General features: G+C 40.9%; 61 protein-coding genes across 118 annotated transcripts; 33 read left to right on the top strand and 28 right to left on the bottom strand.

The window, feature by feature from the left end:
- Positions 1-27,642: 27,642 nt before the first annotated feature.
- LOC135940851 (hatching enzyme 1.2-like) lies at positions 27,643-29,272 on the bottom strand. The gene is made up of 6 exons (XM_065485943.1): positions 28,994-29,272; positions 28,617-28,796; positions 28,365-28,564; positions 28,175-28,280; positions 27,987-28,117; positions 27,643-27,931 (listed from the first exon to the last, which is right to left on the bottom strand). The coding sequence occupies exons 1-6, from the start codon at positions 29,184-29,186 to the stop codon at positions 27,812-27,814; spliced, it is 930 nt and encodes a 309-aa protein (XP_065342015.1). The 5' UTR covers positions 29,187-29,272; the 3' UTR covers positions 27,643-27,811.
- Positions 29,273-124,487: 95,215 nt separating this feature from the next.
- Positions 124,488-173,402, top strand: LOC135935022 (POU domain, class 2, transcription factor 2-like). 3 transcript variants are annotated; one of them, XM_065477064.1, is made up of 10 exons: positions 124,488-125,068; positions 150,079-150,189; positions 162,124-162,180; positions 167,149-167,303; positions 168,008-168,157; positions 168,531-168,785; positions 169,180-169,260; positions 169,388-169,751; positions 169,890-170,262; positions 170,858-173,402. In XM_065477064.1, the coding sequence occupies exons 1-10, from the start codon at positions 124,759-124,761 to the stop codon at positions 171,168-171,170; spliced, it is 2,169 nt and encodes a 722-aa protein (XP_065333136.1). In that variant the 5' UTR covers positions 124,488-124,758; the 3' UTR covers positions 171,171-173,402. The 3 variants fall into 3 exon arrangements, with proteins under 3 accessions (XP_065333136.1, XP_065333146.1, XP_065333155.1); XM_065477083.1 differs by lacking the exon at positions 170,858-173,402 and adding an exon at positions 170,385-170,469 and having other exon boundaries at positions 124,489-125,068; XM_065477074.1 differs by lacking the exon at positions 169,180-169,260.
- Positions 173,403-175,033: 1,631 nt separating this feature from the next.
- Positions 175,034-176,595, bottom strand: Snapin (SNAP associated protein). Its single transcript, XM_065477119.1, has 3 exons — positions 176,402-176,595; positions 176,117-176,282; positions 175,034-175,911 (listed from the first exon to the last, which is right to left on the bottom strand). Exons 1-3 carry the CDS (start codon positions 176,551-176,553, stop codon positions 175,762-175,764), a joined length of 468 nt encoding a protein of 155 aa, XP_065333191.1. The 5' UTR covers positions 176,554-176,595; the 3' UTR covers positions 175,034-175,761.
- A 444-nt stretch (positions 176,596-177,039) lies between these two features.
- Positions 177,040-179,063, top strand: LOC135935049 (uncharacterized). The gene is made up of 6 exons (XM_065477107.1): positions 177,040-177,269; positions 177,951-178,019; positions 178,145-178,335; positions 178,411-178,551; positions 178,612-178,677; positions 178,736-179,063. The coding sequence occupies exons 1-6, from the start codon at positions 177,158-177,160 to the stop codon at positions 178,841-178,843; spliced, it is 687 nt and encodes a 228-aa protein (XP_065333179.1). The 5' UTR covers positions 177,040-177,157; the 3' UTR covers positions 178,844-179,063.
- Positions 179,064-179,245: 182 nt separating this feature from the next.
- rtet (major facilitator superfamily domain-containing protein rtet) lies at positions 179,246-182,217 on the top strand. The gene is made up of 10 exons (XM_065477095.1): positions 179,246-179,415; positions 179,573-179,950; positions 180,017-180,120; positions 180,175-180,333; positions 180,398-180,583; positions 180,648-180,753; positions 181,045-181,265; positions 181,317-181,425; positions 181,478-181,615; positions 181,885-182,217. Exons 2-10 carry the CDS (start codon positions 179,581-179,583, stop codon positions 181,971-181,973), a joined length of 1,482 nt encoding a protein of 493 aa, XP_065333167.1. The 5' UTR covers positions 179,246-179,415; positions 179,573-179,580; the 3' UTR covers positions 181,974-182,217.
- A 280-nt stretch (positions 182,218-182,497) lies between these two features.
- Positions 182,498-183,515, top strand: LOC135934559 (probable U3 small nucleolar RNA-associated protein 11). 2 transcript variants are annotated; one of them, XM_065476416.1, is made up of 2 exons: positions 182,498-182,635; positions 182,704-183,515. In XM_065476416.1, exon 2 carries the CDS (start codon positions 182,712-182,714, stop codon positions 183,486-183,488), a length of 777 nt encoding a protein of 258 aa, XP_065332488.1. In that variant the 5' UTR covers positions 182,498-182,635; positions 182,704-182,711; the 3' UTR covers positions 183,489-183,515. The 2 variants fall into 2 exon arrangements, with proteins under 2 accessions (XP_065332488.1, XP_065332489.1); XM_065476417.1 differs by having other exon boundaries at positions 182,538-182,606.
- Positions 183,516-183,520: 5 nt separating this feature from the next.
- Positions 183,521-193,546, bottom strand: LOC135934552 (colorectal mutant cancer protein). The gene is made up of 15 exons (XM_065476396.1): positions 193,231-193,546; positions 192,464-192,714; positions 192,241-192,395; positions 187,465-187,578; positions 187,143-187,350; positions 186,622-186,920; positions 186,447-186,566; positions 186,236-186,391; positions 186,041-186,181; positions 185,520-185,706; positions 185,153-185,471; positions 184,895-185,093; positions 184,491-184,679; positions 184,164-184,436; positions 183,521-184,107 (listed from the first exon to the last, which is right to left on the bottom strand). Exons 1-15 carry the CDS (start codon positions 193,383-193,385, stop codon positions 184,018-184,020), a joined length of 2,856 nt encoding a protein of 951 aa, XP_065332468.1. The 5' UTR covers positions 193,386-193,546; the 3' UTR covers positions 183,521-184,017.
- A 95-nt stretch (positions 193,547-193,641) lies between these two features.
- Nup44A (nuclear pore complex protein Nup44A) lies at positions 193,642-195,311 on the top strand. 2 transcript variants are annotated; one of them, XM_065476408.1, is made up of 5 exons: positions 193,642-193,854; positions 193,948-194,363; positions 194,420-194,695; positions 194,751-194,908; positions 194,962-195,311. In XM_065476408.1, the coding sequence occupies exons 1-5, from the start codon at positions 193,744-193,746 to the stop codon at positions 195,195-195,197; spliced, it is 1,197 nt and encodes a 398-aa protein (XP_065332480.1). In that variant the 5' UTR covers positions 193,642-193,743; the 3' UTR covers positions 195,198-195,311. The 2 variants fall into 2 exon arrangements, with proteins under 2 accessions (XP_065332480.1, XP_065332481.1); XM_065476409.1 differs by having other exon boundaries at positions 193,644-193,858.
- Positions 195,312-195,598: 287 nt separating this feature from the next.
- On the top strand, positions 195,599-200,240 carry LOC135947516 (uncharacterized). Its single transcript, XM_065496486.1, has 14 exons — positions 195,599-195,794; positions 195,850-196,092; positions 196,176-196,718; positions 196,775-196,955; positions 197,006-197,123; positions 197,183-197,318; positions 197,372-197,548; positions 197,907-198,065; positions 198,120-198,362; positions 198,651-199,193; positions 199,259-199,439; positions 199,534-199,651; positions 199,701-199,839; positions 199,904-200,240. The coding sequence occupies exons 1-14, from the start codon at positions 195,707-195,709 to the stop codon at positions 200,080-200,082; spliced, it is 3,048 nt and encodes a 1,015-aa protein (XP_065352558.1). The 5' UTR covers positions 195,599-195,706; the 3' UTR covers positions 200,083-200,240.
- Positions 200,241-201,561: 1,321 nt separating this feature from the next.
- On the top strand, positions 201,562-204,145 carry LOC135934555 (3-oxoacyl-[acyl-carrier-protein] synthase, mitochondrial). The gene has a single exon (XM_065476407.1). It carries the CDS (start codon positions 201,670-201,672, stop codon positions 203,041-203,043), a length of 1,374 nt encoding a protein of 457 aa, XP_065332479.1. The 5' UTR covers positions 201,562-201,669; the 3' UTR covers positions 203,044-204,145.
- LOC135934553 (DNA-binding protein P3A2-like) lies at positions 203,151-208,943 on the bottom strand. Of its 9 annotated transcripts, none has more exons than XM_065476400.1 (12): positions 208,822-208,907; positions 207,730-207,815; positions 206,736-207,006; positions 206,423-206,547; positions 206,247-206,363; positions 205,999-206,194; positions 205,828-205,940; positions 205,578-205,769; positions 205,390-205,527; positions 205,109-205,301; positions 204,582-204,793; positions 203,151-204,518 (listed from the first exon to the last, which is right to left on the bottom strand). In XM_065476400.1, the coding sequence occupies exons 2-12, from the start codon at positions 207,748-207,750 to the stop codon at positions 204,291-204,293; spliced, it is 1,806 nt and encodes a 601-aa protein (XP_065332472.1). In that variant the 5' UTR covers positions 207,751-207,815; positions 208,822-208,907; the 3' UTR covers positions 203,151-204,290. The 9 variants fall into 9 exon arrangements, with proteins under 9 accessions (XP_065332472.1, XP_065332473.1, XP_065332469.1 ...); XM_065476401.1 differs by lacking the exon at positions 208,822-208,907 and adding an exon at positions 208,445-208,797; XM_065476397.1 differs by lacking the exon at positions 208,822-208,907 and adding an exon at positions 208,020-208,238.
- On the top strand, positions 208,359-210,883 carry Coq7 (ubiquinone biosynthesis protein COQ7, mitochondrial). 2 transcript variants are annotated; one of them, XM_065476419.1, is made up of 4 exons: positions 208,359-208,507; positions 210,076-210,224; positions 210,278-210,427; positions 210,487-210,883. In XM_065476419.1, the coding sequence occupies exons 1-4, from the start codon at positions 208,392-208,394 to the stop codon at positions 210,765-210,767; spliced, it is 696 nt and encodes a 231-aa protein (XP_065332491.1). In that variant the 5' UTR covers positions 208,359-208,391; the 3' UTR covers positions 210,768-210,883. The 2 variants fall into 2 exon arrangements, with proteins under 2 accessions (XP_065332491.1, XP_065332490.1); XM_065476418.1 differs by having other exon boundaries at positions 210,275-210,427.
- On the bottom strand, positions 209,626-213,950 carry LOC135934558 (protein shifted-like). Of its 4 annotated transcripts, none has more exons than XM_065476413.1 (8): positions 213,781-213,950; positions 212,317-212,492; positions 211,955-212,052; positions 211,758-211,902; positions 211,287-211,430; positions 210,956-211,156; positions 209,936-210,031; positions 209,626-209,886 (listed from the first exon to the last, which is right to left on the bottom strand). In XM_065476413.1, the coding sequence occupies exons 2-8, from the start codon at positions 212,471-212,473 to the stop codon at positions 209,708-209,710; spliced, it is 1,020 nt and encodes a 339-aa protein (XP_065332485.1). In that variant the 5' UTR covers positions 212,474-212,492; positions 213,781-213,950; the 3' UTR covers positions 209,626-209,707. The 4 variants fall into 4 exon arrangements, with proteins under 4 accessions (XP_065332485.1, XP_065332483.1, XP_065332484.1 ...); XM_065476411.1 differs by having other exon boundaries at positions 210,956-211,168; positions 213,781-213,949; XM_065476412.1 differs by lacking the exon at positions 213,781-213,950 and adding an exon at positions 212,661-213,236 and having other exon boundaries at positions 210,956-211,168.
- A 262-nt stretch (positions 213,951-214,212) lies between these two features.
- Nrg (Neuroglian) lies at positions 214,213-285,970 on the bottom strand. Of its 3 annotated transcripts, none has more exons than XM_065476393.1 (16): positions 285,967-285,970; positions 222,516-222,584; positions 222,318-222,447; positions 222,129-222,244; positions 221,212-221,713; positions 220,971-221,158; positions 220,386-220,661; positions 220,095-220,272; positions 219,470-220,031; positions 218,994-219,408; positions 218,828-218,943; positions 217,988-218,774; positions 217,726-217,930; positions 217,535-217,632; positions 216,834-216,995; positions 214,213-216,668 (listed from the first exon to the last, which is right to left on the bottom strand). In XM_065476393.1, exons 2-15 carry the CDS (start codon positions 222,571-222,573, stop codon positions 216,844-216,846), a joined length of 3,783 nt encoding a protein of 1,260 aa, XP_065332465.1. In that variant the 5' UTR covers positions 222,574-222,584; positions 285,967-285,970; the 3' UTR covers positions 214,213-216,668; positions 216,834-216,843. The 3 variants fall into 3 exon arrangements, with proteins under 3 accessions (XP_065332465.1, XP_065332463.1, XP_065332466.1); XM_065476391.1 differs by lacking the exon at positions 285,967-285,970 and adding an exon at positions 224,788-224,930; XM_065476394.1 differs by lacking the exons at positions 216,834-216,995; positions 285,967-285,970 and adding an exon at positions 224,788-224,930.
- On the top strand, positions 225,295-231,523 carry Tbc1d8-9 (TBC1 domain family member 8/9). Its single transcript, XM_065476395.1, has 20 exons — positions 225,295-225,501; positions 225,660-225,826; positions 226,310-226,474; positions 226,532-226,815; positions 227,215-227,291; positions 227,351-227,407; positions 227,459-227,663; positions 227,721-227,970; positions 228,018-228,239; positions 228,288-228,494; positions 228,549-228,807; positions 228,868-229,102; positions 229,158-229,343; positions 229,394-229,591; positions 229,649-229,808; positions 229,863-229,973; positions 230,022-230,219; positions 230,278-230,399; positions 230,590-230,812; positions 230,862-231,523. Exons 1-20 carry the CDS (start codon positions 225,458-225,460, stop codon positions 230,999-231,001), a joined length of 3,510 nt encoding a protein of 1,169 aa, XP_065332467.1. The 5' UTR covers positions 225,295-225,457; the 3' UTR covers positions 231,002-231,523.
- Positions 231,410-233,497, bottom strand: Rae1 (ribonucleic acid export 1). The gene is made up of 9 exons (XM_065476410.1): positions 233,352-233,497; positions 232,966-233,176; positions 232,817-232,909; positions 232,592-232,765; positions 232,468-232,539; positions 232,265-232,418; positions 232,080-232,210; positions 231,831-232,025; positions 231,410-231,779 (listed from the first exon to the last, which is right to left on the bottom strand). Exons 2-9 carry the CDS (start codon positions 233,152-233,154, stop codon positions 231,693-231,695), a joined length of 1,095 nt encoding a protein of 364 aa, XP_065332482.1. The 5' UTR covers positions 233,155-233,176; positions 233,352-233,497; the 3' UTR covers positions 231,410-231,692.
- On the top strand, positions 233,711-238,435 carry LOC135939620 (cell death abnormality protein 8-like). The gene is made up of 5 exons (XM_065484094.1): positions 233,711-233,943; positions 234,263-234,727; positions 235,159-235,660; positions 236,289-237,104; positions 237,749-238,435. Exons 1-5 carry the CDS (start codon positions 233,941-233,943, stop codon positions 237,904-237,906), a joined length of 1,944 nt encoding a protein of 647 aa, XP_065340166.1. The 5' UTR covers positions 233,711-233,940; the 3' UTR covers positions 237,907-238,435.
- Positions 237,926-263,712, bottom strand: LOC135947442 (GTP-binding protein REM 1-like). The gene is made up of 6 exons (XM_065496360.1): positions 263,241-263,712; positions 258,832-259,015; positions 249,700-249,908; positions 246,027-246,118; positions 239,302-239,494; positions 237,926-239,235 (listed from the first exon to the last, which is right to left on the bottom strand). The coding sequence occupies exons 1-6, from the start codon at positions 263,710-263,712 to the stop codon at positions 238,937-238,939; spliced, it is 1,449 nt and encodes a 482-aa protein (XP_065352432.1). The 3' UTR covers positions 237,926-238,936.
- LOC135948323 (neuronal acetylcholine receptor subunit alpha-2-like) lies at positions 271,854-275,221 on the top strand. Of its 2 annotated transcripts, none has more exons than XM_065497538.1 (8): positions 271,854-271,998; positions 272,555-272,694; positions 272,782-272,826; positions 273,333-273,442; positions 273,946-274,331; positions 274,540-274,692; positions 274,748-274,911; positions 274,968-275,221. In XM_065497538.1, exons 1-8 carry the CDS (start codon positions 271,926-271,928, stop codon positions 275,142-275,144), a joined length of 1,248 nt encoding a protein of 415 aa, XP_065353610.1. In that variant the 5' UTR covers positions 271,854-271,925; the 3' UTR covers positions 275,145-275,221. The 2 variants fall into 2 exon arrangements, with proteins under 2 accessions (XP_065353610.1, XP_065353609.1); XM_065497537.1 differs by having other exon boundaries at positions 274,965-275,221.
- LOC135937450 (neuronal acetylcholine receptor subunit alpha-7-like) lies at positions 275,537-277,927 on the top strand. 2 transcript variants are annotated; one of them, XM_065480613.1, is made up of 8 exons: positions 275,537-275,671; positions 275,733-275,845; positions 275,897-275,941; positions 275,998-276,107; positions 276,294-276,682; positions 277,052-277,201; positions 277,254-277,387; positions 277,443-277,927. In XM_065480613.1, the coding sequence occupies exons 1-8, from the start codon at positions 275,599-275,601 to the stop codon at positions 277,593-277,595; spliced, it is 1,167 nt and encodes a 388-aa protein (XP_065336685.1). In that variant the 5' UTR covers positions 275,537-275,598; the 3' UTR covers positions 277,596-277,927. The 2 variants fall into 2 exon arrangements, with proteins under 2 accessions (XP_065336685.1, XP_065336676.1); XM_065480604.1 differs by having other exon boundaries at positions 275,559-275,671; positions 275,724-275,845.
- LOC135937439 (neuronal acetylcholine receptor subunit alpha-7-like) lies at positions 278,318-281,671 on the top strand. Its single transcript, XM_065480593.1, has 8 exons — positions 278,318-278,553; positions 278,615-278,757; positions 278,902-278,946; positions 279,694-279,803; positions 279,928-280,313; positions 280,383-280,535; positions 281,160-281,326; positions 281,394-281,671. Exons 1-8 carry the CDS (start codon positions 278,490-278,492, stop codon positions 281,592-281,594), a joined length of 1,269 nt encoding a protein of 422 aa, XP_065336665.1. The 5' UTR covers positions 278,318-278,489; the 3' UTR covers positions 281,595-281,671.
- On the bottom strand, positions 281,660-285,478 carry LOC135937428 (E3 ubiquitin-protein ligase RNF14-like). Its single transcript, XM_065480582.1, has 7 exons — positions 285,286-285,478; positions 284,876-285,072; positions 284,422-284,585; positions 283,818-284,363; positions 283,542-283,770; positions 282,890-283,062; positions 281,660-282,835 (listed from the first exon to the last, which is right to left on the bottom strand). Exons 2-7 carry the CDS (start codon positions 285,069-285,071, stop codon positions 282,644-282,646), a joined length of 1,500 nt encoding a protein of 499 aa, XP_065336654.1. The 5' UTR covers position 285,072; positions 285,286-285,478; the 3' UTR covers positions 281,660-282,643.
- Positions 285,971-286,701: 731 nt separating the features above from the next.
- cv-d (crossveinless d) lies at positions 286,702-293,813 on the bottom strand. Its single transcript, XM_065475525.1, has 22 exons — positions 293,696-293,813; positions 293,605-293,637; positions 293,013-293,167; positions 292,818-292,958; positions 292,633-292,764; positions 292,415-292,573; positions 292,215-292,357; positions 291,845-292,010; positions 291,623-291,779; positions 291,214-291,570; positions 290,978-291,156; positions 290,705-290,922; positions 290,433-290,655; positions 290,152-290,380; positions 289,886-290,099; positions 289,373-289,819; positions 288,481-288,892; positions 288,064-288,423; positions 287,684-287,933; positions 287,469-287,623; positions 287,254-287,372; positions 286,702-287,048 (listed from the first exon to the last, which is right to left on the bottom strand). The coding sequence occupies exons 1-22, from the start codon at positions 293,721-293,723 to the stop codon at positions 286,823-286,825; spliced, it is 4,503 nt and encodes a 1,500-aa protein (XP_065331597.1). The 5' UTR covers positions 293,724-293,813; the 3' UTR covers positions 286,702-286,822.
- A 386-nt stretch (positions 293,814-294,199) lies between these two features.
- Positions 294,200-307,212, bottom strand: qvr (protein quiver). Of its 7 annotated transcripts, none has more exons than XM_065475530.1 (6): positions 306,966-307,211; positions 305,126-305,269; positions 302,318-302,362; positions 298,329-298,475; positions 297,101-297,320; positions 294,200-295,150 (listed from the first exon to the last, which is right to left on the bottom strand). In XM_065475530.1, exons 2-6 carry the CDS (start codon positions 305,157-305,159, stop codon positions 295,144-295,146), a joined length of 453 nt encoding a protein of 150 aa, XP_065331602.1. In that variant the 5' UTR covers positions 305,160-305,269; positions 306,966-307,211; the 3' UTR covers positions 294,200-295,143. The 7 variants fall into 7 exon arrangements, with proteins under 7 accessions (XP_065331602.1, XP_065331600.1, XP_065331599.1 ...); XM_065475528.1 differs by lacking the exon at positions 302,318-302,362 and adding an exon at positions 302,415-302,468 and having other exon boundaries at positions 306,966-307,210; XM_065475527.1 differs by lacking the exon at positions 305,126-305,269 and having other exon boundaries at positions 302,318-302,380; positions 306,966-307,212.
- Positions 307,213-307,568: 356 nt separating this feature from the next.
- LOC135934332 (CTD small phosphatase-like protein 2-B) lies at positions 307,569-315,251 on the bottom strand. 3 transcript variants are annotated; one of them, XM_065475992.1, is made up of 8 exons: positions 315,039-315,251; positions 311,523-311,716; positions 310,970-311,080; positions 310,183-310,607; positions 309,561-309,851; positions 309,107-309,233; positions 308,953-309,048; positions 307,569-308,834 (listed from the first exon to the last, which is right to left on the bottom strand). In XM_065475992.1, exons 2-8 carry the CDS (start codon positions 311,697-311,699, stop codon positions 308,769-308,771), a joined length of 1,293 nt encoding a protein of 430 aa, XP_065332064.1. In that variant the 5' UTR covers positions 311,700-311,716; positions 315,039-315,251; the 3' UTR covers positions 307,569-308,768. The 3 variants fall into 3 exon arrangements, with proteins under 3 accessions (XP_065332064.1, XP_065332063.1, XP_065332065.1); XM_065475991.1 differs by having other exon boundaries at positions 310,183-310,610; positions 315,039-315,248; XM_065475993.1 differs by having other exon boundaries at positions 310,192-310,610; positions 315,039-315,245.
- Positions 315,252-315,720: 469 nt separating this feature from the next.
- kz (putative ATP-dependent RNA helicase kurz) lies at positions 315,721-320,482 on the bottom strand. Of its 3 annotated transcripts, none has more exons than XM_065475982.1 (16): positions 320,359-320,482; positions 320,264-320,295; positions 320,033-320,143; positions 319,777-319,968; positions 319,479-319,715; positions 319,129-319,418; positions 318,748-319,069; positions 318,416-318,646; positions 317,766-318,365; positions 317,501-317,674; positions 316,901-317,443; positions 316,613-316,838; positions 316,425-316,562; positions 316,208-316,376; positions 316,052-316,149; positions 315,721-315,993 (listed from the first exon to the last, which is right to left on the bottom strand). In XM_065475982.1, the coding sequence occupies exons 1-16, from the start codon at positions 320,480-320,482 to the stop codon at positions 315,917-315,919; spliced, it is 3,564 nt and encodes a 1,187-aa protein (XP_065332054.1). In that variant the 3' UTR covers positions 315,721-315,916. The 3 variants fall into 3 exon arrangements, with proteins under 3 accessions (XP_065332054.1, XP_065332053.1, XP_065332055.1); XM_065475981.1 differs by having other exon boundaries at positions 317,766-318,067; positions 318,125-318,365; positions 320,264-320,394; XM_065475983.1 differs by having other exon boundaries at positions 320,260-320,398.
- JMJD4 (jumonji domain containing 4) lies at positions 320,483-322,457 on the top strand. 2 transcript variants are annotated; one of them, XM_065475996.1, is made up of 8 exons: positions 320,483-320,656; positions 320,783-321,058; positions 321,129-321,277; positions 321,334-321,479; positions 321,533-321,770; positions 321,828-322,045; positions 322,104-322,274; positions 322,325-322,457. In XM_065475996.1, the coding sequence occupies exons 1-7, from the start codon at positions 320,587-320,589 to the stop codon at positions 322,267-322,269; spliced, it is 1,263 nt and encodes a 420-aa protein (XP_065332068.1). In that variant the 5' UTR covers positions 320,483-320,586; the 3' UTR covers positions 322,270-322,274; positions 322,325-322,457. The 2 variants fall into 2 exon arrangements, with proteins under 2 accessions (XP_065332068.1, XP_065332067.1); XM_065475995.1 differs by having other exon boundaries at positions 322,328-322,451.
- Mettl3 (methyltransferase like 3) lies at positions 322,280-324,962 on the bottom strand. Its single transcript, XM_065475990.1, has 8 exons — positions 324,736-324,962; positions 324,378-324,615; positions 324,141-324,321; positions 323,905-324,031; positions 323,670-323,853; positions 323,315-323,614; positions 322,518-322,844; positions 322,280-322,459 (listed from the first exon to the last, which is right to left on the bottom strand). The coding sequence occupies exons 1-8, from the start codon at positions 324,863-324,865 to the stop codon at positions 322,345-322,347; spliced, it is 1,602 nt and encodes a 533-aa protein (XP_065332062.1). The 5' UTR covers positions 324,866-324,962; the 3' UTR covers positions 322,280-322,344.
- A 127-nt stretch (positions 324,963-325,089) lies between these two features.
- Positions 325,090-327,588, top strand: RpS20 (ribosomal protein S20). Its single transcript, XM_065475998.1, has 4 exons — positions 325,090-325,232; positions 325,543-325,660; positions 327,194-327,393; positions 327,480-327,588. The coding sequence occupies exons 1-4, from the start codon at positions 325,230-325,232 to the stop codon at positions 327,534-327,536; spliced, it is 378 nt and encodes a 125-aa protein (XP_065332070.1). The 5' UTR covers positions 325,090-325,229; the 3' UTR covers positions 327,537-327,588.
- Positions 325,543-327,093, top strand: Taf8 (TBP-associated factor 8). The gene is made up of 3 exons (XM_065475997.1): positions 325,543-325,660; positions 325,883-326,150; positions 326,246-327,093. Exons 2-3 carry the CDS (start codon positions 325,912-325,914, stop codon positions 326,871-326,873), a joined length of 867 nt encoding a protein of 288 aa, XP_065332069.1. The 5' UTR covers positions 325,543-325,660; positions 325,883-325,911; the 3' UTR covers positions 326,874-327,093.
- A 154-nt stretch (positions 327,589-327,742) lies between the features above and the next one.
- LOC135934330 (poly(ADP-ribose) glycohydrolase-like) lies at positions 327,743-331,204 on the bottom strand. 5 transcript variants are annotated; one of them, XM_065475985.1, is made up of 14 exons: positions 331,071-331,204; positions 330,923-331,017; positions 330,645-330,868; positions 330,382-330,482; positions 330,229-330,319; positions 329,708-330,078; positions 329,454-329,557; positions 329,240-329,393; positions 329,055-329,185; positions 328,620-328,891; positions 328,374-328,521; positions 328,192-328,308; positions 328,045-328,137; positions 327,743-327,991 (listed from the first exon to the last, which is right to left on the bottom strand). In XM_065475985.1, exons 2-14 carry the CDS (start codon positions 330,987-330,989, stop codon positions 327,822-327,824), a joined length of 2,043 nt encoding a protein of 680 aa, XP_065332057.1. In that variant the 5' UTR covers positions 330,990-331,017; positions 331,071-331,204; the 3' UTR covers positions 327,743-327,821. The 5 variants fall into 5 exon arrangements, with proteins under 5 accessions (XP_065332057.1, XP_065332059.1, XP_065332060.1 ...); XM_065475987.1 differs by having other exon boundaries at positions 330,651-330,868; XM_065475988.1 differs by having other exon boundaries at positions 330,776-330,868.
- Positions 331,205-333,339: 2,135 nt separating this feature from the next.
- LOC135948170 (cytochrome b5-related protein) lies at positions 333,340-341,635 on the top strand. The gene is made up of 6 exons (XM_065497301.1): positions 333,340-333,497; positions 337,534-337,745; positions 337,854-337,951; positions 338,862-339,082; positions 339,457-339,830; positions 340,856-341,635. The coding sequence occupies exons 2-6, from the start codon at positions 337,539-337,541 to the stop codon at positions 341,288-341,290; spliced, it is 1,335 nt and encodes a 444-aa protein (XP_065353373.1). The 5' UTR covers positions 333,340-333,497; positions 337,534-337,538; the 3' UTR covers positions 341,291-341,635.
- A 3,326-nt stretch (positions 341,636-344,961) lies between these two features.
- LOC135934244 (very long chain fatty acid elongase AAEL008004-like) lies at positions 344,962-368,532 on the bottom strand. Of its 3 annotated transcripts, XM_065475838.1 has the most exons (8): positions 368,200-368,532; positions 361,004-361,059; positions 350,845-350,938; positions 349,080-349,270; positions 347,878-347,961; positions 347,465-347,521; positions 346,681-347,136; positions 344,962-346,506 (listed from the first exon to the last, which is right to left on the bottom strand). In XM_065475838.1, the coding sequence occupies exons 3-8, from the start codon at positions 350,903-350,905 to the stop codon at positions 346,342-346,344; spliced, it is 1,014 nt and encodes a 337-aa protein (XP_065331910.1). In that variant the 5' UTR covers positions 350,906-350,938; positions 361,004-361,059; positions 368,200-368,532; the 3' UTR covers positions 344,962-346,341. The 3 variants fall into 3 exon arrangements, with proteins under 3 accessions (XP_065331910.1, XP_065331911.1, XP_065331909.1); XM_065475839.1 differs by lacking the exon at positions 361,004-361,059; XM_065475837.1 differs by lacking the exons at positions 361,004-361,059; positions 368,200-368,532 and adding an exon at positions 351,191-351,362.
- A 2,153-nt stretch (positions 368,533-370,685) lies between these two features.
- Positions 370,686-385,531, bottom strand: Rfx. 9 transcript variants are annotated; one of them, XM_065475831.1, is made up of 16 exons: positions 385,392-385,531; positions 381,024-381,244; positions 380,750-380,852; positions 379,072-379,179; positions 378,778-378,822; positions 378,038-378,161; positions 376,824-376,926; positions 376,199-376,321; positions 375,715-375,846; positions 375,399-375,580; positions 374,625-375,110; positions 374,445-374,566; positions 374,295-374,392; positions 373,507-373,662; positions 373,091-373,447; positions 370,686-371,517 (listed from the first exon to the last, which is right to left on the bottom strand). In XM_065475831.1, exons 2-16 carry the CDS (start codon positions 381,180-381,182, stop codon positions 371,461-371,463), a joined length of 2,355 nt encoding a protein of 784 aa, XP_065331903.1. In that variant the 5' UTR covers positions 381,183-381,244; positions 385,392-385,531; the 3' UTR covers positions 370,686-371,460. The 9 variants fall into 9 exon arrangements, with proteins under 9 accessions (XP_065331903.1, XP_065331898.1, XP_065331897.1 ...); XM_065475826.1 differs by lacking the exon at positions 385,392-385,531 and adding an exon at positions 385,115-385,227; XM_065475825.1 differs by lacking the exon at positions 385,392-385,531 and adding an exon at positions 384,464-384,482.
- A 785-nt stretch (positions 385,532-386,316) lies between these two features.
- Isha (Insulator su(Hw) mRNA adaptor) lies at positions 386,317-394,945 on the bottom strand. The gene is made up of 15 exons (XM_065475822.1): positions 394,751-394,945; positions 394,486-394,614; positions 394,243-394,404; positions 393,663-394,129; positions 393,452-393,608; positions 392,607-392,815; positions 392,358-392,546; positions 392,189-392,295; positions 391,924-392,132; positions 391,695-391,866; positions 391,489-391,638; positions 390,532-391,096; positions 389,143-389,597; positions 388,983-389,054; positions 386,317-387,664 (listed from the first exon to the last, which is right to left on the bottom strand). The coding sequence occupies exons 1-15, from the start codon at positions 394,778-394,780 to the stop codon at positions 386,964-386,966; spliced, it is 3,774 nt and encodes a 1,257-aa protein (XP_065331894.1). The 5' UTR covers positions 394,781-394,945; the 3' UTR covers positions 386,317-386,963.
- A 576-nt stretch (positions 394,946-395,521) lies between these two features.
- Positions 395,522-402,817, top strand: LOC135934247 (transcription cofactor vestigial-like protein 4). Of its 3 annotated transcripts, XM_065475844.1 has the most exons (5): positions 395,522-395,708; positions 395,863-396,113; positions 396,480-396,557; positions 401,942-402,331; positions 402,419-402,817. In XM_065475844.1, the coding sequence occupies exons 2-5, from the start codon at positions 396,071-396,073 to the stop codon at positions 402,568-402,570; spliced, it is 663 nt and encodes a 220-aa protein (XP_065331916.1). In that variant the 5' UTR covers positions 395,522-395,708; positions 395,863-396,070; the 3' UTR covers positions 402,571-402,817. The 3 variants fall into 3 exon arrangements, with proteins under 3 accessions (XP_065331916.1, XP_065331917.1, XP_065331918.1); XM_065475845.1 differs by lacking the exon at positions 395,863-396,113 and having other exon boundaries at positions 395,526-395,708; XM_065475846.1 differs by lacking the exons at positions 395,522-395,708; positions 395,863-396,113; positions 396,480-396,557 and adding an exon at positions 399,941-400,187.
- Positions 402,818-403,066: 249 nt separating this feature from the next.
- LOC135934239 (WD repeat-containing protein 44) lies at positions 403,067-408,454 on the bottom strand. Its single transcript, XM_065475823.1, has 13 exons — positions 408,261-408,454; positions 407,682-407,778; positions 407,532-407,612; positions 407,319-407,387; positions 406,978-407,260; positions 405,937-406,493; positions 405,331-405,578; positions 405,056-405,266; positions 404,321-404,761; positions 403,966-404,259; positions 403,797-403,912; positions 403,617-403,744; positions 403,067-403,478 (listed from the first exon to the last, which is right to left on the bottom strand). Exons 1-13 carry the CDS (start codon positions 408,335-408,337, stop codon positions 403,219-403,221), a joined length of 2,862 nt encoding a protein of 953 aa, XP_065331895.1. The 5' UTR covers positions 408,338-408,454; the 3' UTR covers positions 403,067-403,218.
- A 275-nt stretch (positions 408,455-408,729) lies between these two features.
- On the top strand, positions 408,730-416,335 carry LOC135934243 (zinc finger protein PLAG1-like). Its single transcript, XM_065475836.1, has 6 exons — positions 408,730-408,994; positions 409,177-409,224; positions 409,286-409,335; positions 409,960-410,432; positions 411,497-411,781; positions 412,188-416,335. The coding sequence occupies exons 3-6, from the start codon at positions 409,305-409,307 to the stop codon at positions 412,716-412,718; spliced, it is 1,320 nt and encodes a 439-aa protein (XP_065331908.1). The 5' UTR covers positions 408,730-408,994; positions 409,177-409,224; positions 409,286-409,304; the 3' UTR covers positions 412,719-416,335.
- LOC135934246 (ethylmalonyl-CoA decarboxylase-like) lies at positions 414,882-425,429 on the bottom strand. 2 transcript variants are annotated; one of them, XM_065475843.1, is made up of 3 exons: positions 425,314-425,429; positions 417,227-417,448; positions 414,882-417,005 (listed from the first exon to the last, which is right to left on the bottom strand). In XM_065475843.1, the coding sequence occupies exons 2-3, from the start codon at positions 417,399-417,401 to the stop codon at positions 416,344-416,346; spliced, it is 837 nt and encodes a 278-aa protein (XP_065331915.1). In that variant the 5' UTR covers positions 417,402-417,448; positions 425,314-425,429; the 3' UTR covers positions 414,882-416,343. The 2 variants fall into 2 exon arrangements, with proteins under 2 accessions (XP_065331915.1, XP_065331914.1); XM_065475842.1 differs by lacking the exon at positions 425,314-425,429 and having other exon boundaries at positions 417,227-417,829.
- On the top strand, positions 419,177-423,467 carry 26-29-p (C1 family peptidase 26-29-p). Its single transcript, XM_065475835.1, has 9 exons — positions 419,177-419,332; positions 419,563-419,680; positions 421,088-421,261; positions 421,325-421,500; positions 421,556-421,820; positions 422,144-422,652; positions 422,716-422,847; positions 422,909-423,098; positions 423,221-423,467. Exons 2-9 carry the CDS (start codon positions 419,635-419,637, stop codon positions 423,403-423,405), a joined length of 1,677 nt encoding a protein of 558 aa, XP_065331907.1. The 5' UTR covers positions 419,177-419,332; positions 419,563-419,634; the 3' UTR covers positions 423,406-423,467.
- TORIP (Torsin interacting protein) lies at positions 423,350-425,042 on the bottom strand. The gene is made up of 4 exons (XM_065475841.1): positions 424,966-425,042; positions 424,654-424,772; positions 424,161-424,572; positions 423,350-424,094 (listed from the first exon to the last, which is right to left on the bottom strand). Exons 2-4 carry the CDS (start codon positions 424,697-424,699, stop codon positions 423,605-423,607), a joined length of 948 nt encoding a protein of 315 aa, XP_065331913.1. The 5' UTR covers positions 424,700-424,772; positions 424,966-425,042; the 3' UTR covers positions 423,350-423,604.
- Positions 425,430-425,506: 77 nt separating the features above from the next.
- Positions 425,507-429,279, top strand: ast (protein asteroid). Of its 2 annotated transcripts, none has more exons than XM_065487883.1 (9): positions 425,507-425,551; positions 426,114-426,180; positions 426,249-426,565; positions 426,630-427,053; positions 427,105-427,226; positions 427,276-427,552; positions 427,658-428,044; positions 428,526-428,820; positions 428,885-429,279. In XM_065487883.1, the coding sequence occupies exons 2-9, from the start codon at positions 426,124-426,126 to the stop codon at positions 429,205-429,207; spliced, it is 2,202 nt and encodes a 733-aa protein (XP_065343955.1). In that variant the 5' UTR covers positions 425,507-425,551; positions 426,114-426,123; the 3' UTR covers positions 429,208-429,279. The 2 variants fall into 2 exon arrangements, with proteins under 2 accessions (XP_065343955.1, XP_065343945.1); XM_065487873.1 differs by lacking the exon at positions 425,507-425,551 and adding an exon at positions 425,577-425,780.
- A 468-nt stretch (positions 429,280-429,747) lies between these two features.
- Positions 429,748-433,571, top strand: RhoGDI (rho GDP-dissociation inhibitor). The gene is made up of 5 exons (XM_065487895.1): positions 429,748-429,898; positions 430,450-430,644; positions 430,700-430,809; positions 430,864-430,978; positions 432,134-433,571. Exons 2-5 carry the CDS (start codon positions 430,458-430,460, stop codon positions 432,331-432,333), a joined length of 612 nt encoding a protein of 203 aa, XP_065343967.1. The 5' UTR covers positions 429,748-429,898; positions 430,450-430,457; the 3' UTR covers positions 432,334-433,571.
- A 317-nt stretch (positions 433,572-433,888) lies between these two features.
- Positions 433,889-442,555, bottom strand: Ggamma30A (guanine nucleotide-binding protein subunit gamma-e). Its single transcript, XM_065496971.1, has 3 exons — positions 442,402-442,555; positions 437,235-437,419; positions 433,889-434,832 (listed from the first exon to the last, which is right to left on the bottom strand). The coding sequence occupies exons 2-3, from the start codon at positions 437,321-437,323 to the stop codon at positions 434,727-434,729; spliced, it is 195 nt and encodes a 64-aa protein (XP_065353043.1). The 5' UTR covers positions 437,324-437,419; positions 442,402-442,555; the 3' UTR covers positions 433,889-434,726.
- Positions 442,556-446,381: 3,826 nt separating this feature from the next.
- On the top strand, positions 446,382-451,236 carry LOC135947950 (protein regulator of cytokinesis 1-like). 3 transcript variants are annotated; one of them, XM_065496960.1, is made up of 11 exons: positions 446,382-446,543; positions 447,069-447,219; positions 447,668-447,904; positions 447,967-448,086; positions 448,246-448,401; positions 448,457-448,990; positions 449,315-449,473; positions 449,528-449,710; positions 450,154-450,309; positions 450,383-450,429; positions 450,672-451,236. In XM_065496960.1, the coding sequence occupies exons 1-11, from the start codon at positions 446,539-446,541 to the stop codon at positions 450,859-450,861; spliced, it is 1,938 nt and encodes a 645-aa protein (XP_065353032.1). In that variant the 5' UTR covers positions 446,382-446,538; the 3' UTR covers positions 450,862-451,236. The 3 variants fall into 3 exon arrangements, with proteins under 3 accessions (XP_065353032.1, XP_065353031.1, XP_065353030.1); XM_065496959.1 differs by having other exon boundaries at positions 450,380-450,429; XM_065496958.1 differs by lacking the exon at positions 450,383-450,429.
- A 129-nt stretch (positions 451,237-451,365) lies between these two features.
- On the bottom strand, positions 451,366-456,653 carry LOC135947903 (vesicle-fusing ATPase 1-like). The gene is made up of 10 exons (XM_065496888.1): positions 456,495-456,653; positions 456,321-456,409; positions 456,036-456,257; positions 455,143-455,430; positions 454,441-454,774; positions 453,960-454,304; positions 453,706-453,894; positions 453,123-453,413; positions 452,722-453,065; positions 451,366-452,423 (listed from the first exon to the last, which is right to left on the bottom strand). The coding sequence occupies exons 1-10, from the start codon at positions 456,504-456,506 to the stop codon at positions 452,288-452,290; spliced, it is 2,250 nt and encodes a 749-aa protein (XP_065352960.1). The 5' UTR covers positions 456,507-456,653; the 3' UTR covers positions 451,366-452,287.
- Positions 456,654-457,433: 780 nt separating this feature from the next.
- On the top strand, positions 457,434-458,941 carry bcn92 (LYR motif-containing protein bcn92). Its single transcript, XM_065496891.1, has 3 exons — positions 457,434-457,580; positions 457,639-457,759; positions 458,663-458,941. The coding sequence occupies exons 1-3, from the start codon at positions 457,498-457,500 to the stop codon at positions 458,729-458,731; spliced, it is 273 nt and encodes a 90-aa protein (XP_065352963.1). The 5' UTR covers positions 457,434-457,497; the 3' UTR covers positions 458,732-458,941.
- Positions 458,416-462,280, bottom strand: LOC135947905 (sialomucin core protein 24-like). The gene is made up of 5 exons (XM_065496890.1): positions 462,003-462,280; positions 460,972-461,271; positions 460,370-460,483; positions 460,183-460,308; positions 458,416-459,870 (listed from the first exon to the last, which is right to left on the bottom strand). Exons 1-5 carry the CDS (start codon positions 462,082-462,084, stop codon positions 459,776-459,778), a joined length of 717 nt encoding a protein of 238 aa, XP_065352962.1. The 5' UTR covers positions 462,085-462,280; the 3' UTR covers positions 458,416-459,775.
- A 256-nt stretch (positions 462,281-462,536) lies between these two features.
- Positions 462,537-468,569, top strand: LOC135947900 (DNA excision repair protein ERCC-6-like). The gene is made up of 18 exons (XM_065496879.1): positions 462,537-462,679; positions 463,053-463,201; positions 463,260-463,610; positions 463,662-463,945; positions 464,003-464,124; positions 464,183-464,320; positions 464,373-464,517; positions 464,578-464,730; positions 465,199-465,326; positions 465,386-465,858; positions 465,906-466,073; positions 466,133-466,267; positions 466,325-466,435; positions 466,679-466,837; positions 466,890-467,487; positions 467,547-467,751; positions 467,814-468,004; positions 468,169-468,569. Exons 2-18 carry the CDS (start codon positions 463,067-463,069, stop codon positions 468,519-468,521), a joined length of 3,849 nt encoding a protein of 1,282 aa, XP_065352951.1. The 5' UTR covers positions 462,537-462,679; positions 463,053-463,066; the 3' UTR covers positions 468,522-468,569.
- LOC135947367 (uncharacterized) lies at positions 468,552-493,943 on the bottom strand. The gene is made up of 10 exons (XM_065496234.1): positions 493,797-493,943; positions 471,373-471,642; positions 470,942-471,250; positions 470,693-470,876; positions 469,984-470,184; positions 469,815-469,926; positions 469,387-469,762; positions 469,112-469,304; positions 468,904-469,052; positions 468,552-468,847 (listed from the first exon to the last, which is right to left on the bottom strand). Exons 1-10 carry the CDS (start codon positions 493,941-493,943, stop codon positions 468,773-468,775), a joined length of 2,016 nt encoding a protein of 671 aa, XP_065352306.1. The 3' UTR covers positions 468,552-468,772.
- Positions 493,944-498,846: 4,903 nt separating this feature from the next.
- On the top strand, positions 498,847-500,116 carry LOC135948297 (NPC intracellular cholesterol transporter 2-like). The gene is made up of 4 exons (XM_065497507.1): positions 498,847-499,147; positions 499,211-499,315; positions 499,653-499,831; positions 499,893-500,116. Exons 1-4 carry the CDS (start codon positions 499,048-499,050, stop codon positions 500,079-500,081), a joined length of 573 nt encoding a protein of 190 aa, XP_065353579.1. The 5' UTR covers positions 498,847-499,047; the 3' UTR covers positions 500,082-500,116.
- Positions 500,117-500,904: 788 nt separating this feature from the next.
- LOC135947804 (uncharacterized) lies at positions 500,905-501,762 on the top strand. Its single transcript, XM_065496745.1, has 3 exons — positions 500,905-501,045; positions 501,111-501,215; positions 501,482-501,762. Exons 1-3 carry the CDS (start codon positions 500,946-500,948, stop codon positions 501,697-501,699), a joined length of 423 nt encoding a protein of 140 aa, XP_065352817.1. The 5' UTR covers positions 500,905-500,945; the 3' UTR covers positions 501,700-501,762.
- A 294-nt stretch (positions 501,763-502,056) lies between these two features.
- On the top strand, positions 502,057-503,678 carry LOC135947803 (NPC intracellular cholesterol transporter 2 homolog a-like). Its single transcript, XM_065496743.1, has 4 exons — positions 502,057-502,892; positions 502,956-503,060; positions 503,278-503,456; positions 503,519-503,678. Exons 1-4 carry the CDS (start codon positions 502,811-502,813, stop codon positions 503,642-503,644), a joined length of 492 nt encoding a protein of 163 aa, XP_065352815.1. The 5' UTR covers positions 502,057-502,810; the 3' UTR covers positions 503,645-503,678.
- A 5,586-nt stretch (positions 503,679-509,264) lies between these two features.
- Positions 509,265-520,702, top strand: LOC135937814 (uncharacterized). Of its 3 annotated transcripts, none has more exons than XM_065481079.1 (8): positions 509,265-509,592; positions 515,317-515,579; positions 516,042-516,301; positions 516,487-516,831; positions 517,433-517,605; positions 517,839-518,169; positions 518,406-518,730; positions 519,180-520,702. In XM_065481079.1, exons 2-7 carry the CDS (start codon positions 515,372-515,374, stop codon positions 518,679-518,681), a joined length of 1,593 nt encoding a protein of 530 aa, XP_065337151.1. In that variant the 5' UTR covers positions 509,265-509,592; positions 515,317-515,371; the 3' UTR covers positions 518,682-518,730; positions 519,180-520,702. The 3 variants fall into 3 exon arrangements, with proteins under 3 accessions (XP_065337151.1, XP_065337144.1, XP_065337160.1); XM_065481072.1 differs by lacking the exon at positions 509,265-509,592 and adding an exon at positions 512,908-513,179; XM_065481088.1 differs by lacking the exon at positions 509,265-509,592 and adding an exon at positions 515,082-515,238.
- A 322-nt stretch (positions 520,703-521,024) lies between these two features.
- Erk7 (Extracellularly regulated kinase 7) lies at positions 521,025-524,754 on the top strand. Of its 2 annotated transcripts, XM_065481110.1 has the most exons (10): positions 521,025-521,282; positions 521,855-522,074; positions 522,135-522,265; positions 522,315-522,481; positions 522,649-522,788; positions 522,854-523,046; positions 523,207-523,502; positions 523,717-523,988; positions 524,070-524,107; positions 524,459-524,754. In XM_065481110.1, the coding sequence occupies exons 1-9, from the start codon at positions 521,199-521,201 to the stop codon at positions 524,094-524,096; spliced, it is 1,530 nt and encodes a 509-aa protein (XP_065337182.1). In that variant the 5' UTR covers positions 521,025-521,198; the 3' UTR covers positions 524,097-524,107; positions 524,459-524,754. The 2 variants fall into 2 exon arrangements, with proteins under 2 accessions (XP_065337182.1, XP_065337173.1); XM_065481101.1 differs by lacking the exon at positions 524,070-524,107 and having other exon boundaries at positions 521,026-521,282; positions 524,459-524,753.
- An 869-nt stretch (positions 524,755-525,623) lies between these two features.
- LOC135946450 (methyl-CpG-binding domain protein 4-like) lies at positions 525,624-527,661 on the top strand. Its single transcript, XM_065494704.1, has 4 exons — positions 525,624-525,634; positions 526,148-526,288; positions 526,441-526,740; positions 526,986-527,661. Exons 1-4 carry the CDS (start codon positions 525,624-525,626, stop codon positions 527,413-527,415), a joined length of 882 nt encoding a protein of 293 aa, XP_065350776.1. The 3' UTR covers positions 527,416-527,661.
- Positions 527,609-533,352, bottom strand: Rsod (Related to Sod). The gene is made up of 10 exons (XM_065496978.1): positions 532,974-533,352; positions 531,974-532,164; positions 531,599-531,915; positions 531,214-531,521; positions 530,835-531,157; positions 530,231-530,747; positions 529,483-529,974; positions 528,870-529,187; positions 528,510-528,812; positions 527,609-528,108 (listed from the first exon to the last, which is right to left on the bottom strand). Exons 1-10 carry the CDS (start codon positions 533,163-533,165, stop codon positions 527,857-527,859), a joined length of 3,213 nt encoding a protein of 1,070 aa, XP_065353050.1. The 5' UTR covers positions 533,166-533,352; the 3' UTR covers positions 527,609-527,856.
- A 120-nt stretch (positions 533,353-533,472) lies between these two features.
- Positions 533,473-540,402, bottom strand: LOC135947951 (zinc finger protein 335-like). The gene is made up of 11 exons (XM_065496964.1): positions 540,244-540,402; positions 539,927-540,188; positions 539,157-539,699; positions 538,353-538,907; positions 537,660-538,208; positions 536,820-537,170; positions 536,200-536,547; positions 535,705-536,025; positions 535,203-535,421; positions 534,966-535,145; positions 533,473-534,185 (listed from the first exon to the last, which is right to left on the bottom strand). The coding sequence occupies exons 2-11, from the start codon at positions 540,086-540,088 to the stop codon at positions 534,039-534,041; spliced, it is 3,375 nt and encodes a 1,124-aa protein (XP_065353036.1). The 5' UTR covers positions 540,089-540,188; positions 540,244-540,402; the 3' UTR covers positions 533,473-534,038.
- Positions 540,403-540,771: 369 nt separating this feature from the next.
- ND-19 (NADH dehydrogenase [ubiquinone] 1 alpha subcomplex subunit 8) lies at positions 540,772-541,620 on the bottom strand. The gene is made up of 3 exons (XM_065490491.1): positions 541,382-541,620; positions 541,143-541,318; positions 540,772-541,084 (listed from the first exon to the last, which is right to left on the bottom strand). The coding sequence occupies exons 1-3, from the start codon at positions 541,508-541,510 to the stop codon at positions 540,865-540,867; spliced, it is 525 nt and encodes a 174-aa protein (XP_065346563.1). The 5' UTR covers positions 541,511-541,620; the 3' UTR covers positions 540,772-540,864.
- A 190-nt stretch (positions 541,621-541,810) lies between these two features.
- LOC135943803 (PSME3-interacting protein) lies at positions 541,811-543,286 on the top strand. 2 transcript variants are annotated; one of them, XM_065490480.1, is made up of 5 exons: positions 541,811-542,027; positions 542,135-542,233; positions 542,291-542,608; positions 542,663-542,786; positions 543,017-543,286. In XM_065490480.1, exons 1-5 carry the CDS (start codon positions 541,931-541,933, stop codon positions 543,021-543,023), a joined length of 645 nt encoding a protein of 214 aa, XP_065346552.1. In that variant the 5' UTR covers positions 541,811-541,930; the 3' UTR covers positions 543,024-543,286. The 2 variants fall into 2 exon arrangements, with proteins under 2 accessions (XP_065346552.1, XP_065346544.1); XM_065490472.1 differs by lacking the exon at positions 543,017-543,286 and having other exon boundaries at positions 542,663-542,978.
- Positions 543,287-543,430: 144 nt separating this feature from the next.
- Positions 543,431-546,705, top strand: LOC135943779 (MTOR-associated protein MEAK7). Of its 3 annotated transcripts, none has more exons than XM_065490460.1 (6): positions 543,431-543,815; positions 543,873-544,023; positions 544,457-545,210; positions 545,268-545,386; positions 545,439-545,618; positions 545,676-546,705. In XM_065490460.1, the coding sequence occupies exons 2-6, from the start codon at positions 543,895-543,897 to the stop codon at positions 545,781-545,783; spliced, it is 1,290 nt and encodes a 429-aa protein (XP_065346532.1). In that variant the 5' UTR covers positions 543,431-543,815; positions 543,873-543,894; the 3' UTR covers positions 545,784-546,705. The 3 variants fall into 3 exon arrangements, with proteins under 3 accessions (XP_065346532.1, XP_065346524.1, XP_065346517.1); XM_065490452.1 differs by having other exon boundaries at positions 543,431-543,819; XM_065490445.1 differs by having other exon boundaries at positions 543,431-544,023.
- The last annotated feature ends 5,569 nt before the right edge of the window (positions 546,706-552,274 follow it).

Raw genomic sequence — 552,274 nt, 5'->3', positions numbered from 1 at the left:
TTTTTTGCATTTGCATACAACGGCCCGCAATTATTATCAGAGCTCAGATCAATAAATTTAAAAGTAAGACAACGAGAAACAGTTGCTGCTTTACCCTTGAATAATACGCTGCAAAACAATGCCAGTGTGTAGGTGCTGAGGTGTTACCCTGCGTGCGAATCGATTTCGATGATAAAAATTAATCGGATCTGTGGAAGCAAAATATAAGTTTTCTTTTAATAGTGCAAAGCTTTGAACTGTACATTTAAATTAGCATAGGAATAATACATACATTTCCCTTTTAGAAGTGTATATAGTACCCTATTTCCTACAAATAATGATGAGGTGAAATTTTGATCTATAATTTTCATTGACTATCAAAATTTTTTAGTAAAATTACTGAATATATCATAAGTGACGATGAAAAGGGATTACTCATTTAAAATCACACAGATTATATAAATAATATATATTATGGAATATTTTCTTTAATGTACGTTCACATGGTCACAAAGTCGATTGAAAAATTTGCAACTATAATCAGCGTTGAACTTAATTGTTGCAATTTTTCAAGTGGCATGGACTTTTAATGCTAAATATATTTTAGAATTTCACTCCCGTTGTGGTTGCAATGTTTACTTTATTCCACGTGTTTCGGTGTTCACAGCTATCCTTTTTCATGAACATAGAAGAAATTAAATGCAATTTTCAATCACAGCGAGTGTGGAGTCTAAATTAATTATCTATGAAGTAATCATACTCAAGAATTAACCTTTTCTCAAAACATGAAATTATGTATTACATTACATAGCTTAAAATTATGGATAGAAGCAATGGTCAATTTTTATTTTGCAGCTGAAAAGCACTCGGAGTGGTGTGCCGAGGCATTCGGATTTGCAGGACGATGCACGCGGGTCAATTATTCCCTGAGCATTTAATTGGGAGGAACAGGCGCATGGGAAATCACGAGCTCGACTCATCTTCGGGGTATAATAGGCCAAAGCAGAGTTGGGGGAACAACACGCCGCCTGCAGAGCCTGCAGAGTTAATTTCGCGCCAAGGAGATGATGCGCGCTCGTTTCAATTAGTCCGCTCCGCTTGTGCACCGCTCAAAATCAATAAGGTCGTGATTGATTGAGAACAATGCGCCGAGGTGACTCTAATTTTATTTTATTGCATTATTATCTGCCGCGCGGAACAAGCGACGCCTTATCAGCTGACGCGCTTGCAGAAATAATTAACGGCAACCACAGCGCCGGCGAATTATTTGAAGTGAAGGCTCTTTTCTCTTCTTCACATCCGGCCAAAGAGTGATAACTCTTTCTCACTCGTGGACGCTCTTACGTAGCCAACCTTCCTCTATTGAGCTTTATCAGTACATATTGACGTTTTTTTCATATTCGAAATTTAAATTTTATTAATATTCTGTTCATGAAGTAGGGCTTCAATTCGGGCAGAAGCCAAAATTAGCAGAGCGTAATAAAGGCGTTGTTAGGGAAATGTCCAAGTTTTTATTTCTATATGGCAATTTAAAGAGCATATTTTTACCTATTTCAAATATTGTTTAGTTTCAATGACGTCACAAAAACTTGTTCTCATTCATATGAAAATGGTTCTAAAAATCATATCAGTTTTTTTAAGTATCCTAATATGAAATAATGCCAAAGAGTTAGTAATAAATAAATAGCTTGAAATTTATTCCTTTCAAATGAATTTCTTACCAAGTATGCGCAGCATCGAGAAATTCCAATTCCGATTAATAAAATCATTAGCAAAAGAAATCCCCTATGCTTTATTAATTTTCTAAATAGAACAAGTCAGGTAGGTGGTGCTCAGCTTTGAAATACTTAAAAGTATTTTCATTAGATATTAAACTAAAATTTAAGCACAGATGAAATGCAAAAAATGGACACCTTTCAAGCAAAAATGAATTAGACATTTATTTTCAACCTAACGTTTATGTTTTTACCCCACTTTTCTATACTGAATTAATATATTGTAATGATTACCAATGTAGCACAGCCAAGCATCCAGAAAATCTTTCATTTGTATCAGAGTTTATTCAAAAATAGAGACCAAACACCTGAAACAGGCTACAGAAATCACGTAATCTCGTAATGACAGCCTTAACACAACCATGTCATTAATTTACATACACACAAAGCATTGGTGAGTTGGTTGGTCTGTGAAGGTAGTGATTACTTGCGTCAGAAGCTTGTCGGAAACAACACGGTGCGCGCAGGCCGTTTCTAATCAAATTGCAGCCGAGTCAGAGATGAATAAATAAAACAGAAAAGACACGCACGCAGCATCATTCTACTCTGGATTTCATTCAGCTGCTCTTCAACATCGTGATTCGCGGCTGGTGCAACAGAATGAATCAACTTGAACGAGTTCACAGATTTATATGTTCAAGGAAATGTGCAATCACTGAAAAAATAGTCTTTTCCAAATAAAATGGGATGAACATGATCAAAACTACGTGGTTCTGATGTCAGGAAGCGTCTCTGATTTTGACGACAATATGTATGAAGTGGAAAGTGGAAGTGATCGATTTGGCTTTGTAAAGGTTTGAGGTTTTAATTTTGTTGGGGTTCAGAGATAATGTTTTTGAATATTTATAAATTGAAATGATTTAACATAGTGTGCACCACTTGTCCAGATGATCTCAATTTTTGTTGTTCAAAGGTCAAGGGTGCTCAAATTGGAACAAATCGACCTTCATGAAATACCTCCATCAAAATTCATAAAAATCCGAGAGAAGTAAAAAATGTTCATTTAATAATATCTTTTGTTCATTTAAAAGAATACATATCATGGATAAAATTTGACGTGCGCCATCTCAAGTATGAGTATCATCCAATCCTTGCAACAAGAAGAAAATAACTGGAGTGCTGAAGCAACAAAGTTTAAGCTCATTAGTATAATAAACGCTCTACGTAAATGGCAATAAATTGATGAAATATCGTTGCGATGATCGTTAATACTCAACTTTCTCCGCAATAAATTTGTGATTTGCTGCCGCTCAGTGGCGTGAGAAGCGCGCAATTAAGGATTTCTGCGCAGCGGCAATTCGATTGAACATGACGCTGAATAATTTACGCTGATTGCGACTTTCGTCTGCGAAAACTTAATTAGATGCTCGGCGAGCGAGCCGAATTTTGATCGTCAGCATTGTGTGCACCATTACAGTGCCGATAATTCGCGGCATTAATGGCTAAATGCAAGATTAATGGTCGATTTATTGAGACGATAATTAATATTTCAAATTAAGGTGCTGATACGGCGGGTGTGTGCGCGCGAGAGAGGAGGAAAAGAGACGAGCGAGAGCAATCGCTGCGGGCGCGCTGCAGCATCTCAACAGCCTTTTGTACCAAACTACACACTCTCTTAATGTTATAAGCGATACTTATCTGCGGTAACAACGTGACTCCGCTAATTAATAGACGCGGCAATCAACCTCTCGCTGGGGCTTCATTGTTTCAAAGGGTGCCAAAAGCAGCCGACGCTCAGCTGCAGCTCCTCTGATGCGACCGTGTTTCCTACACTTCCTGATTCGCATGGGACCCCAGCTTGACTGCACACTCGATAAATGAGAAGATAACAATGCCTAAATAATGAGTTATGATTTTTTTCAAATTAAAAAATTAGGATTTGTGTATTATTTTGTTTGTCAGGAAATAAGTTAGAGAACGAAAATCGTAAGAGATGATTAGTAATTAATATACCAATCAATTTCCCCAACAATAAATAAAAGCGTGAAAAGAAAAAAATTGTTCTGCTTCATTTGAACAGGTGAATAAAAAACTACATATATGACTCTGAAGCTTAAATTTTAGCATCTCTTCTTGATTGGACAAAAGGAAAATGCTCAATAAAAATTGATTTCGATTTCATCAACTATGGAGACAAACTCGTGTCTTTTAGAAACTGTACTTCTTCAAATCCGGTTTATGTGCTGAAAAAGGGTTTGTTTTGGATCGCGATCATACCGAAAAGCTCATTGTTTACTGGCATTTTTTCGCATCCAACAGCAAAATAGGCAAAAAGTTGTTGCCTGGCACCGTTTTCGTTCATTCAAGTCGAGGCAACTACTGTGTTCCGACCATCGGTGCGGCTACGGCGGCGGCGGCGGATTCGCATTCAGAGAATCGGACCGTTTTTACCGCGCTGCCGGTCTGCTTTGTTTCCACTTAGGCAAGAACAAGAAAAGCGAAGGTAATTTAAAGTGACAATATGAAAAGAAGCCGCCTGATCAAGAAGCCGCCGATAATGTGAGTGTGTACGCCGGCGAGTGCATTGTGGCCGCTGCTCAATTATGCACGCGCATTAATCTGGATCCAAACATCTCAGACCATAAAACAGACAGAGCGAAAGCAACAACACGCTCTCTCTAGCTCAGTATGCAAAAAGTTTATACACGGCTGCCCATTTTCAGCTCCATTTAATCTTTTTTGTGAGAAAATATAGCACCAGGCGATTTTTAGCCGTAAATGATTCTGGTTTGTTGTTAAGACAAAACAACTGTCAAAAGTTCAACGTTTAGAATAAAGTTCTCTTTCTGATGCAAATATAAAAGACTGTTTTAAAACCGTTAAATAATGGCAAGCGTGTTTATATTTTTTTATTAAATTATTCAAATCTGAAAGTTTTGGAATAAAATAAATCTTTTTTAAACAGGGCAATTATCACCAATAGAGATTGAAATGTAAAAATATCAGAGCTTGGCAGAGTTTGATACATATATATTAATTTTTTGTAAAATTTTTATTCAACAATTATGTAACATTCAAACATAATTTCATTTTGCTTTTTCTATTATGTTCAGTATTAATCCACTACAATAGAACGAAATAGGACACGAAAAGTGAGCTCAGGTTAAGGATTAGTCACTCGCCTGCTGATAATAATTTATTGAAAGCCACAACATATACTCTTTTTATTGAGGCGTGTTTTTGTGGAGTGCGATAGGCGCGCATATTTAAACAAACAATATTAGTTTGACAAGGAAATAGCGAGATAAAGGCTTATCTCTTTTTTATGAATATAGTGCCGGGCATTATATTCCCGCAGGTTTGTCCTCTTGTGTGGCGTCTCAGAACGCACGTCGACGAAACGATAATTAGGATTAGCTCGTAGTCGGCAACGCAAACATCTTTGTTTTCTCGGCGCACAACTGGGTCTATTTCACGCATTCTTATTGCTAATTCTCCGCGTTTGTGTTGTGACACGACGAATTTATGGCGTTGCAAATCACTCGTCCCCATGCTATACTCACAAAACTAATGGCTTTCAAAATAATAGCTGTTAGAGATTAGCTTAATGTCCTTCTGACGACTCAACAGCGTCACCATTTTAGTTAGAATTTGCTATGAGCAGAAGGAAACTTTTCTCCATCAGCTCCAAATGGTATTTTAATTGGCCTTACGCCCATTCCAAGCAAGCAGTGCTCTGAACGGCGCCCCCAAAATTTTAAGAGCAAAGTATGTAGCAAATTTGATATTTCACTGAAAGTTATTTTTCATAAATGAAACTATTAACAAGCGTTTATAACTTCCTGGTCCGGAAGCAAGGTGTCGAGGTAACCAAGCAAGAAACAATATCACGCGTCGCTTTCGAAACAAAAACCCGCGCCTGGAACGACGATTTGGACGCACGAAATAGAGATCGATTTAATTCGCTGGCGTGATCGATATGCTAACCAAGCAAAACAGTGTAGGAACAGGCGTGTTAAACATTTGCTGCATCCCGAATCGGTATTTTCAGTTTGATGCGTGGCTGCCCTGGAAATTGATTTGATTGCGCACCGCCTAACGATAAGAGTGACACTTCCATGAATTGAGACCTTTTCTGCGTACGACTTTTTTGTTCGAGATATTCCGGTATAGAGAACCCAAAGCTTTGATTGGTATTTAATTGATAAAATTAAGGATGGGCTGAAGAGCACACACGCAAGTGAGCGGCTGATTTGATGTAACTGAAAAATTCAAATAAAATTCTGCTATGTTGATTTTACTTTGATTCATAATCTCAAGCTGTATTAAATGAAAATTGACCGCATCCCAACTATGCATTTAATCAAGTAAAAAAATTAGTTTCATTGAGGTACAACTCCTTTCATTGTTTTATCATTGCTCGCGGGTGTGAATGAACGCAGTTTATAACTGGAGAGTTGCACCTTAAAGAGCACTTGAGCATAGCTGGAATTTATAACGTTTTATCTTAAATTTACAATTCTTAGCAAGTCCTATACACCCATTTCGTTTTAGATTAATCAAATCAAGACAAGGCAACAAAATTTAGCCGTGAATTAATACTGAAATTAAAAAAAATAATGGCATGAACTTTTGGAGTTATATAACGACACAAAACTAGAAAAATTTGCACTTGGTAATTTTGCCCGAAGAAAGAGAGAGAGAGAGAGAGAGAGAGAGAGAGAGAGAGAGAGAGAGAGAGAGAGAGAAAACTCCTCTAAAAAAGCAAGCCATAAAGCAGATTGCTCCGGGAAAATACGTGTGAAGCAGCACGTGGTCTTAATTTCCATATTGCCCAAGTGGGGCGGCGCTCTTTGAAGTCGTGTTTAAGCAAATGAAGTGAGGCGCACACCCTTCCATATTTACAGATAAGAGCAATTCGTTTTTATATGACACACGCTCTCACTCTGTCAGCTGTCGCCGTTTCGTCGGATAATATAATTTTTCGAGGCGCTTTTCCTCGCCTAATATCATCGCCATTAACAATGCTAAATAACTCAATTACCAGAGTGAGCAATAAAGGCCGCACCCTTCCTTTGTGTGCACAATAGAACTATAAACTGGGCCGAATTTTAATTGACTCATTATCGTGAGATGACGCGTAAAAATGGATTTTCGTCGCAAAAGTGATTGCGAGCCGCTTTTATTGCTGCGCAAAGCTTTCAAACGTGATAACGAGCTGCGAAACGAGCGGCAGATAAAAATTTACATAATCCAGTAGAGGACGAATTTCAATGTGTTGTTTCGTTGCGACAGCAGCTTTCGGTGTTTGTGTGTACATTTTTCTGCGGTGATAAATGTTAATCCTGCATGCAAACACAATAAAATTATTAAACTGATTATCTGTCAGGGTAATCTGTTTAAACTAGGAAATAGAGGAGCGGCTAGAATTGTCAAAACCACCGCCGCTTTGGCTATTGACACACATAGCGCCCAGAGATTAATAAGAAATTTCGGAATCGGGCTGATAACAACGCTCGAAATTCGTCTATTTCCACGCATATTCACGGGATCGAGCCCGAGCACGAGCTGCAGATTTACGACCACGGGCCCGCGCGCTTAATTTGCATTGTATGCGCTCGATTTGAATATCAAAGCTCGAGTAATTTATCACTCTTTGAATTTATTCCATCTGAATTTTATTGCCTGCATTGTGCTGCCAATCTTGGGCAAATTTAATGGTGCAGGTAATCAATGCAATTGTGTTGCCAATTCGTCAATAAAAGTCCGCCGCTCCTACTCAATACGCGACTTTTGTAGCCAACAAAAGAATGAATCCAAGTGTTTTAGCAGCAATGAATGAGGTTTTGATTATTTTATAGGATTTTTATTTTGCATGTCTCGCATTGACAATCTGGCTGGTGCAGCCCGTCTGGCGATGGATATACAGCAGCCTAAAATACATGGATTGTGTGTGCTTACTATTTTTTCCTTAACATAATCTCGAACACAAAAAAAACATGAAAATAATTCCTGCGCTGCGTAAACTCATTTTAGCCATACCACAAGAATAAATTCAATTTATTCTCTTTATTTCAAACAGAATTATTCTAAAACATATATTCGAAAGCGTTTTTCTTCGCACCAAATTTCGCTCGCCTTACTTTAAAAATTGTTACAAAAAGGGCAGCCAGATTTGGATCGAGCCAAATTCGATTATATCACGAGCGGAATACACCAGAGGTCATGTTGCGGTTGCTATCAGAAGCTGCAAATCGCTGTTGTGTTTGTTTGCATTCACGCTTGCCACGGCGAATCAAATCAATCAAAAGCTGCGAGCGTTTTGCGGTTTAGCCGTGCATAGGCGACTCGTCAAATCCATCTTGATCAGTTTATCGCAAATTCATACATCTCAATTTCATTAATTTCAAATTGATTGCATGAATTAAACTCAAGATAAATATTTCAGTTCTCTTGTAAAAGTAAATTGAGATAAAAATAAAGCACACAAAGGAGGATTTCTAACCTTATATAAGCGCAAAGTTTTATGCTGTTGATGCGTGCATGTCGCTTTACAATCTGATATAATTTAATATCTCACATGGTACATACTTTTTAGTTTTTACTTGCGTTGTACGTTAAAAACAAATGGCCTGCTTATTGAAGAAAAATACTGATTCCGTAAAACAAAAAAGTTTTTGAATATAAACGATTTTAATGCCTTATGCTCAGAATTATTTGCATACACGTGCAAATAAAAATGTTACATATTAACGATACAAATCATGCGTGCGCAGAGTGTAGGAAGGAAGATGGCAAATTTGCACCTAACACCTCCATAAATAAGGTTTTGCACATGCTCGACATTCTGCCAGCTGGATTGTCTGCTTTGATAGCAATAAAAGCAGACACCCGTGCGTCTCGCCACACTCAACAAAACAACAATAATTCCTCCGACACGCACTCTGGCCGAACAGGTTTTTTTGCCTCCTGCTAAATTAGTCCCAACTCTAAATTATTTGCACAATCAACGGCGATAAAATTCAAACGAGTCAGTCGCCGAATATAAATAAATTTGTGATGACCGCGAATTAATAAAAGCACAGCCGGAATATAAAATCAATTTCCGCGTCATCTGCGCATTGTTTTACATTAGCTTTTAACGGCCGCAGTCGAGGTAACGAATGTTAAAACGGCTCACTATCTCGAAATTAAATCTGCGAAAATGCGAATTTTGGCCGCTCGACCTCTCTTTCTCTCTCCGCTGCAAATTACGATAAGCGAGCGTAAAATTGCCTCTGAAAATCCTCGCTGAAAATGATTAATTACGATAATTCGTCTAATGACTGTTTGCGTTGACGACCGAGAAGGAAGAATTTTCCGCACAGCACACTGCTTGCATGAGAAATTTTTAATGAAGCAATTACCGGTGCTGATTTACTTATCAAATAATTACTTCATAAAAATCCGGCAAAATAGAAATTAAATCCAGTCGGTAATTAGCCTTGAGCGTTGATTTTATTCTTTTATTGATCACCAACGAGAGTTTAAATACTTAGCAGGGTAATAAAAAAAAACTAGGTATTTGAACACTTCTTCCCTGAGTACAGTTTTATTTTGCTACAAAACGTTGTGCTTCCCTAGATTCAACTCATCTCGCCAAGGGGAATTATTTTAAAATACAAAATTCGCCGATCTAATTTCCCCTCTAGTCGTATTTGGTTCTAGTTTTTATTTATAAACTTTTCTTCGCGTTTTCGCTTGGAATTTCATATTCTGGTTGTCGGTTTCAAGGGGTGCAATTGACCCCGGGCGCGGTTAAGCTGTTTGCCAAAGAATCGGCTGGTCCATTAGAAGAAATGCGAGATTATGTTTGCCGTGGTGGCAAAGTGCATTCACCCACGCCGTGTGCCCGCACCACCTTAGGCACATGGGGAAATGAGCGAGCGGCTCCACCCTCAAGTCAAACATCCTAATGCGGCAACCGGCCTCATACATAATGCCGAATGTCACAACGGCAGCGCATCTCACTTCCTTTTTGCTTTTGCTCTTCACGCTCACGATGGCCTCCTTTGCCAATGCCGTTTTCTTTCCTCTCTTCTCGACGGACGGAAGTGCAAAATTTAATGCAGATTTGCACAATTCATGCATTTGCTGCAATATTCTACGATGAGAGGCTTGACGTAAATCCTTGGAGTTACTGGGAAAAAAAATTAAATAAGTGATGTGGAGCTTAAATCTTTTAACGTATTTTACAATGAAGTTGAGAACCTTTCAGAAAAATCATGTGACTGCTTTTTATAGTGCAAACAAAAATTTTAACAATTTCATTTGAGATCTATTCTAGAAGAAAACTCATAACAATAATATTCAAGATTTTTACCTCTTGTAAAAATTAACTTCATCGAGTAAGGAATTGAGAAATTTAATAACAATTCTCTACCGATCTTCGCTGTGCTCAATATATGCAACATTGCCAAAAACGATTATACTCAGGTCTCTCTGCAGATACGGAGGCTTGAAATAAGTATTTCAAAGTCACGATCAGTGCCGCCAAACTAATGAGGCGTTAAATTAAGCGGTGCACTCGCGGCCGGTGCTCCTGCTGCTGCAGATTTTTTTCTCGTCTCCGAAGGGCTTTGTGCGGATCGAATTTCCGCGTAGCTCATCGCGGTGGTCTCGCGCCTGACATTCGACCGGGAGACTCTAATGAGCTCTACATTTTAATTCGCGGATGGAACCTCTCGACAACAGTGCTATCAAAATTTACGTTTAAGCTTAACAAAGATTAACTTATTAACATGGTAAGCTCTTTCCGCTATTTCAAAATTTAAAAAAATGCTTTAAAATTGCGTGAAAAGGGTTATGCTGGAAATTAAGTATTGTAAAAGCCTCTTATATTATTTTATTTTAATTTGTCTGAAATATATTAAACTTTTGTTCATTTTTTATATTAAAATTAAATCGCACTGGTGTTATTAATTGCCGGTTTTACAATCAAAACTGTCTACTATTGCACATTTAATCGATAAACAAATTATAGAAAAATAAAATTTCGTTATGAACCTGAACTAGAGGCTGTTGTAAGAATTGAAAGGCAAAAATGTGGTTCGATTTGGCGAAGGAGGTGAGGTCGCGGCCGCGCTAATCTGGCCGTAATCAGCGCGGCAGTCACGTTTTGCATACACAGAGCCGGCGTATGTTGTGATTAGTCGAGCCAGGGGCGTTTCCCTGGGGCCCTGCGAAGGATGTACCTGAGCCCAGGTGAGGCCTCTGGTTCAGCTGGAAATGAGGAATATATCCTCGATATGCTACGGCAATCGAGGCTGCGCGGAGAAGATGGATCGCCACTGGAAAAATAAAAATAAGAGCTGCCCTTCAGATCGCGGCTGATACACTCGTAAAAATTATCCGCCTGCCTCTCGCCGCAGCCTGATTATAAAAGGGTCGAGTGCGTGTAAATCTACTATAAAATATGTGTGTATGTGTTTGTAATGTGAAATTTACAACCGCTTTTATGTAAAACGCGCCGACGCCGTCAAGTGAGGTTATTATTTAATTATGATTTTTATACTCCCTTTATGTTTTTTAATTAAGTCTCGTCGATAATTTATCGTTATTAAAATTGAGATAATGGGCATGCATAATTTTGCCTCTGCATCTGTTAATTTGAATGTCAGCCAGCGTATATTTATTTGTATTGCTTTATCAATTTCTTGAGAAATGGGCCTGATCGAATGCAGGTTTTTCCCAGAACTAAGTTATCAATATGTACGACATGCAACAGCGGACAATGAGGCGTAATATTTGGACTGAGGGCATACCAATGTAAATTGAAAAGATTAATTTATAAGATAGAAGCATAGGTTAAAAATCGTAGAGCTTAAGCCCTAATAAGACTTAAGCTATGAGATAATACATTAATAAATGAAGTAAAATTGGATGTCGTTTTAAGATTAAAATTGTGTGGTATGGCTGTTTCTTCTTGATTTTTTTTGGAGAACTAAGTGTCTCACAAAACCTTGTTCAGGGAACAGTTAAAACATATTTTGTTTTTTTTAACAGATTAAAAAATAATTCCATATAGGAGACAGGAGATAATCAAGTTACAATATTTACAAATTCTTCGCGTTTTAGTGTCACTGGTTTTCATTTTTTGTATCTGATTATCAGATTTATTTACATATCTAATTAAATACCAAATACCAAATAACAAATAGCTGTCATTGTCCAATTTAATTGCAAAACCCTGTAATGCATAATATCGTGATGCAGGCTCGTAAATTCGAGTGACACATAGTTATATGCTCGAATCATTTAACCATCTTGCATCTGCCTTGTTTGGGCGTCGCACGGGAATTAAAAAAACCAATTCCAATCATCATTATAATTAATCCAATTAAATATAATGCGCGGCAAGCGTAACAAATATGACAATTTAATTTAGCTTTGTGCGATTCTCACCAGCGTAAATCATTCGATTCAAGCAGCTGTGCAAGTCAGCACAATTAGTCTGGCCGCGGGCAATTAACATCCGAATTAACACTTAGGAGCGAAAGAGAGCCGAAACAGGGGAGTTAGTCGAGTGCTCACGTGCGGACGCATCTGCTGGTCGAGACGAGTCCCTCGGGATAATTTCTTTTGCAAAGTGTAATGCCGCTCGCCAAAATCACAAAAGTTAGTTTTACTGCTGCCAGCAGTGTGGCGTCTTTATTCCGAGACAAGAAGAAGAGAGAAAGAGAAGTGGAAATAAGATTTTTGCGCCACCCTCTCTCACTTATGATGATGCAAGCTGGAACATCTGCTCCATAAAGATTCTGTGCTGCTGCTGCTTCTGTTATAATAATAATATCTTTACTTGTTCCTCGGCTCCTCGCAGCAATATATTTCCACAATGAAATAAAGCTAAGAAGAAGCAGGCGGGCGAAAAAGCGGAGAAAAATTCTGCTGCTGCTGCTTATCTTTTGTCTTTCTCTAAATCTTTGTGCGCGAGGCCAATTTATTTTCAGCCAACTTTAATAAGGTTAATCAAGCCGGCAGCTCCTCTCCTTTTTTCCCGCCTGTATTTTTCTATTTCAAGATAAAGTTGTGTGCACATATACACACACACGCGCGGAAAGGGAATCTTAACGTGGACCATTAGTAATCTGAGCCATTGGTCATCTTCAGCGGCGAAAGCAATCCCGCGCCGAGAAGAAGATCACGGCCGACGAGAATTATGGCTTCATACCGCAGCGCGCCTGCTTTCCTTTATTATTCCGAAAGGGTCCTATCCGACTGACACGCATTCAAAATCGCCTCTCCAAGCCTTAATTGGATTGCTCCCGCCGACCTTCCAAATACATATTTCAGCAGAATGCACATCTTGGATTGTTTATGTGCAAAAAAATAGAAACTCTTAAAAATATTAAAAAGACTATTCTATATAGGAGATAAAAAAAATGAATCACATCATTGACCTTGTGCTGGTGAACGTTTAGGGTTCGATTTAAGACTCTTGTCTCGTTCATCAGAGGAAGCCTGTTCACGCCCCCTATCTCTAATAAAAAGGAGATTAAAAAGATTGACCAAGAATGTATTTAAAGTGGAGATTTACATTTATTTACAGTCTAAAAATGATGAAAATTTTGCATATTTGGCCTTAGTAAAGTGGTTCATTAAGTCTATTTTTGTGAAATAAAATAAAAATTCATTTCTTCGATTTGTAATAATTATATCAAGTTCAATTAACAGTTAAATATCAGTAATATTGATGTAAAATCAGTGCTAATAAACTTAAATTATAAAAAATTATTGAATAGGAAGATGAAATCAATCTGCATCTGGGTTGAATACAATTCACAATAAACGGGATAGTAAAACGATGGAAAAAAGATTCTAATTCAGCTGGGAAAGATTTATGGCTCGCAAGGGTGCGTGAATCGACATGCAAAAAGACCCAATCTATTTTAAGTTGAAATTGCGGTGGGAAGAAAGACGTTTCCAGCCTGGCAGCACCCCTCGAGATTTCATTTCGTCCTTTACAAGTAAATGGCATCCAAAAATAAATGTATACCTGCTGTTTATTCTTCACGCGCGCTACTTGAAGCCGTTTCTTTCATTCCCGGAGCTGTTGGCCGGCGCACAGACCGGTGAGATAAATTGCGCTGTATAAAACATCAGTTCTCTCTCTCTCTCTCTCTCTCTCTCTCTCTCTCTCTCTCTCTCTCTCTCTCTCTCTCTCTCTCTCTCTCTCTCTCTCTCTCTCTCTCTCTCTCTCTCGCTGGGCCCGGCAGGCAGGGAAATGAAAATAAGCTCGCGCGCGGGTGCGATTTTTCTTTGCAGTCAGCCAATCTAAATCGCCATAACTCTCGGCGAACCTTCTTTTTAAGCGTGCACGCTGACATTAGAATAAATATTGCCGCGATAAGGCAGCGCTGGAATACAGGAGAACGGTCTTTTGTGATTAAAATTCATTACGTTCGCGCCGGCCCCGATAAAAAAGCGGCGATCCAATTTATATAAATTCGCTGGCTAGCCAGGGAAGTAATGGCCCTGCTCTCTTTGCTTTTCTTCTCGCAGAGAGATGCTGGCGAATGGAATAGTAAAGAGGCCGGAAAATGAGGAGGTCAGCAGCATCCCTCTCGTCTCGTTTTCTTCCTTATGCCCGGCTTGACCTTTGCTGCTGCTGCTGCTGAAATAGTGCGCCGCCCTTTATTATTACGCACGCCCTCCGGCCTTCGGATATTGCAAAATATCCCTCTGCCTCATAAATATGCCGCCACGGCGGAATGGGCAAATAAAAGCAGGTCTGGTCCCTCATCCGCTCACTGCTCGGACGGAAGCATTTTACAAATATGTGAATAACCGCGTGATCCATTATATAATAAATACGAAAATGATAACGATTTACAAGGAAATTTTTTTAATCTTTTATAATATTGCTGATATTATCAAAAATTTTTATTTGATATGGGATGATTGGCTCTAAAATAACAAATCATTGAAATTAAGATAAATTAAAGGGCACACTGAAAGGCAAGCGAGATTATTTATTGAAGATTAATTTAAGAAAAACACCAGCTCATCAAGTGTAAACTGCAAGGATCAATCAATTTTCTCTAAGCGATTGAGACTAGAAATCGGTGGTGGTGCGGGCGCCTCCTGCGCGGTAGCAGCCCGAGAGCTGGAAGCAGTGCATTCCACCCTTTTATCAGCAACAAAGGGCTCAGCGGCGGACGAAGATGGTGCCATAACAGTTCACGTCACCCATCAATGACTAGTTATACGAGAATGACTTTATGTTACTTTTACGGCCAACTTAACCATTTTCGAGGCGGACAATGAGGCAGCACGGCCGCATCCTGCACTCAATTGACATCCACGCTAGGAAAATTAAATATAAAGGCGAATAAATGCAGGTGGAGAAAGGCGCGGACCATTATTGCCGGAGAGAGAAAGAAAGCAGAGTCGCACAATGTGACCAGCCCGGGGACAAAGAAATTTGTTATTATTGATGAGATGGTATCTATCTCGAAATGTAATGCAATAAAATGGCCGATCGGTATTGTAAAAGACCGGCAGAGATGGATGATGAGTGGTGAACGCGCGTGCTGTCGAATATGAGCAGGGAAAAGCCAAAAAGCCCCCGGGGAATTTTACTTACTTTTGCCATTCTTTTATTTGATTGCTTTAGCCTCGCAGGGATGCGCGACCATAGCGAGAAAAACTAGTCGCTCCGCATTGGATTGCCACGAATGTGGTGATAAAAAATTCTTTGCCTACAAATTGTACGAATACCATTGCACTGATCAAAATTATACTAAAATCAAAAGCGATGGGAGAGCTCCCATTTCGGATGTTTATATAATTTGAAGGCAAATCTACAATTCCCATCAAGTTTGTAATGACAATTAATTTATATATAACGTGTATAGTGTATATAGGAGCACAAAATAAATATATAAAGAGCATTGTTTGTTGTTTGCCAATCGCTAAGATTGAACAATACCGATTATTTCATTTTAATTTCCCCGCAAACGAGCAAACGTTAATGAGAGCAAATATTTTATTAGTGGTGTGGTTTCCAATGAAGTACCACTTTCATACTCTTTTCCGCGTAAGATAATAATTTTTTGAAAAAAGCTGAGTGGCCGCGCAAACAATGACATCAACCTCTTGCATCCATTAATTAGATAATCAGAATAAGTAATTGGCCGAGGCACACAATCGATCAAACAGTGCGAGCGCTCGTTGCGTCACACCGGTGCAATGTGTAATTTAAAACAAATAAAGCGAGAGAAATATGTGCGATGGAGAGTTCATAATCAACGCTGCGTGTGAGTGTGATGCAAACAGAGAGCTGCCGTTAGGTCAATAATACATTAATAAGTAAATGAAACTCGCATTGAACGCGTATTTACATCCATTATCATAAACAGCAGAGGCAGCCTGGGAAAGTGCAAATTAAAGCCGCGTAAGTAGCCTTTGTGTGTTGCATTCAAACTATGTCCATTGCATACGTGCACAGCACACCTTTCAAGGAGAGACGCGCACATTGTGATCGGTTTAAGCTTAATTATTAGTTTTAATTAGTGTAAATATTTTATCTTGTGCTCAATAAATTTTTTCTTCCATGCTTATTACCGTTTGCCAACATTCCCAGGGAATTTCCTGACGTCTGAGGCTATTGATTTTAAACAAAATGTTTGCAGATGAATCAAAACACGCCTCTCTATTTAACGCCTTCAAAGTGGAAAGCGATAGAATCGTAATTTATGCAGTTTGGATTAACATAATTAATTTATGCGCAGCGAGGACAAACATGAGCTGACTTGTCATACCAGTTGTCACATTAATGCATTTTGCTGCTGGATGTGAAGTAGGACGCGCGCCGTTTTGCCTGGCGCGACGCGACAGAAATAATGCCGTGTTTAGCGTCTCGTGTGTGCGTGAGTGGGAGTTGCGTCAATATTGAGAGAGTGACAGATGCTGGCTGGCTGGCTGGGTTCTTTTGATCTGCAGCCGCCAGGCCTCTCCTCAATGGGCTGAATTAGCAAATTGCTTTTCGCTCGCTCTCTTCACTCTCACTCCACCGTGGAAACAGAGCAAAAAGAGAAAAAAGCTTTACTTTCAATTATCGATGCATTGGATTTCGCCGCAGGTTGTGTAAAGAGCAGAATCACACAATTCTTTCAAAATTTGATGTTTGGTTTCGATTCATTATTATCGGCATGATCTTGCAGCTGCACTTTTTTTGTAACGAAATATAAATTTTACAAGAATTTGATTAACAATATCATCGCTTTAGACTGATAATACTTTTTAAAAATTAAAATAATTGTAAGTAAACAGGACAAAAGTATGAAAAATTTATGAAAACATTATTTGTTGAAATGCTGATTTTTGCTGGTTCTGTTTGCCCTTTCTTGCTTTTTTATTTCTTTCAATAACTAAATTCTACCAACATTGCTCCAAATAAATAAAATCGATTCTGAGTGTGTCTAAAATAGTATAGCGGAGTATTGTAGTTAAAAATTATAAAATCAAAAAATTGAAACACACGCAACCCTGTGAACAAGTGTGCTAAGCGGGTTGTCTACTCCACTCGTCCAGCATCAGTTTCTCCCCTTGAAATTGCTATTTCCCATTAAAACAGCCGCCTGCTTCCACCGCCTCTCTATCAGATATTCGATTTTCGATCCGATTCCTTTTCAAATCTGTCCTTCGAAGTTTGCCAAAGCTGCAAGAATGGCGGCCGTGGTGCGGGGTTGAGTGTTCACTGCAGGCGCCCAAGCTTTTGTGTTGTGTATTTTCCAATCGAGCTGGACGGTGCGCCGCCGCCGCCACCGCCGTCGCTTCTCGCACCTTATTCAATGGAGAGGGACCCTTGAAGCAGCGCACAGCACAAAAGTAAAAGACAACCCGTATTGTCTTTCACGGTTGAAATCCTCGCGAGATAGTTGCGGCGTGCCGAAAAAGCGGGCTTGGCAAATAACGCTACGGGCCTGCTCCAATACTGCACGAAAATGCCGCAAACTTTTATTTTTTGGCCCGAATACGTGCGCGCGTGTATGTGTGTGTGTATGCCGAGCCGCCCCTGTATTATTTCGCCGGCAGATGATGGTTAAGGCTAAATCCCCAGGAGCATCACTTGACATTCCCACAGCCAATGAGGGAAAATCCAATAGCCGTGGAGCGCCTCATCTCTCGAGACCGCAGGCGGAGTGCGACACCTTTTTGTCTTACGCTTGCTTCTCTTCCAGGCCCAAATCGTATTCAACACATCATTCGATTAGGCAAGATTCGATTATGCATCGACTCGACAAACAACAACAGGAACTAATATTTGACTAAGAAATTAACAGATTAAGTTATCTTTTTTATTGGTCGGGATAAAGAAGCGGGCAACCCAGGAAAATTAGCAAGAGATCGAGCCTAAAGAAATATAAATTTTACTGTGATTCAAGACTGTAGAGTGATTGGTCAAATTTACTATGTTGTTGACTGTGTTAATCATCTGACCAACAATCAAGTTCAAGAATGTGGCTGTGGGAATGTCTTTTCCTAGTCAGATTGTCAGGCCCTCACTAAGCTTTACTCTCCTTAGCCCTCACATTGTAGTTCAGGATTGCCGTAAATTCAAATAAACAATAATTACGTAGTCTAAATATTTAAAATTGAAAATAATTAATTGAAAAATCAATTGTAACAAAAAATATGGAAATTTTTGTTTCACAAATTGCAATCTCGCATGAAATTTAATTATAATTTATTTAGGATTGGCAGCCCTTGGCCTAAAATAAAAAATTATCAAATTTAAAACAGTCCGAACACAAATGGAATCACCTGGATGACCCAAACAAGGTTTCATGCAGTTGTTTCGGTCCCTTACACTCGCTGTACGCGGCTGTACACATAGGTATCAAGTGCGTTGTTGCTCCTTGGAGATAGCTAAAGGGGTGTGTAAACATCACAGTAAAAGTAGCACGCGGGCGGCGTAAACCCTTCAGTGCTTTCACTTAAAGGCCGTCCAATAAAATCTCATCCAGAAAAACATCAAGCTAAGTGAGCAGCACCTTTTTCTCGCCCGACCCGTCCGTTCAGCTCACGCGATTTTAATTTTTAAAATCTCCGCTCCCTTTCGCCGTTGTCTCTTTCGTTTCGACTTTTTTGTTTCCTTAACTTGACAGAATGAGATCAAATGCGGTGGGAATAGAGTAAAACTGTATTTTGCTACAAAACGATATGCGAGTGCTATACATACATGTATAGTAGATAAATGCACAACTATAAAAGAGCCTAATTGTTACGCGGGAAAGATCTTTCTGGAATTTGACTAGCATCTTGTTAAAAGTATGCCTGCTGAAATATTTTGTTACGCAACACTAATAAAGCAAATTGACCCTATACTCTGACCATCAGCCTCTTCGATTTCAATTAATTTATTTGAATCTGGGCGAGCTGAATTAACCAATTTTAAGGAGATTTACGGCTTTTGCTACTGTGGGAATGCTATACACACGGAGTTTTCACTTTCTGCGTGCAATTTGATACTGCTGCCAACGCTGTTTCGGTCAGGTATCCACCGAATTTCTGCATTTCTTAGTGTACCTGAATCACGGCGCAAATATGTGGCTCCAGACCGCCGTCGGAGCCATTTCCATAAATCAATATGCTGGAAATCCGCATTGCAAGTGCACTGTAAATAAGGTTCAATTAACGAGATCGTTATTCCGCAACAGAAGCAGAAACAAACTAGCATCAAGCGAGGCAAGGTTGTTTGCAAATTTATTGCCGATACGGCCGAGCGAAATTGCAGCCATAAAAATACAATGCGAATATCTGAGGAACGCGACGTATACATGTTTATATTTACTCTCTCACTCACTCGTGGCGGGCACAGGATAAATAAGAGAGAGAGAGAGAGAGAGAGAGAGAGAGAGAGAGATCCAAGGCAAAAGTAAGCAAACGAGAAGCTTTCCGCGCCGGATGAATTCTTTATGCGCCATTTTCCCAGCAGTAGCAACGTCCGAATAATATAATAATATTTTCTCTGCGAAAGCGGGGGAATCGAATCCAATTAATTTTCTGTACGGGTGGGCAATTTGCTTCTTTGAATTTGTGCCTGCTCCACATAAGCAGAGGGCAGAAAAGACCCATTACATATGTATTATTGGCTTCTCGTGCGTATTTCCACCGAGAAGCCGTACACATGAATAATAAAGCAGAGACTGATTGATTGGAGAGACCCACGTGTGCTGCAAGCCTTATCGCGCCATCAGATCGATATTCAGAAAATATGTTCGCTCAATTACCAACGATTTTATGCCGATTGCCAATTGCTGCAAACCGGACTGTCCTTCTGAAGGGCATGCGAAAAACGCTTGTGAGAATTGTTTCAGACTGGAGATGATCAATCTCAGATACCAATTTAATTCACTTTAGGTGCTTATCCTCCCTTAATGAGAAGATTTCTTTCCAAGATTTCATATCCTTCAAATAGCAACGCACTGCTTAAGAAATAGTGGTAAACTGGTGCGTCACGCATTCAGCTATGCGTTCATTAATTAAGCAAAGGCATCACGTAATTTTTATTTCAGAAATACTACTGAGCACTACGTAGCTATGATTGAGATTTGTTCTTCGACTAACAGCTGTTGTTATTTTTTTTTAATATTCTCAAGTTTAGGAAGGCCGAAGTGAACTAAAAAAATCACAGTGAGGGATATGAGGAAAGTTGTCACCTCAAACCTCAACTCTCTTCCCAGATTATCCGGTAATACTGCAAAACTTTTAATCTAGTAATCGTTCCCAGTGCGAGTTATGGAATAGCAGGCGATGTGGCCATATTATTCATTTCGTTGTTCCCAAACTTAATTCTCAAAATCAATTTTTTTAAAAGAGCACAATCTCTTTCATAATTTTTTATGTCTACACAAATTTGCAGACACGTCCTTCTTTGCATGTGATCTGTTTGTTAGATTATTGATTTTATTTTATGAATCCATAACTTTAATCAGTACTTAATAGTCTTTGAAACCGACCAAGAGTTTCTTGACACCCCTGCTAGAGTAAGCTTCAATTTTTAAAAGGGGCCATCTGTACTGGGACACACGTTTACGAGACACAAAAATTATTGAAAAAGTAGAGTTTAGTATGTATTTAATGATAGATGTCTTTTCCTCTTGATCCATTAAAACTGAAAAATTGCGTCCAGTTGAAAGTGGCGAGTTAATTTTGGAGGTTATTTTCGCACGTCATTGGTCCATATTGCAATCGACTATACCGGGAAAATGACAGTAATTGCTGCTCACAATTAGGCAAAGAGGCACCGTCTCGTCTATTATTAGCTTTTATTACACGAAGCTCCTCTTCGGCACCCTTCTCTTCCTCCTCTCTCCCACAGCAATTATTCGCACTTAGCACGAGTGTGAGTGGTGCTGCCGCTGCGGTAGGGAAGAAGAGGAAATTGTACTAAAAAGAATGACGTCCTTGGCGCTCCTCTGGTTACACTAACCCTATGACACCTTGTGCAGCATCCAGAGCTGATATTTATGCCTCTCTCAAACACACACTAACATTCATAATGGTTTCTACGAAAAAGTGTAAACAAACAAAACGTTATATGATTGCTCTTCTTTGAATATTTTTCGAACGTTCGTCTAAGAGCACCAATCATTCTTGGTTATGACACTAAATACTTTTCAAATCGGATGTAAATGTAAAACAATTGCCCTCAAAGAATTCAAATTATTTAACTTCTCTTTATAGGTGAAAACATTTATTTTGCTTAAAATATTAAAAATATAGAAACGCTTGACGAATTCACATATTGCATGATGGGATAAGGAAATATAAGCCGATCTAAGCTTAAACATCGATTTATTTTCCAAATTTATCAATTCAAACAACTACATTTTCTTTATTTAATAAGCAGACAAACTGTTTCACTTGTTAAAAAACGATGGCGCGTCTTGCAACTGAAATATCAGATGCAAAATATGAGAATTTAATTTTTACATCGCCTCTGATCGTAAGATGAGGATTTATTCTCACGTTTAAGGCTCATTTCCATAACCTACTAAGCAATAAAAGTACCGGGACTGAGGAGTCATAAAGTGGTGACTGAACAGATTGCAGAAATTCCCTCGTGCTTTGTACGAGCTCAAGCACAAGTAATTTATGTTCTCGATGAAATTCAAATTTACGACCTCAATTTCATTAAAATAATAATCGTGGCTGGCTGTGAGGGTAAAAATATCTCGATGAGCATATCTACCGCTAATTTACGTGCCCCGTAAATGCAAAATTATGCACGAGATCCAGTGTGGCACTGAAATATTACACCGCCGAACAGCTGGGTGTCCTGCACATAATTATGATGTCAAAAACTAAAAGGGACACGTGTACTTGAGGCCGACTTTTGTTGCCCTACCCGCGGGAGGGCGAATTTTACAATACTTGAGAAAATTTCGACTCTATAATCAGAAACGTTGAAATTTCTTATTAAGAACTCAGTTGCACGATTTAGATTGTTCCTGAGGAGTTTTTCGTCTCGTGAAACGTGATACATTCAAGGGACAGCTGCAGTTATTAATGAAAACGTTATTATCCACTTGTCGACCGCGCCTTAAAACAGCAGAATATATATCAATTATAAATTAATAAACGGCCGGCGAAAATTATTCCGGCCGCATTGACACCGAACATAATAAGGTAATTAAAATGAAATAGTCGCCACGCCAATATGCCCACAATAAAATATTGGTCACTGCATGCGAAATAAGCAGCGGCAATGATAATCGTAAAAGGAGTGCTCTCGCTTTTTGTTCCCTTTGGCGTGCCATGCAAATAGTATGTATATTGGACCCCCTGTGAAGATACATTGCCCGCTCACATCCCACCACACAGCCCTGAATGCCGCTCGCCGTTTGTTTCAACCACAATATTATATAATGTCATTGTTATAATTTTAATTCATTTCAGTCACAGTTACAGCAAACTTTTAAAATTTGTTAAATGTAAATAAAATTAAAACAATAAAAATAAACTTTCTTATGGACGCAGTTGACAAATTTTTATGTATTTACTGGGGGGAACCACTGAATAGAACAACACGCTAAAAAATTACGTAATCCGAAATAATTGAATTAATCCGAACACACTTTACAACTAGTCTGTGATTCCCAGCTTTCCCTTGTTGGCTTCACGGAACATAATTTGCACAATTATATTCCACTCCAACGTTCACGCCAAATCAACCGCATTATTTTCTGGCCAGATGTCCGAAAAGTAGACACAGCAATTGTATTCCATAATTCGCGAAGCCACTTTAATTTATAGCATGGGATGGAAGCAATAAACCAATTAAAAAGGCTGCTCGCTGCCAGGGAGGAAATTATTTGTGTGTTTTATCTTTCTCGTGTGTGTGTGTTTTGCGGTTGCGGTGGCGAGAGCGAAAACGAAGCAAAATACACACACACACTCAAGCTTACTTGCAGTAAATAAGTGCTCTGCAAAGGAACAAGGCAATTACTGAATCGCGAGGTGTAAATCTGTTTCCGCTTTTTATTTGCATTTATGGCCGCCAAAACTAGTCATGCAAATTTTGACGCACGAATGGAAACGTAAATGAACAGGATTTGTCTGAACGTATCGACGATATTTGACCTTCGCGCATTTAAAACAACTATTATAAAATAAAAATATGAATGATTACTTCAAAAATATTTTCACCAAATTAAGCTGTGTTAAAATTTCTCTAAAATAATCGCTCTAAACCAAAATGACAATGAATTTCATTACAAAGTACTTAGTGGATTTATCTTAATTTTTTACTTGTAATAAAATGCTCAAAGTTTTCATCAGCGTTGAAACAAGTTAATCACAAGTCGAAACACGGGCTTGAATTAAACCATTAAATAGCTAATCTGCAAATATATGAGAGGATGAATGTCAATAAAACTGGAAATATTTTTTTAATTACAAAATTGCAGCTCATTATTAAATTTTCTGACCTTTGATTAGCCGCGTATACGCAAAGGATACAAGTTAAAATGAGTTCCAAAAATTACTACTGCTTCTTCTCATTCCTCAATCTGACAGTCAAAAAAGTCGTGTAACAGACTAGGAGATAATCAATTCCATTTAACAAATTAATTTATTCCACGAATGAATTTTAATTTTTATGGTCTCTCCTAGTAAAAAGAGGCTTTCATGACAACCGATCCTCTTTTCTAGGCCCGATGATCGTCATTATTTTGAAGATGAAACTGCAGTTTTATTTATTCACGGCGAGATAAGCTGCATTTTCGACATTTTTGGATCGTTTCCCTAATAAAAATGAGGGACGCCTCATAAATTATGATTGAGTAATCGCGTCGAGGATTATCATATCAAAATGTAGTATGTATATATAATATAAAATACAGCGCATTAAGACGATTCTAAGTGTGTGCGCGCCTAAGCGATGGTAATTCCGCGATAAAGCGCTCAAAAAGGGCAATAAAATGTGTTCTCGACGCGATACAGAATAAATTCATATAAAATATCAAATGGCAGCCGCAGCAGCACTTTTCACGGTTTCCAGAGAAGTGTCTGTAAGTGCGCGTTTGCTTCTGTTTCCGCTTCCTAATGGACCCTAATGAGGCTTATCTCCAATTCAACGCATTCTCCTCCCCGCTCATTTTCGCCATTAAAATTACAAAACACCAAATTCCGCGTAGAAAAATCAACCAACCTGCCGAACTGGTGAATAAAACGAGCAGGTGAACCTCGTCTGTTGGTGCAAAGACGCAACCGAAGGGTGACCACCTAGAGTGAATTAAAAAGGAAGAGAGTCGTGGAGCCTGTATATAAAGCGGCAGCATTGTCTGCTCATTGTGCAGGCATCATGCACAACTCATCAATATTCAATGTACTTTTTCCTCGTGTCGTTCGAGGAAAAATTTGAATGAGAATCTTTCATTCGGTTAACGTGTACCGACCGGTGAATGCACTTTGAACTCCATTCGTATTTTATCGTGTGTAATTTGCACTTTGCATAATCAGTTTTTTTAAATTATTAGAAAGCTTATGATTTTGAATTTCCTGGGTTAAAAAAGAACTCATAGTTTGAAAACACGGTACTTACAATTTCAGGTAAATGTTGAAAGATATACTAATTTGCTCGATGGTTTTTTCCAACAGGTATGTGACATTTTAGGAGTCATCCTTGAGTACAGTTTATGCCACCAGAGGAGGTAAGAAATTAAACCCTGTCATCAGGGCACTCCTAAAAGGTTAATCATCATGAAGAAGAAGAATTTCCGTTATATCGATGCCCGTGGCTATGCATCGGTTCGATACGCAATATCTGCATAATGGTTGGATGAGGAAAGTCTTTAAAAAATATGCAAATTACACACCATCAAGTTGGTCAGGAAACGCACTGAATTACCCAATACCACCTTCATTTTTTTGGAATATTTCTCAATTCATAATATCAATAGATTTTGAGTTTCTAATTCCCACACAAGGGTTTATAAACAAAAATTCAAAGTTATAGCGGCTCAAGAATGAACTCTCGGAACGCAGCTGACGTTCTCTCTCAAGTTGACAGCAACTCAGCTGGAACAATGGGCTGCGTTTGACACAAATTAGCATGATATCAGATAGATGAACTGATTCGATAGCGCCGCTGATGCGAGAGCAAAAGTTTCTCTCGCCGGTTCCATTTATTACTTTCTTCTGGACGCAGACAAATTGATGATGCCCGTTTTAAATGAAATTAAACAGCCGCTCTTTAGGATGAAAATTACCATTGCCCATTCTTTTCAGCGGCACGCGTCGCGGTGGACGCGCATAAAAAATGGACAAAAGTGTATACACACAGCGTCGAGCGCCAGGCTATTCATACACACCAAGAACAAACAAAGCGCGGCGGCGTCATTCTTTAAAACACACTGTGCAATCTATACGCATGACTCGACATTAATCACAATAATTATTTGTATTAACTACAGCTTGAGAAATCAATAGCAATGAGTGTTTTCACTGGAAAAGGAGAAAAATGCGATGTGCCTATAAATGATTTTAAATTTCCAGAGATTCGTTACATTTAGTTAGACAAGCACTGATTCAGATGAGAAAACTGGCATGTCGTTTTACTTCATTGCACTCTTCTCTATCAGAGCAAAATCTAATTTATTGCCAATAACAGAGTTTTCTAAAACATTCACAGGAGACAAAATTTACTGGAATTTATCATCTAAACTTTATTCCAATTTAAAAATTATTTCAACCTATAAATACTATAATTTAGGGAGTAATTGTTGAACACGTGTTTGTGTGCCAACAATAAAAAACGAAACTGATGTAAAGAATAGAGTTTTTTATTCGAAACGATAAAATGCAGCTTCACGTGGGGCTCCCCTCATTCAGTTTTAATCCAAAACAAGGGTAGGCGGCCTTCGCAAGAAATCCGAAAAGAAAGAAGAACTATATACTGATCGGTGGCTATATGGAAAGGGAATGAGTTTTGGATTGGCTCAAAATCTCATAAGGCTCAGGCGGGGTCTCGGGAAAATAAGAAATTCAATTTTCCTCGATATAAATTGCATACAAATATTTATTGATATCAAAACCTTTTCCTCGTCGGCCGTCCGGCTACCACTATAATATGAATCAATAAAAAAATTCATTCCTTTTCTCCGGCTAGCAGAGAGAGGGATTTTTTCTTCCGTGGCAGCAACTTGAGGCATTTTCAATCGTCCGCCCGACGCTTGGAATATATATCGAAAGAGAACTAACTTCTCTCTCGGCCAGTCAGCAGGCTGCACTACTTTTTTCTCTCTCTGCTCTCCTACTTTTCTTACATGGGCACCAGGTTTTCCATTTCGCTTTGTGAATCTTTTATCGACTAGTTTGTGCAATCCATTATGGCCGCTGCCACCCGGCCCGAGGCACACTGTGCAAACTTTGTTTGAAGCTTTTTCCAAAAAATCCTATATGTGAGCGAGTGCCACGCGCGCGTGTGCTGTTACTGCTGCTGCTGTTTTATATAAAGAAATTCGATTGGATGCCATCGCCACATTACACACACGGCCTTTCCTTCCTACATTATGTAAGCATTAGAACTAGTAAGGGTCCTCGCTCTCTTCTTCGCATGCTTTTCTCCTTTATAGACGACGTCGTCATGCCGCCGCGGCTCGCGCTGCTTTTCCTATACCCATAAGAGGCTTTTTTGATGTCCACCGCTCCATTTTTATTGAAAAGACGCCGAGGAAAAGCGCGCAGTGGAAAGCCAGTCTGCGTTGACATTGCAAGGGTTTCATGTGAAAGAAATGCTGATTACTTTCATACACGATTCTTTTGCCTTTTTATGGCGACAAGGCAGAAAACGGACAACACACCGGAGCCACTGAACTGAGAATCTAAGACTTTTGGAAAAGCTTCCAAAGAAAGATGGAAAATACCGTAACGGAATGGAAGCATCTTGGAACAAAATATCAAATCAAAAGATTTTTACGAACTAAAAGCATAATTTTTATCTCTGTTCTTATTTGTATGACTTTGGCATGAACAACAATATATTATACTGTTTCCTTTAAAATTTTCACATTTCTGCAAGCTTAAAGGTAGATTGAAATGATGTTTTTATTTTAAGTTTCTTTGCGTTTAAAGAGGATTGGCACTGCAAAAGCCTGGAAAATCCTTCTTGCCAATGCATGAACTGATCCCTAAGGATTCAGTTGAAGCCAAAATAATTGACCTAAGTAGCTTTGTAAATTTTTTTTAAAAAAAAGTGGCTGCAAAGTTAGCATGCTTTTCAAATGGTAATGACTGTCTCCCTACTTGAAATCTGATTTTATTTCGAAACAAAGTTTCCTTTTAAAAGGTTGCATACGCTGTTGGATAGGTCTCGGCGAGAGGAATCGAAATCTGCCAAGAAAATGTGGTCAAAAGAGCTATAAATTTTGGGGGGAAAATTGAAAAATTAGAATTTTTACTGTAGCAAGCTCCTTTTTTTATTATTGCGAATTGCAAAACAAATTGTTTATCGATGAACTGCTTATTACATCCAACAATTCAAATAATTTTAAACTTTTGCCCTGGATCAATCCACTTTAATGAATCGTTAAATTATATCTCATGGCAATAAAATATGTTAAATTAATTTAACTAGACGTAGGTGATGCTGAAGTCGATGGACATTTGTATAGTTTGTTGATTTTCTCGACGTCCGTCCAAGTCATTTGATCGTTTTTCGCAACTTTTTCCCATCCTTCGTAAGGCGGCTAAAACAGAACACTTCCGAGTTACAAATTATGAGTTGAGAACCGAGTCTTATACCTTGAAACGGATCGTCGGTAAACGTGGATTCCTGGCGAATGCAAATCTAGAGTAGTGCATGATGCTCTGAAAGTCGTAGGCCAGGCCTTGGTGGTTTGAGTTGTCGTGCCGCTTGAAATTGTTGATCTCATCTGCACAGATTTTTTGGCTTTAGGATTGGGTTTTTTGTTAATTAAGAGGTGAGTTACGGCTGTGAATGTTTCCCCACTCGATTTGGATGTACTTGTCTCTGTCGGTGCGCGATTGCTCGTGGAAAAATCCCAGAGAGTGGATCAGCTCGTGCGTGGCGGTTCTCTTCAAATGCAGACAGGTGAAAGTAGAGAAATAAATTTTTTGTAAATGGAATATGAATGACAGTGAATTGTTAAAATCACTCACCAAATTGACACACTGCGGACTCTGCAGATTGAGAACTTGTCTGCCGCCTGTGCGCCCAACTGACGAAAAACATCCGGTGTGGCTGTTTGTTATGTCAACGTAATCCTTTTGAATGCCTGGCTGATAGAAGAAGAATCTGATGCAAGTGTGTTTCTCGATGTACTGCGTTGCTTTTTTGATTATATTTACCTCGTGAGGTGCTAAGGATAGAAAGATTAATCCAAAAAGTTTGGAGGTAATAATTATTCTTACCAAAAGCACCAGAGATTTTGATAAAAACTTGGGCGTTGGGCCATTTGTAATATTCACCAACTTGAGCACTTTTGGTGGCTGAGGGATGTGTTTGGTACAAAATGTCTCCTTCCAGGTAGAAGCCACGCTCTTCAGGGTTATCTTTTGCGGAAGACGCGTTCCATCTGTCCAGGTTGATTCCTGATGAAATAATTTATTTAGTGCTTAAATGTCATAATTTAATGCATTATTTGTACAGTGCTAAAAATGGATCCAAAAAATATTAATATCCATCTTTAAAAAACCAAACATTTTTGGAAATAAGAAATGTGCCCACAAATAGTTGAGTTAATTATGACGAAGTGTTACACTTTTTGTTAGTTATAATGCATATTCACCTGATTTAGGTTCAGGAAGGCCGTGATTCAAAACCCAGCTCTCCAATTGCATATCATGGAACTCCTCCCCGATTTCGTTGACATTATGCGTCGTCTTCGGCTTGACGGTGGTCTTCACAGGAGCGGGAGCGGCAGACAAACCGGGGATGGAAATAGCGAGTAGTGGCAAAACGATAAAAGATAGCGAGTTCATTCTTGCGAATCATTCATGCTCATTGCAGAAAGTTGGGAGTTAAAGTGAAATTATGTATGTGTAAGGGATTTAACCACATCCAACAGGATGCTTTTTCAGTGTATTTCCAGAGGAAACGAGCATACTATTTTTGAACCGTAGTTTTACACAAAAGCAGATAAAGGAGTTGTTGACCCTCTCTCTGACAAACCACAAAAAAGGCAGTATTTACGAGAGCGCCGACGGAAATACTTTCACACACGCAGACCAACCCCTTATTTGCAACGAAACAACCCTTTTTGCGCTGAAAAGCATTTCCACAAATCGAGTCAAAAAGTTGGAGGGCGCGACTGACGGGAATGAAGAATAAATATAAATTTCCTCTCCCCAGCTCGTCGATCACCCCTTTTCTTCGCTCATGGATGCAAAAAGGGTTCGCCGAGGGGTGCAGCAAAGGGGCGAATAAGAAGGGCGGGTCTGCGCATGCTGTAATCGCCTCTGGGAATTGATGGATGTTTTATCAGCTGGCTGCACCTGGACCACTGTGCTCATAGTTTTACTCTCTATATGATAATTCATCTTAGTAATTGAGATTTTCATTCAACATTTTGGAAGGGTTCATTTAAAATTGCTGGAAATTCTAGAGGAAACAAAATTTATGATTGAATCATTTACGCATGATTAAAAATTATAATTACTAATTTGTTTAAAAATGTAAGGATAGTTCCGAGAGTTCCTTAATTTATTTGTGCCTTAACCAATTCACAAATAGATATTTAACTGAAAAAATAATAATTAAATCCTCATTTTGGGGGAAAAAGGTTGCATGTAGGGTCATGAAAATGATACCACCGATTGAAAAGTTTATTATTCTGTACTCACGGAACAAGTTCAAACTCTGCCAAACTCACAATATATTTATTTATTTATACTTATTAATATATTTTAAGATTTGTAATTATCGTAATTATAAACGGATATTTCTTTTGAAAAACTGCAGCTGAAATCAGACTAAAAATGAATGCATATCACGACACATTCTCGAGATGGAGTCGCCTTAAAGGATTCGCAGAGGCAGAAGTAATGAAATGCCCGCAGGATTAAACATTGGAGAAGTAATAGCGGCTGATTGAATGCTATTGTCGGCTGCCGCTTTTTGCGGGCCTCTTTATTCAAGCAGTTATGCAACAAAGCTGCAGGATATCTCACAACAGTGACATGAGCCTCGTTGTTAACAGCAGCGCCATTCTTTCGCCCGCTTTTTCTGCACATAGACCGAGCATACCAAATCGCGACTTTTGCATTTTTTATGCTCCCGCTGTTCGCGTTCGATACTCGCGCACAGCTTGAAATCAAAACTCACGATCGCTGATTGGTAATAGATCCGCGCAGGCAGCCCGAAAAGTTCCCACGTCAATTTTTCTCATACCTCCACAGCGGTTCGCTCCGGATTTTTCCACGCAAAATGCAGAAATCAACCCTTTATTTATTAGCCAGAAAAGAGTTGCGAGGGGAAAGGGGTGCAATTGGTTTCCACATCCGCGGAACCCTTTTTTGATACAAAAATGCACAAATTGAGGGGAGCCGTTGCAATCAGATGGGCCAGTGCATCCGTGAGAAATTTGTTTCGGGTGGAAAATAATTTATTAGAATCATTGAATGAAACCAGGGATCGGAATAACAGCATCAATTTCCTGCATCAATAAAGTTACCAAGCTGTTGATTTTTTTGTGATGATTCACAAGCACAAGAGTGAAATGTATAGTGCATTTAACATTGAATAACCATTTACTTTGAAATTTAATTAAAAAATCCTTGACAGTGCCTTAAATATTATCAAATAATAATATGTATAACATTCTATATAAATATCTTGAACGATCAAAATGCAAGTTTAGTTGAGGCAAAGTATATAGATGCGATTTCCCAAACCCGCACATTAAAGACATTCTTGCCAAGACGATTCGCGTCGGTGACGAATTTTTTATTTGGTTTAACAACCTTTCCTTCCACGAGCTTCATCCGAAGAGAATAATTCGACCAATTATCCACACGTGTGAGTGTCCGAAAAACAAAAAGGCAGCGAGTTGAAAAAGTGAATGAAACCTCACCAATGTCACACCTGATTTAACATCGCACGCTGCGAGTGAGCTTCGCCGTTCACATACACACTCTCAGACGTGTTGTTTGTCTCTCCGATGGACTCGCTCTACCGATTAATTGCAGTCATTATGCTCAACTGACACCGCGCGGCTACCCTTTGACTCGAGTGATAGAAGAGGGCATAATTTTATTTAGTAGTCAGATTTTTTGCATTTTAAAATTAATTAATATTTTGAGATAAAATAGACGGTGGCACTTGAGGAAGAAAAGGGGAAATTTAAATCTCAGACCTGACCTTTTGCTACTAAAACGCTTTATCTTTTTTATGATAAAAATACTTTAAAACTATTCTTGGAAAGATATTTTAATTAAAAAAATAACAACACGTTATGCACCAATCAAATTCTTTCGATTGATTTTTTTGTTTCTTGACTCTGAACAACATTCAAAATTCTATATTTTCTGCAGCTCTGCAGTTGTTCAAATAAAAGTTATTAGCCCGACGAAATTTATCTTGGTATTTCCAGCTGAGCACAATCGAGCAACGAGGCATAATTAATTACCGCTCATTTAAATGAGCATGTAGCTGTGCAGAGAGCAGGAAAGAGTCGCGCTCATACGTATATTGCTGCTAGTTCCACCCACGAAGTTGAGTTATTAAAATGAATGAATCGCGCCGCACGCGGACCCTTTGAAGTCTGTTGCTTTTCTGTAGAATCGCCGTGCGTTTTCGGAACGAAATAATAATAAAATGAGCCGTTCGTCTGAGCATTGATGAATAATAACTCAAAAAGTCCAAGCCGGCAAAAGATCCCACGCCTCATTTAAATAACGAGCGAGCGAGCGCGCGGCCACAGAGTTGTATTTAAAAGAGGCACAATTAATGATCAAGAGGAAATCGCGGCCCGGCCCTGAAATTATTCGTCCCGCAGCGGCCAATTTATCATTAATCAGCAGAAAGCGGGCACTTAGGGTTGCCACGAATGTATACTTAACATGTGAAAGATTAATTTGTATAATTAGATAAAAATTCATATAAAATTTTACCACTCCCAATCCTAACAAAAAAATCTGCTTTTTAATGTGAGCCCCTCGAGCCCTGTGTTCCATTAAACTGCTCCCCGTCAGTGTGTCCCCTGTCAACCTTACAGGCACATTATACGTATTCTCTTCCCGCGAAACACCGAAACACGTGAGTCGTAACACAAAGGGCGATTTACCGAACTTTTTGCGCGACACAAACTTGATTTTCATAATACGTCGGAGCAGCAGTTTTGCGTCAAAAAAGCTCATTTGACTCGTCGCGTCTCGCGGTGGTATGCACGTTTTCTGCCGCTTGCTCGCGGCACAAGTAAAGGTCGTGCATAAATATCGTCGCCGGGCCGCTTTTTGCCCGTTATCTCATTTCATTGCATGTATAAATGGAAGCGCGGTGATTTTGCTCGTGTCGGCATCCTATTCTTTTGTGCCCGGCCTGTAATGTGCCGCCGCTTGCCTGCCTGCCGGAAGGTCCTCTCGCAAAAAGTGTGCCTCTGCTATGGCCATTTTTGCGCCGCCAAAACCATGCTGAATAATAACAATTTTCATTCAGAAGCTGTCGGGCTTTGTGAACTTTTTGCGCATCTCTCTGAGCTTCAAAAGAAGCGAGGTATATCGTTCAAAAATTCTCATCATGCAGTGAAAGGACTTTCCGCATCAAGGCGGCAGCTTAAAAAAATATCAAATTTAGAGTGGCTCGCTATTAAGTAGGCAATAAAATTTTATATTGGACTGGATTAGAGTGAAAGATATCAATCGTTCAGCGTTTAGCACCAAATCAGTGCATGATTTTCACGCACAGGCGAACAGCCAAAACTGAAAGTAAATATAGACACTGCGTATAATTCAGGTATCATGTATGTGTGAGTTCACAATAAAAGATTTGACTCAAAGCTAAATTACTCCAGGCTGTCGTTTAAATCCCCACGAAAATTAACTAAAAATTTAAAGCTTAAATAGCTGATCAACGAAATAATAAGAAATATAGTTGGAAAGACACAAATATTTAAGTTAAAGCTTAAAATTATGCTGGGACAATGCTATTTAAAGTACATCAATTTTGCAGCCGTTTTGCACCAAACTTAAAAATGCTGCCAAGGTGAATTTTGGGACGCGTACTTTGTGCAAATCGAATTGGTCCGAATTAATAGATATGGAATGTTTCTGAAGAACCTGGAATTTGCCGAAAATGCCATACATTTGATCATTCGCTCTGATTGATCTCAGCTATTTATGTTAATTGTAAGATATAAAACTAAGAAATGATATTGAGACTAAATTTCTAATAATGAAAACTGAGAGACGAAACCATATTATATGCATATGACTGCATTTTTGGAAATATTTTCCACTTTGAGACAAATTCTACGGATCCTTTAGATTCCGCTCAGATTAAATCAGGCAAAAAATTCTGAAACCTTAGTTGTAGTTATCAATACAACATAGTCAAAGGAATGCAATTTTAAGGTTTACAAATCATTGGAAGCACAGAGTGAAGAAGATCAAATTGTCCGTTTTAGCTTGGCAGACAGTGGCGCGGAAAACGCAATTTTCACATGGTCTGCAACAAAGACAATTAATTTCCGAGCCTTTAATTCCGACAGCAGCTTCATTGTCAGTTTGAGCAACCGGGTAGAGAGAGTGGCGAGCGGAGAGAATAAGCCGAGTGTTGATTTCTGTCTTTGATCTGGCCAGTGTCTGCCTGTCTGTGTGTGTGTGCGACGGCGATTCAGGTTGACCTTTGTTGCGTTGCAGCGAGTTTGGTACATAAATCGGTTGACTGGCGCCGGACAAGCAAATCACGTAGGTATCAACTGAAAAATGAGACGGCAAAAACGCTCGGCGAAATGAGTGTGTTCGCTCGCTCGCCGGCCGACTGGATCTCCGATCCGAGAATATAAAGAGCTAAAAGACACTGTGCACAGTGCATAAATTAATACTCCTGCATCTCCTGCCGCATTTATAATTACGGCTGAGTCTTTTTTTAAACTCGCTATTGCCATTTTCGGAGTGTGTTTTTGAGAAACAGACACGCCGTGACTAATTGTTGCGCTTGTGAGGATTTTTACTAAATACATTTCTTCATCAGACGATCCTTTAAACTGATTTAGCTCAGAGTTGTTATCTGTTTTTGTTCGAAAGCTTATGATTTTGAATTAAACATGATTCTAATTTTATGCTTGATCGGATGGTTCTCTCTCTCTCTCTCTCTCTCTCTCTCTCTCTCTCTCTCTCTCTCTCTCTCGCTATTCCCACGGGCGCGCGCGCGTTTCAAACACACACAGAAAAAACGACGAGTGTTTTTACTCAGCCACAGTGACAGGCAAAGATTCCAAAGTTGACAAATTACCGGTTGCACGCGGAGCAGTCGGAGAAACGATAGAGCAGGCGAAGTCGTGATTCACAATTTCGCGAGCTCGTCGTTTTTTAGCGGCTCTGTGCGCGCGGAGGTCAAAAGTACAGACAAAGAGAGATTAATAAAATCCGCAGGTGCGCCGAGGCGCTCGACGCGCATAATGACCGATTTATGGCCAATATTAAGTTTGCTAAACGTATGCAAGCAGCTCGCTTGGAAAACGTTTAATTGAATAACCTGGTTTCTGTGTATTTTCTGCCTGCACGGCAAGAGAGCAGGGCTCCCGCCGAGACCGACTAGCCGCATAAATCAGACGCTGGAACAGGGCGACCTTCTCGCGCAACTGTCATTCAGATCGCGCGCAAATGGTAAAAAATCCATACCATTAAAGCTCTGGTGTTTTGGTTGGGAAGGTCCTCTTAGCATTGGGAAAAGGATTTTTTGTTGATTTATTTCTCATGTGAAGTTAACTTTGCCAGAAGTTGATTATAAGCAGATTATGCATTTTATATGTAATATACAGGATTTTAGGCTAACTTTTGCTCAGATTTAATTTATTTTCAGATGTTGTTCCGTCTGTACACCATTATAGAAATGGTATTTTAAGTGGATGTGTGATCTAAAATCCAGGAAATCTTTGCTGCCATTTCTTAAATAATATTTTTAATAACAATTGGGTCACTCAGTTTTAAATTATTTCGCAAGGCTGCCGTGTTAATTTATGAGAACAGGAATTCCTGCTAGTCAACGAAGAATCGAGATCGAAAACGGAATTTATTATTTTATTTCTCATATTGGTTTGAGCTACTTATGGATTCCTTCATCCCTACTAGTAAGAATAGTAGAGATTAGAATCCGACAATAATTGGCCAAAAATCCTTGTCAGCTACATACGCCTTATTCTTTTAAATTATACGAATTTTAAGCTAAATGTGCTAAACAAATATAAAGATCAAGAAAATTCATTTGATTGAGATGCCTAATTTTCCCAACAATATGAAAAAGATTTTAAAATTAAGAGAGTTCCTAAGATTGAAGTGGGAATTGTCCATTTACTTTACGGACAGTATACATAAGATATTTAAAAATTGGGCAAGGAGGACAATCACAGAATCAACTGGAGCACTGGTTTTGCACAGCTATTTTTGCTAACCCCAAGCCTGGCTATTGAAATACCCAAACAGACTGATCGTGAATATTTTCTAAGAAGCACCCCCTACCGATTGAATCTGTTTTTATCTCTTTAGCAACAATTTATACATTTTCTCTTTTCGACGGCCATTCGTTAAAAAATGAATTAAATGCATGCAAGACATATTATTTGTTGGGACGGCTTTTCGGCCATGGTCGCCAGAGGGTTGATGGATCATTTTTTAAAATTGTACATATTTTATCCTTGCCTATAAGGCCATCTATAGCGCATCGAGTTGACTTTCAGTGGACTCTGTTTGGCTGCGGTGACAAATTTTGAAGCGATCAATCCTCTTCAGCATGTCTCTGGAGATTTTTAACGATTGCAATCGTGTGTAACAAGCTGCTGCTGGTGGTGGTGGTTTGTGTGCTTTGTGGCGTCGTTATTTAGGGCGCCGGGCGTTGTAGATAGATGACCCGCTCAACAGCAGACATTACAATCATGTTTGGGAGCTTCTAAAACGAACGTTATCGCACGACACCAACAGATCCCATATCCCGGCAGCAACAACAGCCGCAGCGGTCGCCAAAGCAAAACACACACACACGCCTTTCCACTCTCCAGAGGGAACAAAGCAAAAGCTGGCGCCGCGCTCGCTAGCTTTCTTTTAATAAGAGCCACTCTCTTAATCCAGCATTAGGACGTTAAGAATTAAATACGCAATTAAGAGGGCGGCTCGCCCCCATTCCAATTACCGCAAATAATGCTCTTCCCAAAGACGGATTATTTTACAAAGGGGGGATGCAAACAAGACGCGGCAATAATACCAAAAATACACACAGTTTCTTCCTCTAGTGTGCTGTTGATTTTGCACATTTATAATCTCTGTGAAGAGCGGGCTGCTGTGTTTTCTATTATTCCATCAGAGAAGTGCGAAAAAATTGAGTTTAAGTTTAAGGCACAAACTATACACTGACAGTTGCAAAATTGATTTTTGTCCACAGAAAATTTAAAACAAAGTTCTTCAAATTGTGAATTAAAAAAACTTCAACTAACGACGAAATGAAACGCTCGAATATTATCAAGAATCGGTTGGATTAATGAGGAATCCAACACAGCACGCTACTTTTTGTGTCTAAAACCAATTATTTTCACCGTCTCCATGCTACGTTGTCTCGTTTTTTATTTCCCAAAGAGCAGCGTTCCCCCTGCAAGTGAATTGCCCTCTTTGAGGCGCGTGTGTGTGCAAAAAGAATTCGTCAAGCAAATTCGGAGAAGCTGGCTCGGCGCGAGATTAGCGTGGCGCAGAGGAAAATAAAGGCTGTGACGCAAATGGAAAACAACGCTCGGGCCAAATCAGAAATTCATTACTTCTAATTACGAGAGTGACGAAACGTAAAATTGCTTGTTGCGCTCCTGTTTTATTGCCGGTGCTCTCGCTCTGCGTGCCGCATTCGCAGAAAAGCGCGCGCTTGTGCCGAGCCAGAAGCCAGAAGAAGCGACCCCTATGATAATTTATTGCCGAGCACAAATAACAACAATTACTGAGTTATTATTTCCCCTCGTCATAATTCCATGAATCAATCAAAGCAGGCGCGCTGTTGATTTTTCGCCGATTGTCTTTGCAGCTTTGTCTCCCCCGGTGGCACCGCATTCGATGCAGCAGTGTGTTCCCAAAATCAGCCGCCCAATCAATCGGAATTCCTGCGCCGATTGATTGCGATATGCAACAGTTCTGTTTTCTGTTCTTATTAGTGGAACGGCCGGGTTTTCTTAGAATGTAACATCTGCTAACTGTAGAATTTTAGAATATTATTTTTTTCAAAATATTTTCCTTGAAAATTTGCTACGATGATATTGTAATTTAAATTGAAAAAAGTCTTACTGAAAGTCGTTCGAAAAAATTCATCATCGATGTTAAGTACATTTCCGATTTATTTCCTGCAAGCTGCTATACATCCTTGCAAAATATTTTACATTTAAAAATTCGAAAAAGTGCTCAATAGTTCTACTCGGAGTAGATTTTTAGCAAGTGTATTGACAGCTAATACTTATTTCGTAGTTGAGGTTCTAGAAAGCCACGGTTTTAGCTCCTCTGGACTCTTCAGTAGTTATTTTAGATATTAAATAAAATTCAAGCCGCAGCAGCAGCAGCAGGAAACTTTTAATCGCTGATCGTTGAAAACAATTGATTGTTCCAAAAATGGTGCTCAATCAAAAAAAGATGCGAGTGATAGAATCTCGTCGTCATTTTTAGTCATCTAAACATGGATTTGATACAGCTGCTTACCATTGCTTTGTTGGTTGAATCTTATGGCTTGTTAAAGGTTATAGAGCAAAAAAGATTTATGATTATATTTTGAACATACAAGGCTTTTAATTTGGTTTGGTCACACACAGAACTACTGCCGGAATGGTCTGCAAAATATTTTCTCGAACGGATATTTTTTAATATATGCATCTTTATTATATCAGACAATTAGTTCAATTAACAAAAGGTTTTATCGACTTTAATAAATTCCAATTAATCTAAGAAATCAAACATACAAAAGAAATTTTTCAAAATCTCTCTCATAAATTTTTGTCATATATAAGCATTTTGTTCCCGATCCCATTAGCCTCACGAGTTAAACTAGGTTCGGAGGATCCATCGCTTATGCTAATGGTCTAATAAAAGTGGTCAGGTTGAGCGTGTACAACACCACATTATAAATGCATGTATGAGCGAGACAAAAAGCGGCCGTGTGTATATGTATGTGTGTGTGTGTTCGAATATACACGCGACAGGATTCACGCGCCGTTAGCATTGCTCATTTCTCGACAGTCGACGCCCCGAACCAATTTGAGAGCGAGCAGGTATATGGAATTTAATATGAACCGCACGAGTGTGCCGACGCAAAGACAGGTGCTATTGATATTTAATAAGCGGCTACTTTTGTGAATATTCAATTTGCGGGCCAAAACTCGCCTCCGTTCCGCTCAAATGATCACTTTGTTTTATGCAAATGTGGTGTCGGTGTTGCTGGCTCACCTGTCGAATAATTGCGCTCTCACGTCAAAGGGACGGAAAGCGAGAACTTCAACGCCAGAGATATGCCTCTGAAATGCGATATCATACCGGTCTTTTGCATATGCACACGCACAGATTTCAACATGAATATTTAACAGGCTGTGATTACCAAAGGAATAATTCCGTTTCGTGGTATTCTGACAAATTGGCTAATCGTTTGGAAACTTCAAATTCTCATATTTACTTTTTAACAGAATTCTGTAAAAAATGAAATTGTTCAAAGTGTTAAATTATATAGACGTCCTGATCGATTGATAATGAAATGATTTCTTTTATCTTAATTGTCTCCCAATCGCGTTTTTTTTAAATTTTTTCGTGTGATTTCATAATTATTATTTTAAGAATCATTTCTTGTAGGTTGGTGCTAATTAATTTTACTAAACGGCACACAAAATATATGTATTATTATTATTACCAAATCTTAATTGCTATTCACACCGTCAACATTTTTCCCGGCATCTTACTTGATAGTTTGCGAGTGGTGAACGCGTTCTGCAAAACACCCAAACTTCACAAAACACTTCTTGAGAAGCAGCTTCGTTTATTAAATCAGTTTCTTTCCCATCGCTACCAAAGATAACGACTCAGGGAGTCGAAATTACTTCAAAACGAATCCAATGGTCCTAAATTAATCAGACGAGAAAGAAAATTAGTTCGTATATATAGTTGCCTGTTGGATGCAGTGGTCGCGGCACAAGTAAATAAATTACACTTTAATTGGTGCATCCAAGCTTGGCTTGGGGCTGCCGTGTACGCCCGAGGTGACGCACTCGCTCGCTCACAGCAAGGACGTTGCTTCGTTTCGCCGTGGGAAAGGCCGACCAATCTGTGATCTGCAATATGGCCACCAGCTCTGTTATTAAACATCATGATTATTTATATGGAGCCGGGCGAGCGAGTGAGTGCTATCTGCTTGCTGGCTGGCCGGCCGGCCGGCCGCGGACGCATTAGGCACCGAAAAACCAGCCGAGGTGGATTATTTTTAGGCCAACTTGCTGGCAAAAGCCGCCAATCAGACTCAATTGATCTCAATGCTCAGCAGCAATCACTCTTAATCATCGTGCCGGCATTTGGCAATTAATTTTATTATCCACCTGCATTCCACCCGAATTCCAATCAGGTGTGGATTTTGTATTGTGCTCTTAAATGGCTCAAATCACAGTGGAATTAAGATTGCAGAAATCGTGAGCTTTTTGAATGGAATTTATTAAAAGTAATGAAATATATTAAATTTGTTCTATCAACATGTTATTAAATCATTATAAACTAGAGTCAATGGTTGATGATTCATGAAATAAGAAAAAATCAATTTTTAACAATAAAGCTGGACGCTGGACGATTTTTTATTTACATCGGAATAAGCTCACAAACAATAGCAGTTTGATTTGACGTACGTGCTGCACAAGTTTTCAAAGCTGCTCATTTCCAAACGTACAGTTACACGGTCCATTCCTGATATTTTCGATTGCGAGCGCGAATCTCGCACAAAAGCAGCGCCGAATCTCGCATAATGCTAATCATTAGAGGCTGATTCGATTATTTTTTTTATTTGATTTCTCTGCGCGAGTTTCTTCCTCTCATCATCTAGCTGGACGTGGAGATCGAGAGAGCGGGTTCATGGCCCTGATGCCGTTGATATTATTATGAGGGCCACACCCTGGAATCAATTTTAAAATATTTCTCTCAATCATAATATTGGCCTTTGACTACTACTGCTGCTGCGCTGCTCGATAATTTATTTTTCCGTAACCAAATTCTCTCATTCCTATTGTGGTACGTGCTCTCCGAGTTGGTTATTATTATCATTTCTTTCTGTGATTTAGACAGTGGCCAGCTGCCACCAGGATTTTCTCACCGAGAGCAAACACCCGACAACTCGGATTGATGCCCCGCAGAACAGCTACAACTGTTCAATCAAGATTGCAAGTCCACTGCCAATTGCAAAATTGACGTAAAAAGCGGAGTGAGAATTCCGGGCTCATTCATCAATTTATCTTAAAATAAAATCTAGTTTTTTTCTGATAAGAGTTTTAATATTTTAAATTACAATGAGTTTGCTGTCAAACTAGACTTGCATGAACATCAGAAATTTTTCTTTGTTCAAACAACGGAAAAGACGAAATCATTATACACTTTATAGCAATCGGAACGGAGATTCACCCGCTTGACAGCAATATTGGCACAGCAATCACCGGGAATTGTTAACAAGCTGACAAAAATCTCATTAAAATCACAATCTCACACCAAAGAGAAATTTCGATCAAAGCTGAGGAAATTTTGATCCGCGAGAAGAACGTCCCTCTGTTGGTCCGTGTATTCTTTCATTTCATGGGAACATTCTCAGACTGCATGTCCGCACACACCAATAATGTGTCGCTGGTAAACTGGTGTGTTGTTGCTTGCTGTCCGTGTGTTATGGCGATTTATTGGCACGTCATGGATACTTATCATCGCGCTGACTGCCGCTGCTGACTGCGACTGTGTTTACCGCGAGCACTAGATGCTCTCTCGCGTGTTATAGCTCTCAGGGCAGTGTGACGATTTCCACATTTCCAAATAAATTATCACGCTGTGAACCAAATTTATGCGAAAGTGGAAAAAATAACAGTTATTTTTCATACTTTTTGGCCATGCTTACAACAACAAAAAATATTTATCATAGTGATTGACAGAGCAGATTCGAAATAATGTTGGTTAGCACTAAATTGCTATTAATTCATGAAATGAAAAAATATTATTAATCATGTTTAAAAAAATTTAGGAATCAAATGGATTTATTTTAATCGAATTTATTATTTTACACTTTCAAAATTGGCCCAAGTTTTTGTGCTTTAAGTGGAGAAATCGTTAATCAATCTTATGGATTTATTCACGTTTTCATTGCATTTTTATCGGCTTGCTATATATTATATTAGAGTAAGTGTTTTAAATTTTTCACTGCCATTGCGTTGCCGGTTTCTACGTACCCGCAAAGTTGGGACTCCTTTTTCTGCGTCAGAGATGCAGCAGCAGTAAGTTTTATTGTCCGCGCAGCAAGTGCACGGCCCAGAGCAATTAAATAAAGTGCGTCTCTCGCCGCCAACTTTGCATCCATTGTGCACAAACTTTCTCGTTTCCTTTTGATTTATATGTCTCTCCTCTTTTTGTATCTTTTGTTTCTCGGCATGTTCTGCCTCGTATTATTAATAATTATACACCTGCCGTCCGCTGGCTGCAATAATGTCACCGGAAATTAATTGCCGAGCTCATGAGCAGAAAATTATGTTCATCATGCATGCGAAATGCAATTTTAGGGATATTTATACCATTCACGAGAAGAAACATATATTAGCTTGGCAGTTTTTAAAAAGCTAACTAGAAAATACTTATGTTAATATTCAATTGGCACTTGTGCCCTTTGTTTATTTGTTGAACATAAAACCGATGATTTTGTTTCAAGCTATTTATTTCATCTTATTTATTTTAAAAGTATTTTGTAAGACCTCTCTGGGTAAATAAAAAATACCGGAATAACAGTACATAAATTTGTGCCCCCGATTTGTTCTTATCGGTGAGCAGGAATACTGATCAATTAATTCTAATTAAGCCGAAAGAGGCAGCTCTGCGGCGATGCAAAAAGTGTGAATCGGGGCCGTCACCGAGAGCTGAAAATTAATCACCACGGTGGACACCTCGGTCTCGAGCTAATATTCGAATCGCTCTCGCTGCTGTCATGATTAATAGATTTAAGTGAGCCCTAAAATTGAGTGGTTAAAATTTGGCGATACAAATCTGGTTTTGCGTGCTGACTCGAAAGGGCTTTGATGTCGTCTCGCCGAGAGAAGAAATGAATCGTGACTTCTGCAGCCAGGTGCTCGGCTCTCATGCTCGGATTCCTCGCGCATTTCGATTGTGAATAAACATTAAAAGCGGTAATAAGAGAGTGGCCGAGTGCCGCCGCCCGAGATTTATAACGAGCCTTGCCTGATGAGAGCCAAATGAGAATGCTCTGCGTGAGCGACTGCTGGACCGACCGACGACTCGACTCCTGGCCCCAAGTCTGTTCATAAAAAGAGCGCCGTCAAACGCGGCAGACAGGCCAGCGAAGAGACCTGTTTGTGCAGTCGCGCAAATGAGGCACGTTGGCAGGAAAGTGAAGCAAGTAAACACAAGGGTTCTGCGCACTTTTGCCTTTTCTCAAGCAATTTCCTGCGTAATTATATGTGTATACAAACACACTCTGCGTCACAAGCAAAAGTTTTGTTTTGCTAAATTTCATTTCGTTTAGATGGAAGAAAATGTCTGATCGTGAATAGTGTGGCAGAGTGGATTCATATATTTTTCCAAACTTTGTTTTTGCCTATAACGCCTAAAAGAATAGATCCGCAAGGATGGCCTTTTATATTTTTCATGGATGTTTTAAATTCCATTAAATCTAATCAGGCCAAATTATTTCTGCACGTATTTTTAAAACGTAGTATATTAATTCAGAGATTGAACAAATTTTTTCATAGATTCCAACTATTTTATTTTGGGAGGAAATGCATTTTTCTTCAATTTTTAAATTTTGCAGCATCTTTCCTGAATTTAAAACGACTTGTAGCCATTTTTACGTTATTAGATAGGCACATAAATTTCATAAATTCAAACATTCCTGCGGTTAAAAAACGACGGACTCTTGCCATTTTCTAACAAATGAAAATCTGAAGCTCTTTCCCCAATGCCAATCTAGATTTTCTCATTCGGCAATGAATCCGAGGAGAAATTGGGTGAAATGGTGTAAACACGAGCTCGTCCGTTTTAGTGTCGATGATGATCTGATATCGGTCATCTAGACAAAAGGGGCGCTATTCATCATCCACCGACCGGGGTCAACTCGTGACCCAAAACAAACAACGGCAACTTCCGCCTGCCGCGATGACCTCTTATAAAAACACAACGCAAAACGATTCCGATCGTGCAACAGTTTCAAAATATATATAAATCCTCAGGCTCCTTATCTATCTGGAAAATAAAATATTATACACCAATAATAATAAAATATGAAAACACAATGCATCACTCCGAGATGAGAGAAATTCACCTCTGCGCTCATAATAGAAATTAAGCAACGGCTTCTTTCTAATCTGGTGATAATGCATCTGGAGATAAATTTCAAATTAAAATAAGTCATGCCTATTCAAGTTTGATTCCAGCTCCGCACAGATTTATTGTTGTAGAAACCTCTCTCTTGCCTTGCTTTGCAAATAAATTATTTTCGTTCCGAGCATCCTGCTCACTGGAAATATGCGTTGTATGGAGCGTAAACATAATTATAATGATTATATGAAACTCACACATACCATTAAAATGTTTCCAGTCGTGGCATGTCATATTTCTTTAACTCAGCAAGTATATGATGATCCAAAACAAAAAGTCATCAAAATTTATTTGGACGTAATTTAACCGTTTTTGGTTATTTTAAACAGAGAAGTGGCAGCCAGCTTGAAATCATTTCGCTTGTGAGCATAGTTCAGCAATATTTCCAGTGCATAACGTAGAAAATTGTTATTTATGAGAAGAATAGAAAGTTATGACAATTTTTTATAGTGTCTAAGCCTAAATGGAGTACGCTAAATTGTAGAATTTTTAGCTTTCGCATTATCTATATCTTCACATCTTATAGATTATTAATATAACATGAAATAATTTACAGGTCTATTCAAAAATTGCATCTCACCGGGCAAAACATATCAATTTTACTGTTATGTTTCAGCCCAGAAATGGCCACGAACTGGGAAAAATTCGTTACAACAAATAATAATAATAATTGTTAAAAATATTAAAAACGGAGCCATGCAGGTTTGAGTTTGATTAATAGATAATATCTAAGCTTATTTCACACGAGTTTTATTTCACACTTATTTTTAAATCAACGATTTCTTATCTCATCTGAGGTTAAATAAAAACTAGATAAAACCTTTTTAACACCCTTTTCAACTAGAACTGTGGCGAACAAATTATAGTTACTCCGACAAGCCCATGCTCACTGTCGTAAGCCGTTATATAAAGGCCTCCTTTTCCGAAGGCGATGCAGGGCGATGAGGGTTGGCGGCCGCGAGGTGCGAGCGAGGTATGCAACCGGTCGGAGCCGGGCGAGCTGGGCTGCAGGGTCGGCGGCGGGCTCATGCATATGCAAGGCTAGGGCGGAGCAGCTGAGGGGTTGTCATATCGGGGTGCAGGTCGGGGCGCGCGCGGGGCGAGAAAGATGTGCGCGCCGCCGCATTGAAATCATCCACGGGGGTGCAGATCAATATTTGGCGAGAGCAGGCAGCAAGCAGCCCGGGCAGGCGAGAGGGAAAAGAGAGAGAGAGAGAGGGCGAGAACGAGAGAGCGAGAGAGAGAGAATGAGAGAGAGGGCGCGCGTCTGGTGCCGCTGCTTTGCGCGGCATGCATGCACAATTAGGGGCGACGCCCACTTTGCATACGCTCGCGGGCGCAGCTCACGTGCAGACGAGGCCATTGGCGGAGCCGAGCGGTGCCCAGAGACCGCCCAGCGCTGCGCCGCCTTCCGCCGGCCTTCCACTTGCCAGACACGCTGCACCTGCTGGTGCCGCGCGGCCCACGGTGCTCAACTCTCTTTGCCAACGCATGCAGACGCGCGACTGTCCTCCGGCTCCTCCGAGGAAAATGGCTTATGCGAAAAATCGTTGGTGTCAAAGGCTGTGCTTTTGTGGGTCCACATGGGATACGCTGAAAAGTTGCCTCGATAAACCATAAGCGTCTTTGAGTTTTGGGATTTGGCGTTGCAGAGAACGATAGGCTGCGTATTTTGAGCTGGAGACAAAACTGCGTCTAAAGACACCTGAAATAAAGGTGCGGTAATTTTCTGCTAGCCGAATATTTCAACACAGGTACATAATAAGGTTTTGCTTGGACCAAAAGGTAAACAAAGTATAGCTGAGCACCAATACGTTTCATTTTGCAAAAATGGTCCTTTAACGCAACACAATTGTTTTAAAGTGAAATGCAATAGGAAATAGGTTGAGTAAAAGTGGTGAACCAGGGATATGAGCACCATTTCTTACCTCCCTTGGTTTGGCATAACGAAAATTACTAAAGTCACAACAACAGTAAATTGTATCTTATTCCACCCAAGTAAATCAAATTGGATTGTGGCATTGTGTTAAGCTGATCTGTCCTTTTCACAATTAAAAGCAGCGCAATGAAGTACAATTTGTATTGAAGATGGTAAATAAATAAATGTAAATTATTGGAGCGTATAAGGATTGTATGTTGATGCATATTGAGCTCAGTGGATCTCTTGAAAATCAATTAACTTTATCATTACAAAAAATATTTAACGATCGATGGTATTTTTGATGTTGGTTGTGGAGTTGGGAAAAATGAAAAACCTATGAGAATACACACCACAACTTTGCACATTTTTATTTAATCAACCATGGAAGGAATTTCTTTAGATTTCCAGATTGCGTAGAAGCCATTAGTTGTTGATAATATTTATACTTTCAACTTCTAAAAGTTGTCACTCACTGGGGTTAATTTTGTAGCTTTAATTCATGAAATTAAGTATTTAATATGGTTGGTTAAGAGTTGGATTTAAAAAGACCAAATTTTTAGAACGATTAAGTTAAGGAATTAATTAGTCTCTGATTTCGTTCCACGAAAGTGATCAATTTTGCCAAAATTTCATATGAACAAGTTTGAAAATCCTTTCTACATACAGTAATACTCGCTCCCCTGATAAGTCTTAATCAATACCGTAAAAAATGCATCTCGGTGGCAGACTCTTCCGCCCGACCTGACAGACTCTCCGGCTGGAGCACCTGTGAGCAGCGAATGCTGCGGCCGACGACGCCGACGCCGCTGCTGCGAAACCGCCGAGCTGCTGGCGCGGGCCCAAACCTTGAACCCGCGCGCACGAGATTAAAGTGGATAAACCACAATGAGCTGGCGGCTGCCCAAACGGGGTTGAGCTCCCCGCACAGCACAGACGCTCAGGTGCACATTGCAAGTATGCTGCGGTCTGCGCAGCATCTAGCAGTTCTTAACAAACTTTTAAAAATAACTAATTAATAACTAAAAAATTGTAATGATTTCTTAGTTTTAGTTTAAGTATTTCAAATAATTATTATTAATTTATTAAAAAAAGTTATTTTGTTTTAAATATTTTAAATTATTTTTTATTGTTAAAATAAATTTGTTTTGTATTCGATTTTGTTTGATGATAGTTAATTCTGTTTTGATACGCATTATTTATTTTTATTTAATGCATCGAATCCACATTAGCATCCAAAATTAAATTGATTAAACAGTCTTCTGCCATGTTGACGTTGTAACATTATAAATTATTTCTGCTGCTGAACTATCCTCATTTGAAGTATCTTGATGCTGAAGTTGATCCTCATTCTCGGTATGCACGTTTGATTGCGAGCTGACAGGAACTTTATGCTCGATGAAGCTGGCAGCTTTTTGTTCCTTGGAGGAGGCTGAGTTGCCTGGTCGATCCACCGACGTCTAGACGGTTTGAACTAGCAATGAGCTATTTCCTCTTTTGCTTTTCTCGCTCTCGCTCTCTCGTAAAAAGCAGCACCAGCAGCAGAAGCAGCGAGAGTCTTTTATTCTCAGTTTCCAATTTAAATGTAGATGAGCTCTTGTCGCCTTTGGACGGATTTGCGCCAGAGGTGATTGCGACGAGAAATCAATTTGCAGCCCATCCACTCACTTTTGTAGCACCTTCCTTTCCATTGTGTGTGTGACGCCAGCCAGCGCAGAGGCTACCAGATAATTTCCGAACAGCAGCTTCCCAGAACAGGGAGGCTCGTCGGCAGCTATTTCGCTCACTTTTCATCGTTCACTCAACGCCACTTTGGACTGATTTTCGTTGCAAGAATTTATTTGTCCAGCGTCAAAGAGGTCCAGACACCTAGCTACGTGCCTTCTTTGCATGCGATAGCATTTGATTTTTCATTAGCAGCGTGAAATGTGTTCTATATTGGCAATAAGCGAGAGTGGCGGCGCATACGATCCGCTCTATCAAACGCGAGACTAGCCTAATCATCTGGTTGTCGCACACCAACGTCTTTATATCACCGTTGTCGTCGTTGGATCGCTTCCTCTAGACAAGCAGCTGCCTATTCTGTTCATGCACAGAATGGAGCAGTCAATCTGTTCAAATTCAGAAAGTGAAAAAGAAACAGTGAAAGAAAATCTTGCCACGGAATTTTCCTAACATGGAAATTAGGAACTCGCCCTAAATCCTCCCTAAGTTTTGCCAAATTTAGATGTTTTTACTATTGAGCTAATTCCCCTAAACCCCCTATCCCTTTCTGTTCTCCGTTCCCATAATTTCCTTGAAAATATTAAAATATGTAATTATAATCTAGCTTATTTAATGCATTTAATGTAACAAAAAGTGAAATAATTAGTTAAATAAATATATATTTAAGAAAATCAGCATAATTCTAAAATGGAAACAAAAGTTAAAACATAAGAACATCATCAGTACAAAAAAAATAACACTCACTTGAAATTTCCTGCCCTGTCAATCCTCCCTCGTTCCAGCAGGTAATCGAAACTGAGGCGTGGATCTATATTTAACCCTTTTCACTGATTGCATCAACACGATGCTGATTAACTGGACTACTGCTTCCCACCCCCAATTAAAGGCCCACCTGCCGACGCTCGACACCTTGCAGCACGTGCATGTTAAAGAGAGCAGCGGCTGTGCGCTCGCTCTTTCTCTCTATTATTTTCCAGGCACGTGTACGCGCTCTAACGGGGGATGAGGAAGCCGAGTGGCGAGCGGCCGAAAGGGTTTGGCGTAGGTCAGGGCCGGAATAAGAGGCCCGAGACACGCGCTCCGCGAGTGTGCTGCGAGTGTGAGCAAACACAGCCGGGAGGGTTGCAGCCAGCACTTTTTACCTCTTTACCTGCCAGCCGCCGCGGTTACGCACGTCACAAAGGCGGAACGGTGAGATGGGCCGTCCGGGAATCGGCAGGGAGCCGCCGGATGAGAATGATCGAACCCACGCGCTCGTCCTTCGTGGGAGAACAATGAAAGGGTCGGCAAAGGTGATAATTTGGTTAGAACCAGCGTGCGGTTTCCAGGAGAGGAACACAGTATTCCGAATCTTAACTAACGCGCTGCTGTGTTTAGGAAACAATGTGTCGAGGGACTAAAAATTAAATAGAGTTGAATTTCATTCTGTGTGTGAGTCGGGAAATAGAATTTCTGATTATGGTTAATTTTGTTAAGACTGAAATTCTAAAATGTTAATTTAAAAAAAAAACTATTTGTAGTCACTGCCTTGATCGTGTAACAACCGATAGAAGTTTTATTTTTGAAACAGCAGGAAAACAGAAGATTAAGCCAAATTGATATCAATTTAATTTTTTCAACAAGAATAGACCTTTCAAAAGCGTTTTCAAAAAATTTAATCTCTTGTATAACAAATCTTTTTTTGTGGCCACATTTTCCTTCGAAAATCTACACAGAGTAAATTAGTAAGGGTTGGTAATTTTTATATTTTATGTTTTGAAACATTAGCTGTTTGTCCTTTCTCTCATGTGATTATTTGTTGATAGTAAAATGTTAAGTACGACAAAATGTGAGAGTAAAAATAGATTCATACTTGATGTTACAAAACTGTTAGAATTAATGTTAGTTAATTCTTAATCCAAACAAAAAGCTGCGAGGGAATCAAATACAAAAATAATAGCTGACATGGAGTGGATAATTGCCTCGTGCTATTAAGTGCTAGACCCCATCGGCCGGCAGGCGCGGACACATGGCACGGAAACGAAAGGGCTGTCCGCGTTTCCACAGAACCGACGAATTTCCAGCAAAATTACACACCGCTCTGCCGGTGATTTGGAAACGAGATTTCTGGCGGTGAGCTATACGCCGCTGTCACGGCCTTGTGCATATGTATAATTGTGCTGCTCGCGGTCGTTATCTATTAATAAAAATGAAACAGAAATAAAGAAACTCGACTGTGCCACTGCCGCTGCGGAGGATCAATTAAAAAACAACACACAGCACCGGCAGACAGGAAAACCGTGCATACAATTCTCAGGAAGCAATTAAATTTATTAAAATTTACCATTATCATGGCGTTTTGTTTTACGTGTCTTTGTTTATACCTTGACAGGCGCGACCCTATCGAACTTTAGTCAGAACTGGAAGCATCATTGGTGTGCCAGAAATCGAGAAAGGTATACAACGCTATTGAAAACTGACAAAAATAAAAAGAAATACCAAAAGTAAAATTTGAACTTTAATTGAGTACTATGATTCAATAATACTAATATTCTTGAATGGAAAAGTCAAGATAAAACCTAGATTTCTATTTTGATCTATAATTCGAGCTTAATTTTCCAAATAATTATTTCAAGAAACAAAAAATATGATTGCCTTTTCTTTTCAATTTAAGATTCTACTTGTATTGGTATGATTATCAGATTTTAAAACTCGAAATATAATGGTGTTTACGCTATTTCAGTGCGTTTGTCCCCATCGTTCACTCCAATATTAAAAAATGGCTCAAAAATCACCAGTAATTTGAGAGGAAATAAAATTACACTTAACTAAACTATGCTCATATAATTCACGTTCTCTCACTTTTCATTACTTTCCGAGCAAAAAGTGTCGAGCAGCCGAAAAATTCTGACTGGCGGAGGGGTCATAACTCATTTAATTTCTCATAAAGTAGCCAGAAGAAAAGTTGCTCAACTTCCATAATTACACACGGAGAGCGGGGCAGAGACTCATAGTGAGCGCGTCTTTCTCTCTCCGCACACACACTGCTGGAAATTAGTTTTCTCCTTCAAAACACATTTATAAGAAATAAAAAAACGCGCCAGAGCAGCCATGAGCAGCCGGCAGCAGAAAAATAATAATTTTATACGTCGAGGCAGGCGGGCCGTGCGCATTACTTATTATACAGGAAAGCGAAGCAGCTAGGAATTCAGCGCGCGCGCTCTCTCGCCCCGCTCGCGCGTCTTTTATACCGGCAAAAGTAAGAAATATTACTCCAATTAAGCGGAAAAGTTATAACGCTGCGAGGGAGGGGGTATATAATAACTTTGGCTAGCTCAAGGGTAGTAAAATATCATCAATTAGAAGCGGGCTGCTGGACGCGGGCGGCGGGGCAGCGGCAGAAAAATGCCAACGTCCGCTGCTAATATATCACCGAGGTGCCACCAAACACACAAATAATGATAGGGCCTCGCACCGTGCAATTTGAATGCCAAACATTCCGATTCGAAATTATGCACTCGATTAAAATCGAATTCCTGCAAAATCGCGCCCAGATTAAAAGCTCTTCGGTCCAACGTTGCCGTAATCGCAGCTTTAATTAATTTATATTATTTAAACAAAACGCTGAAAACATTATTCACTCATCAGAGTAACGTTATTATTTTTAATTTGGCTGGCAATAATTAATAAGAAGATAGATATTAGGTTTTAAAATCAAAGACAAAATTTACCAATTACTTGAGACCATTGATTTTTTTAAATTGGCGAAAATCTTCACATAAAGAGTTAGATGATAAAATTTATGCTTAATAATGAATCGAAAATTTAATGTGCAAGCAATGAGATCCATGTGAGAAAATATTCAAGATCAGCTAGCAAAAAAAAAAGATTTTCCTGCAAAATTTAGAATTTTTGCACCAGAATATGGGGAAAGTCGCAAATATTGAGCACCCTCATCGTGTGTTTCACACCTGCTGTCACTTTTATCACCAACCGGAAGCACCGCAATAGCCGTTTCAACGGTGGATTTTATTGAAATAAATGGCTTTTAAATAAAATAATAATCATCGTAATCAAGCGGCTAAATCCACTCTCTCGCCGCAGAACACACGATTCGCGCCACATATGGTGGCTTTTACCCTTCCCTCTCGTTTGCCGTATATAAATAAAAAAAACACGCGCACGCCCCTATTGTTTCCATACATAATTGCGTCAATTAAACGCCGCGCGAGGGGCATGCAATAAAGGGTTGAGCTCTTCAATTACAAATCACTCAAAAACCACTTTCCGGCGGCGCAAAGCGAGCAAACAAAATCAATAAATGGGCTATTTGACACCACGTCACACAGATTTCATCCATGTTTTGATTCACAAGTGCTCCGAGTGTTAATTTAGCTGTCGATATGATTTACAACTTCAGCCTGAGACGGTGTACTCGTTTTTATTGTGCGCATTGCATACATTACAATTAATAATATGCCGCTTTGAGTGACATTCACGCAACGGTCGTAAATTTCGTGCCGATTTTCCACGCTTCGTGCCTCAGAGGTCAGGTCAGCGGTCACGTCAGTTTGTTTTCTGCACATCTCGCCAAGAGGAAAATAAGTCGCAATCGAAAATTAACGAGTCCCAATTCGTGAGAATCTGATTCCTGCGACGCGGATCAGAAAAAACACACACTCACATATCAAACTCGTCGTCCTCCATGTTTACAAATTTAAAAATGATTCTCGTCGACAAAGCAGGCGGAGCGACGTCATTTGATCCTGCTTTTCGAAACCCGATCGCTGAATATTCAGCATCACGAGCGGAGAGGCCATGAATGTAAATATGTACAAATGCATGCAGACGAGCCAGTTAACCACACCCCTTTGAAATCGAATTACCAGAGCGGCCGCACTGCACGTGGATTAAATACAAACTGCGCGACTCGCTCTTCTTTTTGTGCGTATTTTCCTTGCGACTCGCAGCAGGGACCCTATTTTTTCTTCCACCCTTTCCGCCGCAGACGCTTGTTTCGAGAGGGTCGTGTGTGTGCGCGAATAATGAATCAAATTAAGGGGTACCGAATTTATAATTCCGTCAAACGCAACTGTCAAAGGCGGCTGCATTATACCATTGTCACCCGTCACGATAAGTTCCGTCGGCTGCTGCACTTCGCGTGTGAGACGTTACGCTGATCCTTTCTTTTCTCCGCACGCTCGCACGCGAAAAGGGTTGAAAGGGAATTCGTAATCACTCGCCGAATCGATACTTCGCAGCTTTTGTCAGCGGCATTAGGGACCAATAACGAACTGTTGCCAATAATCGTTAACGTTGATAACATCAAATAATGGAATTTAAAAGAATTCTTAAGACCATTTGAGATCACGAACGTCTCTTTTATAATATCTAGATATTTATTTGCCGGTTCCTAATATCATACAAACTTAACTTTAAACATGCTCCAAAACTGTAAATATATAACTATTCAACGCTTGAAGGAAACTTTTAAACAATTTTGATAGATTTACAGCCTTTAAAACAGATTTTTTTAAATATTATTTTTTAACAATGCACCGATATTCTCCAAAATTGGTTTAATTTCTCTGCTCGTCCATTTGGTAACATGGTATAGTAAAACCTTTTTAGCGTTCAGGTTTCAATCATTTAAATATTCAACTAAATATCTTGAAATTAAAAATGTAGTCAGGTCCTGGCCCATGCAATTTAGACAATTTAATGACCTCAAATATTAAACGAGTCATCCAGTTTTGCGCTGCCGATTTTGTCCCATCAAGCAAACCTCTTCTAGACGGAAAGGGCACAAAATATCATCACAGAGCAGGAACAAATTGTCAAGCTGCATCAGACGCATGCAGCGTCAGCAGAGAGCAAATCAAATACGTTCCGAAGCGCAAAAAATAGGAGACAAAATTATACAATGGTCGGAAACGAGTTTGTCCAGAAGATGAAGAAGACGAACGGCGAGAGGAATCGAGAAGAAAATAAAAGCCGCGCGCGTTTTATACGTTTTTCATTTCGCCGCCGCCGCCGCCGCTTACTGGTTCTGCTTGCCTTGTGTGTTTATTGTAATGCTCATCAACGCGCATACATATACATATTTGAATAAAAGTGGCGAGAGTTGTTTGACAAACTTCTAGGAACACTGAATTCGCTGCCAGCATCAGGTTTTATATTCTCATGACAAATCAAGAGAGAACGGTTCGAGACACATTTTTTGCCACCGCGCTTCTCGAAAAGCAACAAAACCGACTCTGCTTTCATATTATATCAGCTCAACGAACAGTATTGCTTCCTGTGCCGGTGTCTATGTCTCGCTTTTGTTGCAAATTTAGTTTTAAAATGACCAGTTTTTCGCGTAGTCAGTCTATTTAGCCAGCAATGTACTTGGAAAAAACTTAAGAAAATAAATATCGTGGAAAGTGGATTTTTTTCTTTTGTCTTTTTTTCAACATTTGAGAAAAACAACATGCTATACACTGAAGTACATTCATTGACTTCAGAAATATATATTTCAACAAAGCCAATTAACAGTTTATATTATAACGGAAAATTTTTGCAGTTGACGCAATAAAAAGTTTGAATTAGTTTCACAGCTCAAGATAATTTTTAGCCAGACGCACTTTCTAGCTATCCCATTTTTAATTAGCAATTATCACATACCCATTTTAGCTAGTTTTTATCTGAGGATATATTGTAGGCAGGTGGGTCCGCGAAATGACTTATAATTATTCAGTCAACTGTGGCAGATTGCGCCGACTCGAGCTTTTGTAGATTTCTGATAACAGAATGATCCATCACTCACGATATTACAATGTATAGTTATATACAAATTACAAAAGCAAAACTCAGCCTCATCTGCGCTGCTCTTACGGCTCGATCGTGTTTTCATTATCGCGCGCGACGGATTCAAGTCTGTTGGTCGGTGGGTGATATATTAAAACTTTTTGCCTTCGCGCTCGCTCCCACACAGAAGCGACCGATTAAAATAAACCATGCAGAAAATCGAATTCTCATCAGCGATTCCCCAACGTCTCTCGTCGTTTTTGCTCTAACAAATGAATTCAGACAAGTGATCGGAAAAGCAGTTTTTGCCTCCGAAATTCGGAACATGAGAAAATTGTAATGAGTCCGAACACGCTGTAAACAATGGAGATAAAAGTCATAACGGCGGAGAGCTAGATACTCTGAGATTCCCAGAAGTCGCTGCTCTGTCATAAATATGTATTTAACTCGGAAAAAACGCGAAAAGTTGGTCGCTGGGAGCTGCAGACGTTACTTATTCATGTTTATGAAGATCGTTCATACATATCATACATGAAAATAAGGAAATCATTGTCATCAGAGGCATCAAAACTTTATACCCCAGTTCAATTCATTTGCAATCCTTCTCTTGTTGTCGCACTAGCACGATTTCTTCCTGAACTGTGATATCATAGCAATGTTTAAAAAACTTATCCTATTTTGTCGAAGTACGATTGATTTTATGAGCGGAAGTGTATTCATTCAAATTAAGGATAACAATATTAAAGTAAAAATAAGTATTGTAAAACTGGGTAATTTCTTCACATTGAAAACCAAATAAAACTAAGTAAGCGTCAATCGCATATTAATTCTATGTGCAACTGCCCCTCTATCTATTTATCATTAAGCTAAAGTATATTTCAATATTTTGCATTTTGTTATTGCGCTTGCAGGGTCAAGAGTTGCTTTGCAGACCAGGAAAGGTAGAAGAGCTCACGGTAAGTCAGGCTCCTTATTAAAATCCAATTTATGGGCGTTTATTTATCTCTCTGCGCTGCGGAGTGAGTCAGACCCAATTTTCACACGGACGGCAATCGTGAATCGCATTTAAATATAAATCGCCGACGCACATTAAATTAAAAATCCTGCCATGCTCGCGATAAAGAAGAATAAAACTTGAGGTAAGCAGGATCTGAAAAGGCGCATAATTATTAATTGGTGATTAAGCGAGGTGATAGAAGCGGGCCGATGATTTTTTACGAGAAATGAATCATAAAAGGCAGCCGATAATTATAGAGTAGTGTGCGCGATGCTCGCTCACAGGCCTCTTTAGCAGCCGCATTCCGAAAGAGCGCGCGCGTTAACATATTTCATCTGAAATCTTTAAATTAAACTCGGCGTGGTGCTATAAAAGCTGAAAGCAACAACATCTCTCGGCCGACAAAATAATTTGCTTAAGTACCTCGCAGCTTAATTAGCATTCCAACGACGAGACCGTGCTACGTATCAAAAGTGGTGTCATATTTTTATGACCAAATTTTCTGCAGTATGTACACACGCATTTTCGGCATGCTCTCCTAGCTTTTGGTGCATTTTGTGCTTCTTCGTTCCCGGCTTGCGAAAACCATAACAGAAAGAGGAGGCTTTTGAAGTGGTGTAATTTATTAATTGGGCTTTTTCTTAGCAAACTAGCAACTTACTCATAATAATTATTACAGTGAACCTTACATCATCCAAGGAATAGCAGAGAAATTTGGAGAAAAAAGTTGTTCCTGTTTAAGTTGCTCGGCAACACCATTTGTGTATCGCAAACAATGCATCCAGAACAATGAAATTTGTGGAACATGCCGAAGTTGGGGTCTTTAAAATGCAGCTTATTATTTCTAAAAGTTGTCGGATAATTATTATGATAAATATCATAACTATTTAAAGCAAGTTGTCAAAGACATTTCCAAAGCAGACTCTTCACTATTTCTTATGCCTCTGAGAAAATTCTTACTGGTTTTGTTTCAGCGGCAAATCGATTTTATAGTTTAATTTTCTGTTGCCTCTTTACTCTGCATAAGTCACGCAGTTCTGCGGCAAACCAGCAGCAACAGATACAATTTTATTTTCTAAGCACAAAAACTGTTCATGTTCAGCAGTTTTATTATCTTAAGAAACGTTTTCAACCGTATCTATGAACTTCAGCACCTTTTGGGAAGATTTTGACGAATGCATTTTAGAAAATAGAGTCAATATATTATCATTTCAAATCAATTTTTTTAAATTTCAATTGTTTTTACTCTCAACAAGTCTAAAAAACTCTTTTCATTATTAATACGTCTCAGTTTTCTGTTTGTAAATTGGGTTATATTGCGATTGAAACACAGTCAAATCTTTTTAACAATCAAAGTTAGAAAGTTCGACGAGTGCAACCCTCCCAAGAGTAAGTCAAATAGAGGCAGCACAGGCCGCGTAGAGATTAAAAATTTTCATTCTGGACGTGGCAATGCATGAGACAGAAATTATTTTAAAACCAAAGTATACTTTATAGGAGCCAGCCCTGAAAAGCTAGATTCAGCAATATAATACGCTATTTTGATATTTCCTCAAAAAATCAAATCACTATAACCGAGACCTTCCAAATGTTAAATTGTACTCTTCAAAAATCGTGTTGTACATCCTTTTGAATATGAGCCCAACGGACATGGGAAAAGCACTGCGATCGCTTCGGAGATGGCCCCACAAACCCTAATAGATTTTCCGCAATAAAGGAAATTCGGGCTAGTGCTGCTGATACCACGCGCGTGAGGGTGTGTTGGGCGTGCGGAGATGGCGGGGGCGGCGCTGATAAAACAAGGAAATTATTATTTGCTCAAGTTGGCATCCCCCAGAGTGTGCTTTTTATTAGAAGACGCGCGCGTTGGGCGGCAGTAAAGGAGTTATTCTGGAACTCATTCCAGCGTTTAAGCAGCGGCGTAACGCGCCCCAAGAAGGTGCAATTTCTTAAGTTTTGTCAGTCCATACTCCTCGCAGACCGCAGATGAGTTTTTGCCTCGCTCCTTTCTTTATACATGTGCAAGAGATGATGATGATGATGATGCCTTTTTTCTCTTTCTTCCTCTTATTCGGCTGTGTTTTTCTTTCCTACTCTCCAAAGTATAAGCTCGCCTGCCGCCTTTTCATTACTTTTCTCAAGTTAGTTAGTAACACACACTCTCTTCTTATTATTTCCCCGCGCTCTCCGGCGAATTATATTCTCGTCGGCCCCGCTTCGTATGCTGGGTTGGACATTATAGACTGCCCTTACATTGAAATGATCCAATCTATTATAATTTATATTTTTTATCACCTTGTATTAGTCTTAAAAGTTCAATCGGATTGGAGTTTAAAATTTCAGACTCAACCATAGAAATTAATGCTAATTTTGCCATCAAAAATTTTTTAATAGAAGAAACTTGATTGTGATTAGCATTAAAAAATTGAAATCCGGAGAATATCATTAGCACAATATATTTTACAGTAATGTCTAATCATATAATTTTTTATTCAAATTTATTTGTTTGTGATTATTGATAGGATAGTGTCAATAATTAAACACATCCAACAGTCTAAAGTTGGCAACCCGCAATATCTGGTAAGGCACCAGCCGCAAAAGCCAGCCCGGCCGGTATTGCAGGGTTCTCTCTCTCTCTCTCTCTCTCTCTCTCTCTCTCTCTCTCTCTCTCTCTCTCACTCGCACTCTCTTCATATAATGTTCATCATCATTACCAATTCTTATCACGGCATAAAGTCGCCAGTCTGCCCGTGTCTTCTTATATTTATATACGAGCAGCGGGGTCTTTCTCTTTTTGCACCAGCAAGCAGTCCGGCGTGTAATTAAAGAAGTAGAAAAAGAGGAGGCAAAGCTTATTACACCCCGAAGGGGATGGCAGCATCTTAAATAGCATGGGCGGGATTTGGACCCTAATGGCGCTGGCTGCCCTAATCAGCCGCACCGCTGCCCAGCCGGGGATGCTGCATGTGTGCCCGCTTTTATGGCTTTCATTAATGACCGTTATGGCAATATAAATTCAAATCATTGGCGCACTGGCGCGACCTCGTCTCCCCTGCCCCCCGGGAGGAGCCACCCCAGCACGCCCAGCCGCCGCCTTATGACACCGAGGGCTCGCTTGTTAACTTTCCTGAAGGCGCCCTAATTTTAAAGTTAAGTGACAAACCAATCTGAAAAATGTTATCAGCTAAAATTATTGTTCCATTTAATTAAGCTATCGGTACACATGAGGATTATCAACGATTTATTTTAAACTTATCTTAATTGACATTGAAGTCATTGAACATTACTTCCTTAACACCGAAATACACAACAACTATTTAGAATTCATTTTAATGAAAAAAATCTAGATTGTTTTAGTTTTAAATAGTTTCAATTAAAAGATAGCAATTTTGGAAAGTGATTTTTATTAATATGGGCAAGTTTTGTCACAGGGAGAGCAAGTCGCGGAGTAAGTCACAGAATTCTATAATTATTTGATGCTCTCTTTTTTATTTTGTCCACAAACAGTAATAATTGCGGTCGATTAATTTCAACGCCCTTTGATTCTGAATCCTCTGCAGTTCACTATGTGGTATGGATTTTGTTTTGCAGATTAAGTACAGCGAACATTGAAATCTTATTTTCCCACGTCTATTGGTATGTTTAAGCTTTTAATAAAATATTCCAAATTAAAATTTTAGTCTGTAACGCTAAACTCTGCTAGACCAGCAAAAAAAAACTATAAAAATATCACAAATGATTCTATCAACAAACTATGCTAGGCAATTTAAACTAATAATTATTACATTATATGTGCCTAACACGCAAACATAATTCATATAAGATTTTATTCATAAATCATGAAAAAAATTAAGGCAATCGGTAATTGCATTCTAATTCAAACAGTAATAACCGTATCACTCTCATGATCTCTCACTCATCAAAATTTTCCAGATTTCCTTGCAAGATTACATATACGCTGCGCGGATTCCCCTTGTACAAAAGCAAGAAAATCGTTGTGTGTGTAATTAGCCAACCACCTTTTTTCAGCCCAATTTCACGTCTATCATTCGCAATTATTGCGTTTTGAGAGTTGGAAGTGAAATAAATTACGCATCAGCAAGCGCAGAATTAGATTTGGATCTGAATAACAACGAGTCGCGCTCAGTCGCGGGCGCGATAAGCAAAGAAAGAATAAAGAAAGAGAAGCCGTAAAAGCAGCCGTGCTCGTAATATTTATGTCAATGCTTATATGGGAAATGATAATTTTCGGAGCAGTATTATTACTTTTCGAGTGCGAGTTCAGCAACCTGAAAAAGCTAGGCGAATTGTATAAAGAGCGGAGACACGGAATTATGGCTTCCACGCAGATTAGAATTTCTAAATACATATTAATAAATGTGCGTACATAAATGCGTGCTGCTTTGTGGCGACTTGTGAATTCCACCTCCGCCTAAAACACAATTAACTTCGAAATGCGCTCAAACACAATGGCATTTTCATTGAAAAGTGCATAAAATAGAATACGATTCTCGAGATAAACTTTGCCACTCAAACGTTGAGTTATTATAAAATTATAATAAAGCTAGAAATGGGCTGGAAACCGTAAAAGGAATAGACTTGAAAGCTTTTAATAACCCGAGTGTCTTCAAGGGGCAAAAATTGCTTTTAAAGCCAACTCTTTTCATCTTTGATTTTTGTTTCTATAGTTACTGAGATAGTGATAAATTACTTTCAATAATTTAGCCTCAACAAAGAGAGAGACCCTCTTTTTATGTAAATGTAGTATGATTTTTTTTATTGTAACAATCAAAAGTTTAAAAAATATTTGACGGCTGTTCTACTCATTTCACGCATTTCATTTTTTAGGTTAATTTTCCAATCACTCTCACACTACTTCAAGAAGTGTTATGTATTACTGCGTCTTGTCGAGTTTTATTGTGCGCAAATTGAGGCGTTGCGAGTTCGATGTCCCAGTGCGGCACTTTTCAATCGATTGTTCACACCCAGTGTCCACTTAATGCTCTCCTCCCTTAATGCAGCGAGATTCGTCACCGCTCGCTTCTGCTTATGGGAACTTTCCCAGCGGCGACGCTTCACCGTCGAGCCCATTTTTCTATCAAGCACCATCCAAGCGTGCTTTTTGGGCGACAAGAGAATGCACATTTACCTACTTGAAGAGGAGAGCAGCAACACAGCCAAATTTCAAGACTGATATATATAAATATGCAATTAAAATCTGTCGCAGCGATGTATCAGATAGGAGTTCAAGTTGTTTTTTGTTACCAGTATAGAATATTTGTAAAGAAATTTGGTTTATACTCATCTTAAAGATATTTTAAAATACGGAATTGAAGGAAAATATATATTTTCAATTACTAGGTTATGAATTTTCTCACTTCCAAGAAAGAGAAAATTTAGCTCTCACCAAATTGTAAAACGGTGACCTTAAAAACGAAAATATTTTGACACGTCTCCAATTGAAATTTGGCAGTTACAAGCACGAAATTCCATCGGAGACAAGTCTGATTGGAAAAGAAATCGGGCTCGACGACGAAATGCGTGGTGCTGCATTTTGACAGGGCGATTGAAATGTCTGGTGTGCGATTTGCGCGTCGCGAAGGACGCCATATTCCGTGGCAAGCAGTTTTATAGCTTCCTACCCACCAATTGCAACCGAGGCTTCCATGCACAATGGGACTCATTATTCAATCACCGCATATTTGTGCGTCTCATAAATCGAGGTGTCTGAAATTTGGCAGACAGGAAAAGCTTGGCCGACAGGGGTTGCGAGCCACGTCGGTCGCATGGCAATTTTTCAAATTTGCACACAGACGTGAGTGTTGCAAACGCTCTTTTTGCGCTGACAGATCGTTTCCTGCTCGCTGCTGCTGCACCGTGTGAACGGCGGCCAAAATTTTGGTCACATAACCACCGAGATTATGGTGCATCCTATGTAGACGATCGAGCGCCGCAGATAATTTGTGCGCCACGGGCGGCGATCCGCGAATATCACTGTGTGGGTGGCACAAACGTTGTGCCTGACACCTTCACTCACAATCAGGTTCAGTCAATTCGACAATCGTACGTTGAGTGCATTAATTGACTGCCGCTTTCTGATCGACAACTCATTTCTTATTGTGATAGCACCACTGAGTTTGGCGGTTGCAACTGTTTTAAATTATGAGCAAAAATATCCTACTAAACCATGTTCTCTTTTATTGTGACTTTATTGGATCTGGACATCAGCAAAAATGTTAAATAATTTTTTGGAAAATCAGGGTTACGTTGGGCCTCCGCCCAAGCGCAAGATAAACGAAATGCGGGCGGTAGAAAATGACGTTATTAGGTAGCAAAGATCAAAGATTGCTGGGATGATTTTTACCCTTTTTACGTCTTATTTTGGTACTCTTATTTATACTGGGCAAATGAGAAAAACTATTAACAAACAAAGCACAAGAAAATTCGATAAATCCCCAAACAAGATGAAACAAATATATAAACCTTTTCCTTTCTGTGGAGATATTTTTAAGCTCTTTTCGTGAGTATATCTCTATTATGCATCCGCACGAGAATGATTTATATCATTGAACGATTGCTTTGCAGCACCGCCGCACATTCAAAAGCAAATGAATCAGGCTAAACTTTTCTCCTTCTGGCTAATTGCCCCTTTCGCGAATACCAACGCTTGGAACGTGTCCATTTTTCTCTGCACGCTGCTGTCCGTCAGCCACATTGTAATCACATTCACCAGGTAATTGCAACCTGTACAGTTTTAAACATAATGAGCGACTTGCATTTTTTTATGTAAAACACATGCAATCTCGCTTGCATGTGTCGGCGCATTTTTCCGCAGCTCGCGCGCGTACACATGTAAATTGCCCAGCAGTGAAATAAACGATGATTTCTCAATGTCAGAGGAGCGATGTGAAGGTCACAAACGATTTGATTCCTTCTTGTACAGTTACGATAATTGCCATCGCGCACAGCGGCCGGACACTTCGCAGAAATGGTCCTTTTTCAACACGCCGACGACGCGATCCATTGTCCAAGAAGCGCCGCTTTTTCTGTCACCGCGCACCAAGCAGTAGCACACTGACTGACTGACTGACTGGCTCGCCACCATCCGATTGTGTTTCGCCAAATAACGGGATCGATCAAAATTCGAGTGAAACTTGTCCAAATCCACAATGCTTTTTTTGTCAAAAAGAGTAAAAGTGTAAAAGCGCCGGCTGTTGCCATTTTTTGCACAATTGCCATTTTTGGACATGCTATTTTTCTGCCGCCTGCCGCTCGAAAATCCTTTTTTCTTAGCCGACTACCGGCTTGTATCGTTCATTAAGTATTATTAACATTAATCATTCGAGTTAGTGAGATAATGCGAGTTGGAAATGAATAAATAAAAAAAATATATCCATTAATGTTTCTCTTCATTTGACATATGACGTGAGAAAACATTTACATTCGAAATTTTGCTCACCGCAAAGAATATTTATTCTAAATTATGTTTATGGCTGGGCAACTGCCGCTTGTTAAATCCCCACATTTAATGGGATGCAAGCCAAAAGACACACAATTTCGGTTCGAAACGTTAGTTAGTTATTTAAGTTTTTGTTTCAAATGCACTACTTGAATTCTCGTCACACAAATCAGACGATGAAACTTTTTCGGAAACAATAACATATTGCTTAGGCACACGCTTATGCAAATAGGAGTTGATAAAACATTTATAGTTTGGTGTGTACTATAGATGAGAGGCTTTCTGCAGAGCACACACATCAATTATTCTAAAAAATCGTAAGAAATGAATAGAAAATTTTTATTGAAAAGGTTTTTTAATACTCATATAAAAACCATTTCAACGAGGAAAAACATTTAAAAAATCAGATCATTGCTCTATGAAATCATATTTTATTTTAAATTTCATTCGTCGGAAATATTTCACAGTGATATAAATTTTCTCAGCTAAAATTTGGAATCATGTGGCATTAGGAACAACGTTTAATAATTCATTAGTGATGATAAAGAACACTAATTAATTCAATTCATAAGTACTATTCCCCATCTCACTGAGAAACAATTAAAAGCTTTTCCATATCACCAACCCATGCCCTTGCAAACAATCGAAACGAATCTATTAACGACGCTTCGTCTGTGAGTACATTCAACGGAACCAGTGTCAAAGAAAAGAGGGCCGAGGAAAGCAATTTGGATAGCAAATTAATTCGGGCGCGCGGCAGTTCAAACAAAAAGCGTTTGATGTGTGCGCTCGCCAGGCTGCCGATGATTTACATGCGATATTCAGCAGCTCCACCTCTGCTGACCTCGAAACAAAGCGCCGCCGCCGATCGCCAGCGTGTCTCTCATAAACAGTTTTGATATCATTGCTCTAATTGGAAGTTTACATCACGGGGGGCCAGAAAACAAGATCCAGCCGCCCCATTGTTCGCCGCGTCTCCGCGCCGGCTTCTCTCTCTAGCAGCTCCGCATCCTAATCCTTTTGCGCACATACCTAATTTCCCGATCGCTAATGGAAACAACGAGAGCTACGCGAGTCCTCAATTGTGCAGTACTTGGGCCAATTTCGCTGCTGATGAGGTTGTAATGAGAGCTGCTGCTGCAGCAGCCTCGTCGCCGGGAAATCACAAATGAATTGTAAACACGACTGACCGAATCCAGCGCCGTACGTTCTCGCATGTATTTTGTCCGGCTTTTTGCTCTCTGTGGCTTGTTTATGGCAGTGTGCAGATGCAGAGCGCGGTGCTATTTGCGAGCAGTACGTCGCGGAGTGGCGCCGCGATGCTCCGTTGACCACAACCGAGGGTGCACGGGGTAATTAACTTTTATATTATATGCTGCTCCGATGCACAATGGCGAGAATGCGGAATGTTAGCGTTTTTTGTGCAATTAAGACAATTTTTGAAGGTTGTATGCAAAAAGGTACAAATATCAATCCCCAGCATGCAACGAAAAAAGTGGATAAGTTAGCAAATATATTCGCACAACAAGTGTGTTGAGGACAAAAGTAAAAAAAAAATGGGAATGTGAATTTTGTTGAAGTGGGCTGTGTTAATGGAGAGAGGTGGCTGGGTGAAGATAATTTGTTGTCAACAGACTGTGAAGCACAATCACCTGTTAAGATTTTAAGTTGGTTTTCTAGGAAAAATGGACCATTTTAAGGCTTTAAAAAATAAAGCAAGCAAAATAATTTTTTAACTAATAGCTTTTAAATGTAATAAACAGCAATTTAAACAATTCTAGTACATAGTAATTCAAATATATTGCACAAACATGAGATTTCAAATAATGTGTTTCTTTAATATTTAAGTTAATTTATTTCATTTTATTTAAATTTACTCATTTGATTTCATATTTTTTATTTTCAATTTTTGAAAGGAAATTATTTTCAAATTAATTTAGTTATTAAATAATAATTTTTATATAATAGGACGTTGTACGTGATAACGAAGTTGTATTTTGTTTAACTATCTGTATTACTGCTTCCTTTAATTCTGGTTTTAATAATGGGACAACGACTTATTGATGAGGCTTCCGAAATCGTTCTTGGAAAGTGCTAAGAACGTGTCTCTTCAATTTTTCACCATCTTTATTCAAAAAAATAAGTTAAATCATTTGTAAGCTACTCTGTTAATATAAAACTTCACCTGAGTACATCATTATTTTTTGTTAATCTGCAAAGAGAAAATAATTAAGTGATATCTTTAATGTAAACCCTATTTTACTAGTTTTAAATTCGTTATTTAATTTGAAGCCGTCCGTGACTTGTGAGCATTTTGATTTCATGGCCTTCCTAATGAAGATCGATTTTCAATTCCAAGCGACGCGGAATTCAACAAAGTGCTAATAATTGCACGAGCCAAGCATCCGCAGCACTTCTCCATCAGGCATAGATTTACAGACTTGGAACGATTTATTTGCTCGTCAGTCGAAAAAAGTACATTAAGTATACCTACGCACAAACACATACTGCCGATTGGCGCGCGGACCTCTCTCCGGCTTCGTTAAGAGAAGCAAAAAATGAGCCCGCCAGCAGAAAAAGTATATACGGAGTGCGAGCGTATGTGTGTGTGCGGTTGGTTTTCCGTGCTATTCTTCTTTTTCTGGTGTGCGTCTCGTTATCGCGATGAAGATGATACGAATATAATGGCGCGCTCGGGGTTGAATTAGACTCAGAGGAAGAAAGTTGGTCGGGTGGCCGTCTTCTTTTTCTCATTCTGGCCGCGCGCCGCTGCTGCTTGCTGGGGTGGAAACGCCGCCACCGCGGAGAGATAACCGCACGATGGGCTGCTTGATCAGAAAGAAGCTGGAAACGCGCCCAAATCGCGCCGCCGACATGCCAAGTTCAAATAGCAGCGCTCGTTCTGGCGCGCGCCGAACCAAACGCGCGCTCGCTCGCTCGTCCGCCCGTCTATCAGATGCAGATTGAACTTGCCCCCGCGATAATCGCCACGCACGTTTCGCCCGAATTTATGGTGTTTCTCTTCGGTGTCCCATAACTCTTCTCCCCTCGTACGCGCGCGCGCGCTCTCGCACAACCGGAAAGGAAAAATTGGCTGGCAATTAAAATTTGCCAAATTGAGTGTCGCACTGAGCGAGGCGGCTGCCGATGGAAATCTGAACGGGCAGGTGCTTCCTTACCTCGCAGCCAGGGCAGTGCTAAATCAACCCTCCAAAATTACAAAAGTGACAGGAAAATTAAAACCGTTTTTCGAATGAAATGTGAAATTATTAAATTTTATTTATATTTCAAGACTTAGGTCCCCTTAATCATATTACTTTTATTAGAACAAACAAAATATTCTGGCAGAGTGAAAAATCGGAAAAATCGATGTGGCTTATTTTAAGAGAAATGAAACCAATGAAACCAAAGCCGTCTACAGACTAGAGTATTTCAGGATAGGATCGATAGCATATGGAAAGCGGAAACTTAAGTTCAGGATGGTTTGGGACTGTAATTCGGCCAGGGAAAATATACTGGAAAAAGTCAAGATAATAGGGTTTTATTTTAATTACTGTGCAATTTCTAATGTCTCACCGAGTCACACCGGCCGGCAAATTTCAGGTCGCGTGGTCAGCCGCCAGTCACCGTGAATTTGGCCAAGCTGTGCCAGTCACGCCAGCCATCGGTCAAAAAGTCAAAAATTGAAAAGTACTGGAGAAGAAAATTGGCATACAAACACTATAACAAAATTTCTCGGCCACGCCAGTCGCCGAAAAAATGCTCAGCCCCCGCCACTAGACCGAAATTCGGCTGCAGCGTTCAGCCAGCCAGCGGAGACATAATTTGTATTACACTTTGTAAGCACGTATAGAGATAATTTGTTCTAACTATCAACTCAGACGGCCGCATACGAAAATCAACAATTCAAATAATTTTTAGTTTTTGTCCATAAAAGAAAATCCATAAAGAGTTTCACTCTGTCCAGTCGTGACAATTTTGTATTCATTTTATTTAACTTTAATCACTGCCCTGGCTTGATTGTTTTGGTGGATTTTTGGCACGATTTATGCAGAAAGCGGTGGCTAATGCGGCAAGGTGCTAGGAAGGCCTCAAGCAGCGGGGAGACAGCCGCGCGCAACCGGTCCAATAGGCAATAACTTAAGGCGAGAAGCGAGTATGGATTTTATTGCCAAAACAAGTTCTCACACCTTTACAACGCCGAGATAACATTTTACTAATTACGTCATTTAATAAGATTAATGTTCAATTATTTTTTTACGATACCGACGAAAACACGACGGAAAAATGCCAATAATTTCGCGCTGGCCTCATTGCCGCGCAGCACTACACTAATTGATCAGGCCATTCTAATCGGCGCACATTAATTAACACACGCGCTGCTCTCGGTTCCATCATCTGGAAAATAACGCCATTAAGTGGAAGCAGGCTAATTCAGAGAAACCAACAAGGCTGTGGACAGAATGAGGATTGAAATGCCCTCGGAATGATTTAGAATGCACCTGTGAGCCGCGTAACCGATCTCGTCCCCAGATTTTGCTCCAAAATACCAGAGAGCTGGTTTCTGTTTAATGCCAAATGGGAGTGTGCGTTCGATATTTTGTTGAATCAGTTTATTCGTCGCACTCTTCAATTTTCCGACTGCACAATTTTACCTCTTAAATATTTGCAAGCGTTTGAGCTGAGTAAATGTTGTAAATTTTCATTCATATAGTTCAACTAAATTCAACAAAATCTATAGTAGAGTATATTTAATTTTACTTCTCAATATTTCACTCATAGCTATCGCTCAGAGCTGTACCATTACGTAAATTTTAGGAAAAATAAAATTTCCTGCGTTTCTATTTTTATCTTTACTTTTATTTAAAAAATAATAAACCGTGTAAAGCTGAAAAGAAACTTCAGTATAGCTTCAACAATATTCAACACTAAAGATTTATATCCTCTTTTCCATTTCAAATTTATGGACACATTAACCATTAAACAGTTAGTATCAATTTCAGGTTTAAAAATCTGCAACATTCCTCTGATTGTGAGAGTAGAAGCGTAAAATTTCCATCACACAGGATTACGTAGAGTTATGCATGCGTTTTTTTGCCATTGTCATTGAAATCAAATCCCACTCGGGCTACTGCTCCTCTCGGCTTTTACTTTTACAATATTAAAATGCTCTCGTGCATTGTGCACGTGTGGCATTCGTCATGCTTTTCGTCGGCGTGGCAGCAGCCGCGCCGAGTCAAGAAGGGCTTCATTATTTATGAAATTGATCTAGAATTCATATGTCCCAAGGTCTCCTGCGCGCGTTAATATAGACCTCCACTCAAGCTCCCAGTCAGTCAGTCAGCCAAGAAATGAGAACCAACACAACATAATGGCAGGGAATTCATCTTTAATATCGCAGCGCGTCCGAATCACGGCGATGAACTTGCTTGAACTCGCGCGCACCAGCCACTCGCTCTAATTATTTACTGCCAGCACATTGTTTGTGTCGCGTCCATTACTGGGTTGCCTCCGATGGGTGTTCTATGCCAACAGTACGATCACGTATATACACCCGAATTATAATATTATTAGGTATTTGGCTGTGGATTTGAAAAAGCCACTACGCCGTGTGCGTGTGGTTAGATTTTGGTTTGCGGTTGCCGTGGCAAGTGCGCAAAACATAAATATTATTTTTATTGTACTTTTGATCATTTTAATTAATATTTTCTTTTTTTATGTATGATCAATCAATATATTAAATTTACGTTTGCAATTTATTGAGGCAGTTTTAATTAACAAAGCAAAATAAAACAACTGTAACAAAATAAATCACAACTAAAATGTAAAAAATAGTCTGCCTCGCAGTCAATATTTTTTACTGTAAATTTTGATATTTTCTCTATCCTAATTTCCCCATCTTCATTACATTTGAATTTCATCTAAGTTAATTAAGGATCTCAAACCACAATTTGTAGATATATCTATTACAAGCCAGAATATAAAATTTAAATATTTCAAAATATCAATTTTAATCTCCTACGTCCATTTTGTGGGATCATAACTATTAATCAGTTAAATTTTGAGCAACACATGCGCTGGTGGCGTCGGTCAGTAATAAACACCCTCGTGACACCCCTATGCTATTACGGCACGGGACGTGAAACAAAGCAATAAATTAGGAATTCATTCACGGTCAAGTTCACGCGTGTACCCGACGCGTGTCAGCCGTTTATTATTTTTTATAGACCCCGTGTGCGTATGTTGCGTATACACACAGAAACAACATGTTTGACCGCACGCACCCATTACATAATTGATCTCCGTGCAGACTCGATTTGCATAATTTTGCGCCGATCGCGGTCTTGATAACGCGCCGGCTCGAATTACCAGGAATAATCGTATGCTAATTATCGGTTGCGCTAGATGAAGTCATTTCAGGGTGATAAATAAACACGACGAAAGCCCATCTGCAGCTCAGAAACACGTGTTGAGCTCTGGAAAGTTGAATTATAATTAATCTCAAGCTTAAAGACTTAGTCAATATAAACTTGTTGTCATAGTACGTGATATCATGAAGAAATTAGTTACGTGAGTTGATTAAAATAAAAAATATTGATCTAAATGAACTATTTCTAGTATTCATTGCTGATGGTTGAAATTTATTTTCCTAGAATATTCCACGCTGTAATCACATTTAATTAAAATATGTTAGAGTCAATTTACCGGTTTTAAATAAAACCAGCATTTCAATTTATACCCTTCGAAGCATCTGAATATTTTAGTTATATGAATATCAAATTAAAAAGAATAAAATATTTATATCCGCAAATTTCGTTGAATGTTAGCAAGCCATGGCCATTAGGAAATGGTGTCAATGATCGAGCGTGAATCATATTGTATAAAAACCGTGCTGGTTGCCGTATGTTAATTTGATTTCTCCGTACGATTGTTACACTTGTGTAACAGCATGTGTATGGAAGGTACACACACCTTATTAGCGTCCACAGCTAACTGGAGCTGCTCTGCTGCGTGCATATCATTCCCGCGGTAATTGTGATGTTCATTATCATATTTTAATTAAAACCGATCGACTCACACACAGCTCTGTATGAACGGAGCGCGTTTTTTTTGTCAAGAATGAAAGAAGAAAAGTGCTTTTTGGTCGCTGCAGTAAGTAAGAAGGTTGGTTATACAGGCACGGACTGTCTTCATAACCCAAATGTTTTCGCTGGACTGGTACATTTGGCAGAGTGAAAATATTATATTTGATTAAGATTAGAGAATGAAAAAATCCAACTCAAGGTTTCTTTAGTAAAAAGTGTTTTATTTTCAGTTTTTTAATTAATTAAAAATATAATCTTTTTATTTTCACACTGTCCGATAAATTTGATAAAAAATATAGCCCATCTCAAAATTTTTAGGATGTAATTGTTTGTGAAAATATACAATCCGTGCCTTGGACGCTATCTAATGTGCATTAGCCACGCCGAATTTTTGAATAACAAAGGCAAATTTTAATGGAAGCAGTGTTACATAGCGAGGCAAATGTATTTTCCGCAAAAAAGGCTCTGCGGCTCTACCATGAATAAGCACAAATTTCCATATCCTGCTCGCTATATACACACGGCGAATGTATATACACATCAAAGTTAATGGACAACAACGGGCTGACGAAGAAAGAGCACATTGCATCAATATAAACGATAATAACGCTTGATTTCATTACTACGGCGCGAGAGTGCGAGTGACTCGGACAACAAAAAGGACTTTTAGCCGAGTGTGGGGTCCGCAATCAAAAGTCGCGTAATTGAGTGCCGCCGCCTGCACTCACCCGCCACCGAATTGAGCAATCCACGTCCTTTTGCATTTTCGCCGCTCTTAACTTTTTGCCAAGCACTTGCACATGCTCGCCATTTGCATATAATGGAAGGATGCTTTTTGCCGAACGTGTTTCGTGCGGCAGATGGCTTATATTTTTTTCCTTTTTAGTGGATCCAACGCACCAAGAAGTGAAGCTTAAAGCGGGAAAAGCAATCAGCGACTGAAATTGCAAGATCATAAGTCGAAATCAATTTTTTGTTATAAGTTTGTGTTGATTAAGTTATTCATTCCCGCAATTATATACTCAATGAGCGAGTGTTTATTTCCTTTCCAATACAAGGACACCTATACATATAGTCGTCTAAAATCATATATAAAACTGTCAAAACCGTCAAAAAACAACTTAAACCCATCTAAATTAAACCAAGGGAACGTGCCTAATTTTTTGTTCCCGCGCTTTGAATTTGTTCCCATTTATTTTTCATTTTTAAGCGGTATTTTTGGTTTTATAATTTAGTATCATTTTTTGATGGGTGAAAGTAAGTTTTGTCGCAAATTTTTAGGTCTGTTGAAAAACATATATCTGTCCTTCTTGTGGTTCTAAAGTATTTAGACAGTTTTCATTTCAATTTTCCAGGTAAACTTTTTTGACATTTTCAAATCATTCTCACATCTTTGCGACGAGGAAAAATTTCACGTCTTGTTCATTTTGCTGCTAATGCAAGCAAATTTTGTGCATTTGGTACAGTTCTCTTGTAAAATGACGAACATCTTGACATATTTGGACAAAAAGGTAAGATTTTTCTGAGAAAGTGTTAAATTTTTACTGTAATTATGTGTTGATTTTGCTGAAATGACGTCTCAAAAAACATCTAATTTTTACGGGAATTAAATCTAAAATAAGTTTACTTTTCCCGAAAAGCCATCTAAATTTCACAGCCCTGATGTGTAATAATTCTTGAAAGTGTGACGTGGGAATCAAAACATCATTTCTTGAAATATAATATCAATTCTAATGGTGTCGTATTTTACCAAATTAAAAATAAATATTTGAATGTTTGTTCTGCTCATGCATTGAATTAAATAAAAGAACATAAATGTCATTCTCTCTGCTTGCTTCTGAGATGTAGTCTTCTCCGCGTCTCAAAAGGAACCTTTTTGCCTGCGCTGTATTCAAATTATTTAGCTGGCATTCGCTCGGTTGGCATACGAAAAGATCTGATTGCTCAGTGCTTCCCAGCTTATCAAAATGCCATTAGGCTTCTCGTGTGTGTTCCGACAGCCAAATACGCGAAGGTGAATTCCAATCTGTCAAGGCTGCTGCGTGCATTTGAATATCGGCGGAGCAGACCCCACCTGAGAGTCCAAATCAGCGGCCGCGAATCGCATTTTTCAGCAGGCACGACCGCGGCTAATTAGAATTTCTGGCCCGCGATGCGAATTGACTGATTGTTTGGGGGTTTTGTTTTGCCATTACCGAAATCAATTCACCAGATATAACTTTATAACTTCTTCTTAATTGACATTTTTATCTGCATGCGTGTAAGCAGATGAAGAATTTATTATGCCGGAGCCGCGCACAGCAATAAAGCGGTGTTTGTGCTTTTCGACAGGCGCACATCCTAATTAATTCACGAACAGAAAACACTCTCAGTCAGCTTACACACACTCGGCTGCCGTGTCTGACTTTCCTCCTGGTATATATTTTTATTCTTCCATCAAAATATTATTTGATTTATCGGCGGCTGCGTTTTCCCGCTCTGAGAGAGAAACAAAATCGGCTGCTGATATTTTACCATATAAGAACGAAACGACGATGAAGTGATTAATGATGACTTTTGTGGCATAAATTATTTTGTTTTCTTTTATTTGGGCTACTTTTTCAACTTCAAATTCATCAGTAAATATAAAACTGTTAGCAGTAAATTCCTCCCGCACTAATTTTCCGAGGAAATTTAAATATGCAAAAGAATACAAGTTTTTATATATTATACATTTTTGTTACATATTTGGATCATTGATGCCTAGCAAACTCCACGATTAATTTCTTAAATCAAAAGCAAATATGATCTGTATTAATTAAGCATTACAAAAATGCATCAAGTTATATTAAATGATATTTTGTATAATTGATACGATTAAGATTTACGTATCATGCCAAATCTGTAAAATCTAAATGATAAAAACATAAAAAACCTCTTTTAAAATTTTAGTTATATTTACTAGTGAGTTTGGACCAAGCTTAATAATTTTGACTTCATTACATTTTTATAGGCTGTCCAAATATATTTTAATTATATTTTATGGCAAACTATGAATCAAATGCATAGATATTAGGTTTTCAAATTGTGAAGAGGGGGCTCATACGTAATTCATATGTACCGGGCACTCACAAACCAGAGAAATCATGTTCATCCCCAACTCTGCATTTTTCACCCAAACCCAATTTTATTCCAGGAAAACAACAACTGCCTAGCGCGATTTTTCATAATATCTCGAGGGTTCTTGTTGTATAATTAAGCAGACCGAGGAATGAGCCGATTTTCTTCCTGAAAAACCTCCATCAACCACATTGCTCAGGGGGAAAAGGCATATTTATATTTTTGTGCGGCAGCCACCTTTCAAACATTCGCCGGGAAACGAGGAGAGCAATGAAATTATGATTAACGCGAACCCCCGGAGGTGCCGTTTGCCTAATTTTTTATCTGGAAAGGTGTCGGGCAGGCAGCTTTTATGATTATACTACTCCTGCCGGTGCATCTTCTTAATGCATTTCGGGGGATGAACCCGCGGCCGGCCGCCTCATCATTCACTCTCTCGTGTGCACACTGTATGTGCATCTCATGATGATCAAGGAGAAGAAGAAGAGAAGTAGGGCCGTATAATTAAAGCGCAACCGAAATTCTCATTATATGGTCGGCGACCTTTAACAATAAAATTATTTCAAAGCACACATATGCACACTCGCACACACTCGAAATATACAGGATGGACCGCGGAAACATGTTTCAATGCGTGGAAATAGGATGCAATAATGAGAAAAAATAATTTGAATTGATTACAGGTTTGACCTTGACTGTATTTTGCCCCATAGAGAAAAATTGTAAAGGTTGGAAAAATCTAAAACGACAAAGAAAATTGTTACAATATCGGCTTTTCATTGTTACGATGGAACATTCCTTGAGTGGCTTCTTCGAAAGAAAAATGTGCATGATCTTTAATGAAGGATGAAGGCTGGGTCTAAAAATACCTCCAGACTTTTCACTAAGGTAAATTTTATTCACTTAAAAAATCAAGCACAGAGTTTAACCATAATTCTATGATATCTGTTCAAGAGTAAAATGTCGAAGAAAAATTATGCTTAAAGGTTGCAGACCTGTATTTAATCTTCCATCGATTTTAAGTAATTTCGCCGATCTAATTAGTTTGCCGTGTGTTAGATGGGCCAACCTGTAGCGCAGACTGCGTCTTTCTTTTTGCCTCATGCGTTTCGATTGCTGATTCACCTCTTGCCGACACCTTCGGCGCCTTTTACATCTGATTAAATTAATTGTTTTTAATTATTTTCTAGATTTTAATATCAGATTCGATTGAGCACGCCGGTTTCTGGAAGTTCCGTGATCGTTGCCGGCGATTTACTTTCTTTCTTTTGGGGCATTAATTGCACTCCGCTCTCCCGCGCACACACACACTCGTGGCGGCGGTCTATTATTTAAAACACTGGTGTTCGCCTTCATAATTTCTGTGCTCACGTCATAAATTACCAGCCTATTTAATCTGAATCACGATAAAATTTCGATTTCCCAGTGCGCGGCCGTTCGTTTCGAGAATGAATAATTACCGGCAGAAGACGAAGCAGCCTGTCACTCGCGGGCGCGCACACGTGAAATGATAATGTTGTTAAAAACGTTGATGGTTTGTCTTGCTGAATGACGCTATCGAGCGGGCCCGATCTCCCGATTTGAATATTATGTACACACACGCGGACGACGGAGACGCGAAGAATTTGCTTCGTCTTTCTCGGTCACGATTTCTTGAAATTTTTGGATTGCAACATGACTCTTTGTCCGTAATTAATTTGATATTCGATCGGCGGGCAATAAAACCAGCTTTGAATATTTTATTCCGGGGGCAGTAAAAAAGTAATAAATTAATCATTCAAAGCGGCTGCGCGGCGCGGCAATCGGCAAAAAGCGGTCGAGACAGATTTTTTGCATTTGCGTCATAAAATCAGCGCATGAGCCATTATTCAAACGGCGATTCCGAGAAAAATGCGCGGCCGGCTCAAAAATATTTATCATGCAAGATCGGTATCGAGCGGGGCAGCTTTTTTCCCCCGCGATCGACGATATTTAAAGAGTCAGGTGCAGCTATGGTAATTAGCGGACAGAAATTTTCTCATATTGTCTCGCTCGCGGCAGGTGAATCGGCATTAAAACTGGATCCGAGCGCTAATCAAACAAAAAACCTTGACAGAATGTGTCGCCGACGCCGGCCGGCTTCAGTTCCCATCAAGAGAGCGACATTTTGCATGGCCGTGTTAATGAGTAGCCAATCGTCAATTCTGCTCACACACGCAAACCGGCAATTATACATATTATTTTATCAATAGCTAACGTTTGGTACGTCCGTACATGGCGATGCACGTGTCAAATAAGGATTCACACGATTTTGAAAAAGAAAATTACGTGTTTAAAATCAGAAATCGAAATAACTAATAAAAGGTTTTCGCTTAAGGATGTCATTGGTTGCAAATTTAGGTTTTGGGCTCAGACATTTATAAGAACTTCAAACACAAAAGTACCGTTAAATTATGACTAATTGATTGCATAGGCCATTAAAAATATGAATTAATGTAATCGCATTTTGATCTCGTGCGGCCTGATATTATTATGAGCTTATTGAAGGAAACCGCAGAGAATAATCAAAGATTGCATCAGAATTTTGCACTTATCTACTGGGCACGCCCGGAGTAATAGGTGTATATACTGAAATAATGTGTGAGGCCATGAGTGCTGATTTCATAGCTCTCCAGGAATTGTATATATAATGCTCGACGTGGAGGTTGTTCTGAGTAATAAAATTTCTTATTATGCAGTACGTTTCCGCTAATTGGAATTCTTCGATCTCACGGTGACTTATGATGGTAAAATATGTATTTTTCTCAAAGCCAGCAGCCTGCGTCCGTTTCTATTTTATGGCACAATGCGAGAGCTTGTTACTTGCCTCCTTCAACAGCACTTTGTTCAAATTTGGTCAAGAATAACTTTTTGGCGAAATGAGTGATTAAACTTACCATTTGCACAAGATTTTCTAGGATCTTCTAAGGGCATATATTTTGCAACGAGGTTAATTAGAAAATATTTTGAGTAAGCAATATTTTTAATTACTCGAGAAATATGTTTTCCCCTTTTTAAAATTTCATGAGCCGCATTTCCTCAGAATTTGCGACGGCCAAGAAAAGCCCTAAAATTTACATTATTCCCTCTCGCATTAACATCTTTGCATTATTTTAAGGTATGCTGCGCGCATCTGGTGACAAATCCGGCGAAATTCCGCGAATAATTACACCGGCCATATCACATTTTTAGACTAACACAAGCTGCGCAGTAGAAAAGTCAGTGAAGCACCGGCGGCTTCAAAATTCTGCTGACTTACGAACGCAATATTCTTTAATTTGAGCAAATAATTGGCTCTAATTACGAAAGAGCCGCAACAAGGAAATCGCATAGCAGGTCGTTTTGTGGCCGAAACTGTAAAAAATTCAAAGAACACCTGATTGTTTTTATTCGAGAGGGGCTGATGAAATCCAGGACATTCAAATGAATTTGGTCCGAAGCACAAGACTCTCTGCCCGGCAAATTGAATTACTCACCTCCTTCGCAATCCCGTCGATTTACAAAAGGAGGACACCTCAAAGTGTCCAAAAAATTAATGAGAGAAAATTAACAATGACACCAACTAATTTTTTCAATTAAAATAAAATTTTTTGTGAGTATACATATAAAATTAAACTAATTTAAACTTTTACTTGCCAACAATTTTATTTTTTGTTAAGTTGAGTTTTTTTGTCGCTGCTTAGGTGCAAAAATAAATAATTATTGTAATCAAACGTAAATTGAATTTAAAAAAGTCGTACAATTAAATTGGATATTTTATGAGTATCAAAATTGAATCATTATTCTGAGTCACAGCACAATAGGGAAAATATGGAGCCATTAAAAAAATCGCTCAGTGCTCAGATACTAGTTTCCTAAGCATTGTCGACTTTGGAGTTGCTTCTTTTCGGGCGAACAGCGGTCCTCTTGGAAAATGGGGAGGCAGCTCTGTGGGTCTGTCACGTAAAATGATAGCCCCTTGATGCCAGTCAATTGTCCAAAGTCACGCCAGGCCGTTTTTGCAGCCAGGCGTCGCTTTATTGGCCTAATAAAAACAAGGGAGCAGATAGCAAAGAGACGAGTCCCTTTCATTTTAATATTTCAGCAGGCGGTGCAAATCTAATTTCGGCTACACGCACTCCAGTGAAAGTGAGAGCTGCTTCTTAATTTATGAAAATCCATTCAATTCAGCTGCACTCGTCGAAATGAAAACGCAATGAATCAACTATAACTGCACTCCCTCTGATTTCTATTTTATAAAAATGCGCGTCGCACAGCGGCGGCGCGGCTCAGATTTGAAATTCAATTTCTCCTTTTCCATGTCAAACGCGCCGAGCTCTCGTCGCGTTCGAGCGGATATTTGCATAAATTACATGAATAATTAATTTGTTTTGCTCTCGCTCATAATTATACACACACTTGCATGCTAAAGAGTCGCAGGTGCGCTTGTTCTGATTCGCGCCGATTGATAATGAGCGAGACAAAGAGTAATAAAATCGTGTTCGTTCCATTCATTCTTGCCTTCGTTTCGCGCCGGCTGACCTCTACACGATGCTCGTCACTCGAATCTGCATCTGTAACTCGGTTTCTGATCACAGAGATTAGAAGTTCATTTAATTCAGTATGCAGAGTGTGTGTGGTTTGCGAGTTGTATTGACTTATATGGATAATTGTTTTTGTTGGGATTTTTTGGAGTAGATGTAGGTATATAAATGCACTTTTTTCATTGATTCCTTGAATTGGAACAATCGACTAGTCAAGTTTATACACACTTTAATTTGTTAAATTAAAATCGAATAACGTGATTTTTAATCGAGATTAATACAGCTGGTTCAATCTTGTGCAATTTTATGTGAAAGAGACAATATTTTGGAACACACTCAAATATATTCAAATTTGTCTGTCTGATTGTAATCGGTTTTGAACCAAACATGAAAAATCGAAAAATTTAAATATAAGGAAACGTTTTATGGTCGCAATAGTTACCAAAACCAGGCCTACTCCTTTTAGTTTGTTTGATTCCACATCAAAGTCAGTGAGTTCTTCAACAGATTTATTTTTGCTTCCGAAGAATAATTTTTGTAACAAGACAATTATCTATTTGAAATCTCGATTTCTATTAATTTTCCCACATATTGACTGTTCTTCATTGGCAACCTTCTTATCTGACTTTGCCACTTTTGCGGTCAAACATGGCGTACTCTACAGTATTGCAGGCAATTAAGCAGCACAATCATTGCAAAAGCGATGGCAATTACGAACGAGTGCGCGCGCGGCTTTGTTTCATTGAGATTTTTATGCAGAGTGGATACAAGGCCGCGGCTCGACCAGTGTATGCGTTCCCGCGCCACCGCCGCCGCCGCTGCTGCAGTGAATAATACGCGTACTCATTGTTTATTTATTAGCAAGGATGGAAATGCCGTTGGCGGCAGGAAAACGCATTCACGCACGCAAATCACTTATCTGGCCGTCGTCCCGTCGCCGCCCAATTCAATTCATTCTCTCTGGTATATAATGAGGGATCGGCGACGATTTACGCGCCGGTGGTTGTGTGCCAAAAGCCGCGCGAAAATAATGAGACGGCAGTCTCATTGCGCGCTCTTAACAGTGGCTGCACGTGCGTTAATCTTCAATTACCATCGCTCATACAGCACACATACAACGCGCTCGCCAGCGCCGCGTTCTGACAATGATCATTTCTAAAGGAAGTGAACGTGGTGGACTACATTACTAATGCAAAATCGTCTTTCTAACGGGATATGATTGAACGTAATAAATATTAATCATACCGCCGCCCTCCATGCAAGCCTTCTGTTTCGCTCTTGAGGTGCCTATTTGGTAAAATCTATCTCTCAGCACCTCAGTTCATCCTTTGCTCGTCTGTAAACAAAGGAGTTCATTAACTAGTATGAGGAAAACAAAGTCAACCTTAGAGCAAGCAGAAACAAGGAAAGGGAAAAACGACTGACAATTTAATAAACCTGTTTTTGCTGGATCACGTTAATAATATTGGGTGTGAATAGCATGTTTCTATTTTTTAGGGATTTTAATTTATGTAGGAAAATTAGGATGCAAAAGAGTGCACTTGGGTGCACAGACTGACAGGTGGCCACTACACTTTGACGCTGCCAAGTCTGTTGATGTTAGTGTAACATGGTACGATCCTCAAATTAAAATAAAAACTTATTAGCATACTAGTATAAGTAATATTTTATTGAATTTTGCGTTAAAGTTTGATATCTTATTTTCCTTGTCTTTTACTCATTTCGTGTTTAATAAAATATTCATCCATGGCTCCCATTTAATAAATATTTTTTTTTCTACGGATACATTTTTAACTCTTTAAAAATTCAGAAATCGCCATAAACACTATTATAGTGTTCTTCGTTAATTGCTTGCTGCCGGATGAATCTATAAATAAATTCTAATTTCCGGAAGCTTCCAGCTTGTTCAAACGGCTAATTAGTATATATTGCAGAATAAATAGCTTCACAACCACATCCTTGAAAACCCAAGATCTGTTGAACTGCCAACAGCAGTGCATACAGAGTTTTCAGAAGCGAAATTTCCAATTCATATTTATTTATTTATAGGATTGTCCTGTCGAGCAGCGGTTGTGGCGAAAACAATTACTCCTGCCACGGCATGGATTGTGGCCGCCACTTTTCACGGATACGTTTATATTTGCAGAACCGTTCGCTGAATTAATGCGCGAAAAGCCGTTCCTGCGACCTGCTCCGAAGCGCACGTACCTGAGACACAATCCATCATAAACATTCGCGAGAGCGCATTACGAATTTGATGCATGCACGCCTGCTGCTGCTCCGAAACATATTGCACGTCTCCTGCAAGCAAATGTTCGCGTCGCAAGTAACTTCATTTAAAGCGGATAAAGCGCCGAGTCATTCGCGTTGCATGCTAAACTCGTCATTATTGCGGCACAAGAGCGAGGTGTTATGGAAAAACCGAGTTTTATCCTCGAGAAAGGGGTAATGGTCGCGCATTGTGCCTGCTCTCTGTTCTGCTCTAATGGGCAACACCGCGCTGCCCACCAAGTCATTACGCCGCGTGTGAATATAATCTTAATAAAATTAATATGAGGCTGCTGTTACACGGCGAGCAGGTGCTCGGCAAATAAAAGCAAATGCGCTCTGGCAGGCCAGCTATTTTCAACTCGCTCAAGCGATCAATCAATTCTTCACACTCTGCATGCACGTGACGCGAGCAACAAACGAATGCAGTAACCTCAGTCGCACCGTGAAATATGAAACCATAATCGAAACTAAATCTGCCCAAAATCCATCCAATTTTCACTAAAGATTATTTTTTCTTAAATACTCAGATTGCAAAAGCGATTACTATTATTGATGTTTGAAGCATAAGCTTTCTCGCAGCAGATTATGCCGCAATGGATTAAATTTTTTGAAATAGATTTGTTCTACAATTCCATTGGGTCAATTTTTAACAATTTCGCTCTTTGACTATGTTTCCTTTTTGTAATTATCTAGTGCAGCATGTTAAGAATTCTCCTGTATAAACACTTAAGCTATTAAGGACTCATTAAATTTTTTAGCATGCAGTTAAGGATTCAGAACTACAAACCTATACTCTTTAATTGTCTCCTTTGGCAAGTCACTTGAAAATTTGCATTGCAGTTGTATTTTGGCTTGTGTATTTGGCGTGTTAGGTATTGTTTCGTTGTTGACACTTTTACTCTTTAATCGGTTTAAATGTATTTTTAGCAAACATTTAATGGCCTTACCTCTAGATACTTCGAACTTATTAAAAAAGTATACTGTTATTCTAGAGCAGTTTAATAATTTATTTTTACAATAAAAGATAAATTTATTAAAAATGCATATCACAGATCGCCCAAAAAAGTTTATTTCAACGAAAATTTTATTGTTTAGTAATCACAGATATAATATGCTCGTTCCTTGCACTTAGAAAACATTTTTGGCATTTCCAGCTCAGTCCAAATGACGATAAAAGTGAGCGTGTAGGTGTAAATTGAGGCTCAAATCACCGTGATGTCTCGCGTTTGAATCCCAAATTACATGCATCGATCGCGCCGTAATGATAGGAAATATGAATAATCATATTTGTGTGACCTCCAGAGGCACAAAATTTCCTCGTCTCGAAAAGGATGCGCGCAGCAGCTTCGGATACATACGAAATGATCATTCTTTCTTATATGCATCATTACCTAGTGAGAGAGAAATAAATTACACTTAATGCATACAGAAACACTGGCACAAAAGTAAAAATTTGATGACAGGGTGTGGAGATTGAGGAATAATCACGCGCGGCACTGAATGCAGCAACTTTTTGTCAGAGGAAAAATTAGATAATGACGCAACAATATACAGATATAGAAATTCCATTACCGGCCGTGATTCCCTTTGTCGTTGGGCTGGTTATCAGCTTTTCAGAATCTCTGCATACGTGTGTTTCATTCCCGAGGGCACTTAAAAAATTACGCATTTTTTTCTCCACGCGCAGCATCTCACCTCATCCATCAGAAAAGTGATGTTTTTTTTCGGGGATCGTGAGAAAAGAGCTGCTTCTGATGGGCCTCCCGGCCGACGAAACGCTGGAATTAATCAGCCCGGGCCAGATTTGAATCACAATATCATCCCGCCGCCGATTCTAATTATATAGAAATGCACACACTCGCAGCTTTTATTGCCATTACAATGCCGATTCAGGCAAAGGTCCTGTCGATAGAGACGAGAGATACCCTCGAGGATCGTGAATTTTCGTACGAATTCAATGCACAAAATCAAGTCTCATTAAACGTGATAGTAAAAATCGGCGAGCGTGCTTAACTTCTTAGATTTGATTTATGATTGCACTTCTCGAGGCTCCATATAATCTCAAGTGATTTTAGATCTGAGCATTCCTTATAGTTAAGTTCACTGGGATGATTGTTTTGAAATGAATCTTCCGTTCTGACCTTTCCGTCTTTTTTTCAAGAATTTTAATGATCAATTTAGCTAAATTCAGTTTCGTCCATGGACCTTGTGAAGGTCTAGAACCAACTTGTACGTGTGTCTCTTTCACAGGAAATTTTTTCATTTAAATAAGAATTTTAGCCATAAAATCTTTGAGCATAAATTTATTAGCCTCATATTCAATTACAACTTTTTTGACTCCAAATTACGCACAAAATTATCCTCCCTCGAAACACGCGTGGACGAGTTAGTTGACGGTGGCCGCAGGAGATGCAGGGTTGAAATTGATTGCAAGGCCCCATATTAATTCATTAGCAATTCTCTTTAGTGGTCAGGTTAGACTAATAAAGCGAATAAATTATACGACCGACGAGGAATTATTCCCAATTGACGCAACCTATTCGTCAAGTCCACTATTTTACTCGTATATTTGCATACTTTTCGATTGCAATTATTCTTACTAATGCCAGGAAAAGCATTTATCTCGTGCTTGAGTTGCGGTCGACATTTTTCACCGTTGATTTCCATGCACCTGAGACCTGAGCGAGCGCTCGCGCGGTGACGGCCAAGCCTATCATTACTATACAATTTCTCCAAGTTCATCAATCACGATAATGACAAAACGAGAAGCAGAGAATCAGCCGAAAATAGATCAGAGCCGGAAAATGAAGATCGCACCGCATTGTGCTCCGATTGTCGGCTGCGTGCTTTCGGAACCCATTAAAAAGTTGCTGCCCGCCGACCACGCTCTTTTGTCCGTAATATAATAAAACAAAATCGATCGCGATCGACGAACCCGCGCCCGACCGACCATAAATAAAGAGTTTTATTGTACTCTAATTATCGAAAAATTTGAAAACAACGGCTAATTCGGCTGGCTATTGATTTCTCGTCCTGCACAAGCCAATGATTTTCGTGTTCACTGAACTTCCTCTCGGGCAATTAGCAGTCAGCAGCACCGGCATTTCATTTTTGCTGTGTGTACTGTGCGCCCATTAGTTTACGCGGCGCGCACGCGTGTGTGCTATTGTGATGCGTGGAGGTTGTTTTTTCTTTCCAGGTAAAAACGTAGAATCGCATCCTGTCGAATGCTGATGATCAGCTACAAATCAAAGGTGCGATGATTTTAGCTACAGTAAATGGAAACTGTGTTGAACTAATATGGATAGAAAACTGCAAGGACAAAAGTATAATGTAATGCTGTAACAAAAATAATGATAGAATAGGAAAGAACCAGAGAAAAATAGAATTTCTTTTGTGTGTGACCAAGGAGCGGTGCGTCAACGGTGTCTGGGAGCCCCTCACTCATTTAAATTTTCAGTTTTTTTATAAGGCATTCGTTTAAATAAAACAGTGAAAACATATTTTTTAAATTATTTCCTACAAATTACGTAATTGGCATGTGATCCGCTGTCAAACTAACAATAATGTGAGAAACGAGACCTCAGAGAAACTGATAATCTTTCAAAACCTAAGGGAAATAATGTTGAATGCATCTAAAGATTTCTGGCAGTCGACTCGATTCCACAACCCGAAGCAATAATGGTAAAGTGAAATCTGAACGAGCGGAACTGCAGGGCATAATTTTTTGCGGCCGCGTGGCTACAAAGTAAGCTCCTTTATGGTGATGCCCGTGCAAATAATTCAATAATTTTATGGTGGCAATCGTAAATGTATAAATGCATAAATATACAGACAGCATTTTTTCTCGTTCGTTCATTTTTGCCCCTCTCCGTTTTCTTTCGCTGCTTGGCTGCGTACTTTGTGCAACCCAAATGCTCAATATTGGGTGTGCTGTTTATTATTAATTAAGGATTTCCTCTGTTATTGGCCGCCGCGTGTCTGCATGCATGTACATTGGTAAGGTAACAACTTGTGTGTACATAATTCATCAGCAACCCAGAGTCTGCCGCCGCAAACGCCGCTCCGTCTCCGCAGGTGCACTCTTTTTCAAATAATGATGCCGCTCGAATAAATCAGGACGACCAGCAGCAATTTGATTTCGTTATTTTTTACTCTTGTTCCTGTCAGTCAGTCACGCGACCGCGGAAATCGGATGCCAGGCTCGCTTCAGGAAATATTCATAAATATCGAGCGGATTCACCTGTGGATGGAGGAAGTGGGGCTTTCATTGCTCATATCGTAAAAGCGTCAGTTCCCTGTAATAATAAAATATTGTACGCTGGGTTGTGATATACTTCGGTTTCTAATTTGTTTGACTAGAACTAAAATTGGAGCGAGAAATGCAAATAAAATAATAGTAATGCTCTAAGAGAAAATTAAAGCTTATATTAGTTAAAATAAAATTTGCAACAAAGTAAATATTATTTTCTAGAATATTTTGAGTAAATACCATACAAAAAAATTCAATAAGTTCATCTCAGACAACTATTTATTAGCAAAACTACTTAAAGTTTATTTTAAACATTTTGCCCTTCAGGTGTCAGTTGCTGATGTTTAAAAAAATTCCAAGTATGTTTAATAGGTTGGTCTTTTAAATAATTGAGCCTCAAATATCAATTTGGTCCATTGCTAGAAATGACTCAATGCACCAAACATCCGCGCAAATTTCGCGATTCTCACACTCTGACGAGCAATTAAAGTTACCCGGTTAATGGCATCATTACAAATAGTTTCGCAGGCTTTTGCAAGAGAGTATAAATCGCGAAGAGGAAATTTTAATGCCGAGTCAGTATATCAAAACGTTAGTCGACCTCAGGCGGTGCTAATGGAGCCCAATAATGATAATAATAACAGCGTTGCATGTGCTGTACGTGTAATGCGATACACATACTCTACGCCGCAGCGCAGCAACATGGTGTAACATAATAAATACATGCACGTCCTTAATGCGCAATTAAAGTTAATGTATGCGGCGATGTGTTGACGAGCGAGCGCGAATGTGGGTCAGCAAATAATTTATTCGCCACGATTTGAGGGAAACACGTCGAGCCGGACATTTGCATAGCAAATTGACGCCGATACTCATCTAACAAGCATCAAAATGTACTGACGGGACGAGTGAAAGAGCAGCTTGACCGCTGAGAAAACAGCCGAGATTCGGTATCTTTGCATATTTTTGCATAATTGATAATTATTGTGAAATTTAGTCCGACATAATTGCCACATTTAGGCCAGTGCCCTCTTTGTTCAGCTCGCTTTTACTGCCACAGTTTCCTGGATTGATGATATTGGCAGGGTCGGCAATAGTTTATTACCTTTTTTGCACTTGTTTAGAAATAAATTTTTTGTTGCGATACACTTCTGCGGGGGGTCATAAATTTGCCCTTTTTAGAATAAATTATTTTTAACGAAGAAAGTTCACTATGTGAATATTCCATAAATTTGATTCAACATGCAGATTATCAACGAGCACAAATCTAAACAGAAGCGGAGAAATTCGCAGCAAAATGAAGAAACTTTGTAAAAAAATGCACGCACAGTCTACTTGAGAGCAGAAGAAATTTGGAACAAGCTTCCTAAGTAGCCGCAAATCTGCGAGTGCTGACTGCGTCTAATGTAAACGCATTAATTCAAATTAATTCGGCATTTTCACGGCTTTTGCGCGCGAACGGCTCAAAGCATAAGGCACCGCGTCCGAGTCGAGCTTTTTATTTTTATCTCGCACCCATCGCCGAGAGAGCACTTCATTCTTTTTTCACTTTTATGAATGGGCTCCTGACGCTCTCTAATCTCCGGCCGCAAGCCGCCAACTATGAAGTTCCTGCTATTGTAATTTTTGGCCTAATCGCAAATTATATGGCGGACTTATTAATAAACATAACGACTCCCGACAGGATATACTCGCAAGCAAAATATTGTAATTATTATATCGAGGCACGCCTGCAACGCTGAACAGCTAATTCCTTTTTAACAGTTTTGGTCACGAATGAAATTTCCAGCGAACGTGAATGGAGCTCCAACAGCGCATTGATAAAAACACAGACCGAGAAAAAAATCACACATTTATTTTGAGTGCCGCCGGAAATGGCCAATAAAGTAAGGATCTTGGCCTTCAACTCCATTGCTGTCTGCAATCGTGCAAGTTCTAGATTTTATGAAAGAAAGACTAGAGAGAAAAGCTGATCGGAATTATCCCTCGATTGACGCTACTATTTATTCTAATTCAACGTTTTTACCTTCATCAATCAAAGCCTAAATGTCATCCATATGTAGATGGTTATAACGCGAAAAGTTTCTCCAAAGTTTTCCTTTTTTTAGAATAAAAAGAATATAGTATGAATATTTTTAGTTCGTAATTGATTCCAATTTTAATATTTGTATTTTTGTGTTAGTACCCGCATGGTGTGTTTTTGCGTGTAGGAATGAAGAATAAACAAATAAATTCGTTACATTATCGCCCTAACTTTAAGCAGCACATAATCCTTACAATTTTAAGTCCTGAGTTTCAACCTTGCAAGAGTTTAAAACTATCATCTATACTTGTAAAGTGACCGTCCTGACTTTTATTCAAATAAAACGTGACTTTCAGGGGGAAAAAGTGAATTATCATGCTCCCTAAAGCAGCAGGTATTTGGAGGTTGGGGGTGCAGTGGCTGTCAAAAATATTATTCAAAAGATTAGTTATATAAGGGTAGGTAGGGTCTTTGCATGCATTTATTTCAAGGCTGCAAAGTCACGTTTGACAGCAGCGAAACGTCCCAAGTAATATGACAGCCAAATAACACTTCTCTGCTCCTGAAGAGCACCCTCGCGGCACATTTTATCGCCTTTAAGGCTTTAGCTGATTAGAGGGAGGTTGCTGCAACACCTTTCAAAGTCATTATATCGTATAAAGGTAGAGAATTTAGATTTTATCTAGGGCCAACATCTGAATGAGTGGATTTCAATTTTGCCTCTGCATTATTGGATCATTTCTCCGTGCTATGGACGATTTAATTTTTAATAAAAAATGGGGATACCATTAAGAAAAGTGCAGAGGTTAAAAAAAGTAAAATTTTTCAATAAATCTATTCGTTCATGGCATGATTATCAAATCGAAAAATATTATCATTCATACACAATGTTTATATTAAAATAGATTTTTAAATTATGAAAATTACTACGAAACGTTATCCGCATAATTCAACAATCCTGCTAAAGAAATGGTCATGAAATTCTGAGACGCCAGGGGCACCAATTATTAATAAGACAATATTTTACACTTTCAAACGGATTTTAAAACAATTGTTTTTAACACAATCTCATTACCGAAGTTTTTTTTCCTTTTTTTTCTTGCTACAAAGTTATTGCCCCTAAATCCAATTCCATCACCAACTTCTTCCCATTTATTAAATATTGAGTACTACCAGTTGTGGTGGCATTTGTGACTAGCTTAATTACTTTTCAATGTGTAACAAAAACCTTTTGAAACATTTCTTTAAGAAAATAAATAACTAAATAAAATATTCGTAACTGTGCCATTTTTTTAATCAAAAATTATCATTATCAGCAAGATGCAACTGACAGGAAGCAGAAGGTAGTTGCTTTATTAGCAGAAGCAAGTGAAAAAGAAACACTTGAAAAATTACTCAAGGTGCCAAGGCATTTTAGCCAACTGGACTCTTTTTTTTCAAGAGCACTTACTCGACAAGACGACTCTTGACACACAACTGCGACTGCCGTTCGCTCACTTTCCCCTCCGCATGTAAAATAATAAAACCGCCGCCCACGTTTCTGTCAGCCGTCAATTTGATTGAAAAGCCAGGGCAGGGTGGCTTGTTTTGACGGCTGTGCTCTAAACGCTATGCTCTAAAGTGAAGTAAACTGACCAACCCCACGCGGATCCTCGTTGATCATTCGACGCTTTTAGAATTCCTGCCAGCGAGAGTGCAGCTGCGCATAAAGGAAAGTCTAATTAGCCGTAATCGGGCCCGCGCGTCAGTGCCTGATGGGGAAATGAATAGGCACATATTGCCGCATTCAAATAGATGCACCGCGCGCAAGAGAAAAGTTTAATAGTGTAGTGAGCAGTTTGTATGGGAGAGTTGTCAGAGGTCGAGAGAATGTTCCAAACGTCGCTCATTCAGACAGATTAATGGACCGATATTGCTCCAGTGGCGTACGCAGCTCTCAAAACATTACCATAAAGAGTTGGCTTCATTCATACACATAGATGACATAATTAAACAGGTTTGATTTGTCGAGCACTGTTCGCTGGAAGTGTACAGATGCTATTATTAGAATGAATTGACTTAGCTAAAATGATGCTATCTTCCAGATAGGTCTTATATATTTAAATTTTTATGATTCTGAAAGAGCAGCAGAAAGCCTATTCTCAAATTATCTCAGGTCATATAATGTGCTAATAATTTAAACAAATTTTAAGTGAGCTAATTTCCAATTTTTTTACTTTGAGCAGACCGTTTTATTTTAGTCATGAAAGCAAAAATAACAGAAATTGAACCTTTGAGGCTTCAGTAGTATACAAGAACGTGCAATATTTTCACTTTTAACTGTCAATCCTAATTTAAAACACATAGACTGTAGCAGAAGTTTAAGAATTTGGTGTACTCTTTCCTCAAATTTGATAGCAATCTGAATTGCCCCCCTTTTCCTGTATATTCCGATTTTATTAAGTGGCAACCTTTAATTCCGATTCCGCCCCTGTGCGAGAGGGGTGAAAGAGGTGTGCGCGGGTGGTGGCTGTATAAACGAACATTTCTTGTGCTGGGGCGATTGAAATCCGCATCCAGGAGGCATTGTCAGCAGCCTCACCTGCCCACGAAAGTGTGCTCTCTGCCATGGCATGGATGGTTGGCTTGCTGCGTGCGAGTGCAACAATAATAATACACACAGTGACGTTGCATAGTGCAGGCACAGCCAGAGATATAATATATTTCTCCAGCTCTCCCTTTATGCTGCATTTGAATAAACCAAAATATCTCTGCCGCTTCTTTGTCGAGCAACCAAAAGATTTTCTCGCTCTTTTTCCTCCTCCTTAATATGCTGTAATGGCACAAATCGACCCCTCGCCGAGTTTCATCCACCTTTTCACCGCTCTCTCTAATTCCAAACTCGCGAAGAATAGAAAAATAGCAAAAAAGCGAGCAGCAACGGACTTCGGGGTTTTATTGCTGAGCGTTTATAAATATTCACGAGAATGTATTTTGAATAAAAATATCTCCGTTTATTTATTCTATCGCCTCTTTTGTCATTCGAAAGAGTCGTGCCATGCTGCTGGGAATTTTTAAAGCATCTTGGCATAATATTTTCCGAGCGACTTTCGGTCTCAACTTCTCTGGAAACAGAATATTTATGTTACGGAATCCGAGAAGGACTCATTAAACGTCGGATATTAATTAAGTGAACTGGTTTTGTATACAGAGAGTGAAAACGCGCGGTTCTCACACACTCTGTCTGTCTGACAGTTTTATAGAGGGCTGTGAAGAAGCGTGATCATGCAGACTCTTTAAATTAATTATTAACCATCATAATATATGTTCATTTGACTCGTTTTAATGAAAATTTTAAATAATGAATCTATTTGCGTTCCTCGTGAAATATATATCGCATTATATATAGGGTTTAATAACATTCATCACAGCAGAATGTAAATATCAAGTGTTTTAATAAAAAAATCGAGGCGTGCACAAACCGTAGAAATCTGTTTATTTTCTATGATGAATAGATTCAAGTTATTCCGTTGTTCACTTCCCTTTTCTTTACTCTCGGTCTTCATTCGTATCGTCAATTTAAGCTCAGGTTTGAAAAATTTACGGGTCAGTGAGCAAGGCAATTCCCTGCGACTGAAAGGAGCACAAAACGATCTAACTGAAGCAGTTTCAGTAAATGACAAGCGGATTGCGAGAATCGGCGCCTCTCCGCTTATTCGGGATTGACAACATGATTTGCAAATTAATGGCCTGCGCGAAAAACTCATTGCCGCGAGAGCGAGAGGCCGGGTCTCTCGGCTGCGCTCTTTTTCTCATTAATACTGCTCAGGCCGGCCGCAAATGCAACCCTATAATTTCGGTTATTATTGTCTGGGTCTCGGCGCGAAACCTCTCGTGGAACGGGCATAAATTTGAATACGCGCGTTTCGCAATTTTTAGCGCGCCATAAAAGAGCAGCAGCCAGCAAGATATCGAAGTACATTTTAATGCTTAGGCGAGTAACCTTTGATGTGGATGCCATTAATTTAATAGTTGTTTTTCTCTCTCTCTCGCACTCGCGTATACTCTGAATATTATTTCAAAAGGCAAGCCGGAGAAAAATCTCACAAGGGTCGCCACTGTTGGTTCGAATATCTTATTTTTAAAACGTTCTACTCAGTAGAATTCATTTGTAATTTTAATTTTCAAAATGTTAAGGATACTGGGCTTAAATCAATGCTTCTCATTCAGGCTAGATTTACTGCACCAATGTTTTAAGGAAACAAAAATATCTCAGAAATCAATCAGTCGAATTTTTAAATAATTTTATTGACAAACTTGAAAGCGTGCCACTTATATTTGTAGTCTTTCCCTTTCATGCACCAAATTTATTGAGAGAAATTGATTCAGCAATATGAATTTTTAGTGGCCTGTAATGGCAGTCAAGATTTCCAGTTTTCAAAGCTGATGCGGGAGCCCCTGTCGTAAAATATAGCCGAGATTAACTCGCTGCGCGGCGCGGGAGAGCAGTGAGAGATAAGCAAAAAACCTATCTGCGTACAACCACTCATTATTAAAATTAGCTCTTGAAAATTTCCTTATAATACGAATTATATAATTTGGGTCTTTTATTTATAATTGCAGCGGCGGCGGTGGCGAGCAGCAAAACCCACAAGCCTGGAGAGCGTTTTTTACCTCCTCGCTGCCCATTCCGGTGAGCACCAGCAGGTATAATTTTTACTACTCTCCTTGCCGTAATCACACCTGTGAACACTCACAAAAAATATTATTTATTTTCTCCTCCACTCTATTTGCATCCCGACGTGCGCGGTCGTGAAGTACCTTCACTCGCTCTTGATGCTTGTTGCCTCCCAAACGGATATTACATGCAAACGCGGCATTAGTTTTATATTTACCCAGCCTCGCGGATCGGGCCAACATGTGCAAGAGAGCTTGTGATGAAATGAGTAAGTAAATAATTGCGAAATGTCCTTCAATAATCCGATCAATTTAATTCTTATTTATAGGTTGGTTTGAAAAAAGGGAACATTTGTTAGTAAAATAAGATCATGCTGATATTGGAGGTTGTGAAACTATGAATATTGATTTCGAAATTTCAATTCGAACAAAATTGGTATTCCTGATATAAATTCCACTCGATTTTCGTTGCAGTTTCCTGGAAGGATTGAAAAAACAGACATTTTATAGGGTTAGTAATTGAAGACAGCTTTTGCATGGACAAAAAAAGAAGTTGCTACCCTTTTTCCTAGCGGTTCTCGTGCCTTTTCAGGGGGTTGCAATTCATTAACATGGATTTAATAATGCTTAAAAGAGCATTTAAATAGCAAATTCAAATTGTTTCACTGGCAACCTTTGATTATTTTCGACGATTTTCGAGAAAATGATTGTTATTTTCGATGAAATGACTTTAAATATCAGCCATACAATATTCCTTTAAGGAATTTTCCCTTGAAATCATCTGAACGACCGCTTACAAAAATAATTTATTGGTGATACTTGGTTTCACAATCTGTTTTCGATTACAAAACTACCAATACTGGAAAGGTTTCGTTTAAAACCAGAAAAGTAGGATTACAATCTTAATTTTCGAGAATCAAATCTACTTTTCTCTCTATTTCCAGAACCAACATGTTTTAAAAGCAACTTTTAATGTATCCACAAACCACCCGTAAAATATGAATCAGCGGCGACCAGATTCGTGCGACGCGCAGATATGGCGTCCGGTGGAGTATGGCGCGAAAAAACGGTCACGTGAAAATACGCGGAAAGAACCAAGTTTTAGTCAATTTTGTGACATCACTTGAACTAATTGTGTCTTTTGGATCGTAAAAACAAACTCCTGACATTCGTACGGCAATCCAAAGAGAGCTTTTTGCTTCCCACATTCAGACGCCATCTTGGATCTGCGCAGTGCGAACCAATTTTATCGCAAATCTGGCCCCCGCTGTTGAAAGTTTCAAAAGGACGCTTTCCAATTCTCGTGTGATCCCTTGAATGCTACACTAACAACTAGTCGGTAATACAAAAAAAATATATCATACATTTATAAAACGACTTAACACAGAAATATACCCAGACATTCTATACCCAATTGCCTGGTGAAACAATTTTTCAGCATGTCCGTTTTAATTCGCATCGACCCGTGGATAATATTGAATTTTGTCCTGCTTTTTCTGCGAGTGTTTGAAGTGTCAGCGGCTAGTTTGGTAGAACAGCAAGAGTGATGGTGCCATTTTCCCAGTCTGACGCAGGCATATTAATCTTGGTCGCTTTTCTCCCCAAAATAGATAAGGGCCAATAACTTTGCGAGAGCGCTCGCGTCCAGCGGCTTATTATGCGATTAGAAAAAGTCATTAGATCGTTCCTTAAAGCGCATGGCGCCCGTCCGCGCATCACCAGCTCACCGCTTTTTCAACAACGCGCGCGCATACATACACAAAAGTGTCTTGTTTTCCTCTCGAGGAGCGAGAAAAAGAAAAGAAGTGAATTGCTGCTCCGCGCTGCTGAGCCTATTTATTTATTTTTGATTTTTTACGCTCTGCTGATTTTCCTAACAAACGAATTAATAAACAGCACTGCCTGCCTGCCGTCGGGGAATAAAAAATAAAAAGCCGCTTGTTCGGAAATCGAGGCGAACGATCGCCCTAAACATATAGCTCGATACAAAGGATTAATTAATTTCCATTGCGTTGATGCTTTGAGCAGCGGAATAAATAGCCGAGATAGCCTCGATTCTCGTTTCAATTGCGTGACCAGCAGCTGCGCGAAAAAGCAAATTTCGCTCCAGAAACCGCGCGATTTATGGCCGCCCAGATTTTGCCAAAATTATTCTTTGTAATTTACGAGCGAAAATATTCTGCTAACAAACCGCACTTTTTGTTGTTAAAAGCAGTTTCTTGCGCCGCCACACACATGCACAAGCAATTGCGACCCGCTTTTTAACCAAAGTTCAGCGCGTCGGAGAAATCTGCAGAACAAATGGAGTATAATAAGTGTTGTGCGAAAATTCTATTTAAAAATTGCCTTACAGGCACATACATGTATCTTCGGTTCGCTGAAACGGTCTTTAACTGTAAATTTAAAACTTCCCACATTTGGGCTTGTGGTTTTGATTTTAAATCTACAACTAACTGTCCTACAGACATTTTTGGATATGATGCACATAGGGTGAATAAAATCTCAAAAATGTCTCTGACACGTCATCGATATTCGAGATAAAATTTCATTATCAATCCATATTTCTATGAAGAATCGAAACTCTGGTAATTTCTGTTGAAGCACCAAATATCATCTTGATTTTTATACTAAATAGTTTTGTCTTCCGCTCCCGAGGTCGTACATATTGCTCGACTTAAGAGTAATATCAAAACCCTTGCTCTACTCGGTAAATAAAAAACGAGCAGTGCGTGGTTCTTATATTAATCTTGTCTGTGGGACACTTTTAGTGCTGAAAGTATTAATGCTTGAAAAATGTCATAAAATAGCAAGGGCTTCAGGCGAAAGCCGAAAACTGTGGTAATGAAGAAGAAAAAGTATGGTCACTTTGATGGATATTTCCAGAATTTCAATTTCTTATGAAAATTGCGGGCCTCATTAGGACCATACAATCAAATCTAATTTTTTTCTGGAAACAAATGATATACTATTTCAATTGAACATAATTATATGTGAAACAATTACCCATTGTAATTGAATACTAAACAGGAATAAACTATTCGATTACAATGTCACTTTGACACAAACCTTTAGATCTCGCGTGATTAAAATTCCATCCATCTAGATTTGCGGGAAAATTGATGTACCGCTTGCAGATAATTGAACGGATTTTTTACCAGCTTCGCTACAAATTATACACCTATTTATAGAGCGCTCAATGGAATTGTTAATTGGAAAGTAGGTTTACCTTAGATTGCTTTCCACCTGCTTTTACGTGTTTTCCCTTTCCTCTCCCTATATAATTCCTTTCCCTCGATGAATTTGACCTGTGGAAGGAAATGACTTTGGAGGAACACAATCGTTTTTATTAATGGTGCGTAGGCCGGGCATATTTTCCCATTCAATCCGCGACTCATTCATCGATCTTGGTGCGGCGGCGGATGCGTCTCGGCGCACATCGCCAGGAAAAGTCTGAATGAAATTCAACTTTTTCCACGGCGCCAAAAGTGTTGAGTCACCGATGAATCCAATCAGTCAAGTTGATTCGATTAAGAAATTCCAAACAAAAAGCCTTGAGTGCGGGGAGTCGAGAAGGAGAGAGAAAAGTTGGAAACCGAAAATTATATTCTAATTAGTTCCCCATCCATCTTTGTCCTCGTCGTCTGTTGTGTGCATGTTTGCGGTGGTCCATTACAGCAAGAGGCAGGCTGCGCGCTGCTTATTAAAGAAAAAGAGCCGGTCGGAATTAGGAGCAAGTAATTAGCAGCAGCGTGTGTTGTGGGTGGGAATAAAATGGGAGGCGATCTCTTCTCGATATGTCTGCTGAAGGACCACCCTGCTGCTGCATGACCTCGGACGCCTTCTCTCCATTCCGTTCCATAGCACACACGCTTTCATTAACATCCTTTGTCTGTATTTTGTGCTCTGCTTCCAGCGAGTGAAGGCGCCTGAAGCGGGTTTAGCGCTGCTTGCAGTTCAATTTTGACTTTGTTCTCCTGGAGATAGTGGAATTCCTAAAATATTGAACTATAGACGAAATGGGTAGTGAATATACGAATTATTCCAAACACATTTAATAAACAAGGAGTTTGAGAGTGAAAATATTCTTTGAGTTCAGGGCGCCAGAACTCACTGCAGACTTCGTCCCAGGGAGCCACCACCCACCAGGAGCTGAGAGGCCTATTTGACTGATCAGGACGATGGCCAGGAGAACTTCGACGTCAGCTTGGACAGGTTTTCTCAAAGTTGACATGAATGAGTTAGAGGTAAGGTGAGCAACCGGGCGTTAATCAAGGTTGTGCGCTCCCCAGCAGTTCGTCAGGGAGATTTGGCTCCGGAACTCAATTCCACTCCCGCGGCCAAGCTTAAAAGAGCCCTTCGTCCGAATATGAATTTCATTCTTCAGGAAATTCGGCTGTCGCCCGTTCGATGGCAGGGTTGAGAGCATGGCGGGGTCGACTCTTGGTCATCTCAAGCAGAGATCGTTGAGGTCATGAAAACTCGCATCCTCGGGCTGAAGAGGACTCCTCGCCGCCAGGGCTGACAATGAGCCCCCCGGCGCGATTCTGCGGTGTCGTTTAGAAGGTAGATACAATAGGAACTGACATTCCCTTAGCTAGATTTTTGGATCCTATTGTTGTTCGTTTGACCGCTTATGATTCTTCAATGAACCAACTAGGATCCAAATCCATTGACGTCGTGAGCAAAAATTCACAGGATGTTCGCGGTTCCATGGCTAATGAGATTAGGTTCTGAGTTCTGACAATTGATCAAAATTCTGTTACCCCACAATCTTATTATTATGGTTAGGGTTTACACCTTGTGTCGGTTCCTAATCTCTATACTATCCTTCCGTTGGCGAGCTATTTAGGTGTTTTATTGTTCGTTTCCAGTAAGTAAAGATTCGGCTTTACTCTCCTTATTTTCTATTATAGCTGTGTTGGAATTAAAATTGTGCTCAATCACCAATCAGATCTTCTAAAACCAAAATATAAAATTTTGCTGTCTCTTTGTATGTGGCGATGTGTGGGGCATATATCTTCAATCCGTATTAATATTATTTTTGTAGCTAAAACCAGAATTTCGACCCGAAATCTGGGTCCGCAAAAGAATTGTGAATCAATGTGTGTGCTGCGCTCTGTAGGAAGAATGCTTCGGTTGTGTATATGAGTGTATTTTGCCGTTGGGCAGGACAAAATGAGTAAACAGCGGAGTCGGGTTACCCGCGGCAGAAAGAGGGAAAGCAGCGAGCGTATGGCGTCGGGAGTTGAAAAATGCAGAGCACTCGCCGGCCTAATGAGTTTGGTGCATCGCGGTGGTCGATGCTGATGCTGCTGGCCTTGCTCTCATCAGCACTTGTTCCGAGAGGAGACGCGCAGAGCGACGGACTAATATGCCTCGGCTCTTGTTCTTCCTATGATACATATAAAATGTATACGGTCTCCATAGAAACGAGGCGTCTTAAGGAAGATGGGGGACTGCTTAATCTACAATCAATAATAACGCCGCTCACTCGCAAAACTTTCTTCATTAATTTCCCGAACCGAAAGTCGCGTTTGCTGCGCTCTTAGCAGCAGCGAAAATAATATTCTATTGATTGCCTTTATTATATTCGCTCGAGGAGAAATTAATAAAGGAGCTGCTGGAAAATATGGCGTGCGAGAGCTGCAGAGGAGGAAAAACAAAAAGCGCTCCGCACAATGGGAAATGAAGTTGGAAAAGAGCAGCGCTTGCAAATCAGCAGAAAAATTGCGACGGAAGAACTTTTTCATTAATTAAAGATTGTCAGAGCTTGGATATTTGTCATCGGGTATATAATTAGTATCAGAGAGAAAACAATTTGTCATTCAGTAAAGAAAAACAAAATCTCTTACTAATGTTGTGGGAAAGAATATTGTTTCGTATGTGAATACTTCAATCGATGCTAGGCTACTTCTAAAAGCGTTCAGTTCGATACTGGAGAAAACAAGAAAATCCCCCTCTGCATAAAAATATTTGTGATTAAACGACGGTGGAGGGCGGATGGAGGGACGATTACCTAAAAGGAGCAGAAGGAACGCGGTGAATTCAGAAGAGGCAGAGGAGCCGGGAGCAGCAAGGCGGCAGCGCAGCCTTCCGCCCGCCGCCCATGTATACACACTCAATTGAACTTTCATTTTGCCATCTTTTTTGCACTTGAGTGAAACTTCAAAAGCCCAATTTCGCTGCATTTCGTCTTGCTTTTTACATCACAAAAAGACTGCTCTGAATGAGTAACCTTTTGTCAGATAAAAGCGGCGGCGGAATAATGAAAAGCTTCGAGAATTTTTATATTCCGTCCGCTCCTTTCACAACAACCCCTGGATTAGTGGGCCCGATACAATATTTGTTTATCGTCGGATTTAAATTTTATGGTGCAAAGCTGCATTCACAAAACTCGGCCTGGAGCGGGAAACCGAAAAGCGAGCCGAATCTGCATGTTTTGAATGGGAAGCAGCTGCCGATTTCGGACGGAAAACACCCGTCGGCGCTCGCTTCGCTGTTTTCAATCATCCGGGCCATAATCAAATTACCCCCGTCACATTGCCTTTGTACAACTTCATCTGAAAGAACGCGAAAAACCATCTCAGCAGACCAACTGCAATTGTCATGAATGTTATCCCGAAATCAATACAAAACTGGAACAAACTTTGACTGCTGTAAGATCATAATTTTGCAAGTACATAAGACTGAAAAAATACAGATCTGGGAAGCCGTGACTATTCCTATTCGTCGGTCTGTTTGGTTGGGTGGAAAATAGAGAGAAGAAAGGAGGAGGGAAAATAAATAAAAAGCGATTGCGGGGCGAAAGAGCTGTTTTCTGTATTCAGAAGGCGGTCTCCAATATTTTTGCTGCGCCCGTTCGTCTCTTTCTCTGTTTTTCTTTCTCTCGCTACTTTGTCATTTCAAAAACAAAAGAGCGCGCCGCTTGAAAATTCAGGAGAAGTGCTGCAGCAATAAAAAGCAGGGAAAGAGAAAGGGCGAGATAAATAATCGCACACGCTCCAGCGTTCGGATAAAGATGCTTTTGTTGCTGCTGCGCTGCTGTTGGTGCATAATTTATAGGCGAAAGGTCTACTGAGAAATTTTCCATTCCTTTGTACTCCAACCCAATCGAAATTGCATTCGTTTCGTAAATTAAAACAGTATACAATTCGCAACCCTGTATGTGTGTGGCCTTTTGTTGTCTGCAACCCTCACGCGCCAAAATATTTTTTTTTGTTTAGCATATCTTAATAATTTCTCCTAATTAATATTGGGCGATATTAGTTTCAATCTGCCTCCCATCACACCGAGAAAAAAAACTAAAGTATTAATGGGTCAAAATTTAGCAATGGTAAAAGTTCGAAATAATCAAGACAAATAGGTTAGTTAAAAAAATTAGGAAAAAAATTTAAAAATGTCCTACATTTTTGCCAGTGTGTCAATAATTTTGAATAAATAATCGTAGAGAGTCAAACTTTCATTAAATCCAGGGATATTTAACAAGCTTTATTTAACTTTTGGGCCTTGGAAATAAAAAGCAACGCAACAATTATTGTTTGCTAAATGAATTCAGCCTCATTTTCCTCCTTGCGTGAGTGTGCTGTGGTTAGTGAGAGCTGCCGATTTTGAAGCCGAAACGGAGCTTACTAGGCTGAATTTATTTATCTATCAATCAGCGAGCGAGCCGACTCTCAAGATAAAACGTGACTGCGTAATTACTGTTTATTTTTCCGAGACGATGATGATGATCAGATGAATTATAACTGTAACAAATAAATCTGGAGCATTATATACCACTTTATCCGAGAGTGTGCATGGTGAACACATTAAATATATGAAATTCTGCGCTCATTTTTGTGTGCCGATGGAACGATTTAATTGCGATTTCCTGATGCTGCGCCGCGATTACGTCCCGGATAATTTTTCTTTGTCTCGACGTGCACCCGGCGCTAGGTTAACGAGGCAGCACGCTTCATTTGATTAGCAAAATTGTGCCGTGCATGCATCGCTAGTTAGCAAATCCCCGCCTGCTCCGATGTAGAGTTGAAAGAACGGAAGTGCACTTACTGCAAATTGATATATCTGCGGCTTGGATCTCTGCACACGACTCTGCTCGTACAAATTGGTAATACCATTCCGAACGACGAGTCACTTGTTATGGAATTGCGTGAATTTACTTTGTAATTGCGGCGCTAGAGAGTTTTTAACTGGAACTTTAAATTAGGGGGATTAATTATTTTTAATTGGGTTTAAATGGATTTATTAGAGCGTCAAAAAGTTCTCTTAAAAGTTTTCATAGAAGTCATGGGATCATGACACGATATTGGTGTTACTAACATCTTATTTAAATTTAATTTCAAAAGGGGAAAATTATGCAGTTTCGTTCAACCAAGAGAAACAAATTTTAAAGTAAATTAATGAACATCTCAAATTCAAACCCCTTAAATACTTGTTTTCAAACACTTTAGGCTTGAGATAAAGCTATAAATAATGTAACCTAAGTAGCAATTTAAATTTTGAAACAGTTGACTTTTCTAATAAAAAGCGCCCTCTCCCTAATTGAATTATATTTTAATTCGTAACAAAAAATAAAATCCATACTAGGGTAGATATAAATGTCGACGAGTGGTAACAAAATAAGTCAAAAGCACTACAAATTTTTTATTGGCAAAAAATGTGGAATTTTTCTGGCATTGTACATATTCTTTTCATAGTGCACATCGTAGAGCATACATATACTCATTGTCAATTGTTCAAAGCAATCAACTCGATCGATCGACTTGTTGCATCCTGATCTTTTAAAACAATTGTTGATGTTTCTCATTGCTGGTTCAAATTTTTTATGAAAATGAAAAAGAATCCAACAATTGAAAATATTTTACTCCGCCAACTGTCATAATATCGTCCTTTGGTGCCAGTAAAATTGCGCATAGCTCAACAACCAAACTCAATTTTCCTTCTTGCACGAAAATGGCAACAATCATTTCAACAATTAAAATTTTATTGTCTACTATACTATACTATACTATACTATACTATAGTATAGTATACTATACTATACTATACTATACTATACTATAATCCTGATTTAATTTATGTAAGGAGGGACTACCCACTTATTGTTAGACATATTTTGTGTCGTTGAACCCGAAGTTCATGGTAATCCTGGCTATATATTATCCTTGTCATGCATCATCTTTACCTCCCTTTACAAATGCCGAACCGCCCCAAAAAATGTGTTGGTCGCTCTCTTTGTCAGCTATGGTCGTTTGTCATGCCTTTTTTAATTCATGCACAACACGAAAAATCAAACCAATAACATATCGTGCCTATTGCAGGGCTATCCTATTCTAGAACAACGTCAACCCAAACCAATAAAAATGTTTTTTTTAGAATTTATTATTGTAAATATTTTCTCCACGAACGGTGGCTCTGATCTTGTACCCGAGAAGGAATGAAAGTGGAGCCGCTCAGTTTTTCCGCCGCCCTAGTCTTTCTCGCCCATTTCCACCCTCGCAGCTCCAGCACTCTCCCTCTGTCTAATTAACCCTTTATGCATGCGGATCAATATCTGAAACATAGCGGCGCAGCAGAGCGAATTGGACCCTGCTTCTTCTCTTTCTCTCTCGAGCAGCGCGCGGTGGCAAATGTTTTAGGGGTGCCTCTTTCGCGCTCCGACCACCCCCGAATGGCGTGCTAATCAATATTAGTGAGCTGTACCGCCAAAAAGAGGGGGCGCCCACCCCCGAGTCGCCCACCAAAGTAGCCTTCCACCCTGGCCGCGGCCAGCCAGCCGAGCGCATGAGGCGAGACCGCCTGGCGCGCGCATTCCCGCGCACGTTTTGATACATCGCCCTGCTCTGCCTGCCTGCCTAAATTATCCCCCTTTTTGCTCATGCTACGCAGCAGTGGCGGCAGCAGCAGCTCGCCCAATTCCAACTCAAGCCCTTTCTGCGCCCCCGGACGCACGAGACACACAGCCTCCAAATGTGTAGCTCCATTATTTGATACAGCAGAATCAAAACCAATTTTAGCCCGCGAGTTTAGCAGTAACATTGCACTCGTTTGAACGATGAATAAACCATTAAGCAAAGGAATTGGGTGAACTGATCGTAAGCTACTTATGAATGGTACCATTCTTACTAGGCATACCCTTCTTACTGTCACATTTGATCCCAAGTACACAATGAGAATGAAAATGTACGAGTTTTCAATATGAATCCTTTTTTTCGGTGGAAAATTCCACCACACTCCACGCACGTGCTACGGATTTCACTATGTTCGTTCAATTTTCTCTATAGGGCTCTTGAATAGGTTTCTTTTGTAGTTGGCTCTCCGATATATTATAATGAAAGTAATGATGTGATTTATTGGGATTTTAAATTAAATTAAAATACCTTCTAAATTGTTACATTAATTGTTGCCTTAATTAAGCCGCAGTCGAGATGAATAAGGAGAACATTATTTGCAACAAGAAGTCCGTTGATTTAGAACTACAGGAATAAAAATTTTGAATACTTGCTTGCTGTCATAGCAGTATGCATGTAATATTAGCTTTACTCTCCTTACTTTAGACTAGTGTCGTGTCCGTTTATATTATGCTCGTCAAACAATGTAATTTGTCTGTTGTGTGATTTTTGTGTTGTATTTGGTCATTGTTTGACGGAATGTAGACCAGTTACATTGTCCCTAAATGAATAAACCAATAAGCTAAAGATTTCGGTGAACTGCCCGTAAGCTAATTAAAATGCTTATACACTTCTTACTGTCACATTTGATCCCAAGAACACAATGAGATAGAAGATGTGCGATTTTTCAATATCTATCCATTTCAAGGGCGTGGAAGATTCCACCAACATCCATACAGTTGCAACAAGATGTCCGTATTGATTTCGAATGACAATAATCAAAATTTTGAATATTTGCTAGCTGTCATAGCAACTAATATTTACATCGACAATCTTTTGCTTATTTCGAATCGCCTTAGAAGATTTTAAGAGAAGTTATTATACGATTAAGAGAATCTCAATAAGTGTATTCTTGTTCTATTTAGGATAATTTGGCTATTGAAGTCATGTCGCTGTTTTATTTGTTTTATTTTAGCTTGCATTTTAGGCGTTCCAATTCTATATCCATCTCACGGTAAGATGACCAATAAAATTCAAATATTTTCTATCGCTCTCTCATCTTATCTCTGCGCTAAACAGTTAAAATATCATGGTCCTTCACTCAAATCTTTTTTTACACATAAACAGTGCAAAAATCAGGCGTCGTCGTTTTCTTTTTCCTGGAGCATTAATCATACATTTCCACGGGCTGCCCCTTATTTCTGTCCTTTCTGTGAATTGGCTCGAGCGTAAAAAGGTCTTCTAAGCATTATTTACAATAAAACTTTTTTCATTCTCGATTAGTTTCAATTCTCAAGACGAGTAAAAACAAAAACCAACTCACGTCAGCTGTGAAGACGAGGGCAAAAAGAAAAGCAATTAAAAGCTTTTCAATTTCTATCGTGCATACACTAAATTGGCTCGTTTCTTGCCCAACAAAGCTCACGTCGTTTGCTTCAAGCTTTTTCTCCTGAGGCAAAAAATGTGCCGCTTCGGAGCTGGCGGAATTAATTTTACCCTTGGATGCAAATGCAGCGTCCGGCGGTAAGGCGAATGCGATCCTCTCTAGTGAGGCAGAGAGAGAAGGAAAGAAAAAGCAGCGAATCAATAACATGCTGCGCACACTGCTCGAGTGAATAAATCTGCATAGCAAACGCAGCGTCATGGGACCATGCGTTCAATTTGTGCGCTTCTATGCACAGTCGGCTATTTAATGCAATTTCCGCGCGACGAACTCGCTCGATTGAAAATTCAACGCGATATTCCTGAAACTTTCCGTCGCAGCATTCGACACAGTATATTTATGCAGACCCCTAATGTATCAATCACACTTGCGCGTTCCACTCTCAATTTATCGCCGCCGGACCCAGTGGACAGACACAAAAACACCGACAATCACTTCGCTTCTGTGTAATTTGAATAAACGACGGCAAAACGACGCGGCTGACAATGCTAATTCGTTATTAATGACCTGGCACAAAAGGCGAGCTGAATGCGCGGCTCGTGAATGTGTCTGCGCGCCCACAACTCATGCAAATCTTCTCGGAATCTCAAACCAAGCGTGCAACACGGTCCAGTTCTTTGTATTTCGAGCTGTCAACTCTATACAAAATCAAGCAGCAATGAGGCTTGGCACGTTAATAAAAAATTTAAATTTTTCATCGAAAGCTATTGAAAAACAATTATTGTTTTAATATTTTAGAAACGTGGTGATTCGATGTAAATAAATCTGGAATGTATGCTATATGCATACAAAATGTGAAAAGCAGATAAAGTGTATTTTCTTACCTGTCCTTACCTGTTTTTGGTTCAAAGGTACCAACAATAGCTTTTTAGAATCCAGAAGAAACGGTCGGTATGAATAAGCAATGAGCCAGTATTTTTTCTATGATAATGAGAAAATAATGTATCTAGAAACGTATGAATGGAGCCGTGTTCATTTTTCAAGATTTTCCTTTCCATTGTTGGTTCAACTAACATCTATTTAACCTAAAATCGTGCAAATCACTTTAACAACTTCATTAAGCTTTTCCAGAAAACTGAGAGAAAACATATTATTACAATAAGGGTTATAGTGGAGCCGACACGGTTGATCCTAAATTTTCTTTTGTAACTCATTATTTCGTTTATACCTCCTATTGTGTGTAATGTGGTTTCAGGATCAAGCTCACAATAGAAATTGTTCAAAAGTTCGCCGACCATATTGAATAAACATTGATGACACAGTCAGTTTCGTTCATTTTTCAAGATAAAGTTTTTACCTGCTCTAGGAAAGTACCAAAAAAGCACGATGATCTGACAAGGTAATGCCTAGGTCTGACTAATAGTGCCAAAAGTCGAAAGAATCGTCGTTTGTCAATTCGTTCCACAAAGAGTCCGAATTCTTTTTCTGAGCCTGTTTTCGTCTCGTGCATGGATCGTATCATGTACATAATATAATATGCCACCAGATAGCTTAAGTCATGTATCGTTCCAAATAAGGAGTGTGAAGTTAAATTTATATAGGGGAAGGGGAGGCAATTCGAAAAAATAAAGTTAAATTAGTTAAAAAATATTTTTATTAATCATCGAAGATGTTATGAGCTTTATAGAGTAAATAATAAAGTATTTTTTGAAAAAAAAACAATTTGTTATATTTCATGTTTCTAAAGGAAAACTTTATTAACATTGCAAGATGATCTTAGTTTAAAATGTCGACACTCGAGGTTGATTGTTCCATATTATAATTAAAACGGACTTCACCCACGATGCTTTAAAGTATCCTCTTTTAATCTTTTATTCTTTAAATATTCGGCAAGATGAGCTATAAAAAATCCCTTGATCGCAGTAAGCTGTGATATATACCTGAACCCGGGTAAAGAATAAATAATTCTGCGTAAAATCTTGTCTTCATAAAAAACTTACTTGTTGCAACACACAACATACACAACATAGATGTGCAGCCCTAGGCTGTCCAAAATTTTCCACATACTTTATGGACAGGGACAGGGATTATTCATCAGCCTAGACATCATGTGTAGCAACAACTAAAAATAAGTTCATCCAATAACCATTTGAGACAAATTCTTGGGATTTTTGTGAACCAGTTGATTTTGATTGCTTTTCTAGGAAATATGATAATCCCCAATAAGATGATTTGAGCAAATAAGATTAGATATTTTCCACTAGCGTGAATTTCCCTTAAAACATTTTAGAATTATGGTGGACGTGAGCTTTGTGATGAAAAACAAGGTAAAGAGCTGCACATGGTGCAAAGGGAAACGAGCTGCTGGAGGTCTCATTTTGAATTCCAATCCAATTGTCTAGTTAAGCCAATATTGTCGGCCGGCATGGCAATGGTTGGTTTCTCGCGCGCAGCACGGCACGAACCGAACTGAAAACGATAATGCGAAAATATCCGGACAGCAATAATGCGCAAGAGGGCATCTGCAGTAACAGTTACATTAATAAAAATGTATGAGGCTTATTTCATACAAGAAATGCGAGATGCTGCAGAAATAACCCGTCGTTAATAGAGAAACTTTTTCTTTTTTTCTCAGTTTGGACCGGCAATCGCCAGGCAGCCAATACACAAAATCTCGAATGACAATTTACAAGTCGATTTTGACGAAGGCACAATGAAGCGATTTATTCGCGCGGCAACGTCCGTAATCACACCTTTTCTTCTTACAATCGCCCATTGGTACAAATTCTCCGAATTTTTTTTTCATTTCACTATTTATTGTCATGGCAGCAGATCAACGTTTGAAATGTGATTCTTTGATATTCCGCTCTGGAGAATATATTTCCATTCAACCGTTTTCCTCTCGCTCTCCTTGTTCTCTATATACCTGCTGCAGCTCAGAATAAAGCATAGGATTTTAACCCCTATAACCCTGCAATTGCAGCGAGAGCACTCCCCCCCCCCCGAGCTCCTTTTCATCGCATCTTTTCGCTCCCTGCTTTTTTAAACATTTATTCCGGTCTTTCCATCCGTCTTGCAGCTCGCAATCAACTCAATAGAGCACACGCGTTTTATATTCTCGTGTGCGAGCAAACAGCGAATCTCGGTTTGCAACCCTTTCAGCCAGCTCACCCCAATTTGGTTCGAACGGCTGCCGAGCGTGCGTGCTAATTCAATAAGACGAGCTGAATACCTGCGCGACGCCAGCGTGTTGCCAGCACGCCGTCCTCCGTCTGTCGTGTGCTGAATAAATTTCAATGACACGGCAAGGGTTGAATGAGTGCAGCGGCAACACCATTTTTTTATTAGTGCATCAGCAGTATTCAAATCACCCCCATTAAGATCGCAACCAATCAGATCGTGTGAATGGAGGTCTCTTGCATAATATATGAGAAAGGGTGTGATCAATGCTCGATCTAAATCGGTTCAAGCCAAACTTCACATCTATAAAATGGAGCTATACATTAAAGAACAGTTTTCACACATAAAATAGGCACCAGTTCATTAATTTGTAAGCAATTTGATCCAGATTTTAAATAAAATATATGGGGTAGAGTGTTAATAACTTAAATAATATTTCAAATTAAAGTTAAAACTCCTGAAACAGAAAGTTGAGGGAATAGAATTTTGGGTGAGATTTTGATAGTGGTATTAATATCATGCATGGAAGGGCGAGTGGCGGGAATTGGAAAGATTTATTTATTTCCTTTTGTGTTCAGAAATGGGTGTAGATGAGCGTTTTTAAAGTCCGTTGATTCTCAGAACTCTCTGCAGCTAATAAAATAGGGATGCTTTTGTTTTAAAGGTCAAATACTACGTTGATGAGGCCCGCGGGTGCAGTATAAGGACGAGGTTTTTAACTTTTCTAATAGGAATTCAAACAATTAAGGTAAACCCCAACTATTTTTCAAAGCATATGGACTATTTTTCCGCAATAGCGTTGCACAGAATTTAAGGAAGCTCGTGGAATGCCGTTTTTTTAATATTCCTTTCTTTGGATCACTATCTCTATCTGCCTGGAATGGATTAAAAATTTCAAGGCCATGGGTTCAAATTTTTACTTCATTTTATATCAACTAATGAAATCAGCGATGAAAACATCGTCACGCAATATTTTCGAGATTTTCTTGGAAAATAACAAATATCTGATTATCAATGGTACACATATTGGTTCTTTTCAATCATTCATCCTTACATAGTTGAATCTCACTATCGATGGATTGCTTTAACACTCAACTCAATTGGCTATATATCCTGTATATCAAACAATTTTTATCCTAAGCTCTTTATTTAGAAACGACTTGTATGTTTGAATTCCTAATTTAATTTTTAAATTTTACTTGTCCCACTATGTGCACTCCTCTATATTATTTTTCAAGTCAATGTGACCTCGGAAATGCTAAATTCACTCACAAATTAACGCTTATGCAAATGTCGCACTCGGCATAAATAAGCGTTTCGCATGCAGCAGTCCCTTTCTTTTCTCTCGACTCGTGCGTCTGATAGTAAAAATATGCATAAATTTCGTGCTCTGTACAAAGGTGAGCCTCTCATCTTCTTCTAATTCTGATATATCTATACACGCACGCAAGCAACAGTGTCAGTCCCCTTTTCGCATTGTGTTTTCTCCAATTGTTCCAGGAACCCCGAGTGAGTCTCTCGCTCTCTCCGCGTCTTTTCGGAACGTTTATTCAAATTGGCCATCTGCATCTCACAGCCGCTTTTCCATGTAAATGCGCGCGTTTGCCGAAAATTTATGACGCTGGCTGCGACATGTGTGCGAGCGAAAGAGTTTCCATACTTTGTAACGCAACAATAAATAACCGAATCCACCGATCTAATGCAAACGACCGGCGATAATGATAATTTGCGCACGCAGCCAACCAAGCAGTGCAAGTACGCACACTAACAAACACACGCGTGCCTCCAGATGGCCGGACAGTAATTTCTCCCTGACCACCGACGCGTTGACCATCGCTCTGGCGTGTGTATGCCTTCTTCATTATTTATGCGTACGAAATGGGCCTATTTATGCATACTATTACACGCTTGCTTGGCCCCGGCGCCCTCTGTTCGCTCTTTTGCTGTTTACATATGATCGCCAGCATAGATTAATGACGCCTGTTTGCTGCTGGACAACAGGATATAAAAAGCTCTTAGTTGTTGCGTCCTAGCGAATTTTAAATATCAGCAGATCGGAGGGATTTTTTGTAGGTCTACGAAGCACGGAGAGCATGAATTTAATGGCTTTAGAAATTTTTCCTTCCTTTTGTAAAATTTGTATTATAAATAAATTTTTTAAGAATTATAGATGGGATCAAGCAGAAAAAATATTCACAGCTTACAAAAAATGAAAAAAACTGTGTCCCTCCTCATCCGATTATGAAAACATGACAGCGGTTCTTTCAATATTTTTAATAATTTTTAAATCAAATCACAATGCAGAGTATATTCATTCGAGACTAATTGAAAAGCACACGCAATAAAGCGAGCGGCGATTGCGCTGCAGTGCGTCGCAAGAGAAAGCAGTTTTTTTTCAAAATCGACTGCCTTCAGCCATTATTATTCTTTTATGGTGGCGCGGAAAAAGCCATTTATTCGTAGACTGCATTCAAATAACCCTCGCCGACAGCAGCCGAGAATGGGGTGACGCAATATGTGAATAAAATGAACCCGGCGGCTTATCGGCAAATTCGAGTGCAGTTGCCGCTTTTTTACACACTTTTAACAATTTTCCCTCGGCGTGTTCGCATCACAATAAATTCCAAAGTCCCCCTGCATGAATGCATCGCGTTCGCGTAGATCCTCGCGCATAATGCACTCGCCAGTCCGGCGCCGTCGTCCACCTCTGAGGGATATTTTTAATATTGCTTTATGCACTTGACCCTACGGGGGGCTCACACCACCTGCTAGGGTGTTGATAACTCTCCTCCATGGAAAAACGAGAATAATATAAGAAATCTGTCCGGACTCCGGAAACTCCCTCCGCCCGGAATATCATTGTGATAGCCGACCGATAACACGGATTTGTGACTGCGCGACAAGCCAATTTTTCCGATTTCTTGCCAACATATTGCGCTGATGCATGTGTGCTGACGATAAAAATTGCCCCTGCTGAGTGAGCGGGTGTAAAGAGGTTTGTATGCATTTGCAATGTATGACTTTCATAACAAATACTAACAGTGCAGAAATATGAGTTTACTGGCAAGAAGTAGTTTTTTCAACATTTACGCAACAATCAAATTTTACTTTAATTGATAAAAGTGAACAGAAAACAAGAAAAATCAAGCCTTGAATAATTGTATGGTTAATTACAGTACATAAAATACTTTTTCGTAGTTAAGCTGCCGTAAATGCACATATTTTTGTGGCACTCGATATGACTTTGCATGTTAAAGATGATGAATCGCCTGAAGGTCGTTCAGATGATCTCACCCAGCATATGGGCAAATTAATCAATTAGCAACTGCGAGTGATTTGCATAAACAAGCTATTAACCAAGCTCCAAGCCTCCAACTTCCTGCTCTATCTAATATTCAATTAATGGCGGTCGATTGCTTTTATAATGATTGATAGAGAACGCAAAATGTGATGGCTGATTTCGGGGGATGCAGGGTTGCGGCGGCGGCGGGATGGAGCCGCGCTCTCTAATAAGCCATCTGCCGGCTTGTTTTTTCCACATTGCATCAATCATCATCATCGCTTTTGCTCGGCTGGCTCTCGCACAAACATGCACGGTAAAATATATTATTTTTCAATTGCGTAGAGGAGAAAAACATTTGGCATATAGCTCTCCTGATCAGGGATGAATCCCCCAGATGCAGCTTGCGAGCGTGAATTTTTTTAAAAATTAATTTGATTCAAACCAATTGTGAATTTTTGCGCCATTAATTTTCAAGAGGGTGGCGCGCCCAGCCGAGTGGAAGTCGCTCGCTTGACATTTCCATTTTATTTTGATTTGATCAATTGGCTCGGTCGCCGGCGAATTAGCTCGATGATTGACTCAAGGGGCTGACATGTCGCATTTCCACTTTTGAATTGACTGCTTGCTTTAAAGTTCAATATCCCTGATTCATTGGCATGATTTTCGTGTTTAGATTAAATGATCTTGGGAATAGTTGAATAAATAAATCAAATATATCAAAAATTGGGGAATGGTTGTGTAGGCATTTGTAAACAGGAAAACAATTTTTCTCGCATGCAGGTGAAACATTTTATCTGCCTCGAAGCAGCAGGTGTATACATAATGTTTGTTGGGTTTAATGCTTTTTCCAATCAGGAAATAGTGTATGGCAATTCAGCGGACCAACTTAATCTCAATGGTGCGGCAAAGTGCAGCGAGAGGCAGCAGTGCACTGAATATGCCACCCCCAGTAAAAATCACCTTGGCCAGCATGCGATTTTCTTGCTTTTATATCATTGAACAGCCTATTCAGAGGATGATTCATGTATATCCTCTGGCCACATCTTTAATTTTAGAGCTATTCGTTTCGTGGAGAATTGGAAATCTCTAGAGCTGATTTTGTTATAGTTTAAACATTCTCATTTTCCTGCCGACGTGGATTTTATTCAGTATATCCTGAAATGAATTCTACCAAATCAACCGGCTGCTGCGTCCCGGGATTTTGACAATATTTGATAGGACAAGGCTGTTTGTGCGTCTGTCTGTTCAGGGAACAATAACAGATGGTCCGAAATGCAAAGAGGCGCTGAGGCAACAGCAGCAGTAGCTATTTTCCCTTTTCTCGTGCCATTTGTATGGATGAGACTATGTGCGCCGTGGAAAGAAGCGTATTTTATTCAGGGCCGCGTATCATGCATGGATATTTGATTTTGTGGTATAAAACGTTTAAAAAATGCTTTGTAAGGCTGAATGCACCCGGGATGAGATGCAAGAACGCGTTCATTGTCGTGCAGCAGCCAGCGCGCGTCGCGGCCCACAAAAAAGTATATAATGTATACGCGTTTATTCTCCGGCCGTAACTGTATCCTGACGAGGCGCGATGCTATTAATTCTCATCATCGTACTGAATAAAACGACGCCCGCCGATATCAAATCACCGGCACAATGCCACCGACCGACTGAAATTAAATTACGCAAAACGCTTCCTTCATTTGCAAGAAAGGAATTGCAGCTGTAAGGATTTATTTCATAAGAGATAATTGCCTTGATTTCTCATATCCATCATTGATGTACATTTGGAAAAAGATGAAATTGCAGGGAGCCTATGAATCATCAACCCAAAGACCATTTGAAATCAATAAATCCGTGAGCACTTCACAACACCTTTGAGTCTCTTTTAGTACTTTGGCACTAAGCATCTTTCTGCCCCTTAATTTGCTTATCTATTCTCTACGAACGCCGTGCAAACCTGTGTGTGGTGGAAGTTCTGGATTAAGGCTGGAAATTCAATCATTGGTAGCGCGCTTTTGTTATCTATTTTACACAAAATACGCATCTCTTTTACTCGTTTGCGCTTCCTGCACGCGAACAAATAAAAGAGTTGGTAGGCAACGCATTTGAAATATCACCATCATTTTTATTTCCATCGTTCTGCTTACACCTGCATCCCCTATACCCCTCAAAAGTGCATCAAATTTTTGCGTCTCAGCTGCCAGCCCGCCTGCGCGTCTATTATTATGAAGATTATTGAGATTCTGGTAGAGGGGTTGCTGAAAAATTCGTGACCAGCGATGTATAAATTCACGGCGCCAGAGAAGAATGAGAAAAATAAGAAAAACATCATCTCGAGGCGGCTGGATGCAGAGTTCTTCGCCCTCTGATTTTGCTTTTCTGTCTGCGTGCTACCCTCTCAGGTAGTCCGACCTTTTTTGACAGCAACCATTACCACATCGAGAGAGGCTCTTTGGGTATTATTTGACTATGGGGTAGATAAAAACCCGCGATGCCTCACTCCCTGGTGCCAGGCCTTTAGCATCCCTCGGATAAACACGCACACTAAAAGGTTTTCCGTTTCGTAATAAAACGTGGGCCAATGACCGCTCGGCCTTATTTTTTAACATTTATCCGAACAAACCCTGCTCCGAAATCATCTCGGCTCTAATAGCAGTTTTTAATTTCATTCATTGTTGCGCAGGAAACGATGGGTCCGCTTAATGAGATTGCATTAGTTAAGGGCGCATTGGATGCGCGCGGCGGATTGGCTGGCTCTTTCTCGCTTTTTGTCAGTTTTTTTCTGCTCTTTTGAGAAAACGCCGACCTCAAGAGTAGCTGCTTTTTGTGCCGCACTCGTAAAAAGGTCTCCTACGAGAAATATTTATGAATACTTTGTCACCGCCGAATGTGCTGTGGAATGAGCGTTTATTTAGAAATGAAGCACCGAGAACGGGAATAAAATCAGCGGAGAAAATGCGTTGCGGAAAGATCGATAGGTCGGCGTCGTAAAACACAGTCTGTTTCATATGAAGAGCATCGGACTAGAGACACGCAAACAATACGGCACACAAAGTCCTGCTGATTGCACCGCTTTTGCGCGAATGTATTTACTTTACGGCTGATTATTTGCGAGAGCAGTAAAAATATTTTTGATCGTAACCAAAGCCTGCACTTTGGCTGGTAAACCGTTTCTCTTTTTCATCGATCTACGATGTACAAATAGAGAGCCCCTGTTTCCTGGAATATAGAGATAAATTCTCAATTATTAAGAATAGTATTTATTTAAATCTACAGTTTTTTGCTTTTTATCCCTGTCCGCAAACCGGGAAGAGCGCGCACTTACCGAAATTTTTTACCGACTGATTGGTCTTTTTAAGTACTGTATACCAAAATGACCTAAATTGCACAATAATTGTATTTGATTTTGAATTTTTTAATTCCCATAGATGCTTTGCAGCTGCTTCCAGCTAAATACGTGAATTGCTAGAATTTTCATCCAAACGTTTAGCATTCGGTGAGGTGCTAAGTAAAAAATCTGGCAAAAATGCTTTTCTTGTTAGTTGAAGTATGCAAATAAACAAAATTTCGGACGATAACTGTGGCGATGATGGAAGTTTTTTTCAAACCACACCGAATTTGATAGATCATCATTCTTGATGATAATGCTGGCAGCTAGTGCGGAGCTGTGAAGTTGCTGTGCTTTAATTTGAATAATCTGAGCCTTCCGCCGCTGCGAGCGAGAACGGCTCCTTTGGACACTTTTTATTAACGCACACACAGAGATTAGAGCGCGGCGCGAGAGCGGCACATACAAAAGTGGCTGGACTTTTTTCCACACTGTGCTCGACATTGATACCCGGCCGCATAAATAAAAGATGAATCAGCGTTTTATTTTCAATCAAACATATGATAAATTATTCCAAAAAAGAAGCTAATTCCATTGATTCGCTAGGCCTGACAATCAAAATCGGGGCATAGATTCATCATGTACGCTGCCGCTTATTATTCAAGCAAAAAATCACAGTTTTTAATCTGCGCGCTGCAAACGGTTTCCATCGAGATTTTCCCAGCTCCTCCCCTGGTGCATCGGTAATGAGGGTTTCTGCATGCCAAAGGGGTGCCTTCTGGTTGGCTCCCAGCCAGAGAAATTGCGTATGCAGCAGCAGCTGAAAACCAGAATAATAATGTGCACACACACACACCTTTCCCCACCACCGCCGCCGCACCCTTTTCGGCTCTATATTTGAATTCAACCCTCTTTGCATCGCTTTTTATAGGTGACAGCTTCCCCGGCAAAAAGGGGACGAGTGATCAACCGTCGTTCGCTCTCGCTTGGTCGTGTGCACGGCGACTGTGCTTCATTCGACGCATAGCGACGCATGCATCCTTTTCGCGATCACCCTTCTAACCCAGCCGATTATTTTCATTCGTCTTCCTCGCATTCAGTACTCGCGTGTCCCGCACCTGTTCCAACCCTTTCCTCCCCACGAGACACTTCGAAGCGCACGTGTTTCATTCGATTTGGCACCGCCCAAACATCACACTTGCAATCAAAATCCAAACACTGCTGACTTTGATTGAAAATTATGGAGATGCTTATGAAGATCAAACTATATAAAACTCGGAGAATTATTTAATTAATTTTTTTCACTGCAAGCTATTGTCAAAAGAAGGAAAAATTTAAACCAATCTTATATTTCAATCGCTTTCTCTCTCTCTCTCTCTCTCTCTCTCTCTCTCTCTCTCTCTCTCTCTCTCTCTCTCTCTCTCTCTCAAACTTAAATGAACTAACCCCTTGTTTCACTAAGAATCGGGATAAAATAAAAATCAAATTTTACTTGTGTTTGTTTTTTTACCATAAATGGTAAAAATTATTGTTCAAGGTGAAAGAAATTTTACAAAAACAAAAAGTAATGGGTTTTACAAAATATAGTATACAAAATATGACAAAATGTTTTTTTTATTGTCATTATGCAAAATGCTAATTTGTAATGTTCAGTGGAACCTAATGTGATGACCGTTTCATTGCAAAAGATACGAACAGGGAGCTTGGCACACGTAGTTATACGCGTTTTCGCTCAGGAGTCGGTGTGCGCGCACCGGGCACGCTTCAAAATCACGCAAACACATTTAAACCTGCGCTCGCCCATTCGTCCCGTTTGTATGTGTGTATGTGTGCGAAAGAGCTAGGTTGCTGGCGAGTGTGTGGTCGCCCTCGCCTCTTGCTCGTTTTATTCTCTCATTTTATTATTGGCAGGAAGAAAACTCGTAAAAAATGCTTTTAGGTAAATGAAAAGTGGAGCAGGCACATACACACGGGGCTCTTTTTGCCGAGCTCGGGGGTCATTAAGCGCCGAGCTTTATTTAGCAAAACCGAACCGAGGCGCGCTCCTCCCTCGACGCGGCTTTTCAATTATTCCCCGAAAAATCGAGCAAGTAAATAGGTGTATTAACGAAGTAGTGGCGCCGGCCGGTCAGTGCGACGGCCAACCCTTGGAAAACCGCAAAAATCCATTTCCATAAGGCGGCCCTTTGAATATAGATGGAAAATTTTCGCCCTGAAAACAAGGAATCGTGTTTTATGTGCATTCATTAGGCGGACGGGCCGCAGCAGCAGGCGCCTCCTCCTCCTTTTTGATTGCCAAATTTACCTGAGCGCCGCTCAGCCGGCACAAAAAAGAGCCGAGAGGGCGTAATAATAATATCACATTTTCGGCCGGGCACAAGTGTTCCTGGTATAAGGCAAGAGCAAATATAATATACGATGATTAGCCCCGAGGTTGCATCTGCCACTAGTGCGTGTATACATATTTAAGAGAGCTCGCGCCAAAGCAGCGGCAGCGACCGTTGATTGTGGCTTCTGCCCTTGATGTGCTGCTCTATGGAGTCGGAATTGCCGAGGAACACACGCGGATGGGCTAATAGTTTTGCTCATTTCGCCTCTGGCTCGAGTGCGTCCGGCCTATTTGGTGCGAGCAAATTTACTGTACGCTCGATTGAGATGCAGGATGCAGAGAAAGTCAACTACTACTCAAAATTTGAAGATTCAGATATTTCAAATTGGTTAAGTGTTAAAGAAAATTAAAATCAAAGTCTGTTTAGTGAATCGTTCGTAATTTTACACTGATAAATTTATTACTCAATGAACATCTTATTTAAATCTTAATTAGGCCTTAAAGATGACTTCAACTATTATATGATTTAAATTACATAAAATTCAATGAATCGTATCCACTCTCCGTCTACATTGTTTTTAAAAGTATTATGTTTATTTATTCTCACCATAAAAATGTACATACATGTTAAAACAGTTTGTCAAAAAATTAAACAAGCACATAGTAAAATAACCTTTAAATAATAAATTAAAAAAACCTTTTCTATTGAATGAACAAAGGCAGTTAATTGAGTCAATTTGCAGAAATATTTTCTCTTGGCCTTGGCTGCGTTATTTGCGAAAATTTCGCAAGTTGTAAAAGTCACTTTTCCGGCGAGCGCAGCAGTTGCAAATTAGGCAAGCGGCTGCTGGACGAACATTTGTGCGAGCACTCGCTTTTTACACCTCCATTGCATCATTTCAACGGCGGCGTGAATATTTTAATCAAATTATTCGGATGACGCTGCGAATCCGTGTGTATCGTGGTGGATCTATCATCGCGTAACAACGGCAGGGGCATTATAATGAGAATGATCTGCATGATGGCTCTCCCAGCGCGCGATAATAAGTGTCTGCGCGCCACTGCTGCGGTGCTGCAGGCTGCCTCTTGGCTCGCTCGAATATCACTCATTTTTGCACAATTTCAGGATGACAATAAGAATGCAAAAAGAGGATTATTCATGGTCGTGTGAGCATATCCAGAAGCTTTTGGTGGTCAAGCCTGTCGTCGGTGAGAAAGGATATGTATTCGACCGTTTTTTTGCATATTCTCAGGCAAAAAAATGTGCTGCACACTCACTTAATTTGAATGTGCTGATTTGCGAAAATAAGCTCCTCTCGCGTGAGAATCGTGATCCGCAGCTTTAGCAGACATTGGACTGCTGCAATCCCAGAGGTTTTCAAGAGTAAATATTTATTTAACAGTGAATTTAATATACACACTTATAGCATTTCAAGTGTAAAATTTTTTTAAGGAACACTAAAAACGCGGAGAAATGTTGATTCTTGAACGTAAGCCAAGTTCCTCTTTACTATGTCCCATTTTTAATTATTCTATTCCGTTTCTTTTGATTTGAAGAACCATTGAATATAAGATGATGTCTTGTTATGACTTTTGAAACAGTGAAAATTGAAATTGGTAAGAAAAATTGATTTCGCTGCGATGCAACCGTGAAAAATAGCGTGTGGCGAGTCGTGCTGTTTGTTGTAGTCCGCGTAGTGATGCTCGTTTCGCGGCGTGAAGAATGGCCTTTGGAGCGCACGAAATATGCTATAATGTATTCACGAGATTAATGAGGGACAATATAAAAATCACACCTGGCACCGCGAGTGCAATAAGTCAAATATATGCACGAGAATTCCTACGGTGAGCGCGAGTGGCATTGTGCCGTTTTTTATTTATTCACGCGATCTCGGCGCGAGTCACGAAAAAGTAAAAGTGTAAATACACACAAACGGCTCACATTCACACACACAAGCCAATACTCTCTGTAGCTCCAACGCGTCCGCGTCACTCTCTGCGGAGAGATAATGTTTGTTGGCCTCTGTAGCAACGGGGAGCGCGCTTCGATGACGACTGAAGTATAATTTACTTTGCCTCGCCAATGAATTAATAATCCATAATGTGAGACACACAGACACATAATTAATTATCCACATCATTTTTATTCCAGCAAAATTTGGACGAGAATTGCAGGTCTCTAAAATGGTTACTTGATTAGATTTCGCACTGAGGTGGTTGACATTTGGAATCGGGAAATCAATTTTAACTTCGTGAGTTTAATGCTCAACAAGATTTTTGCAGCACCATTATGTAAACTAAATTTTTGTACACCTTTTCTTCTCCTGGTATCCTTAATTGTTCAGCTTCGTGATACACCTGTGACACACTGTTTGGAACCAATATAAATGGCAGGTTTTTTGCAAAATAATGAGTCCGATAGTTCAAAAGCATAATAAAAAATTATTAGAATTAGAATTATTAGAATTGATTGTCCTTTAAAACCTTTGACTTTAACCAAAGCTGCCTCATATAAATGCTGGAAATAGTTGCACGCCGTTGGCGTTTAATAAATATTCTATTCTATAATAAAAAATTATTTGCAATGTAGTTTGACAAAATTCTTCTCTAGCATGTTTCAAATTTTTATAGCAAATATGTCAAAGACAAATTTCATTTTAAATGCTTTTGTGAAAGGGAGGGACAATGACATATTGTTGACGGTCTCGTCAAGGTGTACGCTAGATTTTTCCCTGGGGGTCAATTTTTTTCAAAAGCCTTGTGGCCAACGCACAGTTGGAATAATTCTTGACAAAATATTGAGTTATACCTGTCATTGCCTCGGACAATAGTTGTTTAACTTTAAAGCTTTTCAACGCAGTAATTTCCGCATGGTCTTGAAAAGCAACTATCTGTCTTGTAACACAATTGTTTGTTGAATGGTTAAAAATCGTTGTATGCTCTGTCAAAATATAGGACTAAGTATAAATATCCATAGGCATAGGAAAAATTATTTCCAGATCGATTTTAAATGCTATGCTACTAACAATGAAAGATTTTACAGAAAATTTATTCAAATATTTTCGGCACATCATTAGATTAAACCGATTTTAAATAAAATGTATTTAACAATGTTTGATATCATCATGCTATACAAAAGTTGGATTTTTCTTATTGCTACTCTCATTATCGAATGAAGTCTTTGCCGCTAATAATTGTATAAGAGATCATTTTATGTCAATATTTTTCTGCGTGTAACGCAACAAAGTAATTTTCATAGTCGCTATATACGAGAGCACAATTTACAATTTTTTATTCCTTCAGTATGTGAAAGAAAATTTCCCTTTGCCCTAAATAACTTGGCACAAAAATGCAGCGGGAGGAGTGATTATTACACATTATCCGTTGAAAGCAGGCGTATTTGATACACATTATATAAAAAGTGTTCCATTGCTGCTTGGCACAAAGATTCAATCTCTTTTGTATGTTTAAATTCCTATTTCGCTTCGAAATGAGAAATCTCTTGGCGTCATTGTGTGAATTTCACCCGTATATCCTCAATCCACACCAACCACCCCCTGTCTCACCGTGTGTAGTAAAAAGCTGCGCACGAAGGATGACCTACTCAGTATACTTTATTTCAACATCAGGTGCACACCATCCACGCTAAAAAAACGACCGATTTCCATGCAGCCGCGGCAAATGAAATCCGAGTGGATCTTCCCTGCTTTTTTACTCGCAAAAGCGGCAGTTTTCACATTGATTGAAGGTATAAAAAATACACAAGGGAAGGAAAGAGCTGCTGAGTGAGTGCATAAAATGGGGTAAAGCGTCCGCTTTTTTCTCGCTCGCAACCTTCCTTTTTGTGTGTCGACGGGATTTTTTTTTGTAAAGTATTATGAGAACACTTTTCCCTTTTATATAACCTTTTAGCATAACCTTGGGTTCCCACAGCTCTCGCTCTGTGAGATTTTTATATTCACATTACACAGCCGAAAATATATCCAGCAGCCTCTCATTTTTGCACACTCATATTCCACATTACCGGCGCAGGGAAACTATGGGTAATTATCTTCAAAAGCGACATGCAGACTTCTTGATGCAGATTCGCGATATAAATGCTACCAAAGAGAGGAAAAAATCGACATGCCACTGTGGATTCGGCGAGAATATGACAGTATTTTAATCGTGTTTGACAGCTGCTTCCGTTTCTATGTGTACATCGCACAATTGGCTAAAATTTGCGATATTTTATCGCATGCAGGAGCAACGACTTCTCGCCGTATGCGCTAAAGAGTAATTGAATATCACACGTGCGTGTTTCTGCCTCTTGTTGTGCTATGCGTATACGTTGCCACTTTGGAGTTGGTGTGAAGACCTTCCGGGCATATGCAAACGATCGAGATAATGTGCGCGTATGCCTCTTCCGAATTAGTTAAATTTCTATTTAGCTAGATAGAAAGTTGAAAGAGTGTAATTAGTTATCATTAATTTAGAATGTTGTTTTTGGGAAAAAAACTTTAAAAATTATTGAGGACAAAAAATTAATTTTTAAAATCATCAGGCATAATAATTCAATCATTAAGTCAAACAAAAATGAGTTGTGGTTGTAGTGTTTCAAAATGAGTTTTTAGTAAATTTTAACGATGAGATATATTTAACTGCTGATATTTGGCAGGGATGGTAGACCTCTCAGCTCCAACAGATTGTTAATATATGGGCCGATATTAAGAGAAATCGCTGCGCTCGCAATACTGCGCACTCATATCTCATCTGGTCATTAAAATCAATACTCGTTTCGCCAAATACATGCGCGGCGGAAAAGCGATTCCGCCGCTGCTGTTGCTCGAAATACAGAATGAGGCGCTAGTTTCGCGAAAGTGCAGCTCGGCAACGCGCCTCCGTGTGTGCTCAACGTCGCCGGGCACAGCACAGCGTCCTTAGTCCTTATCTCGTCGCGCGTTTGTTTGCTTTTCCCCCCGAAAGCCGATCGTCAAAAACAGCCAAGATGAATTATAAGTGAATCAGGGTGTGTCGTGTATAGTTTGGAATAAACGATGATTCAAGCTCAGCTGATTAATACATTTTCCAATGAAAGAATTTACAGTTCTAAAAATAGAGTAACATGAATTAATTTCTGCTGTTGAGTTACTTGTATTTTTTGGGGAAGTGATAAGTGATAGTAAAAAACTTTTTGGTTAGCAAAGAAAATTTATATAGCCCACTATAAACAAGAAACACTAAACATTTGTTTTTCTATTAGAGTAATTTCTCTCTCCAAACATTTTTAATGTTGTAATTTTCCTAACACTCAACGCAATAGTCACATTTACAAAATAAATGTAGCAGCCAAATATTTTTCCCAGAATACAGAACCAACAAACTGATTTTCCCTGTTTCCAAATGACATTTTTTGTTTGGACGTGGGGACGTATGGGGTAAACTGGCTCTGGTGATTTGCAATAATAAAAAATGAATCTATTATGTATTGTCTGATTAATTCAGAAAATAGGTGATAACCATATCAGGCACTCCGAGTGAAAACATAATTATCACCTTTTTATCAATTCTATAAATATAATTTAACTTTGAAGTTAACATCCGGAACTACTGTCAATTATTTACATTTTTCCCAAAGTTAATCTCAGGTTTTGAGGCTGTTGCGTACAAAGTTGCTGCGAGCCATTTCCCGGGAAAGAGAATTTTTCCCATGCTGATATTCGCTGCTCTCTCTTCCAATGAGAATATTTTAAACTTTAGGAACCGGGCTCTGGCATGACGAAGGGCATTGGTGCAGAAAATCAGCCCCGGCGTCCGACTCGCATTTTCCGGCAGTGGAGGGGTTGGGCGCGCGATTTTCCTCGCTCGCCGGCCCACGCAGTGCTGCGAGCGTCGGGAAAGCGCACACTCGGCTGCGGCTGATGTATGCAGATTTTATTGGCTGACGGCCGAGTTGCGCGCATCTCGCCTCGAGGGGTTGATCCGAAAGGTGCGGCTGCTGCTGCTGCTGCTGCTGGGAAACAAAATAATGGGCCGCGCGCCGTTCGCGGAAAAACCGCAGCATTCCTGGCGCGGGCCCTTTTTTAATAGAGGAATAAAACCGCGAGGATAATGAATGAGTTTGGACCGTTCCAAGGACTTTCGATGAATTGCTCGCCCCATGCACGTGACTCACCGCTCGCCAACTTTCCTCGCCATGCAAATATGTATACAGATGCGCAATAATTAGGGCTTTACGCGCGCGCGTTGAGGAAACAGCGAGATTATCGGACGCGCACTCATGCGTTTTTTATCGCAGATGCCATTCGGATTTGTATAGCATTATGGTGTCACTTTGCTAATCTCTCAACTCTAGGATTGACGAAATTGTAAATTCTCGAGGATTATGGCTACAAAGGAGCCGATTACACCGCTTAATTTAAGAAACTTGTATATCATCTCATTGGAATTAGTAGGACAAAATATACTATGTTTTAATAGCCCTAAAATTTTAATCATCGTTTGCAATCTTTACCAATTTTGTGAAGAAAAGAAACGTTGACAAAATAAATTCATCTCCAAAAAATGTTGTTTGCTTAAAATTATTTTTTAAATTAGAAAAGTATGATAAGACTTAAAATGTGTATAAACAAATAAACAAACCATTAAAAAAATTCTTTGCATACAAATATTTAGAGTTTTGGAAAAGCAATTAAAAATTTTCAATTCGTAGAGGTCGAAAAATACATTTTAAGCGAGATAAAATTTAAATACTTCCTACAAAACAATTTTTAGAAGTCAATAGCGACAATCCCCAGAAAAGGATAGCGGGAGCCTAATATATATTAAACCGCTTGGCCGGTGGTCTGTTCGCTCGAAACATGCGCGCGTGAGATTGTCGATTTGGCGCGGAATTCACTTAGGGTATCTTGTGAGTGCGATCAGAATTCAGGATATTCAAATGCGGCTGTCAAAATAGAACATCAGACGCCTGACGCAGTCCTAAAATATGCAAATTACATCTGCGGCAAACAAGAAGAAACATCCCAAGCCGGGCGGCGTGCGCGCTCCCAAGTATCTGGAATCCCAAAGCTGCGCTCTTTATCCTCTGGGCCGCAGCTTTTTTCCCTTTATAATTAATGTTCTAGTAGCTATTCCAAACATTTTGCATACAAAAAGGAGCGACGACAGTGGCCGCGGCGGCTGGCCTTTTATATACACTCGCGTCATCACGGCGCGCGGTCCTCCCTTTGAACAAATTACGAAGAGCGAGAGGCGCTTTCCGATTCCGGGAACCGACGGGAATGATCAGCGCAAGAGGAAATCGCTGAGTCCATTAAAAGGGACTGCGTAGAGAAGAGAGAGGAAACGACCTTTGGAAGTATTCGACCAGGAAAAGGTCTTGAAATTGAAATGGTGCATTATAGAGGAGTGATGCTTTTGACCATTATTATTGGGATAATTTAAATGGAGTGCTGCTTCGCGGAAAAGCTGTTTTAATGGAAAAATGATGTGACAAAAACGGTTTTTGCCAAAACACTCATTCAATTGCGATATTCAAGTAATTGGCACGTTTTCTCAGAAACAATTCATACCAATAAAACAGAGAGTAAACAATGACGGTTTTGAAGATAAATATGTGAATGTTTCAACATTTTTTTGTTGTAAAAAATCCAGTTTTAGCAATAATACTTTTACGTAGAGGGTCTAGGTGATATTTTTCTTTGGCTAATCATTGGCTGATAAGAGCAATTAATGCGCTCTCATTAAAATAAACTCGTGCTGATAATCAGGCAATAATTATTGTATGTGACTCATGCGCATATTTCTAATCTTCTTGCAATAACTTCCTATGTCAGTACATCAGGTTTTCAGCTGACTTTCCTGGTTCACCAATCGTGGCAGTATCTCTCGAGTTTACTCCTTCGTCAATGAAGAGAAGAGAGTGAGATGCGTGTGGGAGAGCAGAAAATCAAACTCAATTTCTCTTCTTTGTCAACTAATCAGCTGCTTTTATAAAGCTGACATACTCTTTCGTAATTTTAACGATTTTGCATTTTCTTCTGAATTTTTTTTTATAAAACTTCGTTAAAAATGTAAGATTTGTTTCCTTGTCAGTAAAGTCATGGCCAAAAAGTGTTTATTTTTAAAGTTTTAGTTACCAGGGCCCTGGAATCAGAGGTTTAAATGTTAAAAGACGAGCAAAAAATTCTCGTTAAAACCATTATCCCCAACTTGAAATGAACAATGCTGTATATTTTATCTTAACAACTAACAATAGCTTTTGTCACTGCATTAGTTGAACTTCACTAAAAAGGTGAAATATGATCTCAATTTTCACACTTCCATGCAGGGGGTAATGCAAACAAAAGTCAAGACTAATAAATTATTTTTCAATAGAGTGTTGTTGTGTAACAAGCTATATATTGCATCCAATGTAAGGTTTTAGATGGTATTGGCATGGTTTTCCGTTGTAATAATCCACTCATGTTGTAATATACCTATGCTATATTAGCAAGTATAAAATAAATTTCACTATAAATAGTGCAATAAAATAGGTAATTAAATCGAAGGAAAACCAATAATAAATGAACTCAATACTTGTGCAATGATAAATTCTCCTTGGGTGACCAGGGATATAAAGACACCAGCTTTGACAGCTAAAAGAAATTCATTTATCTTGAAATATAAAAAGGACCGGGAGAAGCGGTCCCTCTCTGTATGATGTCCAGATGTGTTTTTCTAAGGAAACTATTATTATGTACGAACAGGACAAGAAAATTCGACATGCACATGTGTGTGCTTAGAATAATGACAAAATGTAGATTTATGACAAGGGCGAGAGTGCTCGACCTTTTTGACAAGACATTGTTTCTGTAAACAGTGCTATTCATTATTATATGAACCAATGAGATTGCAAGACCCAACAATTGGTTATTTTCCACCGACCAAGTTGAAGGAGGTTTGCTGCGTCCGAGCGGACGAGGCGAGATCTTGGAGATCAGTCTTTCGAGACACCCGAGACTAAGAAGACATCATCTGTCTTCTCAGTCTGTCCAAGTGCAGTGAAAGTGCTAACTGTGGCCAAAGACTCAGCAATCAGGCCCTATCAGCACCTGCGGTGAGAGTGATTTCTGCGATACAGGTTTTATGTGGGTTTCCCTGTGTCCGAGCCAAGCCAAATGGGCAGAACTAATTTTCCTGTCCCACACAGGAAAGGTACATTCAAGCGAAGCAGACAATCATTGTTTTCAACAATAAGCAACCACAAGAAAACTGCACCGAGAACAAGAGAACAGCAGCACAGGTAATCAGAAAAGCAATACCATTCAGGTCCATAAATGACCAGGTCAACAGGCCGTGAGTACAAAAGAAAGTGAAGTAACGAATTGAAAGAAACACAAGTGAAAATACTTGACAAGAATCAAGATTTGAGTGAATATTTGAATTGATATCATTTGTAAAATCATATGCACAAGTATTGAGGTTTTCTTAATTAATTAATACACGTTAACTGAAACTTACACGTCAGTTTTTTATTTTGCATGCAATATCCTGCTAAATCTGCTTTAGTTAATTCTTCAATTATTAATCGGTATTTGTCTCGATTAGTCAAGAACACCAGAGGGTACCTTTTAATTTTTACAGGTATTTAATTAATCACTCTATTAATCACCTTGCTAAAAAGAGACATTACAATGTCAAACACACCTTTTTTATAGTCCAAAGTTTTATTAATTTGTCTATTATGTACTAATTGGTAATAATATATTTAAAAATATTCAGCAATATTTTTATTCTAATAATTACCGCTGACGTCTCAAATATACCGAATAATAATTTGTTTAAAATAAAGTGCAGCCACTCTGTATCATTTGACAAGGTGCTGGACACCCATCACCCACACTGCAAAATTAGGCGAGTGTTTCAGCTGCTGTGTGGCTAAAGCGGGAAGGAGAGATAAGAAGATCGAAAGGGTTGAGGACCTGCGTCGGCATTTCAGTGCGACTGTGTATCATTCTGCGGGGTAGCTGGCGCGGCAGCAGAGAGTACATGAGGTCTTCGAGGTAGGGAGAGGGGGCGGTGCCAGCAATGAGGACTGGAGGGGAGCTTGCGCACGGCTTCTGCATTTGGAGGGGACGGCACTGTCTTCACGCTGGTTCAGTAGAAATCGCGAAGGGCTCTCGGCAGGACAATCACTCAATCCGCTCTCGATTTGCCGGCCGATCGCGGTTTCCAGCGACAGACAGTGTGTTGTTGCTACAGTGCGCGTGTTTGCTTGTGCCGACAGGTGGATGCTGCTGCACTGAGTGTGGGACAGTTTGCTCGTCGGCCGGACAGCTCGCAGGAATCGCACCCTTCCACCCTGGCAGCCTCAACTGCAGCGAATACGGCGCAGCCGCTCTTTACGGCGCAACACATGTTGATTCACGACGAACAGCCGCAGCCGCTGGACTTTTCGGTCGGCGCCATGAAGAAGAAGGTCAAGCCCCACAAGGTCAACAGCTCGCCGGACGGCTTGACTGGACAGCACCTCCACAACAACAACAACAACAACAATAACAACACGACGCCGCCGCAACTCAGGCACCTGCAGCGAACGATCCACCAACACCACCATCAACTGTCCGTTGTCGCAGCCCCCGGACGCGTTGTCCACTCGTGTTCCTCCAGCTCGGACGAGGACAATGGTCCCGGCTCGTCGTCCTCCCCAAGAGACCAGATGAGTGGTGAGTACATACCGTCAAATTGTTTTCTGCTGCGCTCGCGGTAAATCACTTTTACTTTCAGAAGTGTAAAGAATGTGCGCAAAAACAATATTAAAAATCGGCCCACTAATAATTATTGCGAGTTATCCGATGGTACAGCAAAATTAACTTGTCCTAAAAATGAGATTAATTTTAAAAAATAATAGCTAAATTTTTCCTTTATCGCGCGAGAAAATTAATTTCTGTGATATTATATTATGTCTGTATATTCTCAAAATAGTTATAAAAATTTTATTCAACACATAAATTATAAATTAAACACATTTAATTAGGATACAACACCAGTTAAAATGTGATTGGAATTGTTAATAAGTGATATTTTACCCTAAGGATCAAACTGCAGAAAATTCCTTACGCTTACATCGAGAAAAGCGGCTTTCAAGTTTAGGAAAATAAGTTTTCTGATAATCAGCTCTATTTTAATATATATGCAGAGTCGAATTTAATCTAAAACATTAAAATTCAATTTTAAAGATCAACTAAGGAAAATACATGGGTCAATATCTTAAATATTTCCTATGTTCACTAACTCTCTGCCTCTCTGCGGGGCAACTACATCTTGGTCCATCCATAAAAATCTGACAAAATTAATGTGATAGAAAGTAAGAGAGAAGCCATTACTTTGGAAAAATAACAAGTACCATAAAAATTCTAAACGACTATAGGGAAAAAATAGAGAACCCCCAGCGCTCGGCAAAATCAAAGGTTGTGCCCGCCGGTGCGCCCTTGTCAAAGTAGCCGCCTTCTTGTGCACAATCCCTATTTCAAAATTAGTGTCAATTGTCAAGTTTAAGGTTCAGCCGTTGACTTCAAATATTAAAATAGTGTATGCTGCGGGGGTGCGCTTTACAAAATCTGGGTAGCACACCTGATCGAAGCGTTGGGGTATTCATACAAAGAAGATTTATTTCCGATCCAGTAGTACAGCACTGACAATGAGCTTGAGAGTCTGAAGAAAAATTAGTCGCGTCCCTGCGTTGAAATAAAATGATCAACCGTCTGGAAATAGAATTTGCATGCGGCTCGTGTTGAGCTTCCTAATGAGCGCCGGATTAATTATGTTTCGACGAACAAACTGCTTGAATTTTAATGCGCACAGTCCAGGCAGTGCACGTATTTTTAATGAGTTTTCAGTAGAATCCGTGTAGGACAAAGAAAGAGCTGCAAAGATCTTTGTCGCCCGGCACAGAGCGCTGCATTTTTTGTGCACTGAAACAGACGCCGTGTGCAATAATTAACCCAGTAAAATTGAGCTAGCGTCGTGTTTCGCGCCTCTCCTCCATTTAATTAATTAACCGTAAAGGTGGAAAGTCATGGGGAGCACAATTTTAGTCGATGCAGTGCGTGCAATCTGGTTTAAAAATAATGACAAATATTTTAAATTATTTTTTTCCTGGTAAATAAGTAATATAAGTAAAGAAAAACATTCAACAATAAAATGAAAAGGCTTCGTGGATTCAAAGTCATTTTTCAATAGCCCGATATTATGTGACAGCGAGTATCAGAGATTTATTAAAAGATTTAAAGTAAAAAGAAGCGATATCCCTTTGAAGGACACCGCAGCGTTTCTCTTCACTTTGTTGGGCTCTTCACCCCTTATATCCATACATTAATGACACAGTGTAAACTCGGCTACTTTGAACGAAAGCAAACTTTGAGCGTTGAAATCTCTCAAGTTGCAGTCAAAGTTTCACGGACGTTAACAAATGTGCTGGCAATTCAATTAACACCTTAATTTGGGAGGCGCTGGCGCACGCATGTATGGAGCAACACGCATATTACATGGAGAGCGGGCGAAAATCGTCTTATAGGAGTATGTGTACAAAGGAGATGCCAACTGACACATTTGACAATGGCGGTGTGAAGACAATAAATGTATGTCGCATTCAGTCGCGCGCGCAATAAAAGCCGTACACACAAAATTTTGGCAGGAAATTTTATTCCGGCGTGTGCTGCTGAAGCTTAATTGAAACATTTCTCTATGGGATAATAGCCGCGTGCTTGACCTCGCTCGTAAGCAATAACAACACAGAGGGGGATGGAAACGCCGCCGCCGGAATAGCATTATTTCATTTCAATGGGTGCGGGAGGCAGATGACCAGCGGTCAACAGCCGCCGACTGCACACCTGCTCCCAACAGCCTCCTGCGCTTTTATTAAATGTGTTGCTTCCACAATGCATCTGCCTACGTAAAGAATAATTTTTACACCATTTCACTGAAATGCGTCTCCTCTCCGATTTTGTGGTTCTACGCCGCACGCACGAGAATATTAAGCAAAGGAAACCAACTATTATTTTGATTCAGAAGCAAACGATACTACAGGTATGCGCAGATGTTGATAAGGATTTAGCAGCCTCTTAGTATTTTCTACAAAGCTTTCAAAAATGCAGTAACATAAAAGCGATGGTAGAAAATTTGAAAGGCTGAAATGCCGACATCAGTTGGATCCCCTCACAATCAGCTCTCGGCATTTTTTCCTTTTTTTTTGTTTAACGATTTCCGAAAAAAGTGCGATTCTTGTCGGGCTTAATTAGCCAGCCAAATGTGTTCAAGCACATCGGTGTGGTCACTCAGTATGTGTGCGCACCGCTTCCCTCCGATAGTATCACACTCTCGCGTTACGTACACACACACACTTCGTTTTATTACAATATGTGTGCAATTCGATTATGATCTATCTCTATCCGCCGCGCTACAGGCGGCCCGAAAATAAATATGAAACTAATACGCCTTACAGAGCAGTAATATAAATACAAAATGTTTTTTATGCCCGGCGGCCGTCGGCAGCCGCTTCTTTTCTCCCGTGCTGCTGATATTAGCCATACACACATCTATTATTATTCCTCGTAGAGAACAGCACGAATCGTTACGCCGGTACAAACAGCGCGCGGCAAAGGGTTGATTAGACATCTACCGCGAGACATCGGGCTACTGGTGTTGCAAATTGTTGTGTGAAAATTCGTGTCCTCGGGGCCGAAAATAATCGCTGAACAGCAGCCTTGAAGTCAGCAACACGGCTGCCCAAGAGTGCACAGGCTCAACATGTCAAATGATTATTAATATTAGGTTTTTTGTTGTTTTGAATGTTCAGTTGAATGTTTTTTTAAATGCCGATTAGAAACTAATAGCATTTTCATTCTAATTTTGTCTGTAACTGCCTTGCATATGTATTACTTCAAGTTAAAAGTTTTCCATGCTCTTCAATAATAATGTCTTTATTTAAAAAAGCGTCCCTTTAATTAACATTTTCATACTTTTTCTTTTTTTAGAAAATGTTTGGTGAGTGTCAAATGACAACAATTTTTTTAAGTAAGTGTTCCGATATGAGAAATTGAATCTGCAAAATGACAAGATTCGACAGCATTTTGTGCAGGTGAGGAAACCGGAAGCCACTGCTTCTGCTTGCTCAACCCAGTTGCAAAATGAGAATCACAATGCTCCTCTCGCAATTAGCTGATAAGTTGGCACCGCATAAATTACGAGCCGTCGACAGGTGTAATTAAAGAATATAATCCAAATATTAATTTTCCCGGCGCGAAGTGTAATCATTTTCATGTGCAGTTCCGTTTACTTTTATGTGTGCGGACTCGTCGCAATAAAAATTGCAAATGCTCAGCGATAATTAAGAACAATGGCAGACATTTGGACTTACATTTGCTTTGCTGATTTTGGCTCAGTGCAACAGCAGCTCTTGTTGCACGGAAATTTCGCCCGCGATAAAAGTTGCTGCGCGCTAGGGCAGGCGTATTATAATAAATTTAATGCTATGGGAGCGAATGCATAATTGAGTGCACCTGTTTTCCGTACAGCCGATTATCATCAAATATATGAAAATGCTCTAGGAGGCAGCGATAGTGCGAGAGCATCGCGCACGCATTAGATATGCACGCTCTGAAACCAAATCTCAACGTATAATTTGACTATAAACAGCAGATATTATAATTTATTATAATTCTATAAGCGCGCGGCCGAGAAATATCAAATTATAACAACAGCAGCTCGCCAGGAAATTTTGATGAAATTAATTCAAAGAGATTGCTCATTAGATGATTTTGACCGCGTTTCGTATAATTTCTATATTAAATTTGAATAAAAAAGATACTGTTCCTGAGTCTGTGCCGCGGCGCGGGTGCATTTCGGTTTTCAAACTCGGGACGAATTAGAATAAATTAGGTCTTTCCCATGGCGCGGCGGGCGAGATTCCTCTCCACAGAGAGGTAATTACCGCCAAGAGAAGAGCGAGCACAATTCCATCCACCTTAATGCTAATTGAGACTAATTTGGGGAGCTGCGATAATCAAAAGATGCCTCCTGACGATAATTAATTTCGTATGAATCATCGTTTTTTATTAAACGCCCGCCCGGCCGCTCGTTGTATTAAAATGAGTTGCTCGAATTAGATATTCATCTTAGCGGTGGTCGTGCCAAAGTGCCGCATTTGTTTACACTCTCTCGAACAGTGCGATAACAAAGACAATCCGACGCAAAAGTGCATTTTTCACATCTCCCCGGGCTAAAAGGTTTTTAATTAATCCCCCTATGGCAAAATACTATGCAACATTTTTCGCTGTGATGCCTCATATTGAGCCCACCAAAGATGCATTTTGCCGACGCTTGAAACTTTGAATTTATAGGAATCGTATTTTTCAGGTAGCTCATTTCCTTTCGTAAATATATTATAGGAGTGTACTGTCATCCCTTCTATCTATGTACTGGTCGAATAAGAAAAACAACTATTGTTACACGATTTCAAAAAGAAGTAATATCGCTTTGAAATGCAGGAATTAGGAATTCCACGAAAGACGTCTTTTTCTCAACTGGGCGTCGTGCACACAAAAGTTTCGTTGATATAAAATGCGTCGCTATGGAAAATGTGGCGCACATCCTGTCGTTCCTCTTCCACTCCGTGTCGCATGTAGTATTTAAAACAATCTGGATTTTGCGGCCGGCTAATTTGTTTAATTATAATCAACATTTTCCTGCGGCGCGACAATTTTTATTATTCCGGTCAAAAGTGGCGATTTTATCACCAAATTTCCTCTTGCGGCAAGTTTCCTCTCGTTTTGGCTTGAATGTCCGTTTTTTCGTCCTGCGTACATTTTTTTTGTTTTTCAGCGGCGCTCACTCAAACACGCGTGAGGCTAACGACTGCAGATTAAATCTGCGCGAAAAATAATATCACTGTCGAAATAAAAAAAGCTCGGCGGCGGAGAGAATGAACGCGTCGGCGCCTGATGCAAAATGAATGAGCCTGGAAAAGAGGAAGTTATTAATACGAGGCAGCGACATGAGAGATTTTGGCAAAAGTATGAATGGGAATCGTACACATATAATTCATAAAAACAAGACCTTGGCGATTTAAATGCTAATACTGTCTTTGTTGTTTCCTCTTCGTTATGCGGTGAGCATAAGGCGCACCGAATTTTTATCACGTTCATTAGCATTCATTAAGGATTAAATTTTAATTTCCAGTTTAATGACGTTTCGCAGGCATTTCATTCATCTCCGGATCCTGTTTACGTGTCTAATTATCGGGCAAGAGAAGAAAAAATAAACACAATTAAGGTTAATGCGCGTATGTTCTCATGTGCGCGCAAAAAACAAAATTTTTGTCACTTGCCTGCAACAATTAACATTTGTTTTGCACGCTCTCATTAAATCAGGAAACTTTCTCAGAGCCGATTGAATCGGACGCGTTATTTTCATTAATTCTACTGGCGAGGTAAATGCGTCGGCTGGCCTGGCAGGAAGCTACAAATTATCCCTTTTATTATTCACGGAGCTGGAAAAACCACGGCCGCTTTGTGTGTTGCCGCCGCCGCGTGTGCATTAAGTAGCAGTGACAATGACAATAATTTGAATATAATTCACGCACTCACTTGTTGTTCTGACTACGCATGCATACCAACATTATCCTCGGCAGGCATTCACAACAGGTGAGAACCGTGAAATGATGATAATAACGATGCATATAATGATGTGCCGTTCGCGGTCTCTAACCAAAAGTGCTGTTTACGCCACCACGAAAGGCTTCAAAGGAAATATCCTCTTAGCGGCGTTCGCCGTCTTCAGTCCTGATTGGAAAACTGGACAGAGGTGCAGAGAGATACTCAACATATAGTTTTGAAATGTATTGGCCTTATTACTTTTAACCCGCATCCCCAGAAAAAAACTTATCCAAAGCACATCAAATGCTTTGTGCGAAATTTTTATCTCGAGATTAATACTTTGAAATGTTCTGTATATGAACTTACATTATTATTTTTTCCTTGAAGTGCATCTGGCTGGAAGGGTTGACTTTGAATAATTACCTGAAAGTCATAGAAAAACACGCAGCTGACTCTGTCAGCCTGCTGCTAAAGGATCGAATCGAGAGCGAACGCCGAGATTGCAAATGAAAGAAGGCAATGCGTCACAAATTGCCGCTCTCGAGCACAAAACGCAACTAGCTGTATTTAAGGACAAAAACGCGCGGCTGAAATAAAAGCGAGACGCGCGCATTAGCATGCCTTTCAACGCTGCTGCCGGGCCGCTTTTTATTATGAATTCTGCTGAATGATTATCGATGCAAGAACGGTCATTTGACTGACAAGCAGTGAGAGAGCCGTTTTCTCATTGCTTTCGCGTGGTTTTGTGCAAAGACATTAAAATTTTACATGCCTCCATGCTCACTCGGCGAAATCGCTGCCTTTCCCACCAAAGAATTGAGCTGATACGCGCTGTTATAAATAAAATGATATCAGCTTTATGATATTTTTTTTTATTAAAATTCATTATTCATTATTAGCTGTTTCTTTTGGCTCATGAAAAATTTACCCTCGTAGTTCATAGCAAGAAAGAGTTAACCATCTCAGCAATTGTTTAGCAATCTAACATGCCAAAATATTGGTGACGGACTATCAATTGTACCTGATATTTGAAGATAGTTTTGCACCAGACATACAGAAAAGTATTTAGGAAAATAAGTTATTTACCTAATTCCACAGAAGACCAGTAAAACTCATGTACGGATAATCTTTTGATAAAAATCCTAAAGTTCAATGGCCTTTTATAGTGACATTTTATAACTGAAAATACATCTAAAGCTGATGCTTAGTACATGTACACTGCAAGTTGTAATTATCCAAGAAATCTAACAGTTAAAAAAAATGCGGAAAATTTTTCATCGCAGTATTGCGTTGAACGAACATCCTCATTTAAGACCATTTGCTATATCTATCCCTGCAATCACAGTGGCCAGAGGAAGAGAAACTATCATCTCCGTGATGTATATGCGAACGAAACCCTTTAAAATTCATCTGGCGTCCGATTCGGATTAATAATCCACCGGGCAAACTCATTTGAATAGCTCTTAAGCGCGGGAGTGGAATTTTGTACTGTAAAATCGAATCGTGCGTTGAAATTCCCGCCGGAATATTGCAGGCGCCGCTCTCCTCGGGACTAGAGCCATTTAACATCTCCATCAAGAAGCGAATTTATGGCCTCGCGAGATGTATAGCAGGCTGTATTATAAATTATTTTCAACAACGCGCGTGTGTGTACATAATGCGAGCGGAGCCAAAATAAAATAATAACCATAATAACTCACAAATCGGACGAAAGGAAAGCGAGTTATTTACTCCAACACGGCCATTATTATCTGCTGTGCAGCCACATTTTTTGGCTACCATTCAAGCAGCTCTGGTCACGACCGCCGTTCGCCTCCCTAATTATTTTGATTGATTATTTTAATAGCAGCTCATGCGTGAACTACCCTTTAATGCGACGACGAGGGTGTCCGGGAATTCACGCTGCTCTTCTGTACTGAAAAGTCGATTAAACTGCAGCCTCACTCGCTCTGATGCTTTCCATGATTTTCCACTCACGTGGTGAATAATGATCTATAGTCAAATTTCATGCTTTCAGATTTTTTTCCTGCTTCCGCTGCGCTACCTTAAAATGTTAGGCCTGTTCAATAGGATGACACTCATTTCTTATTAAGTTGAAAACTAAACGGTATTTTCACTCAAAATACCTTACAACTGGACAATCTTGTTTGTTTGTTTGTTATTTCACCCTTTAAGGTCATTATAAGGGCGTTTCTGTGTTTCGAAACGAAATAAATGTTTTTATGCTTTAAAAGTGCCGCCGAAACTATAGATTTTATTAGCAGATTTTGTAAATATATGCTTTATCTCACTTAATGGTGTTTTCTCTTATTGTGAAATGAGTCACCCTATGGGGAAATAAATATTTTGAAAGTAAAAACAAATTAAACAGCCACTGAGGTATCAATCAAATAGCTCAGAATTTTTTCTTGCTGTCCGGATATCTGGCAAACTCGTGAGAAGCTAAAAAATGCAGATCGGCTATCGCACACAGTTTAATTTCTCGTGCAAATAACTTGTCTCTCAAGCTTTGCCTCGGTTTATCTTCGCTTTTCAAACTAATCAACGGGCAAAAAGTGAAATGTTGCCAGTCGTGCGATTTAATTGCGCGCATCACGCGCCCCAATCCGCGATTTATTCTTTGCTAATTGATTATTTTCGCGGCGCAATTAAAAATTTTCTGCCGCTTTGAACTTCTCGCCAGCGCAGATTCCTCACGGTGCATCTTTCACAATTTAAATATTTATCCGCGGCTGCTTTTGTGTGCGGCACAAAAACGCGCGAGATTATCATCGGCGAGCAGCATTATTCAGGTTCTAATTTATACCGCTTGACAAACAATAATGCTGCGCCGATGCCGCCCCGATAACGATTAATTCTTCTTCTCCGCGTGTCAAAATTTCAAACCGCTGCGCTGTTGCTGCGGCCTTGGAAGCTGTGCGAGCAGCCCCTAATTACTCTCGCTAGGGTTGCTAGGCCGCGCGTTGTGATGCTTTCCAGCCCCGGAACTCGCTCCTACCATCCCGCACATGTTTTTTTCTACAACTCAACAGGTCGTGTCCCTCCCCAAAAACGCTTGGCTTGGCCGGTTGCACAGGAAATGATCTTAGACCTCTTGGGCTATATGAATCGTAAATATTTGGCCAAGTGCAAATAATTTGTGGAATCAACTTCAGTTTGAGGCAAAATGAATATGATACTTCTTGCTTCTTTGTCTCTGAATGCCCGAAGAAAAACATCTGTGGCTGTTTTGTATTACAAGCAAATTCACCGAGCTATTTTGATGGAATCGCTGGATTTCAAAATCGTTGAAAGATATGCAAACCATCACACTGCAGCAAACCTGAATACTTCCAAAATTCATATATTGAATGTATCAATGTGCCACTCGCACACATCTGACCCTTTTAAAAAATGATTTGAGCAAAACCGACGGAGGCGCCCATCTCAAGGCAGAGCAATTAAAACTATCCGCAGCACTGGATGATAATTTACATGCGAACCTTTGAACTGTACAAAAACGATTAATTTATGAAACAATAATGAGCCGTTGCCATGGTTTGCATTTTTTGCACCTATCGCGCATAATAACAACCTGCTGCCCGTCTCTCTTTCGCGGTAATTAATTTTTTTCATAATTGCTGCGCACCGGCGGGCATTTGTTTTCTCGTGTAATTGCCCGTCGCTGCGCTTGACATTGGTAATGACGATCAATAATTGAGAGATTCGATACTTGAGTCACGATTTTCGGCACCATTGAAGAGCAGCGCACTATCGTCTTCTTATTTTATTATTCCCGCTGATATCTCCGACCAAGTGGAAATAATAATAATGCCGTGCGTTCACAGAAAAGAGCAGTTTGTCTCCGCCGACCCCCCAAATGCACGGCGGCGCACTCTTTGTAGTTTTTGCCAATTTATTCAGCGCTAAGCCTTTTCGGACGCCGCCTTGCCGCCGCTTCCCGCCGCCTTTTTATGTCCGCTTCAGTACGTAGCGTGCAATTGGCCTCTACATGAAATTCAATTTGGTGCACATCGTCAATCGACATTAAGTAAGTGCTCGGAAAAAATTGCTAATGAGCCAACCTTCAAAGTGCACTACTTTTTGCGGCTATAGCTGAGTGCGAAAGGGACATTTTTCCGAAGGAGTCGGCATTTTTAATCCATAAAGGAGCCACGTGAAATTTTTATAATCATAGTTTCCCCACCCATTTATCAATTTTTCACAAAATGCCTACTGAACATGTTTATTCATTGTCGCCAAACACACGTGACTAGGACAGCCGTTTCGGGTATTAATTATTATGTTTATTCAAGCAACGTTGTTAAGTAGCAGGGGGTAGTTCTATATTTTTGACCTTTTGTCAGCTTAATTTGGTTTACACTCACCTTTTGCCACCTCTCATGTCCAGGAAAAAAGGTCATGTTAGCCGTTTTTTACACTAAAATATTTTTGAATGTAACGGAAATTGGGATTCTTTCTATATAGAAGACAAATATCATGTATATTCATTTATATTCTTCTGTCTTAAAGATTCGTCATTCGCTACTCTTTTGAAATTTCTTGTCAGGAACTAACAGCCTTAGCCCCACCGAACTTATTTGGAGACCCATGCAAGCATTACATTTTTGTCAACCTCTGGATCCGTTCCTTTTGAGAAGGTCTTCCATTGACCGCCCGCAATGTCTGCTCTCAGTTCTCACTTCTCTCCTCTATTTCTACACTCTCGATTTTAATTGCCTTCCGGTGTGTGCAAGGTCACTGTCGAAAAAGAGGAGCTGCCAGGTACATTACAAACACACATCTCGTCACGGGTTATATTGTGTGAGACGCTCATCATCACGCTGCCGTTGTTAATTAACCGAAAAAGGTGCGAGCAGCGCAGCGCACTTGCGATTAATCAGCTCGCGGAAAACTCGTCCTGCCGGAGACACAGCCTCGATGGGTAATGTGCAGTTTGGAAATCGAGTTCTCTGCCGCTTAATTACTGATATTAAGAATTGTTTTGAGATTTGGAGCGGATTTAGGCCGAACAGCGAGCGTTATTAGCGTCACAACATCAACCGCCAATTTTGATCCGATGGATAAAAGTTTCGTATTTGGACTTGAGGATCGTTTCAATATTCGAAAATGCGTATGTTGGTTGATTTGTCTCGAATGCCTTTCCGTAATTTGCACAATTTAGGCAAACAAGATGAAAATTTGCCCGTTCCAATTTTTTCCCAATTATGTTTTACTGCTGGATAGATTATTTTGGTCCTGCGGCTTTCGTTATAAAAGCATAATCGAGGCCGTTTGGCAATTTTTACACGGATCAGTGTTTTATGCAAAATCGCCGCCGAGCCCTATGCAAAACCGCGCCGCGTTTATTATAATTCGCGGCGGCGGTGGCCAGAATAGCTGGGAAAGAGGGGGCCCTTTAAGCGCGGCGATTTAGTTCTGGGAAACCGAAAAATATGCATGGTGGGGCGTGTAGATTAAATAATTCCAGGCACAACCACATCATCAAGAAGTTAAAATGTCGCCGCGCAGCAATATTGACAGCATTTTTCAAAGACAGCAGCAACGAGAGAAGAGAGAGAAAGAAAAGGGCTATCGACCTTTCGTCGCGGTGCGCTTGCTATTCCGAAGGCGAAACACACGCCACTCAAAAGATGCGAATGCACATAATAGGTACACTGCTTTCTTTTACTCCCCATCGAATTTTGAGCTCGATTGAAGTGTTAACACGGACTTCAGTAAAAGAAATCACTTCCATGAATTATTTTATTTATACCGTTAATTAATTAAAAATGCATCATGCCATTCTCAGAGTCAAATAATACGGTAGTGAAACAATTATAACAAACATTGTAAAAGTTGCTTTTAACGCTTAATTTGAGCTAATTATCGTTTTCTTCAAAGACTTGTATATTTGAGAGACGCACCTCAAACAAAACGGAGCACGTTTTAGAGAGGATAGGCTGCGAAATGAGCTGCGAGAGGCGAGTTTATTCAAATGATGCGGAGGGATAATTTGATGAAATTGGAGTGGAGCTAGGAAGCGGCCGGGCGATGAGGTCAGCCGCGCATACACCTCGCAAGGGGCCCACCTATCAGGGCCAAGAATGCGTTAACACACATGCATATGGAATACACACTCATCCTTGCCGCGGGCAAAATTCGCGGTAGCACACTGCTGTTGCTGCTTCTGCTGCGAGAAGAATGGAAATCTCATCTGCATCATCATCATCATCATCTCCCCATCACTCTTCTTCTCACACTTATTTAAATTGGATCAAAATTGTAGCGCCCATGAAAATCATTTCACTGCTGCTTCTGCTGCGCTGTCAACGCCGGAGTATATCTGCCGAAAATTGGTCCGAATCCGGGAGTAATTAAAAAGGCCGCTTTCGCGTGTCCCGGCGAGATGTGATCTCTATGAAAGGGAGCAGAAATTCTGCATGGCTAATTGCCGAGCTTAAGCGACCAGGTGCTCCGGAGCACTTTATGAGATTTAATAATTTGATAATGGAAATGATTATTATTACCGGCGCGAGAGATTTTCGTGTACATATACGCAATAATTGCTTGTAGCTGGGCGTGGCGCGGCGCAATAAAAATTAGATGGAACCTTTGGAAAGCCAGTTCTCACGAGGTTTAATTTAATATTGGAGTAAAGATAATTTATACAGAGTCAATTAAAATACAAGTGATAGAACAAGAGATGCTGCTGGGAATTTAAATTAAAGCAAAGCGCGTGTGGATATAAATTAGAATATATTCCATTTCGGAGGCTGCTGCTGGATAAAATAAAAGCCGCTGCTTAACGGGAAATAATAATATTCAAAGGCAAAAAGGCCGTTTCATCATCTTCCAGGTAAAACAATCACACGAGCCGGGCTTAATGAGAAAGTGGCAATTAGGCGGTCATAAAGGGCGGGCGAGTACACACAGGTGAGTGATGTTAGTGTAGCGGTTCCCGCTTATTGGCGTTAACTTAGTTTGTAACCTTTAGATGTCACTTGTAACTGTATGATAAGCTTTTCTCATTTACCCTGTATAATACACCTTCACTGACCGCTCACCTACGCACGCATACGGTCATGTCGCATTTACCTCTCCGGCCGGGAGTATAATGTCGTGCGCATATATGACGCTTGTAATAACTTATAGACCCGAAGATAATACCGGGGTAAGCATTGTATTTAACTGTGATAATAATTATTGTTATTCTCGACTCGCATATTGATGCGTTAATTAATTGTTTATATATTGACTTTCCTTTGAGATTTTATTGTGAATATTTATTATGTAAAACTTTACAGTCTTAATTATGGATTAAATCTTCGTCTACAAAGGAACCAGATGCATTTCCTTTTGGCTCGAACCGAGTAACCCACATTTGGTGACCCCGACGTGACGCACGGAAATTTGCCCATAGACGCGGAAATTCAGGAAATTTGAGATAAGAAGATGACATTCCTCACGCCCTGAAATTCCGAATCCACCTTCCAACGCAGCCCAACAACTTCAGATATTTCAACAATTATTTGAGAGAACTTTTATGTGGTAAAATTTATATTTCGAGCCAGTGACATTTCCCAAATTTCATTCGCAACGAACATTTCATAGCCAGTGATAGATTCCAGTAATTCTTAGCTCGCCATGAATTTGTTTAAATTGTTAACGCGCATTCTTGCCCACAAGTTTGTAATTTTAATCCCTTTGTGAAGCCATGTAATTCCTTGAGTGCTCAACATACGCTTTTCAAATTTCGCTAATCGGTCTATGAGTCGAATCTTTCGCCTTCACTGCTCGCGCTACTGATGTCCTAGGGTCACGTCGCCCTGACATGCTACTGCGCTAGAGCCCCTCACGACCTAGAGTCATTGTCGCTCTGTCGTCGCATAACGTTTCGCCGCTGCACGCCGGGGAAGCCGAGGACTGTTGCGAGCGGCCGCCTCGAGCCCCCCAGTCCCTTCCTTACCGATTTGGTATCGTTTTGGACTCAGTCGAGTCAACGCCGCGCCGTGCCCGAACGTTCCTTCGTCTTTGATTCATCCGCGCCGCGCAACCGCCGGCTAGGACCATCATCGACAAACGCATCCGCGAACACTCACAGCCCTCTGCTAGCATTACAGCAGAAGTGAGACAATCTCGGTTTGCATTTCAACCAACTCTTTATGACTGTACTGTCCGAAAAGCATTCATTCCTCAAGATTTATTTTGTAAAACGCAATTTGTTTCTTTCCGGCTTCCAGCCTCAAAGGGGGGGCACTGTAGCGGTTCCCGCTTATTGGCGTTAACTTAGTTTGTAACCTTTAGATGTCACTTGTAACTGTATGATAAGCTTTTCTCATTTACCCTGTATAATACACCTTCACTGACCGCTCACCTACGCACGCATACGGTCATGTCGCATTTACCTCTCCGGCCGGGAGTATAATGTCGTGCGCATATATGACGCTTGTAATAACTTATAGACCCGAAGATAATACCGGGGTAAGCATTGTATTTAACTGTGATAATAATTATTGTTATTCTCGACTCGCATATTGATGCGTTAATTAATTGTTTATATATTGACTTTCCTTTGAGATTTTATTGTGAATATTTATTATGTAAAACTTTACAGTCTTAATTATGGATTAAATCTTCGTCTACAAAGGAACCAGATGCATTTCCTTTTGGCTCGAACCGAGTAACCCACATTAGCATTTCCATAATGTGTCATCGCGCAGCAGGAAAAAATCGGCCGTCTCGCAGGCGCTACTTAATTACAGTGCTCCTCTTTTTGAAGGCTGCCTGCCTGCCTGCCTGCGAGGGCGGGCGGGCTTTTTGAACCTCTAACAGGGGTGTTCTACCCTCATTTTTTTCGGATACTCCGCTGCAGGCAAAAATTTTAATCAACAGATTTCGCTAGCAGATTAAATTGAAACCCTCCTTGAAAGGTACCTTGGATATTTCTACCTGGCCGTGCAGTTTTTAATTAATCTTTTGGGAAAAGTGCCGCCGAAAGACCAGGGGTGCCGCTACAAAGAAGGATAGATACTGTCTATTTTTCAGAGGAAACCGCCGGCAACCTGCGGCTTTCATCTCTCAAGGGCTTAAAATTACGAAAATAACTCGACGTTTTAGTGAAACAAACTCATTACAAAATATTTATACCGATCCGATTTCCTGTCCTAGCGGATACCCGCCTTATTAAATTGAACGTTCAAAAGGTAGATGATTTTGTTCTAACGCGACAACACTGACTTGAATCATTTTATACATTTGACCGGTGTCCTCCAAACACTTTTTACATGAAAAGGCTTTCCACGTTTTTTTATAATTTTATCTATAAACTATTTAACAAAAGCATGCTATTCTAATCAATTTTTGAGCTCAATCTGATCTTTTAAGTGGATTTGAAATCGTTGCTTGAAAGTCAAATAATTTAAACCTTGGAGAGAATGTCAAAATGTAAGACGTTTGCCCGAAATTAATGTAAATGAAGCTGCATCATACATCATAATGACACTGGGATTGTGAGCCAAACCCACAATTCTGCATGGGTAATAGGACAAGTCGGTGAGCATGCAGAGGTGTTAAAAAATTATTGCTAGCACACAGCATTATAAACATTTTTGCGCCGTGCAGATTTTCGTGTTCTCTGCATGAATTTAATGATGATGCGAACGGGCTAGCTGATGAAAATATTTAATGCGATGACAGCCAGCATAAATTTGGCATAAATCTTTGCTGAGAGAAGATATACGGCGCCTATTTGACCCATTCAAAAAGGCACTACCGCTTTTTAAATTGGTTCGTGATCAAAATTTTACTGCCGCGCGACCGGATTGAATATAATGTGCTATAAAACATTCGTCGAAGTGTATTTATTATTATTCCTGTGGCTGACCGAAATACCGCGCCGCACAGAGATACGAAATCTTGATTGTGCAGAAAAAGCAGCAGCAGCCTCGGATGCACTTTTCTTACCCTTAAAAATATCGCCAGTCTCCATCTCGATGCACAAACACAGCGCACACACACAATACCGTCTGCATATAAAAGAGACGCACGTGCTCAAAGGTTCCCAGCAAGGAAAACACGTGCAATAAATTCTCTAACAAAAATCGAATAATGTAAATTTCGAGGCTCGTTGTCCGGCGTGCGATTCAATTTGCCAGACGCGGCAGTTAATTTTATACCCGGCCAGATCTTTCTTTTCTAATTTATGGGCTCAATTTTTAATTTCCACGGCTGCTGCAGGTCTTGTTCTCCGGAGAATAATAAAAAAGCAGCTGAGAGGAAAAGGTAGGCTGGTTTTATAGACTAAATAATTGGTCATGTCAACGCACTAATCTAAAATCAATTGGAAACAAACAACCGACGCGACCAATTATATTACCTTTGCATATATACGCGCGGAGGACAAAAGCGGAGCATTATTAGCCAAATAGCCGAAGATCCGGTTCCATTACTTTATCACTGCACGAGATGAATTGGTTGCTGGTCTCTCTTTCTTTCGGCTGCTGAGAAATCCGCGCCGAATAAACATAAAGCATATTTTATTTTCCAACCGCGCTGAGTGCGAGTGAGAGAGAGAAAGATTGCCGCGAGATTGCGCGAGTTTGGATGTAGCATTGCAATAACACACTCAAGGCCGTTTGATTTTTGCTCTCTTAAAATAATAATAAATGATTAACATGCTCTCGGCTGAAGTTTCGACGAGAAAATAAAGCGCTCGCGAAATTTTTCGCCCCGATAAAATCGCACAGCCTTTTAGCTCACGCAGCCGAGCACAATTTGTTGTCTGGCGCGCAGAGACAAATAAAGACGTGCGCGTCAATTCAAGCATTATCAGAGAGAAAGAAAATTGCCGTGGGAGCTGGCAAACCGGCATCATTAATTACTAAATTCAAATCTGAGTATTTGCGCGTACGCCAGCAGTTTCGTATGCATCATTGGCTCCGCAGAATCCTTTCACTCGGCCAAAAGAACGCGCATTCGGCTCGCGGAGCTAATTAAGTGTTGCGGCACAAAAGTAGCACTTTTTGCACTTTAAAAGCAAACGGTCAGTTTTTTACCCTTAAGTTGGTTTCAAAACTGGCTGACGAAAGCTACTTTTGGGGCAAAAAAGGTGTCGCTTTTTTCTATTGTATAGTAAAGATTGCTATATGTCGTATAATTTCTTGTCACTCTGTGCCAGTTATTATTATAAACCATTCTCAGAATCAATGTTTTAATTTCTTCGCCATCGGAGGAATTCGTTGGGAAGATCCTTCACTACTCGTTCCGCACACAAATTCTATTTTCCCAAACCACGATTATCTGCTTGCGAGAATCTGTCTCTCTCAGCGAGATGCGTTCCCCGCTCACCCCTATTAAGCGCATCACCCTCTATTTCGAGGGTGTAATCGAAGGAGCAAACAGCCTCGCTTTCTGGCAAACCAGCGCACAATTCCTTTTTCGGCGGCAGCACGAGCTACATTCATCAGAACCGCCAAAGGGATGACTGATGTCCGTGAATGTTTGCTCCCTTTGAAGCTGCCGTTTTATTTTCTATTAGTCCAGTGGAGAGCAGACAGATAACTCCTCTTTTCATATCCAAAAGAGAAGAAAATTAAAATTGTCCGCCGCTTCAAAGAGCGGGTCTGCTTTTTGATCAGATTCCTGACTGGAGGAATAGGGAAGACGCAATTTCCTGATTTGCAGCCGGAAAACTGGCCCGTGGTTTGGGTTTTTACATCCTCATTAATGACTCATTCTAAATAATATTTCAAAGAAAAACAACCTTTGTCGGTGATGAAGATTTTTATAAATAATATTATGAAATAAAACTTAATATTAAATATCTGTTTAGAACCCTGTGATTCGTTCAAGTAAAAAAAACTCAGAATTTAATTTTTTTTCAATGATGCTCTCACTACAGGTGCTAAAGCAGAAGTCAGGAAATGCGTCCACATTCCACTTCTTGTTGGTTTTGGAGTCTGTGGTCGCGAGAGGCAATTAGAATTCCTAGAAGCCTTTGATTATTTCGACGACCAGGGCAGAAAGCAACAAGATTTATTCAAATTCGCTAACCTTGGATGCAAAAATGCTTATGTAGCAGAGAAAGTCACGGCGATTTCGCAACGCGACTATGACGCAAAATAATCAAGCCTAGCTGCCGCTCTCGCGGGGCAATTTGCGATCAGGCACGGTGCTGCGAATGCGAGCGAGACAGACAAACAATAACTCGCGCCGATGATCATCAGGAGAGAAAAGAAACGCGCACGCCAGCAGTAATAAATATATAAGGCGTGCATGCATAATTCTAATCGCATCAGGAGGCAGTCAGTCAGACAGTATTCGAAAAAATATTCGGAAACCGCTGCACGTGTCCTTGATGCGCACAAAAAGTTTGAATTTGCACTCGCGGAGAGCGTAATTAGTTTTTTGCTTCGCTAGCGCATCTGCTGCTTGCTCTCTTTGCATTCGTTTCTGTTGCGAATAACGAGCTGTGGTGTGATATGTGCAGCGAAATAATTAGCGCGATGCAGCATGCGTGACTTTTGATATTGATAACTCATTGATATGGAAATGCAAATTGGCCCTTTGTGTTTGACCCTTCTAGCAAATCACATTACTAATTCGGCTGCTCCCGATGCCTCGCAGCGCAACGCACGAAAACAGTTAGCCATGAATGAAACGAGAGAAAACGACAGAGTTGAGAAACGATTTCCTTGAAATGTCTGAAATTATAGGAATTAACGAAGTAACGAAAGTAATCACGGAATCAGGCAAAGAAAGCATTTAAATCTGATGACACGGGGAAAATTTGTGCTCTTCAACTTCCTCTCCTCCTTCTCGAAAATCTCTGGAAGTTATCATTTAAACGCATATTTCCACTGTCGATAGCTCTTAACCCACTTTTGGAATATTAAATGTCGCTTTAATTGGCATTAAATCGCTCGGCCTTGCTAATTAATTCGAGAGTGGTGAATTGCACAAGGAATTCATGCCCTGGCGAAAATTTCAAGAAAACGCCCTTCATCGTTTAAATAATAAAATTTCAATTTGCAAATCGTAAATTCAAAGATTTTAGACGCGTCACTTTTTAAAGAGTAAATATCGCAGCAGCGGCAGCAATGAGCTCGAGAGGATAACCTTGGCCGCAGTTATAATTTTGCCTAATTTTTATTGACTCATTAAAAACTTCCTGGCTGTTAAATTCCCAGAGAGCTTTTATAGCATGCATTTCTCTCTCTCGCGCGCGGCGCGGCTGCTGGCGCTGCTCTTTTTTAAAACAATTTTTTATCGTCATCTCGACATTTTTGCTCTGATGAATATTCAAATCAGCTTTTCGGGGGCGAGCAGCGCTAATGAGACTTTCCATTAATGAGCTCGCCGGGCTTATTAGCATCTCGCCTCCCATGTTTTGACCTTTCTCAGCTTTTTGCCCTGGTCATGATTATTCGAACCCCCCATCAAGCCGAAGACAATTGCTGCTAATAAATGCACGCCGGTGCTTATTCTCATTGTTTACATGCAGATTTAATGAGAATTAAATATACTGGTGCATGCGATTTGAATTTCAACCCGCTGCGCCATGCAAAAAATAAATGCAACACCTCAGAGGCAGAGAGATTGCTTGCCGCTGATAAAACCGGCACAAACACAAACAGCATCTCTCTCTCTCTCTCTCTCTCTCTCTCTCTCTCTCTCTCTCTCTCTCTCTCTCTCTCTCTCTTTCTTTCTCTCTCTTTATTATTCGTGCTAATGATTTTCGTGCATAATTATACGTTCTCTCTGCATATTAGAAAAACTGTTATTACAAAGTCACCTCGGTGTGAAGCATCGTCATGCGAGCGGTCGCCCGTTTTCGGGAAATCTGATAAAACGAACGAAGTTTTAATATTTCTATGGAAACAGAACTTCTTCATGCGTTAGTGCGGCTGCGTGTTTCTTTTAATTCGCAGCTTCATGCATGTACAATTAGGCTTAATTAAATTTAATTTCTTGTCGTGATCTGCTGAGTGCACTGACTCCTTTTCCTTTAATGAGACAGCTCTTTTTCGTCAACCCAACGCCTTTCTAATTGCACACAAGCAGATTTTATCGATTTCGAACGCGGAAATTCTGATTCCGGCCGCCGATTTGCTCGCTTATTAATTTGGCTAATTTTTCACTTTATTCTCTCGGCAGTCAAAGTGGGTGGCGAAAAATTAGAGCGAGCACGGCCAACAAAGTCGAACGGTGACTTTTAAAAATCGGCCGAATAACCGATAACGATCAGTCATTACGCTGGCTGGCGCTGTGTGTACTTTGTTTTAGGTTTACAAAGGAGCTGGCAGGTCGTGCTCTCTCGAAATAAAAGAGAATAACAAACGAGAGAGGGAATATATATGCAAAAAGACCCACCAGTCAGCCGCTGTTTTTAAATACGTATACGACGGGCCGATCACGATGAATTACAAATTAAATCGTGAAATGCACTCTCAATACAAAGTCGACAGCTGCCCTGATGCAATTCCCTTTTCTTTAATCTCGCTAATGCCTTATTCAATTATGTATAAAAGCGTAAAAATTGCATTGGTGACCGTAAAACGATTAGAATTTCGTTTGGAGAATTCGAAGCAACATTTCAAGGACAAAATAAATAAATGTAAGCCTGCTAATAAATTCACAGAGGAAATACACTCGTCATGAGAATAAAACATTGAATGCCGCGAGGTTGCATTTGATTTTTCGAGTGAGTCACAGAGTGGCTGTTCTCGGCGGCGTGATTGGCACGGCCAACAAAGAGATTCCGCCGATAATCAATCTCCTAACGACTTTTGTTCGCCATATACCGACGTCGCGACGGCCAGACTCTCGACTCAACATTCCGCTCGATGGCCCTGCTGAGAAAATAAAACGCAAACGGGCGGCTCGCGCGAATTAATGCTAAAACTGCCGGCGCGAGATATTATTATTTGCACAGCTTGCCGCGCGTATGCAACAATGGAAAATATGAAATTGGATTTTGCATTTGAGAAACGGCAGTTTTTGCATCGATAATAAGATATCAGGCTAGACTCTTAGCGGGTATTTCCTCCCCTCGCGCATTGTTCCTTGCCGCTTTTTTACGAATTTAACGTTCTTTTTTAGATCCCTCAGTCGAGATTGCCGTGCGTTTTTTATTACCCCAGCAGCAGCGGCAGCAGTGCAGTGCACTCTCGAAAACTCTACCTGCATGCGTGATTTCCAGCGTTTTTTACCCATTTTTATGCGCGACCCCTGCTCACTGTGCGCGACTGCACACACAAATTTCTTGCTGGGAACACGAGAAATTTTCACAGCATGCTCTTTTCTTTCCTGCGGATCGATTTCATTTCACGACCTTTGCCCCGCGTTAAGAATAAATTGAATATTAATAATAAATATCGAGCAAACTGACGCAAAAGTTCGTTTTTCGAGCAATTGTTTAGTTGCTCCCAAGCGTGCATCAATCAAGCTGAATTCATAGACTGCAGTCTATGATTTGAGAAATCCAGATGAACTGTTTTTTTCTCATGAGTTGCTTAGTTTTGCATCAACTTAATAACACAGAAAACGACAACTTTTTTGCAGCACACATAATAAGATTCTTTGATATAGAGTATAGAATTTTATCGAGGTAGCGATTATTAGGGATTTTTCTGATAGCGATCATCACTTTGTTCTTTCCGTCATAGATATAAACAGTCACATGATTTTTAAGCATTTTAATGCCCTCCATAACGGCTCTTGGTGGAAGATGGCGGTCCATGCATACTAAATAGACGAAGGGGTTGAGTTCAGTGGCGTGCATCGAAAGATTTTATTCGAAATTTATGCGCAGCAGCCAATAACGGCGCATCGGAATATTCAGAGAGGGGCTGCGTGTGTGTGCCAACCCCTTTCCGGATCCTTTCGTTCCGCATTTGCTTATGTTGCCGCACGAGTTCAACACACGCTCAACGAACGACCTCTTTGATCGGGGCAGGTGCTGTGCCGTTTGCTTTTCCCCGTTTGCATTTCCATCTGAATGCAACCCTCGTGCAACCCCTTTTCAATCCTTCATCTTCTTGAATTTAAAATCGCCGTTTTTTCGCCATCGGCTCCATTCACGCACGCGAGTACAAATAAAAAACGACCGCGACCTTTTTTTCATAATGCTATAAATTCATCTATCTGCACTTGAAAAGAATGAAAAGTTGAAATAAAAAATGGTCCTGGTGTCGGTCGGTTGCGCGGCGTCTGTCGTTCGTTTGCCGAGATCCGTCTCGGGGCGTGTGTATGAAAGGAGCTGCTGCTGCATTGATCGCGCGCTCGCGCGCGAACCCTTTTGTGCATCACGCATAAACAGCCGTCCTTTCGTTTATTTGCACCGCTCACAAAAAAACACACGCTAACAGGCGCACACGCTCTGCTCTTCATTAGCATTTTTAGCCTCCATCTTGTGCGTGCGTTACTCATTTTTATTCAAGCGCCGCCGTGGGTGGAGAGGCTGAGATTTGAGCTGCTCCAGTTTTATATCTCCAAGGGCGGGACTAGTTCGCCTCGCAGCTCCCGATTTGCATCCGCGGGCCCAAAGGTGCGAGCGAGCAGCCAGGCGTAGCCATGGCAACCCGCAGCACTCGCAGGCACCCGCCCTTCGCACCCTCGCACCCGCACACGTGCCCGCTGACGCGTGGAGAACTCGATTTTCGAATATGAAATCAGCTTTGATTTTTCCAGGCCAAATTGGCGAAATGTAAACAGACGCAGCGTGCGCGCGGGGAAAGGGTGCGACGGATGAGCGCATTTTTCGCCGCACGCCACCGAGGGTGGGGGTGACTTCGACTTATATGCTTGGCAGCGATTGCGAACAGCGAACCAACCGGATGCGTACCAGTTGGTCGTAAATATGCTCTATGAAAGTTCATCTTAAACAATGTTTGCCTTTTTGAAATATTAACACATCAAGTCACATTTACCCAACTTACCAAGTCAGGTATATTTTATACAAGAAGGTCACGAAACTAATTTTGGAAAACGTATCCCTCATAAATTTTCTATTCCTAATGTTTTTTCTTTGTTGGAAAAAAAACGCCGCCAATATATTACAGAATCTTGAGCAACACCTCTCGACGCATCTTCCATTAACTTTCCAATCTTTTGATGAATCCCCCAATCCTCTTTGCGACATTACGTATCAGAAATAGGATTTCTTGCTCTGCTGGACGACAAATCTGTGGCTATTTTCCTAACAAATGGCAGAACACGCGTAAGAATCACAAGAAATTTGTCACCTGACGACCGGCCTGCGCGACTCCTCACGCCCATCGCCCCCAGCTAGCGCAATTTATGGATCTCGTCCCCATATATTCACTCAGCAGCGTGCGTGCCGGATTTATGATTAATTGGCCCGCCGATCGACAGCATTTTTCAGCCAGAGCTTTCAACATTTGTACACATCTGCGAGTGTCATTCATCTCTCAGAGATTTTTTTCTTGCCGTGGGACGAAAATCGATGCATTTCCCGCGCCCGGCGCGCACTCAGCGACCGTTTGCATATAAAAAGCGGACCCAATTACCGCGTTCGAAATCAAATCGAGCGCACGGCACCTTACCATTTTTTCCGTGGCTCTCTCTGTAGAAAGGAGATTGTCGTCGTGATAAATTCTATCAGGCTCTCTTTTCTCTCCCCGATTTTCTTATTTTCACACTTCGGGTGGCCGTAAAAGCCAGGCGAGAAGAAAAGCGGCCGACAAATTTCTCTTCCTCGCCGTAAATATAGGGTTGAAATTAAATCATGCAAAAAATGTCCCCTGCTTTTGGGGTGTAATGAAAAAGGCTGGGGCTTTTAATACAAATGGAACTGCTGGCTGAGCAGATGAAAAGCTAATGGAGTTTGCTTGCTCTGCTCCAGCGCAGAAGAAAGAGGAGCACTCTCTGGCCGGCCGTCGGTATTGATTGGCGAGTACACAACATTGTTGGCACGATGACATCACACAGAGTCGAATGTGTGTTGAGGGTGGCTAGCATCAACGGGGGTTTGCGTTTAATAATAATGGCGAGGGCGACTGGACCTGGCCTCGCCTGGCCGGGGGAAACGCGCAGATGAAAATTACGCCGCCCTGCCCCGCCGGCCGACCGGCCGTCCGGCTTATTAGTCGCATTCGTGCGAAATTAATGCATTTCTCTCACTCGCCTAGATGAATATTTTATCGCGCCGAGGCAGGGGAGCTGTCCTTTCCGCACCGATATGCATATTTCGAGACTTTTCCTCCTCTGCGGAACACACTGTCGTAAGGCGTACAATATGACAGCAGGGGCAATTTAATAAGCCGAGAAAAATGCAAATGCCCAATATTTCCTTAGATTCCTACCTTTTTACTATAATTTTATTGGCACGTACGAGCAATAAAACTCCATTTCAAGTAAGACACAAAACTTAATTCAGATAGCTCGCGGAACTTTCCCGTCAAAAGTTAATTTTTCATAAGAATTTGTTGTGACCTCATATTTATTCATATTTCTAAAGAAACCCAGAGCTGCTGGCTTCGACGAGCGCATTTGCATAAAATTGCAGCCGGCTAATCAGCGCCGGAGACGAAATCCAGCATAATTTCGCCAAACTCATAATCACTATAAAAGAAACTGCCATAGCTGTCATTATAACAAAACAGGAGCCTTTCCAAAACGGGTTCGCCAGCTCAGATGCGAGAGCGAAAAGCTAATTTATATGCCTTTTGTTGCCCTCGTCGATTTGCATATACGCACAGAACAGAAATCGCGAGCAGCACAATCGCACACGCATCTAACATGAGGCCCGCTTTGTTTTTCTTCGCGCAGAACAATAATCAAGCCACGACGATAGTGCGTATTTATATTTTTTTCTTGTAGCCTACATAATAAAAAAGGATAGAGGAGAGGAGAAGCAGCGGTCATAAAAAATGTGCGTGCCTAACTAGTTGATACCTCCGATTCATTATAATAATATGCTAATGCGCCGCCGGGGAGAAAAAAAACTGTCAACAGAGCGTAACGGCGCGACTCGCGTTGTAATAATGAAACATTTTTATCCAACGACCCATCAACCTGCTGCATTATTCGACTGTTGAATGCGTTCTAGTTGCTCATTTTTCTTTTTTGCCTTTTAACAGATAAAAGCTGGCTCAACGACGCGAACGATTCCTGGAGACAGGATATTGTGGTCAAAGATGAGGATGCAGCGGCCAAAGCGATGCTGCAAGCCAGGCTCGGCATAAGCATGAGTGAGTGTACTTCTTCTCCCATTCTAAAATTTACTGCATGTAGCGGAAGTTGTATTTCCAACGACACAACCAATAGCTGCTTAAAAATCTGAGAAAATTTCACAATTAAAAATAAATATCAGGGCTGTATTTATGGTAAATTTTATCGCTCTTTTGACCATTTCAACACACACAACGTTTTAAAGCGAGTACGTGTCCGTGTTGTATGCGCATTTTTATTTTTAGCAGTTCACGTCATAAGCTCATTTCGATTGAGGATTGGATAACGAAAGGCCGCGCCAGCAGCTTTGCATTTCTTTCACACACACACAAATTTCAAGTATACAAAATCGCTTCTCACAGGTGACATTCGTGCTTGAAATTAGATTTTTACGGCTCTGCATGCTACGTTTTGTGGAAAGCGTGCAATGCGGTCATGTTGTTTCAGAGTTAGCAGAGAAAAAAGCTGTACATATTTAAGCAAGCATCTAATTTTCATTCCACCTGCCACTACAGAATTAAGCAATTTTTATTTATTACCAAAAACGGAGAAAAACCAGGAAAACAAAGAAACAATAGTTTTTATTTTAGAAAACAGCGATTTGCGTTAATGGTGAAACTTATTTATTCAATGATAGATAACTGTTTGAAAAACATCTTTATATTGTTTTTTGTCACAACTTGAAAATGTGTTGATAAGGTGTAAATTTTTGAGTGACTAAGCGGTCAAGACAAACAACCTGGCGCCAGTTGTGTCAAAATTCCAAAATTTATTCGCAGGGGCCGAGGGAACCTTTTTCAGAAGACGGAGCATGCGGGGTGGCTAACAAAATCAATTTTAATTTTATCGGGCGGCCGGTGCACTTTGTCTGAGTCGCCACCGGCCCTTTCTTCCTCTCTCGCTCTCGTAATTCACTTCTCGCTCGGCGCCACTTTGTGCGAGCTGGAAACTCGCGTCCCCCAGCTATTGCAAAGGCCATTGAGAGTGCGGGCTGGACAATGCCCATTCCATTTCCCATCCGAGTGCTGCGGCCAAAAGAGGCTATTTAATAATCAGCAAAGTGTGTGCGAAAGTCGGCTGGCGAATATCAAACTGCGCTCTGCAGGTCCTGCTCATAACTGTTCAACGGGCACGGCGTCGTGTATGAATTTATTATCGTTTTATGATATTTGAATATCGGCGACGATTGTCGCATATCAAGCGGCCCCATTGTTATTCAGAGACGCCGCGAATTTCAACGGCACACGGATGTGCGCGCTGGCCACTTTATGCAAATCCAGGCACACCAGGAATTTTTTTCACCGGACAGAAAACGCCATATACGAGCCATTGTTTCATCTGCACAGAGTTTTGTTTAATTGAAAATCTATTAGATATTAAAAAATTGCGATTGCATTTTGTTGTTAGTTAATTTTGGGTTTAGTTAATAGGTTGAACACACTAGAATGGCCGAAAACGTAAATATAGCATGAAGTAGCTCCTACCCTTGACAAAGGGGTGGAATCCCAAGTTTTAACGACCTGTGATGAGAACGCAAGAAAATTGGGATTCCCAAGACTTTCCAAAAGACGCCTATGAATATATCTTTTAAAGAAATAGCACAGCGTGTAGTCAGTTTATAGTTTCCACGTTTTCTGCCCTATAGAACACCCTTTTACGCCTCATATAGCAACTTTTAATTGTAAAGCTCGGCCACCAACCATGTTTACTATGTTTTGTAAAGAGTCCGAGCGCCCCAAGGCGTAAAGAGGTGCATGACAATTCTTTATCCCTCAAAGAATATCATTATACTAAAAAAAAATCCTACTTTAAAATGTTAAAAAGGAAATAAATCTCTGAATAGAATGTTATTTTCCCCAAGATTTTACAGTCAGTAATGATTTAAAATTTCCATTTATTTTTTTCCCTCTGGGTTAAAAAATGTTTTGTTATGTTATTTGTTGTGTTCTTGATGTGGTAATGTATGTGGAATAGTTGCTCTGCTGATCCTCAATAAAAAATTGCTTTGAACCTTAAATTCAAATATTTAACATAACTTTGACTACTAGAATTATTCAGCTCTCGTAGTAAATAATAATGAAAAAATTTTGACGTTGTGTTGCAGCTGCTGTTTTTCAAAATTTGTTCCGCTTTTTTTTGAGTCTTGTCGTTGAACTAAGCAATCGCTGTAAAACTCAAGCCAGCCTTTATGTAAAATAAGACGCTCTCCTGGCTGTTACTCCAGGCGGCGCTTTTATCCTCAAATACGTTAGCCGCCTGAATATACAAGCATAGGAGCACAAAAGCGTCGCATGCAACATCCCGCGGGCTGGCCGGCTCTTCATTCCAACTTTTGCTTTTAGCTGTTGGGTGGAAAGAAAGACGGATCTCGCAGTGGGGGTGGTGTGTCCATGCTACCCTCTCCAGCACATGTGTGCAGCTGACTCGCAACCCTCGAAAGGATCATTAATAATGGCCTTGCACGCGCTGGACTGAAACAAGAACTTTTGCATTCCCTGGTATCTGAGAGTATCTGGAAAGGCGTTCGTTCGCATTTCCGTGAGATTGAGACGCCTGCTTTTGGGACGCCTGACACCCGAGATGCAGGCAGATTGTGCGCTGAGAGTCTGTTTTCGACATTACTCTCGGTGTGTATTTCCCTATAGGCAGATAGATTATGAAAAGAGGCCTGAAACATGGAAATGATTTTATTTTAACAAGTGCGGTCGGTTGGGCAATGACGGGTCCTTGTGTCGGGCCGCAGGCGCGGGTTGTATTTTCCTCAGTTGTATTTTTCGGCAGTAAAAGCCACTTATGTGTGAAATTTTACTTTCCACATTCATGTTAGATGGAATGCCGCTGTTCATGGGGTAGAAAATCAAGTGTAAAATAATGGGGAGCGGCAGTCGTGTCGACTAGAGATAAAAGTTAAAGACTGGTCAAGCGTTGCGCGCGTGGCCAAATAAATATCCCAAATTCAATATATAGAGGCAGCCTTTTCGGCGGCGACCGCTCCGGCTCAGAGGTAAATAAATTTAAAAACGCGGCCCCCCTACAATTTTGATATATACAAAATAAACACGCGCGCAAACTGCGAAATGCGAAAGAGCCCCCATCCATCTCTTTGTTTGCTGGTCTGGAAAAAGACGGTCTGGCGACGCTCAGCTGAATTTATCAAATCAGTCATAGTACTCATAGTAGAACCATATCATTTATTTAAAAATTTAAACCCCTAAAATATTTCAATGTGATCATTCAGGTTGAGATTTATGTTTGGGACTTTGCGACTGCTTTAAAATAATTTAAGTTGGTGGGGTTTTAAATTTCACGTGAATATTATAGTTATGGCAATAACCGAATTCCTGACCTCCATCAATCTCTAAATTTAGCAGTTAGCACGAAGCGTCTCACCATCGTTCTAATTTGGAAATGAAAAATTCACCGATTAACAATAATAATTGGCATTGTGACTGTAATTCAGTGAAACGAGAAAGTGCCATTGCTGCAAGTAGCATGCAGTTTCTCGCAAAAAATCTCAATTGACGCACGCATTTGGTTCAAGCCAGACATTTATTGCATACCACAGCCTCGGACCGACCGAGAATAGTTTTTTCCGCTTAAGCCGCATGTTAATTGTCAAATAATTACGGCGGCAGAATGCTTAACAAGAAGCAGCACCAATTTGATGGGGCCAAATTCGAGGGGCAGCGCAGCTTCCATTCCATATTCATCCGATAGAGAATGTATATTTTATGGCTCTCTCACGTTATAATTTGGACGGAGCGCGCCTTTATTTTTAATTCGGTGATGCCGTTTCCTTTTTTAGAAGAAAGACAGAGCGAGATAATGACCGAAATAATTATTATTTAGAAAATTAGTTTTTTCTTCTCCTTTTCCATGCCATCTAATAATGTCGGACGCATAATGAATGACGTGATCCAATGTCACAAAGAAAAAAGCATCATTACCTGACAGTTAATAAACACAGACCACAATCACGACGCCTGTGGCACATATATTCGTCAGAAGCGATTATTTCCGCCTAGCATCGAAAATTGGAAAAGAGAACGGATAATAATTCCGTGGAATCGCTGCGCGGCCTCTCCTCTGGTGCTGCCCGAAAAATTTCCTCCGTCGTTTAAATGACAATAACTCGATTTGAAAAAAGGCCACTCCCGCACGTCGCTCAACGAGGGGGTGAAGTTCGGAAGAGGAAGACAGCACTCAATTTGTCTCGCGGATGGTAGGGGTGAAATTTTTATCAACTTGAAAACTCCACCCCTGCCCCTGGTGGTAGGCTCCCTCGCTTTCACGATTGCGGTTATGCAAATAATCCGTGTAATTGAATTTTAAAGCCGCAGTTCAAGAGATTTACAACCTCCCCCGCGGGACAGCTTTTTTATGTCGTGTCAAACGCTCTGGGGATCTTCCTCTCGCGAGTATTTTTTATCAACAAGTTTGTTTAGTGCTCATGAACTGCCGTTCGACTTCCCAGCTGAGCTCGCTAGAAAACGAGGAAAGTGATTAAACTAATTACCAAGCAGTAGTAGCAGCGCGGCAGCAATTTCCATGTGCCTCGTTTCGGAACTGTGGCCCGATATCTGCCGCGAGATATCTTCCAATTGATAGCCGGGTGACGCCGCGCAAGTGAAATTATTATTTCTCCGCGTGTCTCGCGTTTTTGACATGCAAAGTTATGCTCACACGGTTAGTGCCCTTTCTTGCCTTGCACTTTGCGCCCGAAATTGCTGCCAGATTGGATCGAATCAGAGTGAGCGCTCAAGTGGCCGACTGGCTGGTCGATTTCGAGTAGAATAGAAACCACCAAAAACAGCTGAGTGAGGGAGGAAATCCAAGGCCACAGCAATAACTGCGACAGCTCTGCAGAGCACGTTTCTACATATGCAAATTAATCAAAGACCGAAGGGAATCGCTATATATGTTACCTTAAAAGTTATTAACGCGGTACCAAAAAGAACTAAAAAGTGGAAATTAACATTTTGAACAAATTTGATACCTTCCCATGTTAATTAAATCTTGATAAGTCCGAGAGCCTAAAATTGAAATAGCCGGACTACATGTGATTGTATCTAAAGAAAAAAAATGATAAAAAAAATCACAAGTTTTATGCATTGGATTATAAGTTCTTCCAGCCTCCGCGTTTCTTTGCGCAGTTTCCATGCGAGGCGTTCTTGTACAAATCTAGAAACGTGATCTGCGTCGCAGCACTTGTAAACGTCGGCGCCGCCGGCAGGCAGGGAAGAGAGCGAGTTGTAATTGGATCGATTTTGTTTAATCTTCATGCTAAATATTAGTCATCATCCCCTCTCGCATCCCTGCGACTCGCCAGCGGTCAGCTTCAGCATCTCGTTGCCATCTATCGGAGAACGCGGCGGACTATGCCCCTGCAATGGCATCCACCCCCGAATCCAACTCCTTGCTGCTACAAATCGATTTCCCTGTATATTAAAAACCTCGTCAGCGTGTCATCGGAGAAAAATTAAAATTTGACTAAATGACAATGACATTGAGGTGAGAGGTGTTTTTCTTGAAGGAAAGATGGAGCCAGGGGCAAGAAAGAGGGTGCATGCTTGGGGTGTTTAAATATGCGAGTGAAGCCGCAGACCTCGTTTGCCGGCCGAGGGGGAGGAAAGCAAGCCGGCAAGGTGGTCAGTGCGTGCTGAGTCGTCTCATATCAGTCCTACTCTGGCAACAGAAGAGAGATGACCATGCTAGACTTACAATTAGCCACCAGTATGCGGTTTGCCTGTGCGTACTACGGCATGCTTGAGCTTTTATTGTGTGAGTGTTTTATTTTCCTAAAATTTTCATTTTTATATTTTTTTACATCGGAATGTTGACATGATTGATTAAAATATCAATATCCTTGATTATCCAGAAAAAAAATTTCCAACCCAATGGATCTGTTAGTTAAACCCTTGAAATATTGCCTCTTATGTTTTAACAGTATGAGTAAGAAATTCTAAATTTGTTTTTATTCCGTGTGTGTGTGTGTGTGCGCAACGTTTTCACAAAGAATTCTTCATTTCGCGGTTACGCCTTAAGGTAACTGTGAAAATGGTGTTTTCGAAGCAGTTTTATTACCTTTTGCTATTTCTTTCTTGCACTTATCTGATGTCGTCCGCGCTCTGCTGCCCGCTTTTGGGTTAATGTATTTGCGAAACGAGATAATATGCACTACGAGCAAAAACGTACGTAGCTGCTCGAAATGATGGCTCCGCGATTTTTAATTAGGAGCAAAAGAAACGCGGAGAGATTACATCTCTCGCTGAAAAATTGTGTTCCTCGAATTTGTCGCCTAATGCAATTATCCACCGGCGTGGATTTGGAGAAATTAGTGAATTTAATTGGCAGAAAATGCACCACGTGTGAGACAGACGCACCTATTAATAGAACGTCTGGAACTGCGCTAATTGATTTTCATTTCTCTCACGTGTACATATAGGGAAGAAATCGCCGTTGTACGGGTTCATTTCTATTCGCGACACGTCCTCTCAAATTATTCGCTCTCATTTCTCTCGCGCATCTCTTTTGCTGTTGCATTATAACGGCCGTTTTTTCTACATACACCACGTCTTGCTTCTCAACACAAATTAGATTTAAACCCATGACAAGCAAAGTCTTATGGGGAAAAAAGTGACTGCTATCCGTGCAAAACAGCAAAGTGATTTTATGGGGTCGCTTTAAATACCATACTTGATACGTTGTCATGCGCGAGCTAAATAGGGTTTGTTTCTCTTACGCAAAATTGCGGCCAGACTCTCAGTTCTCAGTGCTGTCTGAAGAATGGCGGCGACAAGCTCATCTCCTCCGGACAGTGAGTTTTATTTTAGTTTGTTTGATATTGGATGATTTATTTTCAAAGGTGCAAAGTCTCCTAATTTGGGTGGATTAATTTTGGTCTTTGTTAAATTCAACAAAAACTTTTTAAACTTTTCTACTTGAGTTCCGATTACTGTGCACTTATGCACTATCTGATTCGAATCTAGAAATGAGCTCAATCTCGCGGTACCAAAATTTCCTTCATTCTCTCGTTTCTTCCTCCCCTTAACTAATTTCGCAACGACGCGTGTCCAACTGTCCAGCACCTTGCTGTCGCAATGCTTTCAATTAATTTTGATAGGCGCAAACTACTGCCAAGCGTCAGCACAGCTCGCTCTTTTCATCACGGCCAAAATAATGGAAAAGACAACGGGCGAAGGCGACTTTCGAGCACTCAGATATAATAGAAGAAAAGTTGGACAGCAGTGACACGTCAATAATGAAGCTGGACACATTGTTAACGAGGGTCACTTCATTTCTCGCCGTCTGATGAGATAAAATAGAGGTGGGAACGCCGATTCTCTTACATCCAAGCGTATCACAATTGTCTTAAAACTTAACATTATAAGACGAGTCACTTTTTAATTATTGAAACGTAACTTAATGTTTATGTTGACTTGCTTAAAGTTTACAAGCTCTATTCATCGTTTTATTTAGAATATCTGAAATATACCGCCTCTTAACATATTATTTCATAAGACTTTGAAATTCTATAGATAGATAGGCATTCCAATTCTCCTTGGTTCCCACGATGGAATATTTTTTAATATTTTAAGTCTCAATGCTTTTAATAGCTCATTGGTTAATAACGTTAAAAAAATATTTAACAACAAATATTTATTAACCAAATCTAGTCTCACATAGACCGTGAGAAAAAAAGACTGATTCCACTCTCACGTAATTTAAGCATGAATCCTATTTTCCCTTAAAAATCCAAATCCTGTAAGATGCGATCCACGTTAGGTTTATTCTGGAAAGCACTTGGTGGAAAGAATTTTATTTACTATTTTTGTGCGGCGTAAATGTGATCTCGCTTGCAACATCTGCGTAAGTCAGTGGTGCGTGGCCATTGGAAATAAATCGGTGCCCTAATGGTGCGAACACATTAAATTAACGGCTGCCAAATGCATTTGTTTGCTTCCGACGGCGGGTCAAAGGTCCTCTCCTCTCGTAGGTATTGCTTCGCGGCAGGTGGTTGCTCCGCTCTCGCAGCCTTTTTTAATCGGGCGACCGGGCTGCAAATGATTTTTCCTCTGTCCGCGTCGCATGGAGTAATTCACCTCCCGCTCTCTCTCCGGCGAAATGGCTCCGGACGTAAAGGGTTATTGCTATTATGACGATTATTATACATTTTCGCGAGTGCTGCCGGCGTAACCATGGTAACCGGCTGGCAAAAAGCGGAGAGAGTACGAGAGGAGGAGCGAAATGGAAGAAGTATGACAAGCCGTGGATTGCATGCAAAAGCGAGAGAAAGGGCAACCGAGCGCACCGACCATGCGCCACCACTTTGCATATACCATCAATAATTCTCAGCTCTGTTGCTCGCTGCTGTTTGAGCCACATGTGTTGGAATCTCTCCCGTATTAAGACAAGAATTTGTCAATCACGTGATAATTTTACGCAGAGTGGTTCGAACAGCATATTATTTATTTTTGTTGGAAATATTTTTTCGTGGAGCAACATTATTATTTAGTGAATAGGTGAATAACCTGACCCTCTTTGTTACTTCAATAACACCGCTCGGTTGCTCATAGTGGGTATGTTGTTTACCCGGCATACTGGTGAATAAACTTGATTAAAATAATTGGAATTCTTATGTACCGCGAGGGCTTAAACACGTTTCTGAAAGGACAAAATCCTTCTTCCCTCGCTTTGTGGACAGTAAAATTTCCCTCTGCCTTTGTGGGCAAATATTTGAGGTATTATTGCTGGAAAGATGCTACTGTGTTATTTGTTAAAATGAATGGAATGTCGCGCTGCGGGGGACATCACCGAAATAGCAACTATTGATCCAAAATAAAATAATTCTATGATTCTATGCAGGTGGTCCTTTATCTTCTTTTCAAAACATTTTCATCCGACTACAAAAGTATAAGCAATTTCTAGAAATTAAAATCTTCAAGTCTTTACAGTAATACACATTTTTTAGATCAAATGGACGACATACTTACCCTAAGGTCAAAGGCACGGAACAAATATTTTTGAAAGAACTCGATCGACCTTTGCTAACCACAGTAGAAATTATCATAAAAAAACTTCAGCATATAAATGGTGCAAGCACAATCCAGTTGGTGAGCACGCGCAACAAGGAGAAAGTACGGAACGAAATTGTAGCTCTCGGCGGAGAACATAAATTCATGAAGTGGAAATAAATATTTGCAAGGAGCCAAGTGTTTTAATTACGACTGTGCCGCGACACGAGAGACGAGAGCGCATCATGTAATGTTAATTTTGTATTAGTTACGCCCCAAATAGCGTTGCGCGAATAATTTGGCCAATTCAAAGAGCGGCAGCAGCTGGCACCAAGAGGAAGCGAATAGGCCGCATCTGTTTGCTTCTCGTGGTGATTTACACTAGAACATATTCATAAATCAATTTGGGTTGTGAAATTGAGAAAAACTAGCGCTGCGCGCCCAAAATCCAAGACGAACAGTCCGAGGGGCTTTTTTGGTTTCATTTAATATTTTCCTCGCTCTTTGAGTGTGAATTTGTAGCAATAAAATATTTTCGGAGACACATCTTGTAAAAATTGGGATTTTCCGAAATTACATGACTTTAATTTTTTTGAATTCTCTTAATGTATATCAATTTGCTATTTTATACGTACATTTTAGTCTGATATTAATTAGAAGATTTGTGACTCGGTTAGTAATCAGCTAGAAGGTTTAGTTAAAAACTTGGATCAATTTTAAAGCGAAACTTGACTGAAATCTCATCCCTATAAGTGGTCATATTCCGCAATAGATGGCCGAGAGCGTTTGTGTGTGTGCACGCGTTGTTGAGCGGGCGAGCTCGTGAATATTTAACCCAGTGTGTGCAGCATAAAAATTATTGGCCATCAATTGGCGGCGGCACACACGCGCGCACGATGGGGTGTCAATTTATATTTCATATGCGGATGAACAATAATAATATTGCGTGATCGGCTTCAATATGCACACCGCAGAATTATGAATAATTCTCGTTGGCGCACAAGAAAACTTGCGTTCGGGTCCGCATCGTTTAATTTGCACCCTGATGTGCATGTTGGCGCGTGAATTATGCATGCGGCCCACCGGCCGGCGGCCTCTTAATGCCCTTATCGATCGGAGGCTGTTATGCATCTCGCCTGTCGCTGTCTGTGTCCGCTCCATTCGTTATTGAAAGGGCCATTTGCCAACGAGTTAAAGGCACCGCAATGTTCCCCTAAGGCACCACAATTCACCCCACAACTCGCTCATCCCCCCATCTTGGGGTCCCTGGCCCTCGGGGACGCTGCAGCAGCCACGGCCGAATACGAGAAAGGTGATGATCGCGTATTGCTCTTATTCGATGCTGCATGGCACAAGTTGTTGACCCAACAGAACAACATTCTTCCCTGGTTGAGACCCAACCTCATGAATGTCGTAATCAGGGCTCTGATTAATTTTGAGCGTGGTCACATGGAGCTTTTTGATTCGGCATGCATTATTAGTCCAAAATGCCTCACGCGTAAATGAGTGAGCACGAAAACAAAGATGAAGAAGAAATAATATTTCCTCCAAAACCTTCGTCTGATAAAATCATACAATTTACAATTTTTCATTATTATATTAGATGAATATTTTTTAATTAATTCGTTTAAGAACATTATTTACATTTTTCGTAGTCAATGCAAATGAGCTTTCAACCGCTGTCTCAGCGTGGAATTGAGTTATTGTTCTCTAATTAAAATCTCCAGCGCTTCCCGTCTCGGTTTAGAAAATTAACATTTTATCAGAAAAGCGAGCGGCGGACCTCGCTCATTTAGGGAAAACGCGGGAATCGCCGTAAAATTATGTAAAAGCGACAGTCTCTATTTATTATTCGTTACGGCCACTTCCTGCGAGATTAGTTGTCATTATTTGGCCATTTTTTCGATTAAACAGCGTCATCTGCCTGCCAACAACAATGTAAGAGGAAAGCATGCACGCGCGTCGGCGTGACCATATGCGCAGTGCAGAAATTGACCATTTGTCAGGCAGCGAGCGCCAGCAACATTATTCAGCGGAGTAAACGAGCAAAAAAGCGATTTGCATAAAGGCCGCTGTTTGGTTTAGCCAAACAAGGATAGAATAACACGGCCAGAATATGTATGCTTATTCGTAGATCCGTACAGAGGGGCCTGAAATTTTGCTTCAAAAATGCATATTTTCCATCAAATTTTAGAGTGCACACAATCTTTTATTATTGAAAACCTTATTTATATTGTTTAGTACAGAATATTTAATTCAAATCTGAAGTTACACAGCAGTTTTTATCAATGTTTACGCAAGCATTTTGATATAAAAAAATGAAGGGGTGCTGATAGAAATGTTTAAAAAATACAGCTTGCCAAATAATTTCAAGGCTTTGAAATGTCATTGCTGTGGCTTCTCTTTGTGCATATAGATCACCTCGCCAGATAGAAAAGCACTATCCAGAGTTCAACGCCCATGATAGCGTTATTAAAAATTCGCACCAATAACTTGTGGTACATCCTGTAGAGCGCACGAAACGTGCTGGCCGTCCTTTACACTACTATTATTTTTTATCAATCTGTGTTGCGCGCTTATGAATAATTAATTAATTAAGGTGCTAAACATGATGGTTTAAATGACAGCTCTCGAGTATGCATGTCGTCGACGAATGGACAGCGCACCCGTTATCACCGCCAACCAATCGCTGTGTTCAGAATAAATTAACAGCGTGTTTCTGCATATGATTATAAATACATTTGCTTATATTACGTACACGCGCCGACCGACAAGCTGCTGGAATGTGGTTGAGAATTTAATCAAATCGCTCATTACCTTGTGCATGTTTGTGCATATTTCTTGCCGAGAAAATTTCGACATCGTTTCTGCTCTCCATTAAAATGCAGGCCGTGCGGTAAATAAATTTTGACTACAATCCTTCGTTTCTTTTGTTTACAGCCGAGCCGATCATAACCAGAATGGAAAGAGATAACATGTCTTCGTCTTCACCCAGAGGTAAGCTTCTGGACTAATATTTCGTTTTGAGTATCTGTCAGATTGCTTTGAATATTCGTGGAATTGGCTGAAATTCACTGAAGGTCTTTTACATTGCTTTACCTGAAAATATATTACCCTCCCACATCTGCTCTGTCGGGTAACCACAAAGCTTACGCGGGGACAGGACTACACAAAAGCATGATTCAGGGTGACAATATGTTGGGCCACCCAGCAGGGTATATAATTTCATCTTCTATTCTTTTTTACAACGTGTTTTTTTATAACGAATGCTTTTCAACAATTTTGTGTTGAGCAATCTAGTACATTGAAATTAGAAACCCTTACGAAATTTTAAATCTCCATGAATTGTTACATTTTGTGGAAACTGTGCGAAGCAACCAAAGAACGCATTTTAATATATTTAGAAATTTCTGTATAGTACTATTATTTAAATTTTGAAATAGGCGACCACTCGAGGCTGTGTCCATTTATTTTCAAAACTATTGTTTAGTTTCAAAGTTTATTCAATATATACTCAAGATCAGATTCTTGTAATGCTACCAAATAGGATTAAATAATATATTGCATTTTAAATTGTTCGGAAAAAATAGTAATTACATGCACAAGCTGTCACTGACCGACCATACACAGAAATTGTTGCTTATTTTTTTTATTTCCACACTGGTGTGTAAATATCTTGGGGTCGGCTCTTTGAAAGGTATCGTGGGGTCGGCTCTTTGAAATGTATACTTGAGGCCGTTTTATTATATGCATTCCTTGCATCTTTCGTCCCAACATCAAAAATCTTGAGGCAGTATTATTTCTACATAGAATTCGCTGTTTTTCCTCACTCTTTCCAAAACGGGATCCAGCTTTTCGGCTGCTTTTAACAAGTTTATCCTCCGCTGCGTATTTGCTACATTATCACCAAGTCTGCCAAAATCCAGTGGTAATTTGCGAACTTTTGCCGGCCTTCTCCACTTCCTTGAAGTGTTTTAAGCAGTGCACGCTGGCGGAATTCAAATTTCCGCCGAATCGCCGCAAAATACACATTGTCCACGGCGTCTTCAGGGTAATTAAATTCATAATTATTCCGCGGGCGTCTCTAATTTTGCAATTAAAATTTCTCATTGTTCCGTGTCGGCCGGGGCGAGTTTCGCATAATAATCAGATAAGAAGGCTGTTGCGTCTAGATTCCTAGAATGAGCAGCGTTTTCATTTATTTTTAATTACCCACCCCGGCCGCGTTGGCGCAGCAATAAAAGAGTCTCGTGACCTTAACTCGAGTGACGTCTAATTGGCTAGTATGCAATAACGACGGCGACAACAACGACGCAGTCTCTTCTGGTCCAGCGAGCAAATAATAATGAGACATTTGTCTCGCAAGCGAAATTCATGAAAGCATTAATTAAGAATAAGTCCAGCTTCTCGGAAATTAAAATCCGATGAGTTCCTAACTTAATTACAGCCACTCAATTAAATTATCAGACGGCTGCCAGTCAGTATTAACAAATAGCCGAATTAGCTTCGCTCGCTTTACTTTTCGGACAAAAAGTTGGAAATGAATTCCCAGGCACCTCGCGTAAATATCGCGCCGGCGGATCTCGTTAAAAACTTCCCACGACGCGGCTTTGCATACGCACACATGTTCGGATTTTTGTGATAAAACGGCCACTTTTGTCGTCCACGCATGCTAATTAATAGTTGCTCATAATATTATGGTCGGACCCCTTTTTTCACTTTCAAGTGCGGTTTTCGCGTACGCGGCTCGCGTGACTGCCTCCGCGAGGCTTATGGGAGCAGGAAATCGACTGCATTAAGCGCCGAGATGCAGCAGGTGGCATTTACATGATTCTCGTTCGACAGATGAATTCACTGTTGTTATTATTATTGCGTGAGAGTGTGTTTTTCCCGCGTAATGAGAAAATAAGTACATAAATTCGAGCAATATCCACACGTAGAACTGTTGTTAATGCGATCATTTCCTTTCTCGTATTGCCGCACTGTAACGTTTTTTAGTTTTAATGGTTTTTGCGCGTATTCAAATGTAAATGATGAGAGGCTACGAAATTAAATTTATAACGTTTTATGTGTTGTACAGCAGACGAAAATACACTTCTCTAAATGTTTTAAATTTAAATTTTGAATCTTATACTCGTGCTTTTCTCTGAAAGCAAGACTGCTTCCACACAAAAAGCCATTATCTTGCTTTCGAGTCGCCTCTGGCCGTTTTCCTTATTCGCCAAATCCGTCGGCGCCTCCTATAAAAGTTTATTATATCTTCCCTCGCGCCTTATATTACCGCGTGTCCGCGCGGAAAACACAAACAAATCTCTCGGCTGCACTGCGGTCTTTTTGCCTTCCGTTTCTCGATTTGCTACCTACATAATGTAGCGAAAAGGATTTTCGTGTTGCGGCCAGTGCGGGCATAATATTGTAAAATCCCATCCCATGTGACTATTACTCTCCATCTTGCATTATCCCTCAGCACGGACGCCGGCGCGCTGATTTACCTAGAGGACAGGATTTGCTCGGCTTTTTCGCATTTTATGTTGGTCATCACGGAGCCCCCGAGATCCGCCGCACACTGCCACACGCGACCCACCGGTGTGGCCTTATTCAAATTCCCGCTTTTATATTCAATTCCCGCACTTTTTATGAGGGTCCAGCGCCGGCCGGCCGGCCGGTGATTGAGAGATTTGGTATGCGGATTGTGTGTGTGATTCATAGCCGCCTCTCACACTTCCATTTCCATATTATGAATGTTACGCGGATCGAATCGACTCCCAGATGTAAAAGCAATCGCTTAACGTCACTCAAAAATGGCCCCATTCGTATTACGAAGACGGATGAGTGACGCGAAAAAATCGCCTTATTCAAAAGCTCGCAAGTATACTCAAAGGAGCGATTTACATGTGCCATTAACTTGTTCCATTGCCTGCCTCTTTCACACGCCGCCTGACGCGTAGGCAGCCGAGGAGAACATCAAAGTCGTGCTGGCATGCATACCCAGCCGCTTGCCAGGCGCCGCTCGCCACCCGCGTGTGTCTTGAATATTTTACTAACTTCAAGACTCTTTATTCGCCATGAAATGCATGAATGTCTTAGTTCAATTGACGTAAAAATACACTTTTCATTTCCAAATAGCAGCTTAAACTTTAAAGCTTTTGAAACATCAAAATAAATTAATCCGAGGATAAATAATTAAACAGACCTTCTGATAATTAAAATATTTTGCTGGATTGCAAATTATAATTTATTGGGGATTTTTGCTACGCTTACTAGTGGTTCTGAGGGTCGATAAAATCGATCACTTTGCATGAAAATTTCAAGCTTCCCAGTTCCCAGTCTTACTGCCTTTCCAATTTCCATCCGTAGACAGTATCACTTGCGATGCTTCCAACTGATGCATACGAAATCGCAATCACCCGGCTCATTGGCTCCCCGCTCAAATGTTATCCTTTTGCGCATTGTGGCTCGAATTCGTGCGCTTTGCATACTCAAATACGCGCCGCCGACCCGCACTCGAATTACTTCCATGCGACTGCTGCGAAATGGAGATCGAGAAAAAACGAAGAGCAGCGTGTCCCCCATCACTTTAGCGTGTTTTTTACCAGGCGAGGGAGGATTTTAAATACGGGGTGAGTGAATAAAGGCTCTCTCGATGATCGTGTGACAATGAATGGATGGGCGGGAAAAAACATACGCACAAACTGCCAGCATGGAAGGCAATAATTCTTCATTTTTCTCTCAACAGCAGGCATTAGCATTTATATTGGGTAATAATCGAGTGACACGCCAGCCAACTAATTTATGGTTCCGTAATTGATGGCGGTCGTGGCGTTTAATGTTAATTGAAATGGACAAATATTATTGCAGCGCGATGGCGACGGCCTCGTTCCCACCCGTCCTCGTGTGCACAAGCACGGCTGTAAATTGAATCAATTGCGCAAATTGGACAACTCCAATTGCTAAAATTAAATACTCGAGGGATAAATTAGAAAAAATATATATTATTTTCCCTTGATAATTATATGTACAACCCTTTAAAATTTTGGCATTGGAAATCACGTGTAATATTCCAACAATTTGAAGAATGCAGGACGTTTTTGTGCCAACTGAAAAAATCCGGTAGAGTTATTATTGGAGATTGACGCATCAAAGATGCTTGATGAGTTCGCCTAAACCAAAGTCTAGATGATGAGGTCCAATGCCCGAAACAGTCTCTGCATTATTCAGGGTACTGACTTTAAAGGAAAATTTATTATTTTGTGTTCTTTCAGGCGTTTTCTGACATGAAGAAAATTTATACCATTTGTAAATTTTAAGTTTTTAAATTAGTATGTCTTGGAGGACATTGCCTTTCCTAGTAAGTTTATTTGTGATAGATAATATTTCATATGCTAAAAAAGAGAGTGAATTGTTAAACTGTAAGTGTATTTACTGGCTAGTGTATTTGTCCGTAAATCTTTTCTATTCACTATCAGGCTTTAAAAGCATTTCAAAGTGTCGTCACTGGAGAGGGATGCAAATCAATCAACACAAGATCCGCTTTCCTTTTTTGTTTTCTGAGAACGTGCCGCTTCTTATCCGACTCGTAATCGCATCATTGTCTTGCTGCAGTCCCCGATTTTCCCTCGCACGTCTCAATCAAGAGCGGCGGCGATATTGCAAGCATCTGCCGGGGCGAGCGCACCCCCGTCTAAAAAACTCAGCCACGCACACCCCATCGTCGGCAACCTTTATCCCCCGATAATGGCTTAAAGAAACAGCGGTGCCTCTCCCTTATCCTCCTCCACCAGTAAAAATGTCAGTGCATGTAAATTAGCTGCGACTTAATATTTTTCTCAAACACCCCTCGACTCGAGTGGAAAAAGAAAGCAGTCGGCACTCCCGAGGGGGCAGTTGTTGCGTGCCGAATGAATGATGTGACCCAGAAATTCGTTCATTTTTTTAAAACTTTCGTTCCTTTTTCTGTTGCGGCAGGTCACTTAAACGGAGGCGCGTGCAGTGATGACGAAGAAGACGAAGAAATGCGCAGCCACAGCAGAGGGTCCGTTCACAGTGACGCCGCCCCTGGACAAACCCTCGCAATCAACGAGGATTCCACAGACTCAGACCGTGGAGGAGCCCTCAACCTGGTAAGAATTGCACTTGTGCGTGTGTCATCGAACTGTTAAAAATCTCACCCTAGATACCAAGCTTGGGCATTGGACATTTCTTAAAAAAATCCAAAATTAATGTTATTCTAGTCAAAGAATGTATTGGTAGTGTTTAAACATTTGAATTCATTAAAAAAGAATTGGTTTGAATAAAATAGAATGCAAAGTCCAGTGCCTTAGAACGCCAAGTTTAAATAAAAGAGAGCAGGACGGGGAACGGAGCCGCCCGTCTTTTGTGTATGTGTGTGTAGCAACCAACAGTCTCGGTCTTAATATATATGTATGAATGTTGCATTTTAAATTGGCGACCGTGCATGTTAGTTCGATCATGAATGGAGAGTGGATTCGGTCCTCTCGGGAGAAGCCGGACCGACCGACCCTGCACCCCTTATGTGCCGCATCATTTGCTATGCGCAAAATTCCAAGACGAGTCGAGCGAGCGAGCGCCGGCGTTTAGTTTTCAAAGTTCCCTCTTTCGTTTTCTGTTTGAATGCATGATTGAGTGGTCAGCACTCTCGTACCTGCCCGCTCACTCGTGGGGCCACCTTTTTGTCCCCGTCGTTTGCTATTCATGATATTCACCCAGACTCGTAAATATCGCGCAAAAAGTTCAGCAGAGCACACACTCGCACGACCCCAGCTCCAGTCCGAGCGACAATTCAAACCCACCGCTGCTGTTGCAGGTGACGGACTCGTCGCACCGCAACTCGACGGCCAACAGCTCCCCGGTCTCGCCGTCCACCAGCTGCAGGACCACTCCGCCGCTGTCCGGCGCCGCAGAACGCAACCTACACGCAGCCCTGAATGCCATCCAAAGCGCATCCTTATCACAGGTGATTAACAACATCTCTTGATGGATAGTACCTAGTAGCCAAATCTTAACTTACAAACTTTTTTTAACAAGTTTGACCGTGATTTAGTTATTTTTGGTCTGCATCTTTTTTGGCAGTGTTGAAGGTTTTACCCGTTTAAATTATTTTATTTTAAATCCATATAAAAACCCTTTTCAATTTTATATCTTTAATGAATTGCTTGTAATTTACGTTGCAAAAATAAAATTTCATATTTATAATTAAATGCCTATTTTCATTTTCTTTTTTAAGTAAGTTAGTATTGTTAACAAAATATTTACTCAGGTCTACTTACCTTTTTGATTATTATAATTTGGCTCTTCGCCTGATAAATAACATTTTGTTTACTTCCTAGCTGATGAACTTGGGCGCTCCTAATCACGTAACGATGCTGCAAAACCAACTTGCAGCAATCTCAACCCTCCAAAGTAGCAGCAGTGCGGCGGCCGCTTTTAGCAACCTGCAGAACGCCGATCAACTGCAGGCCTTACAACATGCGCTTAGCCAGCATCAGCACAGCCTGCAGCAACAGTTGCAACAGTTTGTCCTTTTCCAACCTGGCGGAGCGTCTGCTGCCTCTCCGCAGGCACAATTTTTCTTGCAGAATCAGGTGAGTCACATTGATTAATCTTTTATTGTTAGTCTATTCATCTGGTGGTGGAGGTTCTCTCTATCTTCGCTTTCTTGCGCTTTCTAAATGCATTCTGCCCGAAAATATGAGGGTCTAGTTTAAAATCTCAATGAGAAACCAGATGTAATAAGCTTATGTAAAGTTTAAAATTATTTACCACGACAATAGATTTTTAATAAACCTCTTCCTAAATATCCTGTCCTGGTCGAGGAATAAAAACGGCGAATTTATCTTTTTTGACAACAAGGATGTAGCCTGGTTTTAATTATATTCAACTCTTCCTAAATGTTGCTTTTTAAAAAATGAAGTATCATGAAGGAATTTTGTTAGTTTTATGTAATTTGGACAAAGTTTTTTACGGTGCTATTTCTAGGGTTTGGTACCTCATCAGGGCTTCTCTAATCCTCAACCTATGCACTCACATCGTAATCAGAATCACGCTAAAGCTATGCAGGTAACACTTCCGGACAGACTCTTCTTTCAGATTTCTTCTGCATGCGTGCCCATTGTTTGACTTTAACTTAAATTAACAGGCAGCACTCCAACATGCAACTTATTTTGCGTTTGTCTTTTGGGAACAGAGTATGCAAGCAATAGCGCAGGCAGCGCAGCAGTTGCAGCAGATCCAGAAGCACCGCTCGCCCCAGCAGCCGCAGCAGGGCAGCACCCCGCAAACCCTTCCCGGCTCCAGGAGCTCCACGGCCCCTCCCCACCTCCCACAAGCGGCCACGGCCTCGCCGCAGCAGCAGCTGGCCGCCGCAGGGGGCAGTCCAGCGCACACGCACGTTCCCACTGTGGCATCGGCGCTTCACGCGGCCACCAAGGCGGCCGCCACCATGCAGGCTGGCGGCGGCTCTCTGCTCGACGGGGTTAATGAAGAAACCACCGACCTCGAGGAACTGGAACAGTTCGCCAAGACCTTTAAGCAGCGCAGGATCAAACTCGGTAAGTCATCTCATTTGCATGCAAATTGGTGATTTCAATGCCTGAAATAATTCTAAATTCCTGTCTCGCGTAAGATGAAGCTACCAATAAACATTTGTTCTATTTGACACATTTTTTAAATTCGTTTATCTGCATCAGGTTTCACCCAGGGAGATGTGGGTTTGGCCATGGGCAAGTTGTACGGCAACGATTTCTCCCAAACGACAATCTCGCGTTTTGAGGCGCTCAACCTGTCCTTCAAAAACATGTGCAAGCTGAAGCCGCTGCTGCAAAAGTGGCTTGAAGACGCCGACAGCAGCATGTCCAACCCAAACTCGCTCAACAACCCGCTGACCACGCCAGAAGCAATTGGTCGGCGCAGAAAGAAAAGGACTTCCATCGAAACCAGCGTCAGGGTGGCCCTGGAAAAGGCGTTCATGCAGAATCCAAAACCGACCTCTGAGGAGATCGCAATGCTGGCAGAGAGTCTGTGCATGGAGAAGGAAGTCGTGCGTGTCTGGTTTTGCAATAGGTAAGCATCAATTTTCAGTACATGAATTTTCCCCAAAATTCTGGTAGGCTTGAGGATTTTGTTTCATTCCAATTTAATTAATTTTCCCACGAATGGTCAAATGGATTTTTCTAATGTTCAAGACTTTGGAAGCGAATGACGAGGTTGAAATTTTACTAGTTTCTTCCCACGACTTCCAAAGAACAGTAGGTCATCTCAATTTTTAGCCTGCTTTTGATGTTAATAAATTTGTGTTTGACCAAAGTAATTTGAATGACTCTTGCTCAAACTTGCATGATTTCGCTGTTTCAAGAACAATAGGAACCTCAAGCCTACTCAACTATAATTAATAGCAATGATAATAATTTTGATGATAGTAATAAAATAAATCTGAATTAACCCTGACCAGGGAAGGCATCCTCAACAACGTTAAGCTAAAGTTAGCGATTTAATTCAGATTTATTTAAAAATTTCAAAGTGGTTTTTGTCAGTAAGGCAGGGAAGGGATAATTTTCATAATTATCATATAAAATCAATATTTCACGTTGCCTTGAAAGATAAACTTTTCTGTTGATGATCTTATCACCTGTTCTAAATGCACTATTTTCGTTTTCAGGCGGCAGAAGGAAAAGAGAATAAACCCTCCTGCCTCAGGCATGGTCAGCCCGCCACTGAGCGGCCACTGCGGCAACGGTGGCCACGGCGGCAACGGTGGCAACGGCGGCCCAGGCGGCCACTCCGCCAACATTTTGGCCGCCGCAGCCGCCTCACTGAGCTCCAGTCTGAGCCCGACGCAGTCACCACGCGGCCTGCACCACAGCATGCACTCGCCATTGGCGCTCATGAGCCACTCAGTGTTCGGCTCGGCCAGCAGCCCTACGTCGGTGATGCACCCAAATCCGCCATCGAACCAGTCCTCGAGCGACTGAGAGCGGGCCCCCGGAGGCGACCCCACGCCCCCGGCCTGGTCCTGCGGCTACATTCCGCGCATCCCCAAAGGCACCCTGTTGTTCAGTCAAGCGCCCAGCAAGTAGGATGCGCAACAAACCAAAGTAACGGTCCGACCGCCGACTAAAGAGAGACAAAAAGAAACGTTGAGGTGTGCGTGTTGGTGCGTGTACATAACAACCTAGGTAAATGTGTCAGACGTAGTGAATGTTTTTGGATTAAGAGACAATTTTAGAGGCTTAAATCAGCACTATTGAGCAAAGTGCCGTCTGGTAGCTCAGTGCTGCTTTTCACGCAGATTGCGATGGGATTTTTTCGTATATATCAGCTGTGGCTGGGAATTTAAGTCGGCTACTCAAATACAGAGTTGTGGCTAATCAGACACCTTCAAAATAACTTTCTTGTCTATGTAGTGGAAGAATCAATCACGTTAAGAGTACTTTGGGCACAAATCATCTTACCTGAGCACATTCATGATATTTTCTGTTGAATCAAGTGATATGCTTCCACTATGGAGAAAATTCTATTCTGAAACTGTGTTCCATCAATTTTATACCCCATCTATGCCAAAGTAATAGACTAACGAAACAGATGGAACCAAATCTTTCAAAAACTTGCAAGTTTTATTTTGAATTTGTCAACAAACTGGCAGTTGATATTTTTTCGTCAATTGGTACTTTGTGAGTTTTTTTAGCCCTCCAACTCCAGTAATATACACAAATATATGCACCTATTGAATTTTTGTAGTTTCATGGGTAAACGTTTCTTGAAAAATTTTTACACTATATTCTGATTGTTTTTTAATTATTAGTTATTGTTTGCTCCAGCCCAAGTAGGCCGCGGTTCATTTTGGGCTCAATGAGTCAATTTTTGGGCCGCAATACAATTCTAAAGTAACACCTGGTGGATTCAAGCATCGCCAATCTGGGTTTGACTCGTTAAGGCCATTACGCAGAGGACACTTAAATTCCCAGCTGAATCAAAAGTTTTAGTATTTTAACTCCAAGACTGCAGTTATTTCCTGAACCTGCACTAGTGCACTCTTATATTTAATTTGTAAATATTCTCCACTCCAGGTCTTATTTAAGATGCTTTTCTTCTCATTCACATTCCACTTTTGTTTTTGTCCCGAATGATGAATGTTGTCGCAGTTAAATTATTGAAGGCGTAAAATATTGTGTAGGAAAGTGTTTCTCCCCCAAAATAGTGGACCCAAAGATGAGTCATATTAAATGTAAACTCACCAAGGAATATCATGACGGATCTCAAGAGGTGAACTATTTAAGAGAAAGTGTTTTGTCGTATCCTGTTGGGCCTTGTCACATCATCCAACTGATTTACAGAGCGCAAGGTCCAACAAAAGCCGCGTGTTTATCATTATAAGCATCGTTGAGTTCCTATCCTGATTAAACACTGCCTCCGATTGGAGGCTGGTATACTTGTATAAATTTGTACTAAAGCTATCAATAAAATTAGTGTGTAAATTATGCAAAAAGATGCTACGTAATTGTGGTGGATTGACCCATATCAAAAAGTCTCACAAAAAGGGTCAGAGAGTAAAATCATGTTTTCACGTCTTGTGATTATGCAACTAATTGTTTTGTTCCACTCAATGGATCTTGTCAATGTATTTTTAATAAAAAGCGAGATGGAGGGAAAATATAACACAGACAATGCTTCCGTGTACAATAAATTTCCGAAAAAGTGAAGATGTACGCTTTTTTAACAGTTGGAAAAGCTGCAATTACGAAAATCATATCTGGGCACTCTGTACCATTATAAAGAGAGCATACACATATGCTAGAGGTATAACACTAAAGTGGATAAAACAGTTGTAAATGTTATAGAAGGACAAGAATAAATGTTTTAAAATTATATATTATCTACCTCAATTTCTATGTACATAGCAGGCAAGCATCACTTTTCCAGCATTAGTTGAACAAAGACCCAAAATGATTGTACTAGATGATTGCGATTTATTTCATTTTATCATTTCACAATTGCTACGAAGCATTACTAAAATGTGCACGTTTGAACGTTAATTTGAACAAGTCATAAAATGGGTTCGAAATGAAAAATCTCATTGTGCTAAGAAGGTAGAACTTCCTATTTTGGTTGGGATAATGACCAAAACAGGTGCTTCTAATTTTGTATCACTTTTGTTCAAAAGCAATTTTTATTGTTAAATAATAAAATATTAATGAACTATAAAACCCTCTATTTTTATTCAATCGCCACACATCCCTTTTTAAAGCTCCAAGGAAGTTAAAATTTTATCTGTTTGATTGACAAAGTGAAACACCTTCATATTCAGTGGAAAAACTTTGCAGATAATATTAAATAATATTGGACTATTATATTATCCTTTGACACAAGACATAAATGCCTCAAAAGATAACTCTGATTTAAACGATTTCAAAGATATAACATAAAAAGAAACCAAAAAGCTGAGTCGTAAGAGTTAACGAAATAATGATAAATGGTTCGCAGTACCCGCGTCTCTCACTCTAAACATTTAATTCTCCCCCACACCTTTGGATTTACCTCTTATGGAATGTTAGAAAGGTAATTTTGTTCTGTCAATGGTCATATGCCTAGGTTTCGTGGGAGTGAGCAAGGTAGTCTTTCATTCAAAGGTTTGAAATTGGTGTAAAGGAGAGAGACACCACCGTTCAAAACGACTAGGGGATCCTTTAGATAAACATCTTTTTTTTTTTTTTTGCTCTTTTTATCCCTGTCCGAGGACCGGGAAGGGCGCGCACTGCACTAGCACGAATGCTGAAACCCGGGTCCCAATAACACCGCGAACGGATAACATGGGCGCACCAGGCCGCACAGGGACCCAGCCCACTCAAGGGCCACTTGCCTCCGCACCGAGGACCGCATTGAAACGCCAAATCACGCATGCTGGAAAGGTGCAAACCAGCAAGTAGCGAGTCAGCGCCGGTGCGCCTCCCAGCCCGTTGAGCAATTTGAGCAATTCGAGTCACTAAACTAACCACTTTTTGCCATTTCTGACATTGGGTAGCCAGTATTAGATCTCCCAACTGCTCAAATACCTCTCATTGCTTTGACACTCCTGAGAGTGCCTTAACAATGCGAGCCAACGGGCTGGTTTTTATCTCTAATTATCTCTAATTAATCTAATTAATCATCTAATTATAATTTTAGTTTCTCTACCTTTTAACAGGTAAGAGAAGTTACATCGCTTCTCATAAATTAAAGTCTTGAATTAATAATGGTTTCATAATTATTTGTTGACATCTATAAGGACTAGTCCCTAGATTTCTAATTGAGCCATGGAAACATTTGCATACGAATTCAACAAGGATACGTATTTTTCGGTCAAGACTTTTGTTGAAAGTAGAAATAATATAAATTGTACAAAAATATAGCATAATATTGTGTTTAACGTCTTGTCCTAACATGTCATGTAGATATAACTTCAAGGGTGGAAATCCATAACACAACACCAAAAGAGCGTTTCTACATCGCTTACCCGAGGTTTTTTTTATAATCTTTAGCTTGAAATTAAGTTAAATTTTTTATTTATTCAAAGCCAGTTCAATACTAACTAATGTTAATTGATTTGAAAATAAAAAGATGATATCGGGACATATATGAGGGTCATAAAAATAAAATACATTTTATAAGATAGTAGTTATTAGTCATGTATTGCGTTCACTTTCCCAATTTGAGATCACATAATATTTCACATAGAAGAATGATTTGGTCTTTTCCCAATTAATTTATAAAATAGTGTTAACACATGTGTCTATTTACAAAACATTATCAAATTAAACTATACATTCTATTATTGTATTGCTGCGGACTTCCTTTTTAAAAAATAATAAAACAAAATGCGCTTTGAATCCAGTCTCTCAAGTCCAGCTCGCACTACATCACAACTGGAAGAACTGCCCATTTTCTCTAAGAGGAGAAGTCGCCTCTTACAAAGGACGCCTGGCATAGAGACATGTGCGCCAACTCTTTCAAAATTTGAAGTGGTTGCTTTTAACGATTTTGCCAAAGAAAATTTTGCAGAGACGACACAGATGAAGTCTGATCCTATACATCCGTGAAATAAAGTTTATTGTTCTTATAGTGAGTTTCAGTGTACCCTTTTAAAATCAAGATTCAAGTCAACTATGAACTATTAGAGCAACTACTTCACATGATTTAACATGTGGGGAAAAATGAAGGCATAGAAAAATTAAATAACAAAAACTTACATTGATGCTAAAAAAATGTTCAAGTTGCTACACACAAGTCTGTACTTCAAAAATATTTGTTTGATGCTGGAACGAGGAATGGAAATTTGATAGGAGTAACCATGAGATTGCTTCAGGCGGAAAAACCATCTAAATTACACAGTCTCTCAGCTGCTGGCGATCCAGAAATCTCAGTTCAACCCTCAAAATGAGCGGGCAGGCAAATTACTTTCAGGAACGCAGCTACAAAATGTAAACCAGCCCAGAAGCGCAAAGAATTGTAGGCAAATTGACTTTTACTCCAAGTCCATTTGTAGGGAATAACGTGTCTTCGGCTGAGTTGTAGATGTGAAATGACAGACTAGTGCAAAGGATCTCCATCTTTCTGCTGGATTGAAGGATTCAACTCACCAGCGACTGTGCTTGGACTTGTCACTGGAGACGGCTCTGTCAGCGCTTTTCTCCTTGCAGACTCTCTCTCGATTAGCTGGTGCACCTTGTTCAGTCTCTCCTAAAATTCAAAATTTTATTTCATATAAAAAAATCAGAAGTGTGGGAGTAAAATCTTACATCTGAATGACAAAATTTGCACTCATCTAACAAAAAACAGGCTCTTTTATTTTAAGTTTTAGTATGCGTTGCCTTCAAGATTATAGTGCTAAGGTGAGATTGCGGAAAATATTATCATTTAAGGGAAGCAAATATGAAAAATGAACCTGTGCGACTTGGAGGATGTTGCTGACAACCGTGATTCGCCTTTTCGCATTCAGAAGCTTTTTGACGTAATTTTCCAAGTCCAATGGGCACTGCTGCTCGTCAGAAATCCTCTTAATCTCTTCCGCCAAACCATCGATTTGCTGCTTAAGTTCAATCTGGCTGATTCTAAAACACAATTTGCTTGTCATATTTCGTGACAGAGATAGCAAAAAGTCGATCGACCAAAGGGGTCAAGCGCGGTCATCCGCATACAGACGACAGCCGGAATTTTCATTTTTATTTACCTGGTGGCCCGCACTCGTTCATCGAGCTGGTCGATTGTGGGCTTCAGCAAACACATGAGGCCTTCTGTCAATGCATCCCGCGTAGGGTTGTCGCAGAAGTCCTCGGTTTTGTCCTCGATAGACGTGTTTGTGCTCTCCGTGTCGCCGTCCATCGATGTTCACTCGCTTCACTCCAGGTTCACTCGATCAGTCTGTTGTTTGCGATGCAAAAGGGGCGTGACCATCATGTGTTCTCATAAAAGGTTAATTTATGAAGCTTGATACATAACGTAAACCGGTTATCTTCAATTTCACGCGTGTACATGAAATTGCCGGTAGTTTTTTTATTAGAATTGAGGATTGATGACACAATTTTTTCATATTTTAAGATATTTAAAGATTGATGTATCTTCCTTGTGAAAGAGAGACCGTTTCCGCCGAGTTACACATCTATCGCCAGTTCTTTTTCGTTCCTTACAATTAGTGAGAATCCCATACTAAAGTACATACGGGTGGTAAAAAGTGTAACTCGGTGGCGAAAACTGTAATTTTATCATACATATGTAGTGTAAATTCCCCATTCATTAATTTCCGATATTTCACTATGAAGTGGATGAAAAAAATGAAAAAGTTAGTTAAAAAAATTTAACCGGTATGAGGTATGAGACAAACAATTATTTTTGCTTGGAAAAAGCGCGCATTCATTTCTCACATCTCACTTTAATCTTCCCTCCAATCCAAAAGACACACTGTAGATGAGGGTTAATCCGTAAAATAATGATTTCCCGTGCTCTAAAATACATCGTTTTCTACGTATTCCTCATTTACATTTTCTATGGAATTGATCCATCAGAAAATGCAGAAAAGGAGGTGGATGAAATGATGTTGGGTATGTATGTATGATGCATTGTTAGAATATGTACATAATTTGACACAATAGCAATTATTTATCAAATTTATTACATAATTATTAATCTGTATCTATTTATCATGTTTGTATAATGGATAAATTACATTTTTTGCCGCTGACTAGTTTTCGCCACCCATACATATGTACATACATACATATACTTTTTTCTCATAAGAACCGGCGCCGACTCGCTACTTGCTGGTTTGCACCTTTCCAGCATGCGTGATTTGGCTTCACGGGACAAATGTCTAGCGTTTCAATGCAGTCCTCGGTGCGGAGGCAAGTGGCCCTTGAGTGGGCTGGGTCCCTGTGCGGCCTGGTGCGCCCATGTTATCCGTTCGCGGTGTTATTGGGACCCGGGTTTCAGCATTCGTGCTAGTGCAGTGCGCGCCCTTCCCGGTCCTCCGGTCCTCGGACAGGGATAAAAAGAGCAAAAAAAAAAAACCGGCGAGATGTGTAACCTGGCATTATGTAAACTGTAATTTTTCCATTTTTTATAATATGTACATAGATACATTTCAGTAAGATGTTATTTTTTATCCTTAATTTACTTAAGTACAAAATTTTGTTGGTTGTGAAATCATAAATTTTGTTCTATTGTATTTATTAAATGAATACATGGTTAATATAATATCTATGATATGTATTAAAAATTTATAGGTAATGACGTATTCTTAGAGTCGCTTTACCAAAGTGAGAAAAGTGGCTTCAAAGATCTACCCAATTACAGTAAGAACACATATATACATACACATGACTAAATAATATATTTGATAATTATTTACTCAGCAAAATAATTTCTTTGATTTTTAGAGATCTTTTTATAAACGTTATGACAATGTTTGTCTTTGCAGGACTCTGGCGAGACCAATCTTCAAGGAAAATTATTCCTCTAGAGAACCATGCCCTTTCATCAAAAGGGGCAGTTGTAGACACAGAACCTAAATTTGCTGGCGTGTTCAAGCTTCGGTTCGCAAACTTCAGCTGGGAATTACCTTTGTTTAAAATTGCCGAAGATAGCTCTCAAATCTTGAAACATGAACAGGTTTGCCCTTTTGTCATTTCTTATTGCAACTTCACTAATAAATTATGATTTACAACTATGTATTCATTACCTTAGAGAGTAAAGTTGCAACCTATTGTTTTCTCTACCAAAAACTTAATGGTCAAAATTTCGTTTCTTGATGCCAAACAAATCAGCCTAATTGCATTAGCTCTTCCCAGAGATGTATCAGGCCGGCCCACTCATATCTCTGTTGAGGTAATAAATTTACAAATATTTTTTTGAAAGGAAAGTACATATAAGAATGTTTCTTAACAGGTACAAAACGAATGGTTCAGTCGAACAATTCCCAAAACTGGATGCCTTTTTCAGTTTCCCATTGAAGTAAGGAAATATACTTTTTATTCGTTATTACTTTAATTGATTGCTGTGAAATATGTAGAACATGCCCTCAAAGGTCAAGGTAGTGCATATTAACATCAAGAATGAAAATGACAATACTCTGGTGGTGAATGGACTCGCTGTCTACGGTCCTGTTCAACAGATATGAATAAATTTTTAATTTAAATGATTCAAACCTATAATATTGTAATACCTGATTTTACAGAACATGCTTATATGCATTTTATTAAGTTGTTTCTGAGGCAATGCAGGCTGATGAAGTGTATTGCTTTCATTGTATATCTCTGCATGTCCATATAAATTAATGTTGGAAAATGCACACAAGCCTAGCTTTTTCAATTTTAAAATAATGGTTTGCGATAAATCCACCTCAATTTAATATTATAATCACGGCAAGATAAAACTAACAATAACAATACCAATTTCAATATTTAAAAACTAGAACACTATTTGATGTGAAGGAAGTGGACCCTTAAGCTCCGCCCACTCAGACAGGCTTCAGTGAAATTCCTGTGGCTGGCTGTAGAGGGCCGCACGGAACCAAAATACGCCCAGAAGACCCAGAGGCTGTTGCCCTATATTTCATTGACAGGGTTTCCACTATTTTTATTGTTAACTTGGTAATGAACTTCGGATGGGAGAGAGGAAAGAGAAAGCAAGTGGCATGAAAGCTTTAGGACTCTGAAGCTGCATCGATCTCGACGATTGTTTCCGGCACTGGTGAGTTCAACGTTTTAATTGAGATTAGTTCAAGAACAAATTTCCCGGTTTGTGTTATCAAAATTCTAAATTGTTCAGAACCGGTCCTTATCTCATTAAATATCAGCAATATGAATGTGTGCATCACGTGGATTTCTCTCAATTTACCTGATTTCAGACTGAAAAATGGTCGTAACACGGAGATCAGCCAGGCTGGCGCAGAGTGAGCAGGAAAAAGAAGTTGATAGCGTTGATGGGAAACTAAAAGGAAGTCCAGGAAAAAATGGAACACCTGTCAAAACGAATGGGACAGCAAGCAAAGAGCCCACCCCTAGCAGTGCGAAAGAAAAATCTCATCCCATGGTGTTCATTGTTTTTATTTCGCTCCTGCTTGATCTTCTGGCCTTCACCATGATCCTACCTCTTCTGCCAGCTCTGATGGAACTTTACCGTAGTAAAGACGACAGTGGACTTTTCCAGTGGCTTTTGAACAAGGTGGAATATTTTCAACAGATACTTGGAGTGCCGGATCGGTACAATTCCGTCCTATTTGGAGGTATTTAATTTCTGGGCACTTAGAATTTCACAGTTGTCTCATGATTTTTTTTGGTTGATTTTTCAGGATTTCTAGGCTCATTATTTTCTTTTTTGCAATTCGTTGCTTCGCCAATCATGGGTGCTTTTTCTGATCGTTTTGGACGCAAGCCAGCTATTCTCATTTCACTAGTAATGTTTGAAGGGAATCAGATGTTTACAAATTTTGAAACGTGTTAATTTCAGATTGGCATATCTTCATCATATGTATTATGGGCCATATCGACCAATTTTGCAGTATTCGTTTTGGCTAGAATAGTTGGTGGACTCAGCAAAGGAAACGTCAGTCTTTTCCTTGCTGTGATAGCAGATGTGTCCAATAGCGCAACAAGGGGCAAAGGAATGGTTGGTTTCTGTACTTTATACTACTAGTAATTCTTTTTTACTGATATATATATGTTATTTTCAGGCTTTTGTTGGAATCGCCTTTTCAGTTGGATTTGTTTTGGGCCCTTTGATTGGCGCCCTGTTTGCTCAGTGGTCGTACACGCAAGAGAGCCAAACTTGGTTTGTGGTGCCGGCATCATTGGCTTTGGCACTAGCTCTGGCTGATGTCTTATTTGTGGCTGTTGCATTTAAGGAGACCCTGCCAGAGGTGAAAAATTTGCACTTAAAAGTTTTAGGTTGTTAAAATTATTTTCTTGTGTTTTTTTTTTCAGGGAAAACGAGCCAAGAGCGTGGCTTCAAGCGTTTCTCAAGCGTTTGCTTACATCAATGTGATTGATTTGTTCAAGTTCAGCGCAGTTAGCAACTTGGACAAGCAGAGTGAGTGTTTTTTATACTTTGAGCTTGAGAAAAGACTTAGTTAATTTTTTTTACCTGGAGGCAGGTTATTGTATTCATCATGCTATAAACATGCAAAGTGATGCAGTTAAATTTTTTAGCTCACGTTTCATAAAAGTTTCTTGTTTTGTGGAAAAATTATGAAATGTAATTTTTTAGTAATCAAATTTGAACTCTTTATTTCAAAATGATTATCCCAGGTAAAAAACTGCACGCCTCCTAGAAGCAATCAAAAGTTTAAATAATATATTAAATTGCCAACCATTTTTTCAGGTCAAAATCGTCTCAGACGCATTGGACTAACATACTTCCTTTACCTCTTCCTCTACTCCGGGTTGGAGTTCACTCTCACATTCTTAACCTATCACGCATTTGGATATACACCGATGCAGCAAGGAAAGATGTTTGCATTTATTGGAATTACTATGGCTGTTTTGCAAGGTGGTTACGTAAGGAGGATTCCAGAAGAGAAAACTCACTGGGCCGCTCGACTGGTGCGTTGCTAATTAACGTAAATTATGATATCCTTAACTTTAATATTTCAGGGTCTCTTGTTGACTGTTCCATCCTTCCAATTTGTCGGTCTGGCTGCATCTCCAAGCCTGCCATACAGACAGGTTTTTCTTTACATAGGACTCTTCCTCTTTGCTGCTTGTGAGATGAGCATAGTCATTTCAGCTTGATATTATAATATTGAATGTTTTAGCAACTGCATTTGTTGTACCCTGCATGTCAACTCTGGCTGCTCAATACGGAAGTCATGATCAGAAAGGAAAAGTAATGGGAATATTGAGATCATTAGGAGCTCTGGCTAGAGCTTTGGGACCAGTTATTGCATCAACAGGTACTATAAAACTAATATAATTAAAACTTAGCATTTGAACAAAAGATTATGTGAGGTGATATTAAATTAGTTAAATTAAATGTATATTCTTCTGTTGATTGACTGACAGACTTATACACCTTGACAAAATTTCAGTCATTATGAGTATTACAAAGTATTTTGCAGGGTTCAAAATTTATCATTATAGATTAATCGTTGAATTTTTCAACACAATCTTATAATTATGTTAATCACTAATGCGTTGTTAAATATATATTATATACTTTCAGCCTATTGGAGTGTGGGATCATCATTTACCTACATATTTGGAGCTTGTCTTTTGACAATTCCTTGGTACCTGATTAAGAAAGCCAAATGATAACTACGCGATGTCAGTCTTCATTTCAAAACTAGAACAGTATTTTCGTATTTCTTGGTATTTTTTTCAGCATGATTACAACGATCAAACAACTTATCATTTTTACTTAAATTTTCTATATGAAATATACTTATTGTTAACGATGGAAAATTGTGATCAAATATTTACATGGCTATTGTGGAAATTGAAGCGTTTTGTAAACTTCAAATAAAATATTTTTGGTTAAAACCTTGATAAAATTGAATATTTGTATATTTTAAACTCTACGTCCTTACAATATAATTGATAAAGCCAGGACACTGATTAACATTTTAAACGCAAATGATCTGTTGCGTATTAATTGCAATGCTAAAATAATACGACCTGGTTGAATGAGTAGAATATAAATTTTGGAAATGGAAACATTTTCTTGGCTAGCTGCTAGCCGCCTATCCCGTCCAGTTCGCGCCGTCAAACGAAATATCCGCTAGATGTCACCTGGATGTCACTGAAGTTAAAGTCAGACACACCCCTCAAAACTTGGACTCGTCTCGCCAAGTCGCCAGTCGTCAGGTTATTGTTTACATCCACATGGTTCACGTGTGTGCATTCATCTTTGCTTTGAACTTACTCTACGATTAAACAATTCATTTGGTTTGATCTATTTCCCTGGACTTAATAAGGTAGCTTTGAAAGCTCACACTATATATTCCCCGATTCTTAAAAAATAAATATCACTTTTCCATTGCAGTGGTCATAATGTCGTCTTGGAAAAATGCATCGAAGGCGAATCAGCGAACGCACAGGGAACGACATCAGCCTGCTGAACGACAGCACCTTGGCATTTTAGAAAAGAAGAAAGACTACAAGAAAAGAGCGTCTGATTTTCATGAAAAACAGGCCACTTTGAAGGCGCTCCGGAAGAAAGCTTTGGATCGTAATCCAGATGAGTTTTACCACCACATGATCAACTCTAAGCTGGACGATGAGAAGGGTTTTGTTCACGTTGAGGTTGAAAAGCCACTGGATGACGTGAATTTAGCTGTTCAAGAAAAGATTATGAACTCGCAAGATTCTCGATATGTTTGCTTGAAAAGGGTTGCTGAGCGAAACAAGCTGAAGAGACTTCAGTCTGAACTTCACATGATTGACGTTGCTGAAAAAACCAAAAACAGACACCTTTTCTTCATTGAGAAAAGGAAGGACGCGCATTGCTTTGACTTGGCCGCCAAACTTGATACCCATCCAGATTTGATCAACCGAAAAACCAACAGACCAAAATTGAGTGACCTGAAGTCAAAGAAGCTGCCAGTGGTCGGTGTGAATGACGCATTGGTTTTGGCCAAAGAGAGGCAGAAGCGATACCAGGAACTCTCCAGGAGAGCTGAAAGGGAGCGTCAGCTGAGTGTGGTGGAACAAAAACTGTTGATTAAAGCCCAGCTTTTAAAGTCTGGCGACAACAAGCCTGTGAAAATTGCCGGGGGAACTAGCACGTCGGCGCCAATTTATAAATGGAAGTATGAGCGGAAGAGATAAAAGGGCAATAAAGGTGGATTAAAAACAGATGATTTCTTTTGTTTATATTTTATTCAATAGCAGGTAAAATCAATTTAATTAAATTTATGATTAGTTTTAGACTGACCTAAACTATCATAGAGTTAGGAAAGGACTGATCATTAAACATAGCATTTTGAATGCCAATCAAACGGGTATCACAATTTTCCTTTTTTTTCAATTCATGTTTTCACAAGATATTGGAGAAATTGCACATTAAAATAACTGATGGTACGAGACCATTATGCGCACACAAAATCAATATTTTTACAAGTATTTTACAAAATTTACGTTAGGATGGCACTTGTAAACAAATTATAAAAAGATCTCCAAAGTCTTAATTATTATAGGCTGCAACTGCCTCTCAAAAATGGGAAGCTTTGAATTTATTTTCCAAAATAAGTCACTGGGTTCAGTTCAAAATTGAAATTTGTGTGCGTTTATCAATATAAATAGTGATCAAAAAGTTTTTTCTTCTAAGCTTTGAAGCGCTGTCGCTTATTCTGGAGACTTACAAAGAAGTCTCGTTCGGTGTTGGACTCGACATATCTGCTGCTAATTCAGACTCAAGAACAGCAATCCTCTGTTTCAGCATTCGAACCTATATGGCAGCACATTATTAGAAAACTAAAACCCAGGAATATTATGCACATTTACTTGATTAGAATGTCTGTCGACGGCAACCTCAGATTGATGTTCCATTTTCCTAATTCTGGCCTGGTACTTTCTTTTGCATTTGTCAAGCATTTGCGTCAGCGAGCTGTTGGCCCTTTTCATTTCGTTGATCATCTCATTTGATTGTTGCTGTCTAATATCAGCAGACCGCGAAACCGTCTCCAACGAGTTCATCAGCTCTTGCAGTCTTTCTTTCAGTCTAGCCTCGCGCGCCAGTGCATCCAAAAGCTCTTTGTTGTGACTGTCATCAATATCCTGGAAGTCAGACTGTATTAGAGAATGAAAGTTCTGATGTGGTTAAAACCTCACTTGTATGGACCCTGATAGTCTGTTTTCTGAATCCTTCAGCTGCTGCTGTAAACTGTGAAGGGCTGCCACTTGCGCCTGTCTGTGCGCTTCCTGACCATTCAGACGCAGCTCCATTGCCACTTTCTCCCTCTCAAATATGTGGCACTTGGCACGTAATTCAGCTTTTTCCTCCCTTAGAGCCATCAGTTCCTGAGAAATTTTTATTATTTAAATTACAGTCTTAAAATAGAGTCAAACTATGATATAGTTGGTGGGAATAGAGATTGCTAAAATTTAATTCTGTAAAATCAACCACTCAGTTTTTTTACATTACTAACATAGTCCAATAGATTTTGGTCATTTAATACAAACAAAGATTAATTCTATCCAACTTAGATTCAAAACAACTGAATTATTATGCTTGCCTGCATGAGGACGGCCATTTCCAAATCCATTTTCCTAGCTTCAGCTACGCTTGCAGGATTGCGTTGTTTGGGCGGATCAACGTGTGGACTCTCCAAGCCAAATTGTACCGTTGACCTCACTTTAGCCCTGTCCCCCTTCAACCTGCTGATATGACTCCGCAACCTCAACTCCTCCCCCTGTCGCCAAAGCCTCACCTCCCTGCATTAGAAATATGTTGTAACTTGGAAACTAACAAGGAATCATAAATGAAAACTAACGTATGGTGCTTTCCAGACAGGTCTCCATTGGCACTTTCGACGTTTCTGTCCAGCCGAGAGAGGAGCAGACAGGCCACACCCTCTGCTGTCATCCGCAGGTCACCTGCCCTGGCGAGAGCAAGTCCAGGATTGTCAGGGTCACCGGCCAGGTTGACGGCGGGACAGTTGCTTGCGGCTGGAATGCCTGCAGCCAAGCAGGTGGCAACTAAAGCTGCGAGTTCGCTTTCCAATAGAGCCAGAAGAACGTCATAGGCCTCGATTGCAGTATCACTATGTTCAAGCGCCAGCCAGAGAGCGGTGCAATTTGATTCGTACTTTCCTGATTGATGAATTTAGCTCCTGAATAGTAATATTTGTTCATACTAACCACAGAGCAGGGTCAGTCTCTCTGACAAAACTCTGGATTCGTTGAGGGCCATTGAGTAAACATCGCACTGTGCACGTAGGTGTTCTGATTTTGCTCTCAGTCTGTCAATTTCTAGTTCAAATTCACGGAGTGGAAGGAGCTGCTGCAGGTTGGCTACTTGAGCCATGATTCGTTCCTCCTCAAATCCCTGGAAATTATCCTTGTATAAAATGGGTTATTTGATCTGATTGGAAGGAGGTAAGAAAAAGTGCTGATACTTAAACAATACTGTGAAGGGCATGACTCGAGCTTTAGGAATGTAACATTAGAGTTATACATAATAATATGAAACATGCTTTAAGAATTTCTCTTTGTGTCTCAAAATATTTGTAAATTTATTTCCTTGAATAAAAAAATAAAAAAAGAATTCTGGTTTCATTCTTTGCGAATGCTTTAAAATTAAAGTTTAATCAAACTAATCTAATTTAAAAATGTAAAAACCTATATGCTCATAGGTAAATACAACAGAACCAATTATATACCTCTTCAGCTGCGGCTGACTCTGTGCATGATGGTGCTTTGTTTGGAATGGCCAAGTAGCGACACAACAACTCTTGCACGCTCGACTCGCCATTAATACTATGCAAAAGGGCAAGCTGCTCTGCCACTGGTGTGCTCCATGACTGTCATAGATTTAAGCTTAGACAAAAAAATTGATGGAAAATAGAAGAACCAACTTCAATTTTATTCAGGTCACTTGCAGACAACTGCCCTTCGTTGCTCACCACTCTCCTAAGTCTTACCCGCTCTGCTATTTTTGTGACGGCTGTTTCTTCTTTGGACACAGATTGCAAGGTGCCACCCACTGGACTGCCCGTGGCTGGAGATGATCCCTACGAAAAATCAATAGTTTAACATTTGAGGAACTAGAAATAAAATTGACATTACTTTGAGAGAATGCATGGGCGAGGCATGCGGCTTGGGACTTTGACTGGACGATTCTTGTTGTGCTGTGACAGAAGAACTTGTGGACATCACAGTTTTCAGGGTGTTTGATAGCTCATTAATCTGTAACGCCACAAACGCATTCAGCAATCAATTAGAAACCCTTCCTCCGGAATACCTTTTTCCTCAGTCTCTCTCTCTCATCTCGACCAGCAACAAGCAAAGAGTGTGCTCTTTCCACTTCTTCAGTCTTCTTGGCAACCTCCTCCTTTTGGTTGGCGATTTCGTCAAGCAGATCCGTGATGGCAGGCTGCGACGCCGGTTTGCACTCTGTGAGGTCAGCCAAGCTCTGACCCGCCTCGACAGCCCTGTTGTCCATGTCAGCACTTGTATAAGAGCGACTGCCTCCCGCTGTTGCGTGCGAATCTTCTGGTTTATCCATCAATGCGTCTGCATCTCGACTAAAGTCCTCTGTTTCTAGTGGAAATTCATTACACATTACAAAAAGAACTAAAATACCATTTCTACTTGTTTATCCCCCCTAAAAACACTAAATAATTGTGTATGGCGCTAGGTTTAAGTTGATGAACTGTTTAAAATTATTATTTTTAACAAAAGCTATTCTTGGAAAATAAATGATAAAATTCTGATGTCTTTAAGAGTTCATAATGAAAAATAAATTAAACTCAAAATTATCACCTGATTGATAGTTGAGATCTTGACTAATTTCCTCGTCTTCTGCGAGTTCCTCCTCGTCATCTTCCGCAATTGCATGCCCACGTTGATGTTCCAATTTCCGACGCAATTCGGCGATAACACAGTGGAGTTCCGTGATTCGTTCTTCATAACGCTGCGACTCTGCTTCGAGTTTACTCTCGAACTCCCTGTTCAATCGCATTTTCTCAAGCTGAAACGACGAGGAAATTTATTTTTATCTCTTTATGTTTTATTTGGTTCTTTATGTTGAGTCATTAGTACTAAATAAAAATATATAGAACGAAATATCATATCGGGAATGTACTTGAATTTTGTTGAGTGTTTTTTCGAGAATATCTCGCTCCGAGGTGACAGTTCGAAGCCGAGTCGTCACGTCAGACACCTCCGCCTTGAGAGAAGCGAGTGCGGCCAAATGGAGCTGAAACAAAAAATAGCTCGAGTGAAAAGAGCTGCTTCCTCCGGTCCAAAGGAAATCAAAAGCAGGGAGCGAGAGTTGCATGATTTGGACATTTTTATTTCATGATTTACGACTCTCAGCAAGAAGTGCACTTGAGAGAACAATGCAAGGGTTGCACAGTCTGGCGCCACGGCGCCTGATAACACTTTTGCGTAATTCAGGAAATCTCTAGGAGATTTTTTTTACAAAAAGCACTCGGTTTGTTGGTCCCCTTCCCTCAAAACGCGCGCTATTTATCATAGGCGGAGAGGGCGCAAGCGGAGGAAACGATTTAGCACAAGGGAGCGTGGAATGCGCGGCGGGAGTCAAAATTTATTTGGGGGGGCACCGTTTTGGCGCCAGTATCAATCGATATCGGCGCCTAAACGCCTCTTTATGCAGACGCTCTCAGCTCGGCGTTCTTTCGTCGCTCTGATTAACTTGTTCGCGCCGCTCTCATCAGCAGCAGCGAGACACATTGTCGCCGGCAGTTGATTATCCACACATAAAAATTCGGCTCACGCCAGTTATTAATGGAAAACGCCACTGAAGGGCGCAGAGGAGCGAAATGAAAACTCGCTGCTGCCCGAGGGGCGAGACTACTATTATAATGATGACACCAAATTTTTTGCCGAAAATATGGAACTATTCTCCACGCTGGAGATTATTCCTCGACGCAAACAAACAAAAAAGCTCCTGAAACATAATGTTAGCCATAAAAATTTAGCACCCTTTAGCTATCGCATTTTGCGTGAAAAATTGCCATTTTGAAAGTTGTGCGATAAGCTCTTGGACACGCGGGGTACAGCAGATTTTTTGCTCGCCAAAGTTGATAAGGCAGAACAACAAGGTTTTGCGTTGACATTTGCCACGGAGTTGAGCGGATGGCAGTAAAGTTTTTGGCATATATATCCTTCTTTTTCTGCTAGGCCTGGCCTCTTTTTCCCACCCTTTTCCGAGAGAAATGCTCTCTCCGCCATGGAGAGGAAAGCCATATAATTCAATCCGATTCCAAGAACTGCAATGCGGCCACAATTATTCCAACGAAATTTAATAGCAAGTAGGGGTCGCGCGCCGTTTTTTCCCTCTCAGTAATGATGCTATAAATCCTCATCTCTCGCCTCCTATATCTCATTTAAGTGTTTTACTGAACCAGATGTCACAATACGAGAGAGTTTAAAAGCCTCATCGGCTTATGGAATCCTTCTCGGGTATTTAGGCTCGAATTCGCCTGCTTGACATTTTGACTCGTTGCTTGATCACGGAGTGATTGCCACGACGCACCATCGAACCCTCGGCGCCCCGAATCTGCGGCAGCGATTGAATAAACAAGTCGGTCGTAACGAGACAAAGCCCCTGTCCAAAAGCACGCCTATGTATATCACTTGTAATAAGAATTCCCCCTTTGTACTCCAGCCCCAAATCTAATAAACGGGCAGATTCGAGGAACGCTCTGTTCTCCTCCAAAAATGTTTGTCGTCTCGTAAAAAGTTCTCCAAGGGCGTTATTGAGTCTTTGCTCTTCACTCAGATTAAAAAGGGGATGTTTAATTGTGGTAACCCTCCCCAGCGGAGCGATAAAACATGGCAAATTGACCAGGAAAATTATGTTGTTTTTTCTAACACTTTAGTGCCACTATATATTCTCATATATCCTGTTTATTTGAATCGAATGTATTATTCAAATGAGTAAATTACCCTGGGTATCGTTTTGATCTGGGGACAGTCGTGTCTGTGTCATACACACGATTGATGGATTAAGTGCCATGGGGGAGAGTATGTGATACCAGCCGCAACTACTACCCCTTGGCACGCAACGGAAAATCCGCAAGGCAGAAATGGCTGAGTTGGGGAGATTGCCAAAAACGATTTGGAAAAAATATTCAGTTTTGAAACGAACTTGATTGCGGTACAAAACTGGTTGATTATTCTTCTTGTGTGAATCATTCCACTCTTTTTATTTCAAGATAAACGCAGAGGGAGAAACTGGATTTGGATAAATTATTGCTACTTATCATGAGGCAGTGAGTATATGAGCATGGGACGTATACAAGCAATGAAGCAAAACAACTACAAGAGAATTTAATTGTGTCAAATAAAATCCTCAAGTCGACCTTATTGTGACGTGGGTCGTCTAGGGGGATGATGCTTATTTAATTGAAAATTATCCCCACGCACACCAGCTCAATCCACCTTAAGGGCGCTGTAGCTGTTTCTTTTGGACCGCGGTAATTTCAGGATGGGAACGTATTGCTACTCATCACGAGGCAGCGATTACTTTGTGCATGGGACGTATACAAGCAATGATAAGAACAAACTACAAGAGAATTTAGTTGTATCAAATAATTTTTTGACTCAACAAGAGTCGTTAAATTAATGCCAGTGGCCGTCTTTGAAAAAGCCTGAAAAATTTATCTTCCCCCCAATATTATCCATTAAATAAAAATCATGCAGACCACACCGAAATTTGCCGCTCATCTCATACCTCTGCATTGAAGTCGAGCCTGCGCGACTCTCGCTTGATCTTAACCTCCGACCTGCACGTTCTGCCCCTTTCGCTGACGCAGCAGAACAGTCTGGAGGCCACCGAGGCCCACTTGGAGTCCTCCTCGGTGGTGACCAAAAGGTCTGACTTGCCAGTCGGAGTGAGACATTCGTAGCTCCTGCGAAGACCGTTCCTCTGGCTCAGCAGTGGTTTCTCCTGCAGACACACCCTGGAGCCGGCCAGGCTGCCGCCCAGCAGGGTGCACTCCTCGCCGAAGGACGCGTCCTGCAGCGAGTTGGTGGCCAGGTACATGCGTCGCTTATAGCGGCAACTGCTTAGCAGCCTCTCGTCGGCGGCCAGCATTTTGTCCTGCGGCACCCGTGACACTGGCAGCCAGCGAGCGCGCACAGCCGGCGCCTTTTGGCAGGCCGCCCTCGCATGCGTGGGTGCCACGAACGCCCCGCCGAATGCGCATCCCGCTTCCCGGACGATTTTGCAACTTGTTTTCGCACTTATTCTCAGCCAAATGCTTTTGTGGCGAATGCTGCTTCACTTCACAGCTCGCGTGGTGTATCGCCTTTTGGCGGCGCTTTGTTCCACTTTGAAAGCTTTTCTCTCCTTTGCACCAGAGATGCACAAAAAGAAAGGACGACAAAGGATTGCTCCGCAGACAAGAGTTTACTCTCTCCGTGATGGAGGAATTTTTCAAGTTCTCATATTGATCACACAAGCGTTTGATTACTTTGCGGAACAATACAGCCGACTCGGAATTCATAGTGGCTAAATGGATTGCCATAGATTGTTTTTCTTGAATGTAGGGGTTAGATTTTTCTTTCTGCCTGCGCCAAATTGCCGAATATGTTTTCTTTGCCAAAACTGATATCTACTTATCATTTTGCACCAATTCAATTTTCGTTATTTCAATATTGGCTCAATGAAAAAGCATGGCGCATGATACCTTTTTATACAAGAGCCACCATATCTCATGGTGCGGAACTGAGGGCATCAATTACTTTAACACCAAAACCATTTTTAGATTTCAAAATGGTGATTCGTAAATGATGATACAAGGCCAGGTAGCACTCAATCTCTGTAACGCCCTAGAGGGATGCGTTTCCCAAAGAATATAACAATCGCTACTTCTGATTGATTGTTCTTGTTTTAGCCAACAAGCATTTTCCCTAAGGGTGGAAAACCATGGAACAATCTGCCACGTACCTTAACTCAATGACTGCCTCTAAGTCAAGTTTCTCTCCCTGAACAATAAGCACTTGAGACAAGTTTGTAGATATCAGCAATTTGCGGCTCATATCGGTGAGATATATTACCCTTGTAATTGATCGTTTTTCTGTGCATCCCAATTTAAATTTTGTTTGATATTTCTTCTATTATTGACTTTCAATATGCAAGACTTAGCGCAACTCTACGTTTATCTCATAAAATCATTGGTGAATGCTAACTCGAGGCATCATTAAGTCTGAGAGCAGGCAACCTGATCATGATTGCACATGTAATTTGCACGAAAGAAAAGGCGATATTGCTTCACCACACTTGCCGCCTTCTCGCGTAGCACTCTTCCCACACTACATTATCGTGTTCCACGCACATGTACAAGTGCTCTCAAAAAAGAAACTGGAGATCCTCATTTGTAACGACGTTTGTTTCGGCAATATTCTTGCTCAATCACGAGTTTTAAATCAGCAACCGAAAATTGAAAAAATTTCAAGGGTGCTGCTGAAAAAGTGGTCTGCGCACATCTGGTGCCAGGCTGCATTGTTTTTATAACAAAAACAAAACAACACGCACTTAAGATAAGTGATCCTGCCGCGAGCTATTTTCATTCACTGCATTCATCCAGCAGCAAGCGTGAATCAGCCAACCCTCGTTTCTCCGCGCGGCATGAAAGAAGTGGTTGCTGCGGACGTGGATGAGAGAGTATCATGAATAAAAGACGAGCCTCAAGCGAGCGCTGCTCCCACTCATCGATCATAATGACCTCTTCCCACGGAATTTTTTGTCTATCAACTCTGCTCACCGACGAGTAATTAATGATTAAAATTGTAAACTAATTGCAAACGAAATTTTAATTAGTCTCCTTACAAGCCGGTGAAAGTATTTTCAGAATCTAAATTGCTAGGGAGTAAATTAAATGGTACTCACTCTGTTGGCTAAGTCTAATAGGTGTGATGGGGATGACGCTATCAAGCTTCCGCCAGCCGCCTCAACTAACTTTTGTAAGGAATGTGGCTCTGGACTGAGGTCTCTGGCTCCGCTATCAAATTCCCATCTCTCGTGTTTTCCACCTGAGGCCCCACCTTAGAAAAAATTTTTGGATTAGGAAATGCTCTCAGATATCAAATAATGTGTTCTCGGTAAAGCTTACCCATGCTGTTTTCGCTGCTAGTTTGAATGTAATCAATTTCTCTGTTCTGTATTATTGTTTGAGGTGGCCGCTGGGTTTCTGTCCGTCTATCTTGCCTCCGTAAAGCATCAATTTCGCTACGAAGTGAGAGTCGTCTACGTAGGAATTCGTCGTAAGAAATCCGACCAGATTCATCAGCTCCGAGCTCTCTCATTAACTCATCAATCGAGTCTTCAAGGTTCAGCTCTCGACAAACAGTCATCAAATCATGGCTGGAAAAATTATTTTAATAATTAGAAAAATATTTTTCTGTGGTTATTATTGATTGGCTAAATTAGAATAAATAAAATGTATATGTAGTGATATTTCAGGAGCCAGGTTCAGTTAAAAACAGTGACATTGGTTTTCAATAAAAAAAATGGTGTTCACCCAAACAACTTTCAAGTTGTGTCGGGATAGTTTATTCTCATGGTTTTTGGGTTTTTGTTAGTTATTGCATTATACATATTATTGTACAAACAACAATCATGGAAGTTAAAAAAATATATGTAATTAAATTTTTGTTAAATACATACTCTTTATATGTTCTATTGGAGACAACAGAGATCACCTTTACGTGTAATTTTATTTTTAGTGCAAATTTTATAATTTTTTGATGCTACAACTTAAAGCACTTATCAGCCCTTCGATTTTTATTACTCGTCCCTCATTTATAGTAATAAGGACCATTCACATATAATTAATACAATCACGGAGGTCGATTTATAAGCTTGTGAATGAATTATCACCTGTCAATGTAACCATCGCCGTCGGCGTCGCAGGCTTGAAAGAGTTTGCGAACCCTTTCTTCTTCGCAAACGGAGCCTGCCTCGCTAGTGACGTCCTCTGAAGGGGCTTCGCTGCCCCTGGGCAGGTCGTATATCACCTCCTCCTCGTCCTCCATGTCAAAGGCAACTCATGCCGTCCCGTGCTTGATGACCATCAGAAGGACTTTCACTTATCGCGAATATTTTGTCTTGACATCTGTGTATTATTCGCAGTCTGGCTCTGCTGTGTGTTGTGTGCTTGTCAAACCTCCACAGTTGTTTACCAAGACCTTTAAAGATGGCGATGTCGGCGATGTGCGACAATCCTCAGCCGCGCCGCGCTTGGCGCCTTGTTTTAAATGTCCCCCACCCCAGTGTGTGTGCAGTCTCACGCAGGTCTCACGTCTCAAATCTGTGGACTTGCCTGTCGTAAATAAACAAACTGTTCGCCGATAATCCGATTTATTTTTCGGCCTGGTAGCAATTAGATAAGTCATGTTTGAGGCTCTCTCGGTAGACACTGAACACAAAGATTTAATTCACGATGTGGCCTTTGACTATTATGGCCAGAGGATGGCCACATGCTCTAGTGACCAACAAGTCAAGGCTAGTATGATATTTTATTTGTCATTAAATTAAAAATACATAAAATTCTACGTAATTTTTAGTGTGCAATTAATTACTGTAATGCCCTCATAGGTCTGGGATCTTGATTTGCACGGGTCTTGGCACTGCACGTCGTCCTGGAAGGCTCACAGCGGATCAGTTTGGAAAGTAACATGGGCCCATCCTGAGTTCGGTCAGGTCCTCGCCACATGCTCCTTCGATAGGACGGCTGCAGTCTGGGAGGAAATTCCAGCCGGCGATGGCCCTGGCGAGACAGCCCGCTCACACTGGATCCGCCGCACTAACATGGTTGACTCAAGGACCTCAGTCACCGACGTCAAATTCGCTCCTCGACAGTTAGGGCTTCAGTTGGCTACCAGCTCCTCCGACGGGGTCGTTAGAATCTACGAGGCGCCAGATGTTATGAACCTCAGTACTTGGACAGTGCAGTATGAGATCCAAGCTAAAATGCCTATAAGCTGTCTCACGTGGAACTGCTCCTTTTCAAGGTATTGCCAAACATGATCATGTGAAAATGTTATATGATTAATAACTTAATTCTCAGCAAACACCTTCCTCTTCTTGCTGTCGGGAGCGATGAAGTCGCGGCTCCTCAGGGAACTATTGCTGGAGGGCAAACCTCAAATGTGGTCATTGGAGCAGCCAAAGTTGTTCTGTATGAATACAGTGAGAACTCAAGAAGATGGGCAAAAGCTGAATCTCTTAACGCTGTCACCGAACCAGTGCATGACATTACGTTTGCCCCCAACTTTGGCAGATCCTACCATTTGCTGGCGATAGCATCAAGAGACGTCAAATTAGTAATTCTGCGACCTCTTGAGTAAGGAAAATCGAGAGTAATTAAAGGCTGATGTTAACTTGGATTAAAACCTCAGGGACAGCACTGAAACTGCCACTGGATTGACTAAATTCTCCGTGGAGATCGCAGCTAGGTTTGAAGATCACTACAGTGTGGTCTGGAGAGTCTCTTGGAACATAACAGGGACGATTCTTGCTTCATCAGGAGACGACAACTGCGTTCGGCTTTGGAAAGGTGTGTAAAGTACGAGTTTTAATTAAGAAAATTGCTTAATCGAACCGATGCAGCAAACTATGCTGGTGTTTGGAGATGCGTTGAGGTACTAAGAGACGACACTGGCTCGGCGCACACCTCTGCCGACTCGGAGCTTCCGCCAATCAGTACTGGTCAGTCCGGAGGACACAGCTACGTGCCCCTTTCGGCAGCGGCAGCCGTGAGTGGTTCACAGACTCTGGTCGGGGGAGCAACAAAGTATTACAAGCTTGGCTCCATCAAGAATCAGAATCAAGTACCATGGCATTGAAACTACTTAATGCGGTAAGTGAAAGCATCTGTCATTTGAATGTTAAAACAAGGAGTGAGCATAAGCGTGTGAATATGGAATAATAAAATAAGTTGATGTTTATAAGTGCAAAAACAGTTGTTTAGATTTCAATAAGAGCAAAATCTAGTTTGCCTAATGATTAGTTTCCTGTTAATCATACTTCTGATAGTTTTAGATAAAAAAACATCCTAGCCACCTTAGAATTTACATAAAGGGCCCAGTTAATTTTAATCAAATAAAACATTTCTCAATATTGATAAGAAACTTATTTTTTTGTTCAAAGGTTTAAAATAATTATAGCAATATTATCTCATTTTCTGGGTTCTTATCATTTTCAACCAACATTGCCTAACCATATAAACCGCAACGCTCAGATAGAGCAACGCTCTTGCGCGTTGTGTCCCTAGCAGAGCTGTGCTTTTTACAGTGGTCACAGCTGTTGTACTAATATAGTTAAATTTGGAAACAGCACATGAGTGCAATTCAAAATGATAGAAATTTTACTGTTGATAATTGTTGCCGTCGTCAGCATCCTCTACGTCGCCCGAGTCAAGCGGCATCCTCATTTCCCTCCAGGTTTAGAGTATTGCATTAATCCTTACACCCCTTGAAATAATTTGTACGTAATTAGGACCTCCAAATTATCCAATCTTTGGTAGTCTTCTTGCCCTAAGGAAGAACACGCCTTTGCACGAGACTGTTTTCCAACTTTCAAAAAAGTACGGACAAGTGGTTGGACTCTTTCTGGGTCCAAGTGCAAAGACGGTTGTGATAAACGGGTATGAGGCAGTCAAGCATGTCTTATCAAGGGAGGACTTTGCCTTTCGACCTGACGGTATCTTGATTCGGGCTAGATCTTACAACAAGAAATTAGGTAATTGACCTTCAAGAATTCAATTTTGCAGCAACGCCTCTTAATTTTTAGAACGTTTAATTTCGCAAGGATATTTTTCAAAGGTGTTCTCTTCAGCGATGGCCCATTGTGGAAAGAGCAGCGGCGCTTCACTTTGCGCCACCTACGGGACTTTGGTTTTGGCAAGAAGGGCATGGAAGGCCTCATCCACGAGGAAATCAACACCCTGATAAACAACCTGAACCAAAGAATCGCTGCTTCTAAGGATGAAATGGAAACTGAGGGAATCCAGATCAAGGACCTGTTCCCAGTCTCTGTCATCAACATTCTCTGGGCGATCATGGCCGGTGTCCGTTACGACCACAAAGACGAAAACTTCCAGGTACTGATGCACAATGTCAACGAGTTCTTTCGCAACGGAAATCCTACTGGTGGGATAATGGTGCTGCCAATCTTACGCTTTGTTCCTTTCGTCAATGCTCCCTACAACAGACAGTTGGTGTCTGTCAAAGTCCTGCAGGAATTTATTCAAAAATCTATCAACGACCATAAAGCTACTTACCAGGATGATAACATGAGAGATTTTCTCGACGTTTTCATCAAGGAAATGAAGGAGCAGCAGAACGAAGAGTATTCAACGTTCACTGGTATTTCTTACACCTTCTATTTTCGGATTTTGCATTCGCAAGGTTTTTTATCACAGAACAACAGTTGGTGGTTTTGTGCATGGATCTTTTTTTGGCTGGGACTGAAACGACAGCCAGTAGCTTGGGCTATTTCTTCCTCTACTTGATGCAATACCCTGACGTTCAAGAAAAAATGAGGCAGGAGATTTTCCGTGTGGTTGGCCGAGACAGGCTTCCCTCCTTGGACGATATGCCTAAGTAAATTTAATGCATTTTCTATTTTGCATTTGGCTAATTGTTTTTATTAGGCTGCACTATGTCCAAGCTGCAACGTGGGAAGTTTTGCGAATGGCGAATTTGATTCCTTTTACAATTCCTCACTTCACTAAGCAGAAAACCGAACTCTTTGGTTACAGCGTTCCGAGGGTATTGAATCCCATCATATTCTAAAAATCTCATTCCTACAATTACAAAATAATGTTTAGAATTGCTTGGTCATGGTCAACTTGTATTCTGTCATGATGGAAGATTCCTGGGGTGATCCTAGAGTTTTCAGACCAGAACGCTTCATGAAAAATGGTGTCTGTGTGAAGAATGAGCGTCTGATATTATTTGGACTAGGTATAGTCTCCCAAAATTGTCTCCATGTAAGTATTCTTAAACATTTCTTCCAGGACCACGGGTTTGTCTGGGAGAACCCCTCGCCAAGAATACGTCTTTTCTTTTCCTAGCCGCTCTTCTTCAAAAGTTCAGATTTGGCATACCATCTCTGCACCGGAAACCAAATATGGACCATTTACAAGGCTTTACCAGTTCACCCAGACCTTACCAAGTTTGTGTCACGCCAATATAAATTAGAATGAAATGTTACAGTCTGACTGAAAATATAAAAAAAAATAAAACTGCAAATTCAAAACTTTCGGTCTGAAACAAAAATGTAAGCCGTGTATATTGTATTTCATCTGGAGGATAAGTACATAGTTCTAAAAATAGGTCATTTTAATTTAGTATTTTATCCTTTTTCATAGAGAGCGTTGCTTCAGAAAATTTCTCCTTTTCAGGGCCACCAGGGCCCATGACCACATAATCTCTGTTATTAAATCATACGTGTATCCCAGTTAGTCTCACCCGCCAGGCACCAATGAAGGATTTTTGTCTCCCCTCTACTTTCTGACGAATTAAAGATGCTATGCTGTGCAGCATAAATAATAACCTCACTCCGCCTGTGTCTCTTACGTAACCCTTATCTCATTTTAAAGTTTATCCGCGACACAAACATGATAATTGAAATAATTTTGCTGTTCATTGTCGTTATTCTAAGCGTGCAATATATTGGTGCTGCAAGGAAGAGTGGTAATTTCCCTCCAGGTATTATTCTTTTTTTCCTTAAGTGCCTGCAAATTAATGTATTGTGGATTTCAGCTCTGCCTAACTATCCCATACTCGGGAGTTTACCATCTCTTAGAGCAAGCACACCCTTGCACGTGACTGCCTGCAATCTTGCAAAGAAATATGGACCAATTTTCGGCATCTATTTAGGGCCCACAAGAACAACGATTGTTGTAAATGGCTACGAGGCTGTCAAAAATGTTTTATCGAGGGAAGATTTGGCTTATCGGCCTGACGCTATTCTATTTCGAGAGCGGTCTTACAACAAGCGTCTCGGCAAGTGAAAAATTGAATGTTTTGAAGGCGGTTATGTAATCCTGACGATGAATAGACTCGTCCTCGTTGGTTTCAATTGAGACTTTTATTATTCTCTTCATGTCATTAGGGGGTCCTAACACGTAGGCTCTCAGGTATAGACCTAGGACCCCCACACATGACAAGGGCCAAAAAACATGTCAAACAATAAAAGTCAACTGAAACCAACGAAGACAAGTTAGTTTTTTCTTCATCGTCAGAAAATTTCAAGTGGCTAATATAATTGTGAATTTATTTTCACTTTTAAAGGTGTACTATTCAGCGATGGTCCGCTCTGGAAGGAGCAACGACGGTTTACTCTCCGTCACTTGCGTGACTTTGGATTTGGCAAGAAAAGCATGGAAGGATGCATTAATGAAGAAATCAGTACACTCATGGATAACTTGAACCGGCGCATATCTGACGCTAAAGACACCATGAAGTCAGAGGGCATCAAAATCGCAGATCTCTTCCCAGTGTCAGTAATCAACATCCTGTGGGCGATAATGGCTGGAGTCAGACACAGCCACGATGACGAGCACTTTAAAGCACTGATGCACAGTGTCAATGAGTTCTTTCGAAATGGAAACCCTTCTGGTGGCATCATGGTGATGCCAATTCTCCGTTTTTTGCCCATAATCAATGCTGGATACAAAAGGCAATTGGAGTCTGCAGAAATGTTGAAAATATTCATTCAGAAAACCATTGATGAACACAAAGCCACATATCAAGATGATTCTATGAGGGACTTCATTGACGTTTTTATTAAAGAAATGAAAGAAAACGAAAATATTGAGAACTCAACTTTCCATGGTAAAATTTATTCAAAACTAATAGCGCTCTTTGTTTGATTATAAAATTATGCTTTAATTTTTTAGAACAACAACTGGTGATTCTTTGTATGGATTTATTTTTGGCTGGAACTGAAACCACCGCAAGCAGCTTGGCATATTTCTTCCTTTATTTGATGTTGCACCCTGAAGCTCAAGATAAAATGAGAAAAGAGATTCACGAAGTCGTGGGTCTTGACCGACTTCCCTCACTAGAGGACATGCCTAGGTATTAAAATGAAAATAAGATTTACGAGTTGTTATCTTGGCATACAGCTTTGATGTATTTTAATGAAATAATAATGCGTTTCTATTTTAACTAGCCTTCCCTATGTGCAAGCTGCAATTTGGGAAATTTTGAGAGTTGCAAATTTGGTGCCGTTTACTCCCCCGCACTTTACCACTAAGGACGTTGAGCTTTTTGGATACACAATCCCTGCTGTAAAATATAATTTACAATTGTTTTTCTTCACACTAATTTTGTTTTTAGAACTGTGCTGTTCTGGTGAACTTGTATTCCGTTTTCATGGAAGAGGAATATTGGAAAGATCCAGAGGTGTTCAGACCCGAGAGATTTATCAAAGATGGAGTGTGTACAAGAAATGAACGTCTCATCTTGTTTGGACTTGGTAACATCTATTAAATAGCATTAATGCTTCACTTGATGAATTAATAAATAAATTTAAATTACAGGTCCAAGGGCATGTCTTGGCGAACCTCTAGCAAAAAATACATCATTCTTGTTTCTCACGGCGCTGCTTCAGAAATACAAATTTAGTTTGCCAACAGCTCAACCGAAGCCGAACATGGATCACTTGCAAGGATTTACTTCATCACCCCGACCTTATCATATTAGTGTTACTCCCCTGTAACTTGCATTTTAACCAATTTACGTATTTTCCGTATTTTCATATTTAATCAATAGATGTAGTTAAATGATAAAATAATGATGGGAAATTCCAAAAAAATATTTTTGTTTTTAACTATTATGGTGTTATAACTACCAATAAAATTAATATTTTTTAAAAATTAAAAGCCAATATTTATTTAACGATTTCAATAATATCTCCCCCATGCATGTTCAAAATCCTGGACTTATATAAGCAAGAGAGTAAAATATATTTTATAAAAAATCAAAGAAAAATTCAAAAAGCATTCGAAAATATAGATTACAGACAGAGTGGAGGTCTTATAATGCGAAAAAACTCATTGCTATAATGCTAATAGCTGCAATGTTTGGGTCTGTTTGACCCGTGTAAAACATATATACCCGTTTCTTGATTGCATTTTGATTATATGTACTCACTCTCATTGTCAGCACAATAATACGCGCGAGGCTGCGTCAGAGTTTGCACCGCAGTTGCTGCTTGAAAATATGGTGTCCTGTGTAGCAAAATTATCTGAGAAGCTCCTTCCTCAAGGTTGTAGTGTATTTTTATATAAAAATGTTTGCAAAATCTATTATTTTCATTTTCCATATTTTAGGAGACAGTTTGAACCTGTGGAGAAAATTTGTGCTTTTTATCGCAATTATACAGTTCTTTACCTTTAACATTGTTTGTGCAGTGGCTCACAAAGGAGGATTTAATGGTGGAAAAATTGGAATATTTATTTTGCCAATAGCTTTGTTCATACTGATTTTTATAATCGGTATATCATGCGTGCAGGTAAGAATACATTGATAAAATTACGAACTTGTTCATGATTCGTTTTCGCACCATAATATAATTTTAAGTTTACACAAATTAATTTTAATTGTACCTTATAATTAACATATAATACAGGTTATAAAAATCATTGGCAAAAAGACTAACAATAAGAAAACTGAAGTAGCAGGGCAAGGTGACGCGGAGGCAGGACTAGGAATTGGCGAAATTGGAGTAGGATATTATTTCACTGCCACAAAAATGTGATTTTTAGAATTTATATTTATTTAGCCTACAAAACGATCAACAGCTGTAAATAGAACCGAAAATAATGATGAACCACCAGCAGAAATCCTAGCCGGTTGGACATAAAAAACCCTTAAAAATTTTGGTACTACATACATGAAAAAAATATAGAACCATAAAATAATACGGTGTGCTGTGCTATTTGTTTTGAATCTACTATAATAATATGGATTACAAAAGTTTATTGATTGTTTGTGGTTTTTGGAATGAAGAAATAAAAATCGAAAAAATCTTATATCTGAAGTACGTACCTTTGAGATATTATTATGGTTGTTCTAGCCCCTTGTCATTTCGTGTATGCAACCCGCGTGAGAGATATGTGCAGCAAAAAGCATACCTTTAACATTCGTGAAAAACGCATGCCCATTGAAGTAAGAGTAAAGTAAATGCGGCATGCGCGATCAAACAGATGTTTTTTGTTGTTGCTGTGCGTGGACTGTGGAACATAATTTTCCTCCGGTCTAGAGGGCTCATTGAGACGTCCATCGTTGGACTCCACATGCAACGATGGACACCGCAATGCTGCTGAGGATCCTGCTCCCTCGCAACGGCGGAGGAGCTCGCATGTCGCGATGGTCAGCCGGCGTTTTGAAAGCCGCTGTTCCGAGGCGAGTCGTGGTGACCGGCATGGGAGTAGTTTCGCCGCTGGGCTGCGGAGTCCAGCACGTGTGGATGCAGCTGCTAGAGGGTCAATCTGGCATTACCAAGCTGGAGTCCGAGAGCTTTGCCAAACTGCCTTGTCGAGTGGCCGCCCTCGTTCCGCGCGGCGCCACGGAGGAGCACAAGCTGGACCTTGAGAAGTTCATCCCGAAGTCCGACCTCCGGACGATGGCTCCGGCCACAGCCTACGCCTTGGTGGCAGCCCAAGAGGCCCTAGATGACGCCCAGTGGCATCCGAAGGACGAGCAAGGGCGCAACGAGACTGGCGTCTCCCTGGGAATGGGCATGGTCGACCTGGTGGACATCGCAGACTCGTCGCAGCTGATGTCCCAGAGAGGCCACAGCAGAGTCAACCCCTACTTTGTCCCCCGCATCCTCCCCAACCTGGCCGCCGGACACCTGAGCATGCGGTACGGCTTCCGCGGCCCAAACCACTGTTTGTCCACTGCCTGCGCCACCGGCTCGCATTCGATCGCCGACTCTGCGCGACTGATCAGGGAGGGCTCGGCCAAGGTGATGGTCTGTGGAGGGTGCGAGGCGGCGGTCAGTCCGCTGGCGATCGCCGCCTTCTGCAGACTGCGAGCCCTGAGCACGGGGTTCAACGACGAGCCGACCAGGGCCTCCCGTCCTTTTGACAAGAGCCGCGACGGCTTCGTCATGGGGGAGGGGGCGGCTGTGTTGGTGCTTGAGGACTTGGAGCATGCTGTGTGCCGAAACGCACGGATCTACGCGGAGGTGCTGGGGTACGGGTCGTCAGGGGACGCGCACCACCCGACGGCACCCTCCACCGACGGCCTCGGAGCATCCTTGGCGGTACGAAGAGCTCTTGAGGTTGCAGACGTGGAACCGGAGGAGGTCGGACACGTCAACGCCCACGCCACCTCCACCCCCATGGGGGACGAAGTGGAGATCAAAGCTCTGAGACTGGTTTTTGGTGATCACCTGGAGAAGATCAGGATTTCTGCCACCAAAGGCGCCCACGGGCACTTGCTTGGCGCGGCCGGCGCTCTGGAGGCGGTCTTTGTTGTCATGGCGTGCCAGAGCGGTTGGGTGCCGCCGACCCTGAACCTCGACCTAATCCCCGACGATCTTTCCAAGCTGAACCTTGTCGCCAAGGAGAAGCAAAAGTGGGAAACTGGCGGCAGACGTGTGGCATTAAAAAACTCATTTGGCTTTGGTGGCACCAATGTCACTCTGTGCGTCGCTCAATACGAAGACTAATGTTTGAATGTAGTGCTGTGATTTTTTGTAATTAAAATTTTATTTTCACTGAACATTTAAGTTAAACTATAAAGCTGGGTTGACAATTTGAAATGAAAGAGTGTATATTATTTTGGTACTACACATTCAGAATTATAGTTTGATCTTTATAATCAGTTTCAGTTTCAAACATGGTAATACTGCACTACACACAATGATGAATGATCAAGGCAATGGTATTGAAATATGTGATGCATTCATAATATTTAAAAGAAAGAACAAACGGCGGCAGTTACCACAATTCGGGACTGTGGCTTTGACAATGCTTTGGCTGCAACTGCGTGAGAGTGAACGGACCTCCCCCGACTGTTCGCTCTCACGCATTAAATCATTTTAACCTAACAACTCTGTACAATCAATTAAAACAAACTAGGAAACAAATTTAAAAATATGCTTTCAGCAGGACAATCAATAATAGCGTAATGAACATCAATAAAGTGGCTATGTCTCCCTTTTAAAAATTAGAAACTCAAATCTTGCTTCGGCGATTTAGATCAAAAGTATCAAACTCTGTGAATTATTCACACCAACGACTAGTAAACAACATAAAAATTAATTATTTGAGGTAAATATTTCCGTTCTATGATGGCATAGTTGAAAGCAGTTACGTAATGCAAGTAAATTAGCCCAGAAATATAACAATGACACTTTCCATTTATATGCGTGATAAACATATACATAATGAGATACACTTTCAATGTGACGACAGAATTTCTATAAATTTGAATCAAAACCTCGCGCCTTGCGTTTTTCTCGCCAACACTCGATAAATAATGATTCCATGCTCTAAAATAGTGTTCGTTCAGATTTCAATCGTCGGTTAAAAAATTTGGTAAAGCTCATTTACAAGAGTGGAGAAAATATCTGTACCGAACGGGTACACCTAGAGACAAAATACAGGCGAGTCGACGCTACTGCTTCCGAGGTTGTAATAAGGGTTAGTCTAGAATGATGAATTACAATGGAGAGCTGGTGTGAACCGCCAGTAAATTTTTGTACACCACAGTGCATGATCATTTCACCAAATACACAACAGAGTCGTTTTCTCAATAACTACAACAAAGACTTCTTACAGAACAACGCCTTAAGTACCTTAAATTTGGACCTTCAAAAACGCGATTTCAACAAAGGAGACACCAAATTACGAGTACTCCATTTCCCCGAACGAGAAAGGATGGTCAAAAATTACATGCATAAACGGACCGAAATTAATTTTCGCTCGAGTTGGCCGCACTGACCACCACGGTCACCTCCGACTCCTCCTTAATCGGCGGTGGCGTGACCGCCTTCAGTGATTGTGCGTCCTTCAGAGATACCACCTGCAGCACTTGTCCCTCTTGTCCGACGACCATTCCTCCCGGTCCGACCGTAATGGTCTCGATGCCGTCCGCATTTCCACCCTCCACCTTTGGAACTTGCACTACCGGTGTTACTACCTGAAACGCCGCGAACATCTCATCTTAGAACAGGCGAGCACCTTTCAACAGGCAAGGCAGTACCTGGACTGTGGTTCCGTCTGACTGGGTTTGCAGTTGCTGAATGTTGGCAACCACAGTTTGGTACATATTGGCGCCGACTGGCACTGTAATCATGCCCGACACAGAAACAGGGTAACCTGCCAATAAACGATCATTAGAAGCTGAAGTTCCTTCGATTGTGCCGGATGCGTCTTGGCCCTGAGGGGCTGCGGATGCCACCATGACCCGATATTCTGTCACCAGGAGAGGTTAATTAGACAGGTAGAGACAGAGAAAGATAGACTACCACCAAGCATGCACGGGATGTCAAAACGAATCAAGTCAGAAATGAAGTGGTTAGTAATGACGATAACCCAAAAAAAACGGAGGGTTCCAAAGCAAAATAAAATAACGGAGATTTTATTGCTGGAGAAAATAAGTTTTAATTGCCATTCATAAATGACAGAAAAGGCACAGAAAGCAATCAAAAATTAAACACACATCATACTTCATATTAATTATCCTAAAATTATCTGACTATTGCTCTAGCCTAATGATGCAAATCCTACCATGTCCGTCTTCCCCAGTGAGAATAAGCTGGCCGTCCTGGCCGAGCGTGGCTTCAGTAACTGTGTTCAGGTCGACTGACACACTGCCGCCTTCACCATGGGTCACGTCGGAAAGGGCTTGCACAGCGTGAACTGTAGTGGCGCCATCTTGCCCTGTGCCAGTGTGTATTTGGAAAACTGCTGGGAGTTCGCCCTGTAAATGGACATGAGCAATTTTAAAACAATTGTTCAGTAAGTCTAACAATCGTGGTGATAAATAAGAGATTGTAGACAACACTTACGGTTGCAACTCCCTGCACCTGTGCGGTGGTGCCGTCAGGCAGAGTTATGATGGGGTTATTCGGATCAACCTGAATGATAGATACAGTGCCATCTGGATTGCTGATTGTTTGCAGAACGGCTGGGGCAAACTGTTGAACCTGGAAACATAAATTATGTTAGAACAAAGAATTTTCAAAAGATTAACTGCTACTTGAGTTTGCTGCTGTCCAGCTGAGGTGAGGTTGGGACTCGTGATTTTGTGTACTTTTATAGTAGAATTCAGTGCTTGGACAGAAGGCTTGGACTCTTCGTCTTCGTTAAATGCAGGTAAGAGGTCATCCCGACCGTGGAACTTATAGCAGTTAATGACTATCTGACGAAGCGCGTGTGTCCATGATATCTGAACGGCAAAACAAATCTTTCATTAATCTGCATGAGCCACTGCACAGACAGCTCACCTTTTGTTTCTCTTCTTCTGATCTGGCGTCCATTCTGACGTTGGCCCAAGGCAAGTCCTTTGGCCACCATGGTGGACGGGTTGATTCCCTTCCCCAGCCAGGTTTACCACGACCTAAAATTCAAATTTCCACGAATTGCTTGATTGAAAAATTACATGTCATATCTTTTACCTGTGGAATATTTTAGCATAAGTGGAATAAAAGCACGCAGTTGTGCCTGAGTCATTTTCTCCACTGGTGTTGGAATTCCATCGATCACCAAGGGAGGTAGCTCATACAAAGACGGATCTTCCTGAGGTGGCGGAGGCGCCTGCTGTGCCAAGGCGCTCTCCAACTCTTGCATGATAACAGATCTGAGATTCCGCACCTGCCAAATTCAATGGTAAAAGCTGATCATGAGCTAGTAAGGCGGACCATACCACATCCTCTAGGGGTTTCGCGCCGAAGACTTTGAAACTGTTGTTTGGTTTTCCTGGAGTTCCCACCAGCACAACAGCTTGCTGGCCGACTCTTGTGGCAAATTCGTCGATTGTTTGCTAAGAGAAATTAGGATTTTTGTAATTTTACAGCCCGCACGATTCTAGCCAAGGTTTACCCTTAATTTCCTCAGCAACCTATTTTGCTGTCTCTTTCTTATGGAGGGGTTTGTCTCAAATGAGTGAGGCCGTTTCCGTTTTTTAGATGATGCTATGGCTGCTGCTGCCGCAACACCGACAGGCCCTGCAAAAAGGATGGATATTTAGTCCTAAGTTACAAATGAATGCATCTGTTGCAAAAAAGGGAAAAGCAGCTTGATGATTAAGATACTTTGTTTTACTGTGAGGATAGGAATTTTTAATTGCCAAGGATGAATTCAACTTGACAACCCCAAACCAATTTTAATGTCGGTAAAGATATTTAAGTTTCACCTGCAGCAGCAAGTTGGGCCGTGACGTCATCGTTCATGGCCACAGCCATGAGATCGGTTCCACAGTCATCATCGTCATCGTCGTCGTCGTCAAAGCACGTCGAATCAGGGGACGACGGCATGTTGTTGTCCTCGTTATCGGACACCATGTGGGCTAAGTTTGCGTCCGCGCCACCAGCCCCTTCGTTGCTGGGAGAGTTGCTGGTTATCACTATCTGCGCTTCACCACTAGTAGCAGCACTCATCGTCACCATGGAAGGGCTCTGCTGACTCTGCAAGACGCGCTACGTTGAAAAAGAGGCGACTTGTCTTAGAGGAAATAACACAGAACAAGGAGATGCAACATGCTTTTCTCACTTCGGTGTTGGTTAAGTTACAACTTAAAACAGTGTTCAATCAATGTCAAACTTAATAAACTATACCAGTGAAGATAAAAAAAAATATTATTCACGTCCAAATTGTATCACTTCAGTTATTTTGTGATGGCCAACAATTTTTTAAGATAATTTAAACAACCAAAGTCCGGTTAAAGAGGTTTGCTCAGCAAACTGACTTCCTAAGAGCAAAGCTATATTTTATTAAATCGTTTCATTTCATATAAAAAAATGGGAAAAGCAAATTATTTTAAAATAAAACAACTTCATTTAACATGAAGTGGTGTTTGTTTCAAATGGTGTATTTGGTGATATGGCAGTGTGCCTTAGGCACAACTTAATCTGACGAACACTGATTTAAAGGGTATTTTATCTGAATTCCCTACATCTAAGCATAAAATAAGAAAACACAACGAGCTTGAGTATGAACTATTAGCTGGAGCGACACACACGAGGCCATGTATGCGAGCATTTGAATTTAGTCGTGTTAGCGCATGCGGATGCATTTTGTTGACAAATAATGATGCTGCTGCTGCTGGCTCAGTGTTTATGTATTTAAATCAGAGGGATCATTGGCCTCGCAAGACACAGTGAGAGTAAGAAGACCTCAGAAAGCCGTACCTCAGCACCGGCAGCACTCATAGAGGCTGTGTACACCTTGATGGCTACTTTTTTAAAACTAATTTTTTCTACTTTTGCTGAAGATTCTGCAAAAACGACAAGAAAAGAGCTTTGTTATAAAACCAAACAACCCTTTTCACGCTTAATAAAAGAAAAAGGTACAGGGTATGTCGTAAGGAGGGGTGATCGCAGCCGGTCTGCTTCTGATTTAATAGGGTTCGGTCGCTTCCATCATCGCTCTTTGTATTTTCTGCCGCTTCGAAAGCGGCGTCGGAAAAATCAATAATTACTTGAAGCCGCCGATACCGAGAGGGGGTTGCTTTCAGCTGCCCTTGCCATTACTCAACATCAAGGCGAGAATGTAAAATAATGACCTTCGACCCCTAAGCCGGGCAGTTTCACGACTTTAAACGCGATTTGCTCGGATTTCGCTGCCGTCCAGAATCACGAAGGACTGGCCGTCCGCGAGGAAGTCGTATTTATTTTCGGGTCAATATCGAAGATGGCTTCCGCATCCCGAAATAAAATGCCAAAGGCCCCCCGAGCGGCCGGCTGCGGCCCGCGGACGCCGTCAGCGGGCCGGAGCCGGCCCGCGCTGCGCGACTTGCGCCGCGAGGGTGCGAAAAATAATTTGACAGAAAGGATGAAGCGCGCTAGACATCATGTGCTACGAGCAAGCCCAGTTAAAATTTGTACACTACGGCTGCGTACGCACCTGCGTGGAGGGAGGGTCATTTCAGCACGAAACTATGTCTCTGCGCCTTTCGCCGGCCCTCAGGTGAGTTGCAGGTCGCTTTTCGACACCCCCGCCGCGCAACCTGGTCTATAACACCGCCCTCGGCCGACCTAACTCTTTAGCTTGAGCCGCTGCCCTTCGTCAACCATGAATATCGATCCATTGCCCCATTGCATTGCGAGCGCACAACAAACTTTGCCGAGGGAGCCATTTTGAGTCTGCGCGATAGACGGAAGGACCTAACTTTGCGGCTCTGCCGTCCCCGCTCTGTCCGAAGCCGCTTTCGTACGCGTTGACGCGTTGGTCGAGCGCAATGCGCGGATTTCGGACACTTCAGTCCAGCCCCGGATGCTTACCTGGGTGAAAAATCGCGCTGGAAATCGCAGCACGAAACTCAAGTTTCCATCGGCAGTACCGACGCGCTGATGGGGGACATCTATGAAACGGGGGCGTAACTAACGGTTCGCTGGAAAAGGCGGCAAAGTGCCTACCAGCAAAAGCAAACCTCGCACTGCCGATCTTCAAAGCAAAAAATTGTTAACCAAAATTATTTATTTTATTACGTAATATTGAATGCACCAATTACGTAAGTGCTATATGATATTAAATTTTTTTCCTTGATAAGTTCTCTTAATGCTTGGAACTCTCATAAACGTTTTCAAGGCTCATTATTTTGAGAAAACTAAATTAATATTATTAATACATTAAATAACTTCAAGCAAGAGTATTTTTTTATTAATTAACTCACCACCTGCTAAAAACTAAAGCTGGCGATAAATTAAAAAATTCGAAAAAATTCAATTTCTTTTTTTTAGTTCTTTCATTAGTTTGAAAGTGTAATTTTATGTGTTTCCGATTTCGCGATTGTCAATTTTCTTTTAAATCAATCAAGGTTATGGTCTTTGAAACAAATTTACCAGTGTCAGTTGTATTGATTTATGGCAGACTCACCGTTTTCGCCCAACTCTCACTTCTCGCTAGGATAGGGATTAACATTGAATCTTCCCATCAGAGCGAGAAGTGTGAGTGAGCGGAAAGTGTGAGTCCCCCATATGTCATTAATGGTACGCAATGATTAATTTAAACTGAAAAGGCTCACTGAACCCTTACGAATATTGGTTGATTGATCTGTTTCGTTTAATTGTAATAGAAAAGAAACATTTTATTGATTGCATAATTTGATTTTGAAAATTACAATTTATTTTAAATATATCACAGGCTACATCTAAAATATTTATTTTTTTAATTCCTGTTGTGCCCTCTTGCGTTTCTGCTTCCGTGGTTCCTCTTGGAGTTCCTTTTAGACGTGAATCTCGTGCCGTAGATGATTTCGCAGTGGTCTCCTCCATAGCCTTGCGGACAGCGGCATTTGTTAACGCCTTTGCACCGCCCTCCATTCAGACAGGGAATAATGCAGCGAGCTGAATTAAAATTTTATAGATTGTATAATGTAATAAAAATCAAACTTACAAAATTCACATCGCAGTCCATAATACCCTTTGGTGCACTCGCAAGTGTCCTTCTGAATGCACTTTCCTCCATTGAGGCATTTTTCAAAGCAAATTCCTGCGGGAAAAAAACAATGGGTTTTAATTTACAAAATGTTTCAGGCATTTGCGGGCCAACAAATTCGCATGCAACAATTGCCTCCGAAAAAAGCACACAAAGATCTCAGATGAAGTTCACGGAATGCTCAGGGTGGACCATGCTGGCGAATTTGGCGCCAACAGGATTTATGCTGGGCAGATGGCCGTTCTCGGTAAGGAAGCGTGAATGCTTTAAAAACGAGAGTAATTCAAGGTAGCCAAGCAGGAAGATCAAAGTCTGCCGCACTCATTCAGCATATGTGGGACCAAGAAAAGGAACACAAGAAAATTTTTGATGATCTGATGGTGAAGCACAGGGTTCGCCCAACCGCGCTCATGCCCTTCTGGCACATAGCTGGCTTTTTACTTGGCGCAGGTTGGCTTTCTCGCTACTACTGTAACTTTCAAATTGAGATTTAATTTTTTTAACTCCAGGAAGCGCGGTGCTGGGCGAAAAGAGCGCTATGGCTTGCACGGTGGCGGTTGAGGCCTCGATCGTCGAGCACTACAATGATCAGCTGCGAAAATTGGCAAATGATAATCCAGAGAAGCACGCCGAAATCATGGCTGCTATCAAAAAGTGTAGGGACGAGGAGCAAGAACATCACGACACTGGCTTGGACAAGGGTGCCGAGCAGGCTTTCCTTTACAAAGCAATGACTGCTGTGATTAAAGTAGGCTGCAAGGCGGCTATCGCGTTGTCCACCAAAGTCTAGATCCTAGTCTATTGTATTTGAAATTACTTAAGTTGTTAATATGCATTTTGTAATTTAAAACTTTAATCTCTTGTATATTATGAGCTCGTTAATAAATTCAGCTGGTTTAATTATAACTTTTTAGCTTGAATTACTTGTTTAACAGTGTCTAGCGTATTCAATGAAAATAAAGACTGAAGCGTACTGACCGCCTTCACAGTGCCGTCCTTGGAAGCCGTAAGTGCAGCTGCAGATGCCAGGAGCAGTGCAATTGCCTCCGTTCATGCACTGTGGGTAGCAAAGCGCCGTCTGGCAATGCTGTCCCACGTAGCCTTCTTTGCACTGGCAAATCTTATCATCATTGCACCACCCATCGTTGGCACACTTTTTGTCGCACTCTTGGTCAGGCCCTGCGCCCACAACTGGTGGTCAGATGCAGATTTCCCACTCACTAATTCAATTTTGACAAGATTTTCGCGATTTAAAGTCTAATGTGTTCGAATTGGTGTGGTACACCGGAGAAGATTAATTAATACAAACCTCTTTGGGCGCACTCCTTCCTCAAGGTTACCCTCAGGGACATTCCCTCGCTTGGTTTCGATTTTCGAGGCTCAATTTTTAGACCAATGCTGAATCTGGCGATGCCCCAACCATGTCCCGAACATGGAAGCTTCACACTGAATACTAATGAATTTATTTATTAGTCTTTCATTGCACAGGTAGATGTAGGAAACCTTAAGTTGCGCCTGCGTGCAGACTTGTAACTTTACAAATTAAACATACAAAGATATCACAATAAAGATTTGGTTGCCTTATTTCTGGACATTCTTGAAAACAAACTATAAAAGAGTAAAAATGTAATCAGATTCGCGAAAAGACCACAAAATTTATCTGCCACGAGGTTATTTTGCTACATTTAAATAGCCTGAAATGTTACAGAAAATTTACATCAAGCCCGAACAAAAATCTAAATTCAAAATTTTGATTCTAAAAATGATTCTTCGAATTTACCTTTAGGTCTTTTTGGTATACGGCCTTTGATGGGTATAGAAATCTGCGGGACCTCTAAAATCTGCTCATTATGCGACTCGAGTTTGTCGAAGTGGTATACGTACTTCCTCACGCCAGACTGCCAAGTGAAATTCACGTAGGCAAACTACAAATACGGGCATAAGTAATTTTTGCGATTTTTCCCGCGTTGGCATTACCTCAGAAGGAATTATAGGCAAATACTCCTCAAACCTGGGATCGAGAATGTAGGGCGAGATGATCTCGTCTCTGATCGCGTAAATGTCCATGGAGATGGCTAAACTTGACAAAAAGAGAAATTTTAGCACACACGGTGAGAACGCGTCGCCTCTACCGAGAAATATTGGATATCTGATTTCTCGGCAGGATGTTATGGAGCTGGGAATATTTTAATTCGATCGACTGGTTATGCGCGCAGCAAAAGGGCTTAGCGATCGGGTCTGAGAGTTTAGATCGTCAGCGGCGATTAAATTGCGGCCGTGCGCATGAGAGAGAACAATAAGAGAGAAGAATTCGATTTTGCTGCGCGCTGTCTCCTTACCACTGAACATCTTGACCTGTCGACTGTCGATCCATAAATTGAGCAGTTCGTCGGGAGGTGCAGCGGTGTATGCAGACCAGCCATTACTAGATTGCGGAGAGACGCAGGCGACGCAGAAGATGGCCAGATATGCAGCAGTGAGCAAGAGGAGCAACATTATGCTTGGCCGGCCGCGGCTGCAAAGGAAATTTTTTAAAAACGGAGGCTGTAAGCAGCAGTTTCAAATTGTGTCTAACTGCCGTCGACCTTGAGTAAACATACACACACACTCCAGCAGGCCCCGTGTGTGTATGGTATAAAAAGTACAGGCCGTGTTTCTGAATAAATTTAATTTATTATTTCACCATCTCTCAGCCCCGTGCGACCTTTTCTCTCAATTGAAGTGCAAAAAAGCAGCTCTCTGCTCGAAGTCGTCGTCGACTCGACTCTCGACTTGCTCTCCCGCCGCAGAGTGGGAACGCACTGCGACGGGCGACCTGATCTGCGTTCAAGGAATCGCGCACTCTGGCCAGACACCAGTCTGATTGTAATCCAATTAAAAATGAAAAAAAAGCAAACGGCCGAGCAAGGGTACAACTTTTTATTATTATACGACTCTATGGACGCTTTTCTGATTAAATCGAAGCGAAAATAACGAGGTGCTGCCAGGCACTCCCCATCGCGCAATAAATAGATCAAGCGCAGATTTCAATTTTATCACTAATTTGACGTCACGCGAAATTAAACTCTTGCTCTTTAGCTGCCACCATTTAATTTTTTGTGGCTACATATTTGCTTCTCTTTACGTTGTAAGCGCTAACAAGATCACAGAAAAAATAGCAGAGAGCGGCAGTGGTGATTAAAATGTTGCTGAAAACATTTGCGGGCGGTTTTTTGCCCATCGCGCCAGGCCTTTTATTATACTATACGGAGGCAGGCGTCAATTAAAGAAGTTCTATGAAGGATAAAAGTGCTTTCAAAACGATGCTCGTATTTTTAAATTATCCATCCTTACTCTCTCGGCTACTGCTTTTAAATTGCCCACTCTCCGCGAGGCATATTTTTGGCCATCAAAACTATTTTTCATTTAAGCGCGCGTGGAGAGCTCTCCGGTATGAGAAGTCGTTGAGATGTCAATTTAGCATAAAAGCAGCATCTTCGGACCTGAGAGTATGCGCGATTTCGCAACGATATATATATGCAAAAAATGGTTGTCCCTGGTATTTTTATTATCCTGCCCCGTTTGCAGGCTGACAAGGAAATTCGCCTTATTTCGCGCTTCCAGACTAAATAGAGCCGAAAAGCTGATCTCGTTTTGGAGGAAAAATGCCACTTGACATTTAAAATTGTAAAATATTATAACGCGATAGTCGAGAGTGATAACTCAATTGAGGTGCTGCAGACAGGCCCGCTGGTAATTGTATTGAGACAGATTATTATAACGCAATAAAAGTGTTGCTCTCTCGTGCGAGTGAGCGCGCTCACCTGGCATATAGGAGCAGAAATTACTCTTCTTGTTGGCGGTGTCAAGACCTCATCTCTCGCTCTTCTTGTTAACTAAACTGGTTTTTTCGCCGGACCAGCAGCAGCGGCTTGTGTGCGACCTGCGTCCTCCAGAGCTGCTTTCCGACACCGACTGGCCCAAGAGTGTTGTTATACTTTAAGAAGCAAGACCGCCCCCTCCTATATAAGAGGATCAAAAAAGAATATCCCAGCAGCCTCCCGCGGGCCATCTGCTTCTCGACATGACGTCACAAATATATTTATGAGCAAGATTATCACACATTACTATTATTATTTTAACGCCCCTGCGCGTTGCCATGACGACCTCTTTTTAGCGGCCACGAACAATGCGATGTGGTGGCAAAAAATGAATAGCGGCCGTGGGAAGAGTGGTTAACAATCAAACGGCAGACGTTTAAGTGCGATTTTGTATTTTATTACCAGCAAATCAACATAAAAATAAAAATATCTGTGGAAAAAAACAAGGAGCTGCCATTGAGTAAAGTGATTACATAGATGCTTTTATAGATTTTCGCTGTGAACAGAGATCGGAAAAAGTAATAATACAATCAACAAACGTTGCATACAATCGAGAGCGCTGCGGTTGTGTTTCTCTTTTAGCTTATATAAGGAATGAGCTGATTTCATAGTTAATTCAAAGATAAAAAGCCGCGCATGAAATATATTTTCACATTATATATGACTCAATCGCACACACGGTGAAAGAATTTCGAATTCTTATGATCCACACCATAAGCGAATCCAGCATTTTGATGCCTCGCGTCTACCCAAAAAAATAATATCATTGTGCTTAAAAAAGTACTGGAAATCAAAACACAACAATATGCAATAAATGGACGAATGGATTGAATAAAAGAGTATTATTCATACATTTAGAGGCCAAGACTGTTGGAAAGCATATACTAATAAATAGAGGCCTGGTTACTCGTCAGTTGCGTGTATTACATTTTCCTATCACATACCCCTCACCACATTGTTTGAAGAAGTGCCTTTCAAGTTGAAGAAACGACAAATCGGGTCAAAAAGAGACAATAATAATTAAGGCACTTGAGCTAACACAACTAAATGACTAATATAGAGATAGTACGAATTAAACACAATTACTCGACACGTGCTTTCAATGCAATCAAAAGGTTAAAATTATGGCAGCAAATCATTTAAAGCTTCTTTTTTCGAGGGTATCCAGATAAAATCAACATCACGCTGCATTCAGTTACTTTCTTTCCCAAAGAGCGGAAAAGTACGAAAATAATTCATGCATCCTCGTAAGAGTGGAAAAGTGAGTGTGTGCCACAGTACAATATTATTTTCTTTACATAGAAAGTTGCTATTCCATTACGCGCTAATAACATCAATTTTGCTCGTAAAAATGTCTTTGCCTGCGTATCCGTGCAATCTTATATCACTACTACTTCTATTTACCCTTATTTAGAGCAAGTCTTGCTGGTCACAACAGGTTTTCTGTCATTCAGATCCAATTTCAATATCATTCCAAAATCACTAATCCGCTTGCGTTGCTTACAAGTGATAATAACTATCATATATAATATACCTATATAATGTCGCACACAGTCATTCCTAATTTGCGTAAAAAAGCTTTCAGATTTCTGTAGCGAGATTCATAAAGAGCAAAAAAATATTACAAAATCTTTCGTCAGCAGCCAAAACTGGCGATGATTGTTGCGATATGAAATTTTTGCTGTCAAAATAACGCGCTTTTTGTAAAAAAACAAGGCAGTGTTTTCCGCTTCAATTTCAGAAAGGCCTCATCTGCGCTTGTAATCATTCTCACGTTCACATTAATATTACTTGTGATTAACAGCAACAGCTATTAGATGAAGCGATTTAACAGCTAGAAACGTGTATCCAACAACTACAGAAACATTCAACTAGCAGCAGTACAGTAATTAATATCATACGTTGGTTAGTATTTGGATTGGTGTGTAAGAGAGTGATTTGAATTGTCTACTTTTTGCTTATTACTAATACAAAAACAATATCCCTGCCTCTATCAACGAGTTCTACACGGAATCACGTTACTCTTAGGAGTTGGTAGGTGCAATGTACACAGGAGCGCAAAATGCATCATCTTAGCGAAAATTGGGTTTTCCTCAGCTTTCTACGTTCAACAATCAAGGAGTGAAATTTGGCGCTGGGTAAAATAACAAACTGGCCGCACTTCTACCATTTCTTTGTAACGAGGCACCACTTTTGTACAGTTTCTTAAAAATTGTCCCTGGTTTGATTGATCTTTAGGAAATTTCAATGCTTGATTGTTAAAATAGACGAACAGCAAAGCCTCACAAAATTAAAGACGCTTTGTTGGATTTTTCATGAGCTCATGCTTAAAACTGAAAAGCCACAAATTTGTCTCTTCCAATTCAGGGCTGTGCCATTGCTAGTAAAATATTGCTTCTCGCAAAAGATTCGTAAGGAATATTGTCTTTGATTAAAATGCTTAATAAAAGAAGCTAGCCCAAAGCAAAGTGCGAAACTTTTTGATTTTTATACAGCAGCAACCGCGAACCTCATGTCACAAGTCATTGGTAAAATTGCTCTTAGACACTCTTCCGATACCACAATGCAATTGACATTCATGTCGACGGTCCAGTGCTCATAGCACTCGTGAAATTGTCCTTATCCCTATCAAGAAGACACTCCTGGAAATAACTAAGCTGCTGCCTACCTGCTACCAGGTGTGCACTTATTCGATTTCCTTTCAAGGATGGTTCATCACTAGACGTATGTGGCCAGAGCCGAAGGAGACGGTTGGTCCGCTGCTTTACCCGCGCGGGGCTTTGAGCCAGGAACATATTGTCCGATGAATGAGCCATCCTCCGTAAATCGTCCTGAACAAAACATTTCGAGAGTTGCGTTAGGATCAGACTGCGCTAATATTTGCATACGCTGACTCAAAGATGACAATATTTGATAATTTTTCTTATTTTGCAATTAACTCATCTTGAAACGTAATCAATAGAAAGCCAGTGCAATGATTGGTTGTGTGTACTTACTTGTTTCAGTCTATACTACAGTGGCAAAACCTCCTCCGTATTGTTTGTTAGCTGCCGCGACTGCAGCGGCCCTGTCTTGCTCTTCTTTCAGCTTTTTCTGGCGTTTTTGTTCTTGCAAGGATGAATACTGACCAATGAATGAACCATCTTCTGTCATGCCAGCTATACAGCAAACATAAAAGCGGAACATGCAAAAATCAATAAACAAATCGAGGTAACTGAGTGGTGCGTGCTTATATATTTAACAACAAATATTATAACAAGCAGGTTGTTGTGTTTTGAAGTCAAAGCAACATTAAAGTATTGAGATTGAGTAATATTTTTTAGGAATAACATGTCACTAACAAGCTTGGATTTTGCATAAACGTAACCATAACTGGCCAACTTGAGGTGTGTGTGGAATGTTATCAAATAATGCGGACTAAAAATGCAGAATTAAGTAAAAATTGAGCAAATTAAAGTATAATGAATTTGTTTCTGATACAAATTTGACCGTCAAATGAAAGTATTTTGTATTCGGCAAATTCCTTTCTCCATTTTCGATATCAATATTTTTGTCTCGCCAGTTGAGCTCCAAAGAGTAGGGGTCCAAACCAGACAGCATAATGCAAACCTGTCTGCCTGGGACCCAAGCTCTACTTACTAGACAACCTAACAAGGTGTGGGTGGACTTGCTAATAACTTGAGAAATTTGTACAAACCAGCATCGCCTTCACCATACTCTGCCATCGAATCAGTGTCACTCTCGCCAAGTCCTTTGGCATCACTGCTTAAAGATCCTCTTCCCCTGCCATCAAGTCTGAAACCCAAGAGAAAAATCACAATGATCAGTTGAGCATAGCATCCTCCAACAGTTGACTCAGAAATTTTAAATTCAAACTGGATCACTTACGGCTGCGTATACTCATGGAATCCCTCTTCAGGGTAGTCAGATCTACCGTGTGCGACTTCACGTTCATGCACAGCATACTTTCCACCTCGGTTTCTCTTGACGATGCACACAATGATGAGGACTAAAAGCAGCACTGCGATTGCAAGCATCATACCGATGAACCAGCCAGCTGTGGCGACCGTTTCTTTTTGAGTGATGATTGGGCCTGAATAAAGAAATATTAATTATAGAAACGCACGCACAACAGGGAAATAATATGTACCATCGCTGTAAGTCTCAACCTCCTGAATCTTGCTCTCGGTGTGGTGGTCACCATCGACAGCAACCACCTGCATTTCGTATGTTTCACCAGGCTTAAGTCCCCTCACAATTATGTAATCTTCATCCAACTGTGGTTCCGAGATTTCAAATATGGGTTCTCCTCGGAGCTTGTACATCACTTGGAAGTGCGATCCTGAGTACCCCTCAACGTTCGGAAGCCAATGCACTCTGATGTTTGACAAGCCATTGTCAGACGCTTCATTTTTCCATCTAAATTCAGGCACGTCTGGTTTCTTGGCCACAGGCGGCAACGTGCTCGTTTCAATGAAGTTTCCAATTCCTTCACCAGCTTGTGTTGTGGCTTTGATTGTGATTCTGTACTTGGTGTCTGGTTTCAAACCAGCCAGTTTGGCATGAAGTTGCTTTGGATCTGTGATGGGCTTCCTTTGTGCAACAGTTCCAACTTGGGTACCCTTGACATCCTGGTAGTAAATTTTATAGCCAGTCAAGACTCCATTGGTTCGCAGTGGTTTTTGCCACTTGAGGAGGAAGGCCGACGAGCCAAGTGGGTGTGCCTCAAGAGACGGGACAGCTTCAGGAATTCCTTCGGGTGTGTTGAAGGAAAGGATTTCGCTGGGTGGTCCATTGAAGCGACCATTGTAAGCCATGATTCTGACAAAATTTTTCGAGTACGGGACAAATTTGTTGATCAGTGCGCGGCTGTTGTCACTGGAGACGTGGATTTCTCGCATGTTCTCCATGCCTTCCTTGTCAGTCCATGTTTGGATCTACAAAACAATGGGTCACCAAATAGTTCTCAACAAGAAGGAGTTATATATACCTTGTAGCCTTTGAATTCCCCGCGCACGCTATCATTGGTCACCTTTTCCCAATGAAGCAAAGCACTTGTGCTGTCAATCAGAGTAACATTGAAATCCCTTGGAGCTTGAAGTGGACCTAATAATAACAATAAATAATTGCATTGTTGCGAAAAATTCAAGACTCACTGTCTTCTCCTGAATAGCCTGTGACTTCCTGCGCAGCCACGTTAGCTTGGCCTTTTTCATTGATGGCCAAGACCTTGATCTTGTATGGCTGGTAGGTAGGCAGGTTGGGAACTGTAATTCTGTCTACCGTCCAATCTGATACGTCTTTAGACTGCCAATCTGCGCCTTCGATTGCACGCCTCCACATGATGCGGTATTGGAATCTGGGTGCATTATGATCTATTTCCGGCATTGGCGTCCACATGATCACCATATTGTCAGGCTGATCTCCCCTTCCTTCAACGTTGTCGGGATTTTTTGCAGGTACATCAGGCTGCGTGGAGCAGACACCGGAGTGCGAAGAGGGAAGAGATTGTCCGATTTTGTTCCAAGCAATTACACGGAAGGTGTAGTTTGACCAAGGGCTCAAAGGGACCTGGTTTTAAAAATTAGAGCATGAAACGAAAGTTGCTTAAGAATAATAATTCCAGCTTTACCGTATACGATGATTCTGATCTGGGGACTTTCTCGGCAGCAATGTCCCAAGAGTCAGGGGTGAAGCTTGTGTTGTATTGAATAGTGTACCGAACGATGGGTGCTCTGTTGTCACCTTTCGACTCCCATGCAATTTTAGCCTCAAGCTCATCGCACCTAATGCCTTTCAGACTTGGCGGGTTGGGCACATCTTGAACGATTAATGTAGCACTGGCGCTTTCACTGTCCAAATCTGTGCTGGCGACGCAAGTGTACATGCCAGAGTCCAATTCATGAGCTTTAGTTATCGTGAGGGAGTAGTCAGTCGATAAAACGAATCGAGGCTGAGCATCAAAGTCAATTGGCTCATCCTTGTGCAGCCAACTGATGGTCATTTTTAAGCTTGGGTCGGTGACGGCGTTACATCTGAAAGTTGCTGTCGTTCCAGCGGCTACCTCATAATCTTCAGGGGCGTCCGTTATCCTTGTCCGTTCCTTCACTACTAGGCTGCCATGACGTTCGTCATTTCCAAACTTGTTGACAGCGTGGCAAGTGTAATCACCAGCATCCAAAAAGTTGACTTTCCTGATTTCAAATATAAAACTTTATTTCTCAAAACACCCAGAGGGCATAAGTATAATAGCTTACATGATAGTCAAGTCACCGTTTGGGTTGGTCTTGTACCTTCCACCAGTCAGTTCTGTACCACCCCTGATCCATTTCACAAGAGGTTTGGGTGCACCAAACACGCGACATGTGAGGGTTGTATCCTTGTCGTTGACAACAGAGATGTTTTGAGGAGCATCAGTGATTTCAGGAGCAAGGGCTATTATAAATACAGGACATTAGCTCACGACAGTTAAGTAGTTTAAGTAATAATTGATATTATAGCAAATTATTTAGCTGCAAATTAAATTTTTATAAAATTTGAATAAGTACCTAGGACATTGACGTAGACATCTTTGTAGACATAACCAATGCTGTTTGTGGCGTTGCAGCCATAATTGCCAGTGTCACCCTTAACCAGGCGGTCAATGATGATTTTGTTTGACTGGATTTTACGTCGAAGGTTTGTTGGAGCTTGTTCGATGGGCAATCCGTTGTATATCCACTTGATCTGAGGCTCTGGCACACCCTTGGCATCACAACTGAATTCAGCACTTTCGTCCTCAGCAGCATTCACAATGTCAGGCTCAACAGTGAAATACGGTGCGGCTGCGTAATAGAAATTTTGCATTCAATAGTGATAAGCTCTAGGTTGAAATCTGCTTATGTGATTACTGATTGAGCAAGATGGAAAAAGTTTAAACCAAGGCAGGCACACATTTCGTTTCAAAAACTTCAAATCCATCATGAAGGAAAACAATTACTTAAGAGTATTTTTAGATATGTTTTCTCTTTTTTTAAGTGTTTGTTATGTCATTGATATAAATATATCTCTAGACAAGTTTTGAAAAGGGCTTTGGAATTTTTTAACGTAACAAAATGAATAACTGAGTAAATTTGAAATAATTTAAGCTTTACCTAAAACTGTGAGCCTAATGGAATAACTCTTTGCGGAGCCAACGCCGTTGGACGCTTCACAGCTGTAGTCACCTTCATCTTCAGCACTCACATGTTTTATGAACAAACTCTTGCCGTAATTATTCTTGGTAACACGACCGTGTGGAATAGGACTTCCATTCTTCTTCCATAGGATTTCAGGAAGAGGTCTATAACGAATTTTAATATGGTTAAGTGCATATGGACTACTTGATCTACTTACGTTCCACCAAAAATGCAATAGAGTTCAGCCTTCTTGCCCAAAAAGGCCACTTCATTCTTCCTCGTTACGTACTGTTGGACGGGTTCGTGGCGATTCTGCGACGCGGAGGTGCCAGTGGCCAACACATTCAGCATCACCCTGTTTCCAATCTTGTACTCATTTCTAAAGTAGGAAGTCGCAGAGCAAGCATAAGTCGAGTCCACGCTCGCATCATCCTTGGTGACATTTGAGAACCAGAGGGTTCCTTCAGGATCGATTGTGATGCGGGAGCTGTTGATGCTCTTGATGCCACCACCTTCCTGAGCCTGGATCAGCCAGTGCACGCTTGGTTTTGGCCAACCGTCAGGAGGCTGGCATTTGAGACTGAAGGGTTCACCTTCGTTTGTGTCAATAGTTTCAAGCTCGTCGTCATTCTTGAAATTGTTAAGCTCGGCTTTGCGCACAAACACCGAATTTGAAGTGGCAGTTCCCCACTCGTTCGTGGCAAAGCATTGGTACTGGCCTATGTGACAAAGTGACAAATTAAATAATTAAGTGAGGTTTAGAGTTCTCTAATACTTCACGCATCAATTTTTCCGTTAATATTTACTAAAATGCTGTTTTATTTAAAGACTCCGCAAATGTTTCAAAATTATTTTGGCGCTGCCGCTCAGATCTTGTTAAATTATTCTTTGATCTTTGAAATAACAAGAAACTTTGACCCCAAAATATTTCATAGAGCAACTGTGTAAGTCTCTAGGGACAAATTACAGAAAAAAGCGCTGAGCTAGTAAAAATGTTGCTTCAGCAGACTAAGCGTAGGGTGTTGCCTTACAGGACTGCAGAGTGAAGTAATAAAACGGCATCATTTTTATGCTCCCCGCAGTAATAAAATGACCAGCGCTTTCTTCCCCTCTAAGATTCAAAAGATTACTCACCTATGTCCTCATCTCTAGGGACTGTGATGGTCAACGTGCCTCGACCAGGCTGTTGCGAAATTCTGTCATCGTAGGTTTGCCAATCGAATGGCTTTCCGTTCTTTACCCACCGGTATCTGAAATAAATAAAATTATGGTTAGCGGATATTCCGGCGGAAAGCGTTCGGCGGGCGAGCGAGTATTCCTTACTTGGGAGCCGGCTCTCCCTCGGCCTCGCACTCGATGATAAACGGCTTGTCGTTCTCACTCTGATGAACGGCTACTTGGAAGAGGATCTCGTCCGTGGGCGGCTGCTTCACCATCCTCGGCGGAGATTGCACTGCAGGACAAACGTGTCAATTGTTTGCTTATGCTAAACCGCACTTCTCGCGCGGCGTGTTTACTTACGTAGAGCTAGCGACTGCGTGATGCAAAGGGTAAATACTAAGCTCGCTGGGACCCACATCTTCAACGTTTCTGGAAATAGATGGAGAAAATGTTGTTACTCATTCATCTCGGCGGCTTCTTGCCATGAAAATTGCATCACCCCGCAAAAATACAAAGCAGTGCATTGAGTGATGATATCACGCGGAGAGCGATTGTTAAGAGAGCTGCGGCCCGGAGCGCGGCGAGTGTGACTCTGGCAGTTCATTCACTCGCTGGGCGGCCGGCAGAGGAAATAAAGCCCATTACCGATTCACGGCACACTTGTAAATATTTTGGGAACCTCCGAATGCTCATGCCTTATCCGAAAGCCAATGCCGAAGGGCAAAAAAGGCGATCACTTTAACAGTATGCAAATCTGCGGGCGGCAAGGAGAATTCGCAGCCTCGGGTGATTAGCATGCAGCAGATGCGCGCGCGTACTCGATTTTATGGAGTAAGACGCGATTATTTCCGATAATGCAGTGACATAAGCAGAAAGTGTTTGGAAACACACGCACTATAAAATAATTATAAGAGCATGCAGTCGGCGGAACGGCGAATCGCAGTGAGTCACTTATGAGCCACAGTCCACTGGCCAAGGACGACCGATTCTTTGTCAGTCAAACACACGCTACGAATAATAACCGAAATTAGGAAAAACAAAAAATACATATTAATGTGAGAATAAACAACAATATTTTTTAAATGTTTTCATCCCTTCAGACAGCAGTGAAAATTGTTCACTATCAAGCAAATCCAAAAGGTTCGAGATTTAACACCAAGTGAAATTATATGTCTTAACAAATTTTCTTCCTAATTTAAACATGACGATGACGCTCAGATTTCAAGTAACTTTGTAACTCTTTGTTTCTTAACACCTTAAAATATTCCATTATCATAAAGGATTTTTCCAAATGGAACCAAGGTTTAGTGGAAACAAATCTCATAAATAATTAAAAAAAATTGTAGTTCCGTTTCGTGTTCAGGACCGATGAGCGGGTGTGATGTAATGCATTCTTAACGAGAGGACGAGTTCATGAGTCATTTCATTTTATGGATCGAGAAAGGCGAAGGATATCGCCAATTGGTAATAAACTCTTTAGGCTTGCTCCTGCTCGCACTATTCCGTACGCTCGCGCCCGCACACGAAAATTATTTTTAGTCTTGTCTGGCTTCGCTCATGCACAGCACTTACATTCGCGGACAATTCTCCTGACATGAATATTGTAATTACGGCTAATACTACAGAAACACGACTGGACTGAACTTGCTGTTGTTGCATGCCGCACGTTGCATGACTGCAGACACGCTGAATTACTTGAAAAATAAAATAAAAAATATCAGTCTGGCTAGCAGCAGCAGCATAATTTATCATAACTACGGTCACTAACTCAAATTTGTTTTATTCTTTAAAAAGATAGAAAAAAGGCTGCAATCAATAATCTTTTTTTATGTATTTCTCTACAAAATAGATTTGTGAAGTAACTAATTTTTGAGTGAGCGATACCTGCTTGTCAGACAAATTATTGGGGACGACACTATATTATTAACTCCACTGGTGATGAACTTGATGGTGTAGAAGGGCAACAATAATCTATAATAAATATGATTCGTTGTTTTCTTTATGTCATCTTTTGAAATTCTTGTGTTTAAAAAATAGTGTATCATAACTTATTTTTTAAAAACAACTTATTTTTTCATAAACTTTTAAGTTATTTTTTCCGCATGCATATGAAATTCCCAAGCAAGTTCCCAGTTCCCATGCCGCGGAAATAACGCTATTTTATGTACTGTAAAAATTGAATTATTGTATTCTCGATTTGCAGATGCGAGGGGAGCACTGAGCAGAAGCACCTTTGGTTCTTTCGCTTTGTGTCAGGCTCTCACCTGCTCTTTCGTCGATCACGCCCCGCTGCTACCGCTTGACGTCCGCCAATGTAATATTCTCGTGCTTTATTTTTACCCGAATTTTCACACGCGTATTAGAAGCAAAACTGATCCCACTGATAATCCCCCTGAACACTGATTCGACGACGACAGGAAAGAAGAACTATAAAGGCTTGAAAGGCAATTAAGGATTGCGTGCATAAGAAAAACATACAGAGAGCAACGTATATTGTTTTCGGGTGTGCCGTGGGTCTTACGTATGTACCACCCATTTATCGATCCGGTCTAGCACTGCACTTATAAGCAAAATTACGGGGGAAATAGCAAAACTGACTAAAAGTTAAAATTCTGAAGCGTTTTTTACTTACTTTGTCCTGTACTTTAGTGTAGATCAACGCCTAATTAACTTAGTGGTCCATCGTACCGCTGCGCCCAACGAAATGCCTTCAGCTTCAGCAGGTATCGCTTTTGTTTGCCCGTCGTTGTTGGCCGTCGCTTGTGCCCTCTGCTTTTTGTCCGACAGATGAATTCAGCAAAGTCAAAACACTATCTTAAGGCGATAAAAAAAATCAATTTTACCTTTATAAAAATATATATGATGCAAATTATGATAAAGAAGCGTACATTTTTTTATAAGTGCGTTCAAAAATCTTAAAGAACCTGATTTATATATTGAAATTTGGCATTAAAATTGACTTAATTTGACTAGAGAGTTAAGGCGTGGACGGGCTATTTGAAAAAGTAGAGTGGATAAGCGGCTCCTGATTGGACAAAGCGTGGAACAAGCATAGCGGTAAGTTTAAATAAATTTGTTCGATCTGACCTGGTACCAACCATACAATAACCCTTTCTGCTTTACATCAATGGTACACAGGTTTACCACAACATGCGCATGAAATCAAAGATAAACAACGTCCCTTCCAGATCCATGCAATACGCACTGTACGGAAATACCTCGGGTACGGTATCTACTTTTGAGTGATTTCGTCAAGATGCGATCAATAAGGGAACAAAAGTCAGCGTGAAGCTGTCCTGACCATGTGGGTGAAACCGCAAGAAGTGCTGCTTGCCAATGCTCTATGGTAAAATTTATTTTAATCTTGTCACCGCTGATTCGAGACATGAACTTGACATTGTCTCATGCAGTCAGCAACAAGACTTTTAAATCGAGGCAGCGTTTGATACGCCCCTAGAATCATTATGTATGTATTTGATCTAACTTCGTGCTAATTCGTTTTAGGGTGACAGAGCAAGCCAGTCCATACTTCTTGTTGCAAAGAAGAAGGGGTCACGGCAGTAGCAGAGGCCTTTCTTCCCTTCTCGTCGGAACTCTGGACAGTGTTTTTGATACAAAACCTCCACCTTACAGAATATTGCACCAAACACCCAATTCAGAGGTTTTCCAAAGTAAGCTTATAAATTGCTATTATATTATGTAATTAGTATTATGTTCAAAAATAAAATTGGATCATAGTAGGAGACCACAAATTATTTATCATTGATATTATCGACATTGTTATGCATCATTTTTGTTTTTACGATGAAAAATATTTTTTAATCGAATTTTATTCTCTTTGTCAATAGTGTATTTGTCATTTTATATTCATTTTGACTAGTTTTGGAGTCACAGAATTACACCATTTGAACACTTGAACTTAAAAAAAACCTAAATTTCAATAGCTTTATCCATGTATGGCCAACCAAGGCTGGCTCTAACTAATAAAATGAATAAATTTTGTTACACTGAAGCTTAAAATGTCTTGATTATTTTAAGACAGGAACAACTCATTGTATTTTTAATTATAGTAAGGTGCGCAATTGTAGCAGTGTAAAACCTTTTACTGAAATTAAAGTTAAACGTATCATTAATCACATATTTGATATGTTTAGTGATAGCTTGCTCCCTCACACATGCTGAAATAGAAGAAAATTGGGACTGGCTACAACGAAGCATCATGGATACTCTCTCGACTTTTGACACAGAAGATGATGTTACCGAGTTTGTTTGCTGCAAAATTCACTCATTGATAGCTAATCAAACTCCTGTTGTGGAAGGTAACAATCTTGAAGTTGGATCATTTTTGATTTGTAATATATTCTGTTAACTTGCAGATGAGGAAACAAAATCATTCAAAGCAACCGCATTTAAATTCCGCAGCTTATTCAATTTTCCAGCCGAGGAGAAACTTGTTAGCTATTATTCCTGCAGTTACTGGAAAGGCAAAATGCCCAGGCAGGGATGGATGTACTTGACAGTACAGCACCTTTGCTTTTACGCCTACATCCTTGGTAAAGAAACTCGACTTGTGATCAGATGGATTGATGTTACAGCTCTAGACAAGACAAACAGCCTTCTTTTTCCTGACAGCATTAGAGTAGCCACAAGAGAGAAAGAGGTACATTAATTTTAATAGTTTGTAAGAGTTGGTGTCGGTTGATCTAACACAACGATTAACTCAAATACTTTTAAAATTTATTTCACAAATTCATCAAAAGTTCTGGTAATTTAGTGTTTGAACTTTATATCCTGTTTTGGAGTTTATTTGAGTCATATGTATTGCTGGGTACAATTAATCGAAATGTAATTGGGTGTACCTTTATTGTCAGAATTTCAGTACATTATTGCATCAATTAATAGAATATGTAATTCACCACTTAATTCCTTAATTTAATAATTGATCATAGTCAATTGGAAAGAGCAATTTGTAATCAAATGTTCTGGCACTTGAGATTATGGAACTTACTATGAAAAATAGTTCATACTAGAGGTTTCCTTAATTTGATCCTTTTTTCAGCATTACTTTTCCATGTTTTTACACAAAACGGAGACTTTTACTTTGATGGAGCAACTGGCGAATCTTGCTATGAAACAGTAAGCTCTTGATAATAACTTCTAAAAGTATTTAACTCTTACATTTCCTCCATCATTAGACTTATGGATGAGAAAAGTGGATACAATGAAGACAAGGAACTGCTGAAGAAGCTCAGGTACGCTCTTAGATACACCATGACATGTTTTGCTTAGTAAATATTTTTTAGTATAAATGTTCCAAGAAAAGACTCATTTTTGAAACGAGATCTGGATGCAAGAGCTCATTCCGAAGCCTATCGGCTGAAATTTCACTTGCCAAACTCTGAAAAACTTGATGGCACTTCTGATGCTACGCTCTGGACGCCATACAACAAGCACCATGTTTGGGGAACATTGTATCTATCTCAGAATTTTGTTTGCTTTGATAGCAGGGTAATTTGATCAATTGTGCAGCATTAATCCAGTTTAACTTTTATTTTCAAAAAATAGGTTGCCAACTTGGTTACTTTGGTCATTCCCCTGAGGGAAGTCAACCTTGTTGAAAAAGTTGAATCTCAAAATATTGGCAGTGACCTTGCAATGCTTATTACCAACAAGAACGCATCATCACATCTTTTCTCGAATCTGAAAGATAGGGAATTCGTCATGAGGAAAATATCTGAACTACTCAGTCGCATCAAAGTGAATCTCACCACGTCGATATCATCAGCAGACAGCAATCTTGAGTCATCTCATCACGGTTTGATTTAAACCATATTTTTGTTCCCCCATAATGTTTTTCTGCAGATGAAGCCAATAACTGGAATCCCCAGCCTGCTCTGATGACACTCTTTGAATTCCCTAATCCGACCCCACCAACTATTGAATCTGACAAAGAATCTAACTGGGAAAAGCATTTCTACATCTATGGCAAAGGAATCACCATGTACCGTACCGTGGAGCTGGCCAAAATTGTGCTCACGGGAATCCCAAATGGGTTGCGGAGAGAGTTGTGGCCAATATTTTCAGGTATACACACTCAAGAAACTCACTTCCTTGACCCCAGTGAATTTCCAGGAGCGATGACGGACATGTCAATGGCTGAGCCTGGACTGTATCGCTCATTGGTGAACCAAGCATTTAGCAAATCCTCAACTGCCAATGATGAGATAGAGCGGGACCTACACCGTTCCCTGCCAGAGCACCCTGCCTTCCAATCTGAAATTGGAATCTGTGCTCTGCGCAGAGTTCTCAGAGCTTATGCCTGCAGAAATCCACAAATTGGTGAATAAATTGAAAGATGATATGAAATTGTCAATTATTTGTTATTATCTTCAGGATACTGCCAAGCCATGAATATTGTCGCTTCGGTTCTCCTACTTTTCTGCACTGAAGAAGAAAGCTTTTGGCTACTTGCTGCCGTTTGCGAACAAATGCTGCCTGATTATTACAACTCAAGAGTTGTTGGAGCATTAGTGGACCAAGGCGTTCTTGACGACCTCACCAGAACACATTTACCTGAGTTGCACGCCAAGCTTGATGACCTGGGAATGATCCGAATGATTTCTCTCTCTTGGTTTTTGACTATATTTTTGAGGTATTGCATCTCAATTACTTAATTTTTGTTGCTGATGAACCAAACTTCTTTCTCTCACAGCGTCATGCATTATGAGAGTGCCGTTTTGGTGGTGGACTGCTTCTTTTATGACGGTGCAAAAGTAATCTTCCAACTGGCGTTGGCAATATTAGAGAACAATCAAGATGCCTTGCTCACGTGCAAAGATGAGGGAGAGGCTATGCAGCTTCTGACCAATTATTTGGAAGGAGTTACAAATGATGAAATAAGTGACAATCTGATTTCCCTTCACAGAGATAATGAAGTTATTGTTAAGGTGAGTTATCCTCTCATTTTCCTCCTAAAAACGCTTGAATTTGAGCTCATTACAGAGCATCTCTATACAAAACCTGCTGTATGAGTCGTACAGTAAATATGGCAGCCTAACCGCCAGTGGAATTGAGAGAATGCGTTTAAGACACAGACTGAGGGTTGTCCAGTCACTGGAAGACAGCGTCAGTCGGAATGTTGTGCGCAGCGTCGCCTCATTTGGGTTCTTCACGCAAGATGAACTCCAGGTAATTTGTGTAATTAATATGCACATACTCTGCTAAACCTTTTCACTCAGGACCTTCTTGCTCTCGTTCGTGAAGAACAATTGTGTCTAAGAGGAAGCCAGCCAGCACGGATAGCCAACATTGATCCCTCCACCCCTCACTATGAAATGTTCAAAGTGGACTTTGAGCTATTCCAATCTCTCTTCACTGGGCTCTCGCCCTGGGGCCACTGCTCTCACGCAGAAACTTTAGCTGCGCGATTGTTCAGGGTAAAAGTAGCTAGTAAGGAAGATGCATCAAGTTTAATATGTTTATGCTTTATACAGTTGATGGACAGAGATGAAGACGGATTCTTGAACTTCAGAGAGCTTGTTGGAGCCTTAGGAATGACATCTTCTGCTGACCTCACTCAGAGGTTGAAGCTTCTGTACACTCTGCACTTGCCCCCACTGCTTTCTCCTTCAGAAATCGAGTCGCCTCAGCAAGGTGGTTATTTCCAATGCTATGGTTGCATATTTATTGGTTCATGATCTACTGCAGAAAGTGATGCCGAGGTTGCAGCTGAAGCCACAGACTTCTTTGACAGTTTTGAGCAGCAAGCCAGTTGCTTGGGTTACGATTTTATGAATAGTGCCACGAGTCCTGACTCAGGTATTTCAAAAGTGTAGACAAATGAGGCTAGTGCTAATTCTATTTTAGCTGAAGGACCATCCTGGAGGAAAATGAGTGTCTCCAGTTTGCATTCCCTGGTGCTGCCAAGCAACCCAAGCAGACTTCATTCCAAAGCTATGCCGTGCATGGCACAACCCTATTTCATATCACTGTGGAAGACTCTTTATGACATGTTTCACGCAGAGCCAGAAGATGAAGAAACATACCATTCAATAGCTAGCATTGGTTGGTTGATAAAGGCCAAGATTTAAGGTAATAATCAAGGGTATTTTTTTTTGTTCAGGTACTCTGCTTTTGCAGTTGGGTGACGTGAATAAGAAGTTCCTTGGATCTCGCCAAGCGTCTGTGGATAGTCTCCAATCACCCAGCCTGAAAGTTGAGACACCATCTAGTCCTCGATTTGTGGTGAGTAATGCGGTGACATTGTTTGGATTTTTAAGTGACTAATCTTATGATATTTGATCAAAATTAGAAAAAAGGATTAAATTTTATTTAAGTAAATATTAAAAAAACAACCAATTCATTTATGTTTTCGACAAGTAATTTTTAATTTTTTTAAATGTCTTCTTACATCATCCTCATCGTTAATTTTCAGTCGCCGCCAAACTTAGTTTTGGGAGAGGAAGATGACAATGGAAATTCATCAGTTAACATGGAGAGTAGTGAGAGCAGCGGCAGCAATTATGCTCTTGCCCTGCCCGCCTCGCCAAGCACTGATGAGGATGAAAAAACACCGAATAATAATACAAGGAAAAAATCAGATAGTCCTCCACAGTGGTCCATTACCCTTGATCAATTCTTAGCCTCTGCTCTAACAGGTAATAGAAAATTTGACAAAAATACCCTAATATTAATTAATATCTTCAGGAGCACCCATTGTTTCATTTTTTGAACGTCGCATTAACTTGATTGATACAATAGACAGATTCAGGAAGAGGAGGTATGTGAGACTTCAGTCATGGCCACCAGAACCCACAGCTGCAAGTAGTCCAGAAAGGAAGGTGTAATTAGATAAAAAAAACTGTTGTTCCTCATAATTGTTTACTCCGTGCCAGAGTTTATTATAACCTTTTTATTTTGATTCAATTTGCAAGGACATCAAAATAATTTTAAGCTATTTGTGATATTTCAAACATGTCATATGAAATGTTGATGCTCATTTGCAGGGTTAGATTTTCATATTATATGTAAATTTCAAGTCATACAGTACACTACCCATACGCACGCTTTTTATGATAAGCTAGATGATGAACTAATAAAAGTTTACCAACTGTTCTGTATTAGGGTTTAAAGTGAAATATTGAAATATTATATTATGTCTCATTTCATTTTATTTTTGAAAAATTTACATTTAACAAGAAATCTTATGGTCAATTCATGATGAACAAGTGCATTATGACTCATCGTTCTTTGAATAATATTTTACAATTTCTTTACTAACTGAAAGCATAGGAAAGGCATTTTATTTTGTTGTTAATTAGTCTGGTGGTTTTCAAGTTTTGAGAACAATAAAGAGAAATGAAAGAATAGTTCTGTTGTCTGCTTAGCTCTTAACCAATAAGGGAAAATTAATGACTGCTATGGTATTTTGATGATTAACCTAGTCAAACTACAGGAATTTGGGAAGCAAATTAAAAAGTTGATTAACTCTTGTCCTGTCTTATTCCTAAATGCAGTGTCACATCGCTTTGTTGAGTTTTATGGCTTTGTTCTCGGTTTCAAGTCTTCGTAACAAGGGCGCAGGAAGATGTAATTTTTCTTCATAGGACTGTAAAACTCGTGGCCCTAAAATGAAACATACAAAAATATGCAACTAACCATCAATTTTGCTATTACCTTTGACCAATCATAGCTGACAGAGTAGGCGAAAATTTGGCCATTGGCGTTGAAGCAGCAATTGGTTATAGGTGACTCCATGGCTTCGGAGGTTTTGAGCTTTGTCCTGGCATCCTTGTCCCAGAAGCTGAACTTCCCATCAGAGCCCACAGTGGCCAAGGTGCCATGCACAGGGTGGAAAACAATGTCGTTTACCTGAACATTTGAGTAACAATAGTAAACGTTTAATAGGCATAAATTAAATCTCACAGCAAAAATGTCCTGGAAACCACCAGGAGTGCCGTTGGACCTGTGGCACTTGAAGGTGAAGTTGTCCTTTGGATTTTGAGGTGCCACATACTGAATGGCTACTCTGCCTTCAACACTGCCAAGGGCGAATCCTGAGTTAGGGAATTGTATTATTTATTCACGAGATTGCTGCTATGTTAACTAACCAACTGGCGAATTTTTCTTGTCACGGAAGATCGAGACGCATCGATGCTGGTATTTTAATGGAGACTCAATCCTCTTGTATTCTTGGGGCTGTCCCTCCAGTTGATAGACGATTAAGCCTCTGCCAGCTGTACCAACCACGGCCATAGGATAATCCTTAGGAAATTAATGAAGATTTAATTTATAAGAGATTCAAACTACTTACAACATCAGCACAGTAACAACGTTCCGGAAGTTGAATTGTCATCATTGGATTTTGACTGCGTGTGTCCCAGAACTGCAAAATAAATTTATAATGCCTTCCAAAAATAAAAATTGTTATTTGATACCTTCAAAGTTTTGTCCCAAGATCCAGTCATCAAGCAAGTGTAAGAGGGTGCTTTCACCCAGTGACAGGTTTTAACCGGGGCATCGTGTTGTGCAACTTGAACAGTTTGGTTACTGGCCAAATCCCAGCATTTCACCTGCTTGTCGCATGAAGCCATGAAGACTTTGGTTCCGTCCTGAAATGAAAATTGTGAGCTTCCGTAATTCTAACGTTTCGATTGATTTACATCGCTCCAGCAAACATCAAGAACTGGTCCTTGCATGGACTGCATCGACTTTGGAATGGTTTTTCCAGACTGTTCAACTTCCCAGCAGCGAACCTGAGCATTAACAAATTAAACTTGATCTTAAATTGCAGCAAGCTTATAATACTTACATTATTGTCCCAACTACCAGCGATTAGAAAATTTTGCTGCAGAGCAGGTGGACTAAAAGCTAAAGATGATATCGAGTCATCTGGTGGAGATGTGACTTCAAAGTCGCGCATTGGGTTTACGGTGTTAGTTGCCGCTGCACCAACAAAAGATGAGGTTCCTCCCAGAGGGCTTTGCGAAAACATGGTCATTTTGCAGTTTTCACAGTAATCACTGAAAAATAAAGAATATGATGTACATTATAGTATGTAAAAAATATATAATTATGATAAACAGAAAAAATGAACGTCTAATTAATTTTGTTATCAATTGAGACTAAGGATATCTAGTAGGCATAACACGAGATGAAAAACTAGGATTTAGTTATTAATACATATATAATTTTTACCAAAACAAAAGAAGAAAACAGTCGTCTGTTAGGATTTGAGGTTTCGGCGTCCAACATCCAACGATCCAAAAGCAGACTGCTTGTTGTTTATGTATCCATACCCATCAATCCACGATCCACGAGCGCGAGCAGAGGCAAGCGACATTACAGGTTAATCAACCTGATGAGCCATTTCAAATCCGGCGCGGCAATTTTTTTCAATTTTTTAAATGGATTCAGAAAAAAACTGTAACACTTTTATTTGTATTTTTGGCGTAATTAAATGTTTTTCGTGGGTGTACATATTAAAAAATTACATTGTATGATTCGGAAATCAGTGCTGAATGGTTGTTGCAAAAACCGGCAGGTTGGTAGTTGACCACAAAAGCGTAAAAACATGCAGGAATGCAGCCTCCAGTGATAATCATAATGAGAAGATTGGAATGCGATGGTGATGTCGTGTAGATGAGAGTCACCTGAGGATGCTGCACGACTTTCGACCTTTGCATCACTATATTAGCTGATGGAGACCCCCAAATTCACGAATGTGGTTAAGAGGAGTTGACGTTCAACGCGAAGAAAGGAACAAAATTACATCTGAGGGTTTAAAATGGTGAGAAAATGTCATCGTCTGTCAAAATTGAAAACCTGCTTTTGTATTGGAGTGCTGTATTTTCCCATCGGCATTTTTCACATTGGTGGAATGCAATCACGATACAGCCCACGTTAAATCGAACTGCTTGTAAAACATCATTAGAGAGATGAAATTTAAATTTGACGTTTCAAAACACTTTGTCTAAATGCGAAAATTTGTGACATTATCAGTGCTGATTTTTTAATAAATTAAAATAGGATTTAAGTGTAGAAGTTTTTATTAAGAGAAGTGTTAATTGAGCTATAATATGTACATTATATCAAAATTTTGCTTTTAGACCTCAGCACAACATGAGTTTGTGCCACTGTGCGACGTCCTCTTCAACATCATCTCCCTTGCATCGTACTTTTGCGACGTCGTGTTCGACGCCGTCATGGTGTACGCCCTTTACCAGCAGGGTCATCTGCTGTGGTGCGTCCTATCCTTGACCTTTGTGCTGACCTCGAATCTCCTCTGCCAAATCATGTCACTACGATGGTACCTCCAAAACACCCAAAAGCGCTCGGAGAAAGAGTGCAACAGGAGCAGCATGGTGATCCTGCACCTGATGCAGTGTGGCATCCTCTGGCGCTATTTCAAGCTTTTCATCCCTGTCGACATGCGATACATCAAGCATGAGGTTCGAGACCTCTGCATGCTGCGGCTCTTGCACGCGTTTTGCGAAGCAGCGCCCATGCTGCTTACCCAGCTTTATCTCTTTTGGGAGATGGTGTCGCCTAAAGAGTTTTCCGACCTTAATAAGGTATAATGATATAATTTATACTATATAATACGATATATACATGCGATTTTGACTAATTACAAGCTCTGTTTTTTACTTGGTTGCAAACTAAGATTAAAAAAACGTAATGATGAGCTGGAACTTACGATAATTTTCTTATTTGTCGAGATTGATCAGTCAAGGCTCAGCTATAGAAATTATTTTTGTATGAATAGCAGGGTTTTCTTAGGGAAAGTATTTATGCTGATTAAAAATTGGGCTTGCCTTTGTTGTTTCAAAGTAAATATTTAATTTTTGCTTGGCATGTCCAACTGCCTCCCTATTCATAAGAATATATATTTTATTAATACATAAAACATCGCTGTATTATGTCATAAAATATTAATGTGATTTGGAAAACGTCTTGATTTTTTTCCAAAATTGTTCAACACAATTATTTTACTCTTTTCCAGGTATCAATCGCGCTGAGTTTATTCTCTGTGTGCTGGGCCTTAGCCTCATTTAGCAAGAATGTTCGTCTACAAAACGTCCATCGCCTTATGCTCACCTGGTTGGGTGTGATTTTCCAATTTTTGTGGCGCCTTGGAACCGTCTCTGCCCGAGTTACATCACTCACTGTTTACGCCACCGTATACCAACAGTGGGTGCTGCTAGTGATTATTATGCATTGGCTCACCATGTTTCTCTGGCTCATCTTCCCAAGAAATGTCTTTCATGGAGAAAAAATCTCCAAGTCGCGCAAAGTGACCCTGTCAGCGCTTGTCGCTTTAGTCTACGTGTTTTGCTACATCAATCTGCAAGAGCAGAAGCCTCGCCGCAAAATGATTATCTTCTATGTGGTCATGTTTCTGGAAAATTCCCTTCTTGTGTCCATGTGGCTCATCGGAGTGCAAGGAGTCTCACTCTGGTACAGGGATAATGTGCTGATGCTCATCTTCCCCGCATTTGCATTCGGTAAGTTAATAAAAAAAATGTTAAGAATTTTTAATTGCATGGAATACATGAATTACGCACCCAGGGTATTTGCTTGACTAACAACTAATTTTCTCTGCCAAGTTACTTTTATAACTAGGATAGGATTTTCTTCATTTGTAAGTGTCTCAGTGTCTGACAATGAGTAGTGTTTCCCAAGTCTTGTGCTACCAGTAATAGGGAAATTTGAGCAATGAGAAATCAAGTGCATCTAAACAGACAATTACCAAGGATCCTGCTGCTTTTAAACTCTTGTAATGAGCCCTCTCGTAATTCGTTGATATGCATTATATTTTTATTTTGGATACAGCCAGGTTTGGGCCAAAGTTTCTTTGCTGGTCCAATGTAAAAACACAATCCCTGAAACTGTGAAAATTTTTAAATGAACGTGCAATATTTGTCATTTTTAATTGCTCACTTTTAGCTGCAGTTCTAATCTTCATCATATAAATTCCACAGCTACTCAGCAACCACATTTAATAGTTACACAAATTGCTACTCTAATAATTATGCTTTATCTAAAACATGCTAAACCAATTTTTAGAGTTAAATATTAAATATAAAGGGTGACTTGCAGAATTAAATTAAAAATTTTATTTATGTGTTCCAGGAATTTTTTTCATGCTGATTTACTACAAATTCTTCCATGTTAAACGCCTGCTCCATACGCAGTCAAACCAAAGCATTTCTGACCGGAAAACTACCAACGGCTGCCTTCAACGACCGGCACTGCCGCCCAACTGCAACAGCGGCCTGCCGGTGCCTGGTGGCGTCTTCAACTGCCGCTTCAATCCGGCCATGAAGCGGAAAAAGAAGAAACCTACCAGTTTTGTGCCTGTGCCAGTGATGCCGTCGGTGGTGCGACCGCCAATGCAGCCGTTCTGGAAACGGCCGGTGGCCGCGGTGCTGCCCAGCATCTCAAGCGAGACCGAAGGCTCCGTGTGCTCGCGGGGCGTCAACATCCGGCAGAAGTTGCAGGAAAAGAAGCAGCAGCAAATGGCTGAGCTACGCGTGATCGAGGAGGAGATCCAGCAGGGCAAGCTGCAGCAGCGGCCGAATAACGAGCAGCCACTCAGCCAGCCCATCCCCAGGGCCAAGAAGCAGCCGTGGCCGGCGTGTAGGCCCTACCTGGTGCCGCCACCGCCTCCTCACAAGCAGCACAGAGCGCACACACCCGAAATCTTGTTGGCACCCCGCTTCCTCGATTACCGGGACTGGGACGAGGAGGAGGAAGCCGACAGTTCGGAGGAGAGGCGCCATGAGAAAGCACTGTATAAGTCGTACAGGATTCCGTCCGACATAGATAGCCAAATCTCGTTGCCCCGCTCTTACACACTCCCTAGGGAATTCAAGTACTACAGGAGAACGCGGAGCAGGAAGATTATTAAATCTGATCATTTCATCACTTCCAACAATTCTAGTGACGGTTAGTGACTGTTGATTACCATTTTCAATTTATTTAAAGTTTCTGAAAAATTTTACTTTGCCATAGTATATTTATAGTTCAGCTTTCTTTGTAGTATCGGATAATGCTTCCTTAATTGAAATATTACTTAATTGATTTTTATCAATTTTAAAAATCGAATGATGAAGATTTTGTCTATAATTTTCTTAGCTTTTCTTTCCCTCTTTTCTCTCTTTTTCTTTTCCCTCTTTCTTTGCGAATGGAATTTAAAATTCTTTGATTGAACATTGATTTGTGTGGTCTATATCAATCTTGAAAGCATTACTGAGAGGAACAGTTGAACAGTTACTTATTGACAAATTTCAAACACTGACCAATTCTGATACAAAATTTTTGATCACCATTGTTCTTATTAGATTTGTGCTGGTATTGTATGGAGATTTAGGGTTGTTGTGAAGGATCCTTGAAAGTGTGGAAAAGGGCAAATTTACTGCTTGTAAATTGGCATCTGATAGTATGTTAAATAACTCTATATTGCTAGTTAAGCAGTGTAGTTTAAATTATATAAGTTTTGTTTAAACAGTCGACTGGTTTACCAGTTGCATCCGCAAAAAATCACGTACTTATGTATTCAATTGACAAAACCGTGTTTTAATGTGTTGTAGGTGACGTAGATTCAGTAGACGAAAACGAGGTAGATGAGCTGCAGCAAAGAAAATCGCCCAAGCCCCAGGGAATCTCGATTCGCACAATAAAAAGCAGACCTTACCATCAGAACTTCAAAGGGTACAGCTGTCGGAACACACATGAAACTCAACTGTAAGATATTTGTACAAACGCCATAACATTGAATACTCTCTTTATTTATTTGTCTATAACTCTGTATAAGGATTATCACAGTACACATCATATGTAAACAGCAATCAAACATTTTCATGTCTATTGAAGGAGGGCTGCTATCACTTGCTCAAGGATAGAAAATGTACTTACAAAAACTTCCTCTTTGAATGCTAATTATCTTAACGTTATTCCATTTTATGCCAGCTGTGCCTAACTTTATTATATTGACATTGATAATATTATACTGAAAATTTTCTTAATCGCTTTTCCGTATTATGAAAATACAAAGAAAGATTTAATTTACTCAAGTATACAAAATATAATAGTTTGTAAATGTCTATAATCCATCCATGTAATAAGACTGAATTATTTTTAAGTGGCTAAACGTAATTATTCAATGATAATTTGTGCCTTTATGATGAAACAATTGATAGCGAAATTGTCAAAGCGTGCGGCATTTTTTTCTAAATCTATATTTTAAAAGAAAAATAAAAATATTATTCTTTTTCGCACTCAATGCACTCTTATTTACCCTGGCAGTCATCTTGAATAACAATGATGAAAAACGTAAATGACCAATGAATAGGGGAGACGAAGAGTTGACACACTCAACACAAAACGTAATTAATCCTGCAACATGTATGCAATAATATCTTTGTTCAATTAGGCTGTTTGGAAACCTACTTTTTCGTGCCAACCACCTCCAGTCCTTAAGCGTGACCAGATTGGTCAACAGACTTTATTTAGAATTAAGCACACTCTTCGTCAGCACCAGATCAGCGTTATATACGTTCTAAACAAGAGAAATTTTGGTCATCCATGGAAGGCCATTGAGATCATGAATTTTTACAAAAGAAATTTCCTGCCGCAACCCGCGCGTTCCGGCGGTGCCATCGCCAGTACAGAGATTTGAAACGAAAAAGGGGCACTGTCCTGCTTACCGCGAGTTGTTTCGAGGGAAGGTGGTCCTCATTTAATTTCAAGGGATATGTTGTTCCTGTGAGCTGTGCTCCTTAGAGAACGTGCAGATTCTCGCATGACTTTGACTTAGGATCATTGATACACATTTTATTGAGGATTTCGCGAGCGATGTTGAGGGAGAGCGTGGTTTTCGACCCATACAAACTCTTCTTAGGCTTGCTGCTGGCGGTGCTCTTGGTACTGCCCTGCCGCTGTTTCTGCTTCTTGTCGCGGTTGTCCCTCAGCCGAATCTGCTTCAGGATGCCGACGAGCAGCTCGTCAACATTGTGCTGCAGGCCGCTTGACGTTTCAATGAACTTACAGTTTAGAGAGCTTGCGAGCGACTTTCCCTCTGCAACACACACACACAGCCGCCGGTGTTAATTTTCATAATGGATTCTGGCCTGAAAATACAAACCTATTGTAGGCACAACTCTGGCTCGCGCGAGATCAGCCTTGTTGCCGACTAAGATTACAGACTTTTCTTGGGTGAAATTCTGCCTCCATAAATAATGCAGAATGTCCTCGGCGACTTTGATTGACGCCTTGTCTGTCACGGAATAAACCACTACACAAGCGTGTGGCTCGTAGGTGGACAGTGAGTTCTCTACCTGTAAAAGGAAAAGAGGACGGAATTTTTACTAAAAGCAACCTGTGACGTGTGTTGAATAAAACATGCACGGATTCTTATTAAGACCATTTTTTCTACTATATATGAAAAGGTATCTCACGTCTTCACGGTCTGACGCGTCTTATTAATGCGATCCGCCTTAATTATCGGAATGAACAACATCCCTAAGTCGCCTAAACCATGCCACGAGATTGCATTTTGATTAAATTTGGTCCGGTAATAGGATTACACACAGCGGAGAGCGAAATAAAAAGCGACGGCCTTTAGTTTACTCATGACATCGGCAGAGTTGCCTCCAAGTTTAGTTGTTTGATTAATGAACGATTTAAGGACCGAGCCGACGGCTGCAGAAGCGGGCTGGGCGGAGAAAGGGAAAATTTGTTGCCCGCTCAGGAGCGAACACGGAAAAAGGCAAACGGGATTTTGCGTCAGCCTGCTTTGCTCGTGATTTGTGAGGAGCGCGCGGCGAGAAAGAGCAGCGGCGGCAGCGTAGGAGGGCAGAAAAAGTGAAAAAGTGGCCGCCGTTTCCGCGACAATAACACAGCTTGTTTGTGTGTGCTTAAAAAATGGGATCTGATGATTTACAAGCAATCACTCGTCTCTCGGGCGGCTTTGCGCTGACGAGCCAGAGAGAGGAGGAAAAATAATATTTGCCTAACGCAAATACGGCAAAAAAACGGAAGGCAAACATGGGGAGTGGTGATTTTTTTTATTTTTTGGACAAGTGCCGCGGAAAAGCGCAAAGATGAGCGAAAATCTATAGACGATCGAGCTGCAGTATGTTTTATTATAATGTTCTTTCCCATCAGCATGGTGCCCCCAATGCGTCCACGTTAATGGAAATTTGAACTCTTTTTCGATGTTTTCCATTCATCGATCTGTGTCAATAGAGCCTGGGTAATTTAAAAAGCAATCCAATTTCATGCTGTGCGTTGGTGTCGGTGGAAGCTTCTATTTTGAGCCATCTCACTCACTCGCGGCCATTTCTATCTTCTCCGCTTAGATTCTATCACGCGCATATCTACTCCGTAATAAAATAACAATAAACTTAAGGGCAGAGCATACAGGTGCATTGGTGCGATCATAAACCGTCAACTCATATGAAAATTTTTAAATAGAACCGATAGTTCTGCAATGAAAATATTTTTGCATATAGATAAAAGACCAATTATTAGTGTTTCAGGCCTGTACGATAGCGTTTCTCGAGGATCGAGTTTTAGTTCCAACTTTCGTTTGAAAAATATCATTATAATATATTTATTTTGTTGATAAATAATCTTGTTGAGAGCATAAGTTATGTGGTTAACGATGCTGAAAGTTAATTCAGTTTCCTAGAAACCGTGAGAAGGCACAATTAGGAAAAGGAAAACTGAATTGAATAATGTGGGTACGCTGATGTTGCATTTTTAAGAAAAGAACTCGGCTGTAAGATTCGATTTGAATACTCTGCACCTCTCCTGCCAATTAATAAGCCCAGCCTGCCTGAGAAAGATGCTGACGAAATCGATCAGCAAGTGAGGGGAGCGAAAACACACGATTGCCTAGGGTGGTTTCCAATCGGCTTCGGCTCCGATTTCATCTTCCACTTCTGAACAAATTAATTCCTGGCCAAATACTTGCTTTCCCTCCCTCCCTCTCTCAAAAGAGGGCGCAATGAATCTTTTACGCTCGTCTCGTGAATAATTCACGTCGGTTGAGCCTCCAGGAAACTGACAAACCAACCGACTACCGTTCTTGTTGAAATGCCCAGCCGCCCGCAGGCTCTGCAAAAAGGCAGCTTGCGAGTTTTTGTGCGGCGAAAATGCCCTTTTTGAGAAAATCAAGCCGGAGGGAAAACGGGGAGAAATCTAGTTGGGTGCTGAGAGCAAAAGAGACGGCAGGGGTGACTGGAAACTGAAGAGGACAAGCTTGACTCCGCGTCTCCTTGTTAAGACTCGAATCTTGCACACGCGCGCACACTGAGTATTACAGTCTCGTACTTCTATGAGGTGTCGAATATTTGTTAATTGTAAATTACAATCAATTCCCCCCGGGATTAAACGGAAAACAAACATCAAGTTGGATTTGACCTAATTTCTCCACAAAGAGGTGTTTTGAACTCGCACAAAAGGCTGTTAATTGCAGTTGATGTAAATGCAAATGACGCTATTGAACGCTGCGATATATATCCAATAATATTCAATGCCAGAGGTAATTCTTTCCATTGCAAATTGAAGCTATGCTGGCCGCAGAATTTCACTGTGTGCGCTCTCGGTAAATGGATGCAAACGCTGCCTGCATGGACTCAAACAACAACTGCACTCGGCGGCTGCGGTGGTGGCAGCGGTTCTAGTAGGAAGCCAATTAAAATGCCATTCTTTTTTTACTGCTTTGTGTGTGCGCTGGCAAATCCCAGTTTATGGCCGCCACTGTGAAAGCATACGCCTGCAAAAATGACGCGGTGACTGTAAATAATATTTACGCCGGTGGATCTCGCAATATCTGCTGAATTATGGCCGTGTGTCTGCCGTCAGAGCCGTTAAATCGGCGAGCGGGTCTGTTCTGGTGAAAAGGGGGGACCAGGTCACTCAGCTGACCATTACAGACGCAGAAGTTATTCGCCGGCATAAATCTCAATCTCAAGTGGTCGGCCCGCTTGTTACACGCGAGAAAGTCGACGCAAGGCGCGTGCTTTTTACCATCACAAGCCTCAAGCTACTCGGAAAACATGTGGAACACGCCCAGAAAATGTGAATAATTGCCACCACTTGAAAATTGGTACAATTGAAATAGACAAGATTAAAAAATACGCTCCTTTTTCATTAATTTTTCTTGCAATAGCATTATTATTGGCACTTGTGGAATACAATAAAAACTATAATGACAAATATTTCATGTACATATTTACGTATGCTATCTATTTCTTAAATTTCAACATGAGTTTTTCCATATTATTTTGTTGTGTGACAATTCTAATGGAAGCAGCTTTTAAAAATTTAGCATGTTCCTATAGTTGGTCGATTGTAAATGGTCCGCATCTAAAATTTCAATCAATTTTGAAAGTGAAATCTTGTTTAACGAAATGTTTCGAAAAAAAGTAGCCAAACGGAACAGAAGCTTGTGACGGAGGATGTCTAGGGATTTGCAAAATAAACTATAACCGCATTTCCCTGTAATTAGTCAGCGCGAGAGCAAATAGTGAAAAGGAAAAATAAACAAAATGAGATTAATGAGAGAGCAGGCAACCTGCTCAGCCAGCGTGTCAGGCCGGTTGCATAAGTTTACTTGCGTGGAAAATTTCGATCTGGCGTGTGCAGAGATTGATGTGAAAAGCAGCGCAGTTAATCAGTTTTATAATCGATCATTCTATTTGCCCGCCACGAGCCACTAAACAATTTTCCCCTCTGCTACAATTCAAATAAACTGCGTTTTCACCTTTTGGCTTTACAGTCACAGTTTCGTGCGCCATTTTTTGACAATTCTCAGCGGTTTGGTAGGAAACAGCAGGGAGAAAAATTGAATTAAGGCTTAGCAACGGATACAGCGGAAAATGACCTGGATATGCAAATGAGGCGCGACAGACCAGCCAGCGAACGCCATTAGTTAGTGTCAAACAACAATAGGACTGAGTGCTGGGAAAAATTACGCATGCAAATGACGCGCTCCCCTTTCTTTGTGCGAACACTTGCCGCTGCGCTGCTCGCGATTGCAATCTCACCAAGGGTAATAAGCTTCAGTCAGCCGCGAACGTTCTTTCTCGCTGGGAAAAATAAATATTGCGCCAATCATAAGGCAAATAGAACTTGCACCAGACAGCGTAGCATTATTGCTGGATCACCTGCTGCGCGTTCCGAGAAGAGTCGAATACAGATTGCCTTCTGCGTTCGCCGCTGAGCGCAGTGCGCCATTCTTTATCATAAAGACAGTGTCCAAAAATATTGACCCGGACGATTGTTAAAATTAAATAACCCGTAGCACCTGATATTATTGATCTTGGGCTTTTTTGCCGGTACTTATTTAGCTACAGGAAATTTTGAGCCACCGCGGAGTTCAAATTTGCTGTGCACGTTAAGTACTGCTGACAATGAGACCTGAGGTGCTGAAAGGGCTGGTCATACATTACGGAAGAACGGGACATTTTTTAATAGATCTCTCCATTATTGTCTAAAAAATAGTCCCTGAAATGAAATTCAAGACCCGTGTCCGAATACTGAACATTCCAACTTTAATTCGTTAGAAAAAGATCTGATATTGAAAACTGTTCAATTTTATTTTTAAACTTTGGTCAGTTATCAGATTGATGCAGAATTTTCCAAAGATGATCAAAATTCAGAATCTCTCTTTCTTAACCTTATATCACACTTAACAAAGTGAAATAATCAAAAGACTACGCTGGGATTAGGTTAGGATGTTATTCTGGCAGCCCGCTGAGCGTGGTTTACACGAAAAAGCCGCACATCCTGCAAAGGACACGGGTGGCATACTGAAAGATTGATGCTTTTCGCACAATATTTGAGTTTTCGGGTCGAGATGAGCTAATTTTAAACCGCTCTTGTTTGCTTCAACTTAGAATGTAGTCCTGATTTGGTTTTTGTTACAATTTTCGCTTTTACTTTGAAGTTTGCTGGAACTTTAATAATCGTGGCAACGTATAATTAAAATAATTGTCTCATTGTATAAACAGACTGCAGAAGAGGAAAACTTAAGCTGCACAGCAAGACAAACTATGCAGTAGCTCTGGCTTACTCATCGTCGTTGCGCAGAATTAATAAGTGATAATTTTAATCATCCCTCTCGCAGGCTGCCGTCCTCGTTACCTCTTCAGCCCTGACAAATGGACGAGCGTATAGTCTTGGCAGCAACGCATCCTCCAGGACACGACGAGCCTCAATTACAAATGCACAGCTGAGAGATCACAGTCAACGATTGTGTGTTCAGAGAGGCAGAGTCGCAAACGAAGAGGCGCGCGCGTATACAATTCTTTCCGCACCCTCGGCTGCTGCTCTGTTCACCGTCTCTCTCTTGATGTTGACTCAACTACGGCAAATTGCAGCAGTTTACGTCGGAAATGAGAGAGCGATTTTCGCGTACGCGGCGTACGCCATTTATGCATATAGCTGACAAAGAAAAATCGAGGCCAAGTCTCGCCTGCTTTCTCGAACACGGGAGATTGTTTCAGGTGGCTGGCTCAAAGGCGGCCGAGGCACCGACAAAAATGAAAGGAAAACAAGGTTTTAATTATTGCTCAAGCGCGGCGGCTGCAAGTCGGAATCAAACACTTCAAAGGCGCTTGGCTCGTTTGATGCCTTTTAAAGGTTGCTCCCACTTAAGAGCTTGGGTTTAAAATTTTTTAGCAGACGAATCCATCGATCCAGCTGTGAAGAACGTGGCCAGCTGCTTAGAGCGGGGATTTGCATTAATGCCCAATGCGTTCAGTCGAGAAACGAGTAATTAGCATACCTGCTTTTCCTTCTTCAGGATTAACTTCACCTGGTGCCGTCACTGTTAAAAGTGCTCCTGGTTGTGAGTAAGCTCAGCAAGTTTTTTTGGTGTTTTTCAAAAGAGAGACACAATTTATTCTCTAATTGTGTTTGGGCAAATGATAATTTATGATATAATCCGATCTTGAATTGTTATATTTCTGCATTACATTTTAATCTTTTGCCACTTTTGACATGTTAACGATGATTGCAAACATTTTTTCATTATGAATACCTGATCTTTATTTCAATCAATTTTTATTTTAAATCTATGCCAGGAAAACAAATGCTCAAGGCACAACACAGATTTAAACGTGAAATTAAGATTGGCAGATTTGCAGGCACCAGAATCTTCTATTTTTTAGTCGCAAATTGTGATATATGATATTCGAGATCGTCAGAGGCAATTTGATAGGAAGCTTATTTCGTTGCTTGTCCTTGGTTCAAAAGATTTACCAAATTTGGTGTATTGTGCTTTCTTGGAATACTGAAATCATTACACCAATCCAGCGATCGAAAGAAATGGAAAGAGGAGAGCGAGAGGCAAGAGGAGCGAGGAAGAGCGATCAAAGGGAGAGATATAAAATTATTGTTGGCGCCCCTACAAAACTAGCACCGCCGCATTCTGCACGACGCCAGGCGAAAATTGTTGGCGTCAGCGCGTTTTTTTTCATTGTTAAAAGGCGGCTCTTGATGTTACGCGTTCTCGAGATCGAATCTTGATCGTATCGAAAGTGACCTCGCTTCACAAGCAGCCGCGCGGAATTTGAAACGAAAGTGCCTCAAAATCGCAGTTCAATTAGGGGTAGAATTAGGCGATTGTTTCGCTCTCGCTCATCTGCTGTGGTGCGGAATAATTCCTCGAAGCAATTCATCATGCTCAAAGCTCCCCGGCATCAAGAGAAAATTAAGACAACGAACGGCTCGACGCGCCCGCGAGAGAGACATTTTACTCGCATGATTAATTGCGACGGAGGAACAATTTCGAGATCGACGTCATTATTCATGCGCCCGGCATTAACTGCTTGCTGCGAAACAAACTGAGTTACTCACCGACATCTCGCTGCTCGGGTGATCGATGAAAATAATCTCCGATTCCTCCCCGTCCAACAGCACCGACACCGACTTCTCGCCAAACTCGTCATCTGAAAACACAATTTTTTCGAGAGAGAAAAATCGATTCTATTAGTGCGTTTAAAAGAATCAAAACTGGCAGGGCTAATCGAGAGGGTTGAAGCGCATGCCTGCAAGCAATTTGGCAAACTTTGTAATTAAGTCGAGATTTTCCCGCCCGGGACTTATTCCAAGGCGTTAATTTGCAACTCGCTCTCTCTAAACGAGTTTAAAAGTTGCAAAGTTTCTCGAGAAACAACAAGCTAGGAAATTTGCATTCACGCAGAAACTCTAATTTTTTTGTATCTTTTTAAGGTGAATGAAGTGGCTAACTTGCACAACGAGGCATGTCACCGTTTTACACCCACACCTGTTTACGAGTTGACCACAATACGCGCGCAGTTGTATCTCTAATTTTCACTTGAGCTTTTCATCAAAGTCGCACCGGCGAAGAGCAAAGTTTAGCACAGGAGCAAATTGTCGGGCGACCACCGCACCTTCCCATCTAGGGCACTCGCCGCAAATTGCGTAAAGTGGTAATTCCATGGGCCGCTCTTTTTGAGTTTCACGCTGGCTCGCTTTGTCACAAAAGCCGCATTCAAAAGTTGACGCTCGCGTGTACAGTCGAGTTTGAAAGCTGGAGGTGCTGCGAGAGTCGGACTGACCGGCTTGCCGACACAGCTGCCACCGCCAGAGCTCTCGAAGCCCCTGTGCTTGAATAATAATTGCAAAGCAATGGAAACGAGCCGCCCGCCTTTGACTGCTAGTGCCTTTGAAGCGAGCGGCCTTGACGATTGCGGATTAATTCATTTAATTAGAGAGGCACAAAGAGCATCGGCATGACAGATATGATTCGTGTTTCGTGTTCTCTGCCGCCAGAGAGGGATTGACAAAACAAACTAGGCTGACCAGATTTGAATATTTCCACGACCAACTCTACTTTGTCCCTCCCGTCATTCCATGCGCTCGCAAAGTGGATTTCACCTTCACGCAACTTTGAAAATGCGAGCAACTTATTAACCGTGCTTGCCCCGCGTAAGCGTGAATCCCAACAAGCGCAAAGCTTTGACTTTTAACAGAATTTAAGTTTCGGTTACAGGAGATTCATTTTAACTTTGCATTCCTGCATCAATCGAATAGGTTATGTCTAATTGAGAAACATAAAATCTAAATATTTTCATTTTCTGCTTTGGGCTTTCTGATGCTTATATTTAAAGAAAAATCAAGCTGACAAGTAATATATATTCCAATAAATAATTTTATGTTTTCCATTCCTCTCTCAGCATGAAGTCGTCTAAGAAAAAGCACTCCCTTTGGCTGCAGACTTTCTGAAAGCTGCAAAGATAGGACTCATCTTTTCGGTTGACTTGTCAAAAAGGAAAGCTTGATGAGATGATGTATAATCTTACCGTGAAAGGCTAATTTTAGGGACGTCAAAGGACATGTGACTGGTCCGCACTGAATTTTCCGTCCAATGAACTCTTTTACCACGGTATGCGGGAGAAATTTTTCGCAGATATTTCGAGGAAATGAAGAAAAAACTAGCGGCATGCCTTGTCGCCGTAGTGGCTCTCAATATAATTAGAAGTTTTCCTCCTTGTTGCAAAAGTGCTCTCGCTGAGCAAAAAGTTGACCTCCGCGTCGCACTGGCAAGGACCGGAGCGCTCCTTAGGGTGCACTGAGCCGCCTTTTGTTCTGCTTCGCTCCACTCTCGAATTAGCACAACTCGTAATCCCTCATGAAATGGTAATGCTGACATTAAAAGCACACTGGGTGGAATAAAAATGCGCACAGGTATTTTAATAAACGTTTCTTATGTAGAATGTAAGGGAGAGCGCGCGCGCGTGTGCGACTTGAAAACCTTTGTCACTGGTGTAGAAACAAGAATTCTACTAACTCGCAGTCGGGCGAAGCGATGTCGCTTCAACGCGGAATTTTAAATTTGCAATAACAGCACACCACAAATTGAGTTGTAAAATTAGCATGCAAGTCAGCAAGATTCTTTGTCGAACTCTACATTCTTCGGTGCTCCGCGAGATGAACTCCCTCGGCTGTGCTATTTGACATGCTCTCCACTTTGCCTGGCAATATGTGTATTATTATATATTTTCCGCAATCACTGTTTGACTTTCTAAACTTGGAGCCGTAGCTCTGCGTTTGCACCCCAACCGACTCGAGCTTTGCAAACCACGGCGTGTCAGCTCGACCCTGCCGCTTCTCGCTCGAGTAGAGAGAGGTAGAGAATCGCTCCCGCAATTTTAATAATGCCGCCAGGGAATTTTCCTTTTTTATTCATCCTTTTGTGACACGCATAAAAAGTCTTTCACGACTCACTCAAGAGTCAAAGTCAAACTTTGTCCATTGAAAGCAGAGGGGCTGAACTGGACGGAAAGTTTCCGTCAATAGCTATATAGCACTTTTGAATTGTGCTTTTAACATCTATTATTCAAACTCGTAGTGCATGGTGAAAAAATACATTATTAGAATTTTAAAATAAGGGTAAAACTATATTTTGGAACGGCCAATCCAACGTTTTCACGCTATGACACAGCAACCAGACATTCTCACCCTTTTTTAATGTTTGCGTTGGTATATGCATTTATTTGTCTGTATATGGCAATGTTAAGGGGCAGAATCGCTCTGCTGAACCATAATAAAGATTAATCTAAACTTAAGGACATTGACGTAAAAAAAATTGAAAATCAGAACATCGTTTGAATTTTTTTAATCAGCCTCCGCGGTAGAAGACAAGCAAGACAAAGGGAGCGGCCCGCCATTAGACTTCCGGGTTGGTGAAAGCAAAGAAAATTTCAACAAGCAGCCCAACAATTGATCTTTACCACCCTGAGTCCTGAGCGATGATGATGTCACATTGTACCGGCCGTTTCCCTTGTCCAGCGGTTGTCTGCTAAAGCTCCGGCCGATTCTTATATTTTCAACGGTATTATGTATATGATTTTCAGATTTTCCACATTATTAGTGAGTGAATTTCAATAAAAAAAAGAACCCGATGCGGGGGCAGGATCACGAGGGGTTTTTTCAAGACTGAATTTTCTTCTATGAGGCTCGTGAGCCCATGGGGTTCGTTCGCGATGTTATTGGGACACGGAGTTTTCGCGAGTTGTTCGCTATCAGGGGGTCGCCATGTTGAAAGAGATGAAACTAATATTTAAAAAAACCTGAATTCTTACTTTTCAACGTCTATATTCTTTAAAGGAAATATTTGTTTGAAAACCGCAAATTCACTTAATTTTGAGACTAAGTAGAGAGCAAACAAAAAATGGCAGCACTCATCCCGGCTGTGAGGGCACAGCACATCATTCAGACGTGATTACTCGCATTCGAGTGCACAGGCAAGAAGCAGGTTTCGCCTCATTATTCCGCCCAAACGGACAGATTCCCGGCAGCGCCTGAGGGGCTTAAACACACATACACACACTGCCGCGATAGTACATAACGATATATACAGAATCTGCAGGTGCTGCTGCTTTCGCTCGCGTTGCAGAGGCGGGTGTGGGGGAGAAGAGGATTCTGGGGGTGAGCAGTGCACGTGCCAAAGCTTCTCTGCTGCTAGATCGAATTAGAAATGCGCGTCTCTGACCTTTTGACTCACCTAGGGAGGCGTCGTACGTGTTCATATACTCGGAGGTCATGAACTGCGACACTAGGGCAGTTTTGCCGACGCCGGCGTCGCCGAGCAGCACCACCCGGTGTTTGGCCACTTCGTTGCCGCTCGCTTCCGAGCTCACGTAACTGGAACCGCAGCAGGAGCCCTCGAACGGCGATCGCTCTCCAGGACTCACGCCGCTCGCATTGCTGTGTCTGCAACGAGAACAATCGCATCGTCTTAACACTCTATCCGTTGGAGTGAATCGAAAAATAATTTCGTCCAACTATATACATGGCAACAAAGGAAAGCTGTCAAGTTGCAGAAAGCTCACTCGAGTGCCAGTCAGAAATAATGTCGCTTTGATGTTTATTACTGTACACCACTTGACAGTGTATCGGCAAGGAGGAGGAAGAAAAAAATAAACTCGAGTTGATGAGGATCAAACAAATATTCGAGACGAAATGCTTCCAACTTGATCTCGTTTTTTGTGCAAAATGAAATTGAAAGACTTTATTTAAATTTGAGCTCAGGTCCGTCGGCGCACGAATTTCGCTCTAGGGAAATCAGCATAAGTGCTGCAGCGTCCAAAAAATCTTCCCTTGATGTATACATCAGAAAGAACACGCTCTCGCTATGATGAATATGTTTCGTTTTGTGTGTGTTGGCCAATGATGCGCGCGTGTTTGCAAATAAAAAGCAGCCCAGTCAGCCAGACCGTCTCTGAGTAAGCGTGCTCATTTTTTATTAAGGGCCGGAAACTTGGTCGAAAAGCGTGGACGCTGCGGTTGAAACAGACGCGCGCTGTATTGCATGCTTCTCTTCAACGCCCGATCCGACCGTTCGTTGACTAAGGGTGGAAATGGAAAAGCCCACCCTTAATGCACCCTCCGACCCCGGCTATCGATTGTGCATTTACAAGAAAGTCCACTTTGCGCTATGTAAACTTTGACCTTTCACAGCTCCTCCGTGGTCATTTGCTAAATTTTCTGAGTGCTGCCCTATAAGTAATGCACAAGTGTCTGACACCCTGCAAATTAATGAAAAAGAATTTTTTATTCATCAGCGAATGGCGCCTGTCACTTTTTAATCGGGATAAGAAGTGTCCGCAACCATACCTGTATACAAACACATATTTACGCTTGGTTGTTCATTCATGGTGTAAATATTTCGCCTTGCAATCGTGTGAATATAATTTACAAGCAGTTGCCAGGGCCCGCTAATTGCGTTTCTAGGTAACCGTTCGCCAGCATCCTCTGCTCGAACCATCACCTATTTTTATCCGCAGCTCCCGCGCCGACCATCAACGATTTCATCCCCTTATTGGGCGTTCTACGTATGTATGTATGTGTGTTATGTGCTACGCCACGCGCTGCCTCCCTACAAAAATGCCAAAGTTTAAACTAAAAATGGCCGGTTCGTTTCCAATTTTTGTTGATCAATCTTTTTTATTCATTTAGTTAACAGATTTTTATTTTTGTCTACATCAAATGACTTGCGTTGCTACTTTTTAGTAGAAATTTGAGCAGTCAATTTATCTGCGAACTTATTATGATTATTTTTTACAGATGCCAATGTAGGTAGAAGCACACGAGATTGTCATATTTTTCAGTTACGCAGTTTCCCCAGAGTAAAGCGAGCTGTTTATTAATTCACTAGATCGCTTTTTACGCATGTAGATTTAAAATAACGTATGAAAATTATTTGTAACCAACGCTTATAACTCATGTTCCATTCTAGCTCATATGAATTAGGACCGAAACCAGTTGAGAAGTACATTTCTACAAAAATACGGAAAGCCTGTAGTCCGAGGAAGCTGCAATTAACTCCAAATTAAAAATTAAAATGTTTAATTTGCAAAATATTTTAATTGATGATTATTATGCTTTTATTCGATAAAATTAGATCAAGTTATTTTATGTACCAGGAAAAGGGCATTACGTCGATAAAAAATAAAATATTTTCCTTCATTTCATTTATATCATTTCTACATTATAATAAAAAAAAACAATTTTCCTTTACAAGGATTTATGTCGTGCATAGATAAAAATTATAATATCTTATTGAAGACGGTGAAAAAAAAACTTATTATATGTGACTGTGTCTGATATTCTTTTGAAAACATTCAGTCTGTTCTAAGAGAGCATGATTTCAAAATAAATCCGCAAGTCCGTTTCAATCATGTAAATGAGGCTTCTTCGCTTTGAGTTCATGAGGCTTCCCGATCATCATGCTGGAGCAGTTCCTTCGACTATTCCACCCTTTGAGGGCGCGCGGCTCGGTAATAATTGGCTTTCAAGTGGCGATGAATATTCAATAAGCCGAAACACAAAATCGCTGGGGAAACGTATAGAAAAAGGGAGAAGAGTACCCGACGCAGATTCAGCGCCTGCAGGTCGCGTTGTTATGCAACCATCTTAACCCCTCCTCAGCAATTTGCCCATTCAGCTCGAGAGACGGACGCGGCGGTTTTCTTTTGTATTCCACTTCCACGGCGAACGCGGCGAGACAATTATTTTGTGCATATTTTCCTGAGCGCACGTCTCGATTGTTCCGCGGCAAATTTCAGTGCCTCGGCGCGATTTGCTGCTCCAGAAAGCCGTGTGAATGAGCGAGCCCTTCTCTCAGAGGCGTGTTTCTTCCGCCCTTAAGTCGCAGTTGGCAGGGGGCCAAGAACTTTTTACGCCCCCTCATTGACATAATGGCTGAGCCCTCTTTTGTACATGCCGTCAACAAAAAAGAAGCTCATTGAGTAATTATCGATTTTGAGAGAGAAGTGAATTTTCACCCCCGTCTCGACGGCAGAATCGACGGCCAACGCGTGAGATTCTGACCTCGATTCCCCACCGCTCACCTCAGATGAGACCACTTTCCAGATTTACGGCACATCTCGACGAGAAAGACTCCAGATCGCACTCTAAATCAAGCCGTTCCGCTGACGGACAAAAAACGGCATGGACGGGCCCATAAGCCGCGCGCGCTTATGTGTTGTGCGATGCCAGCAGCCCACCGCACGGTCGTGAGCAAACTTTTAACCCCACCCAACAGCCAGCGAAACACGAAACGTCCCCTCAAAGTGGTCGCCACCGAGTTGATCAGCTTCGAAGCGGAACCTCTGAATGCATAGCTTCTACTCTGCCACACAAAAAGTTATTCCTTAATTAAAACAACGCAATGCTAGGCTTTTTCGCCTTTTGTCAAAACTTTTGCAATAATTGAAAGCACCCAGCAACAGCAATGAACAAAAGCAATGCAGCATGCTTTGTGATCGCGTTTTCTGTGTTCCTTATTTTATGAAATTTTAATTTAAATATTTTGTCCTTCACCTAAATGCGTAGGAGTGTCTCTGCGTAATGTAATCTGCGTATGCAATATTACAGAGAACTAATTAGTAACAGAATAATTTCATGGAAACATTTTGAGATAAGTGGAAGTTCCGCATTCCATTATTTTGAGTTTCCAATAGCATGAATAGTTACAAAAAATCTAAAGAGCTACACGCGCAACTTGCTTTTAGGTTTCCTCGAAGGCAGACAAATCTCCAAACACAGGCAAGTCAAGCCTTTGCTTAGTGACAAAAAGATCAAAGAAGCAACGGTTCAATTGGAAAGTCTGAGACAGACCCGGCATAACGTGCATCAAAAATTGTTCTGTAACATGTTTTGTACATTTCAAACACCAATAAATCAATAAAAAATTAATATAATTTGACTCCTCGATTTTCATTCAGTCTTATGCATTTGGCTTATACTAAGGAGTACCATGTTTACCATGCATTCGGAATTATAAATCCGGTTCCCAAAAGTCTTCTAAATTTAAAAAACTTTTTTAGCATTATGATTCCGGGATCCTGAACCCCACCCAAATATTGGTTCTGTCGGGACTATGCCAAATTTCTTTATTGTTGTTTGCAGCTAACAATAAGTAGTGCAGATCTAGTTCGCAAACAACAGAAAAAATTTAAATAAAGAAAGCGTGGGAGTACTAATAGGGAATCAAATTAAACTAAAAATGCGATACATAACATGGTTCTATATTTATATTTTTATTGATTATTGATCAAGCAGGAAAGTGGAAAAAATATAATTTATCTTGTATGTTCAGAGCTACTGTGAGAGAGACTTCACGTTTCCCTCTCAATCAGTTTTTTCCATGTCCCATACAACCTGATCATATACACATGGAGTAGAGCCATTTATATTTTTAAGTCAAACTGAAAAAAAAAGTTTTGGAAATTTTTGCGGATTTCTGAAAGCAAAGAATGTTTTGTTTATAAGTGTTGCCTGCCACTGTGGAAAATCATATATGAATAATTCAGCACGGCCCATTATGCAAGGAGACAGCGGATCATGAGTTCATTAAATGCGAGCAGAGCGTCGTCTTCCGCTAGCGGCGACAACTTGCTCGCTTGCTCGCCCTGAAAACTTTGCGAATATTAATTACTTAACAGCTATGTCTAAATGAGCGAAATGAGCCATAATTTAATAACAGCCAATTCAAGTAAGTCAAGAAACAATCCATCAGTGTTAATTAATTCAGCTGTGTCGCGGTTCCGACAGCAGCAGGCTTCTAATTATCCTCACAAGGCAAATTGACACAAGCCAGAAACGCAGGATCCGAATGAGTCCACTGCAGGACAGAAAAGCAGAATGAGAGCGCGTGAGGGCGGAAAACAAAATAAAAAGTGTTGCTCTTATCTCACGCCAGTAATCTGCGGGACGCGGCGCTGTAATTTCATCGTGTGGCGTTTGCAGCCCAAATTTGAATAATAACACCCGCATATCTGAGCATTTTTCAGTCCTCATATTTATGGCTCCGCGCGCATCTCGATCTTTCAACACAGCCACCGAGCCGGCGTAAATCTTGCGCGGCTTGAGGCTTCATCATCGATCTCTCCCTCGAGCTACTATTCCCATAACACGATTTATTTCCAGCCCTATTCTGCACCGAAAGAAATTATTTGCCCCGACTCTGATACATTCTTATCTTCCTTTCAAATGGAGTCTGAATGCCCCGCATCGAACGCCTTCTAACACGGAAGCAGGCAGACTCTCTTCTCTATTTTGTACATCATTCTTGTCAGCCGAGCTGTCGAACACCCTCTCGCCCCCTGCCTTATTACGGCTCGCAAATCCTCTCGGCACTGTGCTCTCGCCGGCTGCACACACGCACAACTTGAGAGTGAGATTAATGCCCAGTCATTATTCTAGCAGGCACGGGGCAAATCGCTTTATTTGGCCGGCAAGTCGCTTTAAGCTCCCCCGATCGTGTGTGTGCGTGTGTACTTTGACGATTACAAGTGAAAAATGATTAGAGCTTAATATGGATGAACGCCGTGATCTTCTCTCCAACGGCTGGAAAGTTATTCTGTAAGCTTCGCTTTGACGTTCGCCGACAGAAACTGTGTCTATTGGTGCGTGTTTAGCTATATACCTGAAAAGCTTTCAATGTCTTACGCTACGTGCATTATAATCTGATGCTTTCTCGACAAGCACTTTGGTGCATTTTTGCGTGATACATGATCCGTATAGACATGAGAGTTTAATTTAATTCAATTTTACCAACCTATCGAGCCAGAAACTCAAAACATAACTTAACATATTCTTAACGAATTCAATTCATTTGGTCCTAAATATGTATAATGTCCTAAACGAAAAATCGTACAACTTCCTAACGTACTATGTCACTGTAATATTATGAATTTCCAAAGAGTTTGTACGGTTGGCTCAAGTATAGGTGTTGTGCTATATCACTTCCCTTTCAATTAGTCAAAATTTTGAATTTCTTCCATCTATCTTTCCATCAGAAAGTAAAGCATTATTATTCTGAGCAACTCAAACAAAATGCGGTAAATTTTAAAATATCCAAAGTATAAAGCATTTCCCCGCTTGCTGGAAATTTGCCTTATTAGAATTATATTTTCATGTAAATGGTTTGTGATTTTTTTCAGAATGCCTTCTCATTAGCAAGTGAGAATAATTCTTAATTCAGATTAGATCATAAATGAACGTGAAGAATATTAATTTAAAACTTGTATCGCGATTCTATCAACTTTTAACGCTTCGAGAAAGTTTGGTTTTAGCATTCTCATTTTTCTTTAGTCATTTTTGTGTAGTATTGTATCTTCAATTTGTTTGGCAGGTGAAATTCCTTGCTATCAATATATATCAGGATTTTAGGCAGAGAGTCTCAGGTCAATAGGATGAGCAATTAACAAACATAGACCATTAGCAAAGAAATGTTTGCAATTATTTTGCTTGGGTCGTTTTTCAATGTCAGGTCAGTCAAAAACATTTACAAACTCTTTGAAAGTGATTTTTTGAAGACATTAAAAGATTTACAGGAAATACACTGTGAGAATTCCTATAATTCATCAAAGAGTGGTCAACACAAATAAAGCGCGATAAAGTTGCTGCACCAGTGCTGCTTGCCCGCCATCACCCAAACAATAAATCCTTATCTTGGCTACAAACGCTGAATGCAAACGGAAACTTTATCTCAGGAAATAACTCTATTTTGATTCGCTGGAAACAACTACGGGGTCATCTTTCCGTCCGAAAAACCGACTGACGCTTTCCCCAGTCTACTGACCAAACACGCGAATAAAGATTCTGCACTTCCGACGCATTTGAGCTGGTTTGCGGGGTATATTTGAATCATCAAGGGGAACGGAAGCAGGCCGGACTTTCTGTTCTGGCCTGCGGCTGTGCCCTACACACAGCAACTTTGACGCGGCGATTGATTAGAATGGAAAATCAATGCTCGCGAGAGCATTTGAATGCATACATCCCTTTCGCCGCTCTTTCACTCGTGCACATACTCGGCGTTCGGGCCAATTTCCTGCTGCTCGCGCTCTGATGTACCGAATAATTCGTCCATCAATCAATACGCGCGCGGTGCCGCACGTGCACAATGAATACACTCTCGTAGCGTGGTGGAAAATTATTCATCGCGAACAAATGCACCTGGCAGACCAGCGAAGTGCAAACACGCCGAGCGGATAATTGGTGCCCAAATCCCAGCCGCAAATATCTTACGCGTCGCCGGTCTCTGCCAGCGTTTGCCTAGGTGGGTGGATTTTAATAAGCCGCATATACGCACTCGCAAAATTCTACATTCGATCGTAATTAAGCAGAGAGATCAGTCGCGCAGCAGCTAAAGATGTGAAAGCTTCGGCCTGTCGCCGTGGAAACCCACGGCGGCACACACAGGATAAATATCTCACCGATTTTGATTAGCAAGTACCATAAAAAGCATCAGCATAGGGTCTTTCTTCCATCAGCAGACGCACGAGGAGGCTGCGTGTATTTTCTAAATGCACCGTCGAAGAGCGAGCAATTTGATGAAAGGTGCCCGCGCAAAGAAGAAGCAGGAAGAAAAAAATCGCCGACCTGTTTTTGTATTCAATTCACCGTGTCTGCTGAACTCGATCCTCTTATCAAGCTCGCTGGCCCACTATACACAGCGGGCGGACGGGCGGGCGGGCAGGAGCAAGAAGCCTGGCATTGTATATATTATGCTCTACGCTGACATTCTCCTCAACTAAGCATTCGCAAGTCGCGCGCGGCAGCATTCCAAACGCGCCCCTAGGCGTATATTTGAGAAATCTATACGAATATACCCGCCGCACCCCCATTCGAAAAAAATGCTGCGCGTTCGATAAATTCCATTTCCAGCGTCTCTGAAGCCAGGAGCAAGAGAATGATAGCGAATTTCCGGGAAGAATTTGCGAATGGTATTCAATTGCACCTTGACAATTGGATTTGAATCCTTGGGCTCTTTTAATTTCCAATGTGTTAATTTAATTCCTCTTTAGGAACGGAAAAAATATTCACTTTTCATCATTGCTTCTCTGATCAATATATGGTAGAGAATTAAGTTTTTTGTGTGTCTGATTTAGGCATCAATTGAGCAAAACCATTTATGTGTGCTTGTTCTCTGTATAAAATGCAAAAAATCATCACATAAAATGACTTTGTCAAGGGAGGAAAGTTAGAAAAGGCACCATTTCAGACAAACACCATGTTAAGAACTTTTGAACTACACTTAAACTCGGATGAAATCGTTTATTTATAGCCCAAAACCTTCTGGCCCAGTGTGGTCATTTTACGCCTCCCCGCGCCGAGGTCTTTGATTGAAACATTACGACATTTGTCCCTAATGCCGTTGGAAAGGTGCGAAAACCAGCAAGTGGCGAGTCGGCGCCAGTGCGCCCTCCAGCCTGTTGAGCTATTTGTGCATTTCGAGTCGCGTAACTAACCAACTTTTGCCATCTCTGACATTGGGCAGCCATTAATAGATACCCAAAATGCTCAAATATCTCCATTACCTTGACACTCCTTGGAATGCCTTAACAATAAAGCGAGCCAATTGGCTGGTTTCCCTAATAGAAGCTCCAAATAGTCTACATTTATGGCTCGTGAAAGATACTTTAGACAAAATTAATATTCTACTTTAAACAATTTTAGAGACACAAAAAACTTACATTTGTAACCTGTCATATCTAGAAAGACAAAATCAACCAAATTTGAATTGTAAACCATTTGGTTCGCTTTTAATTTTAAGTTAAAAAAAATAGCAAAATACCGCAACCTCATCCAATTGTTTCATCACTTATATTATTTTCTCAATCACGTTGCTTATGTATTTCATCGATAAAAAAGTTGTTCTCGTCGGGATTTATCGGATTTATGTTGGAATGGTGTTACGGTGATTTCTTAAGAAGATATGATGATGCTGCTGTATAGACAGATGCCGAATTCACCATAAAATCTATATTTTAAAATATAAAAACTCTAGCCCTAGAATTTTATAATTTAATCGCACATGCAGTTGTGAGAAACCCCGTATTATTGTTAAAGTAATATGGCATAATTATGATTATTTGTCTGGGTATGGCAATGAATAGGACAGAACCAAGAACCATGGCAAAGATTGCCATGCAACTAAAAATATTTTCCACAAATAAAAAAGTCTAAAATTCCCAACCCTGCACTCATAAATAAATTACAAATAAAATGAAACTCCGAGTACACTGGAGTAATTTTCAACCAACCCTCAATTATATATTCATTAAATCATGCAGTATTGATAATTATGACAACGTTGGGAAAGATACAAAATGCTGCTTTAGCTTACCTGCTAGAGGCAGAATTGACGCTGGTGTTGGACTTGGACCTGCGAGAAATGAACGAGTCGCCACAGTTGATGACCCCCTTGTTGGTGATGCTGAAGGTGCGCAGTCGATAAATATCGTCCCCTGAGCGGGGGTTGTACGGCTTCTCTGGCAGGCTGCACACGCGTGGACGTACGTGGTCGGGAACTGCGAACAATGCAGCGGCAGAGTTAGATAGATAGATAGAGAGAGGGAGAGAGAATCCCATCTACCATTTTAATTAAAACAACATCCCTAATTTGGCCGCCCCGGGAAGCAAAAAATTAATTGCGCGGGCGGGGGAGAAATTAGTTTGTCATGCGAGAAAGTCGAGGAGGCCAATCCCGCAGCTGCGTGGGTTTGCTTTCTCATTTGCAGCTACAGCAAGAGCCAACGCGAATGCGATGAAATCTGAGAGTCCGTGCTGCACGGGGATTGTATTTCAATCTCCACGGCGACGGACGGAAAATTTTCTTTTTCTTTTGTCTGGTGCGCACTGGACAGAAGGAAGAGAAGCAGGTGCACCCTGAACAAACATGGTCGGAGCCCTAGCGAGTCCGTCATTCATGGAGGAGAAAATCAATTACTTGTAGCGTGTGCGTATATTCGAAGCGCGTAATGGGCCATCCAATCTTTTCAGCAAACAAACACGACTAATGCACATCGATGTGTCCAGCCGAGCGACATATTACGGCCATGCAGGACAGCCGTCAACACGCTCGCGCTCAAACAAAAATCAATTTCATCCTTTGGGGGCGGGAAATACGCCGTGTTTATATGCACCACGTTTTGTGTGTGTTTGTTGTTTTTGCTCCTTTTTACGTGTGCATGCTGGCTTTTGCGACGACAAAAGCGTTTCGTGAGGTACAAAACATGGTGGCTGCGCTTGCGGGAGGATAATTAATATGCAAGGAGTGGCGGTAGTCATTTCGCGGAGCCTCCGGACAAAAAAATGTCACCGCGTCTCTCGCTCGACGCGCGACGACTGAATTAGTGATCAGCAGTCGAGCGTGCTCGTGGCTGCAGGCAAATTTAATTCCGAGAAACTGCAGCAGGTTTCGTGCAAAATTCGTTGGAGCGAACGAACAGCCAGCACCGACACAAACTGCCATTGCGAATTCATGAGAAAGCACAGAAGCCACGGATAGAATAAACAGTGGCTTGCTAAAACGGTCTTGAATCCAAAACATTAATGACTCGTTATTTGCAGACTCATTGCTGCTCTTGATTTCGTGTTAATTTCATTCATCTCCTTTAACTTTTTATGAATCACTCGTATTTTAGAGCCAAAGTAATAACTTTGGTTGCAAATAACCCAGAAAATCATGAGATGGCTTTTTTCTATCTGCAAAACGTTTATGAGATTCAAATATTTAAGAAAAAATAGAGTTTTGTAGGGGGTGAAGTGACTTTGTGCCCTTAATATGAGCAGATAGAACTGCCCAATTTATTAGGTGCATATGTATGTTTGATTTAAGGAGGTGTCAAAATAAATTAAATCCCAGATGGCACTGGATATTTGCTATTTAATCGAAGACCATTAAAATTCCAATTCCTTCTAGAACTTTCTATTTTTATTTTCACGGTTTTTACTAAAACAAATTATACTAATCGTCATGAATTCATTTCAAATATTCACTTCTGGGTAAAACGGGAATTCTAACAATAAATAATGTGATATTTGTGTTATTGACATAAAATTTTAAAATTGTAATTTGACCTGATATTGGAGAAATAAAATGAAAAAACCAAACTAATTTTTCATGTGTGATTTTACTCATAAAACACATTATTCGTTACTTCAATTTTTCTTTTCATCTCATTAATTCATTATCGACAGGTATAGTTACTTGATTTTTTCTTCGTTGAATAAAATAGAAGTTTGGAGAGAAGAGTGGGGAATACACTGTTGTTGATTTTAATATAAACATAGACAAAGCACGCTGCAAGAAGTGCTAATTTTATTAAACTTTTGGATTTAGTTATTAAATTAATAAAATAAAACAATTTCTACACCTTTTTAACAAATTTAATAATATTTTTTTTATAAATTTACCATTTTAATATTTTTGGTTGACCTTGATGCGTTTAATTAATCAAAAGTGATGTATAAAAACGTGTCAAGGTATTTTCCCGTAATTTACCACTTCTTGTTTTTCCAGTTGCATTCATCGACACTTTTGAAAGCGAGCTCATTCACATGTTTCATTTTGCAAAGCAGCGTTATTCGCCTCACAGGCGGCGAGGGAAAATCGTTGAAAAGGTTGTAAATGAGCTCGCTGATCAAATGCTCGTCTCGTCGAACCACAATATAAAAGTGGATTATATAGGTGCGCAACCACCTGCTGTCGTTCTTTGTATGGAGCTGCTGTGCTGCCGGCCGTGTGTGTGTGGATGTGCTGATAAGGCAGCCAATTTTATCAACGAAAGAGCTTCGACAATGAAGAGCTGATTGCACTCGGTTTCCCCTGATGCAGTGTCCGACGCGACGCGTCAGTTTTTCGCTCCATTGATTTTTACACGGCGGATTGAGTCACTCTAATTTCGGTCTGCCTTCCAGGAAAAATCCACCAACACAGTGGGAGCGCGAATTCAATTAACGTGGTATTTTCGTTCGACGAAACACGCTTCTTTCAAAACAGGAATTACTGTTTTCCCGTTGTTTAGTCATATTTTGTGGGAAGCGTTGGCGTAATTAATATCCCGGAAAATTGAAAACACAGAGTTTTTTCCGCTCGCCGCAGACGCACTGCGAGGAGCGATCCATTATTTTGAGTGGCGCTCGCTTTTCCTCTCCGCTAGGTAACGAGATTCATCACTCAATATAGTGACAGGAGAAATCTCCTCTTTGTTTCCTGCACACTGGCAGATTTCACGGTGCGGTGGTACATGAGAACGGTAGTCGGTGTGTGTGTGTGTGCGCCAGGCAACAGGTGCCATCGACCCGCGCTCCTCCCCGACCCCGACGCTCGCTCCCTAGCGGCGCTTTTACAAGAACACACCGGCGAGATTTGGAAAATGATGGCTTGCGGTGGAGGCGGACGGACAAAAATGTGCGCTCGCTCACTTACTGCACTCGGCTGGAGGAAAACGACAGGCAGATTGAAGGGCCGTCCCTTCGACCGACCAAAAAAAAAATATAAAAAAACATCTTGCGAAATGCTTTTCATATATTGGGTGTATTTGTCTTTGTCTTGTTGTGGTCAAGCAGCTCTACCCTAGCGAGGATCAACATTTTTCTCAAGCGGACGTGAGGGAACAAAACCGTTACTCAGATAAAAAAAGTCGTACTCTGTTTAGTGAGCCAAACAATCGAATTGCAATTTACAAATGGGCTTTGAAGATTTTGCACAACTTATGCGACAGGGAAAAAAAGAAGGAATCGACGATCTGATGAGTAATTTTAGTTCCATTCCATTGCAAAGCTGGAAAAAAAATGTATCTTTTTAAGGCAGTTTTCTATAGAAACTATTTGATTCATTCATTTATTCAAGTTATTTTGAGCTAATAAAACGATTATGTGCTTATCGCGAATAGCTGCTAGAAATTTAAGGAAGTACTTGAAGCAAAGGAAGAGATATGTTCGTGAACCAAGCATCCTTTTGTTAAAATCACTTCAGGACCTCAGAACTACCAATAATCGCGGGAGTAAAAATGAGCAGTGATAACTGACAATAAAAAAGATTGGCAGTAAGTACGGACTAATTATTTTAATGAAAGAAAATTTCCTCTATGACTCACGCAACATATTTCCTATAGTTACAATATTTGTTGTCGACGAAATATTATTAAATTTATTTGACGTTTTTATACGAAGCACCGCAGATAAATTACTTATCATTTACTGTACTTGTAACGTTTCCTGCATTAATATTCATTCTTGAAACATCTCTGATATACAAAATTTTAAAATTTTAAAATAAGAATGGGTGAAAATTGGTAGAAGACAAGGTTAATCTTTCCTTGAGTTGAGCTTCAAACGCTTCAAATCAATTATGATTAAAAAAGAATTTTTTGGCACGGTGAGAAAGGAATTTTCAGTTATTAGAGAACAGAACAATGTAATATATGTAAGTGTAATTTATCAGGACGCTTTTAAACGATATGAAATTAATTAAAATAAATTTTTGGTGATATCGGGAAAATGAAGGAACACTCGAGGAGTTTCACTATTTTAACGCTAATGAAGCATTATATAATTAATTGCGGTGTTTAAATCTCATTAATTTTAACTAACCTGCAATTTTCCCTCGTTACTCGAATTTCCTTTTCCCCCTATCGTGAAATGAACACTTGCAGTGCGCAGCAGAGCAACATTACAATTATCCTAGTGAAATCAAACTGTTCTGAAACCCTATCACCTCCTCCAGTTGCAACACGTAAAACGACTCACCTGGCAGCTCGAGAAAGTTGGACGTCCTGCGCTGCCTGTACCTGTTGAAGGCCAAGGGGCCGAGTTCCTCGGAGGCCTGCGAGTCGCGGCTGCTGCGGCGTGAGGCCAGGTAGGCAAGTCCGGTGCGCGAGCCTGAGGTGCCGGCGACGGAGGGCGAGCGCGGCCTGCTGATGCTCTGGCGGCGCGAAGAAGACTGCGAGCGGCCCTGGTAGGGGCCCGGCGAGGAGGGCACCTCCTCCATCAGGTCGGTCAGGTCGGAGGTGGAGCGGCGACACCTACTCAGCGGGGTGGACGCCGTCGTGTGCGAGCCAGAAGAGCACGACGTCTCGGCCATGCCGTCCGCAGAAGACTGCTCTTCGGCGGCCACGCAGAGCGGCAGGCGATCTGTGGCGCCCTTGAGCGGCGCCGGCGCACCCTCAACCGCCGCCGACGCCGCGGAAGGCACCCGCCCGCCCGCCCGCCTGCCCAACATGGAAGCCCCTGGATTAGTGGTGATTATGCCACCGGCGCTGCTCCTCTGACGAGCGGTCTGACGGCTTTTTCGAATTGCAGGCGATCGCAACCGCCGCGTGCGTTTGATGCCATCGCACCACTACTCACCAGCCTTTCTTTCTCTCTCTTTCTTTCTTTTATACACAATGTGTCATGTACAGCGTAGCGTATTAAGCCCATGCTGTCGGTTTTCTTTGGCGCGTCAAGACGAGTGCAATATTGAAGTGTCTGTTCGAGTTGAGTTTTTTTCGGTGGGAAAGTTGCTGAATGAGATCAACACGCTGACGAACGGCATTGCTCTTGCTTTTATTGTGCCTTTTGATTAGAATTTCCTGCCATGCAAACAGTTGTAATTTATAAGTGTATTTTTTTGTCTAGGCTCACTTTAGCTTTTTCCTCGTGGACAGGGTAGGGTGTTAATGAACTTGTTTACCAAAAGCATCGGCCTTTCCCACATACTTTGATTTTATTTTGTGACCGTGATGCGTTTCTATATTTTGTCTAATTGTGAGAACAAACATCTATAAATAAATTTTAATTTAGCCATAGCACCAATCGCTAGTTACGGCTTACAGGCAATCTAGCCATATCTTTCTTTGATTGACTTAAATAAGTTAGAATCTGCCAAATCTCGTTTTCTCAAAAATGCCTTAGCATTGTCAAAATTTATGAAATCAAGACTTGCATTTAAGCTGGCTGACACTGACTTCTTTGCTGACGATCTTCTTCAAAAATTTTCACTTCCAGAGACTGCTGCTTACAAAAGCTTTATTAATAGACTTTCCAATCTCTCTCAAATCGATGGGGATTTTTATGGCACCCCGGCAATAAGCGATCCGGGCTGGAAAAATGTCTGTTTTATAAATAGACATATTTTTACCAGGCACGCTTGTCACGACTAACATTACGTTTACTGTCCTAATAAGAAATATCACAGTAAGGCCAGTCTCGACTGTAAATGTATGTTCTGCGATAAATATGTGAATTTCTACCACTTTTTGAATTGTGAGAAGATCCCATTTACCCTCATGCATGCTATAATGTAATGTAATAATATTATATTCGTGTCCATATATCTGTTGTACACCATTCGTGTTTCTTTCAATAAAAAAAGATGACTAAATCTTGTTGTGACCAACAAAATAACAATTAGATAACTCAATCAGCCCCCTCTAGAGCAATTGAGTGATGATTTCAACATTAATTTAAGTATGGTAGTCAATTTTTAAAGGGCATCGCAATGATTTCTGTGTTTTTTCTGTCCTTGATAATTTTTGCATCTATAATATAATTTGACAGCGTTTCGAGTTTTTCCCACATAAAATTGAACGCACATGCCTCAGTATATAGCGTGCTTTTTATTTTTCTGATTCAATATATATAATTATGGCGCTTGCTGGGTAATTATGTAATAAGGATAATTTTTGTAGTAGTGATACACAAAAAGTAAACAGCGACGTAGGTATATAATGCTTAAAACTGCCAGTCAATTTTATGATTTAAAACAGTAAGAAAATGACTCAAAACCATTAAAAAATGTTTAGTGCTCTTTCACTTTTGTCAGTTTTTTTCGTCATAGACGCACCCACTCGCGAGAAAATTCGTTTCCGAAAAATCCTTATTACCGCGCGCGAGGAAATTGCTGCGTGGGCGTTGGATTACAATTTTGCCGAAATGACATATATGAATCTTCATCTCCGGCGAACAAAAAGCCGCCCCAGCAGTGTTTTTCTCTATTCGACCCCTTGGATGCATTATGTTTGTGCACGAAATTGAGTGGATACGACGCAAGGGAGGAAATTGTTTTTCATAAAGCATGCTGCAAACTGTAGTTTACGAGGGTGGGACCAACGAGAAGGTGAATAACAAAATTAAAGAGCCATTGCTGTGCTCACAACTGCATACAAGCTTTCTGTTGACTCACATGATGAAATAAAAGTCTCAAGAAGAAATGAACGAGCAAGCACGGCTCTTGAGTGCGAGTCGTGCACGCTGCTTGGCTAGAAAATAAGGAAAATCGACTCTTGAGCGGAATCAAATGGACAGCAGCTCAGCTTAAATGGACCTTTATTGCGTGTTTTGCCGTCCTAGTAGCTCTCTGTCTCTGTCTCTCTCTCTCGTTAATAAATCACTTATTGTGTTCCCAACAGCCTTTGTATTTACACACACTCGTCCGAGACACAAACAAAATGTGTCCAAACAAAGGGCAGGTTGCCCAAAAGGTATAAAAAACCCACGTACACGTCAATTTTCCGGGTTTGGATTTGACGACAGAGATTGACGGGACGCGCGCAGTGCGTCATTCATATGCCTATTTCCCGCCCTGTTTCGTCACAGTCTAATTAAGTGTAACAAGCTTGTTTACCCCGAATAAACCACCTTGGTCGAGTTTCGCATTCGTTTCACCGTGGAATTTTGTTTGATAACATCTCGAATGCGACTCACAGCCCACGTATGCGTGTATAAATCAGGCTTCAAATATAGCGTCGGCCTTAACAAGGAATATACATACTATTCCAGGTGTGAGGCATGCGGCGCGTGTTCAAATCTGATATATGCGTAATAGTGGTTGCAATAAAGTGGAACTCTGTACAAGCTGAAAATGTAATTCATATCGTGCTGGAATAAAAATAGAATGACTTATTCATAGAATTTGTGGCGATTATGCTATTTATAGCCTCGTTTGGTTTTCAGATCTCTGACGTCAAGACATTTGTGCCAACAATAGCGCAAGCTGTTGCACACAATTTGCTAGAACGAGAGTTTCTGCTTTGCCAACTTGTCTAATTATGGAAATAATGAAGCCAAATAACGATCGTTTGAGTGCAATTGCAATTGCTTTTCTGATTTATTTCTATTGAGAATAATCAGGAGAAAAAAAAACAAATGCTTTGGAATAAAGTAGAAAAAGAAGATGTCTGTATAATTGCAAGATAAAAGGTTTATTCAATGATGCAGGGTTTCAAGCAGAACTTTCTTGATTATCTTAAGTGAAGCAGGCGATATCAACATCTTAAATCTACAGTCGGTTTTATAGCAACTTGCAGGAAACTTGGGAGGCAAACAAATAAATTATTTAAGGAATATAAAAACTTGTGATATATATTTTTATATGATTATTACTTGTTATGGTGTTTCCCCAACCCTCACAAGCTTGTAAAATACAATAATAATTTAAACCATTCAGATTTTGAGAGGTAAACGAAAAACATGTAAAGACTTCGTCATCGTTGATTTCGTAGTTATTTAATTAAACTAGACCAGTTTCGGCGAATTCTGTTCACCCTGTTTCACGAGTTATAAAATGCAAATTAAATATGCAAAAAAATCTAAATTGTGAGTGATAACGCACTTATTTCATGAGTATATGACAAAGCCGGCTCTTAAAGACGAAATTAACAGATAAATATCCTTTGTTACAAACAGGTACTTAAATAGTTAGGGGACTGCTTTATTCCGCGACAACAATTTTTCCTTTTCTGCCTCTAAAGTGTTCTCTTTAAGAAGATGGCTAGACTGACTAATTGCATTCATGAAACATTCAGTTACCATCGCCTCTCTCCAGAACCAATTTTCCCCAGATTTTTCCTGTTTAATAATAACCACAGTTCTCCAATCAAATTCGAGACTTTTTTCTTGTGTATGCCACGCCAATTGAAAGCCATTGTTTGCTTTCGAGTTGTCTGTTTTTTTGAGAAGGAAACTCTTGTGTTCGTCCAATTTAAACTGCACTACTTGCCGTTTTATCTGGCCGATTTAAATCGATGGGAAATCAACATATGGAATTTAATAAACACAGATTTTTAAGACAGGCTATGCAGGTGGTTTGACATTAGCTGATTTTTCAAAGAGTTTTTCCTAAATAATTAAAAACAAAAGCAATATATTTTTTCTGAATTTTCTTTCCGGCAACCTCAGAACAAACCGCACGACCACAGATGAAGATTTGTTTTATTTCTAGGCTTATTCATGAATCTGTTATGGGCTTGGAGCAGAGCAAATTGATTTTTAGACGGTTTTTCGCTGTCCTTTGTAGTCAAAAATGTAGGATTTCTCACCTCTTTGCAGTTCTTTATATGGGCCAGAATACTGCGGTGTGAGAGGCGTACGCTGCTCACACCAGAGCAAAACGTGCATTGAAGTGGCTAGTGCCAGACCCTGTGGCAGCCACTATAAGCTTTTTCACAAACTTTTTGCTTCAAGTGGAATAATAAACAACAACTATATATTAATTTAAAAATCATATTGAATTTATCCATACACGTGGCTTATTGTCAGTTCAAGTAATAACCATTTTCATAATTTTGCGTCCATGCAACAGGCCAATCGCGGTGGCCAATGCCCAATACACACGCAATCGTAAGTCGTAAGGGAAAGTCTCATTATGGATATACATGCATCCTTTAGCGGCGGTGCAGCTGAAGCGCGAATGCAATCATTCTTACGAAACGCATGTCGACGCCCAATAAATACATTTATTGGCGGCAGCATAAATTCCGCGATATATATGCAGAGAGCGAGCGAGAGAGAGAGAGAGAGAGAGAGAGAGAGAGAGAGAGAGAGAGAGAGAGAGAGAGAGAGAGAGAGAGAGAGAGAGAGAGACGCGAACTTGGGGCCCACGATTACTCCTGGATCGATAGGCCACTCGGCGGCGAATGCAGGTCGCAATTTGTTGTGTGTTTGAGAGCGAGCGAGAAGCGCAAAAAGGGCGAGTATCCAACCAGAAAATTTTTGCCGTTCTGCAAACACGCGGTGGCTGCCGCGGGAAAAGCGCGACGACGGGATTTGCGGCGTGATTGACGCGCTTTCCGAGAAAGTGGCAACTCAGTGCGAATAAAATCGATGAGTCAAGTTATGCCGACGAGATGAGCAGCGTAATTAGAAAAAGTTTTTCCTTTGACGCGTGTCTTTCGTCGGCCTACGCGCTTAATTATCCCTGGCAAGATTAAATCGCCATTTCTGCTCCATGTCCGCGCGGCCGCTACCAAATTCGCAGAGATAATTCTGCCCCAGTGATGGGGGTGCAGGCCGAGCCACGCTACGCTACGCCAAGCAATCCGATGCCACACATTATTGAGTTCGGCGTGTGGCACGTGCTGAGTATTAATACAGCGTGGCAGCGCAGGCCAAATAAAAAGCAGCTGTTCAGGCAATCAAGCTAACCAAACGGCCCTCTGTTTCTTATCAGCGCCTTCTGCCCGCCTGAAAACGCTGTCCAGATTCTTCCTGCTCGCCGGACTGGTCACAGCGATCCGAAACCGCTTTTTGAAAGCAACCTCATCTTTTAAATTTAATTATTGCCGAGTTTAATAAATGTTTTAATCCACAAAATATTAAGCACTCTTCTTTTGCAGATTGATTTCGAGACTAACTAAGATTATGAATTATGACTCAAGTTGGTATTAGTTTAATTTTGAATCAGGGTCTCACCTGCGAAATTTTGAGGTGGCGGCTGGATCCACCGGTTTAGCTAAATTTTGCTTGGAGGTGGCTGACAGCTTGCCAGATTTTAAAAGGGCTTTTCGGCCCAAAGTGCCGCACATAAATTGCTTACAGGCACTTTTCCATTTTTAACATTTTGGCTAGCGTGGCTGCCTCAGCTGAGCCCAAACGACCCTAAATTTACCGGCCTGCTTGACTGGCTGAGATTTCCAGTTTTGAGTATATGAGTAAGGTTTATGTTGGGAAATTTATATTGTAGGAAACATTTGACCTGAAATTTTAAGCTAGAAAGTCGGGGGTACAATTTTGTGAAATAATTATTGCAATAATTGTGAATAGGTGAGGTTCGAGAGTAACTCCAAATGTCAAGATTGGCGTCACGGATCGGCGACCGATTTTGTTACAGGAGGGAAAGGCTGCCGGGACATATTAATGACGGTGGCTGACAAGCATCTGGGCAAGTCAGGGGAGGCCAAAGGGTTGGCTTCCTCCATGCCAGATGGGACCGGGTGAGGGGAATAAAAGATCCGTCTTCTGCTGGTGGCATGAAAGCAGAGAGGAACTCTAGGATTTTATTATATTATACAATAAAAACATGCGCTTTGTGTCTCGATCGAATCAATTGTTTTAAAAACAAATTTTGTACACACATCGGCAAATCGGGCAAATTAAATAAATAAATAAATATTTGTGATTTAAGTCGAATTAAATCCAATTCTCGGCTTCTAATCTTCTGATTTATAAAAACCACACAGACTGTTGGAATTTTCCTGAAATCACCTAATGTACTGAAGTTTTTAGATGGGGCTCTATCCCCAATGGTTTTTGAACTCACCCTTTTGTAAAAAGAATAACGTTCAAACAATGAAATATCTAGCTCAACAGCAGACAACGCATTGTGAGTTTTTATTATCTAACGGATTTGAAAGTACTTGATATATGCCATGGATGTTCATGCCATGAAAGCACCTCATGCTGTTCAATTGAATCAAAAGGATAAAAATTTATAAATGTCTTTCAAGGAGACAGCAGATTGGTTTTAAGCCGTTAGTTAAACCTCTTGTTTTTAATGATGACAATAGAAAAACATAATTTTCAACGTGATTTTATTTATGTCTCAATTTGTGGATTTAAATGGTTATCGAGGGGGCGAGTGAAAAATTGTGTTTTAGTAAAATTACTCGATTCTGCTTTTTTTCAATATTAGCCTCAAGGGTGCTCTCTGACTGGCAATAAAATACCGAGAACGTGTTGCAAAAATTATAGCACCAAACTTTTTATCAACAGAATTTTATACGCTCCTAAAACCCCTTGGGGCTAGAAACAAAAGCTGTTGCATTTTATTCATCGATTCACGAATGTTTTGTAATTTTGAGTCAAAGCTGCAGTAAAATATTTTTATTTCTCTATTATTATTCTGCCAAAATCTGAAATATTGTAAAACTTGAAGAATATTTAAAAAGGTGTTTATACAAGCTGAGCTCGAGAGATATTTTCTAGTTTATTTACAATCGCTAGAACACACACCAGAAACTCAGCTAGCTCAGTCGTTAATTGCTGCGAATATCTTACAGCAATAACTCGCAAAGAATTAATTACAAACTTGCTCTCTCGTAGTTCCGTAAAGAACGTGTTTCTTTTTCAGCTCTTAATACGCTTACGCTCTGTGCAAGAAACAAGAAATTCTTTAGCACGGAATTCATCTCATCGAAGAAAATTCCTCTGCTAACACAAATTGCGAACTTAATTAAGGCAATTTTAATTTAGGTCCCTCGACCATCCAAAGCAGCATCAGCGTACTTTCTTTTTCTCTCTCTCTCTCTCTCTCTCTCTCTCTCTCTCTCTCTCATTTATTAATAACGCATCCTACGTGCTGAGAGTCACAATAACCCGCCGCGCGCGCATTAAACAAGGAGCAATTTCAAAGAATTCCCATAAATCATAACCCTTTGAATTCCACTCGCTGCTGCCAGCTAAATTAGCACAATTGGTTGATCAAGAGTGAAATAGCCGGGCTGCCTGTCTTAATTTAATAAATGGCCTCGTCTAGGGTGCGCGGCGTGGCACACGAGATGGATCGGGGCATACACTCTGTGACATCACACACCACAAGTGTACAATGAGCGCCAACGATGCATAATTCAGTGGCGTGTAGACAGCCTTATGCAAGTCGGCGAGTTCGATCCGGATTCAGAGACCAATAATATATATTATGTATGACATGACACTCAAATAACGAATCAAAGGATACATATGTTTTGTGTTGCAAATCGTAAAAATGCTTTCCTTACCATTTTTTGTATAAACTGCTAAAAAAACACCGATAACTAAATTAGTGTCTCTTTCTATTAGCAAATATTTACAATCCTCTTTTCATTTCCGGTACAAATAACCACCAAAACCTTTCAATGAATAGCATCTGCATTCGTCGTATAAAAATGCAGGTAAAATTTAAATTCATCGCTATTCTTAAAAGTGAACAATTTTTTCTCTATGAATGTTCTGTGTGAGTAAATTGACGCCTGTCACCTCCCTGTGCGTTTCCAAGGTTAAGCGGTAAAGAGCCACTCGCTGTACATTTAGTCATTGTGCAAGAAAAGAGACAATAAGAGAAGCTACGCCCCTGCAGCATGGTTGATCAGCCGCTGAGCCAGATATAATTGATGTTATGACCAATGGAATCGTAGACGTTTCGGCTCTTTAAGTGTGCTGCCAGCAGACTCAAGTCATCACTTCAATTCCATCCTCGACATGGACCGCACATTCTCCTGGGTCCTTCAACTCCTCTTCGCGTGTGCAGCACTGGCACTTGTTCTCGCAGATGGTGAGATTTTGTTTATTCTCAACATGCTTTTTGCTGATTTATGTTTCCTAAGAAATTTGCCCCTTATGGGTTTCCATAATTTAGTGGTCATTTTTTTATAAAATGATTAATTTTATTTGTTAAAGCAACTTGACAAATATTATTTATTCTGGCAAGATTTTAAACAGGAAAAAGAGAGTGATTCAAATATTTTTTGTATTTTTACATTTGTTTATTTTTCATGAATTTTAATGAATAATTGTTTTCCATAAATAGTTTTTCAACTGAATTCTCCCTAGCCAATTTAAAAAAACTAAAAATTGTGTTTGTTTAACGAACATGAATATATTTTTTATAAGCGCCCTATAAATTATTCATTTTTGAGGAACGGTGTGAATTGATTCAAACCCAAAAATGAATTCTTGAATCTAAATTTATTATTTATTTCTCTAATATATATGAGAAATGAAATATATGGAAAAATCACAAACACAATTCAATCATGAAATTTTTATCACCTCAAACCTTAATTTTGTTTTGTTTCAGGAAATTTTTCATCGTTAATTCTTACTTTCAGATCCAATCCCGAAAACTCCGGCAGAAAAGTTGAAGAAGCTGTTGTTCGTTGAAAACGAATATGACAAAACTATCCGACCAAGTGAAGAAACGAACCCAACGACCGTGCTATTCGGTTTGACCATCACACATTTTTCTGTGGTTTGTATACACTCGTTAAAAAATTACATTTCCGTAAAAATGATGTTAAGAATCTGTGACGTTTAATTTGTGGTTTGCGTGTTTCAGTGTGACGCAACTTCGAGGCTAACTGTCAACGGATGGTCGCGATTCGTGAGTTAATATTCCAACCATTAGCAAGTCAAATTTGACCAAAGTGCGTGCACGGCACGGCAGCTGAAAGCAATTATTGCGCATTCAACACGGTGGCCGAGTCGCGAAATAAAAGCCCGCGAGGCAGGATATTATCATTTGCAAACAGCTCGCTCTTGACAGCACTTCAATTTCGCACACAAAGTGCGCTAACAATAATTACATGCGAGGCAGTAGTGTTCAGTAAATCACAATCAGGCGTCCATTATCCTCAATGAGAGCAGCCACCAATAAGTACATTATAGTTCCATCGTGCGTTTGATCTTTTCCTCCCTGCGTGCGTGCATACAATGTCCAGAGCTTCCAACGTACGTGCATGCTAAATTCGCATAGCACTTAGTCCAGATGTCAATGTGACCTTTACAACAATCTGCAGTAGTCAGGCCACAGCGTTTCAAAGCCATTATATATCATTTGTGGCCCGTTTTGATTAGCGATAATCGTTTTTTGTATTCGCCGGTGTTTAGAACTGGGAAGACCAAAAGATGCGCTGGAATCCTGACAACTACAGCAATTTGAAAGCCCTGCACGTGCCCTACAATGAGCTGTGGATTCCTGACGTTGTGCTGTACAACAGGTTCACATTTTAAATTATTTTCATAAAAGCTAATATATTTTTAGACTGCTTTTGATGTTTTTTTTAAACATTGCTTTAAAATTTATTTTTGTGATTGCTTTTCTTGGAAATAACTGGGAATTAAGAACTTTTAATCTTCTTATGGAGGGTTTCAAGCAGTAGGCAATATTTTTTACGGTTCTTTGAACATTTTTAAGATTTATTTCACGATTTTGCTAGCTTTAGAGTACGTGTATTGATTTTTGACGTTTCAGACCTTATAAGACAATTCAAGGTGTGGTTCAAATACGGCATAGATTTCGCCTTTTTAATGTTATTTATCAAATATAACAAGATAAATATATATCTCCTAAATTTTCCAGCCCTCAATAATAATTGTATTTTCTCACTTGTATGATGTGAGAGACGTTCCCTCAGATGTTCAAATATACCTTTATTTTGTTGCCCTATAAAAATGGAATTTATTGCCCTAAAATGAGGGATTGTTTGTTTTGTTTTTATAGTGCCATCGGCAATAAAATCAACCAGCACGGAACGACGTACAGTATTGTGTACAACAATGGCTCCGTCCTGTGGGTCCCACCATCCATCTACGAAACCGTTTGCAAAATGGATCTCCGCTTCTGGCCGTTCGATCGACAGTCGTGCAAAATTGTCATCGGCTCGTGGACACACCACATCGGACAAATCAAACTGCAGCCGTGGGAAAACTGGCGTGAGCCGGCAATTATGATTCCCAACGATGAGTGGGACTTGGTCAATGTTGACGAGCAGCTGAACGAAAAGAAATACGACTGCTGCGAGGAGCTATATGCAGATATCACCTACACCCTGAACCTGCAGAGGCGGAGCGAGGTGTACAAGACTTTGATCATGACGCCCGTGTTTGGTAAATTGAATTTATGCAAGCCGCGCAGCGTATGCGTCGCGCAGGCTGCATACACTCGATTCAGATTCTTATATAAATCTTCAATCAATAGAAATTTTTGTTTGGTGTCAACCACATTAGAATATTCAATGAATTTATGGTTATAGTATTAGATTTTATAATCGACTAAGTAATTTTTTGTGTAAAATTTAAACATATTTTTTTGCAGTGATTATCATTATATCCTTGTCTGCGTTCCTCCTGCCGACCCATGCCGGAGAAAAAATCGTCTTAAACTCAATCACTGCGGTCATAATTACCTACCTTCTGTATGATGCGGGTCAGAGACTGCCTGCAATCGCATCGAATCCTCCTCTGATTGGTAAAGTCCAATTCCTCGTCTCTATCTTGGCATTAAAATGAACTCTTGTTTCTAGTTCTGTACTTTGGATCATGCCTACTGATGACGGCGATTGCTTTCTTCGAATCCACGCTGGTGATAAAAATTTCCCGAAATTACGGTACACACCCACTACCACCATTCATCAAGCAAGCTCTCTCCGGCTGGTTTGGTTCTTTAATCCTGAACGGCCAGAATTCCGTAATGAAATAGTACTGCAAAAAATACCGTTGTTACAGTCAAGTTCTCTCCAGCAGGTTCAGAAGAAGGCGAACGATGAGGAACTGAGCAGCAAAGGCCAGGCTGAAACTTCCACTTTGGAGTTCAACAGGGAATGGATTATGTTTGCGTCGGCTATCGACAGAATTTTCTTCATTGTTTACTTTTTGATTTACCTCATCAAGATTATTTCTTTCTACGTCACCGTCTTGTAAAGGGCGGGAAATATACTATGAAAACATTCTTTCATTGTTAACTGTTTGTATTGAATAAAAAATATTATTCCGCTAAATTTTTGGTATGCTCACTAAAGCAAACCCATTTTTAAATTTCAATTTGCTATTGGCCATTCAAAACAATATAAAACCTCCATGCCAAAAAACAATTAATTGTAAGAGAGGAATTAGACTTTCCTAAGTCCAAATGGAAGGAGGGTCCACAGTGTGTAAAAATCGAGTAATATTGGCAATAAAAATTGTCGCAACACCCAGAAGCCTCAATAGGCATACACGCCATGTTATGCAGTGCATTATACTTCGCACTTGAGACCTCCAAATGATAACCCTCATTAACTAATATGTGAATTCAACGTCCCCCTTGCCTCGTATAATAATTGGCGGACGGATCTCCACAATCATTTGCGAGCAGAGCATTAAGTCGCCAACAACAATGACTGCTGGATACCACTTTGCATTGCTCTGCGTATTTACGCTGCTGAACTTGAGCGTAGCTTTAAGGACAGGTATAGAACTCTATTTCTTTGTTATATATATTTTTTAATATTCACTGCTTAGATATTGCAGGGGACTCTCTCAGGTCTACGCTGCTGAAGCATTATGACAGGGTCGCCAGGCCCAATCTAGCAGTCAATGCAACGACCATCACCTTTGGCATGACGTTGACACACGTTGATCTGGTAATATTCACATTTGAGTTTAAAATACGGTAAAATTGATTACTTCATTAGGACGAGATAACATCAGAGCTGACAACTCACGGATGGGTGCAGATGGTGAGTAAATCCTCTATTTTGTCTAATCTGTGTTGTAACTATTTAATTTAAAACAGGCATGGTCGGATGCAAGATTGGCTTGGGACCCAAACGAATTCGGTGGCATTAAAAGTATTCACTTTGACGAGCAAGAAATTTGGAAGCCGGATATCTACCTTTGTAACAGGTAACACTTTGTCCTTTTCAAGTCACAGCATTATGTTAATTCTGAGCTTTCAAATTTTAAATTTTGAAATGAAATATTAAAAAGTGCCTAGTAAATTTTTTACAAACAATATTCAGAACTATTTGTTTGATCCACTTGGTTGACAAATGAGAGCTAAATAATTTTGACAATACGAAAAATTTTAAGTGCTCAAGCGGGTGAGATCGGTACTTACGGGAGCTCGAATATGGTGGTCCACTACGACGGCAGCATCCTGTGGGTACCGCCAGCAAAGTTCCGGTCCTTCTGCGATCTGGAGCTGAAAATCTGGCCCTTCGACGTTCAGACCTGCAAACTGAAATTCGGCTCGTGGAGCTACAGCGGCTCGCATGTCGATCTGCAAACCGGAGGCCAGTCTATCGAGTTGGATCTGGTGACAAAGAATGCGGAGTGGGCGCTGACCAACGTGGACACGGCGCGCAACTCGCAGTTCTACCCTTGCTGTCCGGAGCCGTACATTGACATCACCTACACGTTGCACATGGCGAGGCGGTCGGAAGGCTTCTGCACTGGCATAATGCTTGCTATGATCACTGGTAAAATTGCTCACCCAGAGCTACTAAATTTTAAATTTTTCATTGTTAAATAAAAAAAATAGCGGGACATACGACTTTTGCCGTAAAATAAATGCAATGATTACTAACGTTATTTACGAGGTTAAATTAAAAAAAATAGCTTTTGTATATACACATTACAGATAGGATTTTGTTTGAGTGAAACTGAATTTCCCAGCAGTTTTCTGCAGTGGTGATTTTAGATGCAATCTAGGAAACTGAGCTTTATTATTTTTTACTTTCAAGCAACTTATTGGATAAAATTTTCTGGGTTGTCATTTAGTTGCAATTATTAGCCTCTAAAATGTGTTTAATTTCCTTTTTACGTCTAAAGTTTGAAATTTATTTTAGTGACACTGCTATCGTTGTCTGCGTTTCTCCTGCCGACTCACTCGGGCATCAAAATAATGGTCAACTCGGTTAATCTAATTTTCATCTGCTTTGTCTTGTACGCAATGGCTGAGAGACTCCCCGCGCTAACGTACAAGCCACCAAAAATTGGTAAAATTTCTTGCGATCATACTCTCAGAGTTTGGAGTTTCATTTTTTTCAGCACTCTCCTTTGGCTGTTTCCTGCTGATGACCGTCGTCTCCTTTTGCGAATCAGTGCTGGTGATAAAATTGTCCAATAGTAACGGGACTGTCAACTTTCCAACGATTGTGAACAAGGCGTTGTTCATCGGCAAGGTTAGTACAAAAACTTATTGAAATAGATGCATCGATTAAAAATGTTTACTTATAGGTTGATACAAGTAATTCGTTTGGAGAGGTGCTAGAAGGAACTGGGTCAAACGGAGGCTGGCATCAAGTTGCAGTAGCACTGGACCGATGTTTCTTTGTAGTTTACGCTGTTTTGTACAGTCTGAAAATCTTTTGTTTCTACGCAATGGTCTAAGCAGATGCGAAGATTTTCCAAATTTTGATTAAGAGGAGTACTAAAAATTAAAAATCAATAAATTTATATAAGTAGAAAATATTCAATACTTCGGAACAATACTTTTTTAGTGCTCGCGCAGTTTTAAATTTTGCGTCGCAATTTTGTTGAATTGTACAGTTGAAAAGATTTGCGCACTATAAATTTTAATGCAATGACAAGTTTTACCAATTTGATTTTGAAAAGGCTATAAAATCGCAAAATAAGTAAAGATCGAGGTTCTCTCATTGTGCAAATAATCAAGCAAAAAAGTGTTTCAAAAGTGTTTACGTTAATAAAAAATGGAGGATTAATTTGCCGCCTGTACTTTCCCCTGCCCTGTCTCTGTACCATACGAGGAAAAGCTTTTTAGCCCAGCGCGGAGCAACAATAGAGAGCTGCCAAAACACGGTAGCATATTTTCCTGCGGGGTGTTGTAAGTTATATAAGTCTCAGCTCGAATCACACCTAGAGCGAGTCACCAAAGCACGAAAGCGACCACTTTATCGGCTGCAGTCCGGCGGGAGACCCTTTTTTAAATTTTGCTTGATGCGCATATCCTAATTCCAGGACCACCTCACATATCAGCGACACACAAATGGAAATCAATTGGAAAAAACAAACGCACGCAGCACACACTCGAGTGCGTGCGAAATCCCCTTTTGCCACTGTCGCCTCGTGTCAGACACAACAACGTATTCACTGAAAAATGATAAACATATTCAGTCGGCAAGCAGCCTTGCGGGACTCTGCATCTCTTCAGCGAGACGCATAATAGAGAGCGGCCGCCGTTCCGAGATAAAGCCTCCTACTCATCCTCCCGCGCGCTCTCTTCATTTTCATTTCGGTCGCCGCGTGGACCGCAAGACCACCGAAATGAACGGTCTCTTGACGTTCTTTGTGCTGCCCCTCATGGTCTCGGCCCAGTCGGCGCGAACGGGTAAGTAATTGAATCGCAAATAATCGCCTTTCAGCTGGACACGTGGCCCAATTTTTCACAGGAGGGCCTACTTTGTGGAATCACACAGTGATGGACAAACTGAAGCACGAGCTGCTCGCGCATTACGACAAATTCACTCGGCCGGCTCATCATAACAACACCACTGTGGTCAACATTGATCTGAATTTCAAACATATCGATCTGGTAGGTCGAGGGCCACACACTGTTGGCCGCCTCGAAACTTAATGACGCTCGCTGCATTCAAAGGCCAAAATGCATAACAATGATGCACTTAAGACGCAAACGGGCCCCACCGAAAAAGAGGTTCACGCTTTTTTTCTTTTTCAGGACGAAATGTCGTCGATTTTCACTGTTTACGTCTGGGCTAAAATGGTGAGTGACCTTTGTGATCCCTAAATTGATAAATACCAGAGAGGTTATTGAATAATCATCGCTATTTTGCTGTATCGTAAAATGTTTAAATAAGCATAAAGTTTTATATGACTCAAACAGTTTTGCAATAAATTATCTGCTGTTGGAGAGTGGGTGTAATATTATTTCTGATAGAGCGTTTCTCTTGGCGGAAATTAAACACCAACTCATTGAAACGTTCGGCCTGCAACTGATAGCCTTGCGATAAAACTCTGTCCTTACCCTGGACAATACGTTTGCATGATAAGTGGGAGCAGTGTCAAAAAATATTGGAAAGCACTATAACGCACAGCTAAAACAATATTGTTACACCCTCGCTTTTTCCTCTTCAATAAACTATTGTCATGCTGCGGCTTGAGAGATTGGACTGCATCCGGTGTTTCGCAGCAGCAGCAACAGCGGCGGCAATAGTGAAGATTATTGCTTGATTGCCTAAACCCCCATTAACGCTGTAATTTGATTCAATGTGGAGAGAACGTCGACGCACGCACATACAGTGTGCGCCTGGAATATGTTTATTTAGAGGGCTGCGCACTGAACATAACACGCAAATTACCGGCAATTTGCATTACGCGATTTATAAACATGAAAAAAATTATAAGAAATAACTAGAGTTGCTTCCAGGGAAGAGGGCTATAAATCTGCCAAGGTTTACAATTGAATTTGGAAGTAAGAGTTTATTTGATTTTATTGCTCAGACCTTTCCAGGTATGGAACGACGAAAAATTGCGGTGGAACGCTTCAGATTATGAGAACATAAATTTATTACACCTCGCTGATCATGAAGTGTGGCAGCCAGATATTACACTGTACAACAGGTATGCTAAACACGAAAATTGATCGAGCAGAATTCAAATTTAGAGAAGGCGGAATCCTTTAAAAATTTAATTAAAACTGGATAAAACCTCAGGATGTTCTACTCAGGTCATGTTGACTTTTCAGTGCACAGGGCAGCGAAATCGACCACTACGGCAACACGCACTGCCTTGTCTACGACAGCGGCCAAGTGCTGTGGGTACCTCCGGCCGAATTCCACGCCTTCTGCCAGATCGATCTGCACTATTGGCCCTTCGACACGCAGACCTGCTCGCTGACGCTTGGCTCCTGGACCTACGATGGCGAGCAGATCGATCTTCAAATCGAAGAAGGCGAAGCAGAACTGGAGATGTTACACAACAACTCGCAGTGGGAAATCTTGAGTGTCGAGAAAAGGCGCAACGAGAAGTTTTACCCGTGCTGCACCGAGGGCTACATCGACATCACCTATACCCTGACCATGAGGAGGCGGTCCGAGGCGTATAGGACGGTCGTCATAACGCCGGCCACAGGTGAGAGCCCACAAGGGGCGCAATAAACGCAACAATCGACTGATTGTGAGAGCTGATCCATGTTCGCAGTGGTCATTCTGCTCACTTTGGCCGCCTTTCTGCTGCCGAGCCACGCCGGCGAAAAAATAATTCTGAATGGTGTGACTGCCGTAATCATCTGTATGTTGCTACTGTCGTTCAGCGAGCGACTGCCAGAAATGGCTTACAGACCGCCATTAATCAGTGAGTTTTGGAACAGTCCTTTTTATATTTACTTTTTTATGTGAAAGCGAGCGTAGTGCGATTTAGCGAGGGACATTTTATTGGACGGGGACAGCACCATCTGGCACAGGAAAAATCGCTTGCTGAATGGAGCAAGTATGGGGTTTATGGTGCGGTATTAGATATGCAAAATTTGTTTCTCATTTAACTTTCCAATTTTTGGAAACCAATTAATTAATGAAAAATGTTTAAAATTTATGAAAATGGGAATAACACTTAAAACTGCCAAAATTAGATAAAATTTACAATTCGAATCTTTAAATTTTTCCGAAATGAATACGGAAATTAAGTCACACAGCCCAGATGGACAAAACATAGAAATGATCTAGAGTGAACATGTATGTTTTTCCACGATTTAGTTTTGATGGTTTTTGCGGAGAGTGAATTAAAAAATATCTCCGATTTAGATCCTTAAAGATTTTATCTAAAAAATGTTGCGATTTAAATTTTTAATTTAAGATTACGTATTAAAAAACGAAATTGCGCGCATCTTCCAAATGCCGCTTATTTCAAGTCTCGAAGTTTTAACTATCCAATAAGTATTGTTAACTGCGCAGGGTTAAGCCTTTTTTGTTTGGCTTCTAGTCCTCTTCTACGGTTCATGTTTGACCATGGTTGCGTTCGCGCTGATCGAGTCAGTCGTCGTGATCAGAATCTCGAAGAATTACAGCGCACATCCATTGCCTTGGTTCATCAAGCAAGCGCTGTCGGGCTGGTTGGGCACCGTGTTGCTGTTGGAGCCGCCGCCGTCGGTGCGTTTTGTTTCCCCCTACCGATACTTGATGGAATAGTAATTTATCAATTTTGCGTCTCCCTCAGATGCAACCAAGCACTCTTGGCTCAATGGGAGAGGAAATGAGGGACAATGCAGATGACCAGCACGACCAGCAGCACATCATCTCAAGCCCGATTGGCTTGTCCCACAAGGACTGGTTGCACTTCGCGACGGCCATCGACAGGATCTTCCTTTTTACCTACGTGTTTGTGTTCCTCATCATGATCATTTCATTCCACATCTAAGCGTGCACGCTCCTTTGCACACGATCCCCGCAGAAAAAGATATTTTTATGCAAATAAAACTGAACTTTTATTCATTCCACCATGCTTTATTTTTAGTTTCAACAAGCATCCCACGAATAGTGTTGTCGAAGAGTGATACGCTATCATAATTTTTGTGTTTCACGCGCATGATAACAGTTGCAAAATTGTATCTTATATTTTGGATGCATCGTGTCATTTAGTGCTACGAGTGCCCACCAATTTTAAAACATTGCGTGATGTTAAAATTAATATCACATTATCAAAATAGCAATATACTTTTTTCAATCGACACCTGATACGGAATTATATAAAAAGAGTTGAAAAATCCAATTTGTTAGATATGAAAATAGAATGTGTTTTAAAAGCTGTCACTCCAATGAAAGTGGCAGATTACGCCAATTCGCGTTTGAAGAATTATTGCTCTTAATGATTTTTTAACCGTTTAAACACTCTAATTGACTAACAATAGTTTGGTAAACATCAGGCAAAACTATACCCATGACAACTTCCCTCTATGGATTTTTTTTTTTGGAAATTACATATTTTTGCATCACCTTATTTTAAACACTGCAGAGACGAGGGGAACCAAACGCAAAATTAGAAAAAAATAAGTGGAACAGCAAGAAAGTAAATAAACGAAAACAGTAATATAGATAAAAGAAACCCCTTTTTGCATAATTATAAACTCTGCAAAAACTCAAACCTCGGGATCATAAGTGATCATTTTGCCACATAAAATGCATTGTGTTTTATTTTAATCACTTTGTGAGTCCAATAACAGACCCATTGTAAGAACTGTGTGTGATCTTTGTGTTTTTTGAGGAGGTTTTCACACATATAGTGACTATCTACATCTACAATAATTCCACTGGTTAAAAACCGATAGCCACTCTATGATTTTGTTTCAATTTTTTGGCAATACCCACTCCCGATTGGTTTTACAACGTAATATCATGGATTCTTTACATGGGCACTATGATGATTGCATATTTCGTATAGAAGGCAGAACTAGCTACTTAGCGTGGTACTCACAGGTCATCTATATCGGCAAAGAACTCGTCCTCGTCATTGGCGATGCCCTCAAATAAGCGGTTGAAGCAGCGCGAGTTTCGGTCGTTAAAGTGGCGGTACGGCGCAAGTGGGTTCAGCTCAGCCTGGCAGATCCAGCAGAAGTACGAGTTGCAACGCCAGCACGTCATCTTGTTGCAGCCAGAAGATTTCTGTAACGAAATTTTGTTAAACGAGACCCCTAAAACTTTGCGAGAGTAGCCAACCTCAATGGAGACGTTGCAGTGCGGGCACTTTTGACTGTTGCCGCTCACCCACTCTTCGGATAAGGCATTGTCCACAAGGCGCTGGAGCTGTCTGCGGCCGAATCGCTTCTCCAATGCTAACTTCTCTTCTGCAGTTCCTTCTGTGTACTCTTTGATCAGTCTCTGTTGCTCATCTGAATATAAAGAAAGATTAGTGTCTCTTTCCGCAATTCCAATATCTGGGAAAGATTCAATTAATTGGAGAACGCACTTTACACATTAATGCAGAAAAATGATTTGAAAAGAAACCTTAAACCTGTTCAAAAATAGTGACGCGAGTCATGTTTCCAATATTATCTGCAGCAATCATTTTTTAATGAACGGCAAATCCACTGCTTGAAGATATACAGACTTGCCGCACAAATTCAAAACAGGGGATTTGAAATAAAGACCTAGGGCAATTTTTTGAGCCTCCAATTGTCACTGAATCACCAAATGCGCAGGAATCCTGCATTTTTTAGCCATGTGAAATGTGAACCACACTTCAAATATTCTAAAAAAGTTTTAATTGGCTTAAATTCATAGAAACCCACATTCCATCTTAATTAGAAGTATAATTTTGACTGCATCTAATAATTTGTTTAGAAAATAATAATGCTAAAGTTTTGCTTACTCGATTTTAACCGGCATGGCTCCATCCCGTGGAAAGTCATCTTGCAATAGATGCAAAAGACGTACTGACAGCTAGGGCACCGGCCCATACTTTCGCCTTGTTCCACACTGACCGGGTATTGGCATGATTTGCGCGGACAGTACATGATGTCCATCATTGTGTCCAGAGTAGCAGTCAGCAGGGCAGCATCATACTTGGCGAAGGTCTCCTCGCTTAAAACCTGTCTGACCTGAGAAAAGGTGTGAAAGGGCGCAGGAAGCGCAAGAGGAAAATCACCTGGGACGGAAGGGCGTCCACGTCGCACTTGTCCTCAAGGCACTTTAGAGATTGCACATGCCCATCCCTGATTTGCACTTCAAAGTAGCCACGGATGCAGTCCTTGCAAAATATGTGGCCGCATTTATCGAATCGGATGCAATCCTGCCCGAGTTTAGAAGTGAAGCAGACATTGCAAGTTTGGTTGCTCTTTTTAAATACAGCATCATTTCTCTCCTCGTCATACTTCTGCAATGCAGCCACGATGAACTCGTGCAGATCCAGGACTGCCCGTTCATCTGGTTTTTTCACCTCCTTTTTCTGACCTCCGTCTCCTTTTGGCCGACATTCCCGCTTTGTGTATGGTTGCTTCATTTTGAGCTGTTTCAGCCGTTTTTGCTCTAGATTTGTGATCTGTCTTGAGTAGATTTGACTGATGTTGAGAGAGGACGTGATTTCCAGGAATTTCAGTGCTTCCTCCTTCAGGAACTGGGTCCAAACGTAGAGAATCTCCAAGCCAGCTTGCTCTTCCCACAGTTGATCCAGTTGGGTGCATAGTTTACTGAGCTGTTAAATGTATAATCTTGTAATTTAAAACATCTTTTGAATATTCTCAGTGACATACCTGCCCCCTTGTTAGCCACTTGCTTGACAAAATGTAGTCAGGTTTTTGCTGGGATGGATAATTTTGAGGCAACTCAAATGAAAGTTCGATTGGTGGTAAGTACTTCACAGGGAACGATTCAAACTTTAAATTTTCTTCAGGAGATACATTTTCTTCTGTGTTTCCTGCACAAATAATAACGTAACAAGAAGTTATACATAGTGTTATATATAATAAATTATAAATCTTTCAATACTTTAAATATAAATAAACAATTGATTAATTATATTTAAAAAGAAAACTGTATGGGGTTTACCTAATTTATAAAATTATGTTTAGATATAATGATTAACAACGTTGGCAAACAAACAAGAAAGGAACAGGGGTCGCTCAAAAATTGATATTTCAATTTCATTATTTATTTGCCAATTATGAGAGTAGCCATTGTAAAACTACTTATAAATAAATATTTTACCTGGAGTGCTGCTAGATGCGGTTAGATACTTAAATTTGTTATTCAGTAAACGATAGACGACTTGGAAATTGGGAGGTAGCTCGATGTTGGCATAGAAGACGCCACCCGGCTTTGATTTGTTGAGCTGGAACTCATCTTCCATGTAAATGCTAGTCAGGGCTTCGAGCTCATCCTGTTGTTGCTCCAAATCGTTCATGCTAAACAAATGAGCAAAATATACATATTGTTATACAACTACATATAGCAAAACGATAGTACTTTGATCATTAATATTAGTTCACTTGCATATAGACAAAATTAAGCAAGCCGATCTCTTGCGTAACTAATTTGTACCTTCAATAAAAATCCCTTCCCTCAGAATTTTCAAGCAGAGCACCGCAGAGCACAGAGATATTATTTTAACATCTTACCTTGCTTTTGTGCTCAATGTTGCAATTAAGACATTCTAACTCCTCACTCCTCTAATATCACTGAGGGTTATTACCACTGCAAAAGTAGATCCTTTTCTATTTTAGCCATTTATTTCAACGACTCCAAACTTTGCTAGACTTTAGAGCCAGCTGGTAATATTTACAAGATTCTCGCGACAGTTCAGCTACAAGCGCTGCAGCTGCACCTATGTTGTTATACGACGTTCTGGTTGGCCGCTAGCTGTTCTCTTCCGCCAATGGGTTTAGTTTTTACTAAGAGGTGCATTTAAAAGTACCCGGGACCGGGGATTGTGTCTCTGGTCGTAGGCTTCTCGCTTACTGTTCTTTTTGCTTTGCTCGACTCCTTTCAACCCCTCTCGTAACTTTAAATCTTACTGACAAAAGTAGAAAGAGGGTGTTTATCAGAACTTTTGTGATGGTGTTTGATGTGGGCCCATGACTCAAGGTAAATATGAATGTGCTTGCTGTTGCTGTATGTGTACGATATGATGTATCTATTTTATAATAATGCGGTATATATGTAATTTAGAAAGCTACTTTGATGTGACTGACAAAATAAATAATATGAGAGTGATCATCCGGTGCGACTCAAAGTAAGTACATCTGCACGTTATTTACACTTTTTCTCGTCTTGATTTGTATTGTATATAACTACGTAATTTTGTCGTGTCCGTTATGGGAATTTAATGGAACATTCCTTGACGACTTCAATTTTTAAAAAATGAACTGTTTTTGACTGCTAAACAACTTAAACGATTTCAAATTCTTCTCATGTTCATAAATATGTATTATTTATATAATATGCCATTATATACTTTTCTTACTAAAAGTTTATATTTTGGTTGTGTGTGGGTTCCATGAAAATTTGATCTTAAGATTTTTTATATTAAAATTTTATAAAGACGACTTGAGGCACTATGCGAATTATCTGAATAATAATTATAATTTTCTTTATACGCGTATCGTAATTAATTGTTGTATTCTTATGAATTTAATCTTTAATCAAATGGATACGACTGCTGGAGTGCTGATGCTGATGCTGACTGAGTACAACAAAAGCGCTGAAATTTTCCCTAGCCCTATATAGCTCTTTTAAAAATTGATTTTTCTTTCGGTGTCATTTTATTTTAATAAAGGTAAGCACTTGGGGCTTCATCGAAGACAATGCATAGAAAAAAGATATAATTATGACCCAGTTTATGTCCGTTTAACTCCTGAAACAACAATTTTTTATTTCTTTATTTCAAAATCGGCAAATCGCACAAAATAAATATCTCAAATTTTAATTGATTCGTTGAAGCAACAACTAGGTTAAACACTCGATATTGATTATATAGCTTAACGTACGTTAATATTGGAAAGGTACATACGGTAAATCAATTGACAGAAATCAACTAAAATGCCATGAAAAATTTATTCACTACAATAAAGTGTGAGATTGAGATATACAGCATTAAATGTTATGTAGTGATCCCATCTATAAATTTTCCTTCTACAGATTGTAGCTTTTTGCCCGTTAGTTGCGGATTGTATAGGCATTGACGATTTGTTCCACTGGGATTTTATTTCCTTGCGGTCCTGGAGCTTGCGTGTACTCAGGTACTTTGTTACTATCGCCGCACACTCCGCAGTAGTATTTCTCATATTCTTCGGGCACCAGCAATCCCAAATTAATGTCGGTGTTACGGACGTAGAAGTCCTCATACCGGATGTCCACCTTGCCCTTCTCTTTTTGGGTTACGCTGTAAAACACAAAATTATTGTCATCAAGAGTTAATTGACCATTAACTTTTTAATCTCTACTCTAAATTGACTTGGGTGTTGTTCTAAGAACATAACATGGTATGGTAAAAATGAAACATTCTGAAAAATTGTTTCACATATTCCTATATTCCAGAGAATTTGACAAAAAATATTTTATTTAATATATAAAAAGGTTTAACTCACGTTATTCCCAACGCCTTCAAGTCTTTTGCCTGTACGCCTTCGTTGTAAGTCACAATTGACTTTTTGCCGTCGCTCGGTACCACATTGATCTCGATTTCACCCACAAACACTCTTAGAGTCTGTACATCAAGCCAAAATGAATTATGTAATTAGCTAATATTTACCAACATATTAAGTCAAATTATTGATAAAATTGATAAGAATAAATGACATACCAAAGCGTCAGCGCCTTCTGTCTTTTTGGCGAACAAAGCAAACGGAGAGTTTGCTGTGCAAACGGCAGATATTAGCGTGAAATCAGGTTGCGGTTCAAAAGGGAGGCTTGAGTTGTCAAAGGTCAGCACCTTGCCGCCAGCCACAAGGCACGGGTCTAGTTATTGAGAGAGAAATCGTGATAACTGTTGAGAAGCGGGAATCATGTTTTACTCACGAATTAGGTCCATGGCCATCTTTAGGTTGTCCACGCTAGGGTAGTTGGCTAGATTTTCTGAAATAATGTAGGGGGCCCCCTTTACGAGAAGCGGCACTTTCAATGGCTCCAGTTCTGAAGCCCTGATTTGGAAAGCTACAGATTCACCATCAAGTGCGTGCACCATGTCGACTCCAATGCTGTAATCGTTGCCTTCTTTTGTAATAAATTTTCCCAACTGACTTTCTCCCAGTGCATCTAAATGTGGAATCTGTCAACCAAATAAGTATTTAAGACAAAACTGAATTTCACCTCCGACGGTTGAAATTTTTGCCATGCTTATAATTCTTTATTTTTAGCACATTAATTGTTGACAAAGATAAATAAAACAAATAATATACGTTTCTGGCGGTAAAGGTCATGGAGACGTTCCTTGGGCGCGGCGCCCAAGAGCATGTTGCGCAGGCGAAGGTAGCTGGGAAAAGGAGATTGCCCTTAGAATCGCGGTATTGCTGCTTCTGGCGCTGTTCCAGGCAAGTCGAGAAGGGCCAGATGTCATCTTGGAGACCTTGGTGGTCGGTGGTCGCTGTGATTTCAAAACGGGGCACTTCCTTTCCCATGGGGCACTTGCCGTCGTCTGAATAATGGAACTCGACCGCCATGTGGTGCTTCGTCTGGCGCGATTCAAACGGTTGTCCCAGTTGGTCCCAGTATGTCTCAGGGCCGCGCTCAGGGTACGTGTTCTCTGCTTTGATGCACGTCTGTAATCATGATTAAATTCAAATGGATGTACTAAAGAATTTTGATAGTGCTTGTACCACAAATGTAGATTCTGAATTTTGTTTATTCTCAAATCGCCGGAGCATTTTCATTACTCGAGAACCGTCATCAGAAGGATCTTCCTCTTTGGCTTCTCTATTAGGGGATCTGGCAACAATTTTTAGCATGACTCCTAATCTGGTCTCCTGCTCGTTGCCTTCGGTTATAAGGTTGGCATCCCAAGACCTCTCTGGTTGGTTGCTATTTCCAATGATGCTGAGCAATATACGGTAAAGTCGTTTGTGCTCCTTGACACTCTCGGTTTTGAAGACCAATTGCACACCGCTTGAGTCAGTGCTCGGCGTCAAGCTGAATCTATGCCCACAGCTCTTCAGTAAGGGCTGTACCGCTGCCAACATTTCCCATCGCAAAGCAATCACTGTCAGATAATTGCCCCATTCATCGGGAAATCTAGAAAACAAAAAATTAGTTATATAAAATTAAGATTTATTGTAAAACACGATAATCATATTATGTGCTTCAAAATAAATTTCCATGGATTGATATCGTTTACTGTCATATAAAGTTTATTTCTCATTTCATGAAGTAGGTATAGATCATAAATGTTTTCGTAAATTGTGTTATTTTTTGTAAGATTTGTTGTTAAAAACGTTAAAAAAGTTAACGTTTCTTCTGAAGAAAGGCACCAGCCTCGACGCCGGAACTAGCTTAGGAAATGTAGCAAATAAATTTTCATTGATAAACGGATGGATTCCGTTTTTAATAAATCTAGAAACAATGCAATATACTACCTCTCACAAAAATGTATATCATGAGATTTTTAAATAAGTTGCTTTAAAATTCACTCCTTTAAAATTAAGAGGGTGTGTGCGCGTGCTAAAGAGAGAGAAAGATTGGCATGCTATATAAGTAATGGATTTTGTAGCATACCCATAGTTTGAAAACCGCTGAAGAAATAATGACTTGACAAAAGGTGCCGCGTCGTTGGGCCGCTTGTCGCAGTCAAAACTGGAAAAACGGGCGTCGATTCCCGAGTCGAAAAGGTTGGATTCGATTTGCTTGTTCTCATCAAGTTTGTCAAGGTCGCGCACTTTTGTAAAATAAGTGCAATTGGGGCATGAAATTGACAGCGAATCCTTAAGGTGACTAGCTGAGCCAGCGGCGTAGACACTGGTGCGGCCGTGACTTATCCAATCGAAAAGATGCCTGCCCTTGGTCCATCCGAGCCGCGCCTTAAATGTCTTCTGTGCAACATCAAACGAGATACCAAAGTCCAATGGCATCGACAGTATCTGAACACTGGGACGGTGTACGCCATGCCATAGTGCACTTATTGGGTTAAATACGCGCAGACCAAATCCTCGTCGCACGTAAAATCTTAATTGACAGATCGTAATTTATCTCAAGATTAACCAAGCAATATTGCTAGACAGATTTTAATACCTGGTGTCGAGCGAGACATTAACGGCTACTACTGGCGGTTTGAAGTTGTAGGTGAGGTTGCCCTTTATGTCCATCAAAGGCAGAGTGGTTGTTCCAATTAGAATGGCTGTGCCTATGTCCGAGGGGAAGATTGACTCAAAAAAGGCAGCTTGCTCCAGGGTCTGGTAGTTAATGTGCTGCGACAGCGGGGTTGACGTGCGTAGTTTATCGAAAACTTAATTGACAAAATTAGTTTTAGAATTTCCCAGCAATGCAATTTTCATCACCAGAAGCAAACCGTCCAATATCAGTCTCATTCATGTATACGCTGAGGATTGTGCGGCCCTGAACTTTGATAATAATCTCAATGTGGGGAGGGTCGGCTTTACGGCGTCGCACCTTGATTTTGTCAAAGAGCGCTTGCAGAGCTTTTGCAATATCTGTTTCGCCACTTTGGTCTGTATTGAAAATTTTATTTGCAGCGATTTCACTAGAACCTTCTGTCCTGAGAAAAATCTTTTTTTTTAAGGTTAGCAGCTTATATATTAAATAAAATGGATAAGTTTACCGAGTAGGAATTATAGACCTGGCCCTGCACGTGCATATCTGCGTGAAGGTATGTTATATCTGCATTGTCGCTTCGCTCGCTTCCGATCAAAGTCAGTTGATACATGTGCCCAATTTCGTAATCTGGATCAACAAAGTCTATTATTTCGTTGCTAGTTGTTAGAGCAGAAGCATGATGTTGGGGTTTTGGAGCCATTCTCTGAATCTGTTGTGCTGCCGCCGCTCTATGAAAAAATACGTCCTTCAATCTGCTTTGAATACGTTTTTACTCACAGTTTTGAGTAGCATGGGAACTTTGTGTTGGAAAAGGAAAATAGTGTAGTGTAGAAGAATTTGTACAGTTGATGGCTGGGGTCAGACACCATGAACCACAGTATATTCATAAAACGCTGAGTTGTGGGTTCTGATCTCAGAAGCATCGTCAGCGCTGCGCTGCGCAGCTCCAGCTCGTTTTGTCTGTTTGCCAGAATAGGCCAAAAGATTTCACGCACCTAGTAAATTTCAATATTCTTAATTAAGAGATAGCAAAAGATGTATTTTTCACACTTTTTCGGGGTTTCCGTCAATCAGCTCATCTGATGCCGCCCAGATGGCTAAATACCGCAATTGTCGACTGAAGTTAAGTTTGCCAGTGATTATTGGCTCCAAATAAGAGGTTACCGGACCTATCCTGACGTTGCCCATCGCCTGCACGTACATCATTTGATCCCCGTAATCGGTAGCGTCTATACCAAAATTCTAATTCAATCTGAATAATTTAGAGGATCTAATCGTTTTATTACCTCTAAGGCGATCATATAATATCTTGACATATTCATCGAGTATAGCTGGCGGACAAACACCGCTCTGACACACTTTGCCTACCATTGAGGCGAATGTAAGTATTGCTGTCTTCCGGATCTCATGGTTTTCAAAAAGATTAGCATCCAGGTTTAGGAATTCATTGAACTCCTTCAGCAGAGTGGCATTGGGAAATCTCAGATGAAATGGCAAGTCAATTAACAACTTCATGGTCTGTTTGTCGTCCAGTTCGTGTCCAAGCACAAGATCTCGAATTAGCAGCACTGACGCGCGAGTCCCCACCTTTGATAGGTAAGACACAAATAGCTGCTTAATGCTGTCATCTTTGTAGCTCGTTCCTGTGAAAACTTCATGTAAAATTATTTGCATTTACGGGGAACAAAAGATTACCAAGCATAGCAAAGTCTTTAAGCTTTTTAAGGCCATCGTAGTCAAGGTGTTGCATGAATGCCAGCAGGTGAAATGGGCTTTTGTCGTGTAAGCTATCTACATTCTCTTCCGGATCTTTGTTTAGGTGGTCGGCTGTTTTTACCAGACTTTTCTCAGCCTGTTATATAGATACTTTATTTAGAAAACTTTTGGAGAAAAATTGTTTTTTTTTTCAATTTTTACCAGTTTTACTAGCATATCAGACGTCATAGTATGTCTTTCAAAGGTTAAGTCTGGTCCTGATCCAGATATAGACTCCTGGAATTCGAATGCTAAAGTAGATGGTGTGGTGTCTCCTACTTCAATTGGGTTTGAAATTGGTCCCGCGCTTTTTTCTTCAATTGTCTGGCTGCAATGTGCCAAGTAAGAAAAAAATTAAACATAAACCAATAAGACCTATACACTTAATAATTTATAAGTATCAAAGTTGTGTTTCTTAAATATTGCAAAATTACAAAAATATTATTTTCGGTAGCAATATCAAAATAAAATAAAAGAATATAGTATACGTCAAATGATATAAATCAAGTTGCACATATGTGTGTCATCTTACTTAACAAAAATGTACTGCAACTCTCCCTTGATCCATAGAGGTTGAAAGGAAGTGACACTCCTCGACCTGATCTTTTTTATTTCGACACCAGCATCTTTAACGTGAAGGACGTAGGTTCTTTCCGTTGACGTAGAAATTGGGCTCTTTGTTTTAACAGAATGTTCAGATATGTTATTGCATTAAAGACAGAGAATATTTACCTTAGCGTCAGACTTGCACTTAGTACGTGAGAGGTTGTCATAAAGGAACTTTTTTCCTTTGCAGCGTGTGGCATCCTGCGATTTTCTCAGTAATATCGTACCAGTTTCTTCCCCTTGAGTGAAAATATTTTCAACTTTGCACTCGCCTGAGATTCCCAGCTTAAAAACCATAAATAACGTTAAAGTCAAGAATGTTGAACCTTGAAATTCTAATTTACTTCGTCAGAAATGAATTCTTTTGGTAAATCGGAAGAAAATTGGTTTAACTCGATCTGAAATTGCGATGCAATTGCTCTTTTCAGATTTTTGGACCAAACTGTATCAGTTGTTTCGTACTCCAAGGTTGTAATCTGTAATATTGATTTAAATCAATGTGTTGATAAAAAGCAGGCAAGTACACGACCTTTCCACTATCGTAAAGGGCCACAAATGGCACGGAAATGGCATTGGCATCTGAAGGCGCCGGTGTAGATGTCCACTCTCCCTTTGGCAGCTTGTGTTTGTTACCCTCACCATTGAAAGCACTGATCGATACATCTTCCAACTGTCATAAAAATTTAATTTCATATTCTAGAGTTCAAATTATAATCAAAGTGACCTTAAATATGGCCTTTTCGACAAGAGTCTGCACACGCAGCTTGCCATTGATGGAGAAGTGGGAGAGGAATTCTTGCGGTTCTGTTGTTCCGGCACTTATGTGTCCCAAATACGAGTAAAGTAACTCAGAGTCAGCAGGAAAAACACGACTTGGAACTACGAATATGAAATAAACTCATATATCAATAAAAGTATCAAGTAAAAATCATAGCATTAACAGAAAATCACGTTGGTCCAGTTTACTTGACGACTAGCAAAAATAGCTGTTTTAGGAAGTTTTATGGTCATTAAAAATTATCCCTAATGAAGAAGTAACTGATCCTAAATTTATTGATATCTTTGCAATCAACTTGCAAAACATATTTTTAACAGTTGCACAACTATACTGTAAAGACTTTTTCTATCCTAATTATTTTCGTCAGTGTGATTACGTAATAAATAAATATTAAATAAATAATTAAATCACAACTACGTATTCTTGGTGCAAAATGAGTATTACAACAATATCTAGTTTTAAACTTGCATTCGGATTTAAAATTTTCCGGATATATTCCAACTGGATACGATAATTCTTGAGCATTACTTGAACTTACTTTGAGCGTAACCAGCCGCCGCAAAGGCTGACGCTGTAAACAAGATCGATGAGTAGCCGAAGGTGTTAAGGTGTCTGAGATGTCTGCTTACCTGCGAAGAGAACAGCTAGCAACCGCATTGCTTTCTCGCGGCTAGCGTCCTCGCTTACGACTGGCCCTTTTTCGGATGCGCACTTCTAAATTAGATAAACTGTTGGCCTTTGTTATGACTTTAACCTCTAGCGGGTCAACTCAATGAGACCCTAGCGACTCGTGCTGCCTCGCCCAATGACTTTGAAATAATTGTTTTTCTTGAACAAACTTCTTGCATTTAAAAAATTTGTGCTCGGAATATGTTCCATTAGCTGTGAGTGTTTAGCATGTATTTGTTAATGTTTACTTTTAAAAATTAGTGCCGAGTCTCAAAATTTATATTTCCTGGTGTACCGTGCTTTTCGCTCATGCTGCTTTATATTTCGTAGCTAAATCCGTTCGTTCAAGTCACTTGTTTGATACTTACGACTCTATATATTACAATGTTTGTGACCAAAATGTCTCTTATCTCCAATTTTATCAAGAGGTCAGGGATGTGAGGAAACAAATAAAAAGCGAGAGATTTATCTTTTCGAATGGCATCATTATATTATCCTCCAACATATTACGTCTGCATATAATAATGAGTTGGCTTTTATAATTCGTGTATGTGGTCATCCATACAGAGCACGTAAATTCGCGATACATAATAATTATTACTGGCTGATGATATACAAGCGGAATATATATTTATGGTAGTATTTAGAAAGATCTTGGCATATCTATAATATTATTCTCTCGCGGGCTTTACATATCATCTGCACATAGTAATAATAAATGTTTTACATCGTCAAGATATAAATCGTTAATCAAAGAATCAACTCGTGTTATTCCACGCGCCCATTATACATTACGATAATTCTAAAAATTTGTGTGAGTCAAACAGGTGTTTCAACAACTTGTATTGTTTGAAAAAAAAACGAGGCGATGAGGTGCTCGCGTGAAAAACGTCCAAGTTAAATCGAAACACGATTTTCAAGTCACAGCAGTGATGTGGGCCCGGGCGACGGGCCGAGGGGTGCATGATTCGGGGCCCCCGGCCCGTTCGCGGGGCCTCGAGAGCCGCGTCATCAACTCGTGAGCATCAACATAATTATTTTTTTGAAATTGTATCAATTTTCTCCTCCTCCGCGGAAAGGCACCTCGTCACTTCTGCCCGAGGGTGTTTTCGTTCTACGAGGCGCCTACCGCGTTAAATCGAGATAACAAGAAGTAGGTAAAATGGACTTTGCGAGGATTACTCTACTCGTCTCATTTGGCCGACGAAAGTCTTTGGAAAATCGGGCTTCTTCGTCGTCGGCTGCGTTGTGGTTGCTCTCATCTGGTTGCAATAGGCAAGGACACGTCCAAGAGCTGGCGAGCCGGCCGTCCTGCTGGCCGCCGGATTGGCCGTCTAGCGTCAGTGCAGGCAATCTAGGGGGCGGGGCGGTTGGGCAAACGGGGGGCTGGGGTCCGCGCTTAAGGGGCCTATTCACTGGTTCAACACAGTACCATGAATACTATGGGGAAAGTATAGGCTACCAGTCACACGTCATCCGCCCGCCCTGGCCGTCGGCCGCCGAATAGATTTTGTGGCGAAGAGGGCCGTCGGCCGGGCAGGCGAATGAGCCTCCGTCATGATTCGGGTTGTGAGTGAGGTGGTTGGAATTCGGCATCAAGCTGCAGCCAGACAGCGCGCAGGGCAAGAGATGCTTTTTGCAATCAACCAGTCGCTGCTGAGACGACCGTAATAGTGAAAGAAAGTAGAGAGAGGAAATAGTGGTAAAGAGAATAATCATGAGAAACAGCATACCAAGCGCTGGCTACAATATCACGTGGCAAAAAGCTGTGAGATATTCCAAACCAAAGAATAAAACCAAGCTTTTCAAGCAAGCGCTCTTTGCAGCTGTTTTCTTCGTTCTTGTTTTTCGCCTCGATACACGAGGTAGGCAAATGAAAATTATTCAAGAACGTGTAGCACAGTACACGAGCGATGTCCAATCTTTGGAGATGGTGATTCAGATTTTCCTGCTTTTTTGGTGAATATTCGCGATGATGCAGAAATAACATCAAAGAAAAAGCGTATTTTTTCATTTTCGAACTGAAAAAACGCCATAAGGTTGTAAATTGTTGTAAGTTAGAGGTAAAAGGAAATGTTTTGCGTTTCTCTTAACGAGAGGAACGATAAATGTAAAAAAACTGCCGAGAGAGACAAGAAAGCGAGAAGTGCTCTTAAAATGCAGATGTCGGTCATTACTATGCATGGGTGTGTGTCCAAGTGTAAAGCAATCGAATGTGCGGAGGAAAGTCTTTGGTTCATTTTTCTTCTGCGCTAATATCACAATACGGACAAGCCGAACCGTACAAAATTCAAAGATTGTTCAAATTACAAAAGAAGGACTGGAAAGAAAAATGATCCTCAGCATAAGAAGCAGCAATCGACGCAAGTCAAAAAGCTCTTATTTTTAATGAGGAAGCTGTTTCCTGGTGAAATGCTGATGTGTGAATTTGATGCTGCTCATCAGCAAAATATTATTGCGTACTGCTTCAAAACGGCCTCAGTGTACTACGAATGTAAAAATCAGTTGCTTTCGAAACTTTTCAATCATACGCTATTGCACTTATTTAATGCCTGTGGCGCATAAATGAGCGCAAAAATCGTGTCCGAGTATGTGTGTGTGTTGTGTACTAAAACACGTGAGATTCGAATCTTCACTTGCTAAATATTTATCATTTGTCGTCTTTTCTGAGCCTTTTCAACATCGTAGTTTATCTTTCTCCAGTTTAGTAATAAAAACGATTGATCAACAACAAAGTGTTCAATTCACATCGATTCACACACAGATGGGGCAAAAATGTGTCGTTTTCTTGGGAGGAAAACTATCAACAGATTTGTAAAGTAAGATTTTGAGAGAGGAAATTTTGGTGTTTCCGGCTCGCTTTGCTCTTAAAAAACGTACACTGACGGCGGTTTTGGGGTGAATGAGCTTTGAGGGTGCTAGTGGGCACATGCACTTGGAATTGGGCGCCAGGTGAGCCAGAATCTCGCAGAAACGGGTCCGCGAGGCTTTTGGGCCGGAGAGCCGCATAAGCTGCTGTGGTCCCGCGTCTGCATGAGCGTCCTGGTCCCGCGTCCGCCGCCAAATTTGCACCACACTGGTCGAAACCACTTTCGTCCATTGTCCACACGTTTTCCCTCGCAGCATCAATGTCGATTGGCCTGTTTGTTACCCAAGGGCTACCTAACTGCTGGTTTGCAAAATTTTCACTCGTCTCCGATTTGAGCGAAGTCTGATAATGGGTTCATGCCAGTCGGCAGCCCTTGGGCTCCAAAGTGAGAGCAAGCGAGCACTTGTGTCTGAATGAGAGAGTGAGTGTCCGAGGGGTGGCTGAAAGCCCCTGGGGGATCCAGCGAGCAGGTAAGCTTTGCAAAAGGGGGGCCTACCGGCCGATGCGGAGGCTCGCGGCGAGCGAGGGCAGCAGGGCGGCAAACGCGAGCAGCATTGGCGGTGCGGAAATTCGCGTCGGCCTCGCAGCATTGCACATGTCCTCCTCACAAAAACACATGTGACCAGTCCCGCTACTTTCCATCATGCAAACATGGTCCACCATGAACAGGTTGATTTGCAGCTTTGAGGTGCACGTTCGCCGCACGCTCTCGTACTCTGCGTTTCAAAAACGGGGGTTGCGGGCGGGCGGGAGCAGGGGGCGGGGCCGCAGACGGACGGACGGAGGGAAGAGAGAGAGAAAGAGAAAATTCACCATTAGAACTAGTCGTCTGAGAGAGAGCCACTGACAACGAGAACAAACACGACTCCAGCATCAACAGAGACAGCACGGCCAAACCAGCGGCGGGCAGGCAACCCGCGCGACCCGTCCGCCCGGCCGGCTGCATGCCGGCCGAACTCGCAGGCGCGCCGACCGCCGGCCGACCCTCGCATGCAGACGCTGTTGCCGTCCCGAAAATGAAATCTCGGACCCACAAATACAAACAAAATTTTGCATTTGTTCTAAGCGTCGACCTTTCCATTTCCGGAGACGTTATGAAATGCAGCAGATGCAGTGTGCACATGATAAGTTATTCCAGCAATCGTGCATATTTGGGACTAAGTTAATTTCTGCGTAAACGGTGATAAGCACATCTTCAGAGAAAGAATAGTGGTTGCTTTTGGCCTTCTGTTCATAGACAACGTCTGGGGCACGGTGAAATTAGTCACATAAATTTGGGAACGCATCTCATGCTTTTGCACACAAATCCGCGAGTAAAAAAATTCTGAACTGTCAATATAATAAGCTAGCATTTGTCAGTGACATTAATAGCAGGCTAGATAAGAAGATCTTTAACTTGAGAAAAAGAAACCAATCATGCTAAAATTATTTTAAAAGTACACCACGTCCTTCTGAAAGTGAAGACATTGACATTAATCGCTATCTTAAAAATGTTCCGCGATTTGCATCGGACATAAGAAAATGATTATCTTCGTAATTAGAAAAAAAGGTTTAGAAGTGAAACTGATCAAAATGGCACAAAAATGGGCAACATTGAACGTAAAAAGGTGTCGCACAACAATTGGCGCAACATTGGATGATTTTTCATGCGGCCAACTGAACGGGGAGACACCTATAGCTAGCAGGGAGAATTGCCCCTTTGGAGCTGTCGCGGGGACACTTACGAGTGCGGGCGTTGCGGACCATCTTGACGCAGCAGCCGTTGCAGGTTTGCAGGGGCGGCTGGTCCCTGGGCAGGGCAGTGTAGTTAAACGGGTCCTTGCAGCGGATGTCGCTCCAACTATCGCACTCGTAGCAGTAGATGGACCGCGCTGCCGCACCACCAAACAAACTGCGCATTAGCCTCACTTCGTTCCAAAGTGCTCAGCACAAAAATAAAAAGATACAAACGGGAGGCCCAAGCGGCTCGTCTCGGTGCTATAAGAAATTGCTTGCGACGACGAGACAAACCCCTGTAGAGCCCCCGAAATCATCTCAGATATCAACTACACAATCAGGTCTTCGCGTCGCGCCGTTCTCATCTTAGATTTTTTTCAATTCTGTCTTATTGCAAAATCCGCGATACTAAATTTGTACCAATATGGTTTTCCGACACATGATTTTTAAAATATATCTACAACGTAGATAGCACAAAATTTTGTTTGATGGATTCATGGATGATGAGCAAAGCAAAGTGTTACCGTCTCTTGCTAGAATAACGAGAGACGGCAGCAGACGTGAGATAGAAATGTAGAGAGAGTACGAAAAAGTAAATTAACGCTCAAAATCAGATAGCAGAAATAGAAAGTAAAACCAAATTTGAGTTGCGCTGGCTCAGAACTGAAGAGAAAATTTTAATTCCAATCAATTAAAATTATTATTTTGCAAACTGAAAAATACTCTTTGAATATAGTTTTCTGGGGGGCTGAAGGGTGCTGCTCGGAGGTGCCAGACATAGGTGCTGCCGCCGGTGTGGAATGAGAGATAGAGAGAGAGAGAGAGATAGAGATAGATAGATAGAAATGAAATCCACATACTTACACCTATGGAATATATGGGAGCGTCTGCAGACTGCGCCAAAAAGCCTTAGTTAGCACATCAAGAAGGAGTACAAAGCAGAAAACAAAATCGAGCAAAGTGAGAAAATGCACAGAACAGGCCGATGCAGGCATATCCCAACATGAACGATCGGAATGGGGTCAATTGAGCAACCTCCTTCCTAAATTGACAGTTGCAGGTTCATAATATGAAAACCGCATGCAAAGTGCTCACCTAACTAGCATTTCGATCAACTCAAGGTAACTATTTCTCTTCATACTTCACGTGCTTTGTCAATTCATTCTGCATTTTCGTCGCGACTAAATTTCTACTCTTTTGCATCTTGATCGTCAACTTCATTTGAATTCGATTCTTTAGGGTGCGATAACGCGGACTGCTTTTCGTTTTGGCGCGCGTCGGCTGCGCGCAAACTATGAAATTGGTAATTATTTATTTTCTTTTTCGCGGACTGCCAGGTGAGCACCGATGTGGTCGCACGGTGGGGTGGGTGGATGGAAGGGCGGCAGACCGAAATAGACTTTCGGTTTGCGAGCCGCAAAGCACAACAAAATATGCACACGCTGCGGCCACCGGCCGTTCGATTAGCACACACCACATTGCATCTTAGTCTTTTATAACGTTTTTAGCACACGTGGCCACAAGTATAGCTTAGCAAAAGCGATCGGGTTGTTTAAGGAAGAGGGGCGGGGGGGGGTAACAAAATCGCTGACTCATGTCGTTTTAATTTTATCCACCCTTAATTCTAATCATGCGAAACATAAAATATAGAAAACACCAATAGCGTTTTTAAAAATCAATTTATTTAAAAAAAAAATCAAGAATTTTTTAAGGAGGTGGTGACGAACGGCGCGGAACTGGGTCGACCGGCAATTAAACATAGCGGTGCGGCTTTTTATTTTTAAAAATAGGCGCGCACAAACCGCAGCACGCGGACCGCCGCCGTCAAAATCAATTTCTGATCTGCACTCGCGGCAGCCCGAGTGACGCAAACACGGCTCAATTGCCGCGCAGCTAAAGCATGGCCTCTTGACGGTGCTGCACGGGGAAGGACATCCGTTAAATTTGTGCTAAATCCCGAGAAAAGGGGAATGCGAAACAAAAATATTTATGATAATAAGAATTGCACGAAAAAATGCTTAAGTAGACATTAATGTTACGTCTGAGTAATTTTTAGGTAGCTACATGTTTCTTATGTATGATCAGCATGAAAATTGTATTTAAAATGTGGATTATTGCAAGACGGCGATCAGCAACATGTTAGAACTTAGAGAGAAGGGCGAAAGGCGCGAGAGGCATATATAGACGAGGCCAGTCAGCGTGCGTGAGGATAGTGGGTGGGCTAAGAGGGCAAACGAAAGGGAAGAGAGATAGAGCAAAAAATTAGAGGCGCAAACAGAGAGCATAAAGCAAGCGAATTGCCGCAATAGGCTAATTCGAGTAGCAGAGCGAGCACCATTTCCTTTTCAACTTCATTAAAAGTTTCAGGGGAAATATAAAAGAGTAAGTGGAAAAGGGAACTAATTGATAGATCCATCGCACCAATTAACTCATTCCAGAAGAAATATAACAATCAAACAAACCGAAACTAAAGAAATGATTCTTAAATCAGTTTTGTCTCATAATCAGAAAATATCATGACCCATGGCACACAAGAACCAATCGAGGTTAATTAAACGAAACAAAAACAGGACAAAGAGAAAGAGTTTGCAACATCAACAATCTCGTAATGAAAACAAGAACATAACCTAGGAATATTTTTGTATGATAATTTATATTCGTACTTAAGAGAGAGGCACTATGGGGCGAGAGAAAGTTGAGAAAGTAGCAGAACGTGTGTTTTTGTGTGTCTACCAATTATGATATTTTTGAGCGGATTTTGACACTCAAGGTAGTGGCCACCAAAACGGTCTGATGGGTAGCAGGTAGCGTCTGCAGAGTAATGATCGCGCGCGCTTAACTTTTAATATTAACCAATATTTTTGAACGGATATAGGATTTCCTTTCTAATCTCGGTGATTTCTCAAAGAGTCGGGTTTTTCAGAGAGAAATTTAGTCTGCCTGCCAAGGTGCGCGTATTACTTTGTGTGGGTAGTTACTCAATTATGCAAATCTGTGAGAACAGTTTGAGTGATTGCCTTTTTTTCAAATTGTGGCTGAAATGCATCAACCAAGGGTAAGGACACAGACAATAGGACACAATTATTGTATTCATTACAATTTTGACTAGATTAATAGTTGAGTACAAGGTTTGAAAAGAGAGGAAACGTGGGTAAGTGAAATTCACAATAACAACATCAACAAGAAGACAAAGACTAATTTGGGTCTACTGGCCCAGATCTAATCAAACTCAATCTTTAGTTGGTTGATTAGTCGAAACCAATCAGCGGAAACAGAGTCTGTTAGAGAGAGTAGAAAGAGGTGGATGGAGGCATATAATTATGTATATAAATGGAATTAGTATAGAGATATAGGGTAACTGTTGTCTAAATCTAAGAGAGTTCCCATGCGCATGTACGTACGTATATAGGTAACATATAGTATGTATATAGATAGATATTTATAGTAGATAGGTATAGAGAGTATATAGGTATATTATTTATATAGTATAGGTAACTGTAGCGCCAAAAGCACCAATTACACACGTTTTGTTCTGACCCGTTTTCGGCTGCAGCCTGAGGGAGTTGCGGCGCGACAGCCAAAATTTGTTCCGGCGGCTCGGCCACTTCTCGCGTGCCCACCGTGCCACAACAATGAATAGTGGCGACGCGGCGGTCGCGCAGGAAATTCGTAAAAATTGTCCCATAGAGGAAACCAGCCGGAAAAGGGCAAGCCCTGAATCGAAAAATTCAGTGTTCTTGAAAACCGAGAAACCGACAAAGGCTGGCCCTTTTCTCTTGACTAATAACTGATAAAAAGTGTAATTAGGAGAGTCGGGGCAGGGGGAGTAGAAGAGGCGGTTTCCTCTGTTCCTGCTTCCGCTGACCTCCCGAGAGTGACCTGAGCGACAAGTTTTAAAGCTCATCAACCACAGAGGTCAGCGTGGCAGGAGGGGGCAACCCAAGAGGGGTGGGGGTCCAAAGAAGAAGTGGTGGGGAAAGGCGGAGGACCAACTTACTCTGGCACTCTTCCTCCGAGAGCGAGATGGCGGCTAGGATGAGCACTGCAACACCAAAAAACCCTGACAGAACATCAATTGTGGCAATCGTGTTTACCTGGCATACATTCCTGGCCGGAAGAAAGCGGCGCTAGGAGCGCTAGCATCGCGACTGCAATTGCAAAATGAGAACACACTGGTCAATCTCGACTCTCTGCTTGCTGCACACCTCTGGCTGTCTCAGGTCGCGGCGCCCGAAATTTTCACATTTCGTGCACCACGGAGACAACTAGAGATGGTGCATTTTAACCTGCATCAAAAACTGTTCAGAGTTGGGTGGACGGTTTTCAAGGAGTGGTATAAAGAAAGACTCTTATAATGATTATGATTGTTAAACAAACGGTATTACAAGGGAGGGTAATAATTGGTATTTCCTAGAGGTCTCAGTCGTGAAATTTTAAGCGGCTGCTGGAGCTGAATTATGGGCTGGAGGTGGCTGAGCATTTTCGCCGGCGGCTGGCGCGGCTGACCAATTTTTAAAAGTGAAGTTTGATAGTGCTGAAGGGCAGGAGGCTAATTTTACTCCGGGACTTTTAAATTCTTTCTGAGACCTCTAGTATTTTTGGTATTTTCTATTATTGTATCTCAAACAAAATATCACAAATCGAAGGGAACTATTTTAACGTTGCAAAAGAGCAAATTTAATTTGCTTGTTTTGCCTTAAAGACAAGCATTAACACATAAACGAGACGGAGATGCAGGCGAAAACAAGGAGCCTAGAATGAGAAGGGTGCAGTGCATAACCACAACTTAGTTTGTTTCTGAAGTACGTGTGTAAATTTTTGTCCATCTCGCTACACGCGGGAAAAATAATAAGACAGAGGTGATTTTAAATAAATAAAAGCAACGGAAGAGGAACAATAGAAAATGAGAGAACTCCATAAATTACAATGTTATTGTAAAATAAAAAATTGCTACAATGATTATAGTTTGTAACTTATATGCTAATTCCCATCCTTACATTTTTTGTCTGCGTGAAGAATCGATTGAAATTTAAGATTGGGTTTGAAATTAGAAAAATTACCAAAATTGTAAGAAATGTGGAATTTCAACAAATTGGTTTTTTCGTTTTCATTCCTTGTTTGCCTCTCAGTCAATGTAGCCGGCTAGTACGCGTATAGAAGAAGAGATAGAGGCCACTCTAAAAGCGTTATTAGTTGGCCAGCGGCCAGAGGCATCTCTGCGGCGTTAAATCCGCCATGCCAGCCCAATCTTTTATTCCTGGGCGCTAGATAGTTTTAAAACTCGAGCGAAAATATTTTTATGTTTTTAATTAACTTTTTAACCAGCGGTCCCTTTGAAAACTGATATAAATAGCAACACACTCGACAACTCTCGGTCATCCTTTTCCCATTTAAAATTTGTTAGTACAGTATGGAAGCCCAGCAATTGAATTTCTTCCCTCCATTGAATTTTTCTTATTGTTAGCTCCACTTGACCGTTCACCCGTTTGTCTTGTTTATTTGACTCATCATAACTGTGAATTGTAGTCCTTTAGTGACCGGCACACTCAACATTTCGAGAAAAATTACGTCATCGTAACCGAGCCAGACCATCTGCCTTCAGGCTTCACTGATTGCGAGTGCCACACAAATCGGCAGGGCTTCACTACTCAACCTTGTCTCCCGAATGTTCGCAAAAAAACAGTCTGGTTTAACAGAATTAACAGTATTGTAATAATGCAAGGTTTCCATCTGTATAATCACAATTCAAAACTTAAATTCCACTAGAATTTACCACTATCGGCTCTACCATGTCAAGAGGGCCAAAAAGGAAAAAAAACTATGATTTTCTTTCCCAAATAAACAGAGAGGATTTGTTTGTAATAATGAGTTTTTTAGTGGACTCTAGACCGAGAGAGTGTTGTTCGTGCAAATTAATACGTGCAAAAATGCCATCCGCGTATTCCTCTGGTGGGTAGCAAATTAATTGTGCATGTTTGTATTTGTGCATTCGCCATTAGGCATTAGAATATTGGTGTTTGAGCAATCAATCTCGGGCAGAAAAAGGTGAATGCGATCAGGGGATGCCTTACAAAAGGACAACAGAACATTGAGAGCGTCATTATAGTTGTTCGTGTGTTTCTGTCTCAATGTGCGCGTTACATGCATATTATAATTTTATTTTTAGCGACTATTTCATGCACGTACACGACGCTTCGATCGATAACGATTATACCGCGGACGTTAGGGCGAGTGTCAGCAGAGAATTTTGGTTAGAGACAGCGTTACTGCCTCTGTGCGCCTAAGTGACAATAAAAATGAAAAAACGCATGCGGTTCAACGTGCGCACGAAAATGGGAAACCCCATTTCCACAAAAATTATGTCCAGGCTATTAATACGGTGGATGTTAGAAAAGTCAGAAAAGATATCACACAATTCCATAATTTAAAAGCAATAAAATTAATGAGGTTAATTGCCGATTTCACTTGAACTGAATGATCAAACTGTCAAAACGCAGTCTTTTCTGTTACTATCAGTCTAAAAAATGGAATTTTTGCCTTTTCCTTCGGCATTTAACTACAAATGCTTAAAAATATTCAGGCAAATCTCAGTTTAACGTCCATATTAAGTTTTTTAATTCATTGAATATTTTAAATATTTAGCCAATTTAACAAAAATATAATAGATTGAATTAAATTATAATTTATAGAAAAAAAACTATTGATCGGTCTTAGCTGTTCATTAAATTCTGGAAGTTCATCCACCATGCATGAATGCTAGCCGAATTCCCCTGTTGCAGACAAACACACCAGCAGAAGCACTGACCTGGAATGGTGAAGATCCACTCGAGGGCCATCATGTCAGTGGTGCGTGGGTCAATCAATCAGTCAAAAGGTCAGTCGGGCGCGGGTCAAAGTGCGACGCGAGGAATAGGCGCCTCTCACGCCCCGCGCTCCAGTAGCCGACGGCCTAAAACGTTTCCGCCTGTTAATTAATGCTCTGCTCTCGCGGTGGCGAACCCAAATGCGCCGACCAAGCTGCTGCGACACCTTTTTTCACAGCTCATTTGTTTCGTCATGCTGCATGCTGATGGGCATAATTACTCAAGAATTAAAATGTGCGTACTCCGCAGTTTTACGCCGAGAAGAAATTTAAAGAAAAAATATGAATACTTGGGAGCTTAACAAGGTCAATGCACTCTGTTAGAGTGCGTGCGCCACTCTATCATAATTTAAATAATGCCAGGGGTAGTTAAGGTTCGGTATAATATCATTTTAAAATCAAGTCATTTTCTTCCCCTGGATTTTTTCAAAAGCACGTTCTAGAACATTATCTATTGATTTGAGATGTGCCTAGTTTAGCATCGGATTCTTAACAGTCAATTTGTCAGGGGATTCGTAACTTGATATTTAGTGATTTTACACAGTTGAAAATGAACCGAGCTTTCTTTGTGCTGAGAAATTTCAGTTGCGGTGCACTCCAGGTGAAATTTCGAATTACCCGTGAACGGCGCAGCCAACGCATTCTGTTATGAGACTAACAGTCCCAAATTAACCGGAGATACCCGTGTGTGAGTAAAATTATGAAAATGCACACGCGAGACGAGAGCGGAGGCGAATTTGAGAGAGTGGATATATGTATGATTCACGCGTTTATTTTGAGATGCGCGCGCGACACTTGCAAGGGCGACCTCCTCTTCATCGGCCCTCTTATTTTCTGTTTCCTCGCTTTTGTTTTGGAACTGCGGCTTTTGTCTATTTCAGAATTGCATAGCCACCGAGAGGAAAATCCGCCGCATTGCTCGCCACTGCGACACTTTGTAGACGCGCTCGTTTTTGTTGTGTCTGCGCCGGTAGCGCATTGCCAATATTTATGTGTCACTCGGCCAAACGGCGTTATTATTTACTTAGTCCAGTGAAAAGACTTTCAGCGCGTGTCAGCGGTCAAATTGAAAATAAGCTCTAGTGAGAAAGTAGGGAAATGCGTATTTAAGGGCACATGCAATACACGTAACTTTCCTTAAGCTGCATGCAACTATCCGGCACACATGAGAAAAAAAATAAACAGTGCTCTCTAGCATGTCTTGGCACATCGATTAACCGATTGAAAGAAATAGTTGAAGAGCTTCCCAAGACCATTATAGGTCGGCCGCAGTGCAGACAGGGCTTCCTTCCTTGCCTTCTTTCTTTCGCCACTGACAACATAGCCGCGCGCAAAATCAATATCAACAGGCCATGTGCCGCGCCGCTTTCTGGGCGCTTTTCGCCAATGCGCCTGAAATGTTTGCACAAAACACAAAAAAAACTAAATCGCGTCTTGGCGCATCTCAGGAAAATCGTCATAGCGCGGGGGAAAACAACCTGACAAAGAGAAATATCCCGCTTGCATGACACTTCCAGGTTCATTGATATACTACAAGGAGAGGGTTCGGATTACTGCAGGTCGTACGGATTACAATAAATAATAAAGCGTCTAGAGTTTATAGGGTTACCGCGCAGATGTCATAAACGGAGGTTCTTTTCGTTTCGAAAACGGTACTAAAACCAGGCGGTGCGGCGAATGCATTTAGAAAACGTCCGCTGAGACGTGTGGCAAGCTTACGCATTTTTCAATGCAGCTGGGCTCGGGCAAAGGTTGCGTGCAAGGGTAGCAGGGGCGGTCTCACCTGTGAGAGAGGCGAGGGCGGCGTGCATGGTTGCCACGCAGCAGAGGCGGCAGGCCGGCGGCGGCACACTGCACCGAGCCTTCTCGGTCCACGAAGGGTTGCTGCCACGACGAGGGGGTGAGTGGCTCGCGAATGCCGCACTGTCTCGGGGCAGCTCTGCTTGATGCACGGCGGCCACCGACCGAACGACCGACGGCCCAGCGTGTGCTGTGCGGTGCTGCTGTTCTCGCTGCCGCGCTCGCTATTGATCGCCCCACCCGCTGCCCGCACTCCTCCACCCCCTGCGGCCGCTGCTGGTGCCGCAGTCCTAACCTGCGACAAAACGCGCCCTCCGCTACACCCCACCCCCCGGATCCCTTCCTACACGACCTTGCCGCGCCAAAATCACCCTCGCCCCCACTTTCAGTATCTACAGAATTACTCGTTTTTTTTCTATTTCATTCTATTTATCGATATTCGATTTATTTTACGCATCTCAATATTAATTTAATCCCGTGCTTTTCAATTTGAGTAGTCTTGGTCAACCGATTAAAATTTTTCTTGATTTTTGTACTGGTTTTTTCCTCTTAATATTGAGGATCAAATTTGACGAAATTAAAAGCATTTTTTTACAATGGTGTACATAATTTTTTATTATGTTTCTTTGTTTGCTCGTGTTTGTTACATGATAATATGCTCTCTTGGCTAAAATTAATAGTAATAATAAACCTTTTGCTTAACATGGAAACCTACCAACACTAACAAATAGCATGTTCCGTTTATAATGCAATCATTTGCTGCTTACAATAATGTTTATAAACAAAGAAAGTAGAAGGGAAATAAATAAAAATAAAACAAAAATTTGCCTTCCCAGGGTGGGCAGCCAATACAAATTTTTGCTTTCTCGTCGTCTCCGTGAAGAAAACAGAGAATAAAGTAAGAAAGGCAGGATTATAACGTATCATACAGTAGCAAAATGAATTCTTAGAACAATTTATACAACTTATTGTGTTCTGTACAAACAGCTTTCCAAAAATTGCTTCCTTTACATCGTGATGCCATCTTCTTGTGTGGCGTTGCAAAATAATAGTTTTAGTGGTGACAAGCATTTCATGTGATCAAATTTACCAAAGAATGCTTAGTACCGGCCTATAGATCTAGCAGTCAAATCAAGTGTTGATTTTGACTTTCAAGTGTCTGTGTGCTCCACTTAACCAGGTGCCAATCACAATCATCATTATTTCCATCATAGTTTTTGCCAACAATAGTGAAAAGTGCAGCTCTATCAAAGTTTACGCAACAAAATCACGTTTCCAACATTTTCCAAAGGAATTAAATAACAGATCGTTCTTTTCCCTTTTCTTGAGATTCAGCCATTGCCTTTCCTTTTCATTTATTTAGAATAACATTTTTACAATATTGGATAAAATGCAGTCAGGTGTTTGGATATCTTCATTGACAATACAGAAGTTGAAAACCAATATTAAAATTGCTATTTTAATGACACTTGTGATTGTAAAACCAAAAATATCTGTGTCCGATATTAGATGAGAGAAAATAGGTGGGGAGAAGAGTAAATGCTGCTCCTTTGTACATTTGCGTAAACCACCAAGTATGGCACAGTGTAGAAGTGGTCGCGAAAAAATCAAGTTGTGCATTCCAAGAGAAACAGCAGCTCGATATCGATTCAAAAAGAGAGAAAGATAAATGCTAAAAAGTGACTCCGACAGTGGCGGCGCCAAGGTACTGGTTTTGCTCGACTCTGCCACACCGTCCTGCTGCGGTCAGAAAAAAGGGCGGCTGGGGGCGGTCGGACAATGTAGCTCAGTCCGATGGTAGCATGCTGAACAGGCGGAACTTCTCTCGAATGTGTGGCCGCACGTCTTCACGCTGTTTCATAAATTAATTACAATAAGTATGAGAATAAAAAAAGAGTTGCATTTAAAGGGATAAATGAAGATTTTTATATCAAAGAAGGACGTAAATAATCAATATTTTCGCTTCTCACCATGCAAGCGAGGTTTTCAAGGAAGGGCAGCAACTTCATTAGCTCGCAGTCGGACCGGTTCTCAAACCAGCTCTCGATTGGGATGCCATTCTCAAGCTTTGAAATTGATAAGAGTCAATCAACAACGTCTATGAGTAGGCGGATTTAAATTTACATGGTAGCCAAAGGCCTGTGGTGAGTTGTCCACAATGATGGTCTTCGAAAGGTCCCTGCCAAGAATTTGCAGGTCTTTGATGTAATTGCCGTTGACGCAGATGCAGTGCTCCCTGAACAGCCGGTACCTGCACCACAGATCATATGTGAATTTAATTTGGAATTTGCAAAAATAATTTAGTTTATTGTATATTAGTGTTCTTTTCATAGAGGCCCACTCCTTATTAAACAAATGGGTGCCATGAAATCATTTTTGAAATGCAGAATATTACATCAATTTGCAGACAGTTAATTGTTCTTAGCAGGAAAAAAGATAGTTAGAATTTACCAGTCATTTGGAAGTTGAGGGGAGCAGTAAATTTTTCCATTTTAGAACTCAAATAAATCCTTTGCGAATATTTTTCTCTCTCGCATAGATCGAAAAGTTGCACATCATTGTAATAAAAAATGCTTACTTGATAAGCCGCCTTTCTGGATCAAGCAGGTTTAGCAGCTTGTCGGCATAAACGCGTTTCGAGGCGGTGAACAGGATGACCTCAAACATGTTGGCCACGCGCTCGAGGAACTCCTTGAAGAAGGGTCTTGTGCGTACAAACACGCGGTAGCTGCAGTCTTGGAAGAGCACGGGGAAATTGAAGGACGCGTCGTGCAGCTCTTGCAAGCTGCAGTGCACCAGGGTCTCGTCCAGATCTAACACCAGCGAGAACTCTGGACTGCTTCGCGTCTTCAACGGCAGTGCTGGGCACCTGCCAGCAAAGAGTTACCGAATTGTTAAGGCTGTGTCGCGCAATTGAATGAGCCCTTAAATCACTGTAACAACTCTGACACTTAATATTTTTGGAGCAAAAGGAATAGCACCTCAAGCGTAAATCTGAATTAACTGAGGCCTCAAAATTGATGTCAACTCGCAAAGAATATTATGGTGCCATTTAAGCTGAATGTAACCATTCTTAATGTTACTGGGAACTTTTGTGTTTGCCCAACGTTAGCAAAACGATATTGAAATAACAGAAGCCGACGAAACTTCCGCACCAAGGGAGAATCAAACAATCAGAAAACTTTGCTTCATGGAGTTACCAAACTAACCTGGCCCTCATGTCTGGAGTGAGTGGCGGCAGGTTCTTGATGAACAGGTAGGGGTCGAAGGGCTCCCAGTCATCAACGGCTGAGGTTGAGGCCTCGCAGGCCACGCTGGCAATCACCATTGCGCTCGGAGGTTCATTCTCATCGCAGCTGGCGCACGCCTCGTTGGCGGCCGCGGCGGCGGCCTCCGCGTAGAACCTGGTGACCTCGACGTATGTATCAAAGCGCTCATCTGTCCTGAGCACTGCCCCTTCCTCCCCTCCGTCATCATCCAGCATGCAAGCCAGGTCAGGTGTCACCAGTTTTTCATAAGCAGCCAGCAAGGCGGCGCTTCCGTCCACCCCTGACACGCCGGCGCCCTCCTCCTCTTCAGGTAAGGGGTGCTGCCAGTTTTCTTTGCTCTCCTCACCTTCAGACACCTGCTGCTCAAAAACAAAAGCACGCTTTGTCAGTTTCGCATTTGTAAATGATGTAAGATTTGAAAATCTTTAAGAACAAGAAACTTGGGTCTTTGAGCTCTTCACCAAAATGATAAAATAATCAAACTTAAATTTTTATTACTCTGAATGGAACTCAAAATATTAGTTTTTATTCTTACAAAGATCGGAACTTCAAATCTTAAGCTTTGAATTTGCAGCTACGAAGATTCTAATTTCGTGTCAGTGAGTAGCTAAATTAATTCGCTCGAAAGCCCAAACGGTATTTTATTGTCCCCGTGTTAAGGGATCGAACGTTCTTTGTCTTGGATGGTCGAGTGCAGTAGGGAGTGGGGGTGACTCACCTCGACAGTATGCATTTCAGTGGTGTCAGCGGTCGGTTCGCAGAGTGGGCTCTTGTGCACAGGCTCGCCGCTTGCGCCGCCTTTCAGAGCAGGCACGTTGCCGCGGAAAGTCTGCAATTTTCGCGCGCACAAAACTAAGCGTTAGACTTGGGGAAAAATGATGTGTTTAGATATTTCAGCCAACAGGTTTTGCGTGCCATATTTTCTTTTAAATTTATTAGTTTTACATATATGAAGCAATTACAAATATAGTTTTCACTGAGAACAAAAGATAAATTATAATTTGAACACCCTTAGAAATTTTTCGTATATTTCAATCGATTCTTTTTTTAAGATTTTGTATTGAAAAAATTGTACAACATTAGACCTGTCTAAAGTTACTTTCAAGAACTTTCTGATTTCTTGAATTGCGAGCAAGCAAAACTGTGAAGATAAAAATGATGCAACTTCCCCCATCATCAGGGCGAGACAGCAAAACCAGAAATAAACACAAAAAACGTTTTACAAACAACCGAAACACAGGGTTATTGCAGGACGTTGGAAGTTTTCTTACCTCTCTCAACAAGTTGTGCCTGGCACGTGACCTCCTGGCGAGGGCTGCCCTCGCGCCGTGGGCTGGGCCGCCGCCGCGCTGTTTGGCCGCTCTGGCCGCTGCTGCGGGACACGACTTGCGGGATCGCAGGCTGGTGGCCACCTGCGGGGGGGCCGACGAGCCGCTCCTCAGCCACATCCTCCTTACACCATCACCTGGTCAACAGCGCAAACGAGCCAAAGGTCAGCGTGAAAGGTGTCTCTCGTGTTTGGGCCCTGGCCTTCCTGCGCCCGCCAATCTGCTGCTCGCGCGCGCGACAAGTGCTGCGCACCCCGCCAACGTATCGATCCCGCGCGCCACCTCCCGCCCCGCCGCCCCCTCCAAAACCCACCCCCGACCACCCCGCCCCCCGCGTGCTCTCTCGGCGCCGCCGCCAAGCCGCCACCTGCATAATTAAAACGCAAAACTGTCTTTCTTCGCGCGCGCACTATATATTGATTCCGCTCAAAAATCCAATCGCTCTCTCTTGAAATCGCTCCTCTGCGCCACTAACCCCGACGCTTAATAGCCATTAGCCCGACCTTAAAATTTGAAATTTTTAGATAGGTTTACTGCCAACGAGGGGATCGGAACGGTAACAATATCAACCGAATTTGGTAGGAAAATTTGCCTGTTGCTGTTTCGGATGCAATGAAATGGAAGAAATGTGTCTTTTTATTTACGATTAAGATAAATAAAATATTTTAGTCAAAGAGACCAAAGTGATACCTGGACCTGTGCGATAGGGAAACCAGAAGTAATCAAAATTGTGCTACAATGATGTAAAAAGTACAATAGTATTCAGAGCGGCAGACCACGAATTTCGACACCAGATTGGAAAGTTTCACTAAAATATTGATAGGAATTATAGAATTTTCGGATTAGAGCCAGAGGTTGTCACTTATCTTTACTCTACCGTAGCTGCTTCCCGAGTTACGAAGATCTGACGTAAGAATTTGATCTCCCAAGTTAAATTCACCCCAACAACATAATGTATGTTTGCAATATTGTGTAATTTTTTAGTACTGGAAATATTGGTAGGATTTCTTTAATAATTTTCATAATATTATGAGTATTACAAGATTATATTCTAATGAGAATTTTCATATTTAATTGCAGTAAAATAGAATTTTTTTTTAAATAATTTCCAAACTTAAAGGAACCCCAACGTAATTAAAAATAAATGCAGAGTAAATTCTCGTTTGAAATTGAAAGTTGCCAATAGACAGACAAATCCAGTGAAATTCTCAATTCCAAAAAGCCTTTAAGATTTGTAATTCAAGCCTATTAAACAAGTACTAGCACCTCAGGTATGCTCAATATAGCACAAAGGATCGAAAATTGAGAAATCCGATGAAGCTTACCGCAATGAGAAAGAAGAGTGAATTATACCGCGTTTTATGGCCTGTGTTGCTCAACGTATCAACAGTTTTCCCAGTTTCATGAGAATTTGAAAAAAGTTTCAAAACTTTGCGGGCCCGCCATTCCAATAGTTAGTCACACAATGATAGTGAAAATCGCATTGTTGAAATTTCCTCACCGCACTGCACAAAGCCAAAATCCCAATTTCCGTCAAAGCTTTGCCAACAGAAACTGTTGCTGAGGAAAGGCTGAAAATTTCGTCATGTCGTTTTGCGAAAAATAAAAAAGTCGTAAAATACTAAAAGCCGGAGAAATCTGGTTGGACGAGCCTTCCATCAGCAGGCGGACCTATGACAAGCTGACCTTTGGCCGACCTGCCATGCACAGAGGACCTGTTGCGCGATCAGGTGAGCCTCTGCTGGCTTGGACTCGACCAATAGGCGACAGGGGCTCGAGTGCCCCGTCGCCCGTGATTCGTCGCGTCTTCGCCCAAGGTCGTAGGTCACACCGTAGTCCCTAACAGCTTTTTTATTTCGCCGACAAGACCGAGACGAGCCCTTTAAAAAGAGTGCCACTCACACTAAACACGCCGGTTTTTACTAGTTTCCGCTTCCGCCTCCAACAATCAAATTTCATTTACGAAACAATTGAAATCAGCAGCCCACCGGACCGGAACAAGCATTTTTATATAAATTCATTTGCTATTTTACTGAATTAAAGCTGCCGCTGATAGAGCACGTGGGTTTGTCACTCGATAATTTTGGATGTTGCTTTTGTGATGGCCATTCTTGGCATGTAGCCACGGAAAAAATTGAAAGTTGAACTGGTGACAACAGAAGAAATTAAGGAAAAATCGAGGAAGATATTTTATTATTTTTGAGTCTGTGTTGGATGTCAGCACAAAGAAGGCACACTTCATTGACTATTATTTGATTTTCTAGGACTGCCTTGCAACTACTATCAATCCAGGATTCAATACAACTGTCCAACTTAAAATTAAGTAAAATAAACTGATTGCAGTTAGTCCATAACGTTCAAGGCCCACAACGCTAGTTATCATTAATAAATCGGCGAAGACGGCGACAATTACTTTGCGAAATTAATTTTGAATTCAGGACGCAAGGGGGAAAATGCAAGAGTGGCGAATGAGGCGTTTTAACATTTCAGCGAGTTTGGGAGTGCCTTTTAAGGACCGATCGTACCTTCCTGCTTGCAAAGAACCCGCATTGCCCAAAAGGTTACACTGCGATTTTCTCGTCTCGCAAATTAAAATGCACCAATGAAACTACCAACGAATTCTGCATTTTTTAATCATTTCAACTTGATTAAATTTTTAATCATGACTTTCACGACGCACTTAAAAAAATATCTTGACGGTGGTGCTTTTTCCGTTCATTCATGGCTGAAGACTAAATTTTTATTGTAAATATATAGGGGACTCAAGCTTTCCGATCACTCACACTTCTCGCTCTGACGGGAAGAATCAATGTTAATGCCCTATCCTAGCGAGAAGTGTGAGTTGGGCGAAAATGGTGAGTCTACCATAGTCACCTATTTTCATTCAAATTATGTTCGAGGGACGCTCGCCTGTAATGGCGGGAAAAAACGGAAAACATTTTCCTGCATTTCTATTCGGAATTGGGCAAAATTTAGCAGGGAATAGAAATGAAAGATTCCCAAAAGGATAAGAAATTTATATGATGCCTATCAATAGTTTTTCCAATTTTTGGCCATGTCAAAATTTCTCCTGACCGACAAATTTAATAATGTCGAAGAGACGAAATGTCGCGTTCAATCAGGAAACGCGCGCGCGCCGCGTTCGGCCTTGGTGTGTGTAACCCATGCCATGTTTTCTTGTGTACATTTTAAACTGAACGCACAGCGTGCATAGCCGGAGAGCGAAGATTCGCCAATTTGGCCGTCAAGGTCGTCGCGCGCCAAAACCGCCGCCTCCGAGGGGCACCGCGAAACCGCCTAGTGCGACTCCTGCCACCGGCGCCGCCTCGAATCTCTTCAGTCCCGGCAGAAAACGAGTCGGCTGATCCGCGACAAGGCGTGCCGACAACGCAAACCTCGCACAACGCGACGAAAGATTCGGTTTTTGGTGCAATTTTGGAGAAAATGCTTAAAACTTACTCAGCGACGGGCCGTCTTGCAGTGGCCGCGTCGTTCCCGCACGTACTTGGCGTGTTCCCGCCTCCGTCGCTGCTACCCCAGAACGCGGCAACAGTCGACCGTGGACCGCTCTTTAACACCCTTTCGCCGAATTCGACGACGGTGAACGAAGACGCCGAACACACGAGGTCCCGGAACGAAAACCGACGGCCGAACCAAGTCGCTCTTCGCACTGCACCGCGACCAAGTTGTCTTGTCTTCCCCTCCACATATAAACGACGGAAACGCCCCCACCCCGCAGTGCACGTGGGCGATGCGATTCTCTGTTTTGATTCCAGATCAATTTTGCCTTTGAACCCTTTTTTGTACACTTTATAGGCACGGCAAATGAACCCTAATCATAACAGTTTTAATCTTTTCAATCTAAACAGAGTTTTCTATCTGAAATAACTGTACTGACCCTGTTAGGTTTACCTTACTGTTTGAGTAAATCGATAAAATCGATCTCCGCTTGAGTGGTAAAAAATGAACTCGCCGAAGAAACGTGACAACTGCGCATTAAGTGTATAATATTAAAGGCGCACTTATTTTTCTTATTTCTGTGAGGAGAGCGGTGTATTTATGTGGATGAAAGAAGAGGCAACTCTCCTACATCAGAAAATATACAGTCGGGAAATCGGGAACCATGCAAAAACGCAAGATCTAAAATTAATGAATTGATCAAATTATTTTATTTGAAAGTAAATAATGATAAATCCTATATATATGATATAGGATATAGAGCAGAAAAAAGTTCACTTTATAAGCTACATTATTAGGCGGTTAATATAATGCTTCATTTTAAAGTACCATGATTTTTTATTATATTGGATTTAATTTTGCAATATTAACAATAGCTTTCAGGAAGGTGGCCAATGAGTTTCTGCTCTAGCGTGCGCTGACTCAGGTATCCACTGTTTAAACGCTTGCAACAAATCTGTGATGGAAGAAAAAATAAATCAATTAAATTTTAATTAATTTGAATAAAAAAATACATTTTGGATCCTTCTTCCACAGTTGCTCGATTTTTTGCTTGCTGTCTGCTTGTTTCAACATTAGTTGGTTCACCATTGTAGCATACTTGGGGGCTAAACTGTGAACGGTAAAAAAGTTAAGTTTCCCATGTTCAAAGTTTAAATAAAAATCCATACCTGGAATAGCTCTTTGTCATGACGCCTGTATTTAGTATGAGCTGATGTTTGAACTCTGCCAGCGAGGGAAAAACAGCACCTTCCACAATGAAAAGTGCTAGGTACTTGTACCTCTCAGGTCCCTCTGGAATCTCGATCTCCATTCGAGGCAGCTCCCAGTTACCCTTACCTGCACAAAATAAATAAACCTCAAAATGTATCTATAAACTGACATTACCGAAAGTTCCCGTGACCCAGCACATGAGTTTCTGGCTCCTTGAGTCAAACCTTGGCGCAGGATCTAGAAGAACTGGGGACAGCCTGCAGAGACTGGGTGCGTAGGTTGTCAACCAATCTGGCTCAATTACAGTAACACCTGAAATAAATAAGTTCAACACTACGTTCAAAAAATCACTGTATATTCACCTCTCATCATGATTTTGCCAGTCTCAAAAAGCTCCTGGAAGATGACCCACTGTGGCTTGGCCTTCTTCAGAGCACTCTCGCCCGACAGAAAAACTGGTTGCTCCAGCAAGGGAGTCCGATAAGCCAATTTCCACTTTTCTTTCTTCTCCTTTAATTCAAATTGATCCACTTTCATGGCAACCTGGTCCACGCTGCCAGCCAGCAAGATCTGACGCAGCATCCGACACTGTTCAGAGAAGCAAAAAAATATGTATTGGTTCCATCTTAAAAAATGACTCTGTTAATCACTTGAGAATCATTGGGTGGTGGCAGCATAGGGTCGATGCACAATCCAAGTTCAGGGTGAGCCAGGTTGATTTCAGAGGTAAGCTGCACCCGCAGCTTGCCCACCTCCTTTATTCCCTTTAGCCTAAGAGCATGTATATCACAAAACTCGCTTAAGGCTTTCTCACCACCCCGCGCCAGGGCTTTGCCGCTCGCGTAGAGTAACCTGAGTAGAATGGCAGGGTCACCGAGCTGCAAGGCTTGGCCGTGTAAGGCACACTCTTTAACCGCTTTGCCAGGTTCGAGAAGCAATTGTTCGACAGAGAGGACGGCCACCAGGGCCACAGCGTGAGGCATCAGCTCTTTCTGCTGCATGCATAGGGCCAGCATTTTACCAAAGCGCGGCGCCACAGGAAACCCTGAAATCGCCTTTCCTAGAGGGGTCAATCCACCAGCACTTTTCTTTCCCTCTGAGGGAGGTTCCAGGGCACCCAGCAGCACTAACTTCACTTCAGCAGCCTCCAGCTGTTCATGACTTGGCGGCTTAGGATACGGGAAGTTGATAACCTGAAAATAAAACTCCAGTTTGTAGAGTTAAATTGCTTGTTAAAAAAGTAATCTCACCTTGTCGATGCCCATGGCTTTCATCTGCAGGAAGAGGTCGTCTACAGGTCTGCTCAATATGTCAGGTTCTGAGAACTGAGGCAACTTGTCATTGAAGACAGCTGATGAGTAGAGTCGATAGCAGTGTCCAGGACCAACACGTCCTGCTCGACCTTTCCTCTGCTCTGCTGAAGCCTAAATGAAAAGTTTTGTTTTTAATTTTTTCTTATGGGACACGACATCTTTCATGAAAATCATTTTTACAAGCGTTAATGAGAAATCTCACCTTTGAAGTCCAATCAACATGAAAAGTGGACACCCCCGTAATTTTGTCACACTTCCTGAGCTTGGTGCGACCACAGTCTACCACGTACTTGACCCCAGGAATTGTCAGTGAAGTTTCAGCAATATTTGTGGCCACCACACATAGCCGGTGACCTTCAGGAGGCTGCAAGAACACCCTGGTCTGTTTATGGCTAGGCAGCAGCGAGTACAAGGGCAGCACCCACATTGGCTGCCGCAGCGCTGGCAATTCCATGTCATCAATGTCCACACCGTCTTCATCGTCATCGTCGCCCTCAAGTGCATCTGCAAATAATTTTAGCAATGGAAAAACAATTAGGCGTTGATATTTATCCGTGTTACCTGCAGCTTCGTCATCTAGTGCAGATTCAGCAAAAGAGTCAAGATTGACAGGTTCTAAGGACACGTTATTCTTCTTCTTCTTTTTCTTCTTTTTTGGGTTTGAACCTTTGCGGCCAATCTCATCAAACTCCAATGGGGTCTTCTCCTCCTGTTCTTTTTCAGAATCCATCTCTTGTGATTCAAGCTCTGATTGGGTCTTCAGAGGGAAAGCTTTTCGCAGCTTTTGTACTAACTGTTTCACCTGTAGGGTATCAATTGTTATGAAAGTAAACAATATGAAAGTTTATTTACCTCTTTCTGACCAGTTACGAAAACAAGAATGCCTCCATCTGGCAGCTGCGTGTGAATCTTGCAGACTTTTTTGTACGCTGCAGACATGTAGTCAACAGCAGTCTCACGCGCAAAATGGACGTTCACTGGATACTGTCGGGAATCCACTTTTATAACTGGAGGAGGTGTTTTGAACAATCGAGTGTTCTCTGTGAAGTCCTCCAGTCGAAGAGTTGCAGACATAACAATTAACTGCGCAAAGAGGAAAATATTTAAATTGGCAAAATGTAGGATCTGTTTTAAACTGTTATCAGTTTGCTGATACCATTAAATAAAAAATTAACTTTTAATACCTTTAGAGGGTTTCCCTTTTGTTGCCTTAGTTTGACAACTCTGGAAAGCAGCCCGACCAAGATGTCAGTGAATAGACTGCGTTCGTGGGCCTCATCTACGATGATTACAGAGTACTTGGAGAGTAGGAGGTCACTCCTGGCCTCCCGGAGCAGCACACCATCTGTCATGAAAAGTATCCTTGTGCTAGGCGAGGCATTTCCTTCAAATCGGATCAGGTACGACACCTCCCGACTGCTCAGACCCATTTCCTCGGCCACTCTGGAAGCCATCGAAATTGCTGCAACCCTCCGAGGCTCTGTCACACAAATCATCTTGCCTTTGCTGAAGGAAAAACGCGTAGTTAAAAAAGGGTACGATTATAAATAGTGATTATTTCTCACCTGGCGTAACCCCCTTCGTATAGGAACTGAGGCACCTGAGTAGTTTTACCAGAGCCAGTTTCTCCAGCGATAACCACCACAGGATTCTCATTTATGGTTTCCATAATAGATTGCTCCTCAGCTAAAATGGGCAGTTTCATTCTTGCAGCCTGCATGCTTTCTGATCTGTTGACTGGAACAAACACCGCCTTCTGCGTCTTTCCTTCTGCTGGCACAACTTTTTTAATCTGCTTCACTTCTTCAACTTTAGGGGCAGCTTTTGGTTTGGTTTCAATTGCAGATTGACAGAACTGCAAGATATATTTTGATGTTGTAATGGTTTTTTACTGTGTCAAAAAAATCGTAATTACATTTTGGACCATTGTTGGCTTTGGAACCAAATATTGCACTTTGGCAGCAACAGGAGCCTGGACCATTTGTTCTTCCTCACTTTCTTCAAGGTCTTCTTCATAATCCTCTTCCATATTTTCAGTAGCAGACTTTTTTTCCTTTTTCGGTGGGGCCTTCTTTTTATGGTTAATTACTGATGCAAAATTCAAACCCTCAGGCGCCTGAAAGCTGCTCAGTGCTTCTAACAAGGAGCCTCTCTGAAATATGCAATTTTTCATGTGACAAAAATAGTTATGCATCATGTATGTAATTTCACACCTTTTTCTTTTTCTCCTTTTTTTGAACTATTTTCTCCAGTTCTTTGCGTTTTTTCTTGGACAAAAAGGGTCGCTTATCTAATGCCCTGGCCCTCTTCGGGGCCAGTTTGATCTTTTTCGAAGGCAGAGCCAACACATTACAGGAATCAAACCCTGCCGAAGGTACCTTCTTCTTGTTGATGTCCATGTCGATCTAATTGTAAGACAAGCACTTCTATAGTTTATTTTGCTCATGAGATTTAACCTGCTTTAATTACCTCTATTTCACATGGCAGCTCTGGAATCTTGTCTGCGGTCAAAGCGTTGTCTTCTCTTCTTTCGCATCGCTTGCGCTTTCTCTGTCTTGGTAACTTGCTCATGTTGACTTTCTGCGGGTTTGTAAAATATATTTTATGTAATGTACGTCATTTTTACGTTTTCCAAGTTATGTATATACATTTTAAAGATAAGTTTCTGGAGTTAAAAATGTGTATAAAATACTTACTCACTTTCCCGCTCCAAGAGTCAACAGTAATATTGACTGTTAGAAAAATCAGAAGGAAATAAGCCTTATTTCCAAAACAACGTGATCGATTATTTTTACTTTGTCTTTCGAGCTTTTGCACTTCTTGCTGCCAATGCCGAGTGCAGAGTAGTATAAAAGAAAACAGTCCAACCTGGAAACACACGTGTTGCGATTTAATGGGCGTGGCATCCGTACCAACCATGCGGCTGCGTCAACAGGACCAGAGCAGGAGACAGGAGACCCTTTATTTTTTATTTGTGATCTGTGATATTATGATTTAAGAGGACTCAAAAATTCAAACGGCTCATGCCAGATCTATCACCCCCGTCAGAAGACAACGTTAATTCGTGTACCACAGCCTCTGTCAGAAGAAAAAGTAAAAAAGCACATCTAATTATATATTTTATATTAATTTATAATATTAAATATTTTATTCTTCTTTCACTTTTGTCTTTTAATATTATAAATATATTTATTAAAAATTTTCAATGTATCTTTTCAGAACTGACTCAAGAAAAAAACGTTCGATTGATGGGGAAAATTTTAGAAATCGACAAGTGCTGGCGGACAACAGCTCTTCAAAGGCTTATGTTTGAAAATATTGAGTCAATAGATGAAGTTGACGGACACATCTCGTATTCGGATTTCTTCAATGATTTTATGCTAGTCAACAAGCCTTGCCTGATAGAAGCAAATTTAACAGAAAACTGGAGGTGCTTGAGCGAGTGGGTCGATCACACTGGCAGTCCAAACTTTGAATTTTTGAAACGTCACTTTGGTATGGAATTTTATTACATAAATATTACGTTTTAGTAGTTAAAAACTACAAAATTTAATTCTGTTGACAGGAAATTCAGTGGCCCCGGTTGCAGACTGCAATGAGCAATACTTCAATGCACAGAAAAAGCAGAACATGCGGGTCACAGACTTTCTCGACTACTGGCGAAAGTATGCCCTTGATGGACATCCTAAAGACCAGCCTTGCCTTTACTTGAAAGTGAATTAATTATTATTTTTATAATTATAATGGTTATATCACACTTTTCTCGCTAGGACTGGCATTTTGTCAAGGAATATCCTGACTATAAAGCATACCACTGGCCAGAAATCTTTCGGTCAGACTGGTTAAATGAATTTTGTGCCTCTGAAAATGGTGGTGATGACTATAAATTTGTCTACATGGGACCCAAGGGGTCATGGTGAGTTAGTCAATCAAGAACCCAAATCACTGAAAAAACTGACCCTGTGTCAGGACACCAATGCACGCAGATGTGCTGTCATCGTTCAGCTGGTCATCAAATATATGTGGACGAAAAAAGTGGATTCTTTTTCCCCCTGGCACCGAGGAAAACTTGAAGAGCGCCCATGGTGACTTGCCTTTTCAAAGGGACCTCTCGCCTGAAATGACAAGAGGTGGAATAATCATCGATCAGCTGGCGGGCCAAACAATTTTCGTGCCGTCTGGGTGGCATCACCAAGTTTGGAATGAGGTCTGTTTTTTGCAATAATTTTTGCTCTTGTAGTTTAGCAAAAAATAATATCATCAGGAGGACACAATATCCATAAACCACAACTGGCTAAACGGTTGCTGCATAGAGGGTGCCTGGCGCAACCTCCTGAAAGGTCTTCGTGCAGTTGAGAATGAATTGCAGGACTGCAAGGACATGGAAGGTTGGCTGGAGCAGTGCCAGGTTGTTTTGAAGGCTGTGGCAGGCGTTGACTGCAAAGGATTTGCAGCCATGTTGGCATACATCGCAAATCAAAGGTTTATTGCTGTTGTAAAAAAATTATTTGATGTCAACTTTCTATGTTTTCTCTCCTAGAATTGCTCAAATCAAGAAAGAGGAAGTGCAGTTAGGAAAGGAACACACTATCTTTGACTTGCGTAAAGTGCTCAACGTGTTAGAATCGTTTGGACAAAATGAAATTTTAAATGATGTGGACACTTGTGATTTTAAAATATTTTTGGATTGCTTGGAAAAAGAATAAAAGTGGTATGTAAATTAAATCTTTTAGTTATATTTACGATATTTACAGTGAATAGTAGATAAAATAGGATGGTGTTCACTTCGCCTTCTGTGGACCCATACAGTTACCATCAGGGTACCTCTCAAAGAAGGCCTTTTTAAGCGCAGGGTCAACCAGTTTGACTCCGTTGAGCTGATTTCCCAATGTAATCCTGTCATTAAGAGAGATGAAAATTTCATTTTTCGGATATCTAAAGCAGGATAACTCACCAATTAGGCTGGACATTATGGGGTCGACCAAACAACTCTATTTTCCGTGTTCCGGGCGACAGCCTCTCGATAATGCCGTAGATCTCATCTGGCTTGTGACTAGTCGCCCTGACCTCGGCAACGATGACATCGCTGTCCAGACCGCGGTTGAGATTGGCGGGGCTGCCCTTCATGCCCACCAGACAGTGTTCCTTACCGTGGTTGAGCCAGTGGCCCGTCCGACCTGTCCTGATAATTCGCTGCAACTGGTTTGTTTTCACCCAGATGATCTCGTCGACGCGCTCATACCCCCACAGCTTAAGACAATCTCTGCCCAGCTCCATTGCTCTGCAAAACAAAATTCATTGGTGACCGCTGCTACCCCTGACAGATTGAGAAGTGTCACAGTTTGCTCAGTTTCATGGATTTAAAATAAAAAATATTTTTTAAGATGTTGAATAATAGGAAAATAAAATTTAAAGATGTAACATGAGAATTTGTTACTGATCCCAGTTATTCCTAGCCCGAAGTTGGGAAAGGAAATAGAGCAGAAACTAGTTGAGAATGACATTTCTGTAGGAATACAGAGAATTAAACAGTTCGCTTCACACCAAAGAAGCTGCGTTCAATTTCATATAAAAAGATGAAATAGCTAACGCAATTTGAGGGCATTTAGAAATTTTTAATACAGTAATTAAACCCAGTTTTTATTTAATTTATATTTGAAATGATCTTGATTTTAAGAAAAATTATATCTTCTGATACAGAACACTGAGGGGAGTAGAATTTTTATGAAAATCACGCAATATTTTGCTAACCTTCCTGTGACCCAGAGGAAGATAAGTCCCTCGTCTTGTAGTGTTGGAATTCCGAGTTGTCTCATTTCGTCATCAGACATTGTTCCATAAGGCAGCTCCATATGGATGTCCCACGGCGGGTCGGCCATGATCACAGCAAACTTGCCCAGCAAGTTGATGTCCAAGTACCTCAGGTCACACTGGATCCACTGCGCTGGAAACAGGGTGGTGGCCGCCTCTCGCGCAGGCTGCAGAGATGCCGCGTCCTCCTGGTCTCTTGATCTGCCACCCACCTCGCCGTCAACCTCATAGTGAACGTACCTGACAATTAGTAGTAAGTGAAAAAAATATCTAACAAGATAAGGGGCTAACGGACTTGCAGGTGTCCATGTGAAAGCATGTGTTGAGGAAAGAGCAGTCACCAAGCACTTCGTCGGTGTGCTTCTGCAGAATTTTTTTGAAGTGCAGCTTGGAGCACTGGCGCCCTGAACCTCCGCTGCTGTTGACCTTAGCGCACTCGGCCTTTGTACCATGGGGACAGAACTCCTTAACCTGAGCGCCTGCGAATACAAACACTTTGAAAAAAAAATTAAATCATAAAAGAGAGCTACCTCCTTGTGACTTGAACTTCTCTGCCATTGACCTTTCTTTGGCTGTTGCTTTACTCAGTAAATCAAAGATTTCCTCGCCAACCTTTTTGCTTTCTTGTTCTTTGATTGATGGCATTGAGAGCAATGACTATATTTAAAGAAACATAAAAAGAATATTATTAAAGCGTTAATGACAAAAGTTAAATCATCAATTTGAATAAATTGTCAATATATTTGTGTTGAAACAAGCATATCACCATGATATCATTAGTCTTCCTAGCATGCTTCTCTTTACTTTCTGCTTCAATCCGGAGTTCTTCCTCGGCCTCGGCTTTTCTCTTCCTGGCTTTGTGCTCGTTGGTCATAGCCAGAAGCTTAGCGTGCTCCACTGACACCAACTCAAATGATTTCCCTCCTTCAATAATTCTCTCATTTATGCTGTTAAGTAAATTTTAGCTTAAATGAGCTGATTATCTCAAGTTAAAGAAAACTACCTGATCAGTTTTTGAGCAGAAAATTTCTGTAGTAAATTAGCAATGACTTCTTCAACCACTTTTTTACCCAAATTTGCACTAATGGTCTGTGCTACTTGACAGTGGTCAACAGGTAGTTGGATAGCCACATCGCTAAGGTAGCTCAATAATTCATTTTCAACTTGCGAATCCACTTTCATAGTGTCGTCCACTTCTGTGGCACTGGAGCCACCACTTTTCTCTGGTGGTGGTTTTTCCTCTATGTAAAAAAATTTTCAATGAGACCGCATGATAGAAAGTAAAAATTAAAACTGGGATTGCTACAATAGCAGTTGATAGTAGTATGTAAATGGAACAAATCGTAAAAGTCATTATATACCTATGCTGGTCCCAAAGTTAGTTGAAGAGTTGAGGATGTTCTGCATCTCCTTTTTTCGTTTCTGCAGCTTTTCCCTGAGACTCATCCTCTTGTTCTTGATTGCTTGGATTTCTTCCCACGCGTCAGACATTTCGATCAATTTCTTAGCCGGAGTTTTGATTAAATAGAAGTAGTAAAGTACAGACTTGAGACCCTATGCCTGTCTTATATATTATGCGCTTCGAATGTGTCTCTGTAGTTTGAAGATGTTGTTTGTTTACTTCGTGTACGGTTGGCAACACTGACAATTTTAGCCGGCGTTCTGTTACGCCCTTTTTCAAAGCGCATGCGTTATAATGCCGGTTTGCAACGTCCGCCATATTGGTCGCTCTGCTTCCGCTTGCTAGCATCTTTGTGAAAGACACACGTGTCGTGATCAGGTTCTCTGGCTAGTTCAGCGCTGATCAAAGCGTTTATCTTGATTACCTCGACTAGCCGCTTTCATTTACATCAACATGGTAAGTAGCTCATCGTATAGTTTATCATTTTAATTTATTTAAGCTCATTTTGATTTAATAATATGGGTAAAACTTTATTAAACAGCGGAGCGTCTTGCCAGCTTTGAACATGCTGCTATGTTACTCGTAGCAACCTCAAAATTTCGAATAGAAGTTACATACATACAATCTGATGGGAAAAGCTATTATCTACTTAATTTCCTTAATTTTCTCTTTTCCTTATCTCTTATCTCCGTTCATATTAATTTTGTCATAATTATGCGAAAACTTCAATTAAAATCACCACCTCATGGGAAAATTAACATTGCAGTCGTACGCCAAGGGTGGAGATACTGAGAAGCCGTCCGCGGGTGAAGCCGGCACTATTCACACCATCCACCGCATCCGCATTACCCTTACTTCCAGGAACGTCAGGAGCTTGGAGAAAGGTATACTTTCAGGGACTTTAAATGCCTGAATTTTGGTTCTCGTGTTAACATGTGGTCAAAGCTGCATTGAAAGCCAAGGCGCTAAATAGTGTCCAGGCTTTTGAGTTGTTACCGCAAACTCTATCGGTAAACCAAAGGTGAAAATTCATTCCGCTGGGGGTGGTAAAAACAGTTATCCCAGTCACTGTCCAGAGCTCAATTTCGCCTCTTGCTTGTTCGCAGTCTAAGTCAGAAGATTGCTGAGACACGCGATGGCTGAGCACCGGACAGTACTGGGCGTCTGTTTGGGCGCGCTGCTCACTGAAGCAGGTTTTGACGCCGTGGACAATATCGCCTACGAAACGATGCTCGAGGTGCTCACTTCGTTCATGATTTCAACTGGGAACACCGCTCGAAACTACTGTGAACTCGCCGGACGCGTTCAGCCTGTGGTTGGCGATCTCGTCATGACCTATGCTGACCTCGGAATCGACCTTCGTGGCATTGAGAGGTACGTTTCAATCCCTTAATCAAATTATAACATAAATTTTGTTGATTTCAAACTTGGGCAATTTTTTAAATACGATACTAATGGATTAATTTCAGGTATGCCCGTCGCCAGCAACGTCTGGTGCTGCCCGCATTGGGTGTCGGCTCTGCTCCCCGCCCGATCACAATTCTGCAGGCAGGCAGCAAGTTGCCTCACCCGTCGCACATTCCTGAGCACCTACCTGCCTTCCCTGACCCGCACGCGTACATTCGCACGCCTACGCACAAGCAGCCGGTGACAGAATATGAGGCCCTCAGGGAGAAGGCCGCCGCCCAGAAAAGGGACATCGAACGCGCCCTCACGAAGTTTGTGGCCAAGACAGGGGACACACAGAGTCTATTCACAACAGACGACGTCAACATTTTCCCTCTTGTTGCTTGTAAGCCGCACCCGCAGCCCTTCCTCGACGCCCTGATGCCCAAGGACCAAGTGTTTGATGAGGAAGATGAGGACCTGGAGTTGCAACCGCCTCCTAAGAGGGTGAAGCGCGGCCTCGATCTAAGCCAGAACACGGACAAGGACTCTGATGGTGAAGATTCGTCGCCACCCTCTAGTCCTCCGGAATGCCCTGATTCTCAATCTGAAGTTGGCAAGGATATCCTACAGGCGGAGAAAATCTCATCTGAAGATCCGATCGATAACCCTTACCTTCAAGCTGTCAAGAAGCCGCACAAATACATTTGATTGAACTTGCGTGAACATTCTTCTTGTAGTGCTAAGAACCAGGTTGCTTAATTTGTGGAAAAGCAGATGGACGATTTCCTGCATTTTCAATGTGTTAACTTTAATATTAATTCCGACATAGGATCTGTTTTAGTGTTGCTTAAGGTATCATTCCAAAATAACTTGTATAGATTTCACAACTATATATTGTAATTCTGAAATAAAGATTTGTGTGCCACTATTCAACTTTTTACGTTAAATATCCCCTTGACTTTGATCTTAAATTTTGCTCTAGAACAGCCCAGAAAGCAGACCTCTGTACTTATTAAACATATTTCCAGTGTGTGCCGACTTGATCGGAGGAGCTAAGAAGCAGCAGCTGAGGATCAAGGGACCTGTGCGCATGCCAACCAAGACCTTGCGCATCACCACACGCAAGACTCCTTGCGGTGAGGGCTCCAAGACTTGGGATCGCTTCCAGATGAGAATCCACAAGCGTGTTATCGACTTGCACAGCTCTTCTGAGATCGTCAGACAGATCGTAAGTATACGACATACCTGAAATTTTAAATCATTACTAACGATAAAATTTCATTCAATTTAATTTAACTTATATTCATTTTCCAGACCTCTATCAGCATTGAACCCGGTGTAGAAGTGGAGGTGACCATCGCTGACTCGTAAAGAGTAGTAGCAAAGGGACCGGCGTGAATAAAACATGCCCTTTATTACATAATTATTTGTTTTATTTGCACAGAGCAAAGTTGGCACTCATCAATAGAAATAATTTTTAAGATTATCATGGAGAAAGTACAATATATACGAAATTCTTTCCTAATGTTAGGAACTTAAATTAAGAGTTAGGTTTCTAATAAGAGATAAACAAAGGATATTATTGATAATAACTTTATTCCCCGATTTCAAAAAGGAATGGACAATAAATTTAAAAAACAATCTGGCACAAAACAGTTATTGCGATTTCTTAAAAAACTTGTCCAAAGTAGTTTGATATTTCACTTTCGACACTGCTGTGTTACTATCATCCTCTTTTGTTTTTGCTTCAGCAGATGTTGATTCCCCTGCAAGGGTTGTGCCCTGAAGCTCTTTGATAGCATCTTTGGCAGCACATGCTGGTTCATCTGCAAGATAAAATTAAAAAGTCAATATTTTCAGATTATGGAAAGAAACCTGCCTTTATGTTTCAACTGTGCGTCAGCTTGTTCACTGACACGCTCTTCGCACTGAGCTTCGCTCTTCATATTCTTGTCTGCTGACTCATCAAGTCCTACACAGCACATGAGTAAAGAGTTGGCTGATTAGTTTTTAATTTACAGCTTACTTGCACAGCTCTTTATGTACTTGGTTATTGGGACATTCTTTTGAATTTTCCTTTTCAGGTAACTAAGCACGTTCTCATTTGAGGGTTTGTACTCCATCAAATTTCTGTAGACTTCTCCTGATTTGTATCAAGCATGAAAATTAAGATCCTGTTGCAAAAACAATTCATAAAGTAGAACTTACCTACTGTGGCCTCCGTCTGCAAAAGGAGAGAGTGCAGTTCGTACAAAGGCTCAATCAGGCTTTTGTCTCTAAAGGTAAAATAGACTAAGTCGCGGCCGCATTCAGAAGCTGCCAGCAGCTGCAGCACCGACTTCAGCTTTGGGTCACCCTAAAATATAAAAAAAATGATAAGTAAATAGCAGCAAATAGATATAAAAAGTAAACAAGTTTATGCCTTGCACCAATAAATAGAATTAAAGAACGCACCCCAAAGACCCCACAGCCCCAATTGCCTGTGGCCACTGGTATCGATTCGGCGCCCTCATCAACCATGAATCCTGCATAAGCTTTGTTAAGCTCGCGGTCCATGTTGCTAACTTCGTACTGGCGACTTTTGCGACCATAGAATGGTATGGCATCCAAGGCCACCACCGACACACACAACCGACCACTTGCGTCTCTCGGAGTGACATCATTGAAGTTGCTCTCCCACTGGAAGCTGGACCCATAGCCATCGTACTTGCAGAACTGTTGTGCTCCTGATAAAATTATGAAATAATGAAATAAAACTGATTAAGTCTTTTTTAAACGCCACAATGATAACTGAATAAATAAAAAAATATATTAATTCCTCTGCAGTGAAATTAACCTACAAGGAATATTTTCAAAAACTAAAAGCTAATTCGCTACGATTTGACTAACCACAAATGATAATGGCTTCCTTTTCAAGCATGACCTTGTTGAAGAGGCAGCCAGCGATCAGTTCAGGACAGATGGCGAACCGAATTTCTTCCTGCACACACCCCTGGCCTAGCACGCCCCCTCCAAGATATCTTTAAGAGAGATTACAACGTAATGCAATTTCAAGGTTTAAATTATAAACAAACTTGTTAGCAAAGTCCATTTGCAGCATGTAAGTGCCATCGTCTTCAATGGTGCCTTTGCGGCTGATGTGCAGTCTTTTAATAGGCTTGGTTGATTCATTCCATTGTGGACTGTTCTGCACCTCTCTCCGGTGGAACGTAACCACGCCACTAGGCTCTGCCACGGTACCAAGTTTTTTTAAGTTTTATAGTACTAACATTTGAATGCAAAGCTCACCCCCTGATTCTAAATCAACTTTGCGGAAGTAAGAAAATAGACACTTGAGCTTCTCCATGTTGCTCTCAACGTGACTCTGGTCACCTCTAGGCAGGTAGTACAGCCTGCAAGAATAGATTTTTAATTTAAATTTGTATTTAAGTGATTCACTTCAACATAAATATTTGAGGAATGGCAAAAATTATCCTTAAAATCTGACGGCAGACTTTTTAATTGGGCATTATCACATGTAGTAGTTGATGAGAAAATAATACCCTTGAAAATTAATGTCTGGCATGTGGTTGACGTTCCTCTTGCGGCTGGCAAAGGTGCAGAAGAATGCATTGGCCAGCAGGGAAGCCACCTGCAGCTGGCTCAGGCTGATGGATTGTCCTGGATTGAGGATAGGAATTGGCTGTTTCACAAGTTCAGGTAACTTCAGAGCCAGCTGCTGGATCTTGGGAATCACAACTGCGAACAAGTTCTCTGTTTCTTCTTCGATGAAGCTCGCTTCCCTTCTGCCGTGCAAAAGCTCCAGCAATAGGTTGCAGTCCAGATTGCGGCCGCTGCACTTTTGGATGATCTCAATTAACTGCCGGCCATTGTTAATGCGGCTCCTCAGCGCCTCTTCCACTCTTTGCCAAACCTGTCAAAAATTGATTGAAATTTCATCTTATACAACCGTAGAAACAGAAATAATAGCAACAAAAATCCATAGATTAAATTATATATCTACGGGAAGACTGGCTTTGTACCAAATTACAAACGTTTTAGAGCAAAGTGTCTTAAGCCTCACCGAACTATTACAACATGGAAGTTTGATGCTTGACTGGTGTAAATCAAAAGGCGCGCTGCGAGGCTCCGGAGCTTTGTTTTCCCATGGTAATCTGTCGGACAATTCACCAACAGCAATAAAGTCCTGAACATCCCGTAAATTTCATTTACATACTTGTAAAAGACGAAATGGTCAGGGGAGGGCTCCACAGGTGGCAAAGAGGTTGTAGATGTTTTCCACTTCAGGTCTTCCAAAGTCGAGCGACCAGGGCAAACCTTGTGAAAATTAATTGCTTAATACAATAGGGCATGGCACTTGTTATTAATTAATTGCTTTTCTACATTTTGGCATATATATAAAAATCATGCATTGACCAGTCCTTGCAGCCTCCAGAGAGGAGCGCGATTTTGGAGAAATGGCAAGGAGGAGAACAGTACGTTTACGGGTTTGCTCTGCGTCTGCGGCGTGTCTTCCATTACGTCCTCGTCATGTTCCTCCCTGGAGGCTACACTGGACCCTTCTGGGGACAAGGCGTGAAAGTTGCCACCCTCCCATTGATCTGAGCTACCGGCGACAGGGTTCTCATGGTCCGCCCGGTCTGGAGAAGACGGCTCGTCGATATGCATCTCGTCATCCTCGTCGGTAGTCCCCTCATGGTATCCTGCAAAGCGCATTGCAAATAAAAAATAAATGAATAGGAATTGAAGCTACAGACCATTAGCAGGCGCATCCTTTTCCATCAATTTAACCTTCTTCCTTTCAGGTTCTGCGCCGCTATCCATCTAATAGTGCATCAATTAGACTAGAAGACTGGTGGAAAAATTGAAGATATGTATGCATAAACAGGGCAAAAGAGAGATTACCTAACGAGAACCGCGTGAACACAGTTGAATTGAGACTGAAAAGGTCCACTTATTCAGATCTGCTTCAGTTTCAGCTTTTAGGTGATTTTGTTATTGTGTTTAGTGTTTAGCGGCAAAGGGGGTGCGGCTCTTGTGCCTCCAAAAGAGCGCGCTTGGGAAGAAGAAGGCTGAAATTGTGTGCGCTGCACGTGCACACTATATTTTACAGAGTGTATTCAATTGAGAACCTTCATCGAAGGCTACAGCGCTGAAAAAGATTCACTAGAAAAGAGGAAGTGACAAAACATTTATGTATATATACATATATATATATATATATATATATATATATATATATATATATATATATATATATATATATATATATATATATATATAACAACCCATTTATTTAGGGGCTATTTTTTATCTTATTATTAATTTTGATAACTTTATGACATTACGTGAAAAGACACTGAAATGATAGTGATATTTCCACTAAACTCCATATAATATAAATTTTATAAATTAAAAAATATTACACGTTTTTATTGCAACCTATGAAAATGATTAAAATGCGTAAATTTAAAGTGAAATAGCTCTTGATCTCTGTATAAATATTTATTATGTAAATGTTTGATCAAAATATAACAATCATAATATCATTTTCATTTTTCCAATGTAAATTTCCTAAGGTAAATTAATTAGGTTATTATTATAGGGCTAAAAAACAATTAAAACATACATAAAGATAAATCTAAATAAGAACTTGTGGTTAGATATGTATGACGTATCATTTGCTCAAATGTAAAAATAGCACTATTACGCTATTCCAAGCTGTTAAATATATAATAAAATAATTCCTAACTATTTTGTAACAAGATATATTTCATGTGTTGTACACCGTCGGTGTCTCATACATAAAATAATAATAAATCTAAAATGGAATTTATCTAAATGTTTGCTCGAAAGTCTAGGATGTTGGATAAACCGGTTCTCTCGATAGGTCACCGAAGTTAAGCAACATGCGTGTATAGTCGGTAGATTGGATGGGTGACCGCCTGGAAAGACTCCTTGCCGACTCTAATAGCTCATCTAGGCCAATTCACTCGCTACTTGCTGGTTTGCATACCTTTCCAGCATGCGTGCGATTAGCATGACGGGACGAATGTCTAGCGTTTCAATAAAGTCCTCGGTGCGGAGGCATGTGGCTCGTTCAGTGCTAGCAAAGTGCGCGCATTTCCCGGTCCTCGGAAAGGGTTAAAAAATAAAAATAAAAAGTCAGTATTTTTTGTTAACCATGTAATTATTAAAATCATGGGCGAATTTCAAAAATATGTTTTTTTAACTAATTTACTCAACCAGAATTGTCTGCCACGCAAGCCGGTTATTCTTAGGTCACCATCCGCCCCATGACTAAAATTTGGCTGAGCTATGCCAGCCATGTAAGCCATCGGTCAGATTCGAAAAAAATAAAAACAATATAGACAATTTTTTGCTGCTTGAATATTATTCAAAGTTATGGGTCTTGTCAGCCGCTAAAATTTTGAGGCAGCGGCGCATCGTGAACAGTAAGGAAATTCTAGTCAAGCTAGTTTAGCTCGCTAAAAGAAAGTTTGCTCGAACGGCTCGAACTAACTAACCTATGAAACCCTTCTAGTATCACGGAATCGAAAGCCTTTCTAATCGTGTGTCAAGAAAGTGAGCGTACATAGTGGCGTTTTATTAAACATAGACGAAAGTGTTAATTTCGTTAATCAGGCAATACCTGCAAGGTTGACCTCCCCTTTACAAAGCCTAGTTGATTTGGCGGAATAGACTCTGTATAAGGCGAGAGTAAATACGGTTATTCAACACTAACTAATAAATTGAAGAGCGAGAAGCAGACAATTGTCCCTATAGCTGGTCACGTCTGACAATGAGACACTGCCTCTTTCCCTTTTTGTACAATAATTTTGAATTGGATTTTTACTATTGCACTAAAATGTCTTGATAAACAACAGCGTATACGTACACTACTCGAAGTTTTATATATCAGATCTTGAAAAATAAAAATAAAAAATTGAATAATTTTTGCTATAGATATACCTTGATTCAAATTAAAGTAGTTTGAAATGACCTGAAAGTTAATATAATTTAGCCATAATATGCCGACATCAAGCCAAAAAAGAGTGCGTTGCAGCCATCTAATAAAATTGCCAAAAAATGCCTGCTAGGGTATCTCTCAGGGCCGGTCGCGTAGTCGACGAGACCAAGGAATGGAGGGGCGCGCCAGACAAGTCCTATGGCAAACACCATTCAAGAACCGGCAAATTCGATCATAATTTTTACCTCGGTCGAGAGAGAGGTTTCCCCGCCAAATTAACTGCTTCATATTTAGGATCTCAATCAATGCGAAGGCTTTGAGCAGTTCACAGACGCTGGTCACGCCGAATAATAGTGTGACAGGTAAGACTACACAATTTATTTAGATAATGCAACTCCATGATGCTAATAGAGTCGTAGTCATTACTGCCAGTGTAAACTTAAACGATTACTTTTAGACTTAAATTTATTTCATTGCGGGTCTGTGTAAGGCAAGCTTTTAAGTTTCTCACAAAAGATTTGTAGAGTTTAAAACTGTGCGCAGAGCAAGGAGCGCACATATTCCGAAATCATATATTAAATTATCGAGTTTACCTATTTCTCAAGTCGACCAAATTTTTTAGTATTTTTACTCTTTCCGAAAATAATAGTTTGATTTTTTATAAAATTATATTTATTTGAAAAAAACATTACAAGTCCAGCCAATATATGTAGATATTTTTTTAAATTTTTCATACTGCAAAAATTGTGCTTTTTGCAGCTCTTGCTAAATTTCATTTTTGCGGCCAAAAATGATAAATTACGCAAAAATATATTCATCTCATCAAAATACCTGTGTCTGATTTTTCTACGGGCAATTTAGTATAATAGCGCCAAGGAATTTATACGTCGTGGAATCCAAGCATGAAAATGCTTGCGTTTAATCGTCTAAGGTTCACTCTACAAAAAGATAATTTTAAATGGGCCTAACTTTATCAAAGCACTTCCAGGTGCAGAATTTTCAAAACTAACTCATGCAAAGCATTATTTTTCCATGCTCCGTAGGATTCAATTTTTATTCGTGTGACTCTCCTGTTCGCCCTTTTTAATTCAATTCTGATTTTTCTAGATGTTATATTTATGACGCATTATGATTAAAAGCAATCAATGTCTCACTCAATCCTCTCAGCAGACACAAAATAATGGATCATGAAGCATTGAACAATTAAATATCTTCTGCAATATCAATGACCGTGACAAATATTAAAATCGTAGGGAAACTTTTACGCAGTTCATGCGAGTATGGCGTGTTGAAGACTCCATTGTTTATTAATAAATAATTACTTCTTTCAAACACAACAATTTCGATTCTATTTATTTCAAATCGTGCCTTTTGATTATCAAAATCGTAGTTTTTAATAAAGTCAAATGAGTTAAGCAGGAAAAAATGCGCCACAAAAAAAGAATAAAATGCGTCTCATTTGTTTTCCACCTTTTCTAAAAATAGATTATGATCAGAGCAAAACTGGTACGAGTATGTGCTCTTCTTGGCCTTGTCTTTTAAGCGGCAGTGCTGATGTTCGCGCTGGATGGATTAACTTTGCACAGACCATGTGCATCAATCAGGGCTTGGTATTTCCCGGGGAGATTCCCAAACTTGCAGTGCAGTGTTTTTTTTTTTGCGGTTTTTTGCACCTCATGAAAATAGTATTGAATAAATACCCTATATGGAGAGGAAAACAGGGTTTTGGTTATTATTATTAACCTTTATTACTTTATTAATACTTTTGACTTTATTATTACTTTTTGTTGACTCATGGTTTTTGAGTTGTTTTTAACATTTTAAATCTAATTTTTCATGGGCACCAAAAATGCGGGAGAAACTAGCTGTAAAAACCGCTTAATACCCATGCCCAGCCCTTTTTCTTAATGTAAAACAGTGATTTTATTTCAATTTAGAATTACAATCATTATAGCAACTGAAGCAGTGCACACGTGCAATTTGGATTACGTAAAACTCTACTCTTAGCAGCGCCCTTCGAAATTTCACTGCCTCGTAATCAAGTGATATTACCTTGGATTTGCGAGCAGTCACACGCAAAAAAATGTATTTACATAAACTCGCTAAGAGCGTGCTGTAAATTTGCATATATTGCGATGATGAGCAATGAGCATAATAGCAATTAACGCGTTGAACGTGAGCAGTGAATTGAAAAAGATTGGAGCGGGCGATATTAAAATTGCAGAGCCTTGACAAACAAAAAAAAATAGTTGCAAAAACCTTGGCAAAAATATGAAGGTGCCCTCAGTGCGAAGCAAATTTTCAATGTCCTGGTGCGCATCACTGAAAGGAGGAAAATTGATTTTTAAATGCAAGTACGAGCCATGACGACGGTGGCACTTTTTGCCCCCGCGTCAATATTCTCGATTGCAATTTTACGTTTACACATCCCATCCTGTATGCTTCAATCGTATACAATTGTAACTCATGTCTCAAGAGTTGCATGCACCTGACAGACGCACAAAAGGTGGTGTCTGTCACAATAGGCAACGCAGGATTACTCGTCGATTCGCAACCACCTTTTTCTCATACACTCGAAATTCGCCACGTGCATCAAGAGGAAAAAAGAGCAAGGACTTTCCGTCGCGTCACTTGAATAAGCACGTGCAAAAAATGTGGCTGTAATAGCGGCGCACTCGCTTTTTGCTCCACAGTGTGGCCGATAGAGATTATACCAGAACTATAATGTTTATTGCTCCAGACAAGGACGTGTTCGAGGCGAGTTTTGCGGTTACCCTTTCCATTTTTTGTAATATTATAGGAAATTCATGTATCTGCTTATGTGTCGAAATCGATATCGCCAAAGTCAAGAAGTGTGCGTGACTTTTAGTTTTTTAAACGCAGCGCCCCATTTTTCGAATAATTAGCTATGTATCTCGCAAACTCTGTGAGAGCCAGAACCTCCAGAACCTAGATTATGTTAACAACATATAGAGTAGCAACCATGGAAGGAAATTCTTACCCCGAGATTTATTTGCATCTTGCAATTAAGTGCGCCTATTGTCCAATGTTGTCTGACAAATCTGACAAAAATTAAATTTAAATCTCAAAGAATATTTAGTTGATAGGATTTTTTATGTAATACTGAAATGGCTTTTGCATTCATTTTATCAGTGCCGTTGCTCAATTTAGCAAAACACAAATAAATTTAAAAAATTGTATTTGACTCGGAGCAAGAATAATAAAAGAAGCGTTAAAAGCAATATTTTAACGTGAAAGTACAGATTAATGATGGTACTATGATACTTTTTCTTATATCAACTGAAACACTCCTTTCTCTGCATAAGTAATTAGCATTCAGGACATTTTTTTGAAAGCCTATTTACGCAGCATCATGCGAATGTTTTTCAGAGCGTGCAAATAAAATCTTCTCTTTAAGCGCAACCTTCGGAAGTGCTTGGGTACAAATACAAAGCCACTCCAGGAATCATGAGATTTTTGAGCACGCGCGTTATTTTAGTGACGGGCGACAAGCAGGAAACTCTCAATTCGATTAAATCATTCAAGTGCATGAGCCAAATAAATGCTAACTGCGGACTCGTTTACGCACAGGTTCTGATTCGCCGCAAGGCATAGATTCGGAGATAATCATGGTGAAAATAGTGGCGAACCTCTTAAATCACTTTCAACCAATAGAAACACATTCAGGTTTCAAGGTGATCGTGATTTACGTAAGAAAAATAATAAATTCAGAATCGTTTGCCAGATTTGACATGCGGAGGGTGCAGTCTATATATCACTCATTCGTGCGCTCAAGGTCATCATTTTAATGGTAATTGCAACAATATTCGTAACTAACTTACGTAGCAATTTAAGTGGAATTACACGTCTGCGATTTTCTGTTGGCAATGTGAGTGTTCGGGAACCGCTACAGCAACACTCATTTAAAGTGTTCATAGTTGCGATTTCTGCCTTCCATCTATGCGGCAACGTTGCGGCCATTCTACAATATGAATACGGCGAGCGTGAAAATCCTCCCACGAGGCAGGGCAATATTAATTGGGACATAGATAAATTATAAACGGTATACACCTATAAGATTACCCAATGGAGGTTTTGTTGCGTTTCATTCGTTCTAGCAGTGAAACAAGTCATACAAATATTATTATGGGGTCAATTCAAAAAAAAGCCGAGAAATGATTTTTTTAAACATTCGACACTTCACCAGTTAAAACCTTTCGAAAAATTTGTGGGTCAGTCAGACGTCAAACTGGTACATGACATGTGTCTATATTTCGTCGAAATATGTGGAGGCTATAAACCGGCACGCGCTTTCGGTTGAGCTCATGTGTCGGATAAAATTTAATAGCCTTTTTTTGGAAATCAAAACGCAAAACGAGTTTTGGTGAACGTTCGCAGGCGGCATGGCCCCTCGCGGCTCGAGTTTCCCTGGTCTATGGAAGTATCCAAGCAACCGCGACATCTGGGCCAAGTCGTCGATCAGCTGGCTAGAGGGACGGCGCAAGGACGACGGCGCCCACGGCCTCTGGCGAATTCACGACCACCTTTACGACTTTTCCACCTTCGTCGACTCGCATCCTGGCGGCGCCGACTGGCTCCAGCTTACTAAGGTGTAACTCGATGAAAAAAAGCGTTGCAACAGTACATAGTAAAATCAATAAATATATATATGCCAATAAAGACCTGTGCGATCATGTAGATAATTTACTTAATTATAGGGGACGGACATCACGGAGGCCTTCGAGGTGCACCACCTGACCAGCTTGCCACGTGCCATGCTGGACAAGTACAAAGTGCGCCCGATCAGTGAACGCAGGTAGGCGAATTTTTTTTTTAAGAGGATTGAATTGCGCGTTGTCATAGAATTATCAATTATGTATTCTATTTTTATTTAATTACGTTTTTTTTCATAAAATCTTAGGTTGAAATGAGAAATAAATGACAGCGGAAGGAAGATGAAGTCCGTTTTTCAATTGCAAAACAACAAATAGGAATTTCATACTTTACTTTACTTTACTTAATTGAACCAGCCCTTTGGCTCGCATTGTTAAGGCACTCTCAGGAGTGTCAAAGCAATGAGAGGTATTTGAGCAGTTCAGAGATCTAATACTGGCTACCCAATGTCAGAAATGGCCAAAAGTGGTTAGTTTAGTGACTCGAATTGCTCAAATTGCTCAACGGGCTGGGAGGCGCACCGGCGCCGACTCGCTACTTGCTGGTTTGCACCTTTCCAGCATGCGTGCTTTGGCGTTTCAATGCGGTCCTCGGTGCGGAGGCAAGTGGCCCTTGAGTGGGCTGGGTCCCTGTGCGGCCTGGTGCGCCCATGTTATCCGTTCGCGGTGTTATTGGGACCCGGGTTTCAGCATTCGTGCTAGTGCAGTGCGCGCCCTTCCCGGTCCTCCGGTCCTCGGACAGGGATAAAAAGAGCAAAAAAAACTCGGATTTATTGAAAACCTTATAAGTTTGATCAACTTACGACTTCAAAGAATGATCTGTTTCTCAACTCTTATTAAGTATAGGGCAAAATAGCCCTTTGAACCATTATAAAGACCAATTTGAAACTATTAATTTAATTCAAGTAAGATTCTACTCCGTACAGGTTTAGAAAAAATTTATTCGACTAATTTTACGACGTTGGATTTTTATTTGATCAAATTAATATATTTAATATGAGTAAGTTATTGGAGCTCTAAAATTTGTTTTATGATGAAAATTTTACTGTATAGAAATTCACCATACACGTTCCTACCGGACGGGTTCTACAACACGTTCAAGACGCGAGTCCTGCAGAAATTCTCCACATCGCAGCTCAAGGGTCCGTCAGCAGAGTCAAAACTAGTCACCGACTCACTATTTTCCGCCTTCGTCGTTTGCACCCTTATCAGTGCGTACAAGTCATCAATCGACTTCGCCATGCTCGCTGGAGTCTTGCTTGCGTTCACTGTTTGTGAGTTAATGATTCTTTCAAGTTCAACATCTTCAAAGCCCTTGAAAATATTCAAAATTTGACAAAATATACCTGAAACGCATTTTTTTATTTCGGTTGTGCACTCCAGACATGTCTGCTGATTTAATGCCTTTAAAAATATTAAGTATAGTATATATAATTAGTAACTGTTCAGCCATTCCAAATCCTTGAAAGAAGCAGAGGCATTGAACCTTTTAAATTATTGTTATCATACAAAAAATCACATGTGTCGTCGTTTTAATTGCATACGCGTAACTTATGGAAACGATTAAAATACAATTGAGATAAGTGGCTGCTCTGTTATTATATTTAATTGTTATATAGCTATAATTAAAATACGGATTGCAACACAGGCGCGGCGCACAACTTTGTGCATATGCGGAACGAGTGGCGTCGCTATTACGTGAACCTGAGCATGCTGTCAGCAAAGCACTTCCGCATCTACCACACCCTGAGCCACCACCTGTACCCGAACAGCGTGCTTGACCTTGAGGTATCTCTGCTTGAGCCGTGGCTGCCCTGGCTGCCGCGTCCTGAGAAGAACGTGCTCGAAAGATACGCCAGCTGGCTGATTAGTCCTATCGTCTACGCCCTGATGTTCCCCTCCGAGTTCGCCAGAAGGGTGATCTCGCATGGTCCTGACCTCAACGACCTTTCAGCCCTGCTCGTGCCCGCCGCTATGGGCCTAGTGTCGCCCGCAAGTCTCTACCTTTGGCCCGTTATGATTGTGAGTTAATTTTTATAACAATTTAACTATTAGGTAACTAGGCTTGAATGAAATAACGTCAAAAAAGGCTGATAAGCTGAAATCATAAATTTATATGATAAATTAACATAACAAAATGCTTTTCTTTTTTTAGCTCTGAAGCAGAAAATTCGTTTCACTATTTAAGAGATATATTTTTTCCATGTGCCAGTTTGCTCGCATTCTTAGGAGTGTCAAAGCAATGGATGATATTTTAGCATAATAGCGTCAGTGATCGCAAAGGGTGGTTATATAATTAAGCGATTTGACATGCTCAAAAAGCTCAATGGGTTGGCGGGAGGTGCACCGGCGCCGACTCGACACTTTTCGCACCTTTCTAGCCGCTTTAGGGACAAATGTCTGGCGTTTCAATCAAAGACCTCGGTGCGGGGAAGCGAAAAGATTGCTAACTTGGGCCCGAGCTCCTCTACGGCCATTCGGGTCCTATGTTATCCATTCGGCGGTGTTTTTTGGGACCTGGTGGTCTTATGGCCCACGAGATTGCTGAACGCAGAAGTTAAAAAAATAATGATAATAACAATCAAGACCAACACGTGGAGGGCATTTCTTGAAAAAAAATATAATAAAAAGAATACAAGAATACCGTCATTGTATTGCAATAATTTTTGCTTTTTTCTGATTTCTTTACAAGAACAATGCCGTAAATTCCTCTTTAAAATATTTTGTTTTCTTTTTCTAACTTGGCACAAATTTACCCCAAATTTTTTCTAAGCTGCAAGCTTCAATTTACAGAAGGAATAGCTATTAACGTAATTAAATTTTTTCTCCAATCATCTGATATAGTATTGGTAATTTGATTTTAATCCTTGTATTTGATAGGAAATGAATAACAAGGCTTCATCCTTAACGATTTCAGAGTTTTTTTTAATGAAAAGCTTTGTTTTAATCAGCGATTGTTCCTTTAATCCGCAGATAATGATCTGTAGTTACAAAATCTAATGATCAATCAGGTCCAGATTTTTATTCACTTTATTTTTCTTTTGCAGTTAACCGCGAGTTTCGTCTACTCCCTGACAAGCATCAACGCCGGCCACCACCACCCTGAGGTGGTTCACGACGGCGACGCGACGCGAAAAGACCGCGACTGGGGCCTGGCGCAGGTGGACTGCGTGATCGACCGCGGCGACCTGAACGGCGTCAGCGTGTCTACCGACGGCGACATCTCCAGCTCCGGCAGCTGGTGGCACTTTGTGCTGGTGCTGTGCAACTTTGGGCATCACACGCTGCACCACCTGATGCCCACCGTGGACCACTTCCGCCTGCGCCAGATGTACCCCATCCTGGAGCAGACCCTGGCCGATTTCGGCATCAGGTACAGAGTGGATGGCGCCATTCCGCTCGTCAGCTCTCAGTTCCAGCAGCTCGCCAGGAACGAGCCTAACCCTGTACCACCCGAGGAGAGGGAGAAAAAGATGCTGTAAATTTTTTACCGTTTGACAACTTGCCAAATTTCGGTATCCTCCTGAGACTTTTATAAATAGATTTTTCTCTGAAAATCAGTCTTGCATTACTTCCTATAGGTGTGCGCTCATTTATTTTAGCGCTGGTGCTTCCTTGTTCCTGTTTTTCTCGTATAATTCGATGTTAATCTAAGAATTTCGTACATAACAAAAGTCACGTAACCAATAAAAATTGTGATGATCTGACTGATGAACAATGGAGATTCATGGTACTAAAAACGATGTAATAAGTCGATATATATGATAAGGCAATTTATGATTAATAAAAATGACATACATTCCAATTTTTTACGTATATATCAATTAGTCGCATGCATTTTTATTTCAATATCAATTCGCGTTAGAAACTGATCAAGTCTATATCTATGACTAAATAATTGACTGAATTGATTGAACATCAACATCAGTCAATTTATTATTAATTAATTGTTTTTCGTCATATGAAAATTTTAGTCATAGTTAAAAAGTTTGATTACATAAAAGTATTTCAAGACATTCCCTATAGTTTAAGTCTATATGTTGATAGCGCTCTCCACATCAGCGAGGAAAATAAGCATGTAAGTACAAACAGGAGTAAAAATCTCAGATATTTGTTGAAGTCAAACCATATTGGAAACTTAAAATGTACAGAGAATAGGTAATAATTCAAAATTAAACTAAATGACTGGCTAAGCTCTGTGTGGATTAATTCAGAAAGGCAAACTATCATTGACATTAACTAACACCTTCTTGTACTGTACGCAGAGCTTACAATTAGCCATTTTGCTAATTTTAAAAGTTCAACTTATTAATTTGGCGTTTAATTTTTTATTTCGATATTTATACTTTAAGAATTATTGTCCATTAACAATTTTGATTTTTTTGCACGCATAACCAATTATTTGCATATTATCACAAAACTTTTGCCACACAAATAAAAATTAGGTATCGTCCAGCTCCAGAAAAATTTCTTTGTCTCGCCGTAATTTCGGAGACCATTGGGAATTCCCAGTTTCCGTCCGAAATACACTCATCATGAAAGTGGAATTAAAAACCTGCACGAATATTGTTTAGTAAACTCAAAAATAAATTTTTATTTCAAAATGATAACTTTCATTTTCAACTGATATAAAATATATCTTGATCTTGACCAAATGATTTTTTAAATGAATAATTTAAAAACGAAAATGAGAGTAAATTTATTTTTCCAAATAAGTCAAATATGGTACATTATTTGATTAATAAAAAAATCTTTACGATCAGGCTTTAACTTTGTTCTTGTTTATTTTTTAATTTAATCGTATCTTGAATGGAGAATAAATAAATAATACAATGAAATTGAGATTATGTAAAATTAAGCAGTAAACAGCTCTCGAACCACTCATTGAACTCACGGTTGAAATGCTTCTAGGGGGAAGAAAGCTATTTAAAAGAAATAAATAGTGGAGAAAATACTATTCAAGCGGTGAATTTAATGTTCTCCACCCTGGTGCAGATTCTTGGTTGGTTTATAGATTGAAGCACTACCGGCTTGGCTTTCACGAATTAGTTTCTCATAAATTCTCATTAAATTCTCTCTTTTATTATATCGTTGCCAGAAAAAAACTAGAAAACTTTAATTATTTTAGTTTTGATTGTGTCTTCTTTTATGACAGAATTGAGAGAGAGTTGAGCAGGGAGAATTATCTAGCAGGGCGGCAGCACGAAATTCGTCGGATAGGGGTTCTCGGCGGCGTCGTCCGTCTGCGCTGATCAAAAGAGGTCCGGCTGAAATCAATGGGGCTTTTAACCACTGCTCGCTTCTGGATTTCGGTGCTCAATATGATGATTTTGAAAACCAATAAATAATTTTCCTTGCCGGCAATCAGTTGCTGAGCGTGTAGTGGGAACGACAGTCGTTGAAATGGCTCTCAGGGTGTACCTTGCCGATAACACGTGATGTGTCAAGCAGGGTGGTGATGGTAGCGACACCCACGGAGTCAGCTCTCAGTCGTGGTGACTCGTCTTCAGAATGTGGGCCACTCTGAACTCTGAAGGGCAGCCAGCACCAGCTGCGGCTGCTTACGTCGGCTCCCTTCGCTGCTGGTGGCGGTGCCTGGTGAGCCAGGAGCTTCAGAACTGGAGTACTCGTCGGTCGTGATCTACTCCAAAAGACATTAATAATCTTACAATGCATTTACACATAAATCGAAAACCAATTTATAAACAAAATCTTATATTCTAATTCTTCGTAATACAAAAATTCCAAAGTTACAAGTTCCTCCTATTGCGGAACCAGAAGAATACCCTTGGTCTAGACACAGCCACCCAGCTGTTCTCCGTCTGTCGGCGTCAGTCTGCTGGGATATAGACAAGAGGCTGGGTATCTCCCGGGGAGATTCCCAAACTTGCATTGCAATGTTTTTTTTTGCGGTATTTACCAGTTTTGAGCGGTTTTTTGCACCTTATGGTTATATAATGAACAAATTCCCTGGAGAGTAAATGGGATTTTGGTCATCATATTATTTGCCTTTATCACTTTATTAATACTTTTAACTTTTTGTTGACTCATGGGTTTTTGAGGGATTTTTTAACATTTTAAATCTAATTTTTCATGGGCACCAAAAATGCGGGAGAAACTAGCTGCAAAAAACGCAACAAATCTCTTAATACCCTCTTAATAGCCCTGGATATAGATGCTAGGTGGCTTCATAAAATAAAGAAGAAAACTTGGGTACAAAAACTGGCCCATTTGCTCTTTGAATACGACTATTTTGGCTTTAAACCTCAACTATATGGATTTGTCCAAAACCAACTAATCAGTTGACTAAACTAATTGTGAACAAATATTCAATGAATACACTGTAATCAATATTCAAAATAGTACTCGATGTCCAAAATAAAAAGGAGCTGTGTTGCATGACATATCAGAATAAAAGACAATGAGAGCGCCTGCAAAAATGGGCGTTAGGCAACCTGCCGGGCACGTCAGCCGTGCCGGTTGCATGCCTCGTGCACGCGTCCAGCGGACTACCTGCTGCGCGTCCGGTGCCGATCGCATTATTGGCCGACCTGCCTTTCCTCGCGATCGATTTGCTGCCAAGAATGCGGCGGACCACTTTCTTCTCACTGCGCGTTGGCCACGGGGGCAATTAGTCAGTCAGTTGGCATTTTTTTCGCTGACGCAAATTTCAAGATCAATGCTACCTCTTGTCACTCCCCTTTCGGTCGTCTCCACAGGCGGACCTACTTTCGTGGTCCACATCCGCGTGCACTTTTCGTGTGACGATTTATGCACTTGATGATCGAATCGGCCGAGTCCCTCGCCGCTTGGCTTGTAAAAAGGAGCCGTTTCAACACATTACAGACTTACACACACACACGCGCACGCATGAGCGGAATGCAATCGCGCTGAATTAAGGAGCCGCGCGCTGTTGCGTCACCAGAAATCATGTGTGTGTCAGGTGTAATAGATGACCACACCGACTTTCATTTTAATTGTCTTACTTTCGCTCGCGAACGCCAGGCAGGCAGGCAGGCTAGGCGAGCGAGCTGTGCGGCGGCGAGCGAGCGGTTAGGAAACTGCTGAAGGCTGCATTCCGCCGTTTCGACAGACAAGCAACATGGGTTGGGCCCTCGCGTTCAACGAGGAAGCAAAAGCAAATAACACACGCTTTTATGAACAACAAATCATCTTTTATTTCTGTTTTATCGCGAGTACAACTGATATCAGTGTCGTTTACGGTGTTCCTTCTGTTTTTCTGCTTTATATAAATACAAGAGACGGAGAGAAGAAAACAACTAAAACAATTAATTAAAATTAATACAGTTAATTTAGGCTTTTCTTATGGAATGTCGCCCGACTGCGCGCTAACAACACAAACAATCGCGAGAACAAACCAACAATCAACCGAACAACTTATTTGCTTTCTGCGCGCTCGCCTATGTCAAAAACCACGTCTTCCCAGCTAACTTAATAAGTGTTTGTAGTGACACACGCATCCCTCTCACTCACTCATCTACAGCTTCGCAAATTCACGTTCACACGCACAGTCATCCGCCCAGACAGACAGACAGACGAAGCAATTAAAGGAGCAAATCGATTTGAAATTCAATCTATATTGTCTACGGTCGTCGCGCGAGTGAAAAACAATTATTTCTAACAATCGTCACCGGCGGTTTATCATCAACACCGTCCTCAGAGAAAATAAAAATTGGAAAAAAAACCTTGGTAGATTTTCCCGTTCACCGACAAGCGGAAAAATGAGTTTGAGAAACGAGTGAACGAACGAGCGAGCGAGAGAGACAGATGGTTCATTTTTACGTAGACTTGCGTAAAATAATCTGCTTGATGTTTGCGGAGTTTAAATGCATCCACTTGAATTTGTTGGTCGCTTAACGAGAACAGTCGCCGATTGGCCGTCGAACAGGGACGTGTCGGGGGAAAGGGAGGGTGAGCGTACAAAAATAAAGCAGCAACCTTGCTCACTCAGGGTGGTGTTGGTGGTCAAGTCAGGGGCCCGGCCCTGCACCTTTCGACGGAGCCGAGCTGCAGCGACGCGAAGGGTGGGAAAGACCGGTGTGCAAGATGGCGGTCGTTAGCCACTCTTCGCAGCTGCGCGACTCGGTGGAAATTTTTTAAGCGTCCTTCATTGTAGAATGAAGAAGAAACGACTGCGAATCGAGGGCGAGCGGTCGGCCGTTGCCGTTTTGAACGATCGCGGCCGGGCCGCCGGCGCCGGGAGACTGAGGGTTGCTTCGAGTGGAGGGCGGAAGGAGGGAGAGCGCGGTGATTTTTTTTCTTGAAGTATATTGTGTAATCGATTATAACAAACACACAGCAAGCAGCAGCAGCAGCAGCACTAATTGTAAGAGTCAGAGACGGAGGCAGAGCAGCACCAGTCGTTGGCCGTCTCCCCTCGGGCGTCGTCCGTCCTTATCACAAGCTGGGAGGCCGCCGGCCGCCGCCGAGGGGAGCGGCCAGCACGCGCGCGCACACAAAGAGTCCTGAGTGAGAGCTTCGTCCGAGCACAAACTGGCCGCCGCTGGCCACCTCAGTTGCCGCCGGCAACCACGGCCGCCGCCTCTGACGTCCGCTGCCTCAGCTCGGGCGGCAAGTCGCCGTAATACGAGCTGGCGTGCCCGTTGACCGCCTTCGCGGCTGCTGGGTGGCCGTTCGCCGCGGGCGCGTGACCGTTCGGCTGATGCAGTTTGTCCATCTGCAAATAAATAATCGAAATATTAATTAAAATCGGTATCCAACTAGTTGAGAAGAAATATATTAAACAAAGGGAGATTGAGACCTAGAAACGACCGGGATTGCAATAAAAATTTGAGGATTCTTTTTAATTGCATCTAGAATTTCATTAGAATAAAAATTCCATCATCCTCACCTGAAGGTTGCAAGGGATGAATTTTGCAAATCCCGTGAGCGCTCCTTCCCCGTCCCTCCTCTTGCTGTGGTTGTAGGTCTGCTTGTAGAACTCGGAGAAGAGGAAGAAGAACATGACGGCGTGCATGCCGATCCACCAGACGAAAGCCCTGGGGTAGTTGCACTCGACAAAGAGTAGTTGGAAGGCGTGCGTCATGATGCCGATGAACTGGATCATCTGCAGGGTGGTCAGGTGCTTCTTCCACCAGATGTACTTCTGGTACCTGGGGCCCATGGCTGCCAGCATGTAGTACAGGTACATGATGATGTGCACGAACGTATTGAGCAACCCGAAGAAGGTGCTGTGGCCACCGGGCGTGAACTTGACTCCGAACCACACGGACATGGGCATGCAGCCGTGGTGGATCACGTGCAGCGTCGAGATGTGCTGGTTCTTCTTGCGCAGCACGAAGAAGAACTGTGGACACGCGAGTACCAAATCAGTGGGCTGTGTTCATTGAATCAATTGCCAAACTCGAGGCAGTGTAATTGCAAATAATTCTGGCACGAGAGAAACGGGAGCGTGCACCGAGCAAATTGCAAGAGCGCCAGCAAAGAAAGGGCCGACTGGCGTAATGTGGTCATCGGTGTTTGGCCGCGTGTGAGGCAACCAATAACCAACCAAACAAACAAACGGCGTCTGCATAATGAGACGCGAGCGGAATCGGCAATGACTGGCTCGAAATTGGACTTGGAACTAGGTCGCGCGCGCGCAAATGCAAATGTGCGTGCGATTGGCAACTTACTGTGTCGAAGAACTCTGTGAATTTGGAGAAGTAGTACCACCAGCAAGCGTGTGTCATCTGTGGAAAAAAGAATCGGTCAGATCGGATCGCGGGAAAAGCGAGGGCGCCACGGCCGCGAAAAGAGCTGGGAACGGCTAAAATAACATTGCTTTTCAAGAGGCTCTTTTGCGGCTGCGGCAGACTGGGAACGAGCAAAAAGACGTCGCAAAAAACCAGCCAGAGGGTTACTCAGCTAGGATTATTGACACATAAAAGTAAAAAAGCTTCTGCTTCTGGAGAGTTAAAATCAATCACTACCACGGTGGAGATAAATTAAAGTAAAAATCAGAAGCCGTCAGCTGGGGGCGAAATCCACCGTAAGGGCATGCACTACAGGGGTGAGTGGGCTGTGAGTCAGGGTTGTTTGGGCTTACCCTGATTCCGAGAGAGCTATTGGTATAGTCCACCGGTTGGCATCGGTAATTATAGTCTCCTGTTAACCATCCCGACATACCCAGCTGGAATCAAATAGAGCACAGGGCGGCCTTTTAGCACGATTGCCTCGATTTTCAGCTCGATCGCCTCCCGCAATTCGCATTCTGCGCGTCTCAGTCCACAAACTTCGCGGGGATGCAAAAATTAGTGCCTGCTAAGGGAGGAAGGGGTGGACCGCGTGCCAGAGAGTGCCTTGAAGTTGAAGCGAGCGAACAAACTCTGCCGGCGTCCTCGGCAGGCGGCCGTTTGAGCTGCCAATTAACAGGTGCACTCGCTCGCTTCACAGAAACCCTTTCACTTTCCGCGTGCTTCTCTCAGGCATTGCCGACAAGCCGAGTCGTGGGGCAGACGGACCACAAAACGAAAGAAAAATCGAGACACCGACGCAGGTTTCTCCTGGGTTCCGTCCAGGCGTGGGGCGGGGGTGAGGGGGCTTCGATCAAGGCAACGACTAAACCACACACACCACCGTCGCACGTGGGGAGACAGGGGGCAACAATGACGTTAGTCACAACACAGAGAACCAGACCGTGCGCCGTGCGGCTGCAACAACTTCGGGAAGGTCGTGGTTTGCGATTGCGGCGGTTAGGAAACACGAATAGTGAAAACCAACTCGTTTGGCGAGAGAGCTTATTAAACACAAATTAAGAATAAAAATGGATTAGTCACGCAAGCGTCTCTCTCGCGCGCGACAGAGAAAGCCAGCCATCTCCTCATCCGCGCGACCAAAAGTCAGTTTCCTTGTTTGTGAATGGCGAGTGCGTGTATGTGTGAAGCGACATTGTTACATGACAGGTGTAAACTTTTGCACACATCAAGGCGGATTTCAGGGTTGCGTGAGTTTTCGTGTTAAGGCTGGCGCTCGGTATTGACGGGACTCACCCTCCGTGCAATTGGAGTGTCAGAAGTGTCCACAGGTTGGCACCTGTAGCTGTAATGGAACAGCCAGCCACCCATCAGGCACTGTCAAGGCAGCACATACAAAATGTTACCTTTGCTTTGTTTTTTATTTTTTTTAATTATTCGCGAGATTTAACAACACGACGAGGGGTTTGTTGAGAGGGGCAAAGTTCTGGACTGATGACGCGCAACGAATGCAAACCGAGGCGAGCAGGCGTTTCGAATTTGAAATTTGGTTTACCTCGTAGAAGAGCCACGTGCTGAATACCACCTGGAAGGCGTTGTAGGCGATAAGCACGCGACGCAATTCGAAGGGTTTGCGGTTTTCCATCAGCTTCGGACCGAGCACCTTGACGATGTAGACGTAAGACAAACAGATGGACAGAGTCGGCAGCGGAGAACTCATCAGGAACCAGCCCTTAACGCGCGGATCTGCAAAGAAGGAAAAAGGACACAGAGCGCCGGGTTAGAAACCATTGGCCAAGACGAGATGCGTCGAATTTTCATCTCTGCAAAGATAATGCTTGTGTTATGCGCGCGGTGCGGTATTCCGTCTTTCTACTGCATAACACATGAATGAAATGATGTCAAAATTGAGGATCCAGCCTCGCACCAAGGCAGCGAGAAGTTACAACTATTGCGAAAGGAAACGGTTGTTTATTACTTATCGGACGGACGCTTTTTACTAAAAGTCTTCCTTTTAATTTGGTAAGAAGCGAAGCAAAAATATGGTTCATTCTTAAAAGTACTAGAAGCTTCTATTCGTGTCAATAACATTGAGAAACAAGCTGACCGCGAGCCAGGTGAACATTTTCGCGGTGGGTTTGACGAAAGCGAGGCATGTCTGTTTGGGTCGGTCAAGGCGAGTTTGCAGCCAATTAGTGGCAATTTGACGCGTGCACTCGCGCGCGCGCGCACACACACACCCGACGGGCTGCAGCAGCGGCGGCGAAACGGAGAAAAGGCCTCGCGCACGCGGATGGCGATTTATTCGCCTGTTTGCGGCAGAGTCACGGCCGTCGGCACGGCCTCCCTGCGTTCAGTTAGTTGTGACTAAGTGACTCGCGGCAAGGAGGACCACATCACGCCGTCAAAAGTACCCTTGACCGCCGCCTCTGCTGCTGCTGCTGTGAGGAAGCATCCGACACTCCTCCGCCGAGCTTGCAAAGTGCAAACGAGAGAAACTCGCGCGCGAGCCATAAAAAAGCCGTGGCTGTTCAAACAGAAAGGAAAAACGACGGACGCAAGGCGAATAAGGCACTCGAGCCGCCTCAGCAATAACTCCTCTACACTTGTTACTTCATCGCCAGCTTTTCCCGCGAGTCATCCACTCGCTCGCTAGCAGGTGATCAAGCGGGCAAGCCAATCCAATTTCTAATTATAGAGCTTTTCGCAAATGCGCGCGTTCAGGTCTCTGGAGCTGTTGAATAAATTTTGCTTCCATGCGTCCACCGGATTCGGAGTGGGAGTTAGCCTTGACCCAGGAATCACTTTCAAATTTTGCCGTACTTTATTGGAAAGATGCTTATTTGGTGTCGCTGTTGGGTAACACGTGCGGTACACATGTCGAGAGACATTACGCAACAAAACGGGCAATCATTATGCATTTTAACCAAATGTGAAGAACACTCGAGGGCTGCCATTGAAATCTAATTTGGCTCTGTAAAGACCGACTCGCGAGGATCCAGCCAGAATTAGCTAGAACCGATTCGGTCGTTCAAGTCTCCGAGTTGGCGAATTAAAGTTACCGACCATTGTTACGTTGTGAAAGATTTATTGCAAAGTGCCGCGTGTTTTCCGCGGACAAGGATTTTTTCTAGACTCGAAAACTGCGAGCATTAAGTAAGAAGCGGTATTCCCCTGATCGCTCCGCCCATAACGAAAGTTCTGCATGTTAATACAGCGCTTAACCGCAACGCAAACAGCCGAAATTTCCGAGGTTCTACAGCCGAGGAGAATTCCGGCGGTAACTATACGAGAGAAGAAGAAAAAAGTGCAAAACTTACCTCCATGTCTGTCGAAAATGTCGATGAAGGCGTCGAGACCCTGGGACAAAAGGTAAGCCATCGTAGAGTTCCTCGGTGGCTAACTGCGCGCGATCTGCAACACGCAACACACACACACTCGGATTAGACAGCGGTTACGAAACGGTGGCGCCGACGATGACGACGCCAGGGCACCGAGCGACGGCGGCGCCTTTGCGAGTAGCAGAATTCCACTTTCGCCGGCGTATACGCAACAACACTTTCACCGCGAGGCGATTTTTTGTCCGTCTTAGCGAGTCGACCGGCCGCGTCGGGGGTTGGAAGGCGCCGACGGGAGCTGCCGAGTGGCGCCGGTGGTAGGCCTTACCTGATAAGGGGGTGACTGGCTCTCAGGCTCACAGGGGGCTGTGCGTGGTTCGAGGGTGCAGTGGAGCTTGCGACTGTCTGGCTGACTCGCGGAGACTCGAGTGAGCAGAGTGAGCGAGCGCGCGACCGAGTGAGCGGGTGCCGCGACGAGAAAAGCGAGTGAAAGTCGCAGCGGCTGCCGGTTTATTAATGCCCCTTCCACAGCTGCGTCGGCCGGGCAAAAACGCCAGCACACACATGCACACACACCGCCGGCCAGGGGAGGGCCGCCAGGGCTCGCGGGAGGGGTGACCCTGATCGTGAATTCGCAGCCGCCGATGCGCACGCCGGACCCACCACCCGATTCGGCACTGTTCGCAGGGTCGGGAAAAACGCTTGCTCACGCTGCCCCGGAAGGGATGCTCAGAGGGGAAAAAACCGATGCAAAAAAACGTGACGTTTCTGGCCGGTTTTTTTCCACGCGACCGATGGACACCCGTGGCCGTCGGAGTGGCCACGCGAATCAGCTGAGCGAGCAACCAAAAAGGAAGCTTGCGTTTGGCCGCTGCCGCCCAGCCGTGTCCGACGACGACGCAAAAGAGCGAGAAACAAACTTTCACTCGCGATTGCTCTAACTCGGCCGGTGGCCTATGACAGCAGCAGCAGCAGCAGCTGCGGAATCGCATTCCGCGATCAGGGCCGCCCGAGGGGTCCCCGAAGGGCCGTGGGCCTCGCGACGCCGACAAAGGTCGATCTGCACTGTGGGCCGCGAGCCAGCAACCCTGGGACACCGCGATCGTGTCTGGTATTAAGCAAACCGCCGGTGTTACGCACTCTGCTTTCTTCCTTTTCTCTCGTGCGACCATAATTGTTAGCAGTCGCCACACACGGTCATGCAACACTTTGCTACCTCTTGCGAATTGCATTTGCTCATTTTAAGGTGTAATTAATTTGTCTGGCCGAGAGGAGAGCTAAAACGAAATATTGTGATCCACAGAATCACGACCGATTAAAACTAATAATGTTTCCTCGTTCCGTCCACCTGCTCCTTTCATTTTCTTTCCAATTACACAACTTTTTTTTTATGCTCCACTTTGCTAAGTATTCATTACAGGCGATGTCTCAGGGGGAAGCCTGTGAGTGTGAGTGGAAAACTTTAGCGGCCGCGACCTTTTTCCCACTCACTCCGTGAGACTGGGAAAACCTCCGCAAATTCCTCGGAAAACTCGCAAGGCCGGCGCCAGCAGGGTGAAAAGTACGGGAATGTTGACAAAACAATCGGCAACGGGTCCTGGGGTGGCTCCCGCCAAGGCCGACGTGCATCAATCGGTTCTTCCTCTTACGCGCGCATCAGTCGCATCAGCGTCACAAGATGACAGCGTCGATTTGGCCGACAACGATTACGGCCGATGACGACGCGTGCCAGCAGAAAATCAACAAGCGGCGGCCAGTCATGCCCGTCATGCAAGCCCGGATCTTTGCGAAACTGACGTCAAAGCCAGCGGCCAGTCGGCGTCCGGAAAAAAGAAGCAAGCTAAACAAGCGACGCAATGAAATAATGACTGGAGTATTATTTGAGTTTTTCCCCACCGGAGGCGGTTGCCAGGCCGTTTTCCACTCTTGGACGCGGGATTTCGTCCCTTTTTTTGCACGTCGGCTAGCAGAAAACAGAGGCAAGGTACGTGCTGGTCGCGTTTTCGCCAGGCTCACCGGCCTTGGAGCAGTGCAAGAATGTGTTATTTTTAGATAATTCAGCCTTCAATTTCATTTTGATTTAGTACAGCCTAGCATTATTTGTTTGTTCTAAAAAACGCCCGAACCTCGGCCGCCAGGCAGACGATGCTCCCGACTGTAAGAGCACTCACAGTCACGGTCCGCTCAGTGAATTCAGTTGCAACAGCTCTCTCGCCTGCGAATAGGCCCAAGGGTGTTCACTAGCTGAGTTTGTCGCCGGGTAATTGCGCAGTATTGATTTTAAGTAGGCTTTGTGCAACTCCATTACACTTATCGATGTTGAAATTAACTGTTTTTAAGTCGATTGAAGGTTATTTTGGTGCACCAACAAAACAATTTCAATAAGTAAAACAAAAACAGGATGTTTGGCACTGTATTTTTGAATCAAATCAAGCCAGAAAAAATTAAAGCTAAACAATAACCACGTTTTCATTTCAGCATAGCTCGATTGATTGCAGAAAAAATCATTGGGTTCGAATGCCTTTTTTATTTTTCCCCAAGAATGGCTATATGACTAGTGGAACTCAAACTCTTAAAGCGACTAAAGCGAGGAGAGTTAATGACTCGTCACGAGGAGGTTAATATTATTGCCGTCTATTTTAAAGTTAAAAAGTCAAACTCAAAGCTGGAGCTGTGATTTTTCTCTGAACAGCCTGCTCTGGGGGGCTGGGCCGGGTGCACCCTGTAGCGGCGGCAATCTAAAAATAAAGTACGGTGGCACACAGCTGATATTACTGGGCACGCGGTGGCATGGCGCGTTGCGAGCTGCTTGCATCAGGAGAAATGCATGCGAAGAAGAGAAAGCGGCGGTGCTGGGGCCACGCGGGCGGGCAGGCCAGGCGGCCGTAGTCGAGGCGGCCGCGCTGCTCGAGACGTGCCTGGCGCGCTCGCTCCAAGTGCAGCCTCTGCTCTTACGCCAGCCAAATTGTTATATCAACACAAAACACGGCGTGGCGTAACCAGCGCGAACGCGCGTGTGCCGCTCTTAATTTCCCCGCTTCAATTAACTCACTCGCTCGCTTAGAGCGCGACGACAAATTCCTCGCGCTGTCGTCTTCGCCGAGTGCACTCGCGGCCGGTTTCACTACACTGTGTACTTTACTTCCTCCTGCTCCAAATCCGCGCTCCGACGGCCTTGCGTTCGTTCAAATCTCTCCCCAAACAGACCGGCAGTGGGTCATGAGGTGTTGCACTGTTGAATTCGCGTAAGGGACGCGTTAAAATAAAAGATGGAAAATTTGCATTCACTGCCAAAAGCACCAGAGTCATTCGAAATCGCTGAGTTCACAAAGTCAGCGTGACCCTCATTTAAAAGATGGATTTTTCTAGATTGCCGGTGAGGTCGCGTTAATTAACTCTGCCGAGCTGGCTGTTTCTTCTGTTCTGTTTTTCGGCCCGGTGATTGCGCATATTCGGCATAAAATTAGCTCGCGTGACGACGCGCTTTGAGCCCGTCCGCTCATTTTCGGCGCCTCCGGGAAGTGCATGGGTCGCGCGAATTGGGGTGACTGTGGGAACCGATTGTTTGCTAATCGATCGATTGAAAAACGAACCAAAGCTACGTGCAAATCTCTATGGAAACTGGGAATAGGAAGCTAGCAAAACCGCAACAGCCAGGCCAACCCTGAACTCTGTGCAGAGGTGCGGTGCAACCTTGCTGCGACGCAACTCTGTTGCACCAAGGATATGCAAGGAGAAGAAAATAAAAATTTTCAATTTTACTCTTTGGCACATCTTTTGTGGGCAGTGTTTGAAAGGTTAATTATTTCAATCTTCAAGAAATATCGTTTAATCACTGGGAGAAACTGAATCTGAGTTCAGTTAGCAATTTCAGACAGATTACGATAGATAATAATCCAGCTTTCATTGAAATAAAACATGCTTTTCAAATTGTTGAAATTTGGTATATATTACTGATGAGCCAATTCCAATGACAATCTGATAACATGATTCAATTTTAATCAACCAATCCTTATTTGTTTGTCTACGGGAGCATCCACTACATAATCTCTCACGAATCTGACTCTGGTTAATGGAACTGTAATAACAGTGCACTAAAACATTTATTACCTTCATTGGCATCTATCAACAGTTAAATTTTCGGGAAAGTTCTGCAATCTCTAAATTTAGAAGGCCGAATGCAGAAGACCAACACATATCTAACACAGAATCCATAAGCCCGAAAATAAAATGCTCGCGTCCGCAGAAGGACGAAAAGTTTTTTACCCAATTTTCACAATGCCAGAGAGTGATATTTTTTCATATGACTGAAAACTCAATTCAAGCAGTTGAAGATTTATTTAAATATTTTCTAAAATATGATTTTATATATTGAGCCGAGTCATTTTAAGCCGAGTGCACTTGCTCTATTCTGGGAGTAGGCCCTTTTCTTATCACGCGGTCAATAAATACTGGGCGTCAGAACGCAACCTAAATATTCATGTCACCAAGAATTCGAAAAAACATTCCAGTTACTATGCTAGGTCAATCCTATATTCTCTATATTTATTATTGAATTTTAGCAGGAAAATCAGCTTCTTGACCTTGCAATTTCTACTTCAGATCTGAACAAATAATCAACAAGGGACGCACGTCAGCAATAAAAAATGGTCTACTTCCCGATTCACAAAGGCGACATGGGCCATTTGCGTCAGCAGCGAGATTTTGCAGGGTGAGAAGGCAAAATTTTGGCAAGTGCAAGGTTTTGCCGGTGCACAGAAGTCAGCGGCCCCTTGTACACAAACAACGCAAATCACCGTCATCATCATCATCATCTGGTCGTCGCCGCTGACGCACAAAACCTTTTCTTTTTATATTTTTCCATTATTTCCAAGTTATTCTTTCTTGCTTTGCGGTGTGTTTGCTTTTTTTGCTGGCACCGGCAACCAAGGCCTCTTGTTCAGCTTCTTCAGGTGTCTTTTCGCACAATCACGGCCAGAAGCTTAGGTTTCTGCTCTCTCATTGCGCGCAGATTGCTTGCTGGGAAGCGTCGACCTGCTAAAATTCGCCAACCATCTTTGCTGCGTCACCAGCAATTTGGATTTGGCACCTACAACAACTTTTTGCAGCCCTCGATGCCTCTTCACCACGATAAATTAACTTCTCGGCCTCGGGCGGCAGGGCGCTTGTTGCCAACCGGGAAATGAATGAATCAGATTTTAATAAAATTGATAAGAACGCGTACATTTTTTGCTGTTGCAGATAGCCGGAATCGAATTTGTCGAATGCAAAGCGTGACTGCAGCCTTGGTGCGCGATTCTCCGCGCCTGATAACAGGGAGCAGTCTACGCACTATTGCGAGTCCTCCTTTATTTCTTTCACACTCGGCTGCGTGCGGCCCAGTGCGGCCACAACGCGCACAAATTAAGCGAAAAAAACGGCTGCCCTGCTAATTTATTGCAGCATGAGCCCAATTTGTGGCTTTTTGCGAGCCACGACTGCCGCAAAAAATTACAAATGGCAGGTTCGTTCTACCGCGCTCTCAGCCAAAAAATTAGGAAATTCGGTTCGCGACAGGCGGCATGAGAAAAGTCAATTTAAGCATTTCCCACTTGGCCAATGCCAAGGCAAACATTCGCGCTCCAACAAAGAATCAGCGTGACGGTGCGGCAGCACTTGTGCAAAGCACTAGTTAGTGTTTGCTGCCGATCATCACATTTTGCAGATGAAAAGGGCCAAGCGACGAAGCAAAAGGCTTTAATGATCGAAATAAAAAAGCGAGCTCTCCGCTTATTCTGCAACTTTTTTTCTCAAGCAGCAAATTGCGCGAGTGGAAAAATCCTTGAGTGCGAAAAGCAGAAACTGCAGGAAGAGTGACTGGCTTGGAATTCCGCAGCGTCTATTCAGATTTCAGATGCAGCAGAGGAAGTCTCCCTCAAGGACTTGACTACACTTGCCTACAATAATCACAACTTGTAATTATAATTAATAATTGGCGGCAAAACTGGAATTGCGCACCGATAGAAGTTTCTCGCAAACCACACATGTTATTATAAATGCTAACGGTCGTCAGGTCGATTCACTTGAACTGCCTCTGAACCTGGCGATTGATTATTTCCTCCCTCCACCTCATTTCCTTGCTAGTTTTCGTCGCCAGCGGGGCAGTTTCGAGGGTGCCTCGAGACGGTGAATCGGAGAGAGGGATAACGGAAAACTTTCCTTTCGTAGGTCGCCGGCAAAAGTGAGCAAGTTATGCGCATTGCACCAGCCAACAGGTGGATTTCTCTATTACACCGACTCGCTTATTTTCCTCACATGCAAAAGCTAAAAATAGATGATCCGGCGTTTGCATCTCCCGTTGCCTTTCCAACTCGCTCTTATCCACTCATAAACAGGCCTAGGCAACTAAGAAAATGATAAATGGAAAAAAGGAAAGAAAATGATTGCATGGGAAATTTTGATTACATATCGCGTATTGCCTCATAGGAAACTTTAGAAAGCCGCTATTTATATTTTTCTACATTAATATGCTGATCGACTCGTTTTGTGCTGTAATTAGAAACTGATACATTTGTTGCAAATGTGCTTTTTCTTTAGAGTGAACATTAATAAATATTTACACGAAACTCATCTAAAATCTTATTAGTTTTGGACAAAATATTGTTACTGGCTTCATTTTTTATTACAACAGTGCTTTTTTAATTTATTTGAAAAATTCATTTTTCCTTCGTTCTAGTCTGTTATGATGAATTTGGGACAGGAAATCGGTATCAAGAGAAAAACAAAATTCCATTTTAAATGAGTTTTTTTTTTTAAAGTAAACATCTGAAGGAATTAATTGTAAACAAGCCTATTTTTTCTAAGCAATTTCTTAAACGTCTTCGCAGGTTGCATTCTTTACTACGAGATCTGGTAATCGGGAAATGAAAAACAGGGAAATTAAGTTGAAAGAAAAGACGTAAGCGGAGAAACACATTCGCGAGCATGGAGAGCGGCCATCAGCGCGTATGAGTCAAAGGCCGACCGCTGGCGGGACCTTGTTCGATCGCTCGCTCGCTCTTTTCTGCCTTTTATTGCTCTCAAGCTCACATCACTAGAGCCTGTGGCTTCTCTCTATAACCTATGCACACGCCAATGGATCGCTTATTGACTGCGCCAGCAAAACGGCAAAGGGTATCCTTGCGACGGAAGACTCACTTTATTGCTCTCGCCATTGTGAAGTCGTTGTGTCTCGAGGAGAGAACAGAACATAATGCGAGGAGATGAGATTGCCCAACTGCTCATTCTCCTCCTTCAAGGCGCGCGTGGGTGGAAAGGTACTATTCATCGTCTTTATTCTCCTGATTTACGTCAATCACGCGTAAAAACCGCTCTGGGCGCATTACACTTGCGTCAACCTACTCATAATTTTGTCCACTTCGGCGAACCCTAATTTTAACACCTGCATAACGCGATTGTTTGCCTTCCTCGTTAGCAAGCACTGTCATATAGCAGGAAAACTGCATTCTAACGAAGCATTGTTGAATTGGAAAATTAAACTTGGCAAACACATAAAATGTGCACAAGTCCTCAAATCAAACACGGATATGCGCGAATAATCAGGGTCAAAACTCAATTACGTACTAGCAAAACGATACTTTGTGAAAATGCAAATTATTGTCCCCCTAACAATTTTTCTCGGTTCACAATTATTAGCAACTGAAACTAAAAAATTAAGGAGAGTTTTGTTTTTGTTGTTGTAAATAATTGGAATAACATTAAAACTTGTTTAAATTTCGTACTTAGAGTGCATGAAAGATTATTAGGTGAAAATTAGCACAAAGCTCGAAAAAACGAAACAAACGAACGGAACTCAATAGCCGATTGCGCAGAATCTAGAAAAGTCTAAATATCAAATCCACATAATTGATCCAGAGTAGCGGCCGCGTTGGTGCGGCGAGATAGCTTTCCAGAGCAATTTGCAGCTCGCGATTGTTTTCAATGACGCGAGTGGCTGCTGGCGGAATTTCCAGAGAGGTTTTCTTCGACGCAGTAGTACAATAAGCGAAGCAATACTATTAGCAAGCTAAGTACTCATCGGTGGATTTTTTTCGCTGTAAATGCGGAAGGTCGCACATACAGAGACGACGACGCCTCTCGTTCATTAGAAAGTTTCCATTAAGTGGCGAGTCGGCGTCCCAAGTGTCTGCAAATATTTCCCATCTGCGCGACATAGTCAAACTGATTAAATAAACAAATGTGTCCAAACAATAATCTTTATGGCGAGCCTCTGAGGCGCTCGGTCAACGCCGCACTTCCTTGATTGACAACACACGCAAGACTCTTATCTTTAATGGTTCTCACTCTGGACATTGACATTTAAAGGCCGATAAAAATAGAATGAAAAAGGCTTGAAAGACTTTGGTATTTAGGCTCCGGTTGAGTGGGAAGCAGAAAAAAGGCTTTTCGGGAGGTGGAAGAAAAAACTGCGAGCGCAGGAGAAAAGTGTTTGTCGGCGGTTTGCGCGGAATCGAGCGAGCATGCTCAACACTTATTATATGTATTTTGGTGCGTTTGAGCAGTGCGGAATAAAACTTTCTAACAGCGGCAAGTGTGAAATTTATGCGTGAGCGCCCTGGCACTCGCGATCGCGTCGCCGCGCCAATTAGCACATGAGCCAATTGGTCAGTCGCTAATCGCTGCTTATCAGCGCGGCCTGAGTTGTTGCAAAAGCCGCGAAGTCTGCGGAAGCGCGGAAGGAAGCGCATTCCTCCTAAAATAATACTGCGAAGCGAGAGTGAGAGGCCCAGGCTTCAAATCTTAAGGTGCAAGATAAACTGATTCGAACATAGCACTAATGCAAACATTTCAACTTAAACATTATCACCTAAATTTTGTCCAATTGTGGGCTCTACCTGAAGTTTTTTTCTTGCCTGAAAAGCTGCCGTTTTCTCAGAGTTACTATTTTTACCTAATGTACGATTAAAATACGACTAGGTGAGAGTAAACAACACTTCGATTTTACTTTGGAAGTTTCAAATAACACATTTGGATTTAACCTTGTTTACTTACAACTCTCATTAAAGATGAAATATTTTTAAAAAAATAAGCACTTCTATCTTTTAATCACCATGCAAAAAATCCTTGACAGTCCAAAAACAAGTACTGCTTGAAAAAAATTGTCTCGGTAGCGCTGAAAAAATTTCATGGGAATCAGCGTGCTTTTGAAATGGCGAGCTCTGTCTGCCAATTAAAATTGGTGATTTTATTGCTGAAAGTAATCTAACAAGCAGTGTTGGATTGAAGAGTTGATCAGTTTCTTATATCAGTCGACTTAAAACTTTGTTCTGTGCTTCAACTTTTTGGAGAAAATTCTGAATTTTAATATTAATAATTTATTGCAGAGTGTAGTTGTGACTCAATAGACCGTTTGTCGAAGCCAACAAGACAGCAACATAATGACAGCAACATAATGTTGCTGCAATGAAGAATGTCTCATTCTATGACATTGATTGAATTTTTATGTGCACCATTGAAGCACGTTATTTGTGCAATAACGGTGAAAATGGACCAGAGTGTAAAAAAATAATTACACCACAATTTATTTCAGTAGGCAAATAATTGGCTGAAAACATTGTCATAAGGTTAACAACCGAGTCGCCCCCGGTGCGCAGCGCAGGCAACCCGCACGGTCGATTGTACAACGTTTTTCATGAATGGCTCACGCAGCTCATTGTTGGCCACGCGCGGAGGCAACAATGGGGCCCGCCCGGGGTGGTAGGGAGAAACGAAAACCACGCGCAATCCGGGGAGGGGGAGGGGACGGAGGACACTTTCACTCGCGGTTCGAGTGTTGAGGAACGAGTGCGAAGAAGATGGGAAACCGGGTCACTGGGCCAGACGGGCGGACGAGGGGCCCATCTCTTTCTCCGCGGGCGGGCGGACGGCCGGCCTCGCGGAGTCGTCGCAGCCGCCGATGCCACGGTGCGGGCAGCGTGTTTACTTTCGGCGCGCGGACCACACCGACCACGTGCTCGACTCTTGGCGCGCACAGACACCGTCCGACCCTGTTACGCAACAATTGCGACGAGCCGCCGTGCAGCTCAGCACGATGGCGACACCTGCCGGTTCCGCGCTGCACTCGCGACAATGTTTTTTTAAGATTTCCGCCGCTGGGACTCACCTGATGGACTGCCGACGGGGACCACGCACTAGCGGCGGCTGCAACTCGAGAGACTCCTGCAACAACACGATGCGAAATACGTCAGAGAGAGCTTTAAATGGGTTCTTTCGAAATGGCTACAAACACCTCACTATTCACTGCGGGGGGCAGTGGAAATGAAAGGGAAATATATTAATTGGTCTGTTGAGTCTTACATGGAAAACATTTTTTTAAGAATTTCATTGACTATATAATGGTTCGTGGTATTTGAAAATAACATTTGATTATTTTCTATTTCCCTGTCTCTCTCTTTCATGATATTAATTTAAAATACACCGTTACACTTTTACGAGCAAAATTATGCGCGCACGGATGGAATCGTTTTAATTTAATTTTTTTTTAAAGTTTGGCTTTCTAGCAAAGGCCAAGACAACCTAGATTCTTGAATTATCAATTTTTTTAGTTTAATTACGATCGAAATGTTCTTCATTTAAAAGAATATTCGATTTTATTTAAGCGACAAATTTCAGTCTCGCCACTCAGTTCTTTCACTAGCAGCACCAAAAGATAAGGAATTTTTAAACAGGCAACCACTGCAGCGTGTGTGATAAGAAGTTGCATAACGCGCCAAATTATCTCGAAGGAAACTGAATTTGAGATTCAGAGTAATGATTATGCTGTTTAAATTTTGCAAAAGAAAAAATTAAAACTTAAGATATTATGAAAGTGGTTAACCTGAAAAAGGGTCATTTATTTGGTAATAAAATAACAAGATAGTGAAGAGTCTGCATTTTACGGATAAATCCCGATAAGATTCCATAATGACTCACAACGTGCGTCACTTTTGCAAATCCCAGGTGGCTTTACGCTGGGCTACTTTGGAAATTATTAAACAAACAATTCTCAAGGATTTGCTATGCACGCGGGTTACCGCGAGTCAAGGAAAATCCTACGCGGAAAAAATAAGACGTATAGGCAGAGTATGTAACTTGCCAGCGGATTGGTAGCGGCAGCGTCGAGACTTCGAGAGACAACGGCGAAATGGTGTGATTTTCACCGCTAATTGCCACAGCAATTTAGATAATATTGCTGCATTATCTGCAGAAGCGTATAGAGCATGTCTCCGACTAACGATAGGCGAGCGCCTTAATCGTTGATATTTTCCTTTAAGAAATGTGTGGTTATTTCCAGTTTGAGGCGCCAAGAAATAAAAATGTGGAATCGAAAATTTTGTGGTTGGCTGCTTCCAGGAACAGTGCGGTGAGCGAGGCAGCCGAAGCTGCTGCTGATTGCGAACGGTCGGCTGCATGCAAATTGAGCCAAGATTGACCTTGAACCGGCAAGCGCGTGATTTCCTCGCTCCCTTTCGATGGAGGTGCGCTGCTCTTAGTCAGCTGACGCCGGACGGTTCGACTTTTTGTCTCCTAGCGTAGGCGTATTTCGCTCTTGTTTCGCTTCGCTCCCCTACGACTATTTTCGGGATCTCCAAAATTAGAGCCTTCGATTTTGAGATAAAGAGAAAACGAGAGCGGGCTGCTTGCGTAGTGGAGCGACCTTCGAGATAAGGGCCCAAACTTCTTGAGGCGTTTTGCCAAAATTCGTGCCGATGAATAATTCCTGACGGCACTCCCGTAAGCGGATCTCAACCTTTGCATTTTATTTACGCGCATCTTAATTCCAAATAAAAAAAACCCAAGAGACGGCAGGACAAACACGTGTGCGACTGGAAAAAAACGCCGGGCCGCCCCCCGCAGCGACACAAAACACCAGCCATAAAGAATTTGCATGTAACTCACACAGTTCGCAACAGATAAGAGCAGATTGCTTGGTCAAATATCCTGCCTGCTAGCCACGACAAAAAGTTGGATTTCGAGAGATGAATGAATGCAGATGGTTTATCGTTGCGACTGCGAAGACAGTCCAAGCGGATTTTGCTTGTGCTAGAAGTGGAAAATCAAAGGCTGGCTAAGTGGGTTGTGTTAAATCAAATCCAATGGCGGACGTAAGGATTAAGGAACGGCACACGTGGTATCACTAAACGAAGGTTGACCCCAGAGCGGTTGTCACCGTGAATGTAAATTTGCCAACAAAGACCTTTTTACGAGGAATTCAGGTTCAGGATGAGGTGAACGACCAGACCAACAAACGCTCGAGTGTCGGTTTGAATTCGCGATAGCCAGAGAGCTATCCGCTAAGTAAAGCAGGTTAGCAAAATTGAAAAGGAACGATTTCACGGCCGTTCAAGTACGCACCGTGTCAACTCAACCATACGTAATGGCTAATGCGGAACCTTAGTCGGAAGCAAAAAAATGTGTCCGCTTGTATTGCGTATAAAATGTTCTCAATGTGACCTATGTCAACTGCACCATAATTATGACAAATTAAAATGGTGCAATCTGGATACTTGTAGAAACATTTTCTCTTTCTTCTCACGTCAAGCATGCCTCCGATGTAAGATAAAATGACACCGTGTCTTATTGTGTAAATCATTAGTGAGCAATTTATACTGGTTATGGTGAATCTCAGCATTGCATTGCTTTACTGCCCACAGAAAAAGGTTTTATAGTCGTTTTTTTTCTTTTAAAAAATGCTGGTCAGGTTCGAGATTCAATTTAAGAATTAAGATTCCAGTTGCTTAATAGGTGACTTTCAATTTCAAGTGTAAAAGAGTATTGAATTTAAATGTTGAGGGGTACAAATCCAAATTTATCTATCGTCTGGTCAGCGTGTTTTTTTAGCCGCACTTTCAGCTAACTAATGGAGCTGCTGCTTCTCTAGTATTCCAATTGGTTTGGTCACTTCTTGCGGGTTAAGCCTCGGAATTCCTTTCTCAAGCCGTGCAGCCCAAAGCTAGCTGCTTGACTAACTGTTGTGCAGTTGTTGGTTTAATTCCACTTGAGCCACTCGTATGCAACGTAAACAAAGCTCGCCTGGAATGTATTTCGCTGACCAACTAACCACCAAACCTCTACTTTTTTTTATCTAACATTATACAACCTTTCTCTGACGGCATACTATCGCGAAGTGGTTCACTGAATGGTATCGTGAAGAGTGACTAATAATCCAGTTTTTTTAGATATCCTATCAGATAATATTATGTGAGTACAACAAAAAAAAGCATAATTTTCCTTCAGTTTCATGCCTTGATTTTAGTATTAGTTATTTTCATAAAAAAAAGTAAAAAAACTCACTGACCCAACATCAGAGCCCATATTTTTTTTAATGTGGCTCGAAAAGGTCGGAATAAAAAAGGTCGTTCTCAACTGCACGCTCTGTGCTAAGCCCCGATTTCTGGTGCACACTGCACACACGGAGTTGCGGTCTGTGCCGATTCACGACAGTCACGCGATGGCAGAAAAAAAAGAAGCCGACACCACATTTCGATCGGCGCGCAATCGATTCTTGAGGGGGCGCATGCTATTCGATCGGCCGGGCGAAGGGAGGGGTGGAGGCGGCGGCGGAGGCCGGCCGGACACCTGGCCGCTGACGTCAGCGTGCAGTGCGCCTCACGTGACGCTGCGGCTGACGTCGGCGGCGCCCGCCACACCCACCTCCGGCGCCGCCGGCCGGCGATCGATGGGGACGCGGGGGCCGGGGGGTGACTTGTTGATTCCGTCAGGGGCTCGACCGGCCCGACGAGGAGGGAGCGAGCGAGTCGGAAGGCGGCGGAATCCTCTGAGGAGCAGCACTAGAAATAAAGGCGAGCCGGCGGTCAGCGCGCACACGAGTAGCTCACCAGAAATATGGAACAAGCCGTCCGGCGACCCAAAGAGTTTCGTTTTTATCTGGCTCGCGAGAGAATGAGGCGGCAGGTGCTTTCTCCGCTCGCCTCTTTTGCCGTACCGCGTGACGCAACCAAACTCCAAACAGCTCCGACTCGCAGCCTCACTGCTCTTGGGCCTCTTGGAATCCGATCCCCACCGAACGAAAATTGCGGAAATAACGCGGAATCACTGATTGCGAGCAAGACAAGAATGAGCTTCTTGTGCTGTCACTCTGTTGCAAAGTCATGGCAATTGTTTAATGATCCAAAAATCAGGCGTATGAACTATGATGAACCGACGAGGAATGACACAACAAACCCATTAAAAAATTATTGCAGCTTGCAGCCTTAGGACAATAGAGATTAGGATCTGACAACAGGTCAAAAATCCTGTTACTTCCCCATAAGAATAGCATTGGGGTTATCACCATTGTCGGATCCTAATCTCCACTATCCTTGATGTAGACAATGCAGAAACTAATCCTTGATTTAAAGCGATCTTATGTTTTTTAAGTGACAAAGTGGTTAAGAAGTTAGCAAGCACTTCCTATGGCAAGCAGTCTCTCTGTTTGAAAATTTACATTATTAAAGACTGTGAATGCAGTAGTAAATCAGACAATTTATACCATTTCCTCGGCTGTGATAAGAAGATTTTAACTGTCTCTAGCAACCAACGTGATAATGAGCCGTGAACAGTGATCTCCGTTTATACTTGTTTTCTGTAGTACATGTTGTGTGTCTAATAAATATATTTCTGATTCGGACAGCGTAATTAATTCGTGCAGTGCAAATTATATGGCAATTTTGTTGAAAAATCACTTCTTTACCACAATTTTTATTTGTCTCCGTTTCAAAGCGCTGTACCACAAACGACGCCAGACCGCGAATCTGCCCGCCCCCGTTGAAAACATGGTTAAATTTGATTTATTACTGAAAAAAAATTTGAGGTTTGATTTTACCACATGAAGAGTTCAAGTTCAAATATTCAACTAGAATGACTACTAACTTATTGTAACCAACAACTCCGATCACTTCAATCGTTAGTGTGAGACGATCAACACAGAATGAGAGGATGGCGAATAATTTAATTTCTATAAAGCCACATAATTATTCAAATACAACTCATTGTACTTAACAAATAAAAGTTAGCAAAATATAAAAAATTAAGTGCTTGCTATGCATGTTGCATGTCACCGGTAAAGATAAAGAAACAATGAATCTGATATTCCGAGGAGATAAAGTTCTGACGCAGTACAGGTCGCGTCAAGAAAGAACCGATTTCGCTTGACTGGGTGCGGAAGAAATAATTACGATAGATGATTGGCGTCATAACCTACATCGGCAGACGAACAACAAGATTGGCCAGATTTCGTTCTCGCGAAGGAAGAAAGCTGCAGCGGTAGAAAAAAATTATGGAAGCATTAGAAGGAAAATTAGGAGGAAGAAAGCAAGAGGCGCGCGTAAACGAGTTTGCTGCGACCTTGCTACATTATTGAAGCGGGCCAAATTCCAAAAGTGCTTTCTTCCTTCAGGGGGTTTCTTCCCTTTCACGCCGATTTAAAAACGAAAAGGACTGTTAGTAACGCTACTCCTCCGCTTCCAAAAGATTAGCCACGCGGTGGCCTATTGCACGAGTGGGGCGGTTCATTGCGACTACGTTCCACATCTGCTGATAAGATAAAAAGCACATAAAAGTGCTTCCTCTTTAGCACATTATTTGCACTCTCTCAGCAAAAGTTAGAGACTTTCCATCTCCGCAAATCAAAGTTTTTGCGACCAATGGGGTGCCACGCTGAAGGAGCAGAAGTGCTATAACAACTTTCGAAACCTCTCATTTATGTAAACACGATACTTGGTAGAGAAAACAGCGGTGCAGAGAACGCACAGAAACCTAAAAACTGTCATCCAGTCCAGACACGTTCGCAAATGAACTGTGCAACAAGTTCCTTCAATGATTTCACGTGGAATGAATTTCGCACAATAAATCAGTATTATTACTATTACCTCGTCAAAAGGCAGAATTGAAAATGAAAAGAAATGAAATTTCGTCTATCCGTCTTTTTCACTTTAAACTGTACTGCCTGTCAAATCAATTTCCTCGGTCAGATTTGGCGAGGAAGAGGTTGACGAACGCAAGTTTGTTTACATCGATTTTTTCGCCCCATAACGATGACTATCCAAAGCAAGACGGAGCATCTCCTTCATAATTCAAAAGAAAGCGAAAGTTGGATTGCTCGTGTTGCTGCTTGTCGTTGCGTCTATCCGCTACTTTGTTGTTTAATGTTATTTCGCCTTTTGGTTCCGCGCACTCGGGTGTCAGGTGGCTTTGGTTTGAACGTTGTGCAAAATAATTATAGGCTATTGAGCAATTTCAAGCCGTTGGACGCAACCAAATAGTCTCGCCGCAGAAAATCGAGTTCACGAGTTAAAATGAACAAAATATGCATTAGTAATTATTACTGATATCACTTTTTCTTTAGGCTCTTTTGTAACTTTAGATTCAAACCTTCGGTTATAAAGACAGGAATATCGGAGTGCAGATATTGATGAGGGGTGACAGACTGGCACGTAGGTGCTAACAACTTTCGAAAATTCACAATATTTAGCACAATAGAGTAAGCAACCGGTTTTTCTGGGTTAGACCGCAGCTTCTTTGGCAGAATTCGCAAAGATAAGACGGAAAGACCAAAATGGAGTCTTCGACCAATTTAGGAAGGACGAACGACGAACCGTCCCCTCCCGTGACGCGGGGTATCCAGCTAATGGCGAGAGGCAAAGGACAACACAAATTATTGAACTGTCCAAGGTATTGAAATGTCCCGGAAATGCGAAAATTTTAAAACGCTCACGCTTTGCTGTTTGTTGCGGAGGACGGCAGGGGCGCAGGAATCAGAAACGGCCGCAGGAAAGCGAGGAAGGTTTCCGTACCATTTCGGCAGTGCTTAGACCTTGAAGACGCGCGAATTACGGCAAGAAGAACCAGACTGGCGCGAGAAAACAAAAGTTGGTCACGAAAAGAGAGACAGAAAGAGAGAATGGGAGAGAGCGGGCCCGCGGCTATGGGTCATCAGCTGCTCGATTCGGCAGTGCAGAGAACACGAGGCCCCGCCACATTTCACCTGCTTTTCGCCGTGTCCAGTCTTGACCCAAAATCGGCGGCGGGCCCGAGGCACCCCCCGTCCCAGGCCTTCTGCACGCAACAAAATTCGTTTACCGGCCGGCGGTGGAACTTCGCTTCTGGCCCGGGGTGTGGTCACCAAGTCGGGGCCCACCGATCGAACGTGGCGTGCCCTCGGTCCACGGAAGGAAGGAAAAAACTTCCACGCCCGTAGGCAGAGTCACTTTCGCCGGGGTGGTCCGTCGCCGCCAGCACGCAACCCTGGTGCACCGCAGGGATGGAGGGGGTTGAAATGGGGTGGCGGCGTCTTACTCGGTCGGCACGGAGTCCACTCACCTGTCCGGTTAAGTAGCGGGCCGCGTCACACGGGCATGGTGGGCCGAAGGGACGGCCGACTGGGCCGACGACAGACTGGCAGGCAGGTCGGAGTGGGTTGAGGGGCGTGGCTGGCTTTCGAGCTGGCTGGCCGATCGACGCGCAGGCCGGTCGAAAACGCGCTGGCCGAATGCTCGGCGGCCAAATCGGGCAGGACACTGAACTCGCACTCACGCCTCCGCTCCACCGTGCCCGAACGTCTCTCGCGGCTGTGCGGAGTGCGGCCAGACAAACTCCTCTCGGATCACGCGCGCCCAGACAACGAACGACCGATTTGCAGCCGGAAGTGAGCCACACACACACAGCGGCCTCCGGTTCAATACCGGTGGGACTTTGCTCGAAACCGGTTTTCCCACCGAGCATCAAGCAGCCCGCTCCCACTCGTTCCTGCAGAAATCTTGGCTATCTTTTCATAGTTTTAAGGAAACTAGTGATATATCTCGGCAAATTAAATTGTTTACGGAAAGAAAATAGACCGCAAATTAAAGCCAGTCGTCCCTTGCTCACTACCGGTTTATTTACCTCCGTCTTTCAACACCTGTGTCCGTGACTCGTTCTCACATTCCAGCGCTAAAATACGAATCCCGTCCTGCGAGGCTGCCTGCTTTTCCTTTCAGAAAGTTAACCAAAATTGCTTTATACAATTTCAATGATATTTTGATTTGATCATAGATAGCTTCGTGGGGACCAGTTGGAATTTGGAATGGTGTGAAGGCAAAATTTTAAAAGTATTATTATTTCAGGAGAGTTTCCTGCCATTAAATTTATTTTCACCCTCTAACAGAAGTATTAGGGCACACTTGATAGAATTAAATTATATTTTCGGAGTCTTTTAGTGAAGTAAATAAATCAGTTCCATCAGTTACATTTGGAAGATTTAGAGCATGTGTATTGTGGTAAATGGATTTGGAAGTAGTGTGTGTGTTCGGCAATATTATATTCATGTATGATAGCAAATTTATCATTATTATGAAAAATAAACAAGATTTATTACAGTCCAATATTTTACATATCTCCATGCATCTCGATAAATCACTTTTATTAATAATTATAAATAAAACCAAAACACGAGCGAATATAAAATATAAATCAGGAACTCTTGTTTAATTCAGGGTCAACTAGGGCCAGCAGAAATCATTTTGTAATTAAAATCTAGTTAAGTAATAAAATCTTCCATCACAACACAAGGTTTATCATATTCATTTTGTAAGCTAATCTTTTATTTATTTTATTGTACAGTGTCGGGAATAATAAAACATGCATTATACTCTTCACGCATTAACAATTAAGCACTATACCGGTTTGATCCGATCAAGTCTATAATATGGAAATAATATAAAAGATCAAAACTAATTAGCATCTTTTGCGAAACTGATAGTATGTATGAGATGAGCAATTAATATGATTTTATGATTGGTATTCAGCAACGCTTTTCTAATTTGCGATTTGACCTCAATAGTATGTGTAAAAGAGTAAATTATTTCATTATTTTTTTTCTTATCTTTTTAAGCCATTTTTGCGTATTCTTTTGCACAGAATTCTTAAAAATAGAGAGGCATAAAATATTAAATTTTGTGCGCGCCTGGCCATGAAGGTCGCATGAAATCACCATTAACACGGCGGCGGTAATACCCATCGCGCACGGCATAACCTACAATTATTTGCCTCCAAATTGCTGATTAAGGTGTTCAGAACTTTCCATTCTTAAGTTTGTTAAATAAGTTGGGTTTATGTTCGCTCAGCGGCGCTGAAAATTTTGCTTTTCGCTGATGCAACCAGCACGTTGAAAGCGTAGAGCTGAACTTGTAACACATTTTACCACTACCAAGATATTAACCTTATATAAATGGCATTATTTTAGAGCGTTTCTAAGCTGACGGATTGCAAAAAGAGAAGGTACTTGAGCTCAACAATCTTTAATTTCTCACAGATCAGACCCATTAACGGCAATATCATTGACAAAAGGCTTTATTAATGACAACGAGTGGTTGATAACAATTGATCGATGGCGAGAAGTGATTAAAATTAAGAAGTGGCACTTACTTGTTCACACAGCGGAAAGATAAAGACGAGATGAGCTCTCTGCAGCTACAACTCGAATCACTCTGCTTTATCACAAGAGACGACGTCGTTTATTTCACACTTGCGTGGACACTAGTGAGTGTGTGTGTGCACGTTGTCCAGCAGAGGTAGCAGAGTGTTGGGCCAGCAGCGCGCGGCACTTCTATATATCAATAAAAAAAGGCGAGAGCAGCTTTTCTGCTTCCTGACCGAGCCGTGCTGAGAGCAGGAAGCTGGCATCTTATGCAACCCGCGCGGTAAACCGGACTTGCTGCCGCTAGACTATTGATCAGGAGCAACCTGATGCTTCGAGAGAACGAATATGAGGAATGTGCGAGTTCACCTTGCAGCGAAAGAAGGAAATAAGGAAAAAAACAACAGTTGGCTCGTCTTTGATGCGAATAATTTATTACCAAACTAAAAATAAGTTCAAATCTTTTTGGTGAGAGCAGATAGCGTGTGTTCTATGTGTGTCGGTGAAGTTAGCAAACAATCAAACACAGTAATTCAATGGCGAAGAAAGCATTTTCCCTTATTTTTTGGTTACATGTCTAGTTTGTGCTTAGCACGCGCCCTGCATGAGTGCTGATCTGCGAGGTCGCAATCTGCGAAAGTATCGATTTCGCACAGAATGAGACCCCCTGATGAGACAAAGATGAACACATGATGTGAGTGAAGAGTGACTAGAATGGCAAACAAAATAATATGTACACCAACAGTAATGCACCACCAACCAACCCAATCAGTTTTTAAGCAAGCAATCCATTTGACTGACTTTTACACGCAGGAAAACATCAAATTAGTTGGCGAGCCCACACAGAGCCCCCTCTCAGGAGCGGAGGAAGGCCGCTTAAACACGAATGGCACAGTAACGGCGGCGGGCCAAAGACACCAGAAAGATCAAGAGAAAGAGCAGCTTACAAAAACTTTACAAAAAACCAACGGCTTCAGCAGTCGGCTGCGACTAGCTGCTGCTGATTCATCTTCATTTTTTTTAATTCTTTTCTGCATACAAAAATAACACCTACACAGTTTCCAGTGTGTGATTACAAGTGTGTTTTGTGTACCAGTGAGTTTATGAGTGTGTTCGTGTTTGAGCTCACAGCAACAATCAGAACATTAACAATCAAGATAGGGAATGTGCTTTCCGTTTTCATGTCTTTAACTCATCAGCCGGACACGTTTCCGATCGGGCCCATCGTCCTCCAAAGAGTTGCGCTGCAACCAACAAACGTACCAAAAATCAATACTCAAAAAGTAACTCAATAAAAAGAATTCAAAGTGATTGAAAGTCACACTCGAGAAAGTCACAGTGGAAGAAAAAATTAGACATTTCTCATTGAAATAATCGTTGTTTATATTTATTCTAACTAGTTTCAGCTGTCAACTGCAGCCTTATTTCATGAAGAGATTAAAATCTATTTTAGATTATACAGTAAAAATACTCATGTCACATTGAATTTACAAAATTCCAAGTACTTTTATAAAGTCTTAAGTTCATTTAAAACTCAAAGGAAAATAAGAAACGGAGGGGGGAATTATTACAAAGGGGAACAGGTGACAAAATATATTCAAATTTGGTGGTATAGTCAAGCTGGAAGTCCAGCATATTTAAATTTTAGCTATCTCAAATGCCTATTTTCCGGAATTTTACTAATGACGATTTGACACGAGGCTATATGTCTTCATCCCAGCATATTCTAAATTTATAGTTCTTTAAAAGTTATCTGTCTGGCCACGGTTCAGATGGCAAACTGTCCAAGTGGATCAGTATTTAGGCCGGCGTCCCTCAGGGAGCTGTTTAGGCCCACTTCTGTTTTCAACCTTCACGCACGATGTGGTTAATTTATTTAAAGATGGGTGCAGCTACATTTTATATTATGCGGACGACATCCACTTGTACATTAGCTGCAATCGAAAATTGCATTTCCATAATGAACATCATATTAAGTGATGTTGTCGTCAGGTCTGAAATGGATGGCCTTAAATTCACACAAAACATAGGTGCTTTTAGTGGGTTCTGAATGTCATAACTCCCGCGTGCATCTCAAATCAATTAGTAAAGTTAAAATTAAAGATCAATAAATACAATTTAGCGATGAGATTGAGCTGAGAAAGCGGTTGAATTCGGGTTTAGCGGAATTGTAAGGCATGGTTTTTGACAAAACCCTTTCCTCGTCAGGCCAAGTTTCACAATCTACAAATATTGCAGAATAATGTAACTCGCTATATTTATAAGGCAAAACGTGGAAAAAACTTTTTGATCTTTTTTAAAGAAGTCTAATTTCAATTGTAGTCAATAGAAGAAATTATCATGATGTTCTAGTGCAGACACATGAAATTCTGTACAAAAACAGTCCACCTTATTTGTGCCCTTTAGTAGCCACAATGTGTGATGTTAACTTGTTTGGCAAGACAAGAGCGCATAGAATAAAACTGCTAGCCCCACTTGTAAGTGTCAAAGTGCACAAAAACTGCTTTCAAGTTCAGTGCTATCGCCTATGAAGTTATCTTCCACCGAATATGTGTCTGAATGAAAACTTAAGTGCATTTCAAGAAATTTTAAATGAAAAGTTTCTCAAGAGGTGTTGAAAAATTTCCCACATCTTTTTTTTTACCAATTACGTTGATATTTGCTGTTTAACTGGATATGGCAATGTATGTTGCAAAATAGTCCTGCAGAACAATAAAGATAATTTTGAAACTAAATCTCAAGAGATTGTTTCTCAAAACTAGATCAGGTCAAATAAAGAAAAAATACGATTCATGAAAATAATGAGCTAGAACTGACCTCGCCGATGACAGCAATGGGCGTCTCTCCGGTGGCCTGGGCAACCTGGTGTTCTATCAGGTAGAACATGTATTCATCGTAGAGGAGGCGGATGAGATGGAAGGAGCCAAAGGAAGCGGCACTGCGTAAGGTCAGATCTCTGATGACCATAGAGCTGTAGAAGGACCACTTGAGCAGGAACTGGCGCGCCGCCCTGCCAAAGTCGGGCTTGCCCTCGTGCGGCTGCAGCACGGTGGCCACCACCTTCTTCAGCCAACTGGCCCACTGCTCCAGTGAGTTCTGCTGCTGCAGCGTCTCTTTGAAGTCAGCCTCCAGTTGCTGCACCATCTCTGGCTCGCACTGGCACACCCACGACGCCTGCAAACACGAGGCGGCTTCAGCAATCGAATTGCGCAACCTAGCGGGATAGTGCTCACCTGCTCCTGAACGTTATGGAAGTCGACCCTGTTGAGATCAGCAAGCATTTGGTTGATCTGCGTTGAGTTCTGCAGCACTGCACGAGCCGCTTGCGCCAGGTGGTTAAGTGAAGTGTATCTGCGAAGAGTTTGTGCAAACGCGCTTACAGCGCAAAGCTGTACAAAAAACAAAAGCAAATATTTAGAATCTAAGCTATTAGGATTTTTAGCAACTTAAAAGCGAAATATAAATTAGATATGAGCAAGATTACTAATTTATTGAATAATGTAGTTGTAGAAAATCAAATAGTTAAGTTAAATTCAGGCTGTTAAAAAAATATTAATTAATAACTGTTTATATTATGTTAAACATGGGCTACCAGAAAAAAGCAAATCACTTTCCTACTAATAACAAGGAAGAACATGAAGTTAAACTTACTCGCATGTAGTAATTATTAAAATGTCATTATAGCTAAACAAGGCTTTTGACGCCTTGTAATTTTATTTTTTGTATAAACCTTTTGGATTTGATAGAGATTGACTTCAAAGCTTTGAAGCAAATCGTACTCAAATGCGATCACTCAGGAGTAAAAAATGGATCTTACATTCAAAGCTTCAAATGATTCGTGCCTCTTGCCCTGTTGAGATCTATCATGATTATAATTTAAATGCTATATATGTTCAAACGATAAAAGAAAGGAATTTGTGAGCTGACTTAACATTATGATGCTGACTAATAGAAACATAATATATCTCTTGTTAAATGGTTACCACGTAGAGACAAAGTCGAAAGATTGAAGCGCACATACTTTTATGTTCATCATCTTCTCAGGACAGCCAGTCATGGCGCTAGTAAGCCACCCTTCGAGGCCTTTGGCGAAGTTTCTTATAGCTTGCGTCAAGGAACCTGAAATAAGAGTAATATTGATAGGAGCAAGAGCAAAAAATGATGAAATTACTTGGAATTGGTCTGAGGACGTCTGGAATGAGCACCTCAACTAGATTCTGGTAGAAGTCAAAGTCAACCTTCTTGACAAACGCCTGTACGACCTCGCTCTCGCACAAAGCGTATAGCTTCAACCTAGATGGATGATAATCACGTTAGACCAAAGTGGCGATTTGTACAGCGAAACACTCACTTGGCCAGGTACTTTTCCTCCTCGCACTCATCATTGTTGTTATCAGAGCTGCGCCAGAAGTCCCGCCAGAGGCTTTCGACGGTGTTGAATTCAAGGTTGGTAACCGCGTCCAAGAATGCCTCGCAATGCTCGCGGTACATGCTCCTGAAGGAGTCGACGTCCTCCAGGGTACACTGGTCGGGCAAAGGGCAGCCTCCCACCTCTATGTTGGGCAGCTCTGGCACCGCAGCGGTGGCCTCACCCAGGTACTGCTGGTGTTGCGCCACCTGGGGAGACGCCGTGGCCGCCACCTGGCCTCCCGCCTGCCCGTCAAAGTCGTTCACCTTGATAGTGGCCTTGAACCGCTTTCCTCCGCCCGACCCAGTGAGGCTACCCTGGCGACCCCCGCAAGGAGACACCGAAGATGCTTCCTCTTGCTCAGAACTTTGTGCAAGAGAACTTGTGGGCTTTACCCTGATGCCGTAGTAATGGTACTTGGAGTTGCCCCTGCAAAGATCAAGTTGATGATTGATGAAACACTTTTTATGCTACTTAAAAAGTTGGCTTAACTCATCCTCTGATTCAATCTACAAAATATTAAAAAAAGAAATATATTTATTTTGAAAGCTACAGAAGTCCAGCCAATTCCGGAGAATTAACGGCTGGTGCTTATTCTGCTACACAAGGCAGCATAATTTTAGTACATTAGTGTGCAAATTACATCAATAAATTATATGATGCAGCGTAATTGCATAACAGTCATTTCGTTCATTCATTCAGTTTTTAATGGGTTACCTGGTTCCAAGACGTCTGGTGCGTAGGCCAATGAAAACAGAGCGGATGAGTTTACCAAAAGAGGCAGCATTGACCGGGTCGAGCTTGTTATCGGTGCAGTGGCGCAAATAGTGGTGGTACAGGTTAGACCTGGGCAGACTGACTCCATCGGCCGTTTCATAATTGTCAACCAGCCACTGGACCTACGACCGCAAAAGACTTTGTTCAGCTTTCACACGTAAAAGACAAAAATGAAGGAGGGGCGAAGGCAAAAACCAAAATATAAAGAGACAGGAAGGGGCAAACCAATTAAAGAAGAGTAAGCTTCTGTCCTTACGGTGGCCGGGGATATGCGGGTGGCGTGGCTGAGCGAATTGTGGCCGCCCGAGTCCGAGCCCCCTTCGTCAAGGGCCTCGCCGCCACTGCTGTTATTGGCCTCGGCAGGCACCATGTAACCTGTCACCTCCTGCTACTCTCGAGCGAGTGGGCAAGCAGAGAAAACAAAAGCAACCAAACACCCAAGGTTATTGCCAAAACATGACAGATGCACAATATATTCTCTTTTAATTCAGATACACACTACACGACAATTTTATTAAGAAACTCTACAGTACAAGTGGAAGGACAAGCTTGAACCAACCTTGCATGCCCCCTCATTCTGAGCATTGGAAAAACTCCCTTCCACCTTGCACTTTAGCCAAGAAAATAAAGAATTAGTCTGAAACTTTGAGAATGAGATAACATCCACCTCTATTTAGTTATTCCTCGCTGGTAAAATGATGCACTGGTGATATAAAAATAAATTTAGCATAGAAACTCACCGCAGTAACAGTAGGAGGGCTGGCCCTGTTGGAGATCAAAGCGTGTGCCTCGCTGGCGTCGACACCCTGCTGGAGGATGTAAGTTGCGGTATTTGGTGTTTGCGTCAACAGCTGCGTATGGTCCTAACCAAGGACCAGCAATTAGTCACAGATGTGATCCAGGGTAAAAATAAATATCGGATAATTGGTGGCTGTTGGTGTATTTAGTTTTGAAATAATTTATGATTGAGCAATAATGGATTTCTGAGGGCCAAAATTTGAATTAATGTTTTATTCGTGTCATCAAATATATCACTTACAGAAAGTGAAATTTATTATTCAGTGCGTCATGTGACACACAACAATACGTGAGATTCGCTTTCAGCTATTCCACAAATCTACATTGTGGTGCTCATTACGTTGCGCATCGCGTTAGCTTTTTGTTGTTGTCTGTTTACATGTAGCTTGCATGAAGCATTGTGCAATGGACAAAATTTGTCTGAGCTTATTATTGTTTCTACTTAAAATGTAAAATGTGAAGATGCATATTGTACAAGGATGAGCAAACTGATTGTATCATTTTCATTCTACATGCACCAGTTTTCATGTTTTTTCTTAAGCAAGTATGTTCAAGGAAACGACTCACCTGTCCATAGTTGGCTGTGCCTTGATTGCTGTAGTACTGCCCTGAAGCTGCAGGCGTGTACATTGTCGCCGTTGTTTCACCCATGGTGTATACAGGGTATGCCCTGATAATAACAAAAGAAATAGCTATTTTTAACGAAAGGATAAATTGCGAGTATAATAATGATCAAGGATAAACAATTTACTTAACTGACAGAACCGAAAATATCAACAAACATAAACATATTTCCGGTATTACAAAACAAATAATCCGAACTAAATTCACAGATTTGACTAATAATTTAATCAAATTTATATCGGTAGGTTTTTAAACACATTAGAAAATGACCATTATTAGATCTATTAGGTGATTTCATGTTAAAATTATTTCGCTTAATTCAGTATGACTTTGACCAACAATTTTATGCGGCAGAAACAGGCTGTCCGACTTAATACAATTGAACTGGCAGACAATTGAATTATAACATTACAGAATAATTTTTGAATCACAGAGAAAAAATGCGGCTACCACGATTACTGGTAAAGTTTTGCTGCTGATGAGCCAACAGAATTCTAATTTTACGAGCCAAAACAGGTCATAAATGTGGAAAGAGTACATTATTTGTAAAAATTTATGTCAATTGATTATATTAGCAGATTGCCAAAGCAAAGAAAGGGATGCGATAATGTTATTTTGTTAGTGAAATGGGATTATTAACACAGGGATTGTGAGTGGAACAATGATTCGCACTTGAAGCGAAATGCCGTCACCAGCAACCAAGTACGTGTATGTCTTTGATCTATGCGTACCGGGAAAAATCAAAACAGGGTCCAGTGATATAAACACGATATTAGCGATAACTTGTGAGGATGATCGATGATTCGGCTTCCTTACGTTTGATGTTATAAAAATCCTTAAATTTCAGATGGTAGTTTTTAATTCTTACATTTGTAACATGCCAATTGTAAAGACAGGGTACCTAATAAAAATGATGAAATTAGCAGAGTAATCATCGACTGTGGCAAACCTGAAAATGGTCTCTTCGCGCTACCAAAGAGTGCAACAAAAATCATACTTCAAGGCTGGCTGAGTTGTGTTGTAACAGTTAAAGAAAAATTGAATCATGACTTGAACAAGAAATACACTTTAGATTAAATCTTAAATTATGTTAGCCAAATACGTGCAAAATCTTTTCATCGCCGAGTTCACTGTTAAAGAAAAAAAGGTCTACTTACATCTGCCCGTTGGTAGTGGTGTAAATCGTGGCGGCCTCCGGCGCCTCGTCCACATATTGCACGTAGGTTGGGTGAGCCACTGTGTCGCCGGTAACCACCTGTACGCTACCAGGTTCGCCAGACACTGCGGAGCAAGCGCCAAGAGGTCAGCAGGGGCGGCTTAAAGGAACAAGGGATCAAAGTGCGAGATCGACACGCGTGCAGAAAACACCATTGGACACCATGGATTCTTTCGCTCGATTCGAATTCGCATTTAATTGGTCGACGCAACATCGAAAGGAGGGCACTCAACAGCGGCCAGGTAAGGGTCGGGCTTCCATTTGCCGGGATTTTAAAAAGTAAGCTGGGCATCTACCCACGCGGACAAATTCAAGGAGTAAGGGGTGGAGAGGAATTATGATCTCTCGTTCACTTGCAAGTGGCGTAATATGCTAATGGTTGCGAACGCGCGCGTGGGGCAAAACATCAACATCAACAACAACAGCGAGGACGGCGGTGGCGGCGGCGACGGAGGATTACTGAATTCGTTATTGGTCTTTGAGGGCCCAATTAGCGGAGGTAAGCGGCTTACGCGCGCAGCCTCTGCTCCTCCCGGCAATACTCGAGTCCTCTCCCGCCGACACGCATGCAAACCTTGTGTTCGTTCTTTCCCCGGTATAATTATATTTCACATAATAGCTCTGACAATGAGCAAGGCACAAACAAAGAGGTCACACGCACACACTCAGGGTTCTCCTTACCAGATGGGTTAACGGGGGTCAGAGAGGCGTAAGACCGCTCCGAGTCTACAAACACACACAGCAGTCGAGTAAGTCTGGTGCACCACCGCATTTGGTCAATGCGAGCGGGGGCCAAATCAGGGATCAGGGGGTGCTTTGATGGCAGCAACGAGGGCAACCCGTTAGCCGATTGTAGTATTTTATTTCAAATTTTTATCCTCAATTCGCGGAATTTTTGCAGGTTGCCAAAGCTGCTCGCGAGCAAGATGGGGTTGGTTTTGGGTTCATAAGAGGGCAACTTCAGCCGCCGCTTACCTGTGACTGCGATGAACTGCTGGGCGGCGCTGGGCTCCACGGCCGGCGGCGAAGAAGAGCCAGAGACAGGAGACGATGACAGCGACGAGCTCACCGGCACCACAGACACTTTTAGCAAAAGGAAACACAAAAGAGCGACGATTCAAACAAAATTGTAAGGCAAAGTACTTTTGCGGCTTTAGTTTAATTATTGTGGCAATGAAAGAAGGCACAAAGGACAGGAGAAAATAATTAGTGCGAAAACAAAGTAAATCGAGACACAGCTCTTCCCCACACAAGCCAAGAGGGAAGTTGAGAGGTAAGGGAGAGCTGACCAGAAACCAGAGAACTACCTGTAATGAATTTCCCTCTTTCCTTCCATGAAGGACAAATAAATGGTCACATAGCCAAAACGAAAAAAGCGGCAGCAGGTTGGTTGCTGCCATTTATTGTGAGCGAAAATTTTGGATGTCTTTTAATTTTAATTAAAGGATTTCATTTATATTTTAATTAGTTATTAACTTTTGAGGTGTCCCTAAAAATATATATATTTTCTGCACACATCAACCGAAAAAACACTAAAAAACCAAATCTAGCAGTTCATTCTCAAAGTGGATTGATACAGGGCAACAATTGAAATTGATTCTTGACTACAGTTAGCAGATGATCATACCGATAGTTTTAATAATAATCTCTGAACATCGTGCACAAATCAAAATAGGATCAAGCAAAATGTTAAATTTAAGATTTCGCCAAATTTCTCGAAAAATTTAACGGTTTTCCAATGGGTTTTTTTTCATTGATTTCTGTTTCGTCTCATCGCGATTTATAAATCTGTGTGCGAATAATGAGGCAAATTTTCATTCTGGCGAAATGAATCATGATTTTCAGTACTCGCCGCTTGATTGGTATGCAAACATTGGATTCGATTTTCTCAGGAATTGTAACGGCAGCCGTGGTAAATTTTAACTCTTTCAGCTCTTTCATACTTTTAGAACATGTTGGAAGTAAGGGTATTATAAAAAAAATCTGTACTGATCCACTTTAAAATTTGAACAGTGCGCTTAAAAAAGCGTTTGGAAGAGCTTGAGATTGTTTTGCATAATTTTAATTTCTGCAATTTAAAAGGCCATAATTCCATATTAGTAATACTACTCAACAACAACCATTTTAGGTAGTAATGGTGACCTTTTCATTTTATATAAATACAAAAAATCACCCGAGGCAATATCTGCGCCAAAAAATAGACTTTCATCACAAGTACAACAATTGATGAAGTTGATGCATTAAAAATAAAGAAAAAACACAAGTTACGTTGGTTAATTTATGAAGAGGAGACTTATGTTTTCTGTGGGTATTTTAATCTTTTTACAGGTTTTGTATTTTGGAAAATCTAATTGTCCGCGAATATTTTAAGCACCGTTATTTTAAACATTTCATATTGCGAGTTTATTTTTTAAGTAATACTTAAGCTGCTTAATAATTGAAAAGAAAGACCTGTTTAAGAGAGTTTAAGTAGTTCCATCGTTATTGCTAGTTAATGACTGTTTAACCCCGGTTCAAAAGTGAATTTTGTTTCAGGCTTTCTAGTTACACGAATGAACATAGTCCTTTGAACCGAGACGAGACATCTTCCCCGGTTCGTGCCCTGATTTCATTTCCCTCCACTAGCACGGGATCGGTTCAAAGTATAATTTACCTGTTTGAGGGTTGCTGCTGACGACGACCTGTGCGGTGACTTGGCGGGGAGCGGTATCCTGGATGGTCGCTGCGTCCACGACGGAGGTTTCCTCAAGCACGGTCTGCAATCACGCGCGCAATCTGTCACACACTTATCGGCGCCGACTGTGCCCGGCCCCACACGACTGACAATGGGAGCGAGAGAAAAAGATAAGAGCGGGACGCGGTCGCCGTGGCAACATGCGTGCCCCTCCCCCTGCCCACCCCAGCCCCACGGGCCCAAAGGCACGAACCTGCGTGGCCACTTGTTGCTGCTGAGGCACAACGGTGACCACCTGGTCGGCGTCCACCACGACGGCCGCCACCTCGTGCAGCTCCTGGCCGCCACCGCCTTCCGTTTGCTGTAGGAAGATGGCCGGCGGCGAGGCGGCCGGCCCAGATTGCTGGGCCATCGTGCGCCGCCCTCTCGCTGCTCCTGCTGCCGCTGTCAAACAAGCAGACCGCACCGGCCGCACTAAAAAAAAGCCGACGCAACAATGATTACTCTTTATTTATTTTTTATAAATTAAAAAATTATAAATTAAAAAATTAATTCATGATTTTTATTAATTAGATGTGTTGAAAGATGTAGAAGTGGAAGTAAATGCCTGGTTATGAATGTCATTTATTAGGGGTATGAAATATTTTAAAAAAGGAAGATAAACACTACAAGATTGTCAACGAAAATTAATTTCAAATTATTAAAGGAAAATCAGAGAAAGGACGGAAAAAGCGAAAAGAAAAAAGATTTTCCACGATGTTTAAATTAACAGAGGGCAAAATCAACAAATTTAAAAGATTTCAGCTTGATACAAAACTGACTTTTTCAAAGATTAAGACAGTTTCAACAACTTCGCAGAGGATCTATTTTTATCCCTTTTTAAAATCTAGTAATCTGCCTCCAGATATTCCAGAGATTAGAATTCCTTATATCGAAGTAAGGAGCATGGTGAATTTTCACAAATTTCAAATACCCTTCTACTCTCTCCTCAACGAATTTTTCTGGCATTGCATTTGGCCCGCGGAGGTGTTCCAAAGCTTGAATTTCAGCTATGTGCGCCACGATTGCCACGAGAATGCTCTCTGGCTAGCTATTTCGGAAGCTTGCGGGGGAGCGCGTCTACCGGGGTGAGTCAGCCCAGGTGTTATGGGGGTGGCAAGCAGGTGAGTCGCGCGCGTTCGAGGGCGGCTTGCATCGCGGGCCAATTAGTCATCGTCCCCCGATGAACGTTATTGCATTCTGCGAGTGCACTCGATCGGAATATCCATCTACAACTAATTACTCGTCGAAGCGATTCGTCGCACACAATTAATAAGGAGCCAGTTCAATTTTTTACTTCGAATGATAACACCCTCGCAGGAAAACCAAAAGAGTCACTTCAAAATAAAATTATGCATCAATGTGAAAAGCAGAATAAATGATAAAAAGTTATCTGTATTAACAAATAAATATTTTCATAAATTAAAAAAGGATTATTTATCGGTTGCACGCAGCTTTTTGTGTACTGAAATAAAGACAACGTTTGTGGCACTAAAGCACCTATTGAATGCACGCAATACTTTTACACCTGTGATTCTTAAACCTTTAAGTTGGAAAATAGCTAAAATTGAAATTATGTCTCAATTTCTAGAAAATTTAAAACTGAAGTAATAACTAAAATTAATTAAATAAAACGGAAAACTAAAAAGTTGGGTTGTACTTCTATTTTTTAAATTTTGCTTAGAGATTGAACAGTAGCAAATGTCTGAATTCCCACATTTTTCCATCGCTGAAAGAGTTTTCCTAAATATCCGATTTTTTTCTGGCAAGGCAATATGACATCGACAAAGGAAGGTACCAATTATTGTGTCGGTACAAACTGAATACATCCACGCACCCGCCGAGTGGAATCCGCTTTGAGTTGGCAACCGACAATGAGTGCGGCGGAGAAATGCGAGAGCCGCCTTTACTTGCCGAATTCCAATTCGATTCGGTTTCTTTTGAAAGTTTCCATTCTTCCCTTTTCCCGGCAGCCTCGGCTGGATTCTGCACTCTTTTGCTCTCGAATTCAAGGTAGGGGCGTGTGCGCGCCTGCGAGAGGGTGTGTGCAAGAGATCAGAAACTTTTAACGAGAGCAGCACGCGGCCTAATTATACACGCGAGTGTGTCTTCCACCTGACGGCCCAAAGCCCCTCCACCCCAGACTGAATCCGACGCCACTTTATTAAAAATCGAGACATTCAAAATCACCATACTCCCATTGACAGGCACACTTTTTTGATTGCGCGAATTTTTCACTTCCACGGGGCTTTTTATCACACCTTCAACGCTTTTTAATGTTCGAATATTGCTTTCTGTCGTGACAGAAGTTTAATTATTAACATGTCACGCTACCGTTCGACTGGATCTGACAAGTAGATTGAAACGTTTAATAAGAGTTTATATCGATACTTGGGATTGTACACCAGTCAATCATTCTTTTCAATCTAATGATGGATAAACAGAAAAAAAGCTGAACTAATTAACAAGTTAAAATAGTTTTGAGCAATGGCCTTTTTTTAAAAAAAAAACCATATCAGGAATCTCAGGGCCACCGTAAACCACAACATACTGTAACAAGAGGTGGATTTATGCAACTTCTTGGCATACGAGACGCACCGGTTGCCTATTAAACATTTGATACCTGAACCATTCCAATTCCTACAAAGCTCAAACAGAAAATCAAGAAGAGGAATTAAGTCCCTAACTTTTGAGAGTCTAATCGCTCTCCCCATCAAAATCAATAAATTAAGACACTTTGTACAGTATTTGAGGCCATTTTTTAAGTAATAATAAAAATGCGTTTAGTTTTTCTAGCGAAAATAAAAATTAGAACGATTTAACCATGGACTGCACATTCAAGCTGGATTTGTTTATATTTAAATCTTTCAACTGAAAAAAAGTAATAAAATAATAAAATATTCAAACAAATCTATTTCACTATACAGGGTTTCAAATGGAAGCTGTTGTCAGAGTTAAAATGGTACGAGCGAGATATTGCAGGTTTAATTGATTTAGCAAATTGATAATCAATGTTATTTGGTTACTTGATTGCGTAAATGAACCAGTGCTATTTTTCTGTTGAGGAAATTCCCTTTTTAACTACAATTAACGGAATCGATTGTATCAAAAGATAAACAAAACGTTTGCTAATTCCTAAAATAATTAATATCAAGAATTTCACGGATTCACAGACAAAATATTGTTTCAACTGGTAAAATAACACTCGTCAACCAAAACCGATCAAGGAAAGAAATTTTTAAATTGGGTATCGGGCATGCGACTGGTGCTGTAGAACGCGTGCCTAAACCCCTGCCCTTGCAAACTCTTATGGCATTAATCGCTTGTCGTTTTTCTTTCGTAATAAGTCCATATTTCTATTTTCATGTTTTATCACGCATCCGTGTGTTTGTATTTGCATTTGCACAGCATGAATTGATTTGCGCGTGTTCAGAGCTCGAGAGGGATTTTGAGAAAATGCGAATGGTACACGGCTTTTCATTCAATATCAAGTACGATCAGCTGCTACGTCCCATCACAATTCCAAGTAAATCTGGATTAAGGCTGCTTTTCCTTGATCTCCCTCCGCCTCCCGTCCCTCAGCACAGCCTCAGAATAAGCAGAGGCGAGCGGGGGTCGCGTAATGCGCGGAATTCGATGCAAACCCAAACATACCCATACTGTCGGCTAATTCCTTTTGAAGCTTCAAGTGCGATGAGGCAAATTCCCTCTTGTCCGCACCACCTCCCTTCGTCTCTCTGGGCGACAACCACCAACGCAAGCCAGCACAAAATACCACTACAACTCGCGCTCTAGTTTAAGGTACACCTTTGATACGACCAACCAATCAAATGAAATATTATTACGTGCAACCGATGTAACGTCCACCGTTCCAGGCGGCCGATTCTGCGGCCACCTGCCCCGCGCACCCTCCTGGCGAAGTGAGGGCAGCCACCGTTACGTCCAGCCGGCGCGTTGCGACCCGTACCCTTCGCCAGGTGGGGTGCAGAGGTGAACGGTTTATCGCTTGAGCTTTTCGGCTATTCAAGGACGAAAACCCTTTTCTTAACACCTTAATTCTTGCTCACTTACTCACTTCGTTTTTTCATAAGAATAACATTGAACAGAGAAGTAAAAGTGGTGAGCGAGGAGTGAACTTTAACTAAAATAATTGTCCAGTGGTTAAATTCACGAACAGTGCCCACGCCCTAGACCGCACTGGGGGCCCCTTCAAATTTTCGGAGACCCTCCGAGTGATGTTCTTGGTGCGCCATCCAACCCCTTGCTGAAAGCTGTGTAGGCCTTCCTCCCCTTGTCCAAACTCACTTAGTCAGCAACACTCGGCTTCCTAGTTTTCTCCGGCAGATTTGGCGAGCACTCCCAACAATGTGTGCGTCCGAAAGAGCGAAAATCGGACGCCCGATTTCAACCCCTAACAACAATGGTCGCCATGGCAACCAAACAATCGCTCGATTTGGCCTCGTCCATTCGTCCCTGCGTATCTTTTGGGTTAGCCAAGCCTCCAACTGACCTTCGCCTATTCTTTGGGGCAGGCAGACCTGATCGTGGTCATTATTTTGGCCTCAAAAAGCCGGTTATTTACCTGTTTGTTGTTGACTGGCGACCAAATGGTGTCTCTATGACTACGGCGCTAGGATTTGTCGCGGCACTACTTTCGCAGATTCGATCGACTGAGTGGCCAAACTTTTATCGACAAACGTTAACATCAGCAACTAATGTAATATAAATTGAATTATGTTTCTAAAACATTGCTCAGCAGATTGAAAAATAAGTTTTTGGAGTGACTGTCTGCCGCATTTGTACCAATACTACTTGAAATCGCGGAATATATAGCAGCTGTGAATTTGCGAGCTGAGGTTTTGATGGACAAGTGATTTGCTGAGCCAACCCTCTGATAGATGGCACTAGCGAAGCAGGTGCATTCTGGGCCAACTAACCTCCAGCAAAACTGTAGAATAATGCTATACGAGCTGCGAGTACGCGCTAAATCCATTGCATGGCATGCCGACTCGACCTCGACGCCCGTAATTAATTCAAACCCCTCAGATGAAAATAATATGCAATTTAAAATTGCAGACGATTAATAATCTGCATGTGCTAAGCCTGGAATGAATATTGAAAAGCGCGAGAAGGAACATCATTTCAGTCAAAACTGAACTCCTAAAGAATTGAGAAATATACGAGGCTAAAATATCATAAACAAATATTACAATATATAACAAATAAGATACGGCAAACGCAATATTATTAGCTTAACTAGAACTGTAGACATTAATTTCATAATAAGTGTCGGAGATAGGAGTATTCACGAAAAACCGAACTTAGTCCGGAAAATCCTCTAAATGTTCGGTATTTGTGTCAATTCTTCAAGACCGAATACAAAATTCGGAAATATATAATGCGTGATTAAATATTACTCCTAATTTGATTGAAGAAATAGCGTCAGCTTTGACGGTAGATTAATGCAGTAACTATGCGGATTGATTGTGAATAAAAGGTGCGTCAGGTTGGTCGACGGCGCATTTTTATTTTTTAACACATCGAAAGGCATGCCATACAATGGATAATTAATTAATTAAAGTTATAACTAGTTACGGTGATAGAGAGAAAAGTCAATTCTTTTGCAAATTTCACAGTTTCGGTCACACTCGCGCGTTGTATTTACACAATACCTTGCACCACGCACTCAACTTGAGTGTGGGCGCTGGCGGAGTCCTGCCCTCTCCAAGCCGCGTTGCCCTTCCAGCTGTTTGATGACGATGACCTACCTTGGATGCTCGCTGAATCTTACTACTTCAATTCTTTTATGTTCTCTTGCATTCAAACAACTGATTTCAATAGCAAAAAACTGTTTCATTATTTTCTTGTAAAAATAGCTTTTGTAAAAATCTCTTTGGCATCGGTCAAGACGCTCTAGCCGAGGTTGCACAACTGAGAGGAGCAAACAATTGTACATCTTAATAGTTTGCCAATTATCTCGAGCGGTACAATTATTTAGTGCAATTTAAATGAAAGTTTGTCTCCTTGCGAGGGAGTGCAAAGTGCGTGCCACTGGCACCTTTCAGGCCGTGAAAGTGCGTTTCTCGGCAGGGCGGTCTTGTGTCATCTGATCACAGCTCTGGTAAGGGGCGTCTTCTTTGCTGAAGTGTTGAATTCACTCAACTGAGGGGGCTTCTCCGGGGACGTCCGCAGGACTTGGCTCCACTAAAGAAGTGGGCTCTGGAGCGTGTTGCTCTTCTGCAGCTCCGTTTTGCACACTTGGCTCTTCTGGCGCAAGAGGAACTTGTTCAGGTTGAGCTATTTCTGAGGGCTTCTCTGGGGGTGGCGGACTAGCCTTGTTCCACCTGGAGGGACGGCTGCGTTCGCCACGTTCCCTGCGCGGCTCCTCCTCCCTCGGTGGCCTCTCTTCTCTGGGAGGCCTATCATCTCTAGATGACCGCTCATCACGCTCTCGCGGAGGGCGATCTTCTCTGGAATTACGATCTTCCCTTGGTGGCCGTTCTTCCCGTGAGTGGCGCTCTTCCCTGGGAGGCCTATCTTCCCTGGGAGGTCTGTCTTCCCTGGGAGGTCTGTCTTCCCTGGAAGAGCGATCTTCCCTGGCCGGGCGATCGTCTCTTGGAGGACGTTCGTCCCTTGGTGGGCGATCATCTCGAGGAGGACGGTCATCCCTTGGAGGACGGCCTTCTTCCCATCGACCGCGGCCACCGGCAAAGCGACCACGACCTCCGCGATCACGTGGGTGGCGTCTTGGCGGCATGTCCATCGGGTCGTCAAAGAAGGGAGGCGGCCCACTGCCAAAGGCCTCGTCCATGGGGTCGTAGGGCGGAAGGCCATCACCTTCGTGCCACAGCCCACCTGTGAAAAGCCCAACGCTTGCAGTCGGCTCTGCTAATAGCCCCTAAGAGAGACGTTCTCCCCCAAAACATCGCGCAACAGAGAAAACGAACGATGGTGGAATTTCCGAAAAGATGAAATGCAGCCCTTGTTTTCTACTTTTTTTCTTATTTTTTTTTTTAATATAATATATTATATGGTCGTTACAGTTTAATGATTTCTCACAAGCGAGACGAAAAAAATCTACGTCAGACTCAATTTCCATTTCTTGAAGCAGCAAAATCCCCATGTTTGCATATTTTTTGCCATTTTCCCCATAAAATAACACCAATCTTACTCATTATTGAAAATAGTTTCCACTGCTTGATAATCAAATGATATGAAGTTGATTTTACTTAAGAGTAAATCCTGTATTTACGCGCCAAGGGAACTAGTCATTTCATTGATGTCAATTGCAAAATAAATGAAAATAAAATGAACCGGCCTGATACCAATCAATTACCTAACAATGCAATAAATAGAAATTAAAAGAAATACACACGCATGAAATTGTATGATAATACAAAAATATGCATATACTATATGTGCGGAAATGACAAGAATGGGTGGCTAGGAGTGATCTTTGAGAGGAAAAACTAAATAATAACACGTTCTCACAATAAATAGCGGATCTTTAGGCCCGCAGTACTCATCAGCCATTCTTAATTTTTTTATATAATAAAGTCAGCAGTAGATGCAGTTGTCATAGGGGGAACACAAGAGTTTTCGTGCAGTAGCAGAATTTAGCACTTGAGAAATAGCTTCATATAACAGATGAAATTTAAAGCATCTGATTTTTTATAGTTCAACCAGTTTCAACAGCAGTGATTCAGAATTATCTGCAGCGAATCCAAAGGTTTGAATTCTATTTAGGAGGTAAAGTTCTGCTGATGAGGCTTGCGGAGCCGAAAAAAGTGAGCTGTACAGTACTAGAACGTGGTATTTAATTATTCCTGTCAAATTTCACACCTAGCCTTAGTCTCTTTCCTTCCATTGTAAATGTTTCTTCCATGCTACAAAGGTGTCATACTCAATAATATATTATTCATTTGAATCGGCGCTTTACAAGGATTTTAAATTTATTTCCGTAGCTCCTCCCAAATTCTCAATTAGAATTTTGAAAAAGCCTTGAGTGAAAATTAATTAAATTAAATTTGAAATATAACTTCAAGAAATGGATATATACCAAGTTTTTTAATTTACGTCACATAATTAAGGTTATATTATGACCATTTTTAAAACTAGAGCTGCAAGTTCATCAAATCAAGGAAAAGGTAGAAAGCGTGAATGTTTGCTATACCTGGAGGTCCTCCTCGCATGGGACGTGGGCCTCTCATGCCCATTGGTCCTCCTCTTGGTCCTCTGAACATGCCTGAAACAGAAAAAGACACAAGTTCACACCTTGTTGCTGGAACAGTGAAAACAATCACAACAGAGAGCAGAAATTGAAATAAACTCGCCTCTCATGGGTCCGCCAGGCCCCATCATGCGAGACCCAAAGCCATCTGGTGGGCCGTGGAACATGTCAGCAGGATGAGGTGGGAAGAAGTCACGTTCGAGGTAATCATCCCTTGGAGGACCGTCAAAGTGGTCTGGTGGGAAGTCATCAAAGCGGCCATTGGGCAGTGGTCCAAAGTCATCAAATGGAGGCCCAAACTCGGGTCCTAATGGAACAAATTCCTCATGGAGGCGGCCTCCATGGAAACCACCACCTTCGTGCATTGGTGGGGGTCCAAGCAATGAGGGCCCTCGGTAGGGATCGGGGCTGAAACGTCGGGGTGGTGGACCCCCTGGCGCGTCCATGTAGTCTAGCTCCATCATGTCACCTGGCGGGCCACGCATCAGCTCAGCATCCCTTGGCACAGGCGAAAGGCCTCGCTCTGGAGAGAGGTGACGCTCGCGCACTGATGGTCCACTATAACAAAAACAGCAAGGGTTGCAGTTGTGATCTAATTTCCGAATTTTTACAGATGCATTTGCAAGATTAGAATTCATTGTTCATGGTGCGTTTTTGGGTTTCAGGTGGAAATTCGAAGACGCGGCTGAAGATGTGACATGATCAATCATTATGATAACTCAACTTTAAAATTTTTGGCGCTTCTCATTATAAAACATGGATGGATGGAAGGTGGAAAAGTATTGTAATAAAATTTACTGTAAGGCAAATGAGGGCAAATTTGCACTAAGTTAAGAGACACTATAAGATGGCGATGAGCAATTCAAGCAGGGATGCAAAAATAAGCTGTTTTAGGTCAAACCATGAGAGAGATTTTAGTTTATAACTTTTTGGCTGCGCTGAATATTAAAAACGAAAATCCTTTCAAGCTTTATTTTGTTTATTGGTACAAAATGCACAATCTCTATTCTAACTTGCTTGTGTAAAATGTTGTGCATAGGAGTCAAGGTGAAAAATTTTGTCTCAAAAAAATCTAATCAACAGCATCATTAAGAATATTTTATGGCAAGTAAATTTTAATAAACGCTTATGAATAAATATTCAAATCATCAACATTAAATGTTGAAATTAATTTGTCAATTAATAAGTATGTAATGCACAAATTTCGGTCTCATAGAGAAATAACCAACTCTTAAAAAAGTGATAATATAATAAGTAACTGACTATAAGACAAAACAAGCTGGATTTGGCTGAAGCAGAAACGAAAATAGAAAAAATTAACTTATTTCATACAATCCATCCAGCTTTAGAAATGTTGCAAAATATCCAAAATATCTGCATTAATTGAATGAAATAGCAACTCAAATGATAAATTTTAAATTACCAAATTGCATTAAGCAGATAACTTAACATATAACAAGTTGCCAAGAAAGGAAATGAACAATGCGCTTACCGGGCGGCTGACTCGAAGTCACCATGAGCCAAATTACGGAGGCGCTCCTGTACTGAGGTTCCAGCTGGGGGTCCTGATGGTCCCTGAGGTGGTCTTCCACCACCAAAGTCGTCTGCGGGAGGTCCACCACCTCTCCCCCACTGAGTGTCTTCTGGACTACGTTCCCAGCGGTCTCTGCGTGGCCGCCGTGACTCGCGCAGTCCCCCTTGGGATGGCGGTGGTCCTTTCAGAGAGGCTAGTAGCTCATCACTGAGTCGCATCTGGTTGCCAGCCACCTGATTGGCCTCTTCCATGGTGATCTCGCTGTCCAGCAGCTTGTCTGGCAGGCCGGGCTCAATAGATGCTGCAGAAGCGCTACCCAAAGTTCCAGGAGGGGGTCCACCCACATCAGGGAGCTTATCACCAGAAGGGGGCGCTGACGGAGGCAGTGGTATCTGTCCAAGGGAGGACAGTAGCTGGTTTGGGGCACCGTAAGGTCCCACCACCATACCAGGAGGCACCAGCATACCAGGTGGTGGCACTCCAAGGGAGACCAAATTCGGGTTCATTGCCAGGGTCAGTGGCGCTGTAACATATTAAGTTGCAGAATAAATTACCCAAGTCCCTTAAGTTAATGAAAATTTTCGAACAGCCCACCAATCCAGTAATTTAAATCAATGTAGACAAAAAGCCAAAAACTGCCCATACACAAGAAAATCCTGAAAATATGTCACCTGTAAAAATCACATTTTGACTTGTGAGCTTGCTGTTAAGACTTGGCATTGAAATATTGAACTTAGCCCAAAGAATTGAAAAATCAAAATGTAATGAAACAAAATGGAAGATATAATTCCCATACAATAACCTTGAGTAAATAATGAGGATTATTATTTATGGGGACCAAATTTCCTCATTTACCATTGCTTCAACAGATGCTGTGACTTTTCTTAAATACAAAAATATGTGATCAGTACTTACGGGGCAGACTGAATGGTGGGACCATGGCTAGAGGATTCCCAGCACCCAAGGCATTGGGAGGGGGCTGTGTGGTGTCTGTGGCCGCTGCTATGGCCTCTGGCATCTGAAGGAATGGTTGCACTAATGTAGGCATCATCTGCTGAGTCTTGTCTGACAAAATTACTGAGCATTAGCACGCTTCATATGAGCTTGATATTAACACTCACTCCTCATGAAATCTGGTATGGTCTCCTCATCAACTGTGCCGCCTTCTTCAAACTGTTCCAAATTGACCTCATGATTCAGTTTCAACCAGGGGATGTAAGAACAGCCAGCTTCAACTTCCCAGTAATCCTTCCACTCTTTGCCTTTGACACCCTTACCCGGTGCCCACGCAAGCTAAAGTTAAAAAATAATTTAAATTAAGGTTTACTATGATCGGGATAATCCACTTACAGTTATAACTTTTCCCTGCATTTTGTGATTCTTGAGCTTTGTAAGCGCCTTGTACGCGTCCTGCCGCCTATTCATGCAGATAAAAGCACAGCCTCTTGGGGGAATGAGGTCAATTGAAATGATGTCCCCATACTCTCCAAATGTGTCCGACAGCTCTTCCTGTTGCACCAGCTTTGAAAGGTGACCCACCCATAGAGTAGTGCTGCATACTGTGGGTTAGGTAAGAAGAGCAATAAATTTATTTTTCAATATCATGTTTACTTACCACTCAAGTGATCTTTCTTTATGGTTGGAAGTCCCTTCCTCTTGCGTTCACGCTCCTTTTCCCTCTCCTGCTCTCTTTCCTCTCTATCTCTGCTACGAGATCGCACTCTAGAAAAAAATTGAGAAGTTATACTAAACTTAGTGGTTGGAAAAGTTATTAGTTAACACACCCTCTCCTCCTGGATCTGCTGCGAGATCTGCGACCTCTTGAAGTACTTCTGGAGCGGCGCGCCCTTCGTCTTTCTCTGCTGCGAGATCTACCGCCCCTACGTCTTCTTCCTCTCGGTGACCTGCTTCTGGTGCGGCTGCGTTCGGATTTTCCTCCCTCATCACCCGAGTCCAGGCTGATAATAGGAACCCTGAATCAAATAGCCACCGCACATTCAGCAAAATTGAATCTGGCTCAGAATGCAACTCACTGATTCCTGAGGTCAGCGTCTTTAGACATATCAACGCATAGCAGAGCTTGTTGCTGCTGAATTGAGGAGAGAAGCGCTGAATATCCTGGCGGTGGAATGGACATGTCAATTCCATAGCCGCCCATGTCCACGCCGCCATCATTGGGTGTCGCTTTAAGCTCGGAGAGCGGTATTGGCTTCAACTCGCACTGACTCGCGAATGGCAGATTCTAAGCAACACATTCATATTAATTTAAATCAAATAATTCAATTTCATCTAATTTTAATCAGAAAATGAAGGCCTTGTGGAGTGCTGGATTAACCTACCAACACTACATTTATAATAATTGTTTGATTTTACGTCAAAAAGCCTTAAAATAATTAGTTGATTGGTTTGTTTGTGATACGTTTAGGGGGTCTTACAGGCAGTTCATGCAGCATCTTTGATGTATACATCTTTCTTTTCTCAAATTAGAAAAATACTTATTATTTTGACATTTTAATTGATTCGAACATTTAATTTGGCTCAGAAGTGAAGACTTAACTAATACCTTTTACTTTGAAATTGCAGCAAATTTAACCTAACTGGTCAATTTCATTAGTGAATTCATCATTAAGCATTCTTTTAAGTTCTTTTAGGTGAATTGTAAACTGAGTTGTATTTATCCAATTGCCTCTTACTTAGATAAGAGTATTGAATAAGAGCAACCATATTAATTTTTTCTTTACATGTACATGCCACACAGTGACTTAGCTACTGTCGAATTAGTTCAATTAGAGAAGACTAAATAACGAAACAATGTTCTTGGAGCAATGTGAAAGACAACATGTCGATTGCCTTAAATTGACAAAAAATATTAACATACCGGAACAGTCTGAGCTAGATGCTTGTCAAATTCTGCCTCCTGTTGCTTCATCTCTTGCAGACGGCGCACCTTCTCTTCCATCTCCACTTGCTGATGCTGACTCACTGTCATCTGCAGAGTCTGCAGCTGCCGCAGAACCACCGGATTTGCAAGCAAGCTATGCATATGGATAGACGTGAAAAGTGTCGCAGATTATTGGCAAGCAACTCACTTTCCAAGCGATTCAAGGGCTGGAAGGGCGTCACCGCCCTGACCAGTTTGATTTGAACTATCCTGTCTGTCTTCCTCTTCCTCGTCTCCGTAATCATAATCAAGAAGCTTTTTGTCAAATTTGATCTGTTGCTGCTGTTGTTGCTGCTGATCTTGGCCCTGAGATTGCTGTAAATAGAACAGCTGGTGCAGAGTGTGCAACTGCTGCACTAAGGAATGCTGCTGCTCGCCCCCAGGCGTGTTGGCCACCTTTGGAGTGCTGCCTGCCGTGTCTGGCCACTTTGGTGTACTGTTTTCCACACCACCAACCGCCTTCTGTGGTGAAGATTTCACAGCAGGCATTCCACCTCCATTGGCCGTCAGTTCAGGCTTCTTATTGGGATCTGCCAGGTCAAAAATGGGCTGAATGATGTCAGCAGTAAACACCTGGTTTTTTTGCCACAAGTTCAGAACACGGATGATTTTGCTCTGCAAACAAATGTTCATAAGTTGTTATGATTGGATTTTTTTGTTCATAATTTCCCCACAGAAATGTTCTTTATTATTTACTTCCAATTTTCATTCATCAAAAATCATCTCACCTTGTCCTCAGGTGGACACTGGAATAGGTGCGTGAACGTTAAATACAGGTTCTTCGCGAACCTGGGAGCGAAGACGTCTTTGTCAGAGCCGAATTGGTGTCTTGACTGTCGAACAATGCTGTCTATTACGTACAACCCTGGGACTTTGTACTCCATCTTGCACTAAAAATTACAAAAGTTCAATTAGGTTTTCAATTTAAGATAATGCTCCAAATTAAAACACTGATAACTGATTCTACAAACCTTTTGGATGAATTTCTCTACACTCTGCACGACGTGCTTGTAAAACTTGATGGCTTTTATGGCTGTCTTGGTGAGGCTGTTCATCTTTGCCTTGGAGATAGGCGGCTTCACCTCGTACAGCGACGAGAGCTGCGGAAAATTAGGCACTCCATAGGGTTAAAAGCTTTGAAAGGGGGACGACAAAAGCAAAACAAGCGGACGCAAACAAGTAACATCTAAAGCGGTACGGTAAACCATGATCGCCGGTAGTGGTGCGAACACTCACCTCGGAGTTAAACGAGCGTACGTGCTCCATCGTTCACAGGTAGATCTTCGACTATATTAAAAATCCAATAGATAAACAATCCATTTCGTCAAGCGAAAACCAACTCGCAGCAATTTCTAGGCCTCTAATATTCGGCGTTCACTAAAAATGGCGTCGACCGCTTACAGCGCTGCGCCGGTCCGGTCACTGCACGACACACGAAGTTGGTCGGATGCAACCGAAGCTGGCAAAACCGAAGACCGAAGAGGTTGACTCTTGTCAGCTGCCCGCGAAGGAAGAATATTTCGAATAATCTTGATAAATCTTGATAATATTTTTAATTCTTCTATTAAGAAATATAGTTCGAAAATTTCATTTATAAAAATTACATGAATTAAGTAGTTCGAAATGAAGGAACTGTATGAACGAGCGAGTAGGAGCTCAATTTAATATTGTAAAGTTAGTTTCTGCCGCGTTACTCATCTCGCCAGTTCTTATGATAACCCCTTGTAAAAGTAGGGGTGGCAAAAACTGTAACTCTGCGGCGAAAACTGTAGCTTTTCCTTAACTTTAATTTTTTATTTCTCTATTTCATTTTGTTTCCAATTATACACATGATTACATGATCGTCATTTCTCTAACTTACTAACAAACAAAAATTTCCACATTCCCCGCTAAACGATTGCATCTCTGGATCAATTAACCAGTAAATTTGTTTAAATTTAGCGCGGTGAAAGCAGGTCGCCTGGAGGTGTGCATTCCTTACGTCAGATGGCAGCAGCATCGATCAGTAAGGAGGTCGGCCGCCTCGGCCGGGCAGGCTTCGATAGTCCGCATTTTTGCCATAGCTCGAATTCCAGCAGCGGCAGCGAGCGAGTGAGAGAGTGACGGGATGTGCGGAAATCTGTGAGGAGACCTGCAAGCCGCCCGCCGATCGATACCTCACCGACACCCGAGCCAACGCTCCACAGCCGGACAGGTGAGTCGAGAGCCTGAGACTGGATCCTGGGTAGTTCGGCCGCCCTTGTGTTTTGCTCCCCGTCCCGATGCATGTCGCAGGAGGACACAGACACGTCGAGTTGAACGAGAGTCGAACGCCGCTCTCATACCCATCTCACCCATTGACATTCCAGAGGACAGGGGGACTCGTGACACGGAATCTTGGTGCTTTCTCGTCGATGGTTCACGCAAAGGAATTCGGGCGCGCGACCACTTGATCGCTTTTCGGCCATCGGCCCCTTTTTATCGCCCGTGCAGTTTCTTTTCCTACCTCCACTTCCTCTGCACTGATAACAACAGTCACTAAAAACAGTGCTCACAGTTCAAGACAGTACTTTTATTATGAAAACACTTTCGCAAAAATTGAAACAACACATTCGTCAAGGTGAGTTCCCGACAGTTTGGTTGATTCTGTTTTTCGGCACCTAGACAGAGAAAATCAAACCGTGACTGACTGGCTCGCTCGGTATGCACCCGTGCGCCCGAGGAATTTAAATGCACTCCGTCAACCTACACTCGCGGTCGCGGCTACGTCAGGGTCTTTGATAGAAATGGTCATTCCGGTGTGTGATTTTCCATAAATTAAACATTACGTTTAATTGTCTTGAAACGCAGTTACCAAAGTAATGTCATGTTTCTGCCTAATTTCAAACGCGTGTGCAAGGAAATCAGCCAGGCGAAAATCCTCTTTTTAAAATCCACGAATGAACGTCTCCTTTATTACTGCTTCAATTTTCGCTCTGTATTGCAGAAATGGACAACTCGGTGGTAGAGTCGCCCTTGGAGGTACTATCAAGAGCTGCCACTATGGTGCAGCTGGGCGTCGCGAGTGAGTATTCCCACTATGTATATTATTTATATTTATTTGATCATTTATTATCGCTTTAATCCTTACTACTGCTGATAAGGGAAACAGAAGCAGGCCGCGGCGAGATAATTCGGCTTGATAAAATTAAAGAATTCGTTTTCGATTTCGAGTTAATCATAATGATGGCCGGAAAGGGTTTTGCGGGGGTGCGCCAGGGGTGGTGCCGGTGTAGGAGGGGCGGTTGCCATGACGACGAGTCGACCGGCCGGGATCGATCGGGGGAGCGTTGGCCGCCTGTCCGTTGGCGGGGCGGCCGCGCAAAGGCGGCCCCCCGACGGCCGGACGATGCACTCGCGGCGGAATGCAGTGCGCGGCTTTCGGGTTGCCCACGGTACTGAACACACGGGAGGTTCGCATTGCCACGCACAGGGGGCCTCTGCTGCCCCGTTCTTCTCCAGGCAGCTTCTTTTGGTGCTCTGAACAGTCTTAACTCTTTCTGCTGTTTATCGTCGTTGCGTCTCTCTGTCAGTGAAGGAAGATAAAGAGAAAGAGATTTCAGTAAATAAAATTAACATCAAGACTGGAAATTTTCCGATCATGGGCTCATCCAAGAATAAACATTATTTCAGAAAATTAAATTCGAGCTTCTGTTATTGCTCAGATTGACGGAATGTTTTCAAACTTTCAGAATTGACATGTTACAAGCGATGTTGACAGCTCACCGGATGTAGGAAATACTACGAAATAAAAATGTGACAAAAGCAGGTTGTGCGGAATTCTAGTGAATGGACTAATATCCTGCTCCAATTCCTTTGGTTGCCTAAAAAATTCGCGACTCGTGCGTTTTTCGTTCTGTCGCAAGTGGAAAATCGTTCTTGCCCATTCAGGTGTTCTTGTTTCAAAACGAAGGAAACGCCGGCTTGGCGAATTCCAGCTGGTCAATTAACATTCCGAATCCTGACATTTAGTTAAATTGTAAATCACTTCTATTAATGCTGTTTTTCCATTTCGATCAATCAGCAGATGAAAAACAAATAATATCTTTGTTTGGAAATATTAGTGTAATTAGTAATTGAGTAATAAATTTTGTTTTGAGCTGCTGTCGAAAATAAATAATATTTTTCTACCTAAAAAATTGGGGATATAATTATAAAAACTAAATAGCTAAATAAATAAGGATATTCAATTGATTATTCAAGATATACATTTTAATATAAGACCAAAAAACGTACAAGACCGGGTCTTGAATGTTCAAGGCCCAAAATATATTTTTTTCTTCGCTTCTTGTACGCCCCAGACCTGGTCTTTTATGTTAAAAAGTTCAAGACCATTGCAGATGTTTTGCGAACAATTGCAAATGAGTGTTGCTCTGTTATTTAACAAGTATAACGCGTGCAGTGAATGTAATTATTATAATGCAATCGACAGTTACTTAGTTCAACAATTGTTTTGCTTTATTGAAGGTGCCATCATGAACAGTATGAACACATTAGATCTCTTAATGGAAATTGAATGTTTCTCATAAAATCAAGGGAAGTCGATGCATGTTCTATAAGACTAAACACTTATTTGATGTGGCAAGCAGTGGAACAGTGACAATTAGAATTGCGCAATAAGTTATTTTGCAATTCATTCGTGCTTGCAATGACAAAATTTGAATTTTTGGGTCTGATTTCTTCCCTTCCAAGCAGATGTTGCTCCTCATCGATAGTTCTTTTTCCTGTGCGGTAAATCGGTATCACTTTGACCCATGGAGCATTAAATCAAATTTTGATTCTTTGTCTTCAACGAGAAGTAAATCATACCTAGCAAGCCGATGGTAAACTTTTGTTAACTTTGCTTTTAATTTCTCCTTAGCTTCCCGCACTTAGTTAATTCATTTGTCTAACTCCTTTTCGATATCCCTGCGATTCGGCCTACTTCATCGCGCCCTGAGGACAGTCTTGTTCTTGGCTTCTGTTTCTTCCGTCTTTTACCTTGCTTTAACAATGAATATAAGACACCTAAATAAATATATTACCACGCAGGGATTTTTTTCATATGCCATTGATAGGTAACGCTCTTATCCAGTGCACGCATAGTGCTTGTTTGAATAATAACAGGGAGCTCACTTTTAAAGGCAACACATCGAGTCTTTTACGTTTCACGGCGCAAGACCGGGTCAGGGCGTATGTACAAGAAGCACAGAACAAAATGAAATAAAAAAATTTCGGGTTTGACCTTGAGCATAATATATCTAAAATAATTTGAATCACTTCTTAGATTTTCATGTTTGAAAAGTCTTGCGAACACGTAATTAATAGTAGAAGTCGTTTAGGGAAACTTGGGAATTGTTGCTGCTCATTCTGGGTTGCTGTTTTCTTCGCGAGATATTCGCGTGTTGGCTCAATGATGTTCATTCATGAGGCTGCCTCTACTTCATGGACCCTGGCAGTCACGACAACTCTCGTGATCGCATTTCTTCTGGGAATCGGCGGAGAAGCGAGAGAAGGCCCCGAGGCTGGCCGCCACTGCTGCTCGGGGCACCTCGCGCGATTCACCTTTGCTCGTTTGGTATTCGCGGCCAATAAAACGGAGGAGATAACATCAGTTCTGCTCTCTTGGATTCAGTAGGCAGCAAGCCGCCGGTGGAATATGCCAAAAATTTGAATATTTTTGTCTCTGTTATCGCGCCACTGGATCTCGAATTCGAATTTTCTCCTGATTATTTTTCCCTTGAGCAGTTAGTTTCGAAATTCGTTTTTTTCGGCGGCATATATCTAAGGCTCCTGCGCCGCTGGAATCGCGGAATTTCTACTCTCGGGTCCTTCCTTTTTTTAGTTTGTTTGTTTAGCGTCACCATAAAATCGAAATTCTTGAGCAATTTTTCCAAGGAAAAATCTCGAGGTATTTTAATTTCTGCTTGGATGTAAACCATTAAAATTATAATTGTTGAATTTTTTAAAAATTTCTTCGCATATTTCTTTAACTCGACGATGACAAGCATAAAAAATGTTAGTTTAGAAATATTTTGTACAAAAACACTATCCCTACTATATCAAATCACAAAAACAAATCTGTTACCAGTCAGATAATTCATTTTTTAATCTTAATTGAATGATCATAATACATATTCAATTTACTGAAAGTTTATCCTTCTCTGAACTCCCCACAGGGTCGGTATGCGCGGTAATTCGGATTGGAATTTTGCTGCAATTACTGCCAAGCTCGGCATTCCACTCCTTGAGTGTGAAGTTCCTGCGTTTACGCATTGGTTGCCTGCGTGGAGTAGCCGCTGATTTTGCTGAATGGGTGCGATCGTCGCTGGAGGGCGACGGGAAGCACCTGTTGATGTCGGTGTTGTGTGTCTTTGGGCAAAAAACGCGAGCCTTTTCCTCGGGCCCGGCGCCCGGCTGGAAGGAAGCAGCGAGTGAGGCGTCGGGGGCTGGCAGGTAGCTACCTGCCTTGGTTTGAGCGTCGCCGCCAGCCAGTCGAGTCCGCAGGTAGCTTCGGCTTGGGTTGGGCCCACCTCGTCCGCTCCCTGCCCTGGCTGCTGCCTACCTGGCCCTCCGCTAGCTGCGAGTTCAGTTGGAGTCTGGCGCGCGATCATGATGCAAGTGGCCCTCCGCACTCCTGCGTCCATGTTCTGGCAGCCCTGGGTGCAGTGCTCCGGTGAGCTTTTCCCCTTTCCCTTCACCCTCGCTGCGACGGACCCGTTTTTTCTCACTCTCTGACCGTATTTTTTTTGCACCGAATCGCAAAGATTCCGCGCAGGTTGTCAGCATGAATGGGACGGATATAGAATTATTTTTGTTTGTGTGTACGCGACTTGGCTCGTCACCCAGCAGCATCCCAATTGATTGAAATTCGCGTCGGCCACATTTCTCCATTGTTGTTTTTTATTTCGCACGGAGGATGACGACATCCGGTGCGTCGTCCGCCTATCTGTCGGCCACCTTTTTGTCTCCTCCACCTGATGCGTTCATCTTCTTGGGCATCTCGACTTTTTGCTCTCTTGCGTGGCTTGAATGGAACCAGGGGCACGAAGGAGGGGAAACCGAATCTTCTCTCTCTCTTTCTCTCTCCTCCTCGCCGCTACAGCCCGATCTCTGAATGAAAACGTAAAAAGACCTTCCCAGCCAGGTTCAAGGTCGAGCGGCCGAGAGACCAAGCTCCCCCACCCCCCGGCCATTCACAGCCTTTTCAAATCTCAGCCCATCACCCACCGTCTTTTTTCGCATCACAGCCGCTATATTTTTTTTTACCTATTCTACATTATTTAATATCTTAGCAGTCTCGGGACTTAAAAGTAAATTGTGTTCAGCCATTCTGTCGAGTATCCGTCATCCTAAACTATTTTTACCTTCTCGAACTTGAAATATTAAGAGTTCGTTTTGAATTTTTGATCATAAAAAAATTCACCCCATTTAATTAAATGCTGAAATTTAACTTTATATCTTTCTCACGAATGTTCAATTAATCTGTCGATCGGGTATATAAAATTTCCTTTCTTCATGATAAAATTGGTGCACAGATTTCGAAAATAAAATAATAAAAATCCTCATTAATGAAATGTTCTCTTTGATCAAATTAAATCGTTTTTCCGTAGTAATCTGTTTGCTAAACAAATCGTCCTGCGCATTTCGAATAATCCTTTGTTGGCGGCTTTTGGTAAATTGTTTTAAAAGTGGGCACGGCGCCGCTCGTAGAGGCACTGATTTGTTCCCACGGCGCGTTTTTAATTAGGAAAGCCTTTTTCTGACCTCGCTGCCCGACGGACGGAGGAACGGACAGACGCTCCACTCAATTTCCTCCCCTTCTTTCTTCATGGGCTACCTGAGAGATGAGCGGCGGCGCCTTCGTGTCCCAACCGAGAAATCTCGTTCAGACCAACAGTGAAGGAAAATAATGACGCGCGCGTGATTACAAGCTGGGGAGAGGCGAACGATAGCCGCGGGCGAACCAAAGTCGGCAGCCCCGCGCAGCACACCACACACACATTAAAAACCGAGACAAAAAACAGCACCGCTCCTAATCGCTTCATTTCTTTTGCGGCACCTTCAAGCGCTGGGAACCGATCTATTACTTGTGTGCTTGAGTTTAATAACTATTTGAACTGATAACTCGAAGGAAAAGATGTTGCAGCCATTAACTTAACAAATTTCTTTGCATTTAGACTAAAATTGAGTAAGGAATAGATAAAAAGAAAAGTAACCGGATTTTGTTACCAAGTGAAGAGAAGCTAAAATTACTGTCAATACGTATGCCTAAACTTTCCAAATAATTAGATAATGAAAGGTCAGCTTATTACTAATAATAACACGAGAATTGATTTTGCATTTTATGGACAAAATGATAATATTACGTAATTATTCCTGGAAATATTGCAAACATGTTCCTCATTCCGAAATCTGTGTTGTCCTCAGAAGGCGACTCTCTTGGAAAGGAGGTGCAGCCGTCAGCGCGGTGGCGCCGTGAGCGTCGACCATGCCCGACGGCACGGGCGCCGCGGCCGATGCTTGCAAACAACAACGACGACGACAGTCCACTAGACATGAGCACACGGGGCCGACGGGGCTCAGATGAGGCGGCGTCCAATGCGGGGCAACGTGGAGGGCCCAGCGACAGCGACCCAGTCATCGATGAGCACTTCCGGCGCTCACTCGGCCAAGACTACCTCGCCATCTTCCCACCCTCCGCGCACACAGGCCCAGCCGCTTCCAGTGCCGCCTCCGCCGCCCTCAACAAACGCACCCCTTCTCCCAACAAAACCCCATTTGATCCCTCAGACGATGCCACATTCACGCCGCTCACAGGTACTATGCTGCTGATTTTAGAACTGAAGCGACTTTCCAAATGTGTTACTTAGATCAGAAACTCATTCCTTTTTTTTTTCATTTTAGTGGATGACCACTTTGCAAAGGCATTGGGAGAAACGTGGCACCAATTGCAGGCTTCAAAGAAGGACAACGAAGACAAAAGCTCGTCATCAACGCCTTCGTCAGCATCTTCAACGCCTCCGGCATCGCCCTCCGTCGTCTCAGCAGCTGTTTAAGCAATTGACAAAGCATGAGATGACCTATTCAGTGAGTTTGGACACTAGTGCACATGTAAATAATTAATCAATATCTAGACAATGTCGTCATAGTGAGAGTGTGAGAAATGAAGTTATATTTTAAAGAGAGGAGCTGACTCTGGCTCCTCTTTTTCTAGATTTGTGTATTTATTTTATTTTATCTTGTATTCTTAGTCACAAGTGTTAAGTTATTATCAAATGACATTATTAAACAGATGGTAAATATTAAAAAGAGAAAATTTTAATCCATCCTACCCTGTTCTCTTGTAACCAATAAATTAAAGCAGCTTTCTTATATCTATTCTGGGATAAAGATATAACTATAGTTAAAGATAAACGGATTTTCTTGTGAAATCAGCTGAAGGAAATATATGGCCAAAGACAAGTTGATGAACAGGCGCATTCCTTAAATTGCTTTATCAACAGAATAGGAATGTCTACAATCCAAATTCTATGTTGTTTTCATGTATACAAATTATTGAGATAACAGCACAGTCCACGGTATTGAGTCAAAAATTTGTTTCATGCTTGATATGGCTTTTATTAAAAGGATTACACCGATAACACTGGGCTATAAGAATAGTCAACAACGCACTTGTAGGGGGAGTGATGTTGGGTCTGGGTGGTTCAAGCCATCGCGGAGGCCGGCAGCGAACTGTGCTTGGCTTTGGGCCTGTTAAGGAACACCTTGAGGCATCCGTTAAAGTCAGCCGATATGAGGATGTAGCCCTCGCCGCTGGGACCGCCAGCCTCCGGCGTTGTTGAAGCCTGCAGTGTCCCAGAAGCGGCTGCTCCTAGCAGGTTGAGCGACGCCGTCGCCTCCAGTTGACGAATGATGGAGGCTGGATGAGGCGCAAATACAGAGCATGTCACCATTGCGTTGTGCGCTGCAAAATTAACTGAATTAGTGCATGCCTTTTAAGAGACATATTTTAATATTTCAGAAAATGAGCAGTAAATTTAGTGAGGATTTCTTAAGGTTTCATAATGCCAAAATCAAATTGGACAATCTAGAATATTCAAACCTTTAATGCCTTCCCAAAAACTGTTCCTGTCCCGGCGAGCTGACGTGAACTTGGCTTGTTCATGGTAGGTCCTCCAGATGTATATGACTTGGTTTTCAGATCCACTTGTGATGTATTTTCCATCATGACTACGCAGATATATTAATAGATTCTTTAAATACTCAAAATGCAGTTAAATACCTAAAGCTTGCGCTGATTTGGCTACTAATATTGACATAGCCTTTGTATTTACAAGAAAGGTTCAGGTCCCTCAGGTCGTAGAGTCGGATCCTACTGTCATTACTGGACACTAAGATCTAAAGTTTCATCACAATGATTATCAATGTGGATCCATGATTATTTTTCTCACCTTATCCTCCCCAGGCATGGGCTCAATCCCAGTTATCTTCCTGCCCTGACTATTCCTGCCTCTTGAGGAGCGAACGTGGATCTGTGTATGGTACTTGAGGTTCTCTGTGGTGTAAAAGACACAACGACCATCATAAGTGCCAATCACAGCAAATTTTCCATTCTGGCAGAAGTTGGCGGCCGTAACCAACTTGATTGGGCCCTCAACTTCCGTCCACACAGCCACCTTCTTGTCAGGGATGTTCCACAGCCTTAGTTTTCCGTCCAGCGAGCCAGACAGGAAATACCTATCATCCTGATAAAGCGAAAAGTTTTGTCAAAATTAAATGAGCAGAATTTGTAATAACTTAACTCACCCTTGGGTGAAAGACAATGGCGGTGACGAAATCTATGTGCTGAAAGCAACAGAGGCACTCTTGTCTGGATATGTGCCACAGCCGGACAGTCTTGTCCATGGAGGAGCTGAGTACAAAGTAATTCTTGGACCAGGAGACGTCAAGCAGGTCAGACGTGTGACCAACATACGACACGAATGGTCGAGCCACGAACGGGCCCAGGCCGTCATCTACTGAAAATTTAGGCTCCTCAAGGGCCGTCGCCGCCTGCAAAGACTCTTGCGACGGAGTAGGAGAACTCTTTGGGTGGCTGTACTTAGTGCACATGTCGGAGAAATAGGCAAGTGCTTCGCGCAGAACCCACACCCGCAGCACACGGTCCTGGCCAGCGGTCGCCAAAAGCCGGCCGCACACGGAGAACCGGACGCACCAAATAGGCCCTGAATGGGCGTTGGACATGTCCTGAAAACATGTAGCGGTATTTGAAACTAGTCAACTTAGGAAAGACTATGAAGAATAATTTAAACCCAGAAATTTGATTTTAATATTATAGTACTATTCAATTGATCCACTGAATAAATTGACTAAAATCTTTTAATATATTTAGAGTTAAATTCACCAAGTTTCATCACGGCAATCTTCGTTTTTTTTTAATTTATATTTAATACAAATATCTTAAAGATGACAATGAGCAAAGAAGAACTTAGTCAGAATTTGTAGCTTTGTGATAGTTCTTTGGTGGTAGGTATTGATTACCTGTAGCTGTTTAACGCAGTCAAACTCATAGGGACCCTTGTGTCCTGCGCGCAACTTTATCTTAGTGGCGGCCTCCTCTTCGTCCGGCTCCTTGAGCGCCTCTTTACTAGAGTTGCTCGCTGAACCATGCATTCGCACTTCATGGGCCAGGTGCTTCGCTTTGTCAATGGTTTTTCTGACCGACTGGCCAATCAATCTGCGGAATTGGCTCCTGAAATGGAAATAACACGAGCTCAACGTTTAGATAGTGACTTAAGTGGATTATCTGGGCGTGCCTCTTTTTCACAGGGATATTGATGCTCTCAGTGTCGTCAGCCTGTGTCTGCGGCCGTTCACTCATGATGCTTTCTTCATCGCTCTCGCGCTCCTTTTCCAAACTCGAATTGCTGACATATTCTGAGGTCAAGCGCATAATGTGCAGAGACAGTGGGTTGATGCACTGAGGTAGCTTGTCTTCGGCGATAGAGAGTGGCACCCGTTCGCCCGTGTCTAAGTTCAGCACCGTCACTTGTTCAAGTATTTCCTGGAAATAATTTGCTGTTAATTTCAAAGTCGGCTTCAGTTCATAGTAGTTGAAACTGTTGGAAGATTAAGTCACAAAGTGCATCCATTTATTTGTGCTACATAGAAGGATTACTCAAATTTAATTTGTTCTCAAGTGATGATGTATGTAATAGGTCAGACAATTTAGTTAGTCACAAGAAACCTAATTTTTATTTGTTTCTTTAATATGTTAAAATCTATAGTTTAATTTGGCAGCTAGGAAGCATGACACAAGGTTTCACGTTGCCAATAATAGCAAAAATTGTCATTATGCTCATAATCGACCTTGAATTTGATTGAGAAATATCTCTCAAATACAACTTTTAAAATTAATTTACCAAGTCAGTAAGCTGTTTGCCAGAGTCAGTCCTTGTCCTGACGCCAAGATCCTCAGCCTTGATGCCAGCAACGCCATTTCTCTCCTTGGAGTTCCTGGGACTGGGACGTGCTGATCTAGGAAGGCTGGAGCAAGCGGAACTGAAGCCCGAGGAGCAAGAGGACGAGTGGGGCGGCATGGGGGCGGTTGAGGACGCGGCGGCGGAGGCTGCAGATGCGGTGGTTGCGAGTGGCGACGCAGGTGAGGAGGGCGGTGGGGACGGCTCAGCTCTGGAAGTGGCCGTGTCTTGTGGCTTGACCACGTACTGGCCCTTGACCGCTGCCTTCAGGTCCAGGCTGCGCTCCCATTCCTCCGCAAGGGTGGCCAGCGTACTGGCCGGCGAGGGCAGTGGTGGAGATCCGGCCTCCTTCACCTGCTCCTCGCTCGGTCTTACGGCACTTGGTGGCTTCGGCTGGCGTTTCTTGCGGCGAGGAGGCGCCACAGGCACCGCTCCTTTTGTGCTGGCGATCACATCTGGCTCCTGGAGACCCTGAGATGAACCCATCGACATCACCACAGCTAAAAAGACAATGTCATTTTAAAGTTAGCATACTTCAAAACATGTGGACAGTGGTATCTGTATAATTTTGCCGACAGAAAATATGGTCCCTCAAAAATTAGATTCAAAAGTATTTTACTGCGGACCAGCGGAGCAACTGTGCCCCATTCAACCCCACATTCAGAACAAAAAAAATATCTTATTTGTTTTGTTTTGGTAACAGAGGGAAAATAATCAGTCAATACTGAATGAATTCTGTAATCAATATCAACTATTTGTTTGAATACACAGATTTGTTCGCACACAGATTTGACGACAAGTTGTTCCATAGATAATAATTTTCTTGTCTTTCATAAAACCCATAAAACATGACTCATTGCGGGTATACTTTTTCTTTGGTTAAATTTTAACTAATTTGTAACATCTAGAATTGATTTGATACACATTTAGTTTTACTCCATAAACAAAAACGGCATTATATTATGCATTTGAAAAAATACTCACGGATAGAGTCAGCTTTAAATTGAGAGAGGAGGAGGCCGCCACGACCGATAGAGCTCAGACTGACCGAATCTGTGGTATCAATGATTCGGAAGGGGTGAGAAGTGGATGGGGCAGACTGGACTGACGCCCTTCCTGTCAGGTACATGTTGTCAACAGATGAAGCGCCAGAGCCCTGGGGAGAGCCTGCAGCCGCTGTGGCCTGCAAGTCCTCATCAGTTGTGAGGCGCTGGCGCAGCTCCTGAACTCGTCTTCGCCGGGTCTCGGTTTCCTCCAGCTTGGATTTCTAAAAGGATCGATATGATATTATGAACTGTCTCCAAACAGTGTTACGCTGGTCATACAATCTCATCCTCTTTGTCTCCGACTGTAGCTGGAGCAATAGGAAGCGTCAACAGCTCTTTTCTTGAGCTCTGAAATATTAAAATGTATTATTTGATAAGGAATGCTATTTATCTTGCACAATGCTAAGTAAATATTTAAGAAAAAATAATAAATAATGGTTTCCAGATTAAATCAGGTTTTGAGCAGCATAAAAATTTTAAAACTTTGCTCACAGTTCCATCAGGCACGTCAGAAGGTGTCGAGTCCTCTGAACCTGGCACATTGGCCTTACTCACTTCAAGCAACTGCGCTGGCTGAAAGTTTAAAAAATACATATACAGCTTTATTGACAGAAATTATTAGGCTTAGTTGAAAATACTTACAGTTTCCTCTTCAGTGGGCGCTGATTTGGCACTTGCTGCATCAAGCGCTGCAGCAGCTGACGCGGCCTGTTGCTTGTTGAGGCTCGCCCGACTTCTCCTACACACAAAAGATAATCATCTCAATAAAAGTTTTGATAAGGCTTTCAAATGTATTAAGTCATTGGAGATTATTTCAAAATGGTTTGTCCATTCTGTGAGCACAAAAAGTTGCTACTTTACTTGGCAATATAATGCAAGCTCCAATAATAATAATAATATGCCTAATTTCAAATAATAGACGTGGTCCTGTATCTATTATGTTTGTGCGTAAAAAAGTAATTTGCAATTATTCAAGGACAATAATAATTACATTAGTGAAGTTTGTCACTTGAATATTCTGCTGATAAATTGTCAGGCTAAATAAAGAGTGGAGGATGCTAAAAAATTTGTTGGCGAATTTTTTCAAATCATATAAAATAATAAAAGTGATGTTGAATCATCAAGGAAAAATAATTTTCCCCTGTTGGTTTCTTGCCAGTGGGTGGAGACAGGTGATAGAGAAAATGCAAGATTGCACGCATTTAAAACGAAAAACAGCACCTGCTGCTGCGGTGAGGAGTGTTGTCCTCTGCATCAAAGAATTCCTCCGAGTCGCTGTTGGACGAGGCGTCGGCCATCGTGTCCACAGTCTACTCCATGCCGACACCTAGTTGAAATCTGACAGGTCTCACAAAGACAAGAAATGTAAGAAAGGATCCATCTTGAAATTCAATATGCTGGCCAATCGCAAGGTCGAACTTCGGGTTGCGATGGGGCGCTACCAACATCATGAAGTTAAATTTTAAAATATTCCCTTTTTGAGCCTTTTTCATTGGTTTCACACCATCTTTCTATCTACTGTACTAATTGAATGGTAAACTCAATTAAATTAACTACAATTGAGTGAGAGTCATCTCGTTTCTAATGATTTAAACTTATTTCCCGCGATGCGTAATAAAAACAGGGAAACCAACCCAAGAGAAATAATATAGTTAAAATTGATTTATTTTGCAATATTCTGAGCATATTAAACAAAACAAATAGTTTGAAAAATATTTTTAAGTCATTAGGAAATTTATTATGTCAAGTTAGATGCTTGTTGCCAGAGGTGGGAAATACTTAGAGGTGGACCGAAGGGTGACGCGTGCCTGATTGAGTTGCTACCAAAACAAACACGATGGACATTTAAAAATGGACGGTTCTGCATGTTTTCGCGAAATTTAGTCAACCAGTGCTATGATTTGCTGTCTTCCGTCGTGGAAATAGCACCCAAGGCACTGCTTTTTACTCCCAAGGTACGATTTGGTGGCCTGAGTTGGTCGAAAATTCAGAAAACGGTCATTTGCAGGCCAACCCGTACGTGAGGGTCACGCACGTATTTGGTCCTCAAACGGGCCCGTTTTCGCGTGTCGCCGCGTGAAAGTGGTCCCGAACGCATCTTTAGACCCTAAACTAACCAGTCATGATTGATTCGCAGGCCCTTAGTCAACCGAAGGCACACCATTCGTCAGTCCCCGTCGCCCAGGTAAGTCAAGGCCTTCAGCACATGTGACTCGCTTAAATCTCAGTCTCGCCTCCCTTTTCAGATTCTAATATGCCAGCAGCATGGGTACAAAGGCACCAACCAAGCAGACAGGTCAGTCCCAACCTCGAAACACTCCTTGCACGCGTTGTCAATTCAGTGGAAACGTTCCATAGCCCCCCAGGGTCATCCTGAATTTGGAGGCATTCGCAGACGACTGCGCTCTCATAATCTTATCAGATGAAAATATTTCGCGCTGAGCCTTGTGATAATCTTTAAATGGCAGTCTGACATGCACGATGAATGCAGATGTTAGTTTGTGGGTGTTAGTTCAATAGCCAACTCCTGCTTTTGAGACTGTCAGAAGTGTCAAAGGTGGCGTCCAGAAGGAATACCATCTGGCTTGAAAATATCAATTTGTAAGTTTTGCATTCCAGGTTGAAAATTTAGCCTAGAATTTGAACTCTTAATTCAGATTAATTATTTAACTGAAATCCTTGTCTAAAATTAACTTTCTCAGTAGCTTGATGAAGTTATACTGAAATAATTGCAATTAAAACTCTGCACTTGTACTACAGCAGAATTGAAAATTGAAAATCGCCCTACAATTCTATTAGTAAGGCTCCTACCAAAATCTTGTGATACGCTGCTGCCTAACGAAGTAAATAGTTATCAGAACTGCATGCAGTAGATAATTTGACGTAGTGATTGATCCTGGCTGACGGAATTTGGTTGCAGCTGCTGAAGTGGCCTCTGAGGAGGCGGACGGGCGGCGGCAGCTGCGGCCTCGGGCGTGCGCGCAGTGCGGGGCGCGATTCTCGTCGCCGCAGGAGTTGGAGGGGCACAAGTGTCCGGCCGTCGTCGGCCTAGGCAGCGGTGTCGCGCAGGGGGCTGTCGCTTCGGGGGGCTCTGCGGTTGGCGGGCGGCGAAAGACTCGCTCGGCGGTACGGGCCGAGGGGGGCACGCCGACGGCCAAGGCACACCAGTGTGGCCGCTGCGAGAAGGCCTTCAGCAGTCCGGGCAAGCTGTTCCAGCACATGTATTCGCACACGGGCGAGCGGCCGTTCGCCTGCAACGAGTGCTCCAAGGCCTTCTCCTCCAAGTTCAAGCTGATGCGTCACCTCCTCATCCACACCACCGAGCGGAAACACCAGTGTCAATTCTGCGAGCGCAGCTTCCACCGCAAAGACCACCTCAAAAATCACTCCAAGGTAATAGGATCTAACAAAATGATGGCTTGATTAAAATTTAAACCCTTTAGAAAATTCCTGTCAATTAAGGTACGACTAATCGGTTTGGAAAAATTTGATAAATTTAGTGCCGTTTAAAGCCAGTTTGTTTTTCAGAAGCTTACAAAAAATTATCAAATGTAGGTCTGGGATTCAAGGAGACAACAAATTTTGGTTTTGTTGCTATATTACTGGAGTGTTTGTCATGTAAATTATATCTTGCAATTTCTAAGCACGGTTAATGCTTCTAACCAGAGCTCTTAGGTTAAATTTAGGTTTATTCAGTTGTAAATTCCATATAATTTTAATAAAAATAAATCTGATTTGGAAAATGTTTCTCAAAGCTCTGTGTAACTAAGAAAAGGATGGAAGAATTAATAATATCTATATATTAATGAAATAAAATATTGATTTATTAAATTAGTTTTACTATGGCTACTCCAATGAACAAGAATGGGTGGCTTAGAAATGTTAAAGAAGAAATAATTTCACACAAATTTAAAACACTGACACCATAAAACAACCACACATGTATATCGTATAATAATTTAATTAAACTCGACTCAGTCAAACATTCCCGAAAAATTGGCTGATATGCAATTAAAAAAATAAAATTCAGGTGATTTTAGGCCGGCTTTTTTATAGCTTTCCATCGTTAATTTCGAGTTACTAAAACGGTCAAAACAATTATCAAATCCAATCATATTTTCCTCACTTTAATCTATAGAGCCAAGAGCCAATAGGTTCAAAGGCCTACTTTTGATAGAAAATTAAAACATCTGAAAAATTGAATTTCCGGATGGAAAATCACCAACAAATTAGACATTTTTTCAATAAAGCTTTATTATGCTATTAAGACTGCTTTGGACACTATGTGCGTCGCTCAAAAGTCTCAACAATTTGCCTGATTTGCTCTCTTTTGTTTTTTCCCCTAAATAAACCAGACGCAATCTAATCTATCTTTATATCCTTTCTTTCCTCTAGTAGTATGATTATTTAAGCTTAGTTAAGAGAGATTTTTAAGTATTGCGCATTATTGCTTTCAGGTGCACAATCCCGACAAGAAAGTGTACCGGTGCGACAAGGAAGGGTGCCGGAAAGAATACAACTCCGTGCTGAGCTTTCGAAAGCACATGGCTGTTCATTCTGCCGAGGAAGGCGGACTGGAGTGCGCAATGTGTGGCCGCTCTTTTGGCACCAGGGAGGAGATCCTTTACCACCTCAAGGTGCACGCCGGCTCGCGCACCGTCAAGAGCCCCAGTGAGAAAAAATTCCAGTGCGAGCATTGCGAGCGACGTTTCTTCACACGCAAAGACGTCAAGAGACATTTGGTCAGTATAATTTAACTGGTTTATCAATTGGGAGCTTTTTATTGACCTTAAAGTTATAATGTGAATTTGGAAGAATTTTTATAATAATTCCTAATATTTATGTTACTGTGTCTGGATTGAAAGCTTTTAATAAACAAAAGTAGAAGTGAGTTGGTCTCAGAGGACTTAATTCAGTTTGCTAAAAATTTTGCATTGTGCTGGAAGAAGTTTATTTTTTATATTATATTTTTAAGCCTTCTATTGAGTGAAGTAAATTTTTAACAATTTTGGACTTCTTGCAGGGACTGATCGATCATATGAATTTGAGAATCTACATCCTGCCTTTAGCTTGAATGTTAATCTGAGAAATTATCATTCAAAGCAACATTAAATGATTTTCAATGCTGATGCTAAATTTGTTTTTCAGGTGGTGCACACCGGCAAACGCGACTTCTTGTGCCAGTTCTGCCCGCAGCGTTTTGGCCGTAAGGATCATTTGGTGCGGCACATCAAAAAGAGCCACGCAGGCCGCAAGCCAAAGCCGTCAGCGCAGCCTCAGGAGCAGGACTGGAGCCAGCCGGGTCCGTCAGGGCTGCAGCAGCGGCCGCGACGGCCCCGCAAGGAAGAGGAGCACCCTCCTGCCCCGGTGGTGGAAGAGGAGGAGGAGGAGGAAGAGGACGTGGTGCCGGTAGCCGAGCCGCAGCAGCAGTTTCCCTTCTACCCAGAGCTGGGCATCAAGATGGAGGAGGACGACGGCGTCGAGGACCTCTTCCGACTGGCCGAGCCAAACCAGCAGGGCCTCGAGGACCCGCTCACCCTGATCGAGAGCCTCAGCGTGGACGAAAGCAGCAGACTGGTGCTGATGGAGAACCAGCCGCGACCGCTGCCTGGCTTTAGCCAAGCTTTCCAACCGCAAGAGCCGCCTCCACCGCCCCCGCCCCCCAACCCCCCGCACTAGCAGAGGTGACCACATTCCCAGAGCCACTCGCTTCTGCTGCCAACGCGCTGCATTTCCTTCCCTGGGCGCCGCGGCTCGACTCTCACTTTTTCACAAAACAACTATTTACATTGGATCAGTCCAATTGTTCAAACGTCGCAATTTGCCAATATTTGGCATCGCCCATATCTCCCCAGCGGACCCTAACGCTTCAGCAACTTCCATTGTGCACTCAAAAATCAAACTGATGAGTTCAATTGAAAATTTTCATTTTGGAAGCATTTTTTGCTGTCACTTTACCTCTCGCATCAGGTCGGGAGGTCATTTTATGTATGGAAGGTACTGAACGCGCGCCGAGTTCCCTGGAGAAGTAATTTAGCACAGTATAGGGAAGAGCAATCTTTTCACAAACAGTGATTTCCTTGCGAGTCAAGAAACTACCTCAGTCTCGTTCCACACGCAATAGCAATATTTTTTGACCAAGAGTTGAGCCGCGTTCCCCCGTGGGTCATCTGAACTTATACACGTTATTAATATATATTTTGAATTGGCCATTTTCATAGATTGTGAACGGTTATTTTGTAAGGCGACGCTGAGTGGCTCTGCGCTGTTGGCCAAATGCAGTTTGTCAGTTCCTGCTGTCGTTTTTTTAATTGACGCGTAGTTTTTAGTGCTCGTCGCGACGATGATGATGATAATATTATTATGCTGAGTAATAATAATGTATTTTTGCGCTGTGTTCAAATGGTGATGCGAGGATAAAATAATAATTTGCGATTTTTCGGCCTCTGAGAGGCCGCCCCCCTCACACGTACACACACTCATACATACATACACACACAAGGTGAAGTATAAACCTCGCGTTTAGCGAGGGTACGAAAAAAGCAAGTAAGAAGGAAAGGAATGAAAATCTACCTCGGCGAGGGTTCAAGTGCGGCCGCCAGTCCCGGCCTGGAGTACAAAATAATTAAGTTATTATTTTATAAGTTATTGAATTGTGGGCCTGGCAGCCGCACTCTTTTGTGTACATAAATAAAAATAAACGCGAGAGAAGTGTTAGCGGTAGGAAATGCGTAAACATTTAAAAGCGTAGTAGATTTTTTCGTCGTTTTTTATTTTATTGTCGAGGCTAATCTAATTATGTGGGATGCAAATGTGATGATGATACACAACGTGCCTTTATACACACACTTGATTATTATTTTTCGAACTCCATTTGTGATGTAAAAGCCATGCATGTGCGCGCACGGCCGGCCGAGCGAATACCCAGCGTATTTTTGTACTTAGACCCACGCAATTTTCCCAAATTCAGAAAGAAAACAGAGGCCAAATCAGCGTTTTGGCCCCATGTCGAAATTCTCATTCGCGTCGGCAGGCCCTGTTTTGTTTTTACAATTTCATTTCAATCTCTCTGTTATTCGTTCGGTAAGGTTGATTGCGTATTTAATCCTTCTTTTTTTAATAATCAATATTTCGTCTTAGCGATTAGACACGTATTTACTTTTAGCTGGTAATAATACTTCTTGTTGTGCATGCAGCATTCCTAATCTTAAAAAAAAATGTTTCGAAATCGATAGTGCTGATGCAGAGAGGCGTTGCAAACGTCGAAGTCAATTTTTGCTCCGAAAAAGAAAACGAAAGCAGTGCGCGAGTGGTCAGCAAATTAATCAACCTTTTATACACGATGTACTAATAATTAAACGACTATACGATAAGCCAGACGACGCAGACCGAAGCAGACGCGCGAAACTTGTTGTATTTTTGTACGCCGCTCTTTTCCAGTTGGTATAAAAAAAGCACACGCGATGCACTTTGCTCGCGTGGCTCTCACACCCGTGCGAGAACCTCAAAAGAGTAGAAACAGTTTTTGGACAAATTTACACGAAACAATTGTCGTTGGGACGGATATTTTTGCGAACAAGAATCGGGAGGGTTCGATGCGCGCGTGACGGCGGCGGCCGTAGATCTATCTATATTCTGTGTACACATTCACACACTTCTTATATACATTGATACAGTACCACAACGGTGTTCATTGGTGTTTATAGTTAACTCTCGATGAGATGGACGCGCGATTATTGTTCACGCGAGAGACGCGTTTGTGTGTGTAGCGATTAATTATACAAAAACGAAGCGAACGCGTAACGGAACCACTAAACCAAGTGAGAAAAACGACAAAGGCAGTGAGCTGTGCAGAAGAAATTTATTTGTATGTACAAGGCTTCAAACTAGTCAGCGCGCGTATTACACTGCATCACGGTTTTTCCATATATATTTCTCTCCTCACTTTTACTTTCGAGATCCGAAAGAACTCTTCCTGGACGAAATTTTATAATTAGTTCTGTCTCACACTCACTCCATATTTGAAAACTCACTGAAGCGAAAAAGAATCGGAAATCGGATTTCAGGAAAAATGGTGTATCTTGCATGAACGTTTTTAGCTGCGTAAGTTTTCTTTCTAGTAGAAGTACACACACACACACACATACACATACATTTGAAACACATACACGCAACATTTATAATACACTTGACACTATGTACAATAAGAATTAAGTAAGCAACTTGTCTTTGGTCACACAGAGGCGAAAAACAACCCAGGTGATGATGAACTCTGGTGATGTTAGTTTTGTAAGTGCATGCTCTTATCATTATTATTCTAAGTACGCTACGCATTAGTACGATTATTGATAATATAATTACTATTACCTTATATATCCACATGTCACATACACTCTTGTAAATCATACACACATACATACTTATATAGTGCCAAACGAGCGTCGCTCGCCCCCGACCGAAAGCGCGGCGGGCGACGCAAACAAAGCTGCGAAATCAAACTTCTTGTCGCATTCTCGCAGATTCCTTGTTCAAACCCAACCCCTTTGTTCCCCGCCACCCTATCTTTGCAAAAACGAAAAACACCAACACACACAAAAGGAACAAGAGAGTGCAGACCCCAAAGGCCTTGCGTTCAAACTTGTGCCCTCTCATCCCTTGTCCCAATTTTGTACACCCTTCGCGGTTTTTTAGATCTTTAGAGAAAGTGAACTCAGTTTGTGATTCAGATATATGAGATATATAAATATATTTTATTCTCACACTTGTAAACAAAATGCAAATGTCAACAACTCACTTTGATGTAAATGCTCTTTTGGCGAATATCCAAATCTCTCGGAAGCAGCTCTCTGGCCTTCATTTTGCAAAAATAAATATAAATAACTTTTTGGAAGAAAATTCAAACCAAGCATCCGTGAAAAAGCACGTTTTGTGATGAGACGCATGAACAAAAGTGTGCCTATAAACTGTGAAATAGCTCTTTTCCATTTTTACAAGAATTGAAATAATGATAATGTAATAAGCAAGTCCCAGCCATAGACACTGCATTCATACGCATTCACACTCTGCATGAAATAATAATGTAACCTCTGAAGCAGTACGTGGTACACGAAAGCAAGAATCGATGAGACGTATACAATTAAAAGAAAAGTAAACGAAAAAAATTGTAAATCGCGCTGCCTAGCAGTGCGTGTGCATGTGAAAAAAGTGTGAATACATACACTCATCCGCTATGGAATAAAAACAGAAAATGTGAAAATCTGGGAGAATAAAAGAGTCCGCTGTATTTTATCACACAATTCAGTTGCTAGTCTTTCTGCGCCTTGGGCGCCAGGTGCTTCACCCTTTTCCTCAAGGCTTCCAGCTTGGCCTCACCGGCCCAGAGCTTGGCGTGCAGCTCGGCCTCATCCCTCGCGCCTGTGGCAGCCTCCTTACACGCGCGCACCACCTCCACGGGGGCGGCGGTGCGCGCCTGCAGCCACCTGGTGGCTGCTTCCAGGTCGTCAACCTCGTCGGTGACCAGGCCGACGGCGATGGCCTCCTGGCAGGCCACCAGGCGGCCCGAGGTGATCAGCTCGAGCGCCCGCGAAGGGCCGACGAGCCTTGAGAGGGCTGCCGTGCCCCCCCAGCCGGGGCTCAAGCCCATTCTGACGTGCACGAAGCCTAACTTGGCCGTAGGTGCGAGCAGCCGCCAGTCGCAGGCGGCTGTGGCCAGTTCGGCCCCTCCCCCGAGAGCGGCCCCCTCCACGAAGGCCGCAGACACCAGGGGCAGGCTCCTCAGCTTGGTGAACACGTGCTGCGCGAACTGGGCGAGCAGCAGACCTTCCTCGTTGGTTGACGTGTCCTTGGACATGGCCAGGTCTCCGCCAGAACAGAAGAAGTGGCCGCTGCCGTGGAGCAGCAGCCCCTTGCCCCCAGACCACTCGCTCAGGGCATCTGCCACCGCCTCCAGGTCCAGCAGAATCTGACCTGGATTTTTTTAAACTTTTAGTTCCACTTATACTTGCTCTATTAAAATAACCTGTTGCAACAAAAAATCTTAAACAATTTTTTATTCTTAGCATAAAATTGAAAAATGAAAGTAAAATATAGGAAAATTCCAAATTATGAATTGAAAGATATCAGAGAAAAACAAATTTGTTGCAGCATTGGGTTCTATAGTGTGAGTGATATTGAAACCAGGCTCATACCGCTGATGGCGTTCTTTTTGTCGGGTCTGTCAAGTCGGACGGTGGCGATGCCCGTTTGCTGGTCCTGGCTCAGGTCGACCCTTCCGCCGGGAAACCTGGCGAGCAAGAGGCGAGCGTTGGTCAGCAAGGAGGCTGTCGACAGGCGTCGGCAAATGTTGTTCGGCCAGCGTTGCATCTCGTCGCCGACGTTCTCTCTGCTCTCGTGATTGACGTCGTTCTCACCTGCAGCAGCGATTGTTTTGATGCGATTATTTTTGCACACCTCATGTTGGCGCTCGTCCATCGCTCATCATTTGGCTTGTTTTGACTGATGTTGCACTTGTCTCAAAATAATATTTTATATTTGGCCGCTTGCTTATTATCGCAGACGTCACAGCCAGTTGAAAGTCGAACCGCGCAAAGGGCACGTAGGATAAACAGTATATATGATAAATTATATTAATTCAAATTAATGCGTTGAAAAATGACTAGGCTGAAAATTATATTTTGACTCTACTTCCTCCTCTCTTTTCCTCTCGGTATGCGTGTTGCAAATTGCAATGCAAAACAAATAACCGCTAAAAGAGATAAAGAAAAATGAACTTTACAAGTTTTAATTGGTCATCAAAGCAATTTGATTTAATTTTAATAGTCTCTCTTAAAATGAACTGTCTACGTGACGCCTCGGGTCGTTGATAAAACGTCAAATTTCTTTCAGTTCTTGTTTTAGTGTGCAACGATACAAGTTGTTCATACTATATTTCTAGATCATTGTCACTGTAATATTTCTATTTTTTAACTAAAAATTAAGTTTTTTCATATAGAAAAAAATTCCTGAAACGATTACATAGCAGTTAGTTTTATTAATTACTTTCATCGCAGACGCGTAAATTTTCGGCGAATTGAAAATTACCGTGATTGAGACAAGCACGACAGCATTCAGCAGCGCATTCTTGCTGGCCTGCACGCGCTTAGGTATAATAATAGCAATTACAACCGAATTATGAGGAAAGAAGGCATCGTGCACGTGGCTATAAAATGTTTTAAGATGGGAAAATTCAACGCTGCCTTTAGCACTAGTCATTTCGCGGCTCTATATTTTACTTGCGCGCGCAAACAGGCTTCCAATAAATTGCTTAATTCAACGCAGCTATCAAAACCTGCTGGGCTTCAATCAATCGAAAATAAGAAAATATTAGATTAGGCATTTGGAAATTTAAGGTGCTGAATTTCTAAATCCAGGAATCATCAGATACGGCAATCCACACTTTACGAGCAGATGCTATGTTAGATAAAGTTTTCAATAAAAATACGTTGTATATAATAATATAATATTGCGGTGTCTCTATTACAACTACTGGTACATTAACTATAGTGCTTGGATTTGGTAATACGCAATGGTGTAAATACTGCGCTCTGTGTAATTTTTAGAGCTTTTTATAAAATACCACTTGTACACACACTCATGATTTTTAAAACAAAATATATTTTAAATTATGTAACATTGGATCTTTATTTATCTCTTCGGTGCTCTCTACGTGAAAATGAAATAACATGTATAGTTATCTCAACATATCTGTAATTACTTGTTGCGTAAAAAGTAATATATATATATATATATATATATATATATATATATATTATATATTATCATATTTATTTATATTTTCAGTATTTTTTATCTGAAATAACATCCAATAAGGTCAATAATTAATCATTTAAATACCGAAGATATCACATGAGGGAATTGAACTAAAGAATGTGTTAAGCAAAAGTGGAATAACATAAACTTTGAGTGTTTCGTAAAAGTTACAGAGACAGAGGATTGACACGCAATGACCACAAAGGCCAAAGTTTACTCCTCTTTATCTGCTGCCAAATGACCTATCCCCGCGTTGACCCACGCGCGCAGTATCCCTAGCACTCACGTGATAAGATAAATCGCATATTCAACTTAATAAATCAGAGAGAGAGAGAGAGATCTGCAGTGTGTCACAGCAGCCGTGGGCCATTCGAGTTTTTGCCTTGGCTCTCATTAAAATCCGAAATAGTATTTTTCGTATTTTTAATTAATTTTTAAAATAGCAATCTCAGCAAACTCGAGCGGATATAGCAAAACACCATCAGGTACGTTTTCTTCTCACGTAGGGTCTCGTCAGCACGATTTTTTGCCTTGTTAACATCCATATTCGAAGAAATGATTCGTTCCGAGAAATTACTGACGCTCCAAACAGATCCCATGTCAGAAGGGAGCAGCGCAACAATAACAAAAACATGATGGTATTTCGTTCCCCACCCCGCTGCAAGAGTCAGCATAAAGAGCTGGAGTAATAATAGAGTGCCCAAAACCTCCTCAGACTTGAGCACGTCCCTGAGCTGAGTGGAAGAATACGCAACAAATTCTCCTGCTGGACCGACCCTTTCTAAAAATGAAGCCAACTGTGCTTCTCATCGCCGGCTTCGCACTGATCGCAAGTAATTATCAATTATTGCAATTATTTTCTATTGAAATGGCTTTATGATGTTTGATATGAAGTTTTTTTTTGCTTGGATGAAATGTATATTTGGAAGTAAAAAATGTATATATTTATTTTATCTGTTTTTGATGTACTTTGAGATTAATTCGTGTAGGCTCAAAATTTTTAAATCAAACGTAAAATGATAGAACCACTGGATATTTCTCAAAATGGAAGAAAAAATAAACTTTGTTCAAATTCTCGGCCTGTAGTGCGTCGCATAGTGCGCGTTGCATTAAAGCGCAAACACGAATAATCTCTCATCTCTTTTGATCTTTAAAAGCACACTCAATATATCTCGTGCGACCACTTCTCGTTGGGGGAGAACAGACGCCACAATAAAGTTTTTGTTCCATAGTGTGCAGTGTGCGCCTAGCAACAGTTAGCGGAAATCTTCAACTGACAATGAGTAGATCATTCATTATAAAATAAAATGCCTGAAATGCAGATTTTTGTAAACAGCGGATTAGAGAATAAAAAATGCAAAACTATGCAGATGATTTTCTTCGTGGTTAAAATGTAATATAACGAGTACACCATTTTCATCAAAATCTAAATGTTAGGATATTAAATAATATAATATAACTTGGCTGGCATCTATAAAATGTGCGTCAAAGCACGTCCGTAGACGCACTCGCTACTTTTGCTGCTTTGCACCTTTCCAGCATGCGTGATTAGGCATCACAGGACGAAAGTCTAGCGTTTCAAAAAGTCCTCAGTGCGGAGGCAAGTGGCCCTCGAGTGGGCTGAGTTCCTGTGCGGCCTGGTGCGCCCATGTTATCCGTTCGCGGTGTTATTGGGACCCGGGGTTTCAGCATTCGAGCTAGTGCAGTGCGCGCCCTTCCCGCTCCTCGGAGAGGGATAAAAAGAGCAAAATATAAAATAAAAATTAATGTTAAGTTAGCAAGTTGGATATTATAACGAGGAAAATTCTATATTTATCGATATAGATTTCAGTGATTCACGTGGATTTTTATGTGGGCAAAAGGAACGATCATTTTTATTACAAAGATAATAAAAATTGCGTCGTGATTTTTAAGTGGGGAAGATTAATAAATTATTTTTTGGAATGTATGGTCGTTTCCTTTTATCGCACAATTTTATTGCGTAATCATTTGTTCTGTTTACGGTTTTATTTATTTATTTACAAATTCAAGCAGGAAAACTGGGACGTGAAGTATGCGAGAAACGTGATTGATGAAAATGCGAAAATTGCATTAAAGTATATAAATTTACGTTCCATAAAAACTGTAATAAATTTTGCTGCTGATTTGAATTTTCTTGTATAATTTTCCAAAGTAAACTTCGTTAAAAAAGTTTTATTTTTCAAATTTGCAAGCACATAATTAATTCATTAATTTTAAAGTTGGCGAAGGTGCAGTCGCAGGCGAGACGGTGGCTAAAGTGAAGGAGGCTCCCGCATTTAGCAGCCAGTACTCGGCCAAAGGTACCCTTTACATCCCCTACGCGGAAATAAGGGAGCCTTTCATGGCGTGGTACGACGAGGAAGCAGGCAACAGCAGGATTGACTACTACGGCGGTATAAACTCTTATCAAAAGCACCCTCTGGCATTTTATTTACGTGATTTAACCGTATTCACAGGCGTGGTGAAGACGTACCAGTTGAGCAAAGAGGGCCCAGCCGGCGTGAGTCGCAAACTGGCGCCTGTCACCACCGAAACGCAGCTCAACCAGGAGATGTGTTTGGAAGTGCAAGGCGACTCGGAGAGCAACAAGGTGGACACCCAGTCCATCCTGCCCGACCTCACTGGATTTGAGGTGGACTATCTTTTGCGTCGCACACGTCGCAAAATTTATCCATTTATTCTTTCAGTGCATCGGCGAGGACATGGTGAGCGGACACACCACCGAGAAGTGGCGCTTAGTGGTCACGAACGGTGACAAGGTCAACAAGTACACCATGTGGATCCGGTACAAGAAGAACCAGCAGGATCCCACCAAAAGCATTGCGTTGCCCATACGCTACGAGATGCGTGGATTTAACTCGCTGCTCGGCTCGCACTACGATCACTACTATCTTGAATACGACTGGTATTCGTATGAAGCGCCTTCCGCCTCTGTTTTCCAGCTGCCAGAAAGTAAGAATAGAGGATCTTTGAATGGCAAATGCTAATTAAAAATTACTCTTGATATTATTCAAAATTCCGATCCATATTTTTAATCAGGGTCATGTAATTTGTATTTTATCCCCCCCCCCCCATAAATTTGATACTAACTTATAACGGTTAATTTCTTGAACAGGAAAATATTTCCATTATATTGATATAAAAATAAAAAAATAAATCATCACGTGTTATCTTATTGGTAAAAGCACATTTATAAAAAAAAGTCCCAGCTAGTTTAAAAAGGAACAGAGACTTCTAAAATAACTTTTTTTGACGTTACGTTGATAATTTTTCAGATATGACCTGCACCAGTTTTCCTGGTCCAGGAGACAAACACATTTACACGTTCAACCCAATGCGCGAGTTTATGCAGAATTACGAGACCCACGTGAACGATGCGTTCGAGCAATTCAAGCAGACGCACAACAAGCAGTACCAGGACCCCAGCGAACACGGCAAGCGCAAGGACATTTTCAGGCAGAACCTCAGGTACATCCATTCGACCAACAGAGCCGGCCTGCCCTACAAGCTGGCAGTGAACCACATGGCCGACAAAAGTGAGCTCGAGATGAAAGCCTTCAGGGGCCGGCAGTACTCGGAAGGCTACAACGGTGGCAGTGCTTTCCCATACGACAAGCCCGAGATGCACAAGGTGCCCGATTCAATGGACTGGCGCATCTTCGGCGCCGTCACCCCTGTCAAAGACCAGTCTGTGTGTGGCTCTTGCTGGAGTTTCGGCACCACCGGCGCCATCGAGGGCGCCTACTTTGTGAAATATGGACACCTCATCCGGGTCTCTCAACAGGTCATTCAGAAATTATTAAAATAAAAATAGAAGGGGTGAATAATGAAACGTTAATATATTTAGGCATTGATCGACTGCAGCTGGGGCTATGGCAACAACGGCTGCGATGGCGGCGAGGACTTCCGCTCCTACAATTGGATGATGAAACACGGCGGAATTCCCACTGAGGAAGAATACGGCCCCTACCTGGGACAGGTGCGATAATACTTTTTTTAATGAAACGAAAATATATAATAACCCCCATGGGGATTCGTAGGACGGTTACTGCCACGTGGACAATGTGACTGTGACGGCCACGATTAAGGGCTTCGTGAATGTGACCTCTGGCAGCGTGGCCGCCCTCAAGTTGGCTTTGTCCAAGCATGGACCCATCTCGGTTGCTATTGACGCTTCGCACAAAACATTTTCTTTCTATTCCAATGGCGTTTACTTCGAGCCTAAGTGCGGTAAGTTAAACAACGATCAAATTAATTTTTGCAACCGTTTTTATGAAAAAATATTATTAAGATAGAGCTGTGTTTAATGACATTAACGAATGTGACCTAGCGTTGATATAATGTAATTACAGGGAGCTCTTCATTCGATTTGGACCATGCGGTGCTCTTAGTCGGCTATGGCACTCTGAATGGCAAAGACTACTGGCTTATTAAGAACTCATGGTCCAACTACTGGGGTAATGATGGATACATTCTGATGGCCCAAAAGGACAACAACTGTGGTGTTCTCACAGCCCCCACTTATGTAGTCATGTAGGAAATAAAAAGGCAAGCGTTCGTGTAATTCAAAAGATAAATAAAAATCTTTGTTGTAAAAAAGTTGTACAATGTTTTAATACTCATAAGTTCCTGTCAATAATGATAGATTTAAAGAGGGAAACTTTGTTTCATTCTCACATGGCACCTTTAAAAATAATATTTAGCACACACTGTCACCTGAATTTAGGTTTCCAAAACTAGTTTAAGTCGCAGGGCAAATTTTCCTCAGGCAACACGGTTATAACCCTGTCCCTAATCCTTGTCACCAGGGCGACTAATTTGTCATCCTCAATGTGCTTAGCCCAAACTTTTACAATATCATCAAGAGTTCGACCAGCAGTTATCACCACTATTGAGTTCTTCACCAAAGGCGTCTCTTTATCACAAACATTATGTAGTGCCATAGCCATTTTGGCGTCTAAGCTCTCAAGGTCGGTAAGTAATAGTCCACCAGATCTCTCCAGTGAGTCTTTTATGATTTTCACTATCTCCCCGTAATCTCCAGCTTGCAGATGTGCTGCATCTTTTGTGGTAACAGTCTTGTTCAGAGCCTCCATATACCGTCGGCCTAAGCAGTTCATTGTATTCTTGTTGTATCCATGCATGAGGACGATCAGAGGCCGTTCAGTGTTGTCGATAAAATCGTAGGCACCAGCAACCAAAGTATTCCAGGATTTTTGCTTTTGGCTGGAAAAAATGATAAAATTATTTGGTGAAATGTCTTATTTGGATTGCTAAAAAAAGTTTAAGCACCTTGGAAACTGGCTTCGAATAATTTTGATTTGTTCATCAAACGCAGGTTTATAAAGTTCAGTCGCTGGTCCTTCTTTCAAGAAGTAGCACGGTTTTATTGCTATTGCTAATTGCAATATTGCAAAAGGAGCTATTGCTATTGCAATAGCTATTGCTATTGCAATAGCAGTGATGAAAAATGTCATTTTTGGGCACCACGCAGAGGACTTTATGGGATTTTGAGTACCATTTGTTCGATTGCTTGCTTGAGGTTGGGGGTTCGCTTTTAGCTTATCATCGTCAATATTAGTTAGCTCCTCGATTAGTTTCGAGTTGGTTTCATTATAGTACATGGGCTCTACGTTTGCTGATGGTTTCTTTTTGCCAGTTTTTCCATCACCCCTTTGTAAATGCTCCTGATTTCCTCCGCCATCTGTATTAAATAAGTACATAGTTTGTAATTAATTATTGTAATTTTTTATATTCATTACTCTGAAATTTTGTGTTAACTTACCGTACTTGGCAACAGCAGGCGACTTGCTCTGCGATCTCGTTTGCATTTTGACAGGATTGGATCCGTTTTCGGCAGCAGCACTAGCAGCTTCGTTTGCGAAATTTCCCGGGTTTGCCCAACTAAACAGAATTTTAGGGTGTTGTTTTACTTGATGCTGGAGGCTAAATTATATTTTAATGAGTTATAAAAATACTTCTTTTGAATGGATCATAGAATAGATACACGACATTATGTATATCTTACATAATTAATTGTATAAAATATATTTTTACTTTCCGCCAGTACCGCAAATTTAAAATAATATATACATACCTCTCCACAGAGCTGGTGCTGGTACAACACACATCTCTATGGATATCACACACCGATTTTACTCTCAACTATCTCACTTATCTCTAACTTATAATCTTTAGATCTGATAATGTATAACATAGTAGTATGATATTAAATTTAAAGAGTCTCAATTTCCATTTTTCTGTGTATCATACATTTGATAATATATCACTGCAAAAGTACAAGAGCTGGCTCAAGCTGAAGTGCTAAATCCATTTTATAGTTAGCGATAATTAAACACGTCACTCTGTATGAAATGTTTAACTAATTTTGTAATTCGCATATACATACATATATATTTAATCTGAATTAAGCATGCTTATTTACCTCCTTCTTCAGTTTAACGAAATTTCTCACTTTCCAGTCACTTTACAATGATCCTCGTCTCTTATTTCTAAAAATTTTAAAATGAAACAAGCCCAGCACAAGCCTGGCGTTCAGTAAGGACGCTTACGCTTAACGTCAAGCGTCAAGCACGGTTCATCTAAAATTGCCCCTCCCCCAAACAAATTATCAACATCAACAACACAAACACGTGGGTTGGGTTCTGGCCAGTTCTTGCTGGGTATCCTGGGTATGTTTGTTCGCTTCGTTTCGTTCAGCTCTCATCTCATTGTCAGCTTTGGTTCTGGTTCAGCTTTCTGTGGTAGATGAAGGTACAGACTAGATTGACCTGAACTTAGACTTGAGTGGACTTAAGAGGCACAACGAAAACAAAACATGTACAAGATTCATGTTAAGATAGCTTTCTCTTGTCATCTTTGTGTGTAGGAGGACACATTATTATTTAATAGGTAAGAGCAAAAATATGTATTATTCGGACCAAGTTTATGTTATATCTACATTTTTATCAACTCTGCATGAATTCAAATCATTGTCAGGGTAAACATATTTTGTCAGAACGTTGTTTAGGCTCAAACTATTCCGTCTCTTGGACGAAATCTATAAAAATAATTAATATTATAGTGAAAAACGGAATAATTTTGTCAGCCAGCAACGAGCTCCGCGCGTAGATTTTCATTAATTTTATAATGGTAAAATACAGCACTTGAGGTTAGGACCTAAATGTTTAAAAGCACACCATGTTCTGCATTGTAAAACACGTCACTCAAGGAGAAAAATTCTAGACCAACAAAAATGGGGGTTCGAGGCCTGGCTACATTCATCTCGAACAATGCTTCTGATTACCTTCAGGTATAAAGATAAAAATTTAAGTCTCATAATATATAATCCTGTTAACCCGTCCTTTTATCTTCCATCAGACTCACAGACTGCAGGATTGTACGCTGGTTGTAGACGGGAACAACCTCGCTTCTCAACTGTACGTCTATTTTTCTAAAAGCAACCCTGCTTACGGGGGCGACTACGACCGGTTTGGTTGCTGCATTAGAGACTATTTTGAAAGGCTTAAAGCCTGCGGAATCGAGTCGTTGGTGCTCTTTGATGGCGGCTATGAGGCGAGGAAGCTGCCCACCGTGTGGCACAGGCTGAAGGGCAAGATCCAAGCTTGCTCAAAGGTCAACCCTGCCAACCAGACAAGGAAAAACGTCTTCCCTCTTTTCCACAGAGAAACCTTTAAGTGAGCCCTTGCCAACCTTGTTTTTCCATGTAACTGATGATTAAAAAATGTGTTCTGTTAAAAGATTGGTGTTGTCTGAACTGGGAGTGCAAATGGCTCAGTGTGACTTTGAAGCAGATGAGGAGATTGCTGCACTTGCTCAAACGCTTCAATGCCCTGTGCTTAGCCTGGATTCAGATTTCTTCATGCTGGACGTCCTCTACATTCCCTTTGACCAGCTGCTGCTGTCGAATGATGGAGCCAGGTTTCTTAGCTGCCGTATCTATCAGCTGAAAAGGTTTCTCAACATGTTTGGAGGCCTTCAGCCTGAGATGATGCCGTTGATGGCGACTCTACTGGGCAACGACTATGTTAAAAGAAATCTTTTTGATCCATTCTTTGCCCAGATAAAGAAGCTGGGTAGCAAGAGATTGTCGCTACAACAGCGCAAAATCGCTGGATTAATCCAATGGCTGCGCAGAGAGAATCCAGATAGTGCATTGCAAAAGGTGAAATCAGGAGACGCTGCTAAAACTTAAACTAATTGTAGATTTTAACAGATATTGCACTTCATCAAGTTGAACGAGAGGGAAAGAGTGAAGGTTGCGATTGAGAGAGCGTCATCGGCATACTCCTTGCGCAACTGTGCGATTGACAAGTACTTTGACTTGAGCCTTATCAGGTATGTAACTAAGTCTACAGACTGAACGCATAATTAAGCCCCTCACCAGGAGCACCACTTTGCAGGATCCAGAGACCCCTCCACAGCTGTGTGATATGGAAGAAGACGAAACAGAGAGCGCTGAAGAGGCTGAAGGCAAGACCAAAGAATACTATGACGATGAGAATGAAGAAGAGGGGTTTGAAGTGACAGATGAAGAAATGGTCTCAAAAACCAGGATACCAGAGTTTTTGCCAGAATTCTTTATTGATGCGTACCGGAGGTGCCAAATGCCTCCTGTGTTCATGGATCTTTGCACTTTGCACATCTATATCATGCAACCACAAGTAAGTAAAAGCAGAAGTTCCAATTTCAATTAATATTTAAATCCTCCTCAAATTAGCTAAATAATTTTATTATTTTCTGTAAATTTTATGCTCTGACATTTCCAGAAAGAAGACTTCTCTGAGCGTGAGAGCGCTAGTGCAGTGAGTCTACCAATAGTTCGGTTGATGACCACAATCTTGCTGGGACCAAATCTGGCCAGCCGAGTGCTGCTGGTGACACGGAGGTTTAAATCACCCTTCAAGGAGCCATTGTTCAAGGAAGGACAATCTCCCCCTGAGAATGCCCCTCTTCTTCACAGCATTCCAGATATGTCCTTGGAGGACAGGAGGGGCGTGTTGCTGGCAGCTGTAGGCGTCAACCTTGACCTCTTGCTGCCCATTCCTTCTGAGTGGCGTCTCTTTTTCTTAGCCGTTCTTTACTGGGCCAAACAACCTGAGTTTCCCATCACAGACCGCCTGGTACACGCTGTCGTTCTCAGCATGCTCTTGCAGGTAACACATACTCTTAATAAGTTATTGTTAATCAAGCTTTGGGGGCTGCATTTTCTTACTTCTAGGGGTTTCTCCTTGATTTAATTGTTTTTCATTAATATCTTGTGCTCTAATTGCTAAACATGATTTTTTTTCCCAAGTTCTAAACAGTCATTAGAGTGGAGTTATTGTGCCATTTTACCGTCTGATTGTCTAGGATTTTAAAATTTGCTGTTAAATCTTGCACCCTCCGTCTTTTTTTAAGTCTTTCAGTAAATTGAAATGAATGATACAGTATTAGTTAATGAATTATTATCAAAGTTTATAAAAAACAAATAGCTAAACTCTGCGTTAATTTAAAATTTAATAAATAACCTGCGTGTGTATTTCTTTCCTTTTCTGTTTTGAAAAACACCATAATTGTCATACAAATTATTATCATTTGTTTATTGTTTTCTTAAGGCTGGTACTAATTAATAAATAATGTAACTGGGATTTGCAGACAGTTGTAGCACCAGTGAAAAAGGGCACGAGTTTGAGTAACCTGGTGAGCACCTCATCAAGAAATTTAAAACATCTGTTAGCTAACCTGAGCACGCCTGAGTGCAAACTTCTCTTTGGAGAGATTTACTCAAATAACTCGTTTTCAAAACCAAGTGGCAAGAGCAAGAACGCGTATGACATAAGTCTGGTGCATAGTCTGGCGCAACTGCAGAGCCTGATCCTCACACTACACCAGTTGAACCAGTTACTCCTGCAGCCCTTCCAGTCTGCGCCCATGCACAGACTCTACTCAGGTACGGCCTGTCGGCTTCTTAATTGCTGAGAGTGTGGGTTGTTCATAAATTTTTGTTTGCGCAGGCACTATGATGTACAACGTGGCAAACAGTCTGCAATCAAGACACGATCCAATGGCCTATGTAAAGACATGTTTAAGCAAGGGCCCGACCCTCTTTGCCCTGCATGCCTTTCTTGCCGATTTGGTTCTCACCTTTGCTCCAGACACAAAGAAAATAATCGGCAAGAAGAAGAAGAGCCACCCAAATAAGACAAAGAAGGATAGGGTGGCCGTGCCTGAGAACGAATGCCTTAAAAATAGTTTTGAGGATGATAGTGAAGAATCTGGCTGTGAAAATGAATACTGGGATCCTAACAATAAGTTTGCCCTTCTCAGGGCCACTTGACATTGTTTTATATGGATATAATTTTAATTATTTGAGTTTTTAAGCTGAATTAAAACTTTTTAAACAACGTAATTCCGGTAATTGCTCTCTCTTTACACTTAATACCTGTCCAAATCGATAGCCATATAGCAGCCTATGTTTTTTTCATTTGTAATTTATATTAGTTTTTAAATTTAATATCTATCAGATGACATTTATGGAAGTAAATTCAAATTTATAGTAATAAATTATAGGTCTTGTTTGTCAACACTTTCTAATTTTAAACGCAGTGCATGATGAACAAAATTTAGTTCATCAGAATGAAAAAATGATATTTATATTTGGATTTCATTTTATTCTACCTCATTAGAATTTTATTATGTCCCAGTCATTATACGTAATGTAATGTCCGTGGTAAAATTAATATCTAGTTGGCTATTAGAACTCAAATAGTTAATTTCGTTCTTCGTTAATAAGTCATTAATTCTCATTAGGATTTTTGGCATGGATTTAGGATCTAAAAAGTGTCACTCAATTATGGCACAACTATGTCGTTCTTGCGTATTTAATCACATTGGCAGCACTGCATTCGTTATCTATAGGAGGCGGCGGGCGTGTTCTGTCCCGTTTGTGTATCCAGCAGGATATTGCGGTTATCACGCACTCCAGTGTCATAATTCGCCCTTTCCGCGGCTTCCCGAGTGATTAGCAGGTAATTGGCTAATAATTTCGCCCTTAAGTCATTGGTCTTCCCCCTCGTATCCTCAGCAAATTAATTAAGCGTTCGCCTTCTCGCTTTTTCTTCACTCCTGCAGCTGCAGTGGTCGTCGGCTTTGTAGTACATGAAAATATATTATAGCTTTCGTAATTCGTCATCAAGTACTTATTTCATATAGATTATACATTATGAGAAATCGTGTACAGATTGATTAGAAAATAGTACCGGCCATCGAAAAAATGCGGATTTTGTCGTGGCCAATATCAGGAAAATTAATGCACTCTCGGCTTTATTTCATTTTTTATCATTTAATTTGAAACTGAATGCTCACGCCCAATTTTTCCTCAACATTTTGTTCTAGTTTCTCAAGTTTTTTGTCCTTATGCTCTCAAAAGTCCCTAACTTATTAAGTAGCATGTATTTATAATTAATTGCGGTTTATTATTGTTAAATTATGTATGTTTCCTCATTTATACTGGGAAAACCCAGACGCTTGAATCGATTCAAGAGTGATGAATCCTATATATATCTCTGGATTTGAGTAGATCGAAGCATGTCTGCAGAGGAGCCAGAACACGTTGGCCCTGAAGGCGCCGAAGTGGAGGATGTGGAGAGCAGGTATGTGCCCCCTCCTGAGAAAACGTTGGAAGAAATCCTGGCCGCTGACCAGGAGGATGAGAGTCTCCGAAAGTACAAAGAGGCTTTGCTCGGCGCCTCCACGGCCGGTGCTGTTGTAGTTGGTAAGCGTTCCATTCTTGCAGCTGTGATGCCAATTACTTGGTTCCTCAATTGCAGAGCCAAACGACCCAAGAAGAGTCCTTGTAAAGCAACTAGCTCTTGTGGTTGCTGACAGAGACGACGTCGTGCTGAACCTCACCGGTGACATTTCCCAGCTCAAGAAAAAGGTACTTTTCAGCTTTTGAATGTAACCTGGTTTCAGCATCTTGATTTTTTTACAGACCTTCGTGATTAAGGAGGGAGTTTCGTACAGGATCCGTATCGACTTTATTGTTCAGAGGGAAATCGTGCACGGACTGAAGTACGTGCAGAAAACAAGTCGTCTTGGAGTCCCAGGTGAGCTCATTTTTCCCAGTTTCCGAGCTAAACGTTTTGTTCTTACACGGAAAAATGCTCTTTCACACATGCTTCCTCTCTCAGGATGTGGTAAGATCGTTGACAATCAAATTTATTGAAAAGTAAACTTAAGCTATGCTTTGAAGTGTCCCACTCTGGTCAGGGAAACCATAGATGAGGGAAAAAACAGCACCCGCTTCTATCTTTTTTTCTTTATCATTGATCAGCTTGTTGGTATGCTGCAATCCACTGACAAGGAACATGCTATGATGCCAAGTTTGACAAACAGCAGACACAATTTATTTGTTCTCTTTTGATGATAAAAATCTTAAGCTCACCAAGGGAAAGCTTAAAATTTGACGTTGGTAGCATCGTTACAGAGTTTTAAATGAGTAAAAACTTATAATTTATTATGTTATCCAAATTTAGTTTTCTTTTATTTTGATAAAATTAGACCATAGTAGCCTCTCTTAAACGAGAAAAACTTATCTCAAGGAATTTTTATTAATTTATAACTATCCACACTAATATTAAGTTCGCATAGTGCCACCCATTTTGAGGTATCTTTCCAAATTTGATGGGAAAGAAGGGAAAACCTAATAACTAGTTCCACCAATTCTATTTGCTGTATAACTGGTAACTTAGCTCCATTTTTGCTGCTAGGAATATCAGGAAAATATTTATATTTTAATAAATTAAGGTTTAATCGGGGTTTATTTCTTCCGAGATGGGTAACACCCTGATAGCGAATAACTCTTGTAAACGTCGCGTCCTAATTAAATCGCAAACAAATAACATGGGCTCACGGGCTAACTAGCCCAGTCAAGAAAAAGACAACAATAATTGGAAGCCTTGTTAATGAATGTAACGGAAATTAAAACAAGAAATAATATAAAATACTGACAGTCCCATTATGCAAAACATAGAACAAACGAAAATTGAACACTTGCTATTATAGTTTTATTAAAACTATCGAATTGAAAAAAATGACTATTCAACATGGCTCATATCATGACAGGCTACACAAATTAAATGAGTTTGCTCCACTTCAAAACTTGGAATCCTAACACTCATGTTCCTTGTTACAACTTTTCCTGTATAAAGTTTAAATCCTGCACACAGTTAAAAAGATTTTGAACGCGTGTCATTGCACAGTTGACCGAATGACGCACATGGTGGGCAGTTACCCGCCCAAAGAGGAGATGCAGTCTTACACGACGCCTGCCGAAGACGCACCTTCAGGTATGATGGCGCGCGGAAGCTACTCGGTGCACTCGCTCTTCACTGATGACGATAAAAACGAGCATCTCAAGTGGGAGTGGAGCTTTGAAATCAAGAAAGATTGGAAGGACTAAAGTCCTTCTCAGCACCCCACTCTCCTTCTCCAGAGGCCAACCAGCTCTTCCTACTATTTCTTCTTCTTAACCTATGTTCACTAACAATAGCTGGATGTGGACCTTTGGCAGGTTCCGCCATCAGAGGCAGGGTGCCTTTTATTGACATGTCTCATTGGAAACATTAAGTATTTATGCATAATTTTAATTATTTTTTTCCAAACAGGATAACCCTGCCGATTGTTTTTAATTTCTAACGCTTAAGAGACAAAATGCCATGCATCATGTTTTTTTTCTACTGATCATAAATTGGTTTAACTAATTTTTCGACGTGAAGGTTGTATTTTTTCTCACTGCCCACTCAACTTGCTCTTGTTGTAAATTAGTTTTGCGCTGAGAGGTAGATCTCATTCGAACCGAGTGGCATTTTCCCCTTGAACCAGTCAAGTAAGTGTAATTCCTTGGAAAAGTGGATCAAATTAAATAAAGTGATAGAGAGCAAGGCGTGGGGCTCACAGTGGAGAGAGAATTGAAAAATAATCCTTGTCTGTGTGCAGAACCAGTGCCTTTTACACACAGGTCAAAGTTCCAAGTCTCCTTTTTGTCCTGTTGCTGCAACCAAGACCCCCAATTACAGTATCAGCTGAGTATTTTTGTAACTTTTTCTGTTAGCTCAATGAAGCAATCGCCTTTTTGTCCTCAATTGGTGAGAACTTTTTAACACGGGAGACTGCACCGTCAGCCTTCTTTCATTGGTATAAACAAGCCTTGTTGGGTGCAACCACACAAAACACAGATTTGCCTTCTCAGCAATAAATTCTAAAGCCAAGGACACGATATGGTCATATTTTCTTTATCTTGATGATTTTGCTCAAAAGGGCCAGGCAATTTGCAGATTCGACTGTCGTAATGTACACTCAAATGAATAAAGACAAAAAAACAGCATGCTTTTGATTGTATTTTTGCCGATGGGGAAAAAGGTGATTCAATCTAAGTGTTTTCTACCATAACTATTGATTTATATTCTAGTTTTTTAACACGTGCATATTACAAAAATAGATATAATGACATGTTTGTACCAGACTTGATTGTGATTGATTGAAATGTTGTGTCAAAAGAAGTCGTCGGTGCTCCGCTTTCTGTCGCCGCGTGCGCACCCTCTTCGTCCCTCAGGAGAGCATACTTTGTCACGATTTGAAAACGCCATAAATATTACTCAAAATTCACTTCAAAATAAAAAGGAATGCTTTAAAATCCAACATGATAATTTCTTAATTTTAACATTCTAAACCCTAGTAGCTCAGTTTGATGTTGAATGAAAAAATTCATGATTTTATTTCTCTTCACTTCTGAGACTTTCAAGCATGCTCATGACTCTCAAGTGTCCCGCACCATTCTCGACTTTTAAAAAGGCCTTTTCTGGGCTGGCTCATCAATCTGATGAGCCTTCAAACACAAACATAATTTAGTTCTTTACATATTGTTAGAATTATTATTGACTTTTGCTTTTTGAGGAAATTGAGATATATAACCATTGGCAAAACAATAGGTTTGTTGAAGGATTTAAAATGCGGGCTTAAGACGTGTGAAACTTTTATTTGCATAGCTGTGATTGAATTTTTACAATTTTGACACGCGTCGGTCATCAAGAAGTAATAGTGATCCATAAAAAGCAGTTTCGGTAATACTAGTAAACATTTTCATAATTTGAAAGGTGACATATTGAAAGTGGCGTGCGAATCGCTGGACGCACACGGTCTTGTTGGGGTAAATAATCTGCGAGATCATTTCCTTTTTGGTAAAAAGCATTTGATTTGAAACAGAGTTAAGTGCTTGACTTAGAACCGGGGCGTTGAATTCATTCGCCGCTCTAGCTCCACCTTTCGATTAGTAAATCGGCTGGCTACACGCAGTTAAATTAAGTACACATTATTTCAGCTGCTGTTGCTGCACTAGCGACTCTCACAACTGAGAGTTGGCGCAGTTAAACCGTTGAAAACAATACTAACTCTTTGTTATCGAGAAATAAATATAGAACATTGGGTGTTTATTAAAAAACGAGGTCTTTTTCTAAGCTCTAAATCACATAATAACAATACACATTATATCTTTGGATTTTCGCGATCAAAGCAAAACCTTTTTGCCTCCAAACTTTTAAATACGCAGATACTGAAACGGGCGAGTGGAGCGACTCTTCTCAAGAGCCAACTCTCTGATCTCGCAATAAAATTGCTCTCGAAAAGATAAAAATTTCAGCTGACTACAATGATGTTACAAAGACGTGCTCTCACGATTGCAAATTTGGGCTCTCTCCTGACCATATATAATCAAAATTTTAATATAATTTCCAGTTAAATCAGCAATGAGTGGTTTCCTTATCCGCTGGAGGCCGGCCGAGGTCGGATGGTCCCAGCTTACATGATAACGCACTTGCCCTTCTCGGCCCAAGGGTTGTTCTTCTTGTCGGGTGCGTGGATCAAAGGGTCGCTCTTTTCGTTCTCCTCCACGTATTCGCGCATCCTGCCAACACGCAAATATATTTTTTAATCACTAGCTTCGTTCCGGAGAGATAGGCGGTGAATGAGAGGCGAATCCCGTCGTGGGTTAATTTGCTTTGAATGAGATCGAAAAGCTTCTTTCGACGAGGGCACATAGATGGTGTATAGTCCGTTCAAATCAATTTCGGCCCCGTGGCAATCAAAGGAGAGATGACGAGAGAGATGAAATTCGCAATTTTCGACGGACAAATTGGTGTAATCAAATTCGACAGGCGTGAAAAGCCAATCGATGGCGAACGCGCCACGCTCTAAAAGCGAATTGGTAAACTGTGTTGTGCTTAATGGAAGGGGCTTGGATATATCATTTATTTATTTTTGTTGGATCATTCGAGAGCATAAGGCAGTGCATGACGCTTTTCAAGTCAACTCCTATTTTTGCTTGCACCTTTTAGACAGTTTTGAAGAGGGGAAAGATTTATTGATAGCATAAGAGGGGTGCGCAAATCAAATCAAACGCCTCTTTCCTCTCTATATCTTCCACCTTGAGTAGGCTCGTGGCCCTACAAAATCTCACGAACAAAACACGAAGAAAATGTATGTACAGTTATTGGGATCAATGTTTTTATTTGGAGAGAAATCAGGTGTGTTTTTTCTAACATTTGGGTTTATGTACAATAGAAATAAAAATAGCGAGAAGCCCATTTTTCCAGACGGTGAATATATTTTCAATTTTTTCACCTACAGCATATCACCAAAAATTGCATGTCAAAAGATCAGAGGTTTCGATTTCTGGACAAGACCCATGAATACCTTTAAATGTTTAGCATTTTTCTTTGACTTTGTATAATAGGTGATTGACAATTTGAATTAAATTACTCAAAATTTAACTAAATTAAAATGCATTTTCGTAAATTCAAGTTTCAATAAACAACCTGCGTGTGTATTTCTTATTCGGTTTTTGAAAAAATATTGTTCAGCTGGGAAAAATATACTTTTCGCGATGATCAACATCCACAAATGTTGACAGTTTAATATATACGATTCCTGCCCAGTTCACAATTGTATCAATCATCCGTAAAAGTTGAAAAACTAATTTTTTTGGTTACATGGAATGATGTATTTTAGCGTCTCATGTTTCCACGATGGTGCTGAATTTTCCGCAAAATGATAACGTTTTCCTGATATTGTTTTAGGGGACTTAATTTCCTTAATTATTTCCAATTGCATAATAGGGTTTCCTGTTAGTGACTATCTTAAAAACACTATTTAACAACGTTGATTATTTAAAAAAAACTGTATTTTTATACTATGTTACGGCCTTTTGCCAAACCCTGGTTGAAATGCGGTCATGCAAATTAAATTAAAACTTTCTCTAAGGCAAGTTGGATTTAACAAGGTCTGATAAAGGCGACAACCCCTGCAGATACGCTATGTATGCAACCTGTCGGGCATCGCGGCCAAGCGGATTGTATACTTAACCCAACCGCAGGCGCGCCTCTGCACGACGCGTACTTCCACAACAATTTATATTAACTGCTCCTTGTCACAATCAGTTGCGGGCGATAAATAAAATTTTCGTTCTTATCTCTGTGGTAGATATGCGTGATTGGTTCGAAAAATTATTGCCACGCAATGTTGACGTGAATTTTTTTGCTATCAAATTTTTCACGTTAGAATGAGTCAAAAGTCAAAAGCACAAAATATTTTTCGCATCCTCTGTGGTGGGTGTGTTGAAATGCTGGTGACTGCGGGTCACATTGCTCTAACGTTGCCCACCCTGGTTGTGAGCGCTGGAGGGTGCCTCCCCCGCCCACCAACTATCCCTTGCACGATCGATAGTCCCGTCATACGTCGTCTGCTTCCCACTCATTTATTTGTTGACGCTTCGTCCAAAACGAAACCCGTGGGCAAAGTGTGCAAACTGTGGAATGAAAAACAAAGAGTCGCAAAAATTTAATGCTCGCCGGACCTGCCGTGGGGAGAACAGCCCACCAAGGGCCAATCGGATTCTGCGCCGACAAAAATCAATATCAACAACAAACTGCAATTTTCTTTAAACCCTGGAAATTTCCTGAGTTTTGAACTATTTCAGAAATAAATGTGACATTCTGTAGTCTAATTTTAGTTACTAAATCAATTTCAACAAGTAAGGTAAACGACACTTTAATTTTTAATTGAAGTTTTAAACAACTCTAGTTCTCATCCCTGATGCTCGTGCTGCCCTTAAGACAGTCATTTTCAGCACTTCAAAAATATTTTCAGTCGAACAAGGAAAATCGAAATCATTGGAAGGGCGGAGGCCAATCATGGATATCATTTCCGCAGTGGGCTCGCTCCATCGGGATACCGATGTCTCTGCGGGCCCTTCTGGGACCTCGAGGGCCCCAGTCGGCCCTGAAGGGACGTGTGGGGCAAAAGACTCACGCGGATATGCTTTTGCTGAGAGGCCAGCGCTCCATCGTGGCCTGGTACTTCATGTTTTCGATCTGCTTCTTGAGCGCGTCCTTGTCCATTCCGCTGAGCACCGTGGGATCCAGTGTGAGGCCGGGATGCCGACTTGCTGCCTTTATAAACCGCGACGCGCGCGCTCCAAGTGGTCACACCACAAACTGTAAAACAAATCGCACACAAAATTAAAATTGCAATCAACCCCTTACAACTGTAGAGAGATCCTTCCTATCCGAGCCGAATAAAAAAAATTCAAAATATCTGGACATTCTCGTACTGTAAATGTATTAAATATTGGAAACGAAAATTTACACTTAATTTCAAAAGGGCACAGACAAGTCTTATTATAAATCTATCTTTATTGCCAGTCTAACCCAAAAATACTGTACTCCGCCTCCTTTATATAAGTTAAATTAAATTAAATGTTAGTAAAAACTTGTGAAAATTCATTATTAATAATAAGAAGGTTTCACAAAATGACTCTGATTTGTTTCACAGCAAAATCAAATTTAATGATAATTGGTAGAGAAAAAAAATACAAAATGCGAAAGTGATTTGATTAAAAACGATTAATCACTGGAAAATTACTTAAAATGCTAACTCATTTTTTCACCTTCAAACAATAAAAATTAATCCCAAGCAATATATAGCACTGTCGGCCAAAGAGACATCATCCCCTTACTCTCATCTCATCCCGGCCTGCTGCCCTATAGTGATCGCGTGACTGTTTCCCATCTCATGCAAAGTGAGCGTGCAGAGAAGATCGGCAAGAAAGCGGCGACTAAAAGCAACAACGTGCGAAACACAATGAATGAGTGCGCGTGCCTGCCAGCAAGATCAAGTGTTTTTGTTTGTTTCCTACTCGCCGCTTCTTTTGCTCCTGCTTCTCGGAGCCCGCAGCACCCACGACACCTAGAATCACACCCCGCGGGGGCATCAAATAAAAGGAGGCAAGGAGAAAACAAACATTTTTCTTTTTTACCGAGACGCGAGAAAATAATAACTGGAGTGGCTATAATAAAACAACCAACACATCATCAGTGGGATGAAGTATATTATATATTGCGATTGTAGTGGTTCCCGACTCTTACTGGCGTAAATCAAGTTTGTGTAATTCTCGCTCCAATAGATGTCAGTATTACTGTACGTATATAATAAACGCTTCGCTACCCTCAACCTTCACTGACCGCTCCAACACCGCACGCAATGGGCATGTTGCGCGTACTTGCTCTCCGGTTAGGAGAGTTAGTTTCGCGCGTACAGATAATGTAGAAGATTCTGATCTAATAACATAATACCCGCGGACCAAAGATCTCTTGTGATAATTTACATTAATTGTTATTATTTGACTCGCTAATTTAATTAATTTAATTGCTTATAAAACATGTTCTTTTGTAAATGTTTGTCAACGTTCCTACACAATAAATTCACGGCCATTTAGTTTATTAAATTATATTTCTGGTACTTGTTACCAACCAATGGGCTTAAAATGAGTTAAAAATTAAAAAAAACTTTCAAGTTTATTTCTCACCTGATTTTTATAAATGCATCTCAACAGTTGTGCCATTTAGGTCCTTTCTGACGTCTGACAAAGCTCATGCTTGCATTTAATGGGACGCAAAATGACCGCATATTTGTATGTGTCTGCCGACGCATCGTGGTTAAAAGCGCAGGCTGCTGTGTCTAGCCGCCGTGTGTACATCTCGCGGAGCAATTAGCGCCGCAATCAGCGGAGTCTGCAAATTGGGCTTTGCGCGAAAACGAGAGAGGCCAACCCCCGTGCCCCGCCCGACCACCCCACGAGAGGCCGCACGCACGTTCGTCGCGGTGCGGCGCAGGGAAGCAAGCAAGGGCCCCAGCTCGAGGTGGTACGCGGCAAAAACACACACACACACACAGCCATGACACTCGAGCGCCCGAGTGGCCCCAACCCTAATGAGAGAAGAGCCAGGCAGCAGGCTTATTAAGCACATGCCGCGCCGAATTAGCATCCACCGCGACCTGCAAACTGCGTGAAAACTGGCATGAAGCAAAAGACAATTATTTAAACGTGAGCAACGGAGGGAAATGAAAATTTATGTGGAGGCGAAGAAACGCACACCGACTCTTTGAAAAGGCGTGCACAGTTTCAATCTCGCGTCTTTGTGGTTTTGGTTCCTTGATCAAAAATTGCTGTGCCGCACCCTTTCCAACGCTGCTCAAAGCGCTCTTTTGTATAGCGCAGATTTCAAGCAGAGCAACTTACTGCCGCTTATATTTCTCATTCAATTTGCCTCTTCTCCGAAATTCCTTGCAAACTTTTTATTAGATATGAACGTTAAATGGACGAAGTTTTTGCTACAAATTTGTGCGGGAATGCTGGGTTGTTTTTCGGAATATTGCCTTTCCTGTGGAAATTCGAACCCGCTGGAATATGTGGATGTTGTGATGAATTTGTAATTATTGTTATAAGGGAAAACTGTGAAATAAATTGTTATGCTAATTTGGCCTCTTCTGCTTTGTAATTTGTCTCTTATTTTGTAAACTCAAATCAACAATTTTTATATCAAAGGACAAATAACCCAAATAGAGGTCAGGGAAATATATAATATAAAGATAGATTTTACAATGTTTAGTCCCCAATGCTGAAAAAGAGCTAAGAGCGAAATAATTGCAGAGAACATAGTATCACTCGCTTTTGTTCTGAACTGCACAAGCTGCTACAATCCCGCAGGCCTCATCAGCACTACCAGCAGTACTTTACATGTAAAACTAAATTCAACGCTGCAGTATTTAGCTGCAGGAAATTTTGAAAAACCAGAAAGTTTGTTGAAAACATCTCGACTTTATTAATTGCGTGGAATTTGACGTTACTTATAAGCCCACAATTTTCCGCATGAAATAACTTAAAGAATGGATGGAATATGGCGATTGAATTTTTGTGGAGTGCAGAGTTATGTCGCAAGAAGGACAAGTTGCGGGGTTGCACAGGATTTCGTCACTTCACCTCTTTTTAAATTGTACTAAGTGATGAGCAATACAGTCAAGCGTTTTAACGACCAGATAGTGATTCAAAATAACCTGAAGCATATACATTGAATTTGGTTTCACAAAGCTATTTCAAAATTCTGAAAATTATGAACAAAATGAATGATAAAAATCAATTAAAAATGCGTAAAATGTCTCCCTAACTCTTTTAAGTTCAAAGTAATTTTATGGCGTATCAGAAAAGCTCTTTTAGATGTGCCAAGCAATATAGTAACCCGGCAAACTGGTGTATCATTTTTCATTTTTCCGAATTACGCCTTTATCCTATACCCCATAAAGATGCCCCTACCCCTACTCAACGACTCTAATAATGCTCCAAAAGAAAATGACTATAGGCAGTATATCTCAGCCTGAATAAAACGGTGCATAAATAAAAACGCTCAGTATATATATATATATATATATATATATATATATATATATATATATATATATATATATATATATATATATATATATATATATATATATATATATATATATATATATATTAAGAATCTAATAAACCATGGAATTTTCACTCAATCATAGAGTGGGACGAATAAGTACAAGTGTAGAAGTGCGCACACACGTGACACAAAAGCTCGTTAGCATCGATTTGTGACTTTGTTTCGAGAATATACCACATATAGATGTGTGACACGATTTTGTGCATCTGCACTTTGATCCCATTGCATCGCGGCACAATGAGGGCTGCGATGTCCACGGAGCTGCATCGATTGTTGGACACAGCTATGTATTTATGTCTCCTCTCTGCCCAGCGGCTATCAAGCCCTCTCGCTAAGCGGCAGGTTGCGTGCGTCCTTTCCCGGCGGCCGACACTCACACACACACATACATGTATGTTAAATGAGGGTGTGTGGCGAGAGCATAGAAGCCGTTTGGCCCGCGCGCGATTAATCAAATCAAATCCCGACGCAAAGGCTGCCGCTGCTATATAGTGTTACTCTTGTCAGCCTGCCGAGAGAGCTACCTTTGAACTCCGAAGGCCCAAATGGAAATCGCCAAACCACTATCGCTCGGAAGGCGGGGGCCGCCTGTGGGGCTCTACCGAGGACAACAGGAAAATTTGTGAAAACTATCACCCAGTAAAAAATAAGTAAATAGAAAAATAATATTATTATATGATTTCAGGTTACTTTGTCTGCATAAACCTGAATCGATCTGGACAGTAAAAAAATTACCTAAACAATAATTCTAAAAAATTATTAAGGCATCTGCTGATAAAATGCTGATTTTAGTTTAAATATCTTGTGTGTCTTCGTAATTTCAGAGCAACCATTGTACTCCATCCTGGAGCCATCATCAGGTCTTCACTATTTAAAATTCTAACTAAATAAGATTTGTTTCTGATATTTAAAAATTTGAAGACCTATACAGCCCACAGGTTCCCTCTTGATACATGATGGTATGGAGCATTGATGAAAATAAAAGGACACAAAAATACCACCAGGAATCGGCATTTTATTTTAGAAATGCAATAGTTAATAGTTTTATTTTTATTTATTTTATCATCACCGTGTTTGTAAGTGCGCGCCCTTCCCGGTCCTCGGACAGTGATAAAAAAAAATACAAAAATATATATTAGTTAAATTAAAATGGCATGGCTTCAACATGAAGAGCCCCTCTTTGAGTTTGTGGGGCGCCAATCAAAATCTGTCCCATTATTCCTTTGTCCTTTGCTTGAGCTGGAGGCACAGTTTGAAGCGCAAAAAGTGAGCAAGCATGGGGATGAAGGGAAAGTGCATGTGAATCGCACTGAATAATTAAACAGCTTGGAATAACATAAGCTATACAGCCGCGAGTTTCGCAAGAGCTAAAGAGCCTAGTGCATCGAACACCCTGACACGGTAATTGAATCGTATTGTATCGTAATAATTACAAAAATAAACGATTATTAATTCAGAGAGCCTAGGAATGTTTTTCTGTTGATCTGCGAACAAATCCCAATTATTTCGCTAGCATAAAGATGCCCCAAAAGTTAAGTAGGACAACTTAGAATCGGCCGTATTTCTGCATTAGAAATATGCCAATTTTTCACCTTTTCATCAACAACAGTTTTAAGGGAAAATAAATAAAATAAAATTCGAGGTTTAAGAAGGAAAGAACGAATTACCTGGTTTGGGTTGCGAGTGGAAAGCGGAGGAGGCACCTGTGGAACTCAAGCAGAGTTTCTCTCCAAACGACGGTCGGCCAGAGACTGGGGGATGAAAGCAGGCGAACAGCCCCTCCGACCGATGACGGGTTGCCTACCTTCCTAACCAACCGCTCGCTTCACGGTCACGCGGGCCGCGCACACAGGCAGGAGTGCGGAACTGTAGCACATGACTCATCATTGCCCCTATCAGTGCCTAACTAAAATTTTATTCCAAATCCCAAGTGGATCTGGATGAAAATAACCACTCTAAAGGCTCAAAATAAATATTATAAAAATTACTGTTGATTAAATCAATATTAAAATAGCACACAGCCACATTTTTTAAACTGGGAGAAGGCTAAAAAATTTAAAGTATATTTACCTTTAAAAATTCTCTCATAAATGAACGGTTAGATTAAATTAGCGATACAATCCTTTTGTTGTTATAAAAGCTAAACTTGATTTAAATTTTCCAGTTTTACTAAAATATCCCTGAGGCTAGAAAAAATTAATTTTGTGATGTTGTTTATAAATATATTTCTTGAGAATGTTTTATAAAATAATAGGATTGAGAAGAAGGATTATTTATATTGCTGCGGTTGTGATGGAAAAAATAAGGTTATCAAATCAGCTATGCGATAAAAGTGTTATTGAAAACAAACACCGAAATTATCAGAATATTGTGTTTGTGTTCTGTGCAGAATCCGGTCTCTTTCACCTCTCACGTGTGTGTTCTGAGTGAGCATGTAGGGTTTCCGCGATTTTTCTCCTCCCGACCCCTGAGTCGGCCGCTGAGTCGGTATGGGTCGGCCGCCGTCAAGCGACAAACACAGCCCGTGTCCACCCGCACGGCCGTTTGTGTGCCGAGAAATCCGCAAAGTGCTGCAGAGGGAAACGCGTTTGTTGCACGGGTTCACCTGCACCCAAACTCAAGCACATCAAAAAGAAAAGACTTTGTTTGTGGATCAGTACGCGAATTGGTCCAATTTTCATCGTTGGGTGTGTTCGTTTCAAAGCATCCTTTCACAATTTTACAACTTATTTCAATTTTAATATGCTTCTTCCAAATTTACGTAATGTTGTGAGATTCGTATAAGAATTTCGTTAGTTTTTTTTTCATTCAAAAAGGTGTGTTCGTTTATTTACCTTTTAAACTATTTAAATAATCAGATTAAAAATGTATTTTTTAACTTCTATAATAGGTCACAGATAAAATTTGGTTTTAGAGAAAAAATTCGAGTTTTCTTTCAATCTTAAAAATAAAGCTTAAATAGCAAATTTAGTAGTGGAATACATTTTTGCTTACTTTTATTTCGAGGAAAATAGAAACTAGAAAAATGCGAGCATCGAATCGATTCAGAAACAAACGTACTCGTTACTCGCAACTGCCTCCCTTGGCATCTGTACAACTCGAGTGGACTAAGTGGATGCTCTCCCATGCAGCCACAGGTCCTTATCTGTATAATAGTGACAATGACTTCCGGGGTAAAAGCATCAGATTGCCTGGCTATACCTCTACCATCAGGGTGGATTTCCCACTGCTGGAATGATTTGGGAAGAGAATGAGAGAGAAATGAGCAGAGACTGCGCCTCTCTTTCAAATCAATGGACTCATTCTCTATAGACGCCCCCACCCCAATCATCCTCCCTTAATATTCCTCTAAAGTTGCCTCTTTGTTGAAGCTCATCTGCCTGTCTCTGAAGCATCTGAATATTCTGAATGTATAAGGGAGAGCCGTTTTGCTTGATTAAAGAAAAATGATGTGCAGCCGGGCATGGCGGCACAAGAGCAAGAGGGAATCGCATGTCATTGCAGAGCATCATCTACATAATTGTCTCTTTTTGGAAAAATCGCGAAAAATGAGTTGAAATCAAAAAAGTTGATTTAAAAGTTGGTGCGTTCTTGATATTCTTGATGCTATATAGGAGGAGTAAAAAAAGGAAGCGCCAAATCCCCTCAAGTCTTTGTGCTACATGAAAGTGAGCAGAAAAGGAAGAAAAATCTTGCCTTCTGGTGGACACGGCTCTTTTCCCCTTTGGAAGAAATGAGACATGCATGTGCGCTCTTTCCCTTTTCTGCAGATATCTAAAATTAAAAAATGGCTCAAATGCCCAGTGGGAATTAAACATTACATTATTTTATCTTTATTGGAATTTTACGCCTTGACTCGCCTGGAACACAGAAAAGCACACAAAATAAGCAATATTGGTTCAAATATTACATTTTCAAAAAATTGGTCGTGTCTCTAAACTCTCAACAACTATTGCTTTCATTAGGCCTTCAAATCAAGCTCACGGTGTATTTTTACAACTTTTGAGATTTATGAGAATATATGACTTATGATAATATTTTGTTTGAGGGTGAGTATAGTAGATTTTCACAAGTTTTTGTTGCTCTTTTTCTTTTATGAATGTGCTCAGCAATGACCGGCGCCTTAAACGGTCGGGTGATTTAAAATCCTCTGCAGTTAATTTTGATGTAAATAAATTTTTATGCACGTTTTTCTGCTGATGAGACTACAAGGGCCAAAACAGCTGCTGTCCAATATACAGAAAAATGTGATAGTTGTTTTTTCTTGCAATGGATTTGCCAAAAGTAGCCATTTTTAATTAATATCCCGAAATTTAACGTTGTGTGGTGTCAGAAATTTGTTCAAGCAATCAGGGTTGTTCAAATCAGTTTGAATAATTCATCGAGCATTTTTTTACTCTATTATTCTTGTTAATTATGTTAAATGTACCATACAATTGAATCAGAGCCCAATTCACATTTACATCATCAATTGTCAAAGGAATACATCATCTCGGTTTGATGGGGAATTCTTGTTTGTGCGACGCACACATCACAGAGAGCAGTATAGCGGTCCAAATTTTTCCAAGAGAGCGAAACGCAATCCTGCTTTTTTATTTGATGATTTAGCAGCCGTAGCGGAAAAGATATGGAAAATGCTGTCGCGCGGAAAATAAAAAGACGAAGAAATGGAAATGTATGCTCTAGAAGACGCGCGCAGATATAAACCGGGGAAATCCTCAATCCTTATAATAGAGATAGATTATATCAAGTCAAAAAATCATGTAGTTTTTGCAAATTGCCCAAATTGCATATGTAATTCATGGATTTTATTAGGTTTATGCTTGTTATTAATTTTAGTAATGAGAGAAATATAGACAATTACAGAGGGATTAGTACAGAAATCCTCAAAAAGCAATATTTATTGTTTAAGAAAAACTGCGATGTTATTATTAGGAAGAGCAAGAAAGAGTGCGCTCAGAAAAAAGCCCTTCAAAGGACAGTGCATAAGGAAGCCCTTTACTGACAACAAAGTATGCTTTAATTAATTATGAATATTGCATCTTGTATTTATTTGCAGTGACATAACTTCCATGGCTATTTAATTCAATTTTCATTTTAAGGTGTAGTTTGGCTTCCTTCTTGATGACGTATGAAATATGAATAATTTTGAAAAGTTTTTCATCTATATATAAAATTAATTTGACAATACTTCTTGTCATTTACGAATATTTCAAAATTAAAATAATTATGAAGAGAAGCTTGAGCATTCATAAGTCATTAAATTTAATAAAAAATTTAAATCATAATTTTGATAATTTTCTTAATTTTTTTCTCAATGATCCTCTATTCCTTTCCGCTCTTTTTGTCTGCTTTTGACAAAGAATACGGGAGGACACTTCTCTCATTTCCAAAATTATGAGTGCAACTGAAAATGAGTGGGTTGAAGTGGAAACGACTTGATTGTATATTGATGTTGATCCGTCTCCGTCAGTCCTGTCCTCCTGTCACTTTCGGCCTTCATGCTTGTAGCTGGTATATGTGCTGATTTGGCGGCTTTGGTGGCTGAATGTAGAAAGAGAGGCAGCACTGGACTGGGCGAGGAACCTTGCGCGCAAGTGCAAAGCAGCTGCCGGTTGCCGTATTTTGAATCTGTGAGAAGCGCCAAACGCGAGAGTCTAAAACCGTTGAAGTTGAGTCCCTATCGACACCGTGTTTTCGGCTGCTGCAACGTCTTCTCGTTCTATAATCTTGTACTATTTGTCCGATTGCGTTTTATTCAGTTTAACTCCTAGAACTTCCTGTACACAGCTTCATGAACAACCATGTCGTAAGTAAATCTCACTTTTTTGCCCTTTTGAAATGAAAAGCTACGCTAACATTTAGAATCACCAATCGAGCATCCGTGTTTGGAATTTGGAGACACGGAATTTTCTTAATAGATAACTGCGCTTACATAATTGTTTATTAAATAAATTTATGATGTATGTAATGGTATTATGTATTTATTTAAATTCGACCGAAACGGAAAATCCTCTAAATGAAAGTTGCCAAAATTTTCTCGACATGACATTTTAGTCATGCCCGTTAATGGCAGTTAATTGGGTGGGACTTCACTATCAGGCACTAAATGCAAACGCAAACATTTGCGTGTTTCTTCTTAAATTTTTGAATACATATTGTATTAGATACATACATATTATGTACAATAATTATGTATCCATCAATTTTAATTGAAGTAATTTGATCATGGGGAAAATTGTCAGTTACATATAATTATACATAGATAGTATGTGCATGCATCGCAAAATCTTACACTTCTCATTATATGAAGATATTAATGGTATCCCTGCAGTCGACGACAAGAATACATCGAGACTTCACAGAGAGAAATCAGCAAATCCGTGCGTGAACACCTGGCATTACTTGCAAGTATTTGGGAGGAGATCGGCCTAGATGAGGATTCCTACAAATCACGCTTCCTAGCATGCCAGACGCATGTTAATGTGAGTATTCACTAAACATTTGTGGAATTTGGTACTATACTATAAGTAAAATTCTAATAATTTTGTCACCAACCTTTCCTAAGTTGTTCGTCAACTTCCAACGTAATAATGAAAATAATTTTGCCTATTAAATTAAATCTCCAATTCTCAAGGCAAATTAAATAAATAATTTAAATTGTGCATTTACTCTGAGAAAGGGTCTTTTTTGGTCAGCTTTAATAATTTTAACCTAAAATCCTCAAAATCAAGGTCTTTGACGCTCAGAACCAAGCATTGCGTTGGAAGTCCAGGCTTTTCGTCATATTTAGACTAACAGTCTCCTTTTTAACCTGTGGCTTGGAAGGGATTTGGATATTAGTTTATTCAGAATGGTGCAAAAATAGGGATCATTAAATTTACAAGATTTGTATTTAAAATCTTTGCTTATTTTATTTTATTTTATTTGCAGGCTTTGTTCAAAGAAATGAAGGAAGAGGACACTGGCCTGAAGAGTAAACTTTTGGGCAAGGTTGCTGCCTTGCAGGAACAGCTTGCTGTTTTTAACCTCGACTTGGACAAGAATGAGAGTGTTGATGTGCAAGGTCTAACCCTGATTGCATCCAAGTCAAAACTTGACTCATGCTTGAAGGAACTCAAGATGATGCACACCCTCAGATCTGAAGAGAGGGCAAACCTTGAGGCTCAAGTCAGTTTTCTATTTCTTGAGTAAAGGGAATTCATGATTTAACTCTATTTTTGTTACGGCAGGAGCAAGACCTTTGTAAGCAGCTTGGTCGTACAACCGAGGAGAGGCCAGCTGCCAAGTGCCTCTCTGACCCGGTGATGAAGGAATTCAAGGAAAGAGTTGCCAGACTGAGGCAAGACAAGGTAAATTTGTCACCTCTTTTACCACCTTGTTGTTTGAATTATTTGTTCTTATGGTTCATAGCAAACGTAATGTTACAAAATTATCCCTTTATGCTACCCTTTTTAGCTATATTATTACCACAAGATATGTTATACTAATAAAGTCCTGGTGTATTGTAGGAGAAGTTGCTCTCAGGATTCAAGGAGACCAGGCGCGATATCATTGAACTTTACTCTGATCTTGAGGAGCAGCCCAGGACGGAGTTTGAGCAAAGAGTGACAGACCCAAATGTGGAAACCTTCCCTCTAGATCCTCAATCCCTTGCTGATGTTGCTGTAAGTTATTGTGTGACTGTTAAAATCTTGATTTGAAAGTTACCTTTAATTTCAGACTCTGCATGAGAGATTAGAGCTCCAAGTTCGGCAGATCACAGAAGAAACTGAGCAATACAGGCTGAAACTTGCAAACTTGTGGGACCGACTTGAAGTGGACCCTATGGTCAGAACTATTTTCCTGGAGAACTATCCTGGCATTCGGAAGACAACAAGGAAGGAGCTGCGAAATGAGATTACGCGGTGCGAAGAATTGAAGAAGCAGAACCTGGAGCGATTCACTCTGAGGATGCGGGACGAGTTGTTGGGCTTGTGGGAGCAGTGTCACATGTCTGAGGAAGAAAGGGCTGCTTTTGAACCCTTCAGGAGCCTTGACTTCACAGAGGAGTTGCTTGAGTTGCATGAGGCTGAAGTGAAGAGGCTGGAAATGTACTTTGCCGACAACCGTGAGATCTTTGACCTGCTCTCTAAGCGTGCTGAGCTCTGGGATAGGATGTGCCAGTTGGAGCATGCTGCTACGGACAGTAACCGGCTCAACAATCGCGGTGGACAGCTTCTTAAGGAAGAGAAGGAGAGGAAACAGATCCAGAAGGTAAAGAATCAATTGCTCTTTAATAAGCAAGTGAAATAATTGATGATCCCTGCTCTCTATCATGACTCGCAAGAGAAGACATATAAATATATAATTCTACTTTATTCCTAAAAAGTGAGACTAACCAAAATAATTATTTTAACTTCACAAAGGATTTAATTTAGATTATCAACCTTGCATGGCTTTAACTTAGTACAATGATTATTTGATTATGCTAAGATTCAAGTTCAAATCCCTGCCTGCCCTTAAATACAAATGATAGATGCCAAAGAAAATTTTGTTCTAGTATCTCGTGTTAAATTAAATTATTTTATTAATATCCAGGAACTACCAAAAGTTGAGGAGCGCGTGAAAAAGTTGATCCACGCCAGAGAGGAGGCTAACGGAGAACCATTCTTGCTCAACGGCCACAGGGCATCTCTGGTATTGAGTGAGCAGTGGGAAGCCAAGCGGAAGCAGAAAGAGGCTGAGAAGCAAAACAAGGTATGCCCAGATTTAATCTTGTTTATCATTTTGTGACTCAATTGCCTTGGACAGAAAATAGCGCAGCAACGTCAACTTGAGCGTGATGCTATGATGGGAACCACCATGATGAGTGGCGTCAACAACAACCTGAAGAGGAAGCTGGTGCCCAACACGCCTGAAATGGGACGCAAGCTCCCTCGCGTGACCCCGGCCAAAGCTCCGTTGCCCACTAAAGTTTCTTCCACAGCTGGAAAGGTGCTTGCTAGAGTTAATAAGTAGAGAAGTCCTCCCTGAGTGTTGATTCATAATTCTTCAAAGCCCCTGTACAGTCCAATTTTTATTTCATTGCTTCTGGGTTGCACATGGGTGATGGTTCATGATGCTCTTCTCACCTTTTGTAAATAATTTTAACTTTAAAACAGATTTTATCTCATAGGTACGTGTAACTTAAACAAGTGTTTAATCTCGTCCTTCTAACCTGTCATGTTTCAACGTTTTTGTAACATCTGAATTAAATGAAAATTATATTAGCTTAGAACCAATAAATAATACTTATGAAGAGACAAATAAAACACTTGTTTTTGTTCTCCATACAAAACATTTCACTGCTTTTCTTCATTAGCTTTAATTAATTGCTTTGTGCTGCTAAATTTTACGCTTTTGTGATCAACAATTTTTGAATGTATGGTATCGCCTAGGTCGGGAAATTCGCTCGGCCTGTGGCCCGGCCAACACAGCGCAAATTGAGGATGCCATCCCCCACCTCATCCACTACGCAGGTTGCATTCAAACTGGAGGTGCAAAACATGGCAGAAGAGTCAATCGCTTCCACCATCTCATACACTGATTTCACTGTAAGTCTTAATTCATTAGGGTTCAATTGCTCGCATGCCACTGTTGCTTTCTTTCCTCTTATGCATGTAGCAGGCCCTCACTATGGGTCCAATCGACCTACACAGCTCTTTAGACAAAGGGTTAGTCCATTTTATTTTTCATTAAAAGAGGGGCTAAGGTTTCTTACACTTTTGTGGACTGAGAAAACCACTGAAAATGCTGTAAATTATTTTAGCTCGGATATGAATTTGGTTGCAAGGTTTAATTATACTTCATTAACATTTTTATCGTGTGCTTTAAATCTGTTGCAAATTTTGAAGTGTGCTAATTAGCTTATTTCATAATCCTTTCAACGTTGCTAATGATCTATCCCCCTCTGTAGAAGCATCTTGAGGCAAGAGCTACCCGCAGTAGTGCAGTTCCCTCTGGGACAATCCGTGGAAGTACCATTCACTTTCGCCAGGCAAATGTTCTTAGCCCAATCAATTCAACCATCAGCTCTTCTATCGCCAGTCGCCGAAATGGCGTCCCCACTGCAAAGTCCGCTCCAGCAAAGCCTGTTAGAAGTTTGAGATCTTCTTCTGCAATCAGGCCTAGCCCTAAATCAGCACTCAGAGTGTCTGCCAGAGTAACTACTAGCAAAATCAAGCCTCTGCCAATTATCTTTTAATTCCACCTGCTTCTCTTTTCTCTATACAAATGTGTAAAACATCCACCATTGTATTAAAATATGCACATTGTGATTTACAACAAATAACCATCGGTATATCCATTCTTGCAGGCAACTAATAAACAGGACTGTATTCAACTCTACTTTTATAACCAATCTTATTATTTATGAATGGAGTCCTTTGATAGATGTAATGATAAAATAGGCTGTTTTCTCAACTGTATATAAATGCTCATTGGATTTATTAATAAATAATTGCTTAGCAAGCCTTTGTAAATGAATTTTTGATTTAACTCCTTTCGCAATTGAAATATTGGCTAATTAAGATTTAGAGGCTGCTGAAATATGAATAGATGTTAATCATTTATGTAGTCCTTTACATATTTTAAGTTATACTCAAATTACGGTTTATTTTAGATTAACATTTTATTGATATATCATCTTTTGAACGTCCATTATACATTATTGTATTTACAAACTAGCAACAATATCAATAAATTACATGTACAATATTCAGATATTTACAAAACAGAGAATTGCTTGAGTCTTCAAAACTATCATTTTGAACAAATTAATACGCAATAATATTAAATAATAAAACAATTTTCTTTGTCTTCAAATCCGCTAGTCCAGCTATTTTTACTTGACTGTAATTTTCTGCATATCGACGACAACAAGAGTTAGGGAGACACGATATATCTTCTTAGTCAATTTTAATCTTTTTCATGCAATACATATTTTTAGCAACAATCTTTTCATCTTTTCACGTAGGTGTGAGTTTAAAGGTAATAATGATGCCTTCTATACAAGAACCAAAGTGCGCGATCAAACTTCAAATTTTTTGGCTAAGCTTTCAATTGACCTTATTATTGCTCATTTCATCCACATTTACAAGATAAAACAAAACTTAACTCTTTCATAGAGACAAACATCAGGCCAAGGTATTTTCTTCGGGGTTTGATCGCACAAAGCGCGTTTAGTACTAAACTTAATGACTAGAGTCGATATGAGCCAGAGGGTTGCATGCTCCTAAAAATATATACAAATCACTGGCTATTGTGCATATATCTCCCTAGCGCTGGGAATGCTACTAAGAAAAATGGAATGGAGATTGGAGGAAATAGGGCGGCTCATGGGTCCCCGCATTAGTTGAGCTACCCAAGATAGCAATTTTTCTTTGACCCATTAAATTAATTGATGAATCGAGTTGATATATATAATAAAATGAGATCAATTTTATATGTAGGTCAAAACTTGACTTGCTTGGAAATGGTATGTGGGTGCGACAACCCTCTGATGGCTATGGGGTGGCTATCCCAGAGGAGGGCTCACTGCATTGAGGTGGGCGTGATGAGACCACCCTCCTCCTCCAGCTTGGTCAGGAACTTGACCACTCGCATGTTCTCAGGTGTCTGCTTGGCCATGTCAATCAGTGCGAGCAGCTTCTTCACTCCAATGAACACCCTGAGGAAAAGGGTTAAAGATTAGCATTACAGATGTAAAAACGTTAAACATGTGCAACAAAATAATGTTAAAAATATCACATTTTGTGATCGATAATATGAAAACGGTAAAAGTATTAACTCAAATCAAGATTATCGCATGTTTGGGTGATGTTTAATGTGTGTAAATTTCCAGAAAATAAATATTTTGCACTTATGTTTTCTCATGTCATTAAATCCTGCTAATTTTCTGTTTAGAATTTCTGGCGTCAAAAAATAACCAGCGGTGAACACTTGAATTAAACAATGACCAAACTCACTTGTGGCCTTTCACGTTTTTGGCGATGTTGGCGAGGTCATGCTGGGAAAAGGCGTTAGATTCTTTTAAAACAGTCAACAAATGCTCAGGCGTTGACAAGTTGGGCACATGCATGACTGCTGTGAACGCGGACAACATTTCCATCTCCTCGAGCACCTGGCGACGGCTGCTAGTGCAGATGACCAACAGCTTGCGGCCTTTTGGTGGTTCCTTTTTCAGCAGAACCAACAAGGCTTGCAGAGTCAGGTTAGAGTATCTTGGACCGATGGGGCCGTAGTCCAGCAGACGCTCAATGTTGTCCACCAACACACAGCTAAGCACTGACCTGTATGCGTCGTCAAAGATCTGTACAAATAAATTTATTTGTTCATATCAGCATTATAAATTTAAGATTAAACTCACCTTTCTAATGGAGAGGCACTTAGCCGATTCTGTGAAGCCAACCATATCCTCTGGAGAGCACACCTTCACAAACGGGAAATCAGACATCTTGGCCAGCTTGGAAGCAAGGGCCGTCTTGCCAGAGTTTGGCGGACCCTCGATTAGCACAGACACGAGACCCGTATTTTCAGCAAGTTTAGCCTGCTGGATCAGCAACTGGCCATCCTCCAGCAGTGAGGACACCGGCTTGCCCCATACCAACACACCACGCCCCAACAAGTGATCCAACGCTTCGGCGCTTGTTCCGAAAGCCTGTTAAAACCATGGTTATAAATAAATGTTGTGTTAAGATTGGCTTAATATTTTATATTCAAAAATATACTTTGGAGTAGTGAATTATACAATGCAAAAGACCAAGAAGGCTTAACCTTGGTCCAAAAAACCAATTAATTCAAGTTAAAAAATCTAATTTATAACTAAACAATGTGTTGCCTGATAAATATATGGTAGTAAACAAAATTTTTTAAGTCAAGAAAACAGACTGTGTGGTGCAAATTGTAAGATAACATAAATTTAAGGAGAGAATAAACCAGGAGACACTCACTGGTTTAACATCGTTTTCAAGGGCGTGTAGGAAATCCGATCGAGAGACAAGTAGTTTTTCCATAGCAGAGGGGTCCACTTCAACTTTGGAGGCTGCCTTGATCAGACGGTTCATAGCGGTTGACTGCGCCGCCCTTACAAGGCCCTCCAACTCAGCACCACTGAAGTTCTTGGTCAAAGTCGCGAGCTCCTAACGTTGTAAAAAGTGGATTGATTGCAGATTTTCAGCTTCAAAAAAAAATTTATCGTTTGTACCTTGGGGTCAACATCAGGGTCAAGCTTTTTGAACTCTCTCATGCGGGCGGTGTGGATGTTGAGAATTTGCACTCGGCCATGCTCGTCAGGTAAGCTAATTTCCATCTGCACCTCAAGGCGTCCAGGTCGCATCAGAGCGTCGTCAATCATGTCCTTGCGGTTGGTCATGCCAATCACCAAAATATTGTTGAGCTGTTCTACACCGTCGATCTTGGCCAGAAGTTGGTTTACCACTGTGTCGTGTACTCCAGTAGCTCCTGCGACTGAACCTCGAGCCTTGCAGATGGCGTCAATCTCGTCAAAGATGATGATATGAAGACCACTGTTTGGGCCCAGTCGCTTCTCCTGTGACAAACGTGGGCATACAAAATTAAATTACTATATTTTCAAATTTAAAATCAAATTTATATTGTTTCATGAATCTGATGAATCAAGAAAAAATTTAATTGTATTTAAAACCGGCAATCAAATTAAAACTGACCTCTTCCTCGGCGTCAGCAAAGAGTCTCCTGATGTTGGCCTCTGACTCGCCAACATACTTGTCCAGGATCTGTGGGCCGTTGACAATTTTGGGCTCTCGCGCGTTCAGCATGTTACCAATCTGGCGAGCCATCAAGGTCTTGCCAGTGCCAGGAGGGCCGAAAAGTAAGATTCCCTTGACGTGCTTGAGGCCAAGTTGCTCCACCACTTCAGGGGGGAACACCCTTGAAGCGAATGCTCGGCGGAAAATTGCGTTGAATTCCTTGTCCAGACCACCAATGCCCATTTTCTGGAAGTCCCAGTCTGGATTGATGATTGACTGGCGGGGTTGCACTCTGAGAGAACAATTCATGTTAATTTCTATGCAGATTAATTTAAATTGACATAGATAAAATCCTGCACGTTTTCAGCAAAATCTCAAAATGTTTCTGACATTTTCTATCAATGTAAATTTTAAATTATAAGCTAAATTCAACACATACCGTTATTATTGATTTAGTACAACCATAAATATTCTTAAATTTGCATCAAACGCAAAAATGGCCAGAAACGCGCAATTTGTGATAGCTTATCAAACGTTCGAGGCAATATTTATAAAAATCATTAGCTGATCCATCATTTTCTTGTACCCTTATTAAAAAAATGACAATAGCCAGAGAGATTAAGAGTTCTGACCCAACCAAAAGTCATTAAGGAAACTCACCCTTTAGCTTTGCCAGTGAGATTAATGCCAGACTGCTCTGCCTTTTCGAATTGGACAAGGGTGTTGCCTCTGCAGAGGCCCATCTTGGTCTTTTGTGGTTTAACTGTGGAACCTGACATCATGGCGTTCGGGTCGACAGACTCTAGAGATTTCACAGAGACCGTCAACAGCGGTTTGTCAGTGTTGAAGGCGAACACCAACGGTTGACCCACTGTCAGCGCCAAACCAGCAAACTGACACATAAACTCCTTGGCCATTTCATCAGAATCGAAGGGAGACTGCGTAGCTCTGAAAAATTCAATTATTATGATGTTTCAACATCAGGAAAATTGATGATGTAACATTTAATTTGTGGTTTAAGAGTGGGATCAATCAAAAGAGGGGTAAGATTGAACTCAAGGTTTAAAATGTGAAAGGAATTTCTTTGGACTTGTCATTATTAAGCAAAAATACACCCCTGAGCAATTTAGATTCCTAGATTTTTTTTTTTAATATTCAGTGAATATTATTTGACAAGCTTTTTATCTTCTGTAATTATTTATGGAGCATTTAAAGGTAATATTAATTTTTAACATTTGCACGGAAAATGTTATTTAAAGAGTACACCAACATTTCGAAGTCATTTTACTAATATTATGCGAATATTATTTTTTATGCCTTTTACATTGGGGCAACAATTTTAAAGAACATTTAGGAAATTTACTGTTTTTAAATATTACTAAAAAGAGCAATATTTAAAAACATTATCATTGCTCATAGGGACAATTTCCTATTATAAATAGAGATGATAGGAAACCACTTACAGAAATGTAAGCGTCAATGTTAATGATAAGTTATAAAGCTATTAGAAAAGAGTTCAACTATTACCACTAGAGAATTTAAGGAAATCTTACTGCTTCTTTTGTAGAAAGTCGACTTCAACAACTATTGTTGAGAGGAACTCGGTAGGTGACTTCGGGTCAAAGAAATGTGGTCGCACTTCGATGTCTTGATTCAGGGACAGCGTGGCCCATTTCCTCTGCGGAAGGTTGAAACCAATTGTTCCCCTTTGAACCTTGTCAAACTTCAAAGAGAAAATAAAAGACTGCCCTGGCGCCGTTGTTACGATGACGTGTCTGTGGATCAATATATAGGTTTCATGAAGGACCAGACCTGAATTTGGTTTTCCAGAAACTTACTGCACTTCATTTGGGAAGTCGTCTCTATTGGCAATCGCATAATTGGAGAGTGACAACTCGTCGGACGGGCACTTAGCCGCCTTCATTTTCTGCGATAAGACAAAATTAACGTAAAAACACGTTTTGCTCTGTATTGGGGAAGGAAGTTACTAGCTTGTGGCGGTCCATATTTACCTGAGAGGCCATCGTGGAGTACGTCTGGAGTTCTGGAACAGGCAAGTCGATCAATGAACTACACAATCCTTCTCGAGTCTCCACTTGATATTGATTTTTCAGCAAACTCGCACGCACAGCTACCAAGCACACCTATTGACTTCGAGAAGGCAAGGCAAAGGCTGGCAAAGGCGAAGCACTGCTGCCAACGGAGTGGTATGGCGCCTGCGCTAGTTACCGGCCAAAATGAGGACTACATACGCCACCTCGAGTCGATAGAAAAACAACAAAAATCGAAAATACCCAAAATTAAGTTAATTTATTAAAGAATTATCTCAGAAAAAACATCTTTTTCATTATAATTATTATTATTTCACTATGATTTTCAGAGGTAAACTCGGACTATACTATGGCTATCATAAACACTGTATATTATTCTATGATACATAATCTTAAATATTAATTTCGTAAACATCCTAAATCTTGATATAAACGACGCCGTATATTAAATAGCTGCGGAATTCTGGAATACATTTTCTTCAATTAATATCATGAGAAGTTAATATTGCCTTAATGGCGTGATAGTTACATTTTTATTGTCTTTTTACGTAATAAAAATAATAAATTTATGACGATCAAGTTTTCTCTTTTCTCAGCTTTATCAAAAATGGCAGTATGTACATTAATTTTATTAAAATATTTTATTAAATCCAACTCTTTGCGTTTAATAAACCATAATATTAATCTAAAGAGGATGAGAAGAAATGGCGAAGCCAGAATTACATGTTAATAGGAACCGTTTCGCGCCTAACTCACACAAATTTCCAAAGCAGGCTGAGCAGGCAGCAGGCCGCAGGGAACGGATGAAAGAAGGAGGAGCCCGTAGCCCCTTCGCCTGCTGCTTTTAACGTGGCGCCTGGCCGCGCCTGGCTAAGTAAGACCTGTTTTGAGCGTGTGCGTTGCGTCTAGCCCATAACAGACTCTTGCAGTCACGTGATTCATTCAAAGCAGAAAATCGACAACGATGGCCGCAAGTAAGGTGAGGATTCTGCGTCTCTTCAAGGATTTAATGCGAGAGGGCCAGAAGTTTGATGGTTACAACTTTCGGTTTGTTGGAATTTCGCAATCTGACGTCCTGATGTTCTAAACCTTACTTGACACGCAGGAATTATGCTGCAAGACGGACGAGAGACGCGTTCAAAGAGAACAAGCAGCTCACTGATCAGTCTGTCATTGAGAAAGAAATCAAGTTTGGACAACAACAGCTTGATTTGATCAAGAGACAGGTACCAGATTTTTGCTGTTTGTTTTCATATTCTCTTCATTGGTGGGTGGGACCGGTGGACATCATGAGTCATGAGACACAAAACCTTCAAGTATCATACATATAGCTCCAGCGACAATTTTCTAAATCATGCAATTTATTTTGGATGTTACATGAAATATTCGTATAATTTTATTTGATATTAGTAGTTGAGCCCGCATTGTTAAGGCATTCTCAGGAGTATCAGAGCAGTGGTAGATATTTTAGCAATTCGGGGATCTAATACTGGCTGCCAAATGTTAGAGATGGCCAGAGGTGGTTTCGGTGTAGTGACTTGAAATGCTGAAATAGCTGAATGGGCTGGCGCACTAGCGCCTACTCTCCACTGACTGCAGTGTTTCTCACCTTTCCAGTGGCTCAAACAAAAAAAAAAACAAGAATATCACTGCATTATGGTAGGCATGGCTAAACGCTGAATGTGGAGCATTCTGCTCCTGTGGCGCATATAATAAAATTGCTGTCTCTGACCATTTAAACTGACCACCACTAGCGATTGTTTAATAGGGGCCACATGGTGACAGAAAAGTAGAAGTATACACTCCGCTCATAATTGTACTTCTTGGAAGAAATAGATAATCGGTTTTTGTTAGGGGTATAGCTCAAATTAAAACACTCAGGTCAACATTGTCAAATTAAATATATTCTTCATATTGTTTGGTCTCTTTAATATATTCAGAGCAAGTCTTTCTTATATTTTATTTGGGTTTACAATCAGAAATAGTTAAACGTTAGGATTACTAATTTTCTAGTTTCTTGAATGCACCTGCGCTTCAACGTTTGAAACAAAAAAGCTGTGCTCTTTGTGTTTGACTCCTCCCCGACATATATACCGCATCCTCAGTCACAACGTGATGCTTTTTTGCAGGCGATGATCAGCCGCATGTTCAAGACTGAGAAATTGGTGATTGAGAAGCCAGGCGAGGTGCTGTCATGAGATTTACCGCAACTTACATTACTTATGTGTGAATAGCGAGAAATTGTGCTCGAGGGTCAGCAAAGAGCACGCACAGCAGACTAAGCCTATTGTATTATATGTTGTGAAAGTGTGTGAATAGCAAATTGTAACTTCTATTGTATTAAATTGCATCAATAAAAGCCACGCTTGTGTTTACGTACAAACATGTGACGGATCCTGGGCCTCAGAGATTCCATATTTTGTTCATATTCCCCGAAACAAGTGTTACCAAAGTTTCACACTTCAGTTGAGTTAAATTGAATTCTAATAGAAAAGGAATGCCACTGGACGGTGCGGTGAAATGGCAAACAAGAACAGCTCTCTTTTCTCTCCCTCCTTTACTCCTTGATGTAACTAGCCCCCCCACCCCCATTCACCCATTAAATTCATGAGTTTGGCTTTCCTACTTTGATGATTAATGAGGTGTTTATTTTTGCGTACTTTACTTTCATTACTGTTTTTACGAAACTCACTTACTGACGCAGCTCTCAATGTTTGCAACTAACTCAGAGAATCTCTTTTGCTAAATCAGCATTTCCATTCTTCATATCATCCTTGCCTTCTCAGCTAACAATCCCATTGCTTAGTTGTTCACTACGCAACTCGATACTGGCTAGTTTTTAACATTCTATTGTGTTAAACATAATTTAACGTCCCAATCCCCAGAAAAATACTGTTGCTCAATATCGGTTGTCATTAGGACAAAGAAAACAGTATGATCATCAAAGGCAAATTGATTAAAAAATAGCTCTAATCTACCAATTAAAAAAAATGGTCAACACAGCTCCAAATATGATATCCTAGACGAACTATTATTATTAGTAGCTGCAAAAACAAAAATATTTTTCTACTTTATAATTTTGGACACTACAATTCATTTAGATAAAAATGGAAATGTAGAAAAATAACACCTCGTTTCTCACCAAAGTAGCTTGAAGAACATAAAAACCCAAACATCATGAACTCTGAGTGCATCAGATTCTGTAGGCATCTACAATAAACAGCATCAAACGTTTTCGCTTATCACAGAGTGTGGTAGTTGCGCTCAGTGCGCGCCTTGTAGAACTTCCAGGCGACAAAAGAGATGGCCATGCAGCCCAGAGCCAGAACTATCCCTCCTGCAAACCAATTGATGAATGATATTAGTTTGATGAGTTATTTAAATTTTCAGGGTTGCTGAAGCAAGAGTTTGCTAAAATAAGATCGCATAACACGACAGCTAAAAATCGTTAAATCTGAACTAATATTGACATCCTCTAAGTGCTCTAATCACGTTCTAAGTATTTTGACTGAATATGATACAAAATTCTGAATGGTCTAATCTGTTCATAGCATAATTTCCAATTTTTAATTCTGAAGACATATGCCTATGCAGTTAGATTCCTTTCAATGTTCTTTTAAATAAGCAAAATGGTAAAAAATTCATCTACCTATGAAGCTGGGGCCATCAAACTTGCGCCCAGGCACAGGAGGAACAGGAGCGACTGTGGTGGATGGGGCTTTAGTTGATGTGGTAGTTGGAACAGTCGTCGTAGGTGTAGTGGTACTCGGGGTCGCTGGAAAGAATCACAATATAAGAATATTGACAAACAATGAAATAAGCATGAAGGGCCTTACTGGTCGAGGTTGAAGTGGTGGTTGAAGTAGTGCTGGTAGATGTGGTGGTGTTGATGCTGCTTGTGGTTGTAGTGGGGGTTGTGGTTGGAACAGACGGTGTTGGAAAATCTTTGCCTAGTGTTGATATCAAATAATATGTTAAAACCAAGACTTAATTATATTGACATAGGATTATACTAGAGCGTAAGGTTCAAAGAATATTTTTGAATTAAAAAAGGTCAAATATAAAAAAATAACATATATTTGTAAGTACAATTACATTGTGCATTTGACACAAGAGCACGTTGTGGTCAAACGTGCCTCGTTCTTTACATTTTAATATCACTATGTTATTTTAAATGGAATAAAACAGCACAGAGATATTAAAACATCTCTAGTAAATCAACATAATATACTACCACAACGTTAAAGCACACATCCTGTCCCACTAGTGATTCAATAATCAAATTGAAAAATATTTTCTTATCATAGGCGCTCACTTTCCTTGTATGAAAATTTAATCACAGCTCGGCTGATTTTAACTTTTCAGCTACTTGACTAGCACAGAAATACATGAATATATCCCGGGAATTCTCAATTTCAACCTGACTTATATAACTTACATTTATCTGGTTGATCCACAAGATCATCAGCAGCGTCGGTGTGAGTGATAAGGAAAGAGCACAGATTGTGTTTTGTGTCAAACTGGCAGGTTTGATTGCCATTGTACTTCAATTCAGTGCAACTCAAGCAATTTTCCTTGAGATTGCAATTAGTCAGCCATTTGCACTCATCAAGCTTGCTTGCCTTTGAGGCAAATTTTGTGTCCACATTGGTACAGGATGATTGGTTGTTCTCGTTCAAAGTCCATGTGCAATTATTGGCCAACACACAGCTGCTGCAATTCTTAATTGACAAACAATCTGAAAACATACATATTTTATTTGCATTAACCAAACATTTTAAAACTTCAAAAAGTACAGAGAAGTGAACAGGAAATTTAACTGCGCTTTGTATCAAAGAGAGGGTGCGACCGGGTGTTTCAGTTCAATCAACACAATATATTATCGGATTTCTCTAATTCGTTGAGACACATTTACGGTGGATTACGTTAAGCTTTTATTATGGACATATATATCATCCCGGATTACACAATAAGTTAGATATTTATGTAGGTGATATATTATCAAAATTTAGCGAAGTATCACGATTGATCAGTGCAGGATTCCGCTGGCGAAAATACATGTAATACAGTTTATATCTTCTATCCAAGGTTAAATTTGCTTCTAAAATTTCATCATGATTGGTGTTAATGTGTGTTTGAACCAAGTTATTATGTAGAAGATTAACGCCCCTCAAAATCATAATTTGTAATAATTATTATCATAATAAGTCAGGTCCCGGCTCTGAATGGATAGGCATTCTTTAAAGGCCAGAGGCGGCAGAGGCCAGTTTCAGCTTCCTCTGCTGATAACGCGAGACGTTTCCAGCACTTTTGCCGAGTTGGGTTTCAAATAGATATTATGCTAGCCACGCGTCAAGCGACTTTAGACGTTGGTGACCGTCAGACCAGGTGACGGCAAAACACGTCAGGATCCGACGCAATCGTCGATAATGTCCAAAATGTGCAATGAACATCGGTTAAGGCAATCACCTGTGGGAATCTGTTGGGCTGTGGTGAGTACCAGCAGTGCAGAGGCCACGAAGCAGGCCAGTGCCGTTGTCCAGGCGGCCATCGTGCACGATCTTTAGCTCTTTCCGGAACTTAACTCGCCAAAAACACTCTTTCCTCGCTTTCCTCCGGCTACTGCCCTGGCGACGAAACGGTTTAGCCGCCGACTCGACTGGTCACAAGACACGAAGGAGGAAAAGAAACAAGGATCTGCCAGCAACGAATGAGGGAGTACCAGCAGCAGTATTTTTCTAACAAATGCGCAGCAGCCTGCGCGCAGTCGCCACAAAATTAGGAGTGATAATGGAGTGCATAACAGAGTTAAATACTTCTCGCCTTTAACTTCACCTATTTGATCTGCAACACAAATATTTTGGATCTATGCTATCCTGGTCGCCATTATATCAACGCTATTTATCTACTCCCTCAAAAACTTCCATTTTGGACATGAAAACAATGAGGTATTTAATACGTCAAAGCTGAAGTCTACAGCTCTTCTTTTACGTATTTCATGTTCCTGTTTGATTTGGTTGAATGTTGAATGACGGAACTACAGAACATAGCAGACCTAGAGTAAAGTACACACACACTCATGCGTTTCATCACTTGGCGCATGAACTTCAAGTCTGAAGAACATTATTAAAGGAAAATTGTTCAAGGTTGTAATACCGGAAATCGAGTGGCTTTATTTTTTTAATATTGATGCCTTCTGTCAACTGTTGGCCTACAAATTTTCTTTGGTCAAAATAATTAATTATGATATTATGGTTAAGTTACAGTTTCTGCCAGGCTACACATCAACTCGCCAGTTTTTTATGAGAATTCCATTTAAAAGTAGGAGTCTCAAAAACTTTAACTTGGCGGTGAAAACTGTAATTTTTTCAAAATAAATAATGAAAAAATTACATAATTATCTAGTTCAATTATTAGAATAAATTTTATCCAGCATTTGAATCTGACAGCAGTTAGTTTTTCCCACGCATTTTTTCAACGTTTTCCTAATTAAGTAACATGAAGTTAAAATTTTTGCAGGACTGACTCTTAGAATGGACATGGACAGTGCCGCGAACCTTACTGAAGTGGCGGACGCCACTCGAATTGCACAGACCCACAGACCAGGGCAACATGAAAAATTTGCTATTGATCGGACTTTAATTGAGGAGATTTCTCAAGAGGATCAGGTAATATCGCTTGTTATACAGTGTTGACCCAAATTTGTATTTTAAATAACCAATATAGGATGAGGAAATCCAAAATTTGGGCATTAGTGTGTATCGCCAGGAGGCATTGGAACAAGGCATCCTGCAGCAGGTGGACGAAGCGCTGGAACGACAGGAAAAGGAACAAGAAGAGCAAAAGTTGGACAAGGAGATAGGTTGTATTGCCACTGAAATCCAGCTGGCTGAGGAACAAATCTGCAAGGATGATAGTCTGCTGAGAGTTCTACTCAGCTCTGGAGCTCTGAGGACACAGATGACCAGCATTCGCAAGGAACAGGAGGCAAAAAAGAAGACCCTGGATGAGCTCAAAGAAAGACACAAGACACTTCTGCAGCAAAAATACTCTCTTTATGATTATTCTGAGCCAAAAGTGTGCTTTTGTTAGTATTGTTGTGATAAATATTAAGCCCTGGTTTTGTAGGCAGAGGAAAAAGAAGAAATAAAGGAGGAGACTGCTGAAGAAAGGATGGTGCGTCTGGGAGAAATGACTCCCTTTGGGACCATGCTTTCCTCTGAAATGTCAGGACTGCAAAAGTATTTTCAGAATCAGTCAAAAGTGGGTCTGCAATACAAAGGAAAGAAGACAAAATTGGGTCATGCGTCTGGAAAAGTTGAAAAGTCAAAGAGCAGTCCCCTTAAGAGGAGTGTTTTAATGCCTAACAAGAGAAAGAAAAAACTTAAACTTGGATCCAAGACTTCAAAGAGGTGCTACTTGACTTAATTTGATAATTTACCCATTTAAAAATTTTTCTGTGAATCCAGCGCTATGAGCAAGCGGAGAGATCCGGGGAAAGTAGCATCAGAGAATCACTCAATTTGGTTGGATGAGCAAGAAGACCCTGATTTTGTGCCTAGTTCTGGTGGAGATGATGATTTTGATCCATGTCCGTAAACTCTACTATTTTTTGCAGCAATTGTTGAGTAAATAAACCATTTTTGCAGACACCGAAATGGGAAAAAAGAAGTCGAATAAGAGAAAAAATGAGTTGAGGCCGGTTTCAGAAGAAAGCGAATACAACACTGACGACAGTGAGTGGGAAAACACTAGCAACCGAAGAGCTAATAAGAAAAGGAGAAAAGGTAGACCAGCCTCAGGAATATAGGTCTGTTAAACATAAAGGTTATATTTCAGACCAAACGATTGACGATGGAAGCCTGGAAGATTATGAGGCGCGCATTGAAGAGTGGAAGGCGCAAGGTGGAGTTGAGGACGAGGAGACCCATCAACTTGATAGCTACCTACAAGTGCCCATGTCTATCTGGAGCAGGCTGTACAAGTAAACTAACCCCGCAATGCTTATTGAAGTGCTATATAGGATGTGACATTCTTCCAATAGATACCAACAGGTGGGCGTCCAGTGGATGTGGGAGCTTTATCAAAATGGTGCGGGTGGCATTCTTGGGGATGAAATGGGTCTTGGAAAGACAATTCAAGTCATCGCCTTCCTTGCCGCTCTAAAGGTCAGCAGGATCAAATCCAGGCACACCAAGTAAGTTTAAATGCTCACTCATGTTATTTGTGCGAGGCCTCATCTAACATTGTATTTCTCATTCCACCTATGCTCCATAATTTGATCTCCTAATTACCTACCAAAAGTCAGAAAGGCGGTAATTTTTATCAGACATGATTTGTACTGCAATCTGTGAAGCAAACAGACAGTGGTTTTAATTTGAAATACATATTGAAACGTATTTGGAACACTCTGACTTAATCACTTTCTTCACTTTAACGTTTTGAAAAATGAACATAGCAATATAATTATTGGAATTAGATTTGTGTGTCTTCAGTGCAACGTTGTAATATCACCTGTGCTGCCCAAACATTTGCAAAAATGTCAATTAACACAAATAATTAAATCAAATATTGAATAAATCATCACATTTAAATTTAAGTAATTCATTCATGATGTAAAATGAGTACACATAATCATGCAATTCAATGCTATTGAATATTTCAGCTTCCGAGGTTTGGGCCCAACGATCCTTGTTTGTCCAACCACTGTGATGCACCAGTGGGTGAAGGAGATGCACGCCTGGTGGCCACCTCTTAGAGTAGCTATTCTGCACGAGTCTGGCTCCTCTTCACGTGAGTTCAAAATTGAGGCAAAGTAAAATTTTTGAGTATTTAGATATTTTCCCTCACAGAGCCTAAGTCTAAACTAGTCAAGGAGATGTCTGAAAACGGAGGGATAATTGTAACATCCTATCAGGGTCTGGTTAATCTTCAGGAGACCTTTTTGCGCCGTTCCTGGCACCTGCTAATTCTTGATGAAGGACACAAGATCCGAAATCCAGACGCACAAGCCACCCTTGCGGCAAAGCGTATCGCCACGCCACACAGATTAGCCTTAACAGGCTCGCCCATGCAGAACAACTTGAAAGAGCTGTGGTCTCTTTTCGACTTTGTCTACCCAAGCAAATTGGGCACTCTGCCTGACTTCCTGGCCAACTTCTCTGTCCCTATTACACAGGGAGGCTATGCCAATGCCTCTGAAGTACAGGTAGCCACCGCCTTTCATTGCGCGCTTACCCTGAAGGAGACCATCAAACCATACCTCTTGCGCAGAATGAAGGCCGACGTCAAGAACCACATTATGTTGCCTCCTAAAAATGAACAAGTGGGTCTATTTTTTATGTGATATTGAGTGACAAATTTTTTCCTCAGGTGTTGTTTTGCAAGCTTACAGAAGAACAGCGTAGTTTGTACCAGCAATATGTCAACTCTAGTCTAGTGAGCAACATCCTCAGCGGCAGGCTCAAGATTTTTGTTGGATTGATTAACTTGAGGAAGATTTGCAACCACCCTGATCTTTTTGGCAACTGTTCTAAACTAGTATGTGTGCTGGATATGCTTGTATTTTTTTTGAATTGACTTTTAATTGTCATTGATAGGATGACAATTCGCTACCTAAAGAAGAGCAATATGGGCACTGGGAGCGCTCCGGCAAGATGATTGTTGTCCAGCAGCTGCTTAAGATGTGGAACAAGCAAGGCCATCGCGTTCTCCTTTTTACGCAAGGACGACAGGTGAGAGGACATGAGAATTTTTAGAATATAATATTGAGATCATTTGCTGGTTTACAGATGATGTGCATTCTGGAAAATCTGCTAATCCAACAGTGTTATCGCTATCTCAAGCTGGATGGAACAACAGCCATTGCCTCCAGACAACCACTTATTGCTGAATTCAATAATGTTAGTTTTGTAGTTTTCTTATTTTCGTCTGAGAATGAGCTTGCCTTTATCACTGTTGAAAATTTAATATGATTGGAAACAAGTTTCACTGGGGTTTCATCAATGTAAACTGGCACCAAATCCACGACAGTACAAATCGCACATTTTAATGAGAATATTATTTTTAAAGTTAAAAATGTATGTATATTTTAAAAATGAATCCTGATTCCTGATCATTTAAATTAAATATTTATTTTCTTACAGAATCCTGCACACTTCATATTTTTGCTTACAACGAGGGTGGGAGGCCTGGGTGTAAACTTGACTGGCGCTAACAGGGTGATTATCTTCGATCCCGACTGGAACCCTGCGACCGATACTCAAGCCAGAGAACGTGCGTGGCGTATTGGTCAGAAGAGCCAGGTAAGAGATGCTCTGGAAATGGGGAAATAAATAAAAATATATATATCCAAAGGTGACTGTGTACCGACTGATAACCTCTGGTACAATCGAAGAGAAGATTTACCACCGACAGGTTTTCAAGCAGTTCCTCACCAACAAAGTGCTGAAAAACCCAAAGCAGCGGCGGTTTTTCAAGTCTAACGATCTATTTGAGCTGTTTACCCTGAATGAGGGCAAGGAGAACAGCACAGAGACGGCCGCCATCTTTGCTGGAACAGGGTCAGAAGTAGCCGTGCCCAGAAAGAAGGACCTGAATAGGACCAAAACTGAAACTGTTCAACCAGACGTACAGTTTACCAAGGACAAGGTGGCTAAGATGAGAGAGCTGGCGCAGCGCCTCAGCAGGCAGATTGGTGCAAAAGCTCAGCCGCCTGACACCTCTGTAGAGGTTAAGACTGAACCTGTAGAAGAAAAAAACAAGGAGCCAGCTAAAAAGGAGAAAAGGAGCAAACACAAGAAGATAGGTGCTAAATTCGAAGGTGAACGGGTTGCCAATCTGGTTCGTCAGGGTGACTTTGCAGAGCTGGTCAGTGATCAGCAGGGCATTGAGGAAGAACAGTGCCCTGAGCACCAGGATGACTACGTCTTGCGGAAGCTCTTTAAGAAATCAGGTAATATTGAGTGATCAACGCAAAAACTCCAATTAATTAATCGGCTCCTTCGTTTGAAGGCTTGCAAACTGCCTTAAAACACGATCAAATCATGGATGGAGGTGGTTCAGATTACGCTCTTGTGGAAAGAGAGGCACGGCACGTTGCCGAGGAAGCCATTGCACGACTCAAAGAGTCTCAGCAGCGATGTTTTTCTGCCTCTGCAGGTGTTCCTACGTGGACCGGGTCCCACGGCCATCTCAGATCGCCCCATGAAGCTAAGAAGTATGAATCAATTACTATTTTTTATATAATATATAATTTTGTATATTTCATTATGAGTCTAGGAGCAAGAGTAAAAATAAGAGGAAGCCAAGTGCTGCCTTGGGAAAGGCACCTGTAGATGAAGATGAAGCAATAAGCATCAACCCCAGCGAGCCTGTATCCGCTGAAGACCTACTCTCTATCTGGCAGAAGCGCAATAGACTGATTAAACCCCCCTCTCCACAGAACCCTGGAATTCCCCAAGTTGTTGAAGGTACAAATATATCTCTACTCTTGAAATTATGATTTACAGAAACGTGCACTTTAATTATTTGAATTTGGCTCATTCTGCTGAAATCTTATTAATTGGGATGAAAATAGTATATCCGTAATAAATCTCTGCAGAACGTAAACAACGCAAAAACTTATTTTTTTTAGATTTGGATGACCCCGAAGTTATGCTTGCTGAGGAGCCTTTATTTGCACCTGACATAGTGCAGATGAGATCTGCTGAGGACAGTGGCAGGCGCGAATCCAGGACACATGTAACCGAAGAAGAGTCTGAGTTATTGGATGATATCAGATGCTTCCTGGCTTTTGGAGGTTCCATCGATGGTCAGGCGACAACTGATGAGCTGCTGCAGCGATTCCAGAAGGCTTCTTCAAGCGCAATTAGAGCTGAACTAAGTCCATTGTTCAAGATCATGCTTAAGTCAATCGCCACATTCCATAGAGACCCAAACGGCAATGGTGTGTGGAGATTAAAACCCGAATTCCGCAACGCTCCTTGATCACAATGTTTTCCACAGTAAAAATATATATTTTCTTAATATTCAAAACATTTTCGTATTTATTTAAAATATACATTCTTAAGTATTTTACAAGTTAAAGCTTCACTGTCAAGAAGGTTGATGGTACATCAGCAAACTACTTGGGAGAATTGAGGTGTTCGAGGAAATCTACTTTGCTTACTAGTTTTAGATAAGAAGCTCTTTGATTGAAGACACAACAAGACACCTGCATGAATTGAACTTGTTGCTCATCAGTCTCCAGCAGTAATGACACTCACAGAGTTGGACAGATCTACTTTGCGATGCAGCACCCGGTTTTGCAGCTTCTGCAGAAAAATGGATAGAGACACGTTAAGCAGTCAAGAAAATTTCAAAATTGTACCCTATTGAAAATCTGCGCCATGATTCTGTTCATCTTGTGCTCCTCTTCACGCTTTTGTTCCTCCTCCTTCTTTCTGGTCTCTTCAAGGTTCCGGCACAAATTCTCAGTGTGCTGCCTCAATTGTTTCTGAGTAAACAGCCGCTTCACCGCTACAATCAAATAAGTGTAGTGTATTAGGCCGAATGCTACAAATGTGTAAATCAACTACCTAATGGCGGTGGGGGCAAAGGTTCAAGGTCAATGTGATCTGGCAGAGTGCCACTGTAGCGTTGCACCTGCTCCTTCAGACCCTGGCGTCGCTGGCCACATCTCTGAAGGCGCCGCTCACCCAGTAAAGCCAGGCACTTGCGCCTCTGTTCTGCCTGCTTCAAAAAGTTAGGACGGCGCTTTTTCAAGTGCTCCTAGAATAGGATAAATAGTGTTAATTTTTTTAATGATTAGACATTGAATAAAAACTTCAATGAAAAAAGTGGATTTTTCTACCTGCAATGGAAGGTCTACGTCTCTCAAAGGAGAATCCTTTTTCATTACTGCCCTGGCTGGCTTCTTGGCATTGGGTTTACGTGAGGTCAGTTTACCTGGCGTGGAAAGAATTGCATCTAGGTCAGCAGATGCCTTATTGGAATTCCCAGTCAAGCTTTTTGGATCAGGTGCAGCTGTTTTAGGATCTATGATATGTTGGAAAATCTTGCCGGTTGGCTGCTTCTCCTCCTTATCCCGAGAATTTTGAGCAACTGGGTTTAGATTTAGGGGAAAAAGATGGGAAGGAGGAAGTGTCTCAGCTTTGACAGAGGAGGCACTGCTGACTGAAAGAGATTTTTCCCTCCTGCTCGTTTCGACATTCTTCTGACGAAGCAAACTGAAAATTAATAAATCTGTGCATGGGTCATGTAACCTAGAAAGTCACTTACGCTGCCCTCCTGGATATGAGGTTGAGCAGATCACTGCGCCAGCAAGCTTGACGCCGGCACTCGTAGTCAATGAATTCCTGCAGGAAGGTAGCAAATGGGCCGTCGGCCAGTTCTGTCAGAATTACAACATTGGTTACCCTGGAGGTGGTAAATCAAAAGGGAAAGATACCAATGGCTTCGTTCAGTTTGGGATCTGGAGGGAAGAGGGCGAGACGCTCTTGGCTATTTGCCCATTCTAACAGTCCGTTCTCCTCGGGGCTGGAAATGCTTGAGAGCAAACGCTGGCATGCGTCCTCCTCTTGCGCAGACTCCAGGGTCAATAAGCTGCCTGAAGAATCTCCACTAGCGCCCACCTGCTGACGAGTTCTAACTGCAAAAATGAATGATACATTATTTTTTGTTTCAGAATTTTTTTGTAATAGCTTATCTCTGCAGGAATATAAAATTGGCTGAACTGAGATTGTCTAGTCAGGCCGTGCTCTTTTGCAGTGCGAAAGCACTGCCATAATAACTATGTTATAAATATCTCTAGTTTAATGATCTTATATATTATTAGTCACTGCGCGCATTGCAGGGTAGGTTTGAAAACACATAAACGGTCTAAAGCAAAGCAGCACTGCCTCGGCACTGAGAGTTTTCATTGCTATGATAAGCATGTGTCCTATTGAGTCAAAAAAAATCCTGGATATGTGGGAGGAGGCAAGGAGTGTTCCAGCACATAACACTATTATTTGTTTTATAGATATGTCAACGTCTTTTTCAAGCAGCCTTCATAAAAATATTTGGAATAGCTAACATTTATAAATTTCAGCAGAGTAGAATTCATTCAATTCATTATACAGAAAAAAAAAACAGGATAAGTGAACGTCATTATTTACATGAATTCTTTAACTGTTGTACGATGTTGCTGGAGTTGCTTGAAGATTCTGCATGCGTTGAACTGGATGATTGCGCTTCCTGCGCGGGTTTTCGTAACCTTTGTCTGCGGCTGTGGGGCTGGCGACCCTCTTCCACGGTCTTCAACTGCTTCACCACATGCGCTAGAAGCTTGCTCTGCTTCTCCTGCAATCATGAATAAATTTAAGTTTAAAAATAAATGCCCAGGCAAGACTCAAGACTGGACGTACTTTGTCTCCCCTGGTCTCGGCAATGAGGGATTTAACCAGGTGTAGGCCTTTGGTTAGATCTGAGATGAGCTCGGCTCCTTTCTTGTCAGCTACAAGCTGGCCATTCTTGGACACCACCGTGGCCAGCGATGACGAGGAGGCTGTTTTGGCCAGCGTCGTGCGGCTGCCGCCTTCCGCCGCCCCCTTGGACGCCTGCAGCCCTGCTAATTTTGGCGTCGACTCCATCAAAGGCACGCATCCAGCCCCCAAAAGACCCTCTTCCACGAAACTGTCTACTGTTGCTTTTTGACCTCCACTCAACAAGCTTTCCTTTGAGTAAAATTGTTCATTAGTATAATATTATGTCTGGTATAAAATTTTCATGAGGTTAATAAATCTGAATCAATAGTTTTTTAATCAGTCAGGTATCTCAGATCTAAAATATTAGTTACATTATTTGCCCTTATGTCATGCTCTTCTAATCGAACTCGAGTCAAATCAGTGTTCTTCTTGATTCCCTTGTTGTTGCCGCCGAGGCCAATGCCGAGTTTCTTGATAGCGTCAGCCAACTGCCGCTCCTCATTCTGCAGCAGGTAGCCGACGTCGGCCCCCGAATCCCATTCGAGAGGGCGCGTCGACGCCGCGCTCGACACCGAAGCAGAAGGAGACACTGTCGGACGATTGCCCTCCAAATCTGGTCGTTTCAAGCCGCTGCTGCGGAGCTGTGTGAAGTTAGCCACTCGTCCCAGCCACTAGAATCCTTTTAGCCACTGGCCACTAGAGGGCGCCCAAATATCGATAGATAACGAATGATACTATCGAAATCAAACAACCGGTTGTATACAACCGGTGATTCAATTTAAAAACAATGAAATTATGTCGTTACGCGTCCGGAAAAAAAGTAAATATGCATTGTGCGTCAGCGGACAAATGGTACATCTGTCAAAAGGTAAATCGTGAAAATGGTAAATATGCACTTTTGACGCAAAACGATTTTATTCCACCAATGAAAAATTCGGGTCAAAATACATGGGGTGACTCATTTTTTCATCACTAGTGACATCTATATGCAAATAAAGGAAAATTTAAATTTAGCTTATAGCCTGACAAAAGATGTCATTTGCAAAAATCTGTGAAAAAGGTGAAAATCAACAAATTTTTGTCCAGGGATCAATGGACTTTGAAGAAAATTTTTTTGCGCAAACTTTGCCTTAATTGACCGAGAAAATAGTTGAAAAAACTCCGAATTTCTAATTTTTGCGGGTTTTGCGGGCGTTCGAAAGTCAAAATCTGGGAATTTTGAGTACTTTGTAACTTTGCTCAGGATGGTTCTAGAACAAAAATTAAAAAACCGTTTAACTCGTCTCAACATGGCAAACAACTTTTATATTGACCTCAAAGTGGTAGGTCAAAGGTCAAGGTCATAAAATTGATTTTTTATTTAAAACTCGAATTTGAAATTCAATATACTGAAATTTTTTATTTTTTCCATAGCCATTTTGTAGAGTACAGAAAGTTTAGTTAAAAACATTAAAATTTGGATTGGAGTTTTTCTTCGTTTTATTAAAAAAAAATGGAAATTTTGAAAAACCTTGTTTTTCGAGGTTGTTAAAAAACGATGATCGACTAAATCTCAACTTCTAATCATCTGATTTTGAAAAACCGCATACCGTTAGACTCGTCTCGACGTCCCAAAGTGCACTAAAGGGGTACGAGACCCACTAACCCCCAACCCCCATTTAACCCCCTCAATAACGGGAAATTTAGCATTTTTTCGTCTGTTTCAACACATTGGCACGACGTTGACGAGTAATTGCCCTCTTTAAACCCATTCAGTTACTTAGTTCACTTAAAAACTAGTCAAACGGTACATATTTTTCGTAAATAGGACCACCACAACCCGAGATTCGGGTGCACAAAGCTTTTTTTTATCAAGACGCGATGCAATAATATGCTCGATGATCGCCCAAATCTCAACTTCTAATCATCTGATTTTGAAAAACCGCATACCGTTAGACTCGTCTTGACGTACCCAAGTGCAATAAAGGGGTATGGGACCAACCAACCCCCAACCCCCTTTTAACCCCCTCAATAACGGGAAATTTAGCATTTTTTGTCCGTTTCAACACCTTGGAACGACGTTGACGAGTAATTGCCCTCTTCAAACCAATTCAGTTACTTAGTTCATTCAAAGACTAGTCAAACAGTACGTATTTTTTGTAAATAGGACCACTAAAACCCGAGATTCGGGTGGCACAAAGTTCCAGAGGTAGAAAAAAAGCAGAAATTGGGGTTGGTGGGGTAGGTGGGGTAGGTGATCACCCCCAAAACCCGTTGGCTGTCTAGGGGAGGTTGAGACGAGCCAAACGGTGTTCAATTTTTGCAATTCTGATGGCTCAAACCCGAGATTTGGTGATGCGTTTTATTTGATAAAAGAGGTTAGTTGCGACACAATTTATCAGAGTGCTTCATGGATAATGCACGAAAACTTTGCAATTTATTTTTGATAATTTATTGTCAACAGATGCCGCAACCTCAAATTGCAATCGCTATTTTAATTTAAGAGACGAAAAAAGACGCGTTCCAGAGTCTCGTATTTTTTGCTCAAGTCAAAAATCGACAGATTTCTTTCTTATATTGGTTTTTTAATTCATTAAATACCGGTCGTATTATGTAGTTAAATCGGTTGGCATTAGTTCTGTGTCGTGGAAATCGGTTTATCAGCTTCGCTTTCTATTTTAATTTTGAAATTTGATCGATTGATTTGCTGGCTCTCGTGCATGCTGGCAGAGAAATGTGCCATTTCTCCGTTTCTGTTGCATGTATCAAGTCGAATCATTTTTTGAAATGAGCGGCATTCAGTCTCAAATTTAATGTCTGGAGTCGTTAAACCGGTTAGTTTTAGGTAATGTCAGCAAACAAATAAAACCTCCTCCTGTAAAATCGTGAAAAGTGCAGGTTTACCTTTTGTTCGCTGACGCAGAATGCATATGTACCATTTGTTCGCTGACGCACAATGCATATTTACTTTTTTTCCGGACGCGTAACGATGTACTGCAATATCGCTGATATTAACCAATAAAACAATTCAACAGTATAAAATGCATCCATTAACGTTAAAATTACTTCCTCTTAGACATTATTTCATATAAAGACGGGAAAAGCCTCTAAAAAGTTGGACCGCTAGTCCAGCCGATTATTAAACAAAAATCCTTGGAATTTAATTTTGAAAAAACAATTAGTCCATTATGGTTCTTTTACAATTTAAAACGCGTTTGTATTTCCATTCATTTGAAAGATGATACCTGTGATTTTGAAAAACTTTTGTCGTCTGGTAATCTCGGAAAACAGTGCCCAGTTAGTTAATTAGAAAAATTTTGGAATTTTATTTTTAAAAAAACTGTGATGGGCCTATCAAAATGGCCAACGCGATTCTATTTCTTATCATTTGAATTGTCATTCCTGTGAATTTCAATAACTTTTGTCGTCTGGTATTTTCGGAAAACAGAGCCGAGTTATTTTATAGGAAAAATTTTGGAATTTTATTTTAAAAAAACTGTGATGGGTCCATCAAAATGACCAACGCGATTCTATTTCTTATTATTTGAACTGTCATTCCTGTGATTTTAAAAAACTTTTGTCGTCTGGTACTTTCAGGAAACAGGGCAGTGTTAATTAGTAGGAAAAATTTTGGAATTTTATTTTAAAAAAACTGTGATGGGTCCATCAAAATGACCAACGCGATTCTATTTCTTATCATTTGAACTGTCATTCCTGTGAATTTCAATAACTTTTGTCGTCTGGTATTTTCGGAAAACAGAGCCGAGTTATTTTATAGGAAAAATTTTGGAATTTTATTTTAAAAAAACTGTGATGGGTCCATCAAAATGACCAACGCGATTCTATTTCTTATCATTTGAACTGTCATTCCTGTGAATTTGAAAAACTTTTATCGTCTGGTATTTTCGGAAAACAGAGCCGAGTTAATTAATAGAAAAAATTTTGGAATTTTATTTTAAAAAAACTGTGATGGGTCCATCAAAATGACCAACGCGATTCTATTTCTTATCATTTGAACTGTCATTCCTGTGAATTTGAAAAACTTTTATCGTCTGGTAATCTCAAAATTTAAAATCAATTATTTTTTTTAAAAAATTTTGGAATTTTATTTTAAAAAAACTGTGATTGGTCCATCAAAATGACCAACGCGATTCTATTTCTTATCATTTGAACTGTCATTCCTGTGAATTTGAAAAACTTTTATCTTCTGGTAATCTCAAAATTTAAAATCAATTATTTTTTTTAAAAAATTTTGGAATTTTATTTTAAAAAAACTGTGATGGGTCCATCAAAATGACCAACGCGATTCTTTTTCTTATCATTTGAACTGTCATTCCTGTGAATTTGAAAAACTTTTATCTTCTGGTAATCTCAAAATTTAAAATCAATTATTTTTTTTAAAAAATTTTGGAATTTTATTTTAAAAAAACTGTGATGGGTCCATCAAAATGACCAACGCGATTCTTTTTCTTATCATTTGAACTGTCATTCCTGTGAATTTGAAAAACTTTTATCGTCTGGTAATCTCAAAATTTAAAATCAATTATTTTTTTTAAAAAATTTTGGAATTTTATTTTAAAAAAACTGTGATGGGTCCATCAAAATGACCAACGCGATTCTATTTCTTATCATTTGAACTGTCATTCCTGTGAATTTGAAAAACTTTTATCGTCTGGTAATCTCAAAATTTAAAATCAATTATTTTTTTTAAAAAATTTTGGAATTTTATTTTAAAAAAACTGTGATGGGTCCATCAAAATGACCAACGCGATTCTATTTCTTATCATTTGAACTGTCATTCCTGTGAATTTGAAAAACTTTTGTCGTCTGGTATTTTCGGAAAATGGAGCCGAGTTATTTTATAGGCAAAATTTTGGAATTTTATTTTAAAAAAACTGTGATGGGTCCATCAAAATGACCAACGTGATTCTATTTCTTATCATTTGAACTGTCATTCCTGTGAAATTGAAAAACTTTTATCGTCTGGTATTTTCGGAAAACAGAGCCGAGTTAATTAATAGGAAAAATTTTGGAATTTTTTTTTAAAAAAACTGTGATGGGTCCATCAAAATGACCTACGCGATTCTATTTCTTATCATTTGAACTGTCATTCCTGTGAATTTGAAAAACTTTTATCGTCTGGTAATCTCAAAATTTAAAATCAATTATTTTTTTTAAAAAATTTTGGAATTTTATTTTAAAAAAACTGTGATGGGTCCATCAAAATGACCAACGCGATTCTATTTCTTATCATTTGAACTGTCATTCCTGTGAATTTGAAAAACTTTTGTCGTCTGGTATTTTCGGAAAATGGAGCCGAGTTATTTTATAGGCAAAATTTTGGAATTTTATTTTAAAAAAACTGTGATGGGTCCATCAAAATGACCAACGTGATTCTATTTCTTATCATTTGAACTGTCATTCCTGTGAAATTGAAAAACTTTTATCGTCTGGTATTTTCGGAAAACAGAGCCGAGTTAATTAATAGGAAAAATTTTGGAATTTTATTTTAAAAAAACTGTGATGGGTCCATCAAAATGACCTACGCGATTCTATTTCTTATCATTTGAACTGTCATTCCTGTGAATTTGAAAAACTTTTATCGTCTGGTAATCTCAAAATTTAAAATCAATTATTTTTTTTAAAAAATTTTGGAATTTTATTTTAAAAAAACTGTGATGGGTCCATCAAAATGACCAACGCGATTCTATTTCTTATCATTTGAACTGTCATTCCTGTGAATTTGAAAAACTTTTATCGTCTGGTAATCTCAAAATTTAAAATCAATTATTTTTTTTAAAAAAATTTGGAATTTTATTTTAAAAAAACTGTGATGGGTCCATCAAAATGACCAACGCGATTCTATTTCTTATCATTTGAACTGTCATTCCTGTGAATTTGAAAAACTTTTATCGTCTGGTAATCTCAAAATTTAAAATCAATTATTTTTTTTAAAAAATTTTGGAATTTTATTATAAAAAAACTGTGATTGGTCCATCAAAATGACCAACGCGATTCTATTTCCAATCATTTGAACTGTCATTCCTGTGAATTTAAATAACTTTTGTCGTCTGGTACTTTCGGAAAACAGAGCCGAGTTAATTATTAGGAAAAATTTTGGAATTTTATTTTAAAAAAACTGTGAGGGGTCCATCAAAATGACCAACGCGATTCTATTTCTAATCATGCGGTCTATCATTCCTGTGAATTTGAAAAACATTTTTCGTCTAGGTTTGAAATAAACAGTATCGAGTTAAAAAATTTTAAAATTATTGGAATTCTATAGTAAAAAAACCTGGAGGTGTCATAAAAAGTATGCGTATTCTCCATGACATTGGTTCATTAGTTATATCGGAGTTTTTCTATTGTTCCACTGTTGTTCTGGAATTCCCGGGAAACCGAAAATTTCCCTGTCCTGATGGGCACTCTACTATAGAGCACTCTCATCAGCCAGACTCACAAAATCTTGGCTAGCCGCTTTGGTGCTGTTAGCTCACCAGGCACGCCAGCCGCCGGTCAATATTTCGAAAATGGAAAAAAGAAGCTGCAGCTCCTCGGGCCGTTTGTTGGCTAATTCTCATCCCAATCTAATAAAATTGAGTCCAAAATAATGCATTCAATTGTTTCCTCTAGTTCCAAACACGCAAATCGAATTTTTCACTCTCGAAGTGGGGGCTGCAGATTCGGTCCTAGTACCTGATCAAGCTCTCAGTTTAAATTCTTTTCCTGTATGGAAATGGAAAGACGAAAAAAATCAAAGATTTGATTGCATTGTTTTTCCCGTTTGCTCCTTTCCCAACAGAAATAAGATAAAATAAATTTAATGAGGAGCGGGCTGAACGACCAAAGCAGTTGATATATATGCATTAAGCCCATTAACGATCGATGTAGAAACTTTTACTTTTTTTTAATGATTTGTCCTTTGATTTTGAAATTATTTTAGCCAAAACAAATATTTGAATAATACGAACTTGCGTTGCCTCCAGCCCCAGTCCCAACACAGAAAAGCCACTCAAAAAATATTGGCCGCGACAGTCACAAACGCATGCCGCTAGACAGTCAAGTCTTGGAAAAATTGGGCGGCCCGGATGGCCTACTTGGGCCGCGGCCCACCGGGGTTTCGCCCGGTGCGCCTGATTACCATTCCGGGCCTGACTAGATCTGTCAAAATGCGTCTTGAGTCTGAAATAAGGTACGCTTGGTACATGTACGTCAAAAAATAGTGAGGAAAGTCAGTGTATTGTTGCTGATTTTGCTATAATTTCAGAATAGAGGCTCAACTTTAAATTGAATCTGTTAACTGGATTCACATATAATCAATATGATTGCTAAAATAGTCCTGGCTTGTTATCTAAGCATTGCAGCTGAAGGAATTTTATGCTATAAAGTGCCACTCAATACACACGCTGCTTTGAACTTATGAGAATTTTGCACACAACCGCATGTGATGTACTTGACAATAAATATTCATTCATAGCGACGGCATTGACTCCATTCTGAGCCCCTTTGTGGCCTTGGCATCAAAAATTTAAACACATTTTAAGAAAGCATTAGATTAAAAGCAGTAAACAGAGACCATAATTCGTAATAATTCAACTTTCCTATTTTGTAGATCTGGACGCAGGTCAAAACTGAAATCTATCGGTCAAGACAAGACACGGGCCATTGCCGCCAACAATAAGGCGTAGAATAATAAACACCTCGTGTTCCTAAAGCTCTTTCAGCACCGTTTCCAATGCAAATTACGTACTGTATAATTTAGCCATATAATAAGTATATGCTGATTTTACAATCATTAATCGTTTTATTTTAATAACAGAGGGTTATACGATCCAAAGTTTAGGTGGACAATTTTGCTCAATGTAACATATATAAGCAGTCAATATCAGCATAAGCAGCAATCGTATACTGTGCACTATCTCTTAAAGTGGAATCAGTGATTTTTTATTTAAAAAAAAATTAAAATTTCATGTAAAGTTAAGCCTAACCGACCTATTTCTTCCATGTACTTCTGACCAAAAGTGCCCCAAAATCCAATTTTTCGAATTTTACTGGTAACGCCCTCTATGTTTAGCATAGGAAATTAATTGCTTCCGGGGTGAGAAAAATTATGAAAGTTTAATAGTGAGAACATGAAAAATATTTGCTTTTGAGTCTTATTTTTTTTTTTTTTGCTCATTTTATCCCTGTCCGAGGACCGGAGGACCGGGAAGGGCGCGCACTGCACTAGCACGAATGCTGAAACCCGGGTCCCAATAACACCGCGAACGGATAACATGGGCGCACCAGGCCGCACAGGGACCCAGCCCACTCAAGGGCCGCTTGCCTCCGCACCGAGGACTGCATTGAAACGCTAGACATTCGTCCCGTGAAGCCAAATCACGCATGCTGGAAAGGTGCAAACCAGCCCGTTGAGCAATTTGAGCAATTCGAGTCACTAAACTAACCACTTTTTGCCATTTCTGACATTGGGTAGCCAGTATTAGATCTCCAAACTGCTCAAATACCTCACATTGCTTTGACACTCCTGAGAGTGGCTTAACAATGCGAGCCAACGGGCTGGTTTATTCTCTCAAAATCAATGGCTTATTGAAATAAATTTTTTATTTTTTCAAAAATTGCAGATTTTCAAAAGGGGTCTCTGTTTGGCTTCATTAAAATTCACCAGTTCATAGTAGCGTTAAATACTGCCTATATCAGAAAGCTGATTAAATTTCCAGTTTTTTCCCACTCATAAAATTTTTTTTTCAAATTTTCTATTTTCGAAAAAATTCATTCTGAAAATTTCAGCTGGCCGTTCAATAACTTTTGAAATTTGTTTTGGGAAAAATCAAAATACCCAAAATTAAGTCAATTTATTCAAGAATCATCTCAGAAAAAATGTTTTTTCATTTTAATCATTTAAATGATATTAGAGGCAAACTCAGACCCTTGTGGCTATCAGAAACTGCGTATAATATAAATAAATTTTTTATTGATTTTCAAGGGCAGATTCATTAGTTACCATGTGCGAAAATTTTAAATTTTTCTGATAATGAAAACGTTATTAAAATGATAATTGAGTTGCGCACCGGCCACCTTCTGTAATGCAACCAGAAGCGACAGCATGAAACGCCCCCCTCTGTTGGCCAGCAGCGCTGGGCGCTGACCAATCAGATTAATTGTTTTTGCCAATTTTCTCCAAAATTTACAGTGCTACACTATGTTTTCTCACATGATTTGGAATCCTCTCATCGAGATCTATCGGTCAGCCAGTCTTTTTTTGGGGAAATGCGGAATTTTAGAAAAAAATCACGATTACACAATTCTGTTGAAAATTCTCCATTTAAAACAATGCTAAGTTTGAGGCCGATTTTTTCGAAAATTTGCAGTGCTGCCTATGTAATTTTTTAACTGTACATGATTTTTAGGACCCAATCTGTATGTGTGTTAAAGGATTTTGCGGGAAATTTTGTTAACTTTTTCACTCTAGACTACAATTAAATCAAATTAATTCAGCGCTAATTTGGAAGAGGGGTAGAGGTCTGAGCCGCCCAATTTTTGTCGGCTGTTGGCTAAACCGGCTTAGCCGCCTAAATCTCGCGGCTGCGGCGGCTCGCCTAATATAGGCGGCTGCTGGCTCACGGCGCGGCTTGAGTCACTCTCAAATCATGTTTCTGAATTATATTTTTTTCGAACAATTTTCCCCAAAATTATTTGTTAAGATGGTAATAATTAGGTTTCACATATAAAGTAACTATTTTTATTTTTCCTATCAGTCAAAAAGAGCGTATCTCAAAACAGAAAACCGAAAATGGAAACTGGGATCCGGTCCTTTTCCGGTTTTTCACATGGAACCAGAAACATTTTAACCGGTAAAGCACCTGAGAGGATCACCCTACCCACATTAATTTCTATAATAAAAAAATCAGTTTTCTTTTTAAATTAAAAACAATTCTCGCCGCAGCAAAATAAGTAAGCTGAAAATTTGAGTGGTTTCTAATTAGTTTTCAAGAAATCCCACAACAAATAATGAAAAAAAATCGTTTTTTTTATTTTTTGGGTTATTTGTACTTCCAAATCTCAGGTTCTAACTGTCAGAATTTCTAAAACCACCAACCATTAGACTCGTCTTGACCTCTTCAGAGCAGCTGAAAGGTTTTGAAGGTGCATACTCCCATCCCCTTTCATCCCCAACGCTAAAATTTAGATCAAAAGCGACGACCGTTTCCTGGCGCCGCTCGCTGTGCATCTTTTAAGCTGTATATTTAAACGTTGGGGTGGAGAGCAAACACCCCAAAACCCATCAGCTACTCAGAGGAGGTGAAGACGAGTCCAACAGTGGGTAGTTTTTGTAATTGTGATGCTTAGAACTCGAGATTTGGAGGTGCAAAGACATCGAAAAACCGAAAAAATATCTAGCAATTGTGAAAATTTCGTTTTTTAAACTCCTAATCTCGGGTTCTAACCATTAGAATTGCAAAAAAATCCCCCCGTTAGACTCGTCTCGACCGCCACTAAGCAGCTAAAGTGTTTAGGGGGTGCTTACCCCATCCCCTTTCAACCCCATTGCTGCAATTTTGATTGGGGCGGATGTGAGTCAGCGGCTCGAGAGGTATTTGTTGCGCAAAAACACTTGATCAGGGCACTGGCAGGAGAAAGATACTGGCACAGTCCAGAGCCACTTTGTTCTGCAAGACTGATTTTTTCAAAATATAATTTGCTCCCTTTCTTCTCCATCTATATTTATGAGTCGTGTAAATTTACAAGTGACATCTAAAGGTTACAAACCCGAGTTAACGTGAGTGTGAGCGGGAACCGCTACAGTGCCCCCCCCCCCCTTTGGCTCGAACCCAGTATCCCACAACACTATGCCTCGTCCCAAAATAAAAATAAATTTAAATTAGATGCAAATTATTATAAAAATCCAGAGCGGCGGAGAATGTTTTACTTTTTCGAGGAAGTTACAGCATAGAAACTTTAGGGGTGGAGGTGGAGGGTAAACACCCCTAAAACCTTTAGTTGGTTAGGGAAGGTATATACGAGTTCAACGGAGGGTATTTTTTGCACCGAGATTTCGAGTTGAAAAAGAAACGAAAAAGAATTCTATTTTTACTTAAAGATTGTAATGGAATTTCTTGAAATCCATTTTTAATTTAATTTTCGCAAAGTAATCGGTACATGAAAACCTTTACAGCGGAATTTTGCAATGGTAGTCGCAGTTCTTTAAAATAGTACCCAACTGGCTGGCGCGGCTCGCCAAAACTGGCGGCTGCGGCTGGCTCAAAATTTGAGCAAAAAAGGCGGCTCGGCTTGGTGCTGCTCGCTCAGACCTCTATTTTGGGGTTATATTTTTCTTTTCATCAACAATATAATTGTAGCTACGAGGGCTATAGTGAAATATGATAAATTTCATCAAAAATATTAATACCTCTGCAATTCTTATAAGCAACAAAAACAAAATGAAAAGGCTGTATAATGTATACTGAGCTTAGCAAAACGCTATATACAATTTATTATACATTCTTTTCTAGATATTTTCCAATTTAATAATGAAATCAAATTAGTTTCTGAAACTATTTTTTAATAATGAAACCTAAGCGGTTAGCTCCGCTGCTAGGTCATGCTGAGAAAAGTCTCTAATTTCCCTGTTGATGAGGTGGTAGGTTGGGCCTAACAATGAAGAAAAATTAAACTCCAATAACAACCGCATTCATCCGCACCAAAGAACTTTCCTCATCCTCCATGACAAGTATATAGTGCTTTTTATTTGAAATATTATCATCAGCAGAGTAAAAAAGATAGATATAGGTAGAGACAGAGAGATTGGGCAGTTGATGAAAAAGAGCTACTTTGGGTTTTAAGGTAGTCCTGCTATCTCACACTCTTTGTTGAATGACTTTGGGAATGTGCAAAACAACTAAGGAGGCACTGACTTGTGATCACCCACTTTAACCTGTTGGAACCTATCAAACACAAAATTTACACTCATTTTATTCACAATAACAAAAAAGGTTTGGAAGCAGGAATGAACTTATTTTCTTTCAATAGAAGCTCTCTAACAGCCAATTCTCTTATTTTCCTGTGAATTTGAAACATTCACCAGAAACAACTTTCTAATGATTAGAAATAAAATCGCTTCTGTAATTTTGATGGACCTCTCACAGTTTTTTTTTTAAATAAAATTCTAAAAATTTTCCTATTAATTAACTCGGCTCTGTTTTCCGAAAAAACCAGACGACAAAAGTTATTTAAATTCAAAGGAATGACAGTTCAAATGATAAGAAATAGAATCGCGTTGGTCATTTTGATGGACCCCTCACAGTTTTTTTAAAATAAAATTTCAAAATTTTTCCTATTAATTAACTCGGCTCTGTTTTCCGAAAATACCAGACGATAAAAGTTTTTCAAATTCACAGGAATGACAGTTCAAATGATAAGAAATAGAATCGCGTTGGTCATTTTGATGGACCCATCACAGTTTTTTTAAAATAAAATTCCAAATTTTTTCCTATAAAATAACTCGGCTCTGTTTTCCGAAAATACCAGACGATAAAAGTTTTTTAAATTCACAGGAATGACAGTTCAAATGATAAGAAATAGAATCGCGTTGGTCATTTTGATGGACCCATCACAGTTTTTTTAAAATAAAATTCCAAAATTTTTTAAAAAAAATAATTGATTTTAAATTTTGAGATTACCAGACGATAAAAGTTTTTTAAATTCACAGGAATGACAGTTCAAATGATAAGAAATAGAATCGCGTTGGTCATTTTGATGGACCCATCACAGTTTTTTAAAATAAAATTCCAAATTTTTTCCTATAAAATAACTCGGCTCTGTTTTCCGAAAATACCAGACGATAAAAGTTTTTTAAATTCACAGGAATGACAGTTCAAATGATAAGAAATAGAATCGCGTTGGTCATTTTGATGGACCCATCACAGTTTTTTTAAAATAAAATTCCAAAATTTTTAAAAAAAAATAATTGATTTTAAATTTTGAGATTACCAGACGATAAAAGTTTTTTAAATTCACAGGAATGACAGTTCAAATGATAAGAAATAGAATCGCGTTGGTCATTTTGATGGACCCATCACAGTTTTTTTAAAATAAAATTCCAAAATTTTTTAAAAAAAATAATTGATTTTAAATTTTGAGATTACCAGACGATAAAAGTTTTTTAAATTCACAGGAATGACAGTTCAAATGATAAGAAATAGAATCGCGTTGGCCATTTTGATGGACCCATCACAGTTTTTTTTTAAATAAAATTCCAAAATTTTTCCTACTAATTAACACTGCCCTGTTTCCTGAAAGTACCAGACGACAAAAGTTATTGAAATTCACAGGAATGACAATTCAAATGATAAGAAATAGAATCGCGTTGGCCATTTTGATGGACCCATCACAGTTTTTTTTTAAATAAAATTCCAAAATTTTTCCTACTAATTAACACTGCTCTGTTTCCCGAAAGTACCAGACGATAAAAGTTTTTTAAATTCACAGGAATGACAGTTCAAATGATAAGAAATAGAATCGCGTTGGCCATTTTGATGGACCCATCACAGTTTTTTTAAAATAAAATTCCAAAATTTAAAAAAAAAGAATTGATTTTAAATTTTGAGATTACCAGACGATAAAAGTTTTTCAAATTCACTGGAATGACAGTTCAAATGATAAGAAATAGAATCGCGTTGGCCATTTTGATGGACCCATCACAGTTTTTTTAAAATAAAATTCCAAAATTTTTCTATAAAATAACTCGACTCTGTTTTCCGAAAATACTAGACGATAAAAGTTTTTCAAATTAACAGGAATGACAGTTCAAATGATAAGAAATAGAATCGCGTTGGTCATTTTGATGGACCCATCACAGTTTTTTTTAAAATAAATTCCAAAATTTTTCCTACTAATTAACACTGCTCTGTTTCCCGAAAGTACCAGACGACAAAAGTTTTTTAAAATCACAGGAATGACAGTTCAAATAATAGGAAATAGAATCGTTTTGGTCATTTTGATGGACCCATCACAGTTTTTTTAAAATAAAACTCCAAAATTTTTTAAAAAAAATAATTGATTTTAAATTTTGAGATTACCAGACGATAAAAGTTTTTCAAATTCACAGGAATGACAGTTCAAATGATAAGAAATAGAATCGCGTTGGTCATTTTGATGGACCCATCACAGTTTTTTTAAAATAAAATTCCAAAATTTTTCCTATAAAATAACTCGGCTCTGTTTTCCGAAAATACCAGACGACAAAAGTTATTGAAATTCACAGGAATGACAATTCAAATGATAAGAAATAGAATCGCGTTGGCCATTTTGATGGACCCATCACAGTTTTTTTTAAAATAAAATTCCAAAATTTTTCCTACTAATTAACACTGCTCTGTTTCCCGAAAGTACCAGACGACAAAAGATTTTTAAATTCACAGGAATGACACTTCAAATGATAAGAAATAGAATCGCGTTGGTCATTTTGATGGACCCATCACAGTTTTTTTAAAATAAAATTCCAAAATTTTTTAAAAAAAATAATTGATTTTAAATTTTGAGATTACCAGACGATAAAAGTTTTTTAAATTCACAGGAATGACAGTTCAAATGATAAGAAATAGAATCGCGTTGGCCATTTTGATGGACCCATCACAGTTTTTTTAAAATATAATTCCAAAATTTAAAAAAAAAGAATTGATTTTAAATTTTGAGATTACCAGACGATAAACGTTTTTCAAATTCACTGGAATGACAGTTCGAATGATAAGAAATAGAATCGCATTGGCCATTTTGATGGACCCATCACAGTTTTTTTAAAATAAAATTCCAAAATTTTTCCTATAAAATAACTCGACTCTGTTTTCCGAAAATACTAGACGATAAAAGTTTTTCAAATTCACAGGAATGACAGTTCAAATGATAAGAAATAGAATCGCGTTGGTCATTTTGATGGACCCATCACAGTTTTTTTAAAATAAAATTCCAAAATTTTTCCTATAAAATAACTCGGCTCTGTTTTCCGAAAATACCAGACGACAAAAGTTATTGAAATTCACAGGAATGACAATTCAAATGATAAGAAATAGAATCGCGTTGGCCATTTTGATGGACCCATCACAGTTTTTTTTAAAATAAAATTCCAAAATTTTTCCTACTAATTAACACTGCTCTGTTTCCCGAAAGTACCAGACGACAAAAGATTTTTAAATTCACAGGAATGACACTTCAAATGATAAGAAATAGAATCGCGTTGGTCATTTTGATGGACCCATCACAGTTTTTTTAAAATAAAATTCCAAAATTTTTAAAAAAAATAATTGATTTTAAATTTTGAGATTACCAGACGATAAAAGTTTTTCAAATTCACAGGAATGACAGTTCAAATGATAAGAAATAGAATCGCGTTGGTCATTTTGATGGACCCATCACAGTTTTTTTTTAAATAAAATTCCAAAATTTTTCCTACTAATTAACACTGCCCTGTTTCCTGAAAGTACCAGACGACAAAAGTTTTTTAAAATCACAGGAATGACAGTTCAAATAATAAGAAATAGAATCGCGTTGGTCATTTTGATGGACCCATCACAGTTTTTTTAAAATAAAATTCCAAAATTTTTTAAAAAAAATAATTGATTTTAAATTTTGAGATTACCAGACGATAAAAGTTTTTCAAATTCACTGGAATGACAGTTCAAATGATAAGAAATAGAATCGCGTTGGCCATTTTGATGGACCCATCACAGTTTTTTTAAAATAAAATTCCAAAATTTTTCCTATAAAATAACTCGGCTCTGTTTTCCGAAAATACTAGACGATAAAAGTTTTTCAAATTCACAGGAATGACAGTTCAAATGATAAGAAATAGAATCGCGTTGGTCATTTTGATGGACCCATCACAGTTTTTTTAAAATAAAATTCCAAAATTTTTTAAAAAAAATAATTGATTTTAAATTTTGAGATTACCAGACGATAAAAGTTTTTCAAATTCACTGGAATGACAGTTCAAATGATAAGAAATAGAATCGCGTTGGCCATTTTGATGGACCCATCACAGTTTTTTTAAAATAAAATTCCAAAATTTTTTAAAAAAAATAATTGATTTTAAATTTTGAGATTACCAGACGATAAAAGTTTTTCAAATTCACAGGAATGACAGTTCAAATGATAAGAAATAGAATCGCGTTGGTCATTTTGATGGACCCATCACAGTTTTTTTAAAATAAAATTCCAAAATTTTTTAAAAAAAATAATTGATTTTAAATTTTGAGATTACCAGACGATAAAAGTTTTTCAAATTCACAGGAATGACAGTTCAAATGATAAGAAAAAGAATCGCGTTGGTCATTTTGATGGACCCATCACAGTTTTTTTAAAATAAAATTCCAAAATTTTTTAAAAAAAATAATTGATTTTAAATTTTGAGATTACCAGAAGATAAAAGTTTTTCAAATTCACAGGAATGACAGTTCAAATGATAAGAAAAAGAATCGCGTTGGTCATTTTGATGGACCCATCACAGTTTTTTTAAAATAAAATTCCAAAATTTTTTAAAAAAAATAATTGATTTTAAATTTTGAGATTACCAGAAGATAAAAGTTTTTCAAATTCACAGGAATGACAGTTCAAATGATAAGAAATAGAATCGCGTTGGTCATTTTGATGGACCAATCACAGTTTTTTTAAAATAAAATTCCAAAATTTTTTAAAAAAAATAATTGATTTTAAATTTTGAGATTACCAGAAGATAAAAGTTTTTCAAATTCACAGGAATGACAGTTCAAATGATAAGAAATAGAATCGCGTTGGTCATTTTGATGGACCCATCACAGTTTTTTTAAAATAAAATTCCAAAATTTTTTAAAAAAAATAATTGATTTTAAATTTTGAGATTACCAGACGATAAAAGTTTTTCAAATTCACTGGAATGACAGTTCAAATGATAAGAAATAGAATCGCGTTGGCCATTTTGATGGACCCATCACAGTTTTTTTAAAATAAAATTCCAAAATTTTTCCTATAAAATAACTCGGCTCTGTTTTCCGAAAATACTAGACGATAAAAGTTTTTCAAATTCACAGGAATGACAGTTCAAATGATAAGAAATAGAATCGCGTTGGTCATTTTGATGGACCCATCACAGTTTTTTTAAAATAAAATTCCAAAATTTTTATAAAAAAATAATTGATTTTAAATTTTGAGATTACCAGACGATAAAAGTTTTTCAAATTCACAGGAATGACAGTTCAAATGATAAGAAATAGAATCGCGTTGGTCATTTTGATGGACCCATCACAGTTTTTTTAAAATAAAATTCCAAAATTTTTATAAAAAAATAATTGATTTTAAATTTTGAGATTACCAGACGATAAAAGTTTTTCAAATTCACAGGAATGACAGTTCAAATGATAAGAAATAGAATCGTGTTGGTCATTTTGATGGACCCCTCACAGTTTTTTTAAAATAAAATTCCAAAATTTTTCCTACTAATTAACACTGCTCTGTTTCCCGAAAGTACCAGACGACAAAAGTTTTTTAAAATCACAGGAATGACAGTTCAAATAATAGGAAATAGAATCGCGTTGGTCATTTTGATGGACCCATCACAGTTTTTTTAAAATAAAATTCCAAAATTTTTCCTACTAATTAACACTGCTCTGTTTCCCGAAAGTACCAGACGACAAAAGATTTTTAAATTCACAGGAATGACACTTCAAATGATAAGAAATAGAATCGCGTTGGTCATTTTGATGGACCCATCACAGTTTTTTTAAAATAAAATTCCAAAATTTTTTAAAAAAAATAATTGATTTTAAATTTTGAGATTACCAGACGATAAAAGTTTTTTAAATTCACAGGAATGACAGTTCAAATGATAAGAAATAGAATCGCGTTGGCCATTTTGATGGACCCATCACAGTTTTTTTAAAATATAATTCCAAAATTTAAAAAAAAAGAATTGATTTTAAATTTTGAGATTACCAGACGATAAACGTTTTTCAAATTCACTGGAATGACAGTTCGAATGATAAGAAATAGAATCGCATTGGCCATTTTGATGGACCCATCACAGTTTTTTTAAAATAAAATTCCAAAATTTTTCCTATAAAATAACTCGACTCTGTTTTCCGAAAATACTAGACGATAAAAGTTTTTCAAATTCACAGGAATGACAGTTCAAATGATAAGAAATAGAATCGCGTTGGTCATTTTGATGGACCCATCACAGTTTTTTTAAAATAAAATTCCAAAATTTTTCCTATAAAATAACTCGGCTCTGTTTTCCGAAAATACCAGACGACAAAAGTTATTGAAATTCACAGGAATGACAATTCAAATGATAAGAAATAGAATCGCGTTGGCCATTTTGATGGACCCATCACAGTTTTTTTTAAAATAAAATTCCAAAATTTTTCCTACTAATTAACACTGCTCTGTTTCCCGAAAGTACCAGACGACAAAAGATTTTTAAATTCACAGGAATGACACTTCAAATGATAAGAAATAGAATCGCGTTGGTCATTTTGATGGACCCATCACAGTTTTTTTAAAATAAAATTCCAAAATTTTTAAAAAAAATAATTGATTTTAAATTTTGAGATTACCAGACGATAAAAGTTTTTCAAATTCACAGGAATGACAGTTCAAATGATAAGAAATAGAATCGCGTTGGTCATTTTGATGGACCCATCACAGTTTTTTTTTAAATAAAATTCCAAAATTTTTCCTACTAATTAACACTGCCCTGTTTCCTGAAAGTACCAGACGACAAAAGTTTTTTAAAATCACAGGAATGACAGTTCAAATAATAAGAAATAGAATCGCGTTGGTCATTTTGATGGACCCATCACAGTTTTTTTAAAATAAAATTCCAAAATTTTTTAAAAAAAATAATTGATTTTAAATTTTGAGATTACCAGACGATAAAAGTTTTTCAAATTCACTGGAATGACAGTTCAAATGATAAGAAATAGAATCGCGTTGGCCATTTTGATGGACCCATCACAGTTTTTTTAAAATAAAATTCCAAAATTTTTCCTATAAAATAACTCGGCTCTGTTTTCCGAAAATACTAGACGATAAAAGTTTTTCAAATTCACAGGAATGACAGTTCAAATGATAAGAAATAGAATCGCGTTGGTCATTTTGATGGACCCATCACAGTTTTTTTAAAATAAAATTCCAAAATTTTTATAAAAAAATAATTGATTTTAAATTTTGAGATTACCAGACGATAAAAGTTTTTCAAATTCACAGGAATGACAGTTCAAATGATAAGAAATAGAATCGCGTTGGTCATTTTGATGGACCCATCACAGTTTTTTTAAAATAAAATTCCAAAATTTTTATAAAAAAATAATTGATTTTAAATTTTGAGATTACCAGACGATAAAAGTTTTTCAAATTCACAGGAATGACAGTTCAAATGATAAGAAATAGAATCGTGTTGGTCATTTTGATGGACCCCTCACAGTTTTTTTAAAATAAAATTCCAAAATTTTTCCTATAAAATAACTCGGCTCTGTTTTCCGAAAATACCAGACGACAAAAGTTATTGAAATTCACAGGAATGACAATTCAAATGATAAGAAATAGAATCGCGTTGGTCATTTTGATGGACCCATCACAGTTTTTTTTAAAATAAAATTCCAAAATTTTTCTAATTAACTAACTGGGCACCGTTTTCCGAGATTCCAGACGACAAAATTTTTTCAAAATCACAGGTATCATCCTTTAAATGAATGGAAATACAAACGCGTTTTAAATTGTAAAAGAACCATAATGGACTAATTGTTTTTTCAAAATTAAATTCCAAGGATTTTTGTTTAATAATCGGCTGGACTAGCGGTCCAACTTTTTAGAGGCTTTTCCCGTCTTTATATGAAATAATGTCTAAGAGGAAGTAATTTTAACGTTAATGGATGCATTTTATACTGTTGAATTGTTTTATTGGTTAATTTCAGCAATATTGCAGTAATTTCATTGTTTTTAAATTGAATCACCGGTTGTATACAACCGGTTGTTCGATTTCGATAGTATCGTTCGTTATCTATCGATATTTGGGCGCCCTCTAGTGGCTAGTGGCTAAAAGGATTCTAGTGGCTGGGACGAGTGGCTAACTTCACGAAGCTCTGCTGCGGCCCGAATATTCGCCCTCGCTCATCGCATTAGGCTAAGTCTACTCTCAAATGTCACGATGAGATCAAAGAAACGCAGTCTTCCACTCAGAAAACCTTGTCTTTTGCTAAAATAAAAATGCACCGGCAAATTTTTGCTGGATTCCTGAAGAAAATAAACATAAACATTCAAAATATTGAGAGTTCTTCAGCCACGCCCTTTTATTACAGCCTTGCCATTGGCTTGAGAAGAAATAGATGGAGGGGATGGAGGGAAATAATACTAATTATTGTGAGCGGCAGTTAAAGGCAAGCACACACTGATGGCACACTATAAACTTATTCAATTTGGACGTTGGATTCTAAAATGCCTAAAATGATTATGTTAAAAATGTCAAAATTTAATGTTCTATTTTTATCTTTGTTTCTATTTTCATTACCGAAAAAATTTCGCTATATAATTAAAGTAATTTAGTTTTTGAATTTCATAATGAATTTCAGCCGCACCTGAAACTAATAACATAATTTCAACCAAAATACTGCACGTTTAAAAATTGTTAGAATATACAGTATTTCAAATATTAAAATTTATAATTATAATTGTTGGTATAATACTGCTTAAGGAGGCAGATGCGGCAGAATCACTCGAGAGGTATTCATTATTTTCAGTTCGAAATAAGTTATAAAAAAAATTAAAAATTTTTACCCAAAGTATAGATTAATCCAGAAAGAGGCTAGCATAAAATTTGTCAATTAATTATGTATATTTTTACTCCAAAGGACAATTTATTTATGTTATCTTTGCAATTAGTAATCAAAAATTAATTTTTTTCAAATGAATTACGACAGCGTGACAGGTGTATGTGAATATGAATCTAAGATAAAAGCAAGCCAGCTTTATATGGGACGATGGATGCAGAATAATTATTCAATATATTTACAAATACCACGAAAAATATTCCAAAAATCTTTATTAGAAAAAGAGAAGGATGCAGCATGACGCCAAAATTGAGCTTATTTATAAATGTAGTTTCTGACCAGTGTCAGAGATCTAGTACTGACATAAATCGTATTTTGGATATTTCATTGAATCATTCATTTTGGATATTTTATTGTACTAAACAGCCTAAATACAGCTTGGATATTTGATCGTTGGGTTGGGTCGACTCTTTTTTCTTTATGTTCGTTCTTTTTAGACATCAAAGATATCAAATGAACACATATGAAGAGTTTTAGCCACTTAAAACCATCTCTCTAGACCAAATTTATCCATCTAAAATCATCCAAAACCTTCTTTAACCGTCTGATTGATCATACACACATGCCTTACAATATTCATATATTTTTGTTAAAATAATAAAAAGACACACGTTCATTTTGGTTTTGAGAAACTGACCTAAAAATCACTTCATTTTGGAGCCAAAAACCACTAACAAGGTAAAAACATCTAAATTTACATTAAATCGTGCTAAAAACCGCCTAAAAAGAGTCGTATTTTTGTCATAAAAATAATAAATTTGCCACCTGGCAAATTTTGGGTCACACAGGTTCACGTGAGCAGCTGCCAGCCGCCTTGAATCTGGTTAAGCTGCAACAGCCGCCAGTGAAAAAGGATCAAAAATTAAAAATTGCAGGAGAAAAAAATGCCTTAAGCACTATATATCAAACTTCACGTTGAAAATCAGCCACGCCAGCCGCCGGGCAAAAAATCGGCTAAAATCCGGCCCTACCAGCCGTCTTAAATCTCGGGGCTGAGACCTCTGAAACAAATCTGCATTTCAACACCGTTCAACACGCTGCAGATTTTGAAATAAAATAATTTCAAAATTTGAGGTAATTTCCAGATTTCAAAAGAAATAATAGTATTACGAAATATAAGGGATGGAAGAATAATTGTTAAATTATTATGTAAGAGGCGGTTCTACGCTCTCTGGAAGTGGACAAGGATGTTGAGAAAACGTTCAGTGTTTTAGTTACGCAGTATAATCCTGAATCGTCACCAGAACAGCAGCAATAATAAGGTACAGTGTCAAAACATGATTTTTATTGTGCAAAAACTCAACCCTAGCAATTGACTTTGAACATGAAGTATTCAAAATGAAAAGAGCAATTTAAGTTAAGTTTATAAAGACCATCAACCACACCAAACCTTCTGCAGTGTCTCTCATACCAGTCATTGTGCCTCAATCGCGCGTCTCTTGGCGAGCTAAATGAAGAACCGCAAACTGGCTGAAAAATCAAATTTCGCTGCTCTCAATGTGTGAAATATATAGTTTCCAACAAAAACGTATAGAGAGCAACAACTTTTGAACTTGCAGCAAGCAAGAAGAGATTATTTGATTCAAAATTAATTAATTTTTGTGCAAGCTCTCCAGAGCAATCAAGTATGCTCACGTTTCTAAATAAAAAGAACGAGGAGGGTGCAACTGGTAACTTGCAAAATGGTCTCTTTGACCGCTTAAAATACCGCCACAAAGAACACATTAACAAAATTTCAATATCCGTTGCACTGTTTATTTAGGAGCTCCATTATTGAAAATAAACAAAACACTGCTGTCCAAGGTCCAAAAATTATTTGTGTGGTTGAGTTAGAGCAAAGCTGTCCACGCGGATATAGATTTTGTCTTTTCACACGCACTTTGCGGGAATAATTCACCGCGCCTCAAATCTTCATTGGCACAGAGGCAAAAGGTTCGTAGTGGTAAAATGGCCCTTTCCACCCACAGCCCCTTCAGTTGCTCCCTGGCTCTCTTGGCATAGCAGGTACATGTCTTTATTGCTATCCTTTCAGGCATCATGATGAGGTCGTCCAGTGCGCTCTTCACGTTCTCGTTCTGCTGGCTGATGTCGCTGGCCGCCGCCGCCATCAGCGTCAAAGATTGCCGCACCAGCTTTTTTAACTCCAGTTAGTTACCATTTTAAGATTCCCGCAGATTTTCTGATTGCTAATGAGATTTAATCCCTACGAAATAGGAGTCGGCGTGCCACCTTTAAATATTAGTTTGAATGGCTGCGACAGGTATCCGTGCGTCTTCCGCAGGAACTCAAATGTCACAGGAGAGATGGACTTCATGTACGGTGAGTACAGCAAAACATGTTGAGTTAGTTTCTCAGTTGAATATTGTGTCAGAAATTGCATAATAGAGTCTAGCAGGCACTGGTTCCTATATTTTTATTATCAGCGGCTAGTTCGATTTCGGGAATTTTGTCGTATATATATCGCGACTATTTTTGCTGCGCCCAGGCTGCAAAACTGAAAACATATTTTCGCGGAATGTGGAATAATTGATTGGATAAATTACATATATTTAAAACGTCTATATTTGGGTACAAAAAACAACGTTATGTCTTTTAAATGCAGAAATGATTTCATTAGCTTTAACGCATAATTTTCCATTAAATCGCTCAATATTTTGCTCTTGGCACAAAAGTTTGACCGTAAAATTTTATGGTTTCCGTGATATTTTGTGAAAAAAGAATTATTCCTTCATATTTTGTGCCATTTCGGCACGTTAACAGCAAAAAATTCACTCTTCACCACTGCGGCGTTGCTTCAGTCGGCCTAAAAATATCATTAAAATGCAAAATGAGTGCATTAATAGTGTTGCAGTCCGTCGTTTTTTGATACCGCACGTTCAGCAACTTCTATGCGGCTCTGATCCATGCTTCCAAAGCAATAACCCGTGTAGCACACCGCTACAGGGCTTTTCCATATAACCTCTATATTTATAAAATTTTTGAATTAAACTCAATAATAATACTTACAATTTCTTATTGAGAAGTTAGAAAATTAAAAAAATTTGCAGTGTGAAATTTAAACTCATAGCTAAAGGAGTTCTAGGGTGTATCATGCTGGACACACCGGTTCTCGTTAGATCACCAAAGTTAAGCAACATTGAGTGCAGTCCAGGTGCAGTCGCAGTAGCTGGATTGGTGACCGCCTGGTAGCCGGCTGCATAACTCTAGGCCGACTCGCTATATACTTGCTAGTTTGCACCTTTCCAGCATGCGTGATTGGCATCAAGGGACAATTGTCTATGTAGCGTTTCAAAAAGTCCTTGGTGCAGAGGCAAGTGGCCCTTCAGTGGGCTGGGTCCCTGAGCGACCCGGTACGCCCATTTTAACGTTCGCGGTGTTATTGGGACCCAGGTTTCAGCATTCGTGCTAGTGCCGGTCCTCGGACAGGGATAAAAAGAGCAAAAAAATCAAGATTAATATATTACTCGATCGGCACTATTTTCCAATGAGGAAAGTTCGGTTTTAATTTACCTCGGTATTTCACGATCTTTTTATTTATCAAACAATTATTCGAGAAAAAATTAACAAATATATTTTGCTTTGCAGATAAAGACTTGAGAGTGCTTATTCCTGAGGTAACGGCTTACTTGGTAGGTATTCCGGTCGGTTTGGATATAAACCAAGACGATGGATGCGACACCCTCTCGATGAACAGTTGCCCAATTAAAGCTAACACGCGCGCCCGCTATCAATTTTCACTGTACTTGAAAAGTTGGATTCCCCTAGTAAGTGCACTTGAAATATTGACCTGACCAATGATGAAAAAATATGTATAACCCTAATCAATTGAAATGCAGGTCAGTGCGAACATTTGGTTCAAGTTCAAGGACGAGAAGGGTTATACCACGATCTGCGTCGAGTTACCTGTCGAGATAGCAGACAATACTGTGGGATAGGACGAATGCTGATATTGGGAACAGCGCACCAGCTCTCAAATGAGCCCAGAGCCGGGAAGAGCAAGATAATTTGTTGCTTGGGAAATCAAATAAATTTTTTGTTACAAAATGTCTTTGGTTTAATTTCACTTTTACTAAATTGATGCCGCGCAGAACCAAAATTAAGAGAGCAAAACCCCGAATTGAGTATAATCTACGCGACCACATTACGTTAATAGCTAGAGCACAATAGACTTCTTACATTTGGGTTACATTTTGTTGATTGATTGATAATGAAAAGTGCTGTAACAGAGAAATCCCCTTTTGCTTTTTATTGTAATCTATTTCTGATTAAGCCTTCTGTTAAGCTCAGACTAACAGCAAACTTTTCTATGGCATAACGCGGCCCAAGGCACGCAAAAATTGACTTTTCATGGTTGCGCGCGCATATTCAATTGATATGTTATGTGTCAAATTTAGCAATATAGCTTTGATGCCATACGATTGTCATGTCAATGAGCTAAATATTCGATCAAAAAGGTCTTGGAAATCATCAAATTTAGCCCGCATTTTCACAGAGAGTCAAGGTTTAGGCTGACGCACCCATTATCACGCATCATTGAAAATATAGGGCAAACTACGCGATGTCTGACGCACCCAATGTGACGGCCGCCGCTTTTGAGGTAGTTTTACTCTTCCGAATTATATCGATTTTTAAATGTACGTTTAAAATTATCAGGCAGACTTTTTAAGCGAAGGTGTCACCCTTGATTTTGCCAACGAGTTGCATAACGAAAGAAACTTCCCTCTTCAAGTCTGGACATATCTCGCACAAAGCTTAAGGTTGACTTGAACTTTCATCTCTAACATATAAAAATAAAAAGAATTATTTACCATCCTAATGCTGCTTTACTGTGCTAATTTTAAAAAGTTTTAGTGCCACATGCTATGCTGATTTACGTCCAAATAAAATAATATTTTTAGGTTTCGACTACAAATTAGTTTAAAAACTAAAGACGTCATTGGATCCGTCGCCGAGGGAAAAGCAGCCGTGGGATTCTCCCTGGTGCCAATGGAGCCTGGCATTGGGAAGTCGTCAAAAATTGCTTACTTTGGACCTTTACTCGAAAAAAGGCAAAATAGATTACTTTCTCGTCATGAACCTTCTACATAGCTCACAAAATTTTACTTTTCAAGTTATCAGCTAGTTGTGGCTCGTGACGAAGGGCCTCAGCTGGCAGACTTAAGGGCCGTGTTCGGTCTCACCTCGTGGGCCCTCGTGGGCCTGACTGCGCTCCTCTTCTGGTTGGCACTGATGGTACTCGTTAGGGGAGCAGGAGATGAAGCCTCAAAACGAAAAATTGCCGACCCTGCAGAAATTGCCATTACTGTAGTAGGCATGATTTCATATCAAGGTTATTACAAAATTTAATAGATAAGTGCGAAAAAACAAAACATTTCTGAATTGTTTTTATTTTTATATCAAGATTTTGAATATTTAATAGCATTCTGAAAGAGAACACTACTTCATATTATCATGTTGAAATAATTCTTAAAAAAATATTTCTTTGATGCAAAACTGCACCCTCTTACGATTTATTTTTATCAAAGGTGCCCTGGCAATGGACTCCTCCCGGGGCGGGCGTTTTGTGCTTTTCGTGGGCCTGATATTCGGCCTGCTTGTGTTCAACGCGTTCAGCGCTGGCCTCGTGTCGCAACTGGCCGTCGGCCGTGCGGCTGATCCTCCAGCGGCCAAGCAAGGGCTGGCCACCCGCAATCTTATAGTCCTGGTGCCATCTGAAGCTTTGTTGGAAAATTTTAATCATCTCTTGGATAAAAACTCCACGAGCACCTTCAGGGTCGAGGTGAGCCAGGACTGGGCAAGGGTGTGTGACCCACGAACAGCCCTGATGCTCCCCTCACCTCCGGTCCTCACTCGTCTGCCCTGCGAGACGACCACGCTGCCAGAGAAGTTCTTCAGAAGCTGGTGGGGCCTGGTTGTCAGTAAAGGACCACTTACGGACAAAATTAGAAAATCGTAATAATATTTTTATTCCCGGCTACTTCATTGATTTGTTACATTCATTTTATTTGCGGATGAGAGTTAAATTTTCATTAAATCGGAGAACAGTGTGGCCGAGTTTTATTAGTTTAAGTTATTTAAACAAATAAAACTCATTAAATATACTAGTCGATAATATTAAATAGCATGAGTTTGATAGCTTTGAATAAACATGAACACTTTGAAGGTGATTATACTTTATAGCATGCACTGAACCGTGTGAGTTGAAGTTGACAGCATAAATTTAAAAACAAGGAGTCGAATATAGGCAACTTCCGTGACACAGATGGTGCACAGGTTGCAGACTCACCGTTTTGACAGATTATTAAATAAAGCATACAACTCCTTTGTCAAGCCACAAACAAAGACTTTCATTGTGAATTTAGTCTTGGACGTTCTTAACTGCATCTTTTCGATAAGCTAAAATTTATTTTTACTCAATGTTTCATAGGATACGAAATGCTCGCTCAGCAGGACTCTTGGACAGGTGGCGCCGATCGACTCAGGGAGAGCAGATCCAAGCCAGAGAACTTAAAAGGATGAGCAGTACACGTCCTGCCGGAATGGCTTTTATCGCGCCTATGGTGGCCATCCTTGCGTCTGGCTTTATTGTCAGCAGTCTTGTTTTAGTGCTAGAAGTCTCCTTTTTTGCCATCCAAAAGATGCTGAGAGGAAAAAGAGTAGATGGTACAGGGAAAGAAAGAAGAAAGAAAGAAGGAAGCAGCGACGGTCAGGTCATGCCGTACCTAATCATCGTTAAGCAAAAATGATCTAAAAAAATCTGCACTTGATCACCAAGGTACATGACAGCTACTACGCACTATCACTATAAATTAAATAATTCCGGATAAAAATAATGCTGATCCAACAGATAAATTTGCAATATACAACCAGAATAAAATGTTTCATTCATTGGTAAATACACACAACAAAAAGAAATTAAACTGGTATTGGAATGTTGGCAAATCTTTGAATTGCGTCAGAATACCGATCGACTTAATGAGGACCAGTAAGTTACTTGATAAACTACCGATAACCTTGCCAGATTTAGCGAGAATTCCAAAAAAATATAGTCATTATGCGTCATGCGGGCCAATAAAAGTGGATTGAAAACTAGTTTTTCACGCGGGCGCGAAAATTTTCTGCATACGCAATTTTAGTATTTGCAATTTTTCGCAAGTATAAAAGGACTGGCAACCATCACCATTCGTCAGTCCTCCCATTAAACCCTAAACAATGGCAACATTCGGAACTGCAGCAACAATTTTGCTCCTGGCGCTCAGTAGCATTGCTTCTGCAACCAATTTCAAGGAATGCAGATCTTTTTTTAACTACAGTAAGTTTAATTTACAATAATTATTATTACTTTTCTAACTTAAATTTTTGTGTACTAATAAAGAGGTGGGAACTCCTCCTTTGAATGTCACTCTGGGTAACTGCGAAAAATACCCCTGTGACCTTGTCAGGGGCATGAACGTCTCTGGTGGTATGGACTTCGTGTATGGTGAGTAAACATTATTTGTCAAATTACCTTCTGAATGCTCATTAGTTGATGACTGGTTTTTACAACCCGACATGTTTAATTATGGCTTAATAGACATAGCATCTAAATTTTTGTTATATCAATTTTAAAATTTTTTATTAAATGTTTCATCTTTTCATAACAACAAACAAAAATTAAAAATATTCTGGGTCTTTGAGAATGCACGATTTAAATCTAGTGGAAAGCTTTTTTAGTATATCTGTTATTTTTTAATTATTTAGTTTAGCTGTGCATTTATTGGCTTTTTTGTTAAAATTTCATAATCATTGACCTAAACAAATTATTTTGAATGACTCAGGTAAGGAATTGAGCGTGCTGAGACCCGTGATCACTGTCTACGTAGCTGGTCTTCCGATCAACTGGCCCATGAATCAGGAGGATGGATGCACGAGTCTTAGCCATAACAAGTGTCCCGTCAAGGCGGGCACCAGGGCAAGGTACGAGTACTCGCTCTACCTTGGCCCTCGAACCCCTTTGGTTAGTAACCATTTGTTTCATTTTTACGAGCTACCCTGCTGACGTGATTCGCCTATTTTAGGTTCAACCTTTGATGCGGTTCGAATTCAGGAATGCGCGCGGGGATACCACAATTTGCGCTGAGATGCCAATCAGAATCCTTCCCAATCCTGATGAAAAAAACCTGAGGGCAAAACTTGTTGAAGATTTTGACAGTGAGGGCTGGAGAGAACCAAGCCACGATGCAGTCAATCAAATCATTGTAAACTAAAACTAAATAAATGACTAGAATTATCTAAAAATGGATAAAAATGAACTTTATTTTGTTCTCCAAAATTTAATAAGAATAAACGAGAATAAAATAAGTATTTTGACGCATTATCTGAATGAAAAAATACAAAAAGTAATTTTTTGTTCGTTTGCACAGCGACCTAAATTAACTAAAATTAATTACAAATTTTACGCTGCTAAAATGATCTCAAAATTCAAATTTGAAAATTTTGTGAATAGAGAGAAGCTTATACCAATAACATCGCGAACAAATAATATGGAACAGCATACTACACTCAAGGGAATAAGCTTTGTCGTTTTTAAGGTCCACATTATTAAAAAAGTCATCCTGTGAAATTATTTCACATATTTGTTGGAAAGGTGTAACCACAGCAACTAGAGAGTTGGAAAAATAAACGCACTCAACCCCTAAACTTTGATCAGATTTTCGAATAATTGCACAGGCACGCTTGCTCTCAACAAATTTTGTCTCCAGAGCCGCTGGAAAGGTGCGAAAGCCAGTAGCAAGTAGTGGCGATCGAATTGGCATCGGTTCGTCACGAGTCCCGCGAGGTGTTACAATTGGCCCCCGGGATTACCCATGGCGCTCTAATGAAGAAAAAACGAGAAGAACCTTTCGAGTCCGCAGGAGCACTGCTTGGTTCAAGACCCGGCGGCACAAAAAATTAAGTTTTACAAGCACCTAAAACAGAGCAAGTTCAGGCAACACTTTCACTACCAAGCAGCATTAAAACATACTGAATTTTTTATATAGTTGTGACATAATATATATTTACTTTAGTATAAAAGGATTGGGAACCTTTAGTATACCTGTTAGTGTTAGTTCTCGCGTAAAACACCAACAATGGTAACATACGGAATCGCAGCAGCAGTTTGGTTCCTGTCGCTCGTCGGTGATGCGTCCGCCACCAATTTCAAGGAATGCAGATCATTTTTCAACAAGAGTATGTTCACTAACGATATTTTATTGTTCCTTACGTAACAATTCATTCTGATGTTTTTAAAAAAGAGGTTGGATCTCTTCCGTTGAATGTCACTCTAAGTAACTGCGACAAATACCCATGCGATCTTGCTCGGGACTCAGAAATTTATGGCGGTATGGACTTCATTTATGGTGAGAAGACATTTTCTTATAACTGCGTTTTCTTTTTAAATATAAACATATAGTGTTGGGAAATTAATTTTTTTTCTAAACATTCACAATTTTGCGAGAGTAGAAAATTTTTATAATTCTTTCTTAAAACATCAAATGGAAATAATGTATAAATTTGATTCTCTTGCATCGTTGATTTTTTTAATTAAATTCTCAACCTTTGGATCACATTTCAATTTTGAATAAAAGACGCGAAGAAATTAAAATTATAATAAGGACTTATGCAGATAAGGATTTGAGTGTGCTGATACCTAAGATCACCGTCTACTTAGTGGGTTTCCCAATCAGCTGGCCCATCAATCAGAAGGATGGATGCGTGAGTCTCACCCTAAACAAGTGTCCCATCAAGGCGGGCACCAGAGCCAGATACGAATACTCGCTCTTTCTAGGCCCTCTAATCCCTTTGGTCAGTATCAAGGGTGATTTTGGTTTAAGCAACCTGTGATTGAGGCTACGCATGCACATGCTTATAATATATTGCTCCATGATATAGTTTAGGAGCAATTGGTAGCGGTATTTTTGTTTCTTTGTGCCGTGACGATAATTTGATTATTGTTGTTCTAGGTCCAACCTATAATACGGTTTGAGTTAAGGAATGAGCACGGAGACACTGCCATTTGTCTAGAGATACCAATCAGAATTATTTCCAATCCAAATGAAAATCATTCGGAGAAAAAACAAGTTGAAAGTTCTAATGGCGTGAGTTGCAACGAACAAAACCTTTAGTATCAAACACTAAATATTTGTAAAATATTGTAAATAAGACTTATGTATATAGAATAAAAGTTTATTGTACATTATATCTTGATTTTTTAAATGAGCTGCCGAAAATAAATCTGATTTAATCTCATGAGAACGTAAATTAGGAAAACATAAATATTCTCTTGTTAGTTGTAAACATGTAAAAGCTGCTTAAGACACACAGAAAAGGTCAATTAATGCATGTAGATAAATATAATATTCATTAGACACCTACGGTGGACAACAAAATGAAATTTACTTTATTAAAAAGTGGATTGAGCTGGAAAACACTTTTCATTTATAGCGGCATAGAATAACGTAAAGTAATAAATATATGTTATATGTATTCGCCGACCGTCGAGCGACACGTCTCCATCCGTGTCACCGGAGGAGCCGTTGAGCGACGAAACCGCAAATGTCGAAACCGCGACGGCGAAATTCGGGGAAGAGGGTCCTCGGGGGCCCCGCGGACTTTCGCCGGGGTCTGATATATTATGTCATTTTAAATCTCATGTTGCGTAACAATGTTTGATATTGTATTATTTCCTAAGGATCATAGCCTTTTTGATAGAGCACATATCACCTTGCTTGATTTGCAATGGCTTATTTCAATGTCGAATGCGGGCAAATGACGTTAATTGAAAACAAGATTTTCACGCGGGCCTGAAAATGCTAATTAACATTATATTCCAAGTGCTTTTAAGTCATAAATTTGATAATGACAACGAATGCCAATTTTTGCGTCAGTATTAAGTATAAAAGGGTTAGCACCCATCAGAATGTATCAGTTCAATTTCACAAAGCACTAAGCAAATATGGCAGCATTCGCTTCTGCAGCAGTGGTCTGGCTCCTGGCGCTCGTCAGCATTGCGTCTGCTACAGATTTCAAAAAATGCAGTAAGTTTGTGTTATAGCATTAAATTATTTCCAGTTAAAAATTCGGGTTTTATGAAAATTAAGAGATTGGAACTCCTCCTTTGAACACTACCCTGGGAAACTGCGACAAATACCCATGCAACTTGGTCAGGGGTACGAACATCTCAGGTGGAGTGGACTTTGTGTATGGTGAGCAAATAAGTTTATCTCTGGAACGCTTCTTTGGCACCTAGAATTTATTTGATTCACCAAATTGTATCAAATTATTGGTCCGATTTGAATTAAAATTTTTAAAGTCACAAAACCAGACATTATTGTAAAATTGCGATATGTATTAATTTTCTCTCAACAATAACTGCATGATTTATGATTTTAAAGTCAAATGAAACTTGTTACAATTATTCAGCAAAAGACTTGACCGTGCTGAAACCTGAGCTCACCGTCTTTGTAAATGGACTCCCAATCAAGTGGCCAATAAATCAGAAGGACGGTTGTGCGAGTCTCACCCTGAACAAGTGTCCCATCAAGGCAGGCACCAGGGCAAGGTTCGAGTACTCACTGTTCCTTGGCCCAAGAACCCCACTGGTTAGTATCCTTTGCCCTGTTTATATTAAAAGCTCTGTATAATTATGATCTACCATTTTTAGGTCCAACCATTGATTCGGTTTGAGTTGAAGAGCGCGCGCGGAGAGACGATGATTTGCTCCGAGATACCCGCCAGGATCATTCCAAAGAAAAAATTCCATTCTAAGATGTTTGAATCCTCTGATTAATGTGATTAAAACTTAATAAATATTTTCCATTGAAAAGCAGATTTACATTTCTTTGTATGATTGATAAAAAATAACATAAAATATCAAATATTTATTTCCACTTTTTTTAACCTTTGCTCAGCACATCCCATGGACTATGACCTCACCGGGTCCCAATAACACCACGGAGCGGATAACATGGGGCCCGATGTGGCTATCTTTTCGCCGCCTCGCACCGAGGTCTTTAATTGAAATGCCAGATATTGGTCCCTAAAGCCGCTGGAAAGGTGCGAAAGCCAGCAAGTGGCGGCGAGTCGGCGCCGGTGCGCCTCCCAGCCCGCTGAGCTATTAGACCACTGCTTCTTTTAATATAAACATTTTTTTGCCATTTATAGCTATGGTTTTTTTTTCAATTTAAGCGAGTGAAAAGTATATGAAGTGAATGCATTTTTCTAATAATTAACATTTTTAACGAATTAGTCTGTCAAAAGATTTTTTTCATCTTGAACCAGCAGTTTCATTAGATCATCGATATTTTTAAGTGCAAGTAGTGTTGTAGTAATGTTAACCGGCAGCTCTTAAGATGGGATTTATTTTTACTGTACGATAACAGAAAAACTTTATTTTTCTTTAAAAGTCATGCAAGCACAATAATTTAAATATATTAGGAAAATTCAGGTAACGTAAAAGTTGTAAAAAAATTTATTATCTTGAATTTTTTATTTAGGTTTGGTGAAAACATTTTCCACTGATAATCGCACAGTGTGAATTATGTAAGCACCGGTCCGGCTCTAATGCACTTAAAAATGCGAAAAAATATATGATGAAATTTCCGCGCGGCTAATGTTGTTAAACAACGGAGCATGCGATAAATTTTGCCTGTTAAAATTTCCACTCTTTGCCGTGCATCCTTAGTCGATTAGCGCAGAGTAGACAGCCATTTATTTATTTGAATTTTTTGCGTCGTACAGTATGACCACTTATATTTTGAGACTAACTTTGCATGCGCATAACTTTTGAACTATTTATGCGTTTCGCGCCAAATTTGTATCATTCAACTCCCCACTTTATGCTCTTTTACTATAATGGCGCGAAAATCACCTCAGACCCTTAGTAGGTATGCAACATGCACGACAAGCAGAAAATCCTTTCGCTGCTCCGCGCCCAACGCTCGATTCGGGACATTATGGCCCTCACCAAATGCTCCAGGGCAACCGTCTTCCGCATCAAAGCTATTGGTGATACTGCCCCGACCCCAAGGAAGCCCCGAAATGCAAAATCAACGCCCGTCCGCACTCCAGCATTGATGAGGGCCATTCGCATGAAGATTAAACGAAATCCGCTGATTTCCATTAGAAAAATCGCACGCTCGTACGCAGCGGGCCGCGAAACGGTCCGAAAAATAGTGAAAAATGATCTGAAGTACGTGTCGAGGGCCAGGACCAAGAGACATTTGATTACGACCAAACAGAAGGAAGCGAGAGTGGAAAGAAGTAGGAAGCTGCTATCCGATTTGAAGAAAGGCACGAAACGCCGTGTTATTTTGTACTCAGATGAAAAAATGTTCACTGTCGATGCAGTTTCCAATAGCCGAACTGACAGGTATCTGAGCAAGTCACCTGCATCTGAGGTACCAGAAAATATCCGATTTTCGTTCAAAACTAAGCATCCTGATGGTGTTATGGTCTTTGGACTTGTCGCATCTGATGGCAAGAAGATGAATCCAGTGTTCATAAAACAAGGGCTTAAAGTGAACACTGAGGTCTACTTAGACATTTTGAAAAAGCAAGTTCTGCCTTGGGTGAAGTCAACATATGGGTCGGACACAAAAATCACATTCCAACAAGATGGTGCGCCGGCCCATGCGTCCAAGAAGACTCAAGATTGGCTAAACCAGCACCTGCCGGGCTTCTGGTCCAAGACGATGTGGCCTGCTAGCTCACCAGATCTGAACCCCCTCGACTTTAGTGTTTGGGCAAAAGTCGAGGCGGATGCTTACAAGAAGCCTCACCCCAATATTGAAGCCCTGAAGACCTCCATCAAGAAGGCATGGCGTGCAATGGATGAAGAGTACCTTCAAAGGGTTTCCAGCCGAGTCCGACCCCGTCTGGAGGCCGTGATTGAGAAAAATGGAGCCCATATCGAATAAATGTGTAACCAAACGTGTAATAAAGCTGTGATGTAAATGACGTCCGCCTAACTTAAGTAGTTTTTGTTAAGCAGCCATTTTAAATAAAACATGGAAGAGTCTCAAAATATAAGTGGTCATACTGTAAGTACTGATGGTGCATCATATAGCAACTCCACTCTTTCTATTCACCTTTCATTATTCTTTTATTATTTGTCTTTTACTATTAGTACCGATTTTGTACTTTGACTTTGGAGAAGAGCAAATGAAAATAACAATTAATGCTTAATTATTTTCTAAGAAACGATAACATACTCCTTAATCATATAGAGCACAGGTCACTTTGCTTGACAAATTTGCCATAGCTCTTTGTTAGTTATACAAGCAAACGAGATAAAATTGAAAACACAATTTTCACGCAGAAATCGCACATTTAGGCACAGTAAATTAGATGACGCCAAAAATGTCAATATTTTCTATAAAAACATTTTCTATAAAAATATTGGGATATAAGAGCGTAGGAGCTCTCAACAGAAAGTGTCAGTTTTTGACAAAGCTCAACGATGACAACGTCCGATACTGTTGCAGCCGTTTGGTTCCTGGCGCTCCTCTCAGCATTTCGTCTGCCACCAATTTCATGGAATGTACAGCCTGGTTCGTCAGTAAGTGTTTTTTCAAGGTTTATAAGCTTGCTAATTTTATTTTTAAAGAGGTTGGAACACCTCCTTTGAGCACCACACTGAGTAACTGCGAAAATTTACCCTGCACCCTTGTCAGGGGCACAAACATCTCTGGCATTGTGGATTTTATTTACGGTGAGTAGCAATATTAAAAAATTTTCTAAACGTTTCTTTCAATCTTATGGAACAAAAAATTAAATATAATAATTTTCAACATACACTCTAGCCCGAAACTATAACCGTATTTAGTTCAATTAATTTTAATTTGATGACGTTTTTAAATTCATATATCTTTGGATATTTTAGTACATATAATAGTGATAGGATTGTTTTTAAGGTTGTGTTTAAGATCTAAAACATTCATCTAAATTTCCTGAAAATTCGTCACAAAGTCATTTTTTTATTATGAATTGAAATGCCAGACGATTTCCTCAAAGCGAACAAAAATGTTCATCTAAATTATTGTGTCGTGTTTCATAGATAAAAACATAACCGTGCTGAAACCAGAAATCACCACCTACATAGTAGGCATTATCCCAATTATCTGAAACACCAATCAGATGGATGGATGTGAGAGTTCACCCTTAACAAGTGTCCTATCTTGGCAGGCACTAGGGCCCGGCACGAGTACTCGTTCTTCCTAGACCCTGAAATCCGTCTGGTGAGTGTTATTCGTTATTCATCTTCAATGTGATTCTTATCTTACCACCTTATTCATTTTAGTTCCATACTCTACTGGAGTTTAGAGACGCAAGAGGGGCTACCACAATTTGCGCCGAGATTCCTATCAGAATCGTTTCCAATCCTAATGAATCAAATCATGGTCAGCTAGAGATAGCAGTAAAGATCTGAGAACGAGAGCATTGGATTGCACAAAACCACAACATGGCTTTCAATTTTTGCTAAACACCAAATCAATTTGTTTCAATAAAAATTGAAAACGGAATCTCGAATGATCTACGGAAACAATTTATTTTTATTTTTAAAACAAAAAACACCTGAAGAATTTGCATAATTCCTAAACCGTCGAGCATAAGTTTTACTTGGATTTTTCAGATAAAAATTATGGGAAAGTTAAAATCACCTTATCCTTAGAGGCTTAAATAAGTTTATCAACCTCATAGTTTTCCCATTCATTAGAGCAATTCGAATGGGTTAATCATTCGAATGGGTTAATCAGCAACCTGAAAGTGGTCCATATATCTTTCGGAAGGTTCCCATCGCAAGCATATGGACGTTGTGGCTCAACAAGAGAAGATGCTGCCTGTTTATTTGTGTTTTCTTAGTTCCCATCGTGTATTATCGATAGGCGGCCTTAATAAGCTGCGATCGCGAGAGCAGGTCCTTTTGTTGCACCGCCGACCATGCTCTCGAATTATATCTGATTGTAATACGTTGTGTGTGTGTGTATTGTGCTCGCAAAAAGTACATAGGATGTGAGAGGGCGAGCGCGCGCGTGGATTACATAAAAGCGCCGGCCAGGCAAAAGTAGCCCACGCTCGCGCAGCTCTCAGCTATTTTACAGCGTACAAAGCGGAATGGGTGCTTCTTCCATGTAGCCTCTGCCAGCGAAAAAGCGCTCTCTTATGTAAAAAGGTGCATGTTTTGTCAGGCAGCAGCTTATATGTCCTAGTTCTCCAGCATCCATCGTCGGGAGGAGAGCGTGCTCGCAGCACCGGCAGAGGGGAAGTGCGATCACGGTTGAATCAGATTCATATTATTCGCAAAGATGGAAAACTGATTGAGAGCTGGAATAATAAATTTGCATATTTTCCTATTTCGAATAGTTGTAATAACTATTATTTGCTTTTCTTTGAGTTGAAAAATATTACTAAACATATTTGTTCTGCAAAAAACATCAGTTCAATGCAATTAAAATCACTTGTCCAAGCATTAAGATTTTTAAATTGAGCAAATAAACTATTTAGATATTAATTTTTTTTCTCTACAGATCGTAACAGTTGCAGAATTATCGTTTAAAAGTAGTGGACGTTAAAATTCATTTTCACATGCAAAACTAATTAATAAAAATAATTAAATAATCGGTCCCTTAATTCTTAAATGAAACGATAGACCGCAAGAAAAACATAAACAGAAAAAATCTGGAATATGGATGGGACAGTGGAATTATAACTATGATTACAATTTGTTTTAAATTTAAATTTCCAGCTATAATTATACTCAGTAAAATTTAAAAATGAGACGCAATTGTAAATGGAAATGGTCATATTCATTAAAAAAACATCAAAATTTTTACCTTTATATTTTCACTCGTGAATTCAACGAAAATTACAACCTAATTAAAAATGTTTCTAGACAATGTAATCTACATTTCAAAAGGGTCCTAAAAGACTTTCATATTGGTCAATATATTAACCGAAAATTTATTTTTAATTGCATGCTGATCTCTTCCGGTATACCTGCCCTGAAAGTTTAGGTCACTTTCCTATGAAGAGCAGATTATAGAATCAATATATAAGTATGAAATTGTTTTCCCAACCAGTTTTAAATTAAATTTTATCTCGTCAATTATATGCTCACACTGCTGAAACTGGATCAGTTAATACAGAAAGAAATCTTCAACCGTAATATTAACACCGAACTCAATTAAACTCTCCCGGATACTTTTAATTTTGCGCCTTCACCTGCTTCAATGCATTGATATTATCCATTCAGGGCAGACAGGTGAGTCGGCGCCGCCGGGTCAGATGGAGCTGCGAGGTGTGAGAAGAGAGAAGATGCGAGAGGCTGGCGGGGGTGGGGCGCCTCCAAGGGTGGGGACCGTGAGGGGAGGGAGGGGAGTCGGTCGTCGAACAGAACAGCAGGCAGAGGCACGGGCAGGCCAACGAGGACGTGCGGGCGAGACGAGAGCGAACAGCGAGCAAAGAAGACGAAAAGCTGGCTGCCTGGCGGGCCGACAGACGAGAGCAGTGGCGAGTGTTTGTTGGTCGGGCCGAAGCGCCGAGTCGGCCGTCGAGCCAGCTGTTATCTAGGATGAGCTAAACGGCCGGCGCGCGCGCGTCCTGTCCGGGACACAGTGTGCTGGGCATGCAGGTGTGGACCTGAGGATCAGGGACGCTGGCGGTGTTTCTGCACAGCATTCCGCCGCCGCCCTCGCCCCCAGCGGCCCACCACCACCTCGACGCCCCGCGAAGCAGCAGGTAACTCACTCCATCCCCCCGTCTCGCAGGTTGCTTTTATGTTACGTACATAGGTGTCAACGGGAGAGAATCAGGGTGCACCTTTATTTGCCAGGATTTCCCTTACTGGTGTAACTGCCACCTGACGCAAACTCAGTCTATTTATTATAATTAATGCCCTCGAAAATCAAGGGGGTGAAATGACAAAAGTGAAAGAAACATTTTGATATTCTTGCGTCAGGGCGAGACGGTTTTTACGTCTTCAGGGTGAATTACGCTTCAGTCAGATCATTTGGAGCCCTAATGGAGGCAGCCCATTCATTCATTTTTTGCCTCTAAACACTCTTCTTTTTTGCTTTTCCGTCCGTCTGCGTGCGATGAAAGAGATGCAGAGGCGGCCAGGGGGACGGGGCGTCCTTACGGGGTCGTGTGTCTTGAGCTCAATGCCGGGCTCTTTGTTTTCCGTCGCTTTTCTCGCCCTCTCGGATCTGGCGGGGCTTCTCGCGTTCGGCACTTTTTAATCTGACGCCAGACCGTCTGAGCAGACATTCGTCTCAAAAGAACAGAGGACGCGCCTCACCCGCAACGCTGAACTCCGATTCAACGGCTCCTTCTTTGCTTTTTGTTTTTTCTTATTTTCTCACCCGCCGCACCAACCGCCACAACTCTCGCTTCTTGCACTTCGGTAAATAATGCGACCTTCGGAACAATCAGGGACCAGCATTTGACACTCTAGAGCCGACTGTTTGGCGTTTGCAGATAAACACGAATATTTTCGCAGTAGAATTAAACGGCGTGTGAAACTTCCCACTGATTTGCACACAAAACAACATTCTCCGGCCTTCCTATCTCTTATTCTGATTTATTTGCTGCCTCTTCACACTAATTTTGGCACACTTAATCTGATTCTCCTCGGCTTGCAAGCATTGTAAACTTAACTAACAAGTAGTAGAGTTTGGAGCAAACGCGAAATTCGTTACGGGATGGAGGAAGAGCTAGAGCGAAAAGCACTTTCTCCTACTCATGAGCGGGCGGCGAGCATCAATAACTGTGCTTTTGCCAAATATGTCATTTTCCTTCTGCAGGCGGCGGCCAGGTGCGGACGCACACGGGCCATTGTTTCCGACACTGCTTGACTCCGCGCACGACCGATCCTCTCTCACATTTCGTTTTTTACCAGTCAACATTTTTGAGCCACAATTGTGTTTTCACCTATTTACCAAAGGGGCCATAGAGCCAGCACATGCTCAACTTGTATAGGATTTTGCACCGATGGGACGATAGCAACAAAGCAAAACCCGCCCGACCAGTAAAACTCATTACAAAATTTCATTTCAATGCTATTTGCCACTTTCAATGTACAATAACGACTATTTTTAATTCAAAATTAATTCACCTCTTAAGATAAGCCATGAGTCATGCGAGAGCAGTTCAAAAAGCTTTTCATCTGAATCTTTGCGCAATACTGTCACGCCCAAAATCTAAGTCATCAAAAATTATTGTCGTTGAGCTGTTTCAACAAATTGCACTTTAAAGACAAACAAATGCTGAGTGTAAATTCAGTCATTGTCAGAAGGCTCGCTTCATTGTTTTGAAAGTAGATTTGCTTCGCTCGACATAATTTTTCGAATTTAATTGCAGTCCGTTGCGAAATTTATCTGTTTTTATTTTCACGGATCAGAGGCTGGTCGCCTAGTTCTGCAATTTTGCAGCTGACTGCATTTTCGCGTCCCCTAAACAAGTGACGAGTTTCACGCAAATTGCCCCTTTTCTCTTTCTTTGCATGATTTTTTGTCTCTTACGGTCACGCGTCGTCGTCAGTCGTGCGTTTCACAGAATTTGTCACGCATCTCGCGCCAAGAAAAGGTACACAGCAAAAATAATATCACCTAGCAATCAAATTCCTAGCCTTTGCTCCGTTAACGAAAAAATGGGCTGCCGAGCGAAAAGTGGGCTGCGCTCGCTAGGCAATTAAACCAATTGTTCTTTGCGAGTAATTATGTGTGCCTGCCTAACCACTTATAATTTATTATATCCGACCCACTGACAAATATAATAAAATCTTCCTTGGCTGCGTCGAAAAGAGTCTTATCTAATCTGGCTCTCTTAATTTAATCCCTCTATTAAGCTGTTAAAGACGCTTTTTGTTTATTTTTTCCTCTCTGCGTTCATACAATAAATTCATCATTAGAATAAATGCAAAGCAAGAACAGCGTACATAACTTGCAGAACTTTGTATTAAACATGTTCTTAAATTTAATCTGCAATTCATAAAATCGGGTGTATTTTTCATTTTTCCTCCAAAGAAATCTGCCAAAAAATATTTATCATACATATAAAAAAATCACTGTAGATTTATTATAAAATTAAAAAATTAACGCAAATTACGTTTAGGAAGATTTTTTTAACATTTAAAAAATAAAAATTTGTTTGGAGAAATACAACTGAATTGATTGACAGAAATTGATCTCACTGTTGCTAAAATTGCGGAGCATAATATTTATTTTAAAATTGAATTTAACATTAAGGCAAGAAGTGTTAGATTATTGTGCGCGTGTTAGTATAGTATATTTGAAAACGTGGAAAGAGGCTAATTGGACTCGCGTGGTGAACAATTAATACAAATCGCGGTGAGGAAACAATAAACGCGAAATCGTTGACTCGAAACTGCGAACCTGCTTTTATTTTGGTTTTCCTGTCTCGCAAACGAGGAGAACAGGATGCTGTGAGAGCCGCAATTCAAAATTCCAGCCTGCCAAAGCACACATTAGAATTCCAACTGTTTCTTCATTCCACGTGACGAGCGATAATCTTTTCGCGTAGAAACCTAGAAATGACACAAATTCGAGGGAACAATATAAATGTGTCACTCAGATTTTGCAAGGCTGTCGCGATTCGGCGAGCGTTTCGACCTCAGTCTCTTTTGTGATTTGGTGAAATTAATGTCAATTTGTTGAACTGCAGGTAAATTTCATTCTTGTAGACCCGTTTTATAGAGAGATGAGTAGCTGAAATTGAGTAATGTAGATTTATACGCTATGATTTTATTATGAAATATTTATCAGATTTTCGGAAGAGACCTCCCAAATTTTCAATTTTCGTTTTATACTCACGCTTAATATTACTCAACAAACTAGTGAAGTGAACACCATTTTAATTGTGGACAATCCGTCGATTGCCACCGTTGCATGAAAAGTATTCAATTTTTAACTCAGAGGTGCATGAAGTAGCTCCTGACAAAGATCATTGAAATCCTTGCCAGCTAAAGTGTTAACGGATTTAGTACAAACGAGCAACGGAGCAGTTGTCAATTTATTTTTCAATTAGGCAGCAGGTGTCGGTCGGCTGGTGTGCGTATTCTTCCTTTTGCTTATTGGCTGCTTTTTGTGTGCACTGCCCGACCGTGCTGAGTGAGCAGTGAAATTGCGCTGAATGGACGGAAAACAATCGGAAAATGCAAGAGACGCAGCTAATCATCGGTCTGTTCACTCTTCGTCTCGCGGTGCGGTGGTGCGGTCGCCTTTGACGATGTGGAGGTTTGAAAAGCTCAGACGGGGCCCTGGGCTGCCGAGGCGCCATGCACCAGCACTTCCTGCCGCCGCACTCAGGTACAAACTTCGTTCAGGGTACAACAACCGGCGGCTGAATTAGACACGGTGCGCGCAAAGCCCATTCAAAGAGACGCTGATTGTGATCCAATCACGGTTCCCAGCACTTTCGCTCTGTGTTGCAAACGTGGCCACCGATTTCATCCCAACTTTGCTTGATCGATTTATTTTGCAATTCAAGCGTCTATTCACTTCTTGCCCCATGCATGATGCCGTGATATAGTTCATTATTAATAATTTAGTTGTTCTCTAATTTGGTCAAGAGTTTTACAAACGCACATTTTTATTTCTAACCTAATGAGATTCACTTTATTATATCGGAACTGCTCATTTTCCCGACGCTGACATATGATACAATAAAAACTCTGCAAAATGCCGATAATGTTAATTTTTTCATTGAGAGTTTTTAAATGGCAATATGATAGTTTATTTATATGTTTTGGATGCTATGCTCCCTTCGTAAAATTCTATCTCTTGAATTTATATTGTTTTATTTTAAAATCGATGTTAATGTCACGAGAGGATTATACGTAACGAATTTCGAGTAATTTCGCTCCAAGAACAGGAATTGCAGGGATCTAATCTAACAAGCAATTTTGTGAAGCATTGTTTTTGGCGATCCGCAGCTGATATGGCGTTTGCGCGGTGATAAAACCGTCGTGACTTTCGCAATCGCCAGCAAACTTTTTCATCTCATATTACAAGGTGACAGTGAAGTCTGCGAAATGCTGTTACGTTGGCGGTTATGGTCAGTCCCGCCGGAGACGTAACAATTGGCCGAGAGATGAACATGAAAGGGCCAAATCGGCACATCAAAGGTCGAGCGAGGGTGCCATAGGGAGAGAAAGATTCAGTTTGCGTGCCGCGTGTGCCACTTTCCGCTTTCGCTTTTCCTCCGCCGCGAGAGTGAGTAGGGAGTGCGAGAGGGCGACGCCTGGCTGGGGTTGCGGGGCGGAAGAGGGTGAGGGGAGGCTCGTGTTTTATCGATTGGGATGGGCGGAGGCACGACTTGAAGCCCCTTGCCTCGCCTTGCCTACTATACGTGTGCACGTAGTACGTAGATGACGGCAAACTTGATGCTAATAGATTTCACGATTGAATGCTCGCAGCAATCGATGATTTTCAATTTTCCCCACTTTTCACGTTTATTTGCGCAATAAAAAAATAATTACGAGGTGAATGTCTTTCGTTTCGGGGGACAGCTCAATTTGTGTTTCCTGTTAGAGAGGTGTTGAATGATGAGAACTCATCCAGCGACGTCTTTCTATTTCTATTATTATTTTGGGAACGAAAACTAACTTATTTAATTCTATAGTTTTGTGTAAAGCGACAAACGCTGATCTCCTAGTTAAGCCCCTCTTGTCCAAAATATCCGAGTTTTATATTTGTGACGATTTCGCAACCAGAAAGCATTATAAGCGAATTTCATCTCTTGTCCAGAGCATGAAATTAGCTTCTCTGGCTAGCAGACCCACCGCGGCTGTCTTTTCCCATTGAGATGAGCTAGCTGCGAGAGGAGAGAGAAAGAAAAAAGCAGGCTGGGATGATGAACCCGAGCCTCGTGGAAAAGAGTTTTCGCATTCTTGTTTGTGCCCACTCGAGTGGAAACGACACACGGTAATTCACGTGCGAAAACTTGCGCGGAGGCATGTCTGCTTTCCCGGCGCCAGCTGAACACAACGAGATACGTAAAGAGAGGGAGATCATCCCCATTCGCCACCCTTGGCGGGGCACTGGGTCACCGTGGCCGGGGCTTTTGGCCTCCTTTCAAGCTCGCTAGCTGGGTTGCAACACAAGTCGAGGAAATATGTGTCGAAATTATCGAAAAACATGTTGTCTTGTGCAGCGAGATAAATGTGATGTTTGTTGTCAGTTCACATTAATTCAGACGTGTACTGTAGTACAATTGTGGCACCACCGACCACGCAATCAATCGTTTACAAATCTCAAAATCAGCTCTGGCGGAAATAAACGCGTTAACCTGTGGTGAGAGAGGAAGCACCAAAACAGCTCCTGCACGCGACAGGAAGCTGCGTTTTGCATCTGTCCGGTTGCACAGGTCGTCGAACCCCTTTTGCCCATTTCCATTTGTCGGCACACTTTTGGCTAATTGGATTATTTGTTTGTTGTCCCACAGGGAATGGCGAGCGGCGGGCGTTCTATCCGATGTGGAGCTGGGCGGCGCCGGCGGCATGCTGCGACGCCTGTCGCCGCCTGTGTGCTGCTCGCCTTTGTCGGCGGCGCAGTCGAATCTCATCATGGTTTCGCCGCCGCCGCAGTTCGCTGCGGGCGCCAAGTCGCCTCCCAAGCATTTTATTTGGCCTGAGGTGCGGCGGCCGTCGCAACTGCCACAGGCCAAACACCCGCAACACCACAGGCCGATCAGTGCCAACAATGCAGGTGAGACAATATTTTTTCGTTAATTATACATAAACGTTGTCACGCGTTTAGTATCCGAAAATTGTAACTGACCATTATTGGTAATTGAAAAAGCACCTTCCGATAACTCACCTCTAGTTTGCATGGATTTGTAACGTTCTGATGCAATGAGTATATTTTTGTTTTTAAAAATCTGAATTTATTGAGTACATAATGGTGAAATTCTAACCCTTTCCTATCGGCTCTGCATTGAGCAACTTAATTGGGAAGTGAGAAATCTCCTAACCTGTATTCATTCCTCCGGAGGCAGACCCTTGACTTAATGTATGTCACATTAGGATAAAATGTTTCCCTTTCACAGCGGTTGAAATAAACTATCCTTATCACAGAATCCCGAATGGGCTGCTTGGCAGCACCTTTGACTCTTCTGTAACGTCAAAGGTAAAATACATATATTTGATTATTCCTTTTTTGGTGTGTCAGTGTTGAGCAACGGGTTGGGCAACAACAACCTCGTCAACAGCAACAACAACAACAATACCAACTGCGGAAGCAACAAACGGAAGAGTGCCGTGGAGCTGCTTCAGGAGTCGAAGGCGTACTATGTTAAGTCGGAGCACGTGCTCGACGCCAAGCAGGTGTTACGTGCTGGCGTGCACGGTGGTCACCTTCGCTCTGCGCCCCTGCCCCCGAGACAAAAAGCCAGTCATCAGCACCATCAACGCACCGTCTCCCTCGACAAGGTGAGAAAATAAACATAATGCACTCTTTGTGGCACCATTCACGTGACGCATATATGGACAAGTGTCAATATTTTTTTACCGTTCATAACATCCACCAAAATGATTTTTTAGTTGTTGTTTGGTAAACAAAAAATTTCAATCACTCTCACTTTGTAAGAAATTAAACTGTGTCAACATGGTTGCAGGCTGCATTTTTGGAGAACACGCCGCCAAGGCTGCCGGAACGTTCTTGTTCCCAGTCGCCACCCCCGCTGCCGCCCAAGTCACCGCGGATCGCGCCTGGACGGCCGAGGGCACGCACGCTGGTGCTGACAGGCGGTCGAAGGCCAGTAGCCAACGGGCCAGACGTGCAGATGCGACTGCGGCAGCTGTTGTCGCAGCCGTCGCTGGACCGTGACAACACGTACCGAAGGTTGAGCGAAGATGACCACCCCACCAGCAGTCTCCTCCGCAGCCGACACTCTCACGACGATGACGAAGACGAAATCTGGCTGCAGGACGATGATTCCTCCGCCTTTGAATCAAAATCGGTATAGTTGGAATGGAATTTATCTTTAAATTGCACATAATGCGTCCCAGTACATTTGTATGACATTAAATAACAAATTGGAACTGGATTTTTTGCTTGTACGGTCAGGAGTAAAATAAATAAATAAATTGTACAGAGATACAAATAACAGAATCAAATGTAACATGTAACACTGGTTTGTCAATCATATCTCTGCTTAATTTAATTAAATTTTAAAATACCGGGTTCACAAACATTATTTTATACATCAGTCTTAATTGGTCGAGGTATCATTATTTAATTTCTTACGCGAACTAGTAAAATTTGAATTTAATCTTTAATCTGGTTTTTAATCACGCCAGTAAACATTTTTCTTCGTTGGCCGAATGATTTTGTTTGTTACCCTTTTCAACTAGAGGTTTAAATACCAACTCAAGGAGATTGATGATTAGAAATGGCAAGGTCTGTGTCACAAAAGATTTGCACCACCTGCCCTTCGTTTTAAAAGATCAAACGCTTTAATCAAGGACGGTTAATCGATTGTTGACCTTTTTATGAACCGAAAGCAAAGTTTAATGCCTGTGTTGTGTACGTGACCTCTCAACGGTATGGTATGGTTGCAGGTGGGTGGCGAGAAAGGGTTTCCGGTGAGCAGCCGGCACTCGACGCCATCGGCAGCAGGACACTGTTTCCTCAGCCCAGCGGCCACGCACAAGTCGCTGCCAGACCTCAGCCCTGGCGCCGCTGTTGGCAGCACGCCTGACGACAATGCCAGCACTGGATCTAGTAGCAAGAGGTACGTCAACAAAATAAAAAAAAACATTAGTATTTTTTATTAAACAATAGTTTTAATTCATTTTCCAAGTAAATACTCGGTTTGTCTTGTCATGATGTTACATATTACGAATATATCCGTTTTCTACCCGTAGCAGCGACCAAAGATAAATATGATGATTCATGAATTTTGCTGTTAAATGCGGCCCTGATCCTAGTTCATTATCATGGAAGGTTCATTGGTGTACTTTTCAGGTGTTACTACGCGGGTAGCAGGGCGACAAGCGACTACGTCAGCCGGTCGCCAAGCAGCTGCAAATGCTGTGAGAGCCGGGCACGGTCCTCTGCCTCTTCGTCGCGCGCTGAGGCCATTTCCCAGGTCAACGGCCGCGAGCAGCAGGAAGAGGACGAGGGTGAGCGCGATGAGCTTCTTTCACCCGACACAGACGACTCGCTATCGCGCCGTCCGCGGCCTGTCCTCCGCTCCAAATCGGACATCAGCCACAGATACTCGCGGTCGGCGGCCTTCCTCGCCCCTATCCCAAGAACGGAGCTCGACGATCAACCATTGAAGACCACTGTCGAGGTTTGTATTTTACTTAATTCTCTAGAAATTCTTTACTGCTACATATTTTTTAAAATTTAATGCTCATGAAGCTGAATTTTTTTATTGTTACACCAGCAGTCCTCTTTACTTGCAATGTATCAGTCGTTATAACCTCAAGTATTTTTGAAAATTTGTCAAAGAGTATTTTCCTGGCATGAATACTATCTAGCATTCGTTGTTAATTTTAATCATGTATTTAATTCTTCTTTTCTCAGGTGGAGCACTTTTTTGAGAATCTGGGCCTGGAGGAACACGTTTTCCGGAACTTGACGCGCCGCAGCTCGCAAGAGTCGTCCATCTTCTTTGGATCAGTCAGCTCGGTGGATTCTTGGCCTGGTGGTGGAACGGGGGCCTTTGCTTCATCTTCTGTTGAGGAGGAAGTGGCCGTTGGCCCTGGAGGTGGCAAGATGGGTGAGCAGCCATCCATCGTGGAGCGCAACGCACGCATCATCAAGTGGCTGTGCAACTGTCGCAAGGCGGCTCTCAGCTGACGCCTTTCTGTAACCTCTCGTTCGCCAACAAGCCCGCGACAAGACCAAGGTGAGACATTGCTAGAGTTTTATTACACCACGTTCAATGCCTGTAATGTTTTCTGAGAAAAATGAACAAATTTCATGTCGACAATGAAACCAATCGTCATAACTAACCGAATATTTTAGTATTAATATTGACTGTGATGTGAAAGGGTAACCAATTTAAAAATTTAGATTTGCTAAGAGGCTCAGATTCTTTATTAAAATTTTGTAAAAATTTTTTAGTTAAATTCACCATAAAGAGAGTTTTTAAAACGCAGTATTATAAATAAGATTTTCTCTTGTAATATCTTGGGTGTTTGTTTTTTTCATTTTTAAATCTTATATCTATTAAATTGTTCAATAAATTTAACAAGTCATAAATAATGCATAAAAATTTACATCTAATGATGAAAAAGGATAACTAGTTACTGAAACTTATAACCCAAATAACAGTGAAAATATTACTGTTCACAGAGTCCAATAAATTCATCCTGCTGGTGCCGCCCCTGCCCGATCTCGTCGCTTCCTCTACGGTGACCGTAATGGGGGCTGCAGGCTAGCAGTTCCATTGCTCAGACAACCCACTGCCAGCTAATTTGACAAAAAACGGAAAGCGGCCAAGGGAACCGGAAGAAGAGGTGAAGGCAGCAGGTGGAGTCCTGAGACATCTAGTCACTTACTCATTCACTAATGCTGACACGCGCTCTTTGGAACAGAAAAAATCATGTAATTGCTGCAGCGTGCAGTGTATAAACTGCCGTGTGATACTCTCGTGATGAAGTGCAAGCAAAATTATTTAAAAGTTGCAACAAAATGTAATCTTAGTCGAAATCTTAATCTAAAAAGAGCTGAGAGACCAGTGAAAGTAGATTGTGGGTGGAATTAGAAGAATATTAACAGGAAGGTGTAGTTTTTTCCCTTTCACTCAGTTGTTGTTCCTGATGTCCAAGCAGAGCGTAGACTACCCCGGATATATTCATTCCACTTTTCTAGGCTTTGTTTCTTTTCATCCTGATTGATGTACATCGATAGTAATGAAAGTTGTTCTGACCACATTCCCATAATGGCTAATACTGAAATGCCGAGTTCAATGAAAAACACTCCAAATTTAACCTACGCAAGTCGGATTCCTAGGATGTTTTTATCAACCAAGCTAAAAACAGGACGTTTTTAAAGTGTTTTAAAACTGTATTCCTCGTCAAGGAAAATGGTACTTACAATTAATTCAGTGAAAGCATAGTTACGAGGCTTTTAATCTCTCTCAAGCTGCTTGAGTCAAAATTTTAAAACTTTGCCTAGGGGAAGAGAGATTGTATGGTAAATTCCGCCCTAGGTAAGCTGAATGTGTTTTAAAGAAGCATTTTTAAAAAGTCCCCGTTTCCCTTTCGCAGTCAGTGTTTCTCACTGTATAGTGTAATGACACCCTATCAGTATCAGCATTTGCAGCCCTGACAGTAATTTTAGGATAAAAACAAGACTCATTTTAAGGATGTTATTAAGTAAAATTTCTGTGTCACCGCATCATGCTTAGAATTTCCAACTCTGCTCATTTTACTTCTCGTACCTCTCCTTTGTAAAGGAGTTTGCGCACGTGAACTGGATTTGTTACTTAATTTCAATTTCGCAGGTTGTGGAAAAAATCATGAACTCAAATTTAATATAACCGGAGGAGAAGATCAAGTCTTGGAAAATTATTATTTTCTAATGTCTCACGTTAAAATATACACACCCTCAGAAATCTGAAATAGTTACTGCGCTATTTTTTATGTTGCATTAACACTAATAAGCAAAAAAACGTGACTGTTTTTATTTGTTATCGCATCTGCTCTAGTTTTTCTCTTATTTGTATATGTAAAAATGTACATAATTATTGTAACTTTTATTTTGCTGGTGATCATGATCTGTTTGTTGCGGCGCAGTATTTCTCTGTTACACCCATGTAGCGCACTCAATAAAAAGCGGTGTGTGTCGCCACCCCTGACTATAGCAGACACGAACGCAAGCTACTTTCATTTCGACCTTCCGACCAAGCCAATTCCAGCAAAACACGAAAGTGCAGTTGCACGTACATATAGGTGCGAAAAAATAAGGGACCACAAGCATGTGGCTTCGTCTGGCTTCTCGCTCATCATGTCGTCATGGTTTTGCCGGATGTTTGATCAAACGGTCGGGCGTGTGAGAATGCACCTAATTCTGCCACTATCTGGCCAAATAAAAAGTTTTCTGCCAGGGGTGGATTTGGGGTGGGGGTGGCTGCGGCCGAGTGCCGGTGGACGGTGGAGGCGCGCGTTGCCTAGGCGACGGCGGTGCCAAAACTGCTGGCAGTGCTGAAGGGTGCAGGTGCAGGCACAACAATCGCGTGGCCGGCGGAGAGAACAGCAGGCCGTGGATCCTGATTGTTGGGAGCTGATCGTTGGCTGGGCCCGACAATGTGATCCGCGGGAGCATTGTTGCCGGCCGGAAGCTGCGACTCTCACACTCGCGAGAAGAAACATGACCAGCGGAGAGCCGCAAACCCTCGAGCTCGACGACTTCATTATTAAGAAGTATGAAATCAAGAAACGAATTGGCAAAGGGGTGAGTGTTCTTACGTCCGCAAATATTTTCGGGACAGTTGATGATCGGACTTCGTATCTAGATATGATTTCACCTTTTAAAATATTTGTTTGGTATTTTAAATCTAAGTTTCAATTGTAGCTATCACAAAAGTGTATTTAGTGCTAGGTTACCTGAGGTTGTTTATGAATAAATAACAAAATTATAATATGAATGGGGCCATGTGGCATTTTGTAAAGTAAAAGTCTTTAAAAAGTTAAACTTTTCTCCTAATAATCACTGAAGTTTCATTCTTCAGTTTAAATAAAAAAGATTTTTGAAACTTTATTTAACGATTTTTCCTTAAAAGTTTGCGCCAAAACACGGGAAAGTAAATGGAAAAAACTTCTAGTCATGAGATGCAATTCACAATCCAATTACTTTTGCACTCTAAACTGCAATCTTATATACGCTCGATCGCGTGCTTTCGTGCAAAATCAAACGTGTTAAATTTACATTGCGTTGAAACTTGAAACCACAACCAGGGTGATATTTAGAAAAAGAAGTTTATAGGATACCTGATTTCTTTAAACAAATATTTTTCGTGATTGAAGGCCTATGGAATTGTGTGGAAGGCTTGCGAGCGAAAGAGCAAGAAAGTTGTGGCGCTCAAAAAAATCTTTGACGCGTTCACCAACCAGACGGACGCGCAGCGCACTTACCGCGAGATAATGTTCCTGAAAGCATTTTCCGGTCACCCCAACGTCATCCGCCTGCTCGGCGTCCACTCGGCCCTCAACTATAAAGATATTTACCTCGTTTTCGAATACATGGGTATACTGTTATTTAACCTTGACTGTTAATAAAATATTAATTTAATGGTTCTTATCAAAGACACGGACCTGCACAGGGTAATTCTGAGTAAAGACATTCTGAAAGACGTGCACAAAAGATACATCATGTACCAGCTGCTCAAAGCCACTCTCTTTCTTCATTCAGGCAACGTAATCCACCGCGACCAAAAGGTACCCTTAAAACCCCCCAAAAGAGTCGATTTAACGAGATCTTCCGCAGCCGTCAAACATTCTCATTGACACGAACTGCACGTGCAAAATTGCTGATTTTGGCTTGGCGCGCTCCTTGAGCCAGTTGTCTGACACGCCGGTAGGTCATGGTGACCTGACGGATTACGTGGCCACGCGCTGGTACCGGGCTCCCGAGATCCTCGTCGGCTCCACCTGGTATGACTTGAATTTCCCTTTTTTTTCATTTTGAAAATTGATCAACTTTAACTCTTTGAAGCTTTTACACGGATTAAGTTCTGCAGAATTTAATTGCTTCTCTCAGAGTCAGCGTTGAAATTATTATTTTGCTATTTTACTCTCAGGACTGACTCGTTTTTTAATAGTTACACGAAAGGCATCGACATGTGGAGCCTGGGCTGTATCCTGGCCGAGATGCTGCTTGAGAAGCCTGTCTTCCCTGGACCGAGCAGCATCCAGCAGCTGCAGCTCATCTCGCAGACGTTGCCGCCACCCACCAAAGAAGGTACCGCGGATCTCAAGCAACCCTTATATATTTCTAATTCGGAAAGTGTTTTGACACGGGTACAGACATGAAGATCTTCGCCGGCACGTACGGCAGCAAGCTGTTTTCGCAGAAGCCACCAGGCAAACACGCCACCCTGGACGAGATTCTGCGCGAGGCACCCTCTGATGCTGTCGATCTCGTCAAAAAGCTGATCGTTCTAAATCCGCTCAAGAGACTGACCGCCGCGGAGGCCCTGAAACACGACTACGTTGCAAAGCAAGTGAAATTATTAAAACTAAATTAAAATTAAAAAAAATTATCCACTACAATTGGTTTCGTTTCAACATTTGTCTAGATCAAGAGTAATTTGGTTCAAAGTACATTTGTATTTTCTCACGAGAAAGCGTATAATTTCTACTTGACACGCTCGCATCAGGTTCCACGCGATCGACTCTGAGCCCGTGTTGTGCAATCCAGTAACGCCGCCGTTGAACGACAACGTGATGCTTTCGGTGGACGAGTACCGCAGCAAGCTCTACGAGTTGGCCGTCGCACCTTCAGCGGCCAGCGGAAGCCGTCACCACGCGTCCAGATCTCGAAGGCAACACCAAACGCCGCAGCAGCAGAGCAACGCTTCGAAAAACCAGCTCAGGCCGACGGCCACAGAGCCAAAGCAGGTGGCCAGCAGACCCAGGCCGGCCACCCAAGCTTCTCTCGCCAGCTATTCGACAGGTAAAAAACCTTATTTTATCGGAATAAGTAGGCAATTTCTTGACACTAAAGTTAGGCCGGTTGCATAAATATATTTGAAAATTATTATTGCATTTTATAAATAAAAATGAACTATTGAATCGATGAAAATACGTAGAACAAAATAAACTAGACTTTATTATGCTCAAAATTGCTTGCAATCAGTTCCGCACTAATTTTTTCCGCCTGATTTTAGCCGAGGCTAGGAGGAATTCCCTGCAGAAGAAAGACTCCTCGTCCAACTTGGCCCCATCGGGGATGGGGGCAGGTGGTGAAAATTGTTCTAAAACGACGGCAAAAAAGATGGAACGCAAGTCATCGTTGCCGATTTTAAGCAGCGTCAGCGCCGCCGCCGCTGCCTCGAGCAACAATAAGTGCCTGATGCCGGCTTCCAAGACGGTGTCATCGGGCCTCGCGCACTCCTCCACTACCTCACAGTCCCAGTCAGGCCAAGACAAACCAAAACTGGTGAGACTCAATCGCTTTACTTATTGCGAGGACAGGAGCCACGAGTAAAATGTTTTGATTTATACTGTGTGTCGATTGCAGCTGACGTGCCGCATGGGTTTTATCTGAGATCGGTGCAGGTACAACTTTTCAATCTCACCCCTTTTTGCACTTTAGAACATGTCAGTAGCCATTTGCTCTCTCGCACAAAATTACTGTCACGACGATAACACGATCGATTTTGAGGTTCTTGCTAGAAATAAAGGCAGACCGAGTCGAGAACGAGAAGCAAAAACTAAATATAATGTGCAGAGCACCGCGTGCTGCGCCTCCCACGGTATTTATTGCCGGCGTCTGATTGTGGCTGTTTGTTGCTTCCCTTATTGATTTGCTTGTAGAGTTTGTTTCTGCACTGCCACGCTCTCTTTTATTTCCCACACACTCTCTGTCGTTCCTTAAGCGGCGCCTCAATTCAGATTTTCCTTTTTCAGCGGCGGACGAGTACGCCCGGAGGCACGCAGGCCACGAAAGCCAGCATCAGCGGCCAGCGGCAATGGTGGTACTGAGAGACAGACCCTAAAAAGAGGTGCCTTTTGTCAGAGGCGAGCGAGAACGGTGCTTTTCCCTCGCCTTTTTCGTCGGAATGCCTTTCCACAGGATCTAAAAGAAACGCATAAATCAATCACTTTCCCCACACGTATACAATTTTCACAGCAATTTGGACAAGTGCCCATGCAAAATAAAATTATTATGTAGAAATTCAACAAAAAACACTCCAAACCCTGTTTCTTATTTAACTAACCGTAACTGATAAGAATAAATATTTTAAATTGTAATATTTTTAAAGATTTTGCGTTTGCTAGCATGAAATAAATTTTTACTCCTATACCTTATATTTTTAAGAAATCGTGGACGAAGGGTTATATTTCGTCCATTAACAGCTGATATGAAATGCACGCAATTCAGGACGGGTGTGTAGAAGAAATAAGGAAGTGATTTTCCTAAAGATTACCAAGATTTCTTAGAATCCGACATCAGACCAAAAGAAAAGAAAGAATATTACTGAAACTTTTATCGCAGTCCCACAATTCATTCACCATAGAGGCGGCTCACATTTTGTGATTGCATCGCCGTTTTAATCTGATTTCCAGCGCTCACAGCAAGATCAGCGAACTAGATGAGAGCAATGGGAACACGCGCGTGTGTGTCGTTGTCGTTCGCGGGGAACATTATAGTACAAACATATCAAAAGGAAAAATCTCTTGCTGGCTTATAGTTGATCACACAGGAAAATAACACAAAAACCAATTTAGGGCACACGCGCATGGCAATCTTCATATATAAATGACATGACGCAACACATTACATTTTAGAGTGCGTCCTCATTTCTCATTTTACATATCTGTAATTTACATATATTGAAACAACAATATGATACTCATTGTGTGTATAATATATAAATTATTTATTCTTTTGTGTCATCTAAACCACTTTAATAAAAAATTATGTAATCTTACTTACGTTATAAGGTGCGTAATTAATGCACCTCTGGGTTTATAAATAAAAAATTGCTAATATCATGCATGAAAGTGTTTTTCAAGGGGGTGAAAATGAGTTCGAAATGCGGCATAGACACGTAAAGATTAGTTTATTACGATGGCGGTACAGTAAGTAGTTATATTTTAAGAACACACGCCTCTTTCCCGCCTTTGCCATTCAAATTGAAACGTGTCAGATGATGATGTGTGTTTTGTGTTAGAGACCGGAGAAAGTACACGCCCATAGCCATGTATGTTTTTGTTACGAGTTGAAGATAGTTCTTTTGCTTTATGATTACTGCAGTAATTTTTGCGAGTTTCTGGGGTTGGACAACTGTGGATTTTGAACAGAACAAAAATAGTGTTTACGACGGATCCACAATCCACAAGCAGATCACGGTATGAAATGCGCATTACTTTATTAATGCTACAATTTGGACTTTCAATGTGTATGGTAAAGTTACAGTTTTTCTGCCGGGTTAAACATCTCGCCAGTTCTTATTTCTTATGAGAATACCATGTTAAAGTAGGGGTGGCGAAAACTGTGACTTTTCCATATCTATAATGAATAAGCATAAAATTACATACATTAGCTATAACCATAAATTAAATTTATGTGGTGTTTTTTTTTTCATCCAACAGGCCTTGCCATGCTGAAGAAAAAGACCGTGTTCCCTCCTCGTCCCAGGCCACCGAATTGCGAACAGATCCTGGAGGACCTGGCCAACGCTGCTGGCTCTCAAGACCCAGCTCTCCAAGTGGCCGCAAGCCATACAACCTCAGGTTAATATAAACATAAAAACACACTCACTGACCCGCACTACACAGTTCTCAATAACACCTTTCCAAAAAGGCAGATCGTAAGAAATCCTTATGATCCCCCCAACCAAAATCGTTGGTCCAATTTTTTTAAATGAAGAACGACTTTTTCACAGGCGGAGAAGCCGTGCTGACAGACGGACAGCAGCAACAGAGTGTTCGGTGGAGCGAGGTGGTGAATTTTGTGGAGACGAGCCGGCAGTCAGAGGCGCTTCGAACGACGCTGGAGGCGCAGACGTTGACGCTGCAGGCCATCGAACTCGAGCTCAGGAACATGGACAAGATGATTCGTCAACAGGCATTGAATGCACTGAGAAAGAGTCCACCCCGATTGTGACTGCCAGCAAGTATTTTAGTGGGAGCCGCCGAAAGGAGCAGCAGGTCAAATCAGTCCTGGACGTTATCAAGGCTTCCAAGTAAAAATGATTGAATACATTTTATTGCAATTCTCTGTGACCAACCGATATAAACTATTTTTTTTAAATCCTCACAATTTGGAGCCAATGATGATTTTTCTTAGTTTAAAAAATCCCAGAGTATTTAATTACTTAATTCATTTCATGTAAATTTTTGTTTCCTCTGCTTTCCAATCTCCGGTTTAGCTTAGCTTGTAAATTAGAACTTCCATTTTCGACTTAACCCTGATTTAATGTGCCACCAGGTGGATTCCCCCTCGTTCACCTTATGATCTGATTCAAGAAAAACTGTACCATGACCCTTGGAAGCTGCTGATCGCAACTATTTTCCTGAACAAGACTCGCGGCAGTGTGGCGTGTCCGCTGGTGTGGCTCTTTTTCGAGAAGTGGCCAGACCCTGAAGCGGCAATCGCGGCTGACCTGGATGAGTTGGCCGCCTTCCTAAGGCCACTTGGACTGCACAACCGGCGCGCTGAGCAAATTGTCCGCTTCTCTGAGGACTACAGGAAGAAATCGTGGCTCTACCCGAATGAGTTGTATGGCATTGATAAATACGGCAACGACTCGTTCCGAATTTTTTGCCGCAATGAGTGGCGACAAGTGCAACCTGATGACTATATGCTCAACTTCTACCATCAGTGGCTCCATGAAAACGCCGAGAGACTAGGCATTTGAGATACAATTGTGCTAATCAAAACGAACTCAATTGTTGAGGGGAATTAAGTTTGAAGCATAATTTTTTGATAACTTTTTACTCAACAAGTGAGGTTAAATTGATTAAAATCACTATTAATTAAATTCAAATTTCGCACCTTAATGGTCAGTTAACACTTATTGTGATATTCTGTAAGTAAAATCCATTTAAATATCGCTTTTTTAATAATTGTTGTTATTTATTAATAAAAGTAAATTCCAAATTTCCATAGTAATTTCTTTGCAGTCAAATGTGTGATTTAGAGAGCCATAACTTGTTCACAAGACACAAGACCATTCATGATTTATAAATTACACATCACAAAAATTGCTTTCGCGCGATCCATTTACTGCTCATCGACAATTTCACAATTCTTTGGTTAGTCCTCTCGCAACAACTTAGGATCTTGAATGTTAGGCATATCACAGCAGCATTCTGCTCAACGCAATCGCGGCAGAGGTGAAAACATAAAATGGGGTAGCAACACGCGGGATTGCACCCGAAATTGAAAAGATTGAGCTTTTTGCCTTGTTTGTGTCGACAACGCCGCACTGCGAGTACGAGAGGGATGTGGGTCGCTTTGGATCAGGATAGGCCCCTGGGATGAAAAGGGACTGCTCCTTTTGAGAGCCCACTCTAAGAAGCCGACTGAAGTCTTGCTCTAACCTGCTTGCCTGCAACAAATAATATGTTACATGATTACCATAACATATATTTAGAGGCCTCGTCGGCTTGGAAATTTTGAGTAAACCGCTGGCTGGGCTGCTTTTCATTGGTTCTCCTTTTAGAGTTGAGATAACAGCTCATGAAAACTTTATCCCAATAATATCGCGAAAAAATAACATGGGCGTGCTGCTTTCTTTTACCATCTTTTATTGTAAAAAAAAAACTAGACGTTTTTCCCGTGAAATAAATTTACGCATGCTGGAAAGGTGCTAAAATGCAAGTACCGAGTCAGACTACTTTCGCAAATCTTCTCAAATCTGAATCGGCTTTTGTCATTGTCAATTGCATGCCAAGCAGGCGCTCAACAATGCAAGCCATGGTTATTTTGGATGCAAATAATTTTTCATACCTGAGGGCCGCGGAAGTGGAGAAGCAGTTGGATGCAGGTGTTGCCGTGCAAGTGTCGCGTTTTCCGATTATCCACGTTCAGCATCCAGTCAGGTATTCCCAAAATGGCTCGCACCCTGGAGAGGAATTTGGACACTTCGAAGCGTGGAGGTCTCCTTATGTTAGCGTACTTGATGATGTCGTGGTCTGGCTCAATGTTGGCGCACGCGTAACGCTCTCGGCCACCGTTCTGCGTGAAAATCACCACAGACTTGCCTAAAGCCGAGTGTTTTCCCTCCAGAGGAAGATTCATGTCAGAGAAGACCTGCGGAAACAAAATGCAACTCAAAAACCCGAAATAAAATATGCCTTGAACACACACCTGTCTCCGATCACCAAGGTTGATGGGTCCCACTCTCCGACCTATGTCACCAGCATAGCACCTGAGCGGGTTGTCAGTGCCGCACTGCTCCCTGTAGAGCTCGTCATTGAAAGGGTCTGCCAGTTGAATGAAGAAAGGGTTCCAAACGTAGCCTCCAGCCACGCAACGCGTATTCAGGGTCTTTACCGCGGCATCCTGGCCGACAGGGTTCACAAAGATGGCCCAGTCGTGGCCGCGAGTAAGGTTGCGGTCGTTAACGCCAGGGTGACGCAGTTTGACCTCGATGACTGTATCGCTGTATGAACCTTCACCATGCACCTGTAAGAAAATAATTGAAGATGCAATTACCGATTAATCCATTCAATTAATTTATACATACAATTGACATCAAGACAATAGAATTATGATTTGAAAATTATATTTAATTGGTTCAACCCAGAAAAAGAAAATAATGATCATGCAAGCTGTTTTGGGTTCTCCAACTTTTTTATATATTTTATTGCTGTGTACCCAATTTTTTCTGCTTACATTAAATTTATGAAATATATGGAATTCGTTTCTGAAGGATTTTTGCTTTAAAATATTTAATTAATTTAATTTAACTTGTGTATACCAGTTGGCTGAATTTGATGTAACCGTAAGCGAAGCCTCCAGGGTGATGGAAGGAAGCAATAGCGCGCAGTTCTCGCGCCTCTGACGCCGCGTAGCCTCTCTCCACGGTGGCGCAAGCCCATCTGGCGTTGTCCGCCTCTTTGTGAATGACTACAGAGCGGCCCAACACACTGCGCGGCCCGCTCAGGTCTAGCAGTGAATCGTTGTAAACCAGTGATGCGTGCGTGAGCCCTTCAAAGGTGCCCCACTTGCCACTCAGGTCGCCCATCTCGTATTGCTCAGGGGTGCCCTGAGCGGCCGGCGGACTGCTCTTGGGGTCGATCTTCTGCGGATTCCAATGGCCGTAAAGGGTCGAGTCATCGCAAGGAAACGCTAACTGCATCTCCACTGGGGCCACATGCACGTGATATCCTTTGACCTTTTCCAGTCCTTTCAGGGTTACCTCCACGTTGGTTAAGTCGTAAGGCGTCTGCTGGGTCATCTCGATTCGACCCTTCAAATTGAGATTATTTACATATTTGGTCAAGAGAGGCAATCTTGATTGTAAAATATGAGACATTGAAGTGACAAGTAAATAAACGAGTTATGGAGCGGGGTTACAAATGTCATTGCTCGTAAAAAAGGTTGAGGCTAACAAATTTCTGTATAATTTTACATAACTATGAATGCAAATTCTTATTGTGATAGAGATGTGAGAAAGTGCAATGTAAATTTTTATACATAACAAAACCCTATGAAAACATTCATACCTTGACCGGCGGTTCCTCTCCATCACTCCCGAACCAATCAAAGACCACAGCCTTGACACGCGGCAACCAGGTGATAGTGGAGCAGGCCAGCCGCTCCCCTCGAGCCTTGGGACCAAAGGCGTCTGAAAGCACGAGCGCTTTTCCTACGACGCTGTCATGTCCGGTCAGTGGCAGAGTGAGGTCTGTGAAGAGGCGTCTGGTGCGTTCGATCATTTTTTCTTTGCCCCCAGATGCAGAGAGAGGGGCATGACGGTCTCCAACGCCCCCAATCGCACAAGCACCGCCCTGATTTTCGTCCGCACAGCCATTGGGGTCAAAAACACGTCCGGCGCTGAGGCAACGAGCCGTCCAGTTGTAAAAGTCTTTGCCGGCAGGATTCTCCATGACGCGCCACCTGATTGAACCTGTGTCATTTCGCGAGCCATCTGCGTAAACCAAGTACTCCACTAGCACTGACGTGTCCGCCCAGGGTGAGTCACGCTCCTGACGCAGTATTATTCTACCAACGACAGGGTACCTGACGAAACCACCAAAAATTAAATTGAGCGGCGTGATAAATATGAAGAGAGATAAAATAAATTTAATTTGTTCTTTTCAAACTGACCTGAATATGACTTGAGCAGTGGACATGGATTTAACGGGATTGATGGTGGCACACGCGACCGAATCGGTATAAGTGATGTAAATTGAGCGGTGTATGACACTGTAAGGGCCTGAAAGGGGCAGGAAAGAGTCCCAAGTGCCCTGGAGACGCTCGAGGGGGCCGTGCTTTAGCCAGATACTGCCGACGGCGTATTCACTGTGACTTCCACCGCCTGAATTACGTCCTTGTCCCACGCCTGTCGGGTCGTACAGAGGTCCTGAGTAATAGCAGGCCTCTGGAGAGCCGCCTTGCGCTGGCAACTCACGCACCTGCACATCCCACTCCTGGCGAGCGCATATTTAGAGATGTCGATTATTTAACAATATGTATTTGTCCTTACGCCTGGCTTATTCTTGTCTTCGGCGGTGATGTAAGTGAGGTCATAGGGCGAGCGCTGCTCAAGCCGCAAGGTCACTCTGAGCCCGCCACCCTGCACGACTGCTAACGCCCGCTTGGTATGAAGTCTACGCAGGCGGGCACAGGCCAGGATACTGTCAGAGTGATGCCAGTCGTAAACGACGACGTAAAGACTTCGAGCAGAATTATCAGCAGACTCATGCAGCTCAGGCAAAGCCACGTCTCGCAGAAGCTGTGTCCGGCCCGTCCGAAGTTGTCCCAGCCGGCTGTCCATGTCACCCGCTCTTTGACCTGGACAAGTTCGTAATTTCATTTTAAATTAAATATATTTTTCTTTAAATTGCACTCATATGAAGTATGAAATTTACCTGGGCCTCGATCATCAGGATCAAAGACGATCTGGAGCGAATCGCAATCATCCCTTGACTTGTCTGCTTCACTTTCAACGCTATCCGTGACAAAGATTTTCCAATTGTGGTTTTTTACGACTGCTGCTGTGTCATTGCCGCGAACTCGCTGCACCTTGCTTAGAATGATTGCATCAATTCCATCGTCAGCGCCAAACCAACGGAAAAGCAAGGAGCCGGTGAGCGCGCCACGGAAGTGCGCCTCTGCAATACGTTCCTCACCCTCTACTAACAGCGTTGCACATGCCAAGTCAGAGTCACCTCGCATCACAAGCGACCTGATAAATAATTATTCGTTAGGTTTAAAAAAAAATAACTTGTAAAATTTTATGTTACCTTCCCCAAATACCATCATTCTTGGAAAGGTTTAAATAGCCCTCAGGAATGATGAACTCAGCGGTGCTGTTCTCAGGTAGGCTCAGTTTGCCTAGCCGCTCGCCCAAGTCGATCAGGGTTTTGCCGAGTCGGTTGTTGGAGCACCTCTCGCCGCCATCTACCACTCTGTAGTCGACAGGGAATTCGCGCACCTGGAGATTAAAGCATATGACTATATATTATATATGTATAATTTAAATTTTTTTACCCCTTTTTATTCTAGCTCCAATAAAATTAAAGAAAATATTAGTCAGCAAAAGCGTCAATTTTATCAAATGAGGAAGTTAGAATTAAACAATTAATAACCTAATGATGAAAAAATAATCGGACATATCCTCGTAAGATGAACTTGAGATTTTTGTTTTTCTTCGCCTCCAACTAGCGTGCTACAAACACCTGTACCTTGAAAGTGCACACAATAGGACCCACTTATGATTAGACACCAGTTGGAGTCGATTATTTTTTCATCATCAAAATTAATGTGTTCCTCACGTGAAAATTTCAAATCATCTTTAGTAAAACCTACTGAGGATACCCATTTCCCCCCATAAAATCATTAATTTAGAAATTTAAAAAGAATGCACGTTCCACCTACATTGGAGGAAAAGTGAAATGGAGCGAAGACCGCAAGTGAACTGGACAACAAAGACCATACTATAATTAATAAAGGCTTTTATGCTCGACTTGACCCACTTAAGATTTCGCATTTCACGATTCATCTCGTCTGTTTTAAGAACCAGCAAATTTCTTAAGGCACTGCCCTGAGAAGAAATTCAAAAGAATTTAAGCAGATTGTGCCCTCCATCCCTAAGTGCATAATTTCCAAATATATCTTTTCAGTTTTGGAAAAACCATGGCACAAACAAATTTAAAATTTCCTCACTTGTCATCTCCAGCGTCGAATTGAGAGCAAAGAGAGAACCGAATTTAAGATGTTGCGACGGCGAGTGTCCACCCTTACCTGCCAGTCGAGTGCTTGGGCAGAACCTCCATCAGTGAGCAGCAGAGCCACCCTGACGCTGACCTCTGCACCCGCGTGAGCCTGGTTCATCCTGATCTCGCCACGTATGCGACCCTGAGAAAGAGGTACCCAGATCTGCACCCCCTCGGCCAGGGTGCACAGCCCCAAGACCATCAGGGTTAACCACCGCATTTTGTTCTGTTCCTTCACCAAGTTGCCTTGGTCTTGGACGCCTAAGCAGCTGCTCGCATCTCACAGGGCGTATAATCGGCGAGCGCTGCTCTGCGCAAGCGTCTCAGGTCGCTCGCTCTCACCTTGAGGCGCTTTGCCTTTCTCCGCTATACTTTCTGAATTGAGACTCATTAAGAAAGTTCAATTATTTCCAGCTCAAACCGAAAAGTGGTTCACTAGAAATTTTTATATCAAGAATTAAATGCTCAAGGCCAAAAAATTGTGGGGCTATTTTAATCTGGGAGGGTTTCAGGAAAAAAAGACTGTATTTCGAATATGGACTTAGATTGAAGCTAATAGCTTCAAGTCGGATTTAATACATCACTCTATTGCAAAATGCACACAACATCATTTTTCCAACAGATATTATGAATATGTATACCTTTAAGTATACTCTATTGCGGATCAGTGTAAGAGATATAATGCCAGACGCGGAGAGGAACCTAGGTCATTTACCACCTAGGTTCATTTCAACAAATACTTGGATCAACTTGACAGCTGATATGAGCTACCAATTAAAACTAAGTTCTTAAATGCGCTTATAAGTGGGGATTAGGCAGGGCCACCTTATTAGCCTCGGAAGGAGGCAACCTAGCAAAGGACGAAGCAAACTGCTTCCGCTACCAAAATGCAACGACACCAAATATATATTTGGCATGCATCACTTTAAACAATCAAGTCTCGCCAAAACCATAATTTATGGTTTATAATAAATAAGTCTGTTGACTCACAAGGAAATTCGTTCGTTCGTCATATCACATGAGGCGAGAAGTCCTTAAAAAAAACTTAAAGATAAAACACCACAGCAGCACGTTGGCCAGCGGTATAAATGAATTAGCTGCCTTTGCTCAAGTCTGACACCTTACACTTGACTTCGGCCAACTCAGCTCCGTTCATCACAATTGTGGTGCCCGTCGCCACGGCTGCACCTTCCAGCAGCTCATTGGAGATTTGCTCTGGCTCACTTCCACATAATGCTAACTGCAACACGAAGATCAAGAAATAAATAATAACAATAACATTACAAGGATGCTTCAGATAAAAACTGCTGAGTCTGCCTAAGCATCTCTTCAAACAAATAAATGATAATTATTGAAAGGATGATGAAAATTGGAATATAATATATTTCAATGTTTTAGTAACGGTTTAGCCACCAGAACAAATATCTAAACAGAAACATAACTAGACATCACGATTGATTGAAAAAATTGGAAAAAATAATTTTAATTTTACAGTTATTTAAATTGCTGAATAAACCTGCTCTGGGCAGATGGATAGCTTCGAGGGAAAAACACGCTCTACTTTTCGGCCCCTCAGGCCTGATAACCTCCGAAACAAAATTGATACCAATATTAACTACAGAGAATTCTGAATCCATGATCATTGAAAAAGTCTTGACTTTACTTATTGCTGAACAACTATTAAAAGAGGAAACGAGAGACGAAAACTTGTCTAACCCGCCACTTGCTCTTCCTGTGATTTTACCCTCTTTAATAAAATTCACAAGCTCAAATGCTATCCTTTGCAATAAAGAAAATTTGAAAAAAGTGAATTTTACTTTCTTACCCATGAAAATTAAAATAAAAAGGTCAAATTACATGAACCTTTTTATGGCTGCAACTGCTTTCTCATTAGGAAAGTATTATTTGTTCTAGGCAAATTACCAGCCCATAAGAGAACTTTTCATTGCGAAACAAATCTCAACAAGCCATTTAAGAAAGAGGATCATATTATTTATATTATTTTAGGTAAGGGACTTACTTGGAGTGCCTGAGGGGCAAGGATGACAGGCATTATGATCTCGCCAGCTGATGCCACCTGCAGAAATTGTCTGCCATCAAGTAGTGTGATCATCGGACTGGTTGCAGTGATGGGGTCCGCGGTGGTGAGGCGCAGTTGCGAGGACAGAAGTGGATACCGTCGGTCCTCCACACCAAAGCACTAAGATTGGATTTTTTTATTATTTTCTACCAAGGGGCAACGCTAAATCTAACTCACGTTTTGGCTAGTGACCGGAGTGAAGGTATCAAGGGCAGCCAAGAAGTTGTTTGAGGACACCTGTTGAAGGGTAGCAGACTGCGGCTTAGTTGCAGGACGTGGTTTTGCTGTGCCGTTGGCGGTTACTGTCGTTTTGACGTTGGCAGCTGTGGCGGCAGACTCAACTGGAACGGCTGCTCGCTTCACTGCAGCTTTTGCTTTTTTCTTAGGTTCACTTTTCTGTTAAATTTATAGATATTGATTTTAGTACAACACTTCTTGAGAGCACACATATTGAGAATCGTTAAAAAATATTAGTTAATAAATTTTCATCAATTTATTCAATAAGTACATATTTTTAATTACTTGTTACCAATTTTAAATTATAATTATATAAAATTGAACCAAAAGCAGACATGATTGCAAAATCAGATTGATTAGGTTCCTCTCTTAGGATTGGTTATTGACTGACTGATTTGCAAAATATATTTTTCATGCCCTTGAACATTAAAAAGATACTCACAAGTTGGGTATTCTTAGCTTGATCAGTCTTTTTGGCGATTTTAGCCTTGTTGGAGACGGCAGTGGTGGAGGGAGGGGCACTGCCATTGGGGACAGCTTTATTGGTATCAGGGAGCCCAGACTGAGGGTTGGGCGCAAGCTTTCTCTTCCTGTCAGGAGTTGGGGGTGGGGTCTCTTCAGGGACGGTTGTGGCAGGAGGTTCATTCGTATGGGTGACCATGTGCATGTCGTAGTTCTCCTTTTTGATGGTTCGGAATGAGCAGAATGAACACGAGAACAATAGACCCTCATCTAATCCAGGGTGTTTTGTTTTCAGGTGCACCTGTAAAGAACACCAAAAATTTCAGCTGAAAGTTATATTATTTTTTTTAAAAAATATATAAATAAAGTACCTTGCAATGTGACACATTATTAATTTTAAAGTTATGAGTATGAGCAATAAAATATCTATCTTAAATAAAAATATCTACACACACTAGCAGTGAGCAGGATATACCTTGTAAGTGCTGGACTGTATGCATGCGTAGTCGCAGTGTGGACACCGGTACTTGGTCTGTCCAGAGTGCCTCATGAGATGTCGGCGAAGCGAATTGTGGTCTGAAGTGCGGTAATCGCAGTGTGTGCAAGCGAAAGGCTTCTCACCCGTGTGTTGGCGCATGTGCATCTTCAGGGTCGACCTAGAGGAAGCTGAGTAGCCGCAGTAGTTGCACAGATAGGGCCGCAGTTTGGCGTGTACTGTGTCTTTGTGCATACGCAGCATCCGCCTGTCTGCGTATTTGCGACCACAAATGTCGCAAACGCCGCCATGCACAGAGCGAGGCCTAGAGCCGCTCGTGTGAATCGCCTGGAAATTTTATACGGTTTGTTTAATAAATTATTGACATTACTTGTAGAGATAACGAATTAATCGTTAATTTAATATTGAGTACTTTTTGAATGCAATCAAAGGAAATACTGTAATTGCTAATGGCTTTGCAATATTATTATAACTAAGCAAAGTGAACTAGCATTGCACAAAAAACTTTTAGGATTAAATCATGAAAAACTATTATTAATCAACACTGCAAAATTTTCACTTCAACTATCCTACTGACAAATTTTCTACAAGCGCCTTACTCTGTGGTTACGGAGCTGCTTGTTTGTCTTGAATCCTTTCCCGCAGGCGTCACACAAAAAGGGCTTCTCCTCACCATGTATGCGCTTGTGAATGTTGATGAGCATGCTGTGGCTGTTGGTCTTGAAGTCACACTTATCGCAGGTGTACAACTCCATGTCGATTGTGTGGGACCGCCACAGGTGCATTGACAACACCCGCCATTGGCCAAACTTCTGGTCGCACTCAGGGCAAGCATAGTCGCTTGATCCGTCGCTATTCTGAGGCATGTGGCATTTGCGATGGTACTCAATGTTGTCATGAGAACGCATCCGCGTTGCGCAACCCGACACCGCACATCTGTAGCCCAGCTCCTGCAATGCACACAGATAAGAGACAATGAACTAGCTGCATAGTGTGAGTGGATACATATAAGTTAAAACATAATTAAAAAAATAAACAAAAAATTTTCTTATAGGGTAGTAAGACCTTGGAACGACTTGTCACACCGACTTAGAGACTGCTCCATTGCCAAATTCCCCTCCCTGATCATTAAGTATTTATGGCAAGTTTAAAGAAGTCCAGTTTAGTTCAGCGAAATATTATTTATTGCAATTGTCTCTTTTTGCAATATTTTGCTAGCCCTGTTTGCCGATTATATTTTAATTGTTTGTGCTGCATGTATTACCTTGACTATAAAAAAACTTGTATGTATAGAAAACAATTTCCTGGCAAAGTAGAGCTCTTTTTGGGTAGATTTCTTTAGACAATATAATACATTGTAAGGAATTGATTAATATAAGATTTGAAGAAGACAAGTTGCTTTTAGCAATGCACAACAAAATTTGAAATCAAGTACTCACTTTTTCACCAAGCCTAAAAGATGGATTTTGTCTTTTAAATTCAGTGATGCCTATACTTTTGGAGCCTTTAGGTCTGCCCTTCTTTTTCTTCTCGTCCTCCTCTTCTTCCTCCTCCTCATCTTCCTCCTCGATAGCATCGAGATCTGAGCTCTCACAAGCGTCTCCCCCAGAGCCACTGGAGGTTTCAGGGGCCGCAGGATCCACGGCAGGTGCACCATTGAGATTTCTCACTTTGATTTTGCCTGCGTCATCCGTGTACACCTCCAAGTTTTTAGCCGCGTACGCCTCCGTGTTTTTCGCCTCCTTCTTGACTCTGCTGCTTTTCTTGGTCTCTTCCACGTCCACAATAGGAATGTACTCAACCGATTCTGGCGCTTGCTGCACCTTCACCGGAGGCGGAGGTGGGGGCGGCTCAGGCTGTCGCTCAACAGAACGCTGCCGCTCTGCCGAAGAGCGCTGCTGCATGGGGATGCTCGTCACTATTCGCAGACAGTTTATGATCTTAGGAGTGTCCTTTTCGTCCACTCTGTGATCGTGGATTAGGTGTACCTGCAAAAATAACAAAGTCTTAAAATAACACGGCAAAGTTGCTTATTGTAAACTAAACGACAATAATGCTGTAGATAATAAATATGTATTTTAAACCTGTTTCATTCAACAGATCTTGTAAAATATCCACGTGAAAGTGCGAACCTTAAGAGAATCTGGACTGAAGAATATGTTGGGACAGCCAGGGCACCTGAGCTCCTGGTTGACAGGTTCAGTGAGATACTGCTGCTGCTGGTGGCTGCCTGTTCCACCAGCAGGACCAGTGTGTGCTGACTTGTTGACCGCGTGCTCCTCCTTGATGTGTTGATCAACACCTTCTTTGTCCATGCTCAGGAAGGGGCAGGAGGAACACTTGAAACAACAAACGCGTTCTGCAGTTGTCCCACTTTCTGCAGGAGGTGGAGGTTGCGGTGCCGGCGCAAGCGGAATCAATTTTTTGGTCCTAGGTTTGGTCTTCCGTTTAGGTTTCTCTTGTTTAACCACCACCTGAGGAGGCGGTTGTGGAGGTGGTGCAGGCGGCGGTATGGGAGGGGAAGGAGAGGGCTGCGGATCAGGTTTGATGAACCTTGGGAACATCATGGTCATCATGGCGGGTGACTTGTCTTCTGGCGTGGACAAGGGGATTAGACAGTCAATGCCATCGAGGCTGTCTGTTTGCGTCAGGGTGGACACGCGCTCCGGTGTGATCAAAAGATCAACCTGAAATTTCATCTTGTGTTAGGCTGGTAAAACAAGTCACCTTTCAATTGAGATAAAAACAATATCAGGCACTTTTGAAGGGTGCAGTAGTCTTTTCCTAACCAATATAATACAAATCCAATCAATTAAAGCCATAAATCATTATTTACATATTTCGTAACAAATAAATTTTGAAGCTTTCTTTTGTGATTCACATTAAATGGCACTATAGGTATGAATTTGGCTCTACTTATGCATGTATAAGCTGACCTTTTCGAGTGACTCATTCATTTTCCTAGGTGGGGAGAGCTCAAGCTCTGGGTTGGAAAGGTCGGAATTGAGGGCTGATAGCAGCGAGGACACCTGGCTGCTGGATATGGTAGGCAACGGTCCTCTGGAGCTGGATAGCAGCAATGAGCCAGCCACGTCTGTCTCGGCGGGCAAGGGCGGCGACGATGGAGTTTCAAACATCGCCTCAGGAACCTTGTCTCCTGCGGAAGGCGGCCCTCCAATCAATTGGTCACGATCAGGGTGCACCTCCGCCATGGAAATCGTGCCATTCAGCAGTCCTGGCGAAGTGGACAGCTTGTAACCGTTGGTGAAGTCGTCGACGTGCAATCCATCCAGCAAACCAGTGTCGATTTGAACCGGCGGCTCTGTCAAATGGTCCAGCCTAGGAACGGCTCCCCTCGACAGGGCCGACATTGGTGGTAGTGTTGGTCCATTGGCCTTGGAAAGACTTAGATCGGCGTCAGTAGACTTGGCTTTTTCATCATTTGGCGCGGAAAAGTTCAAATCCTGTGATAGCAGAGCCTGTGGAAGGGAGACCAAAATGTTTCAGCTTCAGGATTGATTATAACAAAAATAACTTAAGAACTTCATTTCTTAGAAATTGTTTATAGGCATGGATTATTTTGGATAATCGACCGGCGGATTAAAAATAAATAAATAAACAGAGCCCCTGGTGATTCTCAACAAGTCAACTGTTTTTTTTAGGCTGGAAAGATTCCAGCAGTATGACTACAGAAGATATGACGCACCTGTCCGAGCATCCCGTCCGAAAAAAACACCGAAGTGACCGAATGCGTGTCGACGTCGGCGATGACATCGTCGCACGCTGGGTCGAGGGTTGGGACGGCGGCGCCGCTGTGGCGCCGCATTGCCTTTTGGCTCGCCTCGAGCGCCTCCTTGGTCACCTTCATTTTGGTCCTTTTGCCTCCGTCCGATGCTCAGACGTGCATTACTCTCGTCTTCTGCGTCGCTTGGACAACCTCGGATGCAAAAACACAACGGAGAGCCTGCCTGCACACAAACGCAACAGTAGATCGGTTCGTTTGCACGCCAGCGGACATTCAACCTTCTCGACAGCGCCTCAGCGGACTGTCCGCATCTGCGGCTCAGCTCTTTTTGGACAGCAAACCCTAGTTAGTTTAAAGCGGCTGAGCGTAATTAGTATTAGTGTCTTTCACTTTGCTTAGCTTTTTCTGTTGCTTTTCTCTCCTTCATTCGTTCTCGCCGTACTTCCCCTTCCCTTCCCCTTTACAACAGCTTCGCTTGCGCAGTACGCGCGTCACAGATCGCAAACGCGCCAATGGTTTGAACGTTTATCAAAACTATTTTAGTTTTCAATGCACGTATTTTTTGCCCTCAGGGTAAAATGATGTTGTTTCTTACAGAAAATTATTGTGGAATCGAATTCCTCTCTAAAAATATCAGTTTGCAATTTTTTGGGTAGCACAAGGAAAAAATAAACCCCTTGAATTATTACTATAATGATAGAGAAAATTACAGACCCAAAATACAATTTTATCTTTATCCATTATTTATACCAATCAGAAAATCAATATTTGATTTAAAATTACATTTTAGAAATAGAATTCTTAAATAGATCAACAAAGTATCAGTTTATTTCACTGCACATTTTCTCAAGGAGCAATATCTATATTACTATACAACAATAATTCCCCTTTAAATTTGTCTACCACAAGTAGAACCTGTGTCCGTACTTCGCAGGAGGCTGAGCGGCTTCTTCAGGGAGGCCTGGTGTGGCGTCAGGGTACAGCTTGGGCTTCTCAATTGCGGGCTTGGGCCTCTTACTGTCATGAATCTTGACTCTGCAGAAGTAGCCAAACTCTGGTCGCTCGATGCCAAGGTTGTCCAACACGCACTTGTCGTACACGCCTTGCGTTTTGCGGCACCTGAATAAGGTTAAATTGAAACAGGGTTCACAAATTTAATATCAGTTGATTATATTACTTAGAATATTCCAGGTTTCCGCTGGATTTTTGCAGACAATTAGCATACTGCTCAATCTCATCGCGGCAAAACTTCTTCATTTGACTGAAGAATTGATTGGCGCAGCTTGTGACAAGTTTCCCTTCCTTGATACAACTCCTTGGGTCACCGGTCTCACTTTTGCAAAGCATGAACTCCTGAAATTGGAGTTAAACAAAAGTTATGAAAAAAAGGAATTATAAATTAAAATGAAAACAAACATTTGACACGGTTTCGCAGTATTTTCCCAAGTGAAAAGCGCCAGCCATAAGGATTGGGCTGCTCAGGTCGACCTCTTTAACGGTCAGCTCTTCCTCGGTGGGCAGAGTGAAACTATTGGTCACCACCATGGCTGCGATTTGGGCCGAATTTCGGGCCGAAGACAGAATTTATTGAACAAATTCGAGCAGCGCCGGAGCCCTCCTCCTCGCAGCTGGTCTGGTTTTTCTTCAAAGATAAAGATGGCGGCACAAGTGACCAATAATAATACACACCTGCACTAACTCCGTATCCATTGGCCAAAAATTTTAAATATCGAGGCAGCGACCAATCGTAGTAATTTGTTTCGTTGACGTTTGACGAATAAGACTGACTTTACGGATTTGCCATTGCGCAGCACACACAGCACAAGCACAGAACAGAACTGAAAACAACACAGACAGAAGAGAGATCATAGTGAGAAACGTAGCACGGGGTCAAAAAAGCGTGTTGGACAAATTTAGTAACTTTGGATTTTTTGTCACGTCTACGAGGAATTTGAAAGAGAAAATATGAGTTCAGGCTTCGTTACCGAGAGTGAGGTCGAGGAACAGAAGAAAAAGCGTCAGGAGGAATGGGAGCGTGTCCGGAAGCCCGACGATCCGCAGGGTAGAGATTTAAACATACAAACACAAATAATATGGGAGTAATGGGTGCTCTCCGTCTTCACGTGCAATACTATAACATTATTTTTTGCCCCTGTTATGCCATGACAGAGGCTCCAGAAGAAGCTTACGACCCCAGATGTCTTTACGAACGTTTGCAGGAGCAAAAGATGAAGAAAGAAATGGAATTTGAAGAAGCGCACAAACTTAGTAAATTGAAATGTTTGTAATAATGTGATAGAGAACTAAAAAAATCTTATCTACCAGAGAACATGATCAAGGGGTTAGATGACGACGAAATCAATTTTCTGGACCAGGTGGACAAGCACAAGATCGAGGCTGAGAAGCGGAAAAATGCTGAGGAGGAAGAAGCCATTGCTGAATACCGGAACGCTGTGAATAGTCTTCAGGATGACAGTTTGCAGACAAGGATCAATCTGGAAGTAATCAAGAAGCCGGTGGGTGGAGGCGGGAGCGGATCAGCAGTGAGATCACAACAAAAGCTTCTGGTTGGTGCAGTCAAGAGAAAGTGCTCCGAGCCTTCAACACCAGAGGCGCAAAGTGACGTGAAGAGAAAGCATGAAGGTATTTTGAAATTTAAATGAATTTTATAAGTTTTTTGACTATTAAAATTTAAAGGAGAGCAACAGTCTGGACCTGTGATGACCTGCATTGGGATCCTACCTGGCATTGGCAACTACCCTGATTCAAGCGACAGTGAGCAAAGTTCAAACACGGATGATGAAATGAATCTTCAACGAGGGTATGACCTTTGTGGCAGAAAAATGTCTACAAAGTCCCATAACAAACTAAAGACGGACCAGTAGATTTTCCGGCTCTGTTTGTGTGTACATTTGTTCTGAGCAATTCACTAATTTTGCTATTTATTGCCTCACTCTAACCAAAATATATGCTATAATACTTCGTGCAAATAAAAGCATGGTGTTTAATTTAATGCTTCAATTTTATTTACACTGTGGTCCCTTTTCGCAGCTCTTAAGGGAATGCAGCATCAGCGGTGGTGGTCAACTCTATTCCAGGCTGTTTGGAGTCTCCATGTTCAAGAGTCACCTGAAATACACTGAAGGTTCTTCAACTGACACATGTTGAGATAAATACAAAATTCCTTTCAATGGTTGGTCCATCGAGCAGTATCCGTAAGGAATCAAAAACATTTGAAGCATAAAAAAACAATTTAAACTCTGAAAAAATGTGCTCATGTGCACACGAAAAATAAAGAAGACGTGAATTTTGTTTAAAAAAGGATTATTCCAGATTACTAGACATCTCTATAACTAGCGAAGTTCAATAGGCTACCAACTATTTTTAATTTTCTATCCTCGCGCGATTGCTTATTAATATTGCTATGTTTAAAGTGCGTGTATTGCTCTTTTTTATATATGATGAAAATTACATCAAAACAGGAGAACTAGTTGGTTCAAATTTAATTACAATCGGATTTTGACACGGATGCTCGAAAATTGCATCCATAGGTTAGGTGGGTTTCAAATAATGCTAGGCTCCCTATTTTTAAGAAAGTGCTGATAATAATATCAGCACATCTCTGTTGAGTGTAGTGCGCACACTCCGCTGAAAGCACATATTCAAAGGAGAAGAATTGGGACACACCCCCTTCTTGCTCAAAATAGTCCAAACAACATTTTTTGCTCAAGCTTTATCATGGATATGATTTTGTTAATCAAGATATAGTTTTTGTATGGTGTTAATACTAGTTTCATGAATATTTTATTTTGCTTTTGAGCCAATCTGTTGTGGAAAATTTGACTGACTTGTAGGTATGGTTGTTGGATAACTGAACTTGCTGAATGTTAACAAATATTTTTGTTAGATTGCATTTCTTTTGGTCTAAAATGGGTTCAAACAACGCTAAATCAGCATCTCACGAGGACCCACTCAGCCCTGATGAGCGTGAAAAGATAAAGGATGGATTCCATAAAGTTGCTGGTTCGTCAAGCGCAGCTTCTCATGAAAAACTGCAGGTTATTTTAAGTTCTTGAATAACAAACTTTGTGATTTTATACAACATATGTTGACAACTAGAGGGTATTCGCAGCAGTCGATTAGAAACAATTATAACTATCCTGTTAATTTTAATGATTCCACTATTATGATAGTAGTTATAGTAAAATTCTAACATTTTTTTATTAAATTATTTAAAATTCAAAACTATGGATTATGTTGCATTATTCTTGTCCTATATAGTTTTGGTGGCATATGGTATCATAGCTTTATTGATCACAAAATGGTTCAATGTGAGCTTTTTTCAGAATACCCCGTAACGATCTTATAACAGCAATATATGATTTTATTGCTTTTGCCATCAACCGAAGTACTTTTGAGATGATGTGCTATCAATCTCAAACGAGAATTCTCGCCACGTGTAGTATATCACTGGAATCTTGTTTTCCGCAGGCTCTATGGCAAGGGAGGGCGACGAAGGAACTTCTGGAACTGATTTTGGCTCAATTAGGCTCCTCTCCGATAACCTTCAACCGCCTAGCCACATTGTATGTTCACGCTGTGCGAGGCTCAGTGGATGAACAGGCTGCCCTCTTGGTCGCCCTGGCGTCAAAGGGTGGAAAATCCTGTACTTCTGGCCAGGTTGTGGCTCTGGTTGAAGGCGTTACCGCCTCTTACCTCCAGGCGGCCGGCCAGGCGTGGTCCCAACTGCCGGTCGGACCGCTCAGTTTGCTGTCCTCCTGCCTCTGCCACGACTTGCTCTTCCCTGGAAAGAGCACCAAGCAGACCCTGATGTCTGCCGCTCCAATGGATCTGGCTGTTACCGAGATGGAGGCGTCCAAGTGGTTGGCGGCCGCTCCTCCAGGCCTGCTGGCGATGCAAGCGGCTGTCTTTGAGAAAATTTTCCTCAATGCTGACCCAAATGTAGGCAAAAAGCGGCTGTTTCCTCTGTGCGAAGGCCTTCCCAGTGCCAAGGCTACAATTTTGGATCAGGCGGCTGTTGCCTTCTTGGCCACTGCAGTGCCTTCCGACTGCCGCAAAAATTGGCGTTTCCTTTTCTCCAGCGTCGTCCACGGCGAGAGCTTCTCTAAAATGCTCGGGAGCGTCGTGTGGAAAGGGCCGACCATTATTTTGGTTCAGGATGCTGGAGGGCATGTTTTCGGTGGGTTTGCTGTTGCTTCATGGAACGTTGGACCAAAATTTGTTGGTAATTTCAACTTGAAATATATTTTGTCAGATAAATAACAGTTACTATTCATTTCAGGGGATAACAGGTGCTTTCTTTTCAACTTGAGGCCTAAAATGGCAATTTACCCTACATCTGGGTATAACGAGCATTTCCAGTACCTAAATGTGCAGCAGCAGACAATGCCAAACGGACTGGTAACTATTTTTGCCCAAAATGTGAAGTAATTTAAGTATACATTTTTGTTAGGGTATGGGTGGTCAGTTGGACTATTTTGGACTGTATCTGGACGCTAACTATGGCAAGGGCTTCTGCTCAGAGAGTTGCACCACCTACCACAGCCCAATGATGTCCACTAGCAAGCAATTTGATGTGAGTCACGTAGAGGTGTGGGCCATAGGACCTCCACCACCAACTCCTGAAGAACTGGTGAGAGTCGTTTAGTTTTCTAATAACACATACATACTCAAATATCTGGAATCACAGGGTGAACGTTCGAGCGTGCTTGACCGTGATAACGAGGCTAAAGCACTTCTGGCAATGGTGGGCAAGGAGCAGAAAAGTGAAGGCTTGAGAGAACCTGACGAGTCCTAGTAGAAGTTCCTACTAAGTGAACTTTTGTGTTGAATCTGTTTGTGTTTCAACGCTATTTTCTAAACTGTTGTTGACTTGATTATTTTTGTCATATGTATTGGTTTCAACCATGCGTGTTTTGCAATATTTTTTACCGTTTTAATTAACATCAATATTTATATTTTCACGTAAAGTTTTGATAGCAACTCTATAGACCACTGGCTTGTTCCTCTTGTGAATTAATTGTCAAAGAGCTATAGGGAACTCACGCTTTCCGTTCACTCACACTTCTCGCTCTGATGGGAAGAATCAATGTTAATGCCCTATCCTAGCGAGAAGTGTGAGTTGGGCGAAAATGGTGAGTCTACCATATTTTGTTATTATAAAGTTATAGTTTTTATTTATTTTTCATACACTGTTAATTTAAACTTATTTAGCACATGAAGATTTTGGCTTTGATCAAAGACTGCATTTTTCTCTAAAAAAATATGTAAAAGTTTTTATTGCGATGCGAGCATGTTGATTTAAATGGTGGGGAAAATTTATTGTGTGTCTGTCCCAGACTGATCTCTTTTCCTAATTTATTTATTTCCTTATCTGGTGTCTGTAAAAGCATTGGTGCATCATATTATTCCCAAGTGTACTGTCCAATCGCACAGAAATCGCATGTTGAATTATGCAAACACGCAAGTAAAAGCCAGGTGTTGCCAGCAGCAGCAAGCACGCATACAAACTCATCCAACAGGATTTAAAGAGTAAAGGGAAAAATCGTGCGCGCGTGGCAATGTTCTGCGAAGTGCCGGGGGAGCAAACACTTTTGTTCAACCGTCTCATTTGTGATTTCTGTTGTAGGTTGTGCTGCCAAGAGAAAATAAAAATTGTTATGTAAATGTTGTTGAACAATAAATTTAAATGTGTGCCACAAAACAAGCACTAAACGCAACCCATTCATGTTTTCATCAAAAGTTTCCATTGAGGTTAACCAATGCGCGGACGTAAAGTAAAAAAATTAGGCAAAAAGTGACACTGATGAATAAATGCAAAAACCGCCAGGCAGGCCGCCGTTATGTAAGACTGCGCGGGGCCGTAATTCACCCAGCAGCGAAAAGCAGCATCCAGTGATATAGTCGCAGAGGAAACCCAATACAAGCGTGCGTGTTTTATTGCATAACAATCGGCCTCTTGGGCTCCTTCTTGTCTGCGGAACAAATCGCAATTAGGGTTGCCAATCAATAAATAGCAGTCTCGTACCTTAATTTTGATTAATTTGTTCGTTTTTACCTGATAAAATTGTAATTTTGAAAACACATTTATTTGGACAGAATTTTCTAGATCATCCTAAATAAAAATTGCGACAAACCAAAACTAGATTAGCAATGAAAATTTAGTTTCTAAATCGCAGATGATGTGTTTTTTATCTGTTTGCAGCACTTAAAGATAAAATTGAAAATTATGGCAGGACCCCAGCTCAATTTTGCTGGACGCACATGTGCTTCTCGTTGATTAAAGTTTAGTAGCTTTTGCTGATGCGATCATTCTGTGCGTTACGTAACATCTAAATTAGAATTTGGGCAAAATTACATCAATTTAACAAAGATGAATAACACGGTACACCAAGTAAAGCAAAATTTTTACTTAAAATAATCCTAATATGTGATAATTGAAAAAATAAATAAATTATTTAAATTTAAAGCAAGTGACAACACATGAAGATGCATACAAATTTAGCCATTAATTAGCTTCAACCGCTCCAAATGAGCAGTTTTGGGCAAGCGGGCGTTTGCTGTTTGCAAGGGTGGTACGAAGGGACGTGGCAACCCTGAGGCGCGCGGGCGATCCAATATCCGCTTTGCTGTCGGCGCGCGAGAACACGGGCGTTTTGTTATCGGATGGCGAGCAGAGACTCATTAATTTAGGACTTAACAACGCCGAGCGCGCGAGATGAGCGGCATTAAAAGTAATGGCGCGGAGCTGGCCCCCCGTCGCGCTCGCTCTCGTGGTCACCTGGTGCCCCGGCAAAGGTCACCTTCACAAAGGTCATCGACTCGCTGTGTGTGCTGCATGGAAACAGTCGCACACAGAAAAGGAGGCGCAGTGCCAGGTGACACAAACTCGCACACACACACTCATCGAAAACGCACCTATATAGCTGCTACTCAATCGTCGTGAACTTGACTCTGATCTTCTCGCTCTTTCCGAATAAATAAACGAAACGATCCGCGAGCCAGGGAGTGCATAAGCGACATGCCTGTGCCAGGAGAGGAGTGCATAAATTTCAACGCGCTCCCAAAGCCGCAGCGGCCGAGCCAAGTTGAGAGGACGAAATTCGCATCCTGGCCATGATTTTCCACGCGAAATGCAGACGCACACACATTGCGAGAGCACACTTATTAATATTAACTCGCGTGCGTCCGTCATACTAAAGAGGCTGTTACTCATTTTTATGCCACGAGATGCGTTGGCATGCAGCACGTTCAGCTTCATAAGATCAAATCGAAATCAGATTCAATAAGAGTGAAATATTACTGATTGTCGCGCACCATCAGCTTGCCAGTCACGCGTGCGAAACTCGGATTTCATGGCACAGTGTTCTCCACCGCAGATTTCCGGGTTTGAAGAACGCCTTCTCGTTGCTTATAATAACTCGTCTGGATCGAGAGTTAATTTATGCATTTTAGAAACAAGAAAATGGACAATTTTATGCTGCAATTAATAGTGCGCGTCAAGCAGGTTGCATATCCTCCCTGGCATTGAATAACTAACTATTCTCCATATATTCCTAAGTCGAATGATACAAAATAAAGATTAATTTCAAATCAATTTTTTTTCATTGAATTTCATGCGTGTGTATTTTGTCCTGATTAATGCTGATTTCAAAATGCAATTCTTAAATATTTCACTGCTTCTTCCTATTAGGGCTGCAGGAGCAGCCTTCAGTGAGGTGTATGAAGCATTTATTATTTTATTTTATTATAATTGAAGAGACCCACTCTCCAAAAAAATATGCGAGGAATTAAATTAAATTTTGGACTTTTAGTGAATTTTGTCAGAGGGAAGTTTTGTCACAGGCAAGGCGAATGACGATATTTCGTTACTTTTTTATCAAGTTCATGATAAACAATTAATGGGTTAAAATTTTCCTGCAACTTACTGACATAACTGAGGAGGGAATTGTGTTTTGCAAATTAAATGAGACCTAAAGGGCTGGAACAGTTGCTAAACAGTACAGTAACGTGCGAAATGATATTTCTATTCAAAATCTAATTGTTGAGATAACTACCCATTTTGCAATTAGCTCACCCACGCTGAGTAGAGCCATTTTTAATTAATTTTTTATCTGTTCCAGTCATAATTTGTTTGTGTTGCACTATGTAATGCATTTACCCCTCTGGAAACCAAAAAGTAACTGCCGCAAAGGTAATTAATTCGTTTAAACGTGTTGTATCAAAATTACGCAATGGGATGACAATTTCGTTGAGATGATTGTTTTCGACCTTTTCATCCAAACGCACCATTTAAATTAAACGACTGAAACGCTTCCTCTTCAGAGTGACAAGTGAGAAATGAATGAGAATCGGAATTAATTGTACTAGGTGCCAGTTGTGCAAAACTGCAAGCTTCAATGATCTGCTAGGATATGCACCCACTGTGCACTGCAGCTTTTGTACCCTGGTGGGCGGCCGCGGGCATTGCTTTCTTTTTCACGCGCATTGAGCATCGCGCCATAGACCACTATTTTAAATATACCAGAGAGTTTGCAGGAAAAGAGAAAAAGGGCGATTCGCGTCGTAAGTCAACCGCGGGAAGTAAAGGCGCGGGTTTCGCAACGCAAAGGCAAATGGATCGAAGTCACGCGCGTGCTTTTTCGCTCGATCGGCCGCGCAAGTGCATGTGAATTGGAGGACTTTTCGCCTTATCGCTTGCGGAGCAATTCGTGGAAGAGAGCAAAATCGCTCACGCTTGCCGAATTGGCGACGTGAATCTAATTAATAGTTGTAAATTGAATGTCACTTGGCGCGGGGACAGAGGGCAGCTCCATGTTGCTGGGCGCCGGCCACACGAGCGCACCGACCGACCGGCCAAATGAATATGCGGGAGCGCGGCCAACCCTGCAACCAAGGTGAGACCAACCTTTTCTCTCTCTCTCTCTCACTCGCTCTTTTTGTACTTAATTGAATCCTGCCTATTATCAACCTTTTTCCGCAAACACCTTGTTTTTATCGCCTTTCGGACAGGGGCACGCGGATGCGTTGGTCGTGCCGAGATCTTTGTCTCGCAACCATTTGGCACGGGAGATTTTAACTCGTGCAAGGTGTGCGGATCACGTTCGCAACAGACAACAATTTGCTTGCAGACGAAATTCCGGCCAGACGCGACACCGAGACGCGCGCGACTGTTCATGTATTTGCATAATTGATTATTTGTTACCAACTGCCTTACTCGTACTGAAATATAAAACTTTTGCGCTTGGAGCATGCTCCGCATCGTTTGATTTTAAAAAATGCGCATGTTAAGATTTTTATTTAGCATAATAGCCATCCATTATTTTACTCTCATACAATAGCATGATCAGAATTATAAACTGAAAAACTAATTTCGAAATAATGGCTCTAATCCACTCAGAGTTAACTTAGCAATCCCATCCATCTTTACAATTAGTCAACACCATGCTGATTTAACACAATTCAAAAATTCTACTAAAAATTTTCGCAACATCATTTGAAAGCGTTACAGACTTCAAAAATTTGGCACCAGGTTGTTTTGGGGCTTGCACTTCCCACATGAAAAGGCAATTCCGCCAAAAGCTTTTTTTGCAGGCGTAGGTTGAGCATGACTTTCGGCCCAAAGCCTCACGTACTACATACTACAATAATTTAGACGAGAAAAAATATAATCAAACCATAAAATATAATATTATGCTATTTCAGAAAGTAGTATAACATTTATTATTTACTCAATTAATAGTGGAATAAAATAGTCGATTGGAATACCAATAATAAACGAAAATCAATACTTGTGCAATGATAAATTGTACTTGGTGACCATGGGATACAAAACAAAGCTTTGACGGCTAAAAGAAATTCATTTTTCTTTGTATAGAGAAAAGATACCGTAGACGATTTCTTCATTAAAATTTCACACTATTTTCATTTTGTTGTTATAATTTTCTCATTAATTTTCAATTCATAATAAAAAGCATCGGCCTCTTTTATTCAAGTGATGATAGAGGATAAATTAAGTTGGCAAAATAGGCAAAAAAATTTACAGTTTGCCAAAAGTGGGTCTTCACTCTAGGATTGCCTGCTCTTCTGATTGTTGTTTTTAACTTATTGCCTGCTAGACACAATTTCGGTGCGTGTCGCAGAGTCAGGGCAGAGTAAAGGTCAAAGGTAAATCGGATAATAACGGCTCATCCGCACCTGACGGCCGTGTGGCCGTGGCGACCCCATGTCTGCTCTCCTCGCAGCCTGAATCACTCTCGCGAAGGCTTTGCACACACACACACGTGTTTGCTCGCTTGATCGCTCAAATAAATTATGCTTATGTAAGTTTTCACGTTGGTAAAATATGAGAGACTTTACAAGCTGCTGGCTGGATGGTCAGGTGCGTGCACGGAGCAAGTTCCATTCGCGAATGCTCGCTCGATCAGCGCCGCATTGTGACTGTGCCGCCGACTTTATTCATAATAAAATCCGATATTTTCACATCAAAGGCTAATCTCTTCAGACTTTTTTCGGTCAGGAGCGTGGAAGCTTTTTAAAAATATTAACAGTAAAAATCGCTATATTTTATTAGCAATAAGTTTCAAAATAAATTTTCTTTTGATCTAACAAACATGTTTGGAAGATTGGTTTATTTTATTAATAATTTGTTCCTGAAATGATAGTATGAAAAATGTATTTTAATTTTATTTTTTGTTCGGACCAAAATTAGGTTTTATCGGGCTCTTTTGTAGTGCAGACGGCACTGTCCACAATTTTGTTCTGGTCAAAATCTTAACTTGTAAAGCAAGGTATATTCATTACTTTCCAAAAGCTGTGAATGTTGAATGCTACAAAACTTGCAAAATTTCAAACGTAGAAAAAATAACATAAAATATTTTATGTTTTTTAATATGCGTGTAGCTCCATCTGATAGACTAAAATTACAGGTAATGGCTTGATCCATAAATATTGATACTATTACAAGCGGCGAAAGAAAAACTTGTGACTTTATTTTTCTTTTCAATTTCTCATCTTCGCCCCCCAATTATGTTTTTAAAACACGCGTAAACTTACATTCATATAGCTATTTCATATTATTTAAATTAAAATATGGGAAATCCTCAAAAAACATGAATTGCCAACCCTATTCTTTTTCTTTCGGCCTTTGCTGTACTTACGTTACCAAAACAAAATAAGCAATTTATTTCAAATAGTTTTGTAGGGTTATTGTAATGTGCGAAGATATCAATATTTTTAATAAAAGTGTCATCAAAATAATTATTGCTGTATAATCTATTTCATTAACTA

This window comes from Cloeon dipterum, chromosome 1, assembly GCF_949628265.1.
Source record: "Cloeon dipterum chromosome 1, ieCloDipt1.1, whole genome shotgun sequence".
NCBI lineage: Eukaryota > Metazoa > Arthropoda > Insecta > Ephemeroptera > Baetidae > Cloeon > Cloeon dipterum.
Note: the sequence above shows the minus strand (reverse complement) of the source record. Positions and strands in the feature narration are given on the sequence as shown.

What these genes read in the sequence shown, in the direction of transcription:
- LOC135940851 (XM_065485943.1), bottom strand. Translation starts at nt 29,186, where the DNA reads ATGAACTCGCTATCTTTTATCGTTTTGCCACTACTCGCTATTTCCATC. An exon ending in CCTTCCTGAACCTAAATCAG is followed by an intron (nt 28,797 to 28,993) that starts GTGAATATGCAT and finishes TTATTTCATCAG; the next exon opens with GAATCAACCTGGACAGATGG. An exon ending in TACCGACGATCCGTTTCAAG is followed by an intron (nt 27,932 to 27,986) that starts GTATAAGACTCG and finishes GTTCTGTTTTAG; the next exon opens with CCGCCTTACGAAGGATGGGA.
- LOC135935022 (XM_065477064.1), top strand. Translation starts at nt 124,759, where the DNA reads ATGTTGATTCACGACGAACAGCCGCAGCCGCTGGACTTTTCGGTCGGC. An exon ending in ATCACGCTAAAGCTATGCAG is followed by an intron (nt 169,261 to 169,387) that starts GTAACACTTCCG and finishes TTTTGGGAACAG; the next exon opens with AGTATGCAAGCAATAGCGCA. An exon ending in CGTGTCTGGTTTTGCAATAG is followed by an intron (nt 170,263 to 170,857) that starts GTAAGCATCAAT and finishes TTTCGTTTTCAG; the next exon opens with GCGGCAGAAGGAAAAGAGAA.
- Snapin (XM_065477119.1), bottom strand. Translation starts at nt 176,553, where the DNA reads ATGGACGGCGACACGGAGAGCACAAACACGTCTATCGAGGACAAAACC. An exon ending in GAACGAGTGCGGGCCACCAG is followed by an intron (nt 176,283 to 176,401) that starts GTAAATAAAAAT and finishes ATTGTGTTTTAG; the next exon opens with AATCAGCCAGATTGAACTTA. An exon ending in ACATCCTCCAAGTCGCACAG is followed by an intron (nt 175,912 to 176,116) that starts GTTCATTTTTCA and finishes TTTGAATTTTAG; the next exon opens with GAGAGACTGAACAAGGTGCA.
- LOC135935049 (XM_065477107.1), top strand. Translation starts at nt 177,158, where the DNA reads ATGATTTCCCGTGCTCTAAAATACATCGTTTTCTACGTATTCCTCATT. An exon ending in AAATCTTGAAACATGAACAG is followed by an intron (nt 178,336 to 178,410) that starts GTTTGCCCTTTT and finishes TCATTACCTTAG; the next exon opens with AGAGTAAAGTTGCAACCTAT. An exon ending in CCACTCATATCTCTGTTGAG is followed by an intron (nt 178,552 to 178,611) that starts GTAATAAATTTA and finishes GTTTCTTAACAG; the next exon opens with GTACAAAACGAATGGTTCAG.
- rtet (XM_065477095.1), top strand. Translation starts at nt 179,581, where the DNA reads ATGGTCGTAACACGGAGATCAGCCAGGCTGGCGCAGAGTGAGCAGGAA. An exon ending in TTAAGGAGACCCTGCCAGAG is followed by an intron (nt 180,584 to 180,647) that starts GTGAAAAATTTG and finishes TTTTTTTTTCAG; the next exon opens with GGAAAACGAGCCAAGAGCGT. An exon ending in TAGCAACTTGGACAAGCAGA is followed by an intron (nt 180,754 to 181,044) that starts GTGAGTGTTTTT and finishes CCATTTTTTCAG; the next exon opens with GTCAAAATCGTCTCAGACGC.
- LOC135934559 (XM_065476416.1), top strand. Translation starts at nt 182,712, where the DNA reads ATGTCGTCTTGGAAAAATGCATCGAAGGCGAATCAGCGAACGCACAGG.
- LOC135934552 (XM_065476396.1), bottom strand. Translation starts at nt 193,385, where the DNA reads ATGGAGGACGAGGAGGAGGTGATATACGACCTGCCCAGGGGCAGCGAA. An exon ending in TATTAGACTTAGCCAACAGA is followed by an intron (nt 187,579 to 192,240) that starts GTGAGTACCATT and finishes TTTTTGTTTCAG; the next exon opens with CTCCATTTGGCCGCACTCGC. An exon ending in GACTATCAGGGTCCATACAA is followed by an intron (nt 184,437 to 184,490) that starts GTGAGGTTTTAA and finishes TCTGACTTCCAG; the next exon opens with GATATTGATGACAGTCACAA.
- Nup44A (XM_065476408.1), top strand. Translation starts at nt 193,744, where the DNA reads ATGTTTGAGGCTCTCTCGGTAGACACTGAACACAAAGATTTAATTCAC. An exon ending in CTAGTGACCAACAAGTCAAG is followed by an intron (nt 193,855 to 193,947) that starts GCTAGTATGATA and finishes ATGCCCTCATAG; the next exon opens with GTCTGGGATCTTGATTTGCA. An exon ending in TGGAACTGCTCCTTTTCAAG is followed by an intron (nt 194,364 to 194,419) that starts GTATTGCCAAAC and finishes CTTAATTCTCAG; the next exon opens with CAAACACCTTCCTCTTCTTG.
- LOC135947516 (XM_065496486.1), top strand. Translation starts at nt 195,707, where the DNA reads ATGATAGAAATTTTACTGTTGATAATTGTTGCCGTCGTCAGCATCCTC. An exon ending in ATCTTACAACAAGAAATTAG is followed by an intron (nt 196,093 to 196,175) that starts GTAATTGACCTT and finishes TATTTTTCAAAG; the next exon opens with GTGTTCTCTTCAGCGATGGC. An exon ending in TCTGATATTATTTGGACTAG is followed by an intron (nt 197,319 to 197,371) that starts GTATAGTCTCCC and finishes CATTTCTTCCAG; the next exon opens with GACCACGGGTTTGTCTGGGA.
- LOC135934555 (XM_065476407.1), top strand. Translation starts at nt 201,670, where the DNA reads ATGGACACCGCAATGCTGCTGAGGATCCTGCTCCCTCGCAACGGCGGA.
- LOC135934553 (XM_065476397.1), bottom strand. Translation starts at nt 208,068, where the DNA reads ATGGCAAGGGCAGCTGAAAGCAACCCCCTCTCGGTATCGGCGGCTTCA. An exon ending in CTCGGTATCGGCGGCTTCAA is followed by an intron (nt 207,816 to 208,019) that starts GTAATTATTGAT and finishes TCGTTTTTGCAG; the next exon opens with AATCTTCAGCAAAAGTAGAA. An exon ending in AGGTGCAGGGAGTTGCAACC is followed by an intron (nt 205,302 to 205,389) that starts GTAAGTGTTGTC and finishes GTCCATTTACAG; the next exon opens with GGCGAACTCCCAGCAGTTTT.
- Coq7 (XM_065476418.1), top strand. Translation starts at nt 208,392, where the DNA reads ATGTGCTACGAGCAAGCCCAGTTAAAATTTGTACACTACGGCTGCGTA. An exon ending in CGCCTTTCGCCGGCCCTCAG is followed by an intron (nt 208,508 to 210,075) that starts GTGAGTTGCAGG and finishes AAAATGTTTCAG; the next exon opens with GCATTTGCGGGCCAACAAAT. An exon ending in TGGGCAGATGGCCGTTCTCG is followed by an intron (nt 210,225 to 210,274) that starts GTAAGGAAGCGT and finishes AAGGTAGCCAAG; the next exon opens with CAGGAAGATCAAAGTCTGCC.
- LOC135934558 (XM_065476411.1), bottom strand. Translation starts at nt 212,473, where the DNA reads ATGTTGCTCCTCTTGCTCACTGCTGCATATCTGGCCATCTTCTGCGTC. An exon ending in TATACCAAAAAGACCTAAAG is followed by an intron (nt 211,431 to 211,757) that starts GTAAATTCGAAG and finishes TAAATTCATTAG; the next exon opens with TATTCAGTGTGAAGCTTCCA. An exon ending in GAAGGAGTGCGCCCAAAGAG is followed by an intron (nt 211,169 to 211,286) that starts GTTTGTATTAAT and finishes TCTGACCACCAG; the next exon opens with TTGTGGGCGCAGGGCCTGAC.
- Nrg (XM_065476393.1), bottom strand. Translation starts at nt 222,573, where the DNA reads ATGTGGGTCCCAGCGAGCTTAGTATTTACCCTTTGCATCACGCAGTCG. An exon ending in TATTGCATTTTTGGTGGAAC is followed by an intron (nt 221,159 to 221,211) that starts GTAAGTAGATCA and finishes AATTCGTTATAG; the next exon opens with ACCTCTTCCTGAAATCCTAT. An exon ending in CATTAGGCTCACAGTTTTAG is followed by an intron (nt 220,662 to 220,970) that starts GTAAAGCTTAAA and finishes TCTATTACGCAG; the next exon opens with CCGCACCGTATTTCACTGTT.
- Tbc1d8-9 (XM_065476395.1), top strand. Translation starts at nt 225,458, where the DNA reads ATGTGGGTGAAACCGCAAGAAGTGCTGCTTGCCAATGCTCTATG. An exon ending in GCGAATCTTGCTATGAAACA is followed by an intron (nt 227,292 to 227,350) that starts GTAAGCTCTTGA and finishes CTCCATCATTAG; the next exon opens with ACTTATGGATGAGAAAAGTG. An exon ending in CATCTAGTCCTCGATTTGTG is followed by an intron (nt 230,400 to 230,589) that starts GTGAGTAATGCG and finishes GTTAATTTTCAG; the next exon opens with TCGCCGCCAAACTTAGTTTT.
- Rae1 (XM_065476410.1), bottom strand. Translation starts at nt 233,154, where the DNA reads ATGACCATGTTTTCGCAAAGCCCTCTGGGAGGAACCTCATCTTTTGTT. An exon ending in TTGATGTTTGCTGGAGCGAT is followed by an intron (nt 232,766 to 232,816) that starts GTAAATCAATCG and finishes TTTTCATTTCAG; the next exon opens with GACGGAACCAAAGTCTTCAT. An exon ending in CTTGGGACAAAACTTTGAAG is followed by an intron (nt 232,540 to 232,591) that starts GTATCAAATAAC and finishes TTTATTTTGCAG; the next exon opens with TTCTGGGACACACGCAGTCA.
- LOC135939620 (XM_065484094.1), top strand. An exon ending in AGTTTTCCGACCTTAATAAG is followed by an intron (nt 234,728 to 235,158) that starts GTATAATGATAT and finishes ACTCTTTTCCAG; the next exon opens with GTATCAATCGCGCTGAGTTT. An exon ending in TTCCAACAATTCTAGTGACG is followed by an intron (nt 237,105 to 237,748) that starts GTTAGTGACTGT and finishes AATGTGTTGTAG; the next exon opens with GTGACGTAGATTCAGTAGAC.
- LOC135947442 (XM_065496360.1), bottom strand. Translation starts at nt 263,712, where the DNA reads ATGTTGGGCAGGCGGGCGGGCGGGCGGGTGCCTTCCGCGGCGTCGGCG. An exon ending in ACCCGAGCAGCGAGATGTCG is followed by an intron (nt 239,495 to 246,026) that starts GTGAGTAACTCA and finishes TTCCTTTTACAG; the next exon opens with GTAGAGAACTCACTGTCCAC. An exon ending in CAGAGTTGTGCCTACAATAG is followed by an intron (nt 239,236 to 239,301) that starts GTTTGTATTTTC and finishes TGTGTGTTGCAG; the next exon opens with AGGGAAAGTCGCTCGCAAGC.
- LOC135948323 (XM_065497537.1), top strand. Translation starts at nt 271,926, where the DNA reads ATGGACCGCACATTCTCCTGGGTCCTTCAACTCCTCTTCGCGTGTGCA. An exon ending in CCATCACACATTTTTCTGTG is followed by an intron (nt 272,695 to 272,781) that starts GTTTGTATACAC and finishes TGCGTGTTTCAG; the next exon opens with TGTGACGCAACTTCGAGGCT. An exon ending in GATCATGACGCCCGTGTTTG is followed by an intron (nt 274,332 to 274,539) that starts GTAAATTGAATT and finishes ATTTTTTTGCAG; the next exon opens with TGATTATCATTATATCCTTG.
- LOC135937450 (XM_065480604.1), top strand. Translation starts at nt 275,599, where the DNA reads ATGACTGCTGGATACCACTTTGCATTGCTCTGCGTATTTACGCTGCTG. An exon ending in CTCACGGATGGGTGCAGATG is followed by an intron (nt 275,942 to 275,997) that starts GTGAGTAAATCC and finishes AATTTAAAACAG; the next exon opens with GCATGGTCGGATGCAAGATT. An exon ending in AGGCGTTGTTCATCGGCAAG is followed by an intron (nt 277,388 to 277,442) that starts GTTAGTACAAAA and finishes GTTTACTTATAG; the next exon opens with GTTGATACAAGTAATTCGTT.
- LOC135937439 (XM_065480593.1), top strand. Translation starts at nt 278,490, where the DNA reads ATGAACGGTCTCTTGACGTTCTTTGTGCTGCCCCTCATGGTCTCGGCC. An exon ending in ATTTCAAACATATCGATCTG is followed by an intron (nt 278,758 to 278,901) that starts GTAGGTCGAGGG and finishes TTTCTTTTTCAG; the next exon opens with GACGAAATGTCGTCGATTTT. An exon ending in TTTACGTCTGGGCTAAAATG is followed by an intron (nt 278,947 to 279,693) that starts GTGAGTGACCTT and finishes AGACCTTTCCAG; the next exon opens with GTATGGAACGACGAAAAATT.
- LOC135937428 (XM_065480582.1), bottom strand. Translation starts at nt 285,071, where the DNA reads ATGAACGATTTGGAGCAACAACAGGATGAGCTCGAAGCCCTGACTAGC. An exon ending in CGCATCTAGCAGCACTCCAG is followed by an intron (nt 284,586 to 284,875) that starts GTAAAATATTTA and finishes TTATTTGTGCAG; the next exon opens with GAAACACAGAAGAAAATGTA. An exon ending in GCCATGCCGGTTAAAATCGA is followed by an intron (nt 283,063 to 283,541) that starts GTAAGCAAAACT and finishes CTTTATATTCAG; the next exon opens with ATGAGCAACAGAGACTGATC.
- cv-d (XM_065475525.1), bottom strand. Translation starts at nt 293,723, where the DNA reads ATGCGGTTGCTAGCTGTTCTCTTCGCAG. An exon ending in TAAAGACTTTGCTATGCTTG is followed by an intron (nt 291,571 to 291,622) that starts GTAATCTTTTGT and finishes AAGTTTTCACAG; the next exon opens with GAACGAGCTACAAAGATGAC. An exon ending in TTGAAGGCGTTGGGAATAAC is followed by an intron (nt 287,049 to 287,253) that starts GTGAGTTAAACC and finishes TGTGTTTTACAG; the next exon opens with CGTAACCCAAAAAGAGAAGG.
- qvr (XM_065475527.1), bottom strand. Translation starts at nt 306,993, where the DNA reads ATGCACGCCGCCCTCGCCTCTCTCACAG. An exon ending in CGCCCTCGCCTCTCTCACAG is followed by an intron (nt 302,381 to 306,965) that starts GTGAGACCGCCC and finishes ATGTTCTGTCAG; the next exon opens with GGTTTTTTGGTGTTGCAGTG. An exon ending in CTCGGAGGAAGAGTGCCAGA is followed by an intron (nt 298,476 to 302,317) that starts GTAAGTTGGTCC and finishes GTGGTGCGGCAG; the next exon opens with CGCGGTCCATCTACTGCTAC.
- LOC135934332 (XM_065475991.1), bottom strand. Translation starts at nt 311,699, where the DNA reads ATGTGGCTGAGGAGCGGCTCGTCGGCCCCCCCGCAGGTGGCCACCAGC. An exon ending in ATGAGGGCCAGGTTAGTTTG is followed by an intron (nt 309,852 to 310,182) that starts GTAACTCCATGA and finishes CTTTGCTGGCAG; the next exon opens with GTGCCCAGCACTGCCGTTGA. An exon ending in TTGAAAACCTCGCTTGCATG is followed by an intron (nt 308,835 to 308,952) that starts GTGAGAAGCGAA and finishes TTTATGAAACAG; the next exon opens with CGTGAAGACGTGCGGCCACA.
- kz (XM_065475982.1), bottom strand. Translation starts at nt 320,482, where the DNA reads ATGGTTGGTACGGATGCCACGCCCATTAAATCGCAACACGTGTGTTTC. An exon ending in AGCTGCCATGTGAAATAGAG is followed by an intron (nt 319,969 to 320,032) that starts GTAATTAAAGCA and finishes TCTTACAATTAG; the next exon opens with ATCGACATGGACATCAACAA. An exon ending in AAAAGGGAAACCCTCTAAAG is followed by an intron (nt 318,647 to 318,747) that starts GTATTAAAAGTT and finishes CTCTTTGCGCAG; the next exon opens with TTAATTGTTATGTCTGCAAC.
- JMJD4 (XM_065475996.1), top strand. Translation starts at nt 320,587, where the DNA reads ATGCCAGATCTATCACCCCCGTCAGAAGACAACGTTAATTCGTGTACC. An exon ending in ATTTTTGAAACGTCACTTTG is followed by an intron (nt 321,059 to 321,128) that starts GTATGGAATTTT and finishes TTCTGTTGACAG; the next exon opens with GAAATTCAGTGGCCCCGGTT. An exon ending in GCATACATCGCAAATCAAAG is followed by an intron (nt 322,046 to 322,103) that starts GTTTATTGCTGT and finishes TTTCTCTCCTAG; the next exon opens with AATTGCTCAAATCAAGAAAG.
- Mettl3 (XM_065475990.1), bottom strand. Translation starts at nt 324,865, where the DNA reads ATGTCTGACGCGTGGGAAGAAATCCAAGCAATCAAGAACAAGAGGATG. An exon ending in TAACTTTGGGACCAGCATAG is followed by an intron (nt 324,616 to 324,735) that starts GTATATAATGAC and finishes TTTTTTACATAG; the next exon opens with AGGAAAAACCACCACCAGAG. An exon ending in TTCCTCTGGGTCACAGGAAG is followed by an intron (nt 322,845 to 323,314) that starts GTTAGCAAAATA and finishes TTTGTTTTGCAG; the next exon opens with AGCAATGGAGCTGGGCAGAG.
- RpS20 (XM_065475998.1), top strand. An exon ending in CGTCAGGAGCTTGGAGAAAG is followed by an intron (nt 325,661 to 327,193) that starts GTATACTTTCAG and finishes ACATATTTCCAG; the next exon opens with TGTGTGCCGACTTGATCGGA. An exon ending in CTGAGATCGTCAGACAGATC is followed by an intron (nt 327,394 to 327,479) that starts GTAAGTATACGA and finishes TTCATTTTCCAG; the next exon opens with ACCTCTATCAGCATTGAACC.
- Taf8 (XM_065475997.1), top strand. Translation starts at nt 325,912, where the DNA reads ATGGCTGAGCACCGGACAGTACTGGGCGTCTGTTTGGGCGCGCTGCTC. An exon ending in GACCTTCGTGGCATTGAGAG is followed by an intron (nt 326,151 to 326,245) that starts GTACGTTTCAAT and finishes GATTAATTTCAG; the next exon opens with GTATGCCCGTCGCCAGCAAC.
- LOC135934330 (XM_065475985.1), bottom strand. Translation starts at nt 330,989, where the DNA reads ATGGATAGCGGCGCAGAACCTGAAAGGAAGAAGGTTAAATTGATGGAA. An exon ending in TTCCATGTTGTAATAGTTCG is followed by an intron (nt 330,079 to 330,228) that starts GTGAGGCTTAAG and finishes AATTTTTGACAG; the next exon opens with GTTTGGCAAAGAGTGGAAGA. An exon ending in CGCACAGTTGAAACATAAAG is followed by an intron (nt 327,992 to 328,044) that starts GCAGGTTTCTTT and finishes TTTATCTTGCAG; the next exon opens with ATGAACCAGCATGTGCTGCC.
- LOC135948170 (XM_065497301.1), top strand. Translation starts at nt 337,539, where the DNA reads ATGGCCCCTCGCGGCTCGAGTTTCCCTGGTCTATGGAAGTATCCAAGC. An exon ending in ACTGGCTCCAGCTTACTAAG is followed by an intron (nt 337,746 to 337,853) that starts GTGTAACTCGAT and finishes ACTTAATTATAG; the next exon opens with GGGACGGACATCACGGAGGC. An exon ending in ACCTTTGGCCCGTTATGATT is followed by an intron (nt 339,831 to 340,855) that starts GTGAGTTAATTT and finishes TTTCTTTTGCAG; the next exon opens with TTAACCGCGAGTTTCGTCTA.
- LOC135934244 (XM_065475838.1), bottom strand. Translation starts at nt 350,905, where the DNA reads ATGGCTTACCTTTTGTCCCAGGGTCTCGACGCCTTCATCGACATTTTC. An exon ending in GCACGTGGCTCTTCTACGAG is followed by an intron (nt 347,962 to 349,079) that starts GTAAACCAAATT and finishes ATTTGATTCCAG; the next exon opens with CTGGGTATGTCGGGATGGTT. An exon ending in ATAGCTCTCTCGGAATCAGG is followed by an intron (nt 347,522 to 347,877) that starts GTAAGCCCAAAC and finishes TTTTTTCCACAG; the next exon opens with ATGACACACGCTTGCTGGTG.
- Rfx (XM_065475825.1), bottom strand. An exon ending in TCCATAACGTTCAGGAGCAG is followed by an intron (nt 373,448 to 373,506) that starts GTGAGCACTATC and finishes TCGTGTTTGCAG; the next exon opens with GCGTCGTGGGTGTGCCAGTG. An exon ending in CCATTGCTGTCATCGGCGAG is followed by an intron (nt 371,518 to 373,090) that starts GTCAGTTCTAGC and finishes TGTTGGTTGCAG; the next exon opens with CGCAACTCTTTGGAGGACGA.
- Isha (XM_065475822.1), bottom strand. Translation starts at nt 394,780, where the DNA reads ATGGAGCACGTACGCTCGTTTAACTCCGAG. An exon ending in TAGAGAAATTCATCCAAAAG is followed by an intron (nt 394,405 to 394,485) that starts GTTTGTAGAATC and finishes TGTAATTTTTAG; the next exon opens with TGCAAGATGGAGTACAAAGT. An exon ending in CCCACCATTCAGTCTGCCCC is followed by an intron (nt 391,097 to 391,488) that starts GTAAGTACTGAT and finishes AATATGTTACAG; the next exon opens with CGCCACTGACCCTGGCAATG.
- LOC135934247 (XM_065475844.1), top strand. Translation starts at nt 396,071, where the DNA reads ATGAAAACACTTTCGCAAAAATTGAAACAACACATTCGTCAAG. An exon ending in GGTGCAGCTGGGCGTCGCGA is followed by an intron (nt 396,558 to 401,941) that starts GTGAGTATTCCC and finishes TGTTGTCCTCAG; the next exon opens with AAGGCGACTCTCTTGGAAAG. An exon ending in CACATTCACGCCGCTCACAG is followed by an intron (nt 402,332 to 402,418) that starts GTACTATGCTGC and finishes TTTTCATTTTAG; the next exon opens with TGGATGACCACTTTGCAAAG.
- LOC135934239 (XM_065475823.1), bottom strand. Translation starts at nt 408,337, where the DNA reads ATGGCCGACGCCTCGTCCAACAGCGACTCGGAGGAATTCTTTGATGCA. An exon ending in CTGACGTGCCTGATGGAACT is followed by an intron (nt 407,388 to 407,531) that starts GTGAGCAAAGTT and finishes TTAATATTTCAG; the next exon opens with AGCTCAAGAAAAGAGCTGTT. An exon ending in ACTGCGTTAAACAGCTACAG is followed by an intron (nt 404,762 to 405,055) that starts GTAATCAATACC and finishes ACATGTTTTCAG; the next exon opens with GACATGTCCAACGCCCATTC.
- LOC135934243 (XM_065475836.1), top strand. Translation starts at nt 409,305, where the DNA reads ATGGGTACAAAGGCACCAACCAAGCAGACAG. An exon ending in ACCTCAAAAATCACTCCAAG is followed by an intron (nt 410,433 to 411,496) that starts GTAATAGGATCT and finishes TATTGCTTTCAG; the next exon opens with GTGCACAATCCCGACAAGAA. An exon ending in AAGACGTCAAGAGACATTTG is followed by an intron (nt 411,782 to 412,187) that starts GTCAGTATAATT and finishes TTTGTTTTTCAG; the next exon opens with GTGGTGCACACCGGCAAACG.
- LOC135934246 (XM_065475842.1), bottom strand. Translation starts at nt 417,509, where the DNA reads ATGGACGAGCGCCAACATGAGGTGTGCAAAAATAATCGCATCAAAACA. An exon ending in CAAAAAGAACGCCATCAGCG is followed by an intron (nt 417,006 to 417,226) that starts GTATGAGCCTGG and finishes AAAAAAATCCAG; the next exon opens with GTCAGATTCTGCTGGACCTG.
- 26-29-p (XM_065475835.1), top strand. Translation starts at nt 419,635, where the DNA reads ATGAAGCCAACTGTGCTTCTCATCGCCGGCTTCGCACTGATCGCAA. An exon ending in CCGACCTCACTGGATTTGAG is followed by an intron (nt 421,501 to 421,555) that starts GTGGACTATCTT and finishes TTATTCTTTCAG; the next exon opens with TGCATCGGCGAGGACATGGT. An exon ending in TTACTTCGAGCCTAAGTGCG is followed by an intron (nt 423,099 to 423,220) that starts GTAAGTTAAACA and finishes ATGTAATTACAG; the next exon opens with GGAGCTCTTCATTCGATTTG.
- TORIP (XM_065475841.1), bottom strand. Translation starts at nt 424,699, where the DNA reads ATGCAAACGAGATCGCAGAGCAAGTCGCCTGCTGTTGCCAAGTACG. An exon ending in GCCTGCTGTTGCCAAGTACG is followed by an intron (nt 424,573 to 424,653) that starts GTAAGTTAACAC and finishes TATTTAATACAG; the next exon opens with ATGGCGGAGGAAATCAGGAG. An exon ending in ATTCGAAGCCAGTTTCCAAG is followed by an intron (nt 424,095 to 424,160) that starts GTGCTTAAACTT and finishes CATTTTTTCCAG; the next exon opens with CCAAAAGCAAAAATCCTGGA.
- ast (XM_065487883.1), top strand. Translation starts at nt 426,124, where the DNA reads ATGGGGGTTCGAGGCCTGGCTACATTCATCTCGAACAATGCTTCTGAT. An exon ending in ATGCTTCTGATTACCTTCAG is followed by an intron (nt 426,181 to 426,248) that starts GTATAAAGATAA and finishes ATCTTCCATCAG; the next exon opens with ACTCACAGACTGCAGGATTG. An exon ending in TTCTCAGCATGCTCTTGCAG is followed by an intron (nt 428,045 to 428,525) that starts GTAACACATACT and finishes TGGGATTTGCAG; the next exon opens with ACAGTTGTAGCACCAGTGAA.
- RhoGDI (XM_065487895.1), top strand. Translation starts at nt 430,458, where the DNA reads ATGTCTGCAGAGGAGCCAGAACACGTTGGCCCTGAAGGCGCCGAAGTG. An exon ending in GGCCGGTGCTGTTGTAGTTG is followed by an intron (nt 430,645 to 430,699) that starts GTAAGCGTTCCA and finishes CCTCAATTGCAG; the next exon opens with AGCCAAACGACCCAAGAAGA. An exon ending in AAGTCGTCTTGGAGTCCCAG is followed by an intron (nt 430,979 to 432,133) that starts GTGAGCTCATTT and finishes GTCATTGCACAG; the next exon opens with TTGACCGAATGACGCACATG.
- Ggamma30A (XM_065496971.1), bottom strand. Translation starts at nt 437,323, where the DNA reads ATGGACAAGGACGCGCTCAAGAAGCAGATCGAAAACATGAAGTACCAG. An exon ending in CTCAGCAAAAGCATATCCGC is followed by an intron (nt 434,833 to 437,234) that starts GTGAGTCTTTTG and finishes GCGTGTTGGCAG; the next exon opens with GATGCGCGAATACGTGGAGG.
- LOC135947950 (XM_065496958.1), top strand. An exon ending in AGGCTGAGAAGCAAAACAAG is followed by an intron (nt 449,474 to 449,527) that starts GTATGCCCAGAT and finishes TGCCTTGGACAG; the next exon opens with AAAATAGCGCAGCAACGTCA. An exon ending in TCTCATACACTGATTTCACT is followed by an intron (nt 450,310 to 450,671) that starts GTAAGTCTTAAT and finishes CCCCCTCTGTAG; the next exon opens with AAGCATCTTGAGGCAAGAGC.
- LOC135947903 (XM_065496888.1), bottom strand. An exon ending in GACTTTCTACAAAAGAAGCA is followed by an intron (nt 455,431 to 456,035) that starts GTAAGATTTCCT and finishes TGAATTTTTCAG; the next exon opens with AGCTACGCAGTCTCCCTTCG. An exon ending in TTGCTGACGCCGAGGAAGAG is followed by an intron (nt 454,305 to 454,440) that starts GTCAGTTTTAAT and finishes CGTTTGTCACAG; the next exon opens with GAGAAGCGACTGGGCCCAAA.
- bcn92 (XM_065496891.1), top strand. Translation starts at nt 457,498, where the DNA reads ATGGCCGCAAGTAAGGTGAGGATTCTGCGTCTCTTCAAGGATTTAATG. An exon ending in TTTGATGGTTACAACTTTCG is followed by an intron (nt 457,581 to 457,638) that starts GTTTGTTGGAAT and finishes CTTGACACGCAG; the next exon opens with GAATTATGCTGCAAGACGGA. An exon ending in TTGATTTGATCAAGAGACAG is followed by an intron (nt 457,760 to 458,662) that starts GTACCAGATTTT and finishes GCTTTTTTGCAG; the next exon opens with GCGATGATCAGCCGCATGTT.
- LOC135947905 (XM_065496890.1), bottom strand. Translation starts at nt 462,084, where the DNA reads ATGGCCGCCTGGACAACGGCACTGGCCTGCTTCGTGGCCTCTGCACTG. An exon ending in AGCCCAACAGATTCCCACAG is followed by an intron (nt 461,272 to 462,002) that starts GTGATTGCCTTA and finishes GTATGTTTTCAG; the next exon opens with ATTGTTTGTCAATTAAGAAT. An exon ending in CACCACTTCAACCTCGACCA is followed by an intron (nt 460,309 to 460,369) that starts GTAAGGCCCTTC and finishes GATTCTTTCCAG; the next exon opens with CGACCCCGAGTACCACTACA.
- LOC135947900 (XM_065496879.1), top strand. Translation starts at nt 463,067, where the DNA reads ATGGACATGGACAGTGCCGCGAACCTTACTGAAGTGGCGGACGCCACT. An exon ending in TTGGCAACTGTTCTAAACTA is followed by an intron (nt 466,074 to 466,132) that starts GTATGTGTGCTG and finishes TGTCATTGATAG; the next exon opens with GATGACAATTCGCTACCTAA. An exon ending in GAAGCTCTTTAAGAAATCAG is followed by an intron (nt 467,488 to 467,546) that starts GTAATATTGAGT and finishes CTTCGTTTGAAG; the next exon opens with GCTTGCAAACTGCCTTAAAA.
- LOC135947367 (XM_065496234.1), bottom strand. Translation starts at nt 493,943, where the DNA reads ATGGCGGCGGCGGCCAGCGACATCAGCCAGCAGAACGAGAACGTGAAG. An exon ending in CAAACTGAACGAAGCCATTG is followed by an intron (nt 469,927 to 469,983) that starts GTATCTTTCCCT and finishes TAATTCTGACAG; the next exon opens with AACTGGCCGACGGCCCATTT. An exon ending in TTTGCCCCCACCGCCATTAG is followed by an intron (nt 469,053 to 469,111) that starts GTAGTTGATTTA and finishes ATTTGATTGTAG; the next exon opens with CGGTGAAGCGGCTGTTTACT.
- LOC135948297 (XM_065497507.1), top strand. Translation starts at nt 499,048, where the DNA reads ATGGCAACATTCGGAACTGCAGCAACAATTTTGCTCCTGGCGCTCAGT. An exon ending in CAGATCTTTTTTTAACTACA is followed by an intron (nt 499,148 to 499,210) that starts GTAAGTTTAATT and finishes GTACTAATAAAG; the next exon opens with AGGTGGGAACTCCTCCTTTG. An exon ending in TGGTATGGACTTCGTGTATG is followed by an intron (nt 499,316 to 499,652) that starts GTGAGTAAACAT and finishes TGAATGACTCAG; the next exon opens with GTAAGGAATTGAGCGTGCTG.
- LOC135947804 (XM_065496745.1), top strand. Translation starts at nt 500,946, where the DNA reads ATGGTAACATACGGAATCGCAGCAGCAGTTTGGTTCCTGTCGCTCGTC. An exon ending in CAGATCATTTTTCAACAAGA is followed by an intron (nt 501,046 to 501,110) that starts GTATGTTCACTA and finishes TTTTTAAAAAAG; the next exon opens with AGGTTGGATCTCTTCCGTTG. An exon ending in CGGTATGGACTTCATTTATG is followed by an intron (nt 501,216 to 501,481) that starts GTGAGAAGACAT and finishes GGACTTATGCAG; the next exon opens with ATAAGGATTTGAGTGTGCTG.
- LOC135947803 (XM_065496743.1), top strand. Translation starts at nt 502,811, where the DNA reads ATGGCAGCATTCGCTTCTGCAGCAGTGGTCTGGCTCCTGGCGCTCGTC. An exon ending in TACAGATTTCAAAAAATGCA is followed by an intron (nt 502,893 to 502,955) that starts GTAAGTTTGTGT and finishes ATGAAAATTAAG; the next exon opens with AGATTGGAACTCCTCCTTTG. An exon ending in TGGAGTGGACTTTGTGTATG is followed by an intron (nt 503,061 to 503,277) that starts GTGAGCAAATAA and finishes ACAATTATTCAG; the next exon opens with CAAAAGACTTGACCGTGCTG.
- LOC135937814 (XM_065481072.1), top strand. Translation starts at nt 513,004, where the DNA reads ATGGACGGAAAACAATCGGAAAATGCAAGAGACGCAGCTAATCATCGG. An exon ending in CCGCCTTTGAATCAAAATCG is followed by an intron (nt 516,832 to 517,432) that starts GTATAGTTGGAA and finishes GTATGGTTGCAG; the next exon opens with GTGGGTGGCGAGAAAGGGTT. An exon ending in ACTGGATCTAGTAGCAAGAG is followed by an intron (nt 517,606 to 517,838) that starts GTACGTCAACAA and finishes TGTACTTTTCAG; the next exon opens with GTGTTACTACGCGGGTAGCA.
- Erk7 (XM_065481101.1), top strand. Translation starts at nt 521,199, where the DNA reads ATGACCAGCGGAGAGCCGCAAACCCTCGAGCTCGACGACTTCATTATT. An exon ending in ATCCTCGTCGGCTCCACCTG is followed by an intron (nt 522,482 to 522,648) that starts GTATGACTTGAA and finishes GTTTTTTAATAG; the next exon opens with TTACACGAAAGGCATCGACA. An exon ending in GCCAAGACAAACCAAAACTG is followed by an intron (nt 523,989 to 524,458) that starts GTGAGACTCAAT and finishes TTCCTTTTTCAG; the next exon opens with CGGCGGACGAGTACGCCCGG.
- LOC135946450 (XM_065494704.1), top strand. An exon ending in CGCAAGCCATACAACCTCAG is followed by an intron (nt 526,289 to 526,440) that starts GTTAATATAAAC and finishes ACTTTTTCACAG; the next exon opens with GCGGAGAAGCCGTGCTGACA. An exon ending in GACGTTATCAAGGCTTCCAA is followed by an intron (nt 526,741 to 526,985) that starts GTAAAAATGATT and finishes ATGTGCCACCAG; the next exon opens with GTGGATTCCCCCTCGTTCAC.
- Rsod (XM_065496978.1), bottom strand. Translation starts at nt 533,165, where the DNA reads ATGCGGTGGTTAACCCTGATGGTCTTGGGGCTGTGCACCCTGGCCGAG. An exon ending in ACTGCTCAAGTCATATTCAG is followed by an intron (nt 530,748 to 530,834) that starts GTCAGTTTGAAA and finishes TGGTTTCGTCAG; the next exon opens with GTACCCTGTCGTTGGTAGAA. An exon ending in TCCACTTCCGCGGCCCTCAG is followed by an intron (nt 528,109 to 528,509) that starts GTATGAAAAATT and finishes TATTTGTTGCAG; the next exon opens with GCAAGCAGGTTAGAGCAAGA.
- LOC135947951 (XM_065496964.1), bottom strand. Translation starts at nt 540,088, where the DNA reads ATGAAGGTGACCAAGGAGGCGCTCGAGGCGAGCCAAAAGGCAATGCGG. An exon ending in TCAGTCCAGATTCTCTTAAG is followed by an intron (nt 538,209 to 538,352) that starts GTTCGCACTTTC and finishes TTATTTTTGCAG; the next exon opens with GTACACCTAATCCACGATCA. An exon ending in CTTTTAGGCTTGGTGAAAAA is followed by an intron (nt 537,171 to 537,659) that starts GTGAGTACTTGA and finishes TGTGCATTGCAG; the next exon opens with GAGCTGGGCTACAGATGTGC.
- ND-19 (XM_065490491.1), bottom strand. Translation starts at nt 541,510, where the DNA reads ATGGTGGTGACCAATAGTTTCACTCTGCCCACCGAGGAAGAGCTGACC. An exon ending in ACTGCGAAACCGTGTCAAAT is followed by an intron (nt 541,319 to 541,381) that starts GTTTGTTTTCAT and finishes CTCCAATTTCAG; the next exon opens with GAGTTCATGCTTTGCAAAAG. An exon ending in GGAAACCTGGAATATTCTAA is followed by an intron (nt 541,085 to 541,142) that starts GTAATATAATCA and finishes AACCTTATTCAG; the next exon opens with GTGCCGCAAAACGCAAGGCG.
- LOC135943803 (XM_065490472.1), top strand. Translation starts at nt 541,931, where the DNA reads ATGAGTTCAGGCTTCGTTACCGAGAGTGAGGTCGAGGAACAGAAGAAA. An exon ending in GAAGCCCGACGATCCGCAGG is followed by an intron (nt 542,028 to 542,134) that starts GTAGAGATTTAA and finishes ATGCCATGACAG; the next exon opens with AGGCTCCAGAAGAAGCTTAC. An exon ending in CGTGAAGAGAAAGCATGAAG is followed by an intron (nt 542,609 to 542,662) that starts GTATTTTGAAAT and finishes TAAAATTTAAAG; the next exon opens with GAGAGCAACAGTCTGGACCT.
- LOC135943779 (XM_065490445.1), top strand. Translation starts at nt 543,850, where the DNA reads ATGTTAACAAATATTTTTGTTAGATTGCATTTCTTTTGGTCTAAAATG. An exon ending in CTTCTCATGAAAAACTGCAG is followed by an intron (nt 544,024 to 544,456) that starts GTTATTTTAAGT and finishes TGTTTTCCGCAG; the next exon opens with GCTCTATGGCAAGGGAGGGC. An exon ending in CGTTGGACCAAAATTTGTTG is followed by an intron (nt 545,211 to 545,267) that starts GTAATTTCAACT and finishes TATTCATTTCAG; the next exon opens with GGGATAACAGGTGCTTTCTT.